Below are 576716 nucleotides of genomic sequence, written 5' to 3' on the forward strand. Positions count from 1 at the left end.
ATGGAGTTCAGGTGGGACCAACCAGGGGAAAGAGCCACATAATGACACTCCACACAATATGAACCTGAGGTGCCTCTTTCACAGGAGAGAACTGACTGCACAGAGCATTCCAGATCACACAGACACACATCTCTGATTTATTTCATGTAGTAAGAGCTCACTTTATAGATTATCAAAAAGCGTGTGCCTATCTCTTAAAATTGTATGCTGATGTACATTCTAAAGCATTTAGATGAATTATTTCTGTATTTTAAAATTGATGTGTAACATATAAGCAACAGAAGATGACAAATCCATATACATTCCTGTCTGATGACTGGATTTATTGTCTATGTAATCAGTATATTCACCATGGAAGACCCCTTGAGCCCTCATAAGAAACCACTCACTTTGCTCAAGAACCATATTCATTCTGGCCACGTCCTGCCATGTCTTACGACTTTACACCAAAAGTTTTTGTTTTTTCAGATGTCTTTCTTCATGCAAAATGACGTTGATAACATTAATATGAATACGTGTAGTAAGCCAGACTCTTTTCATTCTTAATACATAAAATTTCACTGTATGAATAGGTAGTTCATCTAATTTACCCTTGAGATCATGATATGGGTATTTGGGAAGTTTCTGGATTTGTGATACTACTAAGGACACCACTAAGAACACTCATAAAGACTTTTGGTGGGCAGACATACTATACATTTTGGGTGGGTGTATGCTTCATAACCAGTAGGAGTATTATTGGTCCAAATAAATAAAATAATAAAAAATAAAATCTCTAATCTAGCCATTTTTATTATACTGCTAGATTTCCAAGGTGAGTATACCAAATCGGTTCTCACTAGCAATGCCATAGTTCTTTTTTTTTCACATTTTCACTATTTCTTTAACAGTCAGGCTTCTTTTTAGCTGTTCTGATGAGAGTGATATTTTTAATTCGTGTATTTATACTGTTAAATGGTAGTAAATTGCATTTTGTATATTTCAGATACATATTGCTTTATGATTGCTTGTATGGATTACTTTTTCTGCAATACTTTCTTCTCTATGATCTTTAGTAGTTTTCCACATAGCTGGACTGTGTCTCTTCTATATGCATTATCTATATATATATTATATATATTATATATTTTGGTATCTTTAATATGCATTATATATAAAGTAAACATCTCCAATTGTTCCAGTTTAGAATAACAATAAGGGAATTCCATTAAAAATATTCTCATTTATTGTAGAAATAATATCATATTCGCTTTAAAATAGGAATTCCTGGTCACAAGCTTGTGGCCATATAGTACCTTTCACAAAACTGTCTACCAATGAGGTTTAGACCAGCTATAATTTATTTTCTGCAAAATGTGGTGAAATTGTCAATACTTGTTTCTACAGTATGAAAGCCTTTATATCATCCAGTCATTTAGAAGAGTGCTACATTTATGGAAATGAGCTTCGGAGGACCATCCCTAACTGTAGCTAGTGACAAGCCATAGTTGCTGAGAGAGGAAGGGTCATTTTCTTTTGGAATGCGGCCACTGATAGGGATCTCTTTGCCCACTGGATTATCCTACACCAATAAACATGCAGGTAGTGCTTTTTGGATTCAATGGATTAAAAATATTTAATCAATTAATTAAAAACAATACTATAGTTTCTCTAATATATTCTAGTAATAACCCCTTTGTCAACTGCTAGTTTTCTAAAAGTGGAACTTTTTTCAAATTTATTTTGAGCCATTGGTGAACATTTTAAATATCTTTGCATCAAAAAATGCAGCATGAATCTTAAAAGGTCTTAGTAATAAAAACAAACCCATGAGCCAGGTATTGGGGTGAACGCTGAAAGATCAGAGAGACAGAACAGGCCACATCCAATCTCACCTTGCCAACTTCTCAGCTGATCTGTTTCCTCAAACTGGAAGACTCAGTCCTCATCCGGAATGAATCTCAGCTGAACTGCTGCTAAAAGCCTAAAAGCTTAACCGACTCTAGTTCCTAGTTTTCATGCCTTGTATACCTTTCTGTTTCCTGCCATCACTTCCGGGGATTAAAGGCAAGTGTCACCATGCCTGTCTGTTTCCAGTGTGGCTTTGATCTCACAGAGATCTGGATGGGTCTCTGCCTCCAGAATGCTAGGATTAAAGGTGCGTGCACCACCATTTTCTGGCCGCTGTGTCTATCTAGCGGCTGTTCAGCTGTTCTGTTCTCTAACCCCAGGTAAGTTTATTAAGGTGCACAATATATTGGAGGACACAATAGCACCACAAAAAATATTTTTTTACATGGAAAAGATGTCTTTATATTGTTTCTTCTGCAAATCTAACATATTTCCCCATGGGATTTTCTTGTAGCTGTAACTATATCTTAGTAACTGCTTATATGAACAAAAATATAAGTTAATATTTTTATTTATCTTAAAATTATTCATTTTATTTTTTGATATTATAAATACATCAGTTCCCCCTAGAATTTCCTTCCTACAAACTTTTCTATGTATTTTTCTCCTTACAAATTCATGGTCTCTTCTTCCAATAAATCTTGTTACTTATATGTGTGTGTGTGTGTGTGTGTGTGTGTGTGTTCATGCTTATGTGTATGTATATTTCTAAATACATAGGTACAAACTTCTCTGTATAATGTTACTCGTACATATATATTTTCAGGGCTGGTCATTTGCTATGATCATCCCTGGTAAAGACAATTTTTCTCACACTCTCAGTATTTCTAAGCTGCCTCTGGTGCTTTATGTGGGATCACTCCTGCACCCTGGAGATAGAACCTACAGCCACCACTCTACTTAACCAGCATAATCATGAACTACATTTTAAATATTGTTCTTATACCCACAGAGAAGTGTAGACCTCACCTCTCATCAAGGAAACTTCTCTTTGCAACAGACAGAGACCATTACAAAAACCCACAAACAATAAAAATGTGGCGTTGTGGAGCCCAGTTTCCAAGGATATAGCAACACAACTTCTACATCCAAGGCTTGGGGCATATGATGGAATATGAGGCAGAAAAATTTCAGAGGCACAGGAATAGTGAATTTTCTGTGAGATGGTGACTTTTAAGTATGTCAGCAGCTACATTCATAAATTCACCACAGCATTACTGCCTAAGCAGCAGGTGAGCATGGATAACACCAATAGACATGTTAATCTGGACTGGAGAAGGTGCAAGATCATGCTGTTTTAATTACAATCACTTCCTGTAGGTTTTGATAAAGGCTAATAAGACACCTCCAATTGTGTTCTTAAAAATGCCATGATGTTTTTTAGACATTTCAGTTTCAATATAAATATTGTAATCAGTTTATCAGTATACACACACACACATCAACATATATTTTGAGTGAAATTACTTTGGCTCAATAAAATTTATACCTTTTACCACACTACTTTCTTCAAATATCCTTTTATGTACACTGATGTCTTAAATATATTTTGTTTCAGCTATTCCCAGATATTCCTCTGTCTCTTATTAAAAATGTTTTGGTATTGTTAAAAAATAAATCTCCAGGCAATAATTTGCTATTTTGGGGGTTTTGTATACTGCAATTACTCACAGTAGAATTCAATGAACTAGTAGAATATATTTTCTTTCATTCTATTTATTTGTGTAATGTCTTTTCACCTGTCCTTGATAATCTTTTGAGAGGAGGAAACTTACATCTCCTTCACTAATATTACTATACACTTAGGTAACAGAGTTCTTTACATGCCATGATGTTCAAAAATTCCTTGGGCAAGCAGTTACTGACCATAATTACCTGAGAAGTGACAGTGAATAAGCAAACCACCTGTGTGTGCTCTCCTAAGGTCAAGGTAGACAACCTTGCATTTTCTTCTCTCATCAGTCCTTATCAGCTGTTTACTTAGATAACACTGACTAGTAATGATGATATGTACTAGAAAGTTTTTTTTAAATATTGATTTCACAAAGCAACCTAATAACCTAGAAATAAATAATGAAGAGTGCTATGAGAGATGCACATAGCCCCATTGCACTGAGAGTTATCTGTTTGCTACCTATCTCTCCCTGAATCATCCATCATGATAACAAGGAGCAGGAATACAGAGTAAGATAAGGTAGGCCAATAGAAAAGGAAAAATCAATGAAGATGTCTCAAACAAAACATCTCCTTACCCTAATCCTTTGTGGACACACATTTCAATGAGTATTTTGATATATAAGGCAAATGCATTTCTTTAATTCCTGGGAGGCAGTCTGAAACAGATTTTGCTTTGTCTTTGTTTTAGGTATTGAATGCCCATTCCAAAGAAGACTATTGTGCAATGGTAGGTGATTCATTACACACTCCTGAACCATGTGTGTAATAAACTCTAGCTGGAAGGTTATGGCTGTCTCCCTGCCCTTCCCTCCCCCCTCCCATCCCCTCCTCTCCTCTCTTCTCTTGCCAAGTTCTCTTTGGTGAAAAATAATCTCAGAAAATTCACAGGATGGTTGATAACTGGGCCTGGGCACCCCTTATGAGGATGTTCAGTTGTAAATGATCCAAGGGCTGAGTAAGATGCACTGGTTCTGAGGGCAGTATAGGAGTCCTCAGATAGTCCTAGCTACCAAATACAGAGTTCCCACAATTTCTAAGTACTGTTATGCATCTATCATCTGGATGATCATTTGTTGTTGAAGAAATAATAGTTTTTTTTAAAGATGTAGTATTCTAAGACCAGATTTAAAAAAATCAACATTGTAGTCTTTAAGACTTGTTTTCTAATTATTTTATTTCTACTTTAGTATGAAGTAAAAAATTTCAAAAAGGCCTATTTTTTTTTCTTTCCTGCATATTGATGTTTACTATGGAGCTACTTCATAAATTAGTTCATGAAAATGTTCTTGATCACAGTAATGAGCTCTCTATATTTTTTATAATTGTCTAACAATGCTGTTAAAATTCAGTAACGTCTAAATAATTTTCATATTATAATTAAAAATGATGATAGCATGAAGTAATGCTTGAATTACAATTGAGAAGGGTAAAAATCTAAGGACAAGTGACGGTTTGCGCATTCCTTTCCTTTGAGGAGATTTCTTATTTATTTATTTATTTATTTATTTATTTATTTATTTATTTATTTATTATTTGGTGGAGCAGTGGTGGAACATGCCTTTAACCAGTCAGGGCTAACACAGAGAAATCCTGTATCAAAAATACTAAACAAACAAACAGAAAAACAAAAATCATAAACCTCTTGCTTGAATCACTGATTCAGTGCCTCTTTCTATCTATCTCTGTCTCTCTCTCTCTCTCTCTCTTTCTTCTTTTTTTTAAACTCCTCTTCTAATAGGCTAATATCAGAGAGGGGGAAGACAAATTTTCATCACACACTTAAAGCAGATATTTCTGTTTTTCAATGAGTTTGTGGGGTTCCCCCTAGTGGATTTAACATTTTGTTTACTTAATCTATTTTACACCCTGGCTGCAGTTTCCCCTCCCTCTTCCCCTCTCAGCCCCCCCTCTATTCTCACCCCACCCACAAGCCACTCTTCTTCCATTTCTGTTCTGGAAAGGTCAGGTCTCCCATGGATATTAACAAAACATGGCATATCAAGTTGAAGTAAGACTAAGCACTTCCCCTTGTATTAAGGATGGGCAGGTTGACAAAGTATGCCGAGTAAGGCCCCCAAAGCCAGTAAGAGTCAGAGACAGGTCCTGCTCCCACTGTTAGGAATCCCACAAGAGGACCCAAGCTACACAACTGTAATATATATATTCAGAGTGCCTAGGTAAGTCCCAAGCAGTCTCTCTGGTTGTTGGTTCAGTCTCTGTGAGCCTCTATGAGCCCAGGTTAGTTGATTCTGTGGGCTTTCTTGAGGTGACCTTGACCCTTCTGGCTTCTACAATCCTTTCTTCCTCTCTTCTGTCGGATTCCTTGAGCTTGCATTATCTGTTTCCATCAGATTGGATAAAGCCTCTTTGATGACAGTTGGGCTAGGCATCAATCTGAGTATAGTAGAATACTGTTAGGCATCAATACATTGACATTTTCCCCTCCAGTCATGTTTGGTTCTATCCTAGGTCTCTGGGTCATCCAACCTGTGGGTCCTGGTACTCCAGGCAGTGTCTGGGGTGAGCTTACTCTCCTTTCATGGGTTTTAACTAGATCACTCATTCACTGGCAACTCCCTCAGTCTCCAGGCTACCATTACCCCAGCACATCCATAGGCAGGACACACTCAAGTTCAAAGGTTATGTGACTGGGTTGGTTTCCTATTCCCTCAACTTGAAGTCACAGGAGATGGCCAATTCAGATTACATATTCACTATTCCTAGGAGTCATAGCTGGAATCATCCTTGTAGATTCTGGGAGGTTCCCTTGTGTCAGGTTTTTATCTGATCCTGAAATGGCCCCCACTTTCCAGTAATCTCTTTAAGTAGTTTCTCCCTCTGTGCCCTCCCCACAACATGATCTTGAATGTTTTCATATCCACCCATCCACAGTCCAGTTACAAAATCTCTTCTATCTCTCCTTTCCAGGGAGATCCAGGAGTTCCCCATTCATGAATCCCCCTTATTACCTAGTCTCTTTGTGTCTATGGTTTATAGCATAGTTATCTTTTATTTACAGCTAATATCCACTTATGTGTGAGTATATACCATGCTTGTCATTCTGAGTCTGGTTGCCTAACTCAGTATAACTTTTCTAGCTCTATTCATTTTCTTTCAAATTTCATGATGACATTGTTTTTAACAGCTGAATAATACTCCTCTGTGTAAACGTATGACATTTTCTTTATCCATTTCTCAGTTGAGGTACATCTAGGTTGTTTTCAGGTTCTGGTTATTGTAAATAAAGTGGCTATAATTGAGCATCCTTTGGCTATATGCCCAAAAGTGGTATAGCTGGATCTTATGGTAGGTCAATTTTCAACTTTCAGAGAAAATTCCACATTAATCTCCAAAGTGGATGTGCAAGTTTGCACTCCCACCAGCAATGGTAGAGTGTTCCCCTTGTTCCACATCCTCTCTACCTTGAGCTGTCACTTATGTTTTTTATCTTAGTCATTCTGGCAGGTTTAAGATTGAAAGAATCTCAGAGTCATTTTAATTTGCATTTCCCTGATGGCTAAGGATGTTGAACATTTCTTTAAGTTTTTCTTCACCATTTGAGATTCCTGCCCTGTTGAAAATTCTCTGTTTAGAGCTATACCTCATTTTAAATTTGATTATTTGGTTTGTTAATATCTAGTTTCTTAAGTTCTTTATTTTGGAAATCAGCCCTATGTCAGATGGGTTGGTGAAAATCTTTTTCCATCTTGTAGGCTGCCATTTTGTTTTGTTGATAGTTTTTTTTGCCTTAGAGAAACTTTTCAGTTTTATGAGGTACCATTTATTGAGTGTTGGTCTCAGTGTCTGTGATATTGGTATCCTGTTCAGGAAGTTGTCTCCTATGCCAATGTGTTCAAGACTATTTCCCACTTTTTTTCCATCAGGCTTAGTATACCTTGATTTATGTTGAGTTCTTTTATTCACCTAGACTTGAATTATTTGCAAGGCAATAGATATGTATCTATTTGCATTCTTCTACATGTAGACATCCGGTTATAACATTTGTAGAAGATGCTTTAGTCCTTTAATTATTTGATTTTGGCTTTTCTGTTGAAAATCAGGTGTCAATAGATGTTTGTATTTACATCTGGGTCTTTGATTTGATTCCTCTGATCTACCTGTCTGTTTTTATGCCAATTCCATCCAGTTTTTTATTACCTTATGTCTGTAGTAGAGCTTGAAATCAGGGATGGTGATGACTTCAGTAGTTCTTTTATTATATAGAATTGTGTTAGCTATCTTGAGTTTTGTGTTTTTCCATATAAAGTTGAGTATTGTTCTTTCAATAAATATAAAGAATTGTGTTAGGATTTAATTGGGATTGCATTAAATATGTAGATTGCTTTTGGTAAGATTGCTATTTTTACTATGTTGAACCTACAGATCCATGAGCAGGGGAATGTTTCCTTTATCTCAGTCTCATATCTTCTCTAATTTATTTTTTTCAAAGACTTAAAGTTATTGCCATGGAAGTATTTCACTTGCTTAGTTAGAGTCACATCATGATATTTTATTTTACTTGAGGATAATATAAAGGGTGGTGATTCCCTGATTTCTTTCTAAGCCTGTTTATCATTCATATATATGAGGACAATTGATTTTTTGCATTAATTTTGTATCCAGCCACCCGAATAAAGGTGTTTATCAGCTGTAGGAGTTCCCTTATTGAATTTTTGTGGCTGCTTATATATACTATTTTATCATCTGTAAATAATGATATATTGACTTCTTCCTTTCTGAATTGTATCCTCTTTGTAGCATGAATCTTAAAGAGCCTCATTAATAAAAACAAATCTGGACCAGGTATTGGTGTGAATGCTGGAAGATCAGAGAGAGAATAGACCACAGCTTCCTCACCTCACCAGTTCCTCAGATGAGCCTGTTTCCTCAGACTGGAAGCCTCTGAGTCCTCATCCAAAATGAGTTTCAGCTGAACTGTGCTGCTCAAAAGCCTAAAAGCTTAACCAGCTAAAAGCTTCTAGTTTCTGGTCTTCACACCTTATATACCTTTCTGCTTTCTGCCATCACTCCCTGGGATTAAAGTCTCACTTTCTGGGATTAAAGGCGTGAGTCACTATGCTTGGCTGTATCCTTGAACACATAGAGATCCATGTAGATCTCTGCCTCTGGAATGCTAGGATTAAAGGCATGTGCTACCACTGCCTATCCTCTATGTTTAATATTGTGGCTGTTCTGTTTTCTGACCCCAGATAAGTTTATTAGCGTGCACAATATTTCGGGGAACACAATACCAACACACCTCTTGATTTCCTTTAGTTGCCTTATTGCTATACATAGAACTTCAAATATTATGTTGAACAGATATGAAGAGAATAGACAGCCCTATCTTGTTACTGATTTTAGTGGAGTTGCTTTGAGTTTCTCTCCATTTAATTTGATGTTGACAATTGGCATACTGTAATTGCTTTTATTATGTTTAGGTATGTACCTCTTATCCTTGATCTCTCCAAGACTTTTATCATGAAGAGGTGTTGAATTTTATCGAAAGCATTTTTAGCATTTAATGAGATGATCATGTGAATTTTTTCTTTCATTTTGTTTATATGGTGAATTTCATTGACAGATTTTCATATGCTGAACATTCCTGAATCTCTGGGATGAAGCCAACTTCATCATGGTGGATGACCTTTTAGATCTGTTTTTGTATTTGGTTTACCAGTATTGTAGTGAGTATTTTTGCATCAATGTTCATGAGTGAAATAGGTATGTAATTCTCTTTCTTTGTTGAGTCTTTATGTGGTTTTGGCATCAGGGTGACTGTGGCCTTATAGAAAGAATTTGGCAATGTTCCTTCTGTTTCTATATTGTAGAATAATTTGAGAGATATTGGTATTAGCTCTTTTTGGAAAATCTGGTAGAATTCTACATTTAAATCATCAGGCCCTGGGCTTTTTTTTGGGGGGTGGGAGGGAGACTTTTAATGACTGTTTATTTCTATTTCCTTAGGAGTTTAGGTTCATTTAAATTGTTTATCTGATCTTGATTTAACTTTGGTAAGTGGTATCTATTGAGAAAATTACCATTTCTTTTAGATTTTTCTTTTTTGTGGAGTACAGATTTTTGAAGTATGACCTAAAGAGTTTCTAGATTTCCTTGGAGCCTGTTGTGTCCCCCCCCCTTTTTTTTCTGTTTTTGTTAATTTGGATATTCTCTCTGTGTCCTTTTGGTAGCTTGGATAAGTGGTGGTCTACTTTGTGGATTTTCTCAAAGAACCAGCTCTTTGATTAATTGATTCTTTGTATTGTTCTTTTTGTTTCTATTTTATTGTTTTCAGCCCTCAGTTTGATTATTACTCTCTGTCTTCTCCTCTTGGGTATGTTAGCATCATATGAAATTTCTCAAAATTCTTCATGAAGGCACTCAGTGTCATAAACTTTTTTTCTTAGCACTGCTTTCAATGTGTCCCATAAATCTAGGCATGTTGTGCATTCATTTTCATTGAATTCTAGGAAGTTTTTAGTTTATTTCTTTATGTCTTCTTTGACCAGTGTTGATTCACTAGAGAGTTGTTCAGTTTCCATGAGTTTGTAGGCTTTCTGTTGTCAAAATCCAGCTTTAATTCGTGGTGGTCTAATGATACAGGGGGTTATTTTAATTTTTTTTTTTGTATCTGTTGAGCCTTGCTTTCTGGTGATCTATATAGTCAATTTTGGAGAAGGTTCTACAAGGCACTGAGAAGGAGATATATTCCTTGGTGTTTGGGTAAAATGTCTATAGATATCTATTAGGTCCATTTGAGTCATAAAGTCTGTTCCTCTGTTATTTCTTTGTTTAGTTCCTGTCTAGATGACCTGTACATTGGTGAGAGTGGGATGTTGAGGTCTCCCACTATTATTGTGTTGAGTTTGATGGGGAATTAAGCTTTAGTAATGTTTCTTTTATAAATGTGGGTGTCCTTACATTTGGGGCATAGATGTTCAGAATTGAGACATCATCTTGGTAAATTCTTTCCTTTGAAGAGTATGAAATACCCTTTTCCATTTCTTTTGATTAATTTTGGTTCAAAGTCTATTTTAGTAGATATTATCATTGTTTCACAGGCATGCTTTGAAGGTCTCTTGATTGGAAAACATTTTTCCAACCCTTTTTCCTGAGTTAACATCCATCTTTGATGTTGAGATGTTTCTTGTATGCTGCAGAATGATGGATCTTGTTTTCATATCTGTTCTGTTAGCCGGTATCTTTTCATTGGCAAATTTAGTCCATTGTCCATTAATATTGAGGGATACTCATGACTAATGATTATTAATTTCTGTTATTTTGTTGTTGGTAATGGTAGTGCTAGTAATGTGTGTGTGGTTCCCTTCTTTGGGTTTTGCTGGTGTAGAGATTATCTATTCCTTGTGTTTTCATGGTTGTTGTTAACTTCTTAGGTTTGAATTTTCCTTCTAGTACCTCTATAGAGCTAGATTTGTGGATAGATACTGTTTAAATTGTACCTTGTCATGAAATATATTGTTTTATTCATCTATGATGATTAACAGCTTTGCTGGATATAGTAGTTCAGGCTGGCATCTGTTGTCTGTTAGAGTCTGCAAGAAATCAGCCAAGACCCTTCTGCATTTTGTAGCCTCTGTTGAGAAGTTGGGTATAATTTTAATAGGTGTGCCTTTATATTTTTCTTGGCCTTTTCCCCCTGTTTCTTTAATATTCTTTGTTCTGCATGTTTAGTGTTTTGATTATTTTGTGGCATGGGAATTTCTTTTTCTGATACAATCTACTTGGTGTTCTGTAAGCTTCTTTTACCTGACTAGGCATGTCCTTTTTCAGGTTGGGAATATTTTTTTCTATGATTTTTTGAAATATATTATCTGGGTTTTTGAGCTGCAATTATTCTCCTTCTTCTATTTCTATTATTCATAGGTTTGGTATTTTAATGATGTCTGAGATTTCCTGGATGATTTTTGTTAGGAATTTTTCAGATTTAAAATTTTCTTTGACTGATGAATCTATATCCTCTATTGTGTCTTCAATGCCTGAGATTCTCTCTTCCATCTCCGTATTCTGTTGGTGATGCTTGCATCTGTAGTTCCTGTTCATTTACCCAGATTTTCCATTTCCAATATTCCCTCAGTTTGTGCTTTCTTTATTTGCTTCTATTTCCATATTCAGGTCTTGAACTGTTTTTTTTTTTTTCACCTGTTTGTTTGTTTGTTTTGCTTTCTTGGCATTCTTTTCAGGATTGATTGATTTTATTCATTTTTTTTTCTGTCTTTTTCTCAGCTTCTTTAAAGGAGCTTTTTATTTCCTCTTTAAGAATCTCTATCATCGTGCTGGAGAGATGGTTCAATTCCCAGCAACCACATGGTGGCTCACAACCACCTGTAATGAGATCTGGTGCCCTCTTCTGGCTTGCAGGGACACATGCAGGCAGAATACTGTAAACATTATAAATAAAAATTAAAAAAAAAAAAAGAATCTCTATCATCTTCATAGAGTTATTTTTGTGGTAGTTTTCTTGTGCTTCAGCTGCACTGGATTTTTCAGGTCTTCCTGTCATTGGATAGCTGGATTTGGGTGGTGTCATATTGCCCTTTCTGTTATTGATTCTGTTCTTACATTGGCATTTATAATATGAATTTGGGATGATTATAGTTCTAGATATTGATTCCTGCATTTATCTTTATTGAGTGGGTATTTTGTTCCTTGCCTTCTCTTTCCTCTCTGGTCTTCTGGCCTAAGTAGTCAAGCATTCTGGTGATTAGCAAGTCTTTAGTCCAGTAGGGTGTCTCCAGTGGGATTTTTGGAGTCTGGTGTTCCTAGATCTTGACTATTGTTCAGTAAAGCTGAAGTCTTCTAGAATCCCTCAATCCACTCTGGCCTTGCATAAAGCAGAATTCTTCTTTTGAAGTTATGGCTGTGATATGGGAACTGGGGAGGGAGGTGCAGTCTGGGATTGTTGGGTGGGCTTTAAGAAATGTTAGCAGGTGGTGGGCAGTGTCTTACCTGGGATCCCTTGGACCACTCTGGCCTCTAGTAAAGTTGCATCAGATGTGTGTTCCAAAAGTTGAAATGTATATCTGGCAATAAATTGACAAGTCATAGTCCCTAGAGAAGAACTTACATTAGAGACAAACATTTGTCTAATGACAAATACCTAAGATTAGTGGATTTCTCTGCCCTCATCAGAGAGGCCTCTATTTGCGTCTCCTATCACAGAATAGTGGTAAAAAGGTTTTAAGAACCAAAATTAGTGAGTGACTACAAGGAAATCAGTGTTTTCTGGAAACAATGTCCACAGGAAGGATATTGTACACATGAATTCATAGCAGTTGACTGAGAGAGTTTATGATTAAGACTTGTGCAAGCTCAAGCTGGAATCACAAGATGATTAGTGGAGTTGGACATGAACCTGTCTCCCCTCACCCCAGCTAAAAAGCTGTTGGCAATTGAGAGATACTGAGAAGGGAACAATCAGTTTCCTTTAGTGATATGACCTCCAGTGAGTTGAACAGGCTCCAGTGGAATGTGACACATGGCAGCACCAAGTTTACTTGATGCCTTTAACAACAACAACAACCGCCCCCCCACACACAAAGTTTGGTGTGTACGGAAGGGGAGTGGATATGGGAGAAATCAGAGGAGATGATGGATATGATCAAAATACATCTTAAGAAATTCTCAAAGAACTAAAAATGTGAGCAAAATATCTATTATATGTGTTCCTAGCATACATGCTCTCTCTCTCTCTCTCTCTCTCTCTCTCTCTCTCTCTCTCTCTGTGTGTGTGTGTGTGTGATAGCATATGTGAAGACATGTGTACTGTGGCTCAGGTATGGAGTTCAGAGGGCACACTCTGGATTGGTTTTTCTCCTTTATTTAGTTCCAGGAATGGAAGATAGGTCAGCAAGCCCATGGGTCAAGTGCCTTTGTCCACAGAAGCATCTTTTTAAATCCATTCCCAATAATGACCATTCTTGCATTGTTCTCTTTTTCTTTCTCTTTGTCTATTAGCATATGAGGGATAAAATACATAAAAAGTAGACAAAAGAATGTAGTCATTGAATTATAAATAGTTCTGTCTTCTCTTATTGTTATGCTTAATAGCTTCAACTGTCATTTCTCCTAATCTTATTGTTAATTGTATTAGGTTTATAATTTTAGTCTAGATTTAAAAAATCAATTAAAACTAAATCTCCTAGGGATGTTAGACATAATATCCACTTCAGAAAAACATCACCATATAAATATATATATGCAATAGGTATATCATGAACACAACAAAGTGGAACAACAGTTTTGATGGCTACCAAGAGACTGATTATTAAATGACGTCATTACTAATAACCATCAATTGAGGAAATAGAAGCCATCCTAACTTTTTTTCCATTCAATAAAAATGTGCTAGAGTGAACAAAGTTTCTCATGTAGACTACAACAGGTAAGTCACTAAATATGCCAGTTTTCACCCTGGACCCAGAAATGAGATTACATTTGACTAAATTCCTAGAATACACTATGAACAGGGTTATGAAATGTCACACCCTTGGAAACAAGAATTTCAGCATGGCAATATCTATCTTTTACTTAAGATTGAGCTTCAAACTCACATATTACACAGCTAGTGCAGAAGGAGGCTAGGTCTGAGCTTAAAAAAAATCTGGACCAAAGAACTAGCAGTGTTGACTGAGAGAGAGAGGCACACTCTTGCCTAGGGACAGGCACATCACTTGGTTAGCCCATACCAGATTATCATATCGCTTGTGTGTGAGAATGTGCACATGTGCATGTGTACATGTGTGTGCATGTGTGTGTGTAATAACAATTAATGCAAAAAGAGAAGAGGTCATAAATTTGAAACAGACCAAGGAGGATTGCATGGAAAGGTTTGTAGGAAGCAAAAGATGGGGTAAATGATGCAATTACAGCATAGTCTCAACAACGAGAAGAAGAAAAAGAAAATGAAACACAGATCTTTCCTCCTCCACTGACTGTTATGCCCAGATGGCGGGGACCTCCAAAAGACCACCACGGAGGCCGAATCCCGTATACAAAAGCAAAAAGCCTGTATTTAACCTTTGAGCATGGTCTCTTTGTCTGTCCAACGCAGCAGTGAGAGCAGAGAGTCCTGATCCTGGGTGGGGTAGGGTTTATTTTATGCTAGCAGAGGTTGGGGTGAGAGAATTTCCAGGATTCAGGACACTGACTGGCTGGCATTTGTTTAGGGGTATAGGTGTGTGCTGGGAATGTTTGGAATGTCAGGTATTTCCCCTGAGATGCTGGCCCTCCCTGGGTGGGGTCAGTTTATGGCTTTTTCTGGGGACTAGATGGTACCTGCCAGTATGACAGTCATAGCAGCTGTATAGTCAGGCTGTTTTAGCCCCCCCCCCCCCCCCCCGCACTTACTAAAACTTAACAGTTTGTGACTATGAAATTGCTGTCATACAGGATCAACCACACAAGTAACTGTATATACTAGTGGCACTAGTTCAATATTATTTATGACTCTGAGGAGACCCCTCAGGTTATTTCATGATTTTTCAAGAGTATTGATTTGAGAAGTCCTAAAAGTTCCAGTTTATCTACACACAAAGAATATATTTATTTTTTTGCATTGACTTCATACCCAGCTGGTGTTCTTTAAAATGTTACCAACAATTACTCCTTAAAACTCCTTATGAAAAATTCTGGTTACAGAATTTATTGTAAATAAAGTGGCAAGACTTCTTTGATTCTCAGAGCCAAAGAGAAACATATATTTAAATTTTAACAAGCACTGAATTTACAGGATTGATATGTATGATAATGAATTTAGTATTAACCTTCACAGGTATTTCTTTGGCTATTTGTAGTCTCAAATTTAGATAAGCATATTGATTCAACTGTTTACTCTAGAAGAATAGAAACATCTCTCTCTCTCTCTCTCTCTCTCTCTCTCTCTCTCATACACATGTGTGTGTATATATTATGTATTTACCTATTATAGACATAACCCACATTGATATATCTTCCATCTATTAATCTTTTATGTTATTTGTGTATCTAGCTTGATACAATAGTCTGTATATAAAATAGTATGTTGTGATTTCTGATCATGTTACATCAGTGGTTGCTAAGTAACTCCTGTTCAAAGATCATCTAAAGAATGATTTCAAATTCCTTCCAGGAATATGTCTGTTTTGTAAGCACCACGAAGAAACAGGGTAGTACTTCACTGGATTCCAGTGTACATTTCTCTAATGATTAACAACATACTTTTCATGTGTATAAGTTCTTGGTAATTTGTCTGAAGATTTTTCTATTTAGTCCTTGTTCATAATTATTCTTATTAAATTTTGATGTTTTAATGTATTTAGAAATTCTTCAACAGATATGTCATTGGCAAATATTCTTACACCTTCCTCACATGCTGTAACCCTCCTTTGTACAAGTTCCCCTCTGGCTTTCATGACTTTCTCTTCTGTATGACTCACTGAGCTCAATTAGAGTTTCTTGTCAAGCTTCAGTGGAGGCTATTTATGGGACCACGCAACTATACCACTGAAGAAAATGACATACCTTCCCTGAGAACCATTAACTGTCAATTGTCCCCCCAGAGAGTGGTGTGACCTCATGGGCCTCTAATCCAGGATGAAATGTCAATGTGCCCACTGTTGTGCAGAAAACCACAGCTGCTACCATTGTTTTGCTCAACAAATAACTTGAAATCTAAATTGGCATTTAGATGTTTACTGTGACAACTGTGCTCTTGGCATTTGATTCACAAAATATTTACCTAAAATAAAATCACAGGCATTTATTGAGATCTCTTACTCTAGAAATTTTCTAGTTTTACTTTTACAAGTTTGTCTTTAATAAAGTTGGATATAATTTTATGTATGACTGAAGTTTGTCTGTAATATTTGCAAAATACAATCAAACAAGAATTATAAAGACTACTAGTATACATGAAGTTTATACAAATTAAGTTCAGACAACTGGTTATATGTGCATCATTTTTTTCTTTTTTCATATTAATTTAATTTTTTGGTACTGGAGTTGAATACAGAGCCTCATGAAGCCAGGATTCACCACTGAACTATAATAAACCCTAGCCACTTTTCTATGCCTAAATTTAGAAAGTTTACCTCTAAATTGTCTAAGCCAGCCTTAATCTTGTTCTATAGTCCATATTGCCTGTGGATTATAAACTTCCTGCAATCAGGTTCAAAGTAAGTATTATTACAGACCCAGATTTATCATTACATTTTATGAGTGATAGATTTGTTTGTTTAATTTTAATTAGTATCTCCTGGTGCTGTTTGATGTTTGGAAATCACAAGGGGGCACTCTTTCACAAACTACATCGTGAGAAAGAACCATGATTTCAGAAGACTATTTTTTATTTAATAATTGTACTTATTTTGAGATCTTCATAAATGAGTATTACAACTGCAGCATTGCTGCCTTCAATCTCCCTCCTACAACTCTACATGTATCAAAGCTTTTCCAAATGGCTGATCTCATCCATAATTATTAATACAGATAAACAAATATGTGTGCATCAACCTATACAGATATATGTATATATGTGTACATATGCATATATATGTAATCTATTGAGTATATTTATCTTTGTTCACATGTAGATGTTTTGAGGGCTGACTGCTTAGGATTGGACAATCTGTGTGGGATATCATCCCTAGAGAAAAGTGTTTAGCCCTCCCTGAACAGATATTGAATCCTCTGTAGCTTTCCATCTAGGGGTGGGCCTATGTGGAATTTCCCCTTTCTATATTAACATATCAGTTTCTTTTGTCGCTATCCTCTTCTTATTCAGGCAACTACATTGTCGTGAGATCAAGAGGGCAGTTCTCTGACATATACGGAGACACTATCTCACAGCAGACTTCTTGGACTTTTGGCTCTTAGAATCTTTCTGCCTCATGTTCCATGTTTTTCCCAGAGCCTGGGGTGTAGAAGTAGCATTGGAGATTTATCAGTTGGAGTCGGGCAATCCACTGTTACGTATTCTCTGTATTTTGACCACTGCAGATCTTTGTAATAGTTTCAATCAGCTGCAAAAAGAAGCTTATTTGATGAGGAGTGGGAACCACACTTATCTGTGGGAATAAAGTTATCTATTCTGAATACAGTTTGAAATTTATTAGCTTAGGAGAATGGCAGTTCTCCTAAGGTCCTTTTCTGGGTCTATGACTTCTCCAGCCATTAGCTAGCTTTATAATTCAAACCATGCATTGCATCTTAAATCCAGTTAGACAGCTATTGGTTACCCAAAACACACAAGTGCAGTTATTGCATCTCTGTCGATAGTTTACCAGTCCAGTCGTTGTTTTGGTTCAGCGATTGTATATTTGGGTAAGACTAACATTTACACCTCTCCCTTGGCTGCTTGTTTAACACCTTCTTATTCTATAGGATCCAGTCACCAGAACAGAGTTTTCCAGATCAATTCCAGCATATTACCTCTGATTCCTGTGTGTGTCCAAAGTGTGTGGTGTCTTCAGCAAGAGGGACTTACTTTTAGCTCTTAGAAGCAACCAATAGTAGCAGCAATAGCTAACATTATTTATTTCCTATTTTATTTTTTGAGTTTATAATTTTATTACATTTCTCACTTCCTTCCTCCGAACCCTTCCATAGACCCCTCTCCACTCTCAAATTCATAGCCTTTCCCTACTGTTATTATATGCATACATGTATATGTATATGAAGATGCATTCCTAAACATAACCTATTGAGCACATATAATGCTCCTTGTATGTATGTTTTCAGGGATGACAGTTTGGCACTGAACAACCAGTTCATGTGTTCTTCACTGGAGAAGGGCACCTCTCCTGTTCTTCTGTTTTCAGCTTTCCTCAGTTGCCTATAGTTCTTGGAACAGAGTTAAGTCCTCATGAGCTTTTCTCTGTCCAATTTGAAATATTCATTGATGTCATTATTGTTCAGCTCATATTCAGGATTATTTTTGGAGACTCTTAATCTCAAGCAGATTACTGGATGATTAATGGTTGCCATGTTTGGTAAATGACCTTTTGTCTCTACCAGGGTTTTTTGTTATATATATATATATTATTTATATATATATATATATATATATATATATATATATATATTTCTGATAAATATATATATATTTCCTGAAGGGAGCATTACCATCCATATTATAACTTAATATAAATAATTTGTGCATAAACACATACATATATGTAAACATAAAATGATTTTTTCATGCTTTCTAAAATTATCCCTTTCTAAAATTTATCCCTTATCATGATTGCCGTCTTGCCTCCACAGATAAAGTTCCCCATCCATTATTTTTTCCATTCTTTGTTCATAATAACTCTTTTCTACTGCTCCCCCTTTGCAGTTTTGATAAACATATAGTACCAAAGAGAAGCTTGTAATACTCTAAAGAGGTGCTTCTGTCCATTACAAAAACTCAATTCACGAATGTAAATATGATAAAATGTAACTAATACTGTACAAGAAATAACATTTTCTCTATAATAAATATTCAAACTATAGCCAAAGATTCAATATCATACTTTTCAAATTTTTAATTGTGGATTCCTTTTTTTACTAGGTAGCACATACAATAAGCAAATATAATAAAATATTTATAAAATAATTTTAAGACTGATAATGGTAAATTATCTTGATTCAATTTCTCTGATTGTGAAACATCCACTTGATGTTCAGATTTTTCTCACTTTTCATATCAAGCTGACTGTACTGTACACTAAAGACTGAAATTCACAATCAGCTGGATTTGAGGTAGACTGATCCCCATGTTTCTGAGGAACCACCTGATTTCCATAGTGACTGTACAAGTTTGCACTTCCACCACCAGTGGATGCATGATGCCTTTTTTATTGATCTTAGCAATTCGGGCAGGTGTAAGATGGAATCTCAAAGTAGTTTTGACTTGCATCTCCCAGATGGCTAAGGATGTTGAACATTTCTTCAAGTCTTTCTAAGATATTTGAGTTTCCTTTATTGAAAATTCACTGTTTAGGCTGTCACCTTTATCAGATTAGAACAGATCTGTGAGTTCGACACTCTACAATGATCAGAAAGAAACTACAAGAAATTTGAAAAAAAAAAAAAAAAAAAAGAAAATTCACTGTTTAGATCTGTACCCTAATTTTAATTTGATTATTTGCTTTTATTGATATTCCATTTCTTGAGTTCTTTATATATTGGCTATTAGTCTTCTATCAGATATGGAATTGGTAAAAAATATTATCCCATTCTTCAGAGTGCTGCTTTGTCTGAATGAAAATGTACTTTGACTTAATAGCAGATCTTTAGTTTCATGAGGTACTATTTATTAAATATTTATCATGTCTATGCTAAGAGTGTTCTGTTCAGAAAGTCTTCTCCTCTGTCAGTGAATTCAAGGTTATTCCCTACTTTTACTCCTATCAGGTTCAGTGTATCTCTTTTTATGTTGAGGTCTTTGATCTACTTGGACTTGAGTTTTGTGTAGGATGATAAGTATAGATCTATTTGAATTCTTCTTCATACATGATATCCAGTCAGTCAACACCATTTGTTAAAGATGTTGTCTTTCTTCCGATTTTTTGCTTCTTGTATTTCTTGCTTCCATACTAAAAAAAAATAATATGCATCTATGAGTGTGTGGATTTATGTCTGGGTGTTCAGTTTCATTCTATTGATTAGCATGTTTGTTTTTATGCCAATACCATATTGGTTTTTTTTTTCTATATCTTTGTAGTATAGCTAGAAATCAGGAATAGTGAGATCTCCAGTAAATTTTATTATTGTTATTTGGGATTGTATTAGCTAGTCTGTTATTTTTTGTTTGTTTGTGTTTTTTTTTAAAATATAAAGATGGGTATTGTTCTTTCAAGGTCTGTGTTGGAATTTTTATGGGGATTGCATTGAATCTGTAGATTACTTTTGGTAGGATGACCTTTCTTACTGTGTTAATCCTACTGATCCATGAGCATGGGAGATCTTTCCATCTTTTGACATCTTCTTCAATTTCTTTCTTCAAAGACGTGAAGATTTTATCATGCAAGTCTTTAGAGTTACCCAAGATATTTTATGCTGTTTGAGGCTATTGTGAAATTTACCAAAAACATGCTTCATCTTACCACAAAGACATTTGCTCAACCATGCTCATTGCTGCTCTATTCATAATAGTCAGAAACTAAAAAACAACCCAGATTTCCCTCAACAGAAGAATGAATAAAGAAAATGTGGTACACAGTGGAGTATTACTCATTTTGTTTAAAAAGAATCATGAAATTTGCAGGCAAATAGATGAAACAAAAAAAAAATCATGCTGAGTAAGATAACCCAGACCCAGAAATATAAATATGATATGCATTCCTTTACATGTAGATATTATCCATTAAATAAATGATAGTCAAGCAACAATTCATAGTACCAATGAGTTCAGGTACAGAGGAAGAGACTACTGGAGATATGAATGGATTTCCTGGGAGGGGAAAATAGAATAGATTTTGTCAGTATACTGGGGATGGAGGGATGCAAACAGGAGGTTCAGGTATGGAGGGGAGAGGAGATAGGTTTGAGGGAAGGAATGTGGTAAGGAGAGACAGCTAGAATTGAGGGACATTTGGAAGGTGGTACAGAAGCCTAGTGCAGTGGAAACTTCCTAAAATATATGAAGGTGTTCCTAAAGAACTCTACAAATGATCTTCAAATAATGACAAAGGCAGAGTCCCAACTGCCCATCTTTTGTCACCAAATGAAACTTCCAGTACTGGACTGGGTTCTATCCAATGAAGTTGTTGGGCAAAAGGGGTCCCATGGAAATTTCCAAACAACCCAGGTGGTTGCCAAAATAATAGATTGCCTTCCACAAAGGGACAGCAGAGCCCCATTTCTGAAGACAACACCTACACATCTCACGGTTCATGAAGAAGTTGAGCTGGTACCTGTACAGAACCTTCACCCTTATCATAGTGTTTTTGGTATAGGAAGGTACTCTGTAGGCTACTGAAAGAGAGAGGTAAACACCAATACAACCACAAAACCTTTGGTCTAAAAATATGTGTGACTGAAAAATATGTCAGTACAATGGTAGCTTTTAGAAGTAATCAATCAATGTCTAGTTTGACTTAAGGCCCTCTCCATGAGATAGAACGCATACAGAACACTGCTTGGGTGACCAAGAACCAGAGACCAAATAGCCTGGAGAACTATCATAAAACCAAACACCACTAGTCTAAAAAACAAAACTAAAAGAAAAGTAACAATGAAATGACTCCTAATGATAGTCTGCTATAGTCATAGCTCAGTGTCTTAATCATCCATCATCAAAGAAACTTCCTCTTGTAGCAGATGGGAATAAGAAAGAAATCCCCAGCCAGACATTATTCAAAAAGAGAGACCTTGGAACACACAGCTATAAATGAGATGTCTCTATCAAGTCCCTCTCCTTCCAGATCACAGGGATCCCTCACAGAAGAAGAGGCAGAAAGTGGGTAGGGGCCAAAGGGGATAGAGAACATCAGGAGAACAAGGCTCTCTAAATCAACCGAACAAAGCTCATAAAACTTAGTGAGACCGAAGAAGCAAGCGCAGGGCAGACATAGGCCTGCACCAGGTTTTCTGCATTTATATTATAGATTTCAGTTGGGTGGTTTTTTGGAGACTCCTGAGTTTGTGAATGAGTGAATCTCTGATTCTAGCACGTTTTCTTGGTGTTCTTCTTCTGTTCGTTTGCCTTGTCGATCTTCAGTGTAATGGTTTTTGGTTTACATTATTTTATTGTTGTTAAATAAATCAAAATAAATGTATGATTAGGAATTTCCTAGTAAATATGTTCTCAATCGAATCAAGGGTTAAATTAGGTGTGTATATATAATGTCCTCAAAAAATTCTCCTGAGGTCCAGATCCTTTCAAATGGATTCATCACGCTTAATGCGAGAGATGGGTATTTAATTCTTCAATTAAGAGCAAAATGTTAATCAGTAAAATGAACCATTAGTAAAGATTTTTTCCTGCCTTCAAAGAGCTTACAGTACATGGAAATAATGAGGTAGGCAAATAATTACTACAAGAAAAGAATCATTCAAATGCAATGAGCAACTGGACTATATAAGAATAAAAAATAAAATATTTTTGAAGAAAATTGGGTAGCTTCTGGACATTTGATCAAAATATCAAGGTTTGCAAGTATATGAGTGTCCTGATGGGAAACAGTGTATGCTGAGCACTGCAAAATTTTTTGTTTATTATGGAAATCTGAGGGGGAGGCAGAGGTGGGAAGAGAAGTGTTACTGTTCTGTCACAGAGGTGTTGAGAATGAAGAAAGGATAGTATTTGTGGCATTAGGATTGGAATCACAGCTGCTTCAATTGAACAAATCCAGATGTGTCAAGTATTCCAGTAAGTAGGAAGCAAGAGAACACTGACTATGGTGGAAATGAAAGCGACTTCATCTGTAGATACAGATGAAAGAAATTTAAAGAAAGAGTTTTTGATACTGTTTCTTTTTTTGTGTTATTTGTTTGTGACTCATCTTTATCATCTATTTGAATTTTTAAAGTTGTAGCAGTAAACAAGAGAATTTCTGTTCTCTGCTTGGTGTATTTCTATCAGAGGAAAATATATAGGTAGTCTCAACATCTGCATTTCTAATAAACTTGTCTGAGGAATAAACAGATTCAACAAAGTTTTGAAACAAAATTCCATTCTAGTTAGCCGCTGGACAGGGCTTCAGAGGATGTAATATAATCGTGGAGGTTCTGAAAGACGTTACACTGGAATAGTATTGCAATTACTAATATTACCAAATATCAGGCCATTCTAAAAGTGTCTGGTGGAAGATGAGCTGAAAAAAGACACACCAATATGAAGGTCATGCATTTGTTAGGAGCTTATCATTGGGGAGGGACAGAGATCACTGGGGAGGGACAGAGATAATGATGATAGGCAGTGACTCTTGGAGACAGAGGAGGCAGAATGACATAAAGAGGCTTAGTGGGTATGTCACACAGAGACATGCAGGAGGAACCAGGAGCCAACAAAGCCTTAAATAAATATGAATCATAACACATTTTTGGGGAAAGTTTCCTATGAACTTTGTGTACTTAAAAAGAATGTCAAACACATGTAAAATTGAAGCAACCAATGGGAGTTGCCAGTGCTGCTAGGTAAAGGCACCACATTGTAGGAGGAAATAAGTTAATTTTCTTTTTAATTAAAATGCAATTACAGCATTTCCATCTCTTCCTTCATACTGTCTTACACATACCACCATACCATCACAAGCTCCATTTCCAAACTCATGCTATCATTTTCTTTAATTACCATTGTTTACATACACACATAATCATTAATAAATATGTAAATATAAGCATCTCTATTCAATACTGTCTGTATGTGTATGTTTTAGGGCTGACCAATTGATACTGAAAAAGTTGATTTGACAGTTGTATTTTCTTAATAATATCACATATTGTGAATCTATAAATGCTAGTTAAGATTTATAAGTCTCCATTTCTTCAGCTGTGAAATGGGCTAATAAAAATAACCTTCTTATTCTTTGCTGGTTTGTTGTTTGGATTAAATCAATCACTTCACAATTTCTGTGAGAGTATGAGATATTTTATGGGTGCTATTCTGGTCCAGTCTGATAAATTGCCGTTGGCAAGAAGATCTGCTTTCCCAGAATTTCTTCGGATATTGAAAAGACTAAGAAGAAATATAATATAATAATTTTCTTTGAGGAAATCCACAAAGGCAAATACATTTGTGTGAAATATGACTTTTTGGTATTGGTTTTGATTTTAGTGACATCCAAATTCCCATAGCTTTTTATTAGCAGGCATAAATAAAACTGTTTGATTTATCATGCTCAACTATGTATTCTTTTTTCAATATGTGGAGACCACAAGAACAGTAGGAATTTGAAAGCAATTCTTTGAGATAAATATTACACTTGATCAAACAGAGAACCACACAAGGTTTTGTCATTTGTTTGTATTTTTTAATCATTTTTGTATTTATTTACTTAAATTTGAGAGTAGGTGTAATTAGATCCCAGAAGAGAAAGTGACTGAATCACAGATTGTGAGCACATTCAGTGCAAAAGTCATGTTCATTTTAATATTCCAGATAATATGTTTTTTGCTCACTGACAATTCATATTTGAATTAAATAACATCCTCAACTTATATATTATATACTGTACCAACAGACTCAATTTTTGGTGTTTGGTCTAATCTTGTTTCTGCTTACTTAAAGTTGTGGATGCAAAGAGTAATTTAATATCTAAATGCAATTTGTCATAGTTTTTAAATAACATTACTTTGGTTTGTCAACCACAAATACATTTCAATATATGAACCAAGAATTTAGTTGACATATTGCCCTGAATATTTTAGATCATTTCTAAATGTATACATAATATTGCTTTGTTTAATTTCCCATCAGAACTATTTCCTTTATTGAAACTCTTTAAGATCCAGTTATTTACGATTTTTTAACACAGTGTAGAAATGGGACAATACATCTATGGCAAAATGCATATCCTTGGAGTAAATCAGATGTTTTTTAAATGAGCTAAATTTGAGGCTAATATTTACTCATTTATTTTAGAATTATTTATTGAATATTATCTGTGTTCTGGACATGATTCTTATCAGGTAGCATATACCACTGAAAAGAAGAAACCACAAACAGAAAATGGAATTAAGTTGTTGTTTGTTAGAAACAAACATAATAGCCATGTCCGTCCGCTGATTAGCATGCATGATATTAGAAAGACATGGACACTATGGCAACATTAAAGCAGGGGAAGAACTGGCATGTCGCTCTTATTTTCTCTGTTTTCTCTGATGACCTACTTTTACAAACTTGGCATTCTCACTACTGAGCTCTATATTTATTGTCCTATTTTGATGTTCAGTGCAGACTGGTAGGTATTTCTCCATGCCAGTTCCCAATTCCTATAATAGAAGCATGATTGTTATAGCCTGAGTCTGGGTTCCAGTAAGCAGTAGCCCAAAGCAGACTATGCTGTATAAGTCTCCATTTAGGGACTCATATGGCACATAGAGAAGTTCTCAGGGACAATGAGGAGGGCTTTTTGCATAAAGTGCATTGGCTTATTATCCTCCAGTTCACAATTGTTAAATGGCTTTCACACACCACACATCTTACTTTGAGAGCATCTACTACTGCATTTGATTGTCCAGTCCAGTATGAGAGTTTCATAACCAAAGCTCTTTCTTTGGACAAAGTCTGACAAATAAATTGCTTAATAAAAATTAAGTTTTTTAAATTAAAGATTATAAATATCATGAAAGTAACAATTTAGTATGTAACTTATAAGATCGGGATGATATATCAAGTATCTAAAACTTAAAGTCATAATTCAGCAAATTATTATTAGTCTTCTTATTCAACATGATCCAATTATCTCTAAAAATTCTAAACACATGGCTTCATCTATAGTATTAATTTTAAGTTAGTCAATGTTCTTTCACACTAAGCTTATATCAATTACTTTTTAAAATGTTGGAAAGTGTGCAAAAAGCTTTTTTTCTTCATTAGCTCTAGAGCCAACATTGAGAAATGAAATATGTAATGAGAAACATTTCTTCCTTCATCTTTTGTAAAACACAAGGAAACTTTTCCTATAATGGAGAATACTGATGATAGTAACCATGTTCCTTTTTCTATTTTGTGAAACATTTTGATTGATGATTACAGCCCTTGAGTTTAGGATGAAATGACTAATCACCCAAACATATATTCTGCTCTTAGGGATAGCACAGTCCTCAGTAAAGGCATTTATATAAAATAGCTATAAACCTATAAAATTTAAAATAAAAAAGAGGACTTGAGTTAAAACATATCCTGTAAAAAAAAAACCCACAATAATCTAGCTTTACATAGATAAATGGAGTAAAGTTACAGAGAAAGGCCACTTGAACTTGTCAAATAAAATATACTATCCTAGCCAGGAATGGTGGCACACCTCTAATCCCAGCACGTGAGGGGCAGAGGAGGAAGATCTCCATGAGTTCAAGATCAGCTGATCTACATAGCAAGTTCCAGGTCAGCCAAGGCTACACAGTGAGATGCTGCTTCAAAAACAAACAAGCAAGCAAATGATGTTGTGGACAAATGAAAAGAAGGGACGTTTTATCATGGCTCAGAGAGATGGGAGAGCACTGTGAATTCAGACAACCTTAGTTCAGACACAGAAGACAAAACAATAGAGTTAGCAATCAGACAAATGTGATGCCAGATGTATGGACACATGTGCAGTGTATATCAGGGGTTTGAGAACAGCTGTATGTTGATAAGGATCTTTCATTTGTAAAGCAGCAAGAAACTAACAAGTCACTTGAGGTGTTCAAAGGGGGAATGGCATGAAGTCATCTAATTTTTACATTGTCATTCTGACAGCCGTAGTGAGACACCATTAAACACCCACTGGATGTCAAAAACTAAAAGGACTAATGACAGGAAAAGATGAGGATAGGGGAGTGACTGGTGCACTCCAAAATTTCTCAGTTCGTGGGAGTGTAAAATGTACAATCACTTTGGAAAAGTCTCTGAAAACTTTTTATATTGTTAAATAACAACCAAAAAAAATGTCTAAGCAGAATTCAACTCTTTTTTTTAAACCTCTGAGAAATTTAAATTATACAGGAATGTGCATCGACACTATTTATTGTAGACAAAATCAATATAATGCAAACACTCAGGGACGACGGATTAGGTAATGATAAATGCACACAATGGAACACTGCTCACTAATGAAACCAGTAAATCTGTAGCTGAGTTGTACATGTGGCAACGTGAATGGATCTCAAAAACATGCTGAAGAAAAATTTAGACTCCAAAAGGTGTCAAACTACATAAAACCTTGCCAATGGAATTCAAGAAAAATCAAACAAATCCATTGTTACATAAGTATGACCGTGGCTTGCTCTGAGAGAATAGGATTGACTGGAAGTGGGTGTCAGCAATCTCTGGAGAGCTCCAACTTTCTTGATTAAAATCATGGCTACACGGAACATGAACTTATTAAAACTCACTGAACATTTTATGTGCTGCGGGTTGCAATAAATGTTCTTAAGTAAGGAAACTGCTTCCTCACTTGAAAAATAAACATCTGTTAAAGAATCTTTGAGGTGCTGTAGAAAGAGAAATAAAAGACTAAAGTATAGAGAAGGATGCCTAATTCCAGGAAAACTTTGAAAATGATATATGATAATTTATATGATAATTTTTATCATAATAAAGTAAGTTCAGATTTCAGAGATATCTCACAGAAGAGAGAATTCTGTTTGTATTGAGGAACCAAAGAAGAAAATAAATAATGAATGTTTTTTTTTAATGTCATTGTTAACAGTAGAAATAATAATAAGCCCACGAAAACTGAAGAAAAAATGAAGAATGGCCAGAACAATACTGCGGTAGTAGAACCAGGTCTGAACTCACACCACTAGTTGTCATTACTGATTCTAATGCCCCTGTGACAACTTCATGATGGTATTTAGGAAAGAAAAGTCACAATTCAGTGTAATAATGCAGAAATTGAAGTCTATCTAATAGATGGTACAGACATAAAGAGATATTCTCATGAAAAGGAATAAACACACCCTTATAAATAATGGTCTTAAAATGAACCAGAATACTAACACAAAAATCCAAAATTATAAAATAGATGAAAAAAATAAGAGAACATGTACTCATAACCTCGGGTTGGTAGTGGTTTTTCAGAGGCAAGTTCATGACAAAATCAATAACTCGAACTTCATTAAAAATTTAAGATTCTCATAGTCAGTCACACTTTTGAGAAATGACAGGTCAGTGAGAGCTCAGTGGATTAAAAGTGCATGTTGCCAAGCCTGACAAGCTAAAGTCAGCTCCAGGATAATGATGACTGAAGGACAGAAGCACCTTCCCTACACTGTTCTCCACGAGTACATCATATCATGTGCATGTCAACATATAGACACACACACACACACACACACACACACACACACACACAAACCTACACATCCACACACGCAGAGTCACACGGACATCACTCACAGAGAGACAAAGACACATACACAGAGACAAATAGACATGTTACACACAGATACACATACAAACATGCACCCAGTCACAAAGACATACACACACACACACACATACACTCACACACATACACACAAACACAGACACACACAGTAATTAGATGCAATAAAATATGTTAAATAAATAAAAGAAAGAAAGAAAGTAATTAGGTAAATTTTCAGAAAGCTGAACATTGTCTTATTATCAACTGAGCCATCATACTCCTTGGTTGAAAGTTGATGTCCATACAAAAACCTCCACCATTTAGCATAACTGCTGAAGCTTAGAAATAGACAAGTAGTTTTTGAGAGAAGAAATAAATGTAGGTGCATCCAGACAATTGGATTACTATGTCACGCTGAAAAGAAATGAAACACGAAACCCAAGAAAACATGAAGGATCCTTAAGTTCATATTGCTAAACTAAAAAGTGGCAAATTGAAAAAGACTGTATGATTCGAACTGTGTGATACTCTGAAGAGATTATAACTGTGGTCAGTCAAGGTCAGTGGCTACCAGTTAGAGAGGTAAAAGAGAGAAAGAAAAGGGGAAGCAGAAGGAATATATGGTCTGTGAATACACTTGTATAGCATTTTAATGGTGTCACCATACATCTGTCAAGTCACACCAGGCAGAGCACTAACAGCGATTGCAATGTAAACCGGAGACTCCAGCTAGTAAGGGTGCATTTCTTAGCTCAGCAGCTAATACAAATGAGTCACTCTCATGGGGAAGATTTGGAAGGAATACATGACACTTTATGGGCTTTCTACCCTTTGCTTTTGTAACTTAAAAACCCCTCCCTCAATAATGTATGTTAAACGTTTTAAGCCCTAGGAATAAAATTGGAAAAAAATCCAGACAAGACTTCAAATGATATGGATTGCGTAGGAGCATGTTTTTAATTCATGTAGAAAAAGAGAGCAGCAGGGGCTGTCACGATATAGTAAGAAATGGAAATCATCTATATAGCATAAGCAAAAGTTTCCTAACTCTATCTTTAGTCTAAGGAATGAGAGCATTTAGGAATAAGTCAAGGAGAGCAAAAAAGGGGGAATGGATTAGATAATTAAGAGTGGAGAAGAAACAGATCGTTAGCCAAGGAGAGTGTTTCCTGTTCTGTCAAATGCTGTGGATCGCTTTTGAATGTTGCTAAACAGTGTGAAACCAAGGCTACTATTTTTAAGTAAAGTTTGAAGGTTCCGTCATTGTTCCCTGACTTGAGTGAGGGAATAGATTTGGGAAATAAAATTACAAGTGCATAGTGACCCCTGTAATAGTGTGATTACAAAGTCCTTCTGAAATTTTTAAGGAAGCTTTAGTTTACAGAGCTTAATAGAGATGCCTTGGGATTTTTATGACATTTTGTTATTGTTCTTATAGTATATATGATAGGCAACAGAGTTCTAGAATGTCCAAAGTGTGTTTAATACTTAAATAAAAGACCATTTGCCACAGCATATTTAGCAAGAAGTGGTTGGTCTTTGAAGCGATGAGTAACACTTTCTACTTGGGAGTTACAATGAATCCTTTCAGAGAGATAGCAATATTCCCAGAGTAATTTCTAATGCATTACTAGGTCTAGGAAGAAACATTCTGAAAACTCTACATTCAGTTTTAAAATGACATATTGGTCACATAAAGGCACTTAATAATTAGCTATTTCTTAAGATAATCATATTGAAAAGTAATTCCAGTGAATATTTAAATCATTTGAAAAGTGGATCACATTGCTTTATCTAGCATTTTTTACATTGCTCTCAAATTTTTTCTCATCATATTTGGAATAATTATATCATTACAGGAACTAATGACTGAATGAAAAGATGCATGAGGGAAGGATATAATCTCAACAACACACAAAGAAATTGTGTTTTTTTTCTAATTTGCTTTTGAAATTTTATTTATTTGTTTATTATGTCTGATTATCTGCACATGGATGTATGTATATATGTACGTATATGCACATGATGCAGCTTGCATATGGAGGACACAGGACGACTGGTAGGAGTTGGTTCTCAGTTTTTACCATTTTGGTTCAGGGGATCAAACTCATATTGTCAGGCTGGTCAGTAAGGGACTTTACCTACTCAGCCATCTCATTGGCCCCTAGTTTGCTTCTGGTTATTCCAAGGTATGTCTCTATTCTGTCTCTGTACTCCTGAAATAGCTGTGTCTCTTTTAATCATTCTATTAGTGTAGTCCTGTATACTTCTCTTACTGAAAATTGCTAAATGTTGAAATATGTATTAAAACAAGATGATTTTGAAACGTGCATATTCTTTCAGTGTGACTTATTTTTTTTTTCGCTTTTTGAAATTTTTTTTCCTTTTATTTTACAATATCATTCAGTTCTACATATCAGCCATGGATTCCCTTGTTCCCCCCTCCTGTCCCCCTCCCCTTCCCCCCAGCCCATCCCCCATTCCCATCTCCTCCAGGGCAAAGCCTCCCCCGAGGACTGATATCAACCTGATAGACTCAGTCCAGGCAGGTCCAGTCCCCTCTTCCCAAACTGAGCCAAGCGACCCTGCATAAGCCCCAGGTTTCAAACAGCCAACTCATGCAATGAACACAGGACCTGGTACCACTGCCTAGGTGCCTCCCAAACAGATCAAGTCAATCAACTGTCTCACCCATTCAGAGGGCCTGATCCAGTTGGGGGACCCTCAGCCATTGGTTTATAGTTCATGTGTTCCTATTAGTCCCTGTGCTTTATCCAACCTTGTTTTCAACAATTCTCATTCATATAAACCCTCCTCTTTCTTGCTAATAAGACTCCTGGAGCTCCACCCGGGACTTAGCTGTGGATCTCTGCATCCAGATTCCTCAGTCCTTGGATGGGGTTTCTGGCACGACTATTAGGGTGTTTGGCCATCCCATCACCAGGATAGGTCAATTCCGGCTGTTTCTCGACCATTGCCAGCAGTCTATTGTGGGGGTATCTTTGTGGATTCCTGTGGGCCTCTCTAGCACTTTGTTTCTTCCTTTTCTCATGTGGTCTTCATTTCCTATTCCTCGTTCTCCCTCTCTGTTCTTGATCCAGGCATAGTCTCCTGCTCTCTTTCCCTCGACCCTTGCCGTTCATTGCTCTCACTCATGTCCAGGCTGTTCATGTAGATCTCAGCCATTTTTCCACCATTGGGTGATCCCGTGTCTTTCTTGGGGTCCTGTTTTACAGGTAGCCTCACTGGTGATGTGAGCAGCAGTCCAGTCATCCTTGTTCCACCTCTAGTATCCTCCTATGAGTGAGTCCATACCATATTTGATGAAAACATTAGCACAGCAATGTCTCTTATTTTGACACATTGTTTCACTTATAGGTCTCCTTTTCACTTATTGCTAGACTTTCTCCAGATTCCTCACTCTACTGATGCCATCCAGCAATCAAAGTAGGCTAAGAATCCTGTGCTAGGGAACCATAAAATTTGAAATGAAACAAAGTGGCTGCCTGCTTTGCAGAAAGAAACATTGCATGTCTCTCTTAATCTCTGATTATAGTTATATGCCAAAGGCAGGAAAAACTTTTCTTAGAAACTTGTCTTCTCGGATGGCCTAAGGTGGCAACCAAGATTCGGAAGAACATAACAGACATGAAAATAATGAAATGAACGACAAGTATGTTTAGGTTTTAAAGGTGGCTGTGGGGGATGGTAAAAAGCAAAGACTATGAAAGAAAGAAGAAACTTAGAGAATGAAGATGATATTTTCTTCCAGATAGAAGATGGGAAGAGGCATACAGACTAGTTAATTTTCCTATTTCCTTTGGGAAGATATCCAGCAATGGTAACCCCTGATGGACCCCTGCTGTTAACTAGTAACTGTAATGTTTGCCTGTTACAACTGGAAGTATTTCTTTAGTTATGTTACTTACTCATCATTGTACACTATAAGTGTTCAGTGCAGATGCTTCTCTGTTCACTGATTGCTAGGATAGGAGTAGCCATGCAACTGGATGGGAAGCAACAGTGCTTAGAAAACTCATGAGCAGAAGGGATAAAATATATTTGGCTTATTTTGAAAGTACAAATAATTTATAAGCAAAGCAAAGCAAAGCACCCAGACATACCAATATCTAAGAGACAATTAACTATGAACATAAAATGCCAAAATCCCACTTTTTGTGTGTACTTGACTCTTTTCTTCATATTTCGGTTTCAGTTCTTTTGAATCATTTCATTCTTTGACTGTATTTATAGGAAGTTTGTGTTTTATCCCTTGGTCAAAAGTCACTCTCTCTCTCTCTCTCTCTCTCTCTCTCTCTCTCTCTCTCTCTCTCTCTTTGGAGACAGGGTTTCTCTGGGTAGCTTTGTGCCTTTCCTGGATCTCGCTTTGTAGACTAACCTGGCTTTGAACTCACAGAGATCCACCTGGCTCTGCCTCCTGAGTGCAGGGATTAAAGGCGTGTACCACCACGTGGTATAGTTCTCTCATGGATGAGTTGGTGTGTCATTGTAACAGAATGGATTTTAGCTTGCTATATGGTTTTAGTTTGACATAAAGTTTTATGTTTAAAGCCTCCTTAGTTCTCCATTTACATATATAATCCTTGTTTTTCCACACTTTGTAAAGCAGTGATTTGGTTTTTAGTTCTTTTCATGTTTGCTATTATAACATTGAAATATATAGGTAAACCATCAAATATCAGTGGGCAGCCAGTAGACCAAGTGGCAATTCCCATGTTGGATGGAAACAGCCATATACTGAGTCCCTAAACTGTGCTCAGCCACACTTAGAAGGTGAGGTATTTGAAGTTCAGTCAATTTCTCCAATTTTAAGACAATAGCAAACATTGCAAGAAAGCTTGTCACTGTAGGCACTCTGGGCTGGGCACACCTTAATAACTTTCAAATATTTAGCCAAGTGACTAGAGAGATGACTTAGCAGTTTAGAGCACTTGATGCTCTTGCAAAGGATTGGGGTTTGATTCCTAGCCCCCACAGTCCCTCACAACTGCCTGTAACACTGTTTCCAGGGAATCAAACAAATTCTTCAGACTTCTATGGGCACCAAACACACGCCTGTTGCTGGTACATACATGCTGGTAAATGTTCAGGAACATACATACATACATGCTGGTAAATGTTCAGAAACATATAAGTAAATCAACACTGTAAAAATAAATAAACAGTAAAGCTTTTATAATATTATATGTGGACTTGTTGCCCAAAGCTGACAAAATTCTCAATTAAGTATGATTTAAAAAATTATCATATAGCGATATATCGTCATGTGTCAACATTGGTAACAGTACTCATTATTCTTGAAAGTTTCTTCACCCATAAACCATAAATGAGTCTATTTAATATAAATACAACCACTATTATCAATACTATGAAAATAGATGATTGTTTTACTAATTCAAAAGTACAAAACTCTGAAGTTCTATAAAATTCCTATGTAATTCTTCCAATATGAAACTGCCAGTTGTTTAAGTTGGTCACATTAAACCCTTGACAATGTGCAATGCTCTCAGTTTTATAGGTGGGTAGTGAATAGGTATGTGTTGTTCTGGAAACAATTCTACATTTTTATCTATATAGTTATGTCTTCACAAATTCATATGTATCCACAGATATACCTATCAATCTTTTGTCTACCTACCTATAGCTATTAAACTTACTGGTTGTTGTTGTTTTTTTTTTTTTATATTACTTTTGTCCCTTAGAGAAAATCCATTCTTTTTCTTTCATTTCACTTTGGTTTAGTGAATATATTTTCCTTGTTGATGAAATTTGGGAACTCAAAGCACTTTGGCCCTTGAACCAACATGTAGAAGATGGCTGAGAATACCAGTATGGCAGAACAAGTGTTGTTTTGGGACACTTAAAAAATGCCATTAATGGAAAATCCTGATGAGAGAGAGAGAGAGAGAGAGAGAGAGAGAGAGAGAGAGAGAGAGAAGCAATAAATGAATTCTTTTTGGACTCAAAATAAGCTAATTAGATGCCTAAATAGGTTTCAAATTATGTAGATCCAGAAAATTTAGGCTAAAAAAATACTTTATGTAGTCCTCTCTGTTCATACATGTCAACTTTTTCACTGCAGTTATTTATTTGTCTTTCTTTTCCTTTTTTTTTTTTTTTTTTTTCGAGACAAGGTTTCTCTGTGTAGCTTTGCACCTTTCCTGGAAATCACTTTGGAGACCAAGCTAGCTTTGAACTCACAGAGGTCCACCTGCCTCTGCCTCCTGAGTGATTAAAGGCATGCACCACCCTGCTCAGTTATTTATGTTAAATATTTTTCCATTTACTACCTGACTGTAGTTGGAAGTTTTCCTGTGTCCTGGCTGGCTGGTGGTTGGGATGAATCTCTCCTACTTGCATCCCCTAAGTAAACACATAGAGGCTTATATTAATTATAACTGCTTGGCCATTAGATCAGACTTATTAATGACTAGCTCTTACACTTAAATTAACCCATAATTCTTATCTATGTTTAGCCAGGTGGCTTGGTACCTTTTCTCATTTCTGTCTTGTCATCTTGCTTACTCTGTGTCTGGATGGCCACTCCTGACTCAGCCTTCCTCTTCCCAAAATTCTCCTTGTCTGCTTATCCAGCCTCTATTTCCTGCCTGGCTACTGGCCAATCATCGTTTTATTAAACCAGTGTACAAAAGCATTATCCCACAACACTTCTCCTTTTATGTGTAAACAAAAAGTAAGATTTTAACTTTAACACATTAAAAACGTTAAAATTACATATAATAGAACAGTTATCCAGCAAGAATTACAGTTACAAAATCTGGTCCATTTATATTTGTCAAATTTAAAGAAAATATTCTATTTATCCTATATTTGTGAGTCCAAGGTTTCATATCTACCTTATCTCTCATCACAACCAAGGAAAACCACAATTATAACTATCTAGTCTCTACTACATCAAAGACCCCAGAAGGATATACTATTAATTAAGTAAAAAGGAAGAGCATTGTAGGCAACTTCCAGAAAAATCTAGAATGACAGAGACAGCTGTCTGTCTGATCAGTCATCCAAAGTTCTTCTGCAACATCTTCAGCCCATAGGCCTAGAGTCTCTTAGTCTCTTCTTCCTGTGTCCTATAGAATATCTGGCAGTTTCTTCTGCAAAGCAAGAACCTGAAGGACCATCTCATTGCAAAGTTCAGTGGTCACCTTCCTATGGGTCCTGCATGTCCCATTTATACAACATATTATTAAACAGTTGACACAAGGGCAATTTTTTGCCCAGTGGCTAACTTTTGCCACAAAAAAGCAAACTCCATAATGAGTTTCTTCAATGCCCATTATCTTCTCTGAAGTAGATTGGTGTTGCCAGGAGCAGACATGTCTCAATGTCCAGAAAGTCAAATTTCTTAAAACATTTAAAATGCCATATTCTGTAGGTCTTTGAAGTGTTGAAAGATTACCTACCTAATTGAAATATATCTATGTATACCTAGAAAGCTTAACATGACTATAAGTTTGACTATCATAGAAGACTAATTATTAATCTGTATCTCTTAATTATTCCTTACAATTTGAATGAGCTGCACAAACATAAGACCTTAAACAGGAGTAGAAACATACATACAGTATAACAAAATTAACTTTTAATTTGTATCAGTAAAATAAAATCTACAGCAATTTAAAACAAGTTGCTCTTTAAAAGTAGATTTAATAATCTACCCTTCCATTCTATCATAACTATATCATACCCCCCTTTTTTCTTTTAGAAAGATATTGACTATGACCAATAACAATTTGTAACCAATCTCTAACAAAGACAAATATCCATAATCCATTTTTTTGGGAATGTAGGCATAGTGTTCTAGGCTTCTTCTTGCTGATTGAGTGCATTGTATTCTTATGTGGATACTGAGAAAATTAAGAATTATAATCAAGTCCTGATTGGAATAGTCTGTGAGGCTACATTGTCTGAGCCAGTTGCCTTGAAGCTGTTTTTGGATGTTGGATCATCTGGGCCATGGTGTCATCAGAGACCTTTCAGGGGGTCTTCCTTTATCAAACCATATTAGCCTGGAAGAAATTCATAGGTTCTCATCTTCTGTGGAAACAAAAGCAGAGCCTCCTTTCCAAAGCAACATATCCTTAGATTAAAATTTTGAAGTCAAAATATCTTTAAAATATACATATTGATTTAACTCAGCAGCCTTTATAACCAAATGTCTCTCAGTAGTTAAAAATCCCAAAGACAATATAATCCAGACTCTCTGTGTGATTTCCATCTTTACATGGCTTATTTTTATACTATTGTCTCTTTAAAAGACTTTATTTTTTTTAAAACCATTTCTTTATATAACTGTCTATATTCCTTTTCCTCTCTCTCTTCCAAGCCTATGTACATTTTTATACACAACACACACTATAAACTGTTTAGCGTTTATCTCATCTGAATCTGACTTATTGTGAATCTACTGCTTTAAAATGCAGTGGCTACTACTGAAGCAGAAGCCTTGGTTGCTGAATCCACCCACCTCAGCTTCCCAATATGGCAGTGGTATGTTTATCATAGCTCTGGGATCCATGTTCTTTGCAGATTCTGGGAAGCAATGGGTCTTTTCTTTCTTCCTTTCTTCCTTCCTTCCTTTCTTCGTTCCGTTCGTTCGTTCGTTCCTTCCTTCCTTCCTTCCTTCTCTCTCTCTCTCTCTCTCTCTCTCTCTTTCTTTCTTCCTGTCTGTCTGTACAAGCAAAGACTATATCCACAATGCACCATGCTGTGTGGCTTGCAGACACCACTGTGTACAGTGGCAGGAATCCACTATGCTGCATTCAAGTCCATACACCATGAACCCACCATACTGTAGCTCATGTCTACACATCATGGCGTCTCTGTACCTTGGTATCTCTATATCTTGACCCGCAAGAGACATGAAGTAGAAAGCTGCTTTTGGCTCCATTATTCTGTGTTTAGAAGACTTTTTCAAACTCTTTTATGACTTAAGGAAATTCGAGAGCCCCATGTTGGTTCACTGTGGTATAATGCTTTTGTACACTGGTGTAATAAAATGATGATCAGCCAGTAGTAGCCAGGCAGGAAGAATAGGCAGGTTAAGCAGACAAGGAGAATTCTGGGAAGAGGAAGGCTGAATCAGGAATCACCAGTCAGACGCAGAGGAAGCAAGATGTGAAGGGTGAACTGAAAAAAGGTACCAAGCCACCTGGCTAAACATAAATAAGAATTATGGGTTAATTTAAGTTTAAGAGCTAGTCAGCAATAAGCCTGAGCAAATGTCCAAGTAGTTATAATCAATATTAAGCCTCTGTGTAATTATTTTATAAAAGGCTACAGGACTGTGGATGTGAGATTTGTCCCAACCATGGGCCAGGTGGGACACAGAAAAACTTCCAACTACACCTGACGTCATGAAATGGCTGAAATTCAACAAATCATTATGCTGAATATGCTACCTGTGGTAGTTAGAATGTAATTGGCCACCATAAGCACATAGGGACTGGCACTATTAACAGGTGTGGCCTTGTTGGATTATGTGTGGCTTTATTGGAGGAAGCATGTCACTGTGGGGGTGGGCTTTGAAGTCTCGTATATGCTCAAGCCACACCCAGTGCCACAGTCTACTTCCTTTTGCCTGCATATCAAGATGTAGCAGCTCCTTCTCCAGCACCATGTTTGCCTTCATGCCTCCATGCTCCCTGCCACGATAATGGACTAAACCTCAGAAATAGTAAGTTACCGCCTCAGTTAAATGGTTTCCTATATAAGAGCTGCCGTGACCCTGGTGTCTCTTCACAGGGATAGAAACCCTAACTAAGACACTGAGTATTTTGTCTCTTTAAGCTAACTCTGTAGAACATTTGTCTTGTTTCACAGTACCATTTTTTCTGTGAAGGTAGAAACCAGAACATCTCTTGCAAAGTGTCCCCGAAGTCAGACAACTATGACATTTCATCAATGTCAGGCAGCATGTAAAATTCAGTCTTCTCTGGAGTGTAAAATAGAGGAGACTTCATGGGAGCTGTCAGGGGTTGATCAGCATTTTAGTAAGTTTAGTCCTGAAACTGATTTTCTTTCCTCCCAAAGGTTTGTGAATGCTCTCAAATCTTTTAAATGGCTCTGCTCTGCTCTTGTTAACTCCATCTCATTTGTTTATATAGCTTTCTCTTTGTCTTCACCTTTCAATTCTGAAGTTGTAAAGAACACAAGTAAAAGATAAACATTCATGCCTATTATTAGATAGAGATCTAGGACAGAATGACAAATGGTTAAAGTGAAAACTATATATGATGTAAATAATAAAGGAATCTTTCAAATTTTTATTCAGTCTATCTAATATCTAGTCATAGATTTGCTCAGATACTATGTAGTCATCTACTCGTGCCAAGATATACTGATATCATTAGATAAACTTCCCCCAACATCCAAAATATATGATATAGCAGAAATACAAGAGGTAAATAAGGATTTGGAATGCTGTTTCCTAGCTTCCTTTCCTGTTGCCGTAATACAATACTCTGATTAAGAACTCTAAAGGTAAAAGGATGGATTTTAACCCACAGCACAAGGTACATCATAAAGAAGTCAAGGCTGCAGGAACTTGAAGCTGCATCTCACCCACAATCAGAAACAGGAAGAGGTGAATGTAACATAAGCTCTTTACCTCATCTTTTCCATTTAGTTCTCCCACATCCCTGTGCTCTACATAGAGTGATGTCACGTATAAGACAGGTCTCCATACTTCTGTTAAAATAAGATAATCTTGGACAAATATGGCTGTTAATTGGGTTTGCAGGAGATTTTAGATTCTGTCAAATTGACAATTAATAACAACCATATTGTCTCCACCCCTTGTCAATGATATACAAACACACTACTTCGCCACTTCTCAACTGTAATTTTCCACTCATTGTCCTCAAGACTCCCAAGCATATTACAATGCATTAAGTACAATTTCAAAGCCCCTATAATCTTTAACAATTCCAAGAGTTTTAAAGTTCAAAGACTCTAGACTGTGGTATGTGTGTATGTAATTCCTGGAACATACACAGATTCTCTCTTACCCTGGTCTGCTTCATGTCAAGGGTCAGAGAATCTGTTCAGCCTAGACTTTCTTCCTTTGAATGAACTCAGAGCTTCAAAAGCCTGCAAGAGCAGTTGTGTACCTTCAGGACACTTTTCTATTGTCCCAATGAAGCACATGAGTGTTCTCTTCTGTTGTACTTACTATTTTACCAATTAACGCTGCTTCACAGCATCATATTGAATGATTTCCTGTCTTGAAATTTTCTTTATCAAACAAATTTATTCATATTTAAATTAAATTTAATTAAGATCCTCAGGATATAAGTTAAATGGAGCCAGTTTCTTGGCCAAAATTTCTCACAAATCACCACCAACTGTTCTTGAGAGAGTCCTAATTGCTCTCTGAACTGAACCTCATGAACAAGGAGTCTACTCTCTACATATTGCTCTGTATTCTTACCTTTCAACTGCATAAGAGATTAACCTAGTAAGGTCTGCCTACAGAAACCAAGGGTTTTCTTACCAAGGGTTTCAAATTGTTCTATATTACTTCCAGAAAATATTTTCAGGCCCTGCAAAAGAAAAACCACATAATAAAGTTATCACAATGACCCCACTCTTGGTAACAATTTTTAATCTCAGTTTTTCAGATAAAAAAATACTATAGCAAAATCAATTTAATAGACAAAAGGCTAATTTTAGCATATCATGACAGATCATTTAAGTCAATGGGACTTTTAACAGCTCTTCACAAGCATGCAAATTCAGGATACAGGGGGATAAATATAAGCATGCTTCTGTTTAGCATACTTTTATACAGTCCAGGAACCCCTTATGAGGAAAGTATACCAATTGCAGTGCATGGCTCCCCCCCACCTAATTAAAGAATCAAGATAATCTCACACAGCCCCTGTCCCCAGATTCTCAGATTCCACATAATTCTTTATTCTTTCAAGTTGGCAATTAACACTGTCACATAATGCACAGAGAACTAAGCAGAAAATATCATATACAAAGTCAAGGTCAAGGGAACCAAGGAAGACTTCCTAGGGGAAATTTTATTTAAGTTAAATAGACTTACTTCTTCCTTTCTATTTTATTTAAGAAATCCCTTAATCTTTAATGATTAAAGATGCTATTGGTTAAGTTGTGAGCTTACAAAAACAGATTGACTTAAGAAGTCCTTCCTAGATATTAATGACAAATATAAAGAACTAATATGGGATTATCTGTTATTATTTTCTCTATCTGATTGTAGGCTTCTATGTCTACCTCCCTCAGCTACCTTAAGAACTTTCTCTTCTTTTCCATTCCTAATGGAAACTTCAATAGAACGAACTTAACCTGTCTCTAAGACTGAGTTCAATCCAATACAATTGACGTTTCCAATTCATTCAACTATGGAAGGGTTCTATTTATAATTGAGAAAATTACATGAATGGGCATAGAAACCCTTTCAAAATTCTCCAAAGCTGTGGTGACACTCAAGCTTCAGTTTATTGTTTTCAAGCTTACTTGCCTCCCTCCCGGTACTTCATGAAATATATTCTTCCACTCTTTTGACTAAATCTATTCGTTCAGATTACATCCCCAAACTATTTCACATGCACACATGCTTACACACACCACCAAACAATGGTTATCAAGCAAGGTAGACTACATATTTATTACTCTCCATCTCTAGCTTTGAAACTGGGTGATTGAAAACAAGTTTAACCATTTAATTAGTACTCAATCTGTGTGAGGGTCGGGAATTCAGGAGTAATTGCTACATGATTTAAATTCAGAAACAGAATCTTATGGCACATGCCATTGAGTCAAGATCCTAGACTGAGCAAACTCACACAAAAACTTAAGGAGGCTCAAAGAACTAGTTTGCATGTACCTGAAGAGTCAGCACTCACTTTGAGTGAGAGAGCCTTAGTGCTTTTCAGTGTATGTCTCATTAATATTCCGACAACTAACTTTTCCAAATAATCAATTATGGGGTAAGAGAAGGTGATTGCACAAGAGAAAGAAAGAGATGACAGAGAGAAGATAGATTGTTTATATATATATATATATATATATATATATATGTGTGTGTGTGTGTGTGTGTGTGTATGTGTGTGTGTACATATATATTATATATGATCGATAAATACATATAGATAGATGATAGATAGATAGATAGATAGATAGATAGATAGATGATAGATAGGAAAGATAAATGTTTTTTCACTTAATCTCAGAAGTCTCAAAGCATCATTTCTGTCACAATCAATTTGTGAATTTAAACCACTACAGCCAAAGAATTTGTAGCCACATTTTAAGTGTCAAATTTTATCAATTCCTGTCTTTCCAACTGAAGTCACTCCACACTACATTAGAGAGGGAAACACCTAATAGTCCTACCAGCTGTGATGCTTATGAACCACAATAAGAAACAGTGTGGCATGATATGAAGGTTCAATAGTGGCATGCATACCTTAACAGTAACCAATAGCAGTCTAATTGAATTTAAGTCTCACTCAGTAGGAAGAAAATCATGCCTCGTGTCAGAAACTTACCCAACTCCCCCAGGTTATTGCGGCCCTATATCTTAAAGGATGGCCGTCTACTGTCACTTTATTAAACTAGTATAATTCTTAACAGAATTTTTAGTGCATATACTAATACTCGAGATCAGTGTGTCTCTTAACCATCATCATCCGTACAAAGCACCAAAAGTGGTCAAGATATAAAGATCAACTGTGTTGCTTGAATTTCTAAAGGGCTTACAATAAAACATACAAAGCCAGATATTGGGGTAAATGTTGAAAGATAAGAGAGACAAAGGAACAAGCCACAGCCACCTCTTTGCTCAAGGACTCAGCAGACTGAAAAGGCTTTAGTTCCTGTCTCCTCACTCCTTATATACCTTTCTCTGCCCAGCTGTTTTTCTTCCTTCCTAGTGCTGGGATTAAAGGTGTGTCCCACCACTGCCTGGCCTCTATGTTTAATCTAGTGGTTTGTTCTCTCCTCTGATCTTCAGACAAATTTTATTAGGGTAAACAGTATGTCACCACACATCTGATCAGGGGTACCAAGACTCACGATATATATGTGGATATAGTTATGATGATATATAACATAACACCTATACCTAAGGCTCAGGATATATTGTGGAAGAGAAGCGGAAATATTGTAAATCACAAGGACTAGGAAGTCTGATGTTCGATTTTATCTCCTAGAAATTATAAGGAAGCTATATCAGTGATATAGCCACATATAGTTCCCTGTATAGGACCTAAAAATGGCAACACCAATAGACATGCTAATGTTCAAGAGGAAACCTCATAGAGCCTCACCCTTAGACAAAGAACTAGAGACAACAAAGGAATATCAAAAGAGGGAGACATGGTCATTCTCAGGAAGATCCACTAACTGTATACTCAACTCCAATGGACTCTTTAGGTTTTGTTTATGCATCTATACATTTATACATATATGTTGTAGTAATTTTAAACTCATAAATTTGTAATGTCCTGGGGATACATGGAAGAGAAGAAGGAAAGGAAAATGAAAATGCAGTTATATTTTAATTTTAAAAAATACTAAACAAAACAAAAGCAGTGTTAAAATTTCTCTTTCTAGGGAAAACAGCAGAACATGTTTTCTGCAATAACAACCCTATGAAAACCCAAAATTCACATGTGAACTATAACCCCATTATCTGTTGTTAAATATGGAAATGAGCCTCTACTTTTACCTGTCTTCAAAAGATTGAGCAAGGCAATAGCAGGAACACTAATTTGTATTGTAAGGTAAGTATGTCCAAGTCAACCAAAATATACCACACATTAAGTCATAAAAATGAACCTTAGTAAACTGAACAGGTTTTATTTATTTATATTTTTTGGAATATATATATATATATATATATATATATATATATACCTATAAATGTATAAATGTATATTCATACATGAGTAAAACAAAAGTTAATGAAATAAGAAGCCTTGAGTATGAAAGAGAGCAAAGAGGAGTATATTATAGGGTTTAGATGGAGGAAAAGGAAAAAGAAAATTATACAATTATACTATAATCTCAAAAATAAAAGATAATTAAAATTAAACACAAAAATAGCCATCTAAGAGGGACTGAAAAGATGCAGAGTCTATCCTTGGCCATACCAGAGAATAACTTGACCATATGGAATAAAAATATAAATTAACATAAGGAAAATAACACAACTATCTCCAAGTATCTGGAAATTAAATGACATATTCTGAACACTCTGCAAGTCAAAGAAATGTACAAGAAAATTTAACGTACAGAACTGAATGAAAATAAAAATAAAATGTATCCAAAGATGTGTGAAGAACTGGACATTTATGACATGTGATTCTTATTATGAGAGGAAAGTTATTCTAAAGCAATAATCTAATATCTGCTAAATCTTAATCTATAGCCTTAAGAAATAAAACAATGAGAAAAAAACAATCTTAAAGGAGTAGGGAGAATATGTTAACAAAGGGAAAATGAGTAAAGGGATATAATATCAAAATAAAAAGAATGAAATGGAACTGATCATCAAAGAACACTAAAGGTAGATAAATAAAATATTAAGTCTCTAGCAACACTGGCTCACATGGGGGAGGAGGCACATATCATAGATTTCAGTCATGGAATAGGAGCTTTTGCTATTGACTTGCAGTCATTACAGTTAGCATCTGTAGTTCTTCCATGACTGAAACAAAACTCTGAGTTCCTATCCTTTATGGAAAGGATTCCTCTCTCAATTACAAAGTAAAGATTCATAAGGTTTCTCTACCTGGTTGCACTGGAGTCTGGAGTTCTCACTTCCCACTTATGTTCCTTTCTGTGTTGTGTAAGAAAATCAAAGCAATGGAATTCAAGAAATGATGCTACCCAGTGTGGAGCACCATCCCCACCCACACATACACACACCTGTCTTCATGTTTTTTAATGAATGGATTGTAGGGAAAGAATGCAGAGAATCTGAAAGATTGGTAGCCTATGGCCTTCTGTTTAAGTGTCAGCATTTGCTGGTTTGAAGCTTTGTGCTGGGAATCCCATTGATGAAATGTAAGGTTGAGAAACTCAATCATTTTTGCACTCTTTAAGGCCACAAATATGTCCCAGCTGTTAATTGAAGTTACATTTGAATGTCCTCTTGCTTCAGAATGAAACCACATAATTCCTAGTTTCACAATAAAATCATTAATGAATGTGTCCTCAACAACAAAAAAAAAAAAAAAAAAAAAAAAAAAAAAAAAAAAAAAAAAAAAAAAAGAAAGAGAGAGAGAAAGAAAGGATCCTTTGTGGAACGGACCCATGTGATATTATTCATAGCTGTTTCATATTGTTCAAACTTATTCCATAGCCTTTACAGAACAACCAACAAATATTGTCATTAATTAATTTGCTTTTTGATAGTTTCACACATACATGTAATGCCTACTGAAAATTCTTTATCCTCCCTTCCATTTCCCTGCCCTTGACTAAACCCCCTTTTCCCCAAGTCTCTCTTAACATTTATGTCTGTTCATTTTGTTTTGTGACTCACTGGGTTTATCCAGGTGTGGGAGCCCAGCTCCTGCCTTTTCAAGGATTCCTATAAGGAGGAGAGAGGGATAAGAAAATATCAGATAGAAAGATAGCAAAGAGGAGAAAGACAGAAACACAGCATAGCTTTGGGAGGACCTGGGTCATTACCCAATGGCCCTTACTGCTTGTTCAAAAGGGCTTTTTATAACAATGCCAAAAGGTGGGGCAAAAGACCTCCCCTTTGCTAGATCAAAGCACACCACACAGCCAAGTGTAGACCCTTCCAGACACCTGGTAACCACACCATCTGTGGTCAAATCATCCCCTAATGTAGCCCTGCTGAGTAAAGCAAGCTCAGATTCTGGAACCTGAGTAATTTGGGCCTCCACAGCCAGGTCCTGCTTTGTTCATATGATTATGAATGTGAGGCATAATCCTGGTGGGCTCAGCAGAGGGTACAAAACAGATAGTTCCCCCACGCCCAGAATCTATTAATTGCTAGTAGCTCAGTGGCCAGTGATATGGCCTGATGAACTCTTCCCTTTTCTGTGATTATTGACTAGATTAGTCTTTTGTGGGCCCAGAGTAAGTAATCACAGCCTTTATGAGTTCTTGACTGCAGTACTTGTATCTAAGTCTACAGCATGGCATGTTGAAGTCCTTTATTTTACCTAGGCACATGCTTCCCATATCCCTCTTCAGCAATGTTCCCAGAGTGTTTGTGGTGGAAATGATGTTTTTTTTTAAGGTCTGAACTCTCAACCTTCATTTACTCTCCACATCTTGAACAGACATTAATCTCTGAATTCACAGTTTTTCACTTCAAAGAGTGACTTCTCTGATTAAGACAGAAACTAATCTACCCCTCTCCCACCATGTGTACAAGCATATGACACAGAAGGAAGTTTAATTCTCTGCCACTTCATTTAAACAATACTGAGTTTTACCACTGGGACCTACAATCTTCTGAGGCATTGGTTGTTAGCTGAGCTTACAGTACCAGGTAGGAGCTCCTTCTCATAAAGCAGGGCTCAATTCTATTACTTTGTATCAAAACCAGATAAAGACACGCACACAAAATAACTTTTTCCATAGATATTTTTAGTTTATAATTAATTTAATTTTACATATCAGCCACGGATTCCCCTGTCCACTCTCCTCCCACCACCACCACCCCTCCCCCTACTCCCCCACCTCCCACCCCACACCAATCCATCCCCCCATTCCCATCTCCTCTAGGGCAAGGTCTCTCTTGGGGAGTCAGCCCAGCCTGGTAGATTCAGTTGAGGCAGGTCCAGTCCCCTCCTCCCTGCACCAAGGCTGAGCAAAGTGTCTCAGCATAGGCCCTAGGTTCCAAAAAGCCAACTCATGCACCAAAAACAGGTCCCCGTCCCACTGCCTGGGGCCTCTTAAACAGTTCAAGCCAATCAACTATCTCACTTATCCAGAGGTCCTGGTCTAGTTCCATGGGGGCTCCTCAGCTATTGGTTCACAGTTCGTGTGTTTCCACTAGTTTGGTTATTTGTCCCTGTGATTTTTCTAATCATGGTCTCAATATCTCTTGCTCATATAATTCCTCTTCTTTCTCACCCATTGGACTCCTGGAGCTCCACCTGGGGCTTGGCCATGGATCTCTGCATCTGCTTCCATCAGTCACTGGATGAGAGATATATCATGACAGAGTGTTTGGCCATCTGATTACCAGAGTAGGTCAACTCAGGCACTCTCTTGACCATTGTCAGTAGTCTATAGTGGAGGTATCTTTGTGGATTTCTGGGGACTTCTCTAGCACTCTGCTTTTTCCTATTCCCATGAAGTCTTCATTTATCATGGTATCTCTTTCTTGGGAAAAGATCTTCACCAACCCCACATCTGACAGAGGGCTGATAGCCAGAATATATAAGGAACTCAAGAAATTAGACATCAAAATAACCAACAGTCCAATTAAAAAAATGGGCTATAGAGCTAAACAGAGAATTCTCTGCAGAAGAAGTCCAAATGGCTGAAAGACATTTAAGAAATTGCTCACCATCCTTAATCTTCATGGAAATGCAAAAATGACTCTGAGGTATCATGTTACACCCATCAGAATGACTAAGATCAAAAACAATGAAGACAGCTTATGTTAAAGAGGATGTGGAGCAAGGGGAACACTCCTACACTGTTGGTAGGAATGCAAAATTGTACAGACACTTTGGAAATCAATATGGCACTTTCTTAGAAAATTGGGAATCAACCTCCCTCGACACAGCTATACCACTCTTGGGCATACACCCAAGGGATGCTCAATCATACCACAAGGACACATGCTCAACTATGTTCATAGCAGCATTATTTGTAATAGCCAGAACCTGGAAACAACCTAGATGCCCTTCAACTGAAGAATGGATAAATAAAATGTGGTACATATACACTATGGAGTACTACTCAGCAGAGAAAAACAATGACACCATGAGGTTTGCAGGCAAATGGATGGAACTAGAAAATATCATCCTGAGTGAGGTAACCCAGACTCAGAAAGACAAACATTGTATGTACTAACTCAAATACTAGATATAAAGAAAAGGATAAGCAGACTACAACTCACAACTCTTTATTAGTAGGCTACCTAGTAAAGAGGACCTTAAGAAAGACACAGGGATTGCCCAGTAACAGAGAAATGGATGAGATCTACATGAGCAAACTGGGAGTGAGGGGTGGTAATAGAGAACAAGGGTCAGGGGAAAGAGATCTTAGGGGAGCAGCAGGTCCTAGATAGATCAGGAACAAGATAAAATTATACGCTAGCTTCCTTGATTATCATAGATGTAAAATCCTCAATGAAATAGTGCATACTATGTTCAAGCTCCTACCAAAAAGATCATCCATCATGTATGAGTTGGCTTCATACCAAAGATGCAGGATGGTTCAACATGTGTAAATCAATATGTATAATAAACATAACCTTTATCTAAGGTTATGTTTATTCTTATCTAACTCAAAGACAGAAAATACATGCTTATCTCAGTACATACAGAAAAGTGTCTTGAATAAATCCATTCCTGATAAACGTAATGGAGAATCTAGGCATAGAGGAAATTTAACAAAATGAAGGCTATTTACCAGAAACCTATATTCAGCCTCATGCTAATGTATAAAAATTCAATACATTACCACTAAGATCACAAAAAGAGATAAATGTATCCATTGTCTCCTCTACTAGAGATAAGAGAGGTGAGCAAAAGAGAAATATGCGTAGGAAATGAAGAAGTCAAATAATCAACAAATATATTTTTTTAATATTTATTTTATTTATTATGTGCATATCCTGTGTATATAAAATTCTACCAGAACAACTATCATTCTAAGTCAAGGCATAAACTGACTCAAGATACACTTTTACATCAAATTAATGAATATTCATACATAATAATTTTAAGAGCATATTAGCACATGTCTCAAGGACTAAGAGTTTTTGTAAATATTTGACATACTTATTTTAAATTTAATGACTTTAATACAATTATTGCATCTGCACAGAATAAAATTCCTTAAAAATATATTCTTAAACATTAGATTTTTAACATTTTATGTCTATAACTTGTAGCCATTGAAATTTACATAATTATAATGAATGTTTATTGAAAATTTTGAAAGGCTTTTATCTTTAAAAATCATCAATAAATGGCTTAGTTTAAAGAAAAAAAAAAAACAAATTTAAATTGCCTCATTGGCCACTTCCCAGAATCATCATCTCTGTAATCAATTTATTTAATCAAATTCATCCTCCAGTTTAAATGTTGAAAAGTGTTGTCTTAAGAATTACAGTAATTGAACTGATTGATGTGCTTCTCATACTTATTATAGCTTTTAGACTCTATCTACTGAATGTCTTACGGAAGTCAAAAGATCTATTTATCAAATTATGTATTAAATATATTGTGAATTTGCTTAATCAAGGATACCAAAAAAAAACCAGCATAACACAACTGCAAAATAATAAAAAAATCTATCCAAAGAACACAACCAAAATGGTAGACATCAGCAGAAGCCAGTTAGCATTCTTCTGTCACAGATCTTTTCTCATTTTATATTTCTTGTTTCAGATCTCCACGATCAGAATCTTAATAATTATTACTGATATGCAATTATCTGTAAGGCTTTTAGGATATTCAGTAGTAGAATTCCAAATTTCATTCCAAAATGAAAACAAAGAACTTCCCATCTTGACAGACTTCCATTATGGATTCTTTCTTTCTTTCTTTTTTTAAATGGAAGATGATATTATTTATTTATTTATTATGAATACAGCATGTATGACTGCAGGCCAGAAGAGGGCACCAGATCTCATAACAGATGGTTGTGAGCCACCATGTGGATGCTGGGAATTGAACTCAGGACCTCTGGAAGAGCAGTCAGTGCTCTTAACCTCTGAGCCATCTCTCCAGCCCCCCATTGTGGTTTCTGTAGGCCTTCAATTTAGTCTTGAAACTCTAACACCCATCATCTTATGTTACTTCACTTTTTAATGTATTTAATTTAAACTTATGGATGGATGTAGCATAACGCAAGTGGTTGAATTGCCTAAACAAATATTTTTCTGGCTTTGTCATAAATGACTACAAAAATGATCAAAGCATGATTTCAGCACACTCTTCTTATTGTTAAGTCATTTATCTTGGCAATGTCTGAATCTTTAGAAGTCCTTTAATGCCCATCACTCCTCACCTTCTAGCAGCCAGCTTGAATAGCACGATGAACCCTTGGCTGGCAGATTTCACACATACGGAGAGAAAGATACAGTTGCCCAATTCCCTTCTCAGCCAAGCAGCTGGTTGGTCTTCTAGGCATCTGGTTTAGTGCTATTGCGAATGGAAAGAGTTACTTCCACCATATATTAGCAAAATCCCTGAATCAACCACTCCTTCATTTCTGGACTTTAATTACAGGTAAATCATATCTTTTACTGAGCTTGCAATTGTAATTATGTAGCAAGTATAAGTAAAAGCAAAGAGGCAGTAGAACTGAAGAGCAGAAACATTGGATGATTCAGGGAAGTGTCTGCTCAAATAGAAATAAAACCCAGTGAAGCCTATTCTTGAGACTTTTATAGACACTTAAATATCAAAGCTCTACATTTACTCACTGTGTTCGCTTACTCTTCCTGTGACAAAATACCACACATAAAGGAATCAACTTAGAGGTGAAAAGGTCTAGTCTGGCTCATGGTTTCCAAAGTTTCAGCACATAAAGGGCCAGTCATTTTTAGATCTAGACCACCATGGCAACAAAAATGGGGGAGGGGAGCTAAGGAAGAGACTCACTCACTTCATGGTAACCATGAGGCCAAGAGAGAAAAAGGAATGCACAGGGTTCCTAAAACAGTCTTCCAGGGGAACATCTCCAACAACTAATTTTGCCAATTGGGTTGCATCTCTGGAAGTCTCTGTTACCTGCACATCGCTCCACCTGTTGGAGACAACAACTTCCACACATGAGCTTTGGGCCTGTATTTATAACAAATACCACAATACTAGTGATGACTTTTGGCCAGATCATCAAGCCATATACATGAAGTGCCTGATTCTGCCTGACATAAAGAATAGATGGAGTAAGTGAGAATTTCCCACATGCTCTCATGATAGTTAAACAGATGTAACTTTGAATAGTAACTGACAAATAACCACTTTTATGTAAGATTGTGGTGTGTGTGTGTGTGTGTGTGTGTGTGTGTGTGTGTGTGTGTACAGAAATGGTACTCATGTAGGCTCTTCATGGATCCAAACTCATTTGAAATGGAGCTTACATCACTGCAGCCTCTTTAGAACTGCAGCAAACCTGAAAACATGATGAAGAAAACACAGGGAAGAAGAGTATTTAATGATTTTTAAAACCCCTAAAATGTTCAGTGAAAGATACTTGGAGATTAATCAGCTAAACTAGTGGAAGAATACAATGATAAAGAAATACTTATGCAGAGCTTAAACTCAAGAGTTGCCCCGGTAATAGCTTTAGATTATCAGTATGAACTATGCTACATGATGTGGCACAGGGGCGGAAAGGGGACTGGGAGTCCTACAGCCTTGCCTTCCTGTAGGCTGTAATATTGCAATGTACCAATGTACGGTCATAAACACAAAATCATGTCCCAGCCCTGTCGCTTAATTTGCCTTAATCTACACTAAGAACTCCAGTTTGTGTTTTATTTTTAGCTCTTTCGTTATCCTAGATGGGCTCTCAATAAAACTGGGAAGCCATTCCTGAAGGATTCCCCTAAGTCCTCACCCACCTCAACATGAAGGTTTCCTAACTGTCTTCCTGAAGTCCTACCTCCTGTTTAATACCCTCCCCTCTTCTTCCCTGCTGTGTTTTGCTCCTAGCAAGCTTTCAATTAATCCCCACAGAGGTGTTAACTGATAACTAAAGCGTTAACTGGAGTGTGAATACTCCCAGGACTATTAAATGTGGAAAGCAGGCTCTTTGAAGACCCAGATACTCAGTAATTCAGAGAACCCAGGAAAAGAGTTTCCTGTGATTAATAGCAGCACACTTAGTGGACTTTTATTCTCAGTACAAACATGCCCAGTCTGTAAGGTTAGACAGTATCATTTTCTGGCAGGAGACTTGTAAGAGGCTCTATGAGATGTGGGGAAGGAGCTAAATCTCTCTAGACCGGGACAAATGCCAAATCAGAGCAGGTGGTCTCCACCTCTTCTGAGTTAAGAATAACAATTTTTTTTTCTCCAATCTTGTTTTGTAATATCCTAGGTCTCTGGGACATTCAACCTCTGGGTCCTGGCACTCCAGTCAGTGTCAGGGGTGGGCTCACTTTCCTGGTATGGGTCTGAGCCTGGGCCAGTCATTGATTGGCCAAATCCCGGGACCCAGCCCCCCAAACCCCCATCCCTCACACCACCCACTTCCCCATGCCAGCCAATCCCATAGGCAGGACAGACTGTAGGTCCAAGGTTGCATAGCTGGGCTTCCTGCTTCCCAATCCCCCCACCGGAAGTCCTGCCTGGTCAAAGGAGATGGCCAGTTCAGGTTGCACATCTGCCATTGCTAGCTCATAGATGCTCATCGAGTTTGAACTAACAGCCAGAGTCCGTAAGGGACCGACCTGGGCCCTCTATATATGTCTGTCAGTTGTATAGCTTGGTTTACTTGAGGGAATTCTAGCAGTGGAAGCAGGGACTGTCCCTAACACTTTGGCTGACTTTGGGTAACCTACTTCTCACACTGTTTTGCCTTGCCCAGCCTTAATACAAGGGGAGGAGCTCATTCCTACAGCAACCTGAAATGCCATGTTTTCTTAATACTCACGGGAGGCCTGCCTCTTTCTGAACAGAAACAGAGGAGTGGACTAGGGGGCGGGAGAGAGGAGGGAGGTGTGGGGAGCGAATGGGAAGAGATAAGGAAGGGGAAACTACAGATGGGCTATAAAATAGATGAATAAATTTAATTAATAAAAAAAGAATAACAAACATAATTTTCTTAGAAATAGCACTCTGCTGTCAGAGCTGGATCTTGGCGTTCTCAGAGGCTTCATTTCAAGATGCAAACAACTATTGTTGCTCTTTCTTCAATGAACTTTTACACTGTTTAGTGTCTTTAAAAAGCTGTCAGTAAAAACTAGAGGTGTAGTTTCATAAATGTGTTCCAAATGGCAATGAAATGTATACATACACGATATATATACATATATATGTAAAGGTATGTTTCTATACATTTGCAGTGATCATGCAATCCCTATATTAACATGTATGATGCTGTAAGTGGTTGCAGTGTCAGAGGATGACTCTTCATAATATGCCTTATTAAGAAAAGGTTACTGATTTCAGAACACCAGTTTACTTTAAAAATTACTGACTTCTGCTGTGCATCAGCATTGGACCCGAGGTTTAATATTTGTGTTTTTCCTGTCATCTTTAAAAAGCAGCATTTTAAAATATGATGAAATATTCTGATTGAGTTGAGAGGACCATAAGTACATCTTCAAATTTTGAAGCAGAGAGGTGAAGGTGTGGGGCAAGGAAAAAGAGGCATTGCAGGGGGTGGATCTGCCAACTCCTCATGAGATGTGAAATGAAAATGCAGAAAGGCTGTAATCCATGCCAAGCTTGTCTGTGACTAGGCAAAATGAGTATCTGTTTTTGAAAAAATAGTATGTATTACTGTTCTCAAAATTCTTTAACATAGCTTTTATATCAATCAACACTTCTGCCATTTTTATAATTGCAGGTTTTGTAAAAAATGTCCTCCTTCCTTCATTTTTTATGGCAGAAATGGGTTAATTTTTTTCTTTCTAAGTTAAAAATCTCACTTTTCTTTATTTATGCTAATAGTTTACACTCACTTGAATTCTGTATTTGAAGTCAGGAATTAAAATCCATCGAGTTTATTTCTTTTAAAATATGATTTAAAAGTTGTGACACAATCAAGAACAAAGTGTTCAGAATATGTAAAGTAGCTGTTGCTACTATTCTAATGAGTATCTCCTGAATTTTAGCAAGTACAAGAAATTCTCAAAGGTCATAGCTTGGGAAGGTGTAGTGTGACTGATTTATATATATATATATATATATATATATATATATATATATATATATATATATATTCCAAATAGAGGGAGATATTGTGGGGTAATCGAGAAAACAGGTGTTAGGGAAATTCCCGGAAATCCACAAGGACAACCCCAGATTAGACTACTAGCAACAGTGGTGAGGGTGTCTGAACTGGCCTACCCTGGTTATCAGATTGGTGAATACCCTAATTGTCATCATAGAGGCTTCATCCAGTAACTGATGGAAGCAGATGCAGAAATCCACAACCATGCACCAGGCCGAGCTCTGGGAGTCCAATTGAAGAGAGAGAAGAGGGATTACATGAGCAAGAGGAGTCAAGATCATGATGGGGAACTCTACAAAGACAACTGAACCAAACCAAGCTTGTAGGAGATCACAAGCTTTAGACTGACAGCTGTGGAACCTGCATGGGACCCGACTAGACCCTCTGCATATGGGAGACAGTTGTGTAGCTGGGTCTGTTTGAGGGGCCCTGGCAGTTGTGATCCATCCCTGGTGCATGAGCTGACTTTCTGGATCCCATTACCTATGGTCAGACACCTTGCTCACTCCTGATAAAGTGGGGAGGGGCTTGGTCCTGCCTCAACTGACTATACTAGGCTTAGCTGCACCCCCCCATGAGAGAACTCACCCTGTTGGAAGGGGAATGAGGGAGGGGGAAGGAAAGAGAGGGAGAAGGGATAAGAGGGGGATCTGTGGTTAGTATGTACAATGAATTTTAAAAAATCATTCAAATACAGATGTCTAACACTTTTGTAGTCTTCTAGTCCTCACCTCACCTGCTTTTTGTAAGTACACTGAAGAGAATTTCTTCCTAGAACTATGAACAAGGCGTGAATCCTATTGTCCTCCCTTCTTGGGGAGCCACAAGTATTTTCTTCAGCGAAAGCTTAAAATCCTGTTTGGGGCTTCAAAGCTGCTTTCTCGTTTTGTAGAAGGGTGACGTAGATGACTTATTTATTTACGTGTTTTAAGTTTGTGGTTCAGGTATGGTAGCAGACAAGACAGTGATCGGAGAAATTCGTAGAAACGAGAAATGGGTGTGTGCATGTTGGTGAAATCAAACATGGCCCGCCAAATCCTAAAAGAGGAAAGAAAATCCTAATGTTTCCTCAATAATTTGGCTCTGAAATAATCCAGAAGTTCAGAGCACAAGACATTTCCAGAAATTTAAGAGCTTGCCCAAGGTCTTATGATCTTACTTTAGCTAAGGCAGAGCTGAGTTCAGGTTCATGGCAAAGTCCCATGGATTCTCTCTGTGATGCTTAAAGTTTTCTTCTAATCTCTTTCCCTACATGTGCCTGGCCACCCTTGAAATTGCAGAACAGTAGCAGCCAAGAGAGAGAGAGAGAGAGAGATCCCATGCTCTGCATTCAATCCAAGAGCAGAAAGAATGAGCTGGCTGTGTTTGGAACATGAGTACCTCTTCTGGAGGCAAGAGGTTAGGAAGCAAAGGATTCCTAGGCGAGGAGCCTACAGCATCCTCTGGCTCCAGCCAGGCTTTGCATCCGGAACTCGCTGCAGCTGGGATTCAGGGAGAGGAAGGTGGGATAGGAGGAGGGGAAGACGGAGGTGGGGGAGGGAGGGGTGAAGCGAGGGGAGCTGGTGAGGAATCGGCGCGGGAGGGTGGGATGGGGGGAGCGCTGGGCGCAGGGAGCTGAGTGGACGGCTGAGACGGGCGGGCGGGCGGGAGGCGCGTACAGCAGCTCCAGCGAGAAGCGAGTTGCCAGAGCCGGGCTGCTTTTCCATCCGGAGCTGCGAGCTCCGTGCCCGCTCCCAACAAGGTGATGGGCCGGCAAGCGTTTTATCTGGCCGCTGGGACTCTCGCTGCTTGGGGCTTCCTCCCTTAGACTCCCTTCTTCTTCTCCCTTGGGTCTGCGTGTGTGTGAGTGCCCTGGTTTGGGGGGTGAAGCCTCCTGTAAGGGGACACCCTTGTCCCTGCTCGTCTCCCCTTCTCTCCAACCCGTCCTCGCTGATGCATGTCTACCAGGGGCGCCCCCATCTTCGCACCCGGTATCTGACACCGCTCCCTACCCCTGGTTGTGTCTCCTTCCCAGATGCTCAAGGTGTCAGCCTTATTGTGTGTGTGTGCAGCGGCTTGGTGCAGCCAGACTCTAGCAGCCGCCGCGGCGGTGGCTGCGGCCGGGGGCGGTCGGACGGCGGTAATTTTCTGGATGAAAAACAATGGCTCACCACAATCTCTCAGTATGACAAGGAAGTCGGACAGTGGAACAAATTCCGAGACGTAAGTGATGCGCACTCATTCCCAGCCACGCGCATTTAGCTTCAGGGCTGGCATTTGCCGTGGCTGCCAGAGGTGGGGAAGGGGCGCGTTATTTTATTTTATTTTTTCCTATGGAACGGCTGCGGAGGTGGGGTGAAAAAGCCTGACAGTGTCACTGGAGAACTTAGCAGTCCCCTCTCCCTAGCAGATAGCTTAAGTAGGGATTTGCTTGTTACATTTACATCTGAGTTAGGTCACACCAGGTTCTCTCTCTTCCTTTCCACCTCAGGACACCCCAATCTTTCGCCCCCCCCCCAAAGGGTTTGCAAAGTAGCTGCTTGGACCTTCTCAACTTTTGAATGGTGTTTCTGGCGCTAGTAAACACAACCGAGGTGCCTCCGCGTTGGCTGGCTATAAAGTAACCAGGATCGATCTTGTTACTAATGGTCCATTAAAGAATTTGAGGGAAGGAGGTACAAAGATGTAACATGTATAAATGCCTGCTCTCTGAGGGTGGGAGGTTGTTTGGCATCATCGGTCCGCAGAAGTTGATCTGCTGCTGCTGATTACGTAAAATTGTCCATCAGATTCTGTTTCTACGTTCACTTACCGTGGAACACTTTGGTGGTGCCCTCGGTGTTATAGGGTGGATTGTGAACTGCAATGAAAGAGTTAAACTGTTAGAATCCCTTGGGAGTTTTCTAAAGAGCCCTTTCAAAGCAACTAGCTTTAGAGAATCCCACACTGATTTGCCTGGAGCCAATAGACAGGACATGCTAGTCACCCCCACCTGGTCTGAATGGAGCCCTATGTGCCCGGAGCCTTGAACTTGGTTGATGCCTGGAGGAGGTCATTCTGACTGCTGAGTCCCATCCCTAGCCCACCCTGTAAAACCCAGGGGTTTGAGGGTTGGCAGACTGACTCATATTCCTTGTTGAGCCTTTAGTGACTTTTGTGAGAATGTCCCTCTGAGTCAATCCTCACTGCTTTCCCAGTCTGTGAGTTAACTTCTCCTATTAGCTCAGATTCTCCCGACTGGGAAAACAAATGGAGGCTTGGACTAATTCTCATCCCGGATACATCATCCTCTTCTTCTACCACTTCCCCATAAAGTAATTTGCAAGGGAATTCTCACAGAGAGATTCTGAAGAAATGTAATTACAGTTTGAATGTAAATCTAGATGATATTCAGCATGAATATACGGCATAGAAAATGACTGCTCATTCTTATCACAGGACTTGGTTTTGCTTTATGAATGAAATGTGAATATCACTATTTTTGCTAAATGAATGCTCTTTACTCTTGCAAATGCAGAGCTCTTGGCTACCTGCCTTAAGCTAACACCAACATTAACTACAACCAAAAGTAAGCAAGCAGATATCTTATATCAGGAGAGAATTGCCAGTCATCATGCTCTCGCTTGAGAAAAGATATATTGAAAATTGTCAGTGTTTGAACAGGTCTTCCAATATTGACATATATTTATTGAATAACTGCTATCTTTTAAAATGAATGTTAGGCACTTCTAACACACTTTAAATCCTGAATGTCCCAGAGTTCTCTGGGTTTAGTTAATACTTTAATACTAAGAGAAAGCAGATGAATTTTGAACAGTGTGGAGCATTTGAGTTGTGATGAGCTGAGTTGCTTATTATAAGAGTAAATACACTAGGATTCAATGGAAATAGAGTGTGTCTACTACATCACTCACAGGGGTTTCTATATGTGCTCTCACTGGAAAAACGTCTCAAAAATATCAAGTCAAGTAGAGGATATTCTGATATTTACTAAATATATGCAACCCACAGAATGTAACTGATTTATTTATTTATTTATTTATTTACTATTTTAAGAACTCAAGTCTTGTTTTAAAGTTGTCATGGTAAGAAAACAATTTCATTTTACGAGGAACACTAAAAGCAGGCAGGGAGATCGAAAGAAGTGTGATTAAATTTCCCCTTTAAATACCTGTTGCTCCACGACAATGACAAAATGAGAGCTGACAGTGTGGCTTCAGTTCAACACTCAGAGCACATCCTATGAGTTTGTGCAGACCACCCGAATGACCATTGTCTTCATAGCTTTCTTCCATTGGGGTACATCATTCCTTTCCTTTTTTGTTAGTGTGGAACAGGTTGGTATTTAGACCCACTTTTGGATGGAAGCACATGATTACAAGGCATTGTTTGAAATGTGAATTTGCTGTGTTATGGACTCTGTCTCTCATTTTCTGCTTGAGCTTTCTATCTAAAATGATCAAGTCCTTGCTCAGATTAGAGGAAGGAAAACAGACAAGGACATCTGAGTCTCTTCTCATAAAAACATTTGAACTTAAGCAAATTCTTTCTGTTCTTGCTTCATAAAAAGATAATTGACATAATTTAGAAAACATAATTCCTCAGTATAATTAATTCTCCAGGATAATTAATAGTGGAATTAACACTCTCATTCTTTCTTGTGGAGTTAATATTATTTTACAAGTAAGTCCTTGAAAGTTCAACAACACTTTCCTTTGAATTATATTTTCAAACTTTATTGTATATGTAATTATAATTTAATACCTATAAACTAAGATTTCTATTTTTTACATTTTTAAATTTATGCAAACATTTCTTGTAGTAAATCTTTGAAGATTTACCAGTAACCATTTACTCAGTAAAAATCAAGGTAAATAATGAAACCAAAGAAAAGCTGAACATGAGTATTAGTAAAGGAGGAACTTCAAATATGTTTGACTACTTTTTGCTCTGTTATATTTCTGGTCTTTCCTCCTATACAAATATAATTTTATGACATAGGAAACTTTTAATCCTTTAAGGAGTATTTGGTAAGTAGAACAAAATTCTAGCCAAGTTTTTAATTCTTATGTTTTAAGAAGAAAATTACAGTTTAAATTCACCTATGATTGAAGAAGAAGTCAAGACATTTAAAAATTGCTAGCTAGAACCAGCATGGTATATTCAAAGTATACTTACATGAATTTAAAATGAGATAAGGGTTAGAGTATAGTGCATGTCTGAGTGAAGCCTGAGTTCAGTCTCTAACACACACACACACACACACACACACACACACACACACACACACACACACACAGAGCAGGAGAGGACAGACACTTAAATTTAAAAATGTAATAAAAACCCAGACTTTACTCTCAACAATGGGATATGTTTTCTATATATACTGGTTGCTTGCATGCTTTTTGGTTTTTATCAAGCTCTGCTGGGTTGTGATATTAGTCACACAAGCTTCATAAGTGGAAGAATTTGGGGAGTATCATTACTTTGTCCAAAAGCTGGGGCATAAAGTAATATCATGTCTCATCCTTCCATATACATTGAGATGATTGAGAGGAAACTGAGTCATTAACTCAAATGGCTCATAATTACAAATTTTAAACTTTTATGATCCATAAATTCAATTAAAATATTTTTCTCACGTAATACATGAGTAAAGAATGTGCAAACCATTGAAGAACTCAGCAACACATGATGTAATACCATCATCAACCCTATATGTTATTGATTTCACTGAAGTAAATGTGCTAATTAAGAGTGACAATAAAGACAAAATATGAGAGACTTTCAAGTGCTGTTCATTGGAAGAAGTTCAATAAAAGCAGAGGAAAAGGAGTTCATATGGCCATGAAAATTTCAGTCCACCATATAAGAAAGTCAAGATTATACCTTTAAAATAAAGACAAAAAATCTGGATTAGATTTATGTTTCAGAAATTATCTGGACCTAATTTTTAACTGCTTCAAGAAATGATTACCATTAATGTAAAATCCACAGTCAAGTTTTGGTCTATAATTCTCCTTAAGTAATTTCAGTGTTCAACGGGAATAATAAAATCGATTCAAATTTAAGAATTTAGCCCACAACTAAAGGATATGTACAAAACTCTGAAAATGAAACACAAATAGCGAGGCATTTTTGTTCTATGTGACAAATAGGATTTAGCTCAAAGGGCTCATGTGTCTCTGAGGCTTACTGGCGATAATTTTACTTTGTAAAAATAAAACAGCTGACTAAGGTATTTGAAGAGTAACCTTCCTTATCCTCTATATTCCTTTCAACTTACTTTTTCATTTGAGCTGAGCTTCTTGAATGTATGGATCAGTGGAGATATGGTGGTTCATAATGATTTATCTTTCCTGGGATACAGAAGAGCAAAGGCTCCTAAGACTCAGTGTTCTGGTCGTTGTAATACTGTTGCTTGTTAGAGAGTCAATAAAACAACTGGTTTGTACGTGTACTCTCAGTCCTCTATCACTGTCTTAGAGTTTCTATAGCTGTGAAGAGACACCATGACCACAACAATTCCTTTTTTTTTTTTTTCACAACAATTCTTGTAAAGGAAAACATTTAATTGGGGCTGGCTTACAGATCAGAGGTTTAGTCCATTATATTCATGGCAGGTGGCATTCAGGCAGACATAATGCTGGAGAAGGAGCTGAGAGTTCTACATATTTATTCACAGGCAGCAGAAACTGTCCGTGTCTATACTAGGCATTACTCGGTATAGCTTGAGCATAGGAAACCTCGAACCCCACCCCACAGTGGCACACTTCCTCCAACAAGGGCACACCTACTCCACCAAACCATACCTCCTAAGAGTGCCACTCCCTATGGGGGACATTTTCTTTCAAACCACTACAATCATTTAAACATATTGTATTCTTATTTATGAAAAAGTTATAAAAAGGCTTTTTCAGTTGTCTGTGGCCTTAAGGTTAGTGATGCAAGATATTCTGATCTTGAGTATCAGGCATAATCTTGGCATAGAGGAGGGCTCCTCATTGGTGCTGCCTTGTGGTTAGTAGCTGAATTCTATTTTTCTTAGCAACAGTATATAACCCAAATAAAATTAATGAGCATTAAGAAAAATTGTTCATAATACTAATGAAATAACATAGTTAATGTTTAGTCTCTGTTCAGGAATATCTTCTCAATAACGATGCCTTAGTTACTTTTCTTTTGTTGGGATAGACATTGTAAACAAGGCAACTTATAAAAAAAATATTTATCTTTGTGCTCATGGTTCCAGAGGATTTAAGTCCATGACCATTGTAGTGGGAGGCATGGTATTGGAGCAGTAGCTGAGAACTTACATCTTGATCTACAAGGAGGAAGCATACTGGGACAGTATGGGCTTTTGAAACCTCAAAGCCCAAACACCTCCTTCAATACGGCTTCATCTCCTGATGCTTTGAAAAGAGTTCCACCAATTAGAGAACAAGAATTTAAATATATGATCCTATGGGAGCCATTTTCGTTCAAAGCACCACAATATATGTCCAATACCCACACAAATGTTGATATTCAATGTTTCTTGCAACAAAACATTGTAACTGTAATGATAATTATGTGTTGTGTCTATGAGCATACATATCTGTGTGAATGATGTGTGTGTGTGTGTGTGTGTGTGTGTGTGTGTGTGTGACTGTGTTCATGTATGTGTATTTATGAATCCATATTCCAGATATTGAACCCAGGTCCCCACACATGTTAAGTGTATACTGTGATACTGAGTTATACTTCTTGTACTACATTTTTTATATTTTTATTACAGCCAAAGACATAGTTTTCCAACGAGAAGTCTGTTAATTTATTTCATTTTCATCAGAGCTTCTTTTGCTGTATTTTACTTGAATGGTATGGCACTCTGTAGTTCTTAGGAGTCATTTTACTGTTAGGTACACATTTTCAGGTCTTAGTAGGTGGAGGGCTAAAGAATGAAGTCATATTAATATGGGACTGGCATTCATACGGTATGAATCCCAAATAGACTTAATCTACAAAAAAATCAATATACTTCTTAAAAGAAGCAATAAAGCACCATGCCTATCATGGGGCCAAGGATTCACCAGAGAAGTAAGGACACACACTTTACAGCATTATGACTACAGTCATCTGAGTCCTAATTTGGCCATGGTTCTCCACATCTCCACATCACTATGGATCCACCAATATGGACTTAGGAGTGATGTTTCCCAGGTCAAGTATCACAGAATAAAGGAAATAGGCCAGAAAATGTCTCTTGAATTGTTGGTTTTGTGGTCCTGGCATCATGTGAGCCTCTTGATTAAGAGGTCTGCTTTGCTGGTGACCATTTAGTCAATCTCTCTTAAGAACTCATCCTAATAAAACTCACTGTGAAGCAAAAAAAAAAAAAAAAAAAAAAAAAAAAAAAAAAAATGCTTTACTCTTTTATAACTTCTAGTGAATTCTTTCAAAATTAACTATATAGATATTATTTCTCTTTGTGTATTTCATATATTTCTGTATTTCATATATGTATGTATATATATCATATATGTAGGTTTGTATTGTAATATATATTGTTATATATGAAAACATATATAAAACAAAACACTTTATATGTGCATATATCTTTGAATATGTACAGAAAACATAATATGAAAATCAAGACCATCATATGGAGTATAGATTTAGGCATATACCATATGAATTATACACATTATATATGACACTGTCAATAGAAAGCCTATAATAATTCTGAGATGATTTCAATGTATGTTAATTTTCTTTGTTACTCCTGGTTATGTTGAGATGATCTCATTTGCTGTTATCTGTGTGGTTACATACACTATATTCTTCTTACAGGAAATAGGCTGCTTTGGCACCAGCTCCTCAAACTTATGAGTTACGTATTCAAAAGGAGCATCACACTCTGATAGAAAGTTTTCTATGTTGGACTTCGGCAGTAAGATGATGGGTTGAATGCTTTTAGAGCTCATGAATCTGACTTAGAGTGACATTTTACGTTCTTATTCAATTTTCATTTTGGTATTTCATGATCTGGGTCACAATTTTATTTTATTTTATGTGCTTACTTTTAAAGGAAGATCTCTTTTGTACATACCATCCAACTCCTCAAGCTCTTAGAGTCTTTAGATGTCTTTTCTCATTTGTGAAAATCTTTTCATCTTTTCTGCTCTCAACAATTCCTATTTTGCAGATTTGTGTAGGTTGTTGCACTATGAAGTTTTTAGTGCTCAAGGTTGGAGTTCCTACCCCAGGCTAAAGTTCACCTAGCATTACTACAATAACTCTATAAATTACTACAGATTACATTGAAGAATATGATATTACATTCAGTGTGTATTGTATTTAACTGTACATTGCCAAGTGGAAAGCCTTTAAGTGTTCTCTTTTATCAACCAGTTCCATTTCTGACTACCCAAGGATTGTCCATTCAGTCCAGAGGTCTCAGAGTTACTTTCTGAAGCAGTGACCTTCATAAATGGGAGATTTTTGTCTAGCAAGGATAAACGAGAGTTTTAAGAAAGGAAATTCATTCGTGTGTTGACCTGAGAGTGTTCACACATGACTTCTGCTTGTACAGCATTAACCTGAATGTATTTACATGGCAACATTTAGCTACCACAGTGACTAGGAAGTTTAATTTCCACTGGAACAAGACTAACTAACATTTAAGAAAATGGTTGCAATATCTGGTGGTGGATGGAAAGTCTTGGTGACTACTGCATTAGTCCATTCTTTAATAATTATCATTGTAGACCCCTCTTGAAAGCATTCTCAATATTCACTCCTGCACCTACTGATACTGTAAGTTTTGTCATGGCCTGTAAGCTGTCTGTGTTGCTTTCAGTACTTCCATCATAGTTCTGTACCATTTCTCTATCCTTTTGGCCATGAAGAACAGGATTGGGAGCACTGCTTAGGAAAGAGCTGAGATGCCTGGTACCCAAGACTATTCAGGAATCTGGCAGCCATTACATGTTAGTTCTAAGAGGAACTGCTGATGGTCAGAATCAATGAAGAGTATCCTGTAGGATGTTACAAGGGGCTGGTGACAAAGCTTATTTTCCTGTAGTGACATCACTTAGCTTTTTTTCTGGGAAGTCTTTTTCAGCTACAACGGTTTGGTAGCATGTCTGAATTATCTTCTGTGAGGCATCAATAATTATTGATAGTTAGTGTGGGTGTGGGTGGGGAGAGTTTGTAGTTTACTTGCTATACCCTTTACTTAAAAAACAGGATACTCTATTACATCCAAGATAGTGTTTTGTTTAGTGGAGAAACAAAGAAATATCATTAATAACGAGGAGCTCTTACCAGAATAACATTAGCAACCATGTCACTGTCCAATTCAAGTAGTTCTTACTCTTAGAAGCTAGGGGCTCTCTTTTGGGGACTTCTATCCCGGGTCAGCTAAGAGAGAAGCAGCAGCATGCCAGACTTGCTAGACCCTGCAGTGGGGCCATTACACTCTGTCTTTTGTTACCTGACACCAGATATGGCTGACAGCTAGAGGGAGTTAAGCTGAGCCCCTCCCTTCAGACATGGAACCATGATCTTTTGTTATTTCAATAAAATGACCTAACTAGTACTAATAATCTTTAGGATTTGCCTGAGGTGTAAGGACAATTATAGAAAATTCAAAGTTCTGTTTTCATAACTGCTTCATTAGAAAATATACTGTTGATTGTTTTAATTGTATTATTTCAATATGGAAAAGAAAATTTAAATACCTTGCTATTGCAGCAGCAGCCCATATTGAATTTTTCCTTAGCTTTTTAGCATTTGGTAGCTTGGTTTGTTGACTTTAATAGTTACATTATATTCTATATTATGTAGATGAATTATATATATAATATCTGGATATTTTATAAGTAAAATCCAATGGCAAATGAAGTATATATGACCTGCCTAATTGTCTGTCCCATGCTCTCAGTTCTTACATGAACATAGAATTAATATTACTCTGGTGTGACTATTTAATTGCTATAGGATCTTATTAATAAAATACCTCATCTCTATTTTCTGAACACATGAGGTAAAATAAACTGTATCACAATTTTTCCAGATTATTTTTATTGGTTTTTCTGAATTTATGTATTTATTGGCTATATACACTATGCAAATTCAATAATTATATTAATAGAAAGCATACCCACTATATTATGCAATGAATATATGGGTATAATTATAAATATATGATAAATAAATCACTTTAAATACATTATGAAGGAAATTTTATCATTGGAAAAGACATGGTAGCAAAGCTGTAGGCTCAGAATTCATAGATCAAATGCAGGCTAATTTATGTGTTTGGAGGTGAAGAGGTTTCTGTGACTTCAACAGGTCTAGGGTAAAAAGTGAGACCAGTTTCAGAAAAATATTTTAATAAAATTGATGGCTGTCACTGTAATCAAATGACTTCAAATAAACTAAATGCATATACTGTCTGCATTTTACATGTAAATAGAGTACACAGAATTCTGTTTACCTTGCTCAAGTAAGATAACGATGATAACAGAAGTGTACTTATTCAAAATATCAGAAGAGGTAATTACTCAAAGTAGAAGAAAATAGAGCCAGATCCTCTCTTGGCTAGAGATTTATAGTATTCTAATCACAGACGGGTTGCTTGTGGTTTGTGCTTTATTTTCCTACTTCCGATGATAAGATGAAAGAGTAGAGTACATCAGAAGGTATTTTGGAAACCCTAGAAAAATTGCTTTAGGTTGAAGTAAAAAAATAATTTCTCAGTTACATATCTTTATTTCGTGTCTCTACTGTTGACCATTTCTGGATAAAGCAATTGCATTTGTATACATGTGCACAATTATTTTCCCATTGAATAGGTCAAGAAATGAGATGCAAAGAGTCACAATCAGTTAGCTTCAGTGAAATTCATCTCTAATATTGATAATTCCCAGTTTTAGAGATAGTAAAATACTGATAAAAACTATCACAACTCAAAAATATGGTAAGTCAAAATGTGTGTGCACACATATTTTACCATAAGTCAGAACCTAACTGATTTTTGTTCACTGGAGAGAATTCATTGCTTTTCCTTGAAGTTCCATGGCTGATTGAGAGCCATGGCTCTTGGTGATGCCTAGGGCAAGATGAAGTATCATGCAGGGTGTGTTGTGAGTACCTGCAAAGATCAAAGTTCTAATCACACCGTATATGATGTTTCACAGCATTCTAAATCTGCAAAAATATCACATCACTTAAAGTTTAGGCTTGTACAGGCAATCGGGACCCAAGGTTCTTGTCCTCAAGCACAGGAATGATAATGTTTCCTTTCCTACAATTTATATCTCACCTGTCTATTACAGGCTGGGAGTTTTGGGACATACAATATCATTCAGTATAGTCTTGCATACACAATATGTTTCAATGATAATTGTGGTTAAAAGTATAAAATTTATGATGTTAACTGTTGTAGATAAATTTTATGTGGTGCATTTTCATTCTGGCACACATGATTTCAAGCTCTCTATCTCTTTGAAACATCAAATTCTATACCCTGGAAGGACTTTTCCATCTTATCAGCCCCCAAACTCTGGCAACCACCATCCTGCTTTCTGTTTCTAATAAATTTTCTACATATTTCATATAAATGGAATCATGCCAGAAGTGTTTTTCTGTAGCTGGTTCATTCCACTTTGCATGATCTCCTTAAGGTTTAAACGTGGTGTGTGTGGCATGCTGCAGAGTTTCTTTATTTTGTGTGTTTGTTCAAGTTCATGTTTGTGTGTGTGTACAATTTCACGCTCATGTTTGCACTTGTTCTTTGGGAAGTCATGATCACTTACGTGTATGTGGAAGCCAAAAGCTCACAATGGGTTTTCTCCTCAGATTCCTTCCAGCTTAGATTTTGACGCAGCATTTCTAACAAGGCAAGAGTAGCTGGCCAGTAAGACCCTCCTGTCCTCCATGCTGGGATTACATGTTCATGCCCTCACATCCAGCCTTGAACAGATGTACTGGGGATTGAAATCAGATATTCATACTTGCATGGCAGACACTTTACTGACTGAGATATCTACCTACCCATCTCTGATCTATTTCTCTTCTGAGAGTTAATATTCTATTTTACTTACACACTATTTTTGTCCATTCACACATTTATGTGCATTTAGCTGTGTCTAAGGCATAAGAGCTATTATTGCTATCATTACTAATATGAAAAAATGTCAAGATTCTGCTCTTAGTTATGTATGCATGTCCCCACAAGAGAAATTCTGTATTAAGTGGTGTTTGAATTTTCCATTTTTTTAAAAAATTGCATTTACTCATGTGACTGTATGTGCCAGAAAGCCATGGATCACATGTATGAGTGGAGGGCTGTGATTAAGGATAGCATTTGAGAATCAGACCTTTACTTACAGCACATGGTACCAGGGATGGAACTCGGGTTTAGTGGCAGGTGCCTTTTTACACTGAGCTGCATTTTGAATTTTTGTAAGGAAGTACCATACTGTTCATCATAGTGGCTGCATGGTTTTGCATTTCCACCAGTAATGCCATGGATATCAATTGCTTTACATCCATACTAAAACAGAGCTGCTGATGCATTTGGAGTGATCCCTCTCTGGGGCGTTAATTTCTACTTTTCCAAAGATTCCATGTTTGAGGCCCTTTGCTATACTTGCTGGAATTGTCTATCATCCCTAGAAATGAGTCTATTTAAGTACTCTACCCATGATTCAGCTAGGCAATTTGAAGTTTGTTTAGTATAAACTTAAACAAAAACAGTTAAAACAAAGATACATTAAATGAATCTTCTTTTACAAATAAGGAACCTTTTTGATCAACCTCTTCAGGACCTGTGATATTTGAGCTGATCTTCAAAACTCAAATGAGTTTCTTATTTATTAATGGTTTATAATTTTAAATCAGTCACAACAGGTAACTAATGGTTTTGTTTTGTCGAATGTTCCCAGCGAATATTTTCTCACCAGTTTGATTGAGATGCTGAAAACAATTTGAAATTTTCTACAGATTATAATGACTTTTAGACAAAGGGACAGTGATAACATTGTAAGTTGATCAACTTGTCTTGCAGTGGGAAAAGACATCTCCTTGTTTATCATTCATTTATCTTATAAAAGCCTGTAACTGTACATCACATACTCTTCAAAGCTCAGTGTTTAATCTCATAGGGTCACTGTATTTGAGAATGGCATACCACTGACATTTTATTAGTGATTTTCTACAATGATAGTGCAGTTCAGAATATTTGATATGGTAAAGATATTTGTAAAATTAAAACAGAATGCACCCAGCATGTATTCTTGTGGTGAATGTTGTCTTTACAATTCCCGGAAACTATTAGGGCAGTTATAACTGTACCCACCTTACAAATATTATACTTGTGTCCTTTTTCTATTGTTGTTTTTGCCAAAATATTTTTATTTTACCCCCAGAACATTTTAAATTCAGAAGCAAATGAAAAAGACACATGATTTATTTGCTTCATTTAAATGCTAGCAATCTGCACATTATTACCATGTACAATCATCACACATATGTTGTAATTTAAGTATATTCCATATTGAATGGCGAAGTTAGGATAAATTCAACAGACTCTGCCCATAGTGGATCATTTAGTTTTCTGTTTTCCACATTTAATAGCATGTTAGTGGGGGAATGACATTAGCCATTGAAGAAATGAAATACAATTGCCTGGTTGGTAAAGTTCTTGCCTCTCAAGTATGAGCATCTATCTGCCTTAGATCCTCAGAACATGCAAGAACATGTCAGCACAGCAAACACTTGGAAGATCAGATCTTTGGAAGCAGATTCAGGAAGATTCCTGGGACTTGCTGGCTCTCCAAGCTAGCCAAACAGGGAAGCTCTAGGTACAGAAAGAGACTCTGTCTAAATAATCAGATAGGAAGCAATAAAGAAAGATTCCTGATTTTCACCTGTCTCCTCCACGTGCAAGTGTCTCTATGCCAAGATGCAACATGCACACAGGCACTACATACAAATGAAAACAAAAAGAGATAATGTTTGCAATTTTGTACTTTTAATAATTTTATGGTATGGTAAGATGGTTTGAACCCCCATGATACCTCTAAGAAAGAAATGATATTCTGACATCTGCTTGTGTGCCATGGTGTGTAAGTCCACATACATAATATATGCACACACAATAAATACAAATGTAATAAAAATAATTTTATTATCTATATCTATTTTTAATATTACTCGTATCTGGAATTTTATTTAAAGAGTAAGTATGCTAATTGTGGAACATGCTTCTCCATTTTGGAATTCTGTAGTGAAAGAACAAATTTTTTCCAGTATCCACTGGACCTAAGAAAATACAGAAAAATAAAATAGAAATATATTACCTTATTTCATTATAAACTGGAATCAAACACGAAACTCATTCAATACTGCATTTTTACTTACAATTTACGTGAAACACATGGTAACCTAGATATTTTCTGGTAAAAATTACAATAAAGCTCATGGTATATCCAAACATTTATGGTAAATATTCCAAATGATTCTGTAAGAATCTGATCTTTAATAAAGAGAAAAATCTTATTTTGTAAAGCACACATGTATTCTCTCTCTCTCTCTCTCTCTCTCTCTCTCTCTCTCTCTCTCTCTCTCTCTCTCTCTCTCTCACTCTCTCTCTCTCACACACACAACTATAGGAACTTAAATTAATATTGCTGTCTCCAAGTCTATATAACATTACTAGATATTGTCTTCCTGTGCATGGAAAAAGTATCAGATACATCTCCTAAAATAGTGATTTGATAGTCCCTTAATCATAGCTAATACTTATTTTTCTATGAGACTTTCTTCAACTTTAAAAATATTGACATAGGTTGTGTCTGCAGGCAGGAAACTTAGAAAGACGCACTCACTGATCTCCTCGAGTCTGCTGGAGACCTTGCTCTTGAAAATGGAATATTTATTGGCTTTTCATGACTTATAATATAATATGAAATTATATGCAACTTCCTTGTCTCCCAGAGAGGCTGTCTGAGGTGCCCTTGGCAACATCTAATGTTCTCAAATGTCCCTGAGGCTGTAAGCTTCATCTACAATGAACATCCCCTGGGGCAGAATTTTTCAGGAACATTGCAGCTACAGCATTAACCTGGGATCACCTGAGAACGTCTTCTTTGACATGCACTATAATTTCTTGTAGTTGAAATGTTACGAGACTTAGAGTTTTAAAGAATTTCTGTGCTTAATGAGTCTATGTGAATAAAGTCATGCTCCATGCCTAGGAGAGGGCTAGTTTTAAATCTGTGGATTTCTAACCCTATGCCAGGCAGACCTTTAAACACAGATCAACTCATTTGGCAGTATTTGCCTTTGAATTCTTTTTTAAAAATCATGTTGTTTTCACGAAATTCGTTAAACTTTGTTTCTCAATATATTTCTCATTTAAACCACTTATTTCAGAATGGAAATTTTTTCTTTAGCTTTAACTATATTTCAAAAATTTGAAAAAAAAAAGCATAATGGTATTTCCAATGGGGATGGGAATGTTCAATGTAGATAACAAATTCACAATAAAGACAGAGGCTATCTGCACTGCCTTTCAAGATTGAAATACACATGGAAAAACTTCTCTTTCCATGTACACAAGGCACCAAATGTTTAATATAATTGAGGACTGCCTGTGGTCATTGAATGGGATTTGAAATCTAATTTCAGAATGGTTTTGTTCGTACTAGCTGAATGCCATCTGGTTTCTTTTGCCAAAAGCTTCGTGTTTATTCTTGGAGAGAGAGAGTGTGTGTGTCCCTTTATTTCCATGTGTTGCTGGTGCCAATGTGTGGATTCAGCAGAGTAATGGGGGCAGCTTGGCATCAAGCCTCAGGAAACAAACACAGGATGATGTTAGTCTCCTGTGTATTTGCTACCCTAGGTTCCATGATAAGCAGAGTAAAACTTGAAAACTTCTCCCAGGACTAAGGTAAAATCTCTTGGAAAGCTCCTACACTTAATTAACTAGTAGGGATCATGGCTTAGTTAACAGCAGGTCCCTCCTCCTGATTGCTTTGCTTTCATGCTCCTGAATGGACTTCAGGATTCTCCAGAATCTCACTGTGGACTCCAAAATTAAGATTTTCTTTTTGAGTGAAAAGTAGAGTCCACAGATGTTAAGGTGTTTTATAATTCATAGACTATATGATTAAAAATAATCTTTGGCTCTTAATTTTTGTCATTGTGGCTGCAATAGGCAGCAATATTTCTGATTATATTTGACGAATAAAACTCCTTGTATTGTGACTTCTGTGTTCAATCATTTTTCTCCATTATATATGCATATATATTTTCATATATGTATGTATATGGAACTTGCTTGTTGAGAGCATGACAAAATCCAAGACAGTTCATTCTGTAAATAGGAATGCAGCCATAGTGATACTATCTGTAGCTATTCAGTTAAAAATTGTATTAAAGGTTGATGATAAAAGGGTGTAAGTTATATATTTATAAGACATTTTTATAAATGTTTGTCTTTTTATTTTCTGTTTGAGTGACATGGTTAAATTAACAATGTCAGTGGGGCTCAGTGTACTTTTTCAACACATATCCATACCATGAACTAATAGAACAAAGCCTCAAGATTTATTCATAAATGAATGATTGAGTTACATAGACACCAAAATAATTTTCCATAAGAAATTAATAATCATTTGGTGGTGGTGCTGCATGCCTTCAATCCCAGCACTCAGGAGACAGAGGCAGGCGAATCTCTGTGAGTTCAAGGCCAGCTGGGTCTACAGAGCAAGTTCTAAGTGAGCCAAGACAGCAAGGACAATCACACAGAGAAACAGTCTCTTAAAAAATATGAAAACAAAAAACAAAAAAGACAAAAATATCAAGAACAAAACAACCAACAATCATAGAATTATTGTTATTCAAATTTAAAGTAACATTTTCCCAAGCTTTTATAATACTTAAATGTATATAAATCCCAAAGTTTAGGAAAGTTATAATCCTTATTTTTAATGTATCATCAAAGTCTTGAAAAACAATATATATATATATATAGTTTTTATAATATATATTGTAATATATATATTTACAAACTCTACATTTTATTTATATATATATAATATATATAATATATAATATATATATATATATATATATATTTAGATTATGTAGAGGTTGCCACAGTGATTATATAAAGCATTGCAGTGGTGAATCACACACTACAATCCACTAACTCAGTGTTGGGTAAATACTTTTTTCCAATGCTCTTGAAATTATAGGAAATTTCCTCTCAAGTGTACATTACCCTCTTGTTCTCTTCCCAGTGTTCTGTTCCTGATCAAAGCACTTAGAATTCAGGGCTGTCTCCGATGTGCTTTGAAGTTCCAGACCCTTTGACTTTTCACTGGTCAGACTCGTTATCTGACACTGAAGCCAACATCACTAATGACATTCATGTTTTTCAGATTTCTCTGCCTGCATATCTGCAATACTTTAAACACCAATCCCTTATTTTTATTCCCTTTTCAAAATCTTCAACTCATTGTAAATTTTATCATGAATTAGGACTTCATGTAACAGTAACTATTGTTGCTTCTTAAAAACCTGTGAATAGATTCATCTTTGGTGGGAAAGACTGTAATAGCTATGTAACAGACTAGTCAGTCTCATGGACAGCCATATTAGAGGGAGATCATGTGATTTCTGCTTCCTTTGTAGTTAAGATAATCTATGAGAATAACGTAACACACACCTAAAGGAAGGCTTTCTCAAAAGGAATATGGAATAAGACAAAGAAAAGGAGCTTTTGTAACTGTTTAAGGAAGAGAAGGATCATACCTATGGTTGGTCCACTGCTCTATGATAGGTACAGGCCAAATGAAACTTCTTTCTCATAATCCACTTTCACCCAGCAAACTTCTAGTTTTAATGCAAATGAGTCCTGAGAAGAGAATCTGCCATCGCCTTAACATATGCTTTCTGTTGTCAGAATCAAGCTTCTGAGGCTTTTGGGCAAAAGTCCAGATCCTATTTGGTGGTGAATTCAACAAATAAATAACACAGTAGGCACCTTTAGGGTGAGCCAGAATCTCCCTTGTGAGAGACAGGTCTCAGCAGAAGCACAGAATAACCCCAAATTTTCCATCCTCAAATACGAAATCCCTTCTGTACCCATTCCCTACCCCGCAATCGGTCCGTGCTGATCTCCGTCTCCTCTTTTGTGAAGTTTTACGCCACTCACATCGACTTGTCCTCACAGTCCTGCTGTTGTTTCTGCCTTTCTTTCCTGTGACTTTCTTCTAACGAGCTGTCTGTCTGCAATCAAAAACGTTTGACTTGGTATTCATATGTTTCCAAACACTTCTCATGGCTCGATTTATATTCTATAGCCAACGGCAGCCTGTTTTCCATGCATCTCTGTGACACTTTTTTGAGAGCCCGTGGATAGTGGAATACTCCAGGGTTTCTAAGAGGTCTATGTCTGTGCCTTGTGTCCCAGGAATGTAAAAAAAAAAAAAAAAAAAAAAAAAAAAAAAAAAAAAAAAAAAAAACCTTACAAAACAGATTCATATATGGGTGAGGGAGTAAGGTCATAACTTTTTGAAGTATAAGAACCTAAGATGGATGCAAAAATCTAGGGCAATGCTTTGCTTTAATAGCAGAGCAGTTTTTCTTGGTTCCTTAAAGCTTATCTTGAGTCCCACATTTATGGAACGTGTATCCATTCTCAGATGGTTAAATGATCTAACAACTATCGGATTTCTGTGTTTAAACTCCTATCTACTTTACAACTCTGTTACTTTTTGTCAGCGACTTTGAACCCTATTTAAAGTGAAAGATTATTAGCAAAGATAGGCCGTGTCATATGTGACACGATTTTGCTCTTCCAAGCAGCCAACTTCTGAGCTATAATTACTCTGAAAATGTCAGCTGCTAGGGTTTCTGCCATAAGCCACCCCAGCCCTCAGCTACTCTAAGGCAACTTCAGATGCCCAGGAAAACATCCTCACTGCTTTTTTCTTTCTAAATTAAAAAATGTAAATACTGAAAGTCCTTTGTTGGAAGAAATACCAACGAACAGCAAAGATCAAATGGCTGATTACCCCTCTCTAGGTAACCTTTGCAAAAATCATTTATAGACTTCTTTTTCTGAAAATAAAGGAATTTAAATTTGAGCTAGACTACATGCCTGATTTCTATAATAAATGTATAGTATTGACAATTATTTTTAAAAAATATCAGATGAAAAGACACAAATAGTCTCAGATATATTACATAAACTTGAAATTATGGTAAGTGAATTAAGAAAATTGTTTTACTGTCATAAATGAGATTTCACTTTCTCACAGAAATGCTATTTTTTTCATTTTGTTTGTAATCTTGTAATGTACCATATTACCTTTGGAGAAACCACATTGCCTGTGGAACATGAAGGATTTGATATTTACTGTAAAGTTATGTCTAAGCTAATAGTTGTTCCCCACTGGTGAATTTTTCCTTTATACTATATAAAATGTGCATGCACATGTCCATGGAATTCTTTTCTCTATAGTATATAACACAACAATAATGACAAATACAACAAGGATGATAAGATCATCTCCTATTGGTGAACTTCCCTCTTCTACTTTGTTATTCTCTTATAATTTCATTTTCCAAAATAACATCCTGGAAGATATCGTGGATGAGTTTAAAAGAACTTGTGGCTGTATACATAAATTCCAAAGCTGAGATAAGAACTTGGAGAGCAAACATGAGATTCCATCACTTATTTCAATTGATTAACTATTGTTACAGCATTTAGTGTTATGGTAAAATGTGGTCATTTTTATTATATTAGAAACTCAAAATACTTGACCCATGCATTGTGGTTCCAATACGAATCCATAGTGTGAGAAACTAGCTACCTTAAGGTTTATAGTTTTTCATTATGACTTTATAAATATTACCATATGATATTTAACATCTCCTCTTGTAAAATATCCAAAGATTGAATAGGGAAATGTGTCTGCATTTATGATTTCAGAATCTAACATTAATAATCCAAGTAGCTGAATTTGTTTTTGTTGAAGCTGGGTATTCTTCTACTAAAATTGATCAAGGGGAAAAGTTATGTATAGTTCCTTTATAATATTTAAGTCGATATTTATGAAAATAGTTGCTGTGTTTCAAACAACCACTCCATTCTATTGTTTAATATCATGTAGCATCTGATATTGGCAGAAGGAAAAAATACAACACAATAAAATCATTTTCTTAGATATTTATCTTTTCTGTCTAGTGGAAAGTTAACTTTTAAGTATTACTTAAAAATTTTTGTGTTAACATTAATACCTACAAAGAAAGTCAAATAAATGTCATTACATAAAGTTAAGAAATATAAAATAAATACAAACTTGTGAATAAATGACATCTTCAGATGGCACTGTGGATCCATATAGTCTAGTGATGTCCACATTGGACTGTAAATCTAGAATTACAGTGGCTATTTTTTTATACACAAGAACAAGGAAATCATGATATATGAACCAATCAATTTTAGCTCATGAGTAATAATGAAATTTCATATTTTTGTGGCTAGATTTATTTTAAAGATGTTTAGGAGAAGGGGAAATTTTATTTCAAGCAAGGAACTGGGACCCATTGGAATGACTATGGGTGGGAGCAGATGGCTGTGTCAGTGGTTGCACACAGGCCGAGGCAGCTATGTGGATCCTTTGCATCAAGGAGACATGCCCCTCACCCAGAGCTTCACAATGACTGTATTTGGAGACCTGGAAAATGCTTAGAGATAGAGCATGCTCCAGACTCTTCATTACAAGCATCCGTAACAGCTAAGTCACACATTATAAGATTGTTCTTACATTCACACGAGAGTAGCCATGTTCTTTGTCTTGTATTTTACCAGGTGTTTTGAACAAATTCAAAAGTCACAGTAATTTCCTCCAATACTCTGATTTTTGAAAGGATTTAAAGGACCATTGAGTAGATTTCTACTATCATTCTCTAAGTAATTTTCAACATTTTTTAAAATTAATTTTAGAATGACCCTAGATGGTTAGGTTGAATGAGTTTTCTGGTATAGCTATGATGTGATGGGTGAAGAAATGTGGTATGTGATCCTTATAGATTTTCTTTTTACATCAAATGATTCAAAACTGCCATTCTTACTGAAGAAAAAGGAAATGGAAGAAAATTTAAGTTAAAGGCATAAGAACTTTTTTGAATAGAGATCATTGATGGGGAAAAGGTAACAATTAAAAAATATCAAATAGAGAGACAGACAGCACTAGTCAGCATAATTAGCATTTTGATCATAATTCAAAACTAGAATTATGCATTCTATAACTTCTAGGAGCAGAAATGCATCCATTAAAACTGGTTTTGATAGGCATTATCTGTTTGTGATAACCCTGTGTGGGGTTATTATCTTTATGTCACTAGAATAAATGTAAGCAGATGAGGAGTTGGTGGGCAAAGGTTTGTCTGATGATACTGGAGTCAATGTGCTCACACTGGCTGCTTATACAGCTTGGATACTTGGTAACTAATAATCGAACTAGACCTTGGCACTACTGTGTTATGTTGTTGTTCCTTACCTAGCCTAGCACAAGAAACTGCTCAAGACCATTGATTTCAAGTACCCTCTTTTCTGCCTTCAAAACAAAAAGTAACACTACTTGTAACAGGCACATTTTTATAACCTTTGTAAAACACTCTTGAAACAACTGAATTTCAAAAATAGTATGTCATTCTAAGATCAAGAGGTGTTTTTGTTTTCCTTTTATTTCTAAAGTGTCATGATAAAACCAAAGGAAGATGGTTCAGCTCTTGCAGTGGCATGGGGAACGGAGAAAACTTTGAATGTGTACTAATTAAATGGAAAACTGATTTAATTCAATATATTAGGTTGTCTATTAACACTTAGAGCCAGGGCTGGAGATGTAGCTCAGAAGTAGAACATGTGCTTAGCATTAAACCTCTACTCATTAGTGGCACATTAAAATTCCATTCAAAGCATGCAAAGCCAGGAGTGAAGATACTTGGTCTTTGACATAATTGCAAACAACATTAGCAAATGATTTATTATATAAGCAAATATTTACATTTTATGTGGAGAAGGATGATTTGCAGTTACTGATCCCAGCTAGGAAAAGCAGAATTGTCCTGATTTCTCAAGAAATTTCTGTTTCTATTTCAGTTAAAGGGACAGTCAGCATCAGAAGTGTAGCACCTCTGCTGGAGATAATATATAAGGAAGTTGTCACATTTCTTGAGCTCCTTGAACTACAGACAGTACTATAATAAGATAAAAATGTAAAAGTACCTTTTGTAAAGTTTAGAAAGAAACATGAGCTAGTTTATAAGAAAAGGCTGCTTAGAGCTAGTTTAAAAGAAAAGTTCTGTGTCCTGTTTTCTAAGATACCGATCAAACGGGAATGAATCTGTTATTCAAAGATTCCTAGGTTCTATTATTCAGAGGCTCCTAGAGATGCAGGCACCTGTTTCTGAATGTCCTTCTTTTAAGCTCTGTATTATTAACATCTTAGGAAAATCAAAGCCTCAAGTTATTGATCTGATTGACTGCTGGGCTGAATTCATTCAACCAAAGTGAAGCTAGAAAATGTTCCAGCACACAGTAACAGCAAGGGACTGTATTTCAGTTCACAAACAGAATGGACATGTCATTTATTTGGTTCAATACATCACAATCTTGCTGTGGAAGATTATGAATTTAGTTATAAATGCTATAAATAAAGAATAGCTTTAGACTCTTACTGTCATCTTGCAGGTAAACTTCCTGTTTGAACGTGAATTCTACATCTTGTGATTAAGAGACATTGTGCAGGTTTTCAATGTGCAGGTTATCTTCCGTCCATATTTTCTAACACTATCAAAAGTGACAACATTGATATATCTTTATTAAACCAAAAAGATTCCTATTTCATACTGTTTTGTATAGAGTACATAATGCATATAGATTATTTTTATCATTGCGATTATTACCATTTTAAAATCTACAGTTGAATATTTAAATATTATAAGCATAAAATGATATAACAAAAGAATCTCTTCATTGTTTGAAAATTAAACCAAATTTAGGTTAAGGTTATTGCATGAAATATGTAAGATCTAGTTTTTTTTTTTTTTTAGTAAATTAGAAGTGTTTATTCAATGACAGAAGTGTGACATAATTTTTTAAAAGAATATACATATAGAAAGCATTATTCATTTATCTATCTGCAATATGAAACTGGGATATTTTTTTTCCTTTTTCATTACTTCTGTGATACCAGTTTGCAAGGATTCCATCTAATTAATGCTGCATTAGATATTTAGTCTTCCTTGAAATGTCTCATGAATGCAATCACGACTTATGATCTGTGTACTAAAGAAAGAGCATGAAATCTGGGACAGTTTCTTATCCAATAAAGGGAATATTAAATCCCTAGAATTTATAGCTTAAACACAAAAATCAACAAGGATATGGGAGTCTTGCAGCTAGCACAGAATTATAGGAAAACATGATTCATTTTCACACTGTGTCATACTGTAGTAATCTAGAGTCATGTAGGACTCAGACCTCTCAGCGTGCCTATGGGGTAGATTCTAGATTGGATTAACTGAGATGGGAAGAGACTAAATTACACTGGAATTATGTCTTGGACTAGAGTCCTTGACTTAACAAACAGGGGAAAACCATCAGAATACCAACATTTGTGAGTTTCTGTTTCCTGACTCAGGGCTCTGGTGGCTAGTTGCCTCAGCTGAACCTCCATAATGAACTGTGAACCATTATGAGCTCTTGCTCACTTAAGCTACTATTGTCAGGAATTTGGTCATAACAGTGAAAAAAGTAACTAATGCATGTTTGCTAAGCCTAGAAATGATCGAAACTATTTCGTCTGTCTCCTGGCTTATTAAAACAAAAGTCTACTGATCAACCTTCAGGTTGCCATTGATCTAAGTAATTTGTGGCCATATTCCACTCCAACTGACAAGGGGATAATTTGAATAGACTATTTTAAATCATCCAGGGTCATATATGTATTAAAAAGCCAAAGGATAAATTTAATTGGTAGTGGTCTACACACAGAATACAAATAAATCGATGCTAATTAGTTTATATAATTTGTGAAATGAGTGATGGCAGTCTCAAATAAATTGTTGTAGTTCATATGTGTAAGAATTCAATATGTTTTTTTCAGTATACTATTTTAAGAATCTTCAATTATTTTTTAACATTTACTTTATGTGTTTGAGAAAGTGTGTGTGTGTGTACACATATATTCACCTTTGTTTTTCAGGGAATTTGTGTGTAGTCCAGAGGACAAATTGAGACAACAATTCTTAATTATGTGCATTGCAATAATCAAATTTGGGTCCTCAGAAGGTGAGAAGTGCTTACCACTAACCTGGACTCAAACTTCCCAGGGTTCTTACTTACAATCTGTATAGGAAACTCATGTTTCTACCAAAAAAAAATACTCTCTATTCATTTTAATGGATAAAATCTTATGTAATTTACAAAGGTATTCCTCTTTAATTTAATAGCATCTTGTACAGTGAAAACCTAAGTTTTTTTTTTTTTTTACAATAGGATGTAAATACACACCTCTATTGCCAAAATTGCACTTGATTCAAAAAGATATTAGACGAATAAAACATAAATGATATAAATTTGTAATACTGTTTGAGATTTGGAGATATTTCCATAAGATATAATCTGGTGAACTTCATGGATATCTAGTTGACTCTCACATTCAAGACCTCGGTCACTACTCTCTCCTTGCTTAAAGAATTATGGTGAATTTTCCTGAAAGAAAATGACTTGAGTCCATAACTATAGGTTGAAGTTACAGCCCTTTCATATGAAGGAAATATCCTGGAGGGGGGAATGTTACTTTTGCCTTTGTAGTGCAGTGTTTTTTTTTATTTCATTAATCATTAAATACAGCAACAAATGTTTATCACCACCTATGAAACCACCCGTGGCCATTATTTCCTCTCATTATATCAAGCAATAGTAACTCAAGAACAGATGTGTAATGGTTCTTCCTTAAACTTCAGTCACAAAGTTTCCATAGGATAAGTTTCTTTGCTGTGAGTGTCAAGAAATGTTAAAATGTTTGGAAAGACTTCAAAATATAGGGGAACTTCAAGTCAAATGGATAGGAAGCCTGGCAGATAGAGGCTCCAGCAAATCTCAGGATGTCAGGTACAAATCAGGATTCATTGGCCTCACATGGAAATATCTTTGATTTCTTCATCAATGATTAGATTAAAATGATGTGGCTTCATTTCAGTGAATAGCAGATGCAACATAAAATTGAGTGTAACTGTTATATACCTCAATGAATTATCCTTATGTGAATTATGTTATTAAAACATTAATTTACTGAAACATTATTTTAACCATTGCTCAAATATACTTCATATTAAATATGGCATATTAATATGATTCTTTTAAATTGGGCTTTCATGGGTTTATATGTGGTAAAAAACATGTCAACATGATTTTATATCATGCTTAAAGTGATTAAAATAAAGATTTATTCCCTATGGTGCCATGCCTTACTTAGCCTTGATGCAGCAGGGAGAAGCTAGGTCCAGCCCCAACATGGTGTATGACAGTCTGTGTTGACTACACAAAGGAGGACTTAACCTCTATGAGAAGGGCATGGGGGTAGGATTGGAATAGGTGGGTGAGATGGGAGAAGAGGAGGGAGGGGGAACAAGGGTTGATATGTAAAAGGAAAGAAAATCTTTTTTTAATAAAAACTATTAAAAAACAGAGATTTATTTTCTTTGAATTCTGCATAGCTTAATGATCTCATCATACATAATAGCAGAAGAAACATACTGCTTTTTATTTATTCATTCACTGTGTGAATATGTGGGTGAACACACATGTGCCATGTGACATGCATATAGGTTGGAAGACAATGTGTGGGAATTGGTTATCTCCTTTCAACATGCAGAATTTGGGAATCAAACTCAGGATATCAGGTTTGACAGAATGTGCTGTTATCACCTGAGTCAACACACTGGCACCCAAATATTATTTTAATGTTAACTTTCTTGCATTTATTTTATAATTTCCTTTATTAGCAGGAAAATTGCTCATTAACATATATCAGTTCTAAATGCATTCTCTATGCTTTGATCCTGACAGATGTAATAGCTATGTTCACTATTCCTCTTTGATAAGGTCTTAGTTTATGTTATCAAACTTGTAGTTTACTGTGAGAAGCTGTAAAAAATATCATATTGCTTTGATAAATAATAAATCAGAAAATCCTTCAAGAACTATCACCTGTTTTTATTCAGATAATTTTTTTAAAAAAGTACTTAAATTTAAAAAATCCAGAGCATTTTTCAACTGGCAGCTACCTTCTTGGTTGTTTGTTTGGATAATTTTCAGCCACACAGTTTGCTCATTAAGGTAAAATTCTGACAAAAAGTCAAGCATAGGAACAGAACAAAATATATCATGATTAAATAAGAAAAGGAAGTTGGTGTCTGCTAGATGTTTCACTCTGAAAACTGAATTTTATTATTATGCTCATCTTATAAAATATTCAATTAGATATCTCATGTGTCCTTTGCAAAATGTTTTCTCCTCAAGGCTTAAGTTGCTAAAGCATGTACATACATGCTTACATATATATGTGTGCACATAATACATATATATATACACATATATGTATTTGAAACTGTGTCATATTGAGTTCTTCCTGATAAAGTCCTAACAACACACTATTTTATAACTTTATGTGATTCTTATACATTTCATATTAGCTTTCATTTAGCAAAAGAATTTGTTGACTTTATTTTTATTTTCATATATATATATATTATTTTATTTTACTTGTTGATATTTCCAATCTGTGCATGGAATGTATAGAAGCACATAAATGCTCAAATTTTTGATATTTAATATAAATTTGCAGTGAATCAATTAATTCCTCAAGTTGAAATGTCAAAAATAATTTTCTACAGTATTTAAATTAATTTGAGTTGAAAATATTAATGGGCTTTATTGTTTCTACCAATCATTTCTATATAGATTTCATACACCACACACATAAAAAGAAATAAGTGGCTTGAAAGAATGAAAAAATGATTTCTCTCAAGAAGCAGTTCAAAAATAATCCAATCACCAGAGTTCTTATGATGTCGCAATGCAGGGATCCCCTGATTTTTCTTGTCTTGTTCTATCATTATCTAAAAGTAATTTCTACCTTTAAGTTCATCACAGCTGCAGTGAGCCATCTTATATATGCACAAACTAGCACAGTGAAGGAGAAATTGAGGCCAGATTATAACCTAGAGCAGCCAATAGGCAAGTCTAAAGGATTCCACTCCTATTTGGCTAGCAATGATGACCTGCATTTACAGGACTACAGAGAGTTAGAGATGACACTGTTATGATGTAGCATTTATTGGCAAAATTTTATAATCATTAATATATTCAGATAGGTAAGGAGACTCATTAAAATAATGCAAAACTTTAATACAACTCATTGATTTTATAAGCTTCATATATATGTATACATATATATATTATATGTGTGTGTGTGTGTGTGTGTGTGTGTATGTGTGTGTGTGTGTATAAATATATATGAGGTCACAATATATTCAGTTGACCAAAAGATCAATAGATTCTGCCCTATACATTAAATAAAGTTCATTAAATTGAGCAACGTTGAAGTCAAGTAATTATATTCTCATGCGTTTATGATCAAAATATACAGTACTAACTAATTACTTTAGAGTACTCATGCATAAATCACATCATTAATTGGTTTATTCTGGGAATGTCTCCAGGCACAATTCTAAACCTTCTAGTTGGTAGTATTATCAGCTGCCCTAGTACAAATCCAGATTTCCTAAAACACTAATGTGGGGTACGCCAGAGAACATCTGGGTGTCATGATTGATCTTAACTACAGGTACTAGAGAAGTAACCTCAAACATGATTCTTCAGAGAAGACGCAAGTGAATATAAATTTCCCAGATATACCTCAGCAAATGCACTCTGATGCATATATTTATATAAGAACATATATTTATGCATGATGTATTCATTATATATATTTTTATATCTATGTCTCCTAATTAGATAGCATTACCATTATAAAGGCACCATACATTCATTTTGAGCTGTGCCTTTCCAGCAGGCATTTAGAGATTCAATTTAAGACAAATATGAAACATATCAAAGAAAATATGAATTTTTTTCAATGACCCTGTCTGTATATATTTTTTCTTCTCAGTTGCATATATTTGTAAGCATTTTAAGCTCATTACTTGCAATATATTGAGATTTTAAATGACCAGAAACAGCTCATTACTATGTAGTCATTTTTATCCCATTAAAACTTTGTAAAAATGCATGTATTTATTTGTTATTACTATAGCACTAATCACTATTATGAAGAGAAGTAATACAACATAGGTTTAATTTCTGTTTTCTCTGTTCTTATCTAACTACTAAAGACATGAATTTTATTTACCCTCTCCTGTTTTTTTTCTCCTCATCTAAGACTTTCCTTTCTCTTTGTTTTCTCTCTTTATGCTCTCTGCTCTTTTTCATCCTGCCACCAAATTAAAGCTGACAGCATCTTAGTGAGGAAACCTGTTCAACTGATAAGAATTTTTGGTAAAAATGAAGCAGTAGTTAAAATTGTTTAGTTATAGTTATCATGCTTCTATAATATCATGCTTGGCTTCTGCTGTAAGGCTGTCTACTGGATGCAATACAACAGACAAAGGAACACCAAAGACAGGGATTATTATTTTTGTCTTGTTTTGCTTCATCAACTAAATTTTCCGGACATTATGATTTTAATAGGATAAAGAGTCGTAGATCTGTTACACTCAAAATGAAGTGAGGAGGTGAAACAGAACGTGAGACTTGTTTTCTCAGTTTCCAAGGTTAGAAATTCATAGTTGCCTTCCTCGGAGGGGCTGCAGGTGGTGGAGTGAGTGGCTCCAGGGAGTCTGGTGGCATCGTTTGACCTTCTCTTGCTCCAGAGTGTCTGAGTTCACTGTCTGATGACTCTTCTATTCATAGCCGTTATAAACTGTAATATTATATCACATTATTACAGCAAAAATGCTTCTGTATGAATTATATGAAAAAGATGCTTGCTGAGAGCACTCTATGGTGTATCTAGTGACTGCTGGAGTCATTTCTTCCTCCACATAGTATGACCTGTTTAACCTTGCCGTCTGTTGATCATGAAGTCTAGATTACCATGCTTCTTAACCAACATATAGCACATACTTTTTATTTGAATTTTCCTCCTCTGTAAATGGCAAGATTTATGTGTACAGTGTGGTTATAATTTTAGGTAAAAAGTAAATGGCATTGTATGTCCTTGAATGTATAAAAAAAAGTCTCTAAATTAATTTCCTCAGGGCCCTGTATCTCACTTATACTTTCTGTTTTCTGTCTCTAATGTTCAGAATCACAATAGTTGTTGGAAAATGCTCCTTGATGTTTCAACTAGCATCCACTAAACAAACTCCATATGTTTGAGTTTTCCTCTTGGAGAAACCCAGAAGTTAAACAAAAAATTCTCTTTATAATACTAATATTTGATAGCATTATATATGTCTTCCCTTTTCGAAGCTGAATATTCACTATTAAGCATTTATGCCATGCATGAACTTCCTTTGTTTCGGGTAATTAAAAAGTCACCATTTCCTTTCTGTAAGATTGTGTTTCTAAGGACAAGTTCTTTTTCTTTAATGTAAATTTGTGTAATTTCCCAGTTTTAGAATAACATATACAGTATAAAAATAAATAAAACAGCAAGAAAAAAGTCTTAGGATTTTATCACCTAAAGATACACATGGTGGTTATTTATTTTATATATGTTCTTGTAGATTGAGTTTTCAAGAAACTAACACTGGAATTTGAGAGCAGTATTCTTTGGAAAATCACCTGAGAAAAGAGGAGGCAGAGATGTAGATACAATGACTAGTTAGCATACATTTGTATGGAAGCCTCAGGCAAAAGAATTGCATAAAGAACTGTAGAGCTAAAAAGTTCTGCATGAACTGAACACTTGTGATAAAGGGCTAGTGTCCATTCCTACATATTACCTGGTTTGGGGATAAGAACAGTCCATAGCAAAGACAATTTCTTAAACTAAGCAGCTGCCTTTGGTGATAGATGAAGGCTGGAGACAGTCTTATTTGCGAACCATGAAAAACCAGGGCACCCTATAGGTGGGGAGTCAATACCAGGTCCTGATGCATTGTAGGGGAGTCACAACTAGTATCCTTGTTTTGACATCTTTTCCACTTCATGTTAGACCACATGTTAGAAATCTCAGGTAACAGTGAACCCTAAGATGCTTTTGGTGTGTAACACAGTTTTATCTTTTTTTTTTTTTTTTTTTTTTTTTTGGTTTTTTGAGACAGGGTTTCTCTGTGTAGCTTTGGTGCCTGTCCTGGATCTTGCTCTGTAGACCAGTCTGGCCTTGAATTCACAGACAGCCGCCTGGCTCTGCCTCCCCTAGGATTAAAGGCATGTGCCACCACCACCTGGCCAGTTTTATCTTTTGTAATTGATCCTCTGAGTTCTCTACACTAAGAATATTTCTTTTATTAAAACTATAATTTTGGTCAGCTTGATATGAATTATGAGAATATTTCAATTAGATGTGAATGAAATCTTTAGATACTATCCAAAAAATGTTTTCTCAGATTTCACAAGTTAATGAGCAAGAGCACATAGTAAAATTTAATTAAGTAGGACTGAAGTCTTCCTTGTGCTCCAATCTCTGAGATACTGATTGAGTTTAATTTTATAGCTTGATTATGTTGCTATAAACAACTGTACCTGATCTACAATCTCAGTTGTCGGGTTGGTATTTCAATTTTGAAACTTCAGAAAAGAGATAACATAGGATTGCCTGTGAAATTCAAAGCAGAAATCCATAGGATGTCAGTAAAATATAAAAATAAAGAGTAAAACACAAAAACACACACACACACACACACACACACACACACACACACACACACCAGTATTACTTCCAACAATAAACCTTGAAACTCCAGAATCTGGGGGTACAGAAGCAGTTGAACAGAGTTCACAATAATCCTCTTCTGCATAACAAGTTTGAGGCAGCCTGGGCTACTTAAAAAATACATGTCCAATAGACAATCTAAGCCTAAAGACACAGACGAATCACTAACTTGATTGCCTTGCAAACATACGTACCTAATTTTGACCTCCAGAACTCATTAAACACATAAATACACATGTCAGATATTCTTGTGTGTGTTTGTAATATCAGCACCTGGAATATAGAGACAAGTAGGTTTCTGAAACTTGCTGGGATCCCAGTGTAGATTACTTGGCACTCTAGGCCACAGAGAGACCTGGCACCCAAAATAAATAAATAGATAGATAAATAAATACAAAAAAATAGGTGTTAGATGGCTCCTGAGGAATGACACCTAAGATGTCCTTTCTTCTCTGTATATATGCATAAAGATATATGTACATACAAGCCCATATAGACACACACATCTGCACATATACAAACTTGTACACATTCATACCCTGATACAAACCTAACAAGAAAAGATACAGTTTTTCCTACTTATTGATTTTTAAACATTATGAATATCACATTGGTAGATTATTATTTTGCTGCTGTAAATTGAATGCAGAATTGAGCACTTTCTACACAGTTGAGTCTTTGGAGATGCTTGAAATAGGTGTGGATGTTTTTCACAAAAATTTCTAAATACCTTCATTTATTATGAAATAAATATAAGGCTCAATGAAATATGAATTTACATCTTTCTTCAAAAAAAATCTACAATTATAATTAAACTGCCTTATAAGACTGCCTTTCAGAAGAACGAAATGATGCCATAACCTCTGGTCTACCTTGAGGATTCTGATTGGGTTCTCCAAAGCAAGACTTTTAATACTACTTAACAGAAAGGACTCTATGAGGCCAGCAGTAAAATCAATTGGGTCTTGTAGTAGCTCCATCTTAACAACCTTATTTTCAAGAGTAAATATGCTTTTCTTGACCTATGTTTTTGTAGCTGAATGAATAATAACAATCATATAAGAGCTGTATTAAAAAGAATTAAGCTAGTAAAGGTTCACAACATGCACCCACATGTACACACAGAGATCAGCCTAATAGATATAAATATTATGAATGGTTTTTACTGTGACAAAATGTACCAGAAATTTAGTAAAATTATTGTTAAAACCTTTGCAAAGACATGACTGGTTTGGGGCAATCAAAAGAAGCCAGGTGTCAAACATTGATTTAGGTATTCCGCAATTCAGATGAGCCTCATGTATATGGCAATGAGGTTAAGGAAATGTTTATTTTGAGGAGAACAGTGCTTCTTTTCAAAGACCTTCAGGGGCTTAATTTCATTTAGAATGCTTATGCTTTTCAGCATATGTTCAGACATAATGTATATATTAGATTCTCTTGGGAATGGAAAGAGCTAATTTATTGTGTAACTTTGTATAAGTACTGCTTTTTCAATGACTTTAACATAATTTAAGTTATTATATAATCTACTGCCACTCTGCTTTGATGTTCTTTTATTTAATGCAAACAGTTAAGGTATTAGTACCACCACCTTAAAATAACTGTAAGGAGATTTGAGTGTTGATGTGTGAATTTAAAATCAATGAAGCACAGACATTCTCACACAGTTGTTTTACATACATTACAATGCTACTTACCTTACACAATAGACCCAGTTTTCACCCTCCATAAACTATGTGAGCATAAATTAGATTCTAAATTTTAGAAGTACTGGTAATATCTGCCTTTCATTTAGTATCCTCTTTTAGTTTATGGGTGTGTCTGTGAGACTGCATGAAATTATGTCTACCACATGCAGGCAGTAGCCGGAAGAGGTTAGAAGTGGGTCTAGCCTGTATAGAAACTCCTGGCCCTGTTGTTTCAAGTGGCTGTGAACCATCATGTGGTTGCTGGTAAATGAATTCAGATCCTTGCAAAGAGCAGTAAACCCTCTAAAGTTCCCAGCCACCTCTCTAACTCTAGTTGTTTAAATAATTCTGAGAGTATTTAAAGATCTGTGTGGTTGAAATCAGTGAGTTGATAAGATATACACAATTTTGCAGTTCGGGAGGATTTGAGATTTATCTTGATTTTTCTATGAAGAAAACTTGACAGTGCCGTGAAAGCTTTACAAATTATGCAAAACAGTGTTACCCCAAGGTTAGACCTTCAAGACTAGGTAAATTTTCACAGTAACAGAAGGTGTGGCTCATTTACCCCATGGAAACCTCCTCTAAATCACATTCACTCTCCCATTGAGTGCAGGTGGTAACTTCAGTGGACTTCTTTAAAGTACTTATTTACAGAGGACAGTGACCTAGCTATTTTATCTGGTGACAGAGATGGGATAGCCACTTCTGTGTCACTTGTATAATAATGAGTGATTCTTCTGATGGCTCTGGAAAAAGCCAGTCAAGATATGAGAGGGTCTGTAAGATGGCCTGTGACAATTGTGAGTGGCCTCTAAGGGTCAGGAATGGGTCCCACTAGAATCCAGGAAGAAAACAAGACCCTCAGGCCCTTACCATCAAGACAGACTTCTGCTAGCCACCATCAAGCCTTGGAATAGTATCTTGATCTCCACAAGAGAAGACAGCTGAGTACCACTTTGATCTTAGTCTTTTGAAACTATAACTTGTGTATACATCAGAACTGTGTGCAGATACTTGGCTCATGAATAAAGTACAATTAGTAAGGATGTGCTCTTTCAAGCTGCTAATTTTGTGGCTGGTTTGCCCCTAAGAGTTGAACTGTAGTCTTTAGCATATGTTTAAATGATTAAAATGAGGTTAAAACAAGTGTGCACAATATGACACAGTATCAACAAATAATACAGGTATATATTTTAACAAGGCAATATAATATGTGCTAAGCATGTAAAAAAGGTGTAGATAATTTAAAATTTATTTGGGAGTTGACATCAACAAAACAGCCAAATAGGGAGTTACTATCAGTGCATCCCTACTTCAAAAATAGTTTGGATCCCAACCAGGGATTTAACTTCCTTTAAGGAGCACAGGGATCCATATGGTCTGTCATCAACTATTAATACAGTCCAAACGAAAGGAAGTATATTTAGTTCTTCACTGCCTAGAATGGAGTCTCTGAGTGTCAGACACAATGTGCCTTAGATATCAGGTCCCACAGCAACAGTGCAATGCTTTCTACATGAGCTTTATATCTTGAAATTGTGCTGTAGTTGGGGTCCTGCCCATGCAAGACCTCACTAAATGGCACATGTATCTGTGTCCCTGGCAGTAGGACCTCGAACCTGAATCCTGTATCCATTCATAAACTGGCCTGTAAATTGACTCTTTCCCTCTCATTTGAGATCTGGAGGTTGTCATGCCCACTCAAAAATCCACAGAAAAATGATCAGATCTTTGCTCCCAGTGGCTGGCACACTAACTGTCTGACTTTAGGTTTGAGGTCGTGGTTATGAAACTCTCTTGAAATCCTTCTTAGTTGAGTTAGGGAGCAATCCTGAGTGAGAAGGGGATGTACTCATCCATCCCTTTGTGCAATGCTGCCATCTTCAGAACAAATGACAAATAAAGTGGCCTTCATGTTTTATTTCAGCCCCTCAGCTCTTATCTGGATACAGTCCTGTCGGTCCAAATCCCAAATGGTGACCAGAGCTCATCTGAATCACTGGAAGCAGGTTCTATCTGCTTCTTTTAACTACAGGTCTTTAAGGTGCCCCTCATAGGGCTTTATTTCTCTATTAGTGTGTTACAACAGTTATCACTTCCTCCCAGCAAAAATCTGGAAGAGGAAAAAACACACACCCATGACTGCAAACCTCAGTGTTATCTTCTAACCCTGTAATCCAGTATCAATGTTGTCCACCTAAAGATCCATCTGCTGATCTAGTGGGAGACTCCTCAGAAACCAGAAGGAACTCTAAGTATCTAAGTCCTAGTAACAAGCATCCCATTGCTGGACCTAACTATGGACTAGGAACAGACATTTGTTCATTGTTCCACTGTCAGATCAACAAACCTGGACAGGGTCCCCATCCATCTGAGTTCCTGGTGTGAGACCAATGAGCTATTGACGCCATGGGTGCCTGAGCTATAGTAACAGTAATTGATGTGGTTTTGATGTTCTAGACTGCAATTATGGAAAGAACAAAGGAACCCAATAGAAAAAGGTCTTAACCTTATGAAACCAATCTGGAAAGACTAAAAAATTTTATTAGTTTCATCCAACTCAATGACAGAACAATTCTGCATAAATCAGGACTAGTCAAGCAAATATAACCCCACCTAAGAAATTCATGAACATTTGCTACCAGCAATAAATTAAAACTATTAATTGCCTGACAAATAATTCAGAAGTAATCATAGTAAACTCAATAAAACACAAGTCAACAAACAGCAAACAAAAAAAAAAGAGGTGAGAAATATTTGACAAAAAAAGAACAAGAGATGTGTATTGTACAATAGAAATCATTTTAAAAAACAATTTCTAGACTGCAAAATGTGATGATGGGATTAAAAAGCTTAAACAAATAACAGTCATCTCAATCATGCGAAAACAAATAGACTTGAAAGTAGAACATTTGATTAAGGAAGTAATAAGGAATTATGTAGGATACCCAAACTGAAGAGGATTTACTGTCATGTGTTTTCAGATGTAAATGAGAGTGAAATGGACACAACTGCTTTTTAAATAATTGATAGCTGAAAATGTCTCAATCCACGAACCTCAAAAGATCCTTACCAAGTCAAGTCAAAGTATGTTATCTAGAGAAATATAATGATTAAATTGTCAAAATCAACATAAAAGAAACAAATTTCTAAGCTTGAAAAGTGGTACCTAAAATATAGCTTATGTATGCAAAGAAATTTCAATAAGGATATCTCTGAAATTCTCAGCAGAAATCTTACAGATCCAAATGAAATGAGTTAACAGAGTCAAAGCAATGGTAAAAAAGCCTTCTGCTAATATGAATACTTATACATGGTATTTTAAGATGAAAATAAGCACATACTCAAATTCAGATACTTTAATACTGTCATTGTGGTGTATCTACAAGAATCATGTCAATGGTGATGTATAATTCATTAACTTTATTAAAATGCCTATTTTATTTTGCTTATATATTTGTAAGATACAATACCCAGCTATCATATCTTGCAATTGATTATTTGATTTATTTTTCAGAATTACATACATCTTGAGAAGAAACTTAGATTCTGTGCTAAATTATGCTTTCTTTTGTTCTCTTCAATGTTAGCGTCTTTATATCCACATATAGGTGTATATATTAAATTATATATAATAATAAACAATATATTTATTCTAAGTATAAATGAAAACAAGTTATGATGACTCTTTCTGTATTCCTAAAGCCTTGGAGGTTGAATGAGGGGGACTGATATGAGTTTCACACCAGTAATGTTTACAGTATAATGACCTGCCCCTGAAAGAATGTTTAATTTGAGGATATACATATGTAGTTTGGGAATAGACCAAAGTATCTACTCATCAACCTGCTTTAATTAATAAACTAATGCCTGTCAAATATGTTGGCATCAAAATGGGTAGAAGGGTGGGAAAACTGAATGAAGTAAAACATTTTCATTTTTATTTTAAAAAACTCATTGGTTTGGCACGCCTTTAATCCCAGTTCTTGAGAGGCAGAGGCAGGTGGATCTCTGTGAGTTCGAGGCCAGCCTGGGCTACAGAGTGAGTTCCAGGAAAGGCGCAAAGCTACACAGAGAAACCCTGACTCGGAAAACAAAACAAAAAAAAAAAAAAAAAAAAAAAAAAAAAAAAAAAAATTAAGATATATAGCTATTTTAAATAGCTTGACTTCCCATCTCTGATGATCTTAGTGTAGATGATTTTATTTACATTCCCTTTCACCAAGTGCATAATATTTCTTTTTCACTACAGTTTTGTTGCCAGGCTCTCATTTCTATTTGTGTACAGGAACAACTGTCAATAGTGAAGAGTACCTCACCCACACTATTGGTTAATGTCAAAATATGGAGAGTTTTTTTTATCACGGATATGACTTCACTGATGAGTGTTTTCCTAATTAGCTCAATTTCACGTTGGAGTAGAATTCACACAGCAGATAGCATTCATACACATTCATACATGGCACTTTGATTCATAACCATGGTAGAGTTCTGGGTAACTCAGTATTGGTTCTGTGCTAGAGAGAAAAAAAAAATAATGAGAAGGAACAAGAAAAGAAAAGGAATGCAGTCTAAGGACTAGAGATAAAGGCTATATTTGGCATTAACGTCCTGGTACAATGAATCTGTCTACTCTCAGGCGTGTTAGTGCATGGTGAAATTTCAGAAAGATGGTTGCTTTAATTATCTATGAAGAAGAGTGGGAACAGATCACTTGTGGTACCTTATGGTCTGGCTTTAGTGGTTCTTCTATTATTTAAAAGGGTCCCCACTCCTCTTTGCATGAAAGTCCGAAGCTTGGAAATATTCTTACATGAATTTTCACTCACTTAATATTGACATCATTTACCAGACTTACCTTGCTTCATCTCACTCATCAACACTAAGTTGTCACACATTTCATGTTTAAAGAAAACTATCTATAGATTTATTTTGGGCTTTGAAAACTACAGGTAACTAATTCAAAATTTGAGCTTCCAATGAAAGATACTCTGTCAAACACTTCTTAAATTTCAAAAAATAATTTGAATTAATTCTTTGATAACTTTGAACAATTTTGAACACACCCATGCCCCTTAACACTTTTCTTTCCCATCCTTTCAATTCTCCTATCTTTTCACACGAACTTTGACATTATTTCTGTTTTCTTTCCCTTTTTCTTTCTTTCTTTTTCTTTCTTTCTTTTTCTTTCTTTCTTTCTTTCTTTTTCTTTCTTTTTTTTTTCAGGCAGGTGTGGGTGGGTAGGACATTTTTTCCACTTCCAAGAAATCTGATGACATCTGCCTTATTTGGTAGTTTTTCAGAGTTGTATTATAAAATTGAAGATTTTCAGTCTATGCCTAGTGGCCTTTGCATTATTCCCAAATCCCTGACAGAAAATTTTAAAAGAGGAATGGTTTAGTTCGCCTCCTGGTTTTGGAGGTTTCAGCCCATGGTCATCTGATTCCGCAAGCAACATTTGACGGTGAGAGAATATGCAGAAGAGAATTATTCACTTTTTGGTAAGTCAAGACACAGAGGAAGAGGAAATGCCTGCCCAGGCTAGCATTCTTCTCTTTCCCATCTTATTGTGTTCAGGCTTCCAAACCTTGTGCTAACTACGGAAAGGCAGGACTTCCTGGCGCAGCGAATCTTCTCTAGAAACATCCTTACTGACAGCTGTTCCTCGGTAATTTCCTACGTGATTCTTAATCCGATCAAGTTGACCATTATGTTTAACCAAGAGAGCGAGACCATATTGTCTTCAAAATCTAATCCTCACTGTCAAAATTTAAAGAACAGCCATAATTTGAAAAGAAGTAACCCATATCTGGCATGTACATATTTTTTGATATTCTGGAGTTAAAGGAGTTGTTCTTTTCTGTTACAGGGTGGGTCAGTTCTAATGCTAGCTTTCCATATGGTATTTCTAAAAGCCTTTAATGTTAGTTACCCTTCCTATATTCCCCTCTTTATCCTGCACTCACATTTCCCATTTCTTTTCCCTCTTCCTGCTCCATTATTCCCATTTCTACCTTAACATTTCCTGTTTCTATTGTCTTTGAATCAACTCCCCAGTTCCTTACTAATTTATACTTTCTGTGATATTCCAATTTAAAAACACATTTCTAAAAATTCAAATCTAGTCACATATGAGAAAGAAAACATGACATTTGTCTTTGAGGTCTGGGTTATCTCACTCAAAACGATTGTTTCTAGATTCATTTTCAACTGTTAATTTCATTGATTTAATGGTGTTTAGCTGAATACTAGTAGTAGGTTCTCACTGTCTAGCCATGGATTCTTGATTTCAAATCTTCCAGGCACAGGTTTCATCTTTAAGCAAACCTTAAATTTGTCAGAAGAAATGTTGGTTATTCCCATGATATTCACGCCACTATTGTACCAGCAGGCGTGTTTTGTTAGGGTATTTGTTTTTGGAGCTTGCAAGTTTCAAAGTTGGATATTCCTTTATTCTCCAGTATCATGCATAGAGCTGTTCCACACTATGAAGATTGTCAGTATGAATGAAATTTCAAATGACAAATATTGAATATTGCATAAGCAATAGCAAACATTTTTCAAAAATTATCACACGTAAACCGTATACTATAGAAACTCCATAACTGACAGCTATACACATAGACTATACCCTTAATGGACACCAGAGAATCACAAAGAGCCCTATCCCAGGAATGGGTTATGTCATTATGTTGACAAATGGGTTCACAATTATACTCAATCATGGGCTAATGCCAATGCTCCTGGTTATCATCTAAACTTGGGGGTAAGATCATATTTTTGAAGATACCACGTAATCGACTCCTGAAAAAACGGGGAAATTAAGATGAGCTTTTAAAAATTATTTTCTATGCTCAAAATTTTGAGTTGACTTTTTTTTTTATTTAATGCTTTGCATTCTCTAGACACCAGGTCTCATTGTGTCTGATTTTATGCCAGTACTATGCTGTTTTGATTATTGTAGTACTGCAGGATAACCTAAAATCAGAGATGGTGGTATCTCTAGCACTCCTTTTACTTTCAATACTGTTTCAACTACCTTCAGTATTTTTATTTGCACATGATTTTTGAGATGATTTTTTCAAATTTTGTGAAAAATTGTATTAGAATATTGATGTGAATTTCACAGAATTTATATATTGCTTTTGATAGGGTAGTCATTTTCACAGTATTAATCCCATTAATCAGTGAGCATGAGTGTCTTTCTATTATGTGATATAATCTCCAATTTCTTTCTTCAGTGTCTTAAAGCTTTAGCTATATACTCTTTCACTTTCTTGGTCGTATCTATTCCAAAATTTATTTTCTTATAGTCTATGGTAAATGAATTTATTTCCCTGAATTCTTCCTTGGGATTATTACTATTGCTATATAGTATTGTTATTGACCTTTGTGTGTTGTTTTTAATCATGTAAATTTTTGCTGAATATATTTATCAGCTAGAGGACTTTTCTTTTGGATTCTTAAGGATCTTCTATATATAGATTAATACCATCCCAAATAAAGATACATTCGCATCTTCCTTTCTTGCTTTATGTCCTTATCTCATTTCATTGCTTCAATTAAGACCATTATTCTAAGCAGGTGTGCAGACAGTAGGCACCCTTTACTTTTGCAAGATTTTCCCCTTCTGTTTTGCATTTTGTTAGCTGTGGGATTGTTGTATGTTGCTTTTATTTTGTTGCGACATATCCACTGTCTCCACTTCTCTACAACTTATACCGTGGATGTACGTTGAATTTTGTTGAAACCTTTTTTTCTGCACCTAATGATATAGTCATTAATTTCCATCCCTGGGTCTCTCTTGGTGATAGACTTTATTTTTTAAATTTATGCATGTTGATTATGGTTGATGATCTTTTTGATGTGTCCCTGAATTATGTTTGCAAGAATTACTTTGATAATTCTTGTGCCTGTGTTCAGATTGTTTTATAATTCTCTATTTTTTTTTTTTTAATTTTGCTTCTATTTGATTTTAGTATCAGAGCAATAGTGGCATGATAAAAATATTGGAAGTGCTGACTTCTTTATTTTTACAGATTAATTTGAGGGGTATTGGTTTCATTTCTTCTTTGACCAGACTTGGTAGAAGTCTGTGTTGAATTCACATGGATCTGTGCTCTTATTTTTGGGAAATTTTAAATATTTTTTCCCTCTTTTCAAGTTGTTGGTCAGCAGGTTCCATAAAATACAGCCCTCAAAAATTAAGTGGTTTTGGTTACATTCTATAACTTGAAGGTAAGATGACATTGCTAAATACACTGGATTATAGGATTTGGGAAAGAAATCCAATACAGACATTGAGGCACCATCAATACTGGCTTGTTCCATGGTGTTGAAAGGTTCAGTGCATGTTACCAGTTGAAAAAGACAGCAACAGTGTTCTCCAGTTATTGTCCACTGGTACAACAGAATCATGAAAATTATTGAAATAACCATTGTTATATTTACTCTCATTATATTAAAATCCCGCTCAAGATTGAACACATATATGGTAATAGTAACTGAAACAAAACCCCATGGCTTCTTAGGTCTATGCCTTAGGTGAGAACCTTTTATAATTATTCTGCTGATAGACTAGTAATAATCTGTAACCTAAGCTTATTTTGATACACATAGATTAGTACATCTTTCAACCCTCCCTAAAGGGAGAATCTACTTTTTGCAATAGATTATTGTGAATACAGAGAGCCACAGCCAGCCGACATGCAGAGAATATGAGAGTGGAGTGTTCAGGTCTATATGGTACCTCTATATCACATAGCTTCCCATAAAGCACATTGTTGACGAGAGTGCAGAAAGGTTGTAAGAACCAGAAGCAGTAGATTTAGTAAAACAGTGCTACTGAACATGATAAAAACAGTCGCAAAAGTAAATTCACAGTGGCTGGTACTGACCACATGCAGAACTTCACAAGATAAAACCAGCTCAAAATTACAGCATGGAGCAGAGAGGACCTTAGGATGTCCCAATCCTGAGTAGCCTTTGGGAATTGTTGGTTTCTGGAGGAAGGTCACTTTTCTTCAGGGATGGGACACCTGAGAGGCTATCTATGCTTCAATAGATGGCTCCAAATATATGCACATATAGTCCCCCCTTAAAAGATCCTTTGGATACTTTATTTTAAAAAGCACATGAAGTTGGGAGGGAAAAGTAGTGGTGGTGGTGTACTGAGCAGATGGAGTAGGGAGTAGATTTGATGAAAATGCATGTACATGCATGATATGAAGAACAAAAAATAATTTTTAGATGTCAATAATAATTAGGTGAAGCTTATGGAGTCAATAGTAAAATTAAAGGTATTAATTTGGGGAAGTGGATCCTACCCTTGCTGAATGCACAGTTATGTCCTGCAGCTGAATCCCATATGAGTGTTTGTGATGAGTACCACAGAGCACAGGTCATTGTATGAAATATCATTATAAAGAATTAAGAGTACTTGGGACATACATTCACCAATATATATGTCATTGAACTTATGTTTGCCTAACGGTTTAAATATGCCATCTATATCTCTACTGGGGATTTCTGTTTTAGGTTTCTGGATTTTTCTCTTTCCAGACTGAAGACAGAGAGAGCTGAGGCCTGAATATTGTTCTTGGTCTGGAGAGAGAAAAGAGATTAATTACCAAATGGAGGCCTCTATTTAGAGATACGTGCAAAGTTCACATAAAGAGCAAAATCTCTTCCAGTAGTACATATTTAACAAGGACAAATGGGAATTTAAGCCAATTACCTCTAATATCATTTTTTGATTTATTATCATCTTAATAACTCATGAACAATTTGAGCTTCAAATAATGATCCTGGTATGATACTGCTGAAGGTTTTTGAATGAATGTTTTATGACAATCCCTAATAAAAGTTTCAATAACTGGTTATTTCTTCTATATCTTCCCTTAATGGGCCCCGAGGGTGCTGTCTGCTTGATTCTGGTAAGCTCCTGTGGCTAAAAGCTATTTGCTGGTGGTGTTCTCATAGGCTTGCAGGCAATCTTTTATATACGGTCTAAGAAATACATGTTTCACTTCATTTTGTTCTTCCAGTTCTGGTTTTTATTAATCTGATAATTGATATTTTTTACACGAAATGTATCATTACAGTTATTATACGCCAAAATTTGTTGTGTAACAATAAAATGTTAATATCAATGGTGAATGCTACAAATCTTTCCTTCCCTTTTTTTTGTTTGATTTCATTCTGACTTCTTCGTCAGAGAAACTCTTCAGCATCCTGTATGGCTCATATGCTTATGAAAATGTTTTATTGGAAATTAAACTACTATAATTTTTCCAGTGCACTTTCCTTAAAACTGTATCATAATTTTTTAAAACTGGTTTGAACTTTTTTTTATCTCATAGAAAAATGCTTTTTTAGTGAGTATTAAGAACTATTTTGGGAAGAATTATACTGGTTTACTGTTGTGCACAACAAACCACCTCAAGACTCAGTGGCTTAAAACAGTAGTCACTTATTACTCTTCAAAAATCTGTGGCGTGGCTTGGGTAGGCTGAGTGCTTTCAAGGTTTTGTGGCTGAAGTCTCTTCACAAAATTCTGTAGCTGGTTGGAGTCATTTTCTTCACATGCCTTTCACTGTACAAGCATCAGCAGGCCATGTTCTAATCATTGCAGGGGCCAAGGAATAAATGACTGATCTTATATAGTCTCATTGACTCTACTCAGAACTGGAACAGGGTCAGTTCAGCCTCTGTTCTACTGAACAAAGAAAAATCACAGGACACACAGGACAGAGAATGAGGTTAAGGGAGGGGTACTTTTTTGTCAATGATGGAATTGTGGAAAAGATATGAGTACAATGATGTACAAAAAATAAATGAAGTAGCTGATACCACCTCCTGATGCACTATCTCTAGCATATGTTTCATGCATTTTTATTCATTTTACATACCAACCACAGATCCCCTCTTACCCCTCCTCCCACTTACCCTCCCCAACTCCCCCCCAGACCCATCCCCTTCCCCTCTTCCAACAGGGTAAGTTCTCCCATGGGGGGAAAGCAAAGCCTGGTACATTCACTTGAGGCAGGACCAAGCCTCTCCCTGCCTGCATCAAGGGTGAGCAAGGTGTCTGACCATAGGTAATGGGATCCAGAAAGCCAGCTCATGTACTAGGGACAGATCCTGATCCCACTGCCAGGGGCCCCTCAAGCAGAGGTTGTTTGTATGTACTAATCATTCAGTATATCTGTAGTAAGGGCAAAGAAAAAACTGTTCCCAAGGGAAGGTCATCTTCTTTCTCAGAACTGTCATATATTACTTTATTTGGAAAGCACAAGTTGGCAGATGGGATTATTTTTTGTGACAGTGCAATTGTTTGTAATTGTCTCATGTTCCGATTGTGATCTTAAGGTCATAAGAACAAAGCATCTGTGGGAAGGTCAAAGGAAGGAAAAGAGGCTTGTGCCTGGCAGCAGATGCCTCAGTAATGACAGTGGTAGGGTCCAAGGAAAGCAGACAGATTAGGTAAAAGAAAACCATGAATGGCCTTTCCTCTGATGCTTCCAGTGAGAACACAGAGCCTGCACCCTCATTTTAGCCCCATGATTTCTGGAAAATACAATCAGTCATTTTTATTGTTTAAACCAGTTAAATTCACAGGACTTTGTATCAAAAATTGAAGAAGAAAAAAAAGAAACACCGTAATACCCTTGCTGCCATTGGTATTTTTGTGCTGTTTTCGAATGCTGGCATTTAAAAAAATCACACACACAGGTATAAGGTGAACAGAATTGTATCATCTTTCAATGCTAGAATCTAGAAGTCAAGACCAAGGTGTTAATGCTACCAGCTCTTTCTAAGGAATGTGACAGAACACATTTTGTCTGGCTTGCAGAGGACAATGTTTTCCCTGTCCTTATTCTCTGTTCTCCTGGGAAACTTTCTACATGCTAGCCCTGTTATCATGAAGACACTAGCAATAAAAAGTCATTAATCACTAATAATAATAATTCTATTACCTCTGCAAAATCATACTATAAGATTCTAGGGTTTTGCCCTCCAGTGTCTGAATTTTGTAAGACACAAACAATCCATGCTCCTCTTTAATGACATTTAAAATATCACTCCCATAATTTGCCAGTTATGAAGAAAAAAGGGTATAACAATTATTTTATCTGTAACTTCATTTGATTAGGGCAGTTCTTTGAAAGGCAGCATGATTCATAATGCGCCCAGTTCCAGGGGGACAATTATTTTGTGCTGTAATAGGAAGTAGATCCAAGAATTCTAGCACTGGAATTCAACCTCAATTATGAAAAATGACAGTTTAATAGTTCCAAGGGAATTTCATTTAACTGTAACAGACGTTCTTGAAGTTACCCATGACTGATCATGAGGCCTGAACAAATATGAGCTTGCTATATCATTTTGAACATTCTTGAAAATTCCAGTGGTGTTAGGCCCAAAATAGCATGTCTAACATGGCAAGTGGTATGTGCGTTCAATGACAGAAAAAGCAATTCAAACCATATTTATCACTTAAATGTAGCTACCATTAGATTTAACAAGAGTCAGCAGGACTTATGATTTTTGCTTTTGATTCAATTTTAAAATTGAGGAGCTCCTTTGAAACTATGTATTTCAGAAAGAATGGTTTCTCACAAGAGAGTGTATCTATATGCATTGGAGTGTGTGTATGTGTGTGGGGGGTGTGTTTAGCATAACTTTCTCAAATATTATTTTTCTTCCCTTCTTCTCTTTCTTTGTCAACCTTTCTCAATAAATGCTGAGAGGCTTGAAGTTAGATATCCTTGTTATTAGAATTCCACACACCCTGAACATCAGGGATAATTCTATAGGTCATTGAAAATATTGACTAAGATTTTTTAAAAGGGAAGAAGATAAGCTAGGAATGGAATGGTAATCGGGGTGTATTAGGAAACTCTTCTTATTATAAGAGATTTTTTTTCTTGTAGTAACTTAAATACCATTAGCAGGTCATGTGAATTATCCAGTAGCAACATCTAATAAACATCATTAGATTCAGAACACTAGTCCAGCGTGGAGGACAGAAAACAAGCACTTTATGAAGAGTTAGAAATATAGAATGAAAATATAAAGAAGAAAAGTCACAAAATGCTAAAGGATTTAAAATATGTGACCAAATATTATAGAAGCTATTTACATACATATTATAATAGAAATGAATGGGCCTTCTGTAATAAAATTTAATGAAAAGTAAAAATAGAAATATTTTCATTTTGTTGCAACTTCAGATGGAGTACCACTTGTGCTCAAACAGAGTGCTTGTGGGCATCTATTCACATCTATTTTGAAGAAGGAATGCTGCTGTGGGATGTTCTGTATGCCAAATGTGTTGCTCTGATTGGTTAATAAATAAAACACTGATTGGCCAGTAGCCAGGCAGGAAGTATAGGCGGGACACGCAGAGAGGAGAATTCTGGGAAGTAGAAGGTGGAGGCAGAGAGACGCTGCCAGCCGCCACTATGACAAGCAAAATGTAAGGTACCGGAAGGCCACGAGCCATGTGGCAACTTATAGACTAATAGACATGGGTTAATTTAAGATAGAAGAACTAGATAGCAAGAAGCCTGCCATGGACATACAGTTTGTAAGCAATATAAGTCTCTGTGTGTTTACTCGGTTGAGTCTGCGTGGCTGTGGGACTGGCAGGTAAGAGAGATTTGTCCTGACCATTGGTCAGGCAGGAAAACTCTAGCTACAGAATGCCATATGGTATAAAAATATAACTCAAGTCAAATGAAACATAAACTTGCAATACTCATTCAGCTTTTGAATATCTGGTGTTGATGAATGATAGAGATAAAAAGGACAATTGATTTGCATACACCTCTGTTCATTTCTAATCTAATTAATGTAAAGAATAAGAAAAGAGAAATACCAAAGATTTTTTTCTTGTACTCTATCAGGTTGTTCATATTTTATATTTGAAGAAAATATTAAAATAACTTCCCCTTGACTCTGTATGAGATATGAAATCTTACAAAATTCTCTGAAACATTTTGTGAACTGTCAGTCTTTCTCAAATGAAATGCCTGAATATTTGGTCTATATGTGTGCTTACGTGAAGAGTGTATGGATGTACACACACACACACACACACACACACACACACACACACACACACACATGGTTTTTGTGCCCCTTGATTATTTGATTTCACTGTAGTGATGCTCTGTGAGGGGAAAAAAATCACAGAGTGTGCAAGCACAAACAAAAATGGTATGGATTACTAGAGACCTCCATAGTATAGGTAACTGTCATAGCCTATTGTGTGTGAAGATATGAAGAGGAAAGAAACACAGGTGTAAATCAACCAGAAGAGGAACTGATGAAAGATATGATTAGTTAAACAAGGGGACAGGTAGCTTATGTTTTACACCTTTTTAATAGGAAGAAATAATGTAGTTCAAAATGGTGATAAGATGTAGCTTAACCATTCACCATTCGCAAGCATTGCATGTGTACACAATTCTGTGCACTATGCTTTCTGTGACTGTCAATGTAGTAGGATTGTTTAGCCCCAAACAATAGCATGTTTACTACTGGGTTTACTACAGTGAGTAAAATTTATTAGATAACAGATGTTTTTACTTTACTATGCAATCTTTCTTTGTGTATACGGGTGTATTGTTATTGTGTGTGGTGAATTTGCTTTCTTTTTATTTTATTTCTTGAGATTATAATTTAATTACAACCTTTCCCCTTCCTTTCTCAGCCTCCAAAATCTCCCAGATAATCAACCTCCATTCTCATTCAAATTCTTGATCTCTTTTTACACTAAATATTATTTCATGCATATCTGTGTATGTATGTGGACATATATTCCTGATATAACCCGTTCAACCTCTGTGTGTTATAAGTGCTGACCATTTGGCACTGGAGAGCCAGTTGGTGTGCTCTTCCCAAGAAAAGGCCACTTCTCCTTTTTCCAGCTTTTCCCAGTTGCCTAGAGTTCTTTGTGTAGTGTTGAGGGCCTCATGGACTTTTCTTGGTCCAGTTTTTCATGTCCATTGGTGTCATCCTTGTTCAGCTCATGTTTGGGCAACCATGTTGGTGACACTTGTCTTACTTTTCAGTGTATATGTCCGTGTGTATGGGGTTGGGGAGGGGAATGAACATGCTCGTGTGTGCATGAGTACAGAGACTGGAGAATGACATCAGTGTCTTACTCTATCATTCTATACCTTTATTTTTTAGACAAGGCCTCACATGGAGCCCAGATCTCATCTATTTGACAACACTGTCTATCAAATGAATCAGGGATCTTTCAATCTTGATTCATTGGTTCTTTCAGCACAGTCGCACCAGGGTTACAGGCACATGGCACTGTGCCCAGACGTTTATGTTCGAATCTTTTCTCCAGACCTCTATTATATATTCTTATGGGACGGCCATTGTCCATGCCTTTCATCATTGACCTAATTACATTATTAATACCAGGCTATATTTATTTCATTTAAAAAAATTCTTTAGGTTTTTAACCAAATTTCTTAGAAAACAAATTTTCAGATCTTATGATTACAATGTAAATTAATGGATCTTACAATTTGTGAGAGATTGACTTTAAATTCCAAACATATTTACAAAGTAAATTGACATCTACATATCATAAAATTATAAAGAAGGGATAATTCAGGTTGAGAAGACTGTGCTCCCATTAACAATAGGTTGCTTTTGCAGAAAGTGAGTGTCTCATGATTGACTTTGAGAGATCATACGTGATTTTTCACTTCCTGTGAACTACAATAGCATCTCTTTTGGGGGAAAGACAGATATTGAATGAAGAGAGTTTGTAACAATTACCTTACAAAGGAATTCTGATTGTAAATTGTGGATGGACTGGGTAGTGAACAGCATGGCTTGTCCCTGCAACCTGCTTTGTCAATCTGTGGCTGCCTCTCTGAACTGATTGCCAGATAAACTCCAGACTGCCCAGACCAGATTCACTGCTGGGAGACTCATCATAGACACCTGACTTTATCTGGATTACTTGTTAAATTTTTTCTTCCATTACTTGCTAGAACCCAGAAGATAACTTCTCCTCACTCACTGTCTTCCTAACTCTAAATTAAATCTTTAGTTACCTTTCTAGATCCAATTCTTGTCCTATTGATTTTCCAGCTATCTGGAAAAGAATTGGTCTCCTTTTCTTTTCCTTTCTTAATCTACTTTGAACACTTTCTGAGCATCTTTATTTATTCCCCATATAAGAGAAAAGTAGCCTGGCTCATACGAGAGATGACAGATAACACCAACCTGGCTGAGTGTTAACAGAGCAGAATTCAGAGGTTTGGATGAAAAAGTTAGACATAACCGAATAACCAAAATGCAGGAGCATTAACTTTCAGTACAGTCTTAAATTCTCAGGGTCTGCTTTTGAATAATCTCTTCCTATGTCTCATATTCCTCTAACCATACCTGTGTTGTTTTCTCAAATTCTCAGACAACTTAGAAAATAGGGATACATAATGAGCACATGTATTGCTACCTACTGAAAATACTAATTATTCATCTTAAAATAAGTTTTAATTGTAGTGGCATTTGTTCCACCCATGACCTTGGGCTAAAGGGCCATAAGGAGGTGGTGCTTCCTGCCATTGTTTGTGACCTCTAAAAAGGAAAGGGGGAAGGATCATAGATAGCCCCTTCTCCCTACTCCCTGATTCCTGGTGTGATTGAACTGCTGGATCAATTTGCTCCAGGTCAGATCAGGGGATGACATCAGCTGTCTACTCTGTTCTGTATTCGTGAGTGTATTTCCTCAATTTACCCTAATAAATTTCCCTAATACTCCTTATGCAGACTCCTGTGGATTTATTGAATTATCTGGTGCTCAAGAGGAGAGAGATGACTCAGTGTTTAAGAGCACTGACTGATGTTTCAGAGGAACTGGGTTCAATTCCCAGGCTGTCTGGTGTCAGATCACAAGAGAATAAAGTTTAAAAAAGAAAGAGAGAAAGAAAGAAAGAAAGAGAGAAGAGAGAGAGAGAGAGAGAGAGAGAGAGAGAGAGAGAGAGAGAGAAAGAAAGAAAGAAAGAAAGAAAGAAAGAAAGAAAGAAAGAAAGAAAGAAAGAAAGAAAAAAAGAAAGACCTTCATGACCCCTGTCCCTTTCCTTATAAGAGGTCAAGTACAAAGGCAGGAAGTATCATCTCCTTCTGGCCATTTAGCCCAAGGTCATAGGCAGAGCAAATACCACTACTTCTGATGAAGACTCTGATAATTAGGCCTCACAGCTCATATACTTCTTAGTACTGTTCTCTCATAGGAACATAGGTGGCAAGCTTTAGACAGGTATTTTACAAATAGTCTCGGAAGCTAGCCTCCTTTCATTTTTATTTCTGTATTATAATAATGAGCTTGATAACTCATCTTGTTTAATAAACTATAAAATTGAATTCTTAATTGGAGTATATTCTGTGTATCTAATGTTTAACTTGATAGAATAATAAATGAAAATCATTTTTAACGTAAAAAGGCACTCTTTTAAAAGATTTATTCTATGTATTTGTGTGTGTGTGTCTGTCTGTCTGTGTGTTTGCAAAATATGTTATTTGGCTAATACACAACTTTTTGCATACATATAGAGGCTAGAAGCAGGCGCTGGATCTCTCTGAGCTGCAGTGAGGTGTTGGTGGGACACTGCGTTTGTTGAATGGATGATGTGATCTGAGCACATCTTGAATCTAAAGCAAGAACTTTTAGCCACAGAGCCGTCTCCTCATCTGTAAGCTCTCTCTTTCTAACATACCAATTTAGTAAACAGTTGTTTGTATGTAGAATCTCTCTGTGTGTCTGTCTCTGTCTTCGCTAACCCCCACCTCTCTATGAGTGTGCGTGTGTGTGTGTGTGCGTGTGTGTGTGTGTGTGTGTGTGTGTGTGTCTGCATGCATGCACACACATGCACATGCCCATTCTTTTTATTGCTTGTTGCTGCATACGACAGACTGGCTGGAGTCCCAGGATTCTCTGTTGTTCTCTGTTTCCCATGTCTTTGCAGGAATGCAGAGATGACATAGAATGCCGCCAGGCCAGGCTTCATAAGAGCTGACATCTGGGTTTTTGAACTGAGCTCTTCAGGCTTGCATGTCAGGAATTTTACCAACAATACCATACCTACAGTCAGTACATAAGAGTTTTAATCATCACAAAGGCGATTTAACTGAAATACTTGGGACACTGAGTGCCTCATCTATGGGTTCATCTGGTTCCAGGATAGTTAAACAAATTATTTGGAAGTTACTCTCCTCTGTTACTTTAAAGTTTTTTTTTTTTTTCATCTTTTTTGCCCTACCCCATTCACTTTTCCTTTGAGGTTATGTAGCCAAGAAGCTGTTCCATTAAGGGATTGGTGAAGGCCCCAAAGTAGAGAAGAATCACAGGTAAATATTCAAACTTTACAGAAGTCAAGATTTAGATTAATTAAGAAATCATAAAAATATTGGGATATCTGCATTAGAGAAATGACTAGCCTTCAAAACAGAATTTGCTTAATGTTGATATTTTTCTAATACTGTCAAAACATATTACTATATAAAACTACTGTATTTTCATTAAAAGTATCAACAGGGGAGATGTTTCCTGAGTGTAGCTGTCTGCTGTATATGCTTACCACTATGTATTTGTGTATATGCATATATATTTATATCTAAATCTATTTTTGATATGTTAAATACAGTCTGCTAAATTACTTTAGGATAGTGGAACAAATTTCACTGTCTGTATTTGATTTCCTCACTGAATTGTTCAAATCAAATCAAATGATCTTATGGTTATTAGATTTAATTTAATTCTATTATAACTTCTCCCTAGTAGAAACTGGGGTTTCATGTTTCTTGACCTTAATTCATGAACGTTGAGATTTAATTATTTTTATTTGGCTCTTTCTTCTTCATAGAAGAAGTGGGAAGTGCAATGCTCTCTAATTTTACAATTTATAGCAAATTTGCAAAAGTGTCTTAACCAGCAGATGAGGTTTGACTTCAGGTAGTTGTGTGGAGTAGCCAGTTAGTGCAGAAAGAAGCCCTGCTTTCAAAGCTGGTCTCCTATATAATAGATGATGATGATGTGTGGTGAATAAAGCATATTAAAACTCAACAAGTTTTCTCAATAGCAAGATTTTCATCTCCTGAAATATCCATCCATCCTAAGCATATACTTAAAAACTTCAAGTTTCAATACTATGAATATTTGTGAACTGCTTTAGGAAACATATATGTATATCATGTTGTTCAATTTTGAGACAGGGTACAATACAGGCTGGCCCTGAACTCAGAACAGTTCTCTTGCCTAAGTGCCCTAAACATGGAATTTAAAATTTTAAGAAACCATACTTACCTTAATCCTTTACAGTTATCATAAAAATATAACTTTACCAGTTTGTAATGTAGAAATATACAGAATGTAGAAATATCAAGAAGGATTAACTTGAGGAAAGACAAGAACATGATAATATATTTATAACCATATCTTCATGACTTAATACATTCATGACTTAATAGAGTCAAGGTGATCCAATAAAAACAAAAATAAAACAGCATTGAATATATGAGGGCATTTCAGTCAGGGATGTCCATAAACTCATAAAAAATACTTATATCAACTGAGGTGACTTACATGGAGAAGGAAACACTGCATGTTCTATCTCAAATGCAAATTCTAGGTTTCAATGCTTGTATACGTGTATATGTGGATGTTAGTGTGGGAACGGGATGTGAGGTTAGAGAATTATCCAGGAAACACTACAAGGAGATGTCTAAGAAGAAGGAGGGCAAGGGCGATAGGATATATGAGCAGCATGGTGGTTACTGTGGGCAGAAAGCAACAGAGAAGCCAGAGGGATGAGGCAGAAGGGAGGGGAGGAGAGTTGACCCAAACAAATGTGTTTTCCTAAGGCCATAATGAAAGTTAATCTGTACTGTGATTTAAAAATACAAATACAAAAGAAATATACTGGAACTTAATTTCTGTACTTTTTTTTTTTTCATTTCAAAAATGTTTAGGATGCAGGGGTCCTTTTTAGTCATTGTAATTGCTATTCATTATTTTTTTTTTAAAGAGCTGTTTCTTGTGATAGAAACCTATGAAATACTTGGAATTGGTTGTTTTTATTTTTTTTCCCTATGTAATCCTGTTAACAACAACAACAAAAAGACCTCTGGGTATTTTAAAGCTCATGCAATCATTTTTAACACTTTTCAAAGGGAATATGTAAACTGTGATTCTCCCTCTGAGCAGTGAAATTAATGATTAGCGGGCTGCATTTCAACAGACCATTTACCTTCCATTGTCATAAATATTAGCTGTCTGACAGGACCCGATTAACAAGTCCCCAGGAGACTAATTGCTGAAAAGCCTTACAGATGCTTTTACAACTGGAGTCATAAAACTGTAGAAAAAGTCTGTAGGAAAGAGAGAGCAGGTGAACTCTGGACAGCCTGGTAAGGAACTCAACATTTCCTGCTCAGCAGAGCCTGGATTGTACAGTGCTCTCCTGACAGATCAGTTTACCTCGTAGTGTCCTACAAAGAGGGAGAGTTGTAGGCTGTCAAACACTTCATGGGGTAAGAGAAAGTGCTAGAGCCTTGTGGTGTAGTCAAGAGCATCCTGCCTCTTGGCTTCTGTGAAACACTCAGTAACATTTTCATATTGAAGAATACAGTAACGACTGATTTCTGATTTTTAAGTAATATTTCTTCCAAGTTATTTCACTTCCGGCAGAGTAATATTAAGCTGTACATTGTTTCTTGTTCTCTAGAATATTAAATAAAGTAGGGATTTTGAATTTGAAAAAGATACAACTTTTGTAGTGCCAATTATTTTCCATTGCTTCTTTCTCCATAGAGACCACTGAATGAGAGGTCTGCATTTCCTTTTGTTGACTGTGGTGAATAGTCACTCATTCTCTCTCTTAGAATTCATTTCCTTCCCACTGAGATTGTTTGGAACTGTGTAAAATTTCATAATACAGTTTCCGGAATTTGTCATTTTTACTCTGTGTCTTTAGTTATGCTAATATGCCAGTTACTGGGTGAAAGTCGTGACAGAAAACAGAAATTTTCTGTTACCTTCAATGCTGTGAATCTCTATGAAGAGTTTCCTGACACATATCAAGTGCATCTTGCTTCTTTATCCCAGCTTGTTCTCTTAGGGGCAATGTAATCCATGTCTGTAATATGTGCTTGAACTTATTTACTTACTGATGATCTGAGACAGGGTTGCACTGTGTGGCTCTGGCTGGCATAATGCTCGTGAATAATGTGGACTTGAACCTGTGACCCTATGGTCACCACCCCGGCTGGTCTTTGCATTTCCTTGAATCTCTGAAAAATATACTACTACATGACTCTGCAATATTTGTTATTCTATAATATTTTTCACAATATGGAACTATATTCTACAGGCCACCCTTTAGTATAATTCTTATCGTATGTATTTATTTGTGCATACATATATATGCACATAGACTCTAAAATGTTATATATTAGCATGAGTATGTGTTCAGATTAAGTACATTACAGTTTAAAATGTAATATGTAGGGGAAAAGTTTAGTCACAACTAATCAATAATATAAAGGTAAATAAATGTAATTGAACTAGAATTAGCTTAACATGAAAATAATGTTACCATTTTACATTCACAATTGGATTGGTATTAGTAGTTTTGTTTGAACAACACTGAATAGTTGTTTCATTTCTTGACTCTGATATTGTGAGGAAAATGAATCAACAGGTTTTATCAAAATATTAGAATGTTAGTAATTTTAGTTTAAACTCTAAAGCTCAGGTACTAAAGGAATACAAGGTTGTTGTTTTTTCTTTTGACCACATATTCACTTATAAGTAAACTATAAGAGCATTATCCTATTAAAATATAATTCTCATCTAAAGGACTATTTCTTTTTATATTTGACGTTTGATTTTCTTTTTTTTTTTTTTTGATAAGGTTTCCCTGTCATAGAATAGGAGCGTCCTCCATTTCTTATACCAACTTTCATCATAATTAAATACATATCAGTAGTTTTTTTGTTTTTGTTAGTTAAGTTTGTTCTTTTAGTTTTAATTTAATTTAATTTAATTTTACAATACAATTCAGTTTTACATATCAGCCATGGATTCCCTTATTCTCCCCCCTCCCGCCCCCCTCCCCTTCCCCCAGCACACCACCCATTCCCATCTCCTCCAGGGCAAAGCCTCCCCTGAGGACTGATATCAACCTGGTAGACTCAGTCCAGGCAGGTCCAGTCCCCTCATGCCAGACTGAGCCAAGCGTCCCTGCATAAGCCCCAGGTTTCAAACAGCCAACTCATGCAATGAGCACAGGACCCGGTCCCACTGCCTGGATGCCTCTCAAACAGATCAAGCCAATCAAATGTCTCACCTATTCAGAGGGCCTGATCCAGTTGGGGGCCCCTCAGCTATTGGTTCATAGTTCATGTGTTTCCATTCGTTTGGCTATTTGTCCCTGTGCTTTATCCAACCTTGGTCTCCACAATTCTTGCTCATATAAACCCTCTTCTTTCTCGCTAATTGGACTCCCAGAACGCCACCCAGGGCCTAGCTGTGGATCTCTGAGAAAAACAGTGACATCATGAGCTTTGCAGGCAAATGGATGCATCTAGAAAAAAATCATCCTGAGTGAGGTAACCCAGACTCAGAAAGACAAACATGGTATGTACTCACTCATAGGAGGATACTAGAGGTGGAACAAGGATGACTGGACTGCTACTCACATCACCAGGGAGGCTACCTGGAAAAGAGGACTCCAAGAAAGACATGGGGATCACCCAATGACAGAGAAATGGATGAGATCTACATGAACAGCCTGGACATGAGTAGGGGTAATGAAGGGCAGGGTGGAGGGAAAGAGAGCTTGGGGGAGCAGGAGATTCCAGTTGGATCAAGAACAGAGAGGGAGAACAAGGAATAGAAGACCATGGTAAATGAAGACCACATGAGAATAGGAAGAAGCAAATTGCTAGAGAGGCCCACAGAAATCCACAAAGATACCCCCACAACAGACTGCTGGCAATGGTCGAGAGACAGCGGGAGCTGACCTACTCTGGTGATGGGATGGCCAAACACCCTAATTGTCGTGCTAGAAACCCCATCCAATGATTTTCTTTCTGTATCAACTCAAAGTCATAAATTGTTGGTTGAGTAGATTCTGAGTTACTTTCATGATTAAAACAGTATAGCATAAAGGAATGGGGTGTTGTAATGACATTTTCCTGTAGATTATGCGGTGATGATCTGATACAGCTTGTATTGAACTGATAAATGAAAAGTGGAGCAGAACACCATCACTGTCACCACCAATACACTCCATTCATAAGCTGTACAATTCAGTTTAATTCATACCAAAAGTATATACATCATAGCAAATAAAAGACTAATCAATTTAATGGATGTGTTAATATACTTCAATTCAATGGATTTAGTATTTACTTTGCAATATGAAATATGGAAACAGCACAATATTCATATTTTCTTTTAAAAGTGTAAATGATGATCAAGGATAAAAATAAACTACTACTTGTACCTCCGGGAACATTTATAGATAGATCCCTTCTCAGTTTTATTTTCCAAAATTGTTTTGTATTTTTTCCTCCTAGGAATTTATTGTGTGAACTTTAAACATATTTATATTTAAAATTAAAAATTCTTCTCACACTTAAAAACTCATAGGGAAAGCAGTAGTCAGATTTTGTTTAACATATGTCTCTGCTTCATAACTGTAATTTTGCTACTGTTACAAATTATAATGTAAATATGTGAGATACAGAATATTTGATATGCAACCCACAGGTTGAGAAATGCTGCTCTAGAAAAAAAGAACAGCTCTAGGCTCTTAATTATGTAGCCACGGCTTCAGCCCCAGTAGACCCTAATTTTTACTTTTTGGAGAAGGGGTCTTTGGTCTGTCTGTCTGTCTGTATCTCTCAATCTCTGTCTCTCTTTCATCTTTCTTTTTTAGATGGGTTTTTGTGTATCTCAAGGTAACTTTGAAACTGCTGTATAGCTGAGGATGACCTTGAATTCTCAAATCCCACATTGTCATCTCCCCAGCGCTTCGATTACAGGTGTTCTTCAACACACCAGCTTCCCTAATTTCTACTTTTGGTAACTCACCACACAGTGTTAGTGAGCTCTGCACTGGGAAGACCAATTGGAAGGCTAGTGTTGAAGGGTTTAATGGCATATGTATTGGAAGGGCTTAAAGTATGGCCTGATGTAGGAGAATTTTCTTCCCTCTTCACAAAAGTATAGGTTCAAGAGAAAGTCTTAAAAAGAAAAATAAGCAGTTAATAAAAGAAAACATAGAAATTTAAAATATAAAGTTTACATGCCATGGGAGCCTATTGAAAACAAGAGCCAGATGAAGCAGGGAAATTGTGTGTTTTTTATGCTGTGTAGATCAGCCCAGAAATGTTTGGTTAGACTAAGGATGTTACAATGATTGGTGGTTGAGGGCATTCAGCAAGCATGCTTTTTCAGTTTTCCTCCTTCTTAAACAAACATGTTCAACTGTATTTGTACTTAGAGATGTCTTGTCCTTTCTATATATAAGGAGGATGCTCATTAATGAGCAAGGCACAATCAGGGAAGCTGCATGAAGAAAAATGAAGTGGGCATCCCTAATTCTGTTTTCTCAAATGTCAGTGTGACATCTTTCCTTAAACTAGTGTGTCCTGAGCCCTATTACAATTGTCAATTATTATAGTATTTGTCTTCATATTGCATTCTAAGAACAATAAGCGGTTTTCCAAATGTTCTCAGCAGCTTTGTGAGATATTCATTATGCTTTTAGATGTATAATTCAAATGTTGATGAGGTTAAACAGTTTACCCCAGGTTACAGAGGAGTCATGCATAGCACAGGTTGATGGCTTAAATCATTGTTCCTGACAGGTCTAAAGATTTTGGTAACAAATTGCATCACTGTCTACATGTTAATACTTATATTTACCTAAAATATCGGCTTCAAAAGTTTCATCTTTAATTAAATACAAACTGGTTTCTCTCTTGTTAACTTGTTCATTCTTACATCAGTGTGTGTGGTGATATCCATTTCACCTTTATTTAATTCACTGTAGGGAAAACACAAATTAGCAACATAACAGAGTTCTGATGATCTGTGACCTTAATTACATTTCTTTAAATGTTTTAAATAGCAGCTAACATAAATACTTGTAATGTAAATTCAGTTTCAAAGGTTAAACCGTATGTATACTTGTGATTATCTACTATTTCTCCCACACTATAGCAATGGGAGGTAGTTTATTGAACTATTAAAAACTGTAATATTCCTAAGATTTGATTCATAAATATTACACATCACATTCTGAAAGAAAGTCACCCAAGAGTTGGTTCCACAGCTCAGAAATTCTCCAAGGCTATTTACTCAGTTCAAGATGGAATAGTATCTGACAAGGAGAGTGGTCCCCTGAGTACAATAACAAACTCTGACCAAACTGCCACTGCACAGAGAATGAAAACACGGTGTGTGATGCATTGCTACTGACAAGCAGGTGACACCAAACTGCATTCCTTAAAAAAGGAAAAGTGCATTCACCTTCGTTCATCGCCATGCTTAATAGGCTAGCATCTTTTTCAATTATTGAAAAACTATTTATAAGCAATAATGTTTAAAACAGTCATGAACCTTTCTTGGATGTGATGACATCATGAAGGCTTATGGCCAAAGACTATAGTGCATGCCTACACACTTATATGTACATCTACACATATATACACACATATACATATATGTATGCTTATATTAACATATTTAAAAATCATCTCATGGTTTTATAGAAGTATATACATGGTGAGCCTTTGGTTTGTGTTTTCTTTTACCAGTCACACAGTATAGATTTCATAGAATTGTTTGGCACTTGGAAACAAACCACACAATTCTAACTCTAGCACTTTTTGGTTTCTTTAATGACAAAGAACAAATTATATTGGGTATTTAATAAGCTAAAATAAAGTAATCATACACTTTTGCCTTTATTCCTATATTTTTATTTCTCTAGAAAGGTAACACATTTATTAATATGACTCAAAAAATTTGCTGCAATTACATAAAAGGTTTTACAAAATTCCTGTTAAGGCTGGAAACATGCCGTGTATACCAACTATGCTAAGACACTGTGTTTGAACCTTTGTGCTAGGAGACAAACCAAAACAAATGATTCAAAACCCTCAACACCATTTAATGTATTTTTACTATGGAACTTTAAAATTACATTATCTGAAAGGGCTCTTTAATGGTCCAAGACCTGGGATATAACATGGTATATTTCCCATACTGTATAAGAGGGTATCCAGCTTGCTCTGATCAGTCCACTGGGTAATTCAAGATGCAGAGCTTTTGACATGAAAACCTTTGCACAAATCCACTTTTAAAAATTATGTGGCTTTTTTCCTTTGCATCACATACATATGATGTAAACCAAATATCTTCCTGTAAGTTGCTCTGCACTTTCCATATTTCACATTTGAAGTCCCGTCCCTATCTGTTTAGCATGACATGAGATTTTGAACAGGTTCTATCTGAAGAAGTCAGCTCAAAAATATTTGCATGGACACTGGGTGATATGTAAAATAAAAAAAAAACTAAATGAACAAGTAAACCTTAAAAATATTTGCATGAACAACTTTTTCTCACCATGTAACGTGTAACTGATCTTCCTTGTTTTTGGTTTCTCACTGATTTATCCTTTTACTGCTCTTTGATCCATAATGTATTTTGAAAACTAATGAACCAGAACTTGGAAAAGGAGCAGCTTTTGAAGGAGTACTTTTGCTAATGATATTGTCTGTCCCTCATGCCCCACCTACAATAACAAAGTGTCACATCCATGAACATATTTCCCGCCATTGCCAACCACAGTGACTCTAAGAGTCACAGGTCATTTTCACTGTTAGTATATTTGTAAAAAATTGCAGAACATTGTCAATGAGACCTCTGAAGAGAAAACCAATTATGTGAAAATTTTACCAGCTTGATTTAACATTCTTTCCTAAATCTTGCCCTGTAATTCTCATGGATGAATTCTTGAATAGTCTCAGCAATTTGGATTTGTTACATCTGTGTTTCAATATTCATCTTGTTAGATATTTTGACTAAAAAACTGGATCCTGGAATAATTCAAGTGAACTAAAAGTATGTGTAGATTTGGAGTTCTATTCAGCAATTTTTCCCTATCATGTAATATATATTCTTCCAAGTCTTAATGTAACTTTGGGGATACTCGTTTTACCTACTTTAAAATACTAGGAGCATGACAACATTTTAAAATAACTTATAAAATATTTGCAGCTGTACCACAGGAATTCATCTTATGAGAACAACAGGTATGTATAGTATGAATGGTTTTTTTTTTTAAAGGAGACAGGTGTAGGACTAAAATAATTTTAAAGCAATATTAGTCTGAATGAATCCTTATTTCCTTCACATCATCACAAATCCCAAGTGTGAAAATGCAAGTAAGATTGGAAAGCATGATATCCTGGTCTCTACTTTGTGAGATAACTAATAGCTTCCAACAAGGATTCAAGTGATCAGATCTCAAAATTGCCATACTGCATGGTGTACATTCCTCAATCCTTAACCCCAACAGAAAGGACATTTTGTAAGCCTATCCTCAATACTCCAAACATTTTATTTCTTATCATAAAAGTTCCATGGGCATGATTGATTACAGAAATGATAATTTTTATTTCCATTTTTATTGAATTCCAAATAAGCAAGGGTAGGGGCAGTTTTTGAGCTGGTCACAGCAGAACTGTGTAATAAACATGAAGATTGAACAAACTTATTTGTGTGCCACTTCTATAGCTAGAGTTTTCCTGCCTTGTCCAGAGTCAGGACAAATCTTTGTCACCCGCCAGTCCCACAGCCGCTCAGATCCAACCAAGTAAACACAGAGACTTATATTGCTTTCAAACTGTATGGCCGTGGCAGGCTTCTTGTTAACTCTTCTTATATCTTAAATTAATCCATTTCCACAAATCTATACCCTGTCACGCGACTCGTGGCTTACCGGCATCTTTTCATGCTGCTTGTCAGGGTGGCAGCTGGCAGTGACTCCTTCTGCCTTCCTGTTCTTTTATTTCTCCTCTCTGTTAGTCCTGCCTATACTTCCTGCCTAGCCAAGGGCCAATCAGTGTTTTATTTATTGACCAATCAGAGCAACTTGACATACAGACCATCCCACAGCACAGTCGAGTGCAGACCATCTCAGACACCTGCACTCAGGCTTGTGGTCCTAATCATCCTCTATGCGGACCTGCTGGGTAAAGTCACGAGGAACCCAAGAACGGGCTCCCACAGGACATACAGAACATCCCACAGCACATTTCCCTTTAAATCATTTATTTCTCCTGATCATCTTTTAAATTCAGTAACAGAAGCATAGGAGCTTACAACTCAAATAATTGTGAAGAATGACAGGCACTCTCTCCCTCTCCTGATCTCTGTCAGATTGGAAAAGAAGCTTTAGTTTCTTGTTCTTGCTGCTTATTCATTTTAAACCTGTGGTTTCTTCTAGAGCCTCTGTTGTTCATGGGCTTCAACATTGATCCTCAGCAGGTGACAGGCAGGCCTTGACTGAATGAGTCATTACCTGGCCTGAGATTTACAGTTGAGACTGGAGGAAAAAATATATTATAATATTATAAAAAAATTATAAATAAAAAAAAAAAAAAAAAAAAGAATAAAAAAAATCTATTGTGTGTATTAGAGACTTATTTTTTTTTTTTTTTTTTTTTTTTTTTTTATTATTTTTTTAATTATATTTATATTTTTTATATTGCAAATTTATTTTTAAGACTTTTTTTATAGTTTTTTATTTATTAACATAAATAAAATAATTAGTAAATTAGATTACAAATTAAATAATATATAGCCATAGTGTGTAAATTAGTACGTTTATGTGTGTAAGAGAAAGGGAGAGATGGAGAGAGGAAAGGAAAAAGGAATCCAGGAAATGGAGGGAAGGTGAGGAAGAAAAAAAGGAGAGGAAATAGAGAGCAAAGAGGAGAAATATCAGTTTGGTGACCTACGGAAGAATTCTTAGATAAATTACTGTTAATGCATTTAATAAAATATTCGGTATTATAATGGAAAGCAATTTTACTGAAACCAAAGATATCTAAGACAACAATCTGTGATTTCTGTTTTGTTTGCTAATTTTTGGTTTTTGGTGAGGAGTTGTATAACATTCCTGGCTCACCTGGAACCCACTCTATAGACCAGCCTCCAGCCTAGCTTCTCTGCCTCTCAAGGATTATGATTAAAGGCATGCACTGCCACTGCCCAGCCTATGATATCATTTTATACATGTTTTTTTAAAATTGAAAAAGTAGCTGTGAGGTTCATGAGGAAAAATGTGAAAAAACAAGACATGGAAAGAATACAGAGAAAAGACAGATTAGAAATAGCAACACAGATGCACAGTTTTCCTAGAAGATCCATGGTTAGGTAATTAACGCTGTGTTCTGGGGCCATCCTACAGAGATACCCTTCACATTCCCTCAGTGGGGCTTTGGGTATCTTTTGATGTAGGGGTAACTTAGAAATTTGTTTTGCTTGAACGAACTCTTTCAAGTAAAAAAAAAAAAAAAAAAAAAAAAGTTTTTGCTAGGTTTCTTTTGAAACCACATTGGTGTTCTCTTTCTCTACTTCCATCAATTTGGAGTTGGTCATTGTCACTGAATATTGTTAGCTATCGTAGACATATTTTCTAGTTAATGTCTTTAAAAATGGAAGCCCTGCATTGTGTTTTGTTCCCATGTTACCATTCCGTGCTGTTGCTGCACTGTTGTACAGGTCAAACGTGTTAAGGAAGCATCTGTCAGTTTGAAGATACAAAGTTGAAAAGTCGTATTATTTGTCCTGAATCTGGGCATTTAAATTGTCAGTAATTTACAGTAAAAGTTCTTTGACGATAAAATAATACTCCAGTGTCTTCAGCACACAAAACAATGGCCACCACCTGTATGAGACTTCTGAGTAACAGAAATGTATCTGGTATGAGAGAGGATTTACATGTTTATATTTAATTATGCTGACTTTATATCATTGGTTATTAACATCAAAGCATCTCCTGGCTCGGAGTGGGGGGAGTGCAGCGGAGGCTAGAAAGCAGTCCCCTGTGATTGGTATGAGCTAGTGAACTCATGAGTCTACATGTTTTAGGTTGATGCCAATGTATTTTTTTTTTTCTTGTCTGGCCTGGTTTTTCCATTCATCCTAATTTTGTTTTTGAGGCTCTCATTGGTAAGTACGTGGCATGAGCACAGCCTCATAGACCAGGCAGAACTTCAGTTTAGGCATTATATGGGGGTTTTGTACTCCTGTCCAAGCAGATGCAGACTTGGTAACCCTCTGTGAGTTGGTAGTCTCAGACAAGCTACCCAGTCTATTTAAAGATTGCATTCATCATCTATCAAATTAGTGTGGCAATATTGCTTTCATTGTACAATTAAAATGAAATGAACTAAATTAAAATTGAAATTAAACACCTTTAAAGAGGTTAGTATAGTATCTAACACTGTTGACAGTCACTAAATGTTAGATAGTATGAACATTATTTATAACTGGGGTAATTTTTACAATATTAAGTAGGTCTGATATTAGAAAAATCTGATAGATAATATAGTTGTCACCACATAGAAGACTTTTTGTATATCTCTATATTTGCAATATTTTGAGAAACATATTTTGAAAGATTCCAGAGTAACTACACTAAAACAAATATTAAATTATCATATTTTTGTTAGCAAATTGTTTAATTTTATGCTACTTCCTACTTATTAAAAGAAGGTTTATCTCCTCTTAGTGGAAAATTCTGTCATCAGCTGTCAACACTGCTCATGACGATATTCTATTTGAATTTAAAAGGGCACAGTGATTAGAGAAGTAGATTCAATTTAAGTTTAATCCAAATTTAAATTACTTTAAAATGGTCAAAGGATGTGCTCATCACGTATACTCATTAGGTATTTGCTTCTGAACAGTCAGGGAAATCAGCTCTTAATGATTCTGCTGAAATGTCTTGGTTAGCTGAACTTTCCCAGCTAATAAATTGAGAGGTTACCCTATAATTCATCTTTGTATGTTTAAGTATCAGCACCTATCATATTCTAGAATATTACTGCCTCTAATCATTTGCTGCTATTTTCATTCTCGTAGAGTTGCTCGTTAACAGTCTGACCTATATATACTGATGTTTTCTTCCACTAACAAGAATTTGTTATTTCGTGGAATATTTATGTTAAGAATATATTCTACTTTATTTGTCAAGTTATGACATTATTTACAGATGATCCATTAATGAATGTCTGCCTTAGGAAAATGAGCAGTGTTATATTTTACAGTGATGTTAGATATTTAATTCAGATTGTTTGTATCTCATGATGATTTTACTTTTGATTATCTACTGACTCATGTATGAAAGGATAAATATTTTAATGAAAATATATCTCTGTTAGATATCATCTCATCACTGTAACAAAATACATGAGATTTTAAATTTTTTTCTTAATTTTTAAATTTTTTATTTTTCAGTTCTGATGTTACAATATTTAAAAAATATTTCTTTTATCTTTGACATAAAATATAACTATCTATTTTCCTCCTCTTCCCTTCCCTCCCTTCAAACATTCCCATACACCTTATCCCTCCCTACTCTCTTTCAAATTCAATGACTTTTTTATTAGTTGTTATGTAGGTGTACATGTGTGTAAATCTACATATACCTACACTCCTAAATATGTAAATATAAATTTCTTATTCTGTATGTATATCTTTATGGCTCAGCATTTGACATAATCTTCCTTCGAGATTATTTCTTCCACACTCAGCATTTCTTAGTTGCTTGGTTGCCTGTAGTTCTTTATGTGGAGTTTAGCCTTTGTGGGCTTTCTCATATTCATGGTATCATGTCTTTTTATTTTTTATTTAATTAACATTTTTTTCATTTATTTTATATGCCGACCTCAGTTTCCCCTCCTTCCTCTCCTCCTGTTCCTGCCCTCCCATCTATCCCCCTCCCCATCCATTTCTTCTTGGTCTCCTTTCAGAAAGAGACAGGCCTCCTATGGGCTTGAACAAAGCATGACCATCAAGTTGGGTCAGGACCATGCCCCCTCCCCCACCAATATCAAGGCTGGGCAAGGCTGGGCAAGGCTGGGCAAGCCTGGGGAACAGGTTCCCAAAAGCCAGCCAAACACCAGGGACAAAACAGAACAAGCTACATCACTGTCCACTGTCGTACACATGCAGAGGGCCTAGGTCAGTTCCATGCATGCTCCTTAACTGTGCTTCCAGAATCCATGTGCTCCCAAGAGCTCAGGTCAGCTGTCCCTGTGGATTATCTGTCATGACCTTGACCCTCCCTGGCTTATATGATCCCGCCTCCTTTTCTTCAGGAGGACACTAGGTTTTTTTTCTATTGTTATGTTGATAAGTGTTTATATACACAGCTTTTTTTAATTTTATTTTACAATACTATTCAGTTTTACATAACAGCCAGATTCCCTTGTTCTCGCCCTTCCTGCCCCCTCCCCTTCCCCCCAGCACACCCCCCATTCCCACCTCCTCCAGAGCAAGGCCTCCCCAGAGTACTGAGATCGACCTGATAGACTCAGTCCAGGCAGGTCCAGTCCCCTCCTCCCAGATTGAGCCAAGCGTCCCTGCATAACTTCCAGGTTTCAAACAGCTGACTCATGCAATGAGCCCAGGACCTGATACCACAGCCTAGATGCCTCCCAAACAGATCAAGCCAATCAAATGTCTCACCTATTCAGAGGGCCTGATCCAGTTGGGGGCCCCTCAGCCTTTGGTTCATAGTTCATGTGTTTCCATTCGTTTGGCTATTTGTCCCTGTGCTTTATTCAACCTTGGTTTCAACAATTCTTGCTCATATAAACCCTCCTCTTTCTCACTAATTAGACTCCCGGCGCTCCACCCGGGGCCTAGCTGTGGATATATACACAGCTTTTAACATTCCTGGGAGATACACTCTCACTGCAAAATCCCTGTCCTTCTGGCTCTAACAATATTTTACCACAATGATCCCTGAGCCTTAGGTGAGGGAGTTGAATTGTAAATGTGTATATATAAGAAGTAAGGAATATACTTATCTATGGGCACAAGGGAAAATACTTAGAATGTAATTAAGGATTATGTGGATTTGATAAAGCAGTGATTGTAGGTTCTCCTCCAAGATCCACTAGCCCTGGGTAGTTGGCTGGGTTGAAAATATTTGTGTGTGTGTGTGTGTGTGTGTGTGTGTGTGTGTGTGTGTGTGTGTAGGGAAATTTTGCTTTGCTGATGGTTTCAAAGTGCTCAGTCAGTACTAACTCAGTCTTAGAGTTTTTAGGCCTATGTATGCAGGGCATACTGGCTATAGTATGTGATAGAGGAATTTTGCTCACTGTTGTGATGGCCAGGAAGGAGACAGAAAGACAGGGAGAGGGAGAGGGAGGGGGAGAGAGAAAGAGACTCTCAAGGATACCACAACAATGAATTCTATTCTCCAACCATACCCCTACTTCCCTATTCTTCAAGGTAACTTCAAATTGGAAGCATACTTTAAACAAGTGAGACTTGGGACACATTTCAGATATGAATAACAATTTAAACATCTCAGAATTCTAGAGAACCAACATCAGATCCAAGATCAGGAAAGTAAGCTAGCAAACAAGTAAGGAACTACATTGTTTCTGTCTCATGATGACTTCTAAGTTTTCTACTTACTCATGTTATGACTTGTTTCTCTTGTTTCTAGCCAGTGTAAGGCAGTTAATGGTAGCTGTAGTCACTATCTAAAATTCTGTGTTCAACTTTCACACTCCAGGCACTCACTTTTAAATGCTTCTGAAGCTAGAGCTCTTCTGTCTTTTATTTTTTGAAAATAGATTCTTCTTTCATACAATATATCCCAACTACAGTTTCCCCTCCCTCCACTTCTCCTAGCTCCTCCTCTCTCCTCCCAAAATCCACTCCCTCTCTGAGTCCTTCAAAAAACAGCACCCCCCCCCCCCCCAAGAGACTAAACAAGATACACCAAGACAAGGCAGAAGCTCTCCTATTGAGACTGGACAAGGAAACCCAGTAAGAGGAAAGGAGTCTGTCTCAAGAGCAGGCAAAGGAGTCAAAGAAATACCTGCTCCCTCAATGTTGGGAGTATCACAAAGAACCAAGCTAGCAGCCATAACATATACACAGAGGACCTGGTGCAGACCCTTGCAGGCCCCAAGCTTGCTACTTGAGTCTCTGTGAGCCCATGTGTTTCCTGCTTACCTGATATGGCTATGCCAGCTTAGATTGTTGAACATGAGGAGAGGCCCAGGTGGGCGGATGCCTCCCTTGCCAGAGCTTGGAACAGACTCACAGCCAGGTAGAGTGAGTTCAATGGCTGAGGTGAGGTACCTTGAGGATCTCATAACCCAACTCAGAAGACTCTCCGCTGACTTTTGTGCTCGCTTCGGCAGCACGTATACTAAAATTGGAACGATACAGAGAAGATTAGCGTGGCCCCTGCGCAAGGATGACACGCAAATTTGTGAAGAATGCTGAACATGTTTTTGTTTGTTTGTTTCTGAGCCATTTTGGCCTGTATTAGATGTGGAGTTGATGAAAATCTTTTCCCATTTTGTATGCTATCATTTTGTCCTATTGACAGTGTCCTTTGCCTTACAGAACTTTCAGGTTCGTGATGTCCGTTTACTGGTTGTTGTTAGTGTCTGTGCTATTAGTGTTCAGAAAGTTGCCCTCCTGTGCCAATGTGTTCAAGGCTACCCACCATTTTCTCTTCTATCAAGTTCAGTGTTGAGATCTTTGATCCACTTGTACTTGAGTTTTGTGCAGAGTTATAAATATGGATCTATTTGCATTCTTCTATATGTAGATATCCAGTTTGACCAGCACCATTTGTTAAAGCTGCTTTTTTTTTTTTTTTTTCCAGCCAGTGTGTATTTCTGGCTTCTTCATCAAAAATCAGGTGTTCACAGGTGTGCAGGTGTGTGGATTTACTTCCTGGTCTTCAATTTTATTACAATGACCAACTTGTCTGTTTTGATGTCAATACCACGTGGTTTTCATTAGTATAGTTCAGTATTACAATTTGAAACCAAGGATGGTGATGCCTCTCCTAGTTCTTTCATTATTCACAATTTTTCTTTTAGCTACTCTGGGTTTTTTGTTTTTTCATATGAAGTTGAGTATTGTCCTTCAAGTTCTGTAAATAATTGTTTTGGAATTTTTATGGTGGTTGTGTTGACTCTATAGCTTGCTTTTGGTAGGATGGCCATTTTTACTGTTAATTGTATAAATCCATGAGCATGAAAAATATTTCCATCTTTTGATATCTTCTTAAATTTTCTTCTGCAAAAACAAAGTTTTTATTATACAAGTCTTTCTCTTGCTTAGTTAGAGTTAGCCTAATATATTTTATATTATTTGTGGTTATTGTGAATGGTGTTGCTTCCCTGATTTCTTTTTAGTTTGATTCCCATTTGTACATAGGAGATGTACAGATTTTCTTTAGTTAACCTTTATTGAGCCACTTTGCTTGAAAGTGTTTATCAGGTTCTTTCAAAGCACTTTGACCCTACACTCTATTCCACCCACCCTGGAATTCCTTGCAATTATTTCTATTTTCAACCTCTCTTGTTTCTGTAAATTCTAGGAGAACTAAATTTTCTTGGAAAATGTGTATATACTATCCTATCTTTTTCATGGAAGTATTATCTATTAGCTCAATTGTTTTTCTTCCTAAATCCTATAATATATGAATTGTACTCTGACGAACACTGAAAATATCATGTATCAGGAGCTGAATTACTGATGAATAATGACATTCTCTCTCGAGGTATCCATCAATTGCTGATAGCTCTTCAGTTCTGTGTGAATTTCCATGGGCTCTCCTTTCATTCTTGGAGGAACTTTGGCTGGCTCGATCTTGTGCTGTTCTTGTACAAGCAGTCAGAACTGCTGTCGGTTCTTGTGTGTGTCGTGGTTCTCTTCCTACTCCCATAGTGACAACACCAAATGGACTTGGGGAGTTTAAAAAAAGAATACATGAAACTTGATGGGGAGTATGGCTGGAAAGGTAGGGAGGAAGTGGGAGCTGTTTTGATTAAAACATTGTGTGTGTATGTATATATTTATTACTTTCAAGCAATAAATAAAAAAAATCATGTTCCAATAAGCTTTCTACCATACCATTTGTCTTTCAAACTAACCATGCTTCTAACACATCTTTCTTTTTTAAAAACATTTTTGAAAGTTAATTTATATATATGAATGTTCAGTTACATGCATATCTCTGCACAATGTGTGTGTCTGGCTACATATGTGGAGGCCAGAAGAAGGCATCAGATTTCCTGGAATTGGAGTTACAGATGCATGTGAGTTACCACGTGGATTCTGGGAATTAAACCCAGGTCCTCTGGAAGATTAGCCAATGCTTTTAACTACTAAACCGTCTCTCCCGCCCCTAACACACTTTTTTAAATACACGTTTCTCTAAGAAAATGGAGCAAAAATCATTATCTATTAATTATTAGTAGCAGTTTTCGAATATCTAATACATACATATTACTATGTAACCCAAAACTTACTGTATATTGAAAGAACACCTCAGCTGGTGGTTATGAAGCAGTTATTGATACTAGGTACTTTTCTCTGACCATCCCCTTTTATCCTCAGTAAGGTCAGGGAAGAGAAAGACTTGAAGGTAAAAAAGCTAAGTAAACTGGATGACAAAGTATGTATGTCACTGTGGTCAGATTCCAACTTAGATCTCCTTGAGGAACTCGTCTTTTCATTTACGCATATAAGAATGTAGGATTATTTCAATAATTCCAGGACTCGTGATTTAGCAATAATATTTAATATTTATTTAGCATCACAGAAATCCTATCTTATGCTCTTTCATTACAGCACACCAAATAAGGGAAACAAGATAGTGTAGTGGAACGGTGCCCTGTGATTCAGGAGACAAAGAAAACATTGGCAGACATAAACAGGAGAAACAGTTAGGTTTTATTTAAAAATCCCTTTTGGCAAGTTAACATTTCAAATTATACATAAACCACTTCCCACTAATAACAGTAAGTACAACTAGCTTTGCAAAATATAACTGAAACCTGAGGTATATCAATTACTGTATCACATTTACGTATTTTTGGTTGCTATTCCTCTGGTGAATGTTGGGCAATATATTTTGTGAAGTTGAATGTATTTTAACAGAATAACTCTGCTCTATAGCAGCTAGAAATTCTTGAAAAATAAAATAGTTAAGAATAAACATTCACTGTGAGTCAAAAGACATGCTCACTCTGTTTTGTCAGGGTTCAGGAAAATGATAGGAGACAGCATCATCGAAGAAAGAATAAATTGAGAATTATGATAAGACCCATATCATATGGGATTAAAATTACTTATAAGGAGCATCTGGACAAAAAGTAGTTATTGGTTTCCTAGTTTCATGGACTAGAGTTCTTTTTGATTTAATTTTTCATGTTCATTTTTTATTGCTCAGAGAAGTTAATCAAAAGACCAAGTCCAAAATTTCCTTTGTATAAAAAAGAAATTCCAAATATTTTTGAGTTAATATATTCTTCTGAATGAAACATGCTAGTCAGGCAATACACAGCACACTGTAATTATTTTTGATGTACTTTGTTTCTTTCAATGATGTCATGATTTTTTTTAGCTTTTTAGAACAAAGTTTTACCTTGTTGATTTTGTCTAGTAAATTGTTTTTAATAAGCTTGACCAATTTAATGAAATTAATTCATGCAGTTTCATGTTCAGGGAAGAAAATTAATTCAAAGAAAAATATAATATACTGAATGTTCTCAAAATATGAACTAAAATATGCATATGTTCTTGGGGGCCATTTTATTTGAAAAATCACAAGCATGAATATAAATAAATTAGGCTGCTCAGTGCTTTTGCATGCACAGGAAGCTTAAGGAGAAGGCAATCTAGTCTTTTGTGCTCCTTTTAGTTGTGACAAAAGAGATAATAAGAAATAGGGTAATAATTAGCCATGATTGGGTAAATGAGTTAGCTATGCAATTTCATAAGACTTCAACTATATGCCTCATAAACTTTGAAGAACTAGGATGTACTAAATTAGTCCTCTACAAAAGGGTTTCCCATTTTTCATTGCAGACATATTGGCCAGTGACTCTACCATGGGGAACTGTCCTATCCATTTTAAGACACTGGATTGCATCTGCAATCTCTATTCAGCAGATTCTTGCATCAGGCTCCTTCTAAAATCTCAATTCGTGACAATAAAAAGGTGTCTTTAACAATTCCAAATGCTTTCTCAAGGACACATCAGTAGTAAGAACTGGAGCTGATAGTGATAGAACAGTAAGTGAGGCTGGACCTTTAGTACTCCACCACCCTGATGGCTTTGAAACTGCCTGTGTCCTTCTGGCCCCCACGCTGGTTTCACACCTACACACAGGCAGCTGAACTATATGTTTACTTTAATAAAATTTCTCCCCTGGTATCTCATAAGCTGCAACTGACTTTCCTCAGATCACCTGGGCATCTCCATCTCAGCTTATTCTCTTGGTTCTTTTTGCTAATTTTTCCTTGAATTAGGATAACACACAGCTTAACTTACAGCATTATTTTTCTGTCTGTCTGTCTATCCATTTACTGGGATGTGGTATCGTGTGTGCCATGGCACTTGTGTGGAGATCAGAGGGCAGCTTTAAGGGTTCTGTTTTCTCCAGCATGTGAGTCACGGGGATCAAACTTGTGCTTAGCCGTAGCACCTTTAATTGTGGAATAGACATCTCGAAGTCAGTATATCGAGGCAAAACACCAGTCTTCTCTTCTATCAAATTTTCACAGTCTTCAAGCCAGTAACTATAAATTGTATGCTTTGATTGCTCATTAAAAAGCAAAACAAACTTGAAATCAGTCTTGACACTTGTATGAGCCTAATTTCATTTCGGTAGTGAAATAACTGAATTTGAGTAACTCTATTCAGTTTTACTAGAAAGGAAGATAGTGTATTCAAAGGAAAACATCATTTACTAAATAGTTACAAAACTGGATATATCTATTTATATATTTGTATTATATATTACATGTCCTATTGTTATATAAGTTATGTTGATTTAAATATCTCTTACATATGCATAATGAGGCTTAATTTTTATTACATGTATGAAAATCTTAGCAATACCTCAGCCATAACAGAACAGTCAAATGACCATTTCTGGAAAAACAATCTAGGTTACTATGTTTATTTTTAAAAGGAAGTTGATGTGCCTTACTGTTCTTGATATCTGTTGAATTACTTCTGGTGATTGCATTCTCATTGGCAGAGTCTATAGCAAATATAGGGCACCACAAGAAAAATAGGATGAACATAAAATATGTCTCTGGTTTTTTCTATTCTCTAATAAAGCTGTCAACAGCCACATGGTGGCTCTCATCAGAGACATTCCTTGTATTTAAAATACCATATACTCTCCATTCACTTGTGATTCTCTAGGAATGTGAAAAAAATAATTTAATGAGTGTTATATTTTTCTTTACTTTCATGAGTTTATTGATAATTTATCAAAATAATTTTCATATGGCTTTATGACCACAAAGATAATCATGATTCAAAGTAAATGTTATAATCTCTTGTCTATTTCCCTTCATTTGATGCAACTATAATCTAAATTGTAACCATTTTCCTGGATTTTTAAAATTTCTACATTTATAAATAAGAAAGTTGGTAGCTCTTTACTTGCAGTTTGTACTGTTATACGTTGGATCCTACTATAAAAAGTGTTGGTTCCTATAGCCCACACTTTTGCTGCTTGGCTCTGTGTGTCATTATATTTAGTTAATTTTTGTTAAATGAAAGTGATTTATAGTAGTATACCTGTGCCCCTGCTTTTCTGGACAAAGCATATTTTTGTGCATTGACCAGCTTCCATTCATATCCGTAAAGATATACAATTAACTTTCACTTGTTTAGTTCCTCCATATTTATTACTAATTTTCATCCATAACTTCTGGTAAAATTCCATTGCAATTTTCATAAGTTCAGCTAGAAGTAGTGTGGGTGACTTCCTTACCACTTCAGTTTAGTTTCCAATATAAAAGTGTTTTGTTAAAACAACTTTGTGATCTTTTCTCCCATGTTGATGTTGAAAGATTGACAGCCCAAGACATTCTTTATTAGTATGTTAGAACTGTTTTTTTCTTCACAGTGTATAGTTGTGTGTGTGTGTGTGTGTGTGTGTGTGTGTGCGTGTGCGTGCGCGCGCGCTCAATCCTTCTGGACTCACTTACTAAGGAAAGAACAAATTTCCAATATTTTTATTCAGCTAAGGTCAAAACACTGTTGTACCTGTAGATGGATTTTTATTACATCAATTTACCATGCTTTATATAGAGTTGCCAAGTTGGGTACCACTTTACTTCCATTTTGGAATATTCTGTCTTCTCTCTTGGGTGAGTCTTCAGTATCCTTTATTTAATTGTTACCTCTCACTTAGGCATATTGCTTCAGGACATATTCTAGTCACTTCCTGGGAAAAGTCTATTAAAAGCTCAAGTTTTTATGCCTGAACATACTTACTATTCTCCCATACTTGATTGGCATGGCTAAGAAATTCCCATTTTTGGCATAGCTGAAATATTTTAGATCTGAAGTAATTTTTATTTAGAAAATCAGAAGATTTGTTGATATCTTCCTACCAGTGTGATGTTGAACAGACAAGATGTTTTGGTTCTATGGCAAATAATTTTTCCCTCTTCCTAAGAGACTGTTGGATATTTTACTTATTATATAATGCTTAAACAATGCATTTACCCTATTGTACTGCATTCCAGGTAAATCATTTAAGCACAGGAACTCTACAATTCACTTAACATTATTCTATTTGACAGTTCATTTTCCACTTCGTTTTATTTTTGCCTTTGTAGTGCAGGCTGGCCTGGAGCTCATAATAAAGCTCATATTTGCCCCAAATTCCTACTCATCATTCCTACCTATAGGATATTGTAGACTAAACCATTACATCTGCTTTTAATTATGACTACTCAGTTGAAGATTTTCTATTTTGTATTAACTTAGTTGAGTATATATATATATATATATATATATATATATATATATATATAAAATTACTTAGATGTGGGAATTTTTATACTAGCTACATTTTTTAAATCCTTTGTTTTTTCATCTATATCATTTTTCTGTTTTCTGGAGCATTTAAAAGCCCTTACCTTTCACCTATGCTGTGCATCCAACAGAAGATAAAACCATACTGTAAGGAAAGTCAGTGACACAGTCAACTACAGGTCCAAAGATTCCTATTACCTCCAGTGTATGTCCTGGGATGAACATCCAATGCTGATAAGGGACCAAGATTGGACTTCTCTAGAGCTTTCAAATTTAATGATTTGAGAGACACAGTGGTTGTGATTAGATGTTAGAACACAATAATGACATTGTGTGCAAGAACATCTGACAAAATTGGGGGGCTGAGGTGAAAATCTTGTGTTCTAGCCATACAACATTTCTTGTATGATGGTGCCTGTGACATGGCCAACTTGCAGTGAAAATATAAAGTATTTTTCATCATTTTATGTGTATGTCCTTATGAGTGTGTGGGTATCCAATGGAGGCCAGAAGATCACTTTGAATATTGTTTCTCAGGTGCCAGGTGCCATCCACCTTATTTTTTTTTTAAAATTGACTGGCCTAGAATTCACTAAGCCTAGCCTAAGTAACAAGCCACTGGGAACTATCTGTCTTCATATCCCCAGCATTGGGTTTACAACTACGTGCCATCATGCCCAGTTGGTTTTTTTAAAACATAAATTGGGGATTAAATTCAGGCACTAATATTTACAAGATTAGAAGCGCATTACCTACTAGTAATTTCCCCAATCCCATCTTCCCCTGTCCTTCTGTAATCATGTCTGTGGCATGATCCTCTTCATTAAGCTGAATTTATGACTTTAACACAAAGGGATGTAGCCTGCTTCTCTAGACCTTTAAGGAAAGTGACACTTCTGAGTTCAGCCCATAAGGTTTCAGTCTTACATTAATGAGTGTTGTTGACTTAGTTACTTTCCTGCCACCTCCTTGCTTGGATTCTGACGCTGACACATGCTGCTTAGTGTCCCTGCTCTCTGAAATCATTGTGCAAGAATCCGCGAACCTTTGTCTTGAGTTTGCCTTTTATTGTTTTGCTAAAGCGCTGATCAAAAGAAACATGGGGAGTACAGGTCTATTTCATTTTCCAGCCTACACTCCTTCATGAAGGTAAATCAGTGCATGCAATTAAACGTGGGAACCTAGAGACAGAACCACAGAAGGAATGCTGCTTACCAGCTCGCTCCCTAAGCCTTGCTAAGCACACTTCCTCATACCACCAAGAAAAATCTGCCAAGAGGCGGCACCAATCCCTGTGGCCTGGAACCCTTCACATCAACAATTAATCAAGAAACAGGCATACAGATCTGCCTATAAGCAATCTGATGGTGACATTTCCTCACCTCCTGAGTCTCCTCTTTACAGATAGCTCGAGCTTGCATCATGTTGACAAAAAAGAAACCAGGGAAACCTCAATCGGATATTTTCCATGCCTGCAAAATCAACTCTGGGATGACATTGTCTAGTTCCACTGCCAGTTGACAGTGGAGTGTGGCCTCCTGGATGACAGCTATGTCAGCCTCTCAGCCTTGACCCTGGAAAACATTTCTCTAGACAGTTGTTTTCGAGAAGCCACTTCAGCCTAGGCTTTCTCTTTTTAAACAGATTTGGATCTTCATAAGATAGAGCTTCCAATGTGTGGGATTTTGTCCTCAGGACAATTTTGCTATTGTCCCAATAAAATGCAGTGAATTTCTCTTCAGTGATGCTGATTTATTCAACAATTACAAGTACTTTCTCAGCAGGAACCAGAATGTTCTTTAAAACCTTTTTTATAAACAAAGTATTCCATTATCTTTAATTTCAAGTTCATTAAAGTTTTCAGGACACAGGCAGAAAGAAGTCATCTTGAACAAAACCTCACATAAATGGGCTCTTTCCCAGTTGCTCATATAATCCTGGTTCCCTTATGAAACTTCACATGCCAGCATCATTTCTCTACATTTCTCTCAGTGTTACTCTTTATCAATTCATACCAGAATGGACTGTTAAATATCTGCATCAGTACCTTTCACATGCTCCAGCTATTCAAGTCCCCAATACCTAAGTCTTCCATATTCAGCCCACAAAATAATGTCAAATGCCTAAGAACCACACAGTCAGGTTTATTAAGCAATGGCCTCAGTATGTGGTGCCAGTATCTATATTAGATACATTTTGAAATCTGAGATTAACCAAAACATCGGTTAAATGTTATGCTTTGGCCCAGTTCTTGACTCTAATGCAATTCTGTGGAAACTCAGATCTAGTCTTCAGTGGTTGTGAGGCTAGTGGATGGGAAAAACCAAAGAATGCAAAAACCTAAGAAGAGATGATTGGTCCAACATGCTAGCACACAGTTTACCCTCCACTTGAGTGTAAGAGTCTTTTCGAATCAAGCTTAAAAAAAAGTACGTGTTGTCAATCAGAACTGTCTTTTTACATTTTTTGTACACTATTTCACCTAAGATTATTGGCTCATTGACAAATTATTATTTTTTCCTTTTATTGAAAACAGACTTTTCTCACATAATATATCTTGATTATGGTTTCCACTAACTCTGCTTTTTCCAGCTTCTCCCCACCTCACCTGCCATCTGAATCCACCCACTTTCTGTCATTAGAAAACAAACAGGTTTCTAAAGGACAATAATAAAATGAAATATAATGTAAAACAAAAACTAATATAGCCGATTAGGACAAATCAAACAGAGAGAATAGAGTCCTCAAAAGACAAAAGAAACAGATTCAGATGGAGATAAGCATTCCTTCTAACACTTAGGAATCCAATAAAAACACTAACATGGAGGCCAAAATATATACACAAAGAATCTATAGAGTAAAAAAGAGAAAAACATTGTGTGTGTGTGTATGTGTGTGTATGTATGTATGTATGTGTGTATGTTTGTGTGGTGTGTGTGTAATAAAACAATATATAATAAAATGTAAGATGAAACAATTAGTTTTTTTTTTTTTTCAAAAAGAAAAGAAGAGAAAAGAAAAGCCCTGACAGAATTTTATGAGACAAGGAAGCTCCAAGGATGCTGTTGAGTTTGTTTCTCTTGCCCATCCGCTGCTGGGCATACAGCCTACCCCTAAGAGTAGTTTGTTTCTCCAGTGAGAGCACCTTGACTAAAACTAAATTTTCATTTGCAAATTGTTAACAATTGGAAATTGCTTCAGGATTAGGGATGGACAGCACACGTGTCCACTTCTCCGCTCAGCTCTAGGACACTAAGTGCTGCAGACCCACGTAGGCCTTGTGCATGCTGCCTCAGTCTCTGTGAGTTCGTATGTGCTTCGGTTCTAGTGCTATAGATGGCCTTGTTTCCTTGGTGGCTTCATTCCCCTCTAGATGTTAACATTCTTTCTGCCTCCTCTTCTGCAGGCATCACTGATCCCTGATTGAAATGATTTAATGGAGACATCTCACTCAGGGCTGAGTGTTGCCAAGTCTTTCACTCTCTGCGTGTAGTATGACTGTATGTCTCTGTATCTGTTCCCATCTGCTGCAGTAGGAAACTTCTCTGATGGCTAAGCTAGACACAGATCTATGTGTCTATATAAGTGTGGGTATAACAGAATGTCAATAGGAGTCATTTTATTGCTACATGCTTCTAATAGAAAAGTGGTATATTAGTTTGAGCCTAGGTCCCTGGGCTCTCTTGTCTTAGTTTTGTTTTGTGTTTGTTTGTTTGTTTGTTTTAAACACTTTCTGAAGTAGTATTGAATATGGGTTTTATCTCACAGACTGGGCCTTAAATCAAGTCAGATGTTGGTTATTTCCATAAGTTTTGTGCCATCATTATCCTAGCATATCTTGCAGGTAGGACAACATTGTAGATAAATGATTTTACAGCTGGATTGGTGTTTATGTTTCTCCTTAGGTAGTGCCAGAATACCTTCCTATACCATCAACAATAGTACATAGTAGTGAAGGCTCTATGTAGACATCAGCTTGACTTCTATGTGTTCAATGAGCTGTATAGGTGTTGTCTTTAGCATCACGATTCTTGCCATCAGTTTGTGCAGTGCATCCTACACTCATAGCAGGAGCTTGGGTGGCGGAGGCCTTCATATCGTACTCCTTTGGCTAGCATCTTAATTTAAATTACCATAAGCTCCATTTGGTCATGAGAGATGTTCAACTGAGATCTGTTTCCCCTATTAATTGGTGAGTTGATTTAGATAGCTTTCATATGTTTATATTTGAGGAGGATTCTGTGGTATTAGGTTTCTATACTACCCTGCAAATGGTCCTTAATTTTATCTGTTTCTCCCTCTATCCCCTCCATCATTCCCCTCATCCCTTTCCTTCCCCCACTGAATCCTCCCATTTCAGTCCCTTCCTCATCCATCTATAACTATCTGTTCTATTTCCCTTTCCAAGGGTGATCTATATACCTCCTGCCCCTACATATTTACCCTATAGCTAACTTCTGTGGTGCTATGAATTATAGCATGATAACCATTGTCTTAACAACTGAAAAAAATATATATGCAAATACATACCATATTTTTCTTTCTGGGCCTGAGTTAAGTCACTCAAGGTGAATTTTTGTCTCTCCCTTCATTTACCTACCTTCTCAGTAATATTCTGTTGTGCAAAGATACCACATTTTTTACAGATCTGTCCACTGAGGGACAATGACTAATTTCACAATGTATGATTGTTATGAACATGAGCATGGCAGGAGGAAGCAGGCTTTGGAAATATGCCTGAGAGTGGCTTGGCTGGGCCCTGAGGTAAATCAATTCTTCTCTTTCTGAGGAACAACTGCACTGATTTTCATAGGGACTGCACAAGTTTTAAACCCCAGCGGCCATGCAGGAGTGTTTCCCTTATCCCATATCCTCACCAGCAGGAGCTGTCACTTGTTTTATTGATCTTAGACATCATCAGACATTCTGATGGATATTAGATGAAATCTCAAAAGTAGTTTTGATTGGCATTTCCCTGATGACTAATGATGTTGAACATTTCTTTAAGTGATTCTCCACCATTTGATATTCCTCTGTTATGAATTCTCTGCTTATATCTGCACTCTTATCTTTTAATTTGATTATTTGTTTTCTTGACATTTAGCATTTTTAATTCTTTATGTATTTTGGATACTATCCATCTACTAGATGAGTAGTTGGCAAAATTTTTCTCCTATTCTTTAGCCCGCCTCTTTGTCCTAGTGATGGTGTCCTTTAACATGCATAAGATTCTCAGTTTCATGATATCTAATTTATTAAGTGCTGGTCTTAGAGCTTGTGCTAAAAATATTCTGTTCAGAAAGTCTTTTACTACATCAATGAGTTTAAGGCGATTTCCCAAGTTCTCTTCTATTGGGTTAAGTGTGTCTGTCTCTGTGTTGAGGTCTTTGATCAATTTGGAGTTGTGTTTATTGCAGTGTGGTAAGTATGGATCTATTTGGACTTTTGAACATATAGGTGCTCAGTTTGACCAGCACTATTTGTTAATGATGTGGTATTTTTTTCCAGAGTGAATTCTGGTTTCTTCATTAAAAAACCAGGTGTTCATAGGTGTGTGGATTTATCTCTGGGTCTTCAGTTCAATTCTATCCTTAAACATGTCTGCTTTTTTGCCAATACCATGATCTTTTTTAATATGATAACACTGTAGTACAATTTAAAATCAGAGATGGTGATACCTCTAGTAGTACTTTTACCATTCAAGAATGTCTTAGCTATGCTGAGTAATTTATGTTTCCATAGAAGTCAAAAATTTTCCTTTAAAGATACATGAAGAATTTTGTTGAAATTCTGAGGGGGATTTTATTGAATCTGTAGATTGCTTTGGGTAGGATGGTCATTTTTACTATATTAATCTTATTGATCTCTGAATATGGAAGATTTTTCTCATCTTCTGTTATTTTCTTCAGCGCCTTAAAGTTTTGTCATACAAGTCTCTCTCCTCACTTGCTTGGTTAAATTTACTGATATTTTATATTATATTAGAATATTGTGATTTCTTCCTCTGTCTGTCATTTGTATATAGGAAGGATAGGCCTTTTCTGTGTCTAATGAGATCACATGGTCTTCCAGTATGTTTATAAGTGGTTTACATTCATCAATTTACATATGTTGAATTCTCTCTGAATCTCTTTCTAGCACCTTCTGCAGGGGTGGATTAGACATATATTGCTTAAATTTATTTTTATCATGTAATGTTTTATTTTCTTTGTCTAATGTGATTGAAAGTTGTATTAGGTATAATATTCTGGACTGGCATCTGTGGTCTCCTAGAGTTTGTAGAACAAGTGTCCAGACTCATCTAGCATTTAGATTCTCCATTGAGAAGCAAGGTGTTAGGCTAATAGCTCTGCCTTTTTATGTTACTTGATCTTTTACCCTTGCATGTTTAATATTTTTCTTTGTTCTGCATGTTTAGTGTTTTGAATATTATTTGCCAAGGGGACTATGATAGAGTCTATGTGGTACTCTGTAAGCTTTTTGTACCTGTATGGACATCTTCTTTAGGTTAAGAAAGTTTCTTTTTTGTTTTGTTGACAACATTTTTTTGTGCTTTTGATCTGGTTTTCTTCTTCTTGGTGGATTTCTATTATTCTTAACTGCAGTCTTTTCATAGTGTCCTAGTTTTACTGTATGTTTCATACCAGGATTTTTTTAGATTTTACATTTTCTTGACTGAGGTATCCATTTCTTTTATTGAGTCTTTACTAACTTTAATCTCTTGTATTCAGTTGATGAGGCTTGTCTTTCAGATTCCTTTTCCAGTTCTTTTTTTTTTATTTTTTATTTTTGTATTTCCAGATATCCCTCAGTTTGGGTTTTCTTTAATGATTCTATTTCAACTTTCATATATTATGCTGTTTTTTTGATTTCCTTCTGTTTGTGTTTTCATGGGTTTCCTTAAGAGAATTATTCATTTCCTCTTTAAGGAATTTTAACATATTTATAAAGGTTATTTTAAGGCCTTTGTGCTGTGTTTCAGCTATGTTTCAATCTCAGGGCCCACTGTGGCAGATTTGCTGGGCTCTAGTGGAGAAATGTTCTGGTTGTGTGTTTTCACACTGATGTCTAGGCATCGGTGTTTGGCATCATTTTATTTCCAGATACTAATATTTTCTCTTGTCTTTGGTGTGTGTGTGTGTGTGTGTGTGTGTGTGTTTTGATCTCTGTTGCGCTCTCTACTTTTTAGGAGGGTATGGAGGCTGTGTGTTGCCTGGTAGGGAATTCTTTTGGGATTCTAGTAGATCTGGTCACTGGAATTCCAGGTACAATGTGTGTCTAGGTATTGGGTACTGATATTTAGGAATGGGAATAGGTTGGAAGGCATTGAGGCATCTCCACAGGAAGGAGGAAATCAGTCTATTTTGTCAGGTTCTGTTTAGTCCCCTAGGAATGGGGGCAGAGAAGGGAGGAGAGTATACAGCAGGTGGCCTGCTACAGGGATAAGACTGGATGATTGGATTTAGTGGAGAGGAGGGAGAATGAAGGCTGACATTCACCTACCTGCTTGGCTGGCCTACTTGCTTCTCTGGCAGGCTTGGCTGCTGGTTTCCCAAGGAGAGTTTGCTGGAGCTGGCTTCTAAGATACAGCAATGAATAGAGGAAAAGAAGGGTGGATGAGCAGATCTGTGTGATACTATGGAGATGAGTGCAGGGGAGGAGAGGCTGCTGCATGCAGTGTGCTACAGCACTGGTTGTGAGACTCGGCAATCTGATTTGGAAGAGAGAAAGTCTTGTATAATATTAGAGGAATCAGCCTTAATATTATACATCCCAGGGGCTCAGGAGAGAGAACTACTAACAGCAAGGACTATTTTCAGGAAATAGAATCTCAGCACACCGAGCTCTATCGTCCACTTGCTTTAATTTTCTGGCATAACATCCTTTATACACAGCTTCAGTTCTGTTCTCATGTCTAGCTCCTTTCTTGCCTGATTTCTCTCTATATTTATCTACCATCCCCTCTAGGTTCTATCTTAATTCCTTCATCTAGTTCTGTCCCTTTTAAGTTCTCATCTATCTAGTTCTTTCCTCTATCCGCTCTTCTCTCGTCTCCTTCTCTCTCATCTGGCTCTTCCTCATCTTGTTCTTCTCCATCTGGCTCTTCCTCATCTTCCATCTTGTTCCTCTAGTCCTCTCTTTTAGCCCTTCAATCTAGTTCTTCCCCATCTCAGTTTGTTCCTCTCAAGTTCTTACCCATCTAGTTCTTCCATTCTCTTTTCTCTTCTTCTCTCGATGCCCTGGAAGTCCCGGTATATAAAGGGAGGGTCCGAGCTAAATTGTGTAAAGCTATTACTTAACGTCCACCTCTCCTAGGTGGAGTCCCCTTGTGGAATTTACCATAAGTCAGGAGATTTGCATGTGGGCTGTTACCATTGTTAGTCCTCGGAAGTTGGGCACCCCCGGGTGGTGTCTCCTTGTGGAATTTAAGTCAGGAGACTTGCAGGTGGGCTGTTATCATTGTTAGTCCTTGGAAGTTGGGCACCCACCTGGGCGGTATTTCCTGTAGTCCTTGAAAGTGGCTAAGGGAGATATCTGATTCCAGAGAAAGCCTTTCCTGAGGCTGTTCTCCAAATACCTGGAATGTGTATGTCCAGAGAATGATCAGTCCACACTGTTAGCCCTTCTTAGGGAAAAGTCAATTGGGAAAACTATGAAGGCACACATGATTTTCATAACAGAACACAGCTGATATATAACAAGCCAAGTAACACCAAAAACTCCTTGGGATTTGGCTTCCTCTGGAGGAATTCCCTGATCCCTCCAGGTAGTGACTTTGCCATAACCAGCTGAGTTCTTATGATATATTCCTGCAGTCCGCAGAAAGAAAGGAGAGGTGAAGATCTTCAGTTAGCCTGCCTGTTTCCCTGGCTGGAGTCTAGTCAGACTTTTATTAATGTTTGGCTCTAGATAAATTTCCCACTCTTGAATAGAGTCTCCTCTTTCTCTAAAAAGGCACATTTCAGGGAATTATTTTGGAGGAAAAAAAATCATCTTTCTTCCCAAATACTTGTCCTGATTTCTTTTCCCCTGACACATGTTCTACTTCCAAGAACTATGTTCTTGTTTTAGTTTTCTAGTTTTATTTTGAATGCTTTTTTTTCATGAGCAAAATGTTTTTATATTTTGTTGAGCATAGCTGTGACAATTATTTTTAAACACTTTCTTCTATTTATATGCTGTGTGTCATCTAAAGTCCTTTATCCCCCCCCCCTTTTAAGAATAAAAAGTAAAGAGTTTTGCAGAGTTCCTTAGATTTCAGAGCAGCTTAACCCAGGGTTCATGTTTAAGTCCATCTGCCGTGACATGTTTACTTGGCATTTCTCCCTGGCTTGATATGGGTAGAGGGTCATAGGAGGGAAAGCAGGAGCCTCTATCTGAAGCTTGAGGTCTTCCATCTTTGTTATTACCTCACTGTGAAAGTTCTAATCCAGGTTCCTTACCAGACTGTGGGGGCCTAACTGGGGAATAGGGTAGAATGTCAGAATCCTTGGGATTTCATACTCACAATTACTTGGCTCTGGTTTTATTATGGCATTGGTTGTTTCAACCCTGCCTGATAATGGCCACTACTCTTTAGCCACGGACCTTTATAATCTCCTCAGTGAATAAATTAGGGCCTTTCAAGATTTAAGGAAACAATAGCAGACTAGAGACCTAAACTATTATTCAAACGCTCAGAAAAATACTTGCTAGCTGAATACAGGACTGTATTCAACCTTAATTAAATTGGGTTTTGTTGGAGGTGGGGTATGGTTCTTTTTTTTTAATATTTTTATTTTATAATTAAATTAATTTAACATATCAGCCATGGAATCCACCGTCCTCCTGCCTCCCACCCTCCAGCCTTCCCCCCAATATACCCCCCATTCCCACCTCCTCCAAGGCAAGATCTCCCCTGGGGAGTCAGCCCAGCCTGGTAGACTCAGCCAAGGCAGGTCCAATCTCCTCCTCCCTACACCAAGGTTGAGCAAAGTGTCCCAGCATAGGCCCCAGACTCCAAAAAGCCAGCCCATGCACCAAGGACAGGTCCCAGCTCCACTTCCTGGGGGCCTCCCAAACAGTTCAAACTAATCAACTGTCTCACTTACCCAGTGGGCCTGGTCCAGTTCAATGGGGGCTCCTCAGCCATTGGTTCACAGTTCATGCATTTCCACTAGTTTGGCTATTTGTCCCTGTGCTTTTTCCAATCATGGTCTCAATATCTCTAGCTCATACAATCCCTCCTCTCTCTCTGGCCAATTGGACTCCTGGAGTCAACCTGGGGCTTGGCTGTGGATCTCTGCATCTGCTTCCATCAGACACTGGATAAGAGTTCTATCATGACAGCCAAGTTGTTCAGCCATCCATTCACCAGAACAGGTCAGCTCAGGCACTCTCTCAGTCATTGCCAGTAGTCTAAAGTGGAGGTATCTGTGTGGATTTCTGCTAACCCCTCTAGCACTCTGCTTCTTCCTATTCCCTTGGGGTCTACATTTGTCATGGTATCTCCCTCCCAGTTCTTCCACTCTGCTCCTGATCCAGCTGGGACCACTGGCTCCCCTAAGCTCTCTTTCCCTTAACCCTTGCCCTCCATTAACCCCCACCCCCAGTTTGCTCATGTATATCTCATCCATTTCTGTGTCATTGGGTGATCCCTGTGTCTTTCTTAGGGTCCTCTTTACTAGGCAGCCTCCCTGGAATTGTGAGTTACAGTCTGGTTATCCTTTGCTGTACATCTAGGTATGGTTCTTTATATGTAAGTCAACACATACAATAGATTAAGCACAGGGACAAATAGCCAAATTAATGGAAACACATGAACTATGAATCAGTGGCTGAGGGGCCCCCAACTGGATCAGGCCCTCTGAATAGGTGAGACAGTTGATTGGCTTGATCTGTTTGGGAGGCATCCAGGCAGTGGGACAGGGTCCTGTGCTCATTGCATGAGTTGGCTGTTTGAAACCTGGGGCTTATGCAGGGTCACTAGGCTTGGCCTGGGAGGAGGGGACTGGACCTGCCTGGACTGAGTCTACCAGGTTGATCTCAGTCCTCAGGGAAGGCTTTGCCCTGGAGGAGGTGGGAATGGAGGGTGGGCTGGGGGGAAGGGGAGGGTGGCGGGAGGGGGGAGAACAAGGGAATCTGTGGCTGATATGTAGAACTGAATGGTATTATAAAATAAAATTATATATATATATATATATATATATATATATATATATATATATTCCTCACATTAAAAAAGAATGGGCTTAAATATGAGATCGCATGACCATTTCAATAGAAGCAGAAAAGGCCTTTTGACAAAATGCAGCATGCCTTTATGATAAAAGTTTTAGACAGAGTAGGACTGAAGGGAGGACACCTCAATGCAGTAAAGGCTCCATATGAAAACCCTACACCCAACATTATTCTGAATGGAGAAAAACTGAAGTGATCTCATTAAAATCAGAAATGAGAAAGGGTTGCTTCCAATCCTTTTTAGTTTAATTGAATCTTTTTAAAAATTTATTTAGTTTTAATGTTTTTTTCATTTTGCATACAAATCCCAGTTTCCCCTTCCTCCCCTTCTCCAGCCCTTCTCACCTCCCCCAGTCCCACCACTCTCATCCTCAGGAAAGAGTCAACAAAGTCTAAATCCCACGCCCCCATCCTCAGGGAGGAGTCAACAAAGTCTAAATCCCACCCCCCATCCTCAGGGAGGAGTCAACAAAGTCTAAATCCCACCCCCCATCCTCAGGGAGGAGTCAACAAAGTCTAAATCCCACCCCCATCCTCAGTGAGGAGTCAACAAAGTCTAAATCCCACCCCCCATCCTCAGTGAGGAGTCAACAAAGTCTGAATCCCACCACCCCATCCTCAGGGAGGAGTCAACAAAGTCTAAATCCCACCCCCCATCCTCAGTGAGGAGTCAACAAAGTCTAAATCCCACCCCCCCATCCTCAGGGAGGAGTCAACAAAGTCTATCTTACATAGTTAACAATTCTTTTTATTTCCACTTTGCCTGATACTGCTTCCAAGTGAAATGATTAAAGATTTTTCAAACTAAATGAATTTTGGTCTGGTTTTTGCATTATGAACCTCAGGACATTCCATATCTCTCCTTCCTTTAGCTTCCAAGCTTTTGACACTGTCATCTACCAAGTTTTTCCATCTTAGTGACTTGAAAAACAATCTATCCACCATATTATTGTACGCTATGGGATAGAAATGACAAATAGACTGTAAAATTATAAATGTATGTTTCACATGTACTTCACATGCTTGACTTCATCTCAAGCTCAAACCATCTGTTAACATTTAATATTCCTGCTGAACCATTTTGCAAATTGGGAACTGGAACACAGAATGGTTAACTAGCTTGTTATGCCTTCCAGCTTTTGCACACAGCAAAACTCAAAGCCAAAGTCATAACTCTGGCTCAATGCCCTCTCCTCCTCATCTCAGGTCATTAAAGCTCATCAAGCCATTCAGATTGAAAAGAGGGCACACTGAAACATTTCTTACGCTACTTAAGTTATAAATGTTTGTGTCTTACTGGTGCTGTGATAGATGAGAGAAGTTATTTAGATTCTATACAAAAAATGTAGGGAATATAAACTCTTACTCACTGAAGTAGAAGATGCCTGATTGTTACCAGTAAATAGAATCGACAGATGTATGTGCTTTCTTTATGTTTCTTAACTTTCACATTAGACTTCAAGGTTGAAAAATAAAACCTGTGCTATACTTACAAATGGAAATGTGACCTGTTGCCCATCAAGTACCTACTTTAACTATGTGTCATTGGGCAGATGAGGACCTCTTTGAAAGAATAATGATGCTACATGTTATGTTATTTTAAGTACATGCAATCTATGACCATCAGAATATTGATAAGTTACAGGATGATTTTTTTAAGATAAATGTGTAGAATATTTTTAGTGAAGTTAATCTTTTGAAAATATTTAAAATTGTCACCTACCATATGTTCCAGAAGACTTGTCTATATGGAGTTAATGGGGCATAAAAAACTATTCAGTAAATGGGTCCACAGTTCCATAGAAAGAAGGAGAAATGAAATAGCCTTACCCCGTCAGCTGAGAGACCTTAACATGTGGTTGCACCAGATCCCTTCTACCCATATCCCTGCTGTTCTGTGCATGACAGCCTTACAGGTTTGGTTGCATCACGGCTTACTATAACTTCAGGTTTCAGATGCAGCTAGGGAGATGCCCAGAAAATAATAAGGGTGCCATAATTTTGCATGTTTATGAGAAGTGAGAAAAAATTTTCCCTGTAAACCCTGTGCACTCATGAAGTTTGGCTACAAAAACCAATTGTGGTTCATGGCTTTTTAGTAATATAAAAATTGGCTATGCTAATGCAATTGCCACGGGTGACTTGGAGTGATTACCTGAGGGATGAGTGGTTTGAGATATAATGGAAATATATCTTGAATTGCCTTTGTAGCATTCAACTGAATTGGTTTTACAAAATGAATTCTGAGATTACAGAAATAATCACAAATACAATGCTTGTGAAAAGATGAGCCAGTCATAATTTTGCTGAAAAGCTTTTATTTGAACATTTTAGTTTAAAAACTATTAAAGCCATACCCTCCAGCTTCACATTAAAAAATTAACAGAAACAATGCACAAATTATAGCAATTAATATTTTATTCATCATTATTTTTATTAAAGTATAATTTATAATTACATGACTCCCCTTCCTTCCACCCCATGCACATGCACACACCCTCACAAAGCCATGATCTCTTTTTAAATGTTAATGTCACATGTATGGATAAATGAATAAATATTTAGATACAATCTTCTGACTCTGTTTAGTGTTGCTTGAATGTACATGATTTTAGGGCTGACTGCTTGGAACTGGATCACCAGTTAGGGGACTCAGTTCTGAAGAAAACTGTTTTTTCCTCTCTCAGCAGTCCTTAGTTTTCTGTAGTTCATGCAGCTGGGATTTGCCCCTTCCTTGACACAAGTCTGTAGGTGTTGTCTTTCTTCAGGTCCTGTTTAAGCGCCCATATTCTTGAGATGTCATGGCGGAAGCTTTGCTATCTTTTCTAGGGAACACACTCTAACAGCAGATGCTCTGTTCTTTTGGACTTTATAATCCTTCCACCTCCCCTTCTATAATGTTCTGAGTTTTAGGAGCAGGAGTTGTGTTCTAAATCAATTAGGTCTGTGCAACCCCAGGATCGTCATTGTCTATTAACTTATACATGTAGACTGAAAGACAGTGAAATGCTACCTATACTATGTTAGGCTTCTTAATCATGAATTTCCAGTCTATTGCTCATTAGATGTCTCACATAAGTTGGTTCTCAGAATGTCCGCAAAAATCTCACAAGTTCATTGCAGTTCTACAGGGAGACATGGAAGAGGCTGATTTAAAATTCCCTTAATTTGATGGAATATCAGGTTGTTCCTTTTTATCTATAACTTTTCTATGGGGGAAAAAAACCTAAAAATTAGGACTTACTTTTTTTTTCTTTACATTTTTCTTCAATGTATTAATTCTTAAAAATTAACATTTTCATATATTTAAAACTTTTAAATCCAGTATATTCTTAATGCAAAAGGGAATTAAGCCTCAAAATGAGAAGCATTCTATATATAAAATTTTAGGACTTGACTTTCAAATAAATAAAAATTAGTGGAAAAAAGAGGCTATGAATCTGAGAGAAATTTGAGAGGGCAATATATGGGAGTGTTTGGAGGAAGAAAAGGGAAGGAGATATATTGTCATGATATTATAATCTCAAAAATATAGTAAAAATGAATGGTGCCATCTATATATAATTTACTATGTTGAGAAAAACTTTAGTCTGTTACTAAAATTAAATATTGCATATTATATATACATTTGAGACAACAATGAGGCCTGAAATATATTCCCCGTTTTTTCCACATGAGTAGAAAGTCAAGTCAAGTGTTGGGATAATTCTTTTATAATTGATGGATATGGAAATTTTAAGTAGAGCTGAGATTATGGTATTAAATAATGCTAGCTAAAGCACTAAGAAAAGTCAATAATAAGTTGAAATTAAGACATGGCCCAAGTTAGTAAGCTGAAGTTTCTTCTTAGATATACACTAGAAAACTATTTTAAAGGAAATGTAATAAAACAGAGGCCAGAGAACAATGTAATAATAATGGAAGGAACATGTGTAGCAACATAATAAAATGTTCTAAGAAACAGTAAGCATCAATTGTGAATATATTTCTTTTTGATTAACTTTGAACAAAGGTTTGAATTTCAGAATGAAATCTTTGGCATGTGATACATGAAAAAATAAACAGAAATTATTAATATGTCAAAGATATTTACAAATATTGTAAAATAAATAACTACCTATATTAAATTATGTTATTAAAATGACATGAATGGAACACAGAAGCAACTAGAAATTAAATGGAGAGATCATATTGTGAATTCAATAATGGCTTTCTTCCATTGTCTCCACTATCTTGGCTGATTTTTTTTATTTATTTGTGTATATTTACTGTACATATTTGTAGATTACATGAAAATCTTGAAAATAATATTCACAGACTATCAATGAAATAAAATCAAGCATAATAAACTGAGAAGATACCAATAGCTTGATTTATTAACAGATAAATTCTTGGAACAATTAATTTTCTTTGAAACTTACTAACTGGCTGAGAGTATAGAATTATTTTAATTAAATATTTCAACTTATCTCATAGTTATAAATAGAAAATGTCAAGCCTTAAAGGAAAAGGACAGGTGAGTACTGACTCTTAGGATGCAATGCCCATGGCCTTACAGCATCAACTGCCAGAATAAGTTGGACGCAGAAGGAAATAATATGAGCTGCTAATATCTAATTATGTTAACACAATTCAACCTAAGTAAAATCATTACTGTGGTTAAAAATATAAGCTATTAGGCAGAGCCAGAGTAAACTGAGACACAGTTCATAGGGTCTTGTTCTCAATAAATGGCTGATTTCTTAAGTTTTTGTCATTGTTTATTGAAAGTGGAGGTTTCTGTTTTGCTTTGTTTTTAATCATTCAGTATATCCTGATTATGATCCTGCCCTCTAATCCTCTCAGTTCCTCTGCCTCTCCTCTCCTGATTATATCTACCCCTTCTCTGTCTCTCCTTAGAAAACAATCATCTAGGCTATGTAATAAAATAAAATATAGTAAGATAAAATAAAAAAAGCAAATCAGAATATGACAAAATAAACAATCAGAAGAGAAAGAGTCCAAGAAAGGGCACAAGAAACAGATATTGACACTGAAACTCTCTTGTTTGCACACTTGGGAATTTCATTAAGACACAAAATTGAAAGGTATTATAGACAGGGCACCTGGGAAATAGATCAGTGTGATATTGGCCATATTCCTATTCCCAAACCCTCATAAAAATCTACACATGGCGATGTGAGCATGTAATCCCACATTTGTCTGTAGAAGGTAAGGTGGAAAGCAGACACAGGCATGTCCTGGCAGCTTTCTGGGTTGCCATGCTAACTGAAAGGCTGCAAAGTTCAGTGAGAGACACATCCTCAATAAATAAGGTGGGAAATGATGAAGAACGGCATTGGAGGCATTTCTCTGTCCTCCACATGTGCATGTATGAATGCACACATCTACAGACACAAGTCAAAATGCATGCTGTTAGTTTTCTATTCTCCTGTAACAAATTCTCAAATTTAGTGACAAAAGTTGCAACTTTTAATTAAAAGTTACTGAATAAATTGTGTAAAGTCAGTTTTATGGAGCAAACCAGTAATTTTATCTTTAATAACTGGAAATATTTCACTTGCCCAGTTTTGTACCCATCTGGATAATACAGGATAATTATTCTGCATCAAAATTTTAGGTCAACCACTTCTACAATATTCTGTTTATTTTTTTCATGTAATATGTTGCTGGAATTAATGATCTGTGATTTCTGAAGTGTGGTTATTTTGCTTACTTTAGAAAGCAACAGCATTTTTGTTGTACTGTTAATATTTAGTCTCTGTAGTAGCTAGAAGTAATATCCATGCTAAATTCCTGTGTAGTGAGAATGCTGCCTTATTTTATAGAATGAATATTTGCAGATGTCATTAATGACCTGAAGAAGAGGCCACCATCATGGGATGTTCAGATGGTAGACAGTCTTAGACAATGTACAGGTGTGTTGTGTGTGTGTGTGGTGTGTGTGTGTGTGTGTGTGTGCACTGATGCTAAGGACTACATCCAGGCTTTCACTTCCTAGGCAAGCTCTCTACTACTGAGCTAAGACCCCAAATTTATATCAGTGTTTACTTTTATAGATTAGTATATTTTATATAAAGATAAAACTTATTATTAGAAGTACACTAAAACCTTAATATTTATAGCAAAATATGTATATTATTTTATAACTCATTCATTTACTTGTGCTTCTTATGTTTTGCTTGACTACAAGACAAAACTTATTTTAGATGGCTTTCTGGGAGAAAAAAGTCAATTATACCTTGGAAATGTTGAGATGTCCCATTTGGGTTAGCTGTTTTTAGCTGCTAAGTTTTTATTCTTTAATATAATATTGATTTTATATAGATGACTGTCATGTTTAGTTACAAATTGCTGGTTAAAAGGTTTTAGATTAATTACAAAAGCTTTTAAGCTGAAAAAACTCTAATTTCACTTGAATTTTTCTAAGGTTTCATTAGGTATGAGTATTGGTAATGACTGTGAACCATCAGAAAATTGCAGGCATTATATTTAATCATTTGGTAAATTTATTGCCTCTGAAGTACTAGCTGCCTTATAGTTCTCATGTTAATAGTGTTATTCATATTTATATAGGATATGCTTTTTACCCAGTAAATAAAAAATCCACACATATTAATGAAATTTATACATATATCTTCGGTAATTGTACATTAAATTTTTTGGAAACATAATTTATCCTTGGACTCAAAATTACAGAGGTCACCTAAATACCACCATGAAAATATACCTTCTATTTGTTACCATGGAACTCCCTCAGATATGAAACCAAGTGATCACAGTTTGAAATTAAGAAATCTCTGCACAATAATTCCCTCTACCATAAATGATACATCCTAACTGTGTCTGCAATTTAAAAACTGAAAGTATTCACCTCTTCATATAGCAGAATCATATTTGTATTGTAAGAAAGGTCTCCCTCTCAGGTGAGTACAGTCTTCTATATTATGCATTGTGTGCTAGTGAGTTTAGATGTTTACCCCACACATACCCATACACACTCTCCTAACAAAGACACACACACACACACACACACACACACACACACACACACACACACCTCTACCCTCCAAATCATTCCACACTCCCTCACCCTCCATACAACACCACACATCCATATTCTTCCATCCCTTGCCACATAAACCTGCAAACACACTCACCTGCACATACCTAGAATTCAAATTGGAAAGGGTCTTGGCTATGTAAAGATGAAGAGGCTGCAGAAGTGTTAAATGGCATCAGAAAAAAGAAATGAGGCAGAATAGTGGAAAAAGAAACTCCAGGAGCTGAGATTACCAGTTTCACTTAAGGAGTAATCATTCTGAAGAGCGGGCTGGAGGCCTCTGTATATCCCTAAGTACTGTTACTTAGGACTGGCATCTGGGTCATACATCCTATACCCTACACTTCACATATATCATATCCTCAACTAAAGAATCATGTGATGAAATAAAGCAGTTTTCTAGACCAGATCTTAAGAGTTTGCTATTCAGTATGTGTAGGGTGTGCTTGAGAAGCTGTGTTTCTGGAGTCATATCACATGGTATGATTATGGTTCAACACAACCTAAATACTGAGCGTAGTCCTGCCTACTACTCTCTTTCATGTGCTACTTTTGCTCTGTTGGTGCTTAGGGAACACGTTAAAAGGAAACCAGCCACTAAATAATGAATTTTGACCAAGAACCCAATACATTTTCATTGTCTTTCCTCGAACATTTGTGTAATCCTATATAATAATAGTTGAAAATTTCCCCGGTACCCGTAGGAATCCAACTCATCTGTCAGAATCCTACAGTCTTGCAGTAAGGGTGGGGCAAGAAGACTGAAGCATGAATAGGGATGGGGCTCCTGAATTACCTGAATGAAAAGACAAATGACACTTGCCCTGTGGGTTTCAGATTCATTCATGGAACATTATTTTCATGCAAATTAATGAATGGCAAAGTGTTGGCAGCTCGTGTGGAGAGTAGTAAGATGGAAGATAACTGGTCTGGTTTTGAGAGGTGCTCTGGTGAAATGATCCTAGTAGGATCAAGATTGTTTGGGGTTTAGAAATATTGAAATATTGATGGATGTCCTCACGGTGTGTGATTGCACAGGACAAAGTCCTTTTGGGGAGGAGGAGGGGTCCTGCTCCCAGAGGTGTGAATGAGTTATTAACAGTCAGATAGTTCCATAGGTCTTCCCCGAACTGCTGTCACAGATATGTGATGATTTATTTTGTAAATTTAATTATATTTTTCTAAAGTGAGCAGTTCAAGTTTTGGATAGGTAAAGATTAATGTGAATTGGCTTCTGAACTTATTCAAGGCATTGCTATTTAATGCTCTGTACACTTTTACCAAGTAATTAAGTTATCAACAGTTAATCAAAAATACTCTCGTGTGTTTCAGGTGTCTTATTTTTCCTAAAATATGATCATTTTATGATGATTGTAAGTGTGAGACATTTAATTAGTATATTTATCTTATTGAACATTTTATCTATTAAAGCTAATTGATAATTGTGATATACCTTACATTAAATAACAGTGCTTATACTTGATTATTTGTTAAACCTGTGTGTTATCCTTCAAGTATCCTTTTTTGGGAATATTTATGACATACATCCTTTAAATGCTTTGCCCTTATTTATTCATTTATTTTTGGAGAGGTAATGTGTACCACAATGTTCTTGAGGAACACTCTCAGGAGTCAGTTCTCCTTTGACAGCAGGTAGGTCCTGGGTTTCAAATGTGGGTAGTTAGGCTTAGCAGCAAGCATTTTTACTCAGTGGGCAATCTCACTGGCCTGACAGCTGTCCTTTTTCAACTATAGATTTGGTTTCTAAGTTACATTAAAAATTTACCTCTTCTGTAAATGGCACAAAATGTTCATGTATTATACAGTACTGAGTTATACCCTGGGCATAAGGCATGGAAGAGTGAAACTTTCATAAACAGAAGAGAACAGCTATGTGTAGATATAGGACAAGTATTTATGCCTTTGAATTTTACCAAGAACAGAGTAACATGGTGGTGAGGGATGAGGCAGGGCAGAAGAAGGTACATGAAGCAGAGTCCAGAAGATGGAGCACACATTCTTGTATAGGAGCTAGGTGCTAAGGATGAATAAGAAAAAAATCCATACTTTGTTGTGTTAGTATTGCTGATAAAATATAGAAGGAAAGGGATGGATAAAATGCATAAAATGTTGATGATTTAACTTTAAAGATAACATGGTTTAAAGAGAACTTACCAAGAAAGTAACTTTAGAACTAAATATTCAGGTGAGATAAGAAAGCAGAAGTGGGTTTATGGGATGGAAGGAAACTCTCCAGAGAGTAAATGAGAATGGACTGCGAGTCCAACTTGTGCCAGCCTTTTTTCCTGGTATAAGCTGAATGGAGAAGAGATAGAGCTGATTGAGAAGGAGGTAACTACAGTGGCATAGTCCATACGTTGTTGCTCATGGTAAGGATTATGGCTATTTTGTAAGACAGAACAATATTTCTCTCTATTGCAAATGATGGATGAGTGAGTGTGTGAGTGCCTGTCCGTGTGTGTGTGTGTGTGTGTGTGTGTGTATGTGTGTGTTTTGTGTGTGTGTGTGTGTGAGAGAGAGAGAGAGAGAGAGAGAGAGAGAGAGAGAGAGAGAGATATGAAAGAGAGAGATGAAAGAGAGCCTCTGTGTATGGTGGTCTTGTATCTGACAACACATTGGGTTTAACTTATAAAATGTAGACTAAAAGTAGCTCAATATAATTATTTATATAAGAGATGATGGTTGTTGGGATAGGATTTTGGACAAGTATATGCTTTTTTTATTAATTTTAAAAATCATTATCTTTTATAATGATTCTTTGTGGTTTTTTTACATCATTCATCCCAATCACATTTATCTCCCCATCTCTTCATATCTGCTCTCTTCCCTTGCAACCTCCTCCTCAAATAAAAGGAAGCAAGCAAGCAAGCAAGCAAACAAACAAACAAAAAAAACTAACATACAAAAAAGAAGGAAAAGTCTTGGCATGGAAGCTGTAGTATCACACAGTAAGTTACAGTTTGATATAGAACAATCCTTATGTTTTTATATATCATACCCCTTAGTCCATATATATTTACTTATAAATGTTCTTTGCAATGAGTCATTGATCTGGTTGAAGGCCTCTGGCTTATGCTACACCCTTGGTACTTTGAATCTTCAGGTCCAGTCCCTTCACATACTCCAGCAGATCACAGATGGGGTGGATGTCGGAGTCGGCCAACTCATAGCCCTGTTTCTGGGCCTTGGTCGTAGCTGGGTTGCTCAGCCTGCCAGCTTTCTCTCTCTGACACCACCTGGGCAAGCTCATCTGCACTGACCTGGCTAGTTTACCAACTGCAGCAAGCAACAAGAAGCAGGGCCAGTTCGCCTTCTCTTACTCCCGACAGACTCACCCCACCCCCCACCAGGGCCAGCTCTACTGTTTTGTCCTAGTGAGGTGCAGGGCCTGCTCTTAGGAGTCCTGTAGTTGGGGAGATACAGGGCCAGCTCTCCTACTCTGCTGCCCCCAAGGCCGGATCTCCCTGCTGCCACAAGTGGCAAGGAAGGGGAACATCTCTCCCTCTCCCATGCCATCACATGGCAGATGAGGGGGATGCCTGGGTGGGGCAGCTCATCTGCTCTCACCTGCTCAGGGCTGGCTCACCTGCAGCCCAGTCAACAGGGTCAGCTGTGTTTATGCTGCCCAGGTGAGGTGCAAGGCCTGTTCTCCTGAGTGCTGTAGCCAGTGGGGGCAGAGTCAGCTCTCCCACTATTGTGGCCCCAGGACAAGCTTTCCTGCCTGCAGTAGGTGGTGAGGGGACAAGAGGGCAATCTCTCCCTTGCCTATGCCACAACATGAGAGACAGATAGTGTGGCTAGCTCTCCCACTCTCATGCCTTCAGGGATGACTCACTTGCACCCCCACCAATGGGGTCAGCTCTACTTTGCTGCCTGGGGTAGGGCCAGTTATCCCTAATGCTGCAGCCAATGGGGTGTGGGCAAATTCTGCAGCCCTATCCTCACTGGACATCAACACAGACCAAGGCTGTGGCAAGACCATGAACCCAGACATGGCCCTAGGCATCAGCCCAGGCCTGAATGACACCATAGCCCCAGGTGGCAGTTCAATGATCTGTATGATCCCCAGCAGCAGCTTGGCCCTAGGACACTAGCATGGTCCTGGGTGATGACCCAGATCCTGGTTGTCTTCACGGTTCTTGGTGGCAACATGGGCCGTGGATATCAACACAGACCCCAACTGCAGTTGGACCACAGACCCAGACATAGTTCGTGTAGGCAGCCTGGGCCAGGATGTCACCAAGGCTCCAGTTGGCAGTGTAGGTCATTCAGATTGGCACAGACCTAGCAGCTGTGTGACTCTTAAATACCAACATGCCTTCAGGTAGCAACCTAGATCCTGGGCATTCACACAGCCCTCTATGGCAACAGAAGCATCTGACATCAACACAGACCCTGGCTGCAGCTGGACCACAGACATGGCCCAGGCCATAGCTCTGCCATACAACATCATGGTCCCAGTTGGCAGCTCATGTCACTCAGGTCTGTTTGGCTCAGCAGCAGCACAGCCCTTGAACACATACTTCACCATAGGTGATTGACCCAGATCCTGGGCATCCATGTGGCCTTTGGTGGCAACATGGGCCATGGACAGCCACATAGACCCAGGCTGCAGTCACATTATGGGCACAGACATGGTCTCTGGCAGTAGCCTGGACCTTGATGTCATCATGGCCCTAGCTGGCATTACACATCACCTATATCTGTGTGGCCCTGGGGCAGCATGGCCCACAAACACCAACATAGTCCCAAGTGCCAGCCCAAGCTAAGGGGCCTCTGCATGGCAACAGTCTGGATCTAGATGTCACTATGTACCCAGGTGGCAGTGCAGGCCTCTTAGAATATTTGGTCCCAGGGCGGCACATCCCTCTGACACCGACATAATCACAAGTGGTGACTCAGCCTTCGGGTGTCCACAGAGCCCTTGGTAGTAACAAGAGGCAATGTCATCAACATATCAGACCACCACAACAACTGTTGTCGGGGCTATGGACCAAGACATGGCCCTTGACAGCAGCCCAGGTTGGACCATCACCATGCTCCTGGGTGACAAGCAGACCACCCATGTAGGCTGGTTCCTCACTGCCTCTGACATTTCTGATCCACCTCTCTTCCAAGCACACGAATCTTTATTCTATCTATCTATCTATCTATCTATCTATCTATCTATCTATCTATCTATCTGTCTGTCTGTCTGTCTGTCTGTCTGTCTGTCTGTCTGTCTGTCTATCTATCTATCTATCTATCTATCTATCTATCTATCTATCTATCTATCTATCTATCTATCTAACTCCCATTTCCCCACCATGTACTCACTCACCATAATGGTGCACTAGACAGGCTCTTGGTTGATATCTGCCCACCGAGGGCAAGTGTCTGATAGGATATATTTTAAAACTAGACAGAACCAAGTAGATAACATTTTTAGGTGATGTGGGTGCCAATGATGTCATTAAATATTGAAAATATCTCAAGAAAAATAAAGTAAAGAGAAGAGGATTGTTGAGTATTGAGAACAAAAAGAGAGTATGAGAGAAAAAGAAAATGGGAAATTAAATTAAAGAAGGGAAAGCAAACAAAATTGACTGGAGCAGAAGCAGCCATTTTCTGTGGTAGTGCTGGAAATTGCACTCAGGCCCTGGCTGTAAAAAGTGAGTACTCATCTGCTAATATATAGCGCCATCTCCCACCAGGTAAAGAATACATGGTCAGTAGGGGTATCTCTCACACCTCTGAGTGAAGCTATCTAGTTATTATGAGTATGCATCTCTAGACTGTAGAGGAAAGCATGGCATGGGAAAATGACTTAAGATGTGTAGGCTATAGACTACATTTCAGTCATAAGACTAGATGAAGTAACAGAAGATTTGAAAAAGGGAGAAAAGAGAAAAGTTTCATTACTGATATACAGTTTCTGCAGTGAAAAAAAGGTACTCTTTCTTGGTTCTGAGAATAGTGAAAGACATGACGAACACACAGTGTGTTTTATTTTACACACTACATGTTAATGGGAGGAGCAATATGAGGGTCAGAGGTCAACCAACAGCAATACTACTAAGCTTAGACATACAGAACACCTTCTTTGAGGCAGAAAGCTGAGCTGGACCTTCCAAACAATGATTAAATTAAGCCTAGGTGCAGATCTGGAGGTCATGGGATGGTTCGGTTGCTAAAGGCTCTTGCCACCAAATCCGATGACCTGACTTTGAACTTCAGGACACATCTGGTGCAAAGAGAAACTAACCACTACCTGTGGTCTGCTGACCTCCACATACATATTAAGGATATACCATTGCATGCATAAATACACATGCACAAACAGATATGCAAGTATAAAATTGCTAAATAAATACAATTCAGATGTAGTTTTAATGATAGTCTGTATTTAAATCATCAGTCTGTCACTTACTCTATTAGTATATGAAAAAACATTCATAAAATGCAATTTTCCTGTCATTGTATTATCATTTCAAATATTTTCTACATTTCTGAATTATACATGTATGAGTGAAATATGTTTATAAACATATAATCACTTACTTTCATTCTTACTGTTTCAGCTGAGTAGTAAATACATAGAGAAATAATTTATTTTTCTTTCATTTAATATTATACTTCTTAGAAGCCAAAATAAAGTTTTTCCTTTGAACATTCGTCGTGTTGCTTTTCCTAGACATATATCTTAGTTTGATTTTCATGATCTTGACCAGAGGTTGTTGCTCATGTCTATAATTTAGAGTTTGGAAGGTGGAGACAGAAAATTAGGAGATCAAGATCATCCTCATTTATTGAGAACATTCAAGCCAGTCCGGGCTACATCAAAACCTGCCACACAATATCAACAACACAACACAACATGGCACAACACAGCACAGAACAATGAAAACGCTCACAATTCAGTTTACTACTGTAGTGACTGCATGACTTCTAAATCATTTATATTTTTACTATTATTTTCCTTCTGAAAACTGACAGCTTTTCTTGCTATTTAAGTACATGTTATAGGTTCCATTTATTATTACTCTAAAGCTGGCACTGTTGTTTCAAATAAAAGTCAGAGATGTTTGGAAAGACATTACAATAGTTACTCAATTGTATTAAGTTGATTATCACTCCTTAGTACTCCTTATGGCATATTGAGTATTTATTGTATTGTTTGATGTTGTTCAGAAATGGCAAAAACAATGCAGTAATTATACACTTTATCTTTCTATCTCTTCACATTATTTTATCCTCTCATAGATATGAGCAATAAGGAATGAGTAAAGAGAAAGATATGCATGAAGATGATATTGGTAGTATATTTCATCCATCTGAATCAGTGATGATATCACCACTGTACCACGGTGATGATTCCACATTGCACTACAGTTTCATAAAGTACGCTGAGATTTCATATCCCTAACCAAAAATAATGACTGTCCTTGTTATAGGTATGGAAAGTAAATTTAATCAGTGGTTTATATTTTGTCCTAATACAGCCTGGCAGCAAAGCATATGTAATAATGAAAATGTTTAGCAAAGATGTTGGAAAAAGCATTTTTTCCCCTGGCTTGTGTGTAAGTAAGTGTCTTTGGGTAATAGTTTACTCTATAGTGGAGATGCATGTGTGTGTGTGTGTGTGTGTGTGTGTGTGTGTGTGTGTGTGTGTGTGTGTTGTAGGTTACTTTTCTTTGAGGCAAAGACTCTTAGTGCATCACCCAATTTGTAAGAAATTTCAAGGCAACCATATATTGACAAAATAGTTTGGAGCGGTGACAGTTACTGCTGTGTCTTTGTTATCTCAGAATAGAACAGCCAGTTGGTAGTGAGCATGAATGTGTCTGATAACATTTACCCAAGACTAGATTTAAGAAGTGGAAAATTTTTTATACTAACATAAAATACAAGAATTCTGTAAGCTAGGATTTTCCCTCGGCAATCTCTTTCCATATTTCCTCTTATCTCTTACTCTTGCTTATCATTGGATTTAACACTAAAATAGAAAAATTAATCTCATTCACATTTTTCATCTGAAACTGGGGAAGAAATCTCTATATGAGGCTTGAATGGATCCTGACAGTTCTCCTCTAACATGATACCATGAAATTTAAGGGACAATGCAAGGAGTTGCTGGCAGGAAGCGAAATGAGAAGTGGCTAAGGCAGAAGTCTTTTAAGAAGAAGCTATTATTCTCTGTATTGTGATCTAAAGAGAGGCGTACCAACCATCTGCATGGGCAGGACAAGCAGTGTTAAAAGGAGTCATTTCTGTTGCATGTTTGTGTATCAGAGACTTATTTATGAAAAATAAATAATTGAAAGGCATACCAGATATAGATATGAGTACCTTTGTACATTATTAACTTTTTATTAAAGATGGACATCATACATTGGTTTCTGAAAGCTTCCATGCAATAATGTGGCTTCCAGACATTTACAATGTCTAGTTAAATCTCATGATGGATGAGAACATCAATTATACCCAAAAGAACTGAAAACTTTAATATTTTTGAAAAATGTATGTATTGAGTACTTACTGACTTAGTAAAGAATCAATTAATAATCTTTAAAATAAATGTATTATGCAGTATTTAAAATAACTAATATTATTAGGTTGGCTATTTATATGAATAACAATTGTTTATTTATGAAAGAATGAAATTTAAAATAATGTAAGAAAACTCAAAACCATAAGATCAGTAACTTTTGATAGGAAACACTTTAAAATGCATTCATGTTGAGATGAATGAAACTTTCATAGTTGGAAATCACAGTATCCACTAAATACTTACATATGTATTAAATACAATTAAAATTTGTGATTAATAATATATTCGGAAATGAGGTATTTTACATACTTGTAACTACTGGGAAGGTAGAAGGCTAGGATTAAATCTTCCTTGCCACTCTCAGCTACACAGGAGAGAAATACTGGCTCAATATATTTAAATAAATATATGTGGTCACAAATCTTTACTGTGCATTACTTCTTTCATAAATATGCTAGCATCAATTATTAAGTCTAACATGAGGTACAAAAATAAATCACTCATTTGTATTTTAAAATATAACAGTTGGTGCCAGATATCATAAAGGATCCATGTGCCTTGTTTTCACAACTGACCTTTAGGCATAAATGAATCTAAAGATATTTAAAGTTTTTATAACTTTGGTATGTATTCAGTATACTGATAATAACACATATACATACAAACATTTATATAATTCTATTACTCAGTTAATCCCTTCTACACTACATATATATGTATATATATATAAATTAATTCCTACTAGAATATATATCACTCTTTCAATTCTTACTGTGACCCTCTAAGATAAGTTATTATCATCCCCATTTCATATTTCAGAACATGTTGGCATCCTGTATATATAATGTGTCCAAAGTCACATAGTTAGTGGTAAACAGGAATATAAACTAAAACAGCCTGTAGCCAGAATCTATGCTATGATTCAAAATACTATTATATCTCTGTAAATTAGATGTAATTTTGAAACTTGCATCTAATATATAAACAAATCTATGTACATGATTTGGACTCTAGCTTTTTAGAATGCAAGAATGGGCCTGTGTATCATTTAATAGACATTTTAAAATATGATATTTCACTGCCACTCATTTAATATAAAGCTCATTTTCACTATTAAAGATTTGATTGTTTTTCCTAAAAATATTTACATTGACACTTTACATGGTAAAGAAGTAAAACTGACAACTGAAAGAAATCACTGTGCTGGTCGGCCTTTATGTCAGATTAACACTAGCTAGGGACATCTGGGAAGAGGGAACCTCAACTGAGAAATTGCTTCCATCAGATTGATCTGTAAGCACGTCCTTTAGACATTTTCTTGATCAATGATTTATATGTGAAGGCCCAGCCCCCTGTGGGGAGTAGTACTCCAGGGCCAGTGGCTCTAGCTTGTGTAAGAAAACAGGCTGAGCAAGCCGTAAGTAGAAAGCCTATAAGTGGTATCCCTCCATGCCTTCTGTTTTAGTTCTAAAGTCTGTGATTCTGACTCAAGTTCTTCTCTGGACTTCCCCCAATAATCTACTCTACACTGGAAATAAAAATCAAACCTCATCCCAAGTTGCTTTTGGCCATGTTTTTGTTCTATCAGAAATAGAAATGCTAACTAAGACAATCACAGCCCGCATGCCTTCAAGATTGAGTCAGGAAATGGAAATTATCCGCAGGGAGTAGTGAGCACTCAGGTAAGTTACGAGCAAATCTCTGCCCATTTCGTGTGCTGCTTTCTCGGCATAGAGCAAACTAACAAAAAGGACTGATTTCTTGCTCCAGGAATTCACCATGGTCTCATTTGCTATATGAAAATCATAAGTGAAGCTTATTAAACTTTAAATAAATTCTAGGGAAATTACTTTGGAAGTGATTGGTTAGATCATAGGATCTAGCATCCATAACGCCTATTCTTTCTGAGGAAATCTACAACCTCATGTTTACTAGTGAAAGAATTTTTAGGCTTCTTTTTTAAGAAAACCCTAACTGAAGACATTTTATAAAAACCAGGAACTAATGTTAAACACCTACTCGGGCACACATTTGTTGGAAATTCTCCCCAGATTGGCCCTGTGGTTTCATCATTGCCCTTTCTCATCCCTGTCACAACTCTGGCCAAACCACATCAGTTTATTTCTTTAACTTTTTTTTGTTTGTTTGTTTGTTTGGTTGGTTACTTGTTTACTCTTTTGAGACAGGGCCTCACTCTGTAGCCCAGGCTGTCTTCTAACTCCTGGAGACTGTGTGGCTCAGTCTCCTGAGTGATGGGTTTAAGTCATGAACCACCACACTCGGCTGTTAAGTTTCTTGAGGCACTCATCACTGTCAGAGAGCCTACATTCTCCTCTTACCAGAAAGGAATTGCTTTCCTACTTAACTCCAAAATTGCCATTACAAATCATTCTTGTGCTTCTCTGTAGTGAAAATGCAGTGGTAATTCTTTTTGCCTCTTCTCGTTCAAACATGAAATTACAGTGTACATTATGGCGATTTGTGCACCTACCATTTACTTTAGAGTGGTGATGAACTTTTCTATCCAGCCCACATTTCCAGGTATATGTAGAGATGGGACAGGTTGGAGTTGGTTGCTGATGACCCAAATAGAGGCTGGAAAAATCAAAGTGCAATTAGACATGACTTTAGCCAGAGGATATAATAGGAAAAGAAAATGCATTATAAAACTTGGAAGCCCATTGTAGAACATATTAAGTCCATCCTCATAATTCTGCTATTACAGTTCAAGTGTTTAAGAAGAAAGCCACAGAAGAGCCCAAGGAAACCAGAACCACGGATGGCAAGGTGTCTTTTTTGCTTGATAGAAAATGAATTCAATGTACTTGTAAGACAGGGCATAATGCCACTCTGATGAAGCTTTTTTGAGAATAACTAGTAATGAAAGACGAGCAATTTGTCTATTGAAGATTCAACTGTGGTGGCAGCTGGCATTTCAGAAGGATTCATTGACATTAATTTTAAAGTTGAAAATGCTGCATAAGCAATCATAAAATATAGACACAGTCAAAATAAATGAGACAATCTCTCAAAATAGATACTGTACACAAGGACTTTGGAACTTGAAAACTTCAGAACCTTTTAAAATGAAATACATAGGTCTATCTAGACACTGTTAAGATGAGTTTGTTTGATTAGTAGTGAGCTTGGGAGATAGGGATGCATTAAGCTCTAATGGCACAATGACTAATGAAAAATAAAATCATACTGGACTTATAAGTAGCTATGAGAAAAATCTTTAAATATGTGTTGTGAGTGTCAGGATGTTCTGTAAGCACTTGTCTTAGTTAGGGTTTCTATTGCTTTGCTAAAACACCATGACCAAAATCAAGTTGGGGAGTAAAGGGTTTATTTGGCTTACAGTTCTGCATTATAGTCCATCACTGGGGAAAGTCAGGACAGGAGCTCAAACAGGACAGGATCCTGGAGGCAGAAGCTGATGTCGTAGCTGTGGAGGGTTGCTGCTTACTGGCTTGCTTCTCATGCCTTACACGTCATGTTTTCTTACAGAACATAGGACCACCATCACAGGGATGGCACAGCTAAAGTACACTGGGCCCTTCCCCATCAATCACTAATTAAGAAAATTCCATATAGCCAGATCTTATAGAGGCATTTTCTCAGTTTGAGGTTCTCTAAATTCAGATAACTCTAGCTTTTATCAAGTGACATAAGATTATCCAACACAGCAGTAAAGGGCCTTCTAGATGCTTGATTTTACCAATTTGCATTTTGAATTAATTATAGATGCATACAGAAAAATGCCATAATCAGTATGGGATTTCTTTAGAAAAAATATAGCAAGCAAGTAAGACAGGGTGTTATATATTGGAAGAACTATTCAATATATTAGAGTTTACATATTTTCCTATCCAGGAGACTATAGTATACTGCTTCAAATTTTCTATCATGCTGTCCTTGATAGTAGATATTACATATAAAAGAGATAAGGTGCCCATATCTCTCATGCCACCAATGTAGAAATTTGACAATGTAGTAGGTCAAGGCTTTGTTGTAGTTTTGATACCAGATCTCCAGACTTCAGGTGGTTTTAGAGTGAGACTATTTTTATTGTCCATCAGTAGCTCCAGAATTCTCTTTATGCCTTTCAGGGTTGTCAACCAGTCTTTGCTATCATAAAAGATTATGATTTTCACAAACACCTCCTTCATACTGACACCTTTCGGAACACTACTTCCTACCCTTCCTCATCCCAGATTTCAGCAATATGTTGCCCTGCACTTACTGAAATTTCACTTTATTCACTTGAAGGGTGATTTTGCTTCTTCCTGAACTTCTGGATTCTCAGCAAAGGTCCTGAAAAAACTACCGGATCGGTGCATTCACCTCTGTGGCAGCTTCAGCTGCTTCAAGCTGTCATATCAGCCCAAAGTCAGTAGGTTAAATTATGTTGGGTGTTCTGTTGATCTCTATGTTTTTTCATTTGTTGGTTGGCTTGAACCAGGTTCTCATGCATGCTAAACTGACCCCAGATTCATCTGTAGCCAAGACTGCCTTCTCCTCCTCAGGGTTAGGATTATAGGCATGTACCACTCTGGCCGCTCTTCTTTGGTTTTCTCATGCAGTCATAATACACCATTTGTTCAAGACATCCAAGGGTAACAGTGTCCTAGACAATGTTGTTTCCTTTCTAGCATTCCATAACTTATGATTCTTTAAATCATCAGCTTGGTGATGGGTTTAGAAAATGACAATACAATGATCTGATTTGGCTCCACTTTCAAAGTGAAGCAAGGGTTGTTTGTGATTTTGTCTTTTTTTGACTGTCAGTAGAGTGACTATGGGGAACTATACTAAAACATCCTCAGATTTTAGCAATTTCCTTCCTTTTATTTTTGGATATTATGCTATAAATACACCACTCCTCCCCCCCTTTCTTCTCTCCAAGCCTCCTACACACACACACACACACACACACACACACATATATATATATATATATATATATATATATATATATATCCATGCTGTCTTTCAAATGCAGGCTCCCAATTTTCATGAATTGCTGTTACATACATAGATGTATATGTATATGCATATGCATATGTGTTATAAATGCATAAATACAACTTGATTATAATGTTATTTTTATGTATCTTTTCAGGGATGACCAATTGGTATTGACAAATCAATTGGTGTGCTCTACCTTGGAGAAGACTATTTCTCCTGGTGTCATCATTCTGTAGTTGCTTGTAGTTCTCTATGTAGGGCAGAGGCCTCCTTGACTTTCCCCTATCCATGTTAGTATATGTATTAGTGTAATCTGTGTTCAACTTACGTGTGAGCATGTCATATTGGTGAGATTTTATGAGAGTAGCTACTGAATTTACTAAAAGGCACAATCTCATAGCAAACTCCTTGATCCTTAGGCTCTTACAATCTTTCTGCTCCATCTTCTGCAATAATCCCTGAGACTTAGGTGAGGCATATGTATTGTTGATGTATTCTTTGGGACTGAACCTCACAACTCTGTATTTCAATCAGCTATGGTTTCTGTAATGGTCCCTGTCTGTAGCTGAAGTTTTATGTGTCCCACCCAGTCCACAGTCACTCAGACCCAAGTAAACACACAGAGAAATACATTAATTAAAACTGCTCAGCCATTAGCTCTGGCCTACCACTGACTAGCTCTTACATTTAAACTCAGCCCATTTCTGCTAACCTATATGTTGCCACATGTTCTGTGGCTTTACCTGCATGCCATTACATGCTGCTTCCTGCATGACTAGCTGGTGTCTCCTGACTCAGCATTCCTCTTCCTGGAATTCTCTTTGCTTATCCCACCTATACTTCCTGCCTGGCTACTGGCCGATCAGCATTTTATTAAACCAGAGTACAAAAGCATTATCCCAAAGCACCTGTCTTTTCCAAAGAGAATTTCCTTTGATGAAAAGTGGGAACTATGTTTATCTTTGGTCATAAGGACAAATATTTATAACACAGTTAAGGATTATGGCATTTAATTAAAGTGGTTTGTAGCCTCTCCTCCAACACTTGTGACTTCACTAGCTCTGTGAAGTGCCTAGGTGTCCAGTACTGTGCATTGTTTTCTTTTTGTCAAGTGGGTCTTAAATAGCATAACAGACCTGTTGCTTATCACCAAGGTTAGCATGCAACTATTGTACCCCTTAAGGTCATTGTGCCCCTCTGGCCATTGTTGTTGTTCACAGGCATTGTAGCTGGAAGAGAATCTTGGTTGCTTCTCTCTACTAGAAGCCCATGCATACTGTGGCTTCTGATACAATGAAAACTTGTTCTCAGGAAAGAGGCGTTCAAATCAGCTCCAAATCAGGCATCTCCCTGACCTGCCTGGTGTTTTCACCAATAGAAACTTACCTTCCATCTCTGAAGAGCAACCATGTTCACCAGCAAGAGCCTATAATGTTTTGGGAATGTCTTGGAAAACTGTGAACAATAGCTCAAATACCGAGTTTATATTTTTTTGTTGATGATCTTCACCCTTGGAGGGAGTATTGCCTAAGCAGATAGGAAATTATCCTTTAAAAATAATTTGTACATTCAGTAGACGCTCTGCTGACTCCACATGGGAGGCCTCACCTTCTTGTAGGAGGGAATGGGGGTGAATGGGTTGGTTGGGGAAGGCTGGAGGGACAGGAGGAGGGAAGAGGGGAATCTCTGATTGGCATGTAAAATGAATGAAAAATTTCTTAAATAAAAAGAAAGTAAAAAAAGAAAAAAATATATTTGTACATTTATATTTATATTTACATATATGTATTTATTCATAGACTGATATGTTTTAGGTAGATTGTTAACAGTATGACTTCCTATGACTTTTTAAAACTAGTATTTTAACGATTTTTCTCTTGCAAGACTTTTGGTGTATATATGGGTGTTAACATCACAGGAATTTGTCTAGGAATGATGTTTCTGATGCATAGATTTATACAAAAGTCATCCACTTTATTACAGATATACCAGATTTTATAAAGTGCTATTGCTTTTTGTTATTAGCATATTTAGAATATCCAAATATGTGATGTTTTTTTTTCCATTACTGTGTCCTCCTCTCTGTTTTATTGCTTTTATGTGTATTGTGTTCCTACCTAAGGATTACTCTTGGTAATGCTTGTGCAATGAGTCTTTGGCACATGGCTTCTAGTTTAACTGAAGATCTTTGTTTTAATTAATCAAATTGGAACATAATGATACCGAGTTTTGTTTCTGCAGTGACAGTTTTCAAACATGTTATATTCAGTCTATTGATATCTGTTTTTATCCTTTGAGCTGAGGATGATAAACTGTCGCTTTTTATTATTGTTCTTTATATATATATATATATATATATATATATATATATATGTTTATTAAGGTACACAATATTTTGGACAACACAATACCACCACATTTCCTCTCTTTTTGTCTAAAATTAAAGAAAGCTTATAACTAATACAAGAAAAACTATCCAATAAGTATATACAATATATACAGCCAAAAATTACATTAATGATGTCTAGTCCATCAACATTTGACAGATTCAGATATGTATATATATATATATATATATATATATATATATATCCCTTCAAAGCTGTCCTTTCACATTATTAATAACTACCTCATATTTTATGCACATTGATGTTTTTACTATTTTCATTCTGCTTGACACAGAAGTTAATTCTTTATTGTTCTTTAACATAATATCACTACATTTTCAAAATTTCTAGCCATCATTTCACACAGCACAGCAAGACAACCTCCTCCAAAAATTCTTTAAATTAAAAGAAGTTCATAATTTAGGAGCTGTTAGGATGGCTTAGCAGGTAAAAGTGTTGTCTGTGCAAGCCTGAGTTGATTTCCTAGGCCCACAGTGGGAAGAGAGCTGACTCCCAAAAGTTGTGTCCTGACCACACACATGCCATGGCACATGTTTTCTCACACTCATAAACATACTATACAGACACAATCATGCATTTTGAAATATGCATTAATTATATTATTACCCAGATCCATGTTTTATTTTGCTATTTTAATTTGTAAAATTCTTTTGTTCTTCCATCCTGAAATGTTCTGCTCATCATCTGCTATTCTTTGTCGAATTCATGAACCATTCTTTTTTATGTAAAGGGTCTGATAGTAAGCATATTATGGTTTGTGATACATACACTTAGGTTGCTATTAGACATCCTGAATTTGTTACCAAAGCACCTCAAGGAAATAAATAACTAGATGAGCTTAACTTCATTGTAAGAAAAATTATCTAAACAATGTATATGTCATATTTGGCCCCAAAGCTATACTTTGCCAGCCTATGCTCTATTATACCACATTAAATTCTTCACAATTTCAATTATTGCCTATCTATGTAAATGTCATATAACTATTTATATAAATTCAAACATAGCATATTTCTTACTATTTTATAAATACATCCTTTATTACATTGATGCTAGTACCTGACATTTCACTGTCCACATCAATTTTCATGTGTTTGTCTTAATTTTTCTCTTGGCCTGTCCATTGGTGTGTGTTACATCTCGCTGTGAATTCTGATCTTAATGGAAGCTGTAACTTCAGGTTGTAACTTTTCCTTGGGCACATGGTTAGCATAGGGATGCGCTACCCTATTGAAAACTAGGTTCAAAGTATAATAAATAAGTTTAAGACTTATGGAAGCTGTTCTATTTCCAGTTCCTCATTACCTCTAGAGATATTGGCCTTCAGGTCTCCCAAGTGAAAATTTAGTTTCCTAATGTCTCTTCTAAAATGTATTATACTTTCTATTCCTACTGTTACGTATAGACTTTTTAAACACACTTCATATTTAAATATGTGTGGAGATATATATATATATATATATATATATATATATATATATATATATATATACACCATATATGAAGAACAAACATGAAAGGAGACATGCGCTGAACCTCTTGCAAGGGTTCTTGTATATTCACATTGGCTGGCAACATCTCTGGGCTTCTGGCTTTCCTATACAAGTCTTAAAACTGGGGAAAGGCTGCTTAGACTATCTGACCTACACAGCCGTTCCACTCCGGTTCTCAGGCATCTTTTCACTCAGTAGAGACTGGCATTGTCATGTGAGTGAAGAGTGGCAGATAGCATCAAACATTTCTTCAGTGGAATGTCCTTTTCTCAAGGACTTGACCTTAGAGTACTGGCTTACATTTCAGTGCTTCCATTCTTTCAAGGAGATACTTTACATAAGTTTTGTTTGTTTGTTTGCTCTTGTTAATTGATCTATACTTTCTCTTATTTGTTTTAGAGGATAGTTATATCTTCTTATAAGAAGCTTAATGTGAAGGTCAACTACACTTTGAAATTAGTGTGTAATGATATCCCACCTCCATGCCTTCATACAATTTTTTTAATGTTTCCTGCTTATGTTTCTTCATTTTCTCCACTGCTCTGTACCTCAAACGTTCCTCAAAACCACATTACCACATTCTTCCTTTTTTACATGTGTTAGTAGTGCTGTGTGTATTCAGGTTTGCATGTGTGTGTGCATATGTATGGAAGCTCAAACTTGACTGGCACCTTCCTGCATTCATTTCAATTTTTGTTATTTTTAGCAGGATCTTTCACTGAATCTCGAGCTCACAAATTCCAGTCAGTTAGTCTAGCTAGCCAGTTGCCCTGGGTAGTTCATATCTCTGCCTCCCAAGTGCTTCAAGATACAGTGGACTCCGGACTTGTGCCTCCCTTTTGTTGTAGGCTCTGGGTATTTGAACTCCCTGTCTTCATACTTGTATAACAAACAAGTCACTCATTGATGCCCCCCTCTAGTATCTGTGTACTTCTTTTTGATGGGCTCAGTTTCCTGCTTGCTTTAGACACTGGGAAACACTAATTGGGGGAATCATAGCAATTCAGGCAGAGGTCATTCATTCATTGTCTCCTTTACGTTCATCAGAGCTCCTGCTGGTAGGGGCCCTTCCAGAGGTACATCCTGCACTTGGCTGAGTACTCTTGCAACCCACTCCTTTCCTGAACCTTTGGCCTAAAGGCAGGCAATAAGGTTCAGCGTTGTTTGCATGGTACTGGTCAACTTGATCCTGCTTGTTTCCTTTATTCTGTCAGTCACTCCCATGTTACTCCCGTATGCCAATGTTTCTTGGCCTATCATTTCAATCTGCTCAGATCCTGACAGATATGTATTCTCATCTTTAATCTGGTAATTAAAGGGAACATTGAATCTATGACTAAGGTAATTAATCTTTTACCCAAAACTCCCAAGTTTTGCTTCCATGGTCTTGTGCTTGATTGAGAGTAAAATCCAATATACAGTGAATACGAGAAAGATTTCATCAGAAAAACCCTCCAAATTAACATGCACTCTAATATAGATTGAGTAGGAACAAGAGGAAGACAGGAAGGAGAATGGAGCTGACTGCATCGAGAAGAGTCAGTGTTGTTAGATGTGAGCCTAAGTGGCAATGCACTACAATAGTAAGACAGCAATTAACATGCACCAGCAGGGGCTAAGTGCTGGAGAGGAAGCTTAACTAGCTTCCTTTTGTCAGTGTCTCTGACTAAGTATTTTTCATTCCTGCAACAATTGGGCTAAGATTTGCAGAGCTTCCCTTGACACACTGACCTTTTCACATTGATTCTTTGTACCTGCTGCTAAGATACAAAATCTATATAATCAAGCAGGCAAATCACTTGATACTGGAGTAGCCTGATAATAGAGAAGAAAAACCTTGTTATCGGGTGTCCTTGGATGTGCTTCGTGTACAAAGACGCCGAGCAGGCCTACGCACAGATACTTTAGGATTTACACTTACCCATCGGACATGTAACTCTACCCTAAAGAGTCCTGTTGAAGGGAGTTGGGCCAACAGATAAGTAAAGCTGGAATGCTATGAACCTGTCCTTGGTGACAGCACAGGACATTTTTTTCTGTTCCTTCCGACACATTTTTTTGTGCAGTTTCTTCCAATTCTCATTTCTCTCCTATTCATACACCTTACTTGACAGGGCTACTTGAATCGCTGTCTGTAATGGAAATACAAAGATTATAAAGCACCCTAACTTCTCTCTCTCTCTCTCTCTCTCTCTCTCTCTCTCTCTCTCTCTCTCTCTCTCTCTCACACACACACACACACACACACACACCTTTGACCATCCTCTCTACCTCCTGTTGGAGACTGCTTATCATTTAAGATACTAACAAGTACACTTTGACTAGATTCTATACATTAATCGGAAATACCGGTTGCAACTTTCATATGGAGATAATTTTGGTACAGGGATATCTAAATTATAACTTGTCATTATTAATACATTTGTAAATTAACTTCAATATCTTATTTTTTTTGAATTTTCCAAAAATCAGTTTTTATAATATTTTAGAAAGACAATTTTTTTAGTTATAAAGTAATTTTTTAGGTATAAAGTATTCAAAGACATTTTCTTACATACTATTTGGGGAAATTATATGATTTTATATTTGATGAAATTATATTGCTGGTATTTTTTGTTAAGCATAAAGGTCATAAAATATGTATATTATCTTATCAGGCTGATATATCTTTTCCCCATAGCTTTAACCAACTATTTTGTTAATGAAAAGACTTATTTTTTATGTATTAATGTGTGGCGATATATTGTGTATCCTAATAGTTTGCCTGAGGATCAGAGGACAGAACCAGTCACTAGATTAGACATAGAGGTCAAGCAGTGGTGGCACACACCCTTAATCCTATCACTGGAGAGGCAAGGCGACACTGGAAGCAGAGCAGGCAGTGGTGCCACACACCTTTAATCCCAGTACTGGGAAGCACACATGCCTTTAATCCCTGGAAGTTACCTCAGGGCAGAGAAAGGTATATAAGGGTGAGGAAACAGGAACTAAAGCAGTTCAGCTGAGACTCTTTCAGGTGAGGACTCAGAGGATTTCAGTCAGAGGATTCATGGAGTTGGTGAGAACTTTACAAGCTATCTTGCCGGGAAGTGCCCAAAGTCAAAAGAAGCCAGATAGTGCCTCTAGATGGCTGGGAGTTGATTGAACAGACACTGGACGAATTAGATCAAAAGATGAGAGAAGCTGGAACTGAACCATACGAGGGAAAGAGGAAAGTGGAATCTCTGTGGCCCATCTTCAGAATCCATCACCAGAAAACCTGATATATCTTCGATCTCTTTTACAAGAGGAAAGCCACAAAGCAGAGAACTCTAGAATACTGCATTAAAGAGGGCTGTGCAGACAAAAACCCCATTGCAAAGTGGGAAAAGCAGGGCTAAGAGGATCTGTGCTGCCTATGCTGCATCCACACTCAGGACGCCAACTTCTGGACCAGCTGCATTTGCCGGGTTCCCAAAAGCAAGCTGCATGCAAGTGGGTCGGTCGCATCATCATCGAGTGCACGCACTTTGGTAGCTGGAGTTGCTCTGGCTAACACCTTGACTCCTCTGCATTCTGGACTTTGGGCCTTGTTAGCTCCTGTCTAGTGGGCCACTCCCCTCTTGGAGCATCTCTACTTAAGAGTGGTGCCCAGATAAGAGACACGGAGGGAGCATGGACTATACAGGTGAAGGCTTTAGTGTTCCTTAGCTGAAATCTGTAAAAATAAAACTTTTAGAAACCTGTTTAAAAAACAAAAACAAACAAACAAAAAATCGCACGAGTTAGTCACTTTAGAACACTTCCCTCGGGCAGATGGCTGAATTTTTGACTTCTCTCCTGGTGGATTGTGGGCTCTCCCTATATCCCCATCTCCGGCTGCTACCACACTAGGTGGTGGCTGTGGCTTGCTCTGCTTCACTGATCTTTCAGCTTTTACCCTAATCTCTGGCTCCAGGTTTATAAGACCATTTTAGAAATTCGAACAACATGTATGTGTGTATGCGTGTGTTATATATGTGTCTTAATGATCATGTGCACACCTCTGTGTGCTCTTATCCAGTGACCCATCACTTCTCCCACCCCCAAACTGGTTTCCTGAAGGCGGCTCATAAAAAAATGGCAGCATGTTTATTATCCATTTTTAGGAATCCAGAAATAAACTCCAACAACAAGATAATCTTAAACATTTATGATACAATTTTGAATGAATCTTTTGATCTTTTTATGACACTTGTGTTACAGGGTTACTTCACTCTTTTTTTTAAGCATTTTTACTGCATATGAGTGTTTGTCTGCTTGTACATACGTTAATCATGTGCATGTTAGATGCCCACAGAGGCCAGAAGAAGGCATCTAATACCCTGGAACTAGAGTAACTGATGACTGAAATCCTGTGTGGGTGCTCGAAACCAAACCCAGGTCCTCTGCCAGACAGCAAGTACTCTTAACTTTTGAGCCATCTCTCCACCTCCTATTATGTGTTTTCTAATAATGAATTGATGCTAACTGTGGATAAGCTGATACATTAAATGGCAGTGTCTTAGAGGACTATCATTTAAAACTTCTAATTTTTATTTCAAAATAATAAGACACTGTGTAGAAAAACATGCTTTATAAACCATCTGGAAATGACTCTGCAAATTGGTTAGATAGCACTTAATAGAAATCATGACCTCAGTTTGTAGCTCATAATATTTGACCAAGACAGGTTTCTTATAATTAGAGTGTGAAAATACACTCTCACTAATCACAAAGCATTTACTTCACCTTATAAGTATGAAAAGGGATTAGGCCGAGTGTTTAATTTATGAAAATCTGTCCAGAATTAAGGTAGCATTGGAAAATACATTTGCTCAAAATTATTTTAAATTCCTGATGCATTTGTTGCTTCTTTTCTTCATTTAATTAATTTCATTAATCTACACATATACTATATGTAATCACATTTGTAAATATATCATTTATTCAATAAAGAATAATTCATATTTATATGTTTGGACATATTTGGTGACTAATACCTATTTTCAAATACATGATATATGTGTATACCTTTCTGAACATAGTGATTTATAACTATTTGTAGTAAGTACTCTAAATGATGACAATTACTTTAAAATATAAGAATATTAAAAATAAAATTGGTCATATAGCACAATAAACTGAACAATTTTGTTCAACTGTATTGAACTCAGATGATACTACAGAGCTGAATAGTACACTCTCAAAATATTGAGCCCAATAAAAGCAGTCTGAATGAACAGTGACCAAGTTTTAGCTCTAAATCATGTCTGTGGTAAAGCTGGGTTATTTCTAAAAGACTGTGTTGTCTTGTGTGATTTAACTGCAGCATTCATTCTGAACATAACATTTACTCTACAGTGTGCATAATGTTATACAACAAAACACCCATGACTGACAGCTTTCTGAAATACTATGGCTCTGATTTAGACTGAGGCATTCTGTATTGCTTCCACAATTCATGCAAACTTTTCTACTCTTATAAAATCACAGTGGATAGTGACAGAATATAAAGTTTCCTGATATTTTTCTATTTTCATTTCTCCACAGAAGGGTGAAAAATTATCTTTGTGTTGTATTGTATCTGAATGTTTTGTTTTTAAAATTGCTCTATTATTTGAAGGCTTGTGTTGCATTTTAAAAATGTAATGCATTTTGTTTTGGAATGAGTACAGAATTTTCAACAATACCTGAAATGCCCCAAAATATACTCCTGCCATGAGGTTGTATATATTTTTTTGTAAAAAGTTCTTAGCACTGATTATAATAAAATCAAAGAATCTATCAACTCATAAATATTTAAGATTTTCTACATCCTCAAGTATTATTCTCAGATTTAATTATGTTATAATATAGGTGCACACGCATCTCATTACTATGACAAATTGTTTTTATTATTGGTAAGTATAAATTCATAGGTAGACTGAAGAACTGCCTTAAAGTGATTTCAAAATTAATTATCTTTAAGCATCTGATTTGCATATCTATTCTATATACCTACATAACTAAGGTCTTGTGAGATGAAGTTTAATAAGTTCTGTCATGCAAAGCATTATTAGCAGGCTCATATCCATTTGGGAAGATATTCATGAGTGCAAACAAACTTTATTCTGAAGTATTGTTTAGGGTCGGGTAATTATACTGTTAAAGTTTCCTGGAGTTTTGTGTCATTACCATGCCCTACTTTGTAATGTTCATCCACACAGTTATGCATTTATTTGTGAAATATTTGTTGAGTACTTCCTCATACATAGTAGTGGCTGAAAGAATATTTTCACTATAGATGAATGATGAAATGTAACACAAATGAAGATACTATTTGACAAATAGTATCTATCATAATCTATCATTATTTTATACTTTGACTCATAGATCCTTTATTGCCTAGGTATCTTAACAGCGCTCATATTGTATTCTATATCTAATTTGAGAGACAAGAATCATTAAGATAAAAGATAAGAATTCTATGCACATATGGGTATTTTTTCTGTAGGCATTTGAAGGGTATTTTGTAGCCGTATCCCTTTCTATCATGCTTTACATTATAAGATGGAAAAAAAGATACTGTAGTATACCCATTTTTAGGTGTGTTTGTTTTATCCTTGAAAAACACAGACAAAAGGAAGAGATGTTTTTAATCTCAGGGGAAGAACATGCTGTGAAAATCTGAGATGTTGAAGAAGGAATGAACTAGGGAATGGGATACTGGACAGCTTTCCACATCTTGTGGAAAGAGGCCACAAACCTCTGCAAACCAGAGGATATACCAAAGTGAATGAAGAAAAGCCAAAAGACCTCATCTCTACACAAAAAATCTACAGGCACCCACGAAGGGACCCTGAGAGACCAAGAAAGAGTGTTCTCCAAAAATAACACATGAATTGATTATCCAATATCAAATACTCAGCCCTGAAATCACACATACACCTTGTATTTTATGCACAGACCAGGTTATATTTAGGAATATGTATGTGTATATATATATACACACACATACAATAACAATGGGAAAAAGGCCATGGATTTGAAGAGAACAAGGATTTAAAATTTGAGGGTTTGGAAAGAGGATAGAGAATTTGAAAGGAGGTTGAGGAGGGGAGGAAAGGGAAAAAATGCAAAAAGAGAAAAATGATAATGTTAAATAGAATTAAAAAATGATTGTTAGTTGTTATTTAATTTCCTAATTATGTCTTCACAGACTTGACACAGAAGTGATAGGTTTCCTTGTAAGTTAAATTGTAGTTGATTGTACATTAATAAATTGGAGAAACCAGTTTCTTATGGGACTAAAAGGAGAGAAGTGGGGAGGGATGGAGGGAGGGAAAAAAGGAGGGAGAGGGAAGGGATGGAACAGAGGGAATGTAGAGTCACAGGATATCCCTCAGGGTTATTGCTAAATCACATTCCTAGAAGAGCAGAAGGATAAGTACTTTCAACATTAGAGAAGACAAGGTGTGCAGCTACTGAAGAGAAGCAGCTGGTTAAAAGTAGTCAGGCAAGGTGGGGGTGGGGGGCTGTTATTGTAGTTACCTGAGTTCAATGACATTTGGAATAATGCCCTGAAAAATCCACCTGGAGTGGTATTTATTAATGAAAAGTTATTTTATGAGTTAATTGATAGTGGGGGATTGCTGTTTACTAGTTTTGAAAGGGATAGTTTTCTATTGCAGTTGTGTAGGCATATATTCATACAAAATATGTGGCCGTGCAACTTCTGAATGCATTATAAAACATGTGTAAGGTCAAGTGATATATGATCAATCCTACTACAAGAACTCAGGCCAAGCTATTACAAAAAAATGATGTCCTAGAGAAGGAAATTAATGTGTTAAATTGTATCTTATTTTGCATAAGATCATCAACTGTTAGCTATAATCCTTTCAAATATTATATCATGTAAATATTTATCTGTGAAGAAAACGGGTGACTGGTAACTCAAGAAGAGGAAATTTATACATAAATTTGCAAGCACTGCATGAAGTAACAAGCATAGTTTGAAGGGGAGATGAATAAATTATCACCCATTATTCTTAAATTTTTAATAAGTAGAAAAATATAATGAATGTGAATGGAGAAAAGTTTTAAATCTACATAAATATTATCCAAATTTATGAGAGGGAGACAAAAAGGCTTGAATAGTAGTATGGTGATAAGTGTCCAAGTCATTAAGATAATTAAGAATTCAAATAAGTATGTAATTGGATACAATTTTAATAAAACATTTATAAGATCTATATTAGATAGCTATATAATGATAAAGAAAGGTATTCACTGTTAATATAAGGAGATCTTCCATATTCATTGATAGACAACCATTATGAGAGGAAAAATAAACCAACCTAAATATGTTGATAAAATTTTAGATATAATACTAAAAGCATTAACCATACAAAAATTGGTCTTTATTAAAATGGAAAGCTTATGCCATATATAGGTAGCTATTAAGGAAAAAAATAAGCACTACAGTTTGGTAGAAAATACTAGAAAGATGTGTATATTGTAGGGCATATCAGTAATATATCAAATCTCCTTACAACCTAACAATGATAAATTGAAAAATATTGAAAACATTTGAACAGGTATCACAGCAATTCTGAGATGGAGAGGTCATATGAGAAGCAGTTTGAAATCCTCCATTAACAGGCTTTAAGAAATTAAATGAATAAAAGAAATGTTACCTGTGCACTACTGCAATGGCTCAAGCCGGTTGCTGGAAGTTTATTCATGGCTAGTAGAAATTCCAAGTGCCACCAGAGGCTTTGGAAGGCAATGTGACAGCTCCTTACAAAGCTAAGCCTGTGTTATTAGAGGATCCATGAATTACATTTCTACATATTTGACCAAGTGCTTTGAAGTTATGGCTCAACACAAGAACTTAGGCAAAGATGTTACCGCAACTTTACTGATGATAGTTAAAAGTTGATGTTCATTTATATATGCATGAGAGTCCGCGAATGTAAAAGAATACTATTTATCAGTGAAAATGAATATTCATTGAAGCCAAGGGAAGACAATAGTGATCTTTAATGCACAGAACCAAGAGTTACTAAGATACTTGTAATAGCAGAAATTGTGTGTGGCGAGTACAGGGGCATTCTCTACTGTCGTCACAGTTTCTATGTCTAATCTCTGTTCTATAAAAGAAGTTTTATTTTAGAAACCCTTGAACATTTGAAAGGCTATTTCAGTATATTTAGCATCATGAGTTAGAGCTCATTCTAGAAATTCCAAATTAGCTGTGCTCTTTCCCTCAAAGCTGAAATTGAAGAAGCATGTGGAAAATGGATCTTAAGACTGTACTTGGGATCCCTGAATTATTATATTATTGAATTTTCATCTGTCTCCCAACAGGGCTTATCAACAACACATAACATTTTCTCATAACCTAACACTAAGATAAGAAATTTAAAAATAGGAAAATATTTGAGTAGACATCTTAGCAAATCTGATATAGAGATGACACATGAAGGCACATTTGGTGAATGAAGTAGGTAGAAGCTAACTTGTAATAATTGGGTAATTAATAACTTACAAGTCTTCCAAAATCCAGTCTCCATGGTACCCTGATACCTTATCTCTATAGTGAAGACTCAAAAGCAGAACTATTCTGATTTTTTGAACTTCTTTTAATGTTTTATCTTCTGAAACTCTATGATCATATATAATTAACTTGTTACCTGGTGTGTGAATGATTAACACAGAGATAATTGGAATAGGCATTCCTTATTTGTCAGGCATATTTTGCCAGTCCAGATGAAGAGTGTGTTTGTAGATGTAACCAACCATCTTATTAAATAAGAAACACAGAAACAATGTAAAAGAGAAAGCCAAGAGGTCAGAGCTCAGAGCTAAAATCTCACCCTTCCTCCTCCTGTCCAGGCTTCCTGAAAGAGAGCTATATCCTGTCTGTTCATTTTTTTTATAGTATTTTGTTCTGCCTTCTCATTGGTTGTAAACCCAAACACGTGACTGCCTCGTCACTGTCTGAATGTACAGCCCCCTAGGTCTTAAAGGCATATGTCTCCAATGTTGGCTGTATCCCTGAACACGCAGAGATCTATGGGATTAAAGGCGTGTGCCACCACTGCCACACTCTTGCTATGGCTCTAATAGCTCTGACCCCGGGCAACTTTATTTATTAACATACAATCAAAATCACATTTCAGTACAATTAGAATACCACCACATGTGTTGGTAATTTTTATTTCCTTATTTGAGTTCATAATATCAAACGCTTTAATATTTAGGAAGACCATAGCTCAGCTTTCAGGCCCAGAAATGTTCCCTAGTTGTTTCTTTTTCCATTCTTTCTACATTTTGTCCCATTCTTGACCCAGTTTGACCAGCATGAATCAACTGAAGTTAAACTGGGCTGAAAGCCTAATTTCAAAATAGATGTTTAAAAGAAGTGCTTTGATAGTATGGAAGTTGAATAAATTTGTGTTCTTTTATTTTGTTCTAATGCTAGAGTGTCATTACTAAGTACAATTCAGCTGACCATTGTATTGTGATTCATGAATGGATGCAATTGTCTCTGCATTTTGAAATTAGCACAGTACTTCAAACACAGTTTTGCATTTTTTCCTGCCATATTTAAGAAAACTATATATTCATAGAATATTTTGTTGTTAGAACCTCCAGGTTATACTTTTCAATCTGAATTCATTGCATCCATTAGGAATTTTCCAAATGTGTTTATACTGGAGACCTGCAGCATTGTTGAAAAAAAAAAAAGAAAACTTCAACAATCTTCTGCCTTTTCTGTTTTCATTGCTTTTGAATATACTTGAATATAGTGTCGGAAATACATTAACATAACCACGGTCATAGATCAAACTATGGCATCTACAAATACAGTTGATAAATGTATAGCACTTAGGTTGTATCAGTATTTCAAATAAGTATTTAAAATATAGTGTTTACTAACTTTTAGGATAAAAGTTGCAGTGGTTAGGTTCCCCTTTCATGGAAAAAAAATATAGTTAGTTCCTATTGAAAAATGGTAACAGACCTCTTTTGATGTCCTCTGATTGTCTTCGGCTTCCTTCTCTGACAACCATTCTCCCCTGTTCCTTCATCCTCTAACACATACCTGGTGAGTTACCTTCATCTCATCTTACCGGCTTTCTTTTGGGGGGTGGGCAGGAGGAGAGGAAAGCATTTCGAGACAGGGTTTCTCTGTGTAGCTTTGCGTAGAAATCTGCCTGCCTCTACCTCCCGACTGCTGGGATTAAAGGTGTGTGCCACCACAGCCCAGCTGTTACCGGCTTTCTTAAGTCTCTCCGGAACACTGCATTGATCCGATTTGAAAGCAAGTACTTGGAATATGCAGTGGTTTGGTTTTGATCTTCCTTTCAACTTTGGTTACAAGATTCTGCAAGAAAATTGGGAACAGAGGTAAAATAAGAATCTAAGCTATTAGAGAAACATAAGGATGAATTTGAACCAAGTCTGTTAATATCACTGTTGCTCTGTGTAATGATGATGCTTGTGTCCCTTTTTACTTCATTTCTATGGACACTAAGAAAACCATAAATGGTCAGCAGTGAAAAATATTGTAAAATATTGCTCACTTAAAGCCTTGAATATCTTATAGACTTAATGAACATCTCCTAAAATTGTTACCTTTACAAAAGAAATATTTAATGATACAAAATATGTCTCCTTTCCATTTTTAATGCCCAATAAAATACTTTGAAAATAGTAACAGTGTTTCTAGTACATTCATTCTTATTTTTCTTGTCAGATAGTTTGTAAGTTTTATAAAATGTGACATAATAAAAATTCTAATGAATTATAAATCATATGGTATATTTTATCTACATTGCCTATTAGAATATCATATTTAATTCAGTATCATTTATAGTAACATAGTGATTATAACCTTGACTTGTGGCCACTATTACAATAGACTCATAATTGTTTTCATTCTAACTCATTTCATATACTACAATATATCATAGGCACATGAACACAGTAGATGTAAGCATATTTTGTTTGCATGTTATAGGGAATTAACTTAATATCTACACTGAATTATCAATCCATATAAATTATGCAAAAGTCTGTCTAACTTTGATGTAGTGATACTTCATGTGTGGTAAATGTCCTCACGAAAAGCAAATCACACTAAATATGTGAAAAGTTAGATACTATTAGTAAGGTTGTGAGGAAACTGATTTCTGAGAAGATATCTTTTAAAATAAAATCTAAAAAAAGGACACAGGTTTAAAAATAGGGGAAACAAATTTCTCCTGGATAACAGGAAGTCATGTGTTACTAGAATGAATTTTTTTTTTTAAAAAATAACCAAGTTAGGGTATTATTTCCAAGGAAGGCTAGTTCAGGACATTTAAGATGATTGATTCCAATCTAGACAGTGACATGAAAGACATTCTTGAGAGGACTTTCCAGTTTTCACACTCTGCATCAAGAATAATGACTGATACTTAGGATAGATAAATTATATGATTAGGATATGAATAAATGTTAGAAGAGATATAATTGGGTATAATCCTCTTAGCCCTGGGAATCTTAATGTCTCACTAACAAGTTGCTCCTTGCTTTTGTGAAAATGTTTTTACTTATGTGCCAGGACCACACACTCAAAAAGAAACTTCTAGTTGGAAATGTGATCTCAGGACCTAGACCCACATGCACACAGACTCCTAAAATCACCCCGCAGTAATAGCTCATCATGTCTTCTAAGAACCATGTCGTAAATCATCATTTCTGCCTCTTCCTGATGCCTCCTTCACACATATTTGCACACTCTTCTGCTATCCATGAATCTGAGGCAATGAATTTTAATTGCTCATCTTAAACATATTTTGCGGGGGTTTGAATGGTTAGAATAGAATGAAGAGTTAATATCAGATTTGTGTTTGAGCTTCATGTTGGAAATAGACTTACACATTTCATAATTTAGAACTTGGGGAATTTTCTTATTAACCTATAGCAGTGCAGTTTTCTAGAACAGGAAGTATCTGCCTGAGTATCAAAGACAGGATCCTCCGAAGGGTGTGAGAAGCTTTATTTCCTTTAGATAATCTGAGTTCTTCTTTCAGCATGACCATTTCCCATCTTTCTCCTATGTTTTCACGAAACACATCATATTAGTGCATGTTTGTGTGTATGTGCACATCTGTGTTGTGTGTGTTGTGTGTGTGTGTGTGTGTGTGTGTGTGTGTGTGTGTGTGTGTATGGGGTGGCAGTGAAAATTGCATCTGAATAAGTAGGTATGGAGTAGAATGTTGACTCATTCACTCACTTGTCCTATGTCAAGGAGTCATGTACCTGTATCATGTGGCAGATTTATTTTCAGTAAAAGGGGGAAATTTTTGTGGGGTCTTATATCTAATGAGAACCACAGGCAACTAATGACTACTTGAAGAATGAAGATTAGCCTTTCTTAGGAATAAATCCTGTTAATGATTTTATAATTCAGAGTGGTCAGCCAGCAAATCATATACATTTAAATAACAAAAAGAGACTCAGCAGATTTTATTTTCATTTATATATATTTGTGCAGGCATTAAAGCACACACATAACCAAAGAAAAAGAAGCTATCAACCTAGGAGTCGGAGAGAATGAGAACATCAAGGAAGCATAGTGGAGAGGGACAGGAAGTAGGAAGGGAAGATGAAAATGATGTAACTTTATTTAAAGTAAAAGCATATTTTAGCCAAGTGTTGGTGGGACATGCCTTTATTCCCAGAACTCTATAGGCAGATCTCTGAGTCTGAGGCCAGCCTTGTCTACAGAGTGAGTTCCAGGACAGCCAAAAGTACATAGGGAAACACTGTCTCAAAACAAAACAAAACAAAAAAGCATATTTAAAAATACTGACTCCAATTCTCAATGGCTTCTCACCTCATGAGCCCCTCCCAAGAATAATGTTTGGTGTCATGGTTAAATAACAAATGGAAAGTAAAAAAATGCAGCCTGTTATCAAGATTATGGCAACATTTTTCTAACTACATTAAAATCTGCAATATTTTGCTTGTAACATATAATTTAAAATTTGGGGGGTTCAAGTTAGGCTAATAGTGCAACCACATTTTTAATGGGCAACCTATTTTATCTACCCATTTATGTGACAATGACCTAGAAATGAGAATTTCAGTAAACTTTTATATCCAAATGTTCTCTCTAGGCTATTTAATCTCCTTTAATTGTTTATTTTCACTGATAAAAATAACTTAGCTGCTGTATATTTAAGACTTTATATAAAGTGTTACTATCCTGAAACTGATTTTTCCAATTTATTCTTGAATCTTCTTGGTTTATATATTACCATAATAATTTTGGTTTAAGGCTATCATATTTCAAAGATAAATATGTTAGGACTTTGATTAGAATCATTTAAAATTATCAATTTGGAAAGATGCAGCCTATTTTCTAAAGTTATTGCATTTTCTTAATTATGACTGTGATATATTACCAGGGTTCTTGATGCCTTCCAGATTACAAGTATTTTTGTCTGTAACTCGCCATTAGCGTCTTATGTATACATTTATTAAACATGTCTTGAACAATGCCATTGATCCTTTTTAAAATCCTCCTTTATTCATATCATAGGCATTTTGTTTATTTTTTATATATAATCAATATCTCTTTAAATCTTGACTATATAAACATTTTATAGTTGTCTCATAAACTAGTATATGGCATGGCTTTTGAAGCATGAAACTCCATCATTTGTAATTACTGTTTCTAAGTTCATCCTTGCTGATGTTGACTTGTGTCTTCATGAGTTTAGTCATCATAACATGAATTTTTTAAAGTCTTGGGAGCACTCAGGAAGTCATGTTGGGAATTCTTGTGAGTTTAAATTTGTCAGAGTGAATCACGTGTTCACCATGGAACTCAGAATGCTTTAATTTATTCTCTTAGTTTGGGGTTGCCTGAAAGCAAGCAGTAGATTTTGGTGGATGGGACTTGTAAGAATGTCTCCTTAGAAATATCAGGTGACTAAAACTGTTTTTCTCATTAAGAAATTTTGTGAAGAAAAGGGGTTATTTAAGCTTACAATGTCATATCACAGTCCACGATAGGAGGCAGTAATGGCAGGAAGTCAAGGTTGCAACCTGGAGGCAAGAACTGAAGCATACTGCTTACTGGCTTGCTCCTCCATGGTTTGTTTCATTTGCATTCTTGTTTTTTTTTTCCTTTTATTGTAAATAGATTTGTTGTGGGATTATCTTTTTATGTTGTGAAGATGTGTCTCTGCCAGGGCACCTTCTGATTTTTTTTTTTAAGAGAAGAGCAGCCAATAGCTGGGCAGGAGAGGGTTGGTGGGCTTCCAGGCAGAGTTGGAAACACTGGGAAGAAAAGAGGCAGGATTCACCAGTGAGATGAGCAGGAAGTGGTATGCATGGTACTGAATAGAGATAATAAGCCACATGGCAGAACGCAGATTAATATAATGGGTTAATTTAAGTTGTAAGAGCTTATTGGGAACAAGCCTAAGCTAGGGGCTGATATCTGATCATATTGCATATTTCATTATGATGCAGTAATTTTGTATTTTAGTAGTGCTTCCAAAAATTTCATTATCTATAATACAATACTTTATGATATTTTGTATGTACTTAAACATTTCAAAACCTTTGATGTAAGTGGAGTAATTTTATTTAGTATTCAAGCCCAAAGAAGGCCAGGCTCTTCTAGCACCAGCTCTGAGGTTACAGTTTGCATCAATGTACTGTGTACAGCACTGTGTACTGTGTACTGTGAAGCCTGAAATGTGTGAGAATCAATTTGCATATGGCAAGGTGTACAATAACTTTGGTTAATGCATGCATTTAAATACACAGAATTTTTATGTGACTATAACCGCCTGGTTTTGATTAGTTAAAATTTAAAGTCATTGATTCTTGCTCTCCATAATTTAACCTGATTTCTACTTTGGCCCTTTCAATCTTTAAACATATAATATCTGTGACAACAATGGTGCTTAGCAATGGTCATTTTTGGACTTTAAAACAGTCAAGTACAGGTGGAGCACAAGATAATGTTCAGAAATACAACTGTATCTATTGATATTGCTTCAAATATTTTACCATGTTAAAAATGATAGGAACATTAGCAAAGCAGAAATATGACTAATAAAGAAATCACATGGAAAGTTGATTAACATCATTAATCATGAAAGCAAAACTCAACTCCCAAATTAAATACTTTGACATATTATTTGGATGGCCAATAAAATAATGATATCATAATAATAATAAATATTAAATAATACTAGTAATTTGTAAATGGAGAGTCAAAGAAACTTCAACTCTTAACCACAAGTATACATTTAACAGAATTAGATATAATCATAAAATAACCTGGTACAAGTAGACCAACAACTTTTGTTTGAAATTCTCTTGTGTATTAAAAGTATCACATGACATCAAACTACTGAAATGATGTAATAGTTGTCATACCACTATACATTAGAATAGTAGTCAGTAAACAGAAAAGCCATCTGCTTACAATTTAGAAAAACCTTCAATGAGTTATTGCAATGGAAAAAAGTAGGAGCTCAAAGACTTATGATGTCTAATATTCCATTTATATAGAAAGCATAGAAATAGCCCAGTTGTCACCAAGTTCTAATGGGATAAACTACAAAACTTATGGACAGTGATCTCAGATGGAACATTTGTTATGCATCTTGGTTGAGGTGGTATTCATATGTGTAATTGAAAATATTAATTCTTTCCATATCTAGTAGAAAAGTGTGAGGTGTATAAACTAGTACTTAACAAAGATGATTTTAATTGGAGCACATGACCATTTTTAAATGTAATTTCTGGGCTTGAATAGACTCATGTATATCAGCTGGGTATAATTTTGGATAAAGCTACCACGGCCACTACTACATTAGATCTCAGTTTAAAAAATATATAAAATTCATTTTTGTTGTCTTGCATTGTATCTATCTATCTATCTATCTATCTATCTATCTATCTATCTATCTATGTATCTCTCGTTTTTACATCTGAATTCAATTTCCTCTCCCTCCTCTCATCTCAGCCACTCTAATCTACCCTTCTCTTTTCTTTTCAGAAAAGGGCAGGCCCACCGTGGATACCAACCTGCCATGGTATATCAAGTTGTAGTGAGACTAGGTACGTCCTCTCCTATTGAGGCTGGATGAGACAACCTTGTTGGAGGAAAAGGTCCCCAAAGCAAGCAACAGAATCAGAGATAGTCCCTCTCTCCCTCTGTTATGAGTCCCACAGAAGATTAAGCTACATAACTGTAATATATATGCAGAGGGCCTGTCAGTCCCATACAGGCTCTCTGGCCATTGGTTCAATCTCTGTGAGCCCCTATGAGCCAGGTTATTTGATTCTGTGGATTTACTTGTAGTGTCCCTGGCCGCTGTGGTTCCTATAATCTTTTCTCCCTTGTTAAAGGGGTTCTCCACACTTTGCCTAATGGCCTAATGTTTGGCTGTGGGTTTCTGCATATATTTCCATCAGTTCCTAGGTGAAGCCTCTCTGATGACAATTGGGGTAGGCACCAATCTATGAGTAGAGCAGAATATCATTAGGAATCATTTTATTGACTCCCCTCAGTCATATTTGGTTTTAACCTAGGTCTCTGGGCTATCTAGTCTCTGGTCCTGGCCCTCAAGGCAATGTCAGGAGTGGGATTCTTTTCTTGATATGAGTCACAAGATAAGCCAGTCATTGGTTGGCCACAAGGACATTTATAATGCCCTATCAGACTATAAAATTAAAGGAATTAGAAAACGATTCTTTTAAATTAGTCAAATATCTGGAAATCAAGTCAGGTGGAAATTCTGATGTATTGGCTCTTGGGAAAGCCATCCTTGATGGCCCTTCTGAGACTATAATATCATGGACATACATATTTTCTGTGTGCTGTCTTTGACTCTTCCATTTTGTTTTTGAATCTTCGCAACAGTTGCATTATCTCAAATGCAGAACACTAATGCATTTATTTGCTTGCTTTTAATTTATTGTAAATTATGAATGAGAATGTGCATCTTTTTTCAGATACATAGAACACTATAATTTAACTCAGTTTCAGCTTATTTAAGCAATTGAACAAATGATAAGTTAAGTTACTGAAAACATCAAGTTTGTTATTTGAAATGTACAATTATCACAGGAAGGATAACCAGTTCTTTGGTGTATAGTAACATACATGTATAACCAAAAATAAACCAAATATTTACAACTTGGACTAAAATATGCCAGTGCCCAGCTTTTCTGGAGAAAAGTAAAAAAGACTTCAATTGACCTGTTCTAGGAAGGTAGAGCCACACTGAAAAAAAAAAAAAAAAACAGAAAAAGAAAAAGAAAAAGAAAACAATTCCATAAAGGTCAGTATCCCAAATTAAATGAGTATAGCAGAGTAAATTACAGGAGCAAAGATGACTTATAGGTGGCTGTGGTTCCCCCAAACTCCCAACTTCCTGAACACCCACTGGGATCTCCTTTTATGTTGTTCTAAGTCTCTAGCAGGATTAATGCAAACCTTGGATCAGAAGATGGATTGTCTGTTGTTAAGTCAGCTAAGTGCAGAGTATGCAAAATAAGACAAAGTAAAAGCATAATCTGCTCTAGTAAACACTTTTCTCACTAAAGTTACAAAAGACCTGGTAAAGTAGCTAAAGGAAGAAAAGCTTAACACTGACTCACAGTTTGAGGTTATAGTCCATTCTACATGGAGAGGAAGTCATGGTGGCAGGAACTGAGCTAGCTGCTCAAGTTGTATCTGCAGTTAAAGAGCAGAGGGAAATGAACACTGGGACTCGATTCACCTTCTACCTTTGACCCCAGCCCATGGATGGTGCTGCCCAAAATAGAGATGGCTCTTCTCACCCAATTCATCCAAATCTAGAGAATCCTCCATAGACAAGGCCAGAGATTTGTGTCCTAGGTGGATCTAGATTCCATAAAATTGACAACATTTTTAACTCTCACATCTCTAAAAGTAAATATATATTCATGTCCTCTCTTGGTTTACCCTTGCCTGGAGTGCTGATGGCCTCAGAACACACCGTCCAACTAGAGGATGGATTGCCTATGTTGCTGCAGTATGGTATATAGAATGGATACATGGTAACTTTCTACAAGATATAGGTAGTCTCATTAAAACTGTATACTTGTAAAAGTATGTTTGTTAAATCATTGCCAATTCAACAGTCAAATGTTTCATTATAAATTTTTTTGTATGTGACACTTTGTTGGGAAATGTGGCAATACAAATAAAGATACAAAGGCAAGCTACAGATCTTCAGGAGATTAGCATAAATACAGTAAACCTGGTATTTCTGCAATAAGATGGATAACAGTTGTAAGCTAAAGAAAGATACACCTTAGGAAGACTTACCTGGTGCTTGGAAGATGATCTATTTTTAAATAATGGGAAATAAATACTATTGTCATTCCAAAAATGAACATATGCAAGCAACATAAATAAAAAATAAGGTAAATTTTAATCACAGTTGTCAGATCCAAGAAATATAGTAACAGCATGGTTCCTGGCACATTCAGATAATTACAACCTGTTTTTCTTCAAAACTTTTAACATCAACCAAAAATATCTAATTGTACTAGAAAAACAAACTTTCCTAGATTCTAAAACTTGATAATCATCCCAGGTTTCAAATAAACAAACTAAAGCTTTCTTATTCTTACTTGAAGTGACCTTGATTAACACCTGCACTTCTCTTAAATGGTCATCCACCAGGACCAGCATTTCCCACTAGCTGAAAACTTCCAGGTACCATCACAAAACAATGGGATTTCTAAACAGAAAACATAATGTAAAATTTAGGTTTAAATGTCTGGCAGCTAAGAAACTAAGTTCTAGAAACTTAATATTATGACTTCTAGTCAAGAAATATGAGCAATGAAAAGTAAGAAGTTGTATAAATTTCTGTAATTTCCTTTGTTATTGACATCCATATGAAATTTATATTTATATATGTTATTAATAGCTTTCTCATAATTCACTCACCTTCAAAATTCTCCTAAAATATAAAAGTAATATTGAACAAAGTATTTCAAATAGACATTTTATAAGTCAAACTCTCAAGCTAATCCTCTTCTAAATATAAACATGAAATGAAGGTGAAATGAATGACTATGCTTTGTTGTCTAGAAGAATGGTAAATAGTACTTCATAGACCTTACAGTCTATACACAAAGGATGCATTATACACTTGCCATCTTGTATATGGAGGTATTGGGAAATGAAATACCACCATGCATTCTCCAACAGCCACTAGACTACCTGTTATCAAACAAATTGTGTTCATTTTCTGTTTTACCAAGGGAGAACACACAACATGAAGAAGCATCCCAGTGGTGAAACATACCTCCAAACTTAGTATTCAGAGTTTAGTTGGGTAATTTTAGACAGAATCAAGAAGCAGAGAATTGCTATGCATTGGGTATGGACAAAAATCATGACAGAAAACCACAGCCAATGAAAATGCAGAGTTGTGGAGGCTGGACCCAAAGGATACATCTACAAAACAACTCCCATGCCTAAGTCTCAGGGAACATTGTGGAAAAAGGGTAGAAACAGTCAAGATTGAAAAAAATGTTAGAAATAGGGTATGTCAAAAATATCTGTCATACATCCATTGTACAAAAGCTCTGATTGGCAGGTTGACTGCTTCACCCAGATAGAGGATGCTCTTGCACTCATCATCCTAAGGAAATTTTAACTCTGTTGCTTTGTCAACTCTCTGAAGCCTTTTATCTTTATAGCACATATGGCTTCGCAACATGAAACTAGTAAACACAGTTCTGATCTAATTTAATACTTGCATTACAGTTACATTTTAAATATCATATCAGGAGGTCTATAAACAACTAGGATAGTATGTGGAGTAGCTTGGCAATGCTCACAATGCGTTACAGTTGCCAGCACCATAAAACTCCATTTGCCTTTGCTTAAAAGTGTTGAGTATTGAATTTGCCTTCCCCTGGACTGTAATTAACAACATTTTGAACTGCTTACAAGATTCAATTGACTGACAATATTAATCACACATTCAGAAAGAAATTGGCCATTACATTTGATTTTTTTCTTATGTGTTCTCGGCAGCTAATCACTGATTAAAACTAAGGAAATGGCCCTTTTCACCATGCTCCATGCTCATTTATTTTCTTGGTATATTTAATCTTTAAAGATTTTTCCCCCTCATTTCATCAGATCTTGACTCTAAATGTCTATAGACATGGAAGAAAACCAAGAAACAATATTTTTTTTGTCAAGAGGCACAGTTTTTCCAGATAATTAAATCCAGGAATGTTCAAAGAAAACACAGCGAGCAGCATAAATTATGTTCTATTGAGGGATATAGGTCGTTCCTCATGAATGACTACTGACAAAACAATTTTGTGGAGAGCTTTGAAAAGTCATTAATAGTATTGAAAGTTTTGAAAACTAGTACATTTTTGCAGAGGAAAGCAGTAAGGTTCAGTTTCACACTTTAAAGATGTACTCCAAATACTCGTAGATATTTCATTTTTATTTTGACAGTATTTTTAAAAACACATGTAAGATTTCTGTGTAGACACTCTTATGAATGCAATGGGAGGTTTTTATTTTCCAGTGGCATTCACATAGATACCATTTCATGAAGCGAATAATGAAATGTAAATATCAAAAAAGAATAAATTTACAAGACAAAGACATTTGAAAGACTGGAGGAACTCCCCATTATACATGACCAGTATATAGAACTGTACAGTGCCCATAGCAGCACAGGCAGACTCCACAATCAAGAAAGATGGAGACAGTTTCTGTTTTACTTGATTATTTTGCATTTTTTCTTAGATTTGGAACATTTTGGATGATCAGTACTTGTTAATTAAGTAAGTAAGCACTCGTCATTTAGGTAGAACTCTTTAATTGGGTTTCATATGCTACCTATACTTGATAATTAGATAACAAAATTAAAACAGAAATTTAGAACATATTAAAGTGATTGCTAGTGTGTATTCCAGAAGCAGCTTTATTTTGGGTGAAAGTCTAGACTCTGTTAACCCACGGATGTAAAATGAAATTATCTCAGGTTGTCTATAAAGTGAGGTTAAGGTAGATACCCATGTTACAAGATAAATGCAATATTACTGGTGCATCAAATATAGAAAGTAGAATATCAGAACTTGTGGAAGCTTATGTTATTTGGTGCTTTTGTAATACTCTGGGGTTATAGATTGTGATGGCTTTGGGCTTAAGTCAATACACTGATAGGTTATCTTTTTAGATACCTTAAAACATACACTTGCATTGATTCAGGAAATAAAAGACAGCACATCCTACAAGACAGTAGTCTAATTGTAATGTTTGATTATGCATCTCTGCCTACCTGCCCTATTGTCACCACTGCCCATCCTTTCTATGCTTATTCAGTATCAATGCTGCTCATCTTTCCCAGTTGTGGTAGTGACTCTTAGATACATAGTGACACACTAAACAACATGACTGTGAACTATCTGCAGTTTCTGAGCTTCTCTCTTTTGTTTTCATTCATGTCTTTTTATTTGTAACTGTTCTTACACAACATAGGAAAGCTTGTCATTTTCCTATTCATGGTTCTTATGAGATATGATGAGAACTTTATCATATTGTGCGGAGGAAGTTTTAATACTGTATGTGAAATATATCATCTCAATAAGACCCTTAATCTAAATTGCATGAAAACCGAGACTATGTTTATAGACAGTGACATCACAGTGGCCAGATGTTAACTTAGTCGCAGATCCGTAAATGCATTGAAAAATTGTTTAGTATAAACTCTCCTTCCTTTCTCTCCCAATTCCTTTCTCCTTCTCTCTCCCCTCAACCTTCCTTCTTTTCCTTTCTCTGTTCATTCATTCATCCCTTCCCTCTTATCTATCCATTACTTTATCTCCCTGCTTTCTTTAAAGAGTCACAGGTATTACTAAGCTAAATTAAGTAATGGAAATTATTAAAGTATATTATATTGGTCACAAATATTAACCCATAATTTCCACATTAGTCAGAACTTTTCAACTTTAGGCATTATTAAAATGCAATGAGGATCATGCCACAATAATGAGACCAGAATTATGCATTAAATATCAGAGGTGAAGCACACCAACATTTCTTAAATTTTTTTTTACTAGAAATGAATGGGAAATGAATCATAGTTCTATTAGAAAGATGTGTGACCCTGTTTGAAATTATAGTGCATTTGATGTAGATATTGTCCTCTGTGCTCAAGATGATTCCAAAGAGACTGTTTCCCCTTAAAAAATGTTCTATGTAAATATTAACTGAACAAGGAATACAGCAATGGACATGCCAGAAAGGATGAGGGAAAATACAAGAGGTCTCGATCCTACACACAGAACTACAAATGACTAAAGAAAGTGGAGAGCTGAAGAAACAGTTTTCCTAAGGGAAGACTCCACAAGTCTATTATTCAATACCAAACAGTCCGTCCTGGAAACATACTTACAAGTAGCAGTATACAGACTGAGCATGTTGTACTTACATGTTTAGGAACACACACAGACATAAAACATGTGTTCATATTCATATACACATACACATATATGCATGTTACAATAATTAATGAAAAATATAACATGAATTTGAAAATCAGCAAGGAGGGGGGTGTATGGAAGACTGTGGAATAAGAAAAAGGAAAATAGAAATTATATTAATGTCAAAAACTAAAAGAAATAACATTTAAAAGTTCTGTCCATTTGAGCGACAAGATACAATTAGATAAGAATTTTTTTGCATATCCTCCTGAGGTCCCTTCTATTCTTTTCAGTTAGGCTACTGCTAGTGTGTGTGTGTGTGTGTGTGTGTGTGTGTGTGTGTGTGTGTGTGTCTGTTGTGTATGTGTCTGTCTCTGTCTGTCTGTGTATGTAGACATAATCCTTCGATAGAGCAAAAAGGAATTATAGGATTATTTGCCTCGGGAAAAATTATGATGGCATTTACGTAGAGAACATTTACATTTTCAAAACTGAACCTTTTGAGCTAAATTAAGAATATTGTTTTAAATAATAAAGTAAACTAAACATTAGACAAGTACCATTATTTGAAGCACTTATTTTATTTAGTGTCAAAATATAAAATAAAATGAAACCTGGGGAGGTTCATCTATATTACTTCTTGTTGTTTATTTTCTTCATAATCCATATATCTTAGTCCAAATTTCCACTCAAAATTTTATATGAAAAATATTTTACTTTCAGATCTCCATTTCTATTATTTATGCTTGGATTTAATATAAAAATGGTATATTTATCCTTATTGATTTGTTGCTAAAATAATATAAGATTCAAAATTAAGCTTTTAAAATGGAATATTAAAGATTAATAATTATAATCTGGAGTTGCTGGTATCTACAGTAAGTTAAGTTCCTTGTTTTATATCTTGTTTAATCAATTATATTGGTTGGTTCAAAAGAGTCTTGCATGGGTGTGTGTAAGTCTAATTAATTAGTGAACACCTTTATAAATAGATGTCTTTTACTGTTTTAAAGATTTATTTACTCTATAGACTTACCATGCTGATAGAGGCTATTTATTGGCATACAGGGTACCATTTTATATTCATTTATATTGTGTGTAATTTAAGAATCATTTAAAGTTTTCTATTGTGTGTAGTCTATTGTAATGAGAGCCATAAAAATGAACTACATTATATATGACCTATGTTATAACATTTTACAGTGGGTTATTTTTATTTTTAGAGCAGTTTAAGATCCATAGCAATTCTGGCCACAAGGTCCAGGTTTTCTGAACGTTCTCTGCACTCCTGCGTCCAGGCTCCCCCATCATCTCTGTTTATATTTGTTGCAACTGATGAAGCTACAATGCACAGATTTATAGTCTAAAATTTATAAATTTCATTAAGATCACGTTGTATACTATATATTTTATGGGCTTTTGAAGATATATAATGACTTGGATTTATCATTACACCATGACTCACAATGGCTTTCTAGCCCTAACAGGGCAGGAACCTGGAGGCAGAAGCTGATGTAGAGGCCATGCAAGATGCTGCTTATTGGCTGACACCTTGTCGTTCGCCAGTCTGCTTTGTTATAGAACTCAGGACCACCAGTCCAGGGATGGCAGCCCCTACAATATTGTGGGCCCTTCCACATTGATCAGTCATTAAGAAAATGCCTTACAGGCTTCCTTGCAATCTGTTATTATCAAGATATTCTCTTTATGGAGGGTTCCTCCTTTCATTTGGCTTTCACTTATGTCAAGTTGACATAAAACTATCCATCAAAGAAGAGGAGAGAGTACATTTTAAAAAAGGAGTGGGAGCAGCAACCTATTCTAACTCTATGAAACATGAAATATTGGAGGGAATTGTCTATATGAATCTCACCCGTGGTGGCTGTGTGTTGCCTAGTAGTAAAGCCTTCTGGGATCCTGACAGGTGTGGCCACTGATGGTTTCATATGAAACATATTTCTGTGTATTGAGAGCTGATACTAAGTATTGGGAATGGGCTGGGAGGTTGATGCTGAGGGAGTCCACAGAAAGGAAGATAGCAGAATCCTCCACCAGGTTTTGCTTAGTTCTCTGGAAATGTGGGCAAAGAGTGAGCAGAGGCCATAGCAGAACGTCTGCTACAGATAATGGGATGAGAATGGAGAACTGGGATTGGAGGATGTAGGGAGAGATGAAGATCTACAGTTAGCCTATCCACTTCCATGGATGAAGTGCCCTATGATTTACCAGGAAGTGTTTCCTGGTTTTGGGACCTGAAAGAAAGCAATGAGTTGGAAAAGGGGAATTTGAAGAGGATGATCCTTGTGATCGACTGGATATGGTGAGAGAGAGAAAGGACAGGCAGCTACAGCAGATAATTTGATGTAGACATGGGCATGAGACTGGGAGAATGGGTTTGGGGGAGTGGAGGGAGAGGAAAAGATTTGCCGTTAGCTTATCTGTTTCTCTGCCAAAGTAGCCAACTTGATCTTAATGGATGATATTTAGATGCGATCTTGAATTTAGTTTGCAATAATTATATTGATAAGCTTTTCATCTTGTGTACATCACAGAGAACAGTCTGTAATTTACTTTTTGTTGATGTTGTACATTTACCAGGCTTCGGTATCCATGTAATATTAGCTTCTTAGAAAGTTTGGAAGCCTTCATGCTTTTTCCTTTTTGGGGAATAATTTCAGTTATATTGATACTAGATTTCCCTTGGATGTCTGGTAAAATTCTACAGCAAATCAATTTGGTCCTCTTTTAGTTGGAAAACTTTTTATTACTTCTCCGATTCTGTTAGTGTTATAGATATCCAAAGTGATTTGTTTCATCTTAGTTTAATTTTGGTAGGTTACATGAACCTTGGAATCTACCAACTTATCTAGGTTTTTTCAGTTTAATGGAATATAGTTTTTAAAGCATATCTGTATGATGTTCTGAATTTTGTTGAATGTAAAATGCTGTCTTTTTCATCCTCAAGGTTATTAATTTGAGAATTCTTTGGATGAATTTGACTAAAGGTCTGTCAATTTTATTATTTCAAAGAACCAACATTTTTGTTTCACTGATTCTTTCTATTATCTTTATTTTCATATCTACCTTCCTTGGTTGGCATCAGTTTTGACCCTAGTTTTAGAAGTCACATTATTAAGCACTTCATATAAAAGGTCCTAATTTTTTAGGACTATAAACATTCTTCTTAGGACTGCCTTCAGTGTGTCCCTAGGTATTCCTATGCTAGGTTTTCATGTTCATTCAATTCTAGTTTTTAAAAAAATTCCTTTAATGATTTCTTCATTGACCCATGTATTACATTATTTGAGTATTGCATATATTGGGTCAGAATTACAAACATTGTGTTCCTAAGCATGTTGGTTTAGGGGTAGTATCATGTTTTGAATTGATAGCTGTTTTTTTTTTTTCCCAGACTTTATTTATTTTACAGGCATGCTTATTTTGCCTGCATGTGTGTAAGTGCACCACACATATGCCTGGTTCCCACTGAGTTCACAGCACAGCAGCTGTACCCTAGAACAGGGGCAACAGATCTTTGTAAGACTACACGTGGGTGTTGGGAAACAAGCCTGGGTCATTTGCAAAAGCAAGTGCTCCAAGATGCTGTACCATCTCTCCATCCCAATACCTAAGAGTTTGAGTCATATGAAAAATATTCACAAGATTTGGGGTCCTCGTGTGAGCAAACAGAGGGGCTTTCTGCTAAAACTTATTTGCTGGCCTTTATACGCCTCTTGTATAGTGCAAGTACAATGCAGAATGGTGGAGTGTAGAGCCCTTTTGCTAAAACGAAACAGAAAGCAAACAAGTAAAGCATGGAGCATTGTAAGATGTCAGAACCGCTGTTACAATTAGTTGCAAAGCAGATGTACCAGACCTTAAAAGAGTGGATGGGACCCTTCTCCAGTCAATTTTGTAAGCGATAGGTCTGTCTAACTGGCTATACTTTGAGTGCTAACCTGGGCAATATGTGGAAAAACAGAATCTAAAATACAGCCACAAGGGAATAATGGGAGGAGAATTGCAAAATAAACACAGCAAGAATAGAAGCTTCAAATCCTTGATCCTTTGGTGCCTTTCTTTGATGTAATTGAATCATGAAGTTTATATGTTAATGTATGACAAACCTAGATATATCCCCTATATACTCAAAGGAATTCTTACCTTGATTTACAAAGATTTCCAGACACAGTTGAACCATTGTCCTATGAGAACAGCCTTTTTTCTCACAATTTATTTTATTTATGTATTTAATCTGTGGTGAGTCAGGGAGTATAAAATATTCTTAAAAATAAAATGCTCGCTGAAGAGTTATAAATGAATTCTTTCAGGATTCTAGGATTTCACCTGGAAAAATAGTTGCTACTTATTTAATAAATGTGACACCTGGGGGCCTGAAATAGATAATTTGCTTCACACGAATAATTCTTCTCCCTTTGAACAAACTTTTCCTTATATTTCCAACATTCCTGTGACCAAATTAGTTAAGATTTCTACAGACAGACATTCCTGCTTCAGCAAAATTTATGTACTGAGTTATTAAGAAAACCATTCTTCTCATAGTAACACCCAAGGTGAGGACGGCAATGTGATAACATAAAAACACATTTTAAAACAATGTCTTTCCATTTTTATATTTTTGGCTATCTTAAGCGGTGAATGTGCCATAATTCTTCTAAGACAGAAAACTAAATCAAACGATGTGCTAGATATAATAGAAACATCTAAGCTTGTGAATGAGAGGCTTTGGGAGATTATAATCACATATCATAAAAAAAGACTTGTGTAAATTGCATCCTCCCTTACCAAATGTCACCCATTCTCCTGTGTACGTGTGTGTATGTACACACACACACACACACACACACACACACACACACACACACATGTTTTTGCATCCACATAAAAGGATTAACAATTGATAACATGCATAATAGGTTATTTTATTTTGCCTTGGTTCTAAATATTCTAATACAATTTATAATTGTAGAAATAACAACAATTCAAAAATGACTTTCTGGATTTTTTAAAATATTTACCCAAATATAAGCATTTTGCTTTTTATACTACTCCTTAGAAATAAATAGGAGCTTTCAGTGTGGGATCTCTGCCTGTGTTATTTTCCTAAAGAGGAGGCCAGACGTACTCTACCTACCTCATTGTTTTTATGGTTATTTCCAACATGGGTGGAATTTGAGACCAAGACCCATTTTACTTCTTACTGGATGATAGGCATTGGACTAAAGAATATGACAAGACCAAATAGAGAACAGTCATTCAAGGTTGGGAACTAGACAACTAAACTGGAGTCAGGAGATGGGTAGAAACCCAGGAAGATAAAGAAAGTTAGTGGGTGAGTCAGAAAGTTCAATAGCATTGTGAACACAATAGAATGGATGCCTGTTCCAGTCTGGTAATTGGGTGACTGCTCAGTCTACACCCTGAACTTCTTTTTCAAGATAGGATATTCACAATCTAAGGCTGGTGTTATTGTTCTGCATCAAATACTTAGTTGGAGACTGATGTTAGAGTTTACTTGATGAATCACACCCACCTCACCTGAACAAAAGGCACTTTGGAGGCTATGTATTAGTATTTATGAGCAAATACTGTCATCTCCAACTGCCAAGTGTAATCAGAAAATTTCTACATTTTTTTTTAAATTTATGCCTTATAGCATGTATGGGGGCTTCCAGTTTTTTTTTTTTTTAATAATAAACAGTCCCCAACACCGTGACTTAATAACCCAGTTTTATATCATCTCTCATAACTTCACATACTGACTTTTTGCAGCTAGCTATTTCTCACTTGGAGTCTCTATGCTAACAGCAGTAAAATGAGTACTGAGCTTGAGTCATTGGGTGTTCATCATGACTGTTTCATCTGACTGGCAGCTGATCAAGTTGTCATTTGGAAACTCAGCGGAGGGTATAGACTAAAAGTTTCTCCAGGTGGGTTGGACATCTATCTTGGTGGAAAGATGGAAATTTTTTTTTTTCATAATCTAGCTTTACAACTCCTGAGTATAACCGATCATGTTATTGGTCGCACAACTCATGAAGCCCAACTGTACTTCAAGTAAGAGGAAGAAACTTGTTTTTTGTTATGACTTACCAGATGAATACCCAAGGTGGAATGGAGTTAGTATGGCCATCTCTGAAGTTTATCTATTCCTGCACCCCAGCTTCACTTCCATCAATTCTAAAAATAAAATTGATAATATTTCCAAAACCTGGTGCCCAATTTTTATTGTGTTGATTGTTTTCTTGATACCTTTTATTTTAGTTCTTTGCATATTAGTTATCAATTCTCCCCTATCTGCCAGCCACCTCTTCACTCTGTCACTTGACCATTCATTTTCTATGAGAATGATTTGAATTTTGTAAGTCCAATGTGTCGCTCATTGACATTATTCCCTGAGTCACGGGATCATTTTTTAGAGTTATTATCTATATCAACATCTTTATATAGCATTCATACCTTCACCACTAGCATTTCTTCCTTCCTTCTTCCTTCCCTCCTCCCTCCCTCCTTCCTTCTGTCCTTCATTCCTTCTTTCCCTCATTCCTTCTTCTTTTCTTTCTTCTTTTCTTTTTTAGAAGACTGGATGTGAGATTTATTACTGAACATGATTTAGTATAGTACAGGAAGCACTTGTGGAAGTCCTCGGGAATGCAGGACTCACCAATTTTCCAGAGGACCACAACTGGGGATATGTTTGACCCCACAGTTATTATGAATGAGCTGCTTCACAGCGACCAAGTCTTCAAATTCATCGGCATTGAGCTTGGTGAATCCCCACTTCTTTGAGATCCAAGACTTCTGGCGGCCAGGGAACTTGAACTTAGTCCTACATAGAGCCTCAGTCACATATCCTTATTCAGTAGCTACGTAGATGGGCACAATGATCTGGACCTTGTGAACCCTGGCCATGGTGCCCCAGGGCTTCCCAAAAGCACCATGTATAACTGCCTGGAGTCTAGATTGGGCACAACATTGAAATCAGAGACTTGAATAACTGCCCAAAAATTGTCTCCAAGGTCCCTTAGAGCAACCTATATAGGCAAAAGGCTGCACACACTATCAAGGAGGCTGCTGTGTACAACCATTGCACACAGGGTCCCCATGAGGAAGTGGACTTGGTCAGCTTAATGAGCTACAAACATAGTTTAATTTCTATGTTGAGGTCTTTTATCCATTTTGAGTTTATTTTTGTGCAGGGGCATAGATATGATTCTAGTTTCCTGCATCTACATATAAATACCCAGTTTTCTTTGTATCATTTGTTGAGGACCCCACTTTTCTTCAAATGTTTATTTTTGTCCTGTTTGTCAAAAGTCAGGTGGCTGAAGTTACAAGGGCATAAGTCTGGGTCATGCATTTTATTCTATTAGTCTATGTGTCAGTTTTTTTATGCTATTAAAATGCTATTTTTATTTGAATTGTCCTGCAGTGAAGCATCATTCATTTTGCTTGGGGTTGGTTTGGCTACTCTAGGTGTTACCATGTGGATTTTACATGTTTTTCTCTATCTGTCAAAAATTACATTGAGATTTTGAGTGGGGTTGTGTTTTCAATATAAATGTCACAGTGTGGACACAAATGAAAGAAAATGCTGATGTTCAGATACACACTTCTCCTTGTGACCTACTTAACGTGTATAATGCCATGTTGTAACCAGTTATAAAGGCAAACCCTTTTCAGGATTATGAGCTGTGTCTATGCCCACCTTCTAAAAGTTACACAGTCTGTTTATAAGAAAACAGAAAAGTTTTCAGGCATTAATTACCATATTTATTATAGCAAAATGTTATAAATAGCGTGAAAGCACAGATAGACGGAGGCAAACCTAAATGATGAGAAATTCATACAAAATTGTATATCTAGCTCAATATGCTTTCAGAAACATAACCTTTTAAAAGCTCCCAATATTGTGAAATATTTATTAAGAAAATCTGTTACCGATAGCATTTCTCTATTATATGAAATTTTACTTCAATATTCTTTCCATGTATTCCAGTACCCAGAAGATATTTGCCAATGACTGGTGGCATTTCTGTTTGTCAAACCTTGAGGGAGAATGCCTTCTGATTTGTCTTCAGAGGCCCAGGGCATTGCAAATAGCCTACAAAGCACAGACCAGCCCATTGTTCTCAACACAAGAAAGAATTATCTGGATAGAAATAGTATGAATGCCAATGTTTTTGTTGAACACACACACACACAACACACACACAAACTTGTGTGTACCACAAAATAGAAAGAAATTCAGGTATTGTAACACAGGGGAAAAATTCTGAATAATGCCATACATGCCATATTTTCATATGCAGACTCTTTCACATACAATTAGCAATTATTTCCTTAAGCATAAGAAATTGACAAAGGTCTCATATTAGCTATATTAAATGCTTTTGTGTGTATTGCTCAGTCGTGTGAGATTTTACACATAAATGACAAGAATCAGCTTGTTTTTAATAACTCAGGTTTGGCTGTATTTTCCTAGACTCAAATTTATCCAATTGGGAGCATTTCTTCTATGTCTTTAATAAATCCCCACTGAGCTTGTTTTGAAGCTTAATTGAAGACATGGAAAAAAACAATATCAACACAAAACCCATGGATGAAAAAGAAATTGTGGTTGAGGGAACACTTCTATTAAAAAAAAAAAAATACTTTTACTGTTCATCTTGGCAAAACTCCCAAGGTTTAACGAGGCAAAACCATTGCCAAAAATAAATAAAGAAGTAAATGAGAAAAAAACGTTAAAGTCCACCAGAAGGTGACCTTTTTCGCTGTCACATGCAGAGGTCACATGCATGAATGTTGCATGTTATATCTACCGGAGAGTTCTAAGGAAAGGTTTTATAGAGGTATCAGCCCAAATTGATTAAACTTGGTCATTGTAGTATGCAGAGTGGTTAATTGCATTTGACTGAAGTTAAATCTTACCATTACATTCTCTTTGAAAATAGACTTTTAACATTAAGGGGTTCCATGGTTGCTTTTAAGAATTGTGGAAAACTGAATGGTTTTTGTTAACTGTCACGAGGCAGCCTTTCCCAAGGATTATCTGTGTTCTAACACCCCCATGCCTGATATTCTGTTGGTGGGTACTTTTGTGTGTGTGTGTACATATGTGTGTGTGTGTGTGTGTGTGTGTGTGTGTGTGTCGTGTATAATGTATATACACAAAGTGCCCTTCTCAAATTGCTGTGTATCATTTTTCCAATTCTGCTGCTGGGAGCCAGAGTTCTAGGTCATCACTTTTCTAAGGAGATCCTCCTGCCGAACCTGTAGATCAGATTTACTCAGGTGTGCTCAGGTTTAGTGTCTGGTAGGCTTTATGAGAGACTTGAACACACAGCTGTCCCATGCCTCTTCAGGCTTTGAATGAAAGACAACAATTATATTCCAGTAGGAACATGCTGTTTTAAAGATATGAAGCATTATATAAGCATGCTATGATCTTCTGCTTGAACTTGGAAGTTTATAAAAGACTGTTTTATTTTAAATTGTGTATATGAGTGCCTATCTCTGTGGGGGTTATGCACACGAGACTAGTTGCCAGAGGAATCCAGATAAAAGTATCAGGTGATGTGGAACTTGATGGAGGGTGGTTGAAAGGTATCAGCACAGACACTGGAACCAAACTCTTGTCCACTTTGAGGTCAACACGTACTTGTAATCACTGAGCCATCTGTGTGGTCCCAGTAGTTTAGACACTTTGTGAAGCAATTTAATTTGAAAGCTTAGTTTTCCAAGAATTCTATCTTGGAATAATTGTTTTCAAAGAGAGATTTTTCTCAAAGAATTTAAACCATCAATGTTGATTTAATTATCATGGGACATCGTTCTCCCTTAATTTAATCCTACATAATTTAGAACAGAACCTGTTAGTGCAGACTACCATCATTTGTCCCTTTTAATGTAACCTCATTTGGGCACAAAACAAGACTGACAAATATGGCATCAAGGGATTTTCTTGTCTTTCATTTGTAGTGGATGGGTAGGAACCCAAAAGATGGTGCTGAGCAGTTATAATAAGCGAATAAGAACTTTAGAGATGAAATTTAATTTTTATAATGAGATAACCATGATTGTTTCCATAATAAAAGTAATTTTTTAAATACTTCTCTATACCCATAAATGAATGATCCTCTCTCAATTAGAGAAACGTCTCTTTACCATGAAGTGAATTCAGAGGTACACTGCTGTAAAATAGTAAGTGACAATTGAGTGATGCTCATCCCTCAACAGGATATTCATATTCCCTGCTCTCAGACTTGAGGAGCAACAAAGGATGAGGGTAGGATATAAGAGACAGAAGACAAGGGGAAGAGCTTTGAAGCGATAGCACGTGGCCGTGACACAGCCATTGCAACCAAGAATCCCATCACAGATGTCCAGATGCACATGTTGCTGTCCACAGTCATGTCCTGGGTCTGCAAGATCCTACCTTCCCACACTTAAATATGAACTAATTATACATTCTGTATGAGAGGTTGACATGGGTTCCAGCTGTGAACTGGGAACACTGCTGAAACCGTCATCCTCAAAAATCATAGTACCAAACCCAAGGTCACACATAGGTTCCTGGTTAAAACTTGGGTCACAAAATTGAAAAAAAAAATAATACATGAACATATATGAACATGGGAAGAGGACCTGGGACAGGAGGTAAAATCATCATCATCATAATAATTTTTGCTTGGCTCTTTACTACTCTTTCAGTTTTGTAGCTTTTCGTCCAAGAATGTGAGACTGGGAGTGCAGCCCAGAACTCTTACAACTCTTCATGCTGTGTCTTGTTTCTTATACCATATTATCATTATAAAAACAGTGTATTAATTTGAGCAGCCAAATTGGTTTTTATTCCCGATTGAAGACACTACAGATGAAGAACTTTACAAGGCTTTAAAGTAAAACATAATACGAGGTCCATTTGGATGTGTCTTTTAATTTTTCTGGTGTGCATTGCTCCAGTTTTATGTCATTCAGATACATTTACTAAGTATATAGTAAATATATATGTTCTTTTCCATATTAAATAGTTAAACATTAACCGGGATTTAATTAGGTGTGCATTTTTTTTTTCAATCTCCCAATTGCATTTTGATGAACTCCTTGGTTATTCAATTAACATGTGAATGATTTGCATAAATCTATTTATACTCTATGGGCTATTGCAGAATCACTTGATATTTTCCCTGTTATATTAATGGATCCATTTACTATTGTACTAGTGGGAAATGAAGTCCTATAATTGGAATCTAGTAAGATACTTTACAGCTTATTAGCTTAGGGGTAATTATCTGCATGTTATATTGCACATTGAATTGCAATTGAAAGCAGCTCATTATAATATTTAAGAGAAGTGGCAACAAAAATAATTAAATTGTTACAGTAACCCCTGGCTTCCAATGAAAATGAGCACATGCATTGAAATACTTTTCTTAACTTATATACAGATGTGTTACTTTTTGATAACGATTCTCTTTCTCTGTTCCCCTCTTTTTTTTTTTTAATTTGCTGCTTGCCATTACAGGAAGTAGAGGTTTGTATGCTGTTTCTATGTTTCATATGTTACTTTAGATTTTATATGAATTATATATATTTTTTAATTGATCATATACACCTAAATCATGTTATTTTCCTCTCTTAGGATGATTATTTCCGCACTTGGAGCCCAGGGAAACCATTTGATCAAGGTAAGAATTTGATTGTTTTAGGATTAAAAATATTTAAAGTTCATACCTGCTATATTTTAGAAATACTATTTATTGCCTGGTTAGAATTTAAAATGCTAAACACATAAACATGCCTGAGAGGAAAATCTATGCAGTAACTATTTTATTTCCGTGTAATAAAGTTAGAAAGAAGATAATTAGGTACATGATTATGTCAGAATGCCATTTATTTTTAGAAACATGGTTTAGATTGCTGATTTGAGATTTTTAACTTTATTTACCGTGTCTATTTTTATTGGTTGTTACAAGTCACTTCATCTAGTTTTCAGGGATACCCATCTGGCAGTAGGTTTATTTGTGAAAATTTTCAAAAGAAATATCATCAGTCTCCATTTTAGTTGATTAAAATGTTTCATTTAAATGGGAAACCCTTGATTACATTCAACAAAGGCCTTAGCAAGACCCTGAAGGAAATGCTAGGGCATGTAAAATTCTCCAGCTCTATATCTAGAGCTTGGATCCTGGCTAGCTCACCTAAAGAAGGAAAACTACACTGGGCAGCAAGCATATGCCATGAGAATGGAAACAGCCATCTCACCACAATCATAAATATACAAAGTCAAAAGAGTGTTATTCACTAGACCCTGTGATACTGGATACAGAATGGTTTTATAGGTTCGGAACAAAAGTCTTCTGCTTTGGAGGATGCTCTTCTCAGCACAGAGAACAGTAGTGAAGCAGTACTGTTTAGGACTCAGTCAGTGTGCTATGGGTGTAGTAAAGTACTTACATCAAATATACAGAAAATAAAAGCTAGTCTGAGGGCATGTTTCTGGAGGTTCTAGTACAAAAGAGTTCTGTCCTGTTGCTGTGGGTACCTGAGGAGGGTGAACATTATGAAGCAAACAATTGACATCACAAGCAAAGAATTTGAAGGAGGTAGATTAAGAGTTCAGAGTGCCCTGGCCTTCTCCAGTGTATGCCCCTCAAAGGGCTGCATGCCTGCAAGACTCCACTTGTTAGGGGACTACTGTCTGACAACTTCTACCTTAGAATACAAGCCTTTAATGCTTGGATCTTTAGAGAACTATTTAATAATAAAATTAACAACTCATATCTAGAAATATTTGTAAGGTAGGTTAAATAATCTGTAGGTCTGGCTGTGAATCATCAATGGCAATCTCAAGCTCGCATGTGAAGTAGGCATTTGCCCCCTAGCCATGCTTCAAAATTAGTACTTCATTAACTATTTTACATTGTATTACTTATTATATACATTATATCACACAAATCTACCTTCACATTACATCACCATACTACCCTTGTTGTTATTTATTGAATCTCATACTAGGACTTAAATAATTTATTTTTCTCTTGGTTTACCAATAAGTCATGCCAATGTGCTCACAAAAATGTAATGAAAACATTATGTCAAGCAGAATGAAATGCATTTATGTTCTTTCTTAGAAAATGAATTTTTATGATGGAATCATAAACCCTGACAACTGAGAATTATCTGTAAACACTCACACTTGCCATTCTTGGTAAATGTTGTTATAATAAAGATGCTTTGGGGACCTCTGTATGTGTGGAGAGTATATTGAATTATGACTTCTCTTTGCTTGTATAAAACTGGTTATCATAGAAAAGGTTACTAAAAGTAAATATAATTACAAAATAATTTAATCTTCAATGAGCAGTATTATATTATTTATAAAATATATATTATATTTTCACAGAGATAAATTTATGATGAAAATTTAACTAAAATTCACTATCATTATTATATTTGATATGTATTAGTTTACTCAACCCTTAGGATAACTCTTCTGAATTAGATGAGGATATTGAAGAATTTGAGAAGTCAAGTTCTTACCTGTGTGATGGCCCTCCAAAGAGGAAAAGCAAGGATTTGAGTGTGGAGGGTCTGATTTCTGATGCCAGAGTCCTAACTACTATGTGCTATTGATAATCATATAGTAACAGTAAAATACAAGAACTGAATTCTTGCATATGTAATTTTATTTCAATATATATTTCAAATATATATTATGCAGTTCAGTGTAAGTTTTGTTTCTGTGCATACATGTAGCATACATGCATGAGCAACCTTCCCATTCCTACCATCACAAACTGTTTATATTTATTGTCATTGTTGTAGATATCAGCATGGCATCACTTGCTATACTATAGGCCTACAATGTTTTTTGTACTATCAGATTTTACATTTTAATTGACAGGGCATATATTGCTGATGCATAAACACACATAAGAATTATATCCAGTTCAAAAGCATATTAGACTGAGATGCACGTATCATCCCATTTGTGAACCACCCTAGGAGGAAGTGAATGTTTCAATCCCAAATAAGGTCTGAATGAGACAGAATTAAGATGTACTAATTTCTAATACATTTCTAATTCTTTTAGATAACATTTTCCCCTTTGGATATCCTACTTAAAAGCTAATTGATCTATTGGACACAGGATAGGTTAGAAAGCATTTTATATATGCTTAGATTTTAGCATATTTTATTTATTAATATTTTTGTCCTGAAAACATGAGCAGACTTCTTATCCTTATATTTTAAGTGTGAATTATACGTTTTGTTAAAAGAGTGAAGAGCAAGTTATCATATTATCACATTTTTATATGTATGCTGCCATTCATGACTTCCTGACCAAATACTGTTAGTATTAGATATTACTTCCATTTTAGTGCTTCAAAAATCTTTCTGGTCTGTATGCATAAAATATGGACAAATACATAAAAACTATATATATATATATTCTTGCAAACTGGTTTCTTGTTCATATATATCTCAGGTTTCATAGTAACAGTTTTAAAAACCTCATTTAAGATTCTTTTTATTCATCACAACATCTCTAGTTTGCTTTTTTTAACCTGCTAAAATAAATAGTTAGAGTATTGGAGAACTATAATGGTTTTGTGTGTTTAAGTAAAACCATTTTGATGATTGTAACTCTGCTTACAAAATGAAATAAAGTACACAGATGCAAAAAATAAATTGCTTTGCATTTCTCCGTGTTGAGTTCTCTGCTATTTCTTCTCTTCATTAGTGTGGTTAATCATGAGTTGACACAGCTGAAATCAACTGAAAAATAGTTTTAATGAGGACATGCATCTTCTTGAATAAGGCATAGACTTGTATTCTGTGTTTACTGTGAAAAATTAAGGAGAAATCTATAAGTGAACAGAGTGGTAGAAGAACAGGGTTTAAAATAATTTATTAAATGTTTTGAGTAAATTCACATCAGGTTTTAAAGACAACCATGCATTTTGTTCTCTTAACCCTGTTTTGTCTGTGAAATAGATTAATTAGTGTAAAGAGAAGTCTCTGGAATTTTCAGCACTACTTAAAGTTGTTTAGAGAATATGTTTGAACTAATGAACTGTATTTGGACCAGTTATCTTTACTCATAAGTGTGTGATATACAGACACAGGCACATAGACAGACACACAGACACAGACCAACAGAGACACAGACACACACTTACACAGGCACACACACAGACACACATAGACACAGTCACACACACACAAGAACACACAGAGACAAACACATACACAAACAGAGACACATACAGATACACCTTGGCACACACACACACACACACACATAGACACACACAGGAACACACATAGACCAGACATACACACACACAGACTATACATACACACACACAGAGACACACAGACACACATAGACACATACACACACATAGACACATAGACACACATAGGCACAGACACACATAACAAACACACAGAGACACATACAGGCACACGCACATACACACACACAGAGACAAATACAGGCACACGCACATACACACATACAGAGAGACACATACAGGCACACACAGAGACACATACAGGCACACACACACACACAGACACATACACACACATAGACACATAGACACATAGGCACAGACACACACAACAAACACACAGAGACACATACAGGCACACGCACATACACACACACACAGAGACACATACAGGCACACACATACACACACACACACACGCGCACACACACATATACTAGAGCAGGATGATAGAGATAGGAAGAAAATATGCTTTATGTATTGCCCAAATTTTTCTATCAATATGTATTAGCTATATGCTGTTGTTACAAAATACCTTAGGAATCTAACTAAGGAAGGGTTTATTTGGGCTCACTGAAGTGCATGCAGTTTTGGCAGGAATAGAATGGTAGCATCTATGCTATCTATGCTACAGTTAAGCAAATCTAAACACTGATGGGATTGTCCTGAGGTTTGTCTCCTAAGTGAATCTACACTTTGACAAGTTGAACATTATTAGGCATCACCCTACAGACGCTTGAGGTTGTTCCTCTTTTTTCTACAGGGGAAAAGATTGTAATGAACAGACTGATAACTAGAAACCTAAATATAAACATTTGCCTTTTTTTTTTTTTTTTTGCATGTGATGGCTGTGTTCTCCTGTTTTGCAAGTGTCTGGGGTTGGAATTAGTTACAAGAACTATAGTTGTAGATTTCATGAAGGCTGTTCAGTGATGGTGACAATTAGGAATGCCTTGGCCTCCAGATCAAGATCTCTGTGTGGAGAGCAAGCAAAGTCATACTGCTCCAGTGGAGTGGATTTAAGTTACCAGATTGTAAAGATTAGGGATGTGACGCCATTTCTACACTGAAGATGCTGAAAACCTTGTGAGGACAGCTTCGGGGAAGTTAGCCATGGAGCTAGATGAGCCCTGGGCACGTTTGTAAGGAGGGTGGCTGACAAAAGAGACTTTCCTGGCAGCACAGTCACATGCGTAGCCATGTGCTTAGCCATCATTCTCTCTCTTTAGTCTCAGTTTTCAGGGCTTCGCCTCACTCTCATTGGTTAGTTCCATTTATTTGTACAGTGTCTTCCATGACACACCAGTCACAGCCAGAGTTGCCCCCTAATTATCAATATCTGGCTGCAAAGCACACAATGGGGAAATTCCATCTGGAGCTTTTGTCCTCATCAATGACTAGAGCTATCTATTATATGATGTTTATAACTATTTCTAAAATCAAAGAAGTTAAGGGATTGGATAACTAGACCCGAAGGTTTGTTTTTCTCTTCATTTAAATACAGCGATGTACTTGAAACACACATTCTGTAGATCAGACTTTGATCTAATGATTGGAACATAACTTGTTTACGTAAGTGTCATGTGTTTCCTACTCTTAGTTTGGGCATTTCTTAGTAATATTCTGAAACAATAGGTTGGTCTGATCTGTATTTCACAATAGAGGCATGGTGTGTTACAATAGGACTTTGTTTAAAAGCTTGGAGCCTTTTGGATTTGTTTTAGTAAAAAAAAAAAAATCAGTGCTCTACTAAAATTAATTGAGTGCAGTATACAAATATGACTGCATTATTTCACAGATGGCATTCAATCATTTAAAATGTGAATTTGTATCCTTAAGTTTCCCCATCATGGTCTTGATGACCCTTGCTCATAGAATCTCTCTTTCCTATCTTCGAATGGACTTCCAGAGCTCGGCTTGGTGCTTGGCTGCGGATCTCTGCATCTGTTTCCATCAGTTACTGGATAAAGGCTCTATGGTGACAGTTAGGGCATTCACCAATCTGATCATCAGGGTAGGCCAGTTCACTCACCGCCTCACCAGCCATACCTTTTCAGAGGAGGGAACAGGGGTGGGCTGTGGAGGAATGCTGGGCGGGGGAATAGGAGGATGGATGAGGAAGGTTCACATTTTTTGATTTAAGATTTTTGAATCACTTTGAATAAAATAATTTTTAGATGCTAACATTCAGATGCTAAAAACTGTATTGATTTACATCCTATGTTGGTTTTATGGGCCATATTAACAACTTTGTATCATAGAACCCTTCTATGTTCCTATGGTAAACTATTCAGAAATTGTATTTGATCAAGGCATCAGTATTAAATGCTCATTTATTCTATGTTATATTTAGAACATATGAAAGATGGCTTCTAGGTGAAATGTTTATGTCCTTTATTTAGTCCTTAATTCTCATGTTTTGAATCAAATCTAAAAAAAAAATGCATCGTTATACAATTTTCACTGTTTTATTTATTCCATGTCTAACAATGTACTGTCTCCAACTTGTAACAAAATTTGTAAAACACATCTGGTTTTGGGTTATAAATTTAAATTGAGATTAATCATACTTCATTTGGTTTATAGGGCATTATCCTGCACAGGTATGTAAGAAGTAAAATTATGTGTATTTCTTTTTAGTGAATTTATGTATTAGGAAAATCTGAACCAAATTTATGGAGCAGAGCATGGGGTAGATCAAATCTGCACTGAAAGTACTTTGTGATTTTAGAAGAAAATTTATTATTATAAATTTTCTTATTCAATCATGAGTAATATTCACTGTGGCTATCAGGTCATACTTCATTAGGAACTTCACAGACCATTGCTATACATGAGAACATACACACTTATTTGTACAGTGAAAGTATTTAGACATGGTCCCTGAATATTTTTAATCACATTTCTTTTGCTTATTGTGTGTTTGTACTAATGTATAGAGGGAGAAGTAGGAGTAACCTTTCTCTGTGCTGGTGGCTAATCATCCTAATCAGGGACCTTTGTGACAGTAATATGGTAGTGGGAGAGTCAGATACTGGATGTCAGCTTCTGGCTTCCACATGTGTCTGCATCCCTACAAACACACATGGACACACCTAAAACTACAGACACCTGCATAAGTCACACACATTTGCACAAAAAGCATGTGGAAAATGTTCAGGGCTAGTAGTTAAACATCTGTATTCCTAGCCCCAGCACCCTACCACAAGACAGTAGGCAGAGGTAGGAGACATGACCAGAAGCTAGAACTGCAGTGAAGTGAAAGAAATCACCATAGGGACCCTGCTTCAGAGAGAAAGCGAAAACAGAGGAAAAAAGAGAATCAGTTCATGAAAAGTTATCTTTTGACCTTTTCCTGAATACCTTGACATGCATGCCCCAGTGCACATGAATGCGCGCGCGCGCACACACACACACACACACACACACACACACACACACACACACACACAGACATACACAAACTATAAATAAATATATAAAATAAATACTTAAATATTTAAAAAATTGTTATTACATTTACAGTTTTCCATGGTTTTCTGTTGTATTTGTTCCTATGTGTTGTGTGTGTGTGTGTGTGTGTGTGTGTGTGTGTGTGTGTTTACATTATATACTTTATATACACATTAGTGTTAACAAGTGGACCAGCTTTTAGACTGTGAGCTTTTTGGAAGGAGATGCTTTTTTTTCTTGTGTCTGACTCTGCACTCCTGCACATCCTGTAGCACCCGGTGATATCAGTGTGCTTAAGAAAGATTCCTTGCAGTTCAGAGGGGTTTGTTGGGGAGTAAGGGCAGAACTGGCAGGGAGGAAGTGGGAGTGAATTTGTGCTGGATTGTCTTTTGTTAGGACCTTGACTTCAACATAAAATATTTGAAATTTTAAGGTTTTTTTGAAGTATGGAAAACATTTTCCATATATTATTGCATATTTAATCAATTGTACAATTAAAAACATAACTGTCATAAGGCCACTAGCAGCTAAGTGACAACAAGATAACATGCCTCACTGAAGAAAATTATGTTAGACATGTGCTGTTTTAAATTAATTTTATTTCAGAAAAGCATTGTTTTCATTATGAGAGTACCATGCATATAAATTGTGCTTTTCTCATATTTATCACCATTTTTCACTCCCATTCTTTTTCATTGCATCCACAGAGCAGAGACAGAATTAAAGAGAATAAAAATCCTTCTTCTCAGCTACCTTTCTCCTCTCATACTGTTCAGGACCCTCTGCATAGGGAAAGCTGCTGTCCATAGTGGGTCAGATCTTTCTCCATCATTTAACAATCAAGACAATCCTCCATGGATATAAACAGCTTCATCTGATCTAGACAATTCCTCATTAAGACTTCCTTTCTAAGTGATTCAAAGCTGTGTCAAGTGGACAGTTCAAAGCTACCATTAATTGTCTATTTCTGTCTATTCACATTCCAGTCTACAAATAGGAATTAATGCTTTCTTCATGACACTAGTGTAGATTAAATGAGTATGACAGTTTGAGAATTTTACTCAACCCATAAAACACTGAAAAATAACAGTAACGATAGATGTGAATAGCATTATGCATTGCTAACAGCAGATATGATAGTTTCTTTACCTACAATTATAAAGAACAAACATAACCTTTTGTACTCCCAGATATTTTAGCTTATGTGCTTGTTGAGACATAAAGGGCATTAAAAATGCTCTTTGGAGGGCTGAGGATATGGCTCCATGGGTAAAGTAGTTGCTGTACAACCATGTGGACCTGAGATGGATGCCCGCAATCCTAGTAAATAGCTAAGGTGGCACTATGTATCTTTAACTTGAATAGGGGAGAGAGATAGGCAGATCAAAAGGTCCCAGACAAGCCAGTCTAGCCAGGATGGTGAATTCCAGGTTCAGTGAGAGACCTTGTCTCAAAAGACTGAGCTAGAGAAGAGATTAAGAAAGACATAATGATGCCATACTCTGGCCTCCACTGCTTGCATATTCTCTCTCTCTCTCTCCCTCTCCCTCTCTCTCTCCCTCTCCCCCCCTCTCTCTCACACACACACGCACACGCAAACGCACACGCACACGCACACACACGTACCACAAATGCCCAGTAGTAAATTACTTCAGTTTCAGGGTGTAAACAAATCCTGTGTTGATGCTGGCACTCCTGACTTCCCAGCCTGCACTGGTATAATGTTTAGGATGATGGTGATGTCATGCAAGCACAATCTCATGACCATTGTATCCTGGCAGCAGGCAGCAACTAAATTAAGTCACAGTAGGCAAATAATGGGCAGCCCTGCTGAGCATGTCTGCTAAGCATGAACAACAATGAAATGAAGCTAGTATATGTAATTGAAGAATTCATATGTTTCTCAATAGAAACTAAAAAGAATAAATCCAAATCAACTCAAAATATAAAATAACTAGCTCTTATTGCCTCATTAGAGTCTTAAGAAATAATAAATATAGGCCTCTTGTCTGAGTTTTCCAGGAGCTCGTCTGACATACACATTAGGATGTCTAAACTTGAACACAAAAACAAGTTCTCATAAAATTTTCATTTAAAGGGGAGTGCCTTTCTTTTGTCATTTTTGGTTTTCTGTGATAAGGGCATTGGTGTGATGTAGGTGCAGAAATCCTAATAGGATTCACTATTTTCTGTATAATGCTTAGAAATTTTGTCTTAAGCAGGCATGTGTGCTTATAAAGGCTCAGCCCTGAGCATGCAGTGTCTGTTGGGGGAGAGTATAAAGGTACCTTGTATAATTTTAATATCTGTACAAGCCTATTAAGCAATTCACAGACAAGAACACTAACAACTAATCGTGTAGTGTGTGAAGCAAATTAACTCCTAGCCCCACATCTCATTCTTTCCTACAGGGCAGCCTCCAAGCTCGATTATTTTCCCTGCTGCATCTTCTGACCAATAGATGTTAATATCCTGCTTGCCGTGCCCAGCAATATTACAGCCTCCACACTGTGCCTTGAGATCTAATTTATGTCTTTATATTAATTACATTAATCCAATTAAATGATAAAGTTTGTATTAATGCGTTAAAGCATGTGTGAAAATAAGACTCTTATCTTTGTTTTATATAATTACCCTTGTGCCCCAAAATGTAAACTGCTCAAAAACTTTTATGTTATTTAATAATGTTTTGTTTGGCTTTCTCTGGCATATAACTTTGGATTGCTCTTCAGCCTCTTCAGATTCTCTGTTAATTTTTGAAGCAACACAGTAGTTGATGTTTCAAATTTTAAATGTGCTCAAATGTGGATCTAATATTGCAAGTGAAAAATAAATGTACAATAGCATAAAATATAAAGATTAGTGACTAACTAGAAGGATTCTAAATAAATCAGATAATCACAAGTTATCTAACTTTCAACCCCTTCCAGGTTCAAAAGTATTTAAAAATTGTATCAAGTTGAATTAAGTCAAATATTTACTTTGATTTGCATGGGTGGGAAAATGGATTTATTTATTTTTCAGCTCATAGTCTCCATCATTAAGGAAAGTCAGGGCTAGACCTCAAGGCAGAGTTCTGGAGTCAAGAATTAATGCATAAGGCAATGATGGTACATGCCTTTTAATTTTAGCACTTGGGAGGCAGAGGCAGGCAGATCTCTCAGTTCGAGGCCAGCCTGGTCTACATAATGAGTTCCAGGACAGCCAAGGCTACACATAGAAATCCTGTTTCGAAAAACAAAAAAACAGAAAACAAACAAACAAACAAACAAAAACAACAACAACAAAAGAATTGATGCATAGGTCATGGCAGGATGCTATTTCCTGGCTTCCTCTTCATGGCTTGCTTGGCCTACTTTCATATAGTGTGCTCAGGATCACTCGCCAAGGGATGAAACTCCCAGAATGAGTGAGCTTAGCCATCCCACATCAATAATAAAATTTAAAAAAATGCACCATAGGTCTGCTCATAGGCCAGTCTGGAGGTGTCATTTTCTCAGTTGAGGCTTCTCTTCCAAAATGATTCTAGATTGTGTGAAATTGGCATAAAACTAGCCAGTAAAATTGAATCCATGTCACTTTGACAGATATATCTCACATGTCCAACCACAAATCTTCCATTCTTCTTCATCATAAGATCTTTTATTAATATTAATATCACAGTACAAAACGTTTCAACTTCAGCCCTTTAAAAGTTGTCTTTAAAACATTTAAAATCTTTGGAAGTTCAAATTTTCTCTAAAATACTGTTTTATAAGTAGGTGCTTTAACTCAAATTATCGGAATCTATGTGTTCAGCAGCTCTTCTCTTACTATGAGAAAATAACTGAAGAACATAAAATCTTAAGATGGGAACGCTAAAGTGATTTCACTCTTGGTCCATGAACATTTATTGAACTGCCTGGTATATCACAGAGGATGTGGAAAAGGAAACTTCCTGCAGAAAGAAAAATTGTTTTCTTCTTGCTGTGTCTGTGTGTGAGAAAGAGGTTGTGGAGGCCCGGAATGGGATGTAGCCTTCAAAACCCTCCTACAACCACCCCCAAGAACAACACATTTTAAATTTGGACAAAATTGATAAAATATGTTTGTAACATCAGGCTCTAGAAGCAAAGAGACTGATTTAATGCAACTGAAAATTTAATCAAAACATTAGAAAATAATAATAAGTGTTATGTGGATAATGGCCTGTGAGTGATGAATAATTGCCAATATCGTGGTACTGTTTTAGAGAAATAGATGAGCATATTTGCTTTTGGTAGTAAAAATAAATAAATATAATTGACTCAGTTTGTGAAATATGGAGTATTTTACTGAAAAAAAAAATGTCTGTGACCAACAGTTTTATTGTAGCAAATAGGTGTTGTTACACATAATGTTTGAATCCTGTATTCTACAATATATAAACATCAAATATTTACTGGATACAAACAACTCATTTGAAATATTGCATTTTTCAATCTTCCTGATACATCATGATGACAATTTGAGTATATGATGCCACATGTAAATTTTACACATTCTGTGGACCTGAAAGAAGGGATACCACCATGGGATGTAAAGCATAAGTGAGTAGCCAGTGGTTAGAAATCAATCAATCAATAAATAAATAAGTAAAATATAACGGACAGAAAGAGGAGAACCTGTATTGTTCAAGTAGTGATGCTGAAGAGACAAAGTGGTGAACAAGATCTGAAGGACAAAGATTTCAAACACAGTGTCATGCTTAGTTTTATGTCAACTTGACACAAGCTAGAGTTGTCTGAAAGGAGGGAATCTCAATTGAGAAAATACTTTCATAAGATCCAGCTGTAGGGCACTTTTTTAGTGGTTGACTGGGGAAGACCCAGCCTGTGGTTGGTGGTTCTATCCCTAGGCTGGTGATCCTAGGTTCTATCAGAAGGCAGGCTGAACACACCAGTGAGCAGCACCCACCATGGCCTTTTCATCAGCTCTTATGTCCAGTTTTCTGCCTTGTTTTAGACTCTGCCCTGACTTATGAAAATAAGCCTTTTCATCTTCAAGTTGACTGATAGCACCTCTAACTTGTTTGTGTTACATTTTTATTCTCTGTATCTTAGTTGGGGTTTCTATTGCCCTGTAAAACACCTGGCCAAAGCAACTGTCAACACATACTGAAGTACTTGGACCCTTGTCTTACTCCGTAAAGAATACATCAAAATGTGCTTTTGGACACCATAATTAGGAGCCAAAGGTTCAATTTTTCAAGCAATACATATTAGCTTAAGTGAACATGAGAGAGGGAATAGGAATGAAGAACAGTAAAGGAGTGAAACAGAGAACCAGCCTGATGTTTAAAGAGAGACCAATTAAAATTCAGTAAAGCACATATAAATGTATCCACACTTACTTGTAGTGAGTAGTCGTTCCAGCTTTGACCTGGAAATACCACCCACTTTGAGGCTTCAGTAACTGTCACACCTACAAGTCGGAGCTGAGAAAGGACCCCTGAAGACCTGAGATCCGGATGGGGGTGCTCTCTTGGTTCCTGGACCCTGGATGCTGGAGGTAGATGAAACAGAGTTCTCCAGAGAACACCCCTGGACTGCACTACACCTTTCCCAGAACCTGTAACCTATTCTTCACTTGTAAGTTACCCCACAAAGTAAACCTCCTTTTTTTTTTTTTTTTTTTTTTTGGTCTTTTGAAACAGGGTTTCTCTGTCTACGTGGAGTTGCCTTAATAATTTCACTAATAGTTACTGTCACTGAACAGAAGAGAAACTGAAATTTAGATTTATGCATTAGACATCTTTGAAAAGAAAGGAATGAATGTAGCATAGCAGTTTTGTAATAGGAGGATACATACCTGGTCATCCCTAAAGAGCAAGATAAGCCATACTGCTATTAATTAAAGGAGCCATCCACCCATGAAAAAAACACCAAGAATAATGAGCTTCTAGCAACCAACAACATGAACCCATCAAGGGAGTTTAGATAAACATGAGAACACTGATAAAATAAATGAGAAAATGGGAGACAACTCAAAACATGGAACAAAATCTAACAGCCTTCCATCGGAAGCATTATGTAAGAAAACGATGTTCCAGTTTTTGAAGAGAAGTAGGAAGAGGTGGAGAGTGATGGGCTTATGTAATAGCAAATCTCATCTGTTCTGTCTGAGGGGGTAGGGGAACACTTCCCTGAAGAATGACAGTTCAAAATATGTCAAGAATAATTAAGACATTATAAAATGAATATTAAAGAAAAGTTTTGGAGATTCTATGATTTGAGATTTTAGGAGAAACTTATGTGATGCCCACGTGGAAAGAGCTGTATAAACCCTACCACACAAAGACTTCCGTGATCTTTTCCAGCTCATCTATAAATATCACATTTTGCAAAGGTATTTTCAGTTTATATGTAGACGTCAGAAAACTGAAAAGTAAACATCAAGTGCAAAAACATGTACTTTTCACTAAAAGTTACAAGCTTTCACATAAGAAAAGTAAGTAAAATTTAGCACACAAATGAATTATATTCAAAAATGTTTGTGAATCCTACATGTAAAACAGCCTATTGTCATAAGCTGACTTCACTACTTTATTTTGTTTGTTTTGTTTTGTTTTTGTTTTTGTTTTGAGACAGGATTTTTCTGTGTAGTTTTGGTGCCTGTCCTGAATCTCACTCTGTAGACCACGCTGACCTCAAACTCACAGAGATCCGCCTGGCTCTGCTTCCCGAGTGCTGGGATTAAAGGCATGTGCCACCGCTGTCTGGCTTCACTACTTTATTAATGGAAATATTTGTGTTTTAGTCCATTATTTTGTATCTATCAATGGGAAAAAGGATTATTTCAGAATATAATAATTCTCTTACTACTGTCAAAGAATAGTGTGTTGCACCTAATATCAGGAGGTCTCAGTTGCAGTTTATATGTGCTTATTTAGCAAAGAACATCAAATCATTCTTTTTTTTTTTTTTTCCTGTCTGGAGAATAACTTCGAATTGATGAGGAAATTATAGTATTTTTCTTCCCTTTAAGGTTTTGTTTGGCACATGCCTTTAATTCCAGCACTCCGGAGGCAGAGCCAGGTGGATCTCAGTGAGTTCAAGGCCAGCCTGGTCTCCAAAGCGAGTTCCAGGAAAAGCACAAAGCTACACAGAGAAACCCTGTCTCGAAAAACAAACAAACAAAACCAAACAAACAAACAAACAAAAAAAAGGTTTTGTTAGGAAGTCATGGTTTTCCTGCCTTTTATCCCAGCCTTTAAAGATAAGGCAGAAAATCAGGATTCAAGTACAGCCTGGTAATCATACGAAGTTAAATACCATCCTGAACTACAGAGACAGTGTTTCAAAACAAAACAAAACAAACAAACAAACAAACAAACACAAACAAAAATTAAACCAACAAAAATCTTTCAGATCCTGTATATGCTTCTTTGTAAATATATCTAAATGTTTGATTTGAATATTTTCTTATGAGAAAACAATTCTGTGAATTCTGTCAATTCAAATGGTTCCAATACTCTAATAGTTCTTCCCTTCTCTGGTATGGAAGCTACACTGAAATCTTGACATCAGACTCCATATGTATTCAAATTCAACAGTAGCTAATCTCTATATTTGTTTTTAAGTAATATTATAAGTCCAATATAAATAATTATACATTTTCTTAAAAACATTATATTTTACAGAGGTAGTTGGTGCATTTTTTGTGCTGTTTGGTCAAAAGACTTCAGTGAGTTAGTCACTAAGGATATTGCCTTGTCTTTCCTTCTCTTAACTTGAGTGAAATAATTTATTTAATGTTGATGTGCATGTGTACATGCATGTGTGTGTGTGTGTGTGTGTGTGTGTTGCATGCACATTATCAATCAGTGTTAAAATGTCATTATGTGAAACTCTCAAGTGGCAATGTTGACATCTTTTATATATGAGATCATGAACATATCGAACTTTTTTTTCTTTTTCGTAAGAGTTTGCTAGATCCAACCAAATAAGCACAAGAAATCAGTTCTCATTGAGGCAGTTTTGAAGACTTGATCGGGAATTTAAAGCTTAAATCCACAGAAAACATGTGGAAATAGTTCCAGTTATCTAGTTAAAGAGACCACTCAGGGGACAAAGAGTCGTCCTGTGTCAGCTCAAAGCCAAGTATTACTAGAGAGCAGAGGAAGAAAAACTGAATTTTAGGGCTGAGACATCATATTAGGTGTCTCATAATCTTCTGCATCTCCTGCTCCAGAGAATCCAATGCCATCCTTGGCTTCTAAGTGAACCCACACACATGCAATCATCCATACAAATGCATACATGCACATAAATAAAAATAAAGTAAAAATTTAAACAAGAAAAGCAAAGGTTTAAATTGAGTGGAATAACAAAGATATTTCTAATCTAATACTTGCATGTATCCTGTCCCTTTGAAGAAAATTATCTATATGTTTTTTTCCACTACTCTTCTTTTTCAAATTTCATTTTAATATATTTTTATTAATTCTTCAAAAAAAATTCATACTATATGTTTTGATTATGTTCACTTTCACTCCTTTCCCCAATTCTTTCCAGACCTAAATCCTACCTAACAACTTTATTTATTCATTTATTTATTTCTGTGTTAATCAACTTATTTATTTACTTGTTTACTTATTTATTTTTAAGAAAGCATCTGTGAGCAGTTGTCCAGGGCCTCCAGCTCTTAGAGTCATTCTGTTGTAGAATATTGTTTTAAGATGTGTTACTTCTGTTTATGTTGTATTTGTTTAACTTTGTGAAGCTGTGTTACTGTGCCTGTCTAAAACACCTGATGGTCTAATAAAGAGCTGAACATCCAGTAGTGAGGTAGGAATGAGAAATAGGCATGGCTGACAGGCAGAGAGGATAAATAGAAGGAAAAATCTGGGAGGAAAGGAGATCAAGGAGCAAGAGAAGTAGGAGGACATCAGGGGCCAGCCACCCAGCTACACACTTAGCAATGGAGTAAGAAAGAAAGGTATACAGAAATAGAGAATGGGAAAATCACAGAGGTAAAAAAAAATAGACAGATTAAATTAAGGAAAGCTAGTAAGAAACAAGCCAAGCTAAAATTGGACATTCATAATTAAGAATAAGCTTCCATGTGTGATTTATCTGGGAGCTGGGTAGTAGGCCTCCCAAAAGAGCAAAAAAAACAATCAACCACATTTTCTGCCCCATCTTCTACAATGTTCCCTGAACCAGCCAAGTGTAGAGGTTTTATAAATGTTTTAATTGGAAATGGATACCCTAGAGTCAGTTGGTGCCTTCATTTTGACTTCTTATGGCTTTCTGTAATGATCTCTGTCTACTGCAAAAAGAAGCTTGGTGGGGAGGGGTGAGAGACACACTAACCTGTGGATGTAGAGATGAGTCTTTAGAATGCAGTTGCAGAAAAATGCTTGAATTCTTTCAGTTCCATGGCCCAACCAGCCATAGGTACTTGACTGAGTTTACAGTACTAGGCATGAATTCCCTCCTGTTGATTGGGCGTGAAGTCCAATTAGGTGACTGTTCATTCACTCCTGGATAGAAATGCCACCATTGAACATTGAAGAATATCCTATTATGCTGGTCTTTGTTGTGATTTGTAGATATTATACCTGGATAGGACTATTGTTTGCTTTACTCCATTGGGGAACTTCATGATTCCTTCACCTACATGAGTGGGGTCCTGAGAGAGGAGGCTCTGAGGTCAGGTCCAGATTGATTCATCTAAATTCTGTGTCCAAAACATGTGCTGTCTTCATCAACAGGGTCTTACGTTCAGTTTCTGAGAGGTAGTCAAGGGCAGCTGCAGCAGCCTTTGTGATTGTGTGCATTGCTTGGTGTTCCCAGACCAACAACTCAAAAGGCTTTTCCTTATGCCTGGCTTAAGAGTATAAATGAGACGGTCTATAATGTTTAAGAGAGCATCGTCACTATGAGTGCATAACTAGTATATTGGTTTATGCTGCATTTGCTTAATGATGTAAGGGTGTGTGTTTAATGATGTAAAGATTTGTTGCACTGGTTTCACCTTCCCTGTCTAAGGCCTAATAAAGAGCCAAAATGGATAATAGCAAGGCCAAGATAGGACAAGTGCGGCTGGCAGTCTGAGAGAATAAATAAGAGGAGAAATCTAGGCTCAAAAAACCAAACAACAACAAGGGGGAGAGACAGAGAAGAAGAAGGAGAGATGGAGGGACATGCCTGGGCCACCAGCTAGACAGGAGAATCAGTGAAAGTAAGATATATGGAAAAAAATATATGGAAAAAAAAAGGTAAAAGCCCCAAGGCAAAATGTAGATAAAGAGAAACAGGTTGAGTTATAAGAGCTGATGGGACAAGCATAAGATAAGGCTGAGCATTAAAAACTAATAAAAAGTCTTGGTGTCATGATTTGAGAGCTGATTTGTGGCCTAAAACAAAAAGGCTGGTACATTCTGCTTGTATATTTTATTTATATTCTGGCTCCAAATATTCAGAATTTATTATTAAAAGTGTAATTGCTGTGTTTCAAAGAACTCTCAAAGCCTTTCATGCATAATTTAATGGAACTTATTGGAAAAAATTTAAAATGTATTCAATTTGTATGAACTTCATATATTATTTAATTTTGAACCTTTTGTACATTTTACGCTATTGTTACCTGGTAGAAAATGAAATGAACTAGAAATTATTTTGACCCATAGAAGGAACACTGACATGCTATTTCTGAAGTCTCTCACTACATACCACACACATACACCTATGTATATGTATATGCATATGCTTTGGAATCTCAAATCCCTCAACCCGAGTGATCTTCTTCCTTCCTCAGTGTTCTGAATGCTGGGACTGTAGTCATCTAGATACAACCATACTCAACTGAATTCTTGAATTTTTTTTAACTCTTTTTAGTACCTGGAGTAAATCTTTTACTCTCAGGAAATAGATGGCATAAGGTGGTCAACAAAAACAATGTAATAGAGATTGTGGAAAAATTTTTAGCAGAGTTGCAGAATCCAAAATGGATAATAAAATACCCAGGGTCTAGCTGTTGAACCCCAAAGTTTAGGGTCTCAAGTGGGTTCCCCAAGAACCCAGACTTCAGTCCAGTTGATCCAAAAGCACGAGGATTTATTAAAGCTTCTGTATAGAAGGGCAAACTCTTGTCCTAAGAGCAAGAGCAGCATCTTACTGCAGCCCCATGGGGGCTATTAAAGAAAAAACCCACAAAAACCATAAGATTACAATTCCCATACAATTTTGTTTCACAAGATCATGGTCTGGTTACAGAGTGATCACAGAGGGGGTACAGTTATATCAACAGGTACATTCTTCCTGAAACCTCAAGGGGGGATATCAGGGCAGGAGTGGAGTTTACACAAAGGTCACAGTGGTCCTTCCTGGAACACCTGCAACTATCCCAGTCACAGTGGGGCACATCTCTTAACAGAAATCTTTTTACATTGTTACATTGTGGCAGGAGTGATTGAGTAGTGGCTGAGTGAGGTTGCCCTTGGAACTAGATTTTTAGTTTCTCATTTCCTGGTACTTGAAGTTTCTCTTTTACTGAGGCTTGGGGGTGTAAGCCTCAAGGGTTAGGGTTAGGGTCTTTCAGAGCAATAGATGGAGAAAGAATCTAGCAAAATTTTAAACCACCAGAGAGGTACTTTCCAATAGCAATATGTAGAATCACATAGACAAAGAACAATGGGAGTCAAATGCATGTCTTAACTGTAGCCACCGCTCAGTAGCTTCTTTTTAGAGCAGTGGTTCTCAACCTGTGGGTCATAATCCCTTTGACAAACCTTCATTTTTACAAATATATACATTATGATTCATAACTAGCAAAATTACAATTATGAAATAGCAATAAAATAATTTTATGGCTAGAGTCACTACAACACGAGGGCTTATATTAAAGGGTCGCAGCATTAGGAAGGTTGAGAACCACTGTGAGGGTGAGAAAGCCAAGATGATGGATATTAAATAAGCCAGTCTTACACCATAGAGTGGTGTAGCCCATGAAAGGTGGGCTAGGTTTGCCATCAGAGAATGTTATAGGCCAGTCCAGTACTTTCTCCCTCCACATGTAATCTCACTGTCACTTTCCTGTTTTCCCAAAATTATGAAATAAGTGAAATACTGGCCCATTCATTGTCTTACTATGAAGGAATTCTGATTTTTCTATAGTCATTGCAGGATCAAAATGAAACATGGCTTACAATTTCTGCTTTTCAGCTGAAGGCAGCAAGAGAGAGAAGGAAAAAATAATCACCAGGAAAAAACAGATGCTAAAGGCTTCACTTGTTTCGTGAAGAAAAATTAGCTTCTACTGGTGTACTATTCTCCCCCTGACTTCTCTCCATTAGTCTTTGCCAGAAACGGTCAGCAAGTTGCATTTTATTTGCTTTTTTTTTTTTTCATCCAGTACAATGACTCATATGTTAAATTGCACAGAATCTGAGCCATTGTGTTTTCTCTACTTACTGGTTGTGAAAATGAATGGACCTGTCCTATTAGATATTACAGTACTAGAAAGCATCCAAGAGGATCGTCTAGTTTCCTAGCACAGTCCTCCTAGTGAGGTATAAGGATTTTTCCAAGTTCATTTCACTTGACTAGAGAAGATTCTCTTTGAGCTTCTGGGGACCAAATGTTCGTTTTACAGAATGGTGCTGTATTGAGCTTCAAGCTATGACTTAAGCTCTTGAAAAACAGCATCAGATGGTTAAACCTTATGAGAAAAAGTCTTTGTTTACATGACTGAATGAAACTCCATTTAGCCAAGACAAATGTTCCTATGGTGGTTTCTATAGACTCAACCACAATCACAGTGCATATGGAATTCTTGAGTAATAACTGTAAAGGTTCCAGAATAATCTCTAGGAACTAGACAGAATTTTTTTAAATATTCATTTATATTTATTTTTATTTGTGTGAGTGTTTTACCTGCATGCATGCCAATACATCACATGCCTACAGTGCCACAGAGTTCCTGCATATTAAATCTTGAAGCATTCAAATGAGTGTTACTGGGTACAACACTTTTTGCCGCTCAAATACAAAAACTTATGAAAATCCTGAAGAATTTCTTTTTTTAATTTAATTAATTTTTCTGAGAATTTCAAAAATTAATAATGTGTTTATATCATTTACACCCCTACCTCACCTCCAACTCTTCCTGTACCCTTGAACTTCCCCTTAAATCCTTGACTTCTATAATTATTATTAGACACACAACCCGCTCATCTGTATGTGTTTAAGGCTGACCACGTGGGATTGGATAACAGGTCAAGATACTTACCCCTGGAGAAGATAGATTCATTCTCTCTCAACAGCTAGATATTGCCTATGAATTTTTATCTAGGGTGACGCTTTATAATAGTCTTCTGATCCATGTCGCTATGGTGACTGTTTTTGTCCTTATTTAGCTCTTGTCTTTTGTTTGTTTGTTTGCTTTTGGTTGTTGGTGCTGATTTTTGGTTTTTCAAGACAAGGTTTCTCTGTGTAGTGCTGCCTGTCCTGGAATTCACTCTGTAGACCAGGCTGGCCTCAAAATCAGAACAGTGTTGGGATTAACGGCATGCACCACCACTGCCAGCTCAGTTTTTGTTGTTTATAACATTTACCTTGTCTTTGATTTAGTGATCTACTTCTTCTATGCTTTCTTCCACTCACTGACAGTATGTCTGCCATGAGACCTAGTCTGCTTGTGAGTCCTTCCCCTGACATTTGTTAGCCTCATTGACCTTCATTCCCTGCTTCACATCAAGTTGGGTTATCTTTAGTAAATTCTGTTTTCCTGCCCTGAGTTGTTCTAGTTATTTCATTCAGATTTTTGTGTTTTCTTCTACTTTGCTTAGTTTATTCCTGCTCTCTCTGTATGTTCATGTGTTTATTTGGATCCTATTTGAGTGTTCTGAATTTGTTAAGAATTTTTATAATTGTTCTGTTGAGTTGCATCTCTCGAATTTCATGTAAGTTATTCTTCTTAGTGAATGTACTATGAAGCTAGATATTTGTGGGGGGAGAGCACTATCTTGGTTTACCCTATGATGTGTATTTCTGTGATGGGTGTAGGCAGTTAGTGCAGGCTGGTTGGCTTTGGGAGGAATCAAAGATGTAAACTAATGCTGAGGGGCCCAGGTGTAGTGTGGGGGAGGGGTGGTATAAGGAATGGAGGGTGTCTGAAGACACTGCTGGAACAATTATGCCATGTAGGGTGGGACTTAAAGAGGAACCAATGAGGAAACAGGGTAGAAGATAAGAGACTTACACAAATAAAACCAGATGGACCACATGGGGAAAGCCATGATAGGAAGAACTAGAGAAAGAATGGTTATAATTGCTGGTTAATGCATGGCATAAGATGGCTGTGTGTGGGAAGTAACTTATGAGGTTGTCAAGATAACAGAAAGACCAGCTTTGGTGACTATAGTATGTGAGATTAGGAGGGAGCAGGCTGGGGACCATGATGGGTACTTACTCACGAGCTAGTGCTGGGAGACCTCAGAGTGCAATTGTACTATGTTTTACATTTGACTGAGTTTTCTGCTTCTCTGAGATATTCATTGGGGGAAATATATTAATATTCACAAGCTATTAAAAGATTTTTAAAAATACCTGGAAACAAAGGAGCTTGATTTCTCACTGAGATAAAATTTATGCAAAATAACATGCAATTATTTTGAATATATAATTTTATAAATTTTATTATATGTTGATATATGTATTAAAACATACTTGAATCAAGATAAATATACTTTCTTTTACTGCCCTGATATATAGCTAGTGCAGTTTTTAATCTTCCTATTTCCATGGTGTGTGAGTGTGTGTGTGTGTGTGTAAAATATCTAATGTTAGCAGTATTTGATCAACTCTGATCACAATTTCCAATTAATTAAACCCACAAAAGAGTTTTTCTGTTGTTTCATACTGTATAATTAATAGCTAAGCTTCTTTGATGTATAGGGCAGAAACATTAAGCTCTAAAACTACAGGTAAAATTATTTTTACTCAGCCACTTCTAGAATTGGTATATTAGGTGGAAATTTTCATCATGCTTCTGTTTGAAGCAATATTTGAGTGATAACACACCATTAACAAATTCAGTTTTATTAATGGAGATAAATATATATACTTATGATGAAATTTTGTCATTATTTGTTTTGTTGAATAATAGAGAAATATGCAGACAAGTGAACATTACAGATTTCTATTGATTATCAGTTTTGCTAGTAAGAATCTACTTTACAAAAGAAATTTCATTAGTATTGATGACATTAAAAATTTGGAATTTATATGAAACCTTAAGATAAAGAATAATAGAGAATTAAATACAATATTATACTAACATTTCCATCCATTGTCATTTCAAGTAGAATAATAATAGAATGAAATTCTGGCTTATAATAGCATTTGGAATTTTAGTAACAGATATGCCAGTAATCAGTTATATATCTTTCACACTTATAAAGCAGGACATTTTTGTAGCTGGAAGATTCAGAACATCCCAAAGTACATTATTGAAGCAATGTTGAGTCTTACTTCTTGTCAATTAATACAGAATTACACCTGAATTGGCTAATAGTATTGACTTCCATGACCAGCATGGCTTTGGAATGAACCTGACTGGGACCACGGGGAATAATTGACAGGAGATAACCTACAGAAAAGCTGGGTTTTGGTGGTCTATGCACTGACAGAGATGCACCAGCAGCACAGGAACTCTGTACATTTATTTTATACAGCTGAAGGAGGAAACGCCATTGTGAATCTCTGTGTGGATTCTCTTCAGGAAAGCAGTTGCAGGCTGCTGTCATCTAATCCAAGAGAAGGAAACTGTGGTTGATACTTTCTGCAAACATAGTCAATATCCATACTCTAATCAAAGAGATGGCCATACTTAATCAAGGAGACAGCCTTGCTATTCTCCAGAACCAGGGGAAGGTCTTGCATTCCTGTGGGTCTTTTGCAATGGAGTCCTTGACATGATGGTACTCGTGTCCACAATACAGGACTTTATCTGTTCCCCACAGTAGATTTCTATGCTCAATATTTGTAATGAGGAAGTTAAAGTGAGTGGAGATGGGAGTGGAGGAAGGGCAAGGGTTTGAAATTAAGAAAGTCACTCCAAAGACTTGTATCTGCATTTAATTACATTTAATACTGCAAAATAGGTTGTCAAAAACCTAAATAAGTATCAGGCATTGGCTCTCTTTTCAATGATACTCACTCACACTGCCTGACATTAAACCATCTGGCAAGTTTTTATAAGTTCCCTAGAAATCATCCCTTCCTTTTAATTCATAGCACAGAATTTTACTGAAATGCGCTCTTAATTTTGACATGGGTGGTTTCCAATTTTCACTTTTTTCTTTGATATTCATTGTCTCTTTGGTCTGTTGATTAATTATATATTTAACTACTCTCTTGTATATATTTATATGTAATTAATCTCCTTTCAGTGTCTAAATGTTTATATGTATAATAACCCTATCATAAGTGGCTCCTTGATCTCTTCTAGAGTGTAATGTCGGTTCTTAGAACAGATTTAATTTACATCCCTTTCTTCATTATTTCCCATGTGTTATACTTAATTTTACCATGAATTACACATTAAGAGATAATTGTCATCATTCCCATTGTTCTTTTAACAGACATAGCTAATAAAGTTATCAAACCTGTACATCCTTCTTTCTGTGTTCTCTTGCATTTCTTTCTTTATTGCAATATCTGTAATTCTTTTTACAAGTGGAAACAGAAGAAGATTTCCTTTGGGATGTATATTTTCTGTTAAAAATTTCTGTCTGCACTACTCTAAAAGGGGTAATTCCCTTGCATCTGCAGTTCTTATTTAATTATTCTTTTTTCCTTTGTACAGGAAGGATAAAATTGCCATTAGCTCTCAGGTCTACAACCAGTATTTGGTTACTATCAGCACAATTCTTTTATCTTTTACTGTTTTAAGTTTCACATGTGTTTAGGCACTGAATTTATTTTTAATAATTTTTCCACAGTTCCTGACTGAATTCATTGAAGACCAGTGATGTCTATTAATATATTAACTGAATCTTAAATTTCTTTTGAATACCAGAAGATCTATTTTAATATTTTATGTATATCTTTTAATTATGCACTTATATGTTTTATGTTTAAGCAAATATTTAAGAAATTAAAGATAATTAATCATGTTTTCCTATTGTTAAGAATGTTTTATTTCTTGATAAATTAATTTTTTATTAAGTGGTGGTTCTGGGGATAGTTGGGGAAAGTGCAGTGAATATGATACAATGTACTTTAGGAATGTCTCAAAATGAACAAAAATAAAGAAAAAAGCTAGAGCTAAATAATAGCATTACACATTCTCAAAATAAAAAATAAATATATTAAAACTCTATAATATACACTTTTGTGTTGCACTTTTCATGATTTCTGCAAGTGTTACATTTATTAACATTCTTCTAAGTGCTGCTGACAAGAAATATTGACATCCTAATACTATTTAATCTCCCAGTGATTAAAATAGTGATTATTTTGTATATATTTATAATAAGATTAAATACTCCAGAAATTACAGATAAAGAACTGTCTTAAAATAGTAATCTTCTTGAAGTTGTTTATGATCTATTAAACTTAAATGCCTAGGCTTTTAAAAATGTTTATTTTTAAATGTTTAAATTGGGTAATTCCAACACTATTTTTAGGTAAGAAATAGCCATGCTATTAGAATTCTAATTTCTGTTGGTACTGCTAAGTCTCAAAAATAAGTATAGCTCTAATTTTGTAACAAAATAAGTTTTGTTAAAATTTATCTTTTCTGAATGCATTTCAGCTTCCATAGTCTAAGAAGGTTGCATTAACCCAAACTTAGTAAACATTGAAATCTCCCTTTTCTTTTTCTCTTTTAATGTATGTTAACGAAAAAAAAAAAGATTTCATTCAGCGATTCTATTTTTTTATGTACCTGTGTGTAGAAATGATGTGTGTGTGTATGTTTGTGTGTACAGTTCATGCCCTTGAGTATAAATGTATGTGGTGCACCTGTGTCCAAGCTTACAGAGGCCAGAGGAGGACATTTGGCATCTTCTTCTGTCCTCTCTGCCTTATTTTCTGGGGTTTGGTCCCCCATTGAACTTGAAGTTTTCTTTCCATTTTGGCTGGACTGGCTGTCAAATGAGCGTGAGCATGTCAGATTTGAGTGTCTCTGGCTCCCAATGCTGAATTACTAGCAAGGACAGCCATGCCTGGCTTTTCATGTGGGTGCTGTTGATCCAGACTCAAGTCTTCATCCTTGTTCAGCAAGGGCTCAGATCTACTTTACTGAGCCATCTCCCCAGCCCGGTCAAGAGTGCTACATGAACTGAAAACACAAAGCAGTTATTAATTTTATATTTTCATGGTCTCATGCACAATAGCCATTAGATATTGTCTAAAGTCAATATGAACAATTATTAACAACCCTGTCACTCTCACTAAGGGAAAAATCTGTAGACAAAAACAGCATCTGTGAGTTAGATATGTTTTATGTAAGCATGTTTGTTAAAAATTAGTTTTCTATTTTAACATTACAAAATCTAATCATTCAAATCTAATCATCTTACAGTATGGGAAAAATGAATCTTCAAAATGATAGTGATTGGCATTGTAGATTTTCATAGTGCCTTGTCTTTTGGTTGTAACTAACCTCTAGGCAGCCTGTTGTTTATAGCTCTTACAGGGGTTATATTAAGGCCTGTCCAATAGTTTAAATAACATTCAGTGTTCTCCTGAGTCATACATGAATGGGAGCAAAAGGTAGGGTGCTACAGGTTTCTTGATTTTTACTGAACCTCTATTCTCTAAGAAGTGATAAATTATGCTACATGGCAAAGAAAGGCAGAAGGAGAGACATTGTCTGGAAGGGTCTGCTGATGCATCATGTGCTTGCAAATTCTAGTGACAAGCATAGAAATGGCACATAAGTGCATCTCTATGGAATGGAATCCATGTAGAATAGAATGGTAAAAATAAATCCAAGCACTCCCTGGGCAGAGCCATGCTGTGACAGAATAGAGGGAAAATGAGGTGGTGAGTTACCAAAAACCAAGCATGTATAAGGGAAATGATCCTGTCACCAAGACAAGAATTGATGAACAATGTCATTTCAGAAAAATGCCCATGAAGAATAAAATTTACCACAGAGCAAATGTCCTGAATCCCTAGCAATGAAGGTACAGACAGAATAAGGATGTTTCCCACATACACTTACTTTTGCGGGAGATATGAAACATCAGATTTAATTAGAAAGCTTGATGCATAAAAGTTCTACTTTAGAGAATCATCAGAAAACAGAACAGGCCTGGTGGTGGTAGTAGCGGCGGTGGTGGCAGCGAATACCTTTAATCCCAGCATTCTGGAGGCAGAGCCAGGCGGATCTCTATGAGTTCAAGGCCAGCCTGGTCTACAGCATGAGATCCAGGACAAGCACCAAAACTACACAGAGAAACCCTGTCTTGAAAAAAACAAACAAACAAAAACAAACAACAAAAACAGTACTAGATTAGAAGTCCCTAATTTCCCATAGAAAAATACTGAAATGGAGCATAAGTTAGTCTGTGAAGTGCAAGAGGCCCAGCCAACGCTTCAGTCCACTGAGTTCTCAGTACCAAGGTATTACTTTTAAGGTGTTGGCTTTTGTCTTTTTATTATTATTATTAAACATACTTTTTTTGTCCAGCACGTTTTTATCAAAGTTTTCCCTCCCTCATCTCCTCCTAGTTCCTCCTCAACTATCCAACTTCCTGCCTACCCTCTTAGAAAATAAACAGGAAAAAAAAATATAATAAAACAGTACACTCAAACAAGAAAAAAATCACAAGAAATACATAGGCAAGTGCATGCATGCACACACACACACACACACACACACACACACACACACACACACACGAAAAACCCCAGAAACAATGATAAATAAAAGACAAGTAAAATTTAAAAAATTCTCAAAGTATTATAAGACAAAACAATCTCCAAAAATGCCATCGCGTTTGTTGTGTGTTAGCCCTCTACTGCCGGCATGGGGCCAGCACTTAAACAGGTTTTGTATAGGCAAGGAGACTCCTTTGGAGAAAACTAGTTTGTCCTTTGAAGTGGTTTGAAGTTGGAGGTAGCTTCTGGGTTAGGGATGGATGCTCATGTCCACTTCCTGTCCTAGTGCTGGGACCCCATCTGGTTTGAATCTCTACAGGCTCTGTACATGGTGGCACAGTCTCAGTTCATATGTGCATCAGTCTTCTTGTATGTGAGAGGCACTATTTTCTTTGTGTCTTCCATTCTTACTCTCCTTTATAATCTTCCTGTCTCCTCTTCTATATAATTCAGTGAGTTTTTTTCTAGTTGTTTTCAAGACAGGGTTTCTCTGAATAAACCTGGCTGTTTGGGAACTGATTTTGTAGACCAGGCTGGAGTTGACTGCCTCTGCCTCCTGGGATTAAAGGTGTATGCCACCACTGCCTGGCCTCCTCAGCAAGTCTTTCACTCTCTGCAAATTGTCCAGTCCTGGGTCTGTATTTGTTCTCATCTCTTGCTGGAAGACGTTTCTCTGATGCTGGCTGAGAAAGACACTGATCTATAGATATCATTAGGAGTTGTTTTATTGCTCTATTGCTTTAGTAGAAAAATATTTGATCTTCCCTTAGATCAATGGCCTATCTAGTCCCCAATTCTCGTACACCTAATCAGTATCAGGCATGGATTCTATCTCTTGGAGTGGGCCTCAAATCCAATGAGATAATAGTGGTTCACTCCCACAAATTGTGCACTGCTATTTCACCAACATATTGTGCAGGCTGATCAGAATTGCAAATCAAAGAGTTTGTAGCTGGATTGGTGTTTACCTTTCTCGTTTGATAGCATACAGAGTACCTTTCAGTACCATGAACACTAGAGTCAAGAACCCTAAGAGTCAAGGCTCCTTTTTGGGACCAGATTTTTTTTCTCCATGTTCTACAATATATGTAAGTGTTGTCTTCGGCAATGGGATCTTGCCATCAATTTGTGGAGAACAACCGATATCCTCAACAATAGCCTGAGATATTTAGGGCTTCCGTTTGACCATCCATTTGACCAATAACCCAATAATTCAACCCATTGCTGGCAATGTAAGTTTCACTCGATAGTGGAAAAGGTCTAGTCAGGATTTTCTCACCCATGTTGTTTGTTGATTCCATTCAGATTTCTTTCATGTATACAAATATTATAACATGCTTCTGCTATAATGGGTTTCCATATCACTCTTCAAATGGCCTTCAGTGTTCGCTATTCCTCAATGTGTTCCCTCCCTTCCCTCCCTCTTCCCTACTCCTCCTGGTTTAATCCTCCAGTTTTGTGTCTCAATGGTGATATTGTTTCTTTTTTTTAAGACCAATTATACCAAATGTGTATACTATGACACTTTTGATGCACTGAGAATTCGGTGCTCAGCTATATATTATAGTACCAGGGCTGATGATATAGTTTGGTGATAGGAGGGAAGGTTTGGCTAGGTGTATGGATCTGCATTCTGTCCTCAGCTCAAAAACAGAACCAAAACCAAAACCAGCTCACATTCAGCTTTTGATCTAGCGCTGGGGCCGGGCTTCTCATTCTTCTCTTGCTTTGATGTATTCTCTTATGGACTGGATCTTTTCTTACTAACATATTTGCTTTCATTCACATTCTACCTCCACTGTCTCCCATCCTTCCCCACTCAGACAGTTTTGCATTTAACAGGTACATTAGGTCTAATCATTCAGTTTACCAAATTTGAGAAGAGATAGGAGATTCTGGATTGAAAAATAAGTGATGCTGGTAAAAGAATAAGGAGAAATCTACACCACACTTGCAAAGAAGTTTAAAGGCTAAGTTGGATTTGTTGAAAATACAGGCATGCTTTGTGAACCAAAGCAAAATAATAGGAAGTGTTAAGTCCTCAAATTAAATCACATACATAAAAGTGATTATTCAAGATTACAGTGAAGAAATGAGCTAGCTAAAATCATCCTAGCAGATCTTTAACTGGATGCTTGAAAGGAAGCTATCAAACCTGATACCAAGTTGATAGCCAACAATATGTTGTAAAAGAAGGAGATGACAGGGATTCACTAAAGTAAATGGTGAAATAGCTGGGCATCCTATCGAACTGACCAATTCAAGTCTGCGAGTATCAGCAAGTGGTTTGGTTCTATTAATGTTGTAACTTCCAGAATAAACTCCTAAGCATCTGTATTGACATGTGCATGGTTTTTAGGCTATAACAGAGTGAGCTCTAAGAAATTCGGATGGCTCAAAATCACCCTTACAGACTTTAATTATTCTTATGTTAAATGCTGTCTGTTCATTTAATTCTTTCTGTCCATTTTTGTCTAATTTAACATTTTATTAACACTTTGTGGATTTCACATCATGCAACTGATCCCACTCATCTCCCAATCTCTTCATATTTGCCCTCTGCCCTTGCATCCTCCACCACAAGATAAAACAAATTAAAATTTAAAAGAAAAGGCAAATAAATAAATAAAGAAAGAAAAGAAAAAACGTTGTCGTGGAAGTTGTAGTGTAACACGGTGAGTCACACAACATATCCTTTTAGTCCATACATCTTTATTTACAAGTGTCTTTTGTAATGAGTCATTGGTCTGGTTTGAGCTCTCTAGTTTCTGTCACATTACCCTCACTGGGACTCCTCTTGGATATGCTGTTGTTGTCCTGTGTCATGGAGATCCCAAAGCTTTGTGTCTGCAGGACTGGTCCCTTCACATGCTCCAGCAGATCATAGATGAAGTGGGTGTTGGGATGGGCCAACTCATAGCCCTTGTTCTGTGCCTGGATGGTTGCTGTATTGGTCAGCCTGCCAGCTCTTCCCCATCCTAACCACCAGGGTGAGCTCTCCTGCATTTCCAAGGCTAGTTCACCTTATGCAGCAGGCAGTAAGAAGAGGGGTCAGTTCTCTCATGGCTGGGTGTAGGTTCAAGCACACGTACATCACCTAGGCCAGCTCTACTGTATTTCGCAGTGAGGTTCAGGAGTCACTCCGCCAAGTGCTGCAGCTGGGAAGGGGAGGCTTCAGCTCTCTTGTGCTTGCTCTGGTAACCTCAGGGCCAGCTCTCCGGCCTGGCAGAGGTGGCAAGGGTTTGGGGCTTCTCTTCCTAGCCTGTGCCACAATATGGCAGATGAGGGGCAGGACCAGATCTTTCACTCTCAAGCTCTCAGGTGGCTCATCTGTGCCCCATTCAATGGGTTCAGCTCTTCGGAGCTGGCCCTGTTGAGGTGCAGAACCCACTCTCTGATTGTTGTAGCCCGTGAGGTTCTGGGCCAGTTCTCTTACAGTGTTAGAGCCAGTGGGAGGCAGGGCCAATTCTATGCAGCCCTAGCCTCTTGGGCTTAGGTGTTAATTTCCTGTTCATTTTTGCTGATATACATTGTACCTCTTGCCAGGTAGTGCTTTGTATGTGTACAATTGAATGTAAACATTTTTCATAATTTACCTTGTGTGTTTATTTTCTCATAATTCATTTCTTCATTACAACATTTGAATGTACAACTCATTCTTGCCTTCTCTCCCTGTCTCTCCTTTTCCATATTACTTGTGCTGAGGATCATACCCAAAGATGTATTCAAGTTGATCAAATACTTCAACATCAACTGCACATTAGCCCTTTCATTTCACTAAACCAAGTACAAAGTTGCAGATGAAAAGCAGCAGTCCAAGAGACCAGGGCCCCTGCTCTGAGTGTGAGAACAGAGATCTCTCTGATGGAGGACACACACAGGCCACAGAAAGGCTTTGGGGAACTCGAACACACATTCCAGAATTAAAAAATCTATAGAGGAAGTGAAGAGATGGAGCCTACTCTGAAAAGCTGCATTTAGAAAGTGGAAACAGAGTGGAGAATAAGACCAGAGACTAGGGGGAACTTCATCCAAGAGACTCAAGGCTGGGTCTGCCCTCACACCAACCTTGAGAGCAGATCAGCTTCTAAAGGGAGAGATGGATGAGCGGGGAGAGACAGTGATTTAAGAAACCCCAGGACTTTTTAAAAATGTTCCAGTACAGACTGCCCAAGATAAGCATAACTGGAAGATACTTTAATCCAAATAAGAGTAAAAGGACCACCATACATTTATTTTTGCTTTTGAGACTGTATTTTAATCACAACATTCCTTCCTTCCCCTTTCTCCCTCAGAAACCTCCCTTATACCTCTCCCCTCTTTCCTTCAGATTCATTGGGTTATATTTTTTTTTTTTTTTTTTTTTGGTTTTTCAAGACAGGGTTTCTCTGCGTAGTTTTGTGCCTTTCCTGGAGCTCACTTGGTAGCCCAGGCTGGCCTCGAACTCACAGAGATCCGCCTGCCTCTGCCTCCCGAGTGCTGGGATTAAAGGCGTGCGCCACCACCGCCCGGCTTTAAATTATTATTATTATTATTATTTTTAGATTTATTTATTTATTATGTATACAGCATGTTTGTCTGCAGGCCAGAAGAGGGCACCAGATCTCATTACAGATGGTTGTGAGCCACCATGTGGTTGCTGGGAATTGAACTCAGGACCTCTGGAAGAGCAGTCAGTGCTCTTAACCTCTGAGCCATCTCTCCAGCCCCATAAATTATATTTTAAAATTACACAAGACCTGTGTAAGAGCAATCCAACCAAAATGCCAGCATGGACTCAGGGAAAGCCTATTGAATTCCCACCTTAGCTGAGGCAGAGCTATAGGCAGTTAGTGATCATTAAAAGATAGTCATTTTCTCCCAGGGATATGGCTCCTGAGGCTGCCAGTGCTCCTATAGTTAGCCACACTCACTGCACATACAGAAAGTGCTGCACTGAATACAGTGTACAGTAGGGTGAATTTTTTTCAGAAATAGTACATGAAGTTGGGAAGTAAGAGTAGCAGTGGAAAGAGGAAGGATTTGGAGGAGGAAATGAGAGGTTGCTTTGATCAGAACAATATATGCATGCATGAATTCTGTAACAAAACTTTAACAAATGAAAATAAATTTCACTCACAATGAGATATTATAGATTTATTGTATGCAAAATGTAAATCAAAATTACGAGGTATCACCTCACTTTAGTTTGAATGGCTATTATGAAACCAAAAATAACTAATAGTAGTAAAGATGTTCAGAAACAATACCATAAAAGTAGTTGTAATATTACAGAATTCAGTTTGGAAATGAAAATATCTGTTGTGGAATATTAGTTTAAGATGTGTTATATGTTTATGCTATGGAATATTTGTTTAATGATGTAAATATGTGTTACATTCTTTTATGTTGTATTTGTTTAACTCTGTAAAGCTGTGTTACTTTGCCTATCTAAAACACTTGAGAGTCTAATAAAGAGCAGAACAGCCAATAGATAGGCAGGAGAGAGAAATAGGTGGGGCTGCCAGGCACAGAGATTAAAGAGGAAGAGCAATAAAAGGAAAAGGAGAGGAGAAAGCCAGAGCAAGCCACCCAATCACACAACCAGCCACAAAATAAGAACAAAAGAAAGCTATATAGAATAGAGAAAGGTAAAAGCCAGAGGCAAAATTAATGGTATAATTTAAGCTAAGAAAAGCTGGCTAGAAATAAGCCAAGCTAAAGCGGGGAATTTGAAAGTAAGATGAAGTCCCCATGTATTTATTTGGGAGCTGGGTTGCAGGCTCCCAAACAGTTAAAGAGTTAAAAGTCCCTAAACATAGATTTATTATATGGTTTATGCTTTCAACTTCTGAGCAAAAAAAAAAAAAAAGTGCATATATACACATTTACTCTATTGACCATTTTATTTATTTATTTATTTATTTTTGGTTTTTTGAGGCAGGGTTTCTCTGTATAGTTTTGGTGCTGTCCTGGATCTTACTCTGTAGCCCAAGCTGGCCTCGAACTCACAGAGATCCGCCTGCCTCTGCTTCCTGAGTGCTGGTATTAAAGGCATGTGCCACCACCGCCTGACCATTTTTTAATCTTAAAGTTAGAATTTTCAGAAATTTATGTTGTTGGATTATTATGTTTATGTATTTGTAAGTATACTTTAAATTCATATTTATTTGAACTTACTGGTTATCAAAACAGATATTGATTGAGGTGATCGTATAAATATAGCTAAATATTTAATATCTCCAGGAAGTCAAATTTATGTTGGATACTTTATGTCAGCTTGAGTTTAATCTCATTTTAAAATGAAAAAGTAGCCGGGCGGTGGTGGCGCACGCCTTTAATCCCAGCACTCGGGAGGCAGAGCCAGGCGGATCTCTGTGAGTTTGAGGCCAGCCTGGGCTACCAAGTGAGCTCCAGGAAAGGCGCAAAGCTACACAGAGAAACCCTGTCTCGAAAAACCAAAAAAAAAAAATAAATAAATAAATAAATAAAATAAAATGAAAAAGTTTAGTACCAAACCAGATGCTTTATTGAAGGGTATTCAATTTTTCCAAACAATTTTTTGTATTCTAAAATTTTTTAATTACCTGGCTTTAAAGTTTATTCATGGAATATAATTTATTACTTACCACCTTTCATAATTGATTTCTCTCAATTTTGTCCTGCAATTAAATTGCACACTTGATGTCATCCTCATTTGTGAAAACCCACAGTCCAGCCCTCCCAAAAACATATAACAAGACAGTTATCACTAATCAGAACCAGCAATAATTACTAAACATAGCAAAAATAAGATAGACAAAATTGACAGCCATTAACACGACCACCTGCTAGTGAGTCGACAGATGTATTGCGGTATATTCATGAGATGCCATATTGTTCATTGGTACAAAAGGTTTGAGTAGTAAATCATGCTATATTATTTTTATAACCTCTAAAATATTATACATCATGAAATAATCTAGTATCAAAAGACTACAGCCTTATTGATTCAATGAATATGAAATCCAGAGACAAATGACTAATACTATATAGAGGGAAATAAATAGAAGATATTCAGGAGTTTAAAATTGCTGTGGTACTAGCACACTGTAAATACATTGCAAACTATTGATTATAATCTTTAAATATAATATTTGAATATGTATATTCATATCTATATTAATGTACCAATAATTTTTGTTATAAATGTCAGTACATTATGTAATATTGGTATTGGAAGTCATATAGAGACATAGTTGCTTTCGGTGGTATGCAGAAGCAATCCATAGATGAAAACACTGCATGTAAGGTTCTCTGTGATGCACTCAGCTCACACAGTAGTGATGCTCCAGACATTTTTTTTAGTATCCAATGAGTTATGAGTGATACTGACATATTTTTCTTTATCATTTTATTATAGCAACCAGCACATGTGAAAGGTAAACAAGGCTAATAGCCATCATTTTCCATCAACACAAAATACAGCAGTATGACACCACCTCTTATTTCTGTCTTTTCTATACTTAAGAACAGTTTTAATCTTTACATTTGTGCTTTACTTGTGAGCAGGAATTCCTGGAAAAAGGATCTGTGTCTTCAAAGACTGAATAGCTGATTAAAACTAGGGTGATGTGGGGAGTTGGAATGTTTCAGGTCCAGAGGCCAAAAACTGTAGAATTGCTTTCCCTCTCTGTCAGAAATAACATCCTTTGGCTAATGGATAAAAAAATCTTCTGAGATCTATTAACTTTTGTGAACCACTAGCTTGCTTCAAAAGCTGAAAAGGTTATCAGACAGCATCTCGGAAAACTTTCTGTTTCCTGTTCTAACCACCTCTCTAATATCAACAACAGTGTGTCTTCAACTTGCCTTGATTTCTGACCTCACTTGTTTTGTAACCTGTGAAACTGCTTCCATGTTAGAACATAGTATTCAGGATAATGTTTTTTCTATTTTCTCAGGCCATGGTCATTCAAAATGGCTCTCCCTTTTGGTGATAGTTAGGATTTTTACACCTACATTTTCCACACAGAGCACCTTGTGAATGTTAGCTTCTGAGCTGATTAGGTGATACTGAACCCAGCTGTGATCAACTCCGAGGTAGGAATTAGACGCCTCTCTCAGTAGAATAAAAACATCAGGAAGGCTTGCAGATGAGTACAATAAAATTCCATGACTACGCTGAAACGAGAGTAGGACAAGAGAAAGTGATGGGTGTGAATATGAACAACGTACATTCTTTACATGCATAAAATTGTCAAAAATGAAAAAAATACAAGGTGAAATTAAAATTTCATAATCTAATTAATGATTATGCAGAAACATTTAAATTTTCTCTCTCTCTCTCTCTCTCTCTCTCTCTCTCTCTCTCTCTTCCCCTCTTTCTCTCCCTCTCACTCTCTTGCTTGCAATCTTGCTCTTGCTCTCTTGCCTTCTTTCTTGCTCTGTTTTTCTCTCTTCTCTGTAGCTTTAGATCCAGCTAAGGACCCGTGCTTAAAGATCAAATGCAGCCGCCACAAAGTATGCATTGCTCAAGATGCTCAGACTGCACTCTGCATCAGTCACAGGAGGCTCACACACAGGTAAACACTTTGAAATTAAATCCTACTAATACAGCAGTATTATTTGCCACAGTATGAATATTTACCAATATTTTGATATTTGATAAAGATATTTGTTTAAATGTCTCAAGAATCTTGGGTAGTATAGTCATGAGAGAAATGGATTAAATATTGCTCTCAATCAGAATTCCTAGGATTTAGGTAGTTTTAAGTCTATGTATACAAAGCTGACTTTGTAAAGATTGAGTTAACATACTTTATCTGAGTAGAAACACTTTTTAAATTTAGAGACTAATTGCAATTTGCATACCTCTATAAGTGAGATGCATTGAAAACTCCAAACTAGACCACTCTACGGGTAGAAAGACAGTTTATTGTCTTGGGGATGGGGACTTCTGGAGCTACCTCAGAGAATAGAGACCAGTACTTGGTGGGAAAACCTTACTAGTCTTATTGGTAAGGTTGCAATGGGAGGAGACTTGGGAATCAGAACAGCCTGAAAATTCGAATAGGGGCTTTGATCTATTGCAGTCTGTTTGGGTTAATAAGGAACCAGATGCTCTTTGCCTAAGATAGTTGACCATGTGGGTAGATAGGTAAGTAATGATTTCCCTGATAAACAGATAGGTGCCTCCCCAGATTCCTGTGGAATGCTGAGTTTAGGTATTTGTTTACCCAATAGCAATACTCTGTTTATCAGTCAGAGGTCTGCCTGGATTCGGGCTAGGCTGTCAAGTCGGCCATTGTCAACAGCACTGCCATTTTTAGACCTAACTTCCTCTGCTTATTATCTATCTATCTATCTATCTATCTATCTATCTATCTATCTATCTATCTATCTATCTACTATCTATCTATCTATCTATCTATCGTGAATCCTATTTTTGCTCTTCTTTTATAAAAGTGGGATAATTTAAGTATTGGTCTTTAAATTAACAAAGGAACATTGCTACTAGCATATTCTCAGATGATAGTTGAAATGTCTGTTTTAGTAGACTTGCATACAAATATATTAAATACACAGGCTTCTCATCCCAGCTACTTGAGAGGTGAGGCAGAAAGAACAAAAATTGTATACTTGACTAGGGTAAAAAGTGGAGTTCAGGTCCAGCTTTGACAACTTACTAAGACCTTATCCAGATTAAAAAATAAAAGAAAGACCAAAGCCAAAACTTACTAGTAGGGTATGTAACTAGACAACATGAAAAAAAATTAAAAGATATACCAAGAGATAGAGAAAAGAGAACAGTAGAAAATAAAAATGGGTTACATATCCATCAAAGGGCAAATATTTATGTTTAAGTAATGTCATTAATATAAACATATAAATATATGATAGCTTTTATACACTGAATGGATTAGAAATTTTTATTATGTCAAATATGCAATGCCAGATACTTAGGGCCAAGGCAGAGGGAAATAAAAATATCTATAAACCTCATAGTATGCCTTCAGATGTACGCATGTTATGTTGGTTGAATGACTGCAAGAAATTAAAGAGACAGTTTTAAAAATTTTGAAATCACATGTGTATGACATCAGTGTGCCAGAGAAATTCACAAAATGAAAGAATGGAGTTACCAGTAACACATTGCCTGTCAATCATGACTTTTATGTTTTAATTAATAAAGAAATGGCAATTCCCCAGGCTCGGCATTTTGTTATTGACCTATTTCCTTAGGATCCTAAAGACATCCTGGCTTATCTGAAGCTTTTATACTTATTCTTCACAATTGAAAATGCTGGTATTTGATGTGCAAAGTTGGGAGTAGAATGGAGATTTTGACTTGAGAGATGAGTTAGCAAATGGTGTCAAAATGCTTTCAGATGAAGTTCAGCACCTACGTTGCAGAGATTCCATTAAACTGTTTATTAATGTGCAAAACTTGGGGCTGGAGAGACTGCTCAACAATTAAGAGTATTTGCTGCTGTTTCAGGGGACCCAGGTTTTGTTCTCAGCACCCACATGGAGCAGCTAACACGTGTAATTTCATTTCCAGAAGTTTTGATAGCCATTTCTGGCCTGTGTAGGCACTGAATTCGCATGGCATACATAAGAAAAAAAATCAGGCACACAAATATACACACAATATTAATCAATTATGTTCTTTACAAGTTCCACAAAGCGTAGTAAGATTCCAGCCACACAGTACAAATTTTTAATAAAGCTCATTGGCTCTTTCTTCCTGACTTCATCAACCTAATTGAAATCCCGATCTGTGTTTTCTGAGATCAGTGCCTAAGCTTATGAATAATCATGCTAATTCACTGTGAAGACCTAACCACAGGCCCAGGGAGATAAAGTAAAGGCACTTATCACCAAGCCCAATGAGCTGTATTGGATTGTCAGAACCAATATTATGGAAAGAAAGAACTGAGTCTTGTAAGTTGTCTTCTGACTTCCATTCCTGCTCCATGGCATGCACATACCTCTCTTCCCTGCCCCCTACACACAAAATAAATAAACAAAAAAAAAAAAAAAGACTACAGACAGCAGCCTAGCAATGTCTCTTTCCATGGCCAGTAGAGTGGCAAAGATCTCTAGGTTATAAGGTGGCAGGTTTCAGTGCTTTATGTAAACCGTACTTGGTCCTGTCTTATTACTGACAGCAACTACTTAAAATGGTGCACACTGAATACAATCCATAACCAATAAATAAATAAGTTGATATTAATATTTCATGTACTTTGCTTGGAGAAGTCAGCATAAATTGCATACTTGTACGGTCCTGTAGGAAGTAGAACTTTGGCATGCAGTCTGATCTATAACAACAGCTAATATAAGAGACACAACTCTTACATTTGGAGGCATGTGAACATGTTGGATTAGAATACTGAAATAAAAGAAATAGAAACCAATTAGGTTTTTATATTGATTTACTTGTATCAGAACACTAAAAAGAAATGGATCCCACTGTCTGCAGCCTCAAGTGCTGGGAGAGTTTTGCTACTGAAAGATGCTTTTTTATATCCTCATCCCCAAACTAGACTTCACAACCTCTTCTTCTTTTCCTTAGAACCTTGAACTTGTTTTATAGTGTTCATTGCTTCCACAGTAAATTCTCTCTTTCAAGCATTTATTAGTTTGCTGGACATTTCATGAAGTTGGCCTCTTTGTCCTTCCAGTATTGTAGACCCAAATCATATGGACTGGCTGGTTCATATTTTCTTTGAATAGAGCACAATGACTATTACTTATAGTTCACTCAGTGTTGTAGTTTCATCAATTGAAAGAGTCATTCTAAGCACATTGTGTCCATAAGCTTCACACATATTCTCTAAAAACAAGTTCAGGATGTGCACGGGGGCAATATTAATTTTTAAAAATATTGGGGAAAAGAATACATGCATGATTTAACTAAAACAGGTTGTAAATACACAGACTGGAAGGAGTCAGTGATATTATTTTTAAGTTGTAAGTTTCTGGCTTGGATTTACAAGTAGATAAAACTACAAATTTGTTCTAGCTTGGTGATATAAAAAACATAAAAGCAGAGAGATCATATGATGGCATAGCTTACTATGTGTTTAACACATGCTCTAATCTAATCTGCCAGCATAGAGTGTGATGTAAAATGTACAAATATGCCAGGATACAAGTCATTTTTTTTGAATGTTTTTCCAGTGGAGTCTTCTGTGGTGAACTGTTCTTAAATCATCACAATGCTGGGTTTTCTTGTTAACTTTCCATTATCATTATCATCAGAAATTAAAGCACAAAATTTTTTACCAATTAGGAAAAATACTAATTATAACAACTTTCCAGATATTTTGGTGTTTTACTGCAATCTCTGATGGTTTTCTTAGACTCTGACTGATACCCATTTTGCTATCCATTGTAAACTTAGTGCCACAGTTTTCCTCATTGCTTTCATGTATTACAAAACCTGGTGTTTCACACTCCTGAGATGCCTGTGTAATAGCACATAATTAACATTGTCTCTAGATCAGTGTTTTGGGCACCAATCAATACTGCCAATATTAAAAGAAAAAGGATAGGTATTAACCAGTCAGAAAAAAAAAAGATGCAGTCAGTGTAGTAAAGAGTTAGTTGTGTTAATTTCTGCTTCAATTCAACACAAGATAAAAAACAAATCAATAAGTAAATGATTTTGCCTCCTAAAAGTCATTACACAGAAAATTATAAAACCTTCTTAAGATGTTGGTTATCAAAAGTAGATATCAAAAGAATGCAACTCTTAAAACTCTTTGATGCTGATTATTTGGGGGATTTATAATTGTAATGTCTGTACTTAAGCTGAGACCCAGTTTCCTTCAGAATGTTGGTAATTGCATTATGGGAATTTTTTTTATTTCCATTGTTACACTGTAGAAATATTTTAGATAAATAGGATCAACCACAGGGTCCGAGTTATAATAGAGTTATAAGATATTTGTTGATATGAACTGAATGTAATTATAACTATTTTAAAGTATTTCACCTGGGACTTTAAATAAAATGTAGCCTTCTCATATCTAAATACATGGAAAATACCCCATAAGAAATTGGCTTCTGGTATCTATTTCATATTTAATGTGTAAAAAGCTATTTTAAAGGCTTCTCAAATTGATTTACATTATTTAAATTAAAACCACTTCCTTATGTTATATCGACTTTATAAAAGCAGAGACACAATTTAGATGTTTCTGGGAGTTTTTCTCAACATTAGTTAAAGAGATGGTAAATGATAGGTAGATAGATGATGAATTCATAGAAAGATGAGTAGACATAAGATTTGAAACACGTATATGTATATGTTTATATTCCTTTGATTTTTATACTTACAAATTAACTTTGTTCATATAGCTAAATGTTTCTTTAATTTTGAAAGTACTCACTTCTAACATTTTTTATGGTTAATGTATAAATGGTTCATAATTCTTTTTAAGATTATTCATATTAAAATGTTGCTATAAAGGTATAATGCTTGGGGCTGGAGAGATGGCTCAGTGGTTAAGAGTACTGGCTGCTCTTCCAGAGTACCTGAGTTCAATTCCCAGCACCTACATAGTGGTTCACAACTATCTGGAATGAGATCTGGCGCCCTTTTTTGGCCTGCAGGCATACACGTGAGGCAGAACACTGTATACATAATAAATCTTAAAAATAAAAATAAATAAAAAATTTAAAAAGGGTATAATGCTTATTGACTCTTAGTTTTAAAATTAAAATTATAGATGAGCATCATAGTATCCTCATCTTGTCTACTGAGAGTCTTCATAAACACAGAAGCGCACTTCCATGCACAGTGTGTATAACACATTAAATCTCAGAAATATCATAGGGGTTGAGATGGATTACAGTTGCCATGACCAGTTTACCAAAATAAAACCCAAGACTCTGAGAATTTACATAGACTGATCAAGTATAGTCTTAACAATAATCATAAATGTTGAGTTGGGCTACAGTTCTTGCTCCCATTTTACCTATAGTAAAACCACAGTGTTTTAGGTGACAAGCTTAGACACTGAAACTTGGCACTACAGTTTGATAATGTTTAATGATTGTGATGCACCATCATTTGAGACATTACTTAACACTTAGAATTAGTAATTCTGAATATTTTACAGTCAAGGGTCTATTTCTTTTTAAAACAGTCCCTGAATAGCTATTGTCTACTGTCCAGTCCCTCAAACATATTTAATCCCCTGTTCATTTTCAGTTGAACAGACAATTCTATTTTACTGACATCACTCTCAAAGTTGTATAATACCTGCCAAATTGAGAAGTTTTTAGAAAGAGAATTGAATTAGACCATGTAATTTCAGCAGTTAAAATGATTCCGTCAGTTTAGATTCTGACAATTTAGAAATTACAAAAAGAATAAACCCACAGATAAAAACAAGTCACACTATTGACTTACTTTCATAATGTATAGCACTAAATACATTTATGATGCATTACCTCATTATCTGATACTCAGGAACCACTCATTAGAGTTGCAGATCGTCCACGTGGTCCTTCCATTGAGGCCCTGGCAACACATGTAGCTACCTCTGTACCTTTCCTCCATTAGCTCTTCACAGCAAAATATTATTTCCACAGAGGAATATTTCACAGCAGGAGGCCGCGAGGCAAATGCTGGCTCACTCCAGCCCATTCATTTTAGCTGAGCATTTGTAACCTTTCTCATTCAGCATCTTCCTGTATAATGTGTGAGTAACAGTATGAGGCCTTCTGATGATCACTGTGTTCACAGAGACACTGTTAAAAGAGTATATAGCCCATTGTCTTATATGGGAAAAAGCATGAATGGGCAGAAACACATAAAAGGAATATTAAAAACTACTTCCTGGATGATCTGTAAAGACTGTTAAGAAAGGTAAAGAGAGCATGAATGTAGATGGCTACCTTAGCATTTCAGATGGCTCTGAAGGCAAGTTAATCCAGTATCCTGCAGAGGTAAAGATAAAACACCAGATTAAAGCCCATTTGCAGGTTTTAGTTTTGTGAAGTATAAGAAAAATAATTAATACAGATTTTAGAAAATGGTCTTACATCAAAAGAAATATTGCATCATTTTTAAAAGTGCTATTTTCATAAATAATACTTACTATAATTCTCCTAAATGCAACACATGTCTATTTTTCTTCTAACTATTCTTGTTCTATTTTAAATCCTTTCAAAAATTAGGTTTCATTATGAAGTTTATTCAAACAAATTTATTTGTATTGTTTCTCTCTTTCTTTCTTTCTTAGTTCCCTCCACATCAGAGTCTTCCCTTTCTGCTCTGCCATGATCGAGGTCTTCTTTCCTTTCCCTCCGTTCTCCATAACTCTGCTGTGCTCCCATGGTTTCCTAAGTAGGTTCCGAGTCTACACATACTCTTGCACCTTCTTATTTGCCCTCGTACACACGTCAGATGTTTGGCTCTGAATATGAGAGAGAACGTGCTATTTGTCTTTCTGAGACTGAGTCAGTTCACTTAATCAAATTCTTTCCAGATTCACTCTGTTTCCCAAATTCATTTTTCTTCACAGCTGAGTTACATCCCACATCATATACTGCTCCCATGTTTTCATTTTCCCATCTTCTGTTGATGGACACTGTGCCAGGGTCCATTTCCTTGCTATTGTAAATAGTGTAGCAATAAACATAGATGCATGTCTTTCCTCTAGGGATGCTATTGCTAAGTCATATGGTAGTTCTGGTCTGAATTTTTTTTTTTTTTTTATGGAAAGGCCATACTCAAATCCACAGTGGCTATACCAGTTTAAGCTCCCATAAGCAAGGGTTAAGGTTTCTTCTATCTCCACAGCCTCTGACTTTGTTTACTATCTTCATGTTCTTTATCTAAGAATATGTATATCACTAAGTATCACTAAGATAAGATGAAATCTCAATGTTTTTCCTTTTCATTTCCCCAGTTTGTAAGAGCCCTGAACTTAAGAAAAGAAAAGCAAATATGTTTGTCTGTTTGGTGGTAATTTTTAGTTATGATAAATGTATGCAATTGACAAAATTAAGCAAGCAAAATGAAGCTATGACAACATATAAGGACAGAGATGATGCTTGGGTAATGATCATGAGAAAAGATACACTCCAACCAGATTAAGTCACTATACAAAGAAAAGCAAAACTCAGTAGTCATGACTGATATCATGGTTTGAATTATGTGTTTTCCTTCTACATTATTCTTTTTTCATTTCTCTTTAATTTATATCTTTATTTCATTTTTATAATATGAAAGTTTTGCCTGCATGAATGATTGTTTGCTATGTGTCTGGTCCATGTGGAAGTAAGAAGAGGGCATCAGATTCCTTATAACAGGAGTTATAGACAGTTGTGAGCCACTGTGTTAATGCTGGGAATTGAACCTCTGTTCTCTGCAAGAGCAGCCAGTGTTCTTAACCGCTGAGCCACCTCTCCAGGTCCCATTTTACATTCTTATTACACTATTCTCAACAAGAATGAAATATTTGCACTTTCATATTGCCAACCATCACACAGAAATGTATAGGTGAGCAACAAGTACATGAAAACATTTAACCAGAGAAGCATAGTAAAAAAGTACTTAATAATATGGGAAGTGTTTGTTACACACATTCAAATACACAACACCCAATTTGGTTTAGTTGAACTTGTGTATGTGTGATCAATATTGACACTACTGATCTCTGATAAGTACATGTTGTGTGGACTGCTTTTTCATGTTCCTCTCTGTGGCTTAATTTTTATTATGAGTCAGTTTATCACTGCTGTGATAATGTGTCCGGCAGAAGCATGTTAAGAGAAAGAAAGATTTATTTTGCATCATAATTTTAGAGGTGTCAATCATGGTTGTTTGGCTCCACGCTTCTGACATGGCATCATGCTGACAGTGTGTGGGAGAAAGTAAATTTTTATTTCTGGGTAGGTGGAAAACAGAAATAAGAGGAATAAGGAAAGAGTCCAGGACACAAAATAACCCCTTTGGGCACACCACTGTAACTTCCTCCTCCTCCTCTTCTTCCTTCTCCTTTTCTTCCTCCTCCTCTTCACCACTACCCATTTCTTTCTTTCTTTTCTTTTTCTTTTTTGTTTTTTTTTGAGACAGGGTTTCTCTGTGTAGCTTAGGTGCTGTCCTGGATCTCACTCTGTAGACCAGGCTGGCCTCAAACTCATAGAGATCCACCTGGCTCTGCCGCCCAAGTGCTGGGATTAAAATTGTGTGCCACCACCACCCGGCTATGACCACCACCTCTCAATAGTGCTATCATACTATGAATCCCAAGTCTGAGTCTACATTGTCTATAGAAGCACCCAGAGATGTATTTTGTTTTTGTCAATCTATATGTTTCTAAAGCCAATCAAATTTATATATAGCAGAGTATCCTCCTATAGTCTCAGAATTGTGTTTTCCAGTCTTCCATATTGAATGTGTATGGCTTTTAAAATCTGCTGTATTTTTACATATTAAAAAGTCAAGTTAATAATCTATTCTTTATATTATAGTTTCTTTTTATAGAAGATTGAAAATATGCCTTCATATAATACATTTTGATCATGATGTCCCCTCAACTGTGTCACAGATCCTACCCACCTATGATCCTACACTATGCCTTATTTCTTTCTGCCTTTAGAAAGCAAACATGCCGAGAAAATATAAAACAGAGAAAAATCACAAGAAACGCCAATGCACAGGCACATATACATAAGATATACAAGTATAAAATCAGAAATCATTATGCACAAGCGAAAGACCAGGAAAATATAAAATGCTTCAAATTCCCAGGAAAAACCCGGCCAAGGATGTCATTTCCTGCAATGGGCTGGGCCCTCCCACATCAGTTATTATTCAAGAAAATGTTCCACAGACAATACCCACATTCCGATCTAATAGATGTATCTTCTCAATTGAGGTTCCCTCTTTCCAGATAACCTGAGATTGTAACAAATTGAAAAGTAACTAACCATCGCAATATACTGTTACTATTTTGAAGAAACAGAAAAATGTGTTTGCTTATTAACAAAACATAAAAGAATGAAAATACTAAATAAAGATTATGTAAATGAAATCAACTTGATATTCTTATTTTGAGATTATAACAGTTACATTTTCTCTCACTTTTCTTTCCTCCAAATCTCCCATATTCCCTTCTTGCTGTATTTCAAATTCATGACCTCTTTTTTCATTAAATGTTGTTACATATATATGTATATGCATATATATCCCTAAATATAAACATGAAGATTGTTTGCTTTTAATGTTTAAACATCCATAAAAACAACATGTGGATAAGGTTACAACTCTTCATTAATGATTAAGTACAATATATAATATTCCTCTCTCCCTAGATCAGTGAAAGCCACTCACATACTTACAGAGATTTATGGCAGATATATACAATACAATATGGCAGATAAATACAATACATGGCAGATAAATACAAATACATGCACATTAACAGAAAATCAAATACAAATGGGAATACTTCATGCTCATTGTTGTGCTCTGTTAAGTTGATTAAATAATAATATTTGAACATTTGGAATTCTTCAGATCCACAAATAAATTCCTTACATTATTTTTTTTTTCAGAGCTAAGGACCAAACCTTGTGCTTGCTAGGCAAGTGCTCTAACACTGAGCTAAGTCCCCAAACCATTCATTACATATTTTAACTAATGCTTCAGTTAGGAAATATCCTATTGATGGATATTAATACTTCCAACAATCTTCAGTGTGCTCTTTGCATAAATGCATATTTTTCTATAAATCTCTAAAGGAGAGATTGCTAAGTTAAAAGGTAAATATGCATATTTTGATTGATAATGCCAACGATTTTCCAAGGAGACATGACGAGTTCTTCTACAGCAATCAGGCTTTTGTACTACTTTCAGTTCAACAGCACTGTGGCTGTGTTTGCAGTTGTGGGATTTGGTTTTTATGGTTCTGGATAAGGTCATTTCATTTATTCTCCACTTGAAGAATATCTATGTGTTTTCACCCATGTCCTCCATTGTGAAGGAGCAGAGACATAGTTCTGGTGGCTTGATATCAACCCCAATCTCAAAATGCATCATGATGTATAAAAGCTAAAAAAAGGTTAAGACTATAAAAAGATATCGATTATATTTTTCTGAACATTTCTAGAGTTGCAACATTTTTTTAGAAAAGAGGATTATTAGTACAAAAAGGAGATTTAATAACAGGCTCCAACTGTGGAAAAAGATTGTTGGATTTTCACATGTAACAAAATATGCATAATTTATTCACTCTCAATTTTTTAATCCATTATTTGTGAAGCAGTTGATATTTAATGGACAGTTCTAGTATGAAATCTAATTAGTGTTTTACATATTTCATGTTTGGATTAATCTCTTCATCCAATGAATATTTCTTATTCTTTTTCTTCAAGTAATCAATTATATTGCTTAGCATACTGGGCAGTTTAATGTACTATTATTTTTAATACTCTGATTTCCTACAAGCAATTGGAAGGATCGTTATTATAATTCAGTTAATAAATTCACTTTACTTTAATCATGATTTAATAATATAAATGAATCATCTCTACTTAATGGTATTTTTTAAGTATAAAACATTTTGACAAAATTAAATTTAAACTGCCTGCTAGTTATGTATTGGCTGAAATACAGTAATATTTCTGGGTAACAGACATTAAGGTTTGGAGTATATAAATTTTAAAAACTGTTAGAATGCATCTTTTCTTACATATGATTAATGCAGATAAATAAGTAGGAAATATAGAGTGGTGTACTGTTATATTTTTTTTCTAAATAGCCTTTCTTTCCCCACTTTCCTGTTTTGTCTTTGTTAATTTCTTTGTAATTCTCTTAAATATTTTTAAAAGCATATTTTATATTGGGCTTACTTCAATTCAAAATATGATAGATGGTTTGCTTATTATTTTACTCATGTTATGATTCTGTTATACATAATTCATATCAACATTTCTTTATGGACAAACACAATTAGCCTTGGAGTAAAAGATTCCAACCTCATTCAGCAGGAGGGTATTGTTTCCAAAGAATTCTGTCAGCCATGTTCTTCTTATTTTAGTGCTTTGCCTACTAACTTTTGCACTGTTAGCCACAAGCCTGAGAAACAATACTTCCAAAATCTTCATGAGGCCATGTAATGAATTTTTACACATCAAATTACAACAGGACCTTTCTCACTTAAAAATTCATATGGATAAGCTATGAAGGTGATTATCGATACAAGACATGGGGTAATTAAAGTGAATTAAGTGTAAATTTACTATGTACTGAAGAACATTAACTGTGTTAGAAAATCTAATGCAAGTAGATTGTGGGGAAAAAAGAAAATCTGTTGTCTGTTGTTGGTTATTTTTGTTTTTGTGTTTCTTTTTTTACTGTTCTGGGGGGTCTGACCCCCAGCTACTAAATAACTCACACATGGGGACTTATTCTTAGTTATAAATGCCAGGCCTTAGCTTGACTTGTTTCTGGCACCTTTTCTTATTTTAAATTATCCATTTGCCCTTATGACTCTGGGCTTTTCCCAATAACTTACTTCTGTAAATCTTACTCTTACTCTGTGGCTTTCTATGTAGCTGGGTGGTATTCCTCTGAGGTATTCTTCCTTTTCTTGTTCCTTCTTCTCTCCTCCCAGATTTCCCTTCTATTTATCCTCTCTGCCTGCCAGCCCCACCTATTTCTCTCTCCTGCCTCACTATTGGACATTCAACTCTTTATTAGACTATCAGGTGTTTTAGACAGGCATGTAGCTAGAGTTTTTCTGCCTTGCCCACAGTCAGGACAAATCTTTGTCACCCGCCAGTTCCACAGACGCTCAGACCCAACCAAGTAAACACAGAGACTTATATTGCTTACAAACTGTATGGCTGTGGCAGGCTTCTTGCTAACTGTTCTTATATCTTAAATTAATCCATTTCCATAAATCTATACCTTGTCACGTGGCTCGTGGCTTACTGGCGTCTTCACATTCTTCTTGTTATGGTGGCGGCTGGCAGTGACTCCTTCTGCCTTCCTGTTCTTTCTTTTCTCCTCTCTGTTAGTCCTGCCTATACTTCCTGCCTAGCCACTGGCCAATCAGTGTTTTATTTATTGACTAATCAGAGCATTTGACATACAGACCATCCCACAGCACAGGCACAGTAACAAAGCTTCACAGAGTTAAACAAATGCAGCATAAAATAATGCAACACATCTTTGCATCATTAAAACAAGTGTTCCACAGCAAAAACAAATGTAACACATCTTAAAATAATATTCTCCAAGAAAAACCTATCAACATTCTTACCATGCTGTGGACCCTGCATACTGACTGTGAGGTAACCAACTATTAAAATATATAAACAAATAAAACTGGAATTGAGGCCTGCTCCATGGGAGGGAATACATGTCTGTTTATGTAAGTCTGGTTAAAATCCTGTAGCTGGAGAGGCTATAACCCCTAATGGGGAAGTTTTGCTAAATGGTCACATAGTCAAAATTCCTTCTAAGCATTTATGTCTCTATGCAAAGATGAAAATTCTCAGACTCGGAGAGAGGAGCTCTTCTTCTTGCATTGGATAACAGTTAATGCACAGACTCAAAATTGGTCCAACTGCAGAGAATACGTAACTGTTGAGTGCTTAGTTCTAAATGAAACATTTATATCACCTAGTTCAAGGACTAAGAAATATGAAAGTGTAGAAGAAAAGATTAAAAAGTCAGAGGATTCTACAAATTCTACAAAGCTGACTTCTGGATATGACAGGGCCATTGAAAATGTGAACACAGCAGCTATGGTTACCTGCAGTTGATCTGTACACACATACAAAAAGACAAGGATTCAAAAAGGGACTAGCTGGAAACAAAAGTGAGTCATCAGGAGAAGGAGGAGGATGTTTATGGTCACAGCCTTCTCTGCATATTTATGAAAGTGTCAAAATAAAAAATGTGTGCAAGAAAAAATAGGTTTGACTGGTATTTCCCTCATTTTCTCCCTATGAGATAATAAGTAGAAAGAATGTGATTCTGATGTCCTAGAGGTAGGTTATAAGAACTGTGTTTATGAGAGCAGGACTGGTAGCTAAGTAGTTAACACCTGCTGCTCTTCCATAGAATCTGAGTTCAATGCCCAGTACCCACCTTGTGTTGGGTAGCTCATAACTGCCTGCAATTTCTGCCCTATGAGATTATACATCCACATTGGGACTTTGCAGGTACCTGAATTTGCATGTACATACCTATATAGAGACACCCACATGCACACAGAAAGATATAAGTATATCTTAACCAAAAAGAAAATTGATTACTAGAATTATCATGTAAACTCATCTCATGAGCAGAAAACAGCAATGCATTATATGAAACAAAAATGTTTCTGTTAAGATAGTGACATTTTTAAACATGAGGTTAGTAGCATGCATTTCCTTTGTAATAAAGTAGCTTTGAATCTATCTATTATTTTGAGAACTGATGAAGAAATGTGATGGACTTGTAGTAATCTTCTTATAAAAAATTGTCATGTTAAAAACAGAGGAAATGTTGGCTGTATCATCTCCTCCCACCACCACCACCCAAAAAATAAAAAAATAGAGGAAAAAGATAGGTGACAAAACATCTTGGGGCCTGATATAAGAGAATATTTTCTGTGATTGTTATTTCAAAACATTACTGGAACCAAAAACCACACACCCATTCTAAAATGCCTTCATCTTTTCTTTGATGTACAATTACAGTACATCAGATTACAAGTACCATAGATGAGTTCTGAGATATTTATAGAAAGTGATTCCAGGGCTTTACTTAAACCTCTATGCAAATTCCATTATTTTAACAATCAATCAATCAATCAATCAATTAATGTAAGTTCAAACATTTTAAATATAAGGTACTATTTAAGACATTGTCATAATATTGATAATGTACAAATTGTTTACATATTTATAGGAAGAATCTATCCTTTATGTCAGTTACTTTCTCCAGCTTTAGCAGTAAATTAATTGATGTGGATCTAAGATGCTGGTAGAAATAAATGTGCTCTATTCTTCAGAGACAATTTTATTATACATTCCAAATATAAAGGAATGAACTATGATTTTTACAATAAGCAGGATACTAAGGCTGAAAGTCAAGAATACCAATATTTAAATACTTACCACAGATCATTTACTTAGAAATATATAGGTACTTTATACTTGCATGTGTTACTTGCTAGATCTTCATTTTACAGAATATATAATATTATATATTAATACAAGTATTAAGTGAGGGAGTTTTAAGCTTAGACCTCCTGAATTTAAACAGCATTGTTTGCCACAATAGCAAGTTACAGATTTGTCTAGAATCACAACTCTGCATTCATTAATGTATCTGAGACTAAAAACCCACTCTTCTATAACCTGATCTTGTGTTTATCTGTAAGGACCAATTGCTGCAGATGAATGGTCTCCTAGCCCTACCTAGATCATACACACTGTCTGACTTCTGTGCTATTGAGTCAGCTTTCCTCTCTAGTTCTGAAATATGCTCCTTTGTAAGCCTCTAGTTTTAAGATTCATAAATTATCGCCTTCCTTTTTGTGTGGGACGAATTCATCTGTGTGCTCACTAAGGAAACAGAGGCCATTTGGCTGTTTCCTCTCTGACATTGCATTCACTAATTTATAGAGTTATCACCTTAATTGATAGACATGAAACACACCAGCATCTGCTTTTTTATGATATTATGATTTTTAATGTTAGACCACCAGTAGACCTCATCATTTTCTTTATATATCCTAATACCTAATTTATGTTCTGGACTCTAAACCTGTCTTTTTTTTCTATATAACCCTTGATTTAAGAATTATTGTTTTGTGTAATATTTTCAGGTTTTTGTATACACTATATAATTTCTTTAAATCTATAAGTAAATTCATTTCCAAAATGATGTTTAAAAGCAGGCACATAAACTTTGTATCTTCAAATACACAAAAAATAACAGTGAAATTATAAAATCCTAAAGCTAATCTCCAGAGATTCAAAATGGCCCTTCTAGATGTGAGATGTACAGACTTTTGATCTGGGCACATGCTTCTTTGTTTGGCTACATTTGGCTATGTGATTTTTATTTTCAAGTTCTTTATAATAAAGTTATATTTTATTTTAAAACACAATTCTGTATATTGTCTCTTCTCGTGGGTGCTCTGGAAACTCATGTTGAATAATTCTACTGCTATTTGTAGGCATATTTATTTATAGCATTTGTTTTACATTTACTTCTGGTTTTCTAACCATGCATCCCCTGCACAAAACTCCTAGATGTTATGCTAATCTTTCTGTAAGTCAAGACTTTGCTTTACTAATTACACTGAATTAATACAGAAGAACTTGGGTATTTTGCAGCGAAAGTACTTTTAGGTAGGGTTTTCATGATTTTGTGTTAGCAAGTTCATCATCTGGCCTTGGTTATTTTCTTACTTTAGTTTTCAATCATATTCATTGATTCATAAATCATTCATCAATAAAGACATAATTTGAATACTTACAATGGGCTAACCACTCATAAAATCACACAGATTAGAGTTATATGAAAACTACTCCCAATTCTGTCATTTTATATAAAACAAAGAAAAAATGATCCACAGAACAATTTAGGGAGATAAGAATTTAAAGACAATCACTATCAAGCAAGTACGCATCCAGCTGACAGAAAACAGTACCAGAATTCATAAGGAAGCATTCTCAAAATCCATACTATGGGAGAAATTCCCCGAGTGAAAAGAATTATTGTCAAATACTAGGAGATATATGGTCCAGCACAGGGGACAGAATAAAACCAGAGAGATAAATTTGGAACGTGCCCATAAAACAAACAAAAAAGGCCAGTGACAGAGAGAAGGATATCAAGTCTAAAAACTGTGCAGTGGTCAATTTTTATAATCTTTGAAGTCATATGAGGGTTTTAGATTTTTATCTAAGATTAACTGTGAAGCAGGTGTGACTCAAAGTGAAATGAAAATGATTTTGAAAATTTTAATTCAAGTTGAGAAACAAGAGTGAAAATATCAATGTGGTCAGTAAAAAAGTGAGTCAGTGAGGAAAATGGATGCAGGAACTCTTGGATACATACTAAACACTGGTGCACAGGAATGCCAAGATTACAGCATGATACAGAATGCATCTGGAAATTGAAGTGCACTGTCTACTGGGTAAGTAAGATGCTTTATTTTGGAGAGAGAGAGAGAGAGAGAGAGAGAGAGAGAGAGAGAGAGAGAGAGAGAGAGAGAGAGAGAGAGAGAGAGAGAGAATGGATATTATGAAAGGTAGTTGTGAATCTATGACACATAGTGAAAGTTTTTTATTTTCTGTTATAAGAAAATATTGTTTTCTTTATCATCCCAGACACATTTTGGTCTTTGCCTTCCTGGCTATAAGATCTCTTTTACTGTCGCCATAATTTCTCCATCTTCTATTCTTACTGATGGTTGTTAATTGCGAGATTTTATAATGATAAAATATCATCTGCTTGGTGCTTGGCTATGGATCTCTGCATCTGCTTCCATCATTTACTAGATGATTGTTCAATGATGACAGTTAGGGTAGTCACCAATCTGATTACAGGGGAAGACCAGTTCAGGCACCCTTTCCACTATTGCTTATAGTCTTTACTGGGGTCCTCCTTGTGGATTCCTGGGAGTTTCCCTAGTACCAGGTTTCTCCCTAACCTTGTAATGGCTCCCTCTATCAAGACATCTCTTTCATTGCTATCCCCCTCTGTTGCTCTCCCATTCTGACCATCCTGTTTCCTCATGTTCTCATCTCCCATCCCCTCCCATCTGTAGCCGTCCTCTCTTATCCCCAGATTACTCATGGAGATCTCATCAATTTCTCTTTCCCAAGGCGATCCATGCAGATTAGAGGTGGCTTACAGTAGTTCAGAGGTTTCGTCCTTTATCATCATGTCAGGAAGCATATCAGCATGCAGGCTCACACGAGTTGAAGAAGGAGCTGAGAGGTCTACATCTGGACTGGCAGGCAGCACGAAGAGAATTATATGCTAGGCAGTGCTTGAGCATCTGAAGTCTCAAAGCCACCCCCAGTGACACTGTTCCTTCAACAAGGCCACACCTCCCAATAGTGCCACTCGCTATGAGCCTATGGGGGGCATTTTGTTTCAACCCATCACAGGCAGGTTGGAAGATTGAACTCTTTTTCCTCTTTCTCTGGTCATATTTAGTCCCCATCCTAGTAAATGTGTTAGTTTTGCAAGCATTTTGAAAGGATCATTATTTTGTTATTTGTCTCTATGTTCAATTCTTCTTGTGAGGGCTTTCTTGAATTCATTTAAAAAATATTCAAAACAACCTTTATAGAAGGTAGTTAGGGTTAAAGGAAGCTTTTTTGTATTAAGTAAGTTGTAATACATGGAAATGATAATGAAATTGTCAATCACAATAATTATTATCCTCCAGGCTTCTCCAGAAGCTAAAGAATATCTTTCTGATTATGTGAACATTCCTCAGGCTGTATTCTGAATGTCTCCTACAGATAAATTACCTGCTTTTTTTTTTCCAAATGAAATTCATTTCAGTTATAAAGGCCAAATCATGAACTGAAAACTTTATCATTAATTACAAAAATAAATACTTCTCTTCCAGAACACAATTATTGGTACAATGGTTAATTTTAATGCCACTTTAGCAAGAATATTATATGTATTTCATAGTTATTAGTTACTTAGGTAGACAAGAAAGCATTGTTGCTAAACAGGAAGGAGCAGAGAATTGTATACTGTTTTAGAAGAAAAAAGAATTCTATACACCACACAGGCCTCTGTGTCCAGGAAAAATGATCCTTATTGTCCCATTAAACCCAGTTTTTGATATTGTCATATTGTGAATCTTTCTTTCTTATTGTGTGATACCTGCTGATCTCATGCTATGACATTTCAAGGGTAAACAATGTAGATAAACAAAAAACAAATACTTTTTCAATACTATTTAATACAGTGTATTTTACACTTAAAGATTTAATAGTACTATTTGACAAAGTCAGAAAAGCAAATGTACTCACAAAGAGATTATGACCACAGGATACAATGAAATAGTATTTGAATGCATGTGTCCTATTAGCCTTTTATAAATAGCAGTTTCTATGAGGAAGTAAAGTTGTTTCAATTATCTTGAATTATTATTTTATTTATTTATTTATTTATTTATTTTTTTTGGTTTTTTTTCGAGACAGGGTTTCTCTGTGTAGCTTTGCGCCTTTTCTGGGACTCACTTGGTAGCCAGGCTGCCTCGAACTCACAGAGATCCGCCTGGCTCTGCCTCCCGAGTGCTGGGATTAAAGGCGTGCGCCACCACCGCCTGGGTGAATTATTATTTTAAATGTTATTGTTTGAAGAATGATGAGCGTATTGTTCAAAGAAGGTATCAGTCCGCATCCGTTCTACAGTTTTTTTTTTTTTTTTTTTTTGGTTTTTCGAGACAGGGTTTCTCTGCGTAGCTTTGCGCCTTTTCCTGGCGCTCACTTGGTAGCCCAGGCTGGCCTCGAACTCACGGAGATCCGCCTGCCTCTGCCTCCCGAGTGCTGGGATTAAAGGCGTGCGCCACCACCGCCCGGCAGTGGCCTTTCTACAGTTTTGCTAAGAAAACCCATCATTTCTTTTACAAACACCTCTAGAATGTTCTATTTTCCTTCTTTTCCTTATTATGCTCAAATAAATGGGGGGAATTTTTGAACTGTTGATCATATTTGATAAATATCCCACCCCATGTGCAACAAGCTGCTAGGCATGATGGAAATAGAAACTCTTAATGAAATATAACACAGTCTTGGCTTTCAGCAATACTGGTTCAGTTAAAGTATAGATATATAATTTTATAGTATTGAACTATACATTAATATAAAATCTTCATGGAGAAATAGATTAAATATTTTAATTACATGAGGACCAGTTCTGTGTGATACATAAAAACCAAATAGATAGGATAAAATAGACACTGAAAAATGGATTAAATGGTTACTAACAATGTGTGTTTTTACTGTGTGTTAATACTAAATTTTACTTCCATGAATACTAACTCCTTTCTAGATGAAAAAAAAAATATCTGGAAGTCAAGATTGTCTTATTAGAAGGTAAACTCATTCCGCATTGTTATCTGACTCTACCTTCCTCACTGCTCATGTTTGCTTGAAACATTCTTCAGGAAATAGCTTGAGTAATGTGGTAAAGACATGGCAATTCCTCCAGTCATTTTTTTTTTTTTTTTTTTTTGTATATTGAACAATTAGCCTAACCCTGGCGCTGTGGCCTTTGAGTACAAATAGGACTTCTCTAAGCACAGGGTCATTACATTCTTAAGAAAAATGTCAGCAATAAAATTGGATCATGTTTTCTATCTTATATTTCAACAAGTTTCAAATCTGACCACTTATTGAGTCCAATTTTTCGTTCTTCCAGAGGCCCTATGAACATGAAAACATACTATGAACTTCCAAAGTATGTTTTCAAAATTTGTAGTATTCAGAATTGGTTTAAAATTCTTTTTGCCTTTAAATTTCAAAGAATTATTGTTTCATATCATGGTTACTATTACTTAATTTATTATTATGTACAACTACAAAAAAATAGTTTAGTGACTGGAGAGACATTTCATTGGTCAAAAGTTCATACTACTCTTTCTGAAAACCAGAGTGCAGCCCCCAGCATATGCCTGGAACAGCTGCGGGATTTCTATTTCCTCTTCTGACCTCCCCAAAAGCAGTGTGCTCACAAACATAAATAAACATGAACATAAATAATGTTTAGTCTTTGGAAATTTCTAGAGCACCTCTTATTTCACTATGATCACAGTTAAAATATTGATAAACAAAACAATCTAATAAATATGTGAAATCATTTTATTTCTGCATAAAATTATATAAAGAATTTGCATGTACAAATCACAAAATGGCATTGTTATATTATCAGTAAATTCTAGATTAATGACATAAAAAATTTTCCCACCACAATTACCTTGTAGTTGATCCAGTCAAGCAGATCCTTGGTGATATTAACAAAGGAAGTCCATTGAAGACATAACTACATCTATTAATTCGCTCACAGAAGCCTTCATTCTCAAAATATATATTGTCTCCCATACAGCATATATTCCTACAACAAAAAAACCAAACATTAGTGAATAAAAGAGGCACACATATGGCTCTTTGCTCTGCAAGCTCTAACATGATTCTAATTTTTTAAGTTCTCTTTTATTTACTTTCTGGGAGTGTGCTGTATGTGTTTGGGGGAATGCACATGCCATAGCACATGTGTGTGAGTCAGAGAAATTCATTTCTTGCATTCCAGCATGTGGGTCCTGAACTGAACTGAGGTTGTCAAGCTGAAGTTCAACCGAAGTGTGTGCTTTTCTCCCTGAGCCATCTCATCAGCTCTCTAACACTGATTTTAAATTTTAATTTTAATTTTAATCGATACACAATCTCAGCATGAGATTACTGTGTTGAGAGTGATGTTGAAATGCAACAGATTTAAGGCCCCAATCTCTGGAAGCATCCTTACTCTTTGATAGCGTGATACTAAGACATTAACACAGAGGTAAAACTGTTGTCCAACAAAAACAAGAATTACTTTTGAATAAGAGGAAACATTCAAAGGCTTCAAGGAAGAAAGGGATGTGTCAAACTCACAAACTGTTGGGTCAAAGACAATTCCAGAACATCATTTGGTCATGGTAAACTGGAAAGACTCGTGTGATATCCTTCAAAGCTGTAAAATGAGTGTGACTTAACTGTCAGTAAAATTTGACCCCTAGATAGTGCTCAGCATATAACTGATAGTAAAACTCATAGAAGACACTGAAATCCATAAGAGATAAGGAAATACTTGAAGAGATCCTAAAGACAAAGAAACACATAGCACATCATTGGAAAATACCCACGCTGAGATTAGTACTCAGAGCATAATGGGTGAGAGTAAAGGAAAAAAAAAATAGGAACTGAAAATGATTTTCTAAGGGGGAAACAGTTGATGGGAAGTCTGATTATGATTAATGAGTTTTCACACTTTATTTGGCTTTGTTTTGGGGCTGGATTTGGCCACTGGCCACTACTTGGTGTTTAAGTGATTTGAAGAAGAGGCATTTATGCTATTGGGAAAAGAAATCAAGGAGTATGACTGCCCTAGTTTTCTTTCTCTTGCTATGATAAACATGAAATCCAAACGAAACAGTTTTTGTTTGGATTGCAGTTAAAATACTTAGTTTAAGTCAGAACCTAGAGACAGAAACACATGGAGACCATGGGGGATGCTGGTTACCATCCTACCTTTTCTGACCTGCTCAGCTACCTGTCTCACACAGTCCAGGACCACCTATCTAGGGTTGGCACCACCCCAAAGGGATGGGCTGGTCCTTCCCTTATAAACCAGCAATCAGGACAGTATCCCACAAGCCAATTTGATAGAAGCAATTCCTTCAGTGAAATTCTCTCTTCCCATGTATTTCTAGGTCTGTGTCAGGATGACAGAAAAAAAAAAAAAACAGCACAATGAAACAGTAAAAGCCAAAATAATGAATAAAATATAATAATTGTAACAATAATAATAATATGCAGTCCTAAAAACTTCTGCAGGACAGTTGTGCTCTGCCACAGAAAGATGCAGCAAGATGTATTAATCTTGTCAGGAATAAAATAGAAAATTCTTGCAGGAAGCAAGTGACCCTGAAGGTTACAGAGATCACATAATGTAAAATGGATTTTATTCCTAACACGTTCTATTTTCTAAGGGAAGTATAAGTAGACTGCCACAATTTTTAGGATGCACTATTCAGTTAGAAAACAACATGATTATGACTGTTTCTATTGTTATTTTAATACAAGGACATTCACATACTACAGGATTCATAATTTTCTAAATCATAGAAAAATGCCTTCTTACCATGTCCCCCAAAACTTAATTCACTTTCATGGTTGGAAACAAAATTTTTATTAGCAGTAAAACTTCAGAATATTTCCAGAAATACTCTATTCACATACACTCAGGTGCATTTTATTATTTTCCTTTTACTTTTAATTTTTCCCTACGTTTATTTTGCATGCATATATGGTGATTGTGGTTAGTCTATAAATATTTTGAAGTCATCCTCACCATTTGGAACTTTCCTCCTTCCCAACTTTTCACTGGCATGCTGCAGGCACTGTTAGTATTACCCAACTCTTGGTACACTTAATAATATGTGCCCACCACGTCAAAAGATGTGTGCATTGATAAGTGCAAGTGTCCTTGTTTCTTTAGTGGTTTTTAGTATGATGGGATTTTAGTTCAAAACAAGTGTAGAAGTACATTTATCTGAGCTATATATTCATAACTTACCAGAATGTTACTGTAGCAACTGAGGTCTTATGCTTTTCTCAATACCACACACTGTTTGATTGTATAGTCTGTTTCATCTTTTTCCCATAAGCTGCTACTTTTATTGCTATTTATTTCATCATCTGTAATCAAATTTTGCTTCTGATATCCCAGTCTCCTACATAACATCCAGCTCTTCTGGGCTAAGATAAATCTCCAAATTCCTCCAACTAACACATAGAAACCATATAAATAAATAACAGAGGGGAAATAAAACATTTTTGGAATATAAAGGCTCAGCTTTCTTTACTTATGATATATAACCGCAGTTGATACTACAAATATGCTTCTGGCCCCGCATTAGTTAAAACTTTTTTATGATATACTTGATGGGAGACCGAAATTGAAAGTTTGATCAATATTTACTTCCTCTATTATAATAAAAGATGTGTTCTTTGTTTCAAAAGAGTCAATGGAGACTTCTAAGCCCTTTGAATTATGGGTGGGCAATACTTAAAAGCCTATGTTACTAATAGAAATCTGAAATCTTTGTGTACATGCATTTGAAGTTTTGCCAGGAAAGAGAAAATTGATATCATGCTATTTAAGTTCAAGTCTGTTCTACATCCTCCTTAAAGAGGAAGGTTTTGGCAGCCTTCCCAACTAATGGATGCTTTCCACAGAAAAGTCAATGCCTATCATACTCTAGCTTCCTTATCAATGGGACAATCACTTTAGAAGCACTGGGTTTAAGTAACTTATTCTAGAGTGTTCATTCAGACACATGGGATTCCAAATCTTTTCTATTGTCCTTGGAAATAGTTGGTTTTTTTTTTTTTTTGTTTTTTCAACTTGACAACATGGGTATTCCTTATTAAATCATGTCATGTGTAATGATGGAAGCAATAGATAAAAGCATCTCTAGCATGTTTTGTTTTAAAGTGATTGTCATTTGAAAGATTGACACAAAAGCTACAGTGATCCTAGTGATGCTCCACATGTGGATTTCATGGTAAATGAAGACCACATGAGAAAAGGAAGAAACAAAGTGCTAGAGAGGCCCACAGAAATCCACAAAGATACCCCCACAAAAGATGCTGGCAATGGTCGAGAGACAGCCGGAACTGACCTACTCTGGTGATAGGATGGCCAAACACCCTAATAGTTGTACCAGAAACCCCATCCAATGACTGAGGGATCTGGATGCAGACATTCACGAGTAGGCACCAGGTGGAGCGCCGGGAGTCTAATTAGTGAGAAAGAGGAGGGTTTATATGAGCGAGAATTGTTGAAACCAAGGCTAGATAAAGCACAGGGACAAATAACCAAATGAATGGAAACACATGAACTATGAATCAAAGGCTGAGGGGCCCCCAGCTGGATCAGGCCCTCTGAATAGGCGAGACAGTTGATTGGCTTGATCTGTTTGGGAGACATCTAGGCAGTGGTACCAGGCCCTGTGCTCATTGCATGAGTTGGCTGTTTGAAACCTGGGACTTATGCAGGGACGCTTGGCTCAATCTGTGAGGAGGGGACTGGACCTGCCTGGACTGAGTCTACCAGGTTGATCTTAGTCCTCGGGGAGGCTTTGCCCTGGAGGAGGCGGGAATGGGGTTGGGCAGGGGGAAGGGGAGGGGGCCAGAAGGGGGAGAACAAGGGAATCTGTGGCTGTTATGTAGAACTGAATGGTATTATAAAATAAAATAAAAGGAAAAAAAATGTTTCATCTCTTTCCCATTTAGTAACTGTTGGGAGGCTTTAAAGTATCAATCGCCATTTTCGTGAACATTTTCATCAATGCTTTTATTTTGGCATTTATGATATGATTATATCATTCTCCCCTCCCCCTTTCTCCCTCCAATCCTTCCCCTGTGTCCCTTCATATTTTCTTTCACACTTGTGGCCTTTTCCCCCCATTAATTGTTATGTTATGCTATGCATGTGTGTATTTGTAAATACACATGTATTCTTCAATGTGACCTGCTCAGTCTGTAGAGCGTAGATCATATGTATGTGCTCAGGGCTGACCATTTGATGCTGGACAGCCGGTTGGTGTGATCTTCCTTGGGGATGAGCATTCCCACTCTCAGCATTTCTTACTTGCCCTTAGTTCTTTGTGTGCTGTTGAAGCATTGTGGCTTTCTGTCTACTTTCGTGTGTCTACTATGGGTGAACTTTCTTGTTTTGTACTTAATTTCACACTTCAAATTAAAAATAACTTAGTTTGAGTTAATTTTTATCCCATCTTAAGATCTGCAAAATAAGTTAATTATACTCTTTAATGTGTACATCTACTAAAAAGATGATTAGAAAGATAAAACCTCATAATGTAAACCCTAATAGAACAAATGGAAGTAATCTTTTGATATCTTGCTGTGTTGATGATAAAAAAAAATGAAGTAAGATTTTTGCTTAAATTTCGCTCTCTTTCTTAGGTAGTTTTTCTTATACACATTGCTATTTCAGATTCTCATTTTCTGATATTTAAAAACGCCAAGAACATGTAAATAAGAACTCAACATTAACTTTATAATAATTGAAAAATATGCAATAGATATATTTAAATAATATACATGTCGAACTGCCAAATTTAGTACATGTCAATGTATAATATTGCATATACAGAAATAGAAAAATAAGTGATAAAACTTTGACTTGCATGGGTGGATTTAACATCTAAACTTAGAAATAATCTCACTAATCTATTTCTCTAGTGGCCACTTACTGAGCAAATCTTTTTCTCCTGAATAATTATAGACAGTAAAAAAACAAAGGCTAAGTTTTATAATGGAAAATAAAGTAAGTAAAAGAGATAGCATGTTATCATGGGAAGGGGGCAGATGAACCAAGTTCAGTTAGGATAGATAGGGATGGCTAGGCAAGCAAAGTCAAGTCCCAGAAACATGGGAAGCCAAATAGAAAGTTCTAAGGCTCACAGTGGAGATCCCCAAATATAGCCACACTCACTGAGATTAAGCATGTAAGCATGAGATCTGATAAGACTGCCCAGGATAAGCAAGTGTGGGAACATTGCGACAGATCACAATGATCTAGATGGTGATGATGACTTATTCTGCTGTTAGTAGAAAATAGCCCAAGTGAGGAAGAGGAGATATACCCTGGATTGATTTCTTTCAAAAACCCATCATAATTTGCTGAAAAAAACAGCCAAAAATTGTCTGTGACTTTAAATATTTGGCTTAGAAAATTAGAATTACTACTCAGTGAACTAAGAATTATATACAAGGAAAAATTTGTATTTTTTGTTGTTACTTTTAACTAGTTGGTCAGTTCTTTCTTGGAAATGGTAAGTATTTTATGTGAAGGCTAAACAAAAGTTCCTATGGAGATATATTAAGATTGAGATATTCATATAGGTGGGCAAAATTCTGGCTTTTAGCATCAAGTACAACCATGAAATCTTACATTCCCCAATATGCATGTAGACATATAGCTATACAATAAGGACAATATCATGAAATAATAATAATACAAGGAAAATGTCATGAATTGAGGAGTGTGGGAGACATAAGAGATATTAGAGAGAAAGGAATAATGCATACATGGAAAATTAAAAAACTAATTTAAAAATATATACATTTTAGGTAATCCAAAGGCTTACATCCAAATTTTCCTTAGGGGTTGGTGAGTTTGCACAGCAGGTCAGTGTGTGCTTGCTACCAAGCATGATGGCCTGTGTCCAGTTCCAGGAACTGACCTGTGGAAAGAGAAAACTAACTCATAAAAGTTGTCCTTTGAACTCCACAAATATATCATCGTACATGTATGGACACACGCAAGTAAGCAAGTAACACACACACACACACACACACACACACACACACACAAACACACATCCATATTTTAAAAATAACATAAAAATGTATCTTGTGTTTACCACAAGAATTCAATAAATATCTTGTATTTCCATTGCAGCATCATTTTGCCTCATGTATCCATAATTTTTAGTGGTAACTAATTGAGTAAATGATAAAAACCATTCGTCTCTAATAGTGTAATTAGGGTAAATCTACCTTGAATAACACCCCATCTAGGAAGTGAAAAACAGAAATTTCCAGCATATTTCATGAAAGTAAGATTTTATTTTATCAAGTTATTGAATATTGTTGAAGAAAAAAGTGAGAAGCCATACATTGTTCCCTAGCAGCAACATATAACAAAGCAGGTCATTACCTTCTACTCATTATTAAGTTTTCTCATGTTGACAAATTCTTCGTACTGTTATAGCATTGAATATATTTTTCAGATCATTTTATTGGTTGTATTTTCACCATGGAATTAATTATGTGTTTGTGTGAAGAGATCTGAGCCAATATATATACTTTAAAATAAGAAGACCATACTCTCTATTTAAGGCAGGATTGACTTAGGTTCTTGAGTTCATTATTTGTATTGTGATTAAAGTAAAGTATATTGTGATTGATTCAGTTACTAATATGTCACTCATTTGTTACTTATATTGTTATCGCTATTCTGTAAATTATTATAATGAATTGAAGGTGCAGTATAACCCCTATAGTAGGAATAGCTCCTTTGTCATTGGATGATATATAAAAATAAAAACCCAAATGTAGTGACTTCAAAACAAACACTTTTAAGACAATATTGAAAGATAACCAGATAAAAATTAGCATAAATGACATAAATATAAAAATATTTGTGAAAATATTCTCATATAGTTTAAAGAAAACATTACTTTATAAGCAACTTAAGGGCTATCAATGTCAAATAATCTCTTGCCATTATTTCCCCTCAGAGTGTTTTAGCAGTGGTTATTGGTCTTTTGACTTGTCAGTTTCTTTTTCTGGTGCACCTGTCAACATGGAGCTTATTTAAGACCCAGTTTACTGAAGCTGGCATCATAGGCTATTTAGAATGCCATCATTCAACACTGTAACACCACTGTGTTGAAGACCAGATGATGCTTTTAAGTATTTTATTGGAGATTTTCATGTGATTCATTATTGTGATTTGTGGTCTTCTATAGAAATATTTAATCATTCTTAGGCAGCAAGGGCTTCAGATGCTACTAGAGGCGTTCTTCCTTGATGAGTAATTTGTGTCACCCATCTGCTAGTGTGGCAGAATTTCCAGCTTGTATCACCAATGCTTGTTTCAATCAGAAGTGATACCAAAAATACTGAGGTTATAATAATACTTTGCAATGGGTTAGCACACATGTCTTCCTCCATGAGATTATTAGCACATATATTTACCTACCCAGACACAATTATACCATGCCAAGTGTATTTATAACAAGTGATCAGCGGTAATCTGTAGTTGGAGTTTTCCTGTGTCTACCTGGCTACTGTAGCTGCTCAGACCCAAATAAACACACAGAGATTTATATTATTTATAAACTGTATGGCTGTGGCAGGCTTCTTGCTATCCAGTTCTTAAATCTTAAATTAACTCATTTCTATAAATCTATATCTTGCCACGTGGCTCATGGCTTACCGGTATCTTTACATCTTACTTCTTATAACGGCAGCTGTCAGCCTCTGCTGATTCAGCCTTCCACTTTCCAGAATTCTCCTCTCTGCTTATCATGCCTATACTATAATTCCTGCCTGGCTACTGGCCAATCAGCATTTTATTTATCAGTCAGTCAGAGCAACACATTCACAGCATCCAGAAAGACATCCACAGCAGTAATCACTTATTTTCTTATAATGCAAATGTGAAATTTGCTTTGAACTTTCCTTTTGTTCTTCTACCTGAACCATGTTGAACCATTTGTCTTGGTGTGTTCTTATTAGAGTGACTCATCAGCAGCAATCTTTGCATTTGAACTATCTATAGTCAACTTTCCTATTGCTGTGAAGACAGGATTACCAAAGCAATTTACAAAAGGAATTGTTTATTGGGGCTTACATTTCCATGAGTTAGAGTCCTTGGCCATCATGGCAGAGAACATGGTAATAGGAAGGCAGGCACTGGAACAGTAGCTGAGAGCTTACATCCTTATCTGCAAGCACAAGATAGAGAAAGAGCTAGCTGGGAATGGCAAGGACTTTTGATACCTCAAAGCCTATTCCAAAGTAGCCATACTCCAACAAGGCATTACTACTTAAGCCTTCCCAAGTAATTCCACTGTCTGGGGACTAAAGATTCAAATATATGAGCCATGGGAGTCATTCTCATTCAGACTACCACATTCCACTCCATGGCCGCATTGGTTTTGTAATTATAATATCATATAAAATGCATTTAATCAAACGCCAATAGTTCCCATAGCATTCACAGTCTCAAGATTTTTTAAGATTCTGAGTCTCTTCTGAGATTCAAGGCATAGTTATGACATACAATGACACAGAATACACATTACCATTCCAAAAGGGAGTAGTGGGGGTATAGTGAGGAAATACTGCACCAAAGCATTACCAAAACCCAGCAATGCAAACTCCAATTCTAATGTCAAAGGGATCTACCCTTCCAGTTGTGCACACGTCTCCCTCTTGTCCTGGTTCTTCTCCTTATCTGCAGCTCTTCTTAGAAGGTGTTCCCCTGCTCTGGTATATTCAACACAATATGCCAGTCCCCAACACAATACAGGCTTCACTTTTGCAGCTTCATACATGGCCTCTTTGACTTTCATGAAGGATATTCCCTGCCTCCAATGTGGAAGTGCTGAGAGATGACTGGCATGTTTGCCTCACAGATGGATATGAACACACACGTACATACACATGTATCATATGCACATATTTCATGTACATGCACAGATATTTTCAGTGGATACATTTAAATCTTTTTCACAATAAATTGATGAGAAAAAGATCTGTGTTGTGATGAGAGAAGCCTGCATCCATACTTGGTGATAATTATACAATTAAAAGACAAGAAAAAAAAGAGAGGAACTTTAAATGCATACAAAACTGTATTGGAATAAAAAATGTCAGGTAATCCCACAAATACTTAATGAAAACATTTGTTTCCTTTATGGCTGCCTTTATGGCAGCACTATTTGTAATAGCCAGAACCTGGAAACAACCTAGATGCCCGTCAACGGAAGGATGGATGAAAAAAATGTGGTACATATTGATACAGTTATTATGAATTTAGGTTTATGTATGTTGTGTATAATTCCAATTATAAGACATGCTGGAAAATGCAAAACTGTACTGATAGTAAGAATAGCAGTTCAGTTGGGAGGCTGAGGGTGTTCAGGGAACTAAAAACTTGATATCATATTAATAAATGAATGCCAATGTGCATATTATCTAAATTCGATAGAATTGAGGGCAACACTGAGTTGTCCTTAACAGAACTCATGGAGCTCGGCTTATTGTGATGTGTTGAAATAAGGTTATCTGTGAAAACAAATGCACCAGCCTAGTGAATATGGTGATTAAGGAGCAGCTACATATGTGTAGAGTTATATGAGAAATCTATATATTCTACTCAGTGTTGGTGTGAATATATACTTAGTAAATAAACTCTTTAGAATACAAAATGACTGTCCAGAAGTTTAAATGAATACTGGCAACCATTTTACAAACTTGGTGAAATACAACCAACAGACCAATTAGTGTTTAAATATACTATCTATCCTAAAATTGAGAACAATAATAAAAAATGCTTAAGTTGGGGCTGGAGAAATGGGTCAGTGGTTAAGAGGTCCTAAGTTCAATTCCCAGTAACCACATGGTGTCTCACAACCATCTATAATGAGATCTGGTGATCTCTTCTGGCCTTCAGGCATACATGCATGTAGGACACTATGTACATAATAAATAAATCTTAAAAAAAAGAAGCCCAGCAGTGGTGATGATGCATGCCTTTAATCCCAGCACTTGAGGTGCAGAGGCATGCAGATCTCTGTGAGTTCCAGGCGAGCCTGGTTTACAGAGTGAGTCCCAGTATAGGCTCCCAAGCTACACAGAGAAATGCTGTCTCGAAAAACATAAATAAATAAATAAATAAATAAATAAATAAATAAATAAATACATAAATACATAAATACATAAATACAAACAAGATGGTTATGTTGTCTTTTTAAAAAATGACAGCATAAAGATATATGAGGAATTCTCAAAGGAAAATGAATATTGGAAACCAGAATGGTGGGGAAATTAATCTTCAGTGTTGAAAGCAGAGCAGAGTCAATTTTAGATCAAGAGAGAAATTTCTTATCAGAGTTTTCACTTGAACTGGAAAAAGACAAAGACCCAAGAGCAATAGCGAAAGACTGAGCAGTGGTAACTAGGAATTCCTTACTGCTGTTCTGTGGTTTGTTCTTCCATATGTCAGCACTGCAGCAACTCTTAACTGACCTGTGTAGTATTCAAAGTATTTCATATTATTGGTGGCAAAATAATATTTCAAATAAGTAATTACTTTCTCATTTCTATTTATTTGTATACTTCATACACATATACAATAGAATGTTTTCAAATACCAACTGCAATTCCCCCTTTCATCTACCCCTACATTCTCTCAAACTTCCCTTCCTAAATCCAAGTCAATACTTTTTGAACCAATCATTAACTCCAAAAATTACTGTTGCCTAAAATGTGTATGGATGTGGGGCAAACCACGGGGGCATGAGAAAACTACTCCTGGCACATCCTCAGAAAAAAAAAATGATTCTCTCTCTCCCCAGCAACAATTAAGAGTCAATAGCCCCCTAAAGAGGAACGGAGCCTGGAGATTCTATACTGAATTTACTTGGGGATTTTGACTGACTTGATCTTATGTAGGTCTCCTGCAGGTAACTACAATTACTATGAGTTCATAATTATGATGACCATGTATCTTAGTTACTTTGCTATTGCTGTGAAGATAAACTGTGAGCAAGGCAACTCCTAGAAAGCATTTCATTGTGGGCTTGCTTATAGTTGTAAATGATTAGTCTTTATCACCATGGTAGGAAGCAAACAGGCAAGGCATTGGAGCAATACCTGAAAATTTTACTTTCTGATTCACAGGCGGTAGGCAGAGAGAGAGAGAGAGAGAAAGAGACAAAGACAGAGAGAAGGAGAAAGACAGAGACTGAGACAAACAGACAGAGAGAGAGGCAGAGAGAGACAGAGATAGAGAGAGAGAGAGACAGAGACAGACAGAGATAGACAGAGACAGAGACTGATCCTGGCATGGATGTTGGAAACCTCTAAGCACATTCCAGCAACTCACCTCCTCCAAGGCCACATCTACTCCAACAAGGATATACCTCCTAATCCTACTCAAAACAGTTCCGCTAACTGGAGACCAACCATTCAAACATATGAGCCTATGAAGGCTATTCTTATTCAGACTGCCATATCATGTTATATGCAGAGCATTTAACAGCACTCCTTAGCAACAACAACATCACAAAATAATTGATTAGCCCACTGTTCCTATAATATAGCTATTAGAGCTGAAACCCATTTGCTCTCCAATGTTCCTGCATTTATTGTTGGTAAATCTGAAGGTTCAGCAAGGAAGGAGATTACCATTCATATGTTATAGCTCTTCACATCCCCATTGTGATTTGTACAATATCAGCAGGTAAATTATTTTAGTAAATATGTTGATTACTAATGACACCTTAAAAATATCATTGAAAAAATTATCAAGCCAAACATAGTTCCACAGGTCTTAAACCTGGGCATTTGAGAAGCCATGGCATGAGGAATAGGAATTTGGTGCCAGTTTGCATTTTTATAATAATAAAATATGATACCTGAAAGCTTGAAGAAAAAAAAAAAACATGACTCTAATCAAAAGGTCTAATATATCGGACAATTGTTTAATTTTAGTTATTAGGTTCATTTTTGTTCTGTTTCTCTCATTTCCTGTAAACCGTCCTATTTTCTTTTACAAGTAAAATATACTGACAGCTACTGTTTTAGGTTTCCTATACACACCTTGGATATATTTTATCATATAATGTTGACTGTATATATTTAATTGTGTATTTATTTATACAGTATTCTTATTCAAACTCTGCCTTGTGTATACTATTTGGTGGAAGAGTATAAATATTTGACAGGATATATATAGAATTTTCAGTGTCACGGTTGCTTTAGGCTATTGGGATTGGGTACATGCTTCAAGTTTTAATTGTTCTAAGCATTCAGGATTTGATATACACTACAATTACACAGCTGACAGATTCAAGGGTATCCAATTCTGTTGTCTCAGTACATTTAAATTACATAGCAACAGTTTATTGATAATTTTTATTTACATATATATTTCCTGAAAGTATAGAATAAAAGAATATTGACTAAAAGAAATAGTTTGTGTTTATATGTGTCTGTATGAGAGTTCACTTATTTTTAATATTAAATGTTCAATGAAAATGTCCTATGTTCATTCTTCTATTCTTTTATTTGTGCAAAATAAATTGATGGTCTTATTTAAAATAACCACTACACAAAGCAATTCTGATCTTAAAGAGCAGACAAGTTAATAAACAGTATAGAAAACAAGGAGGTTGCAGGTTATTGTTATGGAAATGATGGAAAGTTTTGCATGAAAATAAACATAAACTGTCTCTATCCTGATGCCCATGGCACAGTCATTGATTCATATTTTATCTATTCTCACTAACAAAGGTGTTTTTCTCTGTGACTCATGACATTTAGTACAATAAGGATCTATTTCTCATTTATGTTTCTGAGATTCTGGCAACATAAAATTTGACATTGGGATACAAAAACAAGTTGCAAATTGTGCCACCAGGGCATTCATATTCCTGTACTTCCATTGAAAACTGAAGAGTCTGAGCCAAGGGCTTCACATCAAAACAAAAATCAGCACCTTCTGTGCAGAATATTGAATAGCACATTTTAATTTGGTTTTTAAAAATTGAATAAAAAGAATGAAGGTGTCAGTTTTACATGAATCTTGGCTATTTAGAATCATCTCCTGGGGTTTAAGTTAATGAATTTTAATACCGAGCTACTTGGCTACTTCAAGGCCTTAAAAACATCTTATTGTTATGGTGCTAACACAAAACTCATTTAATCAGTTTCATTACTAACAGGCATGACTCAAGAACAAAATATGAACTGATAGAAAACAACGTTAGCTTCATAAAATGAACAAAACTCCATCTATGTCATTCTGCAGATATGGACGTTTATATTTCAAAACCATTTAAATTAAAAAATCAAGATCAATATCTCTGTTCTCTGTTCATTCATGTTTTTTTTCTTCAAATAATGTGGAATTGTAATGCTGCCAAAGTTCTAAACAAGGAGGTCCTACATAGCCATGTTTAGTAACAGCATGAAGAAATAAAATCACAATGAGGAACTGATCATGATTTCAAACTAAAAGACACTGTAAAGTTTAGGAAACCAGGAAATGAACTTTGACAACCTAAGTTCCAAGGGAAAGAGTATAGCCATGTATTAGAGGTATTTCAAATGTGATAAAGAAGTACCTACCACTTAGCAGGGTGAAATGAATCAAGCGCACACACACACACACACACACACACACACACACACACACACACACGGCATTTAGTTAAACATCTGGTGGACTAACATAGAACATTTTGAACCTAACCACTTTTGTATTCTGGAATGTTAGGATCTCGGGACTTAGTGACCTAGGGCCTTTATTTTAAAATTAAATAGAGTTAGGGGACACAATTCAGTTGATATTGTGCTTGTCTAGCATCCATGGTGCCCTATTTGAAAGTGACAATTTTGATGGCTTCAAGAATTTCTCTGGTATTTCTAAGAATCTTGAGACAATCCCTGAATCGATGAAAATTTGTAGTAATAGTCAGTAGCTGTAAGTAGGAAGTAAGATGACATATTAATGTATACTAATTTATAATATATAAGCTACCAATTTATCTTACTGTGATTTTGTAGATTTTGGAAGAAGATACAAAGCTTATGGCTCAGGGAAAAAACAAAAACAAAAGCATAAACAAACAAACAAAGGACTCATTGTATCATTTGGATAAATTTCCTGATCCTCACTTTCTCCATGGGTCAAAAGGGAAAGAAGATATCTTCACATATGCATTAATCTTTATTAAACATTGACAGCATAGTCAATAGAGGAAGAACTTCACATAATGCTACTGCCTTCATCTGCACGTGTCTTACATGTCAAAGGATTAGGATATGGGATGGAATGAAACTTGTTAATCAGTTGATCTGTGATAGGGATAGAATTCAGAGAGTAATGAGACAGGCTTATTTTATTTTATTTTTTTTAATTTTTTTTTTTTGGTGGGTATGTTGAAATGGGACTTCACATAGCCCAAGCTGGCCTTGGAATAACTAATTAGAGATTATCTCCAAACTCCTGATCCTTCCTTTCTTCTTACCTCTTCTTCCAAAGTGCTGGTGTTCTGAGTGTGTGCTACCATCCCTGGCTTGCATCACAGAACATGCAGGCAGAGACGCAGAGGGACAGGGATGAAATATGGGAACTCTGCATTTGTTTTTGTCTAAAGAAAGAAGGCTGACAGTGACAGGATCCCAAACTTGGAGAGAGTCTCTGGGAGCCAGGGAGAAATACAGAACAAAACCCTTTCCTAGAGCTTTCCAAAGAAAAGTTCTTACTTTCTGACAGCAGTTGAGGGTGACTCCGTGCAGCTTTCACGGTCCTGAAGATCTAACATGGTAGAATTTATTTGTCTTGTATTAAGCAGCCTCATAAACAGAAACATACTTAGAAGCTGTAAACAGGAATTTTCAAATATTCCCTTGGAAGGAAGCATTAGCATAATCGCCAGAGTCAAGAAGCATAAATTCGTTCTTATTCAGAAAACCAGTCTCCTTATCCCCTTATCAACATCTGCCTCATAAGCTCCTTGCAGGTATTCTGCAGAACTGAAGCTATCCAGTGCCTTTGTGTAGGTGTTGTCCAAAGACGTGAATGAATGACGAATGGAAAAAGATCTTTTCAAAGATACACTAATTAGGAGATTTATCTTTGGAAGCCTGAGATATTTCATCTGAAAGCCGGAAGTTTCATTTGACAACTCCTCCTAATCTTATATAAAATTTTCCATTGTAGTTCATGGTTAAAAAGTTCTTTGTAGAAACTGAGCCTCTATTGATAACATTTTCTTTCATTGTGCTAATCTTCCCATATCTTAGTAGTTATATTTCAGAATCTTAGCATGCAGAAGCTATGATTTGAGCTTTGATGTTAGAGTCTATGATAGATACTTATTTTTATTTGATTATGACTGACGTTTTCATTTATCAATTAGATATGGAATGTTTTCTCAAGTTTTTCTTATGATTTTCCAGTGTTAAAGAAGAAATTGAGATATACTTTAATTTTTTTTTTAAAATTTTTCTCTCTGTTTGTTTCTTTCTTCTGGAATACCAGAATTATTTCCTTGCTCTCTTGGGTATTGTGACACAGTAAGAGCACTGTGCAATATGCAATGAGACACTTACATCACCATGAGAACATATACTTAATACATAAAGAAAGTCTTTCTTTAAAGGAGCAGGAAAAAATAAATTAAAAAAATGTTGAAATTATCTTACTGAGCAATAACAGATTTTAAAAGAAGTGTGAGAATGTAAAACTATTCAAGATAATATTCTTTATGTTTCATTTTATTTTTATAATAAACTAAGCACAGTTAGCATAACCCATGTGTGCATGTGTGTAGGGTCATAGTAGCGTTAAACACTAGAGTATTTTAGATCCACTAAGGACTATAGCCTTGAAGAAAACCGATTCTCCCTCCATCTGCACCCATCAATTTTCAATTGCTCCTCTGCTAGGAATAGTACCTTGTGAGGCCCTCCATACTCATGCTAGAATATTTACTGGCTTGCTATTATGCATTCATATTGTGACAGCCTGGTCAGGTCCTGAAGTCCCAATTGACCTCTGGCTTTTGAAGTTATTTCCTCTTTTTCATCAATGTTCCCTGAGCCTTGGAAGAAGAGGGTGAGGATGATACCCTTGAACAAACTAATGTCATCAAGTCTTGTGTTCAAGCTTGCTGGTCTAATTTAATCTTTCTAAATGTGCAGGTATATTCATTCTTGTTTTAGAACTACTTACCAGATGGTGCATAACAAGAGTCTAATATTAAACTGTTGAAAGCCAGGCAGTGGTGCACATGCTTTTAATCCCAGCAGTCAGGAGGCAGAGCTAGGTGAATCTTTATGATTTGGAGGCCAGCCTGGTCTACAAAGTGAGTTTTAGGACAGGCTCCAATGCTACACAGAGAAACCCTGTTTCAACCCCCCCCCAAAAATAAATAATAAGTAAATAAATAAAAACTGTCGAAAATTTTGAGGTTGATATTGAAGACATGTGACTCTAATAGTGCAAAATAGAAAAATTCTGCATCCATAACAACATACAATTATGGTAATTCATTAATGCTAGCTATTCAGTCTTGAAGAGCAAACAGTACTTAAACAGTGTGTGTGTGTGTGTGTGTGTGTGTGTGTGTGTGTGTGTGTTTGTGTGTGTGAAAGAATTACATAATTAAACAAAACTGGATTTCTGAATTTTCAGAAAGGAAACCCTAGATCACTAGAGAGCAATTATTTTATAATAATGATATCAGCCCCAATGAATTGCTATGTGATACATTCATTTTCAACGCGCTTAATGTTCCCAGAAAGTCTAAGAATAGTGACATACTTAAACATATTTAAGTAATAATGCAATCATCAAGTGTTGATTATTGAAACATTAATATCTAAATTTAAACTTAATGTTTGAATCTTTTTACATTTTGTGTAGTGGCAAATGGTTTGATACACATTCTTTAATTTGAATATCCAAGTTTTAAATTTGATTAGCAAAGTCAGTTTCAAGCTTTTCTTTTATTGTATGAGTCTAAAACTTACCTGTCTCTCCATACTTATTAGTTTTATGCTTTATGGATAACTTCATTACTTTACCAAATATCAAACTCTGCATCTGTAATTGCTCATCTACTCTGTCTTTTGAAAAATAATAGCTCTTTCCTAATTGTACAAGCTTTGCTGGATCTAATTACCACACATTATGTCTTTCTAAAATAACTTAGCCAACTTCATTCCAACTATTTCATGCTCTGCCTCTATAAATCTGGTCAGAACAGTTTCCTCCAAATGGGATGGCTCCTGTGCCTACCAACTCCAGTGCTTCTTGGTCATAAACACTCACACACTTTCCTCCTGCCATCTCTGTTCATCTTGTTCATACAGAAGCACAACATGGCTCCCTCTCATTCCAGACGTAATTTTACCTGATCTGGCTAGACTGGATGAGATCACTTTTGTTCTTATCCTCTTAATGTAATTTTTAGATTCTGAGAAGAGCCTAACTTGTGAGCTATGAGCTTTTACTTCTACAGCATTATTTGAATAGCTCTAACTCCATGTCAGAATCTGTCACAGCTGCTAACATTTTCTCTTCTAGGGAAATGAATATTCTGAGATCACAAACACATATATCTATCCTGTAGGGTAAATTCCAAATGCTTTATATTCAGTGAGTTTTTACGATATTTCCCACCTGAAGTTACTTTTTCTTCTTCTATGTCTCATAGAAAATTATATCCCTCTCGCCTTGCTATTATTGAGTTGCTACCATCTGCCAAGGTCCATGAATCCCTTTGTCTGTTTTACCTTTGAATTCTTCCTGTCAACCTACACAAAGCCTTGCTTTGATGCTAAAGCCTAATAAAGATGAACCAATAAAAACAAAATTGTTAAAGCAATAATCCTTGAGTTATCAAGGGATGTTGTTGCTTTTCAAATCACGCATTTCTGCATTGTTTGATGTTTTTATAATGAGTACATTGTACTTTCATAACTAGAAGAATAAAAATTTTTATATATTATTAGGTTTTTACTCTAGGGGCAGCATTATGAAATTGTTCCAAAGCCATTAAACATAATTGGACTAAAATGTTTCAATTATTAGTCTAATATCCTTTTATTGTGCTTCATTTTGAAAATTACCATGAAGAGGAAATGGAAACTTTTAATGTTCTTGTGCATATTCCTTTAATTAAATTCTGTTTGCTTTTTCATTACTTTCTTATGTTTATTTCATATATCATATATAACATATGAATATACATAATATACATAAAATAATAATGATAATGAATAATGTTATAGTTAGATCTTAATGAAATTAAGAATTAAGGTTATATTTTAAAGTATGTATGCTATTTCCTATTTTTCCTAGTTAAGATCCCTGTAATATTTTCTCCTTCTTTAATGATACAAGTTTTTGAAAATTCACTTCCATAGCTAATCTATTTCTCCATTTCCCTCATAAGCATTAATTAATTGCAAAGAATCGGGCTCTGTTTTCTAATGTATTCTCATGTATTAAATTATTATCAATTTATTGTTGATCATTAATTATTTTTTAAGCTATATTTCTTGCTTTATTATTAAGGACCAGATAAACAGCTTTAAATGAGCAAAGCAGTTTTGCAATGAGCAATTCTAAAACTCTTAGATTTCAATTAGTGCCATTCCTGAAACATCAGATTCTTTCAAATTTATAAATGAATATTTGGTTTGATTCTAGTTATTGTTAAATATAAGCATTATACATTTTGTGTATCATTTTCAAATTGCTACTATCTCCTCTTATCCCAATATATTGAATGATTTTATGTTCAAAGAGAGAATGTTTCTTTGTCTCTTCCATCCTTAGCCTATGCCCATACATTTACTTCTTGTAGAACTTTGTTGAAAGAGTGGACTTCTTGTTCCAGCAAAGAAGAGTAAACAAAAGAAAGGAAAATCAGTAACCAAGCATGTTACATTATAATAGAGGAAATAAGAGGAGAAACGCACATAAACCTTCATGTAACTATCACCAACTCAACTTGAACTTCCAATCTTCCTTAGTTTCAACCATCCCCCATTGCTTGCTGTGCCTTATCAGTTCGCTCCTTACTTTACATAGCATATTCTGACCTTCTGTATAAAGTGTTTTTCAATTAGAACAAAGAAAGATAAAGACAATTCATCTTTTGAGAAAGCATAGATGATGTTAAACACAATTAATGAGGCCTGGAGACATTTAGAAAACTACTGCCATAATCCTGTAGGGAGAGGATGATGACATCATCCAGGACTCACAGACCAATCTGTCAAAGTGGCTGGATTCTTAATATGCTACAAAGAGAGAACCGCCCACTTTTTTTTGTTTCAGAATTAGAGAAATGAAGATATACAGAGATATATAGAGAAATACAAAATAACATTTTTAGTTTAGTTTTGTTGTGAGCTGCCATGTTATGCTGATGATGGGAATCAAATTCTGGTTCTCTTGGAGAATAGCCAGTGTTCTTAATCACTAAGTCATCTCTCCAGTTCTCATTCACCATGACTCTTTGTTTCTTTGCTTGTTTGTCTGTCTGTCTGTTTGTTTGTGTAACTCATATAATGGACATGGAAGTAACTGATTTGAGGAAAACAGAGGAAGAACACATTTAAATGTTAAAGCACAGTTCTGGTTGAGGAAGGTTTTAGTTTAGGGTTGTTTCCTTTAAGAGGGTATGGACTTGGAATACTCTTATGGAATACTGTATGATTTAAGAGCCACATAATTTTTGTGGATATCAAAGTCAGACCATGATGAACTGAGATTGGATGGAGAGTATCTATGCTATTAATGTCTTGGAAGTGTCATTTGCAGGGTTAATAAACATAATTCTCTGATACAAGTAAGACTGTATGAGGAGTAATAAACATTGAAGAATAATTATTCTAACATAATAATTACCTTGAGCCCTGATTATTCAGGACATAGATGCGCAATATCTATAGTGATAAATAACACTAAAGCTGATTATCCGAGATTGAAATGGGCAGTACTGGAAGATGATACCCTGGAGAGAATGTCATGTTTGCTATGGCTAAGATCATTTTGTGAGTCACATAATAGAAAAGGAAGCTGCCAATTGAGAGTCCTGAAGTAGCAGGATGTTTGGAAGTCATGTGACCTTCCCTGGAGCAAGAAAATGAAGTTCATGAACACATTATCATAAATGAAGTTTTAATAGATAAAAATGTCAACAATTTTTATTTTTATGTTTTTAGAAATCCTGTAAGTAATGTTGTTGGGTATTGAAATGCAACAAAATATACAGAGATCTGCGTGTGTTACCCCTGTGTTGTTATGGCTTTTGAGAAAACCAGTAACTGTCATGCAGGGGGAGAGAGTGATTGACAATACTTGAATAAAAGAAAGGCAGGCATGTTATACTCATTCATATTATTTCTCCAATTGGGATTATGTATATAAAATGTGTGTCCATATAATTATACATCCCAAGTGTGTATATACATTTTTTCTGTACAAACACAGAAATATAGTACATTTTCTGTTTATAAAAATTGCAATACTTTTACAAATGTGTCCATTCAGAAGAAGGGGAAAAGGTGGCTTTAAGTAAGAGCAGTGAGAGGGGGGAAATGTGGTATGAAATTGAAGGAGAAATCCTGAGAGTGCAAGGTTTAGGCAGAAGCAGGTTTATGAGTTGGCCCACCCCAACAACCACCCCATCTACAAACTTCTGGAGCATGTGAAGGGACTGGTTCTGCAGATCCAAGGCTGCAGGATCTCTACAACACAGGGCAACAACAAGCTATTCAAGAGGCGTTCCAGTGAGGGCCCAGCATCAATAGTATAGCAGAAACCAGACGCGTCAAACCAGACCAATGACTCTCTGCAATGAACACTTCCAATAAAAATATATGGATAAAAGGGGAAAATAAAAGGCCTGCAGATATACTCGCAGCATTGTGAGTTCATGTGTGCAAAAGTTTTGTCATGTCCAATTAATAGAGTTTCACTGAAAATGTCCAACTACCTGTGGCTCTTAAAATCTTTTTAGCCCTCTTCCACAATGAACTTTGAGCACTGGGTTGAGGGGTTTGATGTAGCTTATCTCGTTTATAATCACGAACTTCACAATCACTTATTTTTCTACATCTTGACAAGTGGTAGATCAGTGCATGGATCACCATTCACTACAAAAAGAAGCTTTTGTGATAAAGATATATGTGCAGTAAGCTACGGTATGTTGCTCATAACTTAGGTGGCAGTTTAATACCTATATCCACTTAGTGGAATGATACTATTAGTTTTTCCTAGGGCTTATGACCTAGCCATGAGTTTGTGGCCCAGTTAATGGTACCTTGGTTTCATCTTGCAAACAAGGTTTTACATCCAGCAAGGAAGTAGTTAGTTACTTTCATAACATTCATGGCATTATTTCCTTACCAGGTTATATGCCATTGTAGAATACAAGGTTTAGACCTGGGTAAAGTTGCTTAGTGTAAGTAGAACCTTCCAGCACTGTGAAAATTAGCTAGTAGAGATGAAAACTGCAGGTTGGTATCAATTTAATTTCTTTGTGTCTTTTGACTCAGCAAAAGACATGTTGTTTTTCAGCCACAAAGGCTTACTATAAAGTTCTGTAATGTGACCAATAGCAGTGGCAATACCTGTATTATCTGGAGAACACCTATGAGACCCCACATGCTCCTGACCAACTAATCAAGAAAAGGAAACCCTTTTTTATTTGAGAATGGAGCATATGTTTCAATACTTGGTCCCAGTTGGTAGAACTGTTTTTGGAAGGATGAAATTGGAGATGTGTTACTAGGAGTGGGCTTTGAGGTTTTCAAAGGCTGGTGTTAGTCCCAGTGTGTCTTCTGCCCCCTGCTTCCGGATCAAGATGTAAGCTCTCCTCTGTTCCTGGTGAGCCTTTGCTCTATCATAGTGGATTTGAAGGTTATGAAACCATAAAGTCAATTACATAATATCTTTTGTAAGTTGCTTTGATCATGGTGTTTTGTCACAATAGTAAACTAAGGCACTGTGTAAGAAAATAAAATCATGGAACTTATGAGATACCATGTGAGCACTGATGATCACTTTTTGTAGAGTCCTTTCAGAATGACTTTCCTCTGAGTCAAAGCAGTATTTCCTATTCTTGGGACCTGTTCAGAAAAGGCCAATCCTGTCATACAATTCAAAGACTACTAATACCATCTTCCCTTGATAATCTTCAAATGACTTAAGCTTTATATAAGTCCATAATATAAAAAGAGACAAGTCTTTATAATCTTAAAAATATGATATAAAATAAAAATACACTTTTTATTAACATTTAAATGCCCTAGCTGCTTTGAGAACAATAGGAACTTCTTATGTATTTATCAAATTAAATGTTTTGTTCACTGAACTGAAAGACTGAAGGACTAAATAATGTCAAATTGAGTCTAATCTCCAATGGGCTCATTGTGTGGCTTCTTGCCAAATTTTAAAATAATATTTAATGGAAACTGGAATCAGATTAAGTTATTCCATGACCTTTCCCTATTAGAATCTTCTTTTAAGAATTGTTCTCTACTTGTGAAGGATGTATCTGGCTCAATGTGTTTTCTGACTATCCCACTGAACATTCTCAAAGAAGTATAAATTGATTGAAGTAGATCAGGGTACTTATGGACTTTGAGCAGATGTGTTTGGTCTGAACACATTGACATTTGTTTATAATTTTTACAAAATCAACTATAATTTTATCATACTTATATATTAACAGCCCTAGAATTATCAGCAAGAAATGAAATACTTTCCAAATATATTCTTGCAGTTGTTAATATGACACAATTATCATATTATCAATATCAGTCTTCAATACCAAACTATCTAGAAGATAAAATATGACTTCATTATTTAAGTTTTGCTGAAATGATGTATAGACATACGAAAACTAAATGGAATTCATTGTTTTCTTTTTTTCTTGAGATTGAGGGAGGAGATTATGGGCACATCTTTTCTCCCTAACTATTGCTGTAAACAGTTCTCACTTGTCAAAGTTTTGCATAATGATAGTTCTAAAGTAGCTTAAAATTGCAAGAAGTCATGTTTATTAAGACATGAATATTGAAAAGCAATCATTGCTTAATAGGCTTTTTATAAGACACTATTTACGTACAGCTGCTCAGTTGCTATAAATTCTGCTTGAATGTAACATGCAAATATCAACACCTGTGAACATTTATAAGCATTGAACCAAATTCCATAGTGGATTCATAGTCTGATTTTTAATGCCTTATAGATTTTTAATTTTCTGCTTATTTCCATTTTTAATATTTGTCTCAGTAAAATGTTATTCATTTTTGAATAAATCAAATTGTGTGTGAGGATTGTTTTGAGAAAGCAGTTTTTGTTTTATGTTTTTTTATTGTTTACAAAAATTCCCATAAAATTATAGGAGGACAGGTGTCACTGGGCAAATATTTTGAAATATTTCTATCCCAGATAAACTGGCACCATTATGTAGGGGCAAGAAGGAGTCTCGGGGTCATGACAGATCCTGGAGAGGAGGGCGATGTTTTCATCACTATGACAATTTGTGAAAGGAGAATTTGTTTTCAAAGGCTTTACTTCACTGCTCAGAGGTTTCAGTTTCTGATTATCTGGTCCCATTACTTCAGTCCTAGGTGATACTGAGCTTTGATGATGGGGACAAATGGAGCAAGAGGATGTGGACATCATGATGACCAGAATGCAGAAAGACAGCCAGGGACCAGGAAACTGGGGTCAAGGGCCAGTTGTAGCCCTCCATGACATGTGCCTACTTCCACCCAGTCAGGCCTCACACTTCAGTGACTTTTTTCCATTAGAAACCACTTTTTAAAAATTGTTCTATACTTGTGGAGGATGTTTCTGGCTCAATGCATTTTCTCATTGTCCCACTGAGCATTCTCACAGATGTGTGAATTGGACCAGTAACAATGATTGGTTGAAAGTGGATCAGTGTACTTTAGAAAGATCTACTTTCTGATATTGTGTGTTTGTGTGTCCATGGTTTAAACTTATTCATGTGACACAATTCAGTGTGAAGATTGACCTCAGAGGACAACTTCTGGATTTGGTTCTCTCCTTCTGCATTTATTTGCGATTTGAGGAACAATGTCAGATCATCAAGCTTTCATGACAAGAACTTTACCCAGACACTATTTTCTAAATTTTCTGTTACCTACCCCCTCAGTGCTTTATTCTACATATGGATCTAGTCTTCAAAACCTTGTCTGTGGGGGTCATTTCCTGTTCAATTGTAACAGGTTTTTCCAAGGATAACACTTTTTAGCCTCAAATAACCAAATATTTGCTTTTCAGAGCTAGAAGCACCAAATTATTGAAACATAAACTACTGATTTATAAATCACAAGTTAATGTTTAGCTATTTTTATGAATCTAAAGGATTCAAGGTAAATTTTAAATATAGTTTTAAATTTATCTTAAATGTGGAACCATATTATATTCAGTCTTATATCTGTGCCATGAGTTAATGTAATAAGAGAGAGAGAGAGAGAGAGAGAGAGAGAGAGAGAGAGAAAGAGAGAAAGTAACCACTATCTACAAAGAAGCAGGATATTATAAAATTTAGAAACTTTAATCAACAAACATTTATTATCTCTAAGCTTCCATGGGTCAGAAATCTGAAGGCAGCTATTTGGATTCCCCTGGTTTAAACTCACTTGTTAGGTTGCCTTTCAACTAGTAGTGTGGCCTGGCAAAATTTGAAGAGTAATCTGGACTTCAAGAACTTCTTTGAAGCTGATCTGGGTGGTCATTTGCAAGCTATAGTTTCTTGGTGGCACTCAATCTAAGGCCTCGATTCCTACGACACCATGTGTGTCCCAACTCTTTCTAATGTGAGAATTCTCCTCCTGCATGAATGACAGAAAAGAGAGCAAGAGAGAGTAAAGACCAAAGCCAACATTCAGATGCTCTTATTATAAAGGAGAAAAAGTCACCTTTAGAAAGGTAGGTGAAGCCAACATATCCTCATGGTGACTTGTAGAGACTGCATAATAGGAAAGACACAATGAGAAGAGATTTCAGAAACCCAACCCAGAAAGCAATGATGCCCTCATTTATAATGGGTTTCCTACCTCAATTAACCTAATCAGGTAACCTACCACATTGTACACCTAGGATAACCAAGTCTAAATAATCACTCACAGGAGTGACTGGAGTCTTGTAACATAGGTGATTAGAGACCATGTCCTGTAGATAGCTATCACAGTAAATGTCTGATCTGCCCATAATACAGGGACTTTTTTTTTGTTCATTTCTATATTTTCAATTGCTCACATGTTTTTTTTTTTTTTTTTGGTTTTTCGAGACAGGGTTTCTCTGTGTAGCTTTGTGCCTTTCCTGGAGCTCACTTGTAGCCAGCTGCCTCGAACTCACAGAGATCCGCTGGCTCTGCTCCGAGTGCTGGGATTAAAGGCGTGCGCCACCAACGCCCGGCTCTCACATGTTTTTTTAATGTTTTAATTTTGCCAATAGAACTATTAAAGACTTGTCAATAAAAAATGCTGTATCATTGTTTTCTTCTATCATAAATGTGATTTACATACTTTTCATAAGATTAGCTCCTTTCTACATATATGGGCTACTTTTAATAAAAAAGGAAAATATCATAATAAATCATTCTTTTTTTGTAATGTATGGATATGTGCCACAAAGAGTAAGAGAAATATGTTAATGATTATTGTCAACATAATATTTTATTATTGTTTGTTTATTGGCAATATTTATTGTTCTTTTCCCTCTTAGAAATACCCAGTGCCTTAGAAATAATTACATTATTATTATTTTGAGGAGTATACTTATATCTCAGAATGCATATGGAGGTCAGAGGACCTCCTTGGTAGACAAGTCTCCTTCTGACTTTATGTGAGTTCAATGATGAAAGACAGCTTATCAGTCTTGTGTGCAGCAAGGACTGTTACCTGTTCAGCCATCCAAGCCGGCTACTATGTATTTTACTTTGTAGTTATGTTACTCTTTAAATGACAGGTGTACATGTAGCAAAATGTCATTCAAAACAATATCACTACATTTATCTAGGTGCTATGGGATTAAATAACAACTACACAATAGACATAGAAATAATTACTAAAAAAATAATGAAAATAGATGACTAAAATCTCCTCAGGTTTGTGCAATTTGCTAAAATTTTCAAGTACTTCATTGTGTAGATATTATTTAAACAGGTTGTCAAATACTTGACAAGAATGTTTATTATATATAAATGATATTAATTATTAACTACCTCTTATAGTGGCCATTTTTAAACACAAATATTTGTTTTGAACATTATATGCTTGCAGATGCTTAGACTAATAATTCTGCTTGCTTGGAGGGAATGAAATTACTTAATGATAAAAACTACTTCTAGTAAATACTTTATCATTGAAAACCAAGTGTAAGTCCTGATATTACATGTAAATGAAGCAGCACATACTGAATCCACTCCAAATCTAAAATTGACTTGATAGTAAAGGGCTTTAGTTTTATTAAGGAACTCCAAAACCTGAAAAAAAAATCTCATGGAAAAAGTCCAGAAATTCACATCTCAGTGAAAATCTCTATTGAAATACACTTGCTCCTTGAGGTAACATCACTGAAAACTCCAGAAAAAAAAAAAAAAAAAAAAAAAAAAAAAAAAAAAAAACCCTGATTCAATTTTCTGATAACAGGTGAGGTAGAGCCTTCCTCCATTGCCTTGTTTGTTCCCTTTAATCTTCTTGGTGAGTTGACTGTTAAAGTCTTTATTTTTAAATTGAGTATTATTCTGGTCTAAAAATCTTTTCATATTTTGGATAGCTATCTTTATCAGATATGTCTTTTGCAAATAATTTCTTTTTCTCTATGACTAATCTTATCATTGTCCTTCTATGTCCTCTATGTAGCTGAAAAATTTAACTTTAGTGAAGTCCAGATTATCATGCTTTTAATGCACCTAAACACTCATGGGCACACCCAAATTCATTTCAAATTTTTTATGCATTCTACAGGAGTTAATATTTTTATTTGTTCACCCCTGTCATCTGATCTGTGATAAGTAGGTGAAGAGTGAAACATTTCAAATATTAGTTTTATTTACTATAGTTATTTCTCATCCCCCTACCATGTGTGTGTATGTGTGTGCATGTGTGTGTGTGTGTGTGTGTTTGTGTGTGTATGACTCATCAGTCTGTGTGTATGATATGGTATGTGTACCATATCAGTCAGTACCAGCACTCAAATGTATTCTTTTCATCCTACTTTATTCTATTGCTATTGCTCTGTGTTTCTTCTTCCACAAAACTTTAAAATTAGGTTTTAAATGTATACAGATTAGCATGCAAGAATTCCCAAGGGGATAGAGTTTTATTTATGGACCAATTTGTGAAGAAACGCACCACCTTGACAAGTGAGCTGTCCTGTGCTGGCCATGCAATGCCTGTTCATTTATTCAGTTTGACTTCCTTTATCAAAATTCTGTGTTTCTGTTTCATCATGCCAAACTGAAACCAGAGGCTACCTTAAAATGGCACCACTAGATTATCAAGAGAAATTTCCACAAACTCTTCAGGTATGGGTCCAGTTAATATTTCAAAGTAAGAAACATTGAATCCAAGTTGATTGGTTCAAACCATTCATCACGGATAGGTTCACAGCAATGAAATTTATCCTCAATACACTAAAATAAAGAGGGTGTTTTGGGTTGATGTTGATTATTTTGGATTTCTGGTAGACAAACTTAGCAATATGTGCAAAGTAGTTTCCTTTCTCCTATTCATAACTTTTATTTTCTTTAATTATTCTCTTATATCAGCCAGGACTTCCAGGAAGACAAAGAAAAGATCAGGTTATATGTGGTCACGTCATTTTTAAATTCAATAACATATTTATCAGAATTGCAAAACAATGTTTGCCTTTGTTATGATTTTTGAGCTTGTGAAACCCAGTACAAAGAAGCTCCTTAGCCTTAAGTAGACAGTAACTCTATTAGACATTAGCACTCATTTATTTATATGAAATTTCTCTCTCTTGCACATTCATATTGGGTTGGAATTTTTATTGTTACATTCAACATAAATATAAAAATAATTGAGGACAACGTTAATAATAGATAAAAATATTTCAAGGAAGCTAGTAATCATAGGAATGCATAAGGAAATAAAATATAAATATAGTTGTCAGAATAAAAAGTTTTCTTTTAAAATGAAGTGTATAGATCAATAGATCATTTACCACTGAACTCTTGGTAAAATTTTATTTTGTACTTGTAGTACTAATATTGGATACAATATATCAACTGGCATACTTTTCCTTAAGAGTGAATTTAAAGATATCATTCCTTTTGGATTTGAATCTTGAAAGACTATTGATTTTTTTTTTTTTAGTTTTCATTTGTTTTCCACTATTTTCTGTTTTATTAGTTAACATTTCCCTCGGGGCAATTTTATTTATGTATATAATATATTCTGATTAATCTTTCCCCATACCTTCTCTTTATCTCCTTCCTATCTGTTAACTGGCCACCTTCCAACCTCTACCATTTCCATGTTCATGACCTTTGATTGTGTTTTGTAGTAGTTTAACCAGGGCAATCTGTATGAACATTGAATTGAAAGCATCTACCTGATCCTGGTGGGAATACTGGAGTACACACAATTGAAATTAATGACTCCTGTTCTTCCTGAATCCATCAGCAGCAAATATTTCAGCAGTGAGGGGAAGAGCTTTATGGTTACCCTTCAGGCTATCTTACCTGTTGAAAGACCCATTCATGCATAGACACAATATGTTTTTTGAATAGGGAAGTAGACCCATTAATAGTCGTGGTTATTACTGGAAGATGTATATTAATTCCTGTGATTTTGTTGACTTTTTTTTTATAAGGGGATAATTTCTATTTTGGATATGAGGAAGAATACAGATAGAGACATCTGGAAAAGCCCAGATCAGGGAGAGAAATTAGTACACTGGGCATGGCCAGCAGAGTGAACTAAGACATGAGGGAGGGTTAGATCTCCCCCAGAGATGACCAACCCCATAATGTTCATTCACAATGAGAACAAATTAGATAAATTTGAAGAAACAGGGTTCAAAAGAATGATCATAAACGTTGTCAAAAGTTTAAGAAACTCAAAGAAACACAAATGACCTTAATGACCTTAAAGAGGTCAGGGGTAAACTACTGATTAACGACCAAGAAAACAAAAACACATAACTCAATGAAATGAGAACAATTACAGACACAAATATTGAATTAAATAAAAACTTGAAGAAAACATAAACTAAAATAAAGTTATGAATGTGAAAATTTTTCTGTCTGATATAAATACAGTGGAAAGTCTTCCCAGCAGAATGAATCACATGAAGGACAGAATAACAGGGCTTAAAGTCAAAATAGAGGAACTGGATAATTCAATTAAAAATGATTTTTTTAACTCTTGATACACAAAATGTCTAAGACACCACAAAAGACAACTCTAAGAATTATGAACAGGGAAGAAGGACAATTCAGATCAAAAGCATAGAAAAGATCTAATATAAAACCATGAAAGAAACATTTTGCAACTCTAGGGGAAAAGATGACTAATCACAAACAAGGGGCATACAGAACACCAAATAGACAGACCAGGACAGACTTGCCATTTTGTAAAACACAAAACAGAACAAAATGTACTGAAAGCTCCATTGTAGGACTAAATCACAATTAAAGACAAGATACAGCCAATGACAGCCAATCTCTCAATGGAAGCTAAAAATCCAGAAGTGTTTGGAGCAATGTGTACCAAGTTCTAAAACAACACCCATATTATTTTATCTAAGGAAACTATCTGAGGGAGAAAGAAAAAAATGTCTTCAATGTCCTTGTTCAAAACAGGCAAAAAAAAAAAATTGCTATATAGAGAATACTAGGAGGCACACTCTGGACTGAGAATGTAAGGACACGTCACCAAAGAGGCTATGGTAAAGACAAAAAAATAAAAACAGAAGCAGGATAGCAGTCATGCCAAGTAGGAGAAATAGAAAAACATCACTTGGTCCTCTTGTTCCAGTCTCTTGGTCCTCCTCTCTCAATCTCTGCCCCCTTTCTCTCATAGCCCATTTCACTCCAGAACATGGAAGATAACCAGGAGATTTTATTTAGTCTATATTCAAGAAATGATTATCCTAAATAAACATAAACAATTAAATTGTATATGAAAAGACTAAGAGGACATATGCACAAAGAAAAATAAATGTAAAGACGTGTAATTGCACCCTGGAGCATGAACAAAGAACTCTTGTTAATAGTCTTTTTGGTTGTTGTTGTTATTGTGGTGAGCTATTTGAAATGAAGCAACTTATTTGGGAAATATTTATTTGTTGTATGTTTACTTATTTATTGGCTCCTGGTTTTAGAGGATTCAGTTCATGATTGGCTAGATTCATTGCTCTGGGCTTGAAGCAAGATGGACTATCACTGTGGAGAGGTAATGGAGAGAAGATTAAATCATGGCTGCTTGAAAACAGAGAAGGGATCAGGCACTTTGAAAGACAGCCTTTGAAGGTCATGCCCTCGGTGACCTTCCTCCAACCATAGCTATGTGTAGCATTACATGAAGTCAAACAGTCATCAATAGGTTAAGCTGGTCTTTAAGATAGTGCCCTAAGGATTCAATCACCTGTCAATGTCAACAGTCAAGATATATATATATATATATATATATATATATATATATATATCCCTTCAGCAAATATATTGAGGAACTCTTCATTTCCCAAGTGTAATACAACCTGAACAATTTTAACAAACTAAAGCTATCAGACCCAAAGAATACACACCAGTAGGATGTCTAGTCTACCCTAAATACGGCATAGCCTAGACTACCTAGACTAGTCTACCCTAAATATGGGATAGCCCAAGTATGAATTTATCTTGAATAAGGTACAAATGAATGAGAAGCATGATCAGGAGAGCTCTGAAGTGCTATTGTTTGGTATCAAATTTTTAACAGACTTGCAATTATTCATTTTGCCTTCAGTGTAAGAAAATATGTCGGGTCTTTTCATAGAATGTTTTCTATTTCAGGTTAGTTTAAACTTTGGGAGTCCCATCTACTGTGGAATACTTAATCTGTTCCTCAACTCCACTTGTATGAGTTTGTCTTTCCAGAAACAAAATAGTATCTGAGGCCTTGGTGAGGGAGCTAAACACTCTTGAGTGTAACATAGTTTTTTTGTTTTCCAGGTGAATTTACACACACACACACACACACACACACACACACACACACACAGAGAGAGAGAGAGAGAGAGAGAGAGAGAGAGAGAGAGAGAGAGAGACACAGAGAGAGACACAGAGAGACACAGAGAGACACAGAGACACAAAAATAATAAGAATACAGACAAATGGCAAGGCAGACAGACTGTGTATTTTACCAAAGAAAATTAGTATGAGTTGTTGCAGTTTTATTATTATAAATGTCTCACCTGAGAATAGAAAAAAAAGTGGCGTATTTGAATGCTCTTGAAATAATTAAAGCATTATTGAAAAGCATTATATAAAAATTATATAAATCACTCTCATAATTTGAAGAAGAAAAATTTTAATTTCCTGAATACTTGCTTCCTAAGTGAATAATGAAGAGTGTGTTAAAAATTCTGAAACTCAAGCCTGAAAAGAGCCTTTGATTGATGGAAGCTCCTGAAGGGGAATTATGCGAGATGCTTTCTTGTGCTCCTTTAGGCTGTGTCTTAAAATAATTGTTAGGTGAACTAAAACACATTTGAATTTAGAGCCAATTTATTATTTTTAGTCTATTTTAACTAACTAGCTTTTAAATTGAAAACTAATAACATTTATCAAGACCTTAATTTATAAATTATTTATAAAAACGTTCCTGGAGAAGGAAAGTTTGTGTTATGTAATTTCTTCTTCCTAAGTGAGTGTATAGTTAGGAGAGTAGATGTGACTATTCGTGACTTTAGCCAAGGGAACCTGTTAAATTCCTTAACCCCCCTTTCCCCCTTCCATCCTTTATCCTCCTTCTACATTATTTTTCTTCATTTGTTCACTTATTTATTCAATTATATTTATTGAGTACTTACGTTTTATTGGAATTTTGTATATTTTGGGGAAAGTCCTAGGTGGTGAGTAAATAAGATAAGATTGCCAAGAGAAGTTTGTGGGCAGAGATTACTCGGTATAATCCAGACGCAAATGAGTAGATAGTTCAGAGAACAACGCTTACGCAACACATATCCTAGACGACATTCTTTACAACTGTTTTTCTCATATTAACCTCATATGCCACAGAACAAATGTTTTCTATTAACCAACCAGACGAAGTCTACTTCCCACAGCTTTCCCTCAGCTGCACCACTGGTGGATGCAACAAACAGGAATAAATCTAGTCTTGTAGCCTCTTTCCTCTGCTTTCAAGCCATCCAAGTTAGCGCTGGATGGGAAATGCCCCTGCTAGTTGTACTTCTATTCTTTATCCATGAAAATGGTGAATTCATTATTTTAAACTCTCCACAACTGTAACACCAATATGAATATGTGTCCTTAAGAATTCTAAAGTGTGGACGCGGGAGATGACACAGATGATTTTTAAAAACCTGTCTTAAAAATAATGACTCAGAAAATTCAAAGTAGTGCTGAAATTTCTGAGTATTGACATGAACATGAAGTATACTGACAAGAAGCTTCAGGTACAGGGAGTTGTTATGCAAGGTCATGATGCTGTGGTTAGGCAGAAGACAAGTTTTGCAGAGCAGGTGTCTCCTAGTGGACAGTAGCTGAGTCCCACAGTGTCACTGTAGATCCCACATCTTCCTTTTAGATGTGGAGGATCAAACAGAGTTGATTTGGTTTGAGCAAAATACAGAATTTGAAGTTAACAGTAAGTTTTCATTAAGGCATCTTCTAACACGAGCTCCATGCTTGACATTGCTGCCTTGTGAGACAACTGAATTCACTCTTCAGTATTTCCTCTGTCAGTTACCGAATGGCCCACAAGTATGGTTACTTCCTCACTGTCAAGGTCAGGGAGTATTATCTCATGCTATAAGAGTAAATATCACCTTAAATGACAATATGAGAAAGGTCCTTAGGATGTGAGTTTATTTGGGGTTGTTAGGGTCAATGCTAAATGCTATCCCATCAGTTCTTATTAGGAAGCCCTAGGGAGTTTGACACACACATAAGAGGAAAAGCTGAGGGTGAAGCAGAGAAAGATTTAGCCCTAAGCCAAGGGCTATACAAAGCTATTCTGAACTGGAGGAAGCAAGGGTCAGATTGTCACCTGAGAAACCTGAAATTATATCCCTGCCCACACTTGGGTTTCAGTCATGAAATACTGATCTGAGATATATTTCTTGTATCTGTGGGACCAAACTTATTTCAAATAGAAAGGTTTTTTTTTTTTTTTTTTTCACAAAAGACAGAAAAAAATGCATTCTCGAGAATCCTAAGTACTATTTTTGGAAGTGTGATCTCAGTAAAGAAAAATCAAGAACATGATGGGACAAATTGCACAGATGTCAAAATGGTGTGGACACCCCCGAGGATGCTGTGCTTACATCCAATTTGTGTACCATTCCAGCCTGTGATTGCAATGACATCTTTTACTGCCCAGCTGCTTTCTGCTAGCACTCGAGTGGAGAGGCTCATTGAGGAGGTCACAGATATTTTTAGGCTTGAGAAAGCGCCCTTTCCTTTTAGTGACTCTGTGATCACTAGATTCAGAATGAGGACAAATGACAGAAGCATGGGAGGCATGAATATGAGGTTCAGGGACAGGTAGAAATCATTCAGTAAGTACTAAAGGAAATGCAGCTGAATATAGTGTGGATTGCATGGGAAGATAACTGTGTGAGTATAGATTTTATAATGGAGCTAATGGTATATACAAATATAAGTTGTAAGCTGGCGACCAGTGACCCTGTGTTAGGGATAAGTGTATGATGTTGGCTTGAGGGGTCAGAATACACTTTTTAGAAGAAATAGCAATAGTGGACTTTAGAGATGAACAGTTGTTCAGTTAAGTCTCAAGTACACTCTTTTTCTTCCTAGGCATAGAAATATCTCACTCCACACATATTTGTCCACAAAAAATTTATTTAGCTCCATGAATTCAATGATGTCCTTTTTCTGTTATATTTAATTTAAAACATAAAGTGTTAACTCATAGATAAATTAAATAATACTCTTTGTCGTATAGAAGTTAATACTTTAGGTTGGCAGGTGAGATGTGATTGCAACAGTTGATGATAAAACAGGATTAAATAGTTTTTTAAGCCGGGCGGTGGTGGCGCACGCCTTTAATCCCAGCACTCGGGAGGCAGAGGCAGGAGGATCTCTGTGAGTTCGAGGCAGCCTGGCTACAAGTGAGCTCCAGGAAGGCGCAAGCTACACAGAGAACCTGTCTCGAAAAAAAAAAAAAAAAAAAAAAAAAAAAAAAAAAAAAAAAAAAAAAAAAAAAAAAAAAAAAAATAGTTTTTTAAAGTCTTTCTGATGACATTTTAGCTATGGTACAAGTGGCTAAGACACTGTTTCTTGATGAATCTTTCAGTGTCTAGCATATCTGCCTCAATTCTTACTGCACTTTAGCAGGAGCACATATTTGAATATCTGTTCTTTCAGGATTTCTGATAAATACCCTTTAGTGGAGATAAAAATGTTGTTGGGGGAAATTCAGGTTCTCATTTTAATTATATTAATTATTTCCAAGCTTGCAACATACTGTCAGAGATAATACATAGTGAAGATTTAATGTTCCTAATCCTTTGTATCAGGGTATACATTAAACAAAATCAAAATGTAGGGCTTCTCTACTTTGTATTTGTTGAACCTTCAGTTTGTAATAAAGCAGGAAGAAAGAGTGAACAAATAATTATGACTTCTCTGAAGATACTACATGAAAGCCAAGCTATGTTTTTCTTCTCTGAACTTTGTCTGCCCTTTAATGGCTGTTTTCTTAAATAAAATGCAGCAATTACTCACTGCCTGCTTCTGCTAAAGCTGTCAGGTCTGTTTCTTGAAAAGCAGGAAAATATTTCCTTCTGTGTGCAAATGAAAAAAAAAATCAAAAGGATTTTTCATAATCAAGGCACAGTTTGAAGTGTAAAATATGCTTCGAATGTTCAAATGGGATGTCTTCTGATGTCTTTTGGAAATATAGTATTGTTAATCATTTCCTTTGAATTAGTCTTTTTTTTTTCTTCTTAAATTGCATGTCTGCTGTTGCTGCTTTCACATGCAGATTTTTTTCTACATGTAGAATTTCCTTTGCTGTTAAAAAGCACAAGTTGTTGGCAGATCTAGATGTTACTTTGCTTACCACTGGTAGTGTAGGACTATTGGAGCATCAACTATGAATATAGTGAACAGTTGAAGAATCACTTTATTTGGGAATATTCAGTATTATGGGAGTTCATAAAGCTTGGTTGAAAACAGAAATTTAGACTCAGTGTCTATTATGATAGGCTGAGATCTGATGCAATTCTATACATAAATCAAAATAAATATGAAGTAATTCTCTTAATTAATTTTGTACACATTCCATAGTGTAAATCAAATAAGAGGTTTTATTTATGCTACTTAATATACATTTTAATTGTAATTAGAAGATATTTTCTCTACACAATAGATGCTAGTGATAGATTTAAAAGATTTAGTTTCATTTATTGTAATTTTTTACATGTATGCATTTTGTGTGTGTTTGTGTATGTGTACTGTAAGTGTGTATGTGTGTGTTTGTGTGTGTGTGTGTGTGTGTGTGTGTGTGTGTGTGTGTGTTTACAATGAATGGAAGGCCGAAGGAGGTTAGAAGAGGGCATCAAATCCCATAGAGTATGAATTACGGAAGTTGTAAACCACCCATATAGATGGAAGGACTCAAACTCTGGTCCTCTGTGAGAGCAATATATGCTCTTAACCACTGAAGTGTCATCAGCACCAATGGTGGATTTTTTTTTTTTAAGTGAAATTTGGGATATAACTTAAAACTCATCTTCACTTTTCCTAAAGTAGAATTGATGTTTTATAAATACAACTTAGTACCAGAGTAATTTTTTTCATAAAATTTAAATGTTATATTAACATCTGTGATTAAAAGATTATAAACAGTGAATTAAAAAAGGAAAACACTTGATTTCAGGCTTAAATCCATAAGCAACAAAATCTTCATGGTAACTAATCTGTGTATTTTTTCTCTCTCTAGTCTTATATTTTTAAGTGTAGTGAATAATCTAGATACATAACAAAATAATACGTGATTGTTAGTGTGGGTGCCACTTGTTAAGATCAAGCCATGTAAGTCTATTTAATTGGTAATTGGAATTTATTAAGATACAAATTGAGGAAATACACTCATGAATACAGAACAAAGTAGCAAGCTGGAGTCATCCTCTGTTCTGCGCGGGAGCAAATACAGCTGGCTGTCCTGTGTCCCATCATGCCAAGAGCAGGATGACACTCTCGTTTCTTTCTAAGAGGTCACATACACAGGCAAGAAGTCACATAAGCAGGCAAGACGCACTGTCTCTTTCAAGCTGGAAAGCCCAAGGTCATGAGTGGAGCATATACCACTACATGTGATGTTATATATGCCTGTTACATTGGAGCTTCTGAATATAAATACATATAAAACCTGCTTAAAATTGTGGAAATACTTGGTTTCTTAATACAATATTTGCACTGTAATAATAATTATTTTCACTAAAACAAAATACCATTCTAGTAACTCTTCAAAATACTAGAACTCCTGTGGTGATTAATTAGTTAAAAGGTTTGTCATACATATAACCATACTTTTGTAATATTTCCCCATATGATCTCTGGAAGTATATTTGTGCCCATTCTCAGACCATAAACACATTGTCATAGTTTTTATAAACTTGACACAATCCTAGATATAAGTATGAAGGGAATGCCGCTTGATAGGCTTTCCTTCTGAAACAATGTCTCTTCATTGTGGAAGATCATAAAAGTACAATTTCTAAGGGAAATAAAATGTCTTGTGTATCTATTAAATGGGCAAGTAATCCATCAAGCTGCCCTTGCTTGAGAATTCACATAATAAATTACCCAATTTAATGCTGACTTATCAGATTATGTTCCTGTACTGTATTCATTACAAGAAGAAACGTAGTGTTGGTGCATAGAGCAAAATGCAAACGTACCTGTGAAATTAAAAATCACTTGCAATAGCTTCTTCTCTGAATGCCGGTGTCTAATATATAACCTGGTGTTTGCGTTTGTGTATCTTCAGAACCAAGAATTCCTAAGCAGTGAAATCTGATTCAAGAATTTAGGTCTTAGGAGAATATTTTTTTCATTTGTAGTATCTTGAACTATTTTCTCCTGCGATGGTTTTTACAGTGTTCTTTGACACTGATACAAATTGTTACCTGTTTCTTGGTAATTTTTTTAAACAAAATCATTTCCCTTGAATGGGAACATTACATTATCTGCCCATGTTTATCAATTACCATTCCATGTCTGTCACTGACCACCTTCAGATGGCTTGTATTTCTAATTAGAACACATATACAACAATTTCTAGGCCCATTCCATGTCATCTTATTGCCCAAAGGTATATTCATTTTACTGGGAAACACTATCAAAATTTTAAAACCATAGCACATAGGTAGTACATGGCTTCAACTCTCTATGCTTCTAATTTTGATTGAGTATCATCATGTATGTAATTGTATAAAAATTATAGCCTCTTGGATTGTTTAAGGTGAAATGAAGCGTAACGATGAAGTCTAGCATTTTATAAGTGAATAAACTAAGACTCAGAGAGGTTTCCAGAACTCATCTCAAATCATTAATAGTGTGATCATATATGAATCAAGTTGAAATGATGTACTTTTTTTTCAGTGTTAATCTTGTCGGAAACACCATTTAGGCTCTTTCTAAAATGGTTCTAAGGATATTGTAAAATGCACAGCATCCTTAGCTAACTGAACGCTAAATAAATCATGATTGTGTCTGCAGAAGCGGCTATGAGGAATATCATGGTTATTAGAAAAAGAAGCTGATTGAATTTCATAGGAGACTCTCCCCTGGTACCTTACACTAAACAGAGAACAAAACATGTAAATGACACCCAACACATTCCTCTCTTGCACTGTGTGTCCAGGCTATAGGTGAGAGGGCATCTGGATGTGCTAAAACTCCCCTTTGTCTTTTTTATTTTGAAATAATTAGACACAAAATACTGTTGATACTGGCATAAAGCCCACTTATTGCTTTGTGTGATGATATTTAGAAAGGAGAATTGTGAGAGGAAAGAAGCTGTGATGTCATATATTAACATTGGACACTTAATTCCTCTGAGTGCTTTTTTGCTTTTCAAGAAAAGGATGTGTTCATGCAGAGAAAGAGAGAGACTTCCATTAGAGAGTAAATCAAGTTTTAACTTAAAACTTCAAAGATTTGGTTGAAAATTACTTCCCTTAATTGTAGACATGTTGTAATTGCTACTAGGAAAAAATACTTGTAAATGTTTTGAGGGTTTTAACCCATCCTAAGTTTTGTATTTTACAGTAACATCAATGATAATATAGATGAATTAAAGTTCTCAAAAAAAGGTAAGGAATGGTGAGGTGACTCAGTGGGCATTCATCAAGTCTGCTGACCAGAGTTCAAGCCCCAGAATCCCCATTATCAAGAAGAAAATGACTCACATAGTTGTCTCTTAACCTCCACATGTAAGACAAGGGGCATGATGTTACAGAAAAGAGCACACACATACACACAACACACGCAGATAGAAAAATAAATAACATCAAATTTAGATTTACTTTCTGACATTAAAGGCCCTTCTGTACCTTGAGTATTCGGTCTGACATGTTTCCTAATACTTTCTCCAGATTGAGAATTTTGCTTGTCATTGCTATAGCTATTGTTGCCAGGAAACCACCCTGATAGCAGGAGCCAGTTTGCTATTCCTCAAGCAAGTCAATTTGTCCCTGCTGGTCTGTCAAATGACTGCCATGACTTCACTTCTCTCAGAAACGCAACATTCTTCCTAAACCAGGGCCTTCAGGTGTAACTAAAAACCAAACAGCAACAACAAAACTCCACTCCTTTAATTTATATATGTGTGTGTATTTGTGTGTTTGTGTGTATGTACATGTGTTTATGTGCTACATAAAATACTGATGTTAAGACCTATAAATGTTCAGTTATTGCTGCATCTGCTCAACTCATTTTCCTTTGAACTTAATATCTCCATGGAAAACCCTGTAAATGCCATCTCTGATGCTGAACAAACACAGAATTACAAGTTTCAGAACTTTATGAAAGGATTCCGAGAGGACTCAGGGAACATTGCAGTGAGTTAACTGTTGGACAAACATAGGAACCTAATTTTGGAATGCCAGAACTTACATGAAATCCTGATGAGTTTTCATGGAACTGTAGTTCCAGCACTTGATGAAGTAAAAAAGTGGATTCATGGGTCTTGGTGTCTAGGTATTGTAGCCAGAATGCTAAGATTAGGTTCAGGAGAAATTCTGTCCCAAAGGACTGTGAGATGAAACATTCGAAGAAACCATCTTAATGCCAACCTCTGATTTCCAGATGCATCTTCAAAGATGAACACACACACACATCCCCAAAATTACACACACACGTATACCTTCATAGTTAAATATACATACATGGACATACCTTCACAAGTGTGCATACAGGAACACATACAATCACAATACATACACACACACAAACAGATGTACCTTCACAGGTGATTAAACACACACACACACACACACACACACACAGAGAGAGAGAGAGAGAGAGAGAGAGAGAGAGAGAGAGAGAGAGATATGGCAAAATTATATATTCTGTGATATACAGAGCAATTAAATAGAATTGAAAAAGTGAAACACTTCACAATACTAGAGATATAATAAAGAGTCTGTAATCTGTACATTCTGTGCAACAGCGCTTGGTAGCCATAATATTTAAGCCTTACTCAACTTTTGTCATTTTTAAGGATAACAGTGTGCTAGAGTTTCCAGATATTATTTTAATTCCCATTAGGACCTTTCTCCCATATTAGTGTTTTGATACATTTTATTGCAGCCAAGTGAGGTTATAATGTGCTCATTAAGTATAATTTATATATGAAAAGTGAAGATAGCATATTTGAAATTCTTGTAGACATTTTGACAATCTGTATGGGAAAGACCTCTGGAAAGGAAGAGAGCTTAGGAGAATGGAGGGTATGGAGGGGTAAAGTGATAGAGGAAGGAAGGGAAGGAAGAAAGAAGGGAGAAAGAGAAGGACAGAAAGAGATAGATAGATAGATAGATAGATAGATAGATAGATAGATAGATAGATAGATATGTGTGTGTGTGTGTGTGTGTGTGTGTAAGAGAGAGAGAGAGAGAGAGAGAGAGAGAGAGAGAGAGAGAGAGAGAGAGAGAGATGATAGGTAGATATGAGATTTTAATGCCTAAATTCCAGATCAAACTTAAATTTTTTTCTATGATAGAATTCTTTATGGTGTAGTATTTTCAGTATTGTCTAGTTGCCATACTGTAAGCTTGTTTTCCTGGTATAAAACTTTTAGAGAATAAAAATTACTAAAATATATAGAATCATGGGAAGGAGTGCATTGTTCTTCTAGACATTTTTTTTTTCTTGTCACACAAACATCGGATTACTCTCTGTACAGAAAATTACATTGAGCAAATATTGACTTACTCTAACTTCTGAGTGTCTTTGTATAGATTCCAGTCACTTTCTTTCTCATTTCTTATTCTTTCTCTGTTTCTCTGTAAACTCTTCCTACAAATAGACAAGGATTGAGTAGTGTCAACTGGAAGAAAGAATCTGTGTGATGCTTATAAAAAATAAAATAATGGATTTTCCAGAGTTATTTTAGATCAAAGTCTAAGGAGTCCATTTTGAGACACTTCCCAGCAGTCAAAGGAGGTTGTTGTCAATAAAACTAGTGACTGGGCTTTTTAAACACTGCTAAATGCTATAAATTCCCTGGTACTTTATAGCTGTTTATTCTAAAAGCCAACTCTTTCTTTTTTATGCAACCATTAAATCAGGTATCTCTTTTCTCCGTTCCTAAGAGAATACAAGTGCAAGCTTGAAGAAGGTACAAGAAATCTTGAGTCCTGTACTTTTAGCAAGTGATGTTTCTAGCAAATCAAAAACCTATTTCATGTTTATGAATTAAAGAATATGCATAAAATAAATATAACCACACTGTCTCTGACTAACATAAAACTTTTGAGAAGTACAATCTCCCTTCCTTGGTTGAACTCTGGAGTCTAAAAAAGACTAAATCACGAAGAGCAAAGTTCAGAGATAAATGTGTGGTGTAAGAGACTATAACGCAACATCAAGCATCGTTATGACAGGCCTGAAAAGTCAATTTCATATAAAAGTAATTCTGAAAAATCAAATGCACTAAGTATGGTTTTCTTCTTTTTTTTTGTTTTATGTCTTTTTTGCTAACAGTATGAAAGAAGTAGGAGGAAGCCATAAGCAATGGAGAGGTCACCTGTCATCTACCTGTAAGCAATGCCCTGTGGCCTATGCCAGCCCCGTTTGTGGTTCCGACGGGCATTCCTACTCCTCACAGGTGAGGGCAGTTCTATTTATTCAGTACGAAATAAAGAAAGCCCGTTGATCCGTGCTGTGGTTTGAATGTGACCTGACCCTGGAAGCTCGTGTGCTTGAATGTGGTCCCTGTCCGTTGGTATTGCTCTGGAAGGTTCTGGAATCTTCAGGAGATAACGCCATGCTGAAGAAATAGGCCACTCAGAGTGCGATTGGGAATTTTCTGTCACAGCCCCTCTTCCTATTGGCCCTTCTTTTCTGAGGGCAGACATATGGTAACCCATTGCCTCGGTTGTGATGATGCGCATCCCATGACTCAGAAGAATGCATCCCTTCACAGAATACTGACAAAGCAAACCCACCTTACAGAGGTTCTTGTCAGACCTTTAGACATAGCCATACAAAAGTAACTAATATACTAAGCAATTAAAGCCCATCAACCATCTGTTTTTGTGCTTATTTTGTAATTTCTTTATTCACTTTAAAGAAATATTTATGATCTCATTGGTTAGGAATACAATTTTAAGTGTATTTATGTCTTCCATATCAGAAGTTTTGACCTTGAACTATTAATGTGATGAATCTGAGCCTATAAATCTGAAAACCAATGTTTCCTTCATTTGCTTCTATGGATAAAACCAGAAAGGCATTCATAGTTATTGGTGCTGTAACATCAAAAGCAACCATAGTTTGTCACTACTATTACTTTTTTAAGAAGTCTGAAACTTTAGCTCCTACACCATCTTATTTAAGATTCTATGAACCCTTCAGAACCTCTGAAGTTAAGGAAGTAACAGCAATATGATCAATTTTACACAATTCATTATTATTAAGGCTAGATTTGATAGCATCTCTACATCAATGTCCCAGGTTTTTCTTCTACATTATTCTAACTTCCTAGTCACTATGTCAGACGATCATAAGATTCAGTAGTGTTTAATAACTTAGCTTAAATGAGAAATTGATGTGTGTTCTTTGATTATTGCGGTAAGAGGTTTACAACCTTAATGTCAACTCCTCATAGTTCATTCATGAATTTATTGTTTTACAACAGTGTTCCAATAAGGTAACCAGCAAATCATATTATGAGTTCAGTAATGCTCCCTTGAAGGATCAATTGTATATTTTTTTAGTAAATTGTATATACGAGGTTTTAAAGAAAGATTCTGGTTAGTTTATGCCTTTTTTAAAATCACTGTGAAGTTAATTCTGTAATTCTTTACTTTCAGAATATTTTGGCTTTGGGGAAATATTATAAACTCTACTTTGAGAAATATTTCATTGACACATTCTCTTGCACTTCACAACTATAAATCCTATTGAGAATACTAGAATAAGAAAAAATAAACTGATTTAGGCAATAACGTTAGACTCCATATATGAAAGTGTCATTATTTATTAAGTAATCTGGTAGAGAAGCTGCTATGTGTTTGTCTGCTGAAGTTTTAAAGGCAAGTTGGAAGTAAACTTTACTGATTTGGGTAGGTGCATTGTGTCTAGGACCCTATCAACATTACTTTGATCTCAGTGAGTTTATTATTGTACTGGGCCTCAGTTATTATAATGGTAGGTCATTGATAAAGCACAGTGATTTATTAAAATCATGGGAATCACTATGCCAGCTTACTAAGATACAATAAATTGTACAGATGTGAACATCCAAACTGAAAGAGACATGTGGGAAATAAACTTTAATCTTAATTGTAATTTAAGAACATTGATGATTAATTTGAATCAGTAGAGATAGTGGATATTTTTTCAGGCAGCCTGCTAATCATAAATCTATATATTTGCAAATTGGACATGCAATATGTATATTAGAGGATGTTTGAGTCCAGGGAATCCTAATCCATATTAAGGGCCACAGGTAATCCATCACCTGTCTATATATATTTGTTTTATGATACCCCTATAGATGATCCCTCCAGAAATCAGTTTCACAGAACAAAAGGTTACCATCAAGTCTTTTCTACAGATTTGAAATTGCATTGGAAGCCTTGATTGATGTTGTGTTAGATACAAAATAGTTAAACATACTCCTTAGATTATGTTTGATACCACAGGGTTTTTGATTGTTCTCCTTATAAACCAGAACATGCTATGAAACCTTGGTTTGCCAATACCAATGTCTTTGTAGATAATATTTCAGTAAACTTAGAAATCCACATATTTTTCTATTTTTCTTTTACTGAAACTAGATTTTTCATGTAATATATTTTAATTGTATTTATAAATCCTGCATTTTAATAATTCTTTTAACTTTATTTGCATGAATGTCATTTTCAGTGGGTGCTGTGATTGTATGTGAAAATATAAAATAATATTTCAAATGAATATTGGTCTTTAGTAATCCTAAACCACTGTCTGTCTTTCTGTGGATTATAATGGATATAATTATATATATTCAGTGACCTTTATCATCCATTCTTCAGTTTTTGCACTGTTAACAGTAAGGCTGAGCCACATAAAACATTAAGAACTGAATAGGAATAAGAATTCCATTAGAACTTATATTAAAGTATTGTAATGAATCACTCTTAAAAAATAGTGTAATTGAAACTCAGGATGTTTTTTTTCTCATGAGAAAAAAAATATAACCCTGCATTATTTATGTACTACATCAAGATAAAATATTGTAGAGGGAATGACTCGATAATTGGTCAGTTCATTATTTTTCCAACATCTTCTAAGCAGAGGATGAAAATGGGTGAAGGTAGGAGTTATGGGACCGTAACTTTCAGTTCATAGAGACTGTGAGCAAAGGGTGAAGAATAGCTTAGATAACTTTCAGGTGCTTCCAAGGTCTGTGATTTAGGTGTTTCCTTTTCAGATTGTGTAATTAGTTCTCTCAAGTTTGTTTTGTATGATCAGCTTAACACATGGAAATGAAACTATAAATGATGTTTCTATCACAAACTCTGAGTAGAGGCAAGTCATTACATGAGGAGCAGAAGTTGGTGCCATGGTGGGATATGAGAGAGGGATTCACAGAGTATCCAATGGAAGATTTTAGGCAAATTGTACAATCAGGATATCATAGAAAAATGTGTGACTTAGTTGGCCTGGAAAGATATCTCAGTGGTGAAGAATATTTGTGCTTTTAGAGAACCTGCATGTGGTTTCTGGCATCCACATGGCAGATTACAACCATTTGCAACTCCCGTAAATCCAGTGCAGGGTATCTGATAGACTTGTCTAGACTCCACAGCTACTAGGCATGTCTGTGGTCCACAGACATACATTTAAGCAAATCTCCCATACAATAATTTAATAAGTTATGTTTATAAAAGTGACCATTTTGATTAATTATATTATAATCAGATTAACAATAATATTGGATGGACTTCAAACACAGAAGATTGGAACTTTAACAAAATCATCAACAGGACATTTTATTTTATTTTTTCATATATATGTATATGTATAATATTATTTATTTTTTATTAAGAAATGTTTTATTCATTTTACATACCCATTACAGATCCCCATCTTCCCTCCTCCTACCCCTTGTTGGGGGAAACAGGACATTTTAAAGTTGCACACACAAAAAATAAAATAAAACCTGAAGAGACAGATTAGAGCAATTCAAATGTAGTTTGACTGAAAACGCTTGGAGCATATGTGATTTTCATAAAATATATTCCTATAACACTGCCTCCTTTTTCTTATCAAGAAAGTAATTGACCTTTGTAGAAGCATATTTAATCTTTCCGATCCTAATAAAAAAGCTAATGGTTTCTGAATTCTTTCAAATTCAGCAATGCCAAAAAAAATCAAAATATCACTCCATTCAGACTAGACTGAGAGGTAATCATTCTTGAAATTGACAAAAAAAAAAAAAAAAAAGATGAAGGTCGCTGCTTCTCTACTTAAGGCAAAGCCTAATGTGATTTTTATTCTCCGTCTTGAGTATGAACTAGGAACTATTCTCCAATACAACATCTTTATTAGACCATGGATGGTAAATCCATCAATTTATATAAATTGTGCATTACATTTATTTGTTCTGAGAATAAATCAATAAATGACACTGATGTTTTAGGACTGAGCATGGCATTAATAAAAAAAAAAAATCCTGTGACCTGTGAGGATAACATTGGATGCCTTTAAGCTTTTTTTCCATTATGTTTGTTAATATAATACTTGACAATAGAACTAAACCGTGGTGAATTCCTTAGGAACAGGAACAGGCATTGCTGATAAAATTGTGTGTGTGTGTGTGTGTGTGTGTGAGAGAGAGAGAGAGAGAGAGAGAGAGAGGAGAGAGAGAGAGAGAGAGAGAGAGAGACTTAAAAGCTTATCTATTTCATCCTGCAAACCCCATCTTATGCTGCAGATATGCTGCTTAAGTTGGTGGGGATGGGACACCATAGAGCTCATCAGGTGCATTTTGTGTATAGATATAGATGAGAAACATGATGGAATTTCTCCATATAATATGTTTGTATTCTTATATTTATACATATGAGCATGTATATAATAGCATTAACATTTAAAGAAGCATGTATTTATGTTACCATGTGACAATATTTTACCATAAATGTCAATATTAAAATAATACAACTTATGCTTTCATTTGTTTTTCCTTAACTGAGGTATGTTACTTCTTTTAGTAGTGATTAATTCTATTTACTGTATATGTACTCTGAAATATAGAAAATTTGTGATACCTAACAACTGTAAGTGTCAAGTAATGTATTGGTATTTAATTTTATCTTCCTCCAACAATATTTTTGTTTTAGTTGAGACTGTTTATGTTGAGAACAAAAGTCAGAAAGGCAGACGTGCTGTGTCCCTTTGAACTGTTTTCATTCAATCACAGCTTGATATTGAATTAACTATTCAAACCAGAAACAAAAACAAACAAACAAATAAAAGTAAAACAAGACAAGAAAACCAACCAAAACAAAATTACACAAACCAACATGAATGTAGGGGGGAGATTGGTGAGACAGAGAAGGGTCTGTGAGAGGAGGAGTAGAAGGTGGGTGACAGACATGTATTAAATAAATATCATCGTTGTATTTGTTTTAAAAGGAGCTCTGCAGAACATTGAGTACATTAAGTGTCCAAGATATGTTCTCTGATGAAAATACTTATATTTGGAGGGAATACTAATTGTGAAAAAATATTCTCAGGCAGTATTGATTTATTATCCAATACACCCTATGTTTACCCATTAGGGGAATATCAGGAATCACAATTATAAAAATATTATGAGAAAAAAATTTGACCTCTTAAAGTTTTCATTTGAAATGGAGCAAAAAACTAAAAAACAAATTGTAAGCAGCCCAAGATAGATTATCATTTGTTTTTATAGGGCTCTATCCCCAGTGTTTTAGCATGATCCTATATACATTTATTAACTTAGATAATAGTTTGTTGGAATAGCTCATCTGGAGTGAATCTGAGGCATTTTGCCATTGATTTCGGTAAGCTTCTCTTTTCAATAGCGGTAAACCATATTCAGTGGAAATTTCAGGTGCTATATTTTGGATCATCCACTTTTCCACATGTATAGTTAATCTCTATTTATAGACATAGATTAAATTCTTCATCCCCTATGTTTTTGTTTCTTTATTTACTTTTCCTTGACTTCTCACTGGTTAAGTCTTACTGTTCATTGCTGCTTCCACATACTTGAGTCACAATTTAGGAGAAAATTGCTTAATATTTTTATCATTTTATCATTTATACAAATTTACTCATACACTTTTTATGTGAAGAAGATAAAAAATTTAAAATATCTTATAAAAGAATAATGTTAACTTTGCCTACAGTAGCCACCACACACATGAGTAATGCCATAGTCTATATAGTGTTCTTCAATGTATTAAAAAATAATACTAGCAATTATAGTGTCTTACATAGTACATAATGTTATGTTCTTACATAATGTCTCTTACTTAATAAAACCATTGCATTTCAAATTGAATATCTTTGTTTTGCAAATACCCACAAGCTGTTTATAAGAAACCAAGTTTTGGACAAATTTTTAACATTTTATAACATGGTAGAATTTATACTTTCTTCATATTAAAAGTACAATAGTTACTTGAGTTGTTTGTTACGAAAAGAAATTATACTGGATAGCCTTACTACTATTGCCAAATTAATCAAACAAGTAGTAATCTAAGTTAATTTTTTTTATTTTTTAAAACCAAATTAAGCATTTTCTTCAATAGTGTTATCTAAACCTTTAGCCTAAAACTGAGAAGCAGCACATTCTGAAATTACAGCCCAGCACAAGCTTGCATAATTAACCCAAGTGCTATCCTTAGGAATAGAATGGTTGGTGCACTTAATGTATGTGGATTCCACATGAATGATTTCTCTGTAAGATCGATTATTCATCAGTTAGCCAATAGAAAATGCTATAGTAATGGCAGGCTATATGACAGATCTGAAAGAGCCAACTATGCTGCAGTTCATCAAAAATTTATATTCTAGACAGCAAACTATGTCAGGTCAAGCTGAAAGGGAGCTGTAACACATGGCATTGTAACCTTTGGTGGGCATTATTTCAGCTGATGCATTCAAAATGTCTTTAGGAAGCTCATAATCAATCCACTCATTTGGAAAAATTCATTTCATTTGCCAAAGACCCATAACACATATGCATACAAACAAAAGAATATTAAAATGCCTAATGTATAATAATCAGTGGTCTAAATTGAAATGTTATAATAAAATTAATGTATCAAATTCATATGCAGTAACATATTCCTTATAAGAATTTTACAAGGTATATAATATACATTAAAATCATCATTCAAAAAATAATCTGAGGCATAGATACATCAAGTTATATAATAAGGTCACAAATAATAGCATCAGGGTTAGTCAGCTATAATATTGCTATGAACAAAATGTATATGATATAAAACAAACATATTACAATTTTATTTAAGCATGATGATATATTCATGTAATACCTGATAAATAAAGATGTTATTGTTCTAAGAATGTGAGTTTTAAAATTAATATACAATAATATTTTTTGTGACAAGGAAAATTTTACTTTATAACTGGAAAGTACACATATAGACATAATAATATGAATTGTAATGTAGAAAAAAATCTTAAAAGGATTTGACTGACATACTCTAAGGAAGTAAATTATACATTTTTCTATTTTTTCTCTAAATTCACAGATTCAACAACCTAAACAAATTCTATGAACCATCAAAACTTACTTCAGAAGTCTGAGTAGGTTTTTCATTCATTTTCATCTGATTTTTCTACTTGGCATACATGATGATTTTACCCACATATAAACAGTTGAAAAAAAGATTCCATCAATCCTACCACGTAACATAAAATGAAGTTATTTAGGAAAGCTATGCCATCCAAAGCTGCTGGCCATTACATCAATGCTGACAAAAAAGCCTTCCAGAAGCACTGTGCCATCACTGATTATTTGACTAATGTAAATGACAAACTTGTATCAACTTGTCTGCATGATTGTCTCCTGTCAAAGAAGGAACTTTCTATGAGGGGTTTCCTACCTGGGAATGAGCAGTCAAGGGTACATTTGTTTAGAATAATCCCCTCGGTAGTGTGAGGCCTACCTGACATACTGTAAGCATTTCCTAATGCCTCTGAGGGTCTTACAGACCACCTTTGAGGTGTAAGAATGCTGTTCATTCACTAGCAAAGTCTATCACTCCTGGGTTTTCTTTCAGAAAGAGCTATTAGTGCACATGGGAAACACAGGAAGTATAGTTAGAACTGGTGGGATGTTGCAGGTGGAGGCTTCAAATGATTCAGGGATCCAGGTTGACAGAGAAGTGCATACAGCCTTCCGGACTTCTGTTAGATGGGAGGTTTTGCAATTCCATTAGAACACTTGGCCTTCTACTTGTGTTTAGAGTGATAGCTTGAGGACCATCTAACTGAACTGTTTGACTTTTCCAAGCAAAGGAGCAGTGGCAATCAATTAACTACTCAAATGACCCACAATAGAGAAGAGAAAGATGTAATAAAGCTGTGAATTCAAGGCCTGACCCTACCCCAATTTCTCTGTTAAGTTAGGCAAATTGGGAAAGGGGATGGCTGAGATAGGTACTGGTTAAATGTAAGGCACTTGAAACTCTTTTATAGGGCTTTATGAGGTTATCTTTACTAGGAAGGAGAAACCCAGAAGATACTGTGAAAGAAAGACCATTAATACCCCTTCCTCTTTCAATTTTCTCAGACTTAAGGAATGCCTGCTACTTTTCTTCTGTTACCACAAAATAACTGGCTCTCCTTAATGGAAGAAACTGAAATTTCTCATTTCTTCCCATCACCTACTAAACAATAAATCCAAATGCACTGTTTATCAGTGTTCACTATAGGAAAGATGGGATCCTCATGTGAAAGTGAGACCAATCATGTCCCCATCTAAGGCCCATGTGGCAAACAATCTGGTGGTTGCATGTGGGTGAGAGGGAGAACTGAGTTTATAACATTGTAGTTCCTAAGGGTGTAAGTGCTACTCACAGTTTACTAGAACCCCACCAGCCTGTCATTGTTGTATGGAAAGTGACAAAAGATCCTGAATGTGTAAGTATGTGATATATGCAAAGAGCATTACATATAACCCTCCAGGTTGCTGTCCGATTGTGAAACACTTAACAATAAAACCAACTTGAGGACCACCTATCTGAAATGCTCAGTTTTTCCAAACTGTAGTAGATTTTACACACACACACACACACACACACACACACACACACACACACATGTAGGTAGATGTTGATAGATATAGATAGATAGATAGATAGATAGATAGATAGATAGATAGATAGAAAGATAGATTGAAGATAGAAAGAAAGAAAGAAAGAAAGAAAGAAAGAAAGAAAGAAAAAGAAAGAAAGGAAGAAGGAAGAGAAGGAAGGAAGAAGGAAGAAGGAAGAAGGAAGAAGGAAGGAAGAGAGGAAGAAAGAAAGAAAGAGATAGATAGATAGATAGATAGATAGATAGATAGATAGATAGATAGATAGATAGATAGATAGATAGATAGAACCTGACATCTCAGGAACATCTTACAATGTACTCTACTCTTGGAGAACAGGATTCAAAGACCAGATTGTCTTACTGAGTTGTGTGAACCATGTGGTGAGAGAGGAAGAATTATAACTCTTTTAGAGACCAATTTGTAAGAGATTAGCTCAATGCATAATATATCAGAGTCTTGTATATCACACAGAAGGCTCATGAAGTATCTTTCTGATAATTGCATTATTGAGTATTTGTTGATAAAAGGTACATTATCATTGAATCTCAAAAACTCCACAGCCCAAGCATGACATATTAATCCCAAATAACACAATACCTGGGTCAGAGTAAGCTACCCAAATAGAGTAGGAACATTATATGAAAAAAAAAAAGTGTCAACAGACATTTGGTGCTCAAAGTTTATTTCCTCCTTTGGAGCCTCTAAGGTGGAAACTTTGGAAAAGCTACTTGGACATATTTCAAGTAAAGTCTTGAGCTTATTTCTATGAAGGACTAAATAGAATATATAAATTAAGACACATTATCACACTTTCTCCAATACCTGAAAGACTCGAGCTTCAAATTAAGTGATGACATGTGAGAGCTCCCCCCATCCCCATATTCAGAGACGGAGTTCACCCTAGCAAGTTTTCTACAAGCCTACATTTATTAGAGATAATTAGTCTTCTTTGGTTCTAAAAGCCCAAGATCCAAAGGCTCTGGTTTGTGTGATAGCAAAGTTGGTTGTTTCAGTTTGGAGCAAATCTGTACTCTATACCTTTCTTTGCTACATAGATTTGATGACACACACCCACTTGGTGTGGGCCATCTGCTCTGATAAGGAGGCCACATAATAAACTCTTGCAATATAAAAATAAATTCCCCTAAGTTAAGCTTTGGGTGAGAACAGGCAAAGTATCCTAAAATAGTGTGTTATTCTTTCAAGAGGGTGTCACATATAGAGAATGATAATTCAGTGTCCACTATGATGAAGATGATTATAATATCCTTGTTTCTATATTTCACTTCTATCTTGTGATATCACATCTGTGATATTTCTGAGTGAATTGTATATCCCAGTTGGATGAATGGATATAAAGTTGAATCTGTTCATGGTTTCTTCCCTTTGTCTTTCATGGGAAACACCAAAGCGAAAATTATAAGAACAAATAGAGGTAGCTTTCTGTGGAAGGCTTAGTCCCAGCCAAGAGAGAGAAATTCTGCTCATGATTGTTCTCCTTGTGTTTATAGGGTTGGTGCTGGGTTTGCTAAAAAGATACATTAGTCCAGGAAAGATTGAGGCAGAAAACTGACTTCTGTTCTTCCTTATTCCCCAAGTTGTTCTTTTAGTATAGTAAAATTCTATTGCTTCAGTGAGGAAAAGATCATGGCACTTGTTCTTTTTTTTTTACTGATAATTATATTAATGTTAACCCAATTCATACCAGAATGATGAAAATCCTGAATGAAATAAAATACCTTAGCTCTACATTCTTTCTCATAACTCATGTCCATTACTTACACTCAGTCCTTCCCCATCCTCTTACCTTTAACCTTTCTTGATCTCTTTTCTTGATCTATAATGTACTCACTTGTACATTTGTTTGAACACATCTGTCTGTTGGCTAGGTTCCACAGATGAGAGAGAAAACTATTTATTTTTTATTTCCTGGATTGTGCAAAGTCACTTAACATACATTCTATATCAATTTTCCTGAAAAATTTTAACTTCATTTTTCTTTAAAATAAACAGCATTCCTACTTGTACACCACATTCATCATCATTTCATCTGTTAATTAGCAACTTGTTAGATTCCAATACATTGCTGTGCTGAATTGAGTAGAAACAAAACATTTTGGACCAGTTACATAGGTCATTCAACTACACTTGAGACCTGTTTGTAAATATATGCCTATATCATTTCATTGACCACAGAAACTGCCTTACACACTACATGATGAACAGTATTGACTCAAAGAAGGCCACTGTCTGTCGTAGATTTTGCTGTTTCAACTGACTTGAGTCCCTTGGTTTCTATGCAATGTTAAAATTACATATTTGTAACAATATTTTTACTTGATGAATGTTGCTTTAGTGACCATTCAAGAAGAGTTTCCTTGGGGAAATAAGGATATTATCTTGAGAGTTTGTCTTTTGATAGACCAATGCCTATCAAGAATTTGTAGTCTTGTCTTTGTTTAGGTTTAAAGTAAAAAAGTATTTGTTGTGGGAGCATGTGTGTGTTTGTGTGCCAGGGTGGGTGGAGACAGATGCTCTCCTATTCATCCTACATGTGACTAGCAGATTTTCATGTCACTACCCATTAGATGCCAAAAGCAGTTCACCAACCCTTAGCCAAAAATGTATCCATCTGTTCCTAGGCAATAGAAGAGAAGGTACTATTTTTATTTTTTATTTTTTGTTTTTTTTTTTTTTGAGACAGAGTTTCTCTGTGTAGCTTTGGAACCTTTTCTGGAACTCACTCTGTAGCCCAAACTGGTCTCAAACTCACAGAGATTCACATGCCTCTGCCTCCAAAGTGCTGGGATTAAACAGGTGCGCCACCACTGCCTGGCTCAGAAAGTATTCTTATTGAGAACCTCTACCCTAAGCCATCTGCAGTATCCCTGTTGTTGATCTCATCTTGAGCAGGTGTGTCTATGCCCTGATGATAGGGATTTCTTATATATTACAGATCTGGCCTATAATGGGATTATATTTTCTACTTCTTTGATCTCATTATTAAGCAAATGGCTGTAAGATAACTGTCCTGTGACTCATATCAGAAACCTTCTCTGGCTTTGCTCTTCTCAATTTGTCATAACTTAAGCATTTCCAGTGTTGTTGTAGTTGGTGATGAGCCTGGGAGAGAAAGGACCTAAAAATGAGGCAGGCTAAAGTTTTATGCCATAGCCAACTTTATTCAGAGGATCAGACAGCTTATCCTCTGAGATTAAGAATAGTCACCCGACTAAAGTATACAGTCACAAAGACAAGCCTCACAAAGCAAAACTGTTTTTCCATAGAGGTATATGAATAAGTACAGCTGAAGCAAGCTCACTCACATGCACTACACATGGGAAGAGCACAGAAAACACATTCCAAGAACTATTCTGTGTTTTGAAAAAACTGAGGTCACAAGACTCATGTCTTACTTTCTTGGAGTTTTCTCTCAAGCAATCAGAAATTTCCTCACACAACTTGAGTTTGGACAGTGTTCTAAGAGCCAGGACTAAGGTTTCTAATCAGAAATGCATCAATCATGTCTTTCTCTACATTCTTTGCATTATGGCTAATTATGGATTAGCAACCATGCCCTCTCTGAGGTACTTTGGTTCACTTATATCTTGCTAAATATTTCAGCTCTTTGCTAATTAAGTACATTGGACATTGTTAATTAGAAATGCAGTCAGTGGATACAGATAAGACCATTTGAAAGAGAGACTTTTAATATTTTAATGTCCTTTTAAAAACTGTTTCTTAATGTTTCCTCATCCCCCCCCACCAAATTAATCTAAGAGTATCAACATCAAGTGGTTTCTTGGTTATAGTGAATAATGTCTATGTAGTTATGTCCACAGAGTACATTTCCTATACATCTGATTTTGCTGTTCTTTCCAGAAATGTGTAGAGAAAAGGTCATTCAATTGGATCATTTTAAAGAGAAAATGTTTTATTTATGAAGAAATATTTTGCAAAGATAATTTTATCCAATTATATAAAATTTAAAGAGAACTTTGGATTGTTTAATGGAGATTATGGCTGCGAAACTTTGTTAACAGATGCTATTTACATTGACATTTAAGTAAGATTTAATAAATAATTTCTTATAAATTTTTATAGTGCCTACCAACATAAAAAATATTCTGTAACTTTTCTCCAGAAACTATAATATTCACATTCATAATCAACATTTCTTATGAATTGAGTTTATTTTAACAGCCTCATATATACAGTGCATTCTGATTACTTTCTGGCCCTACACTCTTTTACATCTTTCACTATTATTAACACCGCCACCTATCATGTTGTTCTATATTGGGACTCATTGAGCTTAAACTTGGGGGACCTGTTGTGACTGTGTGTTTAAAACTCTCCATTAGGACCTGCTAGATTCTCCAGTGGGAACATAACTGAAGACATGACTTCCACCCCAGACAATCACATAAATAGCAAATATATCCACAGGGAAGCATAGGGTTCAATAAGTCCTTCTGCTATCTCTTCCTGGCTACTGGCAAACTTACTCCTTGCTCAGGCATAGTCATTTACTTTTTTTTTTCTTTTTTCTTTTTTTGGTTTTTCGAGGCAGGGTTTCTCTGTGTAGCTTTGCGCCTTTCCTGGAACTCACTTGGTAGCCCAGGCTGGCCTCGAACTCACAGAGATCCATCTGCCTCTGCCTCCCCAGTGCTGGGATTAAAGCTATGCACCACCACTGCCCAGCATGTCATTTACTTTTAAAGACTGTGTCCTATCCAGAAGATGGCACTTTACATTTTTCATCCTTTTATATTTTCTCATATTCTGCCCATCTCATTTTCCACATTATTCTTTGAGCCTTAGATGGAGTGAAATAAATGTCTTTAAAGAAACAATATTTGTATGGTACTGCTCACCCAACACTAACCACATTACATAAAAATACACAAAATTCACCCCTAAAAATAATCAGATTTAAAACAGACATGAACGGGAAATAACACATTTTTTTTTGAAGAAAGCAACAATAAATCCAAATTCTAAAATCAATTCTTAATATACATTTATAGGTTCGTCAGTCACTCAAAGTTAATCTTGAACGTTTTGTAAATTGTATAATTAAGAATTTTATATCATCATGTCCAAGGAATACTAATATAATAAGTTGACAGAATTTACAGTAAAATATTAAATTAACTAATTGGCTCTCATTAAAGCATTTATAATTAACTTCTTATTTCTACATTAGATTAGATGTTGGACATTTTATATTATTTAAAATTCACTGTGCTTTCTTCATAACAAAATCATTTTTACAATTATTAAATCATTGGATTAGTTTTGGAAATTTTGTTCCACTGAAAGAACCATTTCTCAACTGCAAACGTGCTCAAAACTGTCCACAGTTGTAATCATTTGTTGCAGGGGCAGTTAAGGATTCTGTTTGTCCACAAAGAGTTTTTCAACAAGGAAATATGAAGTGTTTGAGGATGTTAGTGTTATATTAGTCACTGGGTGAGATTCTTGCTTCCTGATGTAAGCCAAATTAAATTCCTCTCCTGTGCATTTCACATTGGAGCCAGAACGTCTACCTCATTTCATTTTAAAATAATTTACTTTGAGCAAATGATGGGAATATCTTCTAAAGAAAAACATGTTACATCAGAATTAGCAGCTGCAGTTCTTTTGTGTAGGAAGATAATCATAGTCTCTTCAAATATGAAGTTAGAGTAGAATATTTTCATCAGATCAGATATTCAGCTCTAAAATATTATCTTAAGGCGGGTTTTAATACACATGTTCAACATTCTATAATGTGCCATGTTTGTAGAAAAACCAATTCAGGCACAAACAAAACTACATTAAAATATAAAATCACTTGTTTTCTTTTAATATTTTAATTGTTTTCCTTCAATTCTGTTAGCATTCTGTTAACTACTATGAAAAAAAGTCTGGGTCATAAACTTACATAAGTACCTCACATTTATTAAAATCTGAGACTTCAAGAAAGTCCACTTAAAAACTTTGCATATGATGATTTAAATGGATGTGTATGCATATATAGTTTTGTGTATGTGTTCACAATACGTGTAACTATACAAAACTTAGGTATGTATATAATATTGTAAGTATGGCTGCAAGATATATGCTACAATTATTTTGTACATAAGTATGCACATTTGGTCTTTATATGTATGTGTTTGAACTGTTATCTTTCTGCAAGATCAAAAGTAACCCTAAAATTATTTCATGTTTGTCAAGTTATAAATGCAAAATTTTCAATGATTTCTTAATGTGTTATGATATGCCACTTGGGTGTGCAAGTCAGTGCCTGAAGAGGCAATCAAGTCCGTGCTCCAATCACGGAGTCAAGTATGAGAGATATGTCATACATACTGAAATAGCTGAAATAAAACATGAACACACCCAAAGGACAGCTCAGGGGATGAATTGCCAGTTTCTATATTATTCTTCTGTCCTTTCATAACTTAAAGTTCCGTAATCCTCAGTATTAATGATATGACAATTTCTGAGCTGTTGTATTCCTCTGTGACTTCTAATCCAGATTGTACCCTGAGTAGCTATAGTACTGCCTTGTCCATGGAACAATTAATTATAAAGAGTGTGTAAGATGTCCCTTAGCAACATAGATATAAATGAAAATGCTTTGAAATTACATGTACAAAAAATATGCCCAAGCATTCTTTGACTTTCTATTGACATGATTAAATCTAAATGTATTTGAGTAATACTTTATTTCTTTTTTTATTTACACAGTGCAAACTAGAATATCAGGCATGTGTCTTAGGAAAGCAGATCTCTATCAGATGTGAAGGGCATTGCCCATGTCCGTCCACTAAATCCACAAGCACAGGCAGAAATGTTAAGAGAGGTAAGTACTGCAAATTCGTTTATAGCTTTTATATATATATATATATATATATATATATATATATATATATATATAATGAATATCAATTAATGAAACCGGATACAAAGTTTGCTTTTACACCTATGACTAGGTATGAGAATAGCCTCTCCCCTCTCAGCTTATTCTCACTTCAGCCTCAATTATATAGAGAAAACTTTCCCAATCTTTCAATTTTATTATAAAAAATAAAATGAAACTTGCAGAACATTTATTTCTTATTTGGTAACCAAATATATAATCTCTAAAGCAATTTTTTTCTGAAAATTGTTAGTTTTAAAATGTGTGAATTTAGTGTGATATTTGTAGATTTAGAATTGAAACTTAGTTGATCACGTACAAAGTTGCCTGTGTATTTATTCATGTGAATTTCAATGGAACAATTGAATAAATAAAACATTTTAGCAGCTTGATAAGTAGTAGTATCATATATACTTTCTGTTTTCTTAGATTGCTTACTGAAATTTTCATGGTTTTGTCTGTGTGCGTGCACAGGCACAGGTGAGCCTGTGTGTGAAATTGCCATTATTCTTTTGAAAAGGTCCACAAAGTGCCAAAATCAACATTTAAATTGATAACTGTTTGACTCTCATAATTTGAGAATTATCGTTCTATGGCAGAAAAGTGTTCATTACTGGTCTTTTCCTCAAAAATTTTGAATAATGGCTACAAAGATAGGAAAATGTGATTTCATGTCAAATTTCCTTAATTCAAACTACACTATTTTGAACATGGTATGCTGGATTTCTGTATTATAACAAAATTTCAAGGCTAACAAATTTATAAGAAGCAAAGGTTAATTTGGGCTCATGACTCAGTGGTTTTACTCCATGATTTAGATATGATATCACAGTATTAATCTGTGTGAAAAGCAGGAAGAATATTCAATGTATATTAAGTAGCGAGGAAACAGATTTCCAAATCATTTTCAAGGGCTTTCTCTTAAGACCTAGCTTCCTACATAGACTTCATACACTTAATGTAAAGATTCCCCCACCCTAGTAGTGTCACAAACTTGGAAGTCTGAGTATTCAGTCCATGAACCTTTAAGGGACATTCAAAGATATAGCTCATAGTATAGCTATTGATCAGTGTTTTTTTTTTTTTGTTTTTTTTTTTTTTTTTTTTTTTTTTTTTTCGAATTTTTTGTTTTGCGCTTTTAACTCATTGTAGCAGTGTCGAATCAAGATCACTGCTCTCTAAAGGTGCGCACAACACCTTGATCAGTGTTTTAATCTCATGATGAATATGTTATCTTAGACCTATTGTCTGAAACTCAGTGATGTTACTTATTAACATGTCAACTAGTAAATTCGTAATTCAGACAAATATTTTAAATAAAATAACATGAAGACACTGACCTTTTGTTAAAACACCTAATCAGTATTATTGTTCAAAAGAAAATTGAATGGTTTCAAAGTCGTCAATGAACACCCAGTGTTCTGATACATGCACAGTGATGTAGACTTCTCCAAGTGGCTGAGATGCCTTCTAGTCGTAGCCCTATGCTTTATATATTGCTCTGCTGTCTCACAGTAGAATAGATGAACTTCCATACGTGGTGACATCTATCATTTTTTCTCTGTATTCCAATGCGGTTTTTTGTTAATACCCTCTAAAATAAATTTTGGTACAATGAACATATCAATTATCTCTACAACATATAAAACTATACTTTTCTTTCAAGTGGGATTTTCATATCTGTGCCTTCCTCACTCTACTCCCAAGTGAATACATTTCCTCAATTGATTTGAAGAATTTTAACTCTAATAATCATATCAGGCGTGACATAAATCCTACCGTACTCAATATTCGTGTCTCTTATTTTACATATAGACCATTAAGAACTTTTGAAATGTCATCTTGATAAGTGTTTTCATCTAAATTACCACAGCCCTCCAACAAGGTTTCTGTTCAATAATATTTCCCAATTCAAACTTACTTTTGAATGAGGAGATGTGTTTTATATGGCATCACATTATCATGTCATCTCATAAACTGTGACAGAATGCCAATATGAATTAAATTAGGAAAGTAACACATCTTTAAAATCAAACCCCAGTGAATAAACAGTAATTGTTTTGTATTCATTACAGTATTTATATTAATATGTCAGGAAGCAAACTTTTCTTAAAGTTGTACCATCAGGGGATGAAGATAATTTGAGTTCAATGGTGCATCAAAAGAGAGGTAAGAGGCTTTTAAACTAATTCTGCTCTGACAGATTGTCAGGGCAAAGTAAGAACAGGATTTTGCCAGCTACTGTGAAAAAGCAGTACAGAAAATTTTGAATGTCATTTCTCCACAGTGCCAAAGGCCAAGAGGCATGGGAAATGTAAAACTCAGTTCAGCATCATTTCTAATCTTCCACCTGTCATTTATAGTAGAAGCATGTCTTAGGGCAACTGTTCAGTGCGGGAAATTCTTTTTAATGTCATGTCTGTTGTAGAAGTAGTGAGAAGGAAACTACACTCTATGAAATAGTTCTTCAATCTTCCTGATCCTCCCTCTGAGGTCAAATTGATATCACACTAGGTTTTCAGGTTATTAATTGCAGAGTGGACCTTTTATATTTGCTTGATCCTTATCAATACTAATGAAATAGTTTTTATTGATGAAGTAGAGGAAAGTATAGTTCATCATTATTCTCCTGATATAGTCCATAAAGGATATACATAAACTGGTCAAGCATTTAGACTTAAAAATCTTAAATGAAGAATTAAAAATAATTTATACTTTTAGAATCCTGGATTCTAACTTTAGACATGTGTATAAACTAATCTTAAAATAAGTAACTTGAACATAATTTTCACATATCTCACACTTCTTTCAGCTTTCTCTTATAAAAATGCCCCAGCATCACCTAAAAGAAATACTGTTCAACTGTAAGATGTATTATTTGAAAGGTATACCTACATGATTAAAAGAATGATGACATTTCAGCCAGTTATAAAGGATCAATGCATGTTTGTATAGCTAGGAAAATATAGTTATTATGAATATGAACTCTAACTAGATAGATCATTTCCATAATTTTAATATATACATATAAAATGAAATATCTATTTAATGAGACTTATAGAATCAAAGACCATCTAGAAAGATCTTAGGGAAATATCATATTTTCTTGTAACTTGAAGATGCTACCCTATGCATATACTTAATTACAATAGTTCTTAAGCAAAGAAAGCCTTACTATAAAATAAAAAGTGCTCTGTTTTGTTGTTCATTTGATTCTTTAGGTTCAGGACATTATTTATTTGGCCTTTTCCTTTCTAACTGGAGTGTGAATCGTGCCTCATGTTTACTGTATTTATGGGTCTTATAAGCTTCAATTTCCTATTGTGTCTTTGCTTCAACCCCTGCTCTTGGGTGTACAGCCTCAGAGTGTGTGCATCTGGTGCTGTTTCTGCTACAGTTGTCTGTCATCATTGCAGCAACCATATCAAGGTGCCAGATGAAAATGTGAGAAAGAAACAATGTCTTATTTTGTCATGGCGTCTTGACCAGTCAATGGGCTTGTGGCTTAATATTGATACCTTTTCTCCTGAAAATGCAAAGACATTCGGCAGTTTCTTTCTGTTTTGCATTGGTTTTGTTTGCTTTCTGTTTATTTGTTCAAGCTCTATCATTTGTCACTCACAGCATTCACCTAGTTGGCTAGCTACTATGATAAAGTGTTGGTAGTGAATTTCACATTCCCCGGAATCACATACATATACCTGAAGAATGACTGCATATCTTGGAGCTGAAACCAGAAGTCATGCAAAATATATTTACAACATAAATTACCCAACAAGTATGAAAGGATCATTAGTTATTACCTCCAATTACCAGAATATAATGACAATTAATGATCATTTGAAAAAAGGACAATGCAGTCATACAACATAAAAAGTAAGAATGGAAAGAAGGGAAGATGGCTCCACAGTTAAAAGCATGTGCTCCTCTTCCAGAGGACCAGACTTCAGCTCGCAGCACCTATGTCTTATAGCTCACAACAGCCTGGAGCTCCAGCTTCCACTGCTTGTCTCCATGAGGACACACAGACATGTGGTACACAGTTACAACAATGCACACACACACACACACACACATACACACACACACACACTCATGAATATAAATAAAAATAAAAACATGTTTTATAAAAGAAGGGAAAAGAAACATGTTGGCCTTTTCTTTCTTCGAAATATTGCATATTATGTTATACATTTAATGTTCTCACTTTCTGACTTAGGTTTTCTGTCAGCACAAATGTGTAAACAATTTATACTAGAGCTTTGGTTGATAACTCTAAACAAGAAAAGGAAATGTCAAGGATTATAACATTATGGTTTGCTCCAAGGGTCTCATAGTTACTAATTGCAGACTTCAGTATTTAATTTGGGATGAGTTTAACACTGATTGCTTTAACATAACATCATGAAATACCAGCAATTTGCATTTTGTAAGATGAACAACACTGCCCCATCACAATTCCTGCTGATTTGGCACGATAGTCCCATAGACACCCCCACCCTAACACTCAGCCAAGCCTTCATCGGTTGAGCCCCAGAGAGCTGGGTCCATTAGCAGAGTAGCAAAATTATGACTTTCTGAATGATTAATGAGACACCCACTCAGTTTCTTCTCTAACTAAATTTGAAATTTTTAATTGAGTTTTCATAGAACACAATTCTCCAAAAACTTTATTTAAGAATATTAGTCTACTTATTCAAAAGATAGATTATATTAAAAGTGTACATAAGTAGACTTAAAATCATGTCAGGGCATCATAGCATAGGAAGTGAGATCATGGTGGGATACTGCATACAATCTGGTCAGAGACAATCTATTTGTGTTTAGTACGTGCTTGTTCAGGATTTATAGGGAGATAACAGAATATACCCGCTGTCTTGTATTTGCCTTGTGTTATTGAAGAAATGGAACCCTAGTGGCAAAGCTTGGCAGTTTCTGCAACTTTGTCTTATTTCTGACTTCTGAGCAGATAAAAGGATGAATAGCATTAGAAGTAGATTACTGTTTCCCAGAGGAACCTGAGATTTCTGAGATTCATTTTCAGATATACACTTGAATATTGTGAACATTCCCCTGAGAATATCTAAGTGTCAGCTTTAAGAAATGTTAACTTATTACCCCAGGAAATTGTAGATGATATTCAATATAAGATTTAATTCATATTTTTTTTATTTCTAGAATTTACTTATTTACCTTTAGCAGCAAAAACAAGCCAGAGAAGCATAGTAGCAAAATCACAAAACATGAGCGGCATGATGATTGAAGTTGGCTCTTTTATCTTCTTTTTTCTTTATAAAAACGTATCAAATTTATTTCGACATTTAGTTTCATTTTTAGTAAGACTGTTTGACAATTACTGTAACTTAAAATTCATTATTAGAAGTACAGAAAACATTAACAAGCAGTTAAATATTGTAGTGAATAAAGTTACTGGACCATGCATGCAGAAAAGCCAGGTTTAATAGTCTCTCCAGTCTGTTTTGCCACTGAAAGGTTCCTGCTTTTATACTTTAGCCATTTTATTGCAGATCCTGCCATCACTGTTACACTCATGAAAAATTTTCTAAATTTACACCTTTATTGATTTAAATTAAAGTATGACTTCATAAATTTGAAATTTTAATTTTCACTTTGATCCTGTATGAGAAAAGAGTCACAGGACATTACTGCCATATTAGTTACAAACAGAATATAAACAGAAGTAGTGTCTATGCGATCAACAAATTATCTGGTGACATGAACTATTTCACAGTCCTAGTGAGAGCAAGAAAAAAATGGAACCCAAGGTTTCAAAAGCACGTGGTGTTTTTACTGCTGGCTTTAAGTCATGTCACCCTTCTTAGCAATTCATTTAAGAAAGTGACAGCGTACAAAAGATATATCCATGGTCAAGATAATGAGACACCTATATAAAATGAGGTTTTAAACTGAAGAAATGTCTTAATAATTGCCAGCTGTGTTAAAGGCTAAAGTCATAAGAATGCAAATAGCCATAATCATTAATAAAATTTTCCTTTGAGGAAGTCAGTAACGCTTCTATTCCAAAAAATAAGCAATGATTTTAAAATAGTGATAAATACTTTATCTTTTTTTAAGCCAAAGTAAACTTTTCACCTCAGAAGGTAGTTCTCTTACATTTCTAATATCTGTCTGGAACTGAACCCCATTTTAAACTAACATTTAAACAGGATTCATAGTCCAAAACCATTTTTTTTCTACATGATGTTTTTTACCCGAGTGCATTAAGCTCCAAAATGGCAAATGACTGTCAGTTTAAAGAACTGTCACTACAGATTAAGCAGACAAATGCTTGGGACCAGTAATGTTTTATTTTTATTTTTCAGATTTTAGAGAATTTTATAATACCTTGAGGATGGGATACAAATCCAAACACAAGGTTAATTTATATTTCTCATGGCTTGATGATAATTTTTATACATTTTGAGTGCACCTATATTTTGACTGCAACCTATCACAAAATAGGGTGTCGGATTTTCCACTCTTGGCATCAGGTCTGAACATTGGTGTAAGAATTAACAGTGTTTTGAGTTTTGAACTTTCACATTATGTATGCTCCAGCTGTATGGTAACTGCTAACTCAAATAACTGTTAGTGGGTTCCAACAAACTTCTATTTCTAAACCTAAAAATTACTACAATATTTAGGTGAGAACATAACTCTTCTATACGGTCAGATTTAATTTACTATATAATACTATTACGAAATTGACTGAAGCCTTAGTGAGTCCTTCCAAAGCTGTGGAATTTTCGAGATAATTATTCTCTATTTGCACAGTCTGTTCATCTTCAATCCATTTTTAGTTGTTCAGCTTTTGCAGTGTTTTCTTGACATTTTTGTTTCTTCTTTTGCTCCTTCTCTCTGGCTTCCATCATCTCAGCCAATTTCCAGGACAGTACAGCACTAGCTAGAAACAGTGGCATAAGGAAAACGTTGACTGTTGTAAAGAAGCCCTATGGGTCCTTTGCAGCCCACTCCACAACATACGCAGGCCAAGCCTTTATATCAAGCATTTTCAAAGCAAGCAGGAAGCTGAAGCTTATATTGGAATAGTGATCTCTAATTTTTTCTGGAAATATCAGTGAGCCAGTCACAATTCAGATGGCCATTGGTTATTGTGTTTATATTGACCATACACTTTTGAGGGGTTTAATAGCAGATGAGCACCAGACAGGAAGGAGGAAGGCAGAAACTATCTTTTTAAACACAAACTGAAATTAAAATGAAGCCATTTAACTCTACAAATTATTTTTTCAACAATGTTATTTATTCGTTTACTTCAAAACTAATTATACCATATATAATAAATAAAATGTAAATATATGTATGTGTATCAACAACCTTAAGTACAGAAAGACTTTATGTTAAGTGAAAAGATGTTTTGCTTCTCTGTTCATACATACATATATATATATATATATATATATATATATACATATATATATTTAAGATTGTTGATATCACCATTAAAGATACTATAACACTTTTGACAATTTATGTGTCTAATATTAAATTTTATACCATGTCTAAAATTTAACCATTCTGCTTTTTGTTTGCCTTGACATTAGCCTATAGCATTCATTATTTTATCATTGAAATTATTAAGCAATTACTTTTAATTAATGTTTAAGATTATTTAGTGCACGTCTTTAATCAGTAATTTCTTTACCTCTTAGCCATACAACTTTTTCTGTAATTATGGTATTTTTCTTGAAGTGCCCTTATGAATGTGAGGGATATCTTTTATAAACAAGTAATGGTAGTTCTTCTATAATAATCAAAGAGTTTAAGCCTAGCCAGTTAGAAACCCTTTGTACTGTAGTGGATCAAAGAGTTGTGCCATATTTATAGATTAAAAGACCGATTACTTTTTTTTTAAGCAGCATTTAACTCTCTCCTCTTACATTTCTCATTCATTTGAGAGAATTAAGAAGTAAGGACTGTGGACTCATATATATATATATATATATATATATATATATATATATATATGTGTGTGACATTACTATTATAATCATCACTTCATTATTACCATGTTATTTTTTATCTAGAAGGTCAGGGACAGAGAACTTGAAATGAGTGTAGGTGCTAGTTTCTCATAGGACATCATTTAATTCATTAAAACATTTTCTACAAATTTCATTCAAATTTTACTAACTTCACCAAGGATCTTCTTGACTTTCCTGGGAAATCTGAAAATGTTTGCTCACCCAATATGGTACATTGACCACAGACCAATGAAACAATTTCCAACAAGTTTGTCTCTGTGAACCAAGGAGTTTACTTAGATTACTTACAGGAATGTGGATGAGTATAGTAACTACATCACTGAAAAGCCCACCCCAACATCAGTGTTGACTCAAGAAAAAGAAAAACAAAACAAAAACAGTTGTACCCGTACAATCCATGGCTGTTAAGAGGCATTTTTCATTATGGAATAAGACATAGCGTTATTAGAATGGGCTTCTGATATATGTTAAGATCATAAAAAGTGGCTTCCCTTTTTAAAATGGCACCTTGGCATTTTGCTGCTTCTGATTTCCAGGACTTATGCAATATTCCTGCTATCATCACCCTAGTAATTGGGCATCTACTCATATAAACCCTTATTCCTTCAATCCATCTTAACTGTTCAATAGGCCCAGCACAACTGAGAACTGCATTGTTGGCTTCTATACATATTGCAAAGCTCAGGATTGTGTGTAATAAACACATTTTAACAGAGAAATAAGTTTTAATGATTAAGACTTCAGATGGGAACAAGAGTGAGATAATAATATCCAGGCTTGGCATGCAGTAAAACACAATGGACAGAGTGTAGTGTTAATAAAAATTCCATGACTGACTGGCCTCAAAATCCTGGAACATCTTTTTGACATGGTGTTATTACTTACGAGCTTATGTTTAGAATTTTCATAATACAAACAAGAAAAAGGTCGCTTAACAGTCACTGTTTGGAATGGAAATGCAATGGCATAAGAATCTAGGGGGGAAACTACTGCCTGATAAATTGGAAGTCATTAAAGTACATCAGCTTTATATCAGTTTGACAAAATGCCAGAAGTCAATTAGGAGTGAAAGGGCCCAACATTTCTGCGGTTTCAGTCTGTGGTTACTCACCTCTGTTGTTTGTGGACCTACAGTTGCATGAAAAATTGTAGTACATTGTACACCTTTGTGCTTGAGAAATTTAGTTAGGTAACATGAAAATAAAATTACACATTGAAGTTTTGTGTACCAAAAGAAAAATATCCAAGTATTTCTTATAAATTGAATAATTCTCCCTGCGGAATGTAAAATAAATCTAATTTGTATGTCTAATACTTAGCTACATAAATATGCAAAGCATAGTTCTAATTGTAAAAAAAATATGCAATTAAGGAGGACTATTTGTAAATAGTACTAGTGATGCTTTGAGGTCAACATAAGAAGCCATATGGTAGGATCAGGATGAATATAGAGAGCTTTTAAAAGAAATATTCTCAGGGCTGGAGAAATGCTCAGGAATTAAGAGAGTAACTTTGCCTTCAGATGATGAGCAAGGCTCCGAGCACCCATCTTTGCCAAGGCATCTGATACCCTTTTCTGTCATCCACAGCAACCTATTCATACGTCTCACACACACACACACACACACACACACATACACACACAAACACACACACACACACACACACACATCTATTAAAAAGAGAAGCATTCTGGTTCACTATATGCTTACCTGATTTATGTGTTGGAACAGGTTTTAAAAAGGTATTATCAAATCCTCAAGATGATTTGGGCAACAGTAACATTAATAGCATGTTACAGAATCTGTAAATGAACACCCAAGAAGTTAAAGATTGGATCAGTACTGTGATTAGTACAATTTAACCATACCTAATGATTATATGAGAAGAATTTCACAGATATAAAATTTGAAGTTCTTGTACTATAAAATGATAAACCTAGCATATGCCCCATCTAATTTATAATTAGTCTGATTATTTTCTTTAATGTTATATCATTTGTGTCTGAGCACCTGACCTTGAAATTTTTAATCTTTTCATTTTTAAATCTACTTAGTTTGCTACATCAAATTTAGTTGGTAGGATTTTGACATCTTATTTTGTGACAGTTATATCCTCTCCCTTTGTATGACTTCTAATTTGGTTATTTTCAAATATCCCAAGACATTAAGATGTATTAAATGCATGAAGTAGGAAGCACCCCCCTCCTGCTCTCCTCTAAATTTAATCACCATGCCCATTTCTTGTCTTCTATTTCTGACTGTGAAGAAACCTTATCCAATTCTAACCTACTTTCTATTTGAACTCCTGAATTTACACACAGTTGGGGGGGGTGAAGTTGCTGCAGATGAACAGAATCAAGGTGCAAACATAATCTCATGTAGCTAAATATCTATTGAAAAAAAATGACATCGTTCAAGTTAGCTAAGGAACACAATATCAGTATCTACAGAAAATGAGACAAAACACTATTTGGGAATTGCAGAAGTGGAGCCAGCAAACTCACAGGTGTGTAAACAAGCTATTATTTCATGGAATACGAAGGGAAGAATGCCATGAGAATCCCAGGGCAAGTGCATTCTGTAGCAACTTTACAGCTGTTGGCAAATGCATTATTTGCACAGGCTTCCCTGGAGTTTCTATTGCAGTAAGAGTTTCCATTGTACTGCAAAATTCTATCAGCATAAAAAGTACTCAGTGAGTATCTTGAGTTCAAAAGCCAGTTTTCCTTGCAAGGGACTACACCATCCTCCAAGAAGCAAGCATCTGACCTTCCCTAGCCCCTCCACTACCAAGGAAAAGTATTTAATTTAATTTAATTAATAAAGAAATTACTATGCATTTCAATCTTTACATACTACACAAACATGCATTGAAATGTATTCTTTTGTCAATTGAGGAAGTACTGACCTAGAATTTTAAAGAGAAAGTCAAGAAAATAGGATTTGCTTGAACTGAAGTGTCCCTCACTGAAAATGGCCTCAGTGTTTCCAGTAGAGGGCTCTCAGAAAAAATAAATGGATGGATTGCCTGGATACTTTCACTTAAATCACTTGATAGAATGTCTTTCTTCATGATGTGACAGATACCTTCAAGATCTTTTCTTATGCAGTCACTTGATTTTATCATTCGGCTTTCAATAATTGAACTGTATGGAACAGATTCACTCCAAATAAATACATTTCTTACCACATTTATCACTTGGAAAAATTCTGTTTGTTCCTGGTGAACAATGAATCAGGATGAACCCAAATGGCTTTCTTTCTTAGGGTAAGAAATAATGAGCATTTACAACAATTTGCTAAGGGAAAGGGAATCTATTATTACCACTTAATAGACTTTGTATTAAAATAAATATGTAAAATGATATCAAAAAGTTTTAATCCAGAACTTATACTTTCTCAGAGTCAACAAGCTATAGAAAAAAAAAAAAAAAGCTTACAAGAGAATCAATGCAAATCATTGAACTTTATCTACTGTATGCATTAAGTTGTGAATATATGTGACTATGGGTGTGTGGCTACATCCCATGTGAGGGAGGTAACAGAAGCCTCAAATTTCTTCTTCTATACTTCTCAAAACTATCACTTGTAAGTGGCAATGAGGAGTGTTTGCGCCAGTGTTTACCTCTCTCCTGATTCATGACCATCAAACTTCATGTCCTCAGTTCAAGTCACTGAACCCTGAATACTTGAGATAATAGGTGATATTGAACCTTATGTATATTTTGTGTTTCTTCTACAGTCTCATGTATAAGAAGGTTTAATTAATTAATTATGGATAAGAAATTAAACTCATGATTAATAATCAAGTGGGAAAGGCTTAGCAGTATATTGTGTTAAAAAGCATGACTATTGGAGTGTCCATTGTACTATATTCACTCTTCTTTGTATTTTTGATGGGGAATGATACAGTGCTTACAGGATGACCTGAAAGTAACTGAATATTATTATGGGTATTAGAGCATAACTTTAAGTTACTAACATAAAGGTTACATGAACACAAGAACTGTGACATGGTGTTCCATATTTTATTTGATGCATACAAAAGCTGCAGATTGACCAACAGGAGGGTAAGTAACACTGTGTGGACACAGTGGATAGAGATGGCTTATGTCTGTGCTAGGATACAGCCAGACCATTGAAGCTTTCATGTAGCTTGAAGTTTTCCTGTGTCCTGCCCAGTCCCACAAACACTCAGACCCAAATAAACTTGCAGAGGCTTATATTAATTATGAACTGTAAGGCCATGGCCTATGGCTCAAGCTTCTTGCTAGCTAGCTATTATACTAAAACTCAGCCCATTTCTAATATTCTATATGTCGACACATGTTCCATGGCCTTACCTGTGTACCATTACATGCTGCTCCCCGAAGAGCAGGATTGTGTCTCCTCTGTCTCTGCCTTTCTTCTTCCTATCTCTCTTCAGTCTCACACCTAGCTATAACCTGACTTGCCATAATCAAAATGGCTTTATTTATCAACCAATCAGAGCAACACATATTCATAGCATACAGAAAGACATCCAACAGCACTTCCCCCTTTCTATCTAATAAAAAAGGATCATTTTAACTTTAACATAGTAAAATTATATATAATAAAACAGTTATCAAGCAAGAATTAGAGTTATAATATCTAGTCTATTTGTATTTGGCAAAATTAAAGAAAATTATCTATCTTATATACGTGAGTCTAAGACAAGATTTAAAAAAATCAAATATCATAGTAAACAGAGGATGAATAAACAGGGAAATAAAGAAGCTAGAGATATCAGTGAGTCTAAAGTTTCATATCTAATTTATTTTTTATCATGACTAAGGAAATCTATATAAACATCTAGTGTTCAACTACATCAAAGACCCCAGAAAGATAAAATATTACCTCAGTAAACAGGAAAAACATTGTAAGCAACTTTCAAAATTCTGGAAATGACAGAGACAGCTACTTCCCTCAACTGTCATCCAAAGTTCCTCTGTACCGTTGGGGCATCCACCTTCAGTCAATAAGCCTAGAGATGTCTATTCGCTCCTCCCTGTGTCCTGTAGAACATTTGGCAGTCTCCTCTGTAAAGGAGGAACCTGAAGAACCATTTTGCCCCATTTTGGCAAATTCAGTGGTCAGTTTCTATGGGTCCTGCATTTCCAGTTTATACAACATAACACCAGCTATTTTTGCCAAGCAGAAAATAAACTCCATATGGAGTGTCTTCAATGCCCATCCTCCTCTCTGAAATAAATTGGTACCACCAGGAGCAAATGTGTCTTATTGTGAAAGTATCAGTAAGCCACAGCCTCATTGCAACTTATAGATTAATAGAAATTGGTTTAGTTATAAGAGCTAACTAGCAAGAAGCCTGAGCCATTAGGCCATACAGTCTGTAAGTAATATAAGCCTCTGTGTTCTTACTTTGTTCTGAGCGGCTGAGGGACCAGGCAGAACATGGGAAAATTGTTAACTATACTTTCATTCTAATATTTCACATGGCTTGCACTTGAAAACTGATAAATTGCCTATTGCTTAAATCTTCTATTTAATATTTTCGTCTATAGTAATTTCTTTAGCTACTTAAGGGCATTCTCTCTCTCCCAGTCATTTTTATTTATAAAAAAGTGCTATATTTCCCATTAGTGATATGATTGTCTTTGTAAAAAACCTCCACTACAGGGAAAAAGGAATTCACTTTTGATAACTTATGAAAGAAAACATTATAAATAAAATAACATCATCCCTGCAAAGTAAAAAAACAGTGTATTCATTAAAGCATGATCTTCCCATTGACAGTAGGTTTTCTTCATTTGATCCATACTTCAGATAACACATTTATATTGCTCATATGTGAAAACACTAGGCAATCTAGCACTCCTTCATTGCTACCCTGTGGAAGAATTGAAGTTTTATTAAACCATCTTATAGTTACAAGGACTCTATAGTTACTAACAATATAAAAATGTTCCTTTACACTATTTCTTTCTAATGAAGAACTCTAAGATGACTGTTTCCCCTTTTATAATGGGTAAATTCTTCCAATATGTAACATTTTATTTAATTCTGGGTCACTATTTTCCAAACAAAGCTTATCATTGGCATATGAGCATAAAATGAGATTAAAATGAACAGCATGGAATTGTTAAATACTTTGGATATTTTTTATGTTAGACTCAATGTATTTTGCTTTATGAGCTAGTCATGACTCTATGGGGTAAGGGGGTGAAAGGATGTGGTTAGAAAGTAATGTGTTTTGGTGTAGAGTTGACAAAGGGTGAATTTTAATACAATGGGACCAGCTGCTTTAAGTTCCTGTCTCCAAGACTTCCGTGATGGATTATATCCTTAAACTATGAAACAAAACAAAGCTTATTCCATTATATTGCAATTGTTGGGTGTTTTTTTGCAGCAATTAAACAAATAACTAACACAATAACCCATTGAAAATGTGAAGTAAACTACTAGAAAGGAATTCAATATGATGTTGAGGTTTTCAATCTCCCAAGACTACAAAGAAGCTGTGGGATGAACGGACTCCTCAGTCCTACCTAAGTCTGAGATGAGTTGATCTAATTGAAAGGACAGTAAGCCAACCACAGAGTGATATATTCAATTCTGATAACAAGTTTTAAAATTCCAGTTTTATGTGAAAAAATATTCATAGACATATATGTAGGTAGCAACAATTAATGAGAAAAAAAGCATAAATTGGAGAAAAAGATCAAGGGGGTATATTAGAGAGTTTAGAGTGGGGAGGAGAAAGGCAAAATGATGTAATTATATTAAAACCTCAAGGCTATAAAAAATTTTAATTAAAATTACAGCATGAAAAATAGCCACATTTCATGGTCTATTATAGCTATTGTTTACCCAACATTAGCTGCTTGCTTTGCAATTAATTACTAACAATTTAATTTTATACAGTTTTTAGACTAACATTGTCTTTATGGCAAAAAATTGCTTCCATAAAATAAATAAAGCAACCATGTAAATATCCATCAGAACATCAGAAATAATGCCAATGTTTTTCTTTCATCTATGTAAAAACTGAGATACTCCCCTCTGTGTGTGTGTGTGTGTGTGTGTGTATACTGACTTGTTGAGTAAAAGACCTGATATTAAATATATAACCTAGAAAACACACACACATAAGTATATGTTGTTTGAATATATCTTTATATATACCTAAAATGAAAAGGAACAGTGAGCATGAACAGAATGATGTCATATGTTTTGTTTAGTTTCTTTATAATTATGTTTTCTAATTATATGATGATCTTATTTTCTGTTTCCTAAAATTTTAATTCACTCTTTTCAATTTAAGTAATTACATTTCTATATAAGCATTTTCTTTATATTAAATATACAATATGTGCAAGTAATTTCATTTTCCTTTTATTATATGTATTTTTGAAATATATATGTACTTTTATATATTTAAAACTGCTATTGTATGCTTGTTAATGTTGGCAGATATAGTTTTAATAAAATTATAGATTTTTTTTTTATCTTACCTAAGAATTCTCAGGTAAAACAAACATATGAAGTAAAAACATCAGTGGCATATGAAGATACAGACTAATTTATGTCCAAATTCAGAAGATGGGTTAGCTAGAACCAGCATTTCCCATATATCCAAGAGCACATATGAAAATAGACCTATGAGGACTACACCAGCCAAGAACCTATAAAATCTTAGCAGTAAGTATTCAAAAATCTGAGAAGGGCTGGAGGACTATCCCTAACTCCTAAATAGAATATGCAAACACTATTTTCTCAATGACCATTTGACATTTAATTGGTTCTAGAGTGACCCATCAGTGTAATGGGACAAACCTCTTCAAAGGCCTTCATACACAGGTATTCTGTCCATGCTACAGAGGCATGTGAGCTTTTTTCTGCTGTATAATCAGATAGATATATTATGCCATTCTGCTTTCACAAAACCTGAAAATTGATAATGTAAAATAATTCCCTGAAAGACTTTGACTAGCCTCTCAAGCAGACAACTTCCATATTTCTTCCTCTGTATATAAAAAGTATACTTGGGCTGGAGAGATGGCTCAGAGGTTAAGAGCACCGACTGCTCTTCCAGAGGTCCTGAGTTCAATTCCCAGCAACCACATGGTGGCTCACAACCATCTGTAATGAGATCTGGTGCCCTCCTCTGTATACATGATAAATAAATAAATCTTTAAAAAAATGACATATCAGTTATTCAAATACAACTTTTAAATGTTCTGTGAAGTTTAACTTAGTTACAGGAAAGATCAGAAAGTGCTTAGAAAAATTTGACTCCATAACACACTTGAGACTTGATACTGGATGAGGGGAAAACCCTAGGTTTTGTACAGACAGAAGAAAGTAATAAATAAATCATAAAGATTCCATAAGGGTCTCTGGTCAAGCCTCTTAGTCCTCTAAATGATGCTCCCCATTTGGAACTTGCTTCTCTACCCACTAGCATGGATTCTACACATGGATACTGATCCTAAGGCAGTGTTATGGATCTTATTTCTTTGATTATTCAGTGTAGCCCTTGATGACTTACTGAGTAGAGGAACTGGGATCAAATGGATGACCTGTAAAAGCAGCAAAGAGAAGCTAAACTGTCAAAATTCTGTATTACAGGATGCTTCTTCTACATAAACATTAATTTAATCGTTTAGAGCAAGAATCATGGCTGATTGTTAATCTCAGCCTCTGCCACTGTCATGATGGCCTTCACATGCCTTGTATCTGGATGATGCTGCAGGTGAAGGAATATAACCACTGACATGTAGGATTACAAATTTGCACTACTGAAGAAAAATGACCCACAGCATGCATATGTGTTCAAATCAGCTAATCTCCATTGACATGATAGGGGCCACATCACCTTTTAACAAGCATTTACACACGTTTGGTAAGTCTTTGTACCTTTGTCTTAAAATTGCTGTCACTGTGTTTTCTAGAACAGGTTTTCTAAAAATCTTTCCATCACAACCCTATGTTTGTCAAGAGATTTTATGAGATCTTCCACTAGAAAAGACCACCTGGACATGACTTCAAGCCAGTAGAAAGTATTTACTTGCTTTCTGGCAACCCTACCACGTGATCAAGACCCAAGTGCTATAGAGCCTTTCTTAGGATAAGCTTTGAAGAACAAAAGCACATCCTGGTTTGACACATCTCAGTTATCAAGAACAGATAGCTGGAAACAGGACCACAGAAGCCAAAGAGTAAAGTTAGCATGTGTAGGAACTTTGCCAGAACTGTGGACTTTGATTGATTAGGTCCTCGTTGTCATTTTGACAAGTGTTTCTGGGCTCTAAGGCCAGAATGGGACTTCCATCATGGCATCAATTGTGTTAAGATCTGAGGGCCTGTTACAATCCCAGATATATAAGTTGATAAAATGAATATGAAAATCAAATATTAACTGATAATATGTTATAAAATTACCTTAGGAAAACTGTTTTTGTAACTATAATATTGCCATCTGCTCAAGAAAAAAAATCAAAATTTCATTCTAATGAGATCAAAGTTTTTTACTTTTATATTAAAATTAAACTTTGGCTATATATTTGGTACTGTAGTATGTGGAGCATTTTCAAAGTTGATTAAATACTTTGATTATTTGAAGGTCAATGCTGAATATACCCTTTGTCATAAATATGAAATATATAATTAGAAAAGTATATTCAGGATCATTTTAGATAAAGACTTACAAGCAATGAACAACAGCTAAGAGATGGAAACTTAGTCTTCCCCAGGGATGAGTCCCCTGATTGATATTCTAATACTAAGTAGTCAGTCCTAGAACATAGACATGCAAGCTACACTTAACAGATTCAAGAGGTTGGATTTACACATCTTTTTTTTTTTTTTTTTTTTCATCACAGGCAATTTATTTTGTTCTATTCATTCACAGTTAATACAGAAAATACTTGGAAACATTTCCATATAATGTTTGACACAGAAATCATCAAATAGAAGTATACAATGTTGACAGGAGGCAGTACATTTATAATTTATAATCCCAAATGTATTTATAAGTTAGAAATGGAAAGATCTACAAATGAAATTATGAAGGTTCACCAAAGTCATTTAATCTGTCAGTTTCTCATTCATTTTTATGTCTTAATAATATTCCATTGTATGAATAAGCCACATTTTATTTCTCTCCAGTATTTGATAGCTATTTGAGTTGTTTTAACTTTTTTACTATTAGCAACACACTGCTGTAAACCTTCATGTACATGTTTCATAGGTGCACATTTTCAGTAGTTTGAGGATATATTCCTAAGGGTAGAATTGTTGAGTAACAGAGTAACAATGTTTTGCATTTTGACCAACCACCAAACTGTTTTGCCAAAGTGGCACACCATTTTACAATCTCACCAAATCTTTGTTTTTAAGGCTCTGATTTTTGTACAAAAGCATTCAATCATTCTGTCAGACCAAACCAGGAAAAGTAAGCTATAGTTCAGAGCTGTTCTATTCCATTTACTATGCAAAGCCATTCTTGGCGTTTGCAACTCTCAGCCCTTTTGAGTATTCTTGCAGTGTTCACCTTTTCCTCCACCACTTTTTTTTTCTTCTTTTTTCTGGTTTATTCCTATCTATTACAAATGTATAAAAAATCCTCCATCAACGCTGCTGATAGCAGCAGAACCTTGAGAAATATACCTTTGGTTTGCCTCAGAAAAGGAACACATATTGTACTGTAAAGTTTATAAAATTGGCGCAAAACATTGTGATAATGTTACAATACCAGTTTTAAGAGTTCAGTGACTAATGGGGAGCCGATGGGATACATGCAGAACTGTGAAAGCGATCTCACTTAGCCAGCTGTACACGTAGACTGTAAATCTACATTCAGATCATTTCTGATCTAAGACTATCATCTCAGTTTATCTGTTGAGGTCAACCAGGAAACCCTAGAATATACCTTGATTTTTGCAAAAAACAAAATAGGGGGAGGGGTTTTTTCAGCATTTCAGTCCACGAGTAACAGTATCCTAACAGGCAAAGTGTTCTCTCACTGTCAACATAGAATGAACTGTTGCTGGAGGTCAACTTGGGCTTTAATTTGCATTAGCGCTTACATGCATAGTAGTCCAAGTTGTTGACCTCATGACTTTAAAAAGTAACTCTAAAAAAGTAAAATGGCCCTTCTTGGAAGACTAAAGAAAGACATCCAGCCATAGTTGTAAAAAGTCTCATCAAAACAATATACCCTTTTATGAATTACGCCCCAATTAAAAAAAAAAAGTAGCCCCAAATAAGAAGCAGCTCTGAAAAAGAAAATATAACTTAAGATATTTGAAAAAAACAAGGTGAATACAGGTTCAAAAATAATTAAGATACATTTTCTTAAGGCTACCTAGAATTAGGCTTTAAAGAATTCTACCATTTCAAGTTTACCACTAGTTACTAGATACCTATTTACAAACAAGATGTTCACCTTTTTTGTTCCTTTATCAAGAGAAAAATCTACCTTCAGATTATGAGGGTGGTGATGGGGAGGGACTAGAAAACAAGATTCAAACAATCCATGTAAATATCACATTTTTCAAATGGAAGAACTCTAAACTGCACTAGAAGATCCAATCACTAAGACACCTTCCATTGAAATGATTTAAGTACAACTACATGGCACCAAGGTTTAGGCCTAATATAGGCCTGACAACCAAGTCCTTGTTTTCTGGAAGAAAGGCCTCAAAAGTTCCACTCAATTCCACATAACAATACTTCAAAGATCAATTAAGTTTTCCTTTCCTTGATATTTTTGTTTTTGACTTCTAATCTTAAAGACTAGATTAAAACTTAGCTCGTTTCCCAGAAGGCATTGCTTCCCTTTGCTCTATGAAAGAGTCCACCAAGACCTCTTCCTCAAAACCATCTAGCCCCCAGCCTCCAGCCTGTGCTTTCTCAACATCCTGAAAAAGTAATGTAGGTAAAATATGCTCATGAACATTAAAACTAGTTGTTAGAAAGACGTAACTAGCTTTATAATTTAAGTTTTAGAACATAAATACTTGCAGCTTAATCTGCACTGACAATGATTGTCGAAGCCTAGAATTCAACATTTACAAATTCTCATTCACACTCACAAACCACACTATTATCACACAACTTATGTCTTGAGAGAATCTTCTGTTTTTAAATCTTTGGCCTCCCAGTCAATCCCAAATTCAACCAACTTTTCTGAGTTCTGGTAGTTACCTGGACCACTGAGGCATTGCCACAAGACTTCTTCTCTTTTGAAACATCCTTTTTCTCTAGATATTAGGATAGCTATGCCAGCTTGTTTCTTCTGTGGTGTATGTTGGTGTGGGATTATCTATTGCTTGATTTTTCATGGATGTGTTTAGCTTCTTTGGGTTGAATTTTCCCTTCTAGTGCTTTCTGTAGGGCTAGGTTTGTAGACAGGTATTGATTAAATCTGGTTTTATCCTGGAATATTTTGTTTATTCCGCCTATGGTGATTAAGAGTTTTGCTGGGTATAATAGTCTGGGTTGGCATCCGTGGTCTCTTAGTGTCTGCATGAGATTTGTCCATGATCTTCTCGCTTTCATAGTCTCTATTGAGTAGTCTGGTGTTATTCTGATGGGTTTACCTTTATATGTTACTTGGTCTTTTTCCTTTGCGGCTCTTAATATTTTTTCTTTGTTCTGTGTGTTTAGTGTTTTGATTATTATGTGGCGAGGGGACTTTTTTTTTGGATCCAGCCTATTCGGTGTTCTGTAAGCTTCTTGTATCTTCATAGGTATTTCTTTCTTTAGGTTAGGAAAGTTTTCTTCTATGATTTTGTTGAATATATTTTCTGTGCCGTTGAGTTGGTATTCTTCTCCTTCTTCTATCCCTATTATTCTTAGGTTTGGTCTTTTCATGGTGTCCCAAATTTCCTGGACGTTTTGTGTTACGACTTTTTTGTCTTTAGTATTTTCTTTGACTGACGAATCTATTTTCTCTATCATGTCTTCAGTGTCAGAGATTCTCTGTTCCATCTCTTGCAATCGGTTGGTTATGCTTGTTTCTATAGTTCCTGTTCGTTTTGTCAGGATTTCTATTTCCAGCATTCCCTCAGCATGTGTTTTCTTTATTGTCTCAAATTCATTTTTCAGATCTTGGAATGTTTCTTTCATCTGTTTAATTACTTTTTCTTGGCTTGATTTGATTTCTTCCCATTTTTTGTTCGTTTTTTCTTCCATTTCTTTAAGGGAGTTTTTTATTTCCTCTTTAATGGAGTTTTTCATTTCCTCTTTAAGGGAAGTTCTTATTTCCTCTTTAAGAGAGTGTTTCATTTCCTCTTTAAGGAAAGTTTTTATTTCCTCTTTAAGGTAGTTTTTCATTTCTTCTTTAAGGAAAGTTTTTATTTCCTCATTGAGGGAATGTTTTATTTCTTCTTTAAGGGCCTCTATCATCTTCTTAAAGTCATTTTTAGGGTTGATCTCTTCTGTTTCTTCTGTCATGGTATGTTTAGGTCTTGCAGGTATAGAATCACTAGGTTCTGATGTTGCCATATAGGTCTTTATGTTGTTGCCTGTATTTTTGCACTGGCGTCTACTCATCTTTTCCTCTGTGCGGTGCAGGTGGTGTCTGTGTCTGAGAGTGCCTCTCGTTCTAATTTTTAGTCTTGGTTTAGTAGGGGTTCTTGGTTAAATTGGTGCTATTGGGCTGTTTCTTCAGGGACAGCTGATTTCAGCGGTGAATTATATACTTATGATTCTGGTGATCTGGTTTAGTGGCTGGGTAGCGCCTTCTTCTGTGTTCCCAGGTCACGTTTTGTTCATTTGTCAACTCCTCAGCTGATCTTGTTTCTTCAGACTTCCAACTGTAGGCATCTGAATCCTCTCCCAGATGGGTTTCAGCTGAGCAGGGTAGTCTCACCAACACCTCCAAGTTGTTGGGTTTCACAGGATCAGCAGTTGGGCCCTGGGTTGTCCCCAAACGGAGTGCCCAGACTCGCCCTGGTTCTGACCCACGGAGATAACCTCTTCCCCAAGTGTTGGGGCTAGGGGCATCCCCGTTCCAAGCTGCGTCCGCCCCTCTCTGTCCCCGGGCCTGTCCACCCCTGTGGCCCGCCGCCACAGGCCCACCTGGGTCCACTTGTCTCTGCCGCAGGGCCAGTATGTCCCTGTCAGCTGCTGCTGGGTCTGTCTGCCTCTGCGGGCGGCCAACGGGCCTGTGTGTCTCTGCAGGCTGCCACCGCGGGCCTACCTACCCCTGCCCGTCACTGCTGCCGGGCCCATCCACCTCTGCGAACTGCCACCAGGCGTGTATGTCTCTGCCGGTAGCCGCTGGGCCTGTATGTCCCTGTAGGCCGCTGCCACCAGGCCCCTCCACCTTCGCGAGTCGCCGCCGCAGACCCACCTGCGTCCGCCCGTTTTCGCCCAGTGGCCTGTCTACTTCTGTGGGCCGCCGCCGCCGGGCCTGAATGTCTCTGTCGGCCGCCACCGCTGGGCCCGTCCACCTCTGTCTGCTTATCTCTGCCGCAGGGCCTGTCCACCTCTGTGGGCCGCCGCTGGGCCTGAATGTCTCGGCCGGCTACCGCCGGGCCTAAATGTCCCTGTCGGTCGCTGCCGCCAGACCCATCTACCTCCGCGGGCCGCTGCCACAGGCCTACCTGCGTCTGCTTGTCTCCGCCATCTTTTTTTTTTTTTTTTTTGTTTTTTGTTTTTTGTTTTGTTTTGTTTTTTTGAGACAGGGTTTCTCTGTGTAGCTTTGCACCTTTCCTGGAACTCACTTGGTAGCCCAGGCTGGCCTCGAACTCACAGAGATCCACCTGCCTCTGCCTCCCGAGTGCTGGGATTAAAGGTGTGCGCCACCACCGCCCAGCTTATATACATCTGTTTTTTTAGATGTGTATGTAACAGCAATGGTCAAAGAAGAGGTGTCTCCATGAATTGGAATTGGAACATGTTGTGAGAATATGAGGCATGTAAAAAGATTTATATTTTATATTTATATTTATATATTTATATTTATATATTTATAAATATATATATTTATATTTATATTATATTTATATATTTATATTTATATTTTAGTTGAATAAAGACATATGAAAAAAATTATTGGAAATTCTAGCCTAATCACAGTCAAAATTCACTTTATGTTTCATGAAGCTCAAGTTAGCAACAGTTTAAAGCCAAACAGCAATTTTAAATCAAATATAACAAAATAAAATTAAAATGTATACTAATTTGATAGTTATACACTGAGGAATTATTATAGTAAAATATTAAATGTCTTTGATTTTTTTCTTAAAACCTTAAGTTTCTAAAAGAGAAAATATTTTGTATAGTAGACTATAAAGATTGAGATTCATAAAACTACAGAGGTCTTGAAACCCTGAGTCAGGGTGTTCCCAGCACTATTCAATAGCCATGCACAGTATGAGTTCATGCAGAATTCGAAGTGAACACTGTCTGTTCAGAACTGACAGTGTACTAATATTGCAGAATGCATCATAGGTGAGCCCGGCAGGAACACCTCAAATTCACGGCCCATTTGAACTTGGATTAATTTCTGGCTGCTACATGTAAAATGTTTTAGTGTTGGCAAATTTTTGCAAACCCCATATTCATTTATATGATCCCATGTAGAGCACAATCTGTAGTTTAGAAAGCTGGGCACTAGCCAATGAGGATAGCACCATGAGGAACACTGTTAGGCATTTGGAATTCCCAGATATTCTCCTAAAGCTGTAATTCAAGACCTCAGGACATGATCTGAGTATTTACTTCATAATCCTTTTGCAGATGATTCTGATGGTTTCCTCGTACATACAAGGTGCAGAATTGAGATAACTAATAGACAAATCAGAGTAGTTAATAAGAGACTAAGACAAACATTCCTCTCTGTCTCTATGTGTCTGTGTGTTTGGGGTCATTGTGTTTGTGTGTGTATTAAATATGGAAACATATATTTTGAGGAAAGATTTTTTTTAATTCACATAAGAAGTAATTAGTTTAACTAAATATAGAAATACTTTGTACTACCTAGAAAAATGTTGCAAAACATAAAGAAAATAAATAGCTAATGTGTTAAATGTAAAGGTGCGCTAATTTGAAGACAATGGTATAACTGCAAAACATGTCATGAGGTTTACTACTGAAACTGTTAATCTCATGCAAATATAGTTACTATTATTAAAATATGACTAATTACAAACATTCGTGTAGCTACTGTCAGTAAAAGACAACAGGTATGGAAAGGATATGGAGAAGTTGAAACTCTTTTTTTTTTTTTTTTTTGGTTTTTCAAGACTGGGTTTCTCTGTGTAGCTTTGTGCCTTTCCTGGGACTCACTTGGTAGTACAGGCTGGCCTCGAGCTCACAGAGATCCACCTGCCTCTGCCTCCCGAGTGCTGGGATTAAAGGCGTGCGCCACCACCACCCAGCCGAAGTTGAAACTCTTAAAAAATGGAGATAGGATACAAATGAATGTGGCAATTCTTAAAAATAGCATAAATTATTATATGATTCTGTGATTTCACATGCATTAGTACAAAACTGATAATAAAATATTAGTATATCCATGTTCATAGTCGTATTATTTCCAATGGCTTAAATGTAAAAATAATTCAGATAGCTGTTGAGTGATATTTTGTCTCACATAGTATGAATGTTTAAATGTCAGATAAGATCATCCATCTGAATAAGAACAAGATTTCAGACACGTGGTTCATTATGGATGAATTTTGAATGAATTGTGCTAAGTGAAATGAGCCAGTTGTAAAAAGGAAATGTCCTATCATTCTGTTTACTTGTGATAGCTAAAGAAGACAAATTTACAGGACTAGAGAATAAGGTAACGAAGACTTAGGAGATGTGGAACAAAGTGGAGAAAATTCTACATTTGTGTTCACATGAACTTTAAAAAAATGTAAAATAGTAGCTTCCTCTGTGTTTTAGTGAGTCCCCAAAACCAAACAACTAATCAGTGTGTCAGTGAATAGTCTAATCCTGATTATAATTTTGTAAATGTTGAAGTGTGACTAGCAATATATTTTACTTCACCTGTTGGAAATTCTTTAGCAAGAAATGATAGTGACAGGATTGATGTAGCAGCACAGCACATCAGCTCCATTAGTGACATGTAGCAGCACAGAGGGGAAGTGACACTCTGCATGTGTCTTCTTCCCTAGCAAATACACTGGCTTCAAGAATCCCATCTATGCTCCCTGGTACAAGCTGCTCCCACCTAAGCACTAAAGTGGGGCAGGGCAAGTCTACACATTCTCAGTTAGTGCATATAGGAGAGATCAGTGCTGAGTTTCTTCTGTTCACCTAGCTGTGTTTTATGTCAAGTGTTTGCTTCATGTAGTGTTCAGCCAGAGCACTCAAGGCATGTGGCAGCCTCCCAAGCAGTTCAAATGAGAAAGCCAAGGCCTTTTATTGACCATTTTCCTATGTTATACTTTATGTCTTAGGGCATTTCAAAGCATCACTCTGTAGCCAAAAAAAAAAAAAAAAAGAGAATTGGCATACCATGACAGCCAAAATAGAACATCAGTAGTTTATCCTGTCTCTCTCTGTCTCCTCAAATGTGAAGTGCATGTTCTTCAACTCCTTCCTTAGTCAAAACAGGGCTGTCCATGCTGTGCTCATTTGAAGAAGCAATTTATCAAAGATTTTCTGCATTCAAATCTCTTGTAAGTAACTAGCAATACAAAACTTATCAACTACCAGCTAGAGAGATGGCTCAGCAATTGACAGCATATACTAGTTTTGTAGAGGACTTGTGTTGGATTTCCAGCACCCACACTTGGGAGCTCACAAACATTTAGACTCTCAGATCCAAATAGGCCAGATACCTCTGGCCTCTTTGGGCAAATGCACTTACATACACATACCCTTACACAGACACACTCCCATAACAAAAAAAAATAAATCTTTAATTTAAAAATATGTTAATATTTTTTACCTAATTGAAAACTTGTGTGTGTGTAAAATTAGTGTGTGTGTGTGTGTGTGTGTGTGTGTGTGTAAGATTTTTTTGGAGCATATTGCCTATGGTGGGACACCTTGGACAGCCTTGATGCAGGGGGAGGGGCTTGGACCTCCCTGAGCTAAATGTACTAGGCTTTGCTGACTTTCCATGGGAGGCCATATCTTTTCAGAGGAGGGGATGAGGGATGAATGGGGAGAGGGCTGGGGAGGAGCGAGAGGAGGGATGAGGGAGAAATCTGTGGTTAGTATGTGGAATGAATAAAAAATGTCTTAATAAAAAAAAAAAAACAGTTGTGTGTCTGCATTTCAGTTGCCACTAGTTCAAAGGATAGTTAATGAAATCAATGTAGCCTCTCTTGTATCTGCTAGAGTATTGACACTGCTGTGTTTACCATGTGAACTCAGCTATTCACTAGTCTGAATTAATTTTAAGAACAGTAGTGTATAATCTTTAGGAAACTCAATTATGATTTTATTTTAGATTATAAATCAGATACCTTCCAGGCCTGATCTTAGTGGTTTTGTGACATGTTCACAAAATTCAGGTAATAAAATGCTCCTAATGCTATTCTGTATAATCACTGTATTATTGACATATGAGTTACACTGAGTGTAGACATTGTTTTTGTTATTCTATTTATCTGCTCTGAAACTATAAAGGAATGTCTGCCTAATCAGTTTTTCTTAAGCTTAACTGCTACAAAGGGATAATTGGTTTTGATCATTAAAATCGTACTGAAAATTCAGATTTCATGGTGTTTAAAAAGGACAAGAAAAAAATAAACGTGATTCCTATTCAAAAGGAAATCTGTAACACTCTTCTTTAACTATGGTTTAATTTCATCTAGAGTTACTCTGCTTTCTCCAAATGCTCAAGACAGCATGAGGAGGATAATCAGCAGTAAGGATTGCCATTGCATAATGAATATTATTTCTGCTTGCTCTGCACAGCATTCTTCTCAGTATAATATGAAAATACTCTTTAGCAGAGCAACAATGCTGACTTCCTGCAGAATTTCAATTCTAGTGAAGTAAAGTCTTTCATAATATTAGGAAATATATGATCCCAATGTGAACAATATCTCAGGAAATTTTATTTAATTATGTCATTAGCCTGCAAAAGAAATACCCAACTAAGGCAGTTTAAGGAGAGGATTAGAGTTCAAGACCAATGAATATAATGCACTCCAGGCTTCTTTGGGCTATATGAGACCATAGCTTTAAAAACTAATATATTTTATTTATTATTCTGTTATTGTTGTTATTGTGTGATGTCTGTGCGTGGGTGACTGCCATAGTGTATGCATGGAAGACAGGAGGACATGTTTAGGGGAATAGGTTCTCTTTTTTCATCTTCACGTGTCGCAGGAATGGAATTCAGGTTTTCCGGCTGGTGAAGCAAGTGCCTTTGCTCACTGAACTATCTCTCCTGCCCCAAATAATATTTGTTTATTTATTATCTATTTATTTTTCTGAAGCTGAAAAATTCATGATGACTTCTTTCTTCTGCTAATACTAACATGTTTGTGCTCCTTTCTTTTTTATTATTATTAAGAAATTATTTTTTATCTGTTTATTTTACATACCAACCACAGATCCCCTCTCCTCCCTCCTACTGCCCCCCAGCCTTCCTCCTCAACCTAACTCCCCAGTCCCACCTCCTCCAAGGCAAAGTCTCCCATAGGGAGTCAGCAGAGCCTGGTACAATCAGTGGAGGTAGGTCCAAGCCCCTCCTCCCTGCACCAAGGCTGTGCAAGCTGTCCTACCATAGGCACTGGGCTCCAAAGAGCCTGCTCATACACCAGGGATGGATTCCAATCCTACTGCCTGGGGGTCCTCTAAACAATTCTCTCGCTTACCCTGAGGGCCTAGTTCAGTCCCATGGGGGCTCCACAGCTATTGGTCCACAGTTCACGTGTTTGCACTAGTTTGGCTGGTTGTCTCTCTATGTTTTTTCCATCACGATCTCAATGTCCCTTGCTCAAAGAATCCTTCCTCCCTCTCATCAATTGGACTCCTGGAGCTTGCTCAGGCACCTTGGCCATGGATCTCTGCATCTGCTTCCATCATTCACTGGATGAGGGCCCTATGATGACAGTTAGGGTGTTCACCAATCTGATTACCGGAGTAGACCAGTTCAGGCACCCTCTCGACTATTGCCAGTAATCTAAGGTGAGGTCATCCTTGTGGATCCCTGGTAACTTCCCTAGCCCTCTATTTCTCCTTATTCCCACAATGTCTTCATTTTAAAAAGGCATCTTTTCCCTTGCTCTCCCACTCTGTCCCTGTTCCAGCTCGAAGCTCCCATTCCCCTATTGTCTCATCTCCCATCCCTTGAACTCCTTTACCCCCTCGCACCCCCAGTTTGTTCATGTAGATCTCGTTTATTTCTCCTTCACATGGGTCCCTCCTAGGGTTCTCCCTGCTAGTTAGCTTCCCTGGAGTTATGGGTTGCAGTCTGCTTATCTGTTGCTTTACATCTTATGAGTGAATACATACCATGTTTGTCTTTTGAGTCTGGGTTACCTCAATTAGGATAGTATTTTCTAGTTCCATCCATTTGCCTGCAAATTTCATGATGTCATTGATTTTCCTGCTGAGTATGTACCACATTTTTTTTTATCCATTCTTCAGTTGAGGGCCATCTAGGTTGTTTCCAGGTTCTGGCTATTACAAATAATGGTGCTATGAACACACTTGAGCATGTGTCCTTGTGGTATGATTGAGCATTCCTTGGGTATATACCCAAGAATGGTATAGCTGGGTCTCTAGGTAGATTGATTCCCAATTTTCCAAGAAACCACAATACTGATTTCCAAAGTGGCTGTACAAGTTTGAACTCCCATTCCCCTTGCTCCACATCCTCTCCAACATAAACTGTCACCAGTGTTTTTGATCATAGCCATTCTGATAGGTGTAAGATGGTATCTCAGAATCATTTTGATTTGCATTTCCCTGATTACTAAGGATGTTGAGCAATTGCTTCAATGTGTTTCAGCCATTTGAGATTCTTCTGGTGAAAATTCTCTCTTTAGCTCTGTAGCCCACTTTTCAATTTGATTGTTCAGTATTTTAATTTCTAGTTCCTTGAAATCTTTATATATTTTAGAGATCAGCCTCTCTGTCAGATGGGTTGGTGAAGATTTTTTTCTCATTCTGTAGGCTGTCCTTTTTTCTTATTGACTGTGTCCTTTGCACTACAAAAGCTTCTCAGTTTTAGGAGGTCTCATTTATTAATTGTTGCTCTCAGTGTCTGTGCTACTGGTGTTATATTTAGGAAGTGGTCTCCTGTGCCAATGCATTCAAGACTACTTCCTACTTTCTCTTCTATCAAGTTTAATGTAACTGGATTTATGTTGAGGTGTTTAATCCACTTGGACTTGAGTTTTGTGCATAGTGACAGATATGGATCTATTTGCAATCTTCTACATGTTGACATCCAGTTATGCCAGCACCATTTGTTGAGGATACTTTCTTCTTTTCATTGTAGTTTTGGCTTCTTTGTCAATAATCAGGTGTTCATAGGTGTGTGGATTAATTCAATTTCATTGGTCCACGTGCCGGTTTTTATGCCAGTACTAAGCTGTTATTATTACAATAGCTCTATAGTAGAGCTTGAGGTCAGGGATCATGATGCCTCTAGAGGTTGCATTATTGTACAGGATTCTTTTAGCTATCCTGGGTGTTTTGTTTTTCCATATGAAGTTAAGTATTGTTCTTTCTAGGTCTATGAAGAATTGTGTTGGGATTAGGATGGGGATTGCATTGAATCTGTAGATTGCTTTTGGTAATATTGCCATTTTTTACTATGTTAATCCTACCCATCCATGAGCATGGGAGACCTTTCCATTTTCTGATATCTTCTTCAAGTTCTTTCTTCAGAGACTTAAAGTGCTTATCATTTAGGTCCTTCACTCACTTTGTTAGAGTTACCCCACGGTATTTTATATTATTTGTGGCTATTGTAAAGGGTGATGTTTCGCTGTTCCTATATTGTTCATTACTTCTACATCAAACTTCACAAGGTCCACTTGATTAGATTCCCTTGAACTACAAAAATGAGCCTGTGCATCGAATCAAACCCCACTGTGTGGAATGTGTGACTGCATCTGAGTAATCCTCACCCTTGGTATATACAATGTCATCGTGGAGTAGACTTTTTAGCATGGCCCTTGGTCTTGTCCATAGTAGAGATTAGTTGATCATGATGGGAAGAACATGGCTATGTTCGTATTCTTCATGGCACAAAGGACATGATTGTTTATACTATAATCACATACACACTGGGGGGAGGGGGCTATTTATGAACACATTCCATTATAGCAAATGACAAAAATTAAGTAAGGAAATATTTTATTCACATCTGTAGATGATATTATCTTCTTGAATAGTCCTACTGGTAGGATACCTCACACCTGATTATTATGTTATTAGTAAAAGAAAAGCAGAACTAGTGACTAACCTTAAGAAAGACAGTGGATTATGTTTAAAGCCCTTGTTATACCTCCATATCGAGCCTGTTTGTATTGTTCTATAACAAAAACAGAAAACTCCAGACTAACAATAGTTAGGTTTGTATCTTTCCTTTTAAAGAGTAACTTGAAAAGTAATAGAATAATGTGATTTATGAGGATAAGATAGCTTTTTCCCCCAAGTCATCCCCCTAAGCATGTTGACATTACAAGGTTTTGTCTGGGGATAATAAAGCATAAATCTGAAGTGTGAACAGGAATCCAACTTGCTAAGTGGTTCAGGAAGCCAGAAAATGATGAGTTTTAGGTGTCAATTGACCCAAACAAGTAGACAATGGTAGCCAATCTGCAGCAGAAAACTTTGGCAAATGTCTGAGACACTGAAGTGGTCAGATACAGGGTTAGGGATTTTCAGTACTAGATTATTTTTGCTCAACCAGGATCCTCACTGAAGTGGTTGTCAATGGAGAGTAGAGATTGACACCAAAGGTATTGTGCTGTACCAAAGGTATTTGTCCTATTTCAAAAGTTGTAGATAAATTCAAAAGTGTCCAGATGAAGGAAAAGTAAAACCACCCCATGGGATAATTTTACCTCACAATAAAATGACTGTATGAAATAAATACAAATGGACAAGAAGCTCTCAGATCACAGAAGGAAAGCATGTAGCATATTCCACTGAAATAATAAGTTTTGAGGAAATTCTAGAAAGGAAACAATATTCAATATAAGTTAGTTGTAGCTATTACTTTTGTGATGTAACCAAAAGAAAAGGAATGTTCCCCCTTCTTAAGGTGATCTATACATCCTTCTTAGGATCATCCTTGTTTCCTAGCCTTTCTGGAACTGTGGGTTGTAGTCTGATTATCCATTGTTTTACATCTAGTATCCACTTATGAGTGAGTACATACCATGATTGTCTTTCTGAATCTGGATTGCCTCACTCAGGATGATTTTTTCTAGTTCTATCCATTTGCCTGCAAATTTTATGATGTCATTGTTTTTTACTACTAAGTAGTACTCCATTACTATATATTATATTTTCTTTATGCATTTTTTGGTTGAGAGTCATCCAGGTTGCTTCTAGGTTCTGGCTATTATGAATATTGCTGCTATGAATGTAGTTGAGCATGTGTCCTTGTGGTATGATTGAGCATTTCTTGGGTGTATGCCCAAGAATGGTATAGCTGGGTGTTGAGGTAGATTGATTCCTTATTATCTCACAAACTGCCATACTGATTTCCAAAGTGGCTGTACAAGTTTACATTCCCACCAACAGTGTAGGAGTGTTCCCCTTGCTCCACATCCTCTCCAACATAAGCTATCCTCAGTGTTTTTGATCTTAGCCATTCTGACTAAGTTGTAAGATAATATCTCAGAGTCATTTTGATTTACATTTTCCTGATAACTAAGGATGTTGAGCAATTCCTTCAATGTCTTTCAGCCATTTGAGATTTTTCTGTTGGGAATTCTCTGTTTAGATCTGTAGCCCATTTTTTTAATTGATTGTTTGGTATTTTGCTGTCTAGTTTCATGGGTTTCTTGAGTTCTTCATATATTTTATAGATTAACCCTCTGTCAGATGTGGGGTTGGTGAAGATTTTTTCCCTTTCTGTAGGCTGTCATTTTTGTCTCATTTACTGTGTAAACTTGGGATGCAAGGGGCAATAGAGGGGAGGGGATGGGGGATGAAAACATGAAAGAATGGGATGGTTGAGCTGGGGGAGGGACAGAGAGGGAGAGCAGTGAAAGAATATCTTTATAGAGAGAGAGATTATGGGGCAAGGGGAAAACCTGGTGTTAGGAAAATTCTCAGGAATCCACAAGGAAAATCCTAGATTAGACTACTAGCAATAGTGGTAAGGGTGCCTGAACTGGCTTACCCTGGTAATCAGATTGGTGAATACCCTAACTGTCATCATAGAGCCTTCATCCAGTAACTAATGGAAGCAGATGCAGAGATCCACAACCAAGCAATGGGACAATCTCCAGGAGTCCAGTCAAAGAGAGGAAAGAGGATTATATGAGTGTGTGTGGGGGTCAAGATTATAATGGGGAAGTCTGCAGAGAAAACTGAACCAAGCTCAAAGGAACTCACAATCTTTAGACCAACAGCTGTGGAAATTGAATGAGACAGGACTAGACCCTCTGCATACAGGAGACAGTTGTGTAGCTGGGTTTGCTTGAGGGGCCCCTGACAGTGTGATCAAGATCTATCCCTGGTACATGAGCTGGCTCTCTGGATCCCATTATCTATGGTCAGACACCTTGCTCACCTTTGATGCAGCAGGGAGAGGCTTGTACCTGCCTCAATGAATGTACCAGGCTTAGCTGTCCCCTCTCTGAGAGAATTTACCCTGTTGGAGGAAGAAATGAGGAGTTAGTCAAAGGTAAGAAGAAGGTAGGGGTAGTGGGAGCCTGAGAAGGGATAAGAGGAGGATCTGTGGTTGGCATGTAAAATGAATAAAAAAATTTTAAAAAAGAAAAAGAATGTTCAACCAAAATGTAGTATACCACGTTTTAATGCTCTGAAAAACACTGAAGAAAAAAGAACAAACTATTGCTAACAATGAAATTTTATCACAGGAAGGATGGTGATATTATTTTTTCCGATGTTTTGTCATTTAAATACCTACAAAGCAAAGAAAAATATCTAAGATGGGAAATATAAAAGCAAAATTGAGAAATGCTGTGGGAGTCAGGTGGATTATAGGATTTGAGTGAAGTCAGGGCAGGCAGCACTGCTTTTTTTTTAATTGATACAATTGGGGAGAAAAAGACAATGATAAAAATTTTATGAAAATATTCAGTCTGTAGAAATTGATGGAGTTAACAGTTGATGAAGGCTGCTCAAAGGTATCAGTAATGTATTGGCATTCATTGTAGGGATATTTATGTTGTATCAGGACACTTCCTCTGGTGGTAAAATGATGTGGGATAATACTCTTGTACAAATAAAAGCTCTTGTTAATAAAATGCTAATCATCCAGTAGCCAGGCAAGATAAGCAGATAAGAAGAATTTGTTGAAGAGAAAGGCTAAATCAGGAGTTGTTAGCCAAATACAAAGGTAGCAAGATGTGAAGGCAGAACTGAGAAAAGGTACCATGCCATGTGACTAAACATAGATAAGAATTATGGGTTAATTTAAGTGTAAGAGCAGTCTGTAACAAGCCTGAGCTAATGGCCAAGCAGTTATAATTAATATAAGCCCCTGTGTGTTTACTTGGGGGATGCATGTGGGAGAGATTTGTCCAGACTGCTGGCCAAAACACAGGAAAACTTTCAGCTATGATGAATAGAAAGAATCTACAAAGAATAAGCAGTGTTTAAAGCCCACAAAAGTATAGCTCCTTAAACCTAAAATAGCATGGCAGAAAACTAACTAAATAATTAGGTAACTAATTATTACCTTACAGTCTGACAGAAAGCAACAGTGAATCTTGCATGCATGTAAGTGGGAATAAAAGTTTAGTTTCATATTTCCTCTACCCTCTTCACTCTTTTCAATATTTAAAGTCACAGCATAGAAATAAATGAATTGTTTATAAGAGATAATTTGGCCAGTTTTTCCTTAGTGAGCTTCTTAAAATTTATTCTCCAGAGTCAGTTTTCTTTAGTGATGGTCTGACACCTGGTAGGTTGATGACATTCCAGGGCAGAGGCTACAAACAAGAGCATTGGACAATACAAAGTGTGTGTGTGTGTGTGTGTGTGTGTGTGAGAGAGAGAGAGAGAGAGAGAGAGAGAGAGAGAGAGAGAGAGAGAGAGAGAGAGAGAGAGAGAGGGAGAGGGAGAGGGAGAGGGAGAGGGAGAGAGAATGAGAAACAATACAAAGTTGGTTCTGTAATGAATATATATGCTTGCAATAAAAAATAAAGAAAAACTGGAGCCGTGTATGTGAAGGAGAGCAGGGAGAGTATATGAGAGCCTTTGACGGTAGAAAGTGGAAGGACAGATGTTGTAATTTTATGACGATTTCAAAAACAAAGGTCAAGGAGAATATGCAGTTCTGTGGGTGTTTGGGCATTGGGAAGTGAGCACCCATTTATATACCCTTTTTATTTTCATTTACTTGTCTGTATTTGCACTGAATTTCCTGTATGTTCTTGGTGCCAGAACTTTCTGAAAAGCCTCAGAATGAAAAGTGCTGAAGAAAACGCTCCAGGAGAACTGTGGGATTTAGGCCTTTACTTCTGGTGTAAAATAACACAAGGCAGCATCACTGTGGCTAGATACACCCTGCAGAGAGAATACTCCTAGACTCTAGTCTAAACATGTATAGTTTATGTGTGCATGCACAGCCATCAGAACAATATAATGGCAGCACAACATTGCCCACTGAACTGCAAAGATGGACATGATGCGCCAAGCACAGGCAAACAGTAAGAACTGTTCACATCTGTCATAATGTGTGACAAATTAGTGACTGCAAAAAAATTCCTTTCTATACATTTAAGTATATTTAATTTGCAATTAAAACTCTAACTGTAAAACAAAACGAATGGATACAGAGAGAGAGAGAGAGAGAGAGAGAGAGAGAGAGAGAGAGAGAGAGAGAGAGAGAGAGAGAGAGAGAGAGAGAGACTGACCTTCAGGGCTGTGTTCTTGGAAAATATTTGTCATGAGAAGAGAGCGAATGTCTACACAACCCAGCTAACTTACTGAGTTTTATTGGGGACACTTACAGGACTGGATAATGGGAGTTACTTACAGGAGCAGATATGACTCAAAGACAGCTACACAGGAACTGATGACAGTACATGAAATCTGGAAAGTGGGCGTTCGCTGAGCAATGTGAAGGCAGATCAGCAGTTTGTAGAGGATCCCTGCCAGTACCTCAGTATGTCTCTCCTTCCAGGCAGCTCATCTGGTGTGATAGCATTAGTTAATATTCTTAGTATTCCTTATTTCTTCTGTGTGCTTAGGGAGGGAAATGACTAGTGAACCTGGTCGGTTTCGGGGATTTTCTGAGCCTTTGAATTGTTTATTTCCTGACCTTAAGAAACTAGCTACTTGTAGCTCTCATGAGTATACATTCTCAAAATACTTTAATGTTTCAAACAAAAATAATATTTACAGGTGCATCATAATAGATACACCATAACCTTCTTAGAAGAACTCTTACACCATATAACTATCCAAGCTGACTTAAAGCATCACACATTTTCATTGGAAGTCCAGTCTTTCAGGAAAACCTTAATGAAGTGAATACCAGTACTCCAAGGAAATAATTATTTCATTGAAATAAATTATTTGTAAGTTCAACAATAAGAGCTAGGCTTTATGATATATTTCCTTCTTCTGTTCCACTCTGTTCTTTCAATAAGTTAAAATGAAAAAGAATCCACTCAAGTAAGAGCTTATTCTGTGCTTGGATGATGCAAAACAATTGCTTTCTCACCACTACAGTGTGAAGGAGAAAGCTTTCTATCTAAGAAATATGATTAAACCCTGTGGTAATAATGCCTGTGCCTTGGGAGATAAATAATATGATGTTATCAGAGAGTCCCTGGTGTAAAGCAATAACAGGGAGAAATTGTCGCCTACATAATATGATAAGCTACACAGCATTATCTAATTCTTATGTATTACAGATAATAAATATTTTTGTTCTCTGGAAACAAACAAAATTATATAAACCCAAGCTACAGTATATCTGGAAAAACATGTGCTTTTATAACTGAATTCAAAGAAAATATTTGAAAATGTCACATGGAAATGAATGATTTACATATGAAATTATCTTTACTAAAACATTAGAAATCATGACATGAAAATAGATTATGCCTAATTATCCTATGTGTTTTACCTAACTTATAAAAATTTAATGAACCTACCTTTGTTATACAGTGCTCATAGCATATAAGGAAACAACTTTGACCATGTCAATACAACTTTGGGAAACTTGAAGATAAACTAAAACTAGTCTAGTTTCAAATTATGAAGAACAATTAATCAGGCTGCATATGAATTTTTGTGCCATTTTCTTTTTATGACATTTTATTAATTACTTCATACATGTGTTTTGATTATATACATTCTCCTCTCACATCTTCCTCCATCACTCCAACTTTAACCTAGTGTTCAACCCCACTTTCTTAATAAAACTCAGGCCCACTTTGTCTTAGCTGATCAGATCTGGACATGAAGCATGTCCTGGAGTGTTACACCATTGATGGAAACTGTCTTTCCCCTCGTCTGAGAACAACAACAAAATGTCTCTAACTCCTCAGCTAGGAGTAGGACTCCATGCACACTTCCCCTCTTCCATGCTGGGACTTTGTCTGACTTGAGCTTGTGTACCTCTTGTGCATGCTCTCACAACTACTGTGAGCTCATATTTACCATGACCTTGTTTTGTCCTGAAGACACTATTTCTTAAGTCATCTATCACTTCCTGCTCTTACAGCCTGTCTGCCTTCTCTTTCAAATTATATAATTATATACATGAGTCTTGAGGGAAGTGATGTGATATAGACATCTCATTTAGGGCCAATCACTCCAATGTCTTTCATTCTCTGCATGGTGACTAGCTGTGTGTAGTTTAATTTTCATAAACTGCAAGAAATTTCTCTAATAAGGGTTGAATTATATGCGAATCTTTCATTATTATACCAGTGAGCCTGTCTTGCCAGGCAGATTATTATTGAAGCTTACACAGTTCATAGATGGTTGAAACTTTCTTCAGGGGTAGCATGTGTAGCACCTTCTAGTACTATGGACTCTGACAAGTAGGGATGTAGCTTTGAGTTGAGCACCAGTTATTGCCCTCCATGTCCTATGCCTCTAGTATATAGAGCCTTCAGTAATGGAGTCTTACTGTGAATTACTAGAGGGAACCCAAAAGAAATCCCCATTGGCCAACAGCTCAAAAAAGAGGTAATGTGCCAGTCTGGTCTGAACTGGGAATCTAACTGGGATTAAGTTTGGTTAGTGTTCAGATGGAAGGCTGTTTTCTTTTAAACAATGACAAATTCAATAAATTTTGAGAAATTTATATTTTGCATATGGACTTAGACAAGTTTTTTTTTTCTCAAAAAGAGATTGCTTGTGAGCAATCAGGTGTATTAGAATATTTTCAATGGTGTAGTCTCAGAGGATTTTAGTGTTTGTCAAAGCTTCTTTTCTGTTAGTAAGATTTCTATCAGAGCTCTTATTTCTATCTAGATCTCAAGATGGAGGTAAATAATTATCCTTATATTTGGAGACAGTTGGTTTCAGTAAATTCTACCTTTGTTACTGTTAATCAGAACTGATAACATAGCCCAGAATCTTACTCGCTGGAAAGCACAAGTGACACCTAATTTTCTAATTTAAACTATTGTAGTTTCTATTGCTTTTATTTTTTATTTCTTTCTCTCTTGTTCTGAGACTTTGAGCATTTCCTACTAGAAAACCTACAAAGATGAGTACTGCTTGGTTTTATAAGAAGTTATTGGAATAGACAACATTCTATTATACTAGAATTCTATTATTTTAAAAGGCATATTCTCACTACTAGGAACTCACTATTGGGTGCATGATGTGAGTTCTGGTTACATGGTATTACACTTTTTCTTTTTCCTTTCTTTTTTTTTTTTTTTTTTTTTTTTTTTTTTTTTTTTTTTTTTTTTTTTTTCGAGACAGGGTTTCTCTGTGAAACAGTCCTGGCTGTCCCGGAATTTACTCTGTAGCCCAGGCTAGCCTTGAACTCACAGAGATCTGCCTGCCTCTGCCTCCCGAGTACTGGGATTAGAGGCATGCGCCACCGCCGCTGCTGCCACCACCACCATTGTCTGGCCGTATTACACTTTCTTTAACTCAGTTAGTATGTGAACACTTAGAACAACTGCCATTCCTTAGGCACTTGTCTTAACAAGTCATATTCCCAGCTAGAATGGCCAACTTCTCTTGAGTAACCACAAGAAGTATCTTATTTACCTTCCATTATCTCCTTTTCAAAAGGCAGCAAGTGGACTTAGGAAGCCAGAGTATAGTAGTTTAATTTCTTGTCAAACATTAAACTTTTAGGAAAATACTCTAAACTTCTTAAGTTCCTCATGGAATTTGACACTTATAAAAAGACAAGTTCATTTTAATTTCCAAGCTATCTGCTCCAGAAAATTTTTCATTCTAACATTATAGACTCACATTAAAAAATAGAAGACAAAGTTTAATTAAATATAGAGGTACAACAGCTTTAAGATTTCATTTTTTTTCGTAAGCCCCACACAATTAAATGAAATTCCAAATAAAGTAAAAGAAAAAAAGCATTGCTTTGTCATGGGCTCAGAAAGTATTTAATAATCTGTAATTATGTCAGTTTTGATGTTAGCCTATTCCCTTTTCCAATCTTGAGAAAAAGTTAAACTATGACTAAGAGTGGACATTTAGTGGCCACACATAGCTTTAGCTCAGTGGATTATCGTGAAATAGAGGCTGGTTGAAAAGGAGATTTGCTCCAGGTCTACATTTAGAGTTATGTCAGCTGTGGGTTATAATCTCTCCTTGTACACTATTCTTCCTTTATTAAAAATACATGTTTTCCCCTCATATAATATATCGTGATTGCTGTTTCTCCTCCTTGTTCTCTCTCCAGTTGGTTTCTGCATCCCCTCTCATTTGAATCCATCCCCTTTCTGTCTTTCATTAGGAAGCAAGCAGGCTTCTGGGGAATAATCATAAATATACTAAGATAAAACTAACATAGGGAAATGGGACAAAACAGAAGGGGGAAAAGCACATAATCAGAGACGCACATGTTTGCACACCAGGACTCCCATAAATACACTAAACTGGAAGCTGTAATACATACACAGAAGACCTGGTGCAGACCCACACAGGCCCTGTGCGTCCTGTATCAGCCTTTGTGTGTGCTGTTTCAGCCTTTGTGTGTGCTGTACCAGCCTTTGTGTGTGCTGTTTCAGCTTTGCCTGTGTTGATTTAGAGGGCTCTGTTTGCTTGGTGTCCCCCATCCCCTCTGGCTCTTTTACTCTTTCTGCCTCCTTTCCAACAAGGTTCCCTGAGCCCTGGGAGGAGGGGTTAATAGAGACATCCCATTTAGGGCTGAGTGTCCCAAGGTCTCTCACTCTCCACATACTGTGTGGATGCAGGTCTCTGCATTTTTTCCCATGTGCTGAAGGAGGAAGTTTCTCTCATGATAGCCGAAGAAGGCACCAGTCTCTAAGAGGAGCAGAATGTCATTAGGAGTCATTTTATTGCTAGTATTTGGTTTTAGCCCAGGTCCCTAGGCTATCTAGTCTCTGGTTCTTGGTCACTGTTGGGTATGTGTTCCATCTTGTGAAGTGAGTCTTCAGTCAAACTAGCTATTGCCTGGTGACTCCCACCAGCTGTGTGCCACCTTTGCCCTGGCATGTCTCGCAGGCAGGAGCCCATTGTAGAACAAAGGGGTTGTGACTGGGTTGGCACTTATGTTTCTCCTTTGGTAGAGTGCCAATTGTATCCTTGTTCCAAAGACACTAGAATGCAGGAGTGAATGCTCCATGTAGGCACCTACTAGACTTTTCCATGTTCAATGATATGTAGATGTTCTCCTTAGCAGTGGGGCCTTGCTGTCAGTTGTGACAACAACTTGAGTTTATTTTTTTAGGGGGAAGGGATTCCCATTGGTCCCATTGGGCCAACAACTCAATTAGATGTAACCCAATTCAGGCACTAGAAGCTTCATTTGGTGACGAGATGACCAGGTGGCACTATGTCTCCCCCATGATTTAATGATTTAATATAGATCGCCTTCATATACCTATGTATTTTAGGAAGCTTCTAGTGTCTTTGGTTTGCACACTACCCCTCAGATAAATTGTTGCAAATTGTGGTTTTAGTTTTAAAATTTGATTAAATTTCAGGTAAATGAGGAAATTTTGTATTAAAACAACTGAAAAATTTTTGTTCAAATACATTTACTTTTTGTCAGAAAATGTGATGGGTAGCTCAGCAGGTAATTCACATTGAGTGAATTCTCACCACCTGGGTTCATTTGAGCCTCAGACTCCATGTCATGGAAGGAGAGAACCCACTCCTGACAGTTGTATTCTGACTTACATACACATACTGTCATAGGTAGACATACACGTGCACTCATGTGCATGGGCATGCGCACGCACACACACACACACACACACACACACACACACACAAATAAATAATACAATTTATAAAAGCTTTTTAAAGTTTTGAAAGAAGAACCCAGGGGCGCACAATGAAAGGGAGGGCAAGGTTCCTAATGTGACTTGATGACCCAGTGAATGAATTCTGCAGGGCTGAACTTGCTTGATCCTATAGTGCTCACATTTTATGTATTGCTTCATATGTCTTTGACATCCTTCACTTGCTTGTGATTGCCAAGTATGATATATTGTCCAGTATTTGAATAACTTAAATATCCCAAAGTAAAACTATTATTCCATAGTCCATTTAATTAAATATAACTCCATTCTTATAGGTCAACTAATATTGATAATTTTATATTTATATCTTCATAGAGTAAATGTAAATTGTTTTCTAGGCCCATAAACAATACAATTCTCATAAAATATAGAAATTAGTGTATGTTTCCTTACAGTGATATAAGAATTTAGTCAAACTACATATAAACAATGGGGTTTATAATCCTCTGTTATGTACAGGGATATTGTAGGTTCATTAAATTCAGTGACCCTCATCAAAGACACGGTTTTTTCCCTATACTTTCTCAGTGTTTTGTTTTGTTTTATTGTTTTCTTTCTATCTTAGGCAAAGGTAGAGCAAAACATCAGTCCCGTCAATACCAGAAGCAATGTGAAGAAACAGTGATGTCAGCCACCACACCCAGCTGACTTTACGTTTCAAATTACAGTAATGCCTAAGTCTTTGTAAAGGAACTTTTGTTTTCATTAAATTTTCATTTATTAGTTTCTATCACATGAATATAGGAAATTCACGAGGTTGTGTTTATAATTCTTTTAACAGAATATCATTTTTAGATGTATCTGTAGCTGAAATAAGACATAAAGTAAGCCAGCATGATTTATTATCAATTTTAATATTGAAGTCATAAGTGCATACCATATCAGAAAAACTTATTTAAGGAAGTGTTATTCTTAGGTCAGTTTTTACCAGTAGCTCTCAGCATTAGATATGATAAATGGAGTGTGCACCTGTGTCATTGGTGACAGAGGGGAAATGAAGCTTTATAAATATGATGCTTTAAGTACATATTATATAGAAAGCAGGACAGCTAGTAATTTGCAATTCAAAACATTATAAAAACCAGAAGAAATCAAATATGTTACTGTTAAATGAATTAAAAGTAAAAACTACTTTAAAAAAAAGTGTACTACAGAATTCTGATCAACATTTTACTTCAATAAAAGGAATTCAATTCAAACTTTAATGTACAACACTACGCAAGTGTTTGTATAATATACTAACAAATATTTTATGATATTTTAAGCACTCTATAGAATGACTTAAAATAATTGAGTAGTTTCCACAATAATAATCAAGCAGAGTGCTTATTAACCCAAATTATTTTTATTTTCAACAGAATTGTAATAGACCTTTAAATTATTCACCTTAATCAGTACTGAGAGATTTTATACATATGGAAAAGATGGGGAAGATAAGGGTCTAAATACCTAAATATTTATCTGCAATTCATACAGCTTGTATGATGACTATGCCTTGTTGTCAAATTGAGTACTTCTGGAATTAACTAAAATCCAAATGGCTGGGCACACCCGTGAGGTATTTGTTTTAATTAAATCATTTGTGTTGGGAAGATACACCTTTAATCCAGATCTTTTGAGGTGGGAAGATACACCTTGAATCTGGAACTGGAGTAATAGATAGTTGTGAACTACCATATGGGTGCTGCAGTTCAAACCTGGATCATTTGTACATTAGCCAGTGCTCTTAACCGCTGAACATTCTCTCCATTTCCATGATGCCCCTCTTGATATAAAACCCAGATACAAGATAAGACCTTGGTTTAATTCAGCACTACAGTGTCTGCCTGCAGCCAAGAAAAACAAGACTATCTCCGTAAATGCTCAGTTCAAATCTTAAGAAAAATGTATTTCCCTACTGTGGATCACTATCTCTCATTGAAAGAGTACTTCTCAGACTCTAGTGTGTCCTTCTGAATACTAACTGTACATGTCCCCTGATCAAAGGAGTCTACAAGAAACCCTGCTTTCAAACTCACAGATTTGATGTGATGTGGCTGGATGCTCCTATAAAAATGAAACAATAGTATTATAATTTTTTTATTTAGATGGCTAATTAGATACTGATTTCTGGTTGTGATATCAGCAAGTGGAATCTGGATTTCATTCAGTTTTGCCCCATAGCATCCACTCCAACTGTCTCTGATGCACTCATCTGACCTCTGCCTTTTGTAGACACCAATCACCTGCATACCTGCAGGCAAAATGCCCCCACATAAAATAAAATAAATCTAAAAAAAAGAGTATCATAAGAGCAAAAATAATTGTTCAGATAACAACTTGACTGTTAGTGAAACATACTGACATACTGACCATTTTAATCCTGGTTATACTTTCCTGATGGGTGTTTAAGATCATGAAATTAGCCAAAATTAATCACTGTCTTTTTATTGCTAAGTCTGGTTGAAGACCTGGTCTTTAGGAATCACATGGGCTTAGGACCATCCATACTTTTTCTAACAGCCATCATCACCTCATTTATCTTAAGAAATACATCAGTGTCCTCTTCAAAGGTTTTTAATTTACATTTTGTTAAGATGAAAAGTATTTATTTATTTGGGGTGTATGTGTCTTTATGAGTGTATGGAGTATGTCAGAAAACAACTTACAGGACTCAATTCTCTTTTGCCACGATGTGGACCCCAAGAACTGTCAGGCTTGGCAGCAAGAGCCAACTTGCTGGGTTACCTTCCACTCATTAGATATATAAATATCCTTCCATTTCAACCTAATATTGTTATAAAATATAACATTGAATACACATTGTACAATATGCAATGTATCTTATGATAATGTGTTGTATATATGTATATGTTTCCAAAATAATTTCTGTTTTTTAAGTATTTTTGAAGCCCTCTTCCTATAGAAATTCCTAAGCAAAGTTGGCAATTATTACAATCAATGGCTAATTAGAGATAAACTTCTGGTTAGTGTGTAATGTTACTTAGAGGGTTATAGTTTTTCAAAGCGGAGTTAACTGCAGTAGAGTGTTGATATCACTGAGAAAGCTCGCTGGAGTCCCCCACCCTTCTGCTTCTACCTCCCTGTTATTTTATGCTAATATATGGCAAACACTAAAATACTTTCCTAGATGTTTATTGCTTATTCTTTTTAGAAGCTGGTTGAAATTTTGTCCTGAAGCTCAGGTATTAGTGGCTTTCTGAGAGGTGATTAGATGATAAAATCAGATTTTCTTTATGAAAATGTAATTTAATTTAAGTCATTTGTAAGCTTTATGATACATTCATCATGGACAGCATGTGTGTAAGGAACATTAATTTGAAGCTGTGAGGATAACCAGCTGTTTTTCTCTGATATGAAAACTATAATATTTATATTAATCACTTCATGAAATGGAATCATTCAAACAGAAAATTCATTATACTTCACTGATGAAAGATGAAATCAAAATGCTTACATGTATTAATTTTAAACTATACACCAGCAAATCCTAACAGTTCACAATACCTTTAATGATGCCATAATATTAATGAACTTGTAGAAAACATAATGTATTCTACACATAGTTTATTTCTGTTATTTTTTTAGAATTAAATTTAGTCATAACTAATACACAAATCAAAATTCAAAACTGTACAGAATAATTAAGTGCCAGGTGATATTTTCTTGTTCATATGTATGATTACATTTTTCAGTGTTTAAATCAAGTTAAATATATCTATCTTTTCAAACATCATTGTGTGTGTGTGTTGTGTGTGTGTGTGTGTGTTAGAATGTACACATGTAATTGCAGATGCCTGTGGAGTCCAGAAGAGAGTATTATGGCACCAGGTACTGGTGTTTACAAGCATTTGTGAGGTCCTCAGTGTGGGTGTTGGGAAATAAATTCAAGTCCTCTGCAAGAGCAGTATGTGCTCAATAATGACACTTCTCTACTTCCCAGATGTCATTTCTTTGTGACAAGATCTTTCAAATTCATTTCGTGAACATTGTTGAAATTATTCCTTTTGTTTATCATCTCTGATCACCTTTCCATAAAAGTGAACACCAGAGCTTCTGTCTTTTAGTGCATAGTGATCCCTCTTTACTCATCCTTCCCCTATCCACAGCCCAGCCTTCAGTGAGCACCATTCTGCTGGTGATTTCTATGAGATCACTGTGCTTTGATCCCTCATGAGTCAACTCATGTGATTGTTGTCTTTTGGTGCTTTGCTGTTTTCACTGAACCTATTGACCTCCAGTTTCATCTGTGTGCTCACAAATGGCAATGTTCCCTTTGCTTATAAGGGACAATTGTATCCCATACTGTATTTGAAGCATATTATTTTATGTATCTGTACATTATACACTTAAGTTGTGTTCCTTTCTTGACTATTGTGGACAGTCCTATAATACACAAGGAAGCTTGGAGGTGTCTTTGGTATACTGATGATAGTTCCTTTAGAAAAATACCCAGTAGTCAAACAGCTGAATGAGACTGAAGATTAATTTTTAACTTTGAGGGCCTTTCCAGCACATTTTTTTTTCTAATTTACATTCCCACTACATGTAGAACCATGGTATGCAGGATTTTTAACATCTTCAACAAAATTTGCCCTGTATATTTATAATAGACTTTCTTATTTTTAAAATATCTATTTTTTATTCATTTTTGTTTTTATATGCCAACAAAAGTTTCCCCTTCCTCCTCTCCTCCTACTTCCCCCCAGCCATCTCTCCTCTCCCCAACCACCCTCCTCTCCTCCTCCTCTGTTTCTCTTTAGATACTGGTGGCCTCCCATGGATATCAGTCAGCCATGATAGATCAAGTTACATTGAGACTAGGCATCTTCTCTTCTATTAAGCCTGGATGGAGCAATCCAGTAGGGGAAATAGGTCCCAAAGGCAGGCAACAGAGTTAGAGACAGCCCCAGCTCTCGCTGTTAGAAGTCCCACAAGAAGACCAAGTTACACAATTATAACATACATGGGGAGGGCCTAGGTCAGTTCCATGAAGGTGCCCGGGTTGTCATTTCAGTCTCCATGAACCCCTATGAACCTAGGTTAGTTGGTTCTCTGGGTTTTCTTGAGCTCAGCCTGATGTTTGACTGTGGGTCTCTGCATCTGTTTCCATCTTTTTCAGGGCAAAGCCACTTTAATGACAATTGGGCTAGACATCAATCTATGAGCAGAATATCATTAGTAATCACTGACCTTTTTTACCACTTGTATTTGGTACTATCCTAGATCTCTGGGGTATTTCACTTCTGAGTCCTGGCCATCGGGGGTGAACTCCCTCTCATTGTATGAGTCTCCAGTTGGACCAGTCATTAGTTGGTCACTCCCACAAATTTTGTGCCATCTTTATACCTGCACATCTCATAGGCGGACAAATTGTAGGTTGAAGGTTTTGTGGCTGGGTTGATGTCCCAGTGCCTCCATTGGAAGTCTTGCCTTGTTATAAGAGATGGCCAGTTCAGACTCTTTATCCCCCATTACTAGGAATCTTAGCTAGGATCACCTTCATAGATTCCTGGCAGTTTCCATTGTACTAGGATTCTACTATTCCAGAGATGTCCCCAGACCCAGATTCCAGTTGTCTCTCCCAGCTCTCTCTCTCTCTTTCTCTCTCTCTCTCTCTCTCTCTCTCTCTCTCTCTCTCTCTCTCTCTCAATCCTTCCTCTACCTGACCTCATGAAACTGAAAAGCTTCTGTAAGGCAAAGGATACCATCAAAAGGATAAAATGGAAGCCTGCAGAATAAGAAAAGATCTTCACCAAACCCACATCTGACAGAGGGCCAATATCGAAAATATATAAAGAATTCAAGATATTAGATATCAAAAACTAAATAATCCAATTTAAAAATGGGTTACAGATCTAAACAGAATTCTCAACAGAGGAATCTCAATGACCCAAGAATCACTTAAAGAAATGTTCGACATCCTTAGCCATCAAGGAAATGCAAAGCAAAATGACACTGAGATTTGATCTTACACCTGTCAGAATGGCTAAGATTAAAAAAAAAAAAACCCACAAGTGACAGCCCACACTGTGCGGATATGGAGCAAGGGAACTTTTTGATGTAATCAACAATCTTATTAAATAAGAAACACAGAAACAATGTAAAAGAGAAAGCTAGAGGTCAGAGTCAGAGCTAAAATCTCACCTTCCGTCTGCGTGTCCAGCTTCCGAAGAGAGTATTTCCTTGTGTCCATAGGTTCAAAGTCATTCTGCCTACTCATTGGTTGTAAACCAAACACGTGACTGCTCATCACTGTCTGTGTGTACAGCCTCTAGTCTTAAAGGCGTATGTCTCCAATGCTGGCTATATCCTGAACACACAGAGATCTATGGATTAAAGCATGTGCCACCACGCACACTCTGTCTATGCTTAATAGCTCTGGCCAGCAACTTATTATTAACATACAATCAAAATACATTCAGTACAATTAGAATACCACCACAGGAACTCTCCTCCACTGCTGCAGAGTGTGCAAACTTGTTCAGCCACTTTGGAAATCAGCATGGTGGTTTCTCAGAAAATTGAGAATTGATCTACCTCAAGACCCACCTATACCACTCCTGGGCATATATACATAGGACACTACACCATACGACAAGGACACTTGATCAACTATGTTCATAGCAGCTTTATTCCTAATAGCCAGACCTGGAAAAAAACTGGATTTAAAAAAAAAAATGTGGTAAGTTTAAACAATGAAGTTTTTTTTTTTTTGTTTGTTTGTTTGTTTGTTTTTTTGACAAGGTTTCTCTGTGTAGCTTTGTGCCTTTCCTGGAATTCACTTGGTAGCCGAGGCTGGCCTTGAACTCACAGAGATCCCCCAGGCTCTGCCTTCCAAGTGCTGGGATTAAAGGCATGCGCCACCACCACCACCACCACTGTTAAAAACAGTGACCAGTGACATCAGAAAACTTGCTGTCAAATAGATATAACTAGAACAGATCATGTTGAGTGAAGTAACCCAGACTGAGAAACTCAAACATGGTATGTACACACTAAGTGGGTATTAGCTGTAAAGTAAAGGATGTACTCAGTCTTAAGTGGATATTAGCTGTAAAGTAAAAAATAAGCATGCTACAATCCACAGATCCAGAAAAGCTAAGTAATAAGGAGGGTTCAAGGGGGTAATGTGTAAATCTCACTGTGAAAGAGAAATATATATTATTTATTATTTATTGTTTTAAAATTTTGCATATATACATGTCTGAATGTGGGTATGTGTATATGAGTGCAGTACTATCCAAGGCCAAAAAAGGGTGTAAGATCTTCAGGAACTAAAGTAACAGATGGTTGTGTTCTACCTAATGGATGTACTGGAAACCAATCTCAGGTCCTTTGCAGGACCAAAATACATTTTCAACCACTGATCCATCTCTCCAGCCCACTGCAAACAGAGATTCTTTTATTTAGATGAGACAATGTGGTGGTCTTTCTCTTGCTGCATTGAGATTCTTGTCTTTCTTTTCAATCACTGTTGAGAGCTTCTTTATGGTATGCCATGGTTAAATTTGCCTGGTGGCTGTTGGAACATATTTCCCTTTATTATTTGGATCTTACTCTAGATTTGATAGCTTTTCTACCTTGATCTTATTAAATGAGTTATTTACCTTTGTTGGCATTCTCAGACTTTCTTTCTTTTTTTTTTTTTTTTTTTTTTTTTTTTTTCGAGACAGGGTTTCTCTGTGTAGCTTTGCTTTCCTAATCACTTTGGAGACCAGCTGTCGACTCACAGAATCGCTCTCTGCTCCGAGTGCTGGGATTAAAGGCGTGCGCCACGGCGACTTTCTTAATTCCCAATAATTCTTTTTACATTTTCCATCTGAGAGTTCATCTTTGTTAGTCTCTGGTCAGTTTTTGCTAGTTTGAGAATGAACTGAGTTGTGGTGTTGTGAAACTTTTAGTACTTGCTGATGTATTGCATGATCCTCACATTAAAGGACTAGGTAATTCTTCCTTTGCTCCTAATCTCAATCTTTGTGAACCCTTTACCAGAAATCAGGTAAACACCTTTATAGCTTCTGAGTCCACAGTCACCTCTGTTATCTCTTCAATAGATTGTACCCTGCAAGCAAGCTTACTGAGATATTTGTGTTTGCATGTTGTCACTGTTTCAGCACTAGTGATCTGAAAGTCAAGCCTGTGTTTTCCCCGTGTGTCCAGTGGGTGCATTGTTCAGCATGAACTGGAAGAATATTCACAAAGGGTACATCAGATCCCACAAATCCTTCTAGATCAGATGTATACCAGCTGCCTGTAATCAGACAACAAAATTACACAAGGTTTGGAACATAGTCATTTTGGAATGGCTAGCCCCAGTCTTCAGTGTTACTCCTGTACCATAATGGCAGTACTAGCATGTGACATTCTTAAACTATCACCTACTAAGATCACCAAGTGCTGGGCTGGATTAGCACTCATCCATACTCTACGGGTTATTGACTGCTAGGACAGTCATGACCCAAGATCACTTTGCATGGGTAAAACTGTATGGAACTGAAATCTGGAAAATATGAGCACATGTTTCTTTATGACAACAAGGCTGACCCAGAGGCTCCATCTGTGAGTGCTGGGGTTAAGCCCATAGGTCTTAGTAGTGTTAGGTTTCATCAGCCAAGCACTATGTTTTAAGGTCAAGACCTGTCCTGAAGTGATGCAATATTATGAAAAAATATATCTTACATTCAAGGAGACTGGAACTTTTGCTGGGCTCATAGCCAGAACTTATAAAATATATTAAAGTCACTCCCAAGACTTAAAACTGCTATCCTACTGTGTACTCAGTCTGTTTGTTTAACCTGCCTTTAAGAGGACAATGTAGCAACCAACCTTATTCACCTTGCATTTCCAATGTAATCAAATTTTACACGTAAGTTATGAGTAACTGTAATCATAAGTTATGTACTCCTCCATGACCTTGATCCAAGAGTAATGAAAGTGTGTATGCATGATATAATAATAATTTTCTGTGAACATAAAATAGGATGAAATGGCCTTATAAAGTGAATATCCATCATAAATGTTGGAAGCACCATATGAATATTTTTGATAGCATTTGTCTGTTATCTGGATAAGTTTTGGTCAGTTACAGTCAATAACTTGGTTGCTTTTGAAACCTTGTTAAGAATTTCTATAAATTACTCCCCATTCCTTCTCCATGTGCCATTTATGTGATGTTCAGTAAATTCAGAACAGAAGCCCTTTATTAGATAATGATGGGAGACACAGTGAGAGAGAAGTAGTAGATTTGGGCTGACTCATCATTAAATTACTTCAAGGGGAAGTACTTTTGTCCTTAATGTAACGGCTATGCATTACTGATACCTCTGTATTTATCTTTATCATAAATGTATTCACACTGACACAATGCCTGATAACCACCAAATGGAATATTGCTCTATATTATGTTGGCCAAGGTAAGGCATTTAGTATCAGTGAGCATAGTTTAATAGTTAAAAGTGTGAGACTGAGCTGGATTGTACCCTAGTCTATACTCAATGACTAAACTAGACTCATGGATATATCAATATCTACTCTGTAACAGGTAGTGAGGGAGTCTAAAACACAAGTCTATCATATTGAGAAAACGGTCTTCCCTTGGGGCCTCAAAAGGTTGCAAACCCATTTCTCAGCACTGACTTCAGGAGAACTATGTTACCTGATTTCAGGGGGAGATTAGTAAAGTTAGTAGTTTGGCTACCAAAGCTGAGGCTTATCTGGGTTGCAATTGATTCTTCATGTTTTAGAACCTGTAATGTCTGAGGATGTGGGTATACATTTTAAATAAATTTTCTGTTTTCATACTTTATAGTGGCCTAGTTAAAAGTACTGGGAAATTAAAATATAGACAGAAAGGAATAAATTTCAGAGGGACAGAGGGAAGGTAGAAAAATCTAAATTTTTTCTGAATAATGGAAGTCTGATAATATCCTTCAATTTACTTTTTATTAAAGTGTGAAATCTAACAAATTTTCTCTACAAACTTATTAGAGTTCACCCAGTGTGAAATCTAACAAATTTTCTCTAAAAACATTATTATAGTTCACCCAAGTAAATTTTAATAACATGTCTCACCACTATAACTTTTTAAGATACAAGGGTGAATTGGAGGCAAACTCTATATTTTCTCATAACAGTCTTTTAAAGTTCATTGAAATCTTCTGAAGTATTGATTCTAATGTGCCATATACTGACTTCGTTCCCATTAGAAAATAATGAGGTTTACAAATCACAGAGCAGAAATCCTCCTAGCCCTGTTTGAACCCTTTTCATTCTGCTTGACTTGTTGAAGACTTCATAGGCAGAGCTCCGTAGAACTGCATGAAACATTCTTGGTATTTCTAAGTTGTTTGGTTTTAGTCATGTCACTAAAATTACAGGAAAAACAACATTCAATAGAGTTGGGCATTAAATTCAGATATTTACACTAAGCTTTGAATGCAGAACCCAGGGATTTTCCCTTGAGTAACATTCTGTTCAATGCCTTTAGCTTAGGCTGCCACAGCAAAATATCAAAGAATTATTAGAAATTCACATTCTTACACTTCTAAAGCCTTGATATCAGAGGTCAGGGTCACAGACACAATGAGTTGTGCTGAGGGTCGTCTTGCTGGATTGCAGTAACAGCCTGATCTCTTCAGGTAAGGGAGAGAAAAGGAAATGAATTTATCCTCAGGAGATGGCAGTCTCATCAAATTAGGGTTACATCCTCATCCTTCAAACTAATTTCCTTTCTAAATTCTGGTTTTAAGGTATATTCATGTCAGATGTCGACACTTCAGCATCTGATTTTTATTAAGACAGAAGTGAGTCAATAGCAAAAAGGGATATTCCAGGTACCATAGTAAACTACAGGGTGAGCGAATGGAGGAAAACATTTACGGAGGGAAGGCTCTGAAGCTTGCAGCTTTGTCCACAGGTCTGTTTGGTCATGCTACGGAAACAAAATTATCAATGTTACCAGTCTTCTTTTGTGTTCCAAAGATAGCTTGAGTCCCTGCCAAGAAGAAATCCAGTGTGGGCAAATCCTGCTGTGGGTCTGAAAAAGCTGGTTAAGATCATACAGTCCTATTCTAGCATTCAGAATGAAAGACAGATAAATGCCCCCTGAATGCTTAGCAATTATGGCCTGGAGGTTCTATCAAAATGGATATATTAGATAAAAACTTTAAGGAAAGTTTATGAGCTGCTTAGAAAAAATATTTCACAGCAGAAGAAAAATATAACTCAAAATGCTCAGTAATCAATTTTTTGTTTGCTTGTTGTTTACTTCGTGAAAACTGGTGAAATTAACAATAACTTGCATATAATCCAAATATATCAACCAGTTTGCCACTTTTTTTGTTCAGCTGGCAGTAGTCATCTGGAATTCACATTGATAATCAAAATGATGGGCACAATTTGTTTTATAACAGTATACAGTTTCTGTGTTATATTTACGATAACATCAATAGTGCCAAACTTCACCAACCAGTCTCTTTGAATTTGGAACATGTAAGACATCTACTGATGGTGATGAAAACACACTAGCTACCTTACCTTGGTAAGTTCATGTTCATGGTTTGCTTTTAGGAGTTATGCGTAGTTTCAGACCTTGTAATATAACCCTTCAAGGGTCTTGATCAATTCTCTTCTCTGCATAAGCTGCATCACTTCACTATGGATTATTTAGGAACTGAAAACATCTGATAATTAATTGCAGATACTTGATGTGGCACATACTGTTTGATCTTAACATCGTTTGTCATTTTCCATTTAATTAAATACAAGTATATATGATTACCTCCTTCAGTGACAACTGCAATTATCGAACCCTAATTTTGGGGGGATATATGATCTAAAAGAAAATAACTAATGGTAAAAAAAATTACTCACAGAATTTTAATGTATAATATTTATTGACTATTTATTATATGTATAATATATACATATATATATTTAAGATATATTTTTGGTTTATACATGCATATAAGTACACATATATACATATAATGTGAATACTTATATTTAAGATATATAGTATATTCCTTATCACATATATGTTATATACAATAACAGGGTATATATTATATATGTTATAAGATGTATATGTGTTTATGTGCATATGTGTTCACGTGTGTATGTGAGAGAGACATGTGTTAGCCCAAGATTTCTGAGGGAATATTTCATTTTATTAGAAATGATAGTGTCATGAAAATTGGCTTTTCTATTTCCACGTAGATTAACAATGCTCATTAACATCTGATGACATAGAGGCATCTTTGCCAGCATATTCTGTTCATTATAGGTAAACTAGCTGAGAACTAACTGGTCTATGAGGAGATAATCAAATTAAAGTGGAATTATCATTTCTGATAAATTAAAATAGAAGTTATAAAATATGAAGCATCATGTATTGATCATCATGGATAATATAATTTACCACTGAGGTCAGAACAAATGCTTGGGCAGTATGAAACATTGTAAATAAGGAATAAAAATACTTCTTTTTATGTTTGTTCTCAAATTTAAGATAGTATAGATTTAACTGTTTCTCTCTGTTTACATATGCATGAAAAAATAATAAAGTGATCATTAAGAAAATACATTCTTTGTAATTAGTATATTGTTTAGAAATGTTTCTCAACATTAAAAAATATTCTTTGCTTTTTATGGTTCTCAATTACCATAAATCTCATAACGGAATTTTTTCAGCAGACAGTTTAGGGTCTAGTGCAGCATCAGATTGTACAAGTTTCTTTATCAGGAAAGACATGAGTCAAATCTGGAAGTGTTCTATGTCAAAGTCCTTCTGGTGCATGTAATTATAATCTTTTATGAACGTCAAAATCCATCTATTTGTTTCAGGCCTTATATGTTGTTCTTGCAAATCTAGCTGGCTTCTTATTGTTTTCAAATGATTGCCAAATGCACCCACCTTTGAGCTTACAACTTCATTTTTTACCGCACAGTAATTTTCTTAATGGCTAGTGAAATTGATTACAGTATCGGCCATGAGTTCCATTAATATCATGTAAGAGTAAAAGCGGTTCTTGGCAGGTTCCTGAATAGAATTCATCTGATTAAATATGCATTTTTTGATTACTGTCTAACCTTCTACAACCTTTACTGTCTGTCTGTTGCCATTAAAGATTAATATAGCAGTCTATCAGATAAAATAATAATCTGAATGGATCTGCATCCCTTACCTCATCTATCAAATCAGGTCAGACCATCATTTTTACTCATTGGAGACATTTGCGGCTGTAAAATCCCCATGTAGAAGGAAAGGGAACTCATTAGAATGCACAGCTATACTAGTAAAATGTGTGGATTATAAAACATATTTTCTAGACATACAAAGGAAGTTGCCACCTCTACAAAAGAAGCATTTCTAAGGAAGTCAAAAGAGAGAGAGGGAGAAAGACCAAACTTTCTAGTCTGTGTGTGCCACCCACCCACCTCCTCAATCAACAATTTAGAAATCATATTGCTTATCTGTGTACTTGTCTTACGCAGATTAAACATTTATGATAGTTATATTTCAGTTTCCCTTTTCTGAAGCATTTACACACACACACACACACACACACACACACACACACACACAAACACATAAAACACTATTGCCTAGAAGAACATACGTTTTTGTGAAAAAAGTGAAAAGATTAGTTTTTATATTATAGTGACAAACCCTCAAATAAATGTGTTTCACAAATTTCCACTGCCATATATATATAAGACAGTTGATTTTGGAACTTTTTCTCTTGAAGAAAATGTAATGTCTTACGGAACACTATAATGGTAATTTGTCAAGTGAAAGCACCAATACAGTAGACTTTTTAATCAGTGCATTTTTCTTATATCATGTAGTGCTGGCTATATTTGACATGAAAAAAATCTGTCCCAGTTCAATTTATTTTTTACTGAGATAAGCATGCTCATATACATTACATATTAATACAATACCATGCAATATTTTATTTTGTGACTATCCTTGTACTGGCCCAAAGTAGAGAATGATGCAATAGCTTTTCTGTTTAGACATCATCAGCTTAATATGAGGAAAATGAAATGTGAAAGTTCTCCTTTTATAATCACTTCCTTCAGATACTGTTATGAATGATCATTATCAAGAGATTATAATGTTTGCTACTTAGAAGCAAACACACTGCACAAAAGATATATATGACTATATATATATATGACATAGTATATCTGAATAGGAGTTGATTTTAGAATACCAAGGACACCAAAAATCTGGAGGTGCCAGACCTTTATATAAAACATCGTAATACTTGCATGTAATCTACCCACAATCTCCTAAATAATTTAAAATATTCCTAAGACTTGCCTAGACGCTCACTGAGTAAAGGCGTTTACCACTGAGTTTGATGACCTGAGTTCAGTGCAGGGACCCACTTGGTGGAAAGTAAGAATCCACTCCTTCATATTGGCCCCTGACCTCCGCAAGTGTGCCATAGTACATACATGCTGTGATCATGTGCAAATGTACACATGAATAAATAAATATATAAATGTTTAACAAACACTATCTCTACATTACTGACAATACATAATATAGTAACTCTATTTATATTATTTGACTGTATTGTTTGTAAGTCTTCAGTGCTTTGAAGGTTGTAATCACTCATGGCTTAATGATAGGGATGCAGCCAGAGACATGCATCATTGTGAGATTTTGTCACTGTGAGAATATCACAGAGAGAACTTAGACAGTAAGATGATTAGCCTGTAAATAGGATGTAATCCCTTGAAACTATTGTTGCATATATGGTTTATCATTGACCAAAATGTCACTACATGATACATTAGTACATTCTAGACAGTTTCTTGAGACGCACAAATACAGAAACTATATATGTGCATGGCCAGCAATATTTGACAAGGTTTTCTCCACAGCTAAATGTATTTTAGCTGATAAATAATTGCACTGAATTTCACATACGACTGCAGTACTTTGTTCCATTTCAGTATATATACACAATGTGTCATTAGTTTGTATATCACTGTCTCCTAAAACATTTGTCATATCTGTATGATAAAAATATTAATATATTTCTTTTAGGTTTTTGAGCCACATACATAGTCCATAGTTTCAAACTACAGGCATAATAAGACATGATTTATATCTGGTTAAAATTATGTTATACCACTCAGAGAATGTTCCCCTAACTTAATGAATGCCTATGACTATAGGCAGAAAAGTATACCTTTCATATTCTGAAGGTGTGCTTTAGCCAATCCTTTAGAATGTGTTCGTGTCTGGACATAGGGCCATTAAATATTAATCATTTTAGTGATCAATGCCTAGGCTCTAATTCAATAGAATTGATTTCTTTATAGACAAATCAGACTAAAGACAATACAGACAAAAGAGAGAAGAGAGTGGGAAGGGAGGTGTTATGCTTTGAATTTGGAATGACTCTCCACTAGTGTCTTGAGAACTGCTTTCCCAGATATTGAAGCGTTTATTTCCATTTTCTTATTTTTGAGATTATACTATAATTACATCATTTTCTCCTCCATATCCTTTTGTTGCTCCAAACCATCCTATATACCCCTCTTGCTCTGTTTCAAATTCATAGCCTTCATTAATTTTTATTAATTCATATAGAAAGAGATATAGATAGAAGATAGATAGATAGATAGATAGATAGATAGATAGATAGATAGATAGATAGACATAATATACATTTCTAATAATAACCTTCTCAGTCTTTATAATGTTACTTGCATGTATGTTTTCAAGGCTGGTGATTTGATTAGATAATCAATAGGTGTGCTCTTCCCTGAAGAAGAATCTCCAACTTTTAGCATTCTGTTTCCTAGAGTTTTTGGGGTAGGTTTCAGACTTCATGGGCTTTTCCCAATCCACTTTGATATATCTTTTGTGTTGTCCTTATTCAGCTTAGGTTTATGCAGTCATGTAGGTGAGACTTTATGGGAATAGTTTCTAATATGACAAGAAGACACAATCTCACAGCAAATTCTCAGAACCTCAACTCCTGCCCCTTACAACCCCATCCCACCCCCACCCCCATGCAGCTATGTCCTCAGAACCTTAAGAGACTGGGGGACTCTGGGAGACAGGTATAGCTGGTGGAAAAAGTCGCAGCGTGCAGACATTTGAAGGTTCCACTTGACTCCTACTTTTGGTTTCTGTTGCTCTGCCTCATTGTCCTTGACCGTGTAAACCAACTTGGCCACCAGCTCCTGCTGCTGTGCTTTTCTTACCATGATCAAATGAAATGTCCCAAAACCATGACTGAAAATGCATCTTTCCTCAATTAAGTTGTTTGGTCGGGGACTGGGGTCACAGCAACAGAAAACAAGCTCACACAATGTCCGTCTTCAAGGCAAGAAGGAAGGGCCCAGTGCAAAGCAAAAGCGCTTCCTCTTTATCTTGAACTTCTAGTCTCTGAAACACAGAGAAGAAAGTCACTGCTCTTTTGTCCTCTCACCTTGTGACTATCTGTAATGGCACTCCAAGATAGTGAGTATACTCATTAGGTATGAATTTGGGGTCAGATGGATAGATAGGCAAGGTTCCTAAAACCACAGAATGTGACAATACAATACTGTATTATTCCCTTCCTCTCAAATGAGAGTGATCTTTTTTTTTTTTTTTTTTTTTTTAAGTTGTAGCTTTGTGCCTTTCCTGGAACTCACTTTGTAGACCAGGCTGGCTTCGAACTCACAGAGAACTGCCTGCCTCTGCCTCCTGAGTGCTGGGATTAAAGGCATGCGCCACCACCGCCTGGCGAGAGCAATCTTTTGTCCCTCTTCATCTCACAGGAAATGCTAGAAAAGCCTCATTCAGCTTTAGGCACTGCTTCTTGGTCCTATGGTTTCCAGGACACAGAGTAGCTATTAAAATCAGTGGATTTTCCTCTGATCTACCTGATAGTTAATTTGAATTTAATGAAAGGAGCAACCCCATACGTATTCAGATCCGCTAGACATATATATCCCATAGATCTTTCCATAAATAAACATTAATAGTAGCTTCAGAAATGTGATTCGAGTAGCATGTTTGGTTATATTATTATTAAATACCCTAGGTATATCTGAGTTTCATTGTCATGTTCTATTAGTAGAAAATAACAGCTGATATTTGAGATCTGTTGTCCATAGATTCATATTTAATAATAGTTACTCATGTCCACCCTCAAAACAGGAGTAGACTGACCTGTATTTTGCAGGATATGAAATATGCCAGCAAAGTTTGTCATTTTTAAGATGTTTGGCTAGAATGTCACTTTGTCACTTGATTCTGCCCCTAGTTGCTCTTGTTTTTCAGAGACCTTTTGATACCCTAAAATGCCACTAGCTGTCAGAGTAAAATGAATCATGTATTACCGCTGCCCAAATGCCTGCCTGGGGACTCATCTGTTCAATAGGTTCTCTCTAATGTCTGAAGAAAACACCTTCAGTAGAGAAACTATCCTTAGGCTGTTCCTCCCAAATTAAATTATTTATGAATCACAAGGTTTCAGATGTACTTGTGAACAATATTTTTAATGGCTATAGAATTTAGTATTTGTAACTCATGTTTTAATAAAACTGTATAAATTATAACAGTGCTAGAGAGTCAATTTTTCACTTTCACAATTTATCACTTTAAAAATGTAGTGTGATTTTAAAATATCATGTACTCAGACTAAAAGTGTGTGTGTGTGTGTGTGTGTGTGTGTGTGTGTGTGTGTGTGTGTGTGGATGAGTCATAAGGAAATTTTTGGCATTTCCTGATTTTGTATTTGTGCAGGTAAAACAGTATTAGTATAGGATACTTTCTTTCTAGGACAATGTTTGGATGGAATTTCAAACTTTACTTTTTATGAAAAAGTAAATACTTTTTATATTAAAAGTGATATTTTTATGAAAGAATAAATCAGACAGTTTTATCTTACATTAAGACTTGTACTTTTTTCTGTAATTGGCACTGAGGTCTAGACAAATTTGTAATGTCCAATTTCCCTGTTGAAATATGAATCTTCAAGTCATGGTTTAGAAAAGGTTGTGCCATTTTTGGTAACGAGATCTAATCATGAGAATGGAGGCCTGATGAACAGGATAGGAGTTCTTATAAATTAGACACAAAGTTGATCCTCAGGCTGTCTTACTTGTGAGAATACAAGAAAAAGTTAGCTGTCCAGGGGGAAAGCCCTCACCATATTCTCAACATGCTGAAGCTACAGGAGATAAAAAGCAGTCTTGTTTCTCTACAGCACTGGGCACTAACACTGTTGTTTATAAAACTCTTTCCTTACATTTGTTTTAGAAGCTCAAATGGACTCAAACAACTTATTCTGATCAAGCCACATATGTGTTGACTGTTTTAGTGTTGGTTTACATTATATTTATCTTATTTGCCCCTTGATCATTCTTCCATGTGTTAAGGTTTTATTTATATCTTACAGGTATTTTCTAAGTATTTTAAAATCAAGTTAGCAGGAAGAATGCCAACTATCTCCCTATAAAATATCCACCTAATTCTTTATGAATTAGATGGTAAATGTTCTCTTGTTCTCGAATTTATATTCTTGCTGTTTCACCAGCAATTTGTGTCTTCTGTATCTACAGTGCAGCTCGTAGTACTGGCTGATACATTTTAAAAATTATGCTTCTACAAAGTCCTTCTGATTGCTCCAGGTGGGAGAATTCACAGTGAAAGAATGCAGCATTGCTGTTTAGAGCTTTCCGTGGAGTCACTGTGGAGAGGACACGATACTTCACGGCCCTAGTTTCTTCCTGATTTATTCCTTCATCAAGAACCTTCCCCCAACTGGAGCCATGGTGCATGCCTTTATTCCCAGCACACAACACATGAGGCAGGGGCAAGCAGGTCTCTGTGAGTTTGAGGCCAGCCTGGTCTGCATAGTGAGTTCCAGGACAGCCAGGGCTAAACAGAGAAACCCTGTCTCAAAAACAACAACAAAAAAACAAAACAAAACAAAACAAAAACAAAAAAACAAAAAAAAAAACCCTGTCAGTTAGATCCTCTCTACCTAAGCTCAATTACCTCTATCACCCACACAATGTGTCCTTCTCTAGGCTGCCTACCACCTCGACCCGCCTTTGAATCATGCTCTGCCAGAGTTATCATATCTTTCCTTTGTCTTCCTTGAGTGAGTTCTTTTGCTTTCATTTTCTTTAGTGTCCTTGTGATGTTTTTTGTCATCATATTTGTGTGGAATGAAATGACTCTTGATTTGCCATACATTTAAACATGTGTTTATTTTACCCTATTTTGTTGATAGTTGAATCATTATGGAAGTCTGGGTTAAAGTCCATTATCCTAACAGCCTTGAGGACATGCTTCATGATCTTCTCCAGTTCAGCAAACCATATGGTTGCTAGGATACCAATTACTATTTTTTTTGTTTTCTCCCTTAAAAGACTTGTAATCTTTATTTCCCATTTTAAATTTTGAAAGATGTATTCTGTGTATGAGTGTGTCGGTATGTGTCTGCGCATGTGTGTGTCTGTGTGTGTGTGTGTCTGTCTATCTGCTTGTTAAGTAATCTCTCAAAACTGTCTGTCAGACATTAATCTTACAAAAATTCTCCATGGCCTTTATCATTTCCTTTATGTTTTAATTTTTGTTTGTTTGTTTCTCTCTGATGTCCCTTCTTGCTTTAGTCTATATCCTGGAAGAAATTTCTTATCCTCATCCAATCTACCACATACAAGTGGCTTGTCAACTCTTTGTGTGTGTGTGTGTGTGTGTGTGTGTGTGTGTGTGTAAATAAATGTGTATGTACTTTTTTTAAATGCCCAAGAGCTCTGTGCATCATGCTTTACTTACTACTTTAGAAAACCTGAAAGAACCTGGATTATAATTTATATTTGTATAATTATAATTTAAAATGATATTTGCTATGTTAGCATTCTCGTATTAATCCCTGAGTATACAGATAACTAGGCCAACAAGTACTGAACATTGCTTTAGTTCACTCCTCATTATGAAATTCAAGGAAGCTACCTAACTTGAATACCCCAGCTTCTCCAGCTATTAACAACAAGGTTAATAATCCTCTCTCTAGTCTTCTAGTCTTGGTATTAAGATCAAAGGGGAAATGTCATTAAGAACCATTTCATGCTTAGTGAAAGATATTATATCTAGGAAAATAAACTTGTGCAGTGGGACAGTATGAAAATAGGAAGAAATATATTTACTTGACTTGGAGAAAAAAAAATCCTCTAATAATTCACCGATAACAGTCAAAGGCCTGTTTGGGGAAAAGTTTGACTGAGTCCACTATGCTCTGAATTGGTTTGTGCTCAATGATGTTTGTTACAAATGAAATTGGAATATGATCCTAAATATAATAGTATGCTTTGATAATATATGCGCTATGTAGTATTTGTGTGTGTGCATAAGGACAGATTGACTCACAACTTACAAAAAGCAGTGGTGTTATCTTTCTTGGTATCCCTAAACAATGAAGAAAGGAATGACATCTATCTTATTAATCATACTGCTACTTGGGACCCATGTGAGTGGCTTGCATCTGTAGCTGTTAGTACTGTAGCTAATTTCACAATAGAATCCCTCTGATTTGTTTTTAATTGATATCAAACATTTGACTTGGAGACATTTAACTTCTTTAAAGTCAAGAAGATCCAATTACCCTGTATAGATTTGGTGCAGCTTCTGAAAATGCATTTTGCCAACATCAAATGCATCCCACAGTGATGCTGAGCTCACATCGTTATCATCATCATTTAATGAAATGGAAGTTTACAAGCTTTGCATAAGGCAACGCTTACCCTTTCTTTTCTAAATTGACATTCCTCACTTTGCAGATTTCCTTTGAGAATCTTTGGTGGTTTGCTTTAGAGATTTAGAGCCCCAGGTCTGAAATCTGGCTTACTGATTCAAACCCTAGCAAACCCACTTACCCCTCTGACCCCAGCCAAATTCTTCAATACCAGTTTCCTGACATTTCCAACCAAAAGCAATAATGAAGTTTTGTGGAGATTTTCTGTTAATTTAATTAAAGTATTCGACACAGCAATTATGCACTTTTCAGTGCATAATCATTATTTTAGCAATTATTATGAGATGCTTAATTTCTAATTCTATTGCAACAGCATGCATAAACTCTTGAAAGTTGAACTATGGTGTTTGTTATATGTAATAAAGGTACATAAGGTCTCAAAATTGAGAAAGGTTTCTAAAATTCTGCATTTCTTAAATATGCTCTTCAATTTTAAAAATCACAAAATCATGTACTTTCACAGTTTTACATTAGGCAATGCATAGTAAACACTCTTTTCATTTATGAAGACTTGCTGACATAATAAAATATTGCATGACAATCTATTCAGCAGATTTTTTACCCTTATACTGGTAATTTATCTAGTAAAATGTACTATATACTGGCTCCCATTTACAAATCAAATTATAAAAGAAAATTCATTAACGTTTTTTATTTTAATGTTTGATTTAATAGGCAATGCATTGACCCGTTTGACTTGTTTTCTGCTACACTATCAATACTGGCCCTCACTGGGACTTCTCTTGCATATCCTGTTATTGCCCTGTGTCATGGAGATCCTGTAGCTTTGGATCTGCAAGACCAGTCCATTCACATGCTCCAGCAGATCATAGATGAGGTGGATGCTGGGGTGGGCCAACTCACAGACCTGGTTCTGGGCCTGGGTGGTAGCTGGGTTAGTTAACCCACCAGCTGTCCGCCATCCTCATCCACCAGTGTGAGCTCTCCAGCATTGTCTTTGCTAGTTCACCCTATGCAGCAAGTAGCAAGGGCCAGGAGCAGTTCTGTTTTCATGCAGGTGGAACCTGCTCTCCCACAATTACATCACCAAGACTGGCACTACTCTGTTGCCCAGGTGAGGTACAGGGGCCAACCTCCTGAGCACTGCAGCTGGTGAGGAGCAGGGACGGTTCTCTTGCTTGCAGGACATCAGAGCCAACCCTTCTACCAGCCACAAGTTGTGAGGAGTGGGAAAAAGGAGTATCTCTCCTTGCCCATGTCTGCGTTATGACAGATGAGAGGTAAGGCCAGTTCTCCCTCCTTGCTCAAGGTCTTGGGTCAGCTCTACTGTGTTTCCCAGGTGAGGTTTATGGCCTCCTCTCCTAAGTGCTGCAGCCTATGTTGGGCAAGGACAACTCTCCTGCTCTGGTAACCTCAAGGCCAGCTCTCCCACCTGCAACAGGTGAAGGGAGGCATCTCTTCCTCACCCACGTCATCCTATGGCAGATGAGGCACAAAATCAGCTCTCCAATTCTCTCAAGCTCTCATGACCAGCTCTCCCTCTCTCCCCTGTCAACAGGGTTAGCTCTACTGTGCTACCCAGGCATAGTGCAGAGCCCATTCTGCTTGAGTGCTGCAGCTGCTGAGGGGCTGGGTCAGGTACCCTGCTTGTAGCAGGTGGCAAGGGATGAGGGGAGAGGGCATCTTTCCTGCATCCATGCTGTCACCACATGACAGGCTCAGGTGGCTGGACCAGTTCTACCACTCTAATACCGTCAGGGTTAGCTTGCTCATGCCCCCAAGAACATGGTCAGTTCTGTCATGCTGCCCAAGCAAGGTGTAGTAACTGGTCTCCGGAATGCTGCAGCCAATGAGCGGCAGGACCAATTCTCCCTAGTATTGAAGCAAGTGAGGAATGAGGCCAATCTCTGTGCAGCCCTATCTGCTTGGCCTTCGGTGGTAATAGGAGCCACAGACATCAACACAGACTGTGGCCACAACAGAGCTACAGACCCAAACATGGGCCCTGGTAGCAGCCAAGACCAGGACATTACCGTGGAAGTGGGTGGCAAGCAAGCCACCTACCTCAGCCAGCTCCTCACAGCCTTTACCTCTTCTCTCTCTCTCTCATCTCTCTCTCTCTCTCTCTTCTCTCTCTCTCTCTCTCTCTCTCTCTCTCTCTCTCTCTCTCTCTCCTCCCCATACCACACCATGTATTTGTTGATCATAAGAGTGCCCGACTTCTTGGCGCCTCCAGGGCAAGCCTGTGTTTTCTTCTGGACACGCAGGGCAGCCGAGCCCAGGCAGGCGTGTGAGTCTCCGTTTCTGATTCAGCTGCTTGATGTGATATTGTTGAGAGTGAACATGCTCTTAGAAACAGCTGAGTAAATAATATTGCACAGTTGAAAAGGAATATTTTACATGCGTGTATAGACTGGTGTAATGCATTTTTGAAAGGAGAGTTGTTGGATTGGGAGTTAGATACATTATTTGTAATGATTTTTAAAAGATGTTTTAAAGTATACATTATTTTCTAATATTAACAGAGGTATATTATATGATCAAAGAAAAAAAAGGGTGAATGGTAAAATTGGCCTCCACCATGCCAATTTTTCTTATTCCATGTGAAAGCAGACCTATGAACTTCATATATATATATATATATATATATATATATATATATATATATATGAATCAGTTCTGGGAGAATACCAGGCATGCACACATAGATAATTCCCTCTGTTCTGTAACTTTTAAACTTCCTTCTGCATTCTGGTTTGGCAAAGTGCAGAAGACCATAGCAAAAAACAAAAGAGACATACCGGGGCATTGGGCAAACATTTAATTAAGGAGAAGTGGCAGTTTACTGCATCATCACTCAGCATCAGCAAGTAAGAGTCATGAATAAAAATGGCATTGTTTGCCCTAAATTACAACAAGATGGCTGTGATGTTTGTGCAATTCTTGGGTCTTCCCATACTCTGTCTCAGCAGCTATCATGTAGCAAATCCTTCAGCATTGCCATTATCTTCAATTCCTTCACTGTTCTTACACAGTTTTTTTCTCTGTGTCTTATCTTTCCTCATTCTAAGATTTGTCCCTGCTTTACCATGTTTCCGGTGAATTTCCTCAAAAAAAGTTTACAGAGGAAGTGGATTTGTGGATCTTAAATGTATAAAAATTATCCGTCTATTATTCTCCTCATTTATTTTTTTCTGATTAAAGGATCCTCAGAAAGATGAAGCAATTTTCCACATGCCCAATCAAATATTTATGAAAAATTCTGAATACATTTTAGTTTCTTATCCTTAGTAGTTGGACTTTCTTGGTTTGCATTCCCCTTGTAGAAGGGTCTAGAATCTTTGTGCACTGTAGAATCCTGAAATGTCACCATGATTTTCTAATTTGTGTCATCCACTGTACTGGATAATGGGAGGGACTGCAAATCTAGAACATTTCCACTAAGTCCTACAAAACTGGTTTGATTGTGTTCCATTACTATAAATTATGTTATAGAATGCTTAATATATGTAGTATCTGAATACCTGTGGTTTTTATTAAATACATTGCTGCATACTACAGTAGCACTGGATAACTTTTAGAAAATATGGCCAACATAAGATAAACTCAAATGCTATTTTGGAAGATACTTTGTTTTAGGATGCTTTGGTTGTTGTTTTTTTTGTTTGTTTGTTCTGTTTCCTTACTACTCTTTTGTTTTCCAATTTTATGTTTCTGTGGATTTTTTGGGTTTTTTTTTTGTGTGTGTGTCTGCATGTGTATATGCTTCAGCTGTTTCTTTGGGTTTTTGTTTTGTTTTATTTTCCTCTGTTTGTTTTGTTCTATTGTGGTTTGTCTGTATATCTTTTATTTCATGTTTGATTTATGACAGAGAGAGAGAGAGAGAACAGAATTGGATAGATTGGGAGGAGATTAAAGCCATAATCAGAATATATTATATGAAAAAATCTATTTTCAATTTTAAAAAGGAAAGGAAGAAGAAGAGCATTAGTAGGATGCAGTCCTCCTTGGGAAGAGAAAACCATGCCTTTTGTAACAGAAGGAAAAAAAAATACTTGTGGTAGCAGCCTCTAAATATATATGTTATTGTATTTTCAAAACATGGCAATATAATTACTGGATTGAATAGCATATTTTAGCACTAGTCAAGACTTTATTGTGTTACTGCTCAGTGCGTTTTATTTTTAAACAATAATTGTTGCTAAGTAACATGAAAAGCAAAGGTGAAGTAAAGGTTCTTTCAAAATGCTGAAGATTGCTAATATTTCTTCACTTTTCTATCTTTATCAAGTGTTCTACCACTCTAGTCTATCCAAGAATTCTTAGTGTTTACCTTCTTATAAGGCAAACATAACAGGATTTTAAAGATATTTGACAGTCTTTCCCACTGTCAGATAATGTAGCTCTATACCATCTGTATTCTTATACTTGTATTAGTAATTAAAACATATTTAATATTTCTTATTAGCTTATTTTAAACATAGATTTTTTTCATATAATATATTCAGATTATGGCCCCACTTTACAAATTCCTCCCAGATCCTCTCTACCTCCTTAACTCCTCAACAATACAAATTTGTATCTTTTCATGCTGTCTCTCTCTGATTAGAAACCATATAAACATCTAAATAATCATAATTATAATAATAAAAACAAGTAAACCCGAGTAGGAAAAATCAAGGAAAGGAAAGGAAAAAGAGCCAAAGGAAAAATACAAGAAATGCACATACATGCTGACACACATACACATTCACAAACACAGAACTCCCATAAAGCCACATAATCAGAAATCATAAGCAAAATCTCTGTAGGCAAAAAAATTGTCCAAACAAAGCACCATGAGATTAAAAAAAAACAAAAAGTGGTCAGAAAGTTTCTCTGGTCCCTCCAAGTCCCTGCAGTCCCGTGGCCCACTTACAAAATAATCACTCAGAAGCTTATATTAATTATAACTGCCCAGCCATAGCTCATGCTTATTACTGACTAGCTCTTACAATTAAATTAACCCATAATTCTTATTTATGTTTAGCCATGTGGCTTGGTACATTTTCTCAGTTCTGCCTTGTCATCTTTCTGCCTCTGTGTCTAGCTGGTGACTCCTGACTCAGCCTCTCTCTTCCCAGAATTCTCCTTGACTGCTTGCCCCACCTATACTTCTGGTCTGGCTACTGGCCAATCAGCATTTTATTTATCAACCAATTAGGAAATACATATTCACAGCATAAAGAACATCATCCCACAGGAAAAAAAAAAGAAAAATAAATAAGACCTCAAAAATATCAATTTTTTTTATCAAGGTTTGTTTAGGCCATCTACTACTGGGCATGGGGCCTGGCCTTAGAGTGGTTTGTACGCTCAGTGAAGAAATGAAATCTTTCATTTGCAAGTGGTTATCATTTGGAGATAGCTTTCAGATTAGGGATGTGTGATGTATACTTACGTCCACTTCCACTCTCAGCCCAATCAGGACCATATCCTTATATGCCCTGTCTCTGAGTTTTTCTATGTATCATAAGGTCCTGCTGTGTTTAAAAAGCCTTGTTTTTTAAATGTCTTCCATCCCCTCTGGATCTTAGAATCTTTCTGCCTCCCCTTCCAATATTTGTAGACTGCTGAGAGGAGGGATTTGATGGAGACCTCCAATTTAGGACAGAACATTCCAAGAGCTCTCACTCTACATTGTCTGGTTGTGGGTCTCTGTATTTATTCTCATCTAATGCAAGAGAAAGTTTCTCTGATGATGGCTGAATAAGACATTGAGCTATGGGTATACCAGAATGGCATTAGGTGTCATTTTATCAGTTTGTTCTTTTAGCAGAACAATAGTATTTGGATTTACCCTAGGTCTCTGATAAACATCTAGTCTCTCCCACCTATATTGGAGATGGATTTCATCTCATTGAGTGGAACTGAAGTCAAATCACTTTTTGGTTAGTTATTAACACAAGCTTTGTGCCACCATTGCAATAGCACACGTTGCAGGCAGATCAGCATTGTAAATCAAAGCGTTTGTAGCTAGATTGTTATTTGCCTTACCCTTTGGTAGAATACAGAGTACCTTCCAGTGCCATGAATACTAGTCAGTATGAGTGAAGGCTCTAGGTAGGCATCAGCTCGACTTCTGCATGCTTAATAGGTTCTTAGGTGTTATCTTTATGACTAGAGCCTTACTGTCATTTGAGGAGAACAACCAATAGTCTCTGCAGTAGCCTAAGGTGTTTGGTGTTTTCAGGCCCCTTTGGCCAACAACTCAATTAGATATAACCCATTACTGGAACTGGAATCTACATTTCATTGTAAGAAGTGTGTGGATTTACACCTGGGACACCAATTTGATTCAATTGATCAATGTGACTGTTTTTATGCCAATACGAGGCTGATTTTACCACTATCTCTCTGTGGTACAATTTGAGGTCAGGATTGTGATAACTACCAGTTCTTTTATTACTCAGAATTGTATTAGCTATTTTCAGGTTTGTTTCTCTCTCTCTCTCTCTCTCTCTCTCTCTCTCTCTCTCTCTCTGTGTGTGTGTGTGTGTGTGTGTGTGTGTGTGTGTGTGTGTGTTTGTGTTTCCATATGGAGCTGAAGATTGTCCTTTAAAGATCCATGAAGAATTGTGTTGTAATTTTGTTGAGGATTGCATTGAATCTGTAGATTGCTTTTGGAAGGATGACTACTTTTAGTGTACTAAATTCTACAGAGCCATGAGCATGGAAGATCTTTCCATCTCTGATATCTTCTTCAAATTCTTTTGTCATGGTCCTAAAGATTTTATGATACAAGTCTTTCACTTCCATTTTAGAATCACCTCAAGATATTTTATGTTTCTTTTGAGGCTGTTGTGAAAGTCATTGTTTCTCTAATTTCCTTCTAAGATAATGTCATTGGTATGTAGGAAGGCTACTGATTTTTGTGTGTTAACTTTCTATCAGGTACTTTGCCAAGAGTTTTTGAGCTATAGGATTTCCTGGGTGAAATTTTAGGGTTCCTATATATACAGTCATATCATCTACAAATAAAAATACTTTGAATTCTTCCCTTCCTGTTTATATTCTCTCCATCTCCTTCAGTTGTCTTGTTGCTCTAGCTAAGATTATATTGAGTAGGTATGGAGAGAAAGGACAGGCTTGCCTTGTTCCTAATTTTAGTGGAATTGATGTTTCTCTCCATTAAGTTGATCTTGGATGAAAAAATCATCCCTTATTATTTTAATATATGAATTCTATGTTCTTAGTTTCTCCAAGAGACTCTCTCTCTCTCTCTCTCTCTCTAGAGATGTTAGATTTTTCAGGTTTTTTTCTGTATCTAATGCAATGATCATGTGATTTTCTTGTCTTTCATTCTGTTTATATGGTGGATTACATTTATTAATTTACAAATGTTAAATAATCTATCTAGTCCAAAACACTAAACTTGAATCTTTAAGCCTTCTATATTTCTGTAATTCAGTCATCAAATAGATGTAAGACTCAATCTGTATGATTCTAAAACTAATAATCTTCCACAAGTGTTATTTCTGTGATGAGTAGAAGCCAAGTTCTAGTGAAATTAATGCTGCTGAAAAAATATGTCTTATCAGCCGGGCGGTGGTGGCGCAAGCCTTTAATCCCAGCACTCGGGAGGCAGAGCCATGCGGATTTCTGTGAGTTCAAGGCCAGCCTGGCCTACAGAGCAAGATCCAGGAAAGGCACAAAGCTACACAGAGAAAGCCTGTCTTGAAAAAGACCAAAAAAAAAAAAATGTATTATCATTTTATTACATTATGTTAATGTGAATCACATAGTTATTCTTAGTTCTGGAAAAACCTGAATCACAACAACAGCTCTGATTTTATTTTCATTTAGGGTTTTTTTTTTCTCATTCAAATTCCAGAAACAGTTTGAAGACTTGAGATAGTATTCTTAGATTACTTAAAATGTAGCATAAGAAAGACAGAAGAATAAAAGAAAAGTAGCTTTGTGTGAAGGACCTTGTTTATGGGAGGGACCATTCTGTCACCACTTCTAAGGATTGACAGAATGCTTGTGGGGAAAAATTAATGTGGCCCCTTCTGGAATGGAAAGGAATTCTGTTGTCCACAAGGAAAACTAGGAAATGTAGTCTTTCAGCAGGAAGCTATTATTCCTAACTCTGAGAGGATATAAAAGAAAACTGTAGGGCAGGGGTGTTATACCCATTTTCTTCTGAGGAGTGACTTTGTCAGAGGAGGGAGTTCTAGGTTCACTGAAGAGGGGGTCCTCTGGCCATGTAGGGGAGAGTCTTATCAGCTGTGATGGATCAGGTGATTGCCATCCTGAATTCCTGGAGAGACTTGGGAAATAAACCGAGAGCTGAAAGCAGATGATTTGGTTACAGAGTAAAACTGAGACATTTCCCAGGAAAGCTGAGAAATATGAGTGAGCAGAGATGGGAAAGACAGAGTGGGCCAGAGAGATAAAGCGGCCATAGAGTTGATTCAGAGTGGCAATGACTTGTCCTGTGGCCAGGACTATTGCACTAAAACAAGCTAGCAGAAGTAGCAGCGAGCTACAGAGCATCAAAGAAGGGGGAGAAGAAAAAAATAGAGGACTAATGTCAAGAATTGTATCTGGCTGGCAGTGGAAAGGTCTCTTTTAGCCGGAGTCTCTCCACAGCATATAAAACTTCTGTTTACAGATGCATCAGGAACAAATGGAGCTGTTGTAGTTTGAGAGTGATTGAGGAAGCTTTCATGAACCTTGTGTTTGGATATATAGTGAAGTTCAGTAAGTAAAACATTTAAAAGACAGGGTAAGAAAACATAGTATGAGGTACTATGGAGGAAAGAGTGATCAGGGAAAGAGCCAGAGTGGAAGGAAAGCAAGCAATTTTTGTCTGGTCCAGGTGTCTTTAGGCCTGATTTCAAACCGGTAGGACTTTTTTGGCCTGGAAGCAGCATTGTTCGAGGAGGGCTCAAAACTCATCCTTAGCAGTAGTCAGATCTGGTCCTTTTTACTCTCACAGGACTGCAGCAGTTAAGGAGTCGAGCTGGCCCTAAAGGAACTTAAGCAGATCTGAGCTGGAAAGACAGAGGTTAATTGATGCAAAGAAGGCTTTAGGCCAGCCATTTTAGTTATAAGTCCCCCAAACAATGTACAGAGAAGCAGGAAGAGAAATCATTTTGATGGTCCATTAGTCCCTTTCAGAGGTCACTTGTCTGCTTTTCAGGGTTTGGGCATGTTGATCTTTGGGTACCTGCTAAGAACTGATGTATGGCCGCTGAGTAGAGTAGCAGTTTGAGTACCTCAGAAAAGATTCCATCCAAGGGGCCATGATGAAACTTGACAGTTGTCAAAGATCTAGGACATCAAGAGATAATAACTGTACAACTTTGTGGAATATTAAGAGACAGAGTTTCATGAGAAAACATTTATATCAAGATGAACATGAGTTAAACACAATTGCGCAATGGGCTGAACCATGTGCCAGAATTCTAAAGGAGGATAAGGTAACTGTAACTATCTGTTTGTTATATCAGGCTCCTGCACAGGTAATAAGTACCTGGAAGCTTTGTAAAAGAGGTCAATAAAAATTAGTGTTGAAGAAATGAATCTGAACAAAATGTTTCTAAGTGATATTCCTTGCTTCTGCATATGATAAACTTTGTAGACTTGTTTCAAATATTAGCAATACCAGCTATTATTTAGTGAACCAAAACAGTGTATTTCAAGTAAAACAAAGTTTCTTGAAAAGGTGGGGTTTTAAAAATTATAACTATTATCTTAGTGCTTAAAATCATGAACTAATACATATTTTCATTAACATCAAATTGCTGTATCTGTATTCCAAGATCATATAGTAAATAACAAGCTGCATAAAAAGATAACATAATTTTAAGTATTGTATTCCCACAAAAGAAATGATTTTTAATTTCCAAATTAAAAAATCTCAAAGACAGTAACTATCTTGCTTTCTCCTCAATAATCTAGAACATTGTAAATTACTACCCAAGTCAGGGACTGTCATGTCAGGAATAAATGATTCACTTTACAAAGGTTTCCAAAATTAACCCTATGAAGAGACCCTTTTAAAAATTTATACATTTTCATTCCATATGTCCAACCAACAGATGAAAGATGAAAGGAACCAGTCATGCCAAGTTTTCCACAAATAACTTATGTGTAACATGTACTGAACGAAGTAGTCGAAAGCCGACTTTTTACTCCTTTTGTTTGGATAAATCTCTAGGTCACCACATCCTGACAGCAGTAAGCATGTTTCTTAACATCATTTACTTTAAAAATAGATTGTTTGTTCAGAGGCAAAATTTGTAAAGCAAGATAACCAAATTAAATGAGCTTTTGGTTCTTGTAATTTCGTAGAAAACATTAACAAGCATCACTGCCAAAGCTCATGTGCTTGTTCTGGTATTCAACCTAAGAGCACAGCCACTGGCCCTGGCCTGGCCCTGGAGCTCCCTATCTCGGTAGAGACTGGATTGTATTGTCAAAGCACCACAGGTGAGCATAGGTTGGAGAGAATCTCCTTCACCTAAGTCATCTCCTCCTGATGAATCTGCCATCTACTTTTAATCAGGGAACATGGGTGCGTGGGGTCTGGACCCTGAAATTAGCTTTTTCTAAAACAAAGAAATGTATGCCAGGGTGAAGGGCATGACAAATTGGCCTAGCATGCAGGTCCCACACTAGTTGGGTGGTAGGCTTAGGTACATGGTTTCCCTGTTGAGAGTATTTTCATTTAATGGTTCAAGAGACATGGAGGATAGAGTAATTGTTATTTGCCTCTCTGCTTTTTGAGTCATTTGGGATCTTGATATAGACTCTAAGATCCTCCACTCTGCATGAAAATCTATTCCCTGTCATGTGAGACATGAGTAATTCATCTTTATGTAAGGAGGAGGGTTATTTTCCCTGGTTTGTCCTATATGGCCAGTGGGGCTTATGTAGCCAGAAGTAGAAGCGTCAGATTTCTAGCAGGCCTTATCTCTCATGTCTCCAAACCTACAGTGAGACTGGCATGCAACTTACTCAGTAGAATGATGCTTCATCCAAGAGAACTACTTAAGCCTGGGAGTTTCATCCATCTAATCACATTATAAATTTAACGCATTGTACCAAAGCTATCAATCTTTTACAACCACTTTTAAAAATATGCTTGATTTGGAATATTATTTTGCATTAATTATACTCTAAGTTTGGTTTAAACTTGTTTTGCTTTACTTGCTTTAGGCTTAATGTTGAAAATATATGCAGAATACTGTCTGATGGGAGATAACAGAAGATGGTATGATGTGAAATAAATACTGGTCTATCCCTCGTCCAAGCTTGTCTTTGCAAATCTCATTGTACTTAGCAAACTGATCATTAACTTGTATATATTATGTTTAAGAGTTTATAATTACTTGTAACTATTTTATAAAGTTAGGATTTTATAACTTTATCCTTTTAAATTGGAGACTTAAAAATTAAAATTCTTGAATTAAAGATTCTTTAATATCAAAATAAAGTTTAAACTATAAATATAGTTGTAGCTGGAAATTTTCTGGTGTCCTGCCCAGTCTGTAGCCGCTCAGACCCAACTAAACACACAGAGACTTATATTAATTAAAACTGCTCAGCCATTAGCTCAAGCTTACTACTGACTAGCTCTTACACTTAAACTCAGCCCATTTCTGTTAATCTGTATGTTGCCACATTTTCCATGGCTTTACCTGTGTGCCATTACATGCTGCTCCCTGGGTGACAGGCTGGCATCTCCTCACACAGCCTTCCTCTTCCCAGAATTCTCCGTGTCTGCTTATCCCGCTTATATTTCCTGCCTGGCTACTGACCAATCAGCATTTTATTAAACCAGTGTACAAAAGCATTATCCTACAGCATACAGTCCACAGGGAGATTGAACATTTTAGTGTACTTTTACAGAATTCTAATTTTTCATTTGACTCAGTTTCTCAAATATTTGAAGTTTGACAAAGAGCAAAATACTACAGTTTTTATATGGCTTAGTTTTACCAAATAGCCAAAGCTTAACAAAGATAGCAAAAACATTAAAATTTTTTTTATATAACTTAGCTTCACCAAATAGCTAAACCTTAATAAAGTTAGAAGTTTATCAGTGTTTTGTATGATCCAATTTTAAAACAAACCATCTTAGAAGCCTAATGTTGCTTCATTAGTCTAAAATGGGAAATGCAATGATAAGTAGAAGTATACCACATGATAACCTTTATCAAGATGGTGGTCACATGGCCTACTTGCATCCTGATAAAGTCACCATCCAAGATGACAGCAAAAAGCCACACAGTTGCAGAGTCATCAGCTAAGACAGTAGCAAGCCAGATGCTCCTCCAAGGTGAGCCCATCAGGCACACACCCTTTTCCTAAACAAGAGTTTGAATCAAAGTTACATGCCTACTATGCAGAGCAGATTAAGATTATCTATACAAGTACTTTTTGCTGCTAACCCTGCATTGTTCCAGATTTTAAGCTAACTTTTTCTGCTTGGACTTTTACAGTTATTTAAACAACTTCTACAGATTCTGATATAGCCTTTCAAAACCATGCTTACAGATTTGAGATAAAATGTTTTTAGAAATATTAGAGCAGGGAGTATTTAGAGAGTTCAACTTCTGTGATTACACTATGTCATTTTTAAAGATAATAAACAAAACCAAGGAAAAGGGATGGGGTACTTAGAGAGTTAAACAAAACCACGAAATGGATATGAGATAAGTAACAGTAATCCCCTTTTGGGAAGAGTTTGCTTTTTAGCAATTTTTATGCACATAGTATCTTTTCTTGGGCTGTTATATTTTGCTCTCTTTCTCCCTGTCACAGGGTCAGGTAGCTAGCCTGACCCAGGACAGAGGAGTTGGAGGAAACTTTTAAACAAACATGCTTGGTTTGGAGCACCCAGCCAAATTACAACTACTCCTTAGAAGAGTAGAACAGTGTATTATCCACTCCCAAATCATTCGAATCTGTGGAAGACTGAACCCAGTGATCTACATATTCCTAATTAGTTTGTGTATGACTGCATGTGGGCACAGACAGCCTGAAATGTTCTTACCGCTTACTGTTAAAGATGCAAACAAGGATTTTCCAGGTTTGGAGAGGCGGATCCACAAGTAGGCCAAAGCACAAAACAAGAGAGGCACAAGGTAAAAGAGTCTTGTGCTATCTCTGTCAGGAGTAATTGTAAAGATACATATTTGGAGACCCAGCTGAAATAATGTGTTCTGGTTCTGGACATGATTATAAGCCACAGCCTTGAGATAGATTAAAATGAACTATGAGTTTTGTGGGGGAGGGGGCTTTATCATGTTGTATTTCATCATATGGAGTTATTTAAACTTGTTTAGATAAGTGGTTTTCAACCTGTGGGTCACCACCCCTTTTGAAAGTCAAACGTCCTTTGCATGGGGGGTGGCCTATCAGATATCCTGCATATAAGGTATTTTCATTACAATTCATAACAGGAGCAAAATTACAGTTATGAAGTAGCAACAAAATTTATAGTTGGGGGTTACTACAACATGAGGAACTGTATTAAAGGGTTGCAGAATTAAGAAAGTTGAAAATCACTGATTTAAGTTGCAAATTTGTGCCAGCAGTGGCCATTGCAGTTATGGTCCTCCAGTGAACTCTGAACCTAAGAATGTCAGGTCAATAAAAAGTTCTGAGAGTTTTGGAGTAAAGCTCTCAGAATATTTGACCAGCTGTGGAGAGCATCTCCTGTGTCTCAAAATGACTGAACACACCAGTTAGTAAAGGGGTGTCCCCAATCTAACAGACAGTTCCAGAGATAAGAAACTGCAGGGACAGTGGATGTCTCTCAGAGATTTCAGCTGTATGAGTGGTGTCACAGCCAATGGAAAGTCTCCAAGTCTTTCTCCTGAACAGGCCGTACAGAAGAAAGATCCAGTGACCTCCCAAATCTAACTGGGGCACCTCTGAATCAAGCCCAATGGGTTACCTTGTCCTAGCATGTTGCGATGTTGTCTGTGTGTGACTGCAGACTGCCAGGGCAAGAGAATAAGGTGAACAAGAAAGATCAGAGAGAATGAGAGAGAGAGTGAAAAGAAAAGGCTTCCTAAGAGAAATTGTTTACTATGCAGGGTTATGGGGACCTCAAGTAAAGTCTTAGAGTTGCCTGCTAGGGACGAAGGCTCCAGAACTTTTCCAGGGTTTCAGTGCCATATGTTAGATTAATTAAAAAGTAGAGGTAGAGAGACAGAAGGTGGAAAGAAAAGGAGACTTGGTCTGACTTTATGTGGGACCATGTTTCTTCACAGTGAGGGGGCATTTTGTCACCCTAGTGTGTTGGTGGCCAGAATGCTTATAGAGAAAGATGGGATACTAACAGGGACTATGGGAGTCCAGTCCCTTAATAGTCCCCTTCCAGGGTCTGGGAAGAATCTACAACTAGCTGACAATTAATCTTTGATGAAAAGAAATGAATCTATGTACACAAAACTCTTTAGTCCACATGCTTTATTATTCTGTGTCAGTTCTCTCTCTACACAGCTTCTGTTCTGCTCTCATGCCTAGCTCCTTTCTTGCCTAATTTTGCTCTACATTTATCTGCTGTCCTCTCTAAGTTCTATCTTCATTCTCTCATGTTAGTTCTGCCCCATCTAGGTTCTCATGCATCTAGTTCTTTGACATTTTAGCTCTTCTCCCATCTCCTTCTTTCTCATCTTGTTCTTCCTCATCTGGCTCTTTCTCATCTTCTATCTTGTTCCTCTAATACTCTCTTCTAGCCCTTCAATCTAGTTCCTTGCCACCCTAGTTTGTTCCTCTCCAGTTCTTACCCATCTAATTCTTCCATTCTCTTTTCTCTTCTCCATCTTGTCCTCAAGTTCTCTCTCAAATCCTCCTCTAAGTCTCCTTATACCTCTCAGTTCTCTGTCCTTGAGTTCTCTAGGGTAGTCAGTTATAAACCCAAGCAATAGCAATCCTACTTCTCCAGCCAGGTGGCCAGGCTTGAATTCCTACAGGGTCATAAACACAGGTAAGAATTTTCCTCAGGCAGTGACTGTCAGGTTTTTTTTTTTTTTTTTTTTCAACCCAAAAGGGGAGTGATAAAGAAGGAGGTCAACTGAGAGCTAATGATCAGTTAGTATATCAGAAAAAGGGACTGTGTATGCTCAAACTACATTCCTAGAAGTGGTTAGTTCACAAGTTAAGAGTCTATATTGTTAGTAAGGCTGTATAAGAAAGCAGATTCTCACCTTATATTGCACAAGAAATAAAGCTAGGAGACAGGTGTTGTTTCCATAAGGGTGTTACCTTAGCTCAGGAGATCATTTGACCTTGGATGATTGATAGATATTTTAGATAAATACACTGTTAGGAGTTCTTGGAAACACACAAGAAAATCATTGTAGGAACTAGCTAATATATATATATATAAAAGCTAAAATATCACCAAGACTTCTTAAGCCATTGCTTGACCTTCAAAAAAGTCCTTGAATTTTCCAAGTAGTAGCTTTTGTGATAGTAGCTGGGTTCTATTACATTTTCCTGTGGCTTGCAGCAGGATACAGCCCTTTATAGAGGCAGAAACCACTTCTGTAGTCCACGAGGGGAACTGGGAATTGGATTCTTACAGCAGGAGACTATCAGGTATCCCACTGGATTTTTATTACTATTAAACACCTACATTATTTCTCTGTCTTTAGCCTGCAGTGACCTGGAATTCAGAGAAGTGGCAAACAGACTTCGAGACTGGTTCAAGGCCCTTCATGAGAGTGGGAGCCAAAATAAGAAGACGAAATCACTGCTGAGGCCTGAGAGAAGCAGTAAGATTTTTTAAATTGGATAAAGCTATTATCTTGAAGATGGTGACCTACATCTAAGTGAACCTCTCAGAATAAATATGCTTGTCAACATCTATCCTTTAGCTACACTATGAACAAAATCCAGCACATTGTTTCAAAGGGCTTCTACAGCAGTTTGTAAGAAAATAAAATGAAGTCAACTCCGACTTAGGCATGAGCATTGATGTTCTAGTTAGAATTGTTACCAGCCATGGTGGTACATGGCTGAAACATCATTCTGGAGACTGAGGCAGGAGTATGAGTTTAAGGCCCCGTGAGCTACATAACAAGATGCTTCAAAAATTAAGAAAGGAAGAAGATATAAAAGAAAGGAATGTAAAAAAGCTCTATGTGTAGGAGGATATAAAACAAAAGGCTTTTGTTACTATGTAGAGATCACACATAGATTCATCTGGATGGTGATGACATGTTTAATTTTGTCCTGTGTTAAGTGGATATATAAGTTGCTTAAAAGTCAATTTCACACAGAATATTTGGCTAGTCCAGCTTTTAACTGTTACACCAGATTTTAGTCCCACAGGTCGAGAACAAGACCACTGTCACAATTTTTGAGCCAAATTGGAGGGAGCCTTAATTAAATACTGCCTAGGATGATGGACTCTGGCCTGGTCCATTCCATGGTTCCCAGAAAAGGACAATGCATCACATTTTGCAGAGCCTTATCAAAGCAAACCCATAAGGTCTGATCCGTAGCAAGCATATATCTTGACGTACTTCCTGCCTACATCCAGTCAGGGACAAGCATACATCCTGATATGCATGCTGTTTTTGTACCTCTTTCTAATGTGATGAAGCACATACAGTGCAGTTGGGTCAAACAAATCTGTTTAGGAAAATGACAATAAGTGGCTTCTTATCTTCAATAAACAATAGTCTCCAGCATTTCAGGAAGTATCTGTCCTTGGGCAAGGGGCTTACAGGTCAGAGGCATTTTGGTTTCATGAATCTCTTAGGCACAATAATTAAAACTTAAAACATAACTTTGGCTCTTACACAGGAAAAATAACAAACTGCTGTGGAAATTGACAATAGAAATGAAGTATTGCTATGAACAATTTAATATTTCACTTATATGAAATGTGTTTTTATTTAATGTATTTAGAAATAATATTGAAACATGGCTGAATATTTAAAAGATCAGAAAGCTTATTTTTTCCTAAGAGGCTGGAAAAAAATGGAAGAAGTAACAATATGAGTTCTGTATCTTAGCTGGCAAAGAATTTTCCAGCATGTGACCCTCATTGTTTACCATGATGAACAAGAGCTCCATTTCTCTTCGAAACCATCAGTACGCAGTTTCTATCCAGGTGACAGTAACGTCATGCAGTTTTCTGTAATATTCGTATTTTTCTAAAATATCTTTCTTAACTTTCCTCTAATTGAGCCATTTTCCACAATCCTAACCTTAAATATTTATGAATCTTAATTTCGAAGATGATTAATACATGTGAAAAATTAAAATCAACTATGGAAATACATTTTTTCTTATGATTTTCAGAAACAAATTATAATGTTTACCAAAACTTTAGGAGAGTTGCTGGCGTTTGCCTTTGACTGTATTATAAAAATTTGGACAGTGTTGGTTGTTTCCTGTCGTCTTTCAGTCTGAATTTACTTCATAGTAATAACAACTAAGTTCCTCTAATGCTCCATCCTGAATAAAACTTGTGACTTGGGTAAGGTCCTTCCAGACCCTTTCATATGATTTTTTAAAAGTATGCATTTCCACAATGATCTCCTGAGTATATATTCTTGAATAGAATATTTTCTTTTTTTTAATTATTAAATCTTTTTATTCATTTTACATACCAACCACAGATCTCCCTCTCATCCTTCCTCCTACTCCCCGCTCAGTCTTCCCCGACCCTCTGCACCCCTCACCCTCTGTACCCCCCCTCCCCACCCTGCACCCATCACCCCGACACCTCCCCCACGTGCAACCCACCCAAAGGTAAGGCCTCCCATGGGGAGTCAGCAAAGCCTGGTACATTCAGTTGAGGCAGGACTAAGTCCCTCCCCCTACATGTCCCACCACCATAGGTAGTAGGCTCCAGAGAGCCAGCTCATGCACCAGGGATAGAGCCTGATCTTACTGTCAGGGGGCCCTTAAACAGACCAAGCTATACAACTGTCTCACTTATGCAGAAGGCCTCGTCCAGTCCCATGCAGGCTCCACAGCTGATGATCTAAAGTTCATGCTAGCTAGGTTCAGTTGTCTCTGTAGATTTCCCCAGCATGATCTCGATGCCCCTTGCACATAGAATCCCGCTTCCCTGTCTTCAACTGGACTCCTGGAGCTCTGCCTGGTGCTTAGATGTGGATCTCTGCATCTGCTTCCACCAGTTAGGGGATGAAGGATAATAGGGCACATTTTCACAGATGTTCTTTGAGTTTGAGTTCAGACCAGTTTCTCCTCTAAATCTAGAAGTACAAGAGAGAATTAGAGTGCTCAGCAAGGTGCCTGGTGTTATCCAGCTTCCTAAGTACTATTTTCATTCAAGAAATGTCCTGAGACTGTGAATATGGTAATGGAATTACAGGCAGTTCTTCTACAGTTGAGTATCTCTGCAAAAGAAAGGAAAAAAAAAAAAAAAAAAAAAAACAGGATTGCACAGGATTACTTAAGAAGTCAATGAAAAGTGTATTTGCCAAGAATGTTCCCCTTACAAAACAAAGACCAAAAGAGAGGAGTCAGATATCTTCTTCACTCTGAATCTTGATATTTCCCTAAATGAATCCTTCCCAGTGTCCTAGCCTTATTATGTGAACCAATTCTGAAACACCAGGTTTCTGTCTCCTGCTTGTTGATCTTGGTTTTTGAAGTATATCTCCTGTTTTCTCTTTACAAAGTGCTGGGAAAAGAGGCAAGAGGCACAGGCTCCAAGTCCTACCCAATCTTCTTTTAGTTTTCTTTCATAATATTATTCTATTTAAACATTGCATAGCTACTCTTCCAGTTACACTACAGTAAATTAAATGCAGTTAAAAATTTAGCCGGGCGGTGGTGGCACACGCCTTTAATCCCAGCACTCGGGAGGCAGAGCAGCGGATCTCGTGAGTCGAGGCCAGCTGGGTACAAGTGAGCTCAGGAAAGGCGCAAAGCTACACAGAGAAACCCTGTCTCGAAAAACAAAAAAAAAAAAAAAAAATTTAAAGCATACAGTTTGGCTTGATCTAGATATTTTTATATCACAATGAGCAGAATTCAGGTATTATGATCTTTTAATACTTAACTATGACATTAACATAAAGTCGAGAAAAATATTCTGAAACATTCTTTTGGTCTTCTATGCATTTTACACAGAAAACAAGAAAAACTGAATTTACAATATATTTTGAACAGGAGAAAAAAATCTCAAAAAAAATCATCATTTCAATAGAAGGAAAAATTAAAAGCATTATAACATTTTGATATATATATATATATATATATATATATATATATATATATATATAATGAATCCTTAAATAATAAGCATCATTGACCAGGAAGAATGTTTTAGAAGTCTTTTCTAACACTTCATGCATTTTAATTTTGCCTCACATGTTTTGGAGAAATATGTCATTTTATTTTAGCACAAATGATTTCTTTAACAAAATAATATCATATATCTTGTATATAGTTATTTTCCTGGAAGAGTCACACTTGCATAATATTTTAATTTCAGTATTTCTCTTATTTTATAGACAGACATATGATGCAAACAGTTATAACATATTAGGCATCAGCAATTTCAGTAGATTTTGTGAATATACATTTTATACTTTTTATAGCCATATGCTTCTTTGTAGTATATCTCTTTAATGTGGTGAAATAAACATATTTATTCACAGAGCCAAGTATGCATTCTCTTGGCCATAAAAGAGACATAAAATATGTGCATTTAAATGCATGTTTTTGTATTTTGTCCATTAAAAAATAGCGAATAGTTGGCTAGCTAGCATAAGAACGTGATTTCAACTTAATAAGGACCTTAGAAGTTATTTGCTGTTAGTTTAATAAATGTAGCTACTTTGGAATAAATTTTATTCATTTGGATAACAATTGTATAATTATAAACATCTAGCAAATCTAATTTTGATTAATTTGATCAGTACTTTTAAATATTCTTTAAAAAAAATAAATCCCAAATCAGCCACAACATATACTTAACAATGTATGCTATTCATTCTAAATCTAGTTTTTAATTAAATAATATTAAATTAATTTTTTCTGCCAGCATTGATTTAAATTATAGAAACTGAATTTTTATAACCTTTGAATTATTGTTCATATGAGAAACTGAAAGTAATAATTTTATTTTTTTTAAAAATTTGAAAGATGTAATTTATAGATTTTCTTTATATAGTATACATTTATGTGTTGCTATTTATAGTAAAGCTTTCCTTAAGAGATTTTATCTAATTTGCTAATATCATCATCATATATAAAACCCCCTAACGTAACTAAAACTTATGTGAAAAAGCATTTTGCTACCTCAGCTGAGGGATCTTTATATGTTGATAGAGTCCAATATCCATTCGTCTATGGAAATAATGATTATGGCTGGAAAACGAGCATGGCAGAGAAGCTTGCTGCATTTGTCACATTTGTGAGAAACAGGACACTTTCCATATCAAATAACCAACTGTAATGTGGAAATGTTACATGGTACACAGTCTGGAACAGAAAAATGCCATCTTGCCTCTAAGTTTTGTTTAAGCTGTTGCTTCCAATTGAGTTCCATGAAATTATTTTTTGTCTTGCTGTTTGGTGAATACAAGTAGATATCCCTGGGTAGGAATTAAAATTATAAACTGAAGAAATTCATTCTATTCTTTCCAATAAAAGTTTCTAGTCATTTCTGTTAGGTGTAACTTCCAATATAGGTATATTTTCTTGTTAATATTAAGTGTCCTAACATAAATTGTGGAGCAAATATGCAAGAAAGTGCTGAAATGCATGGCTTACTGACTAAACAAAGAAGAATAACTACAGAACAGTATTTGCTTTATTATTTCTAATTTTCCTTTGAGGCATGTATTTGTCTCAGCTCAGCTAGACATTATCCAGGTTGCATTCTGCTGAAGCATTTGGATATGTTATAGCCATGTTTTGAAATTTTGAATGGGGATTAATTAAAGAATAGTGGACTCTGCCTTTCCATGGAGGCAATGCCAAGATGGCACCACAAGCAGGCCGTGGCGTGCTTATTGCACACCACACTGAGATCCATGAAGAAAGAGGTCAGACATGTATTGAAAATGTATTATCTGATTTGGAAAAGAGCAGGAGCAAGTTTAAAATCGCAGACCAGTTGAGTTCAGAAGAATTAGTCGCACTTGTTAAAGAGATCAGTGCCATTGAAAATAAACCTGGTGTTTCTCAGTGGCTCCGTGGGAAAGGTAATCTAGGGTAAAAACTATCAAAGCCTCCAACTGCTGGGAATACATACTCATTTTAAAGAAGAGAGCCTGAATCGAGAATGTTGCTGAACATGTTTTTTCTTCAAAAATGACCATACAGAGAAATGTTTTTCGAGAACCAGTCTCCAAGTTACTCAGACCACTATAATTGTGATAACAAGGAACCAGACTGGATATTAAGCTATTCAGTGAACTTGGATACATTGTCCACATGGGGCCCACAGTGCAGATACACAATGTAAGAGTTCTGGAGGCTCCAGAAAGGTGAAGCCGGAGTTGAGTTACAAGGTAATAGTCCCTAGAAGGAGGCCTTGAAAGGCCATTTTACGAAGATGACAACTATGCTCCAATGAAGCTACCAGGATGCTGGAATTTCCAGGGTCCAGGAAAACAGTAGGGATGGCGAGAGAGCCAGAGCAGAGAGGCCTATGTAGGTTGTATGTGGCAGAACTGGCACCCATGTGAAGCCATAAGAATTCTCAGATGCAGTATGGAGCTTCAGGGTTGGGCGTTTTCCCTGCTGGCTTTTAGTCTTGCTTCCATCTAGTCTTTCTTGGCTATCCTCCTGTTCCTCACTTTGGAATGGTAACTACCAGTCCTGTTCCATTGGGTGTTAGATGTAGATGCATGCAACCAAACGTAAACTCCTAGTTAAGAGTTAGCCTTGAGTCAAGGGAGTGATTCCCGCTGAGAACTTTTGAACAGTCTTTGAGACTGATAATAAATATGTCTTCAGGAAATAAATAAAAAATAAATATGATAGGCCGGTGTGCGCACGCCTTAATCCAGCACTCGGAGCAGAGCCAGTGGATCTTGTGAGTTCGAGCAGCTGGCTACAATGAGCTCAGGAAAAGGCGCAAAGCTACACAGAGAAACCTTGTCTCGAAAAACCAAAAAAATAAATAAATAAATAAATAAATAAATAAATAAATAAATATGATAGGCTAAACACATGCTACATTAGGAGTCATTTGGTGGGACAGGGAGAAATTTTATCCGTTTAAAAGTGATCTCTTTGACTGTGAAGGTGACACAGGATGGACTTGTTAATTTTTATTATAAATTAGCCTGGATTTAAAGCCACCTGTGAGACACACTCTCTGCGGGCATTTCCAGAGATATTTAACTTAAGAAAGGAAGTCGTCCTACCCTGGATGTGTAACACTGCCCCATTAACTAGGGCTCTGAACCGAATAAAGAAAAGAAAGATAGGGGAGCTGAGTGTCTCTTTCTCATTCCGGATTGTGGCCACAATATGAACAATTCATCCTCCTGCCCCAGAGTTAGAAGTGTTCTATGGTACTACGCCTCCCCTGCTGTGATGGACCATACCCTCAATTTACAAGCTAAAACACCCCCTTTCCCCTTCACATTGCTGTTGGCAGATGCTTTGACACAGCAACGAGAAAAGTAACTAACACAATCAATGATATCCACTAGCAGATGGGCACAGCTCTGTCAGAAGTCAAGGCATGTACTGAGCCTTAGTGTGAAGATGTTTGATTCCTTTAAATGTGATGACACCCTGAATATGAAATGTGGTTGCAAGAAGAATGGAGAAGTTGCTTGTCTGACTGACTCACTACCAGTCAACATTGTTGAGTGTCTTACATGTGTTACACATCTCACTTTTACGATATAACTTTGAAACAGGTGATAATAGTAGGTTTATCCATTAGGACAACACTAACCTGATGTTTAGCTGACCAAATCTTATCACAGCCCTGATATAAGGATTATAAGCCAATGTAGAAATGGAACACTTTGAATCTTTACTATTATAAATATTTCACAGTATATTGGTTTTAATCAACAAAAATGTCAACAATATCATAACTTTTTAAAGAAATTGAACAAATTGATAAAGTTTTAAAGATCTTTGTTATAATTTTCATATAAGAGAAAGGGTTCATGAATATATATTTTTGAATATAATTAATCCAAGCACTGAAAATAATATACATAGAAGGGAAATTGGATACTAAAAACACATGGACTTAAGATGTAAGCTGAAGAAGTAGAGTTCCTTTCTTTTTGTTGTATTATGATTTCAAGGATACTGTTAGTTTGAGGCCTTTGTAACTTGTGAGTTTGACTTATATGCCAAGATTTTCCTTATTTTATTCTTTAAATGAAAAAAAAAAAACTAATAGCAAGAGAACTATGCTGGGAATCCTTTTAATGGGTTGTAATAGAGTTTGTTTTGTACTAAGAAAGTAGAGTGGCGTTAATTTCCCTTTTATCAACTTGGAAAGCATATTGGAGATGAGCATTATACGCAAAATCCTCAGATAAAGAGCATTACTCTCAGAATTAGATGATGTCTTCCACTGTTTCTCACACACCAAATGTTTTTCACAGTGAGAGGAAATGATGGAATTACTTCAACCCCCAGGGTATATGAAGGCATTCTAATTTCTTACCAAGATACTATTCACTTTGTGTCATGCTGTCATCACATTGAGAGGAAGATTGAATTTGGAATCAGATGGCTTAAAAATAATGGCCCATTTTAATGAAATAGGAGCCTTCTAGGTATAATAGGGAAATTCATCTATTGAAAACAAAGATGAAAGTTAGGAGATAAATTTTCTTTCCCCATTTCAAGTAATAAAATAAAACAACCAGATCATTGCTTATTTTGGTGATTCTAACTACTGAGACATCTGGCATTCTCTCCTTTTATTAGGAAGATGTAACTTTCTCTATAATGAAATTTAACTATGTACCATAGCACTACTAAGGTATTGTCCTAAAGTAGTGATGCTTTAATTTTGATCAAATAACATTTGTAGTTTGAAATTCTATTATCCTGTGTATTTTAATGTATAATTATAAAATAAATATATATGCAAGTTACTTAATGCTGTACAACTATTACATTAATTCAATCCTCTGGAAATGACTCCTTTGGCCTGGCCACAGAGTAAACCGTGGGCACATTCTCATCCTTAGGAAAACACTGCATCCCAAACAATGGGAACTAGCATTATGCCCAGCAAGTTTGAAGTCCATAAGAAGATTTCTAATCATAATAGATTTCTGGTTACTGAGTAATGAAACTTTGTCAATTGTATTATATTTTTAAAAAGGATACCTTTCTTCCTAACTAAAACAATTTATTGTCTTCAGGATAATTTTATCTAAGAATCTGAACCTAGTTTGAAGTAAAGACTAACAAATATCCCCCAAAATTGTTCATCATCTCTAGCAATTAGGAGAATGAAAACCTAAAACAACTTTGTAATTTTATCTTACCCCAGTCATAATGGCAAAATGAACAAGGCAAATTACCACTTCAGGAAAAAAATTAAATATTTACTAGTAGGTATCTTGAAATATTTAAGAATTAATAGCTAAGACCAAGGGAAATATATAAATTAAGTGTAAACAAAATTACTCAAAACTGTAACTATTTGTGGTAGTTTAATGTTGTGAATTGTGTTGTAGGTATCTGATAGGTGACTCCTATGGGGGTAATGATCCATGGGCTGAGAACAGCTGCTCACCAGGAACATGAATTTTGCTTCCAGCTACTTTTAAAAATTGCTCATTGTCATTTGTTTAAATATAACTATAATGTGTCAAGTCTTTATTTGTGATTTATTTGCTCGGTATTTGTCAAGTATTGTGTTCTATAAGATTCTTCTACGATTGGATAAGTTTCATTACTTGTAGAGATCTTTCCACTGTTCCCCGAGCCATCTCTTCTATCTCATGTCCTTCTTTTTAACTTTGTCAACTTAATTACCTCTGTGTTAGGCTGTTTGGTGATAGCCCATACCTTTTTTGCAGTCTTTACTGTCTCCTTTTCTGAGAGAAAACTGGAGACCCTGGCCAGTGTCTGAACGCTCTATAGGTCAGCACTCAAGATATTCTCCCAAGTTTTTCTTAATGATAGAATCATTTCCGTGTTTAACCTGTTCTCTGGGCGAAGGAGAGGAACATGATATTCATCTCTTTTCTAAGAAATTAAGGAATTCTAAAGGAGATATAAATGCTGTTAAATATACCTTCATTCTTTCTCCATAACCACCTTTGATTCTCAGTTTACTTTTTCTATGTCCCTGCCTTGCATTCCTTCAGATTTTTTCCTGAGCCCTGGGAAAAGACATCCATAAAGGGAATGAACTTCCTTATGTAGCTTCCAGAAGTTACTTAATCTTGTGGTAGCCCTCCTCAGTCTTTAGCAACTCATGAAGTACTTTAATCGGATTCTTCTTATTAACTTGTATGGTATTTCCCATCTCATACAAGCAAGGACTCACATCCTATCTCTAGTTGGACGGATTGTATATTTTTTGTATAGTTTTGGGGTAATTTTCAGTGGTTCAAATCACTGGTGGCATTTAATGGAATGTAGGACTTACTTCATTGAGGTTAGTGGATGACCCATGTGTAGTAACACCTAGCTTGGCTACAACCCAGTCCTGCCATTTCATGAACTCCACTCCCCCTAGTGCACCCTGCTGCTTTCCATTATAGCACATGGGTAACTGTAAACATCACCACAAGAGAAGCTGATGTCACAATAAGTAATATTGCATCATAGCTATTCCTTCTCTTAACGGTTTTGTGTACAATGCTATGTTCATCATAGTTTTACCAAGACACAGAATATATGGGAATTATTATCTGGTATGTGGTAGTAATGATTTTGTGGAAACAGTATTCCTCATTTCTTCATATGAAAATGGATTTCTCGAGATTTTTTATATCTAATAATAATGCTGAATTTATGGTGCTCTAGTAAGTATCAGAGAAGCATAAACAGTGACTAGCATAAGTAACATAACATTGCAATATCACATTAAATTGAATGATGACTAATTGTTGACAGATGTTGTGTGGTTAGTTAATAGTCAAAGCTACAGATAGATATTTTTATGTCTAATGTACTTGGAAGCAAATTTCTCAAATTGAAGTTAAAATATTGCTTTTATGACTCCCCAGTACTTCCACTCTGATCTTGCCCACTTTTTTTGATTTATTTTGCTTTCTGATGATGGTTTCTTGCCTACTGAGCTAATCATGTTCTCTTTGCATGTAGGATTCGATACCAGTATTTTGCCAATTTGCAAGGATTCACTTGGCTGGATGTTTAATAGACTTGACACAAACTACGACCTGCTATTGGACCAGTCAGAGCTTGGGAGCATCTATCTTGATAAGAATGAACAGTGCACCAAGGCATTCTTCAATTCTTGTGACACGTACAAGGATAGTTTGATATCTAACAATGAATGGTGCTACTGCTTCCAGAGACAGCAAGGTAAAAGTGAGGCTACGACAGTGGCATTAGTTGTCCTGCATTTCAATTTTAATATTTCCCTCATTTTGAAAATATTAACACTAACCAATGCTTCACTCATTTTAGTACACTTTTTCTAATTTGAATGTTTAATGAAAGAACAAATAAACACCATACTGAACAAAATAATTGTGCTGAAGATACAAATATTCTAAATAAGATGGAAATAGTAATTAATATTTTATATTAATGTATTTCATTATCATTTCCATTATGAACCAGCAAGTAGCACACAGAGTTATGAGAACATAGATATTAAAAGTAGTCATTGAAATTAATTTGCTATCTGCTTTGCCCACAGTGTAAAATAAATGGGGTTTTTATCACTGTACTGTGGAGTTTTAATGTTCCATTTTGTGATCTTATTAAATGAGTTGCATGAAAACGGCATTCACCATGAAGTTATTTTTACTCATTTTATTTTCAAAATTACTTAGCCTTTCAATCTTTCCCAAATAATTTAGCTTGTTAAAAATTTGCTAGTGAGAGAGTATTCCAGAACTCTGCAAGAAATGAGACCAAAGGAAGAGCAACAATGTTCTTTGTATACCCTTTAATATACATTATATATTTTTAATTAAAATGTAATTATGTCACATTCTCTTTCTTCTCTTCAACTCCTCCTAGGTACCGCCCTCAATCCCCTCCACCTCTAACTGAGATAAAAAATGCACTTTTAATTTAGAACCATACTTTTAAAATGAAATTAATCATGTTATGTATTAAATGCATGCAGGGAAAAGCACATTAAACTCCTCACATTATAATAAATATTTAGAAAACTAAGGAATCATTGTTATGTTGGTGCTAACTGAATCAAGAGGACACAAGTTGATATGGAGCAGCTAGTATGGGCTTGATGAAAGATAAAAGAATGACCAAGATATTTAAACTGTAACAATTATTACCATATTTTTATGAAACTATAAGAATGGCTTTGCTAACTGAATTATGTACACTTAGTAATATTTCAGAAATTAGGGAGGAACTAATTGTCTACACATTAAGAAGTAAATCTATAACTAGAGTTTTCCCGTCTTGCCTTCAGTCAGGACAAATCTCTGTCACCCGCCAGTCCCACAGCTGCTCAGACCCAACCAAGTAAACACAGAGACTTATATTGCTTACAAACTGTATGGCCGTGGCAGGTTTCTTGCTAACTGTTCTTATAGCTTAAATTATTCCATCTCCAATCTATACCTTGCCATGCGGCTCGTGGCTTACTGGCATCTTCATATGCTGCTTGTCATGGCGGTGGCTGGCAGTGATTCCCCCCCCCCTCCCCCCACCCCCGCCTTCCTGTTCTTTCTTTTCTCCTCCCTGTTAGTCCTGCCTATACTTCCTGCATAGCCACTGGCCAATCAGTGTTTTATTTATTGACCAATCAGAGCAATTTGATATACAGACCATCCCACAGCATAATTCAACCATATGTTTAGCTATGGAGGAGGCCATAAACCATCTCTAGGTCAGTTGAAGATAAAAGGATTTGTGTCCGTGGAGGAGTTGGGGGTATCTGAGAGGAGCTGGAAGAAGGGAAATAATCAGAATGTATTTTCTTTAAAACACAATTTACAATAAAAAAGAAACAGCAAAAAATAATATTGAATTACTTTGCTAAATATTTTAAATTGCACACACTTGTGTATACACATTATTGGCTTGATTACATATGCATTCTATGTAAGCAAGCACTCCATAAACTGACCTTCTAGTCACTAATAGCTATTATACTTTAAATAGTAAGTACACTAAGATAGTAAATTCAAGTATATTATCATTAAAATGTATTTGTTCATACTTTTCATACTTTTTTGTATTTTAACAGTTGATATTTTGGCTTTGTTGTTTCCCTGTTTATTGATGAGCATTGAAAAATACATACACATGAACATACATGTAAAATCTACAAAACTGAATTCACTGAGTCTGAGGGTACATGGTGGTTATGATAGTCTAAAAATTGGGAAAGGAATATTTAATATTGTATGAAAATATGTTTGAATTGAAATTTTAAGATTTAGTTTGGAAAATTATGTTTAAAATGTGTTTTAAAAACACATTCAAAAATAGCTGGGATTTCAGATGCATATCAGCATAAATCTCCACATTTATTTAGTGAAAATAAAAGAAATCCATTTCTCCTTTATAGCACATTGCTTTTTAAATAAAATTTGGAAGCTTGGCTAATATCCTGTCAGTAAAACAATGAGACTAAAATATCAGTATATCTTGATTTATATTCTTTATTTTAAGGAAAAGTTAAATCACATCAATTTAAAAATGAAGTACAACAATGAAGTGATTACTTAGTATTTAAAAATAAGTTACTTTTTCTCCCCCTAAGATGTAATATTTTTATTCTCAGGTACTGAACTGGTTAAGCACATTATTTATCCTTTCTTTCTATTATGCATTTTAATGATTGAATTATTTTGAAGTTGGCACAGTAAACAATTTCAAAATTATTTGAATTGCATTGTATATTTTACCTATTTCCTGAGAGTACATAGTGTGTAAGAGTAAGAATTATTTTGATCTCTTAATGTCCTGTGACAGATATAATGCTTTTATTCTCTACCTATGTCAAGGATAAAAATTGTTCATTTGTTCTGATTGCATTCACTTTTGAACAAATATACTAAATTTCAATAATGCATATTGTATTATAACTATTTAGACTATTCAAATTATCTACACATACACATGCTCATTTAAATTACCAATTGTTAATACAACACACAATATGCATACGCACACTTTGGCTTGAGTACTCTAAGATTATTTCTTGACTCTTATGACAGTTTAGATAGTATTCTCTTTTTAAATAACTTCACATATGAAGCCTCTGAAGAAAATAGAAAGACCAAAGTACAACAGGAACGTTATACAATAACAAAATCGTTAAATTTCCAATGTAACTGGAAAAAAGCAGTATCCTTTTCATAGAATATTTTATACTGAAAATGATTTCTTATTATCCTATGACATATGTTAAATGAGAGGGAGATGAGTTAGATTTTTTTGGTCAGCAATTAATTGAATCTAGACTGCAGACCTTTTAAATATAAAAAGTAAGTATGCTCCATCATCTATATCTGGGGTATTTTCATTCTTCATCAAATTCAGTCATTCCTAGGAATACCAGGAAAAAATACCTTTGCTAGCACATGGTAAATTGTTACACTCTGTCATGTATTTATTGCATAGCTATTTCTGTGTACATGTTTATCATGAGAAGTCCACACATAAATATCCATGTGATGCCATGACAACAAATGGATAGCATGCATCTTCTCATGAAATGAAACGTCCCACTGGAGGTTGATAACTTGACAGGTGCACATGGCTTGCTTAACTAAGTCCTTGAAGTACTGTGTTTAATGTCGTTTCAGACCCACCCTGCCAGACAGAGCTCAGCAACATTCAGAAGCGACAAGGGATAAAGAAGTTCCTAGGTAAGTTGTAGCTCATTCTTCTGGAAGTTTTATTGCTTACATAAATAACCCCAGGGAAACAGCAACATAAAATCAATATTAATCCAACAAAGACAGACTGCATTAAATTTCATCAGCAAAATTTATGAACTTTTGGAAAGTCATGGAACTTACTTTTATTACCTCACCTATTGAAGGATATAATGTCTGTTTTATTACCCTAATATCATGTTCATTTTGAAAGTTTTTCAGTACAAAAGAGATTGAAGCAATACTAAATTTAAGAATCAGCACAAATGTCTATTTCTTAAATGTTTAAGAATTGATGGCACCATATGTGACCACTTATGTGAAATATAAGCAAGTGATCACATACATGGAGTGAAAAGTACTCTGACTAGAAATCTAAGCAGGACTTTCAGTGGTTTCATTAGTAAATTAGGTTCTCATTCCTACTGTAGCTTTTAGTAAGTAAATTTTGATACATAAGTAGATGGTAGATAGATGATAGGTAGATAAAAAGAGAGAGATAATAGTTGTATATTTTAGCCAAATTCTTAAAATATTTGAATAATTGGCTATCAGTATATCCAATGCTGTTACATTTCCTTATAGTTTATATGTATAATCACACATTATTAATAAATTTCATTTGAAGCCATTTTAAATTGGAAACATTTCTAACATAGAGAATATTTTCTATACAACCTTCACCCAGCTCTTTCCATCCTTTTCGTTACATGCTGCAAATCGTTATAGCTCATCTGTAAAATCTAACAAATTATTATTGTTACAACAAACTTGGCTTTGACCAGTTCTGCCACTGTTTATAATTTAGCATCATTAGTGCATATTTGCATTTTCAAAGGAGGCAGCACATCATGGGTGTATATTTGAAGCATCATACTTTAAGACCTTACAATGTCTCTGAATCTGATTAATATACGTTATTTTATATAGTATCTATGCAATTAAAATACAGTAACTTTCAATTACAACTTTTTTTATTGCTAGAGAATTCTTAGCTTAGGGCTCATCATTCAGTTAAATGATTTGTCATAAAATGCTTTAGGTGAAAAACTGATGAGTATAAAAACTAGCAGGGCAATTTTCTTTTTAAACAGTGGCCAGCTGCTTGTGAGGATATAAATCATGAGTGAAAAGAATCTCATGATGCATGAGAATGCTTCTGCCATCCAAAGTTTTGCATCATACCGTGGAGGAAACTATTAACTTCCAATAAATATTTTAGAGTTGATCAAGGTCAAGTAATACTGAAATCCATTAGGATGTTGGCTTTTCTTACTTGAACTTATTTTTTAAAAATCACCTTTAGTGACCACATGGGAAGATTTTCCTTACTCTTCTTTCGTGACTAATAAAGTAGATATGAGAACACTGGATGCTTTAACTGTTCTTTCTGAACAGGGTGAGGTCATTATGCATACCTAAATGGGCCAGCTGCTCTGTGAGGGTAAGGCATCCTGAGGTTCAATGTGAAGAAGACTCATCTGCATTCATGTCTTCAGTACAAGTATTGTACTGACCAGGGTTCTCTTCTAAGTTTCCTTGCATAAAAAAAAAAAAAAAATGATTGCAACATCATAGTATTTTATTTATGTGGATACTACAAAGAATTTTTTTTCTTGTATTTTGTGCCCTTAAGTCTGTAGAGAAAATTCACCAATTTTCCACATTGGTAAATTTGTCCATGCCAGTTTACATACTTCAAATGAATTATATTTGTATTGAACATATCATGTGTTTATTAGACTTATGAAGCTTTGTAGGGTGTAAAATTATCATCCCACAGGTGGTAATAGAAAATGACATTCCCATTTTCTCTATATACTAGATATTTCTTAACCAAAAATCTGTGATTCTGTTCATATGAAAGAATAAGCGGGGAGAAAAGAAAACATCTGATCATCCAGACGTTGTAGCTAACATTGGAGTATTTATTGAGGAACTTTACTAAACTTACAAAGAACTAAATATTCATCACTATACATGTACTGTATGACTGTGTCAGATTCTACAAACAGGAGTAACTGATTTCCCAGTATTTGTAGGCTAGACTTTCAGTCTAAAGGGTGTGGTTTATATAATAGTGAAAACCAAGAAAACCTAAATATTTTCAAACAGAAGGGATACCACAGAATAGTGGTAACAATCAATAATGGCAATACACACAGAGGCATTCACACACACACAGAGAGAGAGAGAGAGAGAGAGAGAGAGAGAGAGAGAGAGAGAGAGAGAGAGAGAGAGAGAAGACTGTGTGTGAGTCATAATTTCATATTTTCATATTTAAGCCTTAAAACGAAGTAGGAATGGAGAAGGATGTCAGTTGGCATAAGCAAAGTACCACTATATTGGAGAGAAAGCTTGACATGGGGTAATTTTTTGTAATATATCAATGAAAAATTTGGAAAACAAAACAAGAAATTGTCAATAATAAGACAGTTGAGGGGCTTGTATGCCATGCTAAATGTTCTGAATGATTTAATATAAGCATAGAATCAATCATGTTTTGACTTTTAGAACATTAATACATAATAGCAACCTAGTATAACAGGCCTTCTTAATCAACTCCTTTTTTATTTGTGTGTGTGACCATTTATTTCACAGGACAGTACATCCCTCTCTGTGATGAAGATGGCTACTACAAGCCAACGCAATGCCATGGCAGTGTAGGACAGTGCTGGTGTGTTGACAGATATGGAAATGAAGTAATAGGATCCAGAATAAATGGTGTTGCAGATTGTGGTAAGAGAATGGCTCACTTTATATAATTTCCTAACATGCAGTTAAATTTCTCAAAGGCTCATGAACTTGTTCAAGCATTTCATGAAGGCCTACCCTATTCTGATTATTGAATATGTAGAATATGTATGAACATTAAGGGTGAAAAAGAGGCTTGGTCCTTATATTGTGAATTTCTATAGTAACAATAAAAATATACAAAACAGACACATTTAAGTATTTTGAAGAGAATGATTAATAGCTGAGTCCCAGTTCCTACATCAAGTTGAATGTATGTCACAGACAAAGCAGATGTCATTTCTTCTAATCTAAGTCTGTAAAACATAGGGCATATCATTTGCAGATCCATGTGAAATGGTTGTCTGCAGTCCTCTGGAGGAAATAATTTAAGTAGTATGACCCGCATCAGCCAAACCAAATGAAGCTAACCCAAGCAAAACACAATTTCAAGTCTATGAAGACTGATAAATTATACTAACACATTACTTGTTTCCTTATGTTTAGGGATGAAAAATATCACTTACATATTAAATTATAGTTATAGTTGATGTTCTAATTATTTTATGGACAAACATTTTATGTGTCTATATAAAGATTATATAAGAATTTGGCATTGTATGTATTTGACAGTTCCCAATTGTTATCAAACATTTTTTTCAGAAAGCAAGTCAGTATTTGTGTTTATGTTAAACAAAGAAGTAACTATTTAAAAAAAACCTTCTTATTGTACTACTCTCCAAACTCCTATGATGGATTGGACATAAACATATCAAGCTGTTGCGATTATACATTTGGTCCCCAAATTATGATGCTATTTGGGAGCTTATGGAGCTTGTAGAATGTGTAGTCTAATGGACATTGCAGGTTAGGGCCCAGTCCAGCTTCAGTATGAATTTCCCCTTCCTAGTTTGCCTTTGGCAATGCATCTGCCACAACTTCAAAATCTCCTCCCCATTGTTCCAGCTGTTCTTGTCCCTCCAGTCACCATGTTTTCCTGCCATGATGGATCATACCCTCTAAAATGAGCCCCAATTACACATACTCCATTTCTTCATGTTTGTCAGCTATTTGGTTACAGTGAAGAGGGAAGTAATTATGTAAAACAATGCCATGAAGCAGACCTAATGGGTTTTATTTTCTCTACTATCAATTAAAATCCTGATAAAATTAAGTACTCAGTGATAACATGTCATGCAATTTTTACGCTGATAAACAAAGATTATTTAACAAGAAACAAATAGTAAATAATAACAAGTAATCTTACATAACCGTCCCTCCCTGCTTTTGCATTTATTTATTCCATAACATTTCCATACCTTGATTTTGGTGTTGGTGCCTTACACCTACATGATCAAAGCAGCAACTAGGATTCAACACCTACCTTAAACAGTTTTAACAACTGAAGAACATATGTTTATAATATGCATCTTAAAATGCTTGGATAATTTATGGCTTCATCGACCTGCAATATCAGTAATGGATAAAGTATTTTCATTTTTATGCTACCAATAAAAATTATTTGCAGATGAGTTCAATAAGTCAGCAGGAATTTAGTTTGGAAACTTTATTCCTGGGTTTTCCTATACTGTTACAAGTATAATATATATGAATATGGAATTTAAGAAACAGTTTTTTGTTGACATAAATGGTAAGTTCAGTACAATGTGAAATCAACCATCTAAATACAGTAATAGGATTTATAAAAATGAAGACTAAAATGGTAGTATCATTTGAGGACTTAATATTTATTATCATTATAATGAATATATGTGACTTGGTATCTCTAGAAATATTAATAGCTGATTATAAGATAATATGAGTATTAATTTTCTGTTGCTCTAATAACAACAGAAAAATCAATCCCACTAGGTAGCTGACTTAATCAACACAAGTTTATCATCTTTCAATTCTGCATGACACATTACAACAGGTCTCACTAAACAAGCATCAATATTTTAGCAAGCTATTGCTATTTCTAGAGATTCTTTAGAAAAATCAATTTCCTTTCCTCTTCTATCTTCTAATAATTTTCTGGTGTTTTAACACAAAATCCTTGCAACTTTTTGATTAGATTAAATTACATCTCTAAATTACTATTTTCTAGGAAAAAAATATTTGATTAAATGGAATGAATAGTGAAATTGTCCAGGACAGGCTCCTATTGCAAGCTCATTAGCTGAATTATATTTATAAAGTTGATTTTTAATATCAGGTAATATATCTTTTTGATTTTAAAATTTAGGAAGTATATATTTTGCTATGATAATTTTTCCACCTCATCATATACTTTCAGGTAAAATTCTAAGTAGTATGTAAGATTTTTAGTCTGTCATGTAATTCTACAAAATTTGAGGTGAGATCAAATTTACTAAACTGGAAATCTTCCATTGCACAATACTATGAGCATAAACATTATAACAAGTGAGAGTTTTAACATACCATACTCTTTCCAAGTATAGTTTTTTATCTTCATTGAAAAGATGAATAGCAAATACAGATTTATTAAACCTTTCAATTTTCTTTCTTATTTTTTATAACTCAGAATTCATCTCATTGATTAGTCAAGTAAATATAGTGCTTGCTTTTGTAGCTATTGATTTTGAAATCTCTGGAGATTTTGCAAGTGGAGATTTCCATGAATGGACTGATGATGAAGGTGAAGAAGATGATATTATGAATGATAAAGATGATATTGAAGATGATGATGAAGATGAAGGGGATGATGATGATGATGGGGATGACCATGATGGATATATTTGATCAGCAACAGCTTAAGTCAACAAATTCTACATTTTTAATATTTACAAAATAATAGCATATTGAGAATTTCCTTCTTATCCCTAAACAAAATGATTCTAAACCCCACATATATTTTGTATAATTATTTCAAATATTGAAGCTAAAGTCATAGAACATTATGTTTAAATAAGAATTATTTAATTTTTGGTTTTTATAAGCCTTAGAAAAAAAGAAAACACATATGGGTTGTAGCCTGAATATAGAAAGTTATGAAGACTATGATAACAAAATTTTCATGAGAACATACTATGTAATTGTTCTACAAACAACATAAAAATTAATGTGTGCTTGGGATCATATGTGTTGCTTTTATGACATATTTTATAAGTTAAATTTATAGTAACTTTCTAATGACCTGAACCACAAGGATTTTGTCAATTAATGCATGATGTTAACTTCAATTAAAATCGGGCATCTTCCAAACTTATGGTTGGGATACTAAGAAAGATGACTCATCGTAAGACAAAGTGAGCACTGTTGAGTACTTATTTGAGTGGTGATCTTTTTAATTATGAAGTTATTCTGGAAATGATTAGATTTTTTTTTGCAATGCAAAGTATGGAAAACCATGGATTCTGAAAGTTAAAAGTTAGTTTTTCTTCCTACTTTTCAACTTAAATTGCATTGTGTATCATGTGGATTTTTAAAAATATTCTTAAACAGCATCATTTCTAGATTTTTCTATATTCCAACCAGCAATCTGGGTACAGAATTTCATTTAGAAAGAAAAAAGAAAGATTCATTTCAACCACTTTTCATTAAATATATTTTATTTTAACCCAAGATCAAATTTGAAAATATGAATTCACAGTTTTTCATTCAATATAAAATTTTGTGTTTAATCTTGTAATCATAACCTTTTTGTTATTAGTACTGGAATTAAAGAACGTGTTGTATGGTGCCTTGCAAAAATAATAGAAATAGAAAGGGTTAGCATGCATACCAGTATAGGATATTAGGCAATATTTAAGCACACATAATTAACAAATTATTGCTATTAAAGATACTGCTGGAATGAAGAAAGTGGAATATGTTTCTTTCTTTTTTTCTATTGTTACATAATCCCATATGAACTTGTTTATAATTATTGTGAAGAATAGCATTTAAGATTTAACTGTAACAAAAATTACTTTGTTCACTAAACATTAGTTAGCATGTTAATTAATTGTGTAGACATTTTGACATACCACCGCTTTTGGGTGTATCAGACCAATAGTTTTGTGCTCATATAGACGTGGGAAACCTGTTGAATTTTGCACATCAGTATCTTTCACTTCAGCAGTGAATTTCCAGATTTCCTGGACTATTATTCATAGAACACAAATTTGGTGAACTTGTTCCATTTAATTTCTACACACTAAATAAAAACTTCAATGTTGACTTTACATAATATTTAAGCTATAATGCATTTTCTTTTTTACTGTTTCTGTATAGTTTACAAAATAAAGACTCTTGTAACCAAAGTAAGTGGCTCCTTAATGATTTTCTGGGATATGTAGTAGCATGGAGAGTTTTTATTTTGTTTCATAATTCTGGAAAATAACATACCACGACAACCGAGCCAAGAAATGTTTCTGGAGTTTACTTTTTCAGTTTCTTAACCAGAGTTGTTAAGATTATTATCTTGAGTAAAGATTATTTTTGTTTGTTGGTTTATCTTAATCTGTTTGTTTGTTAATGTATTATAAAATAAATAATTTTCTTTCCAAAAGAATAGTATTTAAAAATTTGTTTTGGTTACATATTTCTTAAAACATTTAACTGAAGTTCTATAATAAGACTGTAATTGAAGAATGATTGGATCACTTTGTCTATTGAAAAAATGTGTATGAGCCATCAAATTTAACTTGAGGGTATCATGAAAGACTATAAAGCAAATTACATGCAGATATTTAGTCTAAAACCACGATCTTGAAGTTAAGCTTTTTTATAGTGTCACCATTCAGATTTCCAGGAAAGCAACTAATTTAACAGAAAATTCAAGTTTGGAAAGACTGCAGTATTGGGTATACAGCTTAATGGTATAGCATTTGCCTGGGATTGAAAGGCTGTTTGTTCAGTTCCTAGGGCAACAAAATTACTAAGATTAGCAAATGTTGTAAGGCAAATTGCTAAACGTTTTCATTAGGTTAAAAAAAAAAAAAAAAAAAAAAAAAAAAAAAAAAAAAACCTGGAGCCAGATATTGGAGTGAAAACCGAGAGAGCAGAGGAATAGGACAAGCCACAGCCATCTTCACCTTACCAACTCCTCAGCCTCCAAAGAGACCTAATTCCCATATACCCACACCTATATGCCTTTCTGTCCCTGCCATCTCACTTCCTCTCTCTGCCCAGCCACCCCATTTCCTCTTATTGTCCAGCTCCTTCCCTTCCTGTCTGTCTGTGCAGACCTCCAGACCTTTATGTTTAACTAGTGTTGGAATTTAAAGGTGTGTGATACCATGCCTGGCTCTGTTTCCAGTGTGGCCTTGAACTCACAGAGATCCAGATGAATCTCTACCTCCTGAATGCCAGGATTAAACACGTGTTCTACCTTTGCCTGACCTTTATGTTTAATATAGTGGCTGGCTTTTTCTTCTGAATCTCAGATAAGCTTTCCTAGGTGTACAATATATTGAGGGACACAATAAATCACCACAAAATGTTATATAAATTATTTGTATTTAATATATGTACTTAAAAGTTTTATTTATGACAAGTATTAAGTACCTTGATCAAAATGTAATTTATACTGTATCTGGTAACTCAGCACATTCATACCTGAATATTTATTCCCAAGACTGAAAGTTTTGGATGTTTTGTATTACACTGTTTACTATTCTAGTAGTGGAGAGATATTAGTGAACAAAATAGTCATGCACATGAAATTCTAGTATTAAAAGTGGGAAATATACATACATTTCTAATCTATAACATGACTCAGTTGCATTTTCTACTATAATGAATCAACAATTGTATTGTACAGATTTAAGAAAAGAAAAAAATTTGAACTTCAATAAGATTCCTCCATTCCAGTTCACAGATTTAGCGAAATATATTTAGCTAGAAGGCAGAATTAACCCAATGGTTACTGTTCTTTAAGCTGATTTCTGATTCATTGGCAAGAAAGCAAAATAATATAATATTTTAATCTCCATCTTATGGTATTATTTTTCAAAACACAGCAGATAAAAAACTATGTGACATTTTAGATTACAACCAGTCCAACCCTAAACATTAAAGATAAAGGTAAGAAACATTCAATGAAAATAATTCAATGTTTCTGGTACATCACAAATCAATAAATTTGCAATTTTTTTGTGTGTGTTGATCAAAATGATATGTGAAGTTATGGCAGACAAGAGAAAAAAGTGGGATATCTGCCAATCATTTAACAGAATCCAGTCCATTCATCATAAAAATATCATGATTAACCAATAAAATAGGTACTAGGAGAACTTGTTCCCTACACCCATTTCACAGTATTTCTCACAAAGCTAAAGATGTTAAACACAACTCATGGGTGTTGATTCATTTGTTCTGATGATAGCATAATCAGAGGGAGCAGATTTGGAGAATAGCATAAAGTAACTCTTCCTGTGTAACAAATGTTTGAAGACTTCATTTTCACATAAAATGAATATAGCCTCAGCTGCCTGTAACTAATAGGGTGCTATACACAAATGAGTTTTCAAGATAGCTCATATTCATGGGAAAAATATAAATATAAAGCCAACCAGAGCCATGATGACTTATGTGTTTGTTTTGCCTGATACAAGCATACATGAATATTTCAACATGCTGAGAGAATCAACTGTGAGTACTCTGCCTTAGATGGGACATTGATAGCAACACCTCCCCACAAGACTCAGGGAATATTAAAGTGAGCAGGGAGAATGTAGAAATCAGAGGATAAGGAGGGAGAGCTGGGAAATACTATCTTCTGGAAAAGATAGGTCTGTTGCACATAGGAACTCAGCTATTTGGTTACACAAATTTGAACCAATTAAAAATTCCAGCATGGAGGTCAGAGGATGTCAGAGGAGGTTAGAGGATGTCAGAGGAGGTTAGAAGATATCAGAGGAGGTTAGAGGATGTCAGAGAAGGTTAGCGGATATCAGAGGAAGTAAGAGAATGTCAGAAGAGGTCAGAGGATGTAGGAAGAGGTCAGAGGATGTCAGAGGAGGTCCTGAGGCCCCACACCCAGCAGAGGAACTATTACTTAATAATGGCTGCTGGGTGTTACAAATCTTTCTCTGTCCCACCAGCCAGCTCCCAAATCACAACATGGAGACTTACTAATTAAGAAATCCCAGCTGATAGCTTAAGCTTGTTTTTAACTAGCTCTTATAACTTAACCCATTTTTAATAATTCATGTGCTACCATGTGTCTCATGGCCTGTTCTCTCATCTCCTACATGTCATGCTCCCTCCCTGTCTCCTCACAACCAACTCTACCCTTCTTCTTCCCAGCATCCTCTGTGCCCTGAAATCCTGCCTAGCTATTGGCTGTTCAGCTTTTTATGAAACCAATCAGAGAAACACATCTTCAGAGGGTAGAAAAAGATTATTCCACAACAGCAGAGGGAAGGAGAATCAGTTTGCTTTGGGTTTAGTTACTGGTATGTTACCCATGCCTCAGTGGATGAAACCACACCACGTACATAAATGCAACACTAATTTAACTCAGTGGGTGAAAACAACAAAATAGGGGAAGAATCTGAGATTGAAAGGGACACATATTGAAGGGATAAAGGGAGTTGAAGGAAGGGAGTTAGTCAAGAGTGAATGTGATCAAAGCCCATTATATATACATGAAATTTTCAAGATAAAATCAAAAACATAGGTAGTGCAGTCAGTATTGAGATGCAATATAAAATAAAATTATTTATTCACATTTATTTATCATGTGTATTATTAGGATGGGTATATCACATAGTAGATAGGCAAGATGGAGTAGGTAACACAAAATCTGAGAATATGAAAAGATGTGAAAATGGTAACCTTAAATACTGTTCAATGATCAAGAGTACGTACTGTTCTATATCTGTTTCCATCTGCTGCGGGAGGAAGATTCTCTGATGATGGCTGAACAAGGCACTGATCTATGAGCATAGCAGAAGGTCATTAGAAGTCATTTTATCAATATCTTGTTTTTTTTTTCTTTTAGACTAATATTATTTGGTTTTACCCCAGGTGGTTGGGCTGTCTACTCTCAGGTTCTTGGTCACCCAAGCAGTGTCAGGTATGGGTTCTGTCTCATGGAGTGGGCCTTGAGTCAAATCAGTTATTCATTGGCTACCTCCACAAACTTTGTGCCATAATTGTCCTGGCATATCTTGCAGGAGGAACACTCTTGTAGTTAAAGAGTTTGTGGTTGTCTTGCTCTTTATGTCTCTCTTACGAGAGCATGCAAAACACCTTCCTGTACCAGATCATGGGAAGTTGGGGCAAAGGCTCTGTGCAGGCACCAATGCAACATCGTGATGCTCAGTGAATTGTGCAGGTGTTGTCTCCAGCAATGCAACCTTGCTGTCAGTTTGGGGAGAGTAACCAAATAGTCTTGGCAACAGCCTGGGTTGTTTAACGGTCCCCATGGGCCCCCATGGGAACAAGAACAACTCAACTAGATGTGAACTGATTCTGGCACTGGAAGCTTCATTTGGAGACAAGAGATGGACCCTTGGGACTCTGTCTCTCCCATTCTTTGGCAATTTCATTTAGATCACCTTCTTATTATGTATATAGTTTAGGAAACTTCTGTTCTCTTAAGTTTCCATACCATCCCTCAGATACTCCTTAAATTTAATTGTGTTGGAAGGTTTTGCTGGCTTGTCGAGGTTGCAGTGTCTCATGGCCTGGCAGTTTATCTCAATTGCTTGGCAACATGGAAACTCCCTCCTTCCCCAGCAGATCTTCCTACCTCTACCTGCCCTTATCTGGGCCTGGAGGACTGGCCTTATCTGAAAACTGTCTCTAAGCCACATGCCTCGTTTATCTTTAGCTTGAATCTTGACACAGATCCCTGGTAGATGATTTGTGCTAGGAGCTCTGCTATAGAATCCTACCACCACATGCTAAGCCTTGTGATAGGAGTGTGCCACTTAATGCAAATTGGGGCTTGTCTCCAGGATCCCTGATCCTAAATATTCCTTTTACTCTGGAATAAAGTTGAGCTATCTCTTGAAGCCAGCCTCCCAGAAGGATGTCTCCATCTGTACCCACAGCCATCTTGAATCCTGTTTCCTGCTTCTGTTCCCTCCACTCTCGTGGACCAATGCAGACAATGATCCCAAGGAAGCAGCAGAACCACAGTTGTCACTTTCCATATTCCCTAATACAACCTCCTTTCTCCTCCCTCTTCCCACTTGACCCATCTAATCAAGCCCTGCTTCCATCCGTACCTATCTATTCTCTTTCCTATAGAGATCTGTTCCCTCTAGTCCCTTACCCTATACATACTCTCTGTGGTTCCATGGATTGTAGCTTGGCTATCATTGACTTAACAACTAATATTCACATATAAGCAAATACGTACCATATTTGTCTTTCTGTGTCTAGGATTCTTCAATCAGGATTTTCTTTTTCTAGTTCCATCCATTTGCCTAAAAATTTCATTTTTTAAAGAGCTGAGTAATACTTCATGTGCAAATCACCAAGTTTTCCTATCCATTCCTCTGTTGACAGACATCTATGTTATTTCTAATTTCTAGATATTATGAATAGAGCAACAATGAACATGGTTGATCAAGTGTTTCTGTGGTAAGATGAATCATCCTTTGGGTATATGCCCAGGAGTGGTTTCATTGAGTATTGAAGTAGATCAATTTCTAACTTCCTCAAGAACCACCACACTGATTTCCACAATGCCTTTATGATTTTGCATTCCCACCAACAATGTATAAATGATCCTCTTACTCCACGCCTTGCCAGCATGAGCTATCACTTGTTTTGTTGATGTTGATCACAGATAGACATTATACGGAGAGTCCTTAGACCAACTTAGCCACAATAAGGATGTGTTGATCAATCCCCTCCACTCAGAGCTCAGGAAACCCCATGGAGGAAGAGGCAGTAAGAGTGTAAGAGCAAGAAGGGATGGAGAACAACAAGAAAACAAGGCATTCTAAATCAACATGAGCAAAACTTGTATGAACTCACAGAGCCTGAGGCAGTAAGCCCAGGGCCTGCATGAGTTGACATCAGGTCCTCTGTGCATATATTATGGCTTCCACTTTAGTGATTTTATGGGATTCCTTAATGTGTTAATGAGTAAGTCTCTTATTCTTCTGCCTTCTTTTGGGCTCTTTTCCTTCTGTTGATTTGTCTCGTCCAACTTCAATGGGATAGTTTTTGTTTTATATTATTATATTCTATTGTGTTACATATTTTAATCATTTGAATGAATGAATGAATGAATGAATGAATGAATGAATGAATGAAAATATAGCTACTAGGATTGAGGTTAACAATTGAACTGTCACTTATACCTTCTTGGACAGGAAATAATCAGTTTTCTCCCATGCAGTGACACTGGGTATATAAACATTCCAGGGCAGGCAGGCCTTATGCTCAGGAGTAGTTGACAATATAATGGCCCCATAAGAGTACTTAGTGCTCTAAACAGAGGACCCACATTCAGTTCCAAGCTGTCACATGGCAGTTACAGAAAATAGCTGAAAACTTCCTGTAACTCTAATTCCAGGGGATCTCATATCTCTTCTGATCTCTGATGGATCCTTCATCATTACACAGATACCCACATGGATTTACACAATACATATAATAAAAACAAATACTTTCTAATAAGAAAAGAAAAAAAATCCACAGAAATTAGGGGTGTTTCAAAATGGTATGGAGGTGTAAATAGGTGATGATATGACAACTAATAAACCCACGGTGATGCAGATGACCTAGTTATAAGCAGTGGGTCACAAAATAAAGGTTATAACCTGGGGAGTGGGAATGAACAAAAGGAGATTGACAAGGGTGAGAGAGAGAGAGATGAGTGAGGGTTTATGTGACTAATAGGAAGAATGCACTGTACACATGGATGAAAATGTCAAACTCCAAATTTAATTAAACTAAAACACTTTCAAACATTAAAATATTTCCACAGTAATACTGAGAAATTGTATTTATGTGCATTTACTATAAGAACCATAGATTAAATAGTATATCTATTAAGTTCCTTCCGAAAATTAAAGGGGCATTATTATTTAATTAAGAGATGAAGAGTCATATAATTCACTAAAGATCCCAACACCTGGTTCCAGGATCCTTCCTCACCATGTGAGAGATAGATTTCTTTTGTTTCCTGACAGTGAAATAGAGATTATAGAACCATATCCGGCTAAGAGATTGCAAACTGAAGTGGTTTCTGTGGCACTAAGCAGGTCAGATTTTACTGTTATTGGAAAGTCAATTTACACCCACAGGCTCACATGTTTGGGCAGTTGTTTGCCAGTGGGTGGTACAGTTTGGGAAGGTTGTGGAACCTTTAGAAGGTCTGGTCTAGCTGGAAGAAATGAGTTCCTGGGCTGGCTTTATAGCCAAACCCTAACTCGGGTTCACTTCTGCTTCCTGTGTGTAGACACAATGTTACCAGTCAGCCTCAGGCTCCTGCCATCTTTCTTTCCCTACCTGCAGCCATAGCTTCCTCATCATCGTAGGTTTCATCCCCTCTGGAACTGCAAGCCCAAACAAACCCTTTGTCTCTTGAGTTTCTTTTTCAAGGTATTGTACCTCAGCAACAGACAAAGAAACTTAAGAGAGGTGTCAATGTATCAGTTTACGGGAAGTTGGTACTGAATGGCTGGAGTGTGTATAACATTAATTCCTACATTCTAGTGTCACTGGTCATCCAGCATGCCAGCATGCCAATATCCAACATCTACCTCTAAGCTTGCAGTAATTGTGCAGACATATGCATTATTTCACACCATACATTGACGGAGAAGTCATCCTCTCTAAAATGAATTGAAAAACTAACTGATTCAATAAGTTAATGGAAAGAATAAACGTGATAGTATGGAAATGGAATCATCTTCCTGGGTTTGCAAGACAGTGCTCTTGAATATTAGGCCAACAATTACAGTTGGTACTGCAGATTTGATCATTTTATTCACCTATAAAAATACTATTATTTAATATTTGCAGGGGGCGGCGGCGCACGCCTTTAGTCCCAGCACTAGGGAGGCAGAGCCAGGCGGATCTTGTAGTTGAGCCAGCATGGCTACAGTGAGTTCCAGTAAAAGGTGCAAAGCTACACAGAGAAACCCTGTCTCGAAAAACCAAAAAGAAAGAAAGAAAAAAAAAAAAGATTTAATGCATAAGGCCACAGTGTCGCTTCATAGAGAACCCTTGTAAAATACTTAGCTAAAAAAAAAAAAATACCTACTTAGAGCTGGAGATAAGACTCACTCAATGATTAAAGTACCCATTTGCTCTTGCAGAGGAGCTGAATTCAGTTTCCAGCACTTATGGGGGAAGTGCCCATTCTTTAATTCCAGCTCTGATACCCTCACCTGATTTCTGTAAGTACCTATACTCATGTAGACATACCCAACACACAGACCCACACAACTACTCATAATTAAAAATGAAATATGTCTTATAGCTACTGTTAGAATTGAGAAAAAGACACAGACTTAAAGAGCATGGTGTCCGACTAGTATACATTGAAGCATGGCTTTGCCACTGATTGACACTGAGAAAACTACTCATAAAATGGGGTGGACTTTAGCAAAACATCTTTCTTTATGATTTAGTTTTCTTTTCAGCAGAGTGAAAACATCTCAATTCATATCCTAGAGATCTATGGGGCAAGACCACATTGAAAACCACTTCAAGTATTCTCTTGTTATACAACCGACTATTGGAGGTTTATAACACTTTTATTTTAGGAATGCAGAAACCACTATTCTTGTTTTCTCTGTTAGGAGATTCTAGTTCAGAAAATGACATGACCTCTGAAGGTCACTACGACTTTTTGTGTGACAATGGCAGTGCTAACTTGGTAGCACCAGCTCAATATAGTCCACACAAATTTTCCTTTGAACTCCTAAATGTCCTCTTTCAAATGTACTTTTCATTCCAGGGATAACATTTTACAACACTGGTGATCTGTCACTCGTTATATTCTTTCTAAGACTGGATATTCATAGATATTATCTAAGAGCCTGTTGATACAGGCTCTTTGTATTAGTAACACTCAAGTGTCTTTGTTACTGAAATACTCTGTGCTACAAACTTTCATGATGTTTTTAACAAGAGGATAGCAGTTATGAGTGTCAGAACTGAACTCAAAGCAATAATGAGATGCAGCACACATGCCTTCCCATTTTTTCACAGGTTGCACTGAGGCCATAACATGTGTGATAAGTGTTAACATAGTTTATGTTTTCAAGAGGAGGAAAACATGGTGATGGAAGCATGAAACTGTGGATCATGTGATTTGACATTCTTCAGTAGCCTCAAAGAGTCCAAGTATGTCACATCAGTTACCTTACATTTTGTCAGATGTTCAAGGAGTCTTACCACCTCATACAAATACATATGTGTACCAAGGGATGACATTATTGGTAGATAATTGCTCAGGTTAGATGTCTGTGCTTCCTGACATGATAGGTAAATATTTGATATATTTTTCTATTTTAGCATGATGTATTCCAGATCACCATCATTTTACAACTCCACACAATAAATGACTTTTCAGGCCTAATTTTATCCCCTGGAGAAAGACAAATAGATAAAAATGAGGGGAGTGCTTTTTACTGTAAAATAGCTTTGTGAAAAAAATTAACAAAATGAAAGCGATTTTCGCTGACATTCTTCTAAGAAAAAAATGGCAGCAAATAATTCAGGCAGAAGAATCAGAGCTACCCCTACTCTCACCTTAAGAGTCCCCAAAAGCCGGGTGGTGGTGGCGCATGCCTTTAATGCCAGCACTCAGAAGCCAGAGGCAGGCAGATCTCTGTGATTTCGAGGCCAGCCTGGGCTACAGAGTGAGTTCCAGGAAAGGCACAAAGCTATACAGAGAAACCCTGTCTCGAAAAACAACAACAACCAAAAAAAAAAAAAAAAAGATTTTACAATATTTCTCCAGTTAGTCATGTGCATATAACTTGTGGGCATAAGCATAGCCATCTAACTTATTATTAGGGACACCAGCTTAAAAATTAGAGTATAAGTGTCATCACACAGCTCATGTTAATTTCTTTTTTTTTCTTTTTTCTTTTTTTTTTTTTTTTTTTTTTGGTTTTTCGAGACAGGGTTTCTCTGTGTATCTTTGCACCTTTTACTGGAACTCACTTGGTAGCCCAGGCTAGCCTTGAGCTCACAGAGATCTGCCTGGTTCTGCCTCCCAAGTACTGGGATTAAAGGTGTGTGCAACCACCGTCTGGCCTCGTATTAATTTCTAAAATCTGTAACTATTTCAGTAAATATTTTAGTCTTTGTCAAGTTATGTGAATCGCTTGATCTTATTTTCCCCCAGGCTTCCAGAGCAACAGAAGAGTTAATAATATTAGTTATATTTTAAATTAATTACCACATATTCTTTAAATTTAATACATTTGAAAATTCTGACCCACATAAGCATTTTTTATTTTAAATCACTCATGCTTCTTACTGGGTGATAACAGAAAGCTCACTTAGCAAGTAAGACACCCCAGTTATACCCAGTTATTCACATAGGAGCCAATTCCAAATTAACTTTACACGACCTTATTTTTCTTTTCCTGCAGACAGAGAATCCTCCCTTTCTAATTTACTTTTCTTATAAGGAAAATTACAAGCCTTTGGATGTCAAGAAAACTTAGCAAATATCCCTGAAGAATTGAGTGTGTATGTATGAACTACTGTTACTAATTTTTATCTGTGCTTATAATTATCCCTAAGAGGAATTGACTTCATGACGGGTTTTAACTGGATAATTATGTATTTTGATTGTAACTACAGGAACAGTTGTGGCAGACTCTGCTACAAAACCTTGTAAAATATAAACCTAATTGATAAAGCAGTACAGTTGCCTTCTTCACAGGGTGGCTACAACCTAAGTCTCTTTAAAGCCAGGAAAGAAATTATCATGCTTTATCAGATAAAACAAATCCCCTTCTGTTCATGTACAGCCTCAGGCACATTAATTTTAGCTATGGACTTTGATGGGTCCATTCTAAGATCTCTTCACTTAACAAATGGTCTAGGATATTTTTAAGGGAACTCTGGAACATTTATAAATATAATAGATTTAATTTAAATTATCCATGTTTAAAAATAATGAATAATAGAGACCCCAAATGAAAATAAAAGCTAGTTCATTGCTCCGGTATGCAACTAAAGACACAGCATGCATTCATTTCTAATGGGTGTTTTTAGGGTACGACCCACACAAGCATTGTTATAAATGTGACTATCCCTGGGTTTATAATGCTTCAGGCAACGTTTTGTGTCTCTTATTTGTTATAATCTTCTTTATGACCTGAGAATCCATCCACATATCAAAGGAGAGAAAACATAGTTGATTTCATTTTACTCTTGCTAGTGGCCAGTCAAGATGGTCATGCAGATACACTGCAAGGAATTCCCTTAAACACAAAGAGAAAGCAGACCAGTTTCTGGAGTCAGATGTAAACACAAAGCAGAAGTCAGGTCATGTACAGAGCTAAAGTTCATATATTCTCTATGTGGACGAAAAATAACCATGAGGCCCTCAAAGGCTACCAGAATAAAACACCCACTGTATTTGATTAAATCAAAAGGTTCAATGCCCTTTCTTTTTTTATCAACTTCGGATAAAACCATTGTCCAAACTGTCCCCCAGTGTACAATAATAATTGCCATTTTATCATCATACCTCAGGTCAGTTAATGATCTTTCCTCTAAAAACTAATTTGTGACACTAGACTCAGAGCTAATAATACTTTAAATATATAATTATTTAAAGAATATATAATTATTTAAAGTTTATTGTTTTCTGACTTACCTCTATGCATATATACAGCAAGATCACATGAGGAGGTCAGAGGACAAGTTAAGAAAGGTGGTTCCTTTCTCCTACATGTGGGTCCTAGGAATATATGACATGTCACTGGACTTTGTGTTGTCTCTATCCACTTAACCACCTTTGTGTCTCTATGCCGTGTTTTATAAAATTATTTTGCCCTGTCCTTGCTATTACCACATTCCATTGCTTCCTCTCTATTCTTCGAATTGAAGGCTTTGACTTTGACAAGGTTTATCAGTTTCAACAATCCTTGCTTAATTTTGTTTGTTTACTTTTTTCACTAGAAATATAACAAATGACTAAAACGATATGTTTTAAAATAGTGTACATTGTTAAAATTTTCTACATGTATATTTATAATGATATGTGGAGAAAATTACAGCTCTGTTTCATAATCCCTGGTTCTTTGATAATCATGTAGATTCATCCTTCAAGTTACAGATAGCTCTGAAATGGTTGACACACGTCCCATTCATTTTCATATTTTCTACTTCTACCCTTTTTCTGTGTCACACACAGACACAGAGAAGAGAAGAAAAATTGCGAACATTTATGCTTTATTTGACCAGAAAACTTACTTTGAAATATTTTGATGTTCTCACTCTTACCTCCTGAGCATCCACAATGAGCAAATATATAGAGCATCATTCCACTCGGAAAGTTATTTATCAATTTCACTATGTTGAAAAGTAATTATGCTGAAAGTACTATCAAAGTGTGCTGTTGTTGATGGAGCCTGTAATGATGTCTTCCTTGCATGGAAAGGCCATAAACAAATTGCTGCTGCTGTACAAACACATTAATTTCTGATGTAGGAGGAAATTTCTTTTTTTGACAGACTGGCTTATACTGCAGGCATTACCACCTGCTTAATCATAAAAGCATATGTTGCAATATAATGGAGTTCTACATTAACTCTTTCATATACTTCATGAATGAGTTATTGGACTGCTCAGTAAAACAAACTGACTATTTAATACTCAGATATAAAACTTCTAAGATATAGCTAATACATAATCTACCAAGTCCATGTAGATTGACCTGGAATAATGACATCGATTATTTGACTTCCATATTATTTTAAAAACACATGTTTAACTCAAATCCTTGACATATTTACTTAAAAAAGCAATAATAACCTTGAAGTAAATTTCAATATTTGGCAATTTTGCCAAAATCTGATTTTGTTCTATTTTTCCTTGAAAATGGAAACCCTGTATATTTCAAAAAGAGGTATTTTTTCCACATACATTAGGGATCAAACTTGAGATCAGTTATGTTAGCTATGAAGTCCTTCCCAAGATGTCTGCCTGAACAATGCTCCCCTTGCCTTGCTTGTACTATGTGATGGAATTGTAATACTTCACCCATGGACCTTATTATGCAGCATTTACTTTCATTTGCATAAATCTCTCATACAGTAGAGTAGCTTACTCATCTTTAATCTATGCATAAACCACCGTATGATGTTGCTGGTGATGAAAACTCATTAGGAAATGAGATTTATGTGATAAAACCAAGCTACTTGTCAAACTACCAAAGGAACAAGCACAGAGAGGAGATAGAATGGGACTGGTCTAAGATCTGCTTTGCAGAGCATACGGAGACAGCTCACAGTAACACCAACTATAAGGAAGTAAGTTGGGTGCATGTGGATACCGGCTACACCTTGAGCTCGCAGAAAAGAATGTGTTAAAACACATGTGTGGGTTTTTTGTTTTTTTAGAAATGAAGGAGTGTTAATGGTGCATTCCATCAGTAGTGATTTGACAGCTTTGATGGTAACTGCTGTGTTTACTCTAGGAAACACACTAAAGCTTAACAAGGACTAATCTGCAATGTTTTGACAAACCGCAATGTGTCTCAATGCTATTTCACTGGAAAATCATTTGTCAGCCCCACGTGGATGCTTCGGCATCCCTTGACAGTTATGATACTCTTCATTTATTACATAGCTCAAGGATAAAATCTGTTCACCTGTTCCATGGGCATTCACTTATTCTTTGAACAAATTGAAGTAAGACAAACTACTTTTTCGAATAAATGTATTTTAGCATATAATATTCTGACATGAGTACAATGTTATTCAAATAGTAAAACTATTAATTTTATTTTACCAATACAAATGAAAACTTAATTGTACTAAATATTAAAAGTTGGAAGTGACTACATCTTATAATACGAAGCTATAGGCTATACCAGGACTTGGCATAGTTTTAGTGAAATGCTTAACCATGGTCTTGGTTAGTTTTCTGATCACTCTATCCTGCAAAGGTCTTAGAAAAGAATAGGTTCTGGAATGTGAAAAATTCTCCATCTATGCTAGCTGGGGTTTTGCTAGCTTGATACAAGATAGCACCATTTGCAAAGAGGAACCACAGGGAGAAAAGGCTTCTACCTCATTGGCCTGTAGTCTAAGTCTGTAAGATATTTCCTTGGTTAATGGATGATTTGGGAAAAGCTCAGGCAGCTGTGGGCATTGATACCCCTATGAGGGTAGTCGTGAGCTGAATAAGAAATAAAGCTGAGCAAGACATGAAATACAGGCCAGAAAGAAGCATTCCTTCACACTCTCGGCCAGATGCTGCCTCCATGTCCCTGCTGTGTCTCCCTCAGTGATGTACTGTGATCAAGATGTATCAGCAAAATAAACCCCTTTCTCCCCAACTTGTTTTTGCCCACTTATTTATCACAGCAATGGAATAGAAAGCAAACTAGAAAATCCACCCCACCCCACCCCCGGAGAATAGTCTTCACTTCACTGAGGTTCTTTTTTAATTAAAATGGTTTGCAATCAACAGAGAGCCTGTAGAGGGGAGCAACTTCCCAAATGTTGCCTGCCCCATGACCTACAGATTGAAGGAGGATTTCATGTACTGATTTATTCCAGATCTCTTTTAGTATTGGTGGTGAAGAGGTGATGAATGAAAGTGAAGGAATATGACCCAGAGAAGGCAAGGATAAGGCTCAGTCTGGAAAAACCAAACCCTGGAGGGCCTCAACTTCAACCAATTGAAGTGTTCCATAGCTACTGGTCACCCAGTTGCAGTTAGTCAAGAATAAATTAAATACTACAGCTCTGTCATCTCAGTGGATAGAGACAGAGAACTCCAGGCCAGAATGCACCTAGTGTGCACTAGGTACCACCATCACAGATGCCGCAGTCTATGGAGATTCTGAACAGCTCCCTTCATGCTACTCAATGGGAGACCCATGTTTCACCCCTCAGAAGTCCATCAGGCAGGCTTCATTTACGTTTCTTCTCCTGTGTGCTGGTGAACCAAGAGTCTAAGAGTTTCTTGCTGTAGTACAGTTACCAGGCATGAACTTGGACTGCCAGTACCAACACCAGATACATGACAGAGACATCAGAAAAACCTTCTACAGGAAGCAGTAGACATTGCCATGGCGATTGAGTTGCTGTGCTGCAGGGAACATCTCCATGCTGCCATAAATGAGGGGAGTGATGGAGAAGAGCCCCATGCTGACCATGAAGAGCACCAGGTAGCTAATGTTTCGAGGGAAGGAGAGAAGGCTCAAGAGAGGCAGCACATGCTCAATAAATATGGATATTCCCAATGATAGGGCATGGCCACTTGATCATGTGACAAGAGCCTCAGGTATCCCACACTCATCTTGGCAACCAACAGCTGACCAGATGGACATAGATCAGCTTCTTGATTTCATACTTGAGCGTCACTCTCATACCTCATCTAATAATGCATGGCGATGTGCTCCCAGTGCTGAAAGTCACTGCCATAGGTGCTGACCACTCGCAGGCCTGCCTGAGATGCCATCGTGCAGAATTGAACTCCAGGTGGCTCACGCCAACCCTCTGGCTCACCAACCCAGCCAATTCCCCCAAATTAGAAAATCTTATGTGGAAGTTGAGACTTGAGGATCTGGTGAATTGTGGCTATTAAACTGGACACATTATTTTTTATGTTAGGACACAGCATATCACAAAGTAACTGAGGTGATGCTGAGCAATGGAAAGTTGATTTTGATCACATGTTTGGAAGTTTAAGTTGATGTCCTCTTGAAGGCATTGCTGATGAACCTCTAGTAAGACAGTGCAGCATTGAGAGAACCTGAAAGAGGAGACTTCTCTGCTCATGGTAACCAGGAAACAGAGCCAGGAAAGGTCAGAGTCCCAAGAGCCTCTTCAATGACAGCCACACAGTGACTGGAAATTCATATTGAACTTTACCTCTTCAAGTGTTCTCCCTCATCTCAGTGGATGCTTTAGATTAGCTAGGAAGTGCTTCTTTTCCACATGGATATTACAGGAGCTTTAAGAACCACATTACAATGCAGAGAGACAAATTGTGGGATGTTTATTCTACACACACACACACACACACACACACACACACACACACACACACACACACACACTACATCAGTTCTGTTCCTTTAGAGAACCCTGAATAATATCCTAGAGTATCTTCTATGTTATCTTATAGAGAACATTATTAAATATACCAATGCTATCAACATTTCTCTAACCTTCCTATTTAAGATCCAGGTGAAAGAATAACAAAATTACTTTGTCCATCATTATCCTGATCATTCTTCAAACCTAGAGCCCCTCAGTTTTATCATGAGATAATAATTGCACACAAAAAATTAATAATGACATTCACAGAAATAACAATGATCATAATTTGCTACAAAATATAGTTATAATAACCCCTTTATATAGTCTTAATTTGTCTCAACTAAATAAGTTTCCTCATGCCCTAAATAAGAACCTTGAAGTTGGTGAAAGGTGAGTTACTTGGGTTTGTTTGGAAGATAATCTGCAACAAAGCAACATCATAAGAAAACAAGGCTTTCTTCTGCTGAACACTTTTTTTCAAAACCAGGCTTGTAGGTGGAGTTTTCTTGTCCCAACCACCTGCTCCCAAATAATGACTCAGAGGCTTAATTTTAATTATAAATACTCAGCCAAAAGCTCTGGCTTGTTACTAGATGACTCTTATGCTTAAATTAACCCTTATTTCTTACTTATCCTCTGCCACATGATTCATAGCTTGTCACCTCATTTTCTACATGCCCTGCTTCCTTGGCAGCTGGCTGGTGTCTCCCTGACTCTGCTCTTCTTCATCCCAGGATCATCAATTTGATTGTCCTGCCTAACTTTATCCTGTCTTGTTACAGGCCAATCAGTTCCCTTATTAACCAATGAGAATAATACATATTCACAGTCTACTGAAAGATTATTCCACAGCACAAGATGAAGCATTTATCTAATTATTCTTTATCAATAAAAATTTGGGAGTCAGATATCTGGGTAAGATCCAGAATGATCAGAGAATTGGCAGAGAATTGACTAGTGACCTCCCCTCTTCTTCCTAGATCCAAAAGTGTTGAGAATCTTTCTAAGACCTACCCTACTACTTGCTGAATCTCCCAATGTGTTCTAAGTTCTCCAAAGCCTCTACAGCTAATTTTGGTCAGCTAGTAGCTAACTCAGCCTTCTGATTAAAAGTAAACTTCATTATCAGTCTCAGGAGTGTCAGAGTGGGGGAAAATATCCCACAATACCAGGATTTCCGTAACACACCACTGTTCAGACTTTTCCAGTCCAAACTACCACCAAAAATTACTAAGAATACTTATAAACTACTTGCAGCAAAATATGTCCCTGCCTGTCCCCTCAGCATGTTTCAGTTCATGACTTCCAATAACCTCATAAACCTCAGGGTGCCCTCTCTACTATGCTCAACTCCATGTGTGTCCTCATCCCATGCGCTCTACAAGCCAGATAAAATGTGCTCCTGCTTGTCTCTGTTCATGCCATTGTATCTGCAACAAACTCCTTTCTTCATCTTCAAAATTTCATCTCCAATCTCATTATGAGCCAAAATAGGATTCCGCATACTCTGAGTTGACTTTCTTGTGATATCTGTCTCGCTTGTGAATGCCCAGCCTTCTTAACTAAAAGGACAGCTGTGACTTTAAGCCAAAGGCCTAATGACATCACCTAAAGAAGTGTCCAAAATTTAGAAAGTAGTTGTTTGCTCTATGATTCTTCAGCCTAGATCACCCATGCACGTAGGCACAAGTATTGGAGAGCAAGGTTGCAGCGGCCTGCAATGGAGACATAGGAGAGAAGCCACAGAAATTCCACAGTCCTTTATCACGACTACATAAACTAAGTGACTGTAATTGATGAGTTCCTTTTTTTCTACACTGATTGCTTGGTTTGTTGTTGTCTGTGTCTCTACCTCTAGAGCTTCTAAAGTTGAAGAAAAAAAGAAAGATACTATAATTTTCATCTCTTTTCCTCTGGCAAAGAGTACAATGAATTATGTATAAAAAAAAGGGAGAAATAAATGTTGACAGAAGCAATGGCAATCAAGATTTAGGGTAAAAAGTATCTCACAGCCTGCATTAGCTGTAAGATGTAGATAAGGCATTAACAATTACTCATTATAGCAATTAAGTCAGTATTTGGGTTCTTTGCAACTACTTTGTTTGGATTTCATGGCAACTAGGTGGACACAGACACATTTACTTTTATTGCTTCAGAATGACTGTGTTTGATATCATTGCTGAGCATATGGTGAACATTTTATTGCAGAGGAAGGGACTGCTTTGTAAATATTGTAGTGTGTGATCCAAGGAGTGAAGACAGGGTAGGAAAGTTATGAAGTGATATGAAGACTGCAATGATAGAGAATCACAAAAAACACATAAAACGGTTATTCAGGTTTAATCCGGTACAAACAGAAGGTCAAACAAGTTAGAGAAGCAAAATGAAGATTCATAAATGCCCAATCAAGGGAGATCAGTAAGTCAATTAGAATAGTCTAAGGTACAACAGGTAAGGTAGTGGGATTAAAGACAGCACTGGAGAAACTGTGGATCTAGATTACAAGGTACTAAGGGTCTACACAAAGCTGTCATCCTACTACAAAGGTTTAAGTAAAGCATTGAAAAATCATTAGCAAAGCAAAGGACCAAATTTTTGATGTAGAAATTGTAATATTTGGGTTTGTAGCAAACAGATGGAATGGTGAAGGTGATGAATCTAAACACATGTGTAGAGATTTGACAATGGTAACCCCATATAAAATGAAGTCTGGGCAAAAAATATGTTTTCCTTATGATTTTAGGAATTTATTTAAACAAATCTAATGGCAGTTCACACAGTGGTGATTGTCACTGAACTTAACAGGAATATGACTCCACAAGGATGCTTCACAAAAGAACATCGGCCTAAAGGAAGTTGAACTGGGTATAACCCAATGAAAGTGAAGAGTTCATGTCGACTGGGGAGCATTAGAGGGAAATATATACCCTTGTGACATGCTGCCTAGTCTTCTGATAAGCAGGAGCTTTAGCTTTGACTCTCCCAAACTCCATCTCCATGGTTTTTCTCCTTGACTGTAAAGCAATATACTCATCTCTGTTGTTACCTCCAGCTGCCTTTAAAAAACTCCTCCTATCTACATTTGAGAATAGTACTGTTCTTCACACACAAAGGATTTTCAAGAAAGCAGTGCAGTAAAACACATTTTATCAATAATGCGCACTGAACTTCCTGAAGGCATTAACACAGAGAAAAGCAAAGGTTCAGTAGGAAATATGGACTGTGGGAAACAAAACTTGGGAAGAGTGATAGCAATGAACTCAAGAGAGTTTTGTTTTGCTTTTTTTCCTTCAGTTGGAAATTCTAAAACACATATATGTTCCAGCTTTTTTGGACATTACTATTTCTCTGTACCTCAGTATAAGGAAGTAATTCAAATTTTCCACCTTGGAAAGGTGTCCTGGAACTTGGGCTGTTTCCATATGCAAGATGCCATCTTTTGCTTTAGAGAGTGCTTTTCCCATTTTTTGTTATATATTTCTCTTTTCATATGTTGACCTGACTCAGAGCAATAAAATTTTGTTATATGTAGGCAAATATTTTGCTTTATATCAGAATTCCTGTTGAGATGATTTCTGGTTCAAGATCCCATCACCCACAGCTACTTTTGTGCTGCAGGAAAACAACGGGCAACATTTTGGAGTGATGGTTGAAGACAGGAGAGTAGAAAGTTGCCATTGGTGGAGGTGGAGAGAGGGGATTTTAGGAAGGGGAAGATTATGACACAGGTACTAGGAAGAGTGAAAATGGGAAAATGGAAGAAGTCTTTTTTTTTAATTTAAGAAGTTTTTTTTATTCATTTTACATACCAACCACAGATCCCCTCCCATCCCTCCTCCTGCTTCCTCTCAGCCTTCTCCCCCACCAACTCACCTCCCATCTCCTCCTCCAAAAGCGTAAGTTCTCCTGTGAGGAGTCAGTGAAGCCTGGTACATTCAATTGAGGGAGGACCAAGGCCCTCCCCGCTGCATCAAGGATGAGCCTGGCGTCCTACCATAGGTAATGGGCTCCAGAAAGCCAGCTTATGCACCCAGGATAGATCTTGATCCCACTGCCAGGGGCCCCTCAAACAGACCAAGCTACACAACTGTCTCCTGTATGCAGAAGGCTTCGTGTGGTCCCACACATGCTCCACAGCTGTCAGTCTAAAGTCCCTGAGTTCCTAGGAGCTTGGTTCATCTGTCTCTAGATTTTCCCCATCATGATCTTGACTCCCCTGGCTTTGCTCATAAAATCCCCTTCCCTTTCTTCAACTGAACTCTCGGAGTTCCGCCTGGTACTTGGCTATGGATCTCTGCATCTGCTCCATCAGTTACTGGATGAAGGCTCTATGATTACAATTAGGGTATTCACCAATCTGATTACCGGGTAGGCCAGTTCAAGCACGCTCTCTGCTATTGCTAGTAGTCTAGACTGAGGTCATTCTTGTAGATTCTTGGGAATTTCCCTAGCACCAGGTTTCTCCCTAATATAATGACTCCATCTATTAAGATATCTCATGAAAGAAGTCAAAATTAAGAAGAAAGCGTGTAGGGTGATACTGAGGGAAAGAAAGGGAGGAATGATAAATTGATTAAAAATGATAAATAATAAAAAACATTAAGAATATGTGGAAAAGCAATAGGTAAACCTAATATTTTATAAGTTGTTTTTAAAAAAAATATGTTCCATTCTTGGGAATAAACTTAGGTTCCTGTTAATTTGTACACTAAAAAAAAAGAAACTATTTAAAGCCAAGACTTAATTTTCAGAAGTCTTTTAAATTACTTACATGAGGACAAACTAGATGAGAATTTCTATTTTGTGAGACAAATGAAACAATTTATATAAAGTAGCTTGATTAAACACTTGCATTAGAATTATGGCTAACAATTCTTTATGGACTAAGAAAATTTTAAGAGACTAAAGCCTTCTCTTAAAAACTGAAATTAAAGAAGCCATTATATGGACATCATGTGGAATATGCTTTACCAAGATATGACAGACCACTCTACCTACCACTACACAAGAAGTGTGTCGTGTCTTTGGGGATAAAAGATGCCTAGTGTCTTGTATAGTTCCCCGTACATGACAAGCACTGAATAAATGCTGAGTACATAAATTGTGGTTATATATACATATATATATATATATATATGTGTGTGTGTGTGTGTGTGTGTGTGTGTGTGTATGTGTGTGTGTGTACATGTATGCTTGTGTGTTTTCTTGTTTGTCTCTCTGTGTAAGAAAATGCTTCCCTAGAAGCCATAGGCTATCAAACAGAAACTCCAGTGCCAGGCAGGGACATCTCCATTTGTGTTTTTGATCACAGGTATATAAGGGATTCCTACAAAAATAAAAACTATGACCATTTATCTTGGTTGCCTGCTAGATCATGAAGGTAAGACCCAGTTACTGAAGATACCATACATTTTGGTCACAAGTCTTGGAGAAATGTAGCTGGTATTGACCTGGGAGCCTCTGATCTGAGGGTTAGGTCTCAAGACAAAAGTGCTAGGCAAGTTGCTAAGGGAGAATGGTTATCAACAGTGCTACTCAGGTGTGAAATTGGTGTACTACAACAATGATCACACTAGTAACATATCCCCAATGATGTAATATAACATTTATTTATGGAGACAAACCAAAACCTGCACAACAGCAGGTAAGTTATGATTGGTACTATAATTCTAGCCAATTTGACTGGAGCGGTCAAAGAACATAGAAAACCTACTACTACCACCATTTTGATAATTATTGTACTTTCCAACTATCTTCTAAAGTACTTGTCCTTATAGCCATAGATAAGTGCAACTCTTACCCATCATCAAAGAACATTATGTTTACAGCAGACAAAAGCTATTATAGAGATGTGAAACTGATTAAAATGCCCATGGGTGCCCAGTTCCAAATGAAAAATGTATAGCACAATTCCTACCTTTAAGTCTCAGTGAACATTACAAATAAGGTGGTAGAAATGTTCCAAGACTCCTAGAATCAGGACAATTTCTATGAGATTATGTCTTCTAGACATGAAAAAGATGTTGGGCTTGTGAAATCTCAAAAATAAGCTTGCAATTCAAGACCTACAAAGACTACACTAGTTAATATATAGACATGGATAGAGGAAATGTTCAAATGTGCTATCCCTACTTGACGACTATCATAAATCGGTAAGTGCTTGATGAGGACAAATCAGTCAGTGCTTCATGAGGAACAGACAACCAGTTTTCTTAACAATGATGCCCAAAGACTAAGTGATCAGCTATGATCATATGTACCTACCATACTGGAAACACACAATAAGAGATATCTGTATCTATACCTTTATATACAAACATGTATACATAACAGAAATAAAAAGAAGAGATCAGGAATTTAAGAGGGGCATAAAAGGAGTTAGGTGCAGAAGGAAAGGTAGAAATGATGCATCTAGAGCATACTCATATATGAAGTTCTCAAAAATTTTTATGAAATTCTATACATGTTGTGAAATGCATAATTTCTACTATAGAAATATCTTTAGTATTAATACTTTAAAATGTGATCCACTGCATATGTAATCAACCATATGCTGTAAGGTAAAATAAATTAGAGTATATAAAAATATTTCTTTCCCTGGGAAAAATTATTGGGTATTAGAATGACAAATTGAAATATTTGACAATCTTCTGGCAGTTTTTGGTCAATTGGGATCATATATAAGTAAAACTGTGATGATAAAATTTATGAGTAAAAAATTTTTCTGTATCTTGAAAGCACCCTTGAGCCACTTAGAAAACATCATTACAAATGAGTGTTGTTTTAGAAATGTTTTGTTATTGCTGTTTACTGTAGTGACTTAGACTAAAAGGCTTGATAAAGCTATGAAGGAACAAGTATTCTCTGTGAAGCCTGAGGATTTGGGTCAGGCTATGAGCAGCCACAGTAATTATTCCTCCCAAAGGACAACATAGTCCAGAGGCTAAGCATTAACATGAATTAGGAGCATCTGTTCACATGCTTGGATTCACCATTGATCCTTAGTTAATGCTTTGAATAAGCCATGGTCCTTTTCCCATTTCAAAAGATGTTATGACTATGAGTAAAGTCTGTTTGCATAGTGCTTAGAGGTATTATGTTGATGATTACTATAATATCTTTATTTCTCTGAATATGAAATCAGCTGTCTTCCAGACACATCTGTCAGGATATGTCAGATCTGGATTTTGAAATGATAATTTTTTAGTAACTGATTGTTACCACAAGTGATTACATGTTATTGTCAGTATGATTCTGAACATAAGTAAAATTATAGTAGTTGATGGTCATTCACATACTCTAAAGAGAAATATATGTATATACTTAATTATCATAGAGATTATTAAAAAACATTCTATCAACATTTCAATAAAGTTTAATCAATAATTTTATTATAGCTTGATTCTGAGATGAAGAAAATTCTAATAATCATTTCTGGATACAAAAATATTCACAGACAATGATAAGAACTTTCATAGAGAAAATTTGAGAAGATCCCTGATGACACACTTGTCACCTGCCTGGTAAACTATTTTTAATTAATGTTTTTATTTTATAATTAATTTAATTTTACATATCATCCACGGATTCCCCTGCCACCTCCCCCCCAGCTTTCCCCTCCCAATCCTTCCCCCCAATCCCATCTCCTCCAGGGCAAGGTCTCCCCTGTGGATTCAGCCCAGCCTGGTATATTCAGTTGAGGCAGGTCCAGTCCCCTTCTCCCTGCACCAAGGCTGAGCAAAGTGTGTCAGCATAGGCCCCAGGTTCCAAACAGCCAGCTCATGCACTAAGGACAGGTCCTCGTCCCACTGCCTGGGGGCCTCTGAAACAGTTCAAGCTCATCAACTGTCTCATTTATCCAGAGGGCCCGGTCCAGTTCCATGGGGGCTCCTCAGCCATTGGTTCACAGTTCATGTGTTTCCACTAGTTTGGCTATTTGTCCCTGTGCTTTTTCCAATCATGCCTCCCAAACTCTTATGTGTTGTAATTCCTTTCATGCATGTGGAAAATGAATTGTGAAATTCTTTTCACATCCCTGGAGTGATTCTGTGTTTCTTATCCTTAACACAGACAGATGAAGTTCTGTTCACCTTGCCTCAGGTGACTCAGTATTCCAACAACATGAGAAGTGGAGTGTTGGTTTCAAACTTTAAAAAATTGCTTTCATAATAGAATATTAAATTCATCACATTTTTTAATTATGAAGTCTCTTGCTGTATACAGCATACCATCCTAAGATCTGTGCTATGAAGTGTACTACCAGAAAAGTATAGAGTAAAAGAATGTGTTGTGGACCTGAGGAAAATTTCATCTATTTTTGATTAAATTGTTGCACGGAAATAACTAAAACTATTAGGCATACCATTTTTGTCATAGATTGTTTTTCACTGTAAACCTAGCAGCACACAACATGGCCTTCATTCCATTCTGTTTCTAAGACAAGTCCAGTCTAGTGCTATAAGCATATGTGCATTTTGACACAATGATCACACACTAGGAACTATTCAGATTTTGAACAGAAGAATGATCCTGATAACAACATCAAATACTAATGTGATTAGTAAGAAAAGGAGAGCAAAAGGAAAGAGAGAGAGAAATGTACTTTGTGCATTTCATGATAATCTGATGTTTCACAACTAAATAGAAAAGTGATGCATTGTGTAAAAAATATTTTATAATTGATGAAAGATAAATAATAGAATCTTCAATAGAAATATATTAATTTATCACTTATTACTCAAATGAATCACTAAAAATTGCTGTCTAAAATCAGAATTCCAGAGGAGTGCCTTTAATCTTAGCTCTCAGAAAGCTAAGGCAAGAGTCTTGCCACAGTTCAGTATCAGCTTGAGCTGCATGGTGAGTTCCAGGCCAGCTTTAGCTCCAGAGGTAGACTCTGTAATACTAAATATACAACAACAAAAATAAAAGTAAGAGGAAAAAAGGGGTCAAGAATTTTTCAAAAACAGAGTATTAGCTTATCGTTTGGGCTACCTAGAATATACCTGGGGGGGGGTTCATGCATAAAAACTGAAATCATTTTAAATGAAAATATTTTATTCCATAGTGAAGATAGTTCTGAATTTCATAATGATATCATAAAAGACATACAGGTATATAATACACTTTATCTATGTTCCCCATCTTCTACTGCCCACATGTTTCTCCTCACTCAGTTCCCTAAATTCTCCTACAGTTTTGCTTCTATTCTTGTGAGGCATATATGGATAGATAGATAGATAGATAGATAGATAGATAGATAGATAGATAGATAGATAGATAGAGGACAGAGATATTTATATATAGATATGTATATAGATACAGATAGATAGATATAGATTTTAATATATATATTAATATAAAACCCAGAGATTCCACACTAAAGAAAACTGGAATACTTGTTACTTCAAGTTTGACTTAATTCACTTATTAACAAGATAATAATTTCTACTTACTCCCATTTAACAGCCAATGCAAAATTTTTTCTTCTTTACGGCTGAGCAGAATTCATACCTTACATTATCATTATCAGTTCTTCTGCAACTGAATACCTAGGTAGGCCCCAAAAATTTAGCTATTGTGAATAGTGCTGCAATAAACATTGATGTGCAAGTATTTCTCTACTAGCATAAGGCAGAATCTTTCAGGTATATACACGGGGGTAGCATAGATAAATCAATTAATACATATAATTTTAGTTTTCTCAGGGAATGCCAAACTAATTTCCAGCATTTTTTAGTAAGGGCTGCATTTTCTGTAGTTTTTCCTAAACATTTTGTATTACTTATATATGAAATTATTCCCATTTTCATTAGACTGAGATGGAATCTCAAGGTAAGTACTTTTGCTTGCTTTTAAATAATATGTAAAGAAATTGATTTTGGTATGGGATTTTCATATCACACTTTTCTTTTGTTTGACTTGTTCCATTCCCTTCCTCCCATCTCACTTGTATCCTTCTACTCTTTCTCTTGTCCCCTGTTTCTAGCTGTACACTTCTACTCCATCCCCCTGCCTCACACTTGCATCCCTCACTCCATGTTCTTACTCCCCACTTCTGCTTATACCTTGCCACTACCAGTGCTTGTCTCTCTACTTCATGTCATTTTCTATTTCCCCTCATACCCTTGGCTTGATATCTCTTTACTTCTGTGTCACAGTCCCCTTCATATTTTAGTTATGCCCCCCCTCCACTAAAGCCCACATATCAAAACTTAAAAGCCAGGGTGTACATATGAGAGAAAGCTTGCAAGATTTGTCCTTCTGAGTCCAGGCTACAAAACTTACAAACTTGGACTCATCTGCCTCTCTAAAAAGTCCATGATTGCCCTGTTCTTGTTGACTAAATAAATATCTACTGTGTATATGTACTACAGGTTCACAACTTACTCATCTGCTGGTGGATATATAAACTATAGTGAATAGTGAGGCAATACACATCGATGTGTAAAGCATCCCCACAGTAGTATAAGAGAATTTGGGGTATATGTCCAGTAGTGCTATAGCAAGGTCATATGGCAAATCTATATTTAGTTTGTTGGGAAAACTCCACACTCTGTTCTGACATCATTCCCAATCTTTGTTGCCTATTGTTTCATGAAAATTATTCTGATTTGAGTAAGATGGAAGTTCAAAATAGTTTTTAAAAAGTTTTGATTTGTATTTCCCAGAGGGATAATGAAGCTGAACACTTTTTGAAAAGTTGAGCTGTTACAGGTTTTTCTCTCTTGAGAACTCTCTGTTCCATTCACTAGCTCACTTAGGGATCAAAGGTTTATACTACAGTTTTCGATTCTTCTATGTGGTAAATATTAACCTGTTTGGTGTATAGATAGCAAAGATTTTCTCCCACTCCATGGGCTGTTTCTTTAGTTGCTAATAGTTTCCTTTGATGAGCTTGAAAGCTTTCTCTTGTTTTTATTGTCGTTGATACCCAGGTTTAATCTACGATGGTAGATGGGATGCAGAGTTTTAATTTAGTCTTCTTGTATCTGGTGATACTTGCTTTGTTTCCAAATTTGTGATCAATTCTGAGAAAGTTCAATGAGGTGCTGAGAAAAAGGTGTATTCCTTTGTGTTTGGATGAAATGTTTACTGAATATCTATTAGGTCAATTTGGTTGATTATATTAGTTAGCTCCATCATTTCTCTGTTTAGTTTTTGTCTGGATAGCCCATCTATTGGTGAGTGTGGGATACTGAAGTCTCCTGCTATCAGTGTATGAATGTCAGTATGTGATTTCAGCTGAAGTAGTGATATAGATACCTGTATATTTGGGTAACCTTGTTTTGGCTGACTAGATATTAAGAATTGCAACGTACTTTTGGTGGATTTTCCCTTTGATACATATGTAGTGTCCATTCTTAACTCTTTGGATAAGTTTTGGTTTGCAGTCTATTTTGTCAGATATTAAAATTACCACACCAGCTTGCTTCTTAGGTTCATTTGGTTGGAAGATATTTTTCCATCCTTTTATCCTGTGATAATGTGTATCCCAGATGTTAAGGTTTTTCTTGGATGCAGCAGAAAATAGGTCATATTTTCACATCTATTCAGTTAATCTGTATCTTTTTATTTGTGAATTTAGACCACTGGTATTGAGAGATATCAATGAGTAACATTTGTTGAGTACTATTTTTTGTTTTTTTCTCTCTCTGTCTCTCTCTCTGTCTCTCTCTCTCTCTCTCTCTCTCTCTCTCTCTCTCTGTGTGTCTCTCTCTGTCTCTCTCCCTCTCAGTTAAGCTTAAGTTTGCTTTTTAGGTTCCCGTTAAAGTTCCTAACATTTTCATTTCCAGATCTCCCTCAGTTTGAGTTTAGTTATTGATTCTATTTCCAAGTTCAGGTCTTGAAATGTTTTTCACATTTCCTTTCACTGTTTGTGTTTTCATCGGCTTTCTTTAAGGATTTATTCATTTCTTATTAAGTACCTCTATGATATCTACAAAGGCTATTTTACCATCTTTTACTTGTGCTTCAGCTATGTCTCAGTATTCTGAGTCTGCTGTGGTCAGGATGCTGGCCTCTAGCAGAGACACGTTTTCCTGGCTGTTCCTGTGTTTTTATGCTGGTATCTAAATATCTGGGTTTGGGAATATTGTAACTCTAGATGCTGATATCTGGTCTTATCTTAGTTGGGTAGGTGCTCTGTTCCTTAGATTTGTAACCCTCTTTTTTATTTAGGAGAATGTGGTGTCTATGTGCTGCCTCATAGGAAAATCTGTGGTCCTGATAGGTGTGAGTACTGCAGCTCCCAGTTAATATATGTTTCTAGGTATAAGAAGCTGACACTTGGGAATAGGGTTGGCTAGGAGGCAAGGTATGAGGTCATCCGGGGTCTACAGGAAGGAGGAAAGCAGAATGTTCCACTAGGATCTGCTTCATCTTCTGCATTCAGTGGTGACAGAGAGTGAGGAGAGGTTGGACCAAGTGATCTGCTACAGAGCTGGGATGAGACTGGTAGACTGGACTTGGCGGAAAGGAGAGAGAGGTGAAGATGAGCATTTATCTACCTGCTTCCCTGTTCAGGGTAGCCTGTGGGTTTCCAAAGAATGCCTGATGGAGTTAGGGCCTGCTTTCCTGACAGAATTGGCCTGTGGGTTTCCAGGGTGTGCTGGCTGGAATTACGGACCATTTCCCTGGCTGAAGTGGCCTATGGTTTCCTAGAAAGTGCTTGCAAGGGTTCAGTGTGTAAGTCGTATTTACTCCTTCCTCAGCTCCTTGCAGGTCCATCTCTCACAGCCTGTTCGTGCAACTTCATGACCTTTTATAAAAAGTCCTAATTCAATTTTTTTTCACTTACTCCAAAAGTCTCTTCACAATTCTAAACCTATAAATTTAATAGACCCCATGGTTCAAATTTTCATTGTTGCTACATTTATCTCACTGTAAGAACAGTAACATAGCTGTGTAAATTAGTGTCCTATACCTCATTCTGTGCAGGTGGCAAAGGGATCATTTGCTTGACACACCATAGCAAACTTTGAAACATTACAAAATAGTGCTTGATCCAAAACCTGACAAGGTATCTTCTCTCCTTCTTGTAAACATGTTACTTCCAGTGGATTTCAGTATTTACAAACAAAATAATCCAAATCCAGAAAAGTGACAAAAGGTTCTGTCTTAGGTTTCTATTGCTATGAAGAGACACTATGACCACAGAAACTCTTATAAAGGAAACATTTAATTGTGGAGGCTCCATTACAGTTCAGAGGTTTAGTCCATCGTGGCAGGGAGCATGGCAACAAGCAGGCAGGCATAGTCCTGGAAAAATAACCAAGTGTCCTACATCTTGCAGGCAACAAGAAGTTGACTGATTGTCACAATGAGTGAAGCTTGGGGGGAAAAATAAACTCAGAGCCTGCCCCCACAATGACACAATTCCAACAGGTGTGTCCCAGATTAAAGGTTGCCCTCCAGCCTCAAGGTCTGGATTAAAGGCATGTGTCACCCAGCCTCCTCCAACAAGACCACACTTCCTTTATCGAGGCCACACCTCCTAATCATGCCACTTGCTATGATTACATTCAAACCACCACAGGTCCACTTTTTTCTTCATTCTTTTTTTTTTTTTTTATGTATGTCCTGGTATTTAAAAAAAACAAAATAAAACAAAACAAACAAAAAAAAACAAAACAGTGCATACTTGGAGGGACACAATGGTTTTGGGAAAACAAAGTACACTGAAATTACTTCCACTGAACATTTAAAAGCTAGATCAGATAATCACGAAACTTGGCAAAAGAAAAAACCTTCAGCCTGGGCATCAGTCTACTGAGGTTCCAATAGGATTTGAACATTGAAGAGCCCTGACAATGTCCTCATCCTCACACCCAAGTCCATCTCTGCAAGTGTCATTCTTCAGTGGAAACATTGAGGTATTCTTAAAATACGTGTTTCATAGCTTCATGTATAAAGTCATTCCATGAGGTGCAATGCACCCTTCCTCCCCTTCCAATTCTTGATTCCTACTCCTCTAGGCACCCCCATTCATTTCAAGAGTCCAGCATGAATTGAATATTCTTTATTTTCCTTCATGGTGCCTGGAATTTTCCTAATGTGATTAGTTATGTAAGATAACAGCCTGATCAGAAGGGCCTATGTCTTTATTTGCTTTCTTTATAAAAGTGTTTGGGGTTTAAACAGTGAGAACATGTCCTTTCCATTTGTACATTTCCCTCTCTGCTATATTGCATTACACAAGTTCAACCATCAGTAAATATTTGTGGAAGTATTAGACTGTCTAGTGAAGATCTGGATTTGGTGGTTTGTTTAAACAAGCCCTTCTGCATATTAACTTTAGGCTTTATGTAAATTATAATGAGTGTCTTCATCCCTTATCTCTTGCAGGGACTCATCAGAATGGGATTATTTCAGATAGTGTTGATTCATCTCAGGGCAAAATGCCCACATTGACATATCGGACTCATTTGCTAACAATCTGTTTTGAAGTTTAGAAAGACTGTTTCTATTTAATAATATATCTTTAAATACAGTATTATAAGATCTAAAATTAGCCACTCAGTTCCTCAATTACAATATCAGTTTCTGACAGATATAAATATTCAGTTAATAATCCTGTTATTACAACCATCAGCAGGGAGGGACATCACCACAGAGAGCTTTATAAAACAAAAGAGAGAGAACATGTTTATATCAGTAATGCTTTCATCAGGCTAAACACATATTCACCTCTCATATCAAAAGGTTGAGGTTTAATATGATCAACATCTTCATCATATATTTATTGCCTATTGATTTTCATAGTATAAGTGGAAGTGTATTGTGCCATAAGATAAACAATTTATACATTTTACATGTTCTTCAGATGAAAAATGTCAAACTAATAAAAGTCTTCTATAATGGGTTTGTAATTTACAATCTATGGACCCAACAGGTTGATTTCTACATGATGCCATAAAGGTCAAGTAGATCCAAACACTACATAAAAAGGCAAGAAGAAGCATTTTTTAATATCATTAAGCATCAGTCTACTTTTTATGAGGGGTTCATACTTTAGAAGGCATATTTATAGTAATGTAGACAATATTCATCATGCACAATGCTACCTATTCTAAGTACCAAAAATATCTCAAATCAAATTGAAATTTTGTTACAAAATCATAAAATATACTGCAAATTGAAGCATCCATGATGGTTTGCAAATTCTGCATGCATTCTGATGCAGGATATATATAAAATATTAATTTCTACAATATCACAAATACCTGTTAAATGGAGAAAATATAAAGGTGAAAGCAAGAGGATTTGTCCTAATGTTAGATTTCTGAGACCTAAATAAATACTAAGCAGATGTTTTCTCTACTAAGTTACAATTATACAATTAGACAAGAATAAAAGAAGAGAAGGAAGCTATGAAATTTGAAACACCACTCCAAGAAAAAGGTCTATGACCAATTTAGAAAATGACTTTCCTAAGAGTTATTTAATCTGAGTTACAAAAATAAGTAATATTTGTTTAAGCAAAAAAAAAAAAAAAAAAAAACCAGTATGTTATTTCTTGGTGCAAATCTGGCATGTGGAAAGAAGACTATGATATAGAAGGAAACATGTGTAAACAGGTTACTGGAATCATGCAGTAGAGAATGAAGGAAAGACTGCAAGAAGCTAAAACTGTGAAGCTATCTGGAACTCATGGTGTCTTCACAGAATATATTAGCCACAAACATGGGCATACATGAATGTGAAACATACATGCAGTCTTATAGACTTCTTCTATACATGTATATTAGTGATGGGAAAATGTCAGAAGGGACTCTCAGAATAATTGCTTACTATTATGAAGACTTTGGTTAGTAGAATGGGTTGGGGCAGAGTTGAACATACAATAGTAAGGCCCTGCCCCCCCGCAAGAGGGCTATTTTTAATCATAAGAGTGAGTATTATTTCTGGGGTTAGTGTGACCATAGTTAAAGATAGTGAAAATTGAGTTTGTTATAACCAATAATCTATGTAGAGAAACAATTTATAGAAACAATATTTATTTTCCTAATGTTATACAGGTTTTCTCAAAATGCAGTGGGTTGGAATATTGTATTTATTTGATTCATTAAGGGAGACCAAAAAAAGAATATTTCACTTTTACTTTTTTGCAATTATTATTTCATCTTATAATTAATTTAATTTTACATATCAGCCACGGATTCTCCTGTCCTCTCTCCTCGCATCCCTCAGCCTTTCCCCTAATCCACCACCAGTTCCCACCTCCTTCAAGGCAAGGTCTCCCCTGGGGATTCAGCTTGGCCTAGTAGATTCAGTTGAGGCAGGTTCAGTCCCCTCCTTCCTACACCAAGGCTGAGCAAAATCTCTCAGCATAGGCCCTAGGTTCCAAAAAGCCAACTCATGCACGAAGGATAGGTTCCAGTCCCACTGCCTGGGGGCCTCCTAAATAGTTCAAGCAAATCAACTGTCTCACTTATCCAGAGGGCCTGATCCAGTTGCATAGGGGCTCCTCAGCTATTGGTTCATAGTTCATGTATTTCCACTAGTTTGACTATTTTGTAGTGGGTAGCCATTCCAGCTTTGGTCTGGAAGTTCCAACTCCCATTGAGGCTTCAGTAACTATCATTCCAAGGCGCGGCCAAGAGAGGCCCCTGAAGACCAGAGATCTGGATGCGCCACCTTCTCTTGGTTTCCGGACCCCGGACGCTAGAGGTAGGCCAAATAGAGTTCTCCAGAGAACACTGCACGACTGTTCTACATCTTCCCCAGACCCTGTAGCCTATCCCTTCATTTGTGAGTTACCCCACAACATAAACCTCCTTTTTAACTGTGTGGAGTGGCCTTAATAATTTCACCAATACTATTTCTCCCTGTGCTTTTCCAATCATGGTCTCAATATCACTTGCTCATATAATCCCTCCTCTCTCGCGCCGATTGGACCCCTGGAGCTCCTCCTAGGGCTTGGCTGTGGATATCTCTATCTGTGTCCATGAGTCACTGGATGAGAGTTCTATCATGACAGTTAGGGTGTTCGGCCAGCCGATCACCAGAGTAGGTCAGCTCAGATACTCTCTCGACCATTGCCAGTAGTCTATTGTGGAGATATCTCTGTGGATTTCTGGGGACCTCTCTAGTTCTCTGCCTCTTCCTATTCCCATGGGGTCTTCATTTATCATAGTGTCTCTTTCTTGTTCTCCCACCCTGTTCCTGATCTAGTAGGGAGCTCCTGCTACCCTAAGCTCACTTTCCCCCCACCCTTGCACTCCATTACCCGCCTCGCCCCCAGTTTGTTCATGTAGATCTCATCCATTTCTCTGTTGTTGGGCAATCCTTGTGTCTTTCTTAGGTTCTCTTTACTAGGTAGCCTCCTTGGAGTTGTGAATTGCAGTCTGGTTTTCCTTTGCTTTATATCTAGTATCCACTTATGAGTGAATACATGTCATGTTTGTCTTTCTGAGTCTGGGTTGCCTCACTCAGGATGATTTTTTTTTTTTTAGTTCCATCCATTTGCCTGCAAACCCCATGATGTCATTGTTTTTCTCTGCTGATTAGTACTCCATTTTGCATATGTATCATATTTTATTTATCCATTCTTCAGTTGAAGGGCATCTAGGTTGTTTCCAGGTTCTGGCTATTACAAATAATGCTGCTATGAACATAGTTGAGCAAGTGTGCTTGTGGTATGATTGAGCATTCCTTGGGTATATGCCCAAGAGTGGTATAGCTGGATCTTGAGGGAGATTGATTCCCAATTTTCTAAGAAACCGCCATACTGATTTCCAGAGTGGCTGTACAAGTTTGCATTCCCACCAACAGTGGAGGAGTGTTCCCCTTGCTCCACCACCTCTCCAGCATAAGCTGTCTTCAGTATTTTTGATCTTAGCCATTCTGATGGGTAAGATGGTATCTCAGAGTTGTTTTGATTTGCATTTCCCTGATGATTAAGGATGTTGAGCAATTCCTTAAATGTGCTTCAGCCATTTGAGCTTCTTCTGTTGAGAATTCTCTGTTTAGCTCTATGGCCCATTTTTTAATTGGACTGTTGGGTATTTTGATGTCTAATTTCTTGAGTTCTTTATATATTTTTGAGATCAGCCCTCTGTCAGATGTGGGGTTGGTGAAGATCTTTTCTCGTTCTGTAGGTTGTCGTTTTGTCTTGTTGACGGTGTCCTTTGCTCTACAAAAGCTTCTCAGTTTCAAGAGGTCCCATTTATTAATTGTTTCTTTCAGTGTCTGTGCTACTAGTGTTATATTTAGGAAGTGATCTCTGGTGCCATTCGGTTCAAGACTACTTCCTACTTTCTCTTCTATTAGGTTCAGAGTAATTGGATTTATGTTGAGGTCTTTGCTCTACTTAAGTGTTGTGCATGGTGACAGATATGGATCTATTTGCAGTCTTCTACATGTTGACATCTAGTTATGCCAGCACCATTTGTTGAAGTTGCTTTCTTTTTTCCATTGTACAGTTTTGGCTTCTTTCTCAAAAATCAGGTGTTCATACTTGTAGGGATTAATGTCAGGGTCTTCAGTTCGATTCCATTGGTCCACACATCATTTTTTATGCCAGTACCAAGCTGTTTTTATTACTGTAGCTCTATAGTAGAACTTGAAGTCAGGGATCATGATGCCTCTAGAAGTTAATTTATTGTACAGGATTCTTTTGGCAATTCTGGGTGTTTTGTTTTTCCATATGAAGTTGAGTATTGTTCTTTCCAGGTCTGTGAAGAATTGTGGTGGGATTTTGATGGGGATTGCATTTTGGTTCTCTGCCTTTTGGTTCCTGTGAATAAGGGCTTGTCTTTCTTGTTGATTTTCTCAAAGAACCAACTCTTTGTTTCATTGATTCTTTGTATTGTGCTCTTTCTTTCTATTTTATTGATTTCAGCTCTCAATTGATTATTTCCTGGCATGTATTCCTCCTGGGTGACTTTACTTCTTTGTGTTCTAGAGCTTTCCGGTGTGCTGTTAAGTCACTAGTGTGAAATTTCTCCAACTTCTTTATGTGGGCATTTAGTGCTATGAATTTTCCTCTTAGCACTACTTTCATAGCATCCCATAAGTTTGGGTATTTTCATTGATCTCTAGGAAGTTTTTAATTTCTTTCTTTATTTCTTCCTTGACCCATTGGTGATTCAGTTGAGCATTAAGTTTCCATGAGACTGTAGGCTTTCTGTAATTTTTGTTGTTGTTGAAATCTAACTTTAAACCATGGTGGTCTGATAGAACACAGGAAGTTATTCCAGTTTTTTTTGTATCTGTTGAGATTGGCTTTGTGGCCAAGTATGTGGTTCATTTTAGAGAAGGTTCCATGGGGTGCTGAGAAGAAGGTATATTCTTTTTTGTTAGGATGGAATGTTCTGTAGATATTGATTAAGTCCATTTGAGTCATAACATCAGTAAAGTCCTTTATTTCTCTGTTAAGTTTTGATTTGGCAGATCTCTCCAGTGCTGAGAGTGGAATGTTTTAGTCTCCCACTAGTAATGTGTGGGGTTTTATATGTGATCTTAGCTTTAGTAATGTTTCTTTTACATATGTGGGTCCCCTTGTGTTTGGGGCATAAATGTTCAGAATTGAAACTTCATCTTGGTGGATCTTTCCTATGATGAGTATGTAATGTCCTTCTTGATCTCTTTTGATTGATTTTAGTTTGAAGTCTATTTTGCTGTGTATCCGGATGGCTACACCAGCTTGCTTCTTAAGACCATTTGATTGGAAAGACTTTTCCCAGCCTTTTATTCTTAGGTAGTGTCTATCTTTGAATTTGAGGTGTGTTTCTTGTATGCAACAGAAAGTTGGGTCCTGCTTTCATATCCATTCTTCTAGCCTGTGTCTTTTTATAGGTGAATTGAGTCCATTGATATTAAGGGATATTAATGACCAGTAATTGTTCCTGTCATTTTTTGGTTGTAGTGTATGTGTGTATTTCTCTTCTTTGGGGTTTACTGCTGTGGAGTTATCTATTTCCTGTGTTTTCATGGGTGTATCTGACTTCCTTAGGTTGGAATTTTCCTTCAAGTGCATTCTGTAGGGCTGGATTTGTTGATAAGCATTGGTTAAATCTGGTTTTGTCTTGGAATGTCTTGTTCACTCCATCTATGATGATTGAAAGTTTGGTCAGTATATTAGTCTAGGCTGGCATCCATGGTCTCTTAGTGTCTGCATTACATCTGTCCAGGTCCTTCTGGCTTTCTCCATTGAGAAATTGGGTGTTATTCTGATGAGTTTGCCTTTATAAGTCACTTGGCCTTTTTCCTTTGCTGCTCTTAATAGTCTTTCTTTATTCTGTACGTTTAGTTGTTTAGTTATTATGTGGTGAGATGACTTTTTTGGGGGATCTAGTCTGTTTGGTGTTCTATAGGCTTCTTGTATCTTCATAGGCATTTCCTTCTTTAAGTTGGGAATGTTTTCTTCTATGATCTTGTTGAATATATTTTCTGTTCCTTTGAGTTTGTATTCTTTTCCTTCCTCTCTCCCTATTATTTGTAGGTTTGGTCTTTTCATGGTGTCCCAGATTTCTTGGCCTTTTTGTGTTATGACTTTTTTGGCTTTGATATTTTCTTTGACTGATGAATCCATTTCTACTATTGTATCCTCTACACCAGAGATCCTCTCTTCCATCTCTTGTATTCTGTTGGTTATGACTGAATCTGTGTTTCTTGTTCATTTACTCAGATTTTCTATTTCCAGCATTCCCTATGTTTGTGTCTTCTTCATTCTTTCTATTTCCCTTTTCAGGTCTTGAACTGTTTCCTTCACCTGTTTCATTGCTTTTTCATGCATTTCTTTAAGGGATTTATTGCTTTCTTCCAATTTTTTATTTGTCTTTTCCTCTATTTCTTTATAGATTTCTTCCCATTTTTTTGTTTGACTTTTTCTCAATTTCTTATTGATTCCCTCCACTTTTTTGTTCATCTTTTTCTCAATTTCATTTTTTATTTTTTCTTGAAAGGCCTCCAGCATCTTCGTGATGCTATTCTTAAGGTTGCTTTCTTCTGCTTCTTCTACCTTGTGATGTTCAGGTTTTGCTGTTTGGAGGAGGGCTAGGTTCTATTGATGCTGTATTGCTCTTTATGTTGTATTTACTTCTGCCTTGACTTCTGCCCATCTCCTCATCTAATAGGTATAAGAGGTTCCTGTGTCTGAGCAAGTTGCTGTTGGTCCACTCTGTGCTTGTTGTGTCTGTGTCTCAGGGGGCCCTTCTAATCTTAGTTCTTGGTCTAATTGGAACAGGCATCTTCTGAGTCTCAGAGAGCTGCTCTTGGGTCAACCTAAGCTAGTTGGTTTTGTGACTCACAGATTCATTCTTGGTCTTATCAGGGCTCTTGGTCCAGTCAGCGCTGACAAATTCTGTGTTTCAGGGAGCCTCTCTTGGTCCAATGAGAAGTGGTAGATTCTACTTCTCAGAAAACCACTCTTGGTCTAATGAGGGCTGGCAGATTCCCTGTCTCCTGAGGTTACTCTTGGTCCAATGACAACACTTTGTCCAAACACAGCTATCTCTCTGGGCCAGATGAGAGCTGGGGGTTGGTTTCCAAGCCTCAGGAAGTGGCAGGGGTCTCAGTTCGATGTGGGTGGGGGCAGGGCATGTAGATTGCAGGGTCTGCAGGGGAAGAGGAGTCTTCCTGTAGGATCCCTGCCAGCTGGCTGGCAACTCGGGCTGAGTTGGGTGGGTGTTCCCTTGGAAGGGCTAGGGCCCAGGGATGGGTCCTAGGGGCAGGCCTCCCTGGGTATGAACAGAGTCACTCACCTCTCTGCCGGATGGGCCACTTTTAGTTGTTAAAAATTAGAAATACAGAGAAGGGATGGTATCATTGACATTGGAAGCATAAATGTCTGAATTTTTATTAATAAATTTTCACAAAATTTCATTATTTGCAGTCAAAGGAAAATTCATGATAAAATGACCTTGAGTTGATAGTCTACTGGTAAATCTTGGAGTGTTTTCTGTAGATGCCTTCCACTTTGTTTTATTTTTGTTTGCTTGCTTTCTTAAGAGTCTCTCTCTCTGTGGGCCCTGCCCCTTCCCTGGATAGTACAGTAGAGCTGGCCCTGATGATTGGAGATGAAGGGGGGTGAGTGTGTGAGAGCATGAGAGGACCCGCACATGCATGCACACACACACACACACACACACACACACACACACACACACACACACACACCAATCTCCTGCCAAGTAGTAGCATGGGCCAGGAAAAGATGCCCTCCTCCCTTGCTCCTTGCCACCTGAGGCAGGTGGGAGAGCTGGCCATGGGACTTGAGAGCAGGAGAGCTGGTCCTGCCCTACAGCAGGTGTAGCGCTCAGGAGACTGGGTCCTGCACCTAGTTTGGGCAACACAGTATATCTGGCACTGCCAGCCCCCATTGGGGGGAAGTGGGGAGAGGGCAGGAGAGCAGGACAATTGGCCCTGACTCTTGCCGCCTGTGGCACTGGACGAGCTAGCTGGAGGTGCTGAAGGGCTCTCCCTGGTGATGAGAATGAGGGAAAGTTGGCAGGCTGACCAACCCAGCTACCACCCAGACCCAGAACCAGGGCTATGAGTTGGTCCACCCCAACATCTACCCCATCTATGATCTGCTAGAGCATGTGAAGGGAGTGGTCCTGAAGATCCAAAGCTGCAGGATCTCCGTGACACAGGGCAACAACTATTGGCGAAATTATTATGGCCACTCCACATAGTTAAAAGGAAGATTTATTTAGTGGATAACTTACAAAAAAGGGAAAGGTACGTTGTGGGGTCTGGGGAAGGTGTATCGAAGTCCAGCGGTGTTCTCTGGGGCTCTGCTCAGTCCACCTCCACCATCTAGGGTCCCAAAACAGAGAGAGTACTCACCCATCCAGGTCTCCAGGCGCCTCCCCTGGCCCCACCTCATAGGCATGACAGTTGCCAGAGTCTCTGGGGGTTGGAACTTCCAGATCCAAGCTGGAATGTCTACCCACTACAACAACAGGATATCCAAGAGGAGTCCCAGTGAGGGCCCAGGATTCACAGTGTAGCAGAAACCATGACCATCAATCCAAACCAATAACTCATTGCAATGAACACTCGTGAGTTAAGATGTACCGGCTAAAGGGTATATTGTGTGACTCACCAAGCCACATTACATTTTCTTTTTCTTTTAAATTTTTCTTTCTTTTTTTTTTTGGTGGGGGGCTGTCTTGCAAGGACAGAGGGCAGATACAAGGGGGAGATAAATGGGATCAGGATGCATGACGTGAAAATAATAAAAAGTTTAAAAAATGAAAGTAAAAGAGTCTCTCACTGGTTTGCTGGGACCCCTGCTGGCCAGTGAAGCTAGGCTGGTGAGGGATCCCACATGGATCCTCTTTTCTGTGTCCTCCCTGGATAAGATTACAAGTTCGTGTAGCTTTATATGTGGGTTTTGAGGATCTAACTCAAGGCAAACATTTAGCAGACTGAGCTATCTCACCACCCCTTCATCATTTTTTAAAAGATGTTTGCACTACATAGTCATGAAAGAACTACAATAAGCCAGATGTAGGGTTCTCTTACCCTACAGAGGGATTGGAAGCATGGGATCTCTTGGAAGTCTGCTTGTCATAGAAGCACCAGATCTCTTGTTTGGTACACAGTCTGTTTGTGATAGGGGCATGGGATCTCTTGTTTGGTACACAGCCTGCTTGTCATGGATACTGACAGCAGAAACACCACTCCAACAAGCAAAAGACACAGGAGTACATCACAATGGATCGAAAAGAAAACAGGAAAAAATGACCTGTTTGGTTTCATTCCACTTATTCTGTAATTCACTTAGACAAATGTTTTCATGATGCAGCAGCCTTAACACCTAGAAATAAGTTACAGATGTAAAAATTTTGACATGAAAATATTACCTGAAAGTAAATCGGATTTCACTTCCATACTCCCAGTTGCTTGCCTGACCAAGTAGATATGGCTTACTAATAGGCAGTTTTATCCAGTAACTTATTTCACTTTCCTTTTAGTGTTTCCCACTACAGAAAACTTGTGGTTACAATACTCTTTTCTCCTTAGTATTTTACCAAGATCTAAAATTTGAAATTCATATTAATAGTTCTCCAAAGCAACATATGCATTTATTATTAATTGTGGTGCTTAGTTAGAAAGACTTTTTATAATTTCCTAATTATTCTTTAGCATATTATATTATTCTCCATTAACATGGTGCCAAAAGGATGATGCCACAAATAAGATTAATGTCTTTATTTTAAAATTGATGTGAGCTGACATACTTTTTAAGTTCTCATGGCTATATTTTTTTTGTCTTTATTGTTGTATGACAGGTACCCTGTTCAACTTTCTTTGTACAATCTCAATAATAGGCATAGTCATCTCACAGTTCTATAAATCCTCAAAATTAATAAAAATTTTAATTATGCAAAAAGTCATTACATATTGAGTTTGTTTCTTCCTATCTTTTTTTATACGTAAAGCATACCATTTTTCTTCAAATATATGACACACCTGTTTGACCATGGATATATTTCAATCACCAGTTATTTCATTTCTATTTCAATTAAACTTTAAATTTACATATATTTTTTTTCATGGTATATGGAGAACAGCCTGAATGACAATCAGGGGCCTTATCTTTAATTAGAGAGATATTTGTTTTCACGGGCCATCCTCAAGATACACAGGATTTGGCTAGATGCACAGAGAGAATGATAGACCACTTAGGAGTTTTAAGCACCCTGCACCAAGTCTTTATCAACCTTATTGTTCTTCACAGTGTGGTTTTGAAAAAAGGACTAAAACCGTGGATATAAGTAAAATAAGCTGATCTTACTAGTCACATCTGTATGTGGCTAATCTTGGTGGTTGACCTGACTATATTTGCAGTCAACTAAAAAACTGCTGGGAACTCCTGTGAGGGCTTCTCTTGATCAAATTATTTGAAGCCTAGAGGTCCACCCTAAATAGAGGCAGGCCTCTTCTGCTGGCAGCCCAGATGAAAGCACACGGAAGAAAGAAACCTCACCATTTCCCTGCTTGCCCTCAGTTGTGCTGGCATATTCATCTACCATGTTTCCGTGGCATTCCTTTGCTGGTTTTGGAACCCACTTCTTCGGGATTCCAATGTAGACCAAAGACTATCAGCTCTCCAAAACTCCTCCAGCACTTCAGCACCAGATTGGGACATCAGAGACACCCAGCCTTGTGGACCAATCAAATAACATATTCTCAGTCTTCACAATGTGAGATAGCCACTACTCTACTATCATACTGCTACCCATAAGCCAATCAATAAATTATATATGAATATATGTATACATATATAATGTATATCATGTGTATATGTACACATATTCAGAGAAACCCTAACAAGATCTACATGTATATCATTTATATTTTAACCATACTGATTTCCAGTCCCAATATACTTAGTTAAATAAATAAATATTTTGTTTTAATTTAAGAAATTTTTAATTCATTTTACATACCCACTGCAGATCCCCCTCTCATCTCTCCTCCCAATCTCCCCCAGCCTTCTTCCTGTGACCCACTGACCCACCCCACATCCCTTCTTCCAAAAGGGTAAGGCCTCCCATGAGGAGTCAGCAAATCCTGGTACATTCAGTTGAGGCAGAACCTAGCCCCTCCCCCTGCATCAAGGCTGAACAAGGAGTCCCATCATAGGTAATGGGTTCCAGAAAGTCTGCTCATGCACCAGGGATAGATCCTGATCTCACTGCCAGGGGCCCCTCAAACAGACTAAGCTGCACAACTGTCTCCCATGGGCAGAGGGCCTTTTAAAAAAAAAAATTGCAATCCTATAAGGTAATGCACACGCCACATCCCAATAATAGAGAGGCTATTTTAATATTTGAATGTCTTGAAATTAATTATTTAATTTTCACCAGCAGAATGTGGTCATGTGAGAAGGAGGTGGGGGAAGAGAGAGGTCAGACATATAAAAACAGAACATAGACACTGGAAAACAAGGCACTGGAGTATGAGAAAGAAGCTAAGCTCTTACAATACATGGCTCTCAATGGAAAGGAAAAAGCACGAATTAGCCTATCCAGAAGTCTGACTATGCAAAAACTATTATTTTCCTATACTTACCCTCCCATTCATCAGCACACACAAAGCATGCCATTATGCGTGTGGCTCAGTTAAGACACCCAGAGCTCAGAAAGTGTCTTTCATGTCACAGTATGAGAATCGAAGCAGGCTCATCCACAGCTACCTTTTTGGCTCAGAACAAATACACTGCGTTCTCAGTATATCCGTGTTATCAATTTCAAAGGGAAAGAAACAGGGTAGGGTTCATTATCTTAGAGTTAAATCTCCAGGCTCAGAAACTGCTGTGTGTTGATAATAAATATTTAATTTCAGACACCAGGAGCTGAGAAGTAGATCAGTCAGAGTGCTGCTGCAGCTTCTCTTCAGAACCTCTAGAAAAGTGCTCTCTCATGAGCAGTATTTACTATCTGAATGAACAATATTTCCACCAGCCTCTTGCTTTAAATGTGTTATTTCCTCATAAAATATTAAATTCAAAATATTTAGAAGAACACATTTAGAGTAGTATATTAATCCCTGACCAAAAATGAAACATATAAGAGGGCGAACAGCCAAGGTGCTTAGCTTGAGAAATAGGATATTTTCAAATTTGCAAATAGAAAAAGATAATTCTCTCAAAAATTAAGATGGATTATAAAATAAAGAATGATATAATTGGGATATTGTAGCTATTGAGCAGAGCAAAAGCATGGAATTGTTTATTTTTTCCATCAATAAGTAGTTTAACTATGTTTAAATATCTAGATTTCTCCCATTTGTAAACTAATATAGCCATTCAGTCTAAGGCAACACAAAGAAGACAAGGCTACATTGTAAAGCACAATAGTTTTGAAAATCACTGCAAATTTAATTTAAAATTACACTGTTGGATTTTTATATTATTTTTAATATAACATTTTTCTTAACTCCTTGAAAATTTCATCCAGTGTGTTTTGATCAGTTATGCCTTAATTGTCCCCGTACCTCCTCCTAGACCCATGCCCCACATCACTACCGTCTCTCATTTCTTATCTTCTTTTCTTTTATTTTTAATAACCCACTGAGTTCAATTTGCACTGCCCATAATATACTCATGAGTTTGGGGCTGTCCACTGGAGAGTCCTTGAGCTACCAGAGACCACACTTTAAAGGAAACTAACTCTTCCTATCCTAGAAGCCATCAGCTGTCAATACCTTCTCAGTTAGAAGTGGGGGCTTTAGCGCCCCACCCCCATCCCTGTAAGATTGTTGACAGATTTGCTCCTGTGCGCTTCCCATGCAGGAAACTGCATCTGCTGTGAGTTCAGGGATGCAAGAGACCTCCTTAGACTCTGATCTTCTGCAACCTCTGTATCTTACAATCCCTTATGGAACAATCTCTGAGCTTTTGGAGAGTGTGTAATTAACATCTCATCTGTGTCTAAGGACTGAGTCTTATTTTATTTACTTTGATGAGTTTGTAGATTTCTGCTTTAATCACCATGAACTGCATAAATAGGCTTTTCTGAAGCGATCTGAGAGCTGCAATAATCTAAGGGTATAGGAACATAAGCTAAGAGAGAAGAAGTTGAATGTTTTATCCATTTAGCAGAACAATTTTAGTATGCTTATCCTTATGAACTCCCCCAACATGGACTCTTGGCTAGATTTACAGTACACAAGCATCTGTTTCTCCCAGTGGAACAGGCCTTACATATACAATAAGAATGCATTTGGCTCTTACCATAACATTCATGCTCCAACGGCTCCCATGAACATAACTTGCCATGGAGCCATTATTGTGCTTCATGGGACTCACAGTTGGATGAAACTGTTGATGACACATTTCCCGCAGCAGCCTAGAAAACTGTCTGGTACGGTGAAAGCTAACCAGCAGTAAAAATGCTTTCTGGTTAGTACCAACTTGGTGCTGTTTTCAGCAACTGGTCTTACCATCAAATTCTGGTGGTGAACAAAGAACTGTGGTTGTAGCCACTATGAAAATGAATGTGATGGTCCTTAAAAATCTAGAACTGAATCTACCATACCACGCAGACATACTACTCTTGGGCATACGGGCATGAAAGACGCTATTTCCTACCACCAAGACTTCTACTCATCCATGTTCTTTTAGGTTCTATTCACAAGAGCTGCGATATATAAACACCTAGATGCCTAACAACTGATGAATAGATAAGAAAATGCCATACCTACAATTTTATTCTGCTATAAAGAAAAATTGAATTATGAAAGTTTCAGGTAAATTGATGGAGGTGAGAAATACTATACTTAGTGAGGTTGCCTAGACCCAGAAAGACAAATGTCACATATTCTAACTCATATGAATATTTTAGTGTTAATATTAATTTATAAATATGTAAAGGGAGCAATTCTCTTCCACATCTTTTACTGGCCTTGAATATTTCCTTTGGTTTATATATTTTTTATGTTACTAACAAATTAAATGATCAAATTTTCCATTAATTTAATGAGTTTTGAAAAATATCTGACATGAGAATTCACTAGCATGTTTTGAAAAAAAATGAAAACACACTAATAATTGTTAGTTTGACTTATTTCCAAATTATTATCTCCCTGAAATAAGTAAACTACAAATATATTGAATTGCTTAGAGGCTATTACTAGGAAAGATGTAACATATCATAGTTCTATGGTATTGAAATACTACTGGCATTTCTATGTCCATGGGCTACTCTAAAATGATTTTTACTGACTATACGTCTACTATAGGGCTAATATTTAAAATGCATGAAGACTGCAAAAAAAATGGACATCAAGAAAACAAATAATCCAACTAAAAAGTTGAGTAAGGATGTAATAGAGAATTCTTAAAAGAGAAAACACAATCATATCAATGCCTTGCTCAGCCATCATCTGAGAAGCTTTGTCCTGTAGTTTATGGGAACAAACAAACTTACAAAGACAGAACTGGGCAGTGTGCAAAGAATTGAGAGACCTGGAGCACTCAGCCAAAAATTGGATGTTTCCATGAAATCCCTATCCTTACAGCTCAGGGAATTTTGCAGAAGAGGATGCAAGAGGATTGTAAGAGCCAGAGTGGATGGAAAATAGCAAGGAAACAAGTTCCTCTAGACACAACCAGGCTGGCACACATATGAATTCACACAGACTGTGGGAGCATGTAGGGAGTCTATACAAGTGTAAGCCAGTAAGGGTACCAGCACTGAGGGGCAAAGTGGACAGAAGCCCCAATCTCTAATCGAAAATCTGTCTCCAACTGATCACCACTCAATAGGAAAAATCTCAGGGAGTACACAAAACACACTTAACAGCAGGCCTCATGCCCAGAGCAGTAGAGACACAAAACAAAACAGAGGTTTTTTTGCTTTATAATGCTTTGTCTGTGTGTGGGGGGGTGTAGTATGTGTGGGGGGATGTGGTGTGTGTGTGTGTGTGTGTATGTGTGTGTGTGTGTGTTTTACTGTGAAGTTTTTTTTGCTTATATATCATAGTTTCTCAGTTTTGTGTCTTTATGGGCTTTCTCTATGTGCAAATGTGTGTATCTCTATTTCTGTGAGTATTTCTTATACTTTTTTTTTGGATTTTTTTTTCTTGTTTGTTAGTTTTGTCCTAACCCTATGTGGTGATTTGAATGAGAATGACCCCCATAAGTTCATATATTTGAATGCTTGGTCATTAGGGATTAGAAGGTATGGCCTTGTTGGAATAGGTGCAGACTTGGAGAAAATGTGTCACTTGGAAGTGGGCCTTGAGGTTTCAAAAGCCTAAACCAGCCCAGTGGCTCTTTCTCTCTTCCTACTGCCTATGGACGCAGATGGAGAACTCTCAGCTCCTTCTCTAGCACCATGGCTGCCTGCATGCCACCATGTTCTGGACTGTGAAGACAATGGACTGATCTCTGAAACTGTAAACAAGCCCCAACTAAATGCTTTCCTTTATGGGATATACCATGGTCATGCTGTCTCTTCATAGCAATAGAACATTGCATAAGTCACTGTGTGTTTTTGTTTTATCTTATTTTATTTTTTGATGCCTCTTTGTTTCTAATGAAAAAGAAAAAAATAAAGGTTTGTATTTGTGTGTGTGGCAGGGAGGATGTGGGGAATATCTGGGAGGAGTTGGAGCAGAGAGGAAAACCATAATCAAAATATACTGAATGAAAAAAAAAACTAAAAAAAAAACTAAAAAAAAAAAATTTAAATGGATGTGTTTAAATTTAAAAAAATGGACAGTCTCAGAAGTAAAAACAAAGTGGAAGTAGAGGGAACACACACAGACACACACAAACACACACACACCAAGACAAAACAAAACAAAACAAAACAAATAAAACTTCAGAAGGGCAGGATAGCGTTAAGGACAGCATTGTAAAGTGTAGTGTTTGAAGCTAAGTTCATAGAAGCCCAAAGTTTGCAAACACAGAAGCAACTGGGGCCAAGGGAGAAGGGTAGGGTATGGTTCCTGGGAAGGACATCAGAGAGAGGCAAATTTAGGTTTCACCCCATTTTTCTGGGGTAGTGGGGGCATTTGTATAATTTGTGAAAGCTTTCTTCTTCTATCGATTTTTAGGCTATGAATTAAAAATCCCATCTTTCTCCCATGGCTGTACCTTTGTGATATTAACCTGTGGGACCATCTCAGCCCTTTTACTTTTTGATAGATTTTCAAGAATAGATCCAACATCTAGCTTCTCATTTTAATTTATTCAAAATAAAATAATCAGTTCTTTCTTTCTACAGGCCTTGGATATGACATAAGGCATATCTGTAAACTACTTTGTACAGTATACAGATAATTGTTTTACTTTTATGTTATGAATGGATCAACTATATTTAATTTTCAAATAATGAAACATTAACTTAAATTAAAAATCTAGTAAAATGTGGTCTTGGGCTCAGTCTTTATTCTCAACTAGTCAAACATCTGACTTCAGTTCTTCTGTCTGACTTTGGATAAATTATAAAGAGCAATATTTTCAGAGAGTTGTTTTGGGATATTGATACTTCATACTATCATTGAAGGACTATTGATAGGAAGATTTTCAGGACAAATCTTTATATGATCTGCCAAATTTAGTGTTTTCTTCAAGTTATGGACCCTTATTCCAGTTGCTGGCTCTTGGGGAGTAACTGATACCCATCAAGATTTTTTCATATCCAGGAACATTTTTCTACTATATGAAGTAATAAAGACTCCTATCTCACAAGTCAGAAAAGTGAATGACCCACAGCAGGTCTCTACCAAGGCTGCAGTGGACAATTAAATGTCTTTAGTTCGGGTATATATGATGAGGGCCAAGAGCCAATGGAATACAACTTCAACCTCAGCTTATAACCATTCCTTATAACCCCGAGCCTGATCGATCACTCAAACTCATCAAGAGTCTAGGCACTGTGAAATTTTTCTTCTTCAGGGTATGCTGCTGGAGGGAATAATCAAAGCATTATTCAAATTTTCAATTACATCTTCAGAGCTTACTCTTCTTGCATACTTTGGAATATATATATATATATATATATAATATATATATATATATATTTCATAATTGTCAAAAAAGTAAAACAAAAAACAAACAACAAAAAGCACTTGCATCCACCCTCTGCCCTTGCAATACCCCACCCCCAAAACAAAACCAAATTTAAAAAAAAATCCCAAAACCAAGAAAAACAAAAACTAAAACAGAAAAGAAAAAAAAAGAAAAAAAAGAAAAGAAAAAGAAAAGAAAAGAAAAAAGAGAGAGAAGAATCTTGTTGTGGAAGCTGTAGTGTGGCCTGTTGAGTCACACAGTTTACCCCTTAGTCCATTCATCTTTACTTGCAAGTGTTCATTGCCTTGAGTCATTGGTCTGGCTCCAGGCCTCTGGTTTGTGCTACACAATTAATAATGGGCTCTCACTGGGATTCCTTGGATAGCCTGTTGTTGCCCTGTGTCATGGAGATCCTGTTGTTTTGGATCTGTAGATTTGTCCCTTTCACATGCTCCAATAGTTCATAGATGAGGTGGACATTGGGGTAGGCTAACTCATAGCCCTGGTTCTAGGCCTGAATGGAAGCTGGGTTGGTGAACCTGCTAACTTCTCATTGTCATTACCCAGGTGACCTCTCCAGCGCTGCCTCTACTGTCTTACCAAGGCAGGTGCAAGAACCTGTAGCACAAATTCTGATTGGTGTCAATAATAAAAACCCGGAGCCAGTTCCTTTATGTTCCCACCCCCCACACCCTACCCTCCATTGGCCTCCCTCATCCCCAGTTTATTCATGGAGATCTCATCTATTCCCCTTCCCAGAGCAATACATGTACCATCCTTTTGGGGTCCTCCTTTTTAGCTAGCTTCTCTGGAGCTGTGGATTACAGTCTGGTTATCCTTTGCTTTACATCTAGTATCCACTTTTGAGTAGGTACATACCATGTTTGTCCTTCTGAGTTTAGGTTACCTCACTCAGGATAATATTTTCTAGTTCCATCCATTTGCCTGCAAATCTCATGATGTTATTGTTTTTTACTGCTGAATAGTACTCCATTGTGTATATGTGCCACATTTTCTTAATCCAGTCTTTGGTTGAGTGGCATCTAGGTTGTATGAGCTGGCTTTTTGGAGTCCACTACCTATGATGGGACACCTAGCACAGCCTTGAGGCAGAGGGAGGGACTTGGGCCTGCCTCTACTGAATGTACCAGGTTCTGCTGACTCCACATGGGAGACCTTACCTTTGTGTAGGAGGGAATGAAAGGTAGGTGGGTGGGAGAAGGCTGGAGGGGTGGGAAGAGGGAAGAGGGGGATCTGTGATTGGTATGTAAAATGAATAAAAAATTACTTAATTAAAAAAAAAACACCCAGAGTCAGATATTAGGATAAATGCTGAAAGATCAGAGAAACAGAGCAGCCAACCACTAGATAGTTCTTACCACTATGACTTCTCAGACTAAAAGGGAACAAGCTCCTGTCTCCTCTCACCTTATATTCCTCTCTCCACCCAGACATATCACTTTCTGTCTCCACCTCCCTAGTGCTGGGATCAAAGGTGTGTGCCAACATTGCCTGGCTCTGTCTCTCTTTTAGACTAATCAATCTTGTGTAGCCCAGTGTGGCCTTGAACTCAGAGATCAGTCTGCCTCTACCTCCCAAGTGCTGGAATTAAAGGTGTGTGCCATTATTTTCTGGCTTCTATGGCTAACCAATGGCTTGGCTCTGTACTCTGATCTTCAGGCAAGCTTTATTTTATTTGTAGATCACAAAATAAAAAATAAAAAAAATAAAAAAAAACACTACAAGGACCTCTCTCCAAATTGCTGGATCAGTCATCCCTACAGCCCTTGGAGTAGCCACTGACATCAATTCTGACCCTGGCTGCTGGAGGGCCATGGACCCAGACATGGTCATTGACAGCAGCCCTAGACTGGATGTTACAGTAGTCCCAGGTGGCAAGGCCTGAACAAGCCCCTGCGAAGCTTGCAGCAGTTCTTTGATTGGTTTCTCTGAGCAGTGACAGAATAGTAGACAAGAAAAGAACAATGAACAGGAGAGACACTGAGACGCCTGCCAGCAGTGGCGGTAAGATGGGGTGAAGGGCGAAGCCGCAGAACAGTATAAGAAATAAGCTTGTACTTGTCTGAGCGCACTGCGGTGACAGATTTGTCCTGTGTGGCCACAGGACTCTAGCACAGTAATGACCAACATGCCTCAGCACAGCCCTGGTCCACAGGATACCATGCCCCAGTTGATAGCACTGGACACCCAAATCAGCTTGGTCCCCAGATTGACAAAGCCCTCAGACACCAACATGGTCACAGGTTGCAGCCCAGACCCCAGGCATCCTCATGGGCTGTGATGGCCACATGGGCCATGTATCTCAACACAGACTACCACAGCCAAAGCAGGACCATGGACCTGGCTATGATTGATTGACCTTTAATGTCCATGAAGGCTGATGCAGAAAATTCTCTTGCAATATGTTGCAATTGCAAGGTGACAATCCAGATGGCTGTTTGAGATGCCAGAGAGTCCATTTACTTACAGGCAAGTTCTGTGGAGTGACATTTTTACTATATCCTGAGCTTTGATCTCATTAGAGTTTGGATTAGCATCTCTCTAATAGTAAAAAGATCTAGATCACAAAGCATGACTAGAATTGAATATCTCTGCTGGTCTAGAATGTAACAGGGAGCTATGGGACCTGGACATCAAGTGAATCTGTTCCTATCTCCATGTCTTTTCTTCAATTATAAAAATTGCCCCAGCAGGGCTTTGAATAGAAAAAGTTTCATCATCTGCCTCTATTTTTACAAGAAAAAAAAAGAATATAAAAATTAGGAAGCACTTATACCAGCTTGGATTTTTTTAAAGCCAAAAGTATATAACCACACACATTTCATTTATGCTGTACATTGTCATATTCGACTTCTGGGAAAATACACCTTGCATTAGATCTTCTGTAAATACTGAAGATGTAAATGCATTTCTGAGTCATTATTGGTAAATGGATAAATGGGCAATTGAATGATTTCTGAATTTCCTGAGTTAGCTCTAGTGGATATGGATCAAGTGGAGTAAACAATGGTAATAGTCATATTGTAGCCGGAAGTTTCTTGGTCCTGCCCAGCCCCACGGTCTCATAGCCGCTTATAAAATAATCACTCAGAGGCTTATATTAAATACAGACTGTATGACTAAAGCTTCTGGCTAGCTAACTCTTTCATCTTAAATTAACCCATTCCTATTAATCTATGTGTTGTCACGTGGCTGTGGCATTACTCGTCTGTTGGCATGTTGCTCCTTCGCAGTGGCTATCCTCTCTCTGGTCTGAACTTCTCTCTGTATCTTTGCTTATATTTCCCACCTAGCTGTAAGCTTTCTTGCTATAGGCCAAAACCGCTTTATTTATTATTCAGTGGGAGCCACACATATTCACAACATACAGAAAAACATCACACAGCAGTCATATACTGGAAAACATGAAGCAAGATAGGGAAAATGTATCTTTGGATTCTTTTTTTTCTTTCATTTTTTTATGAAGAAATTTTCTACTCATTCTACATATTATCCACAGATCCCCCTCCTCCCTCCTCTCACCCATAGCCCTCTTTCCCAAGTCACCCTGCATCCCCACATCCCCCAAATCGAGGTCTTCCATAGGGAGTCAGCAGAGCCCAGCACACTGAACCTAGGTAGGTCCAAGCCCTTCCCACTGCACCAAGGCTGTGCAAGGTGTCACACCACAGGCACCAGGTTCCAGAAGCCTGCCCATAGACCAGGGACAGATCCTGATCCCCCTGCCTGGGTGCCCCGCAAACAGTTTGAGCCAAACAACCATCTTTCATATCCAGTCCCATGGGGGCTCCACAACCACCAGTCCACAGTTCATGGGCTTCCATTAGTATGACCAGTCATCTCTGCACATCCTCCCATCATGATCTCCATGTCCCTCGCCTGCAGTATTTCTCCTCTCTCTCATCAATTGGATTCCCAGAACTCAGCCTGGTGACTGGCTGTGGATCTGCATCTGCCTCCATCAGTCACTGCACAAAGGCTCTATGATGACAGCTGGGTTATTTGCTAGGCAGCTCACTAGAATAAACTGGTCCAAGCACCCTCTGACCACTGCCAGCAGATCAAGGTGGGGTCAAGCTTGTGGATTCCTGAGAGCCTCCCCAGCACCCTGCCTCTTCCTAATCCCATGATGTCCTCATCTATCATGGTATCTTCCTCCCTGCCCTTCCCACTCTGTCCCTGTTCCAGCTTGACCCTCCTGTTTCCCTATGTTCTGATCCCCCACTCCTTGCCCTCTACCACCCCCACACACACCCAGTCCACTTATGTAGATCTCATCCACTTCTCCTTCAGAGGGTCATCCATGTGTCCCTCCTAGGGCCTTTCCCTGTTAGCTAGCCTCTCTGGAATTGTGGGTTGTAGTCTAGCCATCCTTTCCCTCACATTTAGTATCCACTTATGAGTGAGTACATACAATGTTTGTTCTTCTGAGTCTGGGTTACCTCACTCAAGATGATATTTTCTAGTTCCATCCATTTGCCTGCAAATTTCATGATATCGTTGTTTTTTACTGCTGAGTAGTACTCCATTGTGTATATGTGCCATATTTTCTGTATCCATTCTTCAGTTGAGGGGCATCTAGGTTGTTTCCAGGTTCTTGCTATTACAAATAATGCTGATATGAACATAGTTGAGCATGAGTCCTTGTGGTAAGATTGAGCATTCCTTGGGTATATGCCCAAGAGGGTGTAACTGGGTCTTGAGGAAGACTTATTCCCAATTTTCTGAGAAACTGCCATACTGATTTCCAGAGTGGCTGTACAAGTTTGCACTCCCACCAACACTGGAGGAGTGTTCTCCTTGCTCCACATCCTCTCCAACATAAGCTGTCTTCAGTGTTTTTGAGCTTAGCCATTCTGACAGGTATAAGATGGTATCTCAGAGTTGTTTTGATTTGCATTTCCCTAATGACTAAGGATGTTGAGCAATTCCTTAAATGCCTTTCAGCCATTTGAGTTTCCTCTGTTGAGAATTCTCTGTTACACTCTGTAGTCCATCTTTAAATTGGATTGTTCAGTATTTTGATGTCTAGCTTTTTGTGTTCTTTATATATTTTTGAGATCAGCCCTCTATCAGATGTGGGGTTGGTGAAGATCTTTTCCCATTCTGTAGGCTGTCATGTTGTCTTATTGACCGTGTCCTTTGCTCTACAAAAGCTTCTCAGTTTCAGGAGGTCCCATTAATTAATTGTTTCTCTCAATGTATGTGCTACTGGTGCTAAATTTAGGAAGTGGTCTCCAGTGCCAATTCATTCCAGACTACTTCCTACTTTCTCTTCTATCAAGTTCAGTGTAATTGGATTTATGTTGAGGTCTTTGATCCACGTGGACTTGAGTTTTGTGCATGGTAACAGATATGGATCTATTTGCAATCTTCTGCATGTTAACATCCAGTTATACCAGCACCATTTGTTGAAGATGCTTTCTTTTTTCCATGGTACAGTTTTGGCTTCTTTGTGGAAAATCATATGTTCATAAGTGTGTGGGTTAGTGTCAGGGTCTTCAATTCGATTCCATTGGTCCACATGTCGGTTTTTATTCCAGTACCAAGCTGTTTTTTATTACTGTGGCTTTATAGTAGAGCTTGAGGTCAGGAATCATGATGCCTCCAGAAGTTGCTTTATTATACAGGATTCTTTTGGCTATCCTAGGATTTTGTTTTTCCATATAAAGTTAATTATTGTTCTTTCCAAGCATGTGAAGAATTGTGTTGGAATTTTGATGGGGATTGCATTGAATCTGTATATTGCTTTTGGTAAGACTGCCATTTTTACTATGTTGATTCTACCTATCCATGAGCTTGGGAGATCTTTCAATTTTCTGATATCTTCTTCAATTACTTTCTTCAGAGACTTAAAGTTCTTATCATACAGGTCTTTCACTTGTATAGTTAGAGTTACCCCAAGGTATTTCATATTATTTGTGACTATTGTAAAGGGTGATGTTTCTCTGATTTCTTTCTCAGCCCCTTTTTCATTTGTATATAGGAGGGCTAGTGATTTTTTTGAGTTAATCTTGTATCCTGTCACTTTACTGAAGGAGTTTATCAGCTGTAGGAGTTCACTGGTAGAATTTTTGGGGTCACTTATATATACTATCATATTATTTGCAAATAATGAAAGTTTGACTTCTTCCTTTACAATTTGTATCCCCTTGATCTCCTTATGTTGTCTTATTGCTCTAGCTAAAACTTCAAGTACTGTATTGAATAAATATGGGGAGAGTGGACAGCCTTGTCTTGTTCCTGATTTTAGTGGAATCGTTTTGAGTTTCTCTCCATTTAATTTGATGTTGGCTGTTGGCATGCTATAAATCGCCTTTATTATGTTTAGGTATGTTCCTTGTATTCCTGATCTCTCTAGTACCTTTATCATGAAGGGGTGTTGGATTTTGTCAAAAGCTTTTCAGCATCCAATGAGATGATCATGTGTTCTTTTTTTCTTTCAGCTTGTTTATATGGTATATTACATTGACAGATTTTCATATATTGAACCATCCTTGCATCCTTTGGATGAAGCCTACTTGGTCATGGTGAATAATTGTTTTAATGTGTTCCTGGATTTGGTCAGCCAGTATTTTATTGAGTATTTTTGCATCAATGTTCATGAGGGAGATTGGTCTGTAATTCTCTTTCTTTGTTGCATCTTTGTGTGGTTTGGGGATCAGGGTAACTGAAGACTCATAAAAAGAATTTAGTAATGTTCTTTCTGTTTCTGTGGTGTGGACCAATTTGAAGAGTATTAGTATTAGCTCTTCTTTGAAAATCTGATAGAATTTTGTGCTGAAACCATCTGCTGCTGGGGTTTTTATGGTTGGGAGACTTTAAATGACCATTTCTATTTCCTTAGGGGTTATTGGTCTATTTGAATAGTTTATCTGGTCTTGATTTAACTTTGGTATGGGGTACCTATCCATAAAATTGTTCATTTCTTTCAGATTTTCCAATTTTGTGGAGTACAGATTTTTTTAAGTACGACCTGATGATTCTCTGGATTTCCTCATTGTCTGTTGTTATGTCCCCTTTTTCATTTCTGATTTTGTTAATTTTGATGCTCTTTCTCTGCTTTTTGGTTAATTTGGATAAGGGCTTATATATCTTGTTGATTTTCTCAAAGAACCAATTCTTTCTTTCATTGATTCTTTGTATTGTTCTCTTTGTTTCTATTTTATTGATTTCAGTCCTCAATTTGATTATTTCCTTGTGACTGTTTCTCCTGGGTGAGTTTGCTTCTTCTTGTTCTAGAGCTTTCAGTTATGCTGTTAAGTCACTACTGTGAGATTTCTCCAACTTCTTTATGTGGGAATTTACAGCTATGAATTTTCCTCTTAACACTGCTTTCATAGTGTCCCATAATTTTGGGTATGTTGTACATTTGTTTTCATTGAATTCTAGGAAATCTTTAATTTCTTTCTTTATTTCTTTCTTGACCCATTGGTGATCCAACTGGGTATTATTCAGTTTCCATGAGATTGTAGGTTTTCTGTAGTTTTTGTTGTTGCTGAAATCTAACTTTAAGCCGTGGTGGTCTGATAAGACACAGGAGGTTATTTCAATATTTTTGTATCTGTTGAGATTTGCTTTGTGACCAAGCATATGGTCCACTTTGGAGAAGGTTCCATGGGATGCTGAAAAGAAGGTATATTCTTTTGTGTTAGAGTGGAATATTCTGTAGATATCTACTAAGTCTATTTGAGTCATAATGTCTATTAGTTCCCTTATTTCTCTATTAAGTTTCTGTCTGGCAGACCTGTCCATTGGTGAGAGTGGGGTGTTGAAGTCTCCCACTACTAGTGTATGGGGTTTGATGTGTGATTTAAGCTTTAGTAATGCTTCTTTTATGAATGTTGGTGCCCTTGAATTTGGGGCATAAATATTCAGAATCGAGATTCATCTTGTTGGATTTTCCCTGTGATAAATATGTAGTGTCCTTTCCTATCTCTTTCAATTGATTTTAGTTTGAAATCTATTTTATTAGATAGTAGGAGAGCTACACCAGTTTGCTTCTTAAATCCATTTGATTAGAAAGTCTTTTCCCAGCCTTTTATTCTGAGATGGTGTCTGTCTTTGAAGTTGTGGTGTGTTTCTTGTATGCAGCAAATGGATGGATCTTGTTTTTGTATCCATTCTGTTAGCCTGTGTCTTTTATAGGTGAATTGAGACCATTGATATAGATGGATATTACTGGCCAATTATTGTTAATTTCTGTTATTTTTTGGTGATAGTGTTGTATGTTTCCCTTCTTTGGTATTTGTTGGTATGGATCTATCTATTGCCTGTGTGTTCATGGGTGTATCTATCTTCCTTAGGTTGGATTTTTTTTTCAAATGCTTTCTGTAGGGCTGGATTTGTGGGGAGATATTGTTTAAATCTGGTGTTATCATGGAATATTTTGTTTACTCCACCTATGTTGATTGAGAGTTTTGCTATGTATAATAGTCTGGGTTGCCATCTATGGTCTCTTAGTATCTGCATAATGTCTGTCCAGGAACCTTCTGGCTTTTAGAGTCTTCATTGAGAAATCAGGTGTTATTCTTTTGGGTCTGCCTTTATATGTTATTTGACCTTTTTCCTTTGCAGCTCTTCATATTTTTCTTTATTCTGTATGTTTAGTGGTTTGATTATTATGTGGCAAGGTGACTTTTTTTGGGTCCAGTCTATTTGGTGTTCTGTAACTTTCTTCTATCATTACAGGCATTTCTTTCTTTAGGTTGGGAAAGTTTTCTTCTATGATTTTATTGAGTATATTTTCTGTGCCCTTGAGTTGGTATTCTTCTCCTTCTTATATCCCTATTATTTTTAGGTTTGGTCTTTTCATGGTTTCCCAAATTTCGTGGACATTTTGGGTCATGACTTTGTTGGCTTTAGTGTTTTCTTTGACCGATGAATCTATTTCTTCTACCGTGTCTTCAGTGTCAGTGATCTGCTCTTCCATCTCTTGCATTCTGTTGGTTATACTTGCATCTGTAGTTCCTGTTCATTTACTCAGATTTTCCATTTTCAGCATTACCTCAGTTTGTGTCTTCTTTATTGATTCCATTTCAGTTTTAAAATCTTGAACTGTTTCCCTCACTTGTTTAATTGCTTTCTCTCGGTCTTCAAGGGATTTATTGATTTCTTCCCATTTTTGTTTGGCTTTTCCTCAATTTCTTTAAGGGAATTTTTCATTTCCTCTTTTAAGATCTCTAATATCTTCTTAAAGTCATTTTTTATGATAAAAATTATCTTCTATTTCTTCTGTGTTGTGATGTTCAGGTCTTGCTGATGTAGGTTGTGATCGAGCCATATTGGTTTTTATGTTGTTGACTGTATTTTTGCACTGGTGTCTACCCATCTCTTTTTCCACTTGGTGAAAGTGTTGTCTGTGTCTGAGGGAGGGAGCCTCTCTTGATCTGATTGATACTTTTGATCCAGTGGGAGCTCTTGGTCTAGTCGATGCTGATTGACTTTTTGTCTTAGAAAGCAGCTCTTAGTCCAACTGGTGCTAGTGGGCTCTGTCTCAGGGAATAGCTGCAGTCTTAGTGTGTGGTAGATTGTGGTAATCTGACCTGTCTGCTGGTGCTGACAGGCTCTGTCTCAGGGAACAGTTGCAGTCTTGGAGGGTGGGTGAGATTTGGGGAAGGTGTGGCTTGGGTTATAGCATCTGATTGGGGATAGGGTTAGTCTGACCTGTGTGCAGAGGTCTGCCTGCCAAGTGACCTGAAACTGGAACTGAAGTGGGTAGTGGTGTAGGGGCACAGGTTTGGACCCCTGGGCCCAAAGCCAAGGGGCTGGGGTGTTCGGTTATGAGGATAAAGACTCACCTCTTAGTCCAGTTGGGTGTTGGCAGACTCTGTCTCAGGGAACAGTTGCAGTCTTGGAGCATCCTTGGATTCTTATACTACAATCATTTGAGAGAATCCTTGGCCTTACCTATAAACTTTGAACTGTCTTCCTGCTTATGACATTAACCAGGGATCTTTTATATCACTCTTTCAGGCTATTCTAGAAATGACCACTGTGTACCACTGTCATTGAAGGACTTTTACTACCTTGAAAATTCTTGTTGACTGCCACTTCTTCAGCCAGAACCACTACATCTCCACAAATAGAAGAGCCTTAGATGTGATGTAAAAGGTGTTAATTAGATTTTACTCCATGTAACCATACTGATATCCTTATTAACACTTACTACATTGGACACTGAAACCCTCTGGATCAATTGTTCAAAATAGCCTTCCCTTGCCTGCTATTTCTTTGTATCCTAGGCATCAATAGAAGCCTCAGTGACTAGTCCACAATTTTTATATTCTACAATATTATGCTGAGAAGCTACTATTCTGCTTCAAGCATAAACTAAGTGTAGACTGACTCTACACTCAAGATTAAGACTGATCTGAAGTCATATTTCCCAAAATGCTTATCATCATTATCACTAAATTATTATAACAACACTAACATATGTCATTTGGATTGATAAGTGGAGATCAGAAATGTGACTTTTCTGTAGCAGATAAAGCATTTTTTCAGATTCTAATAACTGAATAAATTATACATCCAATCTTCTGATTAATTAAATATTTTCTATTTCTATTGCCTTGATTACTTCCCCTTTCTTTCTTTGTAGAGACATCTTTGACCTTGGAAAAAGAATAAAACATTTCCTCAAATGCTACTTGGTTTATTTACTTTTTAGAATTATGTCTATATTGATCTATTTCTTATTATTCCTCCATTCCCAGAGGCCTGTCCTGTGATGGATACAAATATACTGAAAATTTCAAGGAACATGTTAGTATGTATTGTGTGTCTGTGTGTTTGCCTTAGGAAGGCAAATAAAGCAGCAACACATCTTTATGTAATCAAATAAATGCAACACATATTTACATAGTTGAACAAATATTCTGCAATATAAATAAATGCAACATACCTTTACATAGTTAAACAAATGCAACATATCTTTGCATAGTTAAACAAATATTCTGCAACACATGTGTTTCCCATCTACCTCATCAATTGGATTTAGTTATACAAAATATTCGTATTTTTTATTTCCAAATGGAAGCAATTATTTAGGTATACCTAAGTGTCAAGAAATATTTGAAATTAAGTAGGTATTTGATGTTTAGGATAATTGTTGTTAAAATTTTCTTTTTTACTGATTGGCATTAGTTACATTTCATTGGTTTAGTGGTTGTCAAATTATTTTATATAAGAGAGAATTCTATAAGAAGAGATTTTCAATCCTGCCCTGGACTTCCTTTCTGGACAAGAGGTGAGTGCCTGGGCTCAGCCTAGATCCCATCCCTGGGCACCAGTCACTACAGGGAAGACCTGCCCAACTTAGCTCCAGGTTCTGGCCACCAGGCAGGTTCCCTTCTAGCCCTACTGGGAAGGCTCCCCTTCTCTAAGACCCCTGGCAGACCCTGCAATCTCCAAGCGCTGCCTCCATGCCCATCATCACCCGAGACCCCAGCCATTTCCTGAGACTTTGAAACTAGCCCCCCAGCTCCCATCTTGTCCCGGACTTCCCTTCTGGATAAGATGTGAGTGCCTGTGCTCAGCTTAGATCCCATCCCTGGGCACCAGCCACTTCAGGGAAGACCTGCCCAACTTGGCCCCAGGTTCTGGCGACAGGGCAGGTTCCCTTCTAGCCCTACTGGGAAGGCTCCCCTTCTCCAAGACCCCTGACAGACCCTGCAATCTCCAAGCCTGCCCCCACGCCCATCATCACCCGAGACCCCAGCCACTTCCTGAGACTTTGAGACCGGCCCCCAGCAGCCCATCCTGCTCCAGACTTCCCTTCTGGACAAGAGCTCCCATCCTGCCCTGGACTTCCCCTCTGGACAAGAGCTCCCATCCTGCCCCGGACTTCCCATCTGGACAAGAGAGCTCCCATCTGGACAAGAGAGAGAGACTTCCTGAATCTGTCAGCTCTGTCTGGACCAAGTGCACTGATAAGACCAAGAACAAACCACAAGGAGATGGACAGATATCAAGGCAGACGTACATAAAATGAAGAGGAATACAGCATCACCAGAACCTAGCCCTCCACCAACATCTAGAAATGACAATCAAAAATTGAAAGAAGCAGAAGAAAACAGCCTTATGAATAACATCATGAAGATGGTAGAGGCTTATATAGAGGAAAAGACAAATAAAAAATGGGAAGAATGCTATAAAAAAACTGGAGAAAAGGACAAATAAAGTAGAAGAAAACAATAAACAATAAAGTAGAAGAAGACACAAACAGAGGGAATGCTGTAAATAGAAAATCTGAGTAAATGATCAGGAACTTCAGATGGAAGGATAACCAACAGAATGCAAGAGATGGAAGAGAGGATCTCTGGCGTTGAAGATACGGTAGAAGAAATAGATTCATCGGTCAAAGAAAACACTAAAGCCAACAAAGTCATGACCCAAAATGTCCAAGAAATTTGGGACACCATGAAAACACCAAGCCTAGGAATAATAGGCATAGAAGAAGGAGAAGAATGCCAACTCAAAGGCACAGAAAATATATTCAACAAGATCATAGAAGAAAACTCTCTCAACTTAAAGAAGGAAATGTCTATAAAGATACAAGAAACCTATAGAACACCAAACAGACTAGACCCCCAAAAAATCCCCTCACCACATAATAATTAAACAACTAAACGTACAGAATAAAGAAAGAATATTAAGAGCAGCTAAGGAAAAAGGCCAAGTGACTTATAAAGCAAACCCATCAGAATAACACCCAATTTCTCAATGGAGACTTCAAAAGCCAGAAGGACCTGGACAGATGTAATGCAGACACTAAGAGACTATGAATGCTGGCCTAGACTAATATACCCAGCAAAACTTTCAATCATCATAGATAGAGTGAACAAGACATTCCAAGACAAAGTCAGATTTAAACAATACTTATCCACAAACCCAGCCCTACAGAAAGCACTAACATAGTAAAAATGGCAATTTTACCAAAAGGAATCTACAGATTCAATGCAATCTCCATCAAAATACCAACACAATTCTTCACAGACCTGGAAAGAATCATATTCAACTTCATAAGGAAAAACAAAAAAAACCCGGATAGCCAAAAGAATCCTGTACAATAAAACAACCTCTGGAGGCATCAAAATCTCTGGAGGCTTCACAATCTCTGACTTCTACTATAGAGCTACAGTAATAAAAACAGCTTGGTACTGGCATAAAAAACAATGACATCATGAGGTTTGCAGGCAAATGGATGGATGGATCTAGAAAAAAATCATCCTAAGTGAGGTAACCCAGACTCAGAAAGAAAAACATGGTATGTACTCACTCATAGTAGGAACAAGGATGACTGGACTGCTATTCACATCACCAGAGAGGCTACCTGGAAAACAGGACCCCAAGAAACACACGGGGATCACCCAATGACAGAGAAATGAATGAGATCTACATGAACAGCCTGGACATGAGTGGTGGTAATGTAGGGCGAGGGGTGAGGGAAAGAGAGCTTGGGGGAGCGGGAGATCCCAGCTGGATGAAGAACAGAGAGGGAGAACAAGGAATAAGAGGCCATGGTAAATGAAGACCACATGAGAATAGGAAGAAGCAAAGTGCTAGAGAGGCCCACAGAAATCCACAAAGATACCCCTGACAATAGACTGCTGACAGTGGTCGAGAGACAGCCCGAACTGACCTACTCTGGTGGTAGGATGGCCAAACACCCTAACTGTCGTGCTAGAAACCCCATCCAATGACTGAGGGAACTGGATGCAGAGATCCACGGCTAGGCCCTGAGTGGAGCTCTGGGAGTCCAATTAGCGAAAAAGAGGAGGGTTTCTATGAGTGAGAATTGTTGAGACCAAGGTTGGATAAAGCACAGGGACAAATAGCCAAATGAATGGAAACACGTAGACCATGAACCAATGGCTGAGGGGCCCCCAAATGGATCAGGCCCTCTCAATAGGTGAGACAGTTGATTGGCTTGTTCTGTTTGGGAGGCATCCAGGCAGTGGGACCGGGTCCTGTGCTCAGCTGGCTGTTTGAAACCTGGGGCTTATGCAGGGTCGCTTGGCTCAGCCTGGAGGAAGGGGACTGAACCTGCCTGGACTGAGTCTACCAGGTTGATCTGAATCCTCGGGGAGGCTTTGCCCTGGAGGAGGTGGAACTGGGAGGGGGGTAAGGGAGGGGGGAGGGGAGGTGGGTGGGAGGGGGGAGAACAAGGAAATCCGTGGCCGATATGTAGAACTAAATTATATTGTAAAATTAAATTAAATTAAATTAAAAAATAAAGAAGAGATTTTCAATGAACAAGGTGGAATTAAGTTTGCTTGTACACTTCTTTCTAAATAACAGGACAAAGTCAAATTGAATCATGGTCTTGATTCATGTTGTTTCTTGTTTGCTGTGGCCTCACGGGAGCACCTTTGAACACTTGAAATTTTTAGAAAGAAAGCTGTCAGTCTATCTTGATTTGTGGGTCTCCTTGGGAAATGGACATTTCTTTATGGTTGAAAGGCTCCAAATACGAACAACCAAGGCAGTTGCTATCTGAACTGCACATCATGTTTTCCCTCCAGGTTGTTATCTCCTAATATTTATTACAGCTGCATGCAGGCTCCCTGTTGATATTCTGCCATTATTGCCTGAAAATGATAGAAATCTCAGCCTTGTTACTTTCCCTTTTTATTCCTGCATGCATATCAGCTGGAGAATTGAAGATAAAAACAAGAACAAACAAGTGACAACAGTTAAAAAAAAAAATCCAAAAAGCAGTGTGCTAAGGAAATAGTCTTGCTAGAAAATCAGAGAAATTTTAAGTAAGTTGAATGTTAGACTTTATTTCTCCTGGATTTTATTCCTCTTCTTTTAAAGACTATATTCATTTTTTAAATTTTTCTGTATGAGTGTTTGTCTACATGTGTGTGCCTGGTGCTTTCAGAGGCCAGAAGAGAGCACAAGACACCCAGGAACTGGAGTTAGGGACAGTTGGAAGCTTCTATGGGGTACTGAGAACGAAACCCAGGGATTCTTCAAAATCAGCGAGTGCTGAGTCAACTCCACAGCCCTGGCTTTTATTCCTTAAGCCTTCCTTTTTCATTACTTTACTTACTCTTTGTACACACACACACACACACACACACACACACACACGCACGCACGCACGCACGCACGCACGCGCGCGTGTATACTTTCATATAAATATATTATTATATATACTTTCATATAAATATATTATATACACTAATATCCAATTTCCTTGAGGTGTAACTATATTCAAAAAAGAAACACCATTATGTGTATATTTTATAACATTTGAAAACATGTATAATACAATATTTAAAAATGTCTATGACTGCTTAAACATGAGAAAATCAACATAAAAACATAAATTTCCTTTAAATTCAAATTTCTTGGGTTCTTCTTCTTTCCCAGACAACCATCACAACTTTCAATCAATAAAGCTGACTTTCTTACTTAAGGTTTCTCATGGAATCACAATGTGTGTTCATTGGTGGCTACTATAAATGCCTTAGCTTAATGGTTATGAACTTCATTTATAGTTGCTACTTGATTTGCATTCCATCTATTTTACATGACGATTCCATTCTAACAAAAATGCTATACATTCTCCTGTTAAAGACATCAAGGTTATTCACAATGTTTACTTATATTAAAAAGTTACTAGAAATGTTTGTGTAAAACATATTTACATTTATCCTGGGTAAATACTTAGAGGTGAGGAATTTGGGGTTATTCACAGAGTACATAAATAACTGTAGAAGAAACAAAGACATGGATAAAAGTTATACCAAAACAAAACCACGTCAAATAGACAAAGACATCCTGGTCTACATTTCAACAAAAAGAACAAAGATGGAAGTGTAAATAAACATCTTACATAAAAATATAGTACAATGATAGAGTAAACAAAATAGCAAGATACTTGTAGAAAAGAGACACATAGACCAATGGAACAGCTGCAGCACACACATGCACACAAGCACACATTAGTGTCTTCATGAGGAACATCAGTAGAAATAGTGAAGTAGGTCTTTTTAACTTCATGCCTGAATTTCTAAAAGACTAAGTACTTCATATTTAGAAAGTAGGCTGCAGTTTTTGGTCTGTTTCTTATGAGTTTGTGTTTGACTGTCGAACCTAATGACATTTTTAAAAAACTCTCCATGTCCATGATTACTTTCATCTTTCAGAGGTGCCTTAATTCAAACTAATTGGATATTAATGAATCGGGTATGCTCTGTGAAATGCAGTAAGAATCACACTTCACAGGGCTGAGTTTAGATTAAGAATGGACTTATAAATGAACTGTAGAAATGATCCCTGAAAGTATAGTCTTAAGCTTTTTGTCGGACTTCTAAGAGTGGGAGTAGAGGTGTCTCTGACTCTTTTGCCTGCTCTTGGGACTCTACCTACTGGGTTGCCTTGCTTAGTCTTGGTATGAGGGTTTGTGCCTAGTCTTACTGCATCTTGTTATGTTTCGTTGATATCCCTGTAAGAACTACTCTTTTCTGAAGAGAAACAGATGTGGAGAAGCAGTGGCTCTGGGAGAGAGAGTAGGTGGTGGTTTTGGGATGAGTGCAGGAAGGGGAAACTGTAATAGGGATTGATTATGTGAGAGAAAAATAAAAAAAAAAAAAAGGAAAAATAGCCTTAGAAGCAACAAACAATTAACAACTTCATAGAAATAGAGAAGAGACTTCCCTGGAGATAAGGCCCATGGTTAGTTATCCAACACAAAGTGATCATCCCTAGAATTTTATGTATGCAGAGAATGCTAAATAGTTCCAGTAGGTTCTATATTTCTGTATGTATCTGTGTCTATCTACCCCTATGTCTATCTATCTATCTATCTATCTATCTATCTATCTATATCTATCTATCTATCTATCTATCTATCTATCTATCATCTATCTATCTATCTCCATCTATCTATCATATCATATACATATATATATCACTTATATGATTATGCAACAATGGTTAACAATGGATAAAGTAAAGTAGGATATCAATTTTAGATGGAGTGATGGGGGTGGGGTTCATGGAAGAGGTAGCAGGGAGGATGGGAACAAATTATGTAATTATAATATTAATTCAATTAAAAAATCTATGGTCTTAAATGTCTCATATATCTCTTGAAATAGTACTCATTTTTAATTCATAATCACCATGTAACTATTATGTATACATTAAAACAAGTATGTTCCCAGGAATACTAACAGGGTAATATAGAACGATTATATAGTAAACTCTGTATCACTGTTTAGATAAGGAACACAAATCATGAGTGATTCCCAGAACAAAATGAAAGAAAAATAAAGATTAATTATAAAAAAAAGTACCCATCAGTGTTTTAAAAGAAAGTATAGCCTTATAATATAAGAAGTCACTCATTACCTTGTGATCTAAGCTTCTTACACTAAAGTAAAAACCTCCCCGAGCTTAGATGTTGTAACCTTAAACTTCCATCAATACAAGAGTGAGTGTTTGGTTGGTTGGTTGGTTGGTTTGGTTTGGTTTTTCAAGACAGGGTTTCTCCGTGTAGTTTTTTTGTGCCTGTCCTGGATCTCACTCTGTAGACCAGGTTGTCCTCAAACTCACAGAGATCTGTCTGGCTCTGCCTCCCGAGTGCTAGGATTAAAGGCATGTGCCACCACCACCCTGGCATGAGTGTTTTCTTAAACTGCCCAACTTAAGAGCCTCTGTTGCTCTACTATAGGCTAATTCATGCTCAGAAAATTACTCAGTTATCCTGGTGGCTGCAGCACACACACTTGTAGCTAAATCAAAAGTTATACTACAAGTGTACAGAAAATCTTAGCTAGAAATGCAACAAATTCCTAACAAACTCCATACCAATTGATGATGCACAGAAACATTGTAGATATGAACTTTTTGTTGCCATAACCACCAGAGAGATTACTTGTGATACAATATTTGAAACCCCTAAATACTTTTTTACCATATGCTCAATCATTTCTGGCTGAATTTATTTGAAAAAATCGTATTTTCTGGAAAATAAAACATATACTTGACCATGAGAGTAATGAGTATGAGCTATGATTTCACTTCAATTTTATTGGCAAGTCAAGTCCTCCAAAGTCATTACCCTGGAGTCTTCATTGTATGTTAGAATGTTCTATTGTGCTGGATAGTTTTATGTCAGCTTGACATAAATTAGCCTTGAGAAATGCCTCCATAAGATTGGACTGCAGGCAAACCTGTAGGTCATTTAGTTAGTAATTGTGGCAGGGCCTAGTCCATTGTGGGTGGGGCCATTCCTGGGCTAGTGGTCTGGTGTTTTATACAAAAAATAAATGAATAAATAAATAAATAAATAAATAAATAAATAAATAAATAAATAAAATTTTAAAAAAGATCAGGAAGAGTAGACCATTGTAATCAAGCCAATAAGCAACACTCCTGCATGGCTCTGTATTAGCTCGTGATTCCTGGTTACTGCTCTGTTTGAATTCCTGCCCTTGACTTGCCTCAATGATGGACTATGATGTAGAAATGTATGCTAAATAAATTCTTTCATCCACAACTTGCTTTTGATCATGGTGTTTCATCATAACAATAGCAACCCTAACTTATTACTTCTTACTTAACAAAAGAGGATCTTCAAGTATACCAAAACCCCTCATTCTCTCTATCTCTCTTGCCTCTTGAATGAATGAAATGACTAAAATTAGCTTCCTTGTTAGTTCTCTTAGTAGATATCTATTGTTTTAGCATTATGAATACAGCAGTTGAAAATTCATCAAATGCCTTGACAATAAACTCAAATAAAATGTCCAATTACTTTTCCAATAATATTTTATCCAAGCATCTGTATAAATTCTGCCTTCTTAGTAGTTCTGGGCTGTAACTTGATGTCATAGTCTTAGCTGGATTTCTGTGACCTCTGACAAACAATGCCAGATGCTCCAGGGCAGAAATGACAATAAATATAGATCTTATATGATTGAGCTTCCGTTTCCTATTGGGTTTGACATCTCCCCCTAACTCTGTGCCTTAGCTTTCTCAGTTACTTAGAAATGCAAGCAATAACCTAGAAATCCTCTTTTTAAGCAGAGTAATATTTATATCTATTAAGAGGAAAAATTACTGATCATTTCAACAGTCTCCATGTTCTATCCCACTGAACTTTACACCTGGGTTAATAGCCACCTTCCCATATAGTCTAAATATTAAAGTCCTGCTCTCATCTGTTTAATAAGCTGAGTGAAGCATCCATGCTGCCATCTGTTATATTTCTTGTATGATAGCTGCTTTCCTCATTATAGATTATGCCCATCTCCAAGGGCTGAGCCATCCCTGCCTTAAAGCCATATTCAAACAAAATAAAAATGGCTCACATTTCCCCTTGCCGCCGCACAAGCCATATTGTAAAGATTGCTTCAATTATAGTATCATTTATATGATCTTAAACAGAAATGATTTTCTTTTCATGTCCTAGGAATAAACGATAAACGCTGGCTCCGTAATGGCTTCTGTGAGCACTTGGTTGCTGCACTTTCTGATACCTGGATGTCTCCACTGGTATGACTGAGCATGATGATAATGACAGTATTAGTACTTATTTTGGATATTTCAACAGAAAAACCTCTCTGTTGATGTAGCACACCATCTGTTTATGATTAGAAAAAGGCATTCTTCAGAGCTCATTGTCACAAAGTTAAAACAAGAGGGTAGTTCTTCAATTTAGCATTAAGACACTGTTGTCAAGTGTCTCTCTCATTTGAGCCAAGGACAGCAATTCTTACAGTAATAGAGAATAAATATTGCCATTCAGTTTTATATTGTGATAGACACTGAAATACACATCTCTGGGCGAGCATTTTTCAGTTCTTACGTGTATTTATTTTTTTTTAGGTTTTTACCTTGTTAGAAGCCCACTGACAAATACTGAATGCATTTGGAATCTGATAGCACCCTCACAAGGCTTCATTTAAAAAAAAAAAAGCCTCAGCCCTTCATTTTTTTTCTTATTGTTTGGATATTTCTGAATGATCCCAGAATTGAGTGTAAGAATTATGTTTTTATTAACTCCAATTTACAAGTCATATTTACTATTAGAATGTTAAAGTATTACAGTGTAAGGACCAAAGGACAAAAATGTATGCAAGAGAACCACTTTCTATTTTTTTTTTTTTTAATTTTCTCAAGCTCAGTTGCATCATGGACAGTCACCTAATTTCACAAATATTTACTCATCATAGACCTACAACATGTTCAATAAGACCTAATTTTCCTTCCCATTAAGCATGTAAGAATTGTATACATATATATAAATGTGCAAAATGTTATCTTTTTTTTTTTTTTACACTTTCTTGGCTTCTTGCAAAAGTAATTATCTTTAAAAAATTAAAATAAATTTTTAATTGATTTTCCCTTCTTTATTTTGTTCTTGTAGTAGTTCTTTAGATGTTAGAAACACCAGCTCTGACTCTGTTCATGGTCACATTGTTGTGCCCAGATCATGACCCCCAGAGAGACCACTGAAGACAAGCATGCCAGAAAGCAAAAGCAAGGTTTAATTCTGGATATCCAAAAGCAATACAAGCCTAGGCAGGGACTTCCTCCAATACATCCAGTGCAGTAGAGGCTGGAGGAGGTGCCTGTCTCTCGGCAAGCTCAGTTTTTAAAGGCAAAAACCACAAGGTTACATCATTTTGGGGTGCTAGTATGGGTACAATTCTGATTGGCTCACTTCCAGGGACTTTCTAGAAATCATGGCTTAATCTTACTTCTAAGGGAGTGGTTGCCTGTCACCATTTTTCATTGGCTGCCCTCAGGTGGGGACATTTCTCTGGTCAGTTACCCTGGAAACCAGGGTTGTAACATTCCTTGGTTAAACAGTCATCACGGAATGAATACCTTGACTCTGTACTTTGCACTTTCTAATTTCTGGAATCTGGGTTGACTAGTTCCAGTAACTCAAGGCCTATAGCTAAAATGGAGAAAGCTTAGACCTTATTTCTAAGACGGAGGCATTTTGTTCTCATTTTGGCCTCACATCAGAATTTTTCATTTTCATTTCAATATGTCCTTTTTGGATTATTTTTGAAGATTCCAACTGAACCTTCACATACTCTGCCCATTCCTTCATTCTTATTTTGTGTCTTGTACATTTCAAGTTTCTGGGCTTGTTTACAAAAATATTCCTTTTAGTGAAACTATTAGCAGTCTGTTCTTGTCTATTTGATTTTTCTCTAATGTTAGGTCTGCTTCTCTTGCTTACACGGAAACCAGGTCTGCTTTTTCGACTTGGGGACTTACATTCTACCTGTGGGTGGATGCAGAGCTTCCCCTAGCAACAATCAACCATTGATAAGCATGGGCTGTGGCAGTAACAATGAGGAATTTACACCTGAGCTTTTGTAAATACCTGTTATTTTAGCATGAAAACACACACCAAGGGGAACTAGATTTTACAAGAGTAGCTTTAAAGACTCAGTATTCTCCGCTAAAATCTCAAATGTAAGAGCCTAAGAATTTGACAATGTGTCGAAAAATGATTTGCTGTTTATTTAAAGATTTGCCATTGTTACTATTTTTAAATGTGTTTACTTGTAGAAGTCCTCAGATCCATAGGTGGACGTGAATAAAATGTTGCAATGGACAGAGGTGCTGTCTTCCCCTGGAACTGGAACTCATGTAGCTGTGAGCCGCCTGATACCTTGCTGGGAAAAAAAACAGTACACCCTCTTAATTATTGAACTTCCTCTCCAGCCTCATAATTTTCTGTTTCACTCTTTACATAATATTTACTCTTCTTTCGTCACAATGGTAGGTTCTTTTCTTACAGGTTTTCATTTTTCACTTTCCAATCTATCAAGTTACTGTGTAAAGACAATATCTTCTCATTATAATTTTAAATAAATTATTGACAAGACTTCCCCTAAGCTTTACAAGCACACAGATGGGTCATATGAACACTAATAATGTGGGAACTTTACAGCTCAATTGTAATCAAAACCCTCCAATGGAGAAAAAAAAGAGGAATGACTATAATGGATCAAATTAAAAGAGCTCATGTTGAAATACAAGATTTACAGTAATTTGGTTAACAAACATTGTGAATGATTTTACTTCTGTGGCTGTAAATGAGCACAATAATAGGGTGTGAATGAGAAATAGTAATATGTGCCTATGATTTGATGAGAAGAAAACACACACTTGTAGAATAGTGTCTTAAGAAAGTAGAGCACCTCAAAATATGCAATTATTGCCACCAACCTAGAAATTTAAACTACTTTTAAACTACTCTGGAACAAATCATCTTAATTACTAACTTAATTAGTAACATAAATACTCATTTTTTCTCGTCCTTAAGATTAGTAACTTTCAGTTTGTCATTTCTCACTCAGAGCATCATCAGGGGGAGGAGGACTTTCAGTTAAATCCTAGTAGAGGACCATCTGGAAGCTCACTTATATATCTTCTGAAAGTCTCAAGAAATTGGCAGATAGAACAGTGGGGTTCTGCAACCTCTTTTTACATTCCTAGCTTTGTCATTGGATCTCTTCAGTTTTGTAGCTGCTATGTATTCAGAATTTTTACATATCTCTGAAAATTCTAGTTCCCATCCAAAATATGTGTGTATAGTATGAAGTTAAAGACCAAGTAGACAGTGAGCCATCTCTCTGAATCTTGCCTTCAGAGTTAATCATTAACATTTCCTTTCTAATTCTTTTATCCAGGCAGTTAACAAGCACCCTACAGATTCAAAGGATATCAAAAGATTCCATATATTGATGAGGAACATGGTCCACAATCTGGGTACAGGTATTAATTACCATGGTGGTATCTAAAAGTTAGGAACATTTTCAACTACTTAAGATACATGGAACATGTGCAATACCACATAGTCATGAATATAGATAATGCATCTGCTAAAATATGAAGAAATATTTCTATTTTTAAAATACTGAGATCATAAAAACACATAGATATTTGTCTAACATTTAAAAATTCTAATATATTGTAATCAGTATATATATATATATATATATAATATATATATATATATATAAAATTGTTTTGTATTATACTTTGGTAGTTAGCTAATAATGACAACAATACAAAATGTAGAAATTGAATGTTTATGATATTAGAAACTGTTTTGTATTATACTTTGGTAGTTAGCTAATAATGACAACAATACAAAATGTAGAAATTGAATGTTTATGATATTAGAAACTTTTTCTCCCTGTTGATTTAAGTATACTACACTATTTGGTGTAACTATGATGATATTTATTTATGTTGTACAATCAGAAGGATTCTGTGTTTAAAATGTTCACCTCTGTATTTTAAGAGCAGAATATTTCTTATTTCATGAGAATACTTTTAATCTATGCCCATTTATATGTGGGAATTACTGTAGATTAATAACCCAAATAAATATAACTGCATTCAGTTCTTCAGACTGCAGGTCATAAAAAAGCATAGAATAAGTGTTACCTGATCCTTCTACTTCTGTGGACTTTGAGAAACTGTAGAGAATATGGAAGAGTCAAGTTGAAAGTTAATACAATAGCAGTTGCCATGTCTCTTACAATAATAATAATAATAATAATAATAATAATAATAATAATAATAACAACAATAAAATCTGGACTGAGGAGAAAATCCATTTGATAACATGTTTGCCATGCATGAGGATCTTTGTGTGAATCCTGAGAATACATGTAAAATGTGGACACACACTTTCTCTGTTTATAAGCCTAACAAGCCTATGGAAAGATCAGAGGAAGACACAAGAAAATCACTCAAGGCTCATGGATCTGCTAGTTAGTGTACTTAGCAAAGAATAGTAAAGACACCCTGTAGTAGGAATCTTAAAAGTTCTTATTAATAAAATTAAACCTGAGGCCAGTAATTGGGGTGAACACTGGAAGATCAGAGAGACAGAACAAGCCACAGCTAACCTCACCTGGCCAACTTCTCAGCTGATCTTGTTTCCTCAAACTGGAAGCCTCTGTGTCCTCATATCTGAATGGCTCTCACCTGAACTGTGCTGCTTAAAACCTAAAAGCTTAACCAGACAAATGCTTCTAGATTTTGGTCCTCATGCCTTATATACCTTTCTGCTTTCTACCATCACTCCCTGGGATTAAAGGCGTGAGTCACCATGCTTGACTGTATCCTCGAACAGATGGATTTCTGCCTCTGGAATGCTAGGATTAAAGGCGTGTGCTACCACTGCCTATCCTAAGTATCTAGTGGCTTTTCTGTTCTCTGACCCCAGATAAATTTATTAGGGTACACAAAACTTTGGGGATCACAATACTACCACAACACCCTGCCTCAAAAAGGGTAGAAGGTGAGGAAGAACATCTGTTTGTCCTCTGACCTACACAACCATGCTTACCACTGCACAAAAGCCCTCCAGCCCACATCACATAAACATACAAGATAAAAACAACCACATCAACCAAATCCGTGCACTCATGGCAAATTCTGGTTCAGGAATAAAATTGTTCACATGTTTTCATCTACTGGGGGACCACTCACTCTGTGCTAAGATGCATTTCCTCGTAGTGTTCTCCATGATGACCTCACTACTTATTGTTTCTCATCAAGCTTTCTCAGCTTAAGTGTGATTAAACCTGACATTCTAATTGTACAATCTATTAAGCATTTTCCGTTTCATACATCATCTTACTATTTATATCAATCCTTGAACTACTATGACCCTTATATTTCCTTCACACTTAATGGGTTTTAAATAGTTCTCATTTTAACTGTGATTTCTTATTTTATCACTCTATTATTTCAACCATACAATGTATTAATCTATAGATATTTATTCAGTTACGATGAATTATTTATTTTGCAGTCAGAAGTCATGTTTATATGAACAAATATTCATTTACATTATTATACATGTATAAAGTGGATATAGCTATATAAACAATATAAATATCAATAAATAAAATGTTTATCATTTTTTGATGTAGAAAACATCATTAAATGTAAGTCCATCTATCTAGTGAACAAAAGTTTTAGCAGGTGAAAACATAAAATTACAAATAGTATATGGAATAAAAATTAGCAAGAATAACAGAAGACATATGTACTGACAAGTGTCCCTCTGTTATGGGTCATCAAGATATTTCACTACAACTCTCTCTATTACTGAGTGGTCATATGCAAAGACAGTCACCTGGTGCAGATTTTATTTCTAATCTTGTTCTAAATAACTCAGATAAGAGAAGATAATGTTCTTCTCAAGACTACTTAGAATATTTACAAAACATTTAAACATAGTACAACTCTAAGCAAACCTCAAAATTCAGGGAACAGCTCCATAAACATTATAGTCAAAACATTTACAAACTATTAAAACATGACACTGGTCAGGGAATCTTGTATAATCATAGTAATCTTGATAATGATAATGCTGATTATTATGTGCTACTGTCTGAATATTAACTTGAAAATTATTGGAGGTCCTTCTAACAATCAGAAAATTAATTTTAAAATAATCTGTAAAAATATCTATTTATTTGGAAACTCACAAGTATATCTAAACTTTGAACAATATCATTCATAAAAATATTGATACTTAGAAATTACTTATAATTGAGTAAGAAATTTTTTTTTTTTTTTTTGGTTTTTCAAGACAGGGTTTCTCTGTGTAGCTTTGCGCCTTTCCCGGAACTCACTTGGTAGCCTAGGCTGGCCTCGAACTCACAGAGATCCGCCTGCCTCTGCCTCCTTAGTGCTGGGATTAAAGGCGTGTGCCACCACCGCCCGGCAATTGAGTAAGAATTTTAAAAATTAAAGCAAAATTAAGGACAACATCTCAGGGTATATCTCTATGGTGTAGCATGTAGATTGTATGCATGGACATTTGATCCCCAGTACAAACACACATATACATACAAATGCATATATACACACAAAAACAAACACACCAGTATACAGAGGCCATCTGCTTTGTATATAAAAAGAATGAGTGTACAGAGGGCATGTCTATAAAAAGAATCAGTTGTTTGTGCCAACCACGGTGGCCATCAAGCCCCCTTACCTGGTTTGTTTTCACCAAAGTAGCTATTTCATATTCACTTTGTTACTCAGATCTTTCTCCACACTTTCTCTGAGTTTCCAGGTACTCAATACTGAGATTCCTCCCCTTACTATGCTGTTTTAGGTAATCTAGCCTCTAAGTAATCAGTAACATCTAATCATGTAGGTGGTTCTTCTCTAATCCCCAGGTCACTATATCAACTATCAGCTCTTAATATCCACTTAAATAGCTTAATGAAAGTTGGCTAGCCAGATAAATCACAATCTTAACATATCCTGTGCTGAACTTCTGAGATTTGATCACCAACCTTGTTATATTTGCAGTTTCCCAAACTCAGTAAATTATAGCAGCATTCAACTAGTAACTCAGGCTGTAATTTATAAGATTCTGCCTTTCTTTCCTTCTCACTATTTCCTCCATCAAAATCTCTCCAGATTTCACTACTTCTTACATCCTCCACTGCATAATCCATTTATAATCTGTCATTCCCTGATACAAGGATCAATACCAGAACATATCTTGTCTTCTCCTTTAAGCCCCTGGCCCTTTATAATCTTCTTCTCAGCATGAAGATAATTATACCTTCTTCTTCCTTAAAACCATACAATAATTATGCCATTAAAAGATTGCACATGCCTTCAAATAATTCACAGATGCCACAGATCTTGTTTGTAGCACACTCTCATCTTGTCCCTAACTAACTTGCACGATTGCTGCTGACATTCCAATCACCAGTCATTGGCCAGAATGGCTAGCTTTCTTGCTCTTCCATGAAGTGACCAGGGGCTTTTCCTTGGGAACTTTGCATTTAAATACTTTTCTACAAATATTCACTCTGGTCATTCTTTTGTCATTGTTTTAGCTTATTACTCAAATTCGCTAAGTCTTCCCTGGCTATCAAGTACTCTTTGCTTACCATTATGGGCTTTTTGCATCTATTTTTTTCCTCATAAAAATTGAAATAGTAACAACACCCAATGATTAGTCAATCCAATAATTGTCTCTTTCCAGCAAATAACAGTGACTGGACAGACATATATTTCTTTCTTTTTTGTGGGGGCAGGGGTTTAAGACATGGTTTCTCTGTGTAGCTTTGGTGCCTTTCCTTGAACTCACTCTGTAACCCAGGCTGGCCTTGAACTCACAGAGATCAGCCTGCCTGTGCCTCCCGTGTGCTGGGGTTAAAGGCATGTGCCACCACTACTTGGCTCAGATATATATTTCTTTTTGTTGCTGTCTCCCAAGCTTTTGCAGACTATAGAAATTCACTTGATCATATTAGATATTCAGTGATAATTAAGAAGTATGTACTGAGTTGACAAAGATCAACTGAATGAACAAGACAATATGAAAAAAAAAGGGAAAAGTTGATTCAGTGAATGAGAACTTGACCTATAGTCCTTTAAGAAGACAGATTATGGGTAATAATAGTGTACATGGTGAATTTTTTTTGTTCCAAAAGTAGTGCTTAGACTAATGAAATTACCAAATTTGGTCTCATTCATGTGATTGTTAATTACCTTAAATTCCTTAAGTACAGAGTGCATATTTGAATTTCTATATGCTATTAGTAGAGGGGATAATTTATTTCCATAATAATTTTAATTAAAAGTATTGTGTTTGAGTTTTAAACATTTTAAAAACTCTTGGTTTAGTATTTGATTTCATTTATCTAGCTTTTGATCAATGCTATATACATGTTTTTCACAAAAATACCAAAGAACCAAATAGCTACATCAAAGTGAATCATTGGAAGGTCACATCTGAAGGGTTAGCTGGGAAATAAATTCCTCCAGTCTTCTGTTAGAGTTCAAATGTAAAACTGCTCGAGAAAACCAGGTGGGGGGAAAGCTAAAGTGTTTCATGGTTGGAACCATTCTAATATCTGTTAAACCCACAAAACAATAAATTTAAATACCCCTGCCAAGGAGGATGACTGTTGCCATTCACATGCCTCAGCTGAATCTGTTAAATGGCATGTTACCCTCATCTTTTCTCAGAAAGAGCCAATGTAAAGGGAGAGAATTAAAAATCTCAATACCATGAGCTCAAGCATAAATTTTTATTGTCTCATACTCTTTCAGGAAAAAAGCCTCCATTACATTACAATCTAGAGAAATGAAAGTTAAAAGAGAGATAGACATAAGTCACAGTATTAGTTTTAGGGATGTTATAACTCATGTTATTTAGATCTAGTTATTAATAAACCTTATTTATTTATTTATCTGGCCGTGTTGCTTCTTGATTTACATACTGTTTTATTTCTTTGCAATATTATATATACAAGTGACACTCAAAACCAACTTTCCCACAAGCATAGAAATGCCTTATTATCATTACTGTGTATAACCTGTTGCTCACGAAAAATTTAATCCAAGTTTATTTCTTATCTTTTTTTTTTAAACTTTGATTCTGCCTTGTAGGATAGAGAAAGCATATAAGCATCATAGCATAAGGATGGTCTGTTCTTAAGCCAAACATGAGATAAAAATTTACAGTTTTCTACAGATGAACTTTTCAGGGAAAGTAGAAAACACAGTACTGTTCAAGGGCTTGAGGAAAAAAAAAAAACAATAAGATGGAACAAAATGTTATGCAACAATGTAGCTTCTGTTCTAGCATTCACTAGATTCAGCTGGCAGTTACAGAATCACAAAACTTCAATTATAAAGAACTGTCCACACATTAAGTCACAAAGTTTGAATTTTCTACTTGTTAGATAACAGCTACTCTATCAAAATTAAAAGCACACAAGTGTTTGCGATACTGTCAACCTCATAGCCAAAAAATTTCAAGGACATGCTCCATATGATTTCATAAGTGTGGCTTCTTAAAAGCATGTGATAAACCTTCATTGCACTGTGTTACACAGTGGAGAGTAGGATAGGAGATAGCAGACTAGTTTATTTTATTTTATTTATTTATTTATTTATTTATTTATTTATTTATTTATTTATTTATTTTTTTTTTTTTCGAGACAGGGTTTCTCTGTGTAGCTTTGTGCCTTTCCTGGAACTCACTTGGTAGCCCAGGCTGGCCTCGAACTCACAGAAATCCACCTGGCTCTGCTTCCCGAGTGCTGGGATTAAAGGCGTGCGCCACCACCGCCCTGCTTCAGACTAGTTTATTAGTAGACAATATGAACTGTGCTCTGCCCAAAGTGTAAACTTTTCTCACTGAAGTCACATCAGGATTGAAAGTGATTAAGGTCTAGAGATGCTTTCACTAATTCACACCCACTGTGATTCCCAGTTTTGATTCTTCTTGAGGCAGAAGAATGAAATGATGGCTACTGAATTAGCTAGACAAACGGGCTTTGGTGAGTACTATATTGTAAAAGTAAGACTTTGTATGCCATAATATCTTCATGTTGATTGAAAATAGACAAACTCTTCCATGCTTTACTTCAATGAGTCTCCTAATGTCTATAGTATTCCATCAACAGGACTATAATGTAGTAGATATTTTTTATAATTAATTGGGGGGGGCATTAGCTAGAAAGGGATATGGGGGTTTCACAGACAATCATAGAATGATCAATCACCTGGATCAAAAGGTATTAATGTTGATACAATGAGAGAAGATTATGGGAGGTTCTGACACTCCATGACTTCTGGTGTTGGTCACCACTTCACAGTGATGCTGGGGTTGGATTGGAGGCTTTGGAGATTTGATAATAGACAAGCATGATAGTGTCATTTATTAGAGTAGGAGAATGGTGCCAGGTAGTGGCTTGTAGCAAATTTATTAGAGTACACTAATGGTTTACTTTAGGAAAAGGGTGCTGAATTTAGTGTGAGAGGGTCAGCATGACGAGTCTACTCCAATCATATTTGATTGCACACTTTTAGACACAGTTGGAGATTAGAATTTTAAACCTAAAATTTTGTTTGGATTTTGTATACTAAAGGAAATCTAAATGAAAGAGCTGAAGTGTACGAGAAAGTTTTGGAACTTTTGCCTACAGAGGAGAGTGAGTCCTATACCTGGAAGTGTTCCTGTGTCCCGCCTGGCCTGCAGTTGGGACAAATCTTTCCCTCTTGTGTCCCCCAAGTAAACACACAGAGGCTTTATATTAATTATAACCTCTGGGCCATTAGCTCAGGCTCATTATTGACTAGCTCTTACACTTAAATTAACCTATAATCCTTATCTATGTTTAGCCACATGGCTTGGTACCTTTGCTCAGTTCTGCCTTCACATTTTGCTTCCTCTGTGTCTGGCTGTCGACTCCTGACTCAGCCTTCCTCTTCCCAGCATTCTCCTCGTCTCCTTATCCCGCCTATACTCCCTGCCTGGCTATTGCCCAATCAGTTTAACAATGTACAAGAGCTTTATCCCACAGCAGAGTCCATTAGAAAAAGTTGAACATATCTTTAAATTAGTAATGTGGAAAACTGAGGTCTAATATCATAGACAATTCTATACGGATACTGCCATATGGTTTGCATTTTCAGGTGACAAAGATTAAAACTCAGAAACTTGAAGTGAGATTTCAGTTCTGCTTAATCCTGGTCACAAATTTGCAGTTTTTCCACAAGGCTAAAGTTGGATTCTCTGTAGCAATGAAGAAGAGAGTCTTTCTCAAATATTTGACTCTTACAAGATTACCACTATGACCTTTTCCCATAAGAGGGATTCTCTTGAATAAATGCTTCCTTTGAGCCTACATCTCGTGATATGGTAATCTCTTTGCTAAGTTCCTGTCTACTAAACCTTAAATGTCTATGAATGATTTTGTACCTTTTACAACACTGAATAAGTTTAAAAGTTGACTTTATATCAAGACCTTTATGTCACTTTACATTGAACATGTTAATGTCTCATTCCTCCCTTAACTTTACTGTCTTTTGGTTTTTCCCTAACCATTTCAACCTTTCAAAATCCAGATTGATCAATGATTTATTATAAGTTTTGAGCACTTGTAAAGTTTGTGTTTACCTGATCCCACAAACTCAAAACTAACTAAAGGTAAAAACAATAATAATAACAATAATGAGAAGTAAAAATTTGCTAACTGAAATAGGATTAACTTCTCACAATATCTATTCCTTTGCCAGTGAACAGAATAGACTCATGTGAATAGGCAAGGGCACATATCCAGAGAAACTAATTAGAAAACAGGACAGCAGAAACAGAAACATGTAATCATTTTCAGTGGTTCTATGTGGTGGTTTTTGTAAAATTATCTGCTGTAGAGGCCTATCTGCCTGACATAGTAACATCAACCAAGGGTACAGAATGCCTTTACTATAATAGTTTGGCATAACACTCACCAACGTAGCACAACTGTGCACATGAGTCATGCTTCCAAATGTATCTGTGGCATTGACCTAATGTTACACAGCTAAATTTTGAATGCTGCTTTATTTCTGAGAATTTTCATCCATTGAGCTCCATTTATGAATGGCATTTATATACTCTGTATAATAGTTTTAATGATAGTTAAGTACATACCCACTTTTCTTGCCCAATGAATTATATAAACCATACACAGCAGAAATTTAGGGAAACTGTATTCAGTTAATCAATGACTTGTTTTTTGGGCATATGGCAAACACATATAAATTATTTCTTGGTCTTTAGATGTGGAAATTGAAGTTCTGTGGTGGTAGTTAGTGGATCAAAGTCTACAGAGCCAGGATACTGGACACTGCCAACCCTTAAAGACCAGTCTGTCTGATAAAACCATATACTTTTTCTGAGTGCTTTAAAAATGACAAAGGCCAATCTATGACAAGGAATGTCCTTCTATATGTGAATGCTTTTTGCCTGTCATTAACTCATTGATATCTACAGAACTTGGTCATATGGAAGGGATGTTCCCTTTGAGACACAGAGTAAGTATTACTTATGGTAAATTTGGAAGGGCCAGGGCAGTAACACAAGGCAATTGGAAATGTCAGAAGTAAAACAAGGGTTCTTATGACATTACAACAGAACATTCAAAGAAAAGAAACTATTAGAAGGACATGGATAGAAATTTTACTACATGTATAAAATTATGCGACTCAAAGTCTATTCTGAAGTTTGGATCAAGCTCTTTGACTCAGTTGCTTACAATATAAAGCAATATGACAGTGACTCTTTCCTTCTTTTTTACACTGGAAATAAATATGGGAAGAGCCATTTCACTTAATGACTTCCAATTTATCTTTATTTATATATGGTATGGCTATATTATGATGGCAAACAAAGGCATGTGTTTTAAAATTTTTTCTTCTGAATAAATATAATGTATGAAAAGATTAATAGGTTAAAATCTATTACTTAATACTAATACTTAATAAACTTGTGTCTATTATACTGATTCTTCAACCTGTTGTTTCCTTTTTTCAGTAATACGAAGAAAATCGAATGTTACCTCCTCCTATTGTGCTGTATAAAATATGCATTTACACATACCTACCCATAAGGGCAGCTCAAATTACTGACATCTTTCAGAGGGAAATGACCAATGACTGTGCTAGTCAACTAAGTGTCCCTCTGACAAAGTGCTCGAGAAAATTTACAAAGAGATACCAGATATTTCACTTATCATTTCCAACTACGGGTTGCTTGGCTCTGTCAGTTTGGGTGTGTGCTGGGCAAGTACATTATTCTGAGTGTGTGGGAAAGAATTATTTCTTTTATGTTATCCAAGAAGTGGAGACAGAGGATGGACACGTCTGACTTTGAAATCTTCTCCAAGGACACACAAAAGCCTGACTTTCTCCTTCCAGGGCTCACATCTTAGAGGATCTACCACCACATCAGTTTCATACAATGATGACAAAGACATGGCACTTTGGGGGAACATTTACTGTTCAAACCACAGTAATGCATGCAGATCTTTTGGTTTAAATGTAACTTTCATGATCATTTTAAATAGGTATTTTCAAAATGATAGTAATGATATGAATGCCTACAACCAGCATTTAATGTACTAAAATACTACAGAAAATGAGAAGCTATGCGTTCACTTCTACATGAAGACATTTGATTCTCAAGATGCACCAGTCAGCAGTATTAGTATGTTAATAATGCCCTTTTCTCTGAATAGTTCAGTCATAGGAAATTAAAAAAAAAGAAACTGTATTACATGGCTATGAATTTCATGCTAAATATATGTAAATTTATAATTAAAAGAGTTTATTCATTTAAAAAGTGATGTTTTCTGTGCCCTCAGATTTAGAATTTTTAATTCTATAAAATTTTGTTATTCAAAGCTTGGAGTAGGACATGAAGTGCGAGGTTTTTTTTCCCTAAGAGCTATCAAAAGAAAAGTATGGTTAGCAAAACCGCTGCCATTCCAAGTAATCACATGAGTGAAAGAAAAAGAATTTTCTCTGGCATCCCATCATCCCAAGTTTAAATTAAACTCTCCCTTTTCTCTGCTGCTTTGTTTTCATATCTGTTTGTTCCTCTGCCGCTTACAAAAGCATCATTTTGTGTGAATGTCTCCTCTCTATGGGAGCTTTAAGGAAGCAGAGAAAGAACTGGTGAAGTTGGAACAATTGCAAACGACGAAAATTCTGGGCTTTGTGCTCTTTTGTTAGCTGTGATTGTCCAGTCCATCCACACTCTCTCTTTTCTTATGCTGAAATTCTGCATGCTGTCGTGTCTGCCACCACGGCACAGATTGTCCTGTGGGCCCTCACAACACAGAGGAGGAGGATTTGCTATCAGTGATAATAGCACCAGCAGGGACACAGTTTTCGTCTGTGCCAAAATGCTTTGGAATCTGAAGTACAAAAAATGAGGGCTCCCTTATTCTCCTATTTTGCTATATGTATTTTTTTCTTTCTCCTTGATTGAAAACAAAGTTCTATCACTGCTACTTACTAAAAGTGTTTAGATTTTCTTTCTGTATGTAAAGAATCACTCACACACACACACACACACATATCAAGGTGTGTGTGTGTGTGTGTGTGTGTGTGTTCGTATGTGTTTACATGTATTCATTCTTCCAATAGAAGGTGCATGTTCATTTAAAAACCTACAAAAATGGCAACAGTAAACTAGTTACTGCACTGTTTTCTAAAATACACTGAATAATTGAACAAAACGCTAGTGATTGCGTGGGATTAAATGACTCAAGCAGAGAATGTGGGAAATGATGAGAAAAAAAGACGAAGTCAAATCAGACTCTGATTGGCATTTCTCAAAGCTTATGTGCTTATGTGCTTATATGCTTATGTGCATGGTAAAGTTTGTAGAGATTGTAAAAGAAGGTAGTGTATTCTCAATTTAATTGACAGTGAAAGTTATCAGTCAGGGAATATTTTTCATGGTTACTTAAACTGTGTCATGACTTCAAACACTCAGTCCCAAGATGTTAAATTTCATAATAGATCAACCAGATGATGAATCTATATTCAATTGGGTTCCTGCAATGGTTAAGATGGTTAATTTTCCCTGCCAACTTGGATGCATTTAGGGTCACTTAGGAGACAAAGGCCTGGGGGTGTCTGTCATAGTGTTTTCACTGAGTTATTACTGAATTAGGAATACCCAGTCAGCACCCCATCGACTGATGACCCAGACATATAAAGCATATAGTGAGTATGGAACCAGAATGATTTTTCTGTGCCTCTTATCTCAGAGAGTATAACCAGCTGCCTCTTGCCCTTAAGAGCTGATTTACTCGCTACACTTTCTCCAACAAGATAGGCCCCATTCTCAAACTGTATGTTCACATAAACCTTTCCTTCATGGGTTTGATTTTTTTTCCCAGGTAGAAATGGGAAACAAAACTATTAGTCTCTACCATGATTCCACTGACAAAAATTTTTAGATTTCACAACCAAGTGAAAATAGTATGTCAGTCGCTTCAGATTTTGAACCTTGACCTTTACTGGGCTAGCAGAGTATGCTGTTATATTCTCAGGGATGCCAGGCAGTATCAGCACACTACACTTCTCAGTCATCCAACCATGCAATTATGAAGGTCAAAAACTAACACTGTGTTGCCTTGGGTTGATAAACTATGATGTTTAGTCATGTATATTGATTGCATGGGTGACTTACAACTAGTTTATCAGAATGTGGCTCCATAGTAAATTGAGGAATATATGTTTAAAAAGAAAACAAGAATGTACAATAAATTAGTATTCTTATAACCTGAAACACACATACAGCAGGGTAGCAAAGTTATGCAAAAGAGGAGGAAAAGGAGAGAAGGTATGTAAAGATGTGCTCAAGATTTGTAAGACTATTATATCATCATTTATGAAAATTTGCAATTAATTACTATTTTAATTATCAAACTACTTAAATGAATCACAATTGCATCATAGAAATGATTATAGGGAAACCATTTCCATTAGTTTCTCATGGTTTTGTTTCTGAGAAGTGTGATATCTTTGTTTTATGTTATTCTCAAGTATTATGTGTGGTGCACTGTCTTGTACAATAGTGTTCCTCTTGAATAAGGTTAGATGTTATTACTGTGCTTAGTAAACAGGTTTCTTAGTTTCAAGTTTCCTCTCCATTGGCCTCTTTGGATTCTTCTGTGAGTTCTGAAGTTTAAGAAATGCCTGGCAGGGTAGCTCACATCTGTAATCCTACCACTTAGACAGCTGAGAGGGTAGGATCCCCACATCTCCCAGGCCAAAATGAGCTACATAATGAGTTCTACCTTGAAAGTAATAACCTACTCCTCTCATATCCTTAGCAAGTGGAAAAACACACCAAGCTAATTTGAAAGCTGATAAGAAGCATGAACAACTTGAATCCATCAAAACATTCAGCAGGCTTTACAAAGAAGAATATAAACTGAAGATGAGAACAACACATATAAACACTGGCAAATCAGTAAAAGATTATGAGCACTGAAAGGATCCTTTTAATAAATGAATACATAATAGTTTCACGACATTGTTCACATGTGATGGACATTAGCAGTGAAATGATTTATTGTGCTCCCTACCCCAATTCATATATTGTAATCCTAACCCCAGTACAGTGGTACTAGGAGATATTACCATTGGAAAAGTGACAGGGTCCTTGCTTCTTTTCAGACAGGTCCCTACCTTTGGCATGAAGAACTTACCAGGGATGTAGTCACCTCTCCCTGTTTCCAGTGGATAATCTTGAATGGCAGCTTGATATGGTTTAGAGTCGCTATGGAAATCAATCTTCAGGCATGTTTATAAAGATTTGCCCAGACCATGTACCCTTTGAGAAGAACTCGAGGCCTTCTCTTGCTGTTTTTCTCATATGAAGCTCAAGAAGAAGGCAATATGAAACTCAGCAGTCGCCCTCAACGGAACCTTACCATCAGCCTTTACAGCAGATGATAGGAAATCAAGTAAATTAATTTACATTTTAATTAATCTATAGAAAAGTTTGTTAAAAATAAAAATATTGGCCTGTGGGGAGGCTGTGGAACATTTTCTTGATTGATGATTGATGTGGGAAGGCCCAACTCACTGTGAGTGATTCTAATCCTGGGCAGATGGTCCAGGGTGCTATAAGAAAGCAACCTGCATAAGCCGCAAGGAGCAAGGTAATTAGCGGTCTTCCTTCATGACTTCTGGTCCAGTTCCTGCATCTATGTTCCTGCCTTGAGCTCCTCTCCTGATTTCAAGATGGACTGTAACCAGAGGTTATAAATCCTTTTCTCCCCAAGTTGCTTTTCATCGTACCATTTATCACAGCAATAGAAATCTATCTAAGAAAGAGTTCTAGGTCCAATAATTAAGATTTACAAGCCAGAATATGGATTCTAGCTATACTCTGCATCTTGATCGTTCACCTTGATTTCTTTTCAGTTATGTGGATTAATCAGTACTCCTGTTCATTGCTTCCTTATATCATGCTATCCTCATGTTATATTCCAGTGATGCCTTGTTGTTAATCATCTTCATAGCTCTCTATGGTCTGCCCTCAAAGCTGATATGGAAAACTTATTTCTCATTAATTTTGCCCATCTGTATTTCAGAAGCTTAGATGGCATTTTTATTCCTGAGACTTTTATTCCAATGTTATTCCACTGCTCAGTTGCATAACACTATCAATACCAGCCCACAGGTAACAACTCCTCAATGATAATGACATTCTTCTGTTTGATAATGTTTGACTTATGTTTGTTGAGCTAAATGTCCTTTGAAGCTCCCTCTGGAACACAGTGAGGTGATCCCAACCTGCAGAAATTTATGTACACATCTTTATCTCACATACATACTGTTATATATGTACCGTATCTATTCAGTCTTGTAAAAATATTAATACATGTATTTATGAATATAATAAGTCTACTTTTGCATAATCACTACTATGAACATTTTCTTTAAAACTGCATGACAGTTCTTGCATTTCTATTTTACTTTGTGTGGTTTATTATTTTGTTTTTCCTAGGATCTTCACCAACTCTTATCAGCATTAACTTCCATGGCAAAATCCAAGGTACCAAGTCCAGGACCCGAATATGAGTCATCATATATTCTCTTGACGTATGCCAGAGTATGTTAAATGTCATAAATTAAAGTGAGTCACTGGTATTACCTTAAGTAAACTATATCTAGAGGACAATGACTATGTGTTACACTGAAAATCTAAATTGGTAATACTCCATCACCTAGGGCCGAGATGCTGCTGCAGCCACAAGCGCCTCGGGGATTCTTGAACTGTAAGGGTTTTTAGTGTATTCACTCACATATTCCCACCAGAAGTTTCTGCATCTTGCTCCTTATCAGTCAGAGTGCTAGAACTGCTGTGAGGAAATCATCTGGGCTGTGGTCTTCTCTTTCCTTCTAAAGCCCTAGAAAACATCTTCACTTTCATTTTTTTCTCTTCACTTATAGCAAATTTATGTCTTCCATATTTTACCTTGAAACGCTCAGCTACTTTTCTGTAAGGCTACATTTAGCAATTACTATGTACTGACACTGTTGCCACGACTTTCCGGGCATCAACTGTGTATCTGATATATCTGCCAGAGAAAATGTTCATCAACATTATTTCCCAGTCCAAAACTCTTATAAACTTATTTTATTGGTATATTTTACATCGTTCTGAACACAAAGATAATTTCTTTCAAGCATATTATGTATTTGGCAGTATTCCCCCTTCATTTGGTCTTTCTGAGATTAGATTACTTCAGTTAATTAATCATCTTAAGTTGTATGCTTTTTAATCAAATGGTGTATTTTCTTTAACCCCTATGTTTAACACATTCCTTGCTGCCCCATGCTAGGTGTTATACAGTTAAGGAGTCTTCCACAGTGGCAGACAAGAGAGTGGCCCACCCACTGCCCTTGGTTTAGACTATTTCTGAAACACTTAGGAAAATCTGTCCATTTCTAGGATTTTAACTAAAGCTTGTATTTGTCATGAACAACTATAAAGGGATGGTAATAACAGGAATAGCAAAGGGAAAAAGCTGACTTGCCACAGACTAAAAACTGAAGATTAAGAAAGTAGCATAGTTCTTCATTTTTCTCTTAAAAAGTTAAAGAGGTATTGATTTTTAATATGCACGGGGGAAACATTTGCTGCATGCAGACTCTGGAGAGTTATTTGAGGGCCCAATAGCATCTAACTGTAGACAAATTTAAGGATAGAGCTCAATTAATCTGTGTACAGTACACAGTATGTGGTAGAAGTCAGTTGAATGTGCATAATAGAGTACATGATACTTCAGTTCTCTTTCAAATCAAAGAGGCAGATGCTAGCAGTCATTATAACACTGTGTTTTCATTACTTTAGAAGATGCTTTGAAAGAGTAGGAAAAGATTGTAAGTTTGAATACAAAATGGAAGATGTGTCTAATACACACAGCATTTTCCCTGTTCACACAATGATAACTGAGCACTGAGCATGACAAATATTATGCCATACAGTTTATGTTGAAATTAACACTCTATTGGGCATAACAACTACTTCAGGTACAATAGAACTTGATTTGATGAAATAGCATTAAATGTGAGTTCTAAAATAGCTGTGTATGTGCCAATGAAATCTGTGTTTAATATTAATGAAAGAAGTGAAAATAATGTAATCATCATTTTTAACATCCCAGGACTCTGTTTACCTATTTTAAGGGTAGTCATTTTTAAGTCATATATTCCAATTTTTATACCATTATAAAAGATTTTAAATTATAATTAAACCATCCCCACTCTCTCTTTCTTTCCTCCAACACCTCCCAGGGACACCCATCTCTCAAATTCATAGACTCTTTTTCTTTCATTGCTATTGCATATACATATATTCCAAAATTGTGGTGGCTTTTTGTTTGTTTGTTTGTTTGTTTGTTTGTTTGTTGCTAGAAAGGACGTGTTATCCTTATAAAGTTTTATCCTTTAGAGAAACAAATAAAAGACATGGGTAAGGCATTGTATACTGCTCAGTGGGTGAGGCATTGCTTTCAGGCAACAAACCCTGCTGTGTCAACAAATCCTCTCCTTTTCAGTTCACTTGAATACCTGCTTGGAATTGCTTCCACTTAGTATTGTGATACAATGCCCTGCTGATATTGATGCAATCATTACTGCCTCAAAGGAGAGAAATTGTGTATTCAGTTGCTGCCTGCTCAATTATTTGCTTGGGAGGTCCTCTGTAAGGGATATTTAAAGATATACCATGAAGCCCTGACTTTAGAACCTTGAAAACAGTAGTGAATGGTATTATACAGTATCAACCAATTAATTAAATTTTCTATTGATAAAATGCCCCAAGTTTGAAATGATTATTAGTGTGTTTGCATTTATCTGTATGATTAAACAATATAAACAACTGAAGTCCATTTCCAAAATTATCTCAAGCAAGCTGATGGATTTATTTATTCTGAAAATGCCTCTCCTTAGCGAGATTTCAAGGAGCATAGGGTGACATTGTCCTGAAATCACAGATATTTAGAACATTAAATATCTTCCTTATGTCTTGGAAGTTGTGACACATAAAGAAGTCAGAGGTCTCTACATGAGGCTATGAGATATTCTTGAAACACCTGACCCTGTACTTACTCAGGAACAAGATAATCAAAACAAACTTAAAAAGGTCAACAAGATTCAGTGGGCTAGAGGAGTTGACTGTAGTTCAAATTACAAGGCTCTTCCCACTGTACACTCAGACAATTATGTGGCATACACCTCTACCCTACATAGAGACATAGAGACATATTGATGAGCAACATATAGAGTGGAAAGATGATAAAAATATGAGACATCAGGACCTCCTTTTTTTTTTTTTTTTTTTAGAAAAGATAGCATATGCAGACCACTGTGGTATTATATAATCAAGGAACAATAGAATGCCAGGATTAGATATAAAGACAAATTCTATAAAGATATAAACATTGAATTATGCCAGAATTGAATAAAAACTGCAGCACCTTTGGCCTGAGGATTTTTCTTGGGCACTCTGATCATTAAGAGTTAATAATATACTGTTTAGAACATGGCAAAATGCCAGGGGTGACTTGAAGATTTACTTTTGGTCTAGTGTCCTTGAAGCATCCAAAGCTACCAGCTTGAGAACAGATGCCTCTAGATTCTTAAAAATTGGGTCATGGAATTAATGAGTAAGAATGATAACTCTGTTTACCAATGATGTCAAAACTTAAGGGAAAATGATTAGAAATGATAACTCTGTTCTATTATAGTTTATTAACGATGACTATAAGATGAGCAAAAGGAAGTGAAACATATGTCCAAAAACAAAAATAATATGATCTATGTTTTATAACATCATGAATGTATCACTGCTCACTAAATTCTGTATAAATAAAGTACTCTGGCTACTAGTCAGTCAGGCTGCAAGATTCTCCCGACCACATGGCCTGGCTCACTTCCTTCCCTCATCAACTCCTTACATCCTCTGCTGGGACCTGTCCCATGGGGGATGGCTCTCGTCAGAGTAGGACAAGCTGTATGCTTCCTTTCTGTCCATCTTTCCTAAAACAAAACCAAGAAGTGTCCTGTGTATGATACCTCTCATCCCTGTTCTTGCATCCATCCATCTTCAGACCCTGCCCTCATCCGGACCTGGACTCTGGCATAGGCTGTTTCTGGTTTCTGACTACTTTGAATAAAACTGCTATGAACATAGTTGAGCAAGTGTACTTTGGGTATATATTCTAAAAAGTGCTATAGCTGAGTCTTGAGGTAGATCAATTCCTGGTTTTATGAGGAACTGCCATTTTGATATCCATAGTGGCTATACAAGTTTGCAATTCCACCAACACTGTAGGGGTATTCCTCTTGCTCCACACCATTTTCAGCATAAGCTGCCACTTGTGTTATTGATCTTAGCCATTCTGATAGGTGTAAGATAGAATCTCAAAGTAGTTCTGATTTCCATTTCTCTAATGGATAAGGTTGTGAATGTTTCTTTAAGTGTTTCTTGGCCATTTAAGATTCTTCTACTGAGAATTCTGTTTAGATCTGTGCTCCATGTTTTAATTGGATTATTTGGTTTTCATTATCTAGTTTCTTGAGTTCTTTATATTTTTTGGACATTAGACCTCTGTCAGATATGGAGTTGGCAAAAATCTTTTCCCATTCCATAGGCTGTTTCTCTGTGTAATTGACCATGTCCTTTGCCTTATACGAACTTTTCAGTTTCATGAGGTCCCATTTATTAATTGTTGATCCTATTGCCTGTCCTATCTGTGTGTGTGTGTGTGTGTGTGTGTGTGTGTGTGTGTGTGTGTATGTTTAGAAAGTTTTCTACTGCCCACTGCAGCTATAAAAACCTTTCTTTTTTCATACCTTTACTTTTGATTATTGTATGCTGAGGGGACTTTCTTTTCTAGTCCTATTTGGTGTTCTTGTACCTTGACAGGCATCTCCTTCTTTTGGTTAGGGAAATTTACTTCCATGATTTTGTTGAAAATATTTTCTGTGCCTTTGACCTGTGTTACTTTGCCTTATTCTGTTCCTATTGCTTTTAGATTTGGTCTGTTTATAGTGTTCCAGATTTTTTGAATGTTTCATTCCAAAGTTTTCTTAGACTGAAGATTTTCTTGGACCAAAGTATCCATTTTCTCTCTTATTTCTTCACTGTCTGAGATTCTGTATTCCATCTCATTTATTCTGTTGGTGAGGTTTGCCTCTGACATTCCAGTTCAACTTCCTAAATTTTTCATCTGCAATTTCCATCAGTTTGTGTTTTCTTTATTTATTCAATTTCCACTTCCAGGTCTTAAACCATTTTGTTCATTTCCTTCCAACAGAGTTTTGTAGTAGATTTATTCTTTTCCTCTTTAATTACCTCTATCATACTCATAAAAGCTGTTTGTTGTCTAAAATAAAAATTGTAATGGGTAGCCCACTAAAGATGATTACTGAGGCAGTTTATAGCCAATTGAAAAGTCTTATTCCAAGCTAGGTTGTGATGTCCCATGCCTTTAATCCCGTTAGTCCAGAGGGAGGCTGAGGCAGGTGGATCTATGAGTTCAAGCCTATCCTTATTCACAGAATGAGTTCTAAGAAAGCCAGGGCTACACAGAGAAACCCTGTCTTGGGGGATGAAAGAAAGTCTTATTCTAACATGGCTAGGATCATATTTGGGGACCTAGTTGTGACCCAGGGTGTCAAGAGCACAGGGTATTGGAAGGCAAAAACCATGCCCTGGCATCTTGCTTGGCAGTTGTGGGGAGGTGGAGCTTCATATAAGCAAATAGTTTGACAAAAGCTTAGAATAGTGTTTAGCTGAAGGATGTTCCACACAAGTGGTCAGTTTAACAGATGCTAAGAAAAGTTGGCTAGGACAACCTAACCTTGGGTTCCTAGAGTTTGGTAATTTTCCATGGGATTTTCCGTTAAGAAGATCAAATTCTAGTTCAATCTGAAATGGCCTTAGCAAGAATGCAAGATGGAGGTGCCTTTGCCTTGTCTTACCCTATTACCCTATATTGCATCTCTCAAGGTCCTACTATATATAGTAAGGTTGCTGGGCTCTAGTTGAGACATTTTGTTTTGGATGTTAATGACTATATTTTTATGCAAATACCAAGGCATTTGGGTTTGGAAAGAAGGTAATCCTAGGTGCTTAAGTCTTGTCTCCATTGGGTGGTTGTTTTGTTCCTTGGTTTCTGTAGGCCTCTCTGGTTCTTAGGAGAAGAAGGTGACTATGGTTTGTTTGTCCTGTAGGAAATTTCTCTGGGATCTTGACAAGTGTGGTCACTGGGATTCTGGGTCAAGTGTTCTTCTAGGTATGGGTATCTAACAGGAAGTCTAAAAGGAGGTAAGCTTAGGAGTTCCACAGGAAGAAGACAAGAAGGGTGTTCCATCTTGGTTTGGTTTATTCCCTATTATTGGGGGCAGAGAGTGAGATGAGACAAAAATGGCAACTGCTGCACAGCTAGGGATGAGATGGGGTAGGATTAGAACAGAGGAGCGGAGGAGAGTGAAGATCTGAGGTGTGCCTAATTGCTTCAGTGACTTACTCGCTCCTCTGGAAGGCTTGGCTTGCAGGTTCCCAGGGAGACCTTGCTGGGTTTGTGGACTAGGAATAAAAGGTTGAGTTGATAGTAAGGTTGGACAAGATCTGCATGATCTGTTAGAGATGAGGTAGAGGGGAGGGGAGCAGCAGCAGGTGGTCTGCTACAGAGATTGGATTTGGAAGAGAGAAGGGAATGTAGCATTTAAGCTACCAGTTTCCCTGTCCTGATTGACCTTTAAGTTTCCAAGGAATGCCAGGTGTCAGTGAGGACTGGGATAAAACAATGAGTTGGAGAAAGAAAGTTTAGTGTGGAAGGTATGTGGGATTGCCCAGAGCTAGGGTCAAGGAGGGAAGGGAGGCTGCAGCAGGTGGCCCGCCACAGTGCTGAGAATAAGGCTGGGAATTGGATTTTGGAGAGAGGAAAGACAGGAGGGATAGGTGAGGATATGCAGTTGTCTATTTACTTCTTGGTCAGAGTGGCCTCAGTGTTCCTAAGGAGTGCTTACTGGAGTTGGGGGCTGGGATAAAGTAATGAGAAGTAGAGAAGTAGGAGGAGGTCTAAATGATCAGTTGGAACGGGGGGGGGGGGAGTTGCAGAGAGGAAGAGGGAAGAGGAGGAGGAGGCCTCAGCATGCCCTGTGCTACAGAGTTGGGGATGAAATTTGGGGATCAGACTTGGAAGAGAAGAGGGGGAAGTGAAGATCTGCCATTAGCCTACCTGCTCCCCTGGCTGGTTTAGATTCTTCTTGCATAATTTTCTTCATTACATATGTGGTTGTCTTGTGTCATTTTACATTGCCATGTTTCATGGAATTCTTTTCATAATTGCCGCATATATCTCAATATAACTATAATCTGTCTATCTAAGTTTGTGAGAATATACTCCCAATTTTACTATCTTTAAAGCTTTCCTATGTACTCATTTATTTTTGTATTTAAATTAAAATATAATTGCATCACTTCTCCATTTCCTTTCTCCTTTCAGCCCATCCTATGTCCTTTCCTTCAACCCTACCTCTACCCCCACCATTCTCAAATGGATAGTCTCTTTGACTTTGATTATTATTATAACTACACACACACACACACACACACACACACACACACACACACACGTCCTTATATGTCCATATATAGTGATAGTCACATACAGATGGGGACAAATGTATAAATCAACCTACAGTGTCCATTGTTTCTTATTTGTCTGTCTGTGATTTCAGGGCTGACCACTTTGCATTGAATGATCAGGGCTTTCATCCCCTTCCAGCAGTCATTAGTTGCCTATAGTCTTTGCCTAGGAGTGGAACAAAGGGAGACATTTTCTGCTTTTCCATTAGCATGTCTCTAGCTATTGTCATTGTTCAGGTGCTGTTCATGCAGGCTGTTGCTGTGGCCCTTGGATGCCTCTCAGAGGTGGAGGTTAAATCCTGTTACTAAAGACACATGAAGACACAGGACTCAAAAAATTAGAGCTGGATCTAACCTGGAAACTTCATTCTTAAGGTCTAGCTTCTATTGTACCAGAAAGTACTATGCAAACTGTCAAGAGAGGGAAGCAATTCATAATCCTTCTGTCATAGAAATTATACAAGATTAAGAAGAGAAAATCTCTGTTATATTACTTGTCCACCTCATGAATCCCCAAGATTTGCTGGCCCCAAATATAACTACCTTATATACACCATAGGCTGTAGCTAGAGTTTTCTACATACACAGTCATTCTTAAATCTCTGCTGGGGGATCTCTGTATGCTGTGAATATATGTTGTTCCCATTGGTTAATAAATAAGCGCTTTGGCCTATGGCAAAGCAACTTAGAGGCAGGTGGGAAATCCAAGGAGAGAGACAGGAAAGAGAAAGGTGGAGTGTGGAGAGAGACGCCAGCCTCCCACCCAAAAAACAATATGCCAGCACACCAGTAAGCCAAAGAACACATGTCAAAACATAGTTTAATAGAAATTGGTTAATTTAAGGTATAAGAGCTAGCTAGCAAGAAGTTTGCCATAGACTATACAGTTTGTAAATAATATTAAGCCTCTGAATGTTTTTTTGTTTTTTGTTTTTTTTTTTTTTATAAGTGGCTGTTGGACTGCAGGACCAGCTGGGTCTGGAGAAACCCTCCAACTACAAATCTCTTTTAAGTGCAGGCAGCTGACTGAGTCTGAACAACTTAGACAGGAAACTGCAAGTCTGACCACTTGGGCAGATGGGAAATTTACACAACAAAGATATTGCATAATTATCTTTTATGTATATTAGTGTTGTTCTTTTGGAATAGTTGTTACCCAGGTCCATCTCATCCACCTGGCAGAATTATACTGTTTCTGATAAGAGCACAAGGGACTTAATGCAGACCAGGACTTAATGATGGTTTTAACCTGAACTACCCCCTTGAGCTGTCCCTTAGAGGCATGTTCTTTGATACTGGGATGGCCCTAATGTAAGTCAGAGTTCTCTCCTTTTGTTATTGGAATGGAGCCTATTTTGGGTGAATAAATATTAGCAGAAAGTTTTTCAACCCTAACCACAGTTTCTAACAAGTCTTTCTATTGCATTACTTATTTTCCAGTCATATTAGAGGCAGTGCTCTTTTGCTAAATTCTACTCTGTATCACAGTGTTTCCTAATCATAATCAAGTCTGTTAGTAAATCCTTTATAGCATCAATTCTACACATCAAGTTTCTCCTCCATCAATCCTACACCAGCTGTCATATCTAGGAACAACCAAAATGACCAGTGCAGCAAGGTATTCTTAAATTAATAATAAGTGGCACTCACACATTGGTGGTAACCAGCAGCTTTCTTGTTAGAATTAAGGCCCACTCAACAGGAGAGAAACTGTGCCTTGTACTAGGCAACTCCTAGTGATGTCACGGATCTTAGAAGAGAATCTACTACTATTAACTACTTTGCTGGACCAACAACATTCCTCAAGTACACTATAAATCTTATCCTTACTCACAAGTAAGTATGGCTATCACGGTTCATCAAAGAAACTTCTCTCAACAGCAAATGGAAACTACTACAGAAAACCACAGCTGATACACAGCAAAGTTTTCCTTTTTTGCAGACAGTAATTATTAATTGCTAATTTTTAATTCTTCAGTATTATATTTACATAAAGATGATTTGGAAGTTTTCTTAAGGAGAAACATGTTTGCTTGGTCATAAAAATTAATCTATAATTTCTTAGATTAGTATTATGAATCCTATTGACTCTTCTTCAGAAGCAATATGAAGAACAATCTATAAAATAATAAGTTTCCAAGGATTCAAAATTTTATGTAATGACTGAATGAACTCTTTGTAAAGACTAGAAAGAATAATGTTGAGCTTCTGACAGGAAGTTCACAACTCACTTGTCAGTTAAGTCAAGCAAGGTTATTTTTCTTACTTTCATTTTTTCAATCCTTCATCAAGATAATACATAAGTCAAGGGTCTTTTCTTGTCTTTCTATATTTTGGTATCTTTGCTTCATAAAAATTGACAGGGGCAGAAAATAATCAAGACATGCTCTAATATCCTTGATTCCCACAAATGAGATTTTCTAACAAAACATTCATTTTAGATAAAACTGAAAGATTATATTAAATGTGGAATTAGAAAAAGTTTTATAAAAGACTCTAATGAAAAATTGTTGAGTTATTAAATCAAAGTCAGTGAGAGGGCACCAAATATTTAATGGAATCATAATAGTAAAAGTTTGCATTTAGACTACTCCATCACTGTTAATTTTAGATATTTTATAAAGCTAGTAAAATAGAGATTATCCTGTTTCTTTTGGATTGTAACTGAAAAATAATTGAGAAAATCATATATATTGTTTTAAATTAGCAATTCAGGATTCTGTCCATTACATGAGAAACCTAGCAAATATTCTTCTTTAAATCCTTATGTTGTAGACATAAAATAAAAGAACTGTCTAGGAATATAGCTTAGTGGAGAAAGCATTCAGCACACATGATTGGTCTTGTGTGCTCATAGCCAAAAGCACCATTCTGGGTGACCTATTTCAAGTATCTGCAATCCCAACATGTACTTAATGGAAGATGGGCAGTGGAGAGCACAGTCTCTTAAAGTGCCTGGGCCAGCAAGGTAGTGTTACTCAGCATCAAAAATAGGGCAATGGTTGGGTACAAGTCATCTGAGGGGAAATGGAAAATTGAGTGGAATTCTAATTAGTGATGAGTGTATGAGAAGGAAGTGAGGAGTGTTAAGTAAAGGTAAGGATGCCCAAAAAAGTCATAAGAAATCATATTATTAAGTATCTATTTCAAAAAATCTACAATGCATATAAGTCTGTGTATTAATATAAACACATAGCTTAAAGGAAAAATTTTCATCTGAACTGACAATTCTTCATCCAAAAGCTAAAGCCACAACAAAACCCACAACACCAGGCATGACAGGCACTCTTTTGAGTTGTTAGTCAGGTTGTCCAAGAGACTCACAGAACAGAGCCTATTGCTACTGTCCTTGATTGCCAGCAGAGGTAAAGGTAAGTCCCTATAGTTGAAGACTCTAGACACTTCGGACACCAGGCCTAGAGGCCCCTGGTCTGGAATTGACTTGAGTCCCCCCTCCCTGTGGAACAGTTTTCATGGCACCAGAAGGTGCCTTGCAGGTTTCCAAAGGAATGAAACAACCAACAGTCCTACTCAGTTCTAACACCTAAGAATTGCAACAATAACCAGTTTGGAATGAAGCTCTAAGGGCACAGTAGTGGTATATATACCTTGACAGTAACTAACAGCCTTTCTAATTGGACTTAAGACTCATTCAACTACAGAGAAATCATGCCTGATAATGGAAACCTAGCTAACTAACCAGGGTTAGTAAAATCATGGATCTTCGAGGAGAACCTCCAACAACCACTTGACCAAATAAGTCTAGCCCCTAGCTATAATCTAAGCATTTGTCCTTATATTTACAGATAATAGAGTTGTCACCTCTCACCAAGGAAACTTTTCTTTTCAGCAGAGATCATTACAAAAACCACAACTGTGTATCTGATTAATACACAGAATTGTGTAACATAGTCACAATAGATACATTGATATAACAACTCCTATAAATAATTATGGCCCAGGGGACATTGAGAAAGATGGGACAGAAAGGTAATAAGAGCCAAAGGATCAGGTTGTTTGCTGTAAGATCATGTCTAATATTAATGTCAGAAGACATACCCATACATTCTTAACAAAATAACTACATAAATATGAGTTCAACAAGGACAACAACAATAAACAAAGTGGATGGGTGAAAACCCTGGAGGCTCCAACCATACACACAGACTTACAGGCAACTAAAAAATGCAGAGAATGGGAGAAATCGTTTTCCCACAGAAGAGCACACCAATTGGTTATCGAATATCAAATGATTAGTCCTGAAAACATACAAGTAACATTATATAGAGTGAACAGTTTATTTTTAAAAATATATATGGGTATTCATATATGTATATGCATACAATATCAATTCATGAAAAGAGAGGCCATGAATTTTACAAAGAGCAAGGAGGTATATATGGAAGAGTTTAGAGGGAAGATGATGAATGAGGAAGTGACATGATGTGGTGGTATTGTGTTCCCCAAAATATTGTGCACCCTAATAAACTTATCTGGGGTCAGAGAACAGAAAAGGCACTAGATACAGAGGCTAGAAAATGGTGGCACTCACACCTTTAATCCTAGCATTCCAGAGGCAGAAATCCCTCTGGATCTCTGTGAGTTCAAGGCCACATTGGAAACAGCCAGGCATGGTGACTCATCTTCTGTCTTAGTGACTGCATAAAAGGATAACCAAACCTCATGTTCCTAAGACAGATAAGACATTATCTCCAACAAGTTGGGATAATATGCAGTTCTATCCCTTCTACACATGGAATTAGAAACTTGTCTGTAAATGCATATTTAATGGTATTTTTTGTAATGTTTAATATTGTGAGTTTAGTAGTAATCTATCATAGAAATTTTCTTTAAAGGTAAGAAACTATGATAAACACAGAATTCTAAACAGAAAAAAATAAACTTCCTTAAACCAAATTACAATACATGAATTTAATAAACCGTAGTTAAGTATCCTCTTTGCAATGGACCTTTTATTGTTTTTTGGCAATCACTCTTGAAACAACCCTAATATCTTCAGATAAACCAGTAGAATTTGGAGAAATCTTGACTACCAGAGGAATCCACTTTCCCAGTCCTTATAGAATGCTAGATAATAGTAAATTACAGAGAAATGAATTTTCTCCTATGTGATTATAGCTGTCACATTTTCCCTGCTTGCTTCTGTGTATTATTGTACACATAATTATTTTGTAATAATTTATTTAAATAAGTTGCACAGAGAGAGAAAGTTTTAAATAATTTGAAGTCCTGGAGTTGAGCTCAACATATAGTCAGTGTAAAGTTCTCCTCAGGAGCCTCCTTGTCTCATTCTTGGTCATAATAGGACAATTTCTAGTTTCTTGTTTGTAAATATGATATTGGATGTAATTTTTGTAAACATTATTCATAAAGCTTGTGAAAGGTCTTCTTAGTCTTTTCTTTTTCTTTTCTTTATTCTTCTCTCAGGAAATAATCCTGACCACATCCTCCCCTCCCTCCACTCCTCCCAGTAACTCCTCTCCACCACCTCTCTTCTCTCCCAGATCCACTGCTTGCCCCTCCATCTTCATCAAAGAGCAGTCCTTCCAGGGACATCAGCTGAACACAGCAACAGGCAGAGGGATGGAGGTTTTTTCATTCATAATTTGATAAGAGTTTTTTTTTTTTTAATGTGTCATGAATTGGCGTTTGCTTTTGTCTGAAGTTTTCCATGCGTTTGTTGATAATCTCAAGATTTTCTGTTTTAATTCATTAGTGTGACAGATCAAATTCACCTATTTTGAAAAGTGGCCTTACATCACTGGTAATAAACCGCACTCTATATTTCTTTTATGGAGTGTTGGAAGTTATTTACTAATATGTGTCCAGGACTTGTACACAGTTATGAAAGATATTGACATGTACTTTTCTTTCCATACCTTATATTGGTAGTAGAATTATGCCAGCCTTATAGACTGAATTTGCAGTTGTTTTCTTTATTTTGTTCTTTTTTTTGTGGACCCACTTTTTTTTTATTTATTTTTAAAATTACACTCATCGCTCATGATATTCATTACTTACACTCAATATTAATCACATTTGTGGTATTCATAGATTTCGTTCACCAGTATTCATTCAATTATATATATATGTATATATATATATATATATATATATATATATATATATATATAAATTTTAAATGTCAAATATCATTTCTTGAAGGGGGTAGGAGGTTAAGTATAGGCTTACAGCACAATGGGAGGACCCTGGAGGGCAGAAGTTCGCTACTGATGTTTTACAATCTTGCATCTAAGCTGTTAATGCCCATTATTCAGGATACACAGACAAGGAACTTCCCTTAAGCATTCAGGAGGGTGGAATCTGGCAGGGAATTAGTATTAGGAGGATATCAAGGTCAAGGTCCACAAGCAAGGCAACAGTTACCCAAAACAGGGCCCAGGGCCCTGCAGGTCCCCCTTTTATTAAAAAATGAGCTTCTGACTTGGGTTGTGTGAGACATCAGCAGGTTACCTTAACCGTCATGGAGTCGCCTGCCCAGGCCACATAGGTGCTCTGTCTTAGGTTGGTGAGTGTCCCCCAGGCATTACCCATCTCGGAATATTCATTATCATACCAGCTCAATCGTGTGAGCTGCATGGTTAATTGCTGCCAAAGATCTCAAAGTGGCACTGGGCTTGCAATCTGTGTGTATTTTATTCTTCTGACAGAAATTTCAAACAGTTGGCACCGTATCTTTCTTATATGCACATTTAAACATACCAGTGAGGCTATCTGAACCTGTTCTTTCTCTTTTTTATGTATATATACATAAAAATATACATACATTTCTCTTTAGTAGATGCTGTTCTACTTTTATATTTCTTCTTGTGACTTATGGTATGTTGTATTTTGGTTTTTTATTTTATTTTATTATTATTATTGTTATTTTGGTTTTTTGAGACAGGATATCTCTGTGTAGCTTTGCGCCTTTCCTGGATCTTGCTTTGTAGACCAGGCTGGCCTCCAACTCATAAAGATCCACCTGGCTCTGCCTCCTGAGTGCTGGGATTAAAGGCATGTGCCACCATCATCCGGCTTGTATGTTGTAGTTTTAAGTGGTTCATTTAGTCTAGGTTATTGAATGAATAGTCATGTATCATTTACAGCATCACTCAGTTATTCCTCTAATGGCCTGGCATCCACAGTGTTACCAATGCTGCATTTTTATATTAATTATGATCATTTTGTCTACTTTTTTAGAGTAAAAACTTATCATTTTCATCAGTCTCCTATCAAACTAGCTGTAGGAGTCATTGATTTCTTGTTTACAATACTTGTGATTTCTACTCAAAATGTGTTATTTTTCATTTTCTTTGCCTTTCTTTGTATTTCATTTGTTCTTTTTCTCTGTTTTTCTAAAGTGAAAGCTTAGCATACTAATTCACACATTTTTCTTTCTGTGCATTTACCATTGTAATCCCTTTTAAGGACAGCTTTGGGATAATCATAGTATTTTATGTTGTTAATACAAATATTTGGAATTTTTCATCTGAGATGTTTTTCTTCGCTTATGCCATTTAGCAGTTATTCTGCTATTGACCTGTACTTTAGATGTATTATTTGAGTTTATTACTATATGACCTAGATGATTTAAGTATTATGTTAATTTTTCCAGCTCATCATGTGGAGTATGTGGATGGTGAATCCCATGTGAGTTTGACCCTAGGGGCCTCATGTTGCAATGTTAGTCAGATTCTTACTGTCCTCACAAAATATTTGAGTAAAACTATTTAAAGAAAAAAAACATTTTGGTTCACAATTTAAGGGGTCCCAGTTCCTGGTATGCCGGCTGCAACTATTTCTGGTCCTATGCTGAGAAAGAGAGGTACGCAGGCTAAAGCAGCATGAAAAGGAGCTGCCTACCTCGAGGAAGCCAGGAAGCATCGTCAAAGGGAGCAGAGGCAACCACTGATAAGATAAACCCTTTTGACAGTATGAACCCATGGACCTCTTTCCTCCAATGAGATCCTACCTCCTACTAGTCCATACTACTGTGAATTAGCAATGAATCAATACACTGAGGAACTTAGAGATTTTTTTAAGCAACTGAATACTGCCGTTAGATTCAAGCCTCGACCAAATGAACCACTGAAGTCATTTTCTGTCTCAAACTACAATAGCTGTTTGGGTAAAGTTATTATACACACCAAGGAGAGCCAGTTTTCTTGTGCTGTGCTGTTCAGTTAGGCCTTTGCTAATTTCATGTCCTGTTGTGTAATTCTCCAACTATAATAACTTTTCTGTCTTTTGCTTCTCATAATTTTGTCCAACATTTTGCCATCATTAGGCACATACCTAGCAAAAAAAAATTTTAATGGCTTTTTGAGCACTTAACCTTTTGTCATATTATACCACACCTCTTTGTCCCTGATAGTTCTTTCATGTCAAAACAACGTGGACACTCTACTCTTCTTTAGACAGAGGTTTGCACGGTGCATCTTTCTCCATCCCTTCTCTCCTATACCCCATGCATTTATACAGAATGACTTACCTATAGGTGACATGTAGTTGATTTTAGTTTTGTCCCACCGTGGTAGTCTGTTTTATTGTTATTGTTTTAGGTCAGTTATTTGAATGGGAATTATTGATACATTAATCATGGTATTGTTTCACTTCGCTACAGGTTGTATTTCTTGCTGTTATTGTTTGTTTCCTTTTCTATTCTCACCATTTTTTTTCCTGCCATCCTTGTTGAGATTACTTTTAGAATTCCAGCTTCTTGTTCTTCTTAGTATTTTAATTATATTTCATTTTACTTGTGTTTTAACTTACATCCTTAGGATGTATGATGCCAATTTACTACAAATCTGAGGCTACTTCTAAATGTCATGCTGTGGATAGGGGCAGAGCTCACAAGGCCTCACCAGTAACTGAGGAGGTATTGGCAGTTGGTAGCTGCTGGGGCAAGGTGACTCATGCTTCTTCGGTAGTGTGGTCACAAAGATGGGAAGGGGACCTGTTAGGAGAAAATCTTGGGGGAGTTAGAGGAGGCAATGAGGTGGGTATTATATTCCATCTTATGCATGTATTAAAAAGGAAAATCCACCAAGTGTCATGCTACTTCTTCCATGACAGAGACCATCTAAGCAGACGCACATCCGCCTGCTCCTTTACCTGTATCACTAACGTCAGCACTTGGCTTATCCTCAGCCCGCATGCAGGTTCTTTGAGTTTGCTGTGATGGTTTATACTGAAGAGCTACTCAGTTAGCTAAGTATAAGCATTCTGTTTTACTTTTTTTTTTTTTTTTTTTGGTTTTTTTTTTTTTTTTTTGGTTTTTCGAGACAGGGTTTCTCTGTGTAGCTTTGCGCCTTTCCTGGAACTCGCTTTGGAGACCAGGCTGGCCTCGAACTCACAGAGATCTGCCTGCCTCTGCCTCCCGAGTGCTGGGATTAAAGGCGTGCGCCACCACCGCCAGGCTGGACTGTTTTACTTTTTCTTCTTCCTTCCTAAACTCCTTTCTTATGCAGATATGAATTCTTTGCCTTTATTGTTGCTTCTCTCTGAAGATTTAAAGAAAAATATCTTCTAAGTAGAATTACTGCTACTGGTTATTTTATATGCCTGAGAAAGTCTTTATTTTGTCTCTTGAGCTCAATTTGGATGCAAAACCCCTTTATTTCCATGGGTAAAGGATGTTTTTACTATTTTTTTAATCGATTAAGTGTGTTCTCTGACAATTTCACACATTTTCATAATACATGTTGATTATTCATATGTCACATCTTCCTGACACCCCATCTACTCACCTTTCTCCTCCAAAATCTCTTTTCTCCACTCCTGTTCATTTTGTTTGGTGACCCAGTGAGCTTAGCTAGGGTTGCTTTTTTGATCAGCAGTGGGTACAGAGTAGGGGATAATGTTCTCCCTTTCCTAGAGTCTCTCTATAGCCAGCAGTCAGGGGTGAGGCCACCCATGATCTCCTTCTTCCATAACTGACTAATGAAAGGCTAGTCTTGTTTGCGATCTGTATAAGAAACCAAATTTGGTACCAGATGGAGACCCACAGCCAAATATTAGGCTGAGTTCAGGGAATCATGTAGAAGAGGGGGAGACAGGATTATCGGAGCCAGAAGGGTCAAGGACACCACACACACACACACACACACACACACACACACACACAAACCCTCACAGAATCAACTAACCTAGGCACATAGGGGTTCAAGAGACTGAACTGACTACAGGGAGACTGCATGGGACTCACCTAGACACTCTGCATATATGCTACATATATACTACAGTTGTGTAACTTGGTCCTCTTATGGGCCTCCTATTAGCAGGAAACGGGCCTGTCTCTAACTCTTTTACTGGCTTTTGGGACCCTACTCCCCATACTGGGTCGCCTCATTACATGGGGAGGTGCTTAGTCTTACTGCAACTTGATATGCCATGTTTTGTTGATAATCATGGGAGACCTGCCCTTTCCTAAACAGAAATGTAGGAGTGGAATGGTTTGGGAACTGAGGGAGGGGGTAGGAGTGAGGGACTGGGAGGGGAGGAAGGAGGAGGAACTGTGGCAGGGATGTAAAATAAATAAATAATCAATAAATTTAATAGAAAGAAAAGAAACCAAAGTTGTGAGTTCATAATTGCAACGGTTGTTTTGAAGCCTACATGTAGATGTAATTCTAAAAGGTCTTATTAAATAAGAAACACAGAGCCAAATAAAGAGTTAAAAGCCCAGAGATCAAGCAGTAGCCAAGAGCTAAGACCACCTTCTTACCACCTGCTGCCGTCCTTCCCCTGAGAGAGAGAAACCTTCTCCCTGTGTCCTTTTTATTACCTTTCTGTTCTGCCTTCTCATTGGTTCTAAACCCAACCATATGACTTCATCACTTCCTGTCTATATAGACCTCCAGGTCTCTGTGGTTGGTACTGGGATTAAAGGCGTGTGTCACCATGCTGGCTGTGTCCTTGAACACACAGTCTTTGCCTGCGGTGTGATCAGATTAAGGGCATGTGCTCCCACTGCCAGACTTCTGCTTAATGACTATGACCTCTGTTCTCCAGGCAACTTTATTTATTAACATACAAATAAAATCACATTTCAGCACAAATAAAATATCACCATACCTACAGGATACCATGTTGTCTTATCTCCCCACTCTTACATGCATCTCACCTCTGTTCTCTTCAGTGTTGTCTGAGCCTTACAGGGAGCTTAGCCGTCAGCCAGTGCTTATTCTCACTTATTCTCAGCACCTTAATCAGCCACGCATCTCTGCATTCACCATCCTTCATTGAAGAGAGACCTCTTTCATCAAAACTAACATGTTCGTTTGTCTATGGGTGTACACATGCCGATTTATGGTAATTTGATGCTATGTCAGTTTAGTTAATCAAGAGTAGTAGGCTTGTCCCAAGTCTATGATCTCTCTAGGAGTGGGCTCTTACTCAGCTTATGGTGAAAATGTTGGCAGAGAATACAAAATCTTCTGAAGTGTTCAAGTTTATGGGACTTAAGTGGACTCTAGCTTCAAACTTCTGTTATTAGAAGTGTGACATTCCCTTTTATATGCTGGCCATCGTGCTTACACCGATTTTTCATAGAGTTTTTTTTTTTTTTTTTTTAAGAATTATTTATTTATTATGTATACAGTGTTCTGCCTGCATGTATGCCTACAGACCAGAAGAGGGCACCAGACCTCATTACACATGGTTGTGAGCCACCTTGTGGTTGCTGGGAATTGAACTCAGGACCTCAGGAAGAGCAGCCCGTGCTCTGAACCTCTGAATCATCTCCCCAGCCCCACAGAGATGTTTTTTAAGGGACATTTTTTAACAGGCTTACTAATACAACTTCTTTTGTCCTTGCCTCCTAGTCCTTATCACAATCAAATATATTCAATGTTAGATATACATTTTTAGTGATGCTAAAATTATTCCTAATTTCCAAAAATTGTATTTTAGAAAATAGATATAGATAACTTAGTTCATAGTAGAGCATAACAGTGACCATGTGAAGTGTAGACATTCCAACAGAAATGAATCAATCTTACCAGAAATAAAAGAGTAGTCCACAGAAGACTGCAAGCCAAAACAACAGTGATTGTTATTAATGCAAGCCTGGACAAGAGGTTTACTAGACACATTGATCATTATCTAATACAGCAAGATATTACATATTTACTTGTTAAATGATGTTTTTATAGTAATTTTAAAAATGTTATATTATAATTTTGTTTTGTTTAAATTTAGGTTCAATTTTATCTTTTCTTACCTGTGGGAAATTATATATATATATATATATATATATATATATATATATATATATATATATGTATATGTGTGTGTGTGTGTGTGTGTATGTGTGTGTGTAAAAGCTTAGTATAAATCTGTACAAATAACCTAAGGAACCTTGAAAAGCTAATTTTGTTAGCAAGATGATATGAACTCTGTGATAAGCAAATTCATATGACTGGTTGTCTTGGAGATGAAATAGTCAGGGCCACATCTAAAGACAATTCAGAGCTTTGCCACAGCAAAGCTTTTCAAACATTGTTATTCTAAATGTGACACAGATTTGTAAAACAACAGACCATTGAAAAAGGAGTAAGTATCTCCTCTGAATTTTGTTTATGTAACCTACTTAATACAAGATCTTGAGTCTCCACACAATTTAGTTACAATATTCCTGTCTAACAGGGAAATAAAAGATCATTATTGTTAATATGCCTAAAGAAAGAAATGTTAGTATTTAAAAATCTGAAATTAGCTAGAAAACACCACTATTTCCATTTGACTTATTTTTTTAAATATGGCGCTCTTGTGGTAGGGGTGAAATGGAAACCTCAGTGTGGAATATTTTTGAGAATAACCTTGTCTTGTCCATTAAAATACTCACTGAATAACATGATGGCAATGTGTGTGTGACAGGAGGAAGTTAATACTATCTAAACATTTCCTCAATTATATCATTTTATCGCCTATAAGGGAGGAAGTATAAAGCTGTTTTTCAGACGTTAGAATCTGGTTCTCAATAATTGAGCTAGAGAGGCAGTAAGTCCAGAAAGTGGTTTCTTAGAAAATTTCCTCATTGGAGGGGGAAGTAATGTTTTACAGGATTCTAATATGCTGTGGAAGCCCCGACAAAGATTCTGACAGTAACTCTTGTCCATCTAGGAGCCCTCCATGACTACATCTACAATGTGTGACAGGGCTTATATCACCAAATTTCAACCATAGCTCTGATAATTATTTATAAAGAACTCCTACCTTTTCTCTCTGAACGAATGCAAGATCTGATTGACTATCTCATTCCCCACCACTCTCTGAAGAATGTCTAATCACCTGCCTTGCATTTAGTAACTGTCTTCTTGTACAGTTTAGAGAGAACCTCCTCTTAGCTCTGCTGCATCCTGTCAGTAATTTTACATTTATTGATCCTCACCCTGAAACTGCTCATTGTCTATAAATTCCCACTGGCTTTTGTTGTGTTCAGAATTGAATCTGCTTCTACACTGAGTTTTATCTCACTCAGCTGCTATACTTCCTAATTACTGTCTACTTTTAATATTTTATTATCCAGCCCCGATTTTCTTTAACAGAGAGAAAATAGCAATAACAAACACCTGACAAGAAAAAAACAAAGAGTTCAGCCAATGATGAGAATGGGGATAATTGTGTCCAAACAAACAAATGAAGAAAAGACGTGAGGAGAAAACACTGAAGCCTGACACAAAGTCAATCAGAAGTTCCATTTCTTAGACTTTTTTTTTCTCTATCATTAATGGGAACATGGGCATGGATGCTCCTTCTCCTATTGTGAAAGTTCACACTACATTAATCACTCTATGGACAGCTGTATATGCAGCAGCTGCATTACATCCTCTGACAAGTAAAGATTCATGCAGTGATTCTAGATTTATTGAAGCAGACTTCCACAAAAGACAATATAAACTTGTTATAATTTAGCATGTTTCAGTCAAAATAGAATTACATTATTTTGCTACATCCTTCCCTCATCACAAATTCTATCCATAGCCTACTCTCAAGTTCTTAGCACCTTTTCTTTGATTATTTTTTGTTTTACAGCATATATTTGTATATGCATACATGCATGTGCACAATTATATTTAAAAACAATCTGCTGAGTCCATTTTGTTATTAGTATGTATATAATTCAAGGCTGACCACTCTCAACCTTGGCAATTGAACTGCATAAAAGTAAACAACTTTATAGATTGTTGTTATGGATTATGCTGGTTTAGTAAATTAGTGGTTGAAGATTCTCCTCCAGTAACTATGAGTTCACTAGTTCTGAGCAGTTATCTGGGTTTCCAGTACCAAACATGATATCCTTCTTGAGCACATTTTAAGTCAAATTAAAGAGCTAATGGCTATGGCCAAGGTACGTGTGCCACTTCTGTACCAGTAGGGTTATTGTGCCATGCTGGCCATTGACGTAGTTCATAGGCAGTGTAGCTGGGTATGACAGTTAATAAACAGTTATCCTTATGTCCATAGGTAAGGGTTATCTTCACTTCTCATCAAATATTTTTGCATCTCAGCTTAAATTTATCCATATACTCTAAAGTTACCAAAAGATACAAAATTTCTAATACATCCATTTCTTCTATTTTAAAAAATGGCAAAAAAAAACCCTCAAGAATTTTTAGAACTGTGGTGCTTCCTCTTTAAATTATGAAAAATTAAGTTTCTAGTTACTTGTGTCCTGTGTGAACACATTTCCTTTTCTCAGAGAGTTTCCCAAACAAACCACTATCTCTGTAATAATCATTTTGTCAGATCTAATTTATCCCAACTACAGAATTTTGTTGATCCTAAGACAAACAGCAAAAATTATAACCAAGCAATGAATAAAAAGATTTACATGTGATTTTTGGAAGCACTAGGGAAGAGAACAGAGGCATTTTTAAAATAAGATGTAGAAATTTGGATACTCAAAATTGGTATGTAATTTCACAAAAAAGCTAGCAAAAGAGTGTATTATTTTGGATGAGAACAAAACTATGCCTATAGTATTTTGCTTGAGAAAAAATTACATATTGTTACTTTAAAATGGCAGTTTGTCTTCATTGCTTCCCAGCAATACTAAGAGAAATGTTTTATTCTTTTAGACTCCTTTTTAATTATTTTAAAAATACGCAAAACAGTCATTTTTTTGCTACCTTGTAGTTGGGAATCTGACTCCACCACATTACTGGAAAATAAATAATCAGAGACTCCAACCAGGAAGTCCTGACTCACAAGTTGATCATGCACAAAAACCCCTCTCCACACTCCTCCATACACACACACACACACACACACACACACACACACACACACACACACATCGAATTACTTAACATTTTGAATGGCTTCACACTCAGATAATTAAGGAAAATATGAAACTCATCAGTTCACTTCCTCCCTTGATTTTTTTCATGATAAAATATGCTTTTTATACTTAAAAGTCACACATGGACATAATGATGAATGTTTGCTATGGTACTCTTGACAAATGAGTTTTACATTTAAATAGTGGGGATACTCAATTTACTTTGGTTAGCTTTAGAATTTTTTTTCGATTTTATTATAAAACAAAAATGTTATCCATTCAGTCAAAATTATTCTTCTTATTCTGATAGTTTTGCTTTTCATAAGGTCTGTCTTCATCAGTGTTCTATTGCTGTGAAGAGTCACCTTGACCAACTCTTATAAAAGAAAACATTTAATTGGGGCTTGCTTGCAGTTTCAGAGGTTTATGCCATTATCATAGCAGGAAGCATGATAGTATACATGGTACTGGGGAAGCAGCAGAAAGTTCTAAGTCCAGATCCCCAGACAGCAGGAAGAGAGAAAAGCCACTGGGTCTAACTTGGTCATTTGAAGCCTCAGAGCCAACACCCAGTAACACAATTCCTTCAACAAGGTCACATCTACTCCACAAGGTCATACCTTGTAATCCTTCCCAAGCAGTGCCACTCGCTGTTGACTAAGCATTCATACATATGAGTCTAAGGGGGCCTTTCTAATCCAAACTACCACAAGGTTGGCAATTTCTCTTGCTTTTTGGCAGCAGCAGAAGCTAACTTATGAAGCAAGTTGGCCATACAATCAAGGGTAAGAAACTCATGCTCTGTGTTGCTAAGTAGTGACATTCAACCACCTAGATATAATTACACATTCTCACCTACTGAGCATTTCTGGCCTCCAAAGAGTTTACCAAAACTTCTTCTCATCATGGTAGAGCATCTGTACATTTAAATGAATACACTTATTTGTCCTTTGATAAGCACTGGGAAAACTTCTATACTCAATACAAATACTGTTTCTGTAGAATATGGTTATGTCAGTCAGTGTTGGGTGACTGACATGAGGTATATGTGTTGCTTTTGCTCTTTTGTCCCTTTTTGCTCTTTGCTCTTTGTTCTTGGGGGGCCTGCAACCCAGCTCCCAAATAAACCACACACAGAGGCTTATTCTTTCTTATAAATGCCAGGCTTTAGCTTGGCTTGTTTCTAGCCAGCTTTTCTTAACTTTAAATAATTCCATCTACCTTTTGCCTCTGCACTTTTTCCCTTTCTTCTGTATATCTTACTTTCACTCTTACTCTGTGGCTTGTTGTGTGCCTGGCTGGCTGAGTGGCTGGGTGGCTGGGTGGCTGGGTGGCTGGGTGGCTGGGTGGCTGGGTGGCTGGGTGGCTGGCCCCTAGCATTCTCCTATCCTTGTTCTCTTTCTCTTTCTTCTCCCTCCCAGATTTCTCCTTCTGTTTATTCTCTCTGCCTGCCAGCCCAGCCTATCCTTTCTCCTGCCACACTATTGGCTGTTCAGCTCTTTATAAGGCCATCAGGTGTTTTAGACAGGCACAGTAACACAGCTTCACAGAGTTAAACTGATGGAACATAAAAGAATGCAATACATCTTTACATCATTAAAGTAAATGTGCCACAGCATAAACAACTATAACACATCTTAAAATAATATTCTACAACATATATGCACAGTGATTATTTGTTTTGTTTCCCAAATAAGATTTGTTGAATTTTAAAAAAGGTTTCTACTCATCCAATAGGTGACCTCCTACACACCAGATCCCTTTTTAAAAAGTGACATCACCACTATGTGGATCTGAAATTTCAGTTCTTAATGTTTTGTCAGATTAAGAAAACACGGATCACATTGTTATTTTCAAAGAAAAATGTTATATTACTATGCTCCCCAAGTTTAGAAAACAACAATGAAGCATAAGCTGAGTGCTCTCAGTGGGAGGGCAATGTTTAGGAGATTCCTGCCTAATTTAATTGCAGGGCTTTACTTTTGGAAACCATCTCTCTATGATTGTAACACAACCTACTTCCACATTATAATACAAATAATTATACAACACCACATAAAACTGACTATTTTACTTAAATGTCATATATAAAGAAAGTGTTTTCTGGAACAACTGAAAGAAAATTTGGGGTTACATATATTGATTTATCTCTTAAGTCTCGTTTCATTGCTTCGTTTTACTATTTTATGCTATCCCATTCTATTTTATAACAATATTTATGTATAATTGCAAAGATTTATCTTTCTGCTATCCATCTGTTAACCAGTTGCTTAACATAAAATTAGCATATTCAGAAATGTTAATGGCAATAAAACAGTCCAAATATTCTTTTGCTTCCATAGATATTAAAAGGACATTTCTCAGCTGGACTCTTCATGGACCCACTAAAACAATTAAAAGCTAGCTATGAGAGCTATGAGAGCTCTATAAGTCTGGTTCTTTGGCACAAGATTCTTAGCATAATAAGTGTAGATATACACATTATCACTGAAAAGAGTGTTCAGGTTTTGATTAAAATCTCTAGTCACTTAGAAACTTTTAAGTAATTATGTTAAGTAGATATTTTGACAAAATATTATTATGTTTACCTGTGTGTGTGTGTGTGTGTGTGTGTGTGTGTGTGTGTGTGTGCGTGCGTGTGCCTCTGCAAGCATAGTGCATGTGTGAAGGTCTGAGAATAACTTGAAGGAATTCATTCTCTCCTTCTACTACATGGATCCAAGGAACTTAACTCAGGCTTTCTAGCAAGTGCCTTTATCCATGGAGCCATCTCATAGTTCCTTGATATATTTGTAATACCAGCAGATATTATGAGGATGTTAAAAACCACTATCTCTGGCTCACAAGTAAAATCACTCCATTTTTTTCTTTTGTAATGTTATATTTCTAGTTTCTGAGATTGTAATATAATTGCATCATTTTCACCTTCACCTTCTTCCCCCCAAACTCTCCCCTGTGCCACCTCGCCCTTGCTCTCTTTCAAATTCATGGTGTTTTATCTTTAATTGTTTGTGTGTATGTTGTCTATATATATTCCTAATATATATTATTCACACATATATGTATACACACATATGCAAAGTGCTAAGCATATGTAATGTTACTGACGTGTGTGTGTGTGTGTGTGTGTGTGTGTGTGTGTGTGTGTGTATTATGTTGGTGGTTGTTTTTGCTCTTTTGGGCCCATCACATAGCTCCCAAATAAATCACACATGGAGGCTTATTCTTAATTATAAATGTCCAGCCTTATTGGCGTGTTGCTGACCAGCTTTACTTAACTTAAATTATCCCATCTAGCTTTTGCCTTTCTCTATTTCTGTATACCTTTTTTTTTTTTTTTTTTTTTTGGTTTTTCAAGACAGGGTTTTTCTGTGTAGCTTTGTGCCTTTCCTGGGACTCACTTGGTAGCCCAGGCTGGCCTCGAACTCACAGAGATCCGCCTGGCTCTTTCTTACTCCACAGCTTGCTGTATAGCTATGTCGCTGGCCCTGATATCCTTCTCCTTCTCTGGCTACTCTTTCCTCTTCTCCAGATTTCTCCTTCTATTTATTCTCTTTGCCTGCTAGCCCATCTATCCTTTCTCCTGCCTCACCATTGGCTGTTCAATTCCTTATTAGACTACCAGGTGTTTTGGACAGGCACAGTATCACAGCTTCACAGAGTTAAACAAATGCAACATAAACAAAAGTAACACACCTTACAATAATATTCCCCAACATTTCCTTCTCTTTTTTCTAAATAAAAAAATGAAAGGTTTTAACTTTAACATAGTAAGACTGCATACAATAAGAACAACTCTCAAGCAAAGTTTACATTTATAATATACTAAATTCCAATTCATTTGTGTCTGGTAATTTAAACAAAACACTCCATAATCTACCCTATCTTAGTAAATCCAGAATTTTATACCTAATTTACTTTCTATCACATCTAAAGAAAACTACAACTATATCTAGTCTATAACTCCATCAAAGGCCCCAGAAGGATATAATATTATTTAAGTAAACAAAAAGTGGGTTGCAAACAACTTCCCAAAACTCTAGAAATGGCAGAGACATTTGAACACCTGTATAGTCACCAAAAGTTCCTCTGCAACATTGGAGCATTCATCTGTAGCCTAAAGGCCTAGATTATCTAGCAGACTTTTCAATGAAGGAGGAAATTTGAAAGACTCTCCCACCTATATTGGCATAGTTTGTCAGTCATTCTCTTGGGTCCTGCAGAAGGTCTAGCAGTTTCTTCTGTGAAGTAGGAATGCTGAAGGACCATCTTGCCTTGTTTTGGCAAAGTTTGGCAGTCACTTTCCTGTGGATCCTGCATGTCCAATTTATACAACATACTGTCAAGCAGTCGAGGCAAGAGTTCTTGCCCAAATGGCTAGTCTTGCCACATTGAAAGCAAAATCCCTAAGCAATTCCTTCAATGCACATCATCTCTAAAGAAAACTGGTACTACCAGGAGTTGGTGCATCTCACTGTTATGAAAAGCCCCAAGTTAATAAAACATTTTAAATATCATATTCTGTAGGTCTTTGAAAGTCTTGAAGATCATCTATCTGTCTAAAATACATTTCTACATGATCTAGAAAGCATACCTAACATATCTACAAATTTGATTGTTATAAATGACTGACCACTAACCTATGTTTTCTGATTATCCTATATAGTTAATCATAATAGCTTTCAAAAACTAGAACTTAACCCTACATTCCCAAGTGAACTGTGTAGGCACAATATCTCAAACAAAAATAGAAACATATATACAATATGTTGTAACAAAAATAACCTTAAATTTTTATCAGTATACAAAAACCCTTCAAACAAGAGTACAAACCCATATATGGTATAAAAAAATAGCTTTAAATTTGTAGCAATATACCAAAGTCCATGACAATGCAAAATATCTGAGACTAATAGTTGTCTTCTTATCCTATATTCCTATATTCCCCTGTTATAACAAACATCCCTAACCCACCAATTAACCAAAGACCATTCCACACCCTAAAATTCCTGGGAATGTGGACATCATTTTCTCCAAACTGCTTCCTGTTGTCTGTTGGCAAAGACATCATTTTTAGGGGTCCCTGAAAATGGCCAAGTCCTCGGAAGACCAGATATAACCTTTGTTGCTAGATATCACCTGTCAAGGTTTAGCAGGTCTTCCCTGATCAAACCTGATCCATATTACTACTGAAGAAACCCATAGCCTCTCATCTCCTGTGGGAACAAAACTCCAAAGCATTTTTTATTTCCATTTGACAAATACATTTGTGACTTCTTTTTTAAAGTTAAGGCATCCTAATGTATCTAGATTGGTTCAATTTTGCAGTTGTGTTCACAAGTCCATGTCTGCCCACAGTTGTTTGCTCATCAAAAATAAAAATAAAAAATAAAAAAAAAATTAAAAAACCAAATCATCAACACAATAACATACAGGATCTGTACTCCCTGTGTATTTCTCATCGCTGTGTGGCTTATTCTTTTTTATATTACTTGATTTCTCTCCTTAAAGACTTTATTTTTCAACTATTCATTTCTTTCTATGACTATACCCTTTTTCTTTTCTTAAGCCTATGCACATTGTTAAACACAGTGGAATCTGTTTAGAGGGTTTTTTTTTCCATTTGGATCTCTTTTACTGTGTATCTTTTAGCATTTTTTGACAGTACAAGCAAACTATAGACTGCTCAGCTACACCAGGATCCTCCATGGGCAGCTCTTGGCTGGCTTTGCCCACTTCTTGGGTCCCGAAAGCCAAGCCTAAAGCTGGCAACTTGGTCAAAAGTGTGTGACCAAAAACTGTGTTCAACCTTCGTAGAGCTTTAGAATGGCAATGCTTGCAATTTGGCAGGCATTTTCCCTTAGTATTTTGTCTCTACTTCACTTACTAGCTGCTCAAAGGCTTCAGCAGACAGAAACTCAGAAAAAAGCACTATCTTCTTTTTTTCTCTCTCAGATTTCTTAAGCCCTATATGGAAATTCAGCCCCACATTAGGTGCCAAAATGTTGTTGGTTTTTTTTGTTTGTTTGTTTTTTGTTCTTTTGAGGTGCCTGCCAACAAGCTCCCAAACAAATCACATGGAAGTTTATTCTTAATTATAAATGTCTGATCTTATTGGCTTGTTGCTGGCCAGCTTTACTTGACTTAAATTATCCTATCTAGCTTTTGCCTTTGGGCTTTTATCTTTCTCTATTTATGTATACCTGTCATTATTTCTTACTCTGTGGCTTGCTGTATAGGTGCCTGGTTGGCCCCCCGATGTCCTCCACCTTCTCTGGTTACTCCTTTTTCTTCTCCGGGTTTCTCCTTCTATATATTCTGTCTGCCAGCCCTGCCTATCCTTTCTCTTGCCTTGCCTTTGGCTGTTCAGCTCTTTATTAGACCATCAGGTGTTTAGAAAGAGTATAGAGTATCACAGCTTCATGGAGTTGAACAAATGCAACATAAACATAAGTAACACACCTTAAAAATGCTATTCCCCAACATATGTATATCTTCAGGGTTCATATTTGGCTTTGGATAACGAATTGGTGTGCTCTTCCTTGAAGATGACTATTTCTCTTCATCTCGTCATTTTTTATTTGCCTGTAGTTATTTGTCTAGGGTTAAGGACTTGTGAGCTTCCATACCCCATATCACACTTAAGCAGTATGCCATGTCTATAGATGTTTTCCTTGATGAAAATGTGACGACACACACTATGCAATACTATGCAACTGTTAAAAAAAATGAAACCATGAAATTTACAGCTAAATGAATAGAACTAGAAAAGTTGATGTTGAATGATGTAACTCAGACACAAAAAGACAAACCTCACATGGTCTCTCTTATCTAAGGCTCCTAGCTCAAAATCTTCAATGTGAGTATATATCCTGGAATACTTTTTAAGAAATTAGAAAAGTGAAAAGGGACCATGGGAAAGAGTGAATTATTATAAGCCTTTTCATATAATACAAGATAGTAATTGTTAACAAAATTGAATAATATATATTGTATATATCTATTGGCCTGTCATTCAGGACCCTAAATTACATAAAATTACTGTGTGTCAATTAAAATTACAAATGTACAGGCCAGAGAAATTGCTCAAGAGTTAAGAGCACTTGCTGCTCTTGTGCAGACCCGGGTTCCATTCCAAGTACCCACTTAGTCATTCTCAACCATATAATGCCAATTCCAGGGAATCTGATGCTCTCTTCTAACTTCTGCAGGTACCATGTATGAGAATCTTGTACACAGAGGCAAAGGGACAGCACTACTATGTGCACCTGAAACTTCAGTTCTTAATGTTTTCTTAAATTAAGAAAACACAGACCAAATTGTTGTTTTGTTTCTTTATTATATTTATACTCATATACACAAAAATAAAAAAAATATGTAAAAAATGAAGATATAAATTTACTTTTTAGGAAGCAGGGAGTATCTTAATTTAATTAAGATATAAGTTGCTAAATGTACTAGTATAATAGTAAACACCTTGTATGATGTTTTTAAATGTTAATAATTAAGATGTCATAGCATAATGTATTCAAGTAAGTATAGAAACAAAACATGGTATCCTTTACTAATAAGATAAAAATAGCAGAAGTTATTTTTACAATATATTAATATATTTACATGTCAACTTGAAAATATTATCAAAACAAAAGACGTGAAACATGATCATCAAAATCGGGAACAAAATGGCAATTTTCCTCTTTTTGTTATTACTGATGAATGTGTACGTCTGGCCAATGCACTCAGGCCTCAGATACATATAATTCTTTATTATGACCAAAAAGAAACAAATGATAGGATGAAAGACAGAGGGGAATGATGGGAGATAAGGTGAAAGAAAGAAAGGAAGCATGAACATATGGCTTCATTGATTCCTAAAGGGAAAAAAAAAAGAGTATGGCTAAATTAATATGGGATTTTATCAGAAAATGAAGTTACATACTAGGCTACTATTGTTTCCAAGCCCCAATTCAGTATCATATATAATATTTATAGTAGTAAATGTTATAGGTCAATTATTTATGACTTATTATACATATAATTTTATTTGAGCCTATGTAAAACATCATATTTTAATAAATGACAGCTCTAATTTTAATTATCTCTCTTTTCACATCTTTTTCATATTAAATAATTAATTTTTTTTTGGTTTTTCAAGACAGGGTTTCTCTGTGTAGCTTTGTGCCTTTCCTGGTACTCACTTGGTAGTACAGGCTGGCCTCGAACTCACAAAGATCTGCCTGGCTCTGTAGCTGGAGGGCTTCTCTCCAGGTTCCCCAAGCCCCGCAGTCCCACAATCCACTTATAAAATAATCACTCAGACGCTTATATCACTTATAAACTGTATGGCCATGGCAGGCTTCCTGCTAACTGTTCTTTTATCTTAAATTAACCCATTTTGTAAATCTATACCTTGCCACGTGGCTGGTGGCTTACTGGCGTCTTTACAGGTTGCCTCTCCTGGCCGTGGCTGCAGTGTCTCTCCTCCTTCTTCCTGTTTCCCCAATTCTCCTCTCTCTTTGTCCCGCCTATACTTCCTGCCTGGTCACTGGCCATCAGTGTTTTATTTATATAGAGTGATATCCACAGCATGGCTCTGCCTCCCGAGTGCTGGGATTAAAGGCGTGTGCCACCACTGCCCAGCTTAATTTTGTTTTTTATGTCCTGGCTACAGGCAGTTTCTCCTCCCTCCTCTCCTCCAAGTCCCTTCCTCCCACCTACCCTAACCAGCCCTCCATCCACTTCTCTTCCTTTTCACTTCAGAAAGTGGCAGACATCCAGTAGACATAAATCAGCCATGGTATATCAAATTGCAGTGAGACTAGGGATCTTCTATTAAAGCTGGACAGGTAGGAATCTGGACAATTTAATGCTATGTTTCAAAAGACAAAACGTCTGAATATTTCTCCTGGAAAAATGTATAAATAAATAAGTGGATTAACTGATAAAATAAGGTCATTAAGTAGTGATCTGAAGAGATGGCTAAGTAGTTAATAGTACTTGGCCCTCTAAAGAAGACCTTTGTTCAGTTCTTAATATGCACATGGACGCTAATATTGGTCACTCAATTCCAGAAGATCCAATGCCCTCTTATATCCTCTGTAGGCACTGTATGCACAAAGTGCACTGTTTCACATGCAGGCAAAACCTCTGCATCGTATAGGCAAAGCCCCTAAACACATAAAACAAAACAAAACAAAATTTAATATTTAAAAATATTGTTACAACAACAACAACAACAACAACAACAAAACCTGTTCATATAAACCCTGTCAGATATCCTTTTTTTAGACTATATTTCAATTGATTTTGACATTTCAATGTTGTGTTTATAAAGAGCATTTGTTAACCTCTATAAAGAAAATGAAGCTGTGCATGGTGGCACATGCCTTTAATCTCAGCAATCAGGAGGCAGAGGCAAGTGGATCTCGAGTTCGAGGCCAGCCTGGGCTGCAAAGTGAGTTCCAGGACAGCCGGACTACACATGGAAACCCTGTTTCAAAAACAAAAACAAAACAAAAAACAAAAAGAAAATGAAAGAATGGTGTTAAATCAACCTGACCTCAATGAAAAGGAAAGCCAATCTATCTCCTGTGCGTTATTGTATGTCAGCTATGGGTGAAGGACTGTGAGATCCCCCATACACATCAGCATGACAACCAGTGTTGTCTTTAAGGTGGTATTTTTTTTTATACAACCATATTGCTGAAATTCATAGATACAGCTTGCCTGTAGGTATAGAAGACACTATTTCAGCAGAAGTCCTGGCTGCTTGGCCCCTAGAACAGTTCTGACCCATCCTCTTGGTTTGAAAGAAAATGCTCCCCCGCAAGGGATTTGGCACTATTAGGTGACCTGGCCTTGTTAGAGGAAATATCTCACAGTGTGGTGCATGGGATTTGTTTGAGGTCTCTTTTTCTCAAGTTTCCCTCAGTGTGACAGTCAGTTGACTTCCTGTTGCCTGTAAGATGTAAGGACTCTCAGCTCCAGCACCACATCTGCCTGCATACCACCATGCTCCCCTTCATGATCATAATGGACTTAACCTCTAAAACTGTAAGCAAGCTACCTCAATTAAATGTTTTCTTTGTAAGAGTTGTCATGGTCATGATGTCTTTTCATATCAATAAAAATCCAAACTAACACATCTCCCATATAGTGTTCTGTGAGCCTTAGGTGTACGAGTTTTACTGTAGAAATATCAAATGGGGTTGGGCACTCAGTGGTGTGTAATTCTATGCATTTTGACCAATTGTGAATCTTTGGAATAGTTACCATTTGCCGCAAAAAGAAGTGTCTTTGTTAATATGTGAGAATTACAACTGTGTGTGGTAATAAGGATAAAGGATAAGTATTTAAATTGCAACTAGGAATCATACAGGTTTATGAAAATGGCAGTAGTAGATACAATACCAACTTAGTACCAAAAACTAGTTACTATGAATCAGGAAAAGATTTCCTTTCGATAACTCTCTGTAGCATCCTGGATAAAACACCAAATTCCATAAATATGGTGCAAATCCATTCATAGACTCTCAATATCATCTAAAATAAAATAGCATTTTATGCAATCAGTTACTACTAAATGAATTGATGCAGATAGTAAAACATTAAATTGATATACAGTTCATGTTATTTCTCACAAAAATATTCAAATTATTTGTTAAAAGATTTTAAATCATTCATATTTTAATTATTGAGACTATGGCTAATTTATTTGAGATGGCCACTAAGTAAATTAACTTTCTGAGAAAATTATAAAAGTAGGCATACAATGGTCCATCATTGTTTAAAATAATATTCTTCAGTGTTTGATTATTACAGAAATGGTTAATTATACTCCATGGAATAAAGCCCATTTGGAAGCAACACGGTTCACTCCCTCCAAAATTAAAGCTAATGTTAACCTTTCAAATTTCAATAAAGAAACCAGCATAGTGGAAAGATGCTTACTAAGCAGGCTGAATTTTGTATCTTTATATCACTTTAACATGTGTTTAATCAAACCTATGGAATATATTTGCTTTCCAATCCTGGCCCAGTGAGGAGAGGGTGATAAAACATAAAATTGCAAATATAAGGAAAATTACAGGTAAAAATAAGAATTTGGACATGCATCATGTTTTAAACACATGAACTAAAATAATTTCTATAAAATGGTACATGATTGTCCAGCCCCATTGCTTATGTAGTTAAATAATACATGTTGTAAAAGTATAAATTTTCCTGTGAATCTATTAGAATGATGGTCTCTAGCCCTCATCTCTGGCAGTGCATTTACAATGTTTGCCTGTGCCTAACACACACAGTAGCACTAATAATATAGTATATCTTGTTAACAACAATTATATAAGATAGATTTGTGTGTATCTGTTATTCTTTTTGTGGTTTTGCTGGGATTTCTCTCCCCACAGTTACTTATGCTGGCTGTCTTTCCACTCACTCCTCTCTCTGATATTACAGCATGCACTTGGATTTCTATTAGCTTCCCATTTTAATCTTTCAATCCAGATGAGTCCAATATCCATGGTTAGTCATTTAATATGCAAGCTACAGATTCTATGGATTCTATGGAGTTCTGTAGGATTTGAAGAACCTTGTTGCTGAATGAATGAGATGAACAGAATGAATCCATATAGCACTGTGTTTATAGTTTTTTTTTTACCCCATGGAGGATGTCTTGGTACTTTCCAAATTTTGACCACTATGAAGGTATAAGTTATGAGCTCTTGTATAAATATCTAAGAATACAATTGGTAGATCATTCAGCAACAGCTTATTGTAAGTGACTATTCCTATTCATGTTCTCATGAGCATAGCATGAGAGTACCTTGTCCTACTCTTTCATTATTACGTCAATGATTGGGGGTTTTTCTTCTTTTCATATCTTGCATGTCTAGTTTAATCTTAGCTCTTTAATAATTGTTCATTGATATTTCTTGAACAGTCATTTCAATCCAGATCATTCGAGTTTCACAAATTATGCTTTCTTTTCTGAAATTTAGGTCTTCATATAGTCTAAGTATATTTGAATCACATATGTGATCTGAAAAGAATTTCTTCCAGTCTGCCTCTGAGTAAATACTAATTCTGCAGCTTTTTATTTAAGTGAAAAATGGTAAAGCTGTCGTTGAAAAAATAAGAGAAGCATGTTTTTCTCCGGGAGAGTTTTGACAGTTTATGACAAGTCAGTTTTGAGTTTTTATATAAGATTTATAAATGTTGGTACTGAAAAAGACAAGGATATTTGCCTCTTGATAGCTGCAGTGAAATCTAGCTGTTGAAAAAAAATCAGGAATTGCCAGCGGTGTTGGTAACACTATGAGATTGAATACAACCACCAAGAGAATGAGTAGGCATAGAAACGTAGGACAAGGAGATTGGAGCCATGATTTGAACATGAAGTATCTCCACTTAGATTCATGGTTTACGAACTCAGCATCCCTAGCTAATGGCAATGACACTGTCTATGACTAGGCTTTAGGATTCGGACTTTATTGATGGGCCTACTCTGGTTATATCTACCCCTAGTTCCAGACTTAACCTCTGCTTTCCAGTCCACTCCACATGAACAAACTACCACCATGTTCTTATTCAGCTATAGATCAAGATGCTCTTCTTTTCTTTAAACAACCAGGATTATGACTCTGAAACTGTGAACTCCCCCAAATAAATCCTTCCACTCTGATGTTGCTTTAGTTATATATTTTGACATGGGAATGAAAAAAGCACACTTAGGAAAGTACAATTTAAGTAGTCAGGGAAAAAAAGATTTGAATGAAAGGCACATACTGGGTTAGAACAAGAAGTAAGACAGACAGAGGACAATAATACAAGGGGGTGGGAATCAGGAAACTAAGGGAGAATGCGAAATTAAGACAGAAGCAATAAAAGATGACTGAGAGACAACCCCCTATAACTCTAGTCTCAAGGAATCCAGTGGTCTCTCTTCTGGCCTCTGGGCACCAGGCATGCACATGCATACTGGCAAACCACTTACACACACAAAAATAAACAAACTATACAAATAAAATGTAATGTACAAAATTGAAGTTACACTCCTGGCTGACTAGGTTTCATTTTTCATGTCAATCACAAATAATGACAATGTATTTTGTTAGTCAAGAGTCTCCAAAGGTTTTCTGCATCCTCATTTAATAAAGCAGTTTTTACCCCTACAGCATCATTGAACACAGTGCTAAACATTAATTGTGTTTATACCTCAAGAGGTTACTCCACTTACAATTCTGATTCTAACACAGGAAAATCTATTCCCTAGATGAAGCAAAAGAAAATATGTCCTCTTGAACTTCAACAAAGAAGATTCTAGGAGTTGTAGACATCTAAATAAGTGAAGTCAGCCCTCCAGGATGCTGAGACTTAGTCTTACAAGTAAATAAATTCAAATTTTGACAGAGTACCTTATCTAGAGACCTTGAGTTAGGTCACCCAAGAAGCTATTGGTCAAATATTTCAAGGGTGTAGCCAAAAACTAACATCCCCCTTCCCCATCAAGGTGAGGCATGCAGAGTTTGTATTCAGCATCTGGACACTGAGTTCTAGATGAAAGATGGCACTGATTGTACCATGTGGGAGTCTGCTTCCATTTATATTTTTATTTCATGCTTACTTTCTTGCCTCTGCAAATATTCTTCATTAAATCTAAATATTTAACATGTTGTTTAACCACTTCTTTAAGATGTCTATATATTTTCTAACCATATTTTGATTTTAGCCCACACTGTATGAGACTATAAACAACTTTTTCATTGTGGTTAAATTGGGGGGGGCTATGATTGACTTTTTGTGCTCTTAGGTTTACTAAAATGTGAGCACAAAGTTCAAATTGCATGTTTCTGTTTGTTTTCTAATATGCTATAGTGTCTGCCTGTTCTATTTTAATTCTCAAAATTTGCTGTTCAGACATTATTCTTTCTTGTTTCTTCAAACAAACAGAGCAAAAAGCAATCTTACAGTAGGAAAAAAGCCCACTGCAAAGCTGGCTCCTACACCCACATCAGAGCAAACAAACCAGTGGAGATTGAAACTACAATGTCATCTTCATCGAGGACTCATATAGTGACCAAAAATGCTAAGAACTTAAAGTAACACATTTGTCTGCAGGTGATTAAAAATCTTCACACTACAACCATTCAACATGCAGAACTGGGGAGACTAGTCACAGTGGTGACATCTACAAAACACTCCTATACCTAAGGTCAGGGGACACTGCCGAGAACGGGCAGAAAGATCGTAAGAGCCGGAAAGATGGTAAGGATTTGGATATGAGATTATGTCTCCTTGTAACAACAGAAGTTACACATACAAAGTCTCACTGACATGACTGCCCAAACCAAATGTGAGCTGAACAAGGTTAACACCAATGGACATGCCAAAGTAGAGGAGGAAAAGCCCACCCGGCCTCCGTCTTACACAAAGGCCTGCAGGCAGCTGATGAAAGCTGGAAATGGAAGAGGTGGTGCTCGAAGATCACCACTAACCAGTTGTCGAGTACCAAAGAGTCAGCCCTGAACACACACATACAAGCAACATCATTACGGAATCAACAGGTTATATCTAGGAATACACCCAGACATACACAAGTACATTTACGCACACAATAGCAATGTAAAAAGAGGACATGGATTTGAACGAGAGTGAGATGGGGTCTGTGAAAGAAAGATTTTGGATGGAGAAAAAGGAAGAGAGAAATGTTGCAATTAAAGAATGATCTCAAAAATGAACAACAGAAATTTTTTTTCAAAATTGAATGTCCATACCAGGAACTTAGAGGTGATTCAGTGGTTAAATGAGATTGTTGTACTTACAGGTGAACTTAGTTTAGTTCCCAGAACCAAAGGTCTTTGGTGGTAGCTAACAAATAACTGAAACTCCAGCCACAGGGGATTTAAAAGCTAATTTTGGCTTCCTTTGGCAAATACACTCATGTGCATGTGCATTTGTACACAAGCACATGTGCACACACATACACACACAAATGCACACTCAGAATTTAAAAATTAAATGAATCATATACATATACATACACACACACACACACACATATATATATATATGTAGATGTAACCAACTGTCTTATTAAATAAGAAACACAGAACCAATATAAAAGAGAGGTCAGAGCTCAGAGCTAAAATCTCACCCTTCCTCCTGCGGTGGTCCTAGCTCTCTGAAAGAGAGCTACTTCCTGTGTGTATGTCTTTAAATAGTCTTTTTGTTCTGCCTTCTCATTGGTTGTAAACCCAAACACGTGACTGCCTCATCACTGCCTGTATGCACAGCCCCCCAGGTCTTAAAGGCATATGTCTCCAATGTTGGCTGTATCCCTGAACACTCAGAGATCTACCTAGCTCTTCTACCAAGTGCTGGGATTAAAGGCGTGTGCCACCACCGCCACACTCTTGCTATGGCTCTAATAGCTCTGACCCCCGGACAACTTTATTTATTAACATACAATCAAAATCACATTTCAGTACAATTAGAATACCAACACACACACACACACACACACACACACACACACACATACATATATACACATATAAAGGCATTTTCTTATTATGTTATGTATTACAAAAATAAATCTTAGGATTTGACACTGTAAAGTATTTGTGCTCTGAAATAAAATGTAAATTAACTAAAACACCTGATTTATCAAATTAATAGCCTGTTCACCAATGCTTGTTTTACACTTCATCTTATAAGTTTGCCCCTCTGAAATTATTATGTCAAGCTCATGTTTCAACCTGAAATAATTCTCAATCTATAAGATACATGTCTTTAAAAGATACAAACTCCAGATGTTAAAACCATGTTGTATTCCATTTTTCTTTTTTGAGATGCAGTTAAGAATCAGCCAAAATATGCTGGGATGGATGGAAAGAAAGGAGAACACATATACTTACTGTGCATCCACTATGGGTATCACTGTAGAGTTTACTAAAGAGTGAAGAATAGATCTACCTAAAGATTCTTGGGTGCTCTTGGGTGTATACCCAAAGGACTTTATATCTTACTATGGAGACACTTGCTAATCCTGTTCATTGTTGTTCTGTTCACAAAAGCTAGGACATATAAAGATCCTGGATGTTCAATAACTTATGAACCAATAATGAAAATATGGTACCTATACACATGGAATTTTATTCATCTAAAAAGAAAATGAAACTATATAATATATGGATCTGGAAATAATCATTCTTAATGGTGATCATAGCTTTGAATCTTTATATGTGTATGTTTAAATATGAGTACCTGCAGAAATTAGGAAACTAGAAGTGAGCCTTTGGGGGGATTTTAGGAGGTAATAGTAGAATGAAGATGAAAAGAAGGGGGAAAAGATAAATAATATGACTGGAACAATTCAGTGAGATGATAGATGGGAAGGCAGGGTGGTAGAGGAAAGGATTTAGAGACAGGTATCTACTAGTAAAGATCTTTAAAAAGGAAATATAGAATCCTATGGTTTTAGGTGTGTGTGTGTGTGTGTGTGTGTGTGTGTGTGTGTGTGTGTGTGTGTGTGTGTAGATGTAAAAAAAAGTTTAAATGAAGTTATATGGAGGGGCAGCTCCTTTATCAGATGCCATAGAATAACAAACAAAAAGCCAATGATAGGTATGGCTAATATCTTCAAGTTATTAGTCAGTTGGGTTCCATGCACTCAAAAACATCACAAACTGTTGTCAATGCTCTTGTTTACCCTCTAGAACTTAAGACTAATTGTCCATTACTGAAGACCACATACTTGAGTCACTTACTGGACTTGGCCAAATTAAGCTGTTATTGACCTGGAAACTTCAACACCAACAACCAGCTTTTATAATGTTGGAAAGTGTTATGCATGATCCAGGAGGATAAAAGCAATCAATAGTCTTAGCCAGCTGTGAACCCTGGGGACTAAATAAACAATGGGCTGGACAAGACATGTCTACTAGTGCAATAATTGCACAAATGTTATGTGATTAACCATCCACTTTTGGCCTAGATTTAAAGCACACTGGAAAAGAAACGTTTATTGCCAATACTGTTAGCTAGTCTAATAACCTGTGTCTGGGTATGTCACAAGCCTTAACAGAGAACTGACTATTATTCTACAGAATGGAAATAATGTTAAGCTGCTCTCCCCCAAACCACATTTGGTACAACTCTCAATTCTCAACAAATATGTGTATATGACAATTAATGAATGGACTAGGAGCTGATCAACAAAAAGAAAATAAGAGATCGTGAAGTGCTCAGACTTCATCGGGACACCTAGATCACACCCAATGCCTGGGGATCATTAATGAAGAGGAAGATACATTCTATGAGCCAGAGGTAATAGAATTCTGCAGAAAAACAGCACTTGCTGGTCAGAACAGCAGACTTGCGCAGATGAGCTCACAGCAGCTATGATTGCATGTAGAGGAATTACACAAGATCCAGAAAGCCACAAAAAAACAAAACAAACAAAAAACCCAGCATGGTTGGTGAGGGGCTCATAGAGTCCTATACTGACTTGAGAAGTCATTGACAGCTGCTAGGGAAGTGGGAATGTGAAGTTTTTCTCAGAGATATGACTACTGATAGGCTAGTTGCTCATGTGCCAGTGGATGTTCCTGTACCCAGGTACATATTGGCTTCACTAAATGAACTTAGCAGGGTGAAATAAGAGGCCACGAATGTGGGTGGGAAAAAAGGGCCCTGGGGATACAGGAAAAGTTGGAGATGAGGTAGTGGGTGTAGATTTGATCATAACTCATTGTTCGCACATGAAATTTTTAAACTTGCATGGCAGTAATGATAATTGGTGGCACTGTCTTGGAGGATCCAAAAATTTTAGAAGGAAGAACAGAAAAATATGTGATACTCTACTTAGCAAGCCATCTGGTGCCTTAATTTGGAGGAAGAAAAGGGTTGATTGTTTATTTCTTGTAAGACACACCATCATGCTTTCAAAAGTCAACTACCAGAAGAACATCTGGGCTTTGTGTCATAATGACCACAGCTTGAAGGCCCTTAATGGAGGGAATCTTGCCTGATGACATTGTCATCATTGATCAGTGTAAGAGAAATATGCAATATCAAATGGCTGAACTGTTTTGCCCCCAAACAAGAGAAGTCCTCATAGAAACAGTAAGAAGCTAGGGCTTCAATACCCTTCAAAGGGGACCATGGCCACAACTGAAGGGCCTCATTTATGCTCTGGGTAGAAAGCTTTATAGTGTGCAATGCACCTGGTTGTTTAGATGTCAACAGTATGACCATGGTTCCAGAGGCCATGCTTGCTAAGGAGGCTGTGATTTGTTATGAAAGAATTGTCATGGCAACCAATTATGATTGTTGGGTGGAACATGAAGAAGCAGTATCAATGGATGGGATTTTAAGAGCATGAAAGAAAATGTAAATAAAGCCAAAAGTTTAATTCTCATTATCATGCTTCAAATAGGGTCAAATATCGTCAGAAACTCCATAACCTAAAAAGCATGGTCCAGTTTTCTGTTTCTCCAGTAAGACATTAAAATAGCATGACTACCATAAAAAGGCATTTTATTTTTAGTTGTTTGGGGGATTTACTTGACATTAAAAAAAAAAAGAAGAATATAAAGACGTTCAGCCTTCACGCTTTTGCCTAGAAAGAAGAACAATTGGTAAGCTGGCAAGACATTACACCGTTAGAGGCTCACTCAAAGTATTGACTCCTCCAGAATCCCAAGAGAAAGCAAATGGTCTTCAGGATCAGGAAGTCTTGCAGCACAGGGGAGCAAAGCAGTCTCACTTCTGGAAATTCACAGAAATGATGATTGGAGAGAATATCCAGTTTCCTAAGCTGATATTAAATGACTATGAATTGGAAACAAGACTGGCTATCAGTATGATGACAAATGGGTACCATCTTTCTGAAGGGTACTTTGGGACAATGCATCAGAGGCTTGACAATACTTCCTGCACCTTGTTACTCTGGGAATAGAGCTATTCATTCCAAGAATCATGTGTAAAGAAGGCAACTATCTGTAATAGCAAAATATTCAAAACAATTAAAAAATCGAAAAATTAGATAGATGTACCATGTTTCATTATACTACAGCTGTGAAGCAATCAAGTGGAAATCTTGTTTTCTCATGAAGAAATGGTCACTTTGTAGTATGAAACGAGAAGGTGCAAGCATTTTGTGATAGTGTTTTTCATTTTAAATGGTGTGTAAATGTACAGAAAGAAGGGAATATACATAAACCTATAAGTATTTGTTACAGTCATACTGCATAAAATTTCCTTGCAATTAATGTTTTCTCTACCTTTTTCCAAAGTAAGTATAATCAAATAATAAAATTATAAAAATTAAAATAAAAAATGTGATAAAAAAAAAAACATAGATTCAGCCAGGGTGTTTATTGTTTCTTAGTTCAATAAACAGAACAAAGTAAAGTTCACTTCTACAAAGTATTTCCCATGATGTTAGCTGAAGACTGGTAATAACTGTAATCCACAGTAAACCTCTAAGCTACCAAGATATTCCTAGAAATAGAACTGGGAACAATACATACAATAACAAATGCTGTATTTGAAAGAATGTTCATATATAAAGCAGGCAAATCTTATTGGAATAATTTTTACAACTCAACAATAAGAAACATTTGACAAATATTTTATTGGAGAATTACATGGAGTTAATAAAGTACTTTCTTTCAAAATATCATTGAACATATACAATTTTTAAAGATCACAATATTTTTTCTTCTTAAATCTATAATCTAGCTGAAAGTTGGTATGGAAAAGTGGAAAACAAAAACTCTGAGGTATTCTATACTACCAGATGTTATTATCAAGTGTGAAGAACATACTAACATCTCTATTTATTGTTTCAATTGGGAAAAAGTAAATGCAACAAGTTTCTATCCAATGAGGCACTTTTATAGCCTCAGGAAAGCAAATTAGTAATGCCTATTAAAATTAAAAATGTATATGTTCTTTGGCTAAATTGCCTACTTCCTGGAATGTTTTAGTAGAAATAGATGTATAATAGTCACAAGTCATGATTATTGCAATAATTCTCTCAGTGGCAAAGCCTGGAAAACTTCAAAAATGTGCAGATGCAAAATATTTAATAAATAATTGCAAAAATCAATATTTAAAACTATGCAAAACAGGCACTTCTCAGAGAAGTTGTTTCCATGGAGTTTGAGGAATAAACTAAGACATAGCACATGTGGATATATAAGGTGTAGAGATAAATACATAACCATGGAAAGTTTTATATATGTATATATTACATATGAATAAAAAGAACACACATATCATAGAACTCTGTAAAGTCATGACCAAAAAAATCTTTTGGATAAATCAGGTAACTATATATATAAATCATGCTTCAGGAAAAAAGGTATTTGAATAGAAGAGGTGAGAAAGAAATGATTTTATGAAAATCAATAGATCTTAAATATTTTAATTTATAATTACAAATACATATGTCTATCTGTATACTCCACATGCACAAAATACAAAGAAAAATTTTTTGCATGAACTAGTTAAAAATTTCCCCAAACCAAGAGGAATAAAAATTGTTTAACAAAAGTATTTTATAACTGATGCCTTTTGGTGCCTATTGTGTGGTAGAGATATTGGACTTTATAGGTTTTTTTTTTTGTTTTTTTTTGTTTTTTTTTACTTTTCCATATCAAAGCACAGATTTTGAATCATAAAGATTGTGAGCCCTCAGAGTTACCCAGTCCCTTCAGTAGCCCTGCTTTGCCCAGAGGTTGTCCTTTGAATCCTTCTCTGCACATACACATGTGCTCCATTATTTGTTCGTGCTGCTTACTTGATTTTTGTATTATCATTTCAGCGATGAAGCAGGAAGAGATCCGTGTGGATAAAAATGAAAGCAAATTCTACAGGAAGAATAGCCAGGCCAGGAAATGTATAATGGATAATGGTGTTTATGGCCAACCCTAACCACCTGACTTACCTCCAGACCCCACATGCTTGGAGGTAGAGTCTGATTCCAGCAAGGTTTCCAGTGACCTCCGCCCTGCAGGACATGTATACACACACACACACACACACACACACACACACACACACACACACACACACTCACACAATAAATAATAAATAAATGTAGAAGTACTGAGATAAGATTGGTATATAAAATCTTAATATCAATAGTGGTGATGTCATAGACATTGGCATTATTGTGACATATAACTAGTACACAACCTGCACTGTAATTTTTAGTGAACAATTACTTAGATAATCAAACCTACTATCTCATTGACTTTATTTTCAATCATTTATTTTAAAAAATAATGTTTTTTGAGTGTATGTCTGTGTGCATGCTTGCACATGTGAAAGACAAAACCCTGATTTAACTCTGCCCTAGAGTTTCTCTAGATGAAAAATATGAATTAAAAAGGGACAAAAAAGTGAAAATATTGTGTGAGGTAATGAAGCCATTCTTTGAAAAAGATCATGTGTGGTGTACTATGCAGATGAGCTGATAAATGGACAGAGCATATGGGTGCAATCTAGTTTGTAAATATGTTATTATTAAGGTCAGAAAAAATTATGTAGCTTGAATTATCATGGGTCAGTGGTTATAGAAACCATGAAGATAATTTTAAAATATACACAGGAGAGATAGAGATTGTGAAATATGGTTTCTGTCAAGCAAACCAGAATCAATGACATAACCACTAATTAACATTGACTTCCTGGAAATGAAACAAGTTTAAGTGTAGGACTCCAAGTTTGATTTTTCCATGTGTACATTTGGAAATACTTTAATAGCCTTTAAATGTATATACATAGCAGCAAGGAGCAAACAACATTCTGTATTTAGTTAACTCATTCTGATCTCAGCTATGGTCTCATTATGGTCTCTCCTGCACTCCCCCACTGAAACTCTGGCATGATGTTGGAGGAAATTACATGATTCTTCTGGTCCTTAGCTGAAACCTGCCTGTGGTGCCTGCACCCTTACCTAAGAGGTCTTTCATCTCTCAGCACAATAGTTCAGATTGTCCATGACATGGCATTGTGCAGAGACAATGAGCACAAATTTGTCTAGCACACTCTCTCCCCTGCCATACATAGTCTTCAGAACAAAATTCAGTAGCAAGCAAGTCAGACTCAACAAGCTGAACAAGAGACTCTAGAAGGAGGTCTCATTCTACTGAATGGTATAGAGATGCAGAGTTATAGGATGAGCAAACATTTGCTACTGGTTTACTTTCATTGAAAGATGATAATTTGATGTGTACACCCGTGCATGGCTATACAAACCAAAGGTCTGTCCATGTCACAACCTGCATATAGTTGGCTCTATACTAATAACGGGAGGATAAAGCATTGCTATGACAACAGCATCATTTTTTACTTTACAGCTCCATGTCCCAGCTAGGATTTTTAACATTTCTTCATAAATTCCCAAATCTATCACCTCCTCCCATATGATTGCAAGGTATGACTCAGATCTGGCTGTTTAGGTTGTACCCACCAATTTCTTAAGTGAGAAAAAGAAGCTAGAAATCTGAGGGACATCGTCTGGCATCCCTTGGGAGAGAGTCAAAAACCCACAGGGAGAGATGTCCAGAAAAAATGCAGCTGAATGGGCTGGAGGGAGTTCTAACAGAATTCTCATTAAACTCCAAAGCCTATCACGGTAATTTGATTAGTGATGGCTGTCACCCACTTTGACAAATACTTTGTTTATGGAAAATGAAAACATATGGCAAGGACAGGGATCACACCTGAGACCATTACTGAGTTGACATTTCTTGTTATGTACCAATGACTTTGACACCATGGAAACCTCAGAGGAGACACATGGGCTGCTCAGCATGAAATTCCCTTGGCTTTCATGCTACACTCTTTTGAAAAACAAAACAAAATATGTGTATCTATTAGTGTTCAATGCTTTTAATAATTTTAAAAATATTTGGTATCATTTATTTTAGGGCATTAAAGGAAAATGAGTATAACTTTGGGCATCTCTCAGTAGAAAGTGAATACAGATATAGAGTGGTATTTTAAATTAGATCACCTATTATGTATTTAATGTTGTTTAAAAGTATTTTACTTATTTTTAATTATTTACTAAAACACCTCAGGATTTCCCTGGAAACCTCATTAGATAGTTACAGGGTATATGGTAAACTGAATAAATCTCTCTCCCACCTGTCTCCCAGATGCTTATGTTGTGATTTCTGGAACCTATATGTGTGCCTTTATGTGTTAAGAGGGAATTTGTAAATATAATTAAATTAAGGCTCTTTTCAATTTTTATTTAATTTTTTCTTATATTTTGATCATGTTTTCCACTTCCCCCGTGATTACCAGATATTCCTCAACTCCCTACCCACCCACCCAATTTCATGTTCTTCCTCTCTTACTCTCTCTACAAATAAATCAAAGAAGAAAATAAAAACAAACGAGAAACAAATAATACAAAGAGATGCCAAAACAAAATGAAAAAAGAAACAAAAATCCCATTAAATATCATATAGTTTATTTTCTTCTGGCACTCCTAGGCATGTGGCCTGCCCTGGAATTGATATCTAGCCTCTACATATGTCTGCAGTAATAGTGCTTGTGCCCTGATGAAGCATGTAACATTGCATCAAAGCCATGATTATTAGGAATAAACTGATGGAACCTATGATAATCTCTGCTTATTTGAAAGCAAGAGACCAGTCAAGAAACGCTTGTATCAGAGAAGGCAAAATGTCTGCGAATATAAACTCAACTGCTGTGCAAGTGTGAGGCCCTAAGCCCAAAGTATGTGCATCTGTAATCTCCAGGAGAGACAAGAGTCTCAAGGTCAAAAGCTGGTTAGCCTAGACGATTCAGAGACAAAACAGCAGGAGACTCTATCTCAAATGGAAGAAAGTGAGAACAAGATTGATGCCCAAAATTGTCCTCTGATCTTTAAACAATGACATGGAAACATGCACCTGCAATCACACACACACACACACACACACACACACACACACACACACACACACGCTGTGGGATGGTCTGTATATCAAATGCGTTGCTCTGATTGGTCAATAAAATAAAACACTGATTGTCAAGTGGCCAGGCAGGAAGTATAGGTGGAACTAACAGAGAGGAGAATTGAGAGAACAGGAAGGCAGAGGGAGACACTGCCAGCTGCCACCATGACAAGTAGCATGTGAAGATGCCGGTAAGCCACAAGCCACTTGGCAAGGTATAGATTTATAGAAATGGATTAATTTAAGTTGTAATAACTAGACAGCTAGAGGCCTGAGCCATTAGGCCAAACAGTTTAAATATTATAAGTGTCTGTGTGTTTATTTTATAAGTGGGCTGTCGGACTGCTTGGGCTTGGTGGGACCCAGAGAGAAAACTCTCCAGCTACTCACACATTTTTAAAAAATGAAAAAAATGCTTTTATCATATACGGAGAGACTCAAAAAACCTTAGACAGAAGTGCAGACCCAGAAGTATAGTGCTCTCAGATCTGAGATGTTGAATGTAAAGCAAAAGAGCAGGCTAAACTGGACGAATTCACTGCTTCCTCAAGATGGTTTAGAAAATCCTCATGATGTCATTGTTTTTCTCTGCTGAGTAGTATTCAATTGTGTATATGTGCCACAATTTATTTATCCATTCTTCAGTTGAAGGGCATCTAGGTTGTTTCCAGGTTTTGGCTATTACAAACAATGCTGATATGAACATAGCTGAGCAAGTGCTCTTGTGGTATGATTGAGCATTCCTTGGGTATATGCCCAAGAGTGGTATAGCTGGATCTTGGGGGAGATTGATTCCCAATTTTCTAAGAAAGCGCCATATTGATTTCCAAAGTGGTTGTACAAGCTTGCATTCCCACGAGCAGTGGAGGAGAGTTCCCCGAGTTCCACATCCTCTCCAGCAAAAAGTGTCCTCAGTGTTTTTGATCTTAGCCATTCTGACAGGCATAAGGTGGTATCTCAGAGGTGTTTTGATTTGCATTTCCCTGATGATTAGGGATGTTGAGCAATTCCTTAAATGTCTTTCAGCCATTTGATTTTCCTCTGTTGAGAATTCTCTGTTTAGTTCTACAGCCCATTTCTTAATTGGACTGTATGTCGTTTTGATGTCTAATTTCGTGAGTTCCTTATATATTCTGGATATCATCCTCTGTCAGATGACATCATGAGGTTTGCAGGCAAATGGATGAATCTAGAAAAAATCATCCTGAGTGAGGTAACCCAGACTCAGAAAGACAAATATGGTATGTACTCACTCATAGGAGGATACTAGATGTGGAACAAGGATGACTAGACTGCTACTCACATCACCAGTGAGGCTACTGGAAAACAGGACCCCCAAGAAAGATATGGGGATCACCCAATGATGGAGAAATGGATGAGATCTACATGAACAGCCTGGACATGAGTGGGAACAATGAAGGGTGAGAGCGGGAGATCCCAGCTGGATCAAGAACAGAGAGGGAGAACAAGGAATAGGAGACCTTGGTAAATGAAGACCACATGAGAAAAGGAAGAAACAAAGTGCTAGAGAGGCCCACAGAAATCCACAAAGATACCCCCACAAAAGACTGCTGGCAATGGTCGAGAGACAGCCGGGACTGACCTACTCTGGTGATGGGATGGCCAAACACCCTAATAGTTGTGCCAGAAACCCCATCCAAAGACTGAGGAATCTGGATGCGGACATGGTTTAGAAAATCCAAGATCTATTACTTGTGCAGAACATTCTGAGGAGCTGTGGCACAAAATGTTTAGGAAATGGAGAGCTAGTAGTAGCTCAAGAGACACAGATCCCAGGGCAAGCTGTACATGGACTCTCAGGTTTTACAGATTTCAAACAAAATTTAAAGGCAAAATCCACAGGGAGGGCATCACATATTTGTTAAAAATTTAGATTTGGTTCAGGTGCAGCAATTTGTCTATATGTTTTATAAAGACAATTAAGAACTATCTTTTTAAGAAAAGATTAATTACCTTTTTTATGTGCATGAGTCTTTTCTTGCATATATATGTATGTGTACCATGTGCATATCTGATATAGTTAGTAGTCAGATGAGATCATCAGATCCCCTGGAACTGGAGTTATGATTGTTGTGAGCTTCCACCTGAGTGCTGAGGATTGAACCCAGGTCTTCTGCAAAAGCAGCCAGTGCTCTTAAAGTCATCATCTCTCCAGCTCTCAGAAATATCTTTAAGTTACAGAATAATTGAGAATGAAGGAGCTGTGTGAATGTGTGTGTGTGTGTGTGTGTGTGTGTGTGTGTGTGTGTATCTACATAGACAGGAACACAAAATATATCAAAGTATTCATGAGTGCTCTTAAGAGAGAAAAAAAAAAAAAAACAAATCCGAAAAGTCTTCAGTAGGAACAGGCTACTGTGCTTATAAGATAGTCTTTTGGATGTCCTTTTGTATCCAATTCTATTTCACATGGACTATTTTTCATGATTCAAACTGCATATTAGAGTCAAGTATTTAGCATGATATAAAAGTGATATACTAAATAATAAATATGATCAATGCTTTGATAAATTTAATGTAGCTTATGGTGATCTTGCAATGTTTACTCGATATCCAGTCCTTGTTTCTGTAGTTCTATTACATTCAATCTAGGCAAAAGATTAAAGGTTGCTCTATTTATTGTGTTGCTATGTGTTCTTCTCCTTTTGTGTATGTATAGAATTAGGTATTACATTCCTAAAAATATTGCCAGGAGTCACTATATTATTGTGATGCTTGAATAGCCAGATCTATAGCAACTGCACTAAGATTAATTGTAATCTTATAGTTCATTAAAAGAAATCAGATGAAGTGAAGGGACATTCAAAATTCCCAGAAGAAGAATCTGAAGTGAGATATTTTGTATCTCAAGAACATGATAACATTAGTGACAGTTTTGTCCATACTTGTCTATCATTCTCTAAAGTCATAGCACCTTTCTGTAACCACTCTGCTTTCAAATGAAGTGTTTCTAGTTTACCTTTTTACACATACTTTATAAGACAAATTTAGGACTAACATATTTTATTTGCTATTGGAAAATATTTTGTTCAGTGAAAAGTCATCTAGGAAAACAGGTAAATATTAGTCATATAAATATATATCCTTTAAATACCTTTCTTGGAGGAGTTAATGACAACTGACAATTTCATTAATACCTTTCTTAACAGTCATGGTTTGCTACTGAGGACTGAATAATAGTGTTTTCCACTTATTAATATTTTAACAATACACGTCTACATTTGGGGAATGCTGGCTTGCTTAGCAATTACATCTGTTTATTCTCATACTGTGTAAGTGTGATGTAGGGCCCATTAGTTTCATGGTTTGCCATAGAAAAGGAAATAATTTCTTGGACAGTGTCCCATCCCTAAGGACTTTTCAAGATAATAACCATCATGATAAATTGTCACATCTTATTTTGTCCTTGAATTAAATAGAGGGTAGCGATGGAATTAAGATGTTGAGAAAACCCATTGTAATTTATTCCAAAATTGCTTAACATATACATATAATCAACTGAATAATAATCTCTTATTATATGTTTTGTAAAGAAATAAAATAGATATAATAATCTGAGTGTAAAAGAGAGACAATATTGAGTCATTGACTTATTTTACTCTTTACCTCAGACACATGGCTCCAGGGGCCAGGAAACTTGAAACTTGAAATTTCTCTAAGAATTCTCTAAGGATGATATATTAACAACTTTACTTGCTTTGTGGCTTTTGGTTGATTGTTCAGTAAGAAGAAATATAAGAAGCGAAGAATTGTCAACTACACATCAAGGCGAATGTACATTTGTTGCTTTAGCACAATGCTTATTCCTTCAGTGGAAGAGAAGCCTCAGTCCTTATTCCTCCAAAGAATTACATGGGGGCTGCCGAGACCGATGAGTGGGCAAAGTAATCCCCCTTTAAGTATGGCCACCTGTTGTTTTCAGACCGTCCGTTTGCATGAAGATCTGGGCATGAGCATGGGGTGTGCCTACAATCTTAGTGATGAGACAGACAGATCATTGGAGCTCATTCAATAATGAGTCTAGATAATTGCTCAACTCCAGATGCATGGAGAGACACTATCTCAAAACAGCCAACCAACCAACCAATCAACCAACCAACCAACCAGCCAACCAACCTATCAACAGACAAAAAAAGAGAGTGATCTGGAAGATAACTGACATCAGAATCCATCTTTCATACACACCCACCCTCCCACACACATATATACACATACCCACACAAACATTCATTTGTACACATACAAATCCTGCTTAGTAATAAAGACATAATTATTCCAAATCTATTATTTCTTGAGATTCAAACTTGAGAGTTTCATTATTATTGACTCAAGAATATTATTTAACAATTTATCAGTGCTTGTGGTAAACCAAACCAAACACAAAAACAATCTTGTAGTCTGCAAATGCTTAATGGGTGGAAGTTTTAATTGACTTTAATGTTAATCATAAGCACATAAATCCATTGTTTGTCTTTTCATAACATACTTAGTCAGATAATTACAGATGTAACTTGTTTTATAATCATAAGGGACTAAAATTTTTCTAACATGTGGTAGATACTCTTTTGTCACTACAGCGTGTTATTGAAATCCATCTGTTATGTTTTCTTTCAATGATCTACAACAATGAACCCATAAGTAATGTTTTCACAGTTCTCCAGAGGAGTTACGCCTAATTGTATACAGTAATATATTTCTATTTCATATTATGTTTTATAACTTTTGTGAATGTTATAGTTTAATGGCAGTTTCCCTGAACTTTCCTTTCCTTTGAAATATTACAGTTCAAAAGATACATATATTTTACATTTTATGAATTTGTTGCAATAAATGTTCAGGTTTAAAAGTCAAAGAAGCTATTTTTACTTTGTTTAGAAAATCAAGAAGTCTCTAGGACTAGATCCAATAAGGCCAGCTAGCTAGAAGCTTCTGGGAGATATTCAGTGGAGCTCTTAAATAATAACAACCCTAAAAATAAAACTGCACAGGATAGGATAACAATAGTAGCTCCTATCAGGCACCACATATATTGTGTTTGAAATAGGATAACCAATAATATATATATATATATATATATATATATATATAAGAAGAGAAAGAGAGAGAGAAAAAGAAAAAAAAAAAAAAAAAAAAAAAAAAAGAGAAGAAGAGAGAGAGCTGTGCCAGAAACCCCATCCAAGGACTGAGGAATCTGGATGCAGAGATCCACGGCTAGGCCCCGGGTGGGGCTCCGGGAGTCTAATTAGTGAGAAAAAGGAGGGTTTTTATGAGTGAGAATTGTTGAAACCAAGGTTGGATAAAGCACAGGGACAAATAGTCAAACGAATGGAAACACATGAACTATGAACCAAAGGCTGAGGGGCCCCCAACTGGATCAGGCCCTCTGAATAGGTGAGACAGTTGATTGGCTTGATCTGTTTGGGAGGCATCTAGGCAGTGGTACCAGGTCCTGGGCTCATTGCATGAGTTAGCTGCTTCAAACCTGGGACTTATGCAGGGACACTTGACTCAATCTGGGAGGAGGGGACTGGACCTGCCTGGACTGAGTCTACCAGGTTGATTCCAGTCCTCAGGGGAGGCCTTTCTCTGGAGGAGGTGGGAATGGGGGGTAGGCTGGGGGGAAGGGGAGGGGGCAGGAAGGGGGATAACAAGGGAATCTGTGACTGTTTTGTAGAACTGAATAGTATTGTAAAATAAAATAAAATTTAAAAAAATTAAAAAATATATATATATAAATATATATATATATATATCTTTTTTAAGTGTTGTCTGGTAATAATAACATTAATCTTTGGCTTATAGCAATAGAAAAACCATCAATATAACCCTCTAGTAACATAGGGAATTTGATCAGTATTCTTAGCAAAAATCAGATTCAAGATTTTTTAGTTGATCTTATTACTATCACTTTATGTCTAGGGTACGGCTTTTAGATAAGGTCTCTTACTGTAGGCTATGTTGCCCTGGAATTTAGGACATAGTATAAACCAGACCTTGAACTCATGGAAACCTTCGTATCTCAGCCTCTCAGCTGTTGAGATTGCAAATGTGAACTTTCATGGCCAGCACTATCCATTTTTGCTCCACACATTCTGGCTTGTAAAGATTAAGCAGTTATTGTGGGAAAGAAATTCATTGCATTAGTGCAATTTAGCTTCTCAAATACCTGAGTTGCACAGCAGCAAGATTACTTTCATTCAGTCTTATGTGTTTTAGTCCTTGGTTAATTAATAAGATGTGTATACAGCTGTCACCATCAACCCACTATTCCAACAACAGAATTAGAAAATATCCTTCACTCTTTTCTTAGTCTTTGCATCTCTAAGTGAGACACTAAGTGTGGTCCTTCATACTTAACATTTATTTGTTTCAGGTGTACATTTTTTAAAAATTCTCTTTCTCATGATATCTGTAGCTCTGCATGCATTACATTGTTCTTTCTTGATTGCCTGAAATCTCTACATAAGCTTCAAGAATAACAAAGTATTTATTTTTATAAGAATTTTTTTTTTTTTACTATTTTGGTTAATAGTCTTCAACAAAATGATTTCAGACACCTACTTTAAAGGCATTGCACTAAGCCCTTGTGTTAAATATTCAATCAGATTCTTATCCTTCTCTGGAATATTCTCCAGTTTTGTGACTAGGTGTGTTCCCTTCCAGGACCACAAAATGAAGTAGTTAGCACATGCATGTACATGTATGTATGTATGCATGCCTTCAAATATAAACAGTATTGGTTTAATGATTATGTCTTGTTTACTGATGTGTTACCAAAGAATGAAGTTGGTCTTCACTATTTATAAAAAAGATACAACGTAAATCTGTTTATGCAACTTTTTTCAAATCCTTTACTAATTTTCACTCAGGAAAGTTGTCTTAGTCCTTCCAATTTACCTACATTGTAAATTTAAGCTACCAAAGTTTGAGAGCCACAAATATATTTCTTCTTTCATCACTTAAAATTCACTTCAAGCTTTTCACTTAGCAGCTTCTCAACATGTGTTCTTAATGGATTAAAGAGAATCAGATTCTGAAGACACAGGTGAAAAATTAAAGACTTTAGATACTTTTTTTCCTGGGATGTAAATATTTTAACATTTTATTATTGCATGAGCACTTCATTGCCACTGTGAGGAACATTTCATGTTCATTAAAACCCAGTTCATCTCATCTGCAAGCTATTTACTGCACATAAGTGTGAAACGAAAAGAAAAATCCAATATAAATGTAGATAAAGAGCCAAAAACCAAATATTAAAAATTACACTACTAAAGCAACTTGGAAGAATATTAGTTTAAATTATTAAAGATAAAATTTCATCTATAACCAATGGTGATTACTTTTGATACTTTATTCCTTGGGTATTTATGTCTTAAAAACTGATGCTGAGCACAAACTCAATAATATTAGAATTAATTTCACTTAATATATGCAATGAATATGGGTTCAAATTGGGGTACCACTGTTTGAGATGATTATTCTGAGTTTAAGGCACTTTGTGTAAACATTAACAGCATTAATTTTCATTTTGTGAAGCCAAAGCATGTGTTTGTAAAGTTTATTTATTTATTTATTTATTTATTTATTTATTTATTTATATATTTACTTTTGTGTGATATATATGTACATATTTGTAGGCAATTGTGTTGGTGTGTGCACATACATGTGCATGTACTGAGATGTTATAAGTTGACATTAGATGCCTTTCTCACTAACTTTCTGCCTTATGTTTTGAGACAAGATCTAGCACTGAAGCTAGGGCTAAATCCATCAATTTTCCAATGTCTTCTACTCTCATGCTGGGGTTACAAGCATGCACCTCTGTCTACCTGGCTTTTAATATGAACACTGGAGATTTTAACACATGTCCTCATGTTTGCATGGCAAACACTTTGCTCATGGATCTCCCTAGTCTCACTTGTTTGCTCTAAAATTACTCGGAATCCAAGACTTTAAGAGTGCAAAATTTGTAAACCTTGGATGAAGTATTTGTGAATATCTCTGACTATTCTACCTCTTTTCACAATGCCCCTACAGAATCTAAATGTTCTGCAGAGAAGAGCAAAAGGTGCCAAAATTTGACTTTGGCTTCAACTTCCCAATTACTTTACTAGGTAAATAACACCCACACCATCCCACATTTCTGCTAAAGTAAGTGTCTGCCCATGGGAAAGATGAAATGGAAAGCATTTGCTTCAAAAGAGCTGTGATTCATCATGTGATAATCAGTCATCATTCTTGTCTTAGCTGGATATAGACTCACCTAGGAGATAGATGAATCAGACCTCTGGTCACATCTGTAAGTGTTCTTCAAATGGAATGATGTAGTTAGTAAGACCTACTCTAGCGCAGGACCAATGGGGTGGTCTGGAGACACAGAATGAAAGAAGAGAAAGAAGCTGGCCAACTGAGGGCCTACATTCTGTTATCTGTGTACTTCCTGGCCAGTCCTGAAAAGGACAGATAATCTCTGTCATATGTTTCTGATACCATGATACCCCACACAAGTATGGGTCATTTAACAACTACAGGCTGAACCAGTCGAAACCATAAGTCAAAAGAAACACTTATTCACTTCAGTTTTCTACATCAGAAGTTTTTATCACAGTGACTAAAAGCTAACTCATGCATCATAGTAAACTTTATTTCTCCCTAGCTCATTGTGTGTGTGTGTGTGTGTGTGTGTGTGTGTGTGTGTGTGTGTGTGTTCTTTACTACTAACATCTTATTGACTCCTTAATGGTACATAATCCCCTAATCCTCACATTAATGCCTTCATTAATAATTTTCCTCAAACTGTACTGCACTTTAATATCTGTTATCTGACGAAATTAAATTTTAACCCTAAACCCAAATTAAATTTGACATTTATTTGTATTTGAATAAAACTGTTCCCTAAATATTTATCACTGCAATAACTAGAAGATACCAGCAATGCTGCTTTCAAACTTAAGCTAAAAAGAAACTCCTGCCCTGATCGCCATGCCTCAGGGTCCCAAGCTTTGGAGTGTCTTTGAAGTTTACGCTCCTTCAATGACTAGAATTGGGCATGCTGTAGCATGTTCTGATCTCAAACCCAGCTTCATGTGGATTTCTGATGCTGTAGAATCTCCCTTGAAGCATTCTAAATTTCTCTTTGATGTCTGAGCCAAGTGGTGGCTTGCAGCATCCTATACTGCTTCTCATTTTAGGAAAGAGGAGCTATGTGGCTTGTAGTTCAGTCACTTAAAGGCCAAGTAACCTTTTCTGATCTGGTGTAGTGTTGTTCTCACCAAGACTTTAGGTATAAAGAAAAGAGGTTTGGAAGAGACCTATAGAAATGAGTCATCCTCCAGGCAAGAGCTTTATTAAGAGAGTTATTACCTTTACAATGCTGCAAGGAGGACAGTGGAGTCTAAAGAAAGGTTTCATTCCCATCAGATATAGTAGCTATCTACTCTTAGAGCCTTCAGAGGTAGGTATGGTCTTACATCACCAGTCCACAGGTATATTTAATATGAGATCTATGATATGCTCCTGCAGTCAGGTGGCATCTGATTCCAAGGCTGCAGGAATGATGAGACCAGAGGGTGGCCTGTCCACTTTTGTGGCAACACTAGGAGAGTAGTGAGATTACAGTGGGGGGGGGTAGCTCTACTTTTGATGCCTTTGGGGCCAATATCTGAAGGCTCTGGGATCTGAGTCTCTGCAGATAACTTCTCTGACAATGTTTTCTCTCTGAACCAGAAACTGTGTTGTAAACATTCCACCTCACCCAGGTAATCGTGTGTAGTTATCCTGCTGAGTCCCTGATTTCAGTCTTATCAGAACAAGCATGAGGCTGAGGAAGAGGACAAAAGGGCTCAGGTCCTTCATTACTAGCTGGAGTCACACAGCTTTTCAAGTCATCTTAGCTGAGTCCTACGATTTATTGAAGAAAAAAAATCACACCTGTTTTAAGAATCTTCTTGACCCCAAAACAGACTCAATAATGATGGGGTTCTAATATTGATTCACCTGTTAACTATTATTTGAATTAGATCTTGTAAGTATAGTGGCTGTGTATACTTGAATTAATGCCTTTAGAAGTGCATATTACATTAATTATCTAATTTTAATATCTAGAAGTCCAAGCCAAAGGCAGACAAGTGTGTGCACATGTGCATTTGTGCAGCAATGTGTGCATGCCTTTGCCTGCTATCTATATATGCACCAAGTGTAATTCGGTACACAGGGGGGCTGAAGATAATGGCAGATTCCCTGTAACTGCAGTTATAGGAAGTTGAGCATCAGCAGTACTAAGAAGCGACCTTGGGTCCTCTGCAACAGCAACAAGTGTTCTCAGCTACTGAGCCATCTTACAAGAACATGCAACTTTAAATTTTTGAGAAAGTGACAAATTGCTTCCTAAGACTAAATCATTTTAGTTAACCTCAATGATGTGGATTTAAATTGGTATATATCCATGTCAATTCTTAGTATATACAGTTTCTTTTAAAATAAAATTCAGCCATTCCAGTAGAATCACAGCATGATTTCATTTGCAATTCTCTAATGGCTAGAAATGAGTGATACATCATGTTGCTACTACTTGTCACCTGTACATCCTCTTTGGAAAAATGTCTATTTTTTTTCTCCCTGAATGTGGTCATTTAGATTAGAAAGCAGACATTAAGAATTTGCATCATTAAATAATGAGTTCTATTTATTTCTTCAGTATTGTAATTTTAAAACACATATTTAACTTATTTGAGATAACCCAGAGTCTTTTGAGGCTTGCTTTTAAGATGCATAAGCACAGCCCACAAAAGTCCTTAGTCTTAGGTCTAATCGAGATCCACTCTTAGGTCATAGCCCTCTGAGAATTCTACACTTTGTATTAGAAGTTCTTCACACTTAACATGGTAGAAATGTAAAGTGTCCCCAGCTACAGAAGACTTCTTTTCATCTTCCTGGCTTTGGGCAGTTTTCTTTAACAAAATTTTGGAATAGTTTTCAACTAAGGATTTGGCAGAATCCTCTGAAGGTTCTTGTGTAACCTCTTCCTCATTAATGTGTTTTGCACACTCTTATTTCAGTAGCTTTCCAAAGTCTAATCTATTTCCACAACTTTGAAGAACCTTCAGGTTTTATTAGGCTCTCCTCCTATATAGAACCTTGGAATGGTCCAGGTAATGGGGAAAATTACAGGGCAGAACAATTTCCTTTACGTTCTGTTATTCAGCAAAGGCAATGATTTACAAGCCATACACTGTTGTATGAAGTCTGGCCAACATGGCTTCGTTTATTCTACCTACTTTGCAATTATTTTAAAAGGAAGGCAAAGCACATTCCTGATTCTTTAGCATAGTTGAATATGTCCATCCATATTCATTCACTCTGAAATTGTTTCTTCTTAAATTTCAGGCTTAATGGGTCAATAAATGATATTTAGATCTCCATACTTTCATAGCAATTACTCCTTACATTTGAACATTTTCCCTTTGACACAATATTATTATACAGCTGCTATTTTGCTAATTTAAATTTATTTTCTGCTTTAAAGTGGGAAAGAGACTGTGAGAGTCAGACATTAGGATGTCTGCTATAAGACTGTGTTTTCTAGATTGTCAGGAAAAATGTAACCATGAAAGTTCTACAGTATGACAGCCTAAACAAGAATTAGCTGCCCAATGGAAGTGCACACCAACTGGTTGTCCAGTATGAAATGATCATCCCTACAAACAAACACAGAAGTAACAGTATACGAATGGAACAGGATATATTTAGGAATATATAATGCATAACTATATACATGTTATTACATGCATGTAGTAACAATGAAAACAGATGACAGGAAATTGATGGATCGTGGAAGAGTATGTGGGAAGCTTAGAAAGAAGTAAAGGGAAGATAGAAATGTAGACTATTATAATCTCAAAAATAAACAATAGCAAAATGACATCCATTGACTAGGCAAACATGGCTAAGGGAAAAACCACATGACCCTTTCCATAGATGAAAAGCTATAGTTGATCAATAACTACTAAGAAGGAAAATTAGTGTTCCCTGTAGATAAGACCCCCTAATAGATTAGCCAATACCAAGTTTCAGCCTTTTTTATAAATATATACAAATGAACAACACTAAATAGATTCAATAGGGTGTATGTGTGTGTGTATGTGTGTGTGTTTGTGTGTGCTTGTGTGTGCTTGTGTGTGTGTTTGTGTGTGCTTGTGTGTGTGTATAAGAGTGATAATTAAAGAAAAAGAGAAAAAATAAATGGTTCATCAAGTAATTTTTAATACTTAATTCTAAATTATTCACATATTTATATGTAACTATTTTTTATTGATTTTTTGGGAATTTCGCATTATGCACTGCAGTCCCACTCACCTCCCAGTCCCTCCACATGTGCCCTTTGCCCTCGTAGTGTCCCCCAAAGGAAATCTAAAAAAGCAATAATAAAAGTAAGATCAAGATGTTTTTAAAAAGAAAAAAAGGAAATAAAAATAACAGAATAAATAAATTACTAAAAAATACAAATAAGAATATCAATTTCAATTACAAAAATGAACAAACCAACAAAAAAAGAAAAGCAAACAAAAAAACACTTTACTCCCGTCTTTGCCTCTCCATCGCCTCTTCAGTCGCCATAGAGGTATTGGGGACTGCGGTGTCTCATACAGTATACTCCTTTGCCCAAACAGCTTTCTTTGCAAATGTTCATTGTATAATGTGTTGTTGGTGTGGTTCAAGGCCTTTGACTCTGGCCTCTGGCCTCAGGCACACTATCAACACTGGACCACCCCCAGAAACTCCCCAGACATGGCGCTATTGCCAGAAGTCATGTGAACCATTCGGCCATGGTTCTACAGGATAGTCAGTCTCTTCGTTTACTCCAGCAGGTCGCAGATAGGGTAGATATTGAAGTGGGTCAGCTCAAAGCCCTGGATGTATATCTAGGTGACTGTTGAGTTAGTCAGGCCAGGCCATGAAACTACCCTTTAGGTGAGGGGCAAGGCCAGCTCTCCCATACCCATGGTGAGGGGAGGGGCCGTCTTTCCCAAGTGTGGTGGGCCAGCTCTCCTATTAGAGGCAGGGACAGCTTTCCCATGCCAGGGTCATCAGAGTCCCTTACCCCAGGGCTGACAAGGAGACAGGGTCAGCTCTCTGGTGGGATGGCAGGGGCTTTTTCTGGGCCAGTGAGGGGCAGGACCAACTCAGTGAGGCCCTTGTACTTCAACTCATGGTTCAACACATGTTTCAACACATGGTTTGTCCATGCCTGTGATAAATGGGCAATGGATATCAACACAGACCCCAGCTGTGGCAGGACCACGGATCCATTCATAACTATCACCAGCAGCTAGGGCCTGAATGTCACCGCAGCCCTGGGTAGGTGTAGGCCTCTCAGATTGACCTGGGCCCCGTGGCAATGCTGTACTTCAGCATGGTCCCAGGTGGCAGTAGAGACACAGAGCAGTCTCATGAACACACACACACACACACACACACACACATACACACACACACACACACACACACTGCCCCATGGCAACAGGAGCCACAGACCTCAATACAGACCCTAGTTGTTGTAGGACCACGGACCTAGACATAGTCTTCAGCAGCAACCTGCTTCCAGATGGCACCATGATCCCCAGTGACAGTCCAGGATAGTGGTGTGGCCCTTGGGCAACAATATGGCCACATGTGGTGGCCCAAACCAGGCACATCCTCACAGCCTTTGGCGGTAACTGGTGCCATGGACATCAATACAGGCAGAGGCTTCAGCAGGGCCATGGACCCAGGCAAAGGCCTTGGCAGCAGGCCAGACCAGATGTCACCATGGCAGAGGATGGCAAATAGGTCTCCCACATCAGCCTGGTCCTGACCACTTTCACCTTTAAGATCTGCTGTCTCAATAAGACATGAACCTCTCTGCCTCTCTTCCCTCCCATACCTCTTAGTGGTGATGTATTGTGTCCCCCAATATACTATGTCTCCCAATAAAATTTACCTGAGCACAGAGGGAAGAAACAGCCACTATATTAACATAGAAGTCAGGCAATGGTAGCACACACCTTTAATCCTATCACTTGGGAGGCAGGGATCTGTCTGGATCTCTGTGAGTTCAAGGTCACACTGGGAACAGAGCCAGGCATGGTAATACACGCCTTTAATCCCAGCACCAACCATAGAGGTCTGGAGGGGCTGTACGGACAGACAAGAAGCGACAGAGCTGGACAGGAAGAGGAACTGATGTAGCTGGGCTGAGAGAGCAAATGAGAAAACAGAACAGAAAGGCATACAGGTGTGGGTAGACAGGAAGTAGCTCGCTTTGGAAGGTGTGGACTTTCATGAAGTGAGGTTAGCTGTGGCTTTTCCTATTCCTCTGATCTCTCTCAGGCTTTAACCCCAATTTCTGGCTCCATGTTTTTTTTATTTAATAAGACACTTTAGCAATTCATCTACACTCCTCCAAACATTTGCTCAGCATAATGGTGCCCCTACCGCCTGGCTCGGCGAGGCAGTGACAGGCCTTTACCTTCTTCCCTTCTACCCAGGGCAAACTACTCTGGGCGACTATGTGAGTCGGTCCCTGCCACTCCAGGTGCAATTATTTTAATATCTAATGGCATTTCTAGAATTTTGATGTGCATCATTAACTCCTTATATTAAGAATTAATATTTCGCCCTTGGGAGGCAGAAGCAGGTGGATCTCTGTGAGTTCGAGGCCAGCCTGGGCTACAGAGTGAGTTCCAGGAAAGGTGCAAAACTACACAGAGAAACCCTGTCTCAAAAAAAAAAAAAAAGAATTAATATTCCACCATCTCAAATTAATGTACATACCTTCTGACAACATAATGTCATGACTCTTCATGTATTATCTAAAATATATATTTATTTATAATCTAATGTTCACACCGTGATTTTACATTCCTATTAAATATAACATATCAAGAGATATCAAGAAATTAAAATAATTATTTTTTACTATACAAACATTTTATTTCTTCTTAAAAATTTGAGTAAGTACAGACAATTATCAGCCAAGGAGGACATTACTTCTATGGAGAAATCAGCTGTTGTTTGTATTTATATTTATATTCATCCATGAATTACTGTTTTTTTTTTCAATGACAAGATTTAAGGCATCATTATGAATGTGTGTGTGTGTGTGTGTGTGTGTGTGTGTGTGTGTGTGTGTGTGTGTATTATTTGGCCTGGGAATGGTTTTCTATGTACTTATGTACTTAGACATTGTATTAGTCATGGTTCTCTAGGGTCACAGAACTATAAATGAATTGGAATGACTCATAGGCTGCAGTCCAACAATGACTAGATGTGAATAAAAAGTCCTAGAATTGAGTAGTTGCTCAGTTCCATTAAGCTGAGTGTCTTAGCCAGTCTTCTGTACATGCTAGAATCCTAAAGAAATAGACTCTAATTCCAGTGAAGAATGAATGGGGAGACAAGGTGAGGGCAAGCAGGGAAGAGCAAACACACCCACTTCCTTCTTCCACTGTCCTTTTCAGTGAAGGTGTGGTCCAGATTAAAGGTGTGCCTTCAACCTCAAGATTCCTCCAGCCTCAAGATCAGATCAAAGGCTTGTTGTCTTCTTGCCTCAAGACCTGATCACAAGTGTGCCCACCATTTCTGGATTATAGTTGATTCTAGATATAGTCAAGTTGATCACAAAGAATAGCCATCACAGATGTTACCAAGATATTAGGATATTTTTGGTGAAATCTGGAACACAATTGCACTATTCCCTTAAATTTGCTTTTTAACTCATTTCTTAGCTCTCCTGCATGAATTACATATTGTTACAGTGTGATGTTGTTGCACAAGCCATTAATGATCTATTTATTTAATTACTTTCCCTTTATTTTTTCAACATTTATAGATTTTACATATATGATTTAAATTTTATTAAACTGTAAGCTACATTGTATAATCTCAGAGTAAATGTATGCCCACCTCTGTTAATACAATTTGCTACAACTGAAAAAGTAACAGAAAAATATTAATAGGCCATCCAGAGCAGAGTTAAGTGTGTAATCATGGTCACAGGGAGGGTCAGTTATAAAGACATAATATTCAAGATCCTATGATCCTCTGTTGAATTACGGAACAAATAGGATAGCAAGAATGTTTGGCAATTTTAATAGAGCCCATATTTTCTGCTCGTGAGTGAGTATCTACTTCAGTATACATCACATTGAGCAGTCCTTTGTTATAGATACTGAGAAATTGTTTTCTCACAACTAAAATAAATTAGCATTGATTTTTTTCAATTTTTTAAATTTATTCTCCTCTCATACAATACATTCAAACCACAGCTTCCCTTCCTTCTACACCTCCTAGTTCTCCACAACACCTCTCCTGTCCCCCAGATCCACTCTCTTCCTATCTTCCCCTGGGGGGAAAAAAAAACAGGCTTCCCAGTGACATCAACCAAACATGGCACAACAAGATGCAATAAGACCAGGCACAAAAACTCACAAGGAGGCAACGCAAGACAACCCAATAGAAGGAAAAGGGTCCTAAGAGCAGACCAAAGAGTCAGAGACAGCCCCACCCCCACTGTCATGAGTCCCCCCAAAACACCAAGCCAACAACTATCTCATATATGCAGAGAACCTAGCACAGCCCTATGCAGGCTGCATGGTTGCTGTTTCAGTCTCTGAGCCTCTAAGAGCCCTGTTTAGTTTATTCTATTGGGTATACTCTCCTGGTGTCCTTGACTCCTCTAGCTCCCACAGTTCCTCAAGCTCCAAGGGGAGGAACCTGATGGAAAATTCAACCTGGCCTCACTTTCTCTGCTTAAATATTTGGGTGTTGGTTCTCAGCATCTGCTCCTTTTTTATGACAACTGGACCGGCACCAATCTATGGATGTAACAGAACATCATTAGGATTCATTTCATTGATTTTTGTTGTTGTTGTTTGTTTTGTTTTGTTTTTTCCCACTAGTCATGTTTGGTTCTACCCTAAGGCTATCCAGCCTCTGGTTCCTGGTCATCCAGAAAGTATCAAGCATGGGCTCCCTCATGGTATGCTCCTCAAATTGAACCAATCATTGATGGGCCACTCCCACAAATTCTGAGCCTCCATTGCCCCAGCCTATCTTGCAGGCAGGACAGACCAAAGGTTTGTGGCTAGGTTGGTATCCTAATCCATCCAATGGAAGCCTTGCATGGATACAGAAGATGGATGGTTCAGGCACAGTATCCCCCTTTACTAGAAGTCCTAGCTAGAGTACCTACCTTACCTGAGTCCCCCATTCCCATCTCCACCCACTACCAGGCCACCTGTGAAATCTATTTTGTTTCCCCTTCCCTGGGATATACATGCATCACCCCTAGAGTCCTCCTTGTTATTTAGTCTCTCTAGGTCTATGTATTGTAGCATGATTATCACCTACTTAATGTCTAATATCCACTATAAGTGAGTATATAACATGTTTTTCTTTCTGGGTCTGGGTTAGCTTGCCCAGGTTGATGTTTACTATTTTCATCCTTTTCTCTTCAAATTTCCTGGTGTCCTTGTTTTTAACAGCTGAGTAATACTTCATTGTGCTAATGTACCACATTTTCTTCATCCATTTCTCAGTTGAGGGACATTTAGGTTGTTTTGAGGTCCTGGATATTGCAAATAATGCTGTTGTGGACATAGTTGAGCAAGTGTCCATGTGGGAAGATTTGGCATCCTTCGGATATATGTCTAAGAGTAGTATAGTTGGGTCTTGAGGTAGATCATTCCTAGTTCTCTGAGAATGCCATACTGATTTTCATAGTGGTTGTACAAATCTGCACTCCCAACATCAGTAGAGGAGTGTTCCCCTTGCTCCACATCCTTGCCAGATGAGGTGTCACTTCTATTTTATATCATAGCTGTTCTGACAGGTATACATGGAATCTGAGAGTAGATTTGCATGTCCCTGAAGACTAAGGATGATGAAGAAATAATTTTCAACCTCTTATTGAGGTAATGTCTATTTTTTTTTTATTTTGAGGTGTTTCTTATATGCAATAAAAGGATGAATAAAAGAATGGATCCTGTTTTTGTATCCATTCTGTTAGTCTGTGTCTTTTTATTATGGAACTGAGTTGATTTATATGAAGAGGTATCAATGACTAACGATTGTTAATTTCTGTTATTTTGTTGGCATTGTCGTTAGTGATGTGTGTGTGTCCTTCCTTTCTTTTGTTTTTGCTGGTGTGCGATTATTATTTCCTGTGTGTTTATGGGTGTCATTAACCTCCTTGGGTTGTGATTTTGCTTCTAGTACCTTCTGTAAACCTGGATTTGTGGATAGGTATTATTTATTTGAATCTATTATGAAATTTCTTGTTTTTTCCATCTATGATGATTGAAATTTTGCTGGGTATAGTAGTTTGGGATGTAATTTGTGGTCTCTTAGTGTCTGCAACACATTTGTTCAGGCTCTTCTGGGGTTTAGAGTCCCAGATGAGTATAATTCTAATAGGTCTGCCTTTATATGTTACTTTCTCTATCTTTTTTGCAGCTTTTATTAATCTGTGTGTTTAGTGCTTTATTATGTGGTGAGGGGACTTGTTTTCTGGTCCAATCTATTTGGTGTTCTGTATGCTTCATGTAACTTTATTAGCATCTCTTTCTTTACATTAAGATAAATTTCTTCTACGATTTTTGTTGAAAATAATTTCTGGGCCTTTGAGCTGGATTCTTCTTCTACCATTCCTACTATTCTTAGGTTTGGTCTTTTCATAGTATCCAAGATTTCCTGGATGTTTTGTGTCAGGAATATTTAGATTTAACATCCTTTTTGACTGATGTATCTGTTTCTTCTACTATATCTTCAATGCCTAAGATTTCTCTTCCAACTCTTGTATTCAATTGTTGAAGCTCGTGTTTATAGTTCTTCTTCACTTACATGATAGAAAAACAGATTTTTCATTTCCAGAATTTCCTTAATTTATGTTCCCTTTATTGCTTCTATTTCCATTTTCAGGTCTTGAACAGTTTTATTCATTTCCTTCAATTGGTTGTTTTTTTGTTTTTTTTTTTTTTTTGGCTCTCTTTAAGGAATTTATTCATTTCATCCAATATTTTGTTTGTCTTTTCCTTGATTTCTTTAAGGGATTTATTCATTTCATCTTTAAGGACCTCTGCCACCTTCATAAAGTTGCTTTTAAGGTCTTTTTCATGTGTTTCAGCTGGGTTAGAATAACCATAGCTTGCTATAATAGTACAGCATGGCTTTGGTGGTGACATATTGCCATGGCTGTTTTGATTATGTTCTTATGCTGGCATCTAGGCATCTGGGTTTGGAGTGATAATAGGTCTAGGTGCTGATTTATGGGTGTGTCTTCGTTGGATGGGTATTCTGTTCCTTGGTTTGTGTTTCCTCTCTGGTTTTCTGCCCAGTGTAGCCTGTGGTTGAACAGGGGTCTCTGACAGTGTTGGGGGCTGAGACATGGCAATGAGGAGGTGAGGGAAGACTGGGAATAGGGTAGGTGATGCCAAGAGGATAAAGGCCATATGAATTTGGGTACCTTACCTGCACTTTTGGCAGCCAGCTTGGCACCCTGTTACACATGAAGTCTTCACATAAGTTGGGGCTTGGATAAAGTGATGAGGAAGGGGGCATTGGAGATAGTGTCATTGGGGGCCACCAAGGCAATGGGGAAGTCTGCAGGGGAGGTGGCCAACCTTGAACTCTGTTTTCTGGGTGGCCTCTGGTCAAGTAGGTGGTCTCTACCCGAGTAAGGGGCCACTGATAGCTATTGTATAGACAGTGCTAAGGTAATATTAATTTTTAAATATATTGCAAAATAGTTGATTTATTGACAATGGTGTTTCAATGAAAATATTTTTATTCTCAGAATTTTTTAACTTAGCAAATATTTATCCATACATAAAGTCAGTCATGAGTAAAACTTGTTAGTAGAGAAGGATGAGTGAATTTCTTTTTGTAAATGATCTATACCCATGATAGTTACTCCTCATGTAATTTAGAAGGCAGCGTTTCTGACTTAAAGATGGAAAAAAAAAACCAATAATACTCAGCAATTAAAATATGCAATCTGGCTGTTGTACAGAATTATAATCCTGTTAATATATGATGGTACTCTATAGTATGCTTCATATGAATACTCCCTCCTAAGGTTTGATACCCATTGTACTGGCTGTTTTTGTGTGTCAATTTGACACAATCTGGAGTCATCAGAGGAAGGAGTCTCAGTTGAGGAAATGCTTCCTTGAGATCCAGCTGTAAGGCATTTTCTCATTTGGCGATCAATGGGGGGAGGGCCTAGTCCATGGTGGGTGGTGTCATCCCTGGGGCTCTTGGTCCTGGATTCTATAAGATGGGCTGAGCAAGCCACAGGAAGCAAGCCAATAAGCAGCTCCCCTCCATGGCCTCTCCATCAGTTCCTTCCTGTCCTGTTTGACTTCGTTCAGCAATAAACATCAGTGCTGAAGTGTAAGCCAAATAAACCCTTTTATTCCCAACATGCTTTTTGGTCTTGGTGTTTTGCCACAGCAATAGAAACCCCAACTAAGACACCCATTCTTTCCTTGAGAAAGTAACTCTTCCAAATTCTTCTTCTACAGATTGCTGTGATGAGGTTAATGATTGATGCTATGCACTGTTTTCATTCCCAGCAACATTGTCAACAATACATAAGTAGGGGTTGATGGGGTAGATATTCAAAAGATGTTCACCGTTCTAGATATTAGAGAGTGATCATTATTTTAAGAGGTTAATGTAATGATAATCTTAGACTACATGGATGTACCATAAACGTAAAATTTCTCACTTTCTACTAATCTTTTATTTTCCAATGTTTATTTCTCCAGGGATCTTATCTCATGAAATAAAACATTAGAAAAAAATTTACAAGTCCAAACTAGTACCATTCCAAGAGGGAAAAAAGTATTTATCCATGTTGACAATTTCTGTATCTGAGAGCTGAGAGGACATAGCTCAGTGGTTGAACCCTTGTCTAGCAGGCAAGGTGGTCTGGATTTATTCATCAATAGAGGAAAAGTTAAATCAGTGAAGAAAAAATATGTAAGTAATTATGTAGAGTGAATCCTATCCTATTTTTCTAAATCATTCTACCCTTCCCTATAACTTGTAGGAATTTAAAGCATAAATAGTTTAATAACTTAAATGTGAAAATCATTTAATTTAAGGGGAAATTTTAATGACATTGAGGGCATAAATTTGCATATATTTAACAAGTATTGAACAGATACAGAAAAGTCTTGGAAGAAACACAGTGTAACACAAATTGCTGAATGGTCTTATTAATTAAAAAAAAAAAAAACAGAGCCAGATATTGGAGTGAAAGCTGAAAGAGCTCAAAGATTAGAGAAACAGAACAAGCCAGCCATGTTCTTACCTTAAGGAAATCCTCAGCCTCAATAGAGAGACTTCTTATTTACTCGTGCCTTATATACCTTTCTGTGCCCTGCCATCTTACTTCCTCCCTAGTACTGGGAATAAATACATGTACCACCATGCCTGGCTTTGTTCCCAGTATGGCCCTGAACTCACAGAAGTCTAGATGGATCTCTGCTTCCTGAATGCAAGGGTTAAAAGTGTGTGCTATTTCTGCCTGACCTCCGTGTTCAATGTAGTGGCTGGCTTTGTCCTTTGATCCCCAGGCAAGCTTTATTGGGGTGCACAATATAGCACCACAACACAGGTATAAATTTCTCTCTCACTGCCAATATTAAACAAGAATTTGAATTATCTTTAGGGTTAATTTTTAAATATTGTAATTTTACAGGATAGAATTACTATATACTAAAATGAGTTCTATGGAAAAGAATAAAGGAATTAATGGTAGGAGATTCTGGTTGCTATCAAGTTCATTAATTTAGCAATAATGGCCAATTCATGTGAGATGCTTTTTGACTTGGAACCTAGGAATGAGATATTCCTAACTATACATTTTAAAAGAAAAACAGACTCTAGGTGGGAGCAGGATGTGTAAATTGTTTTGTGTAATGAAGGGTGATGGCTTTGATTAGAACACAACAGAGTACATGGATGACACAGAGAACATACACTGCAAGGTGATCTATAAGCTCCTGTTTAAAAAAAAATCAAATACAACCAATTGTACTCTAGAAAATCTGTTTTACAAATGTACTCTTGTGTTCCAATGATGTATTTGTTTCTTTTTCTTTCTAAGTAAGCAGAAAGGATAATCTAATCCTGTGAGTAAAAATGATAAATTATTATAGGAAACAAAAATAAACAATATAAATGTTTATATTCTCAGTGCATTTTAAATGAACTTGACACACTGATACTTTTTATAATCAAAGTCCTGGCATTTAATAATTTTTCTTTTGCTCTGCATTTTGTAGTAAAGGTAACATCAAGCTCTCAATACTTATCAAGTACTAGAATACCTTACTTTCTATAGATACAAAATGATATTTTGATATTACTCATTACCAGATGAAGATGTATAAAGACACTGTATATTGTTCTTCAGTTTAAAATGTTTTAAAAAACTTGAATGAAATCAAGACCTCCAACAATTACACATTTAAAATAGCATACTGTAAAGGTTTGATCATACAGTGGCCACCATTGGTTCATATATTTGAACATTTCATCCTCAGTGGGCTCTGACGTTTGCCGAGGTGACAGGATTCCTCTGCTTTGCTAAAGAAAGTAAGACTTTATATTCTTGCCCACCTCCTGTTCTTTTTCTCTGTTTTCTCTGTGTGAATAAAACTGTAACCTGCCAGATTCCTTCTCCTGCCACATGTCACTTGTTCCTTTTCCTGTGGATTCCAGCCCTCTGGAATGATAAGCTAAAGTAAACTCTTCATTAAGTTGCCTCTGGACGTGGTACTTTACCATAGCAGAAAAAGGAACTAATACAGAAATTGGTACTGAGAGAGTGGAACTATTTCTGTAAGGAATCTGACCATCTTGATTTTTGAAAAAAATTGTGTAAGATTTTAGAAGTTTTCACTAGAGAAGTGGTTGAATACCACAAGCACCGTGTTATGGCACATTCTAGTCTAATCCTGGATGATAGTCTTGCTGAGAGTAGTGTGGACAGTGTAGACCTGGTTCAGGAGGTTTCAGACAGTAACAAGGATTCTGTCAGCAACGGAGCTGTGCCTTTACATTACATTTTAACAACAAACAAACAAACAAAAACCCTAATTCTGACTATGCCCTTGTAATATTTCATGAAACCAAACTTTAAAAGTAATGGGCTGGTTTCTTTGGTGAAGGAAATATTAGACATCATAGCACCGAGTTTGTGGAATGTGGAATGGTTATTACTGTTACTTTCCTGCAGGTAAACAGTGTAAAAGTACATGGGTGCCAGACTAAAGTGAAAAACGGTCAAGATAAAAAGGAAAAGAACACTTGGATGCTTTCTTTGTTGTTGGTGATGGTGATAGCATACATCCTAAATGTTTCTTCAATTATAATTACATCATTCCACTCTTCCATTTCCTCCCTCCAGACACTCCCATGAACATGCCTCTGATTTGCTCTTTTTTTCTAATTCATGACCTCATTTGCTTTCATTTTTGGTATATATATTTCAGAGTTGTTCATTTAGTATTGGATAATCAATTAGTGTTCTTATCCATGGGAAAGAATATTTCTCCAACTTTCAACATGGTAGGGTTGAGGCTCCCTGAGATTTTCTCTGTCCATGTTAGCAAGCCTATTTGTGCTCCCGTTTGAAATCATTTGTAGGCAACCATGTTGGTGAGACTTCATGAATGTAGCTTCTGAAGTTACTAAGAGACCCAGTCTCAGAACAAAGGCCTAGTCCTTTGGGTATTAGAATCTTTCTGTCCCACTTTGTGTAATAACTCTGAGCCTTAGGAGCAGAAATTGTGTTATAGATGGATCCAGTTGGCATTGGGCTCTAAAATTCTGCATTTTGTATAGGTGATGGTTTTTTTGCAGTGGTCTCCATCTGCTGCAAAGAGAGCATTTCTTGGTGAGGGGTGAGGACTACACTTAATCTGTTGACATAAGAACAAATATTTAGAACATAAGTATTCTGCTAGTTCAGTAAAATGGAGATAATAGGTTCTCCTCCACTATCCATGACTTTACTAGCCCCGAGTAGTTAGTTGGCTGGGTTTCCAGTACAAGGTATAATTTATGTCTTTTTTTTAGTTGGTTTAAGTTCAATTAGATAGGTGCTGGTTACAACCAAAGTATGCATGCCATTCCTTTGTGAACACATAGAATTATTGTGACATGACCATTTCTGTGATACATAGGCATCAGAGCTGGGTAGGATTGTTGGTTGTGTTCCTCTTAGGAATGCTGGCATAGTGGCTTACGTTCTTACAGCCAACTCATACAATGAAAATAAAGGAGGTTGCAACTGTTGAGATTATGGTCATTAAAGAGAAGCCTTCTATTCTGCCTTGGAAAGATAACAAAGGTGCTCTCAGGAAAAGACCCTGCCCATATAAAGTTCCGACTTAAGAACTGAAACTCCATAAGGGATTTCTGCTCCTACAAAAGCTATGGCATTTGTGTCGCAAATATTCAGAGTACATCCCAAACTGGCAGCTTGTTTAGGCAGTGTCATCCACATGACACTGTCTTTGGAGGCATGAAAGATACAAAAGTAAAGAGGTCATGATTCTTCATCTTCTGTTTCAGAGAACTTCTGAGGCTGGGCAACATATGACAGGGTAAGAATTCCCAAGAGAAGTCCCTGAGAGGCAATTGACTGAAGCTGTGATGATGAAGGCTAGGTTGTGATAAAAAATAAAAAAGTACAATATTAAAGATGGCAGAGTTCTGAGATATCTCACAAGCACAGCTGCACACCAGCAATGGAACTGGCTAAGGGAGCTACGTGTGTTTCCGACAGAAATGCTGCAAGTGTGCTACCATCTATACCCTTAAAAACTCTCGATGCTAGACAGGAATAGACTTGGTGTCTGACTTTTGAGGTTGGGGTCTTTTTGTGATCTCATCTTTTCTCACTGTGTTCCCATTCCTATTTTTTTTCCTGCATGGTAATTTATAATCAGTGTTATTGGAAATATGTATTTTCCATAGGGAGGTCCTGATAAAGGGATTGTCTTGAGTCACAGAAGAGATTCTGTTTTGGACTTTTGAACTGTACTCTACAACAGTAGTGAGACTGTTGAACACTGAGTTCTTACAAAGCAGTACTGAATGAATTTTGTACCAGGAGATGGCCATGAGCCTATGGGGCCTGGAGACATGATATTGTTGTGGTTTTGATGAGAAATGTCCTCTACAGACTTACTTATTTGAAGCCTTGGTCACACTTTGTGGCACTTATTTAGAAGGTTTTCAAACCCGTAGGAGATGCAGTACTGCTAGAAGTCATTCCTGATTAGGCTCTCTCTCTCTGTCTCTGTGTCTGTCTGTCTGTCTGTCTGTCTGTCTGTCTGTCTGTCTGTCTCTCTCTCTCTCTCTCTCTCTCTCTCTCTCTCTCTCTCTCTCTCTCTCTCTGTTTCTTGTCACTAACAGTTACCTTTTCCTGTCGTAGTGCCATAGCTTTCTTACCATTATGAACCATGAGTAAGAAGAAATGTTTCTTTAAGTTCCTTTTAGTCATGATGTATGTATATTCCTTCGGCTAGTCCAGCAAAAGATGTATTCTGATAATATGGTATTGAAACAATAAAGATAAACTTCTGATGGAAGATCTAACTTCACACAGGGAAGACATTAACTTAAAGGTTATTAATTAAAAACAAGGAATGCAAGTATCTGTTATCAAGAGTCATGTGAGGATAGTTATTTTAAAAAATGATTTATATTATCTTTATTGTTTGACATTGTTTAATCAGTATTGGTTATGTACCTTGGGACATTAAGTATGTGATTTAAGTATGAAAAACTTTATAATTTACAAAATATGTTCAGTGTACCAATTTCATGGTAATTTTGAACAGAAATATTATTTGCTTTCAGCTTTTCCTAGTATGAAGGTTGTTTTCTTCTTTTGCATCTGAAATCTAACAGTCCCATATTACATGCAAAATTGCAGCCGAATGAAAATTAGTGTTAAAAGGATTCCTGTCTCTTTTACGTTAATGGAAAAAATAATTACCCAGTGTTCTTTTAAGTGAACTTCTTTGGTTCTCTTCAGGTCATAAACAGGTATGTTTTTAGATAGATAGAATGCACTATTGTATACTTCAAACTTTTATAGTTCCTCTCACTCTCAAATTTAAACCCTTATAATACACACATGCTTTTTTTAAAATTTCCATTAAGATTCTTATTTGAGAGAATAAGGCATTAGTTGTCATGGTGTTGCCCTTGACTTGGTTAAAAATGCAGTTTTTGATAACATTCTTTCACTTAAAAACATAGCAAATTACTACCCTAGCTGTAGTGGCGAAGGAAACTGTGTGGGTGCCAACAGCTAAAAGACTCTAGAAATGTGAGCTTACTGATGCTTCTGGAAATATCACTAAAAGCCCTCAGTGCTGAAAATAATTTCTTCAAATGATGCCAATTGTCACATTACATTCAAGCAGCCATCCAATAATCAAATAATTAAATGCAGTTATCATATTCTCGTTGGTCCTCATCTCTACAAAGAAAACTTGGCTGAGCACTTACTTTTAGTGATGTGAGATCCATTCTTGAACTTTATCATATGTGATTTGACATTCCATAAGTGGTTATTTCTGTATGTGAACAAACTATCAGTGTGTAAGCTCTAAGCTCAGGCATCAAGGAACATGGAGTCCTTTGTAATCTGTTGGAATGCTTCATCAATGAAACAAGCCTAGCATCTTTCCCGGTACATTCCAGGGTAGCATTTCTTCACCTCTGATTTTATCACTTAAGTGTCTGGGTGAATTCAGCATGCAAAGAATAGTATCCAAATATTTACAGCAGGAGTCAGTTACACAGTTAGAACCAAGGTAACTTGACAGCAAATAAAGAGATGTATTGGAAACATAAGGATTCATTGGTGAAAAAAAAATGAGATATTATCCTGAAGCATAAAGCTTGGTGACATATTTATAATGTAGCCCTTAATTGTTGTTTTTGTTTAAGCAGCTGAAGCAAATATTACCTTTTAAAACATCCCCATTCAAGTCTTTGTGAGAACACTCAATTAGCCTGCTTTCTGTGTAAGCATCTATGAATATAAACATCTTTGAATAACATAACTATTAGGTCATACAAGAATCTTCTTCAAAACAATCAGCTTCAAAATCCTGCTTCTGAGTTCACTCTAAGCCATGTGAAATTGACTGTCATTTTTCCTTTGCGTAATAAAGACTTACCTGCCCTTGTGTTGTGGATTTTCAGTGAACATTAGGTATTCAAATAATAATATAAAAATTCTTGATTATACACACACACACACACACACACACACATTGCTTTCTCAGGATATACTTGCTATTAACTCTGCTCATATTTTCAAAAAGTCTCATAATCTCTAAACTAGATCCCAGTGGCCAACCAATTGTATGCAGTTTAGTCAGCCATCATGGCTTTGGGTAGATATTGTTCTCAAACACTCAAACCCTCAAAGCTTCCAGCCTCTGCTGATTGACAGGTGTGTGTGGCAAGGACCGCATGCCCTGTTCCATCTGTCTGAACTCTCCATTTCAGTTTCTGCAGAATTCCTGCACACTTCTTTTGTGCCAGAACACTTACACAGTCAGAGAAATTATCTCAGCAAATCTATGTATCCTTCATGTTTCAGAATCTCACTATTCATTATTTTTGTAGAATTCTTTCTTACCACAAATGAATAATAAACACTTGAGTATTTTTTTTCTATTTTCAATAAGATCTGCCATGTTCAGTTAGAAAAGCCAAGAATTTTCAGATCTCTGGTTCTGGATTGAATTTTCCAACTTTGGACTAAAAAGCAGAGACATTGGCTTCTTGTTTTCTGTTTTGAGTCTATTTCCAATTTGCAGGAATATTTTGAAAATGTTCATAACAGTGTATGCTTATGCTTCCAGAAAAGGAAACCTCCCAAACTAACAATAATTTTTCAGATTGTTTTGACAAGTAGTACCTTTTATGATTTATATTCATATGCATTTTAAATATAAGACATTTACAAGTAAACATCTAAATTTTGAAACTTACATGATAACCACAGATGCGATAATATCCAAGGCTTTCAAGGATGGCAGGATCTGGACTAGTGACACTGACTGAGCAAAAGTTTAAATAGCTGGTTATAGATGCATTTCTAAATGGTCTTATTAATAGAAAACACAGAGCCAGATACAGGGGTAAAAACATGAGAGAAATAAGAAAAATAGGATCAGCCACATGCTAATCTCACCTCACCAACTCTGCAGCTTCTAAAAGCGAGATACTTCTGTCTACTTATGCCTATATGCCTTGCTGTTCTGTCATCTGATTTGCTCTCTCTGTCTGGCTGCATCACTTCCTCTTCCTATCCAGCTCTGTCATTTCTTATCTGTCTGTACAGACCTCCATGTTAACTAGTGTTGGAATTTAAGGCATTTGCTACCACACCTGGCTCTGTTCTAGTGTGGCCTTGAACTCACATAGATCCAGACAGATCCCTGACTCCCAAGTGATAGGTTTGAAGAAGTACTAACATTGCATGACTTTTGTGTTTACTTATAATGGCTGGCCTTTTCCTCTGATCTCCAGGCAAGCTTTATTTATTAGAGCACAAATAAAAAATCACCAAAGCTGCTAGGCTTCCATGCAACTCTTACTAGTCAGCCACCTCAGATCTTTTTCCTGTCTACACAGAAACCATAAAGAGGCTGGGAGAAACTCTTCCACTGTCGCTCTCTGGCAACTGTTGTATCCCTTGACATCTGATGGCCATGAGCAGTAGCCATATACACTGGCCACAGCAGCAGGTAGCATCCTCTACTGCAGTGGCTCTAGTGGAGGCTTCTGGTTTAGAGATATGCAACCCTGGGGATGTTATGTCTTATTTCAGCCTAGGACTTCAGGATTCTTCAGCCCTTGCCAGCAGGAGATGTTACAGTTGCCAGATTTAATGTGTCTAAGACCCTCCTCACTTACAGTCTCCACTGCTGCCCGAACTGCTGTTATTGTCCTTGTCACAACACTGCCAACTCTGAAACCACTGCCTCCTCACTTCCGAGGTTACCATGGCTTCACTTCTGCCATTGTTAATGTCACTGGGTGGTTGGCACAACTGCCCTGGTCCTGCTGTTTTGCTGCTGGCCAGAGCTCCGCTTTCTTCATTTGTCAAGTAAATGTCTACTTCGAGGCTCCTGTAACTTGACATGCTGACCTCTCGAATCTGCCCCTTGCTCAGTTGTCAAGCAGCCAGACTGCTTCACTGCATTTGGAACTCCACTGTCTCTGCCATAGTTGCTCCTTTATGTTTTCAGCTCTGTGGGGCTAATGTTCCAGCGCCAGAGAAGGTAGGACAAGATGGCTCCTGGTCAGATCACTAAATGCACCAAAGAGTCTGCTTGAATAGAGAGTGGGAAGCGATTGTACCAGTAGCAGCAAATCTCTCACATGAATGAGATCTGGGAATCTCATTACACTAATCCTGGGAATGTCCCTTTTGCAGCTGTTACAATTCTTCTGACATCAGCAGAATGCTTTCAAAGTTTTAAAATATATTTTTAAATTAACATACAAAATAGTGGGTCTCATTATGCATTCATAAATATATGCTAATATACCATGTCATTATGTGCGTATACACACACACACACACACACACACACACACACGCGCACATGCGCGATTCTCTGTCTTTACATGCTGGTATTTCCTTCCCTTCAAATAGTCACTTAAACTTTTCATTTGTTTATTTATTTATGTATTTATTTATCAATTTGTTGTTTTTGAGACCAGGGCTCTTGTAAGACAAGCTGGCTTCTAGCTGGCATTATAGCTAAGGATGACCTTGCACTCTTATCTTTCTGTAGATACCTTCCAGAGCTTGCACTGCAGGAATGTGCAATTAATATTTTATTTAAATATAGAAATATGATGCCAAAAAAGGAGTTTGATGTTATCACTTGATATTAATTTTCTAGTTAGGAATAGTCCTTCAACATAGTCACTATTACCTTTGGGGAAAAGAAACACCACCTTTCTTTTTTACAAATAGCAAAACAACAGGGTAGAGTTAAGCAACATTAGTTTCCATACAAATAAATAATGTGCAAGAATTATAATAACATAGAGAACTGAACTGGGAAGTGAGAAAAACATAATTTATCATTTTCTTATATGAAAGAATTTAAAAATCTCTTTGCCTCAATGTCCTTGTATATAGGACATGTCAGCAGAGGGTGAGAGTGAAAGAACTATCTATACAGCTTCACCTTGAAATACACAATTCTCAACAGTGTAGGCACTACATTTGATGGAGGTACTATTTAATTATACTGTTTTAAAAGATGTAGTTGTGGGTGCTATGTGCACTTTTATGTCTGTGTCCATAAATGACTTCAAGAAGTGTCATTGGGTTATTTAAATGCCACTACATGTTGCTTGGGTTTCTGGAATTAATTCTGTGTCTGTGTGTATACCTTCGAGATTCTGGTTTTCCAACTGATAACTATACTTCTAAATAAAAGGATCTGTTCAGATACATTGTGAGAAAACACGGGAGACAAGGAAAATCTAAACAAAGTGATTTCTAATGGCAACTGGGGCTTTTTGGACACAGACATGAGTTCTACAACTTAAATTAAGCCACTTAAAAACATTCATTCTGAACATTAAAGAAGGGAGTCTGAAATCTCAATCTGGCACACACCTTATATAGATGTTAATGGTGAAGTATAAGAACTAATGATGTTCCATATATTCAATTTAGAAGAACATTTGTGTCATGTTCTTACCCTCTTTGTGATCCATTAGTAAAATGGCTTTGCCTTATTCCATGAAATAAAAGTGATTTATTCCAAAGCTGCTATTAGTCTTGGGACTCATGCTGCATCCTCAGCTGTTAGGAAGTTAGTGTAGCCAATAGGAGCGCACTCTACATCTGAGGCTGTTGAGAAACATTTGCCGAAAGGCAAAACAAAATTGACTTGAACAATTCAAAGATTCAATGCAAATGAGCTGCTGTTCTGTTATTGTTTCTGCTTTCAAATTTTGCTCTTCATTGCAATCTATCAATAGTACAGGTAGGCCAATTGTATGTGCAGTACTACCATGCTTTCAAGTGTTTTCATGAAATTGAATTTGTGCTACTTAACTTTTTATCAATAGAAATATTATTACTTCATGTGGATAGATAATATTCTATATTTGAGTGGCATAAATAAGCCAAATGATATAAGAAAAATAATCTTTTTTCTGGAGACTTCTATCTCCTTAACAGATATAACCCACCCTCCACAGTCTTTTCCCTTATAAACTATGCTGGCATTACTGTAGGAGCCAGTAAGTATCCTACCAAGGAGCTTTATAAAATCAGCATTTTTGCAAATTGTGGAATGCAAGGACATTTGTTAGGAGATTGACATGATTTACTTCATTAGAGATCACATGAATCAATGCTGAACAAACAACATCTTCATTAACAGCACATGCAAAGTTATCACTATCCAAGATTGAAAGTTAAACTCCAGAGATTCATGAAGAAAAAGACCATGAGACTGGCAAGAAAAGTGGTCATTGAGCAATGGAACTAGAACTGAGGATCCACATATCCACTTACACCCATACAGCCACCTAATTTTTAACAAAGGGGCCAACAGTATACACTGGACACAAGATAACATCTTTGACAAACCATGCTGGTCTATGTAGAAGCATGAAATTCCTCTCATCCTGAAAAAAAAAAACCATAACTCCAAATGTATTGAATATCTGTTGCCCAGAATCAGATAGAAAAAAAAGCAGGAAATTCATTTTAACTCATTGAAACAGGAAAGACTTTCCAAACAAGCTTTTGATAGTACAGTTAATAAAACCACTAATTAATAAATGGGACCTCATGAGCTCACAGAGACTGTGAGACTGTGCTCAAGACCTGCACAGGTTCCTAGCCTCATGCTAAAGAGTAGTTGGCCAACACACAAAGTACTCTGTGTTTTGGATGGTGGTGGTGGTGGTGGTGGTGGTGGTGGTAGTATGTGTGTGTGTGTGTGTGTGTGTGTGTGTGTGTGTGTTTCACTTTATTTTGTTTTGGTATTTTTGTACTATTGTTTTGATGTTTGTTGCTTTACTGTGATTTGCACTTTCTTTCCTTTTTTTATTAGAAAGAAACAGCATGAAGTTGGATGGGTAGAGGAAATGTGGAGGATCTGGGAGGAGTCAGAGGAGGCAATAGAATATGATCAAAATACATTATGGGAAAAACAACTTTGTTAAGAAATAAAGCTAAAAGATTCTCTATGATTTACCGAATGAAATATCCAACACCTTTCATGTTATTTAATTTATATTTATTTCTACTTGAGTCTGACATGTAAAGGAATAAAACATATGTGACTCGTATGATCCATCCTAAAAGAGAAGGCTACACCAACCTAGAGAGTTTTAATAACTCTGACAATATATGTGTCTGGGTAGGGTTTTGTTTGTTTGTCTGTTTAGAAAGTATAAAGCTCAAAATATGTTGCTCATGGAGGTTTACGCTTTACTTTCATTTCATCATTAATATTATTCATATTTTTATTTTAAATTGCTATATATTTACACAAAAATAGAACATAGAATTTAAATGCAATTCCATAAATCTCATATGTATCCACTGAGCATCTTCATCAAGGCTTCTTCCACCAGTGGATGGGAGAATTAGAGATTCATAGCCAAATATTATGCAGAGCCCAGGGAACCCTGAAGAACATGGGAAGGAAAGATTATTGGAGACAGCAGGGTCTAGGACACCAGGAGAACACAGCCCACAGAACCAACTAAGCAGGGCACGTACAGGATCACAGAAAGTGAAGGGACAATCACAGACCCTGCATGGAACTTCACTAGACCCTACATACACATACTGTGGTTGTTGTGGATCTGTGTGGGACTCCTAACAGCTAGAGTAGGGGTGTCTTTGACTTTTTTTTTATATTTGCTCATAGGACCTTTTTCCTCCTAATGGGTCGCCTCATCCTGCCTTATATGAAGGTATATGCCTGGTCTCTCATTGCATCTTGCTATACTGTGTTCAGTTGATATCACTGAGAGGACTGCTTTTTTTCAGAAGGGAAGTGGAAAAGCAGTGAATCTGGTGGAGAAGGGAGGTGGGAAGAGAGGAGGGAGGGAAGGCTGGGGTCAGGATGTATTATATGAGAGAAAAGGGGAAAGAAAAAGGCGTTTTAAAAGTGAAAAATAGATGTCTAGTTGAGTCTTCTGCTTGTTACTATATATTTTAAATTCTTTATATTTAGAAAATGCAGTGGACTCTAACGTAGAAGAATGCAATGAAATAAAGGAAAACAGTGCTTGATACCATCTGGCAGATGTTCTGTCACTGAGACTGCAGCGCTTTGGTTTACTGCAAGTGACATGTTGTAAGCACAGAACAGTTTATTGGTGTGGCTGTATACATCACCTTGCATAGACTTGTGCCAGTCAGAGAGATAAGCACATTAGTGTCTGTGACAGAAAACTCTGCCTCTTGCCTATCATGAACTCCTGTAACATTCTGAATGCTTTCATTTTAATGAGTTTTTTTTTTCTTTTCTGTCCTTCTCACCCTCCTGCTTTGTTGAGTGACAGTGATCTATGGCTCACGTAGTGGAAGCTCTGATCTGATGATGATTGGCTGAGCTTCCCCCTCTTCTAACGGTGTTGTTTTATTCCTTTCTCTGTGCCCTGTGCATTGCTCATCCTTGGCATCATCAGTCACCACAAAGTACAGTGTGCAAATATGAATGTGCCATGGGAGGAAACTTGTCCATTCTGTGATGTGAAGTCCATTACAATCCTGCCAAGTCCCAGTTTAAATGTCCCTCTCGCGCTCTGTCAGAGGAAACACGGGACTGACATGACAGACTTCTCTTATCTCATATGTAGATCTTAGCTTTTAGCTATTAAATATGTATATCCAGGTGGAATCACATGGGTTAAGGCCGGGACACTAGGAAGGGGACCTTGTGGCTAGAAAAAAATGAATTATGTGGGTGGAGTAAGGGAGACAACACAACAAACTAAAGCGTGGGGACTGGGAGATAAGTGTGTATCTGGGGAAGCCAATCAGGCAGATGAAGGGATAGCAGGGCCCGGGGTAATCAACCAAAATAAAATATGTGTGAAAACCCCATAAGGAAACTGATTACATTGCATACTGATTCATAATAAACAATAAAAATAGCAAGTGTATCTCACCACACTCCTCGTCTCTTTGGGGATCTGCTCTGAGGAAGATGGCTAAGTCGGGGCTCAGAACTGCTGTTGCAGCTCCCCCTTTGTCCAGTCTATTCTTATTCATGGAAAGAACATTTTCCCAACTTCCCCAGGGGGCTGCTCATTAA

The 576716-nt window shown here is 36.5% G+C and overlaps 1 protein-coding gene, 2 non-coding genes and 4 pseudogenes across 3 annotated transcripts; 4 read left to right on the forward strand and 3 right to left on the reverse strand.

The window, feature by feature from the left end:
• Positions 1–55362: 55362 nt before the first annotated feature.
• Positions 55363–411070, forward strand: Spock3 (SPARC (osteonectin), cwcv and kazal like domains proteoglycan 3). Its single transcript, XM_028881034.2, is given in 13 exon segments — positions 55363–55458; positions 55732–55822; positions 55825–55919; positions 199348–199356; positions 199465–199510; positions 234866–234980; positions 296991–297114; positions 312553–312667; positions 389730–389849; positions 400345–400566; positions 404001–404063; positions 406674–406811; positions 409399–411070. Coding segments are annotated over 12 exon segments (1308 nt in total). The 5' UTR covers positions 55363–55458; the 3' UTR covers positions 409569–411070.
• On the forward strand, positions 121905–122015 carry LOC114701106. Its single transcript, XR_003735784.1, has one exon. It is a non-coding gene; the product is annotated as a U6 spliceosomal RNA (small nuclear RNA).
• On the forward strand, positions 151254–168223 carry LOC114701095 (annotated as a pseudogene).
• LOC114701107 lies at positions 194827–194961 on the reverse strand. The gene has a single exon (XR_003735785.1). It is a non-coding gene; the product is annotated as a small nucleolar RNA SNORA70 (small nucleolar RNA).
• On the reverse strand, positions 319216–319755 carry LOC114701094 (annotated as a pseudogene).
• Positions 411071–425528: 14458 nt separating the features above from the next.
• Positions 425529–426503, reverse strand: LOC114701085 (annotated as a pseudogene).
• A 109589-nt stretch (positions 426504–536092) lies between these two features.
• On the forward strand, positions 536093–536814 carry LOC114701082 (annotated as a pseudogene).
• The last annotated feature ends 39902 nt before the right edge of the window (positions 536815–576716 follow it).

Source organism: Peromyscus leucopus, chromosome 17 (assembly GCF_004664715.2).
Source record: "Peromyscus leucopus breed LL Stock chromosome 17, UCI_PerLeu_2.1, whole genome shotgun sequence".
NCBI classification, from domain to species: domain Eukaryota; kingdom Metazoa; phylum Chordata; class Mammalia; order Rodentia; family Cricetidae; genus Peromyscus; species Peromyscus leucopus.